The sequence below is a fragment of the Cetorhinus maximus genome, chromosome X (assembly GCF_964194155.1).
Source record: "Cetorhinus maximus chromosome X, sCetMax3.hap1.1, whole genome shotgun sequence".
Taxonomy (NCBI): domain Eukaryota; kingdom Metazoa; phylum Chordata; class Chondrichthyes; order Lamniformes; family Cetorhinidae; genus Cetorhinus; species Cetorhinus maximus.
Window position 1 is genome coordinate 313,009 of NC_135917.1, and position 565,136 is coordinate 878,144.

Here is a 565,136-nt window from a genome sequence, read left to right on the forward strand (position 1 = left end):
CTACACCACACGGACAAAATCCTGGAACTCCCTCCCTAACAGCGCCGTGGGTGTACCTACACCACAGGGACAAAATCCTGGAACTCCCTCCCTAACAGCGCCGTGGCTGTACCTACACCACACGGACAAAATCCTGGAACTCCCTCCCTAACAGCGCCGTGGGTGTACCTACACCACACGGGACAAAATCCTGGAACTCCCTCCCTAACAGCGCCGTGGGTGTACCTACACCACACGGGGACAAAATCCTGGAACTCCCTCCCTAACAGCGCCGTGGGTGTACCTACACCGCACAGGACAAAATCCTGGAACTCCCTCCCTAACCGCGCCGTGGGTGTACCTACACCACGGGGACAAAATCCTGGAACTCCCTCCCTTATTGCGCCGTGGGTGTACCGACATCACACACAAAATCCTGGAACTCCCTCCCTAACAGCGCCGTGGGTGTACCTACACCACACGGACAAAATCCTGGAACTCCCTCCCTAACAGCGCTGTGGGTGTACCTACACCAGACGGACAAAATCCTGGAACTCCCGCCCTAACAGCGCCGTGGGTGTACCTACACCAGACGGACAAAATCCTGGAACTCCCTCCCTAACAGCGCTGTGGGTGTACCTACACCACACGGACAAAATCCTGGAACTCCCTCCCTAACAGCGCCGTGGGTGTACCTACACCACACGGACAAAATCCTGGAACTCCCTCCCTAACAGCGCCGTGGGTGTACCTACACCACACACAAAATCCTGGAAGGTCCTCCCTACCAGCGCTGTGGGTGTACCTACACCACACACAAAATCCTGGAACACCCTCCCTAACAGCGCCGTGGGAGTACCTACACCACACGGGGACAAAATCCTGGTACTCCCTCACTAACAGCACTGTGGGTGTACCTACACGACACGGACAAAATCCGGGAAGTCCCTCCCTAACCGCGCCGTGGGTGTACCTACACCACAGGGACAAAATCCTGGAACTCGCTCCCTAACAGCGCCGTGGGTGTACCTACACCACACGGGGACAAAATCCTGGAACTCCCTCCCTAACAGCGCCGTGGGTGTACCTACACCGCACGGGACAAAATCCTGGAACTCCCTCCCTAACCGCGCCGTGGGTGTACCTACACCACAGGGACAAAATCCTGGAACTCGCTCCCTAACAGCGCCGTGGGTGTACCTACAACACACGGGGACAAAATCCTGGAACTCCCTCCATACCAGCGCCGTGGGTGTACCTACAACGCACGGGACAAAATCCTGGAACTCCCTCCCTAATTGCGCCGTGGGTGTACCTACACCACAGGGACAAAATCCTGGAACTCCCTCCCTAACAGCGCCGTGGGTGTACCTACACCACACGGACAAAATCCTGGAACTCCCTCCCTAACAGCGCCGTGGGTGTACCTACACCACACGGACAAAATCCTGGAACTCCCTCCCTAACAGCGCCGTGGGTGTACCTACACCACACGGACAAAATCCTGGAACTCCCTCCCTAACAGCGCCGTGGGTGTACCTACACCACACGGACAAAATCCTGGAACTCCCTCCCTAACAGCGCCGTGGGTGTACCTACACCACACGGGACAAAATCCTGGAACTCCCTCCCTAACAGCGCCGTGGGTGTACCTACACCACACGGGGACAAAATCCTGGAACTCCCTCCCTAACAGCGCCTTGGGTGTACCTACACCACACGGACAAAATCCTGGAACTCACTCCCTAACAGCGCCGTGGGTGTACCTACACCACACGGGGACAAAATCCTGGAACTCCCTCCCTAACAGCGCCGTGGGTGTACCTACACCGCACAGGACAAAATCCTGGAACTCCCTCCCTAACCGCGCCGTGGGTGTACCTACACCACAGGGACAAAATCCTGGAACTCGCTCCCTAACAGCGCCGTGGGTGTACCTACAACACACGGGGACAAAATCCTGGAACTCCCTCCCTAACAGCGCCGTGGGTGTACCTACACCGCACGGGACAAAATCCTGGAACTCCCTCCCTAACCGCGCCGTGGGTGTACCTACACCACAGGGACAAAATCCTGGAACTCGCTCCCTAACAGCGCCGTGGGTGTACCTACAACACACGGGGACAAAATCCTGGAACTCCCTCCCTAACAGCGCCGTGGGTGTACCTACACCACACGGACAAAATCCTGGAACTCCCTCCCTAACAGCGCCGTGGGTGTACCTACACCACACGGACAAAATCCTGGAACTCCCTCCCTAACAGCGCCGTGGGTGTACCTACACCACACGGAAAAATCCTGGAACTCCCTCCCTAACAGCGCCGTGGGTGTACCTACACCACACGGACAAAATCCTGGAACTCTCTCCCTAACAGCGCCGTGGGTGTACCTACACCACACGGGACAAAATCCTGGAACTCCCTGCCTAACAGCGCCGTGGGTGTACCTACACCACACGGACAAAATCCTGGAACTCCCTCCCTAACAGCGCCGTGGGTGTACCTACACCACAGGGACAAAATCCTGGAACTCCCTCCCTAACAGCGCCGTTGGTGTACCTACACCACACGGGCAAAATCCTGGAACTCCCTCCCTAACAGCGCCGTGGGTGTACCTACACCACAGGGACAAAATCCTGGAACTCTCTCCCTAACAGCGCCGTGGGTGTACCTACACCACACGGGACAAAATCCTGGAACTCCCTCCCTAACAGCGCCGTGGGTGTTCCTACACCACACGGACAAAATCCTGGAACTCCCTCCGTAACAGCGCCGTGGGTGTACCTACACCACACGGGACAAAATCCTGGAACTCCCTCCCTAACAGCGCTGTGGGTGTACCTACACCACACGGACAAAATCCTGGTACTCCCTCCCTAACAGCGCTGTGGGTGTACCTACACCACACGGACAAAATCCTGGAACTCCCTCCCTAACAGCGCTGTGGTTGTACCTACACCACACGGACAAAATCCTGGAACTCCCTCCCTAACAGTGCCGTGGGTGTACCTACACCACACGGGACAAAATCCCGGAACTCCCTCCCTAACAGCGCCGTGGGTGTAGCTACACCACAGGGACAAAATCCTAGAACTCCCTCCCTAACATCGCCGTGGGTGTACATACACCACACGGACAAAATCCTGGAACTCCCTCCCTAACAGCGCCGTGGGTGTACCTACACCACACACGGTACAAAATCCTGGAACTCCCTCCCTAACAGCGCTGTGGGTGTACCTACATCCCAGGGACAAAATCCTGGAACTCCCTCCCTAACATCGCCGTGGGTGTACATACACCACACGGACAAAATCTTGGAACTCCCTCCCTAACAGCGCCGTGGGTGTACCTACACCACACACGGTACAAAATCCTGGAACTCCCTCCCTAACAGCGCTGTGGGTGTACCTACACCACACGGACAAAATCCTGGAACTCCCTCCCTAACAGCGCTGTGGGTGTACCTACATCACAGAGACAAAATCCTGGAACTCCCTCCCTAAAAGCGCTGTGGGTGTACCTACACCACACGGACAAAATCCTGGAACTCCCTCCCTAACAGCGCCGTGGGTGTACCTACACCACACGGACAAAATCCTGGAACTCCCTCCCTAACAGCGCCGTGGGTGTACCTACACCACAGAGACAAAATCCTGGAACTCCCTCCCTAACATCGCTGTGGGTGTACCTACACCACACGGACAAAATCCTGGAACTCCCTCCCTAACAGCGCCGTGGGTGTACCTACACCACACACGGTACAAAATCCTGGAACTCCCTCCCTAACAGCGCTGTGGGTGTACCTACATCACAGGGACAAAATCCTGGAACTCCCTCCCTAACATCGCCGTGGGTGTACATACACCACACGAATAAAATCTTGGAACTCCCTCCCTAACAGCGCCGTGGGTGTACCTACACCACACACGGTACAAAATCCTGGAACTCCCTCCCTAACAGCGCTGTGGGTGTACCTACACCACACGGACAAAATCCTGGAACTCCCTCCCTAACAGCGCTGTGGGTGTACCTACATCACAGAGACAAAATCCTGGAACTCCCTCCCTAAAAGCGCTGTGGGTGTACCTACACCACACGGACAAAATCCTGGAACTCCCTCCCTAACAGCGCCGTGGGTGTACCTACACCACACGGACAAAATCCTGGAACTCCCTCCCTAACAGCGCCGTGGGTGTACCTACACCACAGAGACAAAATCCTGGAACTCCCTCCCTAACATCGCTGTGGGTGTACCTACACCACATGGACAAAATCCTGGAACTCCCTCCCTAACATCGCTGTGGGTGTACCTACACCACACGGACAAAATCCTGGAACTCCCTCCCTAACAGCGCTGTGGGTGTACCTACACCACAGGGACAAAATCCTGGAACTCCCTCCCTAACAGCGCTGTGGGTGTACCTACACCACACGGACAAAATCCTGGAACTCCCTCCCTAACAGCGCCGTGGGTGTACCTACACCACACGGACAAAATCCAGGAACTCCCTCCCTAACAGCGCCATGGGTGTACCTACACCACACGGACAAAATCCTGGAACTCCCTCTCTAAAGCGCCGTGGGTGTACCTACACCACAGGGACAAAATCCTGGAACTCCCTCTCTAACAGCGCCGTGGGTGTACCTACACCACACGGACAAAATCCTGGAACTCCCTCTCTAACAGCGCCGTGGGTGTACCTACACCACAGGGACAAAATCCTGGAACTCCCTCTCTAACAGCGCCGTGGGTGTACCTACACCACACGGACAAAATCCTGGAACTCCCTCTCTAACAGCGCCGTGGGTGTACCTACACCACACGGACAAAATCCTGGAACTCCCTCTCTAACAGCGCCGTGGGTGTACCTACACCACACGGACAAAATCCTGGAACTCCCTCTCTAACAGCGCCGTGGGTGTACCTACACCACACGGACAAAATCCTGGAACTCCCTCTCTAACAGCGCCGTGGGTGTACCTACACCACACGGACAAAATCCTGGAACTCCCTCCCTAACAGCGCCGTGGGTGTACCTACACCACACGGACAAAATCCTGGAACTCCCTCCCTAACAGCGCCGTGGGTGTACCTACACCACAGAGACAAAATCCTGGAACTCCCTCCCTAACATCGCTGTGGGTGTACCTACACCACATGGACAAAATCCTGGAACTCCCTCCCTAACATCGCTGTGGGTGTACCTACACCACACGGACAAAATCCTGGAACTCCCTCCCTAACAGCGCTGTGGGTGTACCTACACCACAGGGACAAAATCCTGGAACTCCCTCCCTAACAGCGCTGTGGGTGTACCTACACCACACGGACAAAATCCTGGAACTCCCTCCCTAACAGCGCCGTGGGTGTACCTACACCACAGGGACAAAATCCTGGAACACCCTCCCTAACAGCACTGTGGGTGTACCTACACCGCACGGGGACTGCAGCGGTTCAAGAAGGCGGCTCAACCCCCACCTTCTCAAGGGGTAATTAGGGATGGGCAATAAATGCTCGCTTTGCTTTTATGGATGGACACAGCATAGATTCCCTAAGATAGAATATCCCGTATGATTTCCTGGTCTCCCACCATGTGAACTGCTGGCTCCAAAGTGAAGATTGATTTTACGTGCCTTCAAGCGTAACAGCTCAAATGCCTCTTGACGTCACACGCTCAGCTTGCGCGTGACGCCATTTCTTCGAAATCAGCTGCTTGAGCTGGAGCTTTGACGCTGCCGCTCTTACTGCGCGCACTGCCTCCCTCCGCGCGATCTGTTCACAAGCTCCCAGCCAATCGCAGTACTCCATTCTCCCGGAGTGACAGGTACACTGAACCATAAACTGCAGGATTTTTTTTGTCTGTTGGTTTTTGCGGCCTGTCAGCATGCGGGCGCCGCGAGATCTCAATGACTGATGCAAGCGTCCGCCAATAAACGGTGGGATTACTGTTAATACGCATTTAGAAGGGCGGGACATGCGCTGGTTTATTGACAGTCCGCGGTTGGGGGTTGTCGAGTTTTAGCTGTGTCCCGCTTGAGATTTGGACACACTAAATATGATAGTTACAATGTAATTTAGTAAAAGTAACACATCCAAGGAAAGCCGCCACAGTAACAACAACTGCGAAGGCGGTTCCGGTCACAGAATATAGCTTTCACATTTTCTCAAATTCTAATTTTGAACAGAGGAGTTCAGGTAAGGCAGCAGTTTTCTAAATTAAAGTCTCATTGCTGTTTCCTCATGAATTTAACTTCATACACAATAATTGTGTGGTAAATAAACTTAGATCTGATTCTCATCTTCCTTTTCAAATCCCTTGCATCTCTTCTCCCACTCTCCCTATCCACGTAACCTTTTGTCCCCGACAACGCCCTCCCTATCTCTGTACCCTCCTCCAGTCCCTACAACCCTCCCTATCTCTGTACCCTCCTCCAGTCCCTACAACCCTCCCTATCTCTGTACCCTCCTCCAGTCCCTACAACCCTCCCTATCTCTGTAACCTCCTCCAGTCCCTACAACCCTCCCTATCTCTGTAACCTCCTCCAGTCCCTACAACCCTCCCTATCTCTGTACCCTCCTCCAGTCCCTACAACCCTCCCTATCTCTGTACCCTCCTCCAGTCCCTACAACCCTCCCTATCTCTGTAACCTCCTCCAGCCCCCTACAACCCTCCCTATCTCTGTAACCTCCTCCAGTCCCTACAACCCTCCCTATCTCTGTACCCTCCTCCAGTCCCTACAACCCTCCCTATCACTGTAACCTCCTCCAGTCCCTACAACCCTCCCTATCTCTGTAACCTCCTCCAGTCCCTACAACCCTCCCTATCTCTGTAACCTCCTCCAGTCCCTACAACCCTCCCTATCTCTGTAACCTCCTCCAGACCCTACAACCCTCCCTATCTCTGTAACCTCCTCCAGCCCCCTACAACCCTCCCTATCACTGTAACCTCCTCCAGCCCCTACAACCCTCCCTATCTCTGTAACCTCCTCCAGACCCTACAACCCTCCCTATCTCTGTAACCTCCTCCAGTCCCTACAACCCTCCCTATCTCTGTAACCTCCTCCAGACCCTACAACCCTCCCTATCTCTGTAACCTCCTCCAGCCCCCTACAACCCTCCCTATCACTGTAACCTCCTCCAGCCCCTACAACCCTCCCTATCTCTGTAACCTCCTCCAGACCCTACAACCCTCCCTATCTCTGTAACCTCCTCCAGCCCCCTACAACCCTCCCTATCACTGTAACCTCCTCCAGCCCCTACAACCCTCCCTATCTCTGTAACCTCCTCCAGCCCCTACAACCCTCCCTATCTCTGTAACCTCCTCCAGCCCCTACAACCCTCCCTATCTCTGTAACCTCCTTCAGCCCCTACAACCCTCCCTATCTCTGTAACCTCCTCCAGTCCCTACAACCCTCCCTATCTCTGTAACCTCCTCCAGTCCCTACAACCCTCCCTATCTCTGTAACCTCCTCCAGTCCCTACAACCCTCCCTATCTCTAACCTCCTCCAGTCCCTACAACCCTCCCTATCTCTGTAACCTCCTCCAGTCCCTACAACCCTCCCTATCTCTAACCTCCTCCAGTCCCTACAACCCTCCCTATCTCTGTAACCTCCTCCAGTCCCTACAACCCTCCCTATCTCTGTAACCTCCTCCAGCCCCTACACCCCTCCCTATCTTTGTAACCTCCTCCGGCCCCTACAACCCTCCCTATCTCCGTAACCTCCTCCGGCCACTACAACCCTCCCTATCTCTGTACCCTCCTCCAGCCCCTACAACCCTCCCTATATCTGTAACCTCCTCCAGCCCCTACGACCCTCCCTATCTCTGTAACCTCCTCCAGCCCCTACAACCCTCCCTATCTCTGTACCCTCCTCCAGCCCCTACAACCCTCCCTATATCTGTAACCTCCTCCAGCCCCTACGACCCTCCCTATCTCTGTCACCCCCCCCAGCCCTCTACAACTGTGCCTTCAGCTGCCTGGAGCCCGAGCTCTGGAATTCCCTCCCTGAACTTCTCCACCTCTTTGTACTCTTACAAGATGCTTCTTGAAGCCGACCTCTTTGACCGAGCTTTTGGTCCCCTGTCCTAATGTTGCCTTATGTGGCTCAATGTTGGATTTTGTTGATTATGTTTTAAGCACCCTGTCATGTTTAATAAAGACACTAGATAAATGCAGGCAGTTGTTGAGAGTAGCGAGGAACATTGCTTGTCTTCCTGGGAAGTGGCAATGACACTTGATGCCTTGTCTGTTCTGATATTTTTTAATCTGCCAGCTGACTAGACACCCATTGGAGCTCCCTGAGTGCCTCCAGTCAGTGCTTTATATTTTTGCAACGTTTGTGGAATTTTACTGATTGCTGGTTTCCAACAGTCATTTTAAAATTTATCCTCTTTTCACTAAATTCATTAAGATGAATATGCAGTGTGTGTATGTAATCTGGGTGGTTAATTTTAAATACAATATTTTCTTTGGTAGGTATAGTGAGCTTTTGCATAAGTGGTTTAACATTCCTACTCTTGGATCAGAAGGTGTCAAGTTTGAGTCCTGGTGAGTGGAACTGCAGTACTGAATTCTGGGCTGACATCTAGCAGGATACAAATGATCTGGTGGGCACCCCAATAAAATCCTTCTGCCATATAGGACTAACCACTCTTATGTGCTTTGATAAGGATGTTTTGGGACTTTGAAGGTGCATTCACATTGTGACGTGCCAGACTTGTGTATCAGTCTGTGAAGCTTCCCATAACTACTTCACACTCTTCTCCCAGGCAAGAATGTAAAAATGTGAAGAACAACTTTTTTTAAAACTCTGTTATTTTGCTTAAAGAAAAGCTTAACTTATATTGGCAGCCCTTAGCAAGCATGTGGCATGTTTCTTGTTATTGTACTTTGTGCTGTAAGTAGCTCATTGAGTTTGATCTGAGCAGTTTACTTTTGTCCATTATGTTCAGGGTCCTTGGTGCCCTGTGGCTCGCAACAAAATAATCTTCAGTCTTAAGCAACAAACTGTCCCTAGTTTATGTACAGCAATGCCAGCAGGGCTGCTATACTACCCAGAGTCCCATATGATAAACCTACACTATGAAGTGTATGCTGACAGAAACAAATTTCTTCCTTGCAACATCTAGATTTTTTTATATACACGGCAACAAAGTTTGCTGATGGAAGTTTATTTTGTGCATTTGGACAAGGCACTGGATAGTTGAGCCAAAGTGCAGCACAAGGGGCGAAATGGCTTGTTTCATAATTTTTCTTCCCTTGTGCTGACTTTTGTTAGGTTCTGCCTCCAGTGCTTTGTCCAAATATGCATTCTGCATGTGGAAGCCTGTGGTTGTTGGCAGGTGGCCTAGTCATGGGGTGGATAGAAAGGGAAGGAGAGAACGTAATAGTTAAGTACAACACTGTGTTCACTGACTCTGCATATGTGCCTGGGCCTCTCTTCGTACCCTGCCAGCTCTAGGTTTATGTTGCTGATTAACTGTAAAGTGGTGGCACTCTAACACTGGATAAATTTTGTGACACTTTTCTGCACCACTTCCTGGGCTTAGTTGTTGTCTTGTTGAGCAGGGCACAGTACTCTCTAGTAGCCTTGATTTTGTACTTTGCTGATTTGGCTATATTGCACTGCATTCTTTCTTTTTTGTTGTGACTGTACATTGTCAAAGCAGAATCCATCCACATCACTTCCTGAACTCCTTTCAGCCTCTCCTCTTAGCTAATTTAGCACCATTTAAGTATGTTTTCCAATTTTTTTAAAGCAATACCTTGCATTTATTTCATCTGAATGGAATTCATCTACTTCACTCAGAAATATTTTTCTTTTTATTCATTCATGGGATGTTGGCGTCACTGGCAGCATTTATTGCCCATCTCTAATTGCCCTTGGGAAGGTGATGGTGAGCCCGCCGCCTTGAACCGCTGCAGCCCATGTGGTGTAGGTACACCCACAGTGTTGTTAGGGAGGGAGTTCCAGGATTTTGACCCAGCGACAGTGAAGGAACGGCGATATATTTCCAAGACAGGATGGTGTGTGGCTGGGAGGGGAACTTGCAGGTGGTGGTGTTCCCCATGTGTCTGCTGCCCTTGTCCTTCTAGATGGTAGCGGTCATGGGTTTGGAAGGTGCTGTCGAAGGTGTCTTGGTGAGTTGCTGCAATGCATCTTGCAGACTGTACACACACTGCCACCAATGTGCGTTGGTGGTGGAGGGAGTGAATGTTTAAGGTGGTGGATGGAGTGTCAATCGAAAAATCGATGTTTAATTCTTTGGCTGTTTAATATCATCTGTGAATTTGACCAATTTACATTCTGAATTCAGCTTATTATGTAGCATGCTTCTGTCTTTTTTTTCTCCACCTATAAAATTAATCCTGTAACTTTATCCATATCATTAACTTTTAATTAAGGAACAAACACCTGGTTAGTGTTCCATTTATCCAAAATGTTGCTAGACTACATGTTTGTCTTATTGTCAGAGCCATTTTAGAAATAAAATTATTCTTCGGTGGTGGTGGGTCGCACTGATAAGGCCACATTTATTGCCCATCCCTATTTATCCTGAGGGCGTTGAGAGTCAAGCACATGGTGTTGGACTGGAGTCACAGTGAGGCAGCAAGGCCCAGGCTATAGAAGTGGCAGATTCGCATCCCTAAAGGACACTGGCAAACCAGTTGTTTTTTTTCCCCAACAGTTTGGCAGACTTTGTGACCATTTTTCCTAGTGCGAGGCAACAAATTCCACGATTTATTGAATTAATTTTGCAACTTACAATAGTGCAATTTGAACTTGAACCATGATTTCACACACAAACCCTAATCTCCTCTCAACTGTTGTTTATTTCTTGATGCTCCCAGTATTAAGAGCAAGCGAGGTGTTCAGGAAAGCACAAATACAGTATTTCAACTTGTGACACTTGGGATTTAATGTATTGTAACATTCAAACCACTTCAAAAAAAAATTCGGTGTTTCGTTATTTTGACGGGTATGCTTCAAAGAAATTTTTGTCTGATGTTTTAATCTTGAATATCCCATGAGGTAGATTTTTTTTCCCCCATTTGCTACCGTTTCCTCCTTGAGAATTGAGGCTCTTAATTAGCCTGACATCAGAAGGCTACAAAAAATTTAGGAGTGAAGAGGGGAACAGGGTGTAAAAGAGGCAAAACCCAGGGTTAGGGTCCAAGTTCATATTTCCAATTCCATAAAAGACTGCTTTCCTTCGCTTATCCTTCCCCTCTCCTTAAGGCCTCCTTACTGGGGCACAGCTCCACAGATACCAGTAGCCCTCTTGTCACTCATTCAAGTGACAGTTCCTTATGTGCTACTCCATAAAGTGAATGATGGGAGGGGAGGAGAAAGGGTGTTACAATTGGACCTGTAACTGGAACAGCACCAGTGTCACATTACCATTTCTCACTCCAACCATCTTTGGCTCTCCAAGTGAGATTACTAAAATACCATTTCATGCCAACCAGAAAAACCTGTCTGGGAACTGTTAGCAGTTTGCAGTACTCAAACTTAATGTTGCACAAGATTAAAACCTCTCATCCCAAGCTAGACAGAAAGGCAGCCAGGTAGCCTGACAGAAACTTGCATTTAATCAGCACCTTTCATGACCTCAGGATGTCCCAGCCATGAAATATTTTTGAAGTGTAGTCACTATTAATGTAGGAAACGTGGCAGCCAATTTGCACATGGCAAGCTTCCTCAATCAGTAATGTATCTGCGAGAGAATAGACAGGGCCTTGTTTTAACATCTTATCGACAGTGCAGCACTGGAGTGGCAGCCTAGATTATCATGCTCAAATCTCTGGAATGAGACCTGAACCCACAACCTACCAGAGACAAGAGTGCTACCCACTGAGCCATGGCTGACAGGTGAAAGAGTTATATTCTAGTGCACCAGCCATTTGCTAATGTGTGTAAAACTAATGGTTTACAAAATAAAACTGTAAATACATTTGGCGAAGTGGTGAGGCTGAGTTTGCATCAGTAAAACCTGTTTAAGGTCCACAACAATAAGTTCCTAATACACAACAGAATTCTCAGGCCAGCAATAAATAAAGCTTAATGTGTCAAATGTCAGAAAAATCGTGCTATGCATGTAGCTCCCTATCACCATGTTGACAAAAGGCATGCATGGGACTGAAAAATAATCAGCTGGGACTTCCAGTGACCAATGTGCATCAGAGTCATCTGTGATGCCCTCTCTCCTCCCCCTCCTATGAAGGCTGTAAAATCAGGCAAATGGTTGAAGAGCTGAAATGTTGATCCTACCCTCCCCTCTCCACAGCTCCTGCCTGATCTGGTGAGTCATTTCAGATCTCCTGCATTTGCAGTATTTTGCCATTTGTTCATTGCAGAACTGATCTGTCCCACTTACTTGTAGGTCTGAAAATTATCTGCTAGTTCTTCATTCTTCTAGAAAATTTAACTTGTGTCAAAAAAAACATTTTCAAGTCAAGCTTATGAGCTTTAATTAAGTTATGCAAATATCTGGTTTTGGCCAAGAGAAGTTTCTAATCAAAACCGGTTAGTATAGTGATCTCATGTTGCCTTAAATTGGGTGGAGCATGTTTACAATCTGTATAACCAGAACCACTGTTGTAAATGTGAAGAGGAAGAAAGCCTGCGCTCCCACAAACCTGAAGGCTCTTGCATAAAAATGCAGATTCTTCACAGTGTGATAGTTAGGGGTAGGGTACACTCTGCACTTGCCTGGATGGATGCAGCTCCAACAATTTACATCAACAGGTCAAAGCAGCAGCCTGCTTGATCAGCACTTCACTCAATGGCCTAAACAGCCACTCCCTTGACCACAGGGGCACTGCATGTACAATCTATAGGATGTACTGCAGTATCTCCCAAACCTGGGACTTCACCATCTAGAAGGACAAGGACAACAGTTGCATGGGAACACCACCTGCCAGTTCCCCTCCAAATCTCTGACCATCCTGGTGGAGGACATATATCTTTAGCCAATTGGCAGTACTGAACTTGAGTAATGCTGAAAAAAGAGACTTGCTATCAAAGTACTCATTAGGATAGCTTGCAAGAATTTTCCAACTGTAATGGGGGAACGACAATTTGTACTGCATGGGAAGAGTACTGATTAGCTGGCAAGGTGTTTCCATGGAGAATGCAGCATGGAACAGTTACCTGCCCAGTTTTGTTCAAATTCAAACCTGGTAGGTCAACTCTGGTCAAGACATTGCCCTGGGGAATTACTGTTTCCTAAGTTTCTGTTTAGTTGAAAAAAGTGCCAAGTGTGGCCATGTTCCTTCTGTCCGCAAAGGACAGGGCTCTGTGTGTGAATATGTGTAGCTTCTAACATGTGTAAGTGAGCCACACTCCAAGCAGGACTGGCGATCTTAAATTGGTTTTTAGTGTAATTCTTAGCACCATCAGGATTGTTTAGCAGGTGTTGTCCAATCACAGAACCATATCTAATGTTGGACGTTATGTTTTGAGTTTTGCAAGCATGGGCTGGTTGGGTACGGTCAGTACTTGTTGCGAACAGCCAAAGGGATGTGATGTTTGATATGATCCGCCAATCATTGGGACGTACAGCCTAAATACCTGGCTTCACACAGGCATATCTGGCAATTTCGCGATTAGACAACACCTGCTAAACAATCCTGATTGTGTTAGGAATACTCAGCAGATCAGGCAGCATCTGTGGAGAGAGAAAAATTGAGTTAATGTTTCAGATCAATGACCCTTCATCATAGTTTCTGATTTTTTTTACATTGTACCATATGTCTGTCATACAACTGCTTTGTTTTGCCTTTCTGATTTAAAGGGGCATGGTCTCCATGTGGGGGTGGGGTGGTGGTGGATGAAAGAAGTAAAGTTTTGAGGAAGTTGAGCCATGTGTCACTTTAACTGTATCATATTTAGTGATATCTGTTACTGGGCAAGAAAGCTGGCAAATGTGCACTTTTTAATGAAAGGGATGGTGCTTAGCCTTTTGGGAGGTGGTATTGGGCACTCAGTCCAAGATGAGTGGTTGTCCAGTGACAAGATTTGAAAGATTGAGTCTCCTGTTGGAGGGTAAAGCTTAAGTGTTCATGCAAAATAATCATGTAGTTTAGAAGCATGGGAGTTGCCTACATATTCATACTGAGTCAATGCATTCCTCTACTGCCTGAAGGGTTGGCATTTTTTTTATATTACTCAATTTTCTTGCCTCTCTTGAACCTGTTGATTTACATTGAGGTACAATTCCTCCCCTCTCCTAACTATGCTTCAGTTCTGCCGAAGGGCCGTGAAGGCTCGAAACGTTAACTGATTTCTTCTCCACCGATGCTGCCAGACCTGCTGAGTTTTTCCAGGTAATTCTGTTTTTGTTTTGGATTTCCAGCATCCGCAGTAGCTTTTAGCTTTTTGTTTTTACAATTCCATAAATGCTGGCAGCTGCCAAAGCATTATTTAAGTGGCACTCTATGAAAAATAGCTAATGGGCTATTTAACGATGAGAGGCATCACAGCATTGGATAACTTGGAGCCCTGGGTGACTTTGGCTGAATCACTGACCATTAAAAGTCAGTGTTTGAACAGGCTGAAACACAGTCAGAAAACCTTATTTGATTTTGTGCTAAAGAAAGAGACTGCCACAATGGCTGAGGTTTTATCTTCCAGGTGCTGTTTACCTGAACAATTCCTTTCCTGTAACAAAAACAGAAGATGCTTGAAATACTCAGCAGGTCAGGCAGCATTCAGAGAGAGAAAACCAGAGTTAACATTTCAGACCAATGACCATTCATCAAAGCTAGGGAAAGTTAGGGATGTAATAGGGAGGAAAGGGTTCCTGTGTTTCTTTTAAGGAAGCCGTTTGGTTGTGTATAATGTTGAAGGCAGTGTAGCATACAGGGAAACAGAAGACACAAATAAAAGCTTGAATTGTGGTGGCTTGCTGGGCTACAGGCAGATTGTTGTTGCTTTATTTCTGAGATTTGGATTCTCATCCACTCCAAAGTAATGGATGACATTATGAAAATGTCCTAGGAGAAAATAGTGCTAGGGCAGCCCCAACCTGATTCATTATGGAGTCAAGTCTTGAGCGCAAAACTAGTTTGGCAGTCTCTCTCACAGCCCACAATGAGGGCTGGTATGAGGAAATAGAGATGTCATACAAATGCAGTAGGGGCACTCTTGAAGTCGGAGTTGGGGGGAGGGGGGGTGAAGGTGCACTGGAGCAGTGTAGAAGCAGCTGTGCTTTGCATCCAACTTGTGCTATACCTGATCTGGCTGTGCTCAATGTTAACATTAGTGCTGTGCAACACTAGCCCCCAATGTCACTTGTCCTGACCAGGCCCAAAAAACATTTTATTAGCCAAAAGAAGGCATTGTGATGCTAGTGCTGCCAAGTTCTATAGTATATATGATTCACTGAAGTTGATCCTTGGTTGATGCAAATAGTTCTTTTTTTCCCAGCAGCATGAGTCAGTGGGAGACCCTAAAACAACAGGATACGAAGTACTTGGAGCAGCTGCATGTTCTGTACCAAGATGAAAGCTTTCCCATGGATGTTCGGGAATATCTCTCTCATTGGATTGAAACTCAAGACTGGTATGTTAAATCATAAAGAAACCATCGTTTTCTATTTAAGTGAACACCACACTGCTTTTCCTGTGTTTATATGCTTCACCTGCACTCCGCCCAATGCCTCTTAACTACTTTTATGAAGCTGACTGGGGAGGGATCACAACACATTTTTTTTCCCCTCCTTCATCTCTGGCATAGATCTGCCTGGCCTCTGTTCTGGCACACTTGTGATTGTGAGCTCTTGCCCATGGATGACATGGAGAGGTCAAATTTGCCAAAAGGGAACATTATGTTTTTGAATGTGACTGAGTTGTTAGGTTGCACTCTTGACTCAAGCCTTTGTGGGTTGGAATTCCACACTAAGGTTTGAGCTCAGGGTCTAGGTAGGTACTCAAATGCAGTCTTGGAGAGTTGCTGCATTGTCAGAGAGACTGTTCTTGTTGAACTACACAAACTGACTTTTTGCCTGCCTGTTCAAGTGAGCATCAAAAAGTTACAACGGATGGGCAGTAGGATTGGCCTTCTGGAAGGTTGTGATTAAATGGGCTAAAAAGCCATTTTGATCGGAACTTGTTGAATTCTAATAAATTGTGTTAAATGATTTGCAGATGCTGCTATCTGAAGTGCAGTGTAGAACATGACATTTTACGGTTGGCAAGGTGGTGGAATGCAGCCAGTACCCAGTGAGTTAGCAGTCTTAACTAGTCATTCTTATTTGGGCCTCCGAGAGAAGGAAATCAATTATGGGACTCTTGTCCACTTTCCGATGTCTGTTACCAGGGTAGCATAGCTTTAGCAGATGTGTGGAGTTAAGTTGTTGTCTTTACACTCCAGTCCAGATAATGTTTGCTGGTTGAGTTGGAAATTGTAATTGTAACTTAAAAATGCAGTCACGGAGATTGTGCAAAATGAGTTACAATAATTATTCATTTACCATGAGCTACAGGAATCCGTCACCCTCTTTCATTCAGTTAAATCAACGGCATGTATGTCCTGCCCAAATGACTTTCTGAATTACTTGCTTTGGCTCAGTTGCTGTAAACCAGGTATTTCTACAGAAAGCTCAGTTGGAATGCAGCTGGGAGCTATGGGAAAAATCTCTGACTGTAACTCTGAAGCCCAGATTCTGCATCCTTTTCCTTTCCATACTGGCCCACAACAGATATTAAACCCAAACTCATCAACAGCCAAATACGTCTATGGTTATGTGCGCAGTTCACTTGGTCTCAGTGACCGAGTCCTACCTTTTCTTCCCTCCCAACCCCTCCTTTCCTGTCAGGTACCAGGCCTTTTGAAGCAGGAATGAGGAACTCTAAGGAGAATATGGCTCCAAGCCTGCACACCACTACTCTGGTGCCATGCCTGCACGTGTTGCAGCAGCTTTTTATAAGAGGCCAAGAACTACTAAGATGTGTTGAATGATATCCAAATATGTTCTGATGTTTTCTGCCTGTGGTTTTATAGAATAACGCAAAGCACGCTTGAGCCTGGGCATTTGTACCAGATGGCACTAGCATCCAGGTTTATGCCTGGAGATTCTCATCACCATTGTTTAGTTTTTTATTTAACTAGACCATCTTGGGAAGAATTGAACCCAGGGAAACTAGGAGGATGAGTGGCCCTAGGCTGTAGTTATTGATGCAGATATGGGATGCGGTTGTTGAAGCACATGATCAGAGTACAGTCCATCATCCTGGGAGATCTATGGGCAGTAAATATTAAGAAATACTTTAGTCATGTAATAAAAATAGTAAACAAATCATTGTTTGTGCATACTATGCTAATTTCCCACTTGTTGATAATGTGGTTAAAACTGGTTATTAGCCTGAAATGTGTCTGGCTGACTGCTGACTGAGTTTTTCTACATCATCCCTATTTTCTTAATTTAAAAAAAAATAGAATTTTAAAATTGCTTCCCTTCTCCCCCACTTTATCTCTCCTCCTGCAGGTGCTGATTTAAACTGGGGTACAGCTCTGGATGCCACTCGCCTTTTTACCCAAGTGGCCATCCTCATTTGAGCTCAGACAGTGAGCAGTGGCAGGTGATTTAACCTGCATGTTGTTATTGCTGTGATCGCTCACTTCCTGGGTTGCGTGAAGTGTGGGGTCTTGGGTGAAATATCAATAGTTACCACCTACACAGGATGAGTGAAGAGATTTGTGGGGAGCAAATTCACAAGTCAATTACCTTTGATTGTTCTCCTCAAACAGTCCTGATGGTGGAGCATAGTCCTGTCAAACTCCCAACATATTGTGCTACGAAGTGACGGGATGTAGGTTTGTGATTTTGACATACTGAGCAAATAGCCTCCAGGTGCTCACAAACAGCGGAAGGGGCAATGCTGGCAGAGGTGACAGCTTTCCCACCTGCCCATGTTCTTAAATGAGGGATGGCCCATGACAAGAAGGGAGCCAAAGTTTGCTGAGACAGTGAAACTGTGTGGTTGATGAGTGCATGCAATTTTCAAATGGAGCAAAACATGCTCTTTTGTTATATTTCTTAGGGAGGAGGCTATAACAAATTATTCACTGGCCACCATCCACTACCAAAATCTGTTGGACCAAGTCAACAATCAGTACAGCCGCTTTATGCAGGAGAAGAAGTTTGTATGTCAGCACAACTTCAAGAAATACAGGCAAAATATGCAGGTATTGTACAGCTTAAATTCTACAGTTGCTTATATATACTGTATAATTCAAACTGGCTGCTGTCTAATTACTTGTCATCTGGAACAGAATGATACTGAGAAGATGTTTAGAGCTACAGTGCTAAAGAAGAGTTTTTGACTTCTGAAGGTACTTTTTCTTCCAGGTGTTTGTTTTTCTTTTCTGATTTGTTCACCATTTTCCCCTCCCTCTTTCTTCTCCTGAAAGTGTTGATTTATACTGAACTGCCCTTCCATTCACCTTGGTTGTCCTCCAGTACTTTGTCTTGGTTCACATACCAAGCATGGTTACTTTGGTAGTGAATATTGACCGGCTATTTGACTGGGGAGCACGTATCACAGCTGAGACTGAACCTATCCTAGCTCAACACTCATGCAATTTTCCAGCTGCGGTTGCTGGATGGCAACCAAGACTGCTTATGCCCTTATTCACAGTTGAAATGTCCCAATTGTCACCTGGGTTGTGATCAGCTAACTCCACACAGAATGGGATAGTCTGGTCTGTATGCAGTTCCAACTGAGATATTGTGGGAGCTGAAACTATTCTTTCAAGGACATGTTTGAGTGAGTTTCTTCCACCCTATCTGTTCCTTTTTTACACTTTTATCCCATTAGCTTGAATAACTCCTTCAACCAAGAAAATGGAATGCAAGGACTGCTCCCAGGCTGTGAGCAGTGACTCTGCAGCTGGCTAACAGAAGGTGCTAGAGACAGCCCAGATGTGATTCTGCCAGTTGATGGTTCCTGCTCTCTGGTAGACATTGGGAGTCTCAATTCTACACTTTCTTTTGCTCCTGTGCTTTGAAGCAGGATGCATATTATTGATGGCATCCCCTGCTGTATCATGTGGCCTTGCAGATAGTTTCCTTGGACTTGCAAAGATAAGTAGACGTGTCTGTGAGGACCAACTGAAAAGATCTGTGTGTTCATTTTTTTAAAAATGTCTTTCGTTTCTAGTTATACAACCACTTGAAGTATCACTGAGTCCACCTAATAACTCAGTGTCCAAACTGAAACTGCACCATACAGAGCAGCAAGGCTGCAGATTTGATTTCTGGTGTCTGTTAGCTGATTTCAGCTGATGTTGATTTTTATGGGTGCTGCAACCTGCCTCAGTGTTGTAGGAGTGTTCTAATTGGCTGCTGTTCCCCTGGGCAAAAAAACGAGAGAATTCAGCCAAGATTAGTGCTTTTAAATGCTATTTTCCTGGCCTGTATTGGAGTCACAGCAAGAACTGGGTCAGGCTTGGCTGAGATTGATTAGCCTATCAATACTAGTCTACATTTGACCATTAGGAATGGTCACTTAAATGTGGTACCAGAGATACATGGAACCAAACCTCAGGAGGGAAAAGAGTGAAAATAGGAGGAGAGAATTAACTACAAGCACAGTTGTAGGATCTGAGTTAACTTGTTAGTCTTTGTTAACAACTGGATGCTGGGAATTCCAGAAGGTAATTGTAGTTTTGTTTTACACTCCTATCCTCAGTCTCAATTATTTTGTACCAATTCTGCTCCCAGGCCTGTAGCAGTGCTGCTCTGATCAGCTGCCAGAAGATGAGAGAGTGGTCTCCATTAACTTTCCCTTCTTACTGGCTGCAGAATGGAGCTCAAACTACCACTATATAGTGCATCAACACCACCTTGAAGGTCCCCCAGAGACTGGGTGGTGTAGTGGGTTGGACACTGATCTTTAGATTTTGGGTTCAAACCCAGTCCAGACTGATGGGGTAAGTGTGAGGAGAGGTATTGGTGGCATAGTGGTATTGTCACTAGGCTAGTATTCTAGACACCCATGGTAATGCTTTGGGGACCTGGGTTTGAATCCCACCACGGCAGATGGTGGAATTTGAATTCAATCAAAATTAAACCACAAAACCATTGTCAATTATTGCAAAAACCCACCTGGTTCACTAATGCCCTTTTAGGGAAGGAAATCTTTCCTTCTTTCTTTCCCCTTTAGGGAAGGAAACCTGCCACCCTTACCCGGTCTGGCCTACATGTGACTCCAGACTCACAGCAATGTGGTTGACTTAAAAATGCCCTCTGAACAAGGGCAATTAGGGATGGGCAGTAAATGCTGGCCTAGCCAGTGACACCCACATCCCGTGAATGAATTTAATTTAAAAAAAAAGTATCCTCTGTCAACTCACTATAATAGTTCTATATGAAATATTTGGGCCTGTTTTAACCTAGGTAGTTGCCAGATTCTGTGGCTACAGAATGGCTAGCGTGGAAAATGCATTGCATTAAAGAGTGCTTTTTTGAAGTCAGACTGAGGTACATTGAAGTAAGGGAGTTCTGCTGTACATAGTCTTGGAACCTTTGGAGTTGACAGTTGAAAGTGTTTATTTCTTAGCACTAATATCCTTCTGTTCAATGAACAAGAAAAATACAAGCACAACGACACAGTTAAATAAACCACTTTTATTCTCGTATCCATTCTTGTGACCTTTTAAGCTGATGTTTTGGTGTCAAATTATGCTATTGTGTTGTAAACTCTGACTCTGTTTAGGAAATGGATCCAGGCTACTGAGAATGGTTTCACAAGAGGGCCCTTGTAACCATAAGGCTGAGATTATATCTGTCAGTCTGGTTGGTTTGAAACTCTAGTCCCATAGGTGAAAGGAGAGCGTTCTGACAAGCTACAACATCAAGTCCCTTTTATTTTGTTATCAACATGGTAGTTTAAGTGATTTGGAGTGGGTACTTGTGAGAAACTGAGGCAAAATTGATCCTGGTGCTGAAGAGGTCCATGATGAGGCCATCATTAGTAATGAAAAGTTGGAGTGACCAGTGCATGAAACTAAATGTTTTTAATGAAATTGTCTGATCTCTCTGTGCTGGGTAAAACATACTTGCATGGGGAAATGGAGAATTTTCAGTCCACTTCATTGCTGTTAAAACAGGAAGCACTAACCATCTGAAATAGGAACTAAATATTGTGAATGTTGAAACATTTTTGATTAAGAACAAGAGATACATCATGAATTTTACTAGGGGTTTTTGTTTAAGCAATAGTCTTTTTCTAAACCTCAGTTCTACTCCCCCACCCCACCCCAAAATAATCCAAGCTAAGACCTGTCTACATATGACACCCCCCCACCAAGTTGCATATATTTTAGCAGGGGTCAATGGAGAGTGTTCAGGAACACCAGAAGTAAGTGTTAGAATCTAGGATTTCCTCATCTCTATGCATAACTACCACACTGGATGGCACATCTACCCACAGGGAGTCTGTTCTTCCATATTTTGCCAAAGGGGAAGAATTTTATACTGATGATTAACAAAAGGTGTGTGTGTGTGAATGTAGATGGCCAACCCAGAAATAATCCATTCTAGTTGGTTATTGCTGTGTATTTGGCAGGTATCTCCTAGATTGTGGAATTTTGGCTTTTGCTTGACTCCACTCACTGACTGCCATCAGTGTAGTTCCATGTTGCTAGGGAGCTGGCCGTACTCCATGGGACAGAACATTGACACTCCACCCAGCAAATGTGATTTATACTTTGAGATGACCAGCCTGTAACAAAGCAGTAATGTGTTAAGATGATGATGATGGAGACATAGCAAGCTTGAGTAACCCATCATCATTAACCCCTCCCACCCCACACACACATGTTATTTGTGAAATATGTTGCTGACTCTTGGTGTATACTGGTGAATCTTTGTGGGAAAGGGTTTTTTCCATTTTATTTCAACAGTGTTCTTGGAAGTAGACATTTTAATGTGCTTGAATCTCTCAATCTCATCTCAACTGTTATTGTGGTTGCATGTAGCCTAGACTGTTTGAACTTGTGTGATCAAATATTGAAATAACATGTCCAGGGACTTGCTATTTAAAAAAAACATACATTAAGCATGTATGTGCTATCTTGTATATCTTGCACTGTATTCTACCAGACCATTTTTCCTTGATTTGTGCCAAATCCCATTTGGTGGAGTGCTTTAAATAAAGAAATGAAGGAGTCATCTTGTTTGCAAATTTTATAATTTGCGTTGGTACACAGGTAGCCCTGTTCAGAATTATTGTATTTGTTTGTGGTTCTTTTGCTGCATTTTACCAAATCTTTTATGTTTGTTGCTGTTACTGGCTCATCTCTTTAACAAAGACTACATTGAAATATCATGTGCCTGGCATCGTTGGCTACATAAGAAAGGAGAAAAAAAAGATCTGATTGAGGTTTTTAAAGTTCAATTCAAACTGGCCGATGGTAGTTCCAGTTTGGACAGATTGCTGGTGTTTTCAGCTTTGACCACAGTGGTTGTGAAAGCCACAGCTGTAAGTTCATGGAGGAAGTGCAAAAAAAGAAACATTTTTTCCAAGAACCTAATTTCGGTAATTGAGCGTGTCATTATGGCTGGTGTTCCAATGCAGCACCGAGAGAGTGTTGCATTGCTTTAAGGTACCGCCTTTTGAAAGAAAGTTAAATTGAGACCCCCATTAGGTGGATGTAAAGAATCCTGCAGCACTATCTGAAGAACGGGGAGTTCTCCAAGTGTTCCAGCCAGAATTCCTCTTTCAATCAAGGCCAACAAAAACATATTAGCTGCTCATTGCTGTTTGAATCTTGCTGTGCGCAATATGGCTGCGGCATTTGCCTACAAACGTTGCTGTGTTTCAAAGGAACTGATGTGTGTAAAGCACTCTGTTTAACAGATCTTGAGCATCCAACTGCATTTGCAAAGCCCTAATGCCTTTGGCCCTACTGGTTTATCTGGTGGGCCATTCCAAACAATTAACACCGTTTTGAGCAAATTCTTTGGAATATCTTCGAAATTTGTAAGTTAGTGAAAAATAAACTTAGGCTCTCTGGTCCTGCTGATCTGTTTTTCTTTGAAGTAATGTTCTGGAATTATCTCTCTCCTCTACCTTCTGTGAACAAATGATGAGCTAGACCTGCTAGCATTGAACCTCACTTTAATGGGAGGGCATTGTGCTTGATTCAGGTGAACTGTCTTGTCTCCTTTTTTCCCTCTTCCAAGACCATCCCACCCCTCCATCTCCCATAAATTGTATAGGAAATTATAGGCATGAACCAATATCCTACTGATCTGTGGCACAGTATGGAGCATCCACTGCTGAATCTTAAAATATAAATTGATTGTGTGGCTTTTGATGCAATATTGCAATTCCAGTTTGTCTCAACGCTCTAGTTGTGGTCACAGCTCCAGAAAGTTAAACCCATGTACCCATTAAGTTGTGCATATATATCTCAAATTGCTGATGCAAACAAATTTTTTGTCCTCATTTTGGATTTATCTGAGGCAGCAGCGCTAAGAACAGCTCTTTTCAAAGCTTTGAGCCTCTGCAATTCAAACGGGACAAACCAGTGAGTAAATGCCTGGGCTTTGTTTGGGAAGGATGTGAAAGGAGAAAGGGTGGGGCAATATGGCAGCAGTTTGGAATAACATGCATTCATCATACTCCTGGCTATTCTGATAGGTAAGAAAGCACTATATAGTAATGTTTGATCCTATGTTTAAGGTTCACTGCCAAATTCCTCCAATTCTTTCTTGCAAAAAACATTGAAGCAGGTCAGGTAAAACTAGCAATACCGTAAGATGAATTTTATAAATTCCCAATTCATGGGGTGTGGGCATCGCTGGCTGGGCCAGCACTTATTGCCCATCCCTAATTGCCCTTGAGAAGGTGGTGGTGAGCTGCCTTGAACCGCTGCAGTCCCTGTGGTGTAGGTACACCCACAGTGCTGTTAGGAAGGGAGTTCCAGGATTTTGACTAATAATTGACAGGATCTTACTAATTTACTGAATCCAAGATTTTCCAAATTCTTAGTCCTTTAATTGGACCTTGGATTAAAGAACGTGGGTGCTTCAGTATCTTGGAGTTCCACATCCCTAAATTAACTAAATTATATAACGCAAAGCTGAAAGAATTATACATGGTCCAGGCAACTAATGATATCTAAGAATAACAGATCTCTCCCAATAGGCAAGTGCCTTTTTGAGTCAAGCCCAAACTTTCTTAAGAGCCTTGCAAACATTATTTTTATAACGTCAGGTGGCTGGAAAGTAAAGCTCTCCCTGCTGTTTTGAGTTCATTATGTACCATTCCATCTCCAACTTCCACTTCACCCCAGCAAAACATTGTCTGTCAAATGTCACAGATCATGGAGAATTCCTGTTATGTCTCTTTCCTTTGCCGACAAGCCTTCGAACTAAAAAGAACAACGAAACATGACCCAAAAAAAAGCAGACATGTTCCCATTTTAAATATGACTAAAAACCAATGTTGTGGCGCAGCTACAATTTAAATTAAGCAAAATAGAAATAATAATGGGACATTTTAATGGTCTGTCTAGTTGATCTGGAACATGTCTGAAAGGGCAGTGGAAGTATTTTCAATAATAACTTTCAAAAGGGAATTTGATAAATACTTGAAAAGGAAATATTTGCAGGGGTACTGGGAAAAACAGGAGTAGAGATTAATTGGATAACTCTCTTTCAAAGAGCTGGCATGGCACAATAAACCAATGGCCTTCGGTGCTGTAAGATAAAAGGTGGAACCCACAATCAACACAGAACCTCTCCCTGTATTATAGGTAGTTATGTTAATGCTTTGGCTTCTCTTTCATTAGGAATGTTATGGAGAGAACCCAGTTCTGTTGGCAAAGATTGTCGCTGCTCGCCTGAAGCAGGAGAGGAAGATACTAAACGCTGTTGTAGAGGATCAGCAGGTATGAGGAATGCAAATGAGGACTGAAAGTCGTGGGTTTATTTATTTATTGATTCGCTGATCTGTTCTCTTGATGGTTCTTCAGAAACCCAGACTGACAGACCCATCTGGAACTTTCCATTCTACTGATCATTCACAATATGAGCTGTTCATTAGTGATATGGGGCTAATAATCTAGTCCTGGTGCAAAGACACCAGGGTTGTTGTTCCTTGGCGCACTGTTGTGCGTCTTTGGTGCAGTGAACTGACATGCTATGATGTGAAGTCAGATCACATATATGAGTTTCCTATGTTCCTGGTTAACAGTGCTGGGTGCACCCAGTAGCCAGGGGTGCCACCTGGTGCCAGCAGTGCTTCAAGGGCTACTGCTTGCCCTGAAGTTGACCTGCTCTAGAAAAGAGGAAGGAATAGCTGCAGCAAGCGCAAATGTTAGAGCGATGCCATTTCATGAGCCATCTCTGGAAATGATGCTGGAAGAGGCCCTGTGAGAAGGATGGGCCATTTTGGAGGTGAGGATGACTCTCCAGTGAAGAACAGCTTGGATGGAGCTGACTGAAAGACTGAATGCTGTAGCACCTAGTAGAAGGTGAAAAAATGATTTGCTGGTCTTGGGTAGGTTACTAAGGTAAGTCCTGTTCTCATGTTGCTTTGTTTTATAGTGTCGCTATGCAAGATGCCTTAGCGACACTGCAGTTGTTTGGACCAGCATCACACAAAGAAACAGTGCCCTGGCAGCTGTTTAATGCACTTTCCAAATGCACTTTCCAAATGCACAAGTGTGCTCCTATTTTGCTGAAGAATTATATAATGCTACTGTTGCATTTTGCTTGCCCTGATATTAGAAAACAAAAACACTGCAAGCTGCCAACATATGATATACTTGCATGCTGCATGTTCAGACCTCCAAACATATGAATTAGGAGTAGGCCTTGCAGAAGTTTTGCTGCTGGTTGCACATGTTCCTCTTCTATCTGCCTACAGTGGAAGCCTGTCTATAATGGTAATGTAAGGAAAGCTGGCTGGGGAGGTTGGGTGTGCTGGATCAACTAAGTTAAAATCCTTGCCTCCTGGTGAGAAGAGAGCCCTGGGGGATTCTGGATTTGGAAGCAGTAGACTGCATGGGGGATTCTGCTTTACAAAATCAGCCCTGTTCTCCACTAGGCTCATTGAGTCTTTAAAATTAAAGGTTGAGAGCATATCCCCATAATGGAGTCATAATGCTGAACAGCACTCCAGAGACGCTGTGTCCATTTTAATATGAGCCTTGCATAGAAAGTTTGGTTTTCCTGCTGGCTACTCCTGAAATAGGCTCCTATCTTTGTAATTGTTGCCAATACCTGCTCAGCTTATTTACGCGGATTACAGTGTTTATTTGCTGCATTCCCAAAACGACTAAAATGAATCACAGCCAGAGTGATCTCCTGCACTAGTTGTGTGTGTGCGTGCGTGCGTGCGTGCGCGTGTGCGTGTGCGCGTGTGTGTGAGCATCCGCACCTTAGGGCAACTAATAGGACGTCCTCTTACGCTGGCTCTCCAAGGAGCAGACCAGTCAGTCCTATGCCACTGCTTGATTCCCATAGCCCTGCAGGATTTTTTTCCTTTGAGTACCCATTCAATTTCCTTTTGAAATCATTGTTTCTGCTTCCGACACCCTCGTGGGCAGCAAGTTCCAGGCCTTTGCCACTTGCTGCATTTATATTTATATATATTTTTTAAAAAAACCTCACATTCCCCTTGCACCTCTTGCCCAAAACCTTTAAACCTGTGTCCCCCTGCACCTTCTCCAAACATGTCATCATCTTGTACCCCTCTATCAGATCACCCCTCTTCTCCTTGGAGCAAATGAGATTAACCCCCAGCTTTTCCAACCTAACCTTGTAACTAAAATCTCCTCAGCACCCTATCAAGGACCCTCACATCCTTAGGTGTGGTGACTAGAATGGGTGCGATACTCCAGTTGTGGCCTAACTAGACCTTTTTTAAAGGTTCAGCATAACTTCCCTGCTTTTGTACTCAATACCTCTATTTCTACCATTTGGCTGCATTCCCCAAAGCACAGAGCATTACTGATCACATGCATGTCACCATAAAAGCCCCTGCTCCTAGTGGCACTGCTTTAGGAACAAAGTGGTTTCACTTCCAGAATATGCATCTGGTCTTGCACATTGCTGCTCATTACTCTGGGCAAACAGGCCACTATCATTGCCCACAGCCTTACATCAGGCTCCATCAATACAGCAGCAGTTCTTCACTGCCATCTTGGTCTGCTGTGAACTCAAATGAAATCTCATGCCTGATTACAATAACAATCAAGCTAAATTTTATTTTCCCTATGGTGTGCAGTGCAGGTCTGTTCCCTCATGTGTAAGTATACGCTGTAGCATTACACACAAGGACGTTTTAACCTGATTTTTGTAAGCTGCCACTGACTGGACTGAATCTCAACATGCCAGATTTTTCCAGCAAGCATTTTTGAGGCCACATACTGCCATCCATTGGCCTCACTGACCTACAGAAATTCCTAGAAACTGGTACCATGCAGTTTAAACATAGTCTCTTTGCCTGGAAAAAATGTTGAACCTTCTGCATTGATGGTTTTGCAAAGATTGTTTTTGCTGCATTTGCCTGATTATTCCTCTTGCTGTGCTTGTTTTTAAAATGGCAAATAGCTGCAGCAATACAAATGGTACCCAGCAAGTTTAGGCAAATGGGACTATGGTATGTTCAGTTCCAGACTGCTGTTAAACTCTGGGTAAGGAGTGCTGTTTCAAAATGGAACATTACATGCAGGTGCAAAGACATCTCTGGTGCGATGTGTGCACCTGCTACTGCCCCAAGGCCTTTTGTATACAAAGAATATTGCGCTCCTACCTGGACATAGAGGAGACTTTCTTTGCCTGTCTTGTGAATTAGAGGTTGCAATCATAGTTGTGCAGTTAGCCCCATGATGATCTTGGCATGACATCTGGGGCAGGGAATGCTTCCCATAGCAGTAATGGTTATTGCAACATGGAGCCTTCATGCTCTCTGATACTTCCAAGCCGCACTGGGGAAACCTCTTGCCAGGTGAGAGTCTGCAGTGGAATTGTGTGTAAAGGAAGTAACTACAAGTTTGTAAGAGCAACGCTTTGGGAAAGGAAGCATAAGCTGGACAGGGCGCACAGCTTTCACTGACTGAGGTTCCTTCCAGTGCCGAGCCATGCATGGTACCCATGTGGGATCAAACTGCTTCATGTCAACCCCATGGCTGCCTTTGAAAAGAGAGGGTTGCACGAAATTAACGTTCAAGCAATATCTAGTGGATGGCCTTTTCTTGAGAGGCATTCCACAGTGGTGTTTTATATTTGAAGAGATGCTTAGTTTATGGTTCTTGAGGATCGAGAGCACTCCTCTGCATTCATGGCTGTTGACCCCTACTCCTCCATGAGAAAGAGGAACAGCTCAGCTTGAACACCTTTGTGTCTGTATTATTGTACTTGGTTGCCACCTCCCCCTTCAGGAAAAGTGTGCTGTGCAGTAAAAAGAAAGTGAGGAGCACCCTTGGCTTCACTTTGCTTCTGATATAAATATGTTGCTTCCTCATTTACTACCAAATACTAGTTTCAGGGTGACTGCATTCAATTGGTTGACAAACACCCTCTGTGCAGCTGTCAACTGTGCTTTGACTAGAGGGGGAAGTTCAGGAATTTGAAGCCAAGTTTGAAAGGTGATGTTACATCTAGGTTTTTCCACAGAGTAGGTCAGGAAAGGAGAAAAAATAATAGTTTCTAAATAGAAGCAGGGTCTTTCTTTTTGTTCCAATGTAGAAAGGTGGTCTAGATGCCCAGTGAAATCCAGGAATCTGAAGCCAAATTTGAGAGAATCCACAGCCATGTCTTTTCCAGATCTTCATTTTTCTCCCTCCTTCATTTTTCTCACTGTACTTCCAGGAAATTACCCATGGGCGTGGAGCGAATCCACAGAACAGATTGGGAAACTGTTCAACCTACACCGCCGTCAATCCAAAACCACTCTAACCTCAGTCAAAGAGCTTCAGCATGCAGATAATGCTTGTGTGTGCACTCACTCAGAAGCTGAGCTACAGGTCATTGTCGACGATGACTCCAAAACATAAGAGAAAATGGCCTTTCACTAAATCCCCAGAAAACGGGTCCTCTTCCAACCAGCTCCCACAGCAAAACATCCTACCCTGCCCCAGTTGATTAAGATCAATGTCAAGATCCTGGAAAATGAGGACCCTTTCTTGAGAGCCGCCTCTTGATGAAGACGGACCGACATGATGAAATTCTTCATTGCCTTCAATATGCCAGCTTTACCTTCAGCTGACAGAGTATTTGAGGACCAGGATCTCAAACCAAAGACTAAGGTCATGATTTACTGAGCAGCAGTGATCCCCATACTCTTATATGCTTTGGAGACTTGGACAACCTACAGCAGGTACTTCAAAGCACTGGAGATTTGCAAGATCCACCAAATCCAATGGCAAGAAAGGCGGTCCAAAAGCAATGTCCTCTCCCAAGCCAACCTGCCCAGCATCGAGGTGTTAAATCACTCAAAACCAGCTGCTCTAGGTGGGACATGTCATTCATATGCCTGACACCAGACTCCCGAAGCAACTGCTCTACTTGGAATGCGGTTGGGGTGGGACACTCCCAGGAGGACAGAGGAAATGCTTTAAGGATGTTCTCAAAGCATCCCTGAAGAAATCAAACATAACCCACTGACTCAATCCCTGGCTTGTGACCGAAGGCACTGAACACATTGAACGACTTCATGAATATGCAGAGATAAAGTCGAGGTGTTGGAGGGAACGCACAAACCTCCAAGCAATCCTTCAAGTACCACCTGTGCTGCAAGTGGCAGAGTCTGCAGATCGTGAATTAGACTTAATCAACCATCTCGGAACCCATTGAACCACAAGTCATCCTTGATCCTGCTGGCTGCCTAAGATGATGATGATTGGAGGGCAGCTATCTGTGCCAAATAGAATCATCCTACTTTCTGCAACTTTAAATCTAAGTGTCAGCGGATGCATTGTTGCCCAAGTCTCGCTGTACCAAGTTCTCTCTTTTTCAGCTACAAACATCGTTTTCTTTCACAGTAAACTTCTGAATTGCTGGATTTTGTACCTCCAGTCAAACTACCCGAGTAAGCTTCCAGCATTAGTTGATTTAAACGGATGGGGTTGGGGGGGAGCAACTGACTGATGCCGATCTCAAAATATAGTATGGTCTGCACAACAGCCATTTGCAACTCTCAATTTTTCCAGAATCTCAAAATCTTGATGCCATAGGCACTACCTTTGGGTTTGATATACAGCAATGCACATCACTTTCAGTCTCATGGTGATGTTATATCAAAGGGCACATGTCACCCTAGGGTGGATGCAGTGGATTAGAAGACTGCAAGCTCAAAATGATCTCCACATTTCTCTTCACAATAGCTGCTATAAATTCTAAGTGACATGAGTTTTAGTGGTCATAATGTAGCTTAAAGTGGATATGAATTTGCATTGTAAAATAGCCTATGACTTTTTACTTATTGGAGAAAGAAAATAAAAGATGGGTAGAACTTTTAAAATGTCTGGGTGAGGGGCTAAATTATTGAAGGAGAATTAATCTATCCAGATAAGTGTTTGAAAGAAAAGTAACTCTTCCTGATTAAATTTATAAAATGTATATGTTCAGAAGGCTATCACTGCATCACAGTGCCTTGGTGCTGCAGTGTAGTGGACTACTGTACCATCCCTTGAAGTTTGCTTGACTTAATGGAACTGTTTGTAACATAGCACTCTGATCAGAATGTTCTTCATTATTGAGGCAGCTGTTTTCTTCTTTCTAGACGGTATTGGACACAACTCAACCTGTGGACTTTGAAAGGTACCAGGATATCGAACAGAAAATTACTGCCTTGAGAAATGGCGTGCAAGTGAGTGCCGCATGTGGTCGAGTGCTGGTTTCGCACAGCCTTTCGCACACTTGCCTTGAACTGTCAGTAACTTTTCCTCTTCTACAGTTTTTTCAAACTTTGTATAAGCTGTGGTGGAAGATTTATCTTGCTGCAAGTTTAATAGCAGTTTTTACTTTTTTCTACAATTGAGCAGTTTTAATTTGCCATTTTCCACCTTGTATTTTTTTAAAAAAAAGGAAAGATAGACTAGTCAGAAAAAGTAAAATAGGTCTGATAAAGAATGGGTGGATATTGAGGCAATGGGACACATTGTTTTCATTTACAATTAATACAGTAATAAAGCTGTGCCTGATATTTGCATAGATTTATTACTATCACATTGGCACTTGGTCAGGTGTGTGAACTAGAAGCAAACAAATCCAGGCAACCCAGGGAGGCAGGCATTTCTGTGGACCAATTGGCACTCTGAAGATTAATTTAGAGAAAAACTTTCTCAAGCCTTTGCTAATTATATTCGAAACTGTTGTGTACAGGCATGTGAGCAGGAGTTGAGATTTCTAGAGGAACAACAAGATGAATTTGATTTCAAATACAAGACGTTCAAGTTTCAAGGTGAGTGGCTTTTTGTAGCTTCGGTCCTCCAGTTCAACTTTGTCTCCACAAATCCAGAACAAGAAGGTGGGAGGGCATTGTGTAGTATGAACAATCCATAGGTTGTAAAAGTCTGTGATAAAATGACTCTACCAACTGGGCAGGTTGCATTGTGCTCTTCAATGACCTTTGTGGCAGCCGTATTGGATTAAACACAATCAATAATTTTAATGCAGTTGTTTCCGGTCCTCGCTCTTCTGAGGGAGTTGACTTTGACCTTGGATGGAGCTGCGCTGAGGCACCAGTTTTTATTTATTTATTTATTTTTTTGCCCCATCATCACCACCACCAGTACCTTGCCCAGGTGACGCTTCTCCTTGTGTCAGCCTTGACAGTGGTGTTGGCAGACTATCTGGCTATAGTGGAGGAGTTATCCCAGTTGAGCTAAAAATTGTGTACATTGACTGAGTTATTCTCTCTGTTGCCAGAGTCACAAGAAATTATTCTGGTGCAGGGACCCTGGCTCTTGCTATCACTACCTCCCCAATCCAGGGGAGCTGAGCCCAATTGTAGAACTGCTACTACCATTTTTGAGTGGCGCTGAGTGATGTCTTTATTTATTGGATCATCAGTCCCCAAATTATAAGGGTTAAAATAACGATAGCACTGGTATTCATACACAGCTGGCATTTATATCATACACTCAACACAAAAAAACATGCCCAAGGAAGGAGTGGTGGACGCAGCAGGAAATTGAGGTGCTTCAAAGAAAGAGGTGGATGACAAACCAATGGAATATTCCTATTCAAAGTATTGACGATATTGTTACCCTTCAAACACTAAACAAGTGGGATAGAAATGGTTTTCCTTTCCTCAAGTGGGGCCTTCCCCAGTTGGTATCCAGTGTTGACGGAGAGCACTAGCTGTGAAATTCTTATGTGCCCTGCAGAAAATTCTCTCTTAAATGTATAAATTAATCTGTACAGTGTATTTATGGCCAATTCCATTGTCTTTTAGAATCTCACAGTTCCCCTCAGCAGGTACAAGAAGAGATGAAAGTGCTACAGAATATGCTAAATATTCTGGACAGCAATAGGAAAGTAAGTCATTCTCTTCTACACAGCTGTCTGGTATGCAAAGTATGTTACTGAGACTTGTCACTTAACGCAGGGTACTGAAGATAATTCTAGCATCCCTCCTGCCCCCACTGAGGTCAACTAATGTGGCAAAGATTGGAGTTTGAACCCAGGATTTTCCTGGTCTACTTAGTAGATAAACTTACACTTTTGGGAATCTCCAATTTTAAGTTTATTATTTGTAATTCTGGAATACTACCATGTTCCTGGAATATAGAGGCTTCATGTTTACTTGGGGTCTAAAACTTAATTGCATGTTTAATTATGAGATTTTTTTTGTTTCTGCATAAAAGTGGAATCATTTAAATCTTTGTATTGAGAAAATACAAATATAAATTGCTACTCATTATTGTGGGCTCTATGTAACATCTTCTATGCATTTCCCTTTGTGTCATCAGCACAGTTGCAATGATTCAACAAAATTGCATTTGTTAATCTTTTGTAATTGACTTTTCTTTAAAAAATAAGTCCTGATGGCAAGGCATTCATTTCAGTTCCACATATAATTTAGATTAATGCTAATCAAGCCATTAATTGATTTGTATTTTGTTTTCCTCCCTCTTGAGCCTTCTTTTGCCAGGTTTTGTCTTGAGTGGGTGGGCACATAACCTTTTCAGGTCTTTGCTAATTAAATTCTAACCTGTCATTCTGACATGCATAAGATCAGCTCCATTATTTTCTTTTTCTCTTCTCCCCCTTCTGCTCTTGGGTCCAGTTTCTGGCCCAATAGTGTGCCAAGGCTCCCCTCAATGAGAAGAGCATACCCTAATTGTACCAGTGTTGGTATTTGTCCATTTCCTAAATCAGCCATCAGGCTACTTGAGTAACTTGTGGTCAGGTTTGTGCTGTGGGTCTGTGCCCATTTCCAAACTCATTTAAATAGGATCCATATAACCAGCAGGAAGAGATGATGTTTAGCTTAGTGGTCTGAATTTGAGCCCTGGTCCCAGAGATGAAAGACCAGTGCCTAATCCATCCTGTTTGATATGCTTTGAGAATTTTATTTTGTCTTTGGCAGAAAGCAATTGATAAATTCAGTGAGCTTCTAAAGGAAGCTGGGAAGCTGCTGGACACACTGGTGAAAGAGGAGCTGGCAGAGTGGAAACGGCGGCAACAGAAGGCTTGCATTGGTGCTCCTTTGGACGTTTGCTTGGATCAACTGGAGAGCTGGTACGCAGAACGGTAGCTTGTGTTGATTTGGGCGAGGGAGGCCTTGCTCACACTGATTCAAACCTTGTCCAACACATGAACAATTTCTTGCATGGGCCACCGGATAGCAGTCAGAAGTAGAAACCCTGGCTGATTTGGTTATATTTTATTTTTCTTCTTGTTTTCCATTCCTTAGCCCAGGGGAGCTATGCTCAGTTGTAGCACAGGTGGCAAGTTGGAGGCAATTGTAAAGGAAAGCTGGTGACTCATGAAATTGTTATGGTAGCTACAGAGGAAATAAATACTAAAAAAATACAGTCCCCACCACTTCTAGCTTGCACAAACATGCCACTATACTTGAAGGCTAATGTAACGTTTGGATATTGTCAAGCTCCTTGGGCCAGCAGAATGTATCAATGTGTGTTGCCTTCGAGTTCTCTCTGCCTGAGGGTGTTTGCGGGGAGGGGATGGTGCGGGAGGCCTGACCCACAACACCACCATGGGTAGGGCAAGGAGGCAGGTCCCAAACCCACCCCAGCTGGAATGGAGATCGAACCCCATGCTGTTGCCCTTATCTGATCCACATCGGCTGTCCAGCCAACTAAGCCAACCAGCCCCCTGCTAAGGAGTCTGAGTTGCTCTGACAGCATTCATGCATGTTGTATCCTGGAGCTATGGATAATGATGATAGAGGCTCCAATTTTTGTCCATCACATGGCTGACCAGGAATCCGTCCAGCTCTTATTGCCTGCCATTAGTGAGTGTTGGAAGGATTTACAAGTTGATACTTGACCTATTTGGCTGCATTGTGAACACCCTTTTTTTTGGAAAATATACTTTATTCATAAAATATCTGGAAGAACATTACAGAACAATTCAAAATGACCATCACAAAAAGTGCAATCATATTCCAGTTTTCCACGTAGATCATGAGGTGCTTCAATACAATCAATGAACATTACAGACGTTTTAACATGGTCATTACCAACAGTCAGTGCAATGGTATTCAAGTTATTGACATAGATCATGTTGCATTCTGAGGTGCTTCAATACAATTATAATACAATTAGTATTCACTACATACATTCATTGTGAGTCATGCAGACAGAGGGGTCTATACAATTCCCAGCCCCTTGGTGCACTATGGCAGAAAGGTCTTAGGCAGCGACCTTTCCACATTGTGAACACTTTTTTTTGAAAAATATACTTTATTCATAAAATATCTGGAAGAACATTACAAAACATTTCAAAATTGCCATCACAAAAAGTACAATCAGATTCAACTTTTACACATGGATCATGAGGTGCATCAATACAATCAATGAAGATTACAATCATTTCAATCTGGTCATTACAGACAATCAGACAATGGTATTGCAGGTATTGACATACATCATGTTGCACTCTGAGGTGCTTCAATACAATTATAATACAACTAGTATTCAATGCATACCTTCATTGTGAGCTGTACAGTCTGAGGGGCTCTACACAATTTCCAGCCCCTTGGTGCCCTATGGCAGAAAGGTCTTAGACAGTGACCTTTCCCCATTGCGCCTTTGCGGCGGCTGCCCCAAGTTTTAGTGCGTCCCTCAGCACGTAGTCCTGGGCCTTGGAATGTGCCAGTCTGCAACACTCGGTCGGGGACAACTCTTTGCGCTGGAAGACCAACAAGTTTTGGGCAGACCAAAGAGCATCTTTCACTGATTTGATGATCCTCCAGCTGCAGTTGATGGTTGTCTCGGTGCGTGTCCCTGGGAACAGCCCGTAGAGCACAGAGTCCTGCATCACAGCACTGCTCGAGATGAACCTCGACAGAAACCACTGCATCTCTCTCCAGACCCTCTTTGCAAAGGCACAATGCACAAGGAGGTGAACAACTGTCTCGTCCCCACCACAGCCACCTCGAGGGCAACCTGTAGAGGGGGTGAGACTACTGGCGTGTAGGAAGGATCTGACGGGGAGGGCCTTTCTCAGCACCAGCCAAGCTACATCTTTGTGCTTGTTGGAAAGTTCTGGTGATGAGGCATTCTGCCAAATGACTTTGACAGTCTGCTCAGGGAGCCATCCCACAGGATCCACCCTCTCCTTTTCCCGCAGGGCCTCTAAGATGTTACGTGCCGATCACTGCCTGATGGACTTGTGGTCAAAGGTGTTCCTCTGCATAAATTTTTCCACGAGGGACAGGTGGTACGGCACGGTCCAACTACTTGGAGTGTTCCGCGGCAGCGTAGCCAGACCCATCCTTCACAACACTGGGGACAGGTAGAACCATAGCACGCCCTTCCTTGGCCATCAAGCTCTAAAGTGGGACTTGAACCCAGAGCTTCTGGCTGACTGTGTCTTGAGACTGTGTCCCAAGACTTCCTTTTACAATGCATGTAAGTAAATTAGGATACCTTGAGAATGTTTAAAATCTTAATTGGCTGTTGCCACAGCTTTTTACTTTGACTTGAAAGCCACTGTTAAGTGCTTGTAGCAGACAACATGATTAAAGAAACAGCTCATTTATCATTATACTAATTACATAGAAAATGACAGCTACAATCAGCAAAGCATGGTGTAAATCTACAAAGGCTGAACTTAATTGATAAAAGAATTGTGTTTTGCTTTTGCTGGGAGGTCATCTTTGCTGATACAACTTTGGTATTACTACTGCAGTGTGGGGCTGTCTTTTTATTTTAACGTTGAGGGCACCATGACAAGGTGTGAGCTAGTGAGTAAACTCAGCTAACTGTCGAAGAGAGAAGATAAAATAAGAAGGGTTTGCCTGGGCTAAACCCTGGTACTGATTATCTCCACTGCCTCATAACTCCTGTTAAATTCTTATCTTACAGGTTTACTGCAAGTGCAATGTGTCTGTTTCAAGTGAAAAGGTTGCTGAAGAAACTGGAGGAGCTGGGAATTAAACTGACCTATGATAAGGATCCCTTTAAAACACAAAGACCTGCTTTGGAGAAACAAGCTGTAGCCCTGCTAACCTGGCTCATGCAAAGGTGCTGGACAGGGCCTTGGGAGATTGACTTTATTTTACATCACTTGAGACATATTCTTAGTACCTATATACTTTGCCTGATGGCTTATTCTGTAGCAGCTGTTGTACCACAGCATAAATTGTTGCACAGGAGTTGTGTTTTTTTTTTGGTGAACTCTTATCCAGTATTAACAGTTTTAGCCAAAGATGTTATTGTATCCTCCAATCACTATACAAATTCTTGCTGCTTTTAATCTAATTAAATGATCCACAAGATATTTTCCCAGGACAGCAATGTGCCTTTACCCAAAGTCAGCAAATAAGTAAGGACTAGATGGAGGGCAGAGGAGCATAAACACCAGCATGGACTAGTTGGGTTGAATGGCCTGTTTTTGTGCTGTACATTCTGTATTGTTTTAGCATTTCATCTTTTCCCCATGCCATATACATGTCAGTAATTGGGAATGTTTTCCATGGATAATTTTGTCGGTTAAAATTCTGGGAGAGGGCTGAGGGCTGGGTTGAAGATACGAGTGTATGAATATCAAGTATGTAAATTGGTGGGAACATGAAATCTTTAATTTCAAGGAAACTAAGGCAACTATAGCCTTTAAGCTGCTGTTTTAATGGCGAGAGTTTTCACTATTATTTCCTTTAAAATAAATGAACTTTTTTTAAATATAAATACAGTGCATTTGTTGTGGAGAACCAACCTTGTATGCCTCTTCAGAGTAAGATGCCTCTGGTGTTGAGAACAAGCTCTCAGTTCTCAGTTAAGCCACGGTGAGTACAGATGTCACCTTCCTCTTCAGTGAAGTAGTGCAATAATGTTTAAAGTACTTGACTGTTTTGTAATGATTCACACTTGGGTTTTGTGTGTGGAACAAGAAATGCTTAGGAGAAGTTGATGTGGCAGTAATTGAGTGGGGTACTTCTGTAGTAATGCTCTCTTTTCTGAGTCAGAAGGTTGTCTGTTCAAGTCCCACTCCATAGTCTTCAGCACATAGTCCAGGCTGGCACTCCCAGTGTAGTACTGAGGGAGTGCTGCCCTTTGGCTGAGATGTTTAAACCAAGGTATTATCTACCCTCTTGGGTGGATATGAAAAAAAATCCCATGGCCACTATTTCGAAGAAGAGCATGGGAGTTTTCCTTGTGTCCTAGACAATATTTATCCCTCAACATTACAAAAAACTATTAGTGGGCATTTATCACATTGCTGTTTGTAGGAACTTGCTGTGTGCATATTGGCTGCTGCATTGCTCTGCCTTACAACAGTGACTACACTTCAAAAGTACTTGATTGACTATAAAGCACTTTGGGATGTCCTAGGGTAATGAAAGGTGCTGCATAAATGTAAGCTCTTTCTTTACTTCAGCTGATGGCTGACTCTCACTGTGCAGTCTGTGAACAGTACCAGAGCAGCAGGGAGGGATTTGTGCCTTGTAACTTCCCCTAGGCTCTTTGTTGTATTAGTGTATTAAATATATATTTAAAGGTTGTTTTGAGCTGACCAATGATCAGTGCAGAGTTTGAGTGATTTGGTGAAGAGGGGCTATTATTGCTGACTGGTCTTTTGACCTGAAAATTTACAACATCTGGTAAATTGCTGACCTTTTAAAGTCAGACAGGATGTTACCAGTTTGTACATTGCTGCCACTTAAAAACAGTAACTTTTGGCAGAATTTCATTTTAGGGGTCAATGGTGCATTGTAATGAGAGAAAGCAGAAATAATAATGGTGTTTTTAAAAAAAATGCTCTTATAGTGATTAGTATCTTAATTCTGAAATCTTGGGTGTTTCTGGTGCTGGTACATTCAGTTCTAAAGTGTATTCTCAGATTGTGACTAGTATTAGCTGGATTATCAGACAGTTTGAGCAAACTCAACTGTTCAGCACACTTTCATAATATTAGCTATTGTCACTGGTATAAAATATTCATTTCTAAGACTCTGACAGTACCCACTTGTAGAATAAAATGTCCAGAAATGCATTAAAGGGTAGACCACAGTCTGGCTATTCAGATGATAACATGGCTTAAGTGGGCTCTTGGTAGTGCAGTGGCTTTACACATTTGTACCCTCCTGTTCCAGAGGTGAGTCAGTTTTGTAATGGTGCGTGTAAGTAATGCTCTCTTATATCTTATGTCATGGTGTGAAGAGGGGGAGGGGGGGCGTCACTAAATATTTCTCTACCCCCGACTCTAACCTGTAGTGGATTTGCTGCTGGCCCTTGAACAAAAATTATATGACGTTGGGGCAGAACTTAAGATTTTCAAATGCGTTATAGTTCTTGAAATACATGATCTTATGTGTGACATTTTATTTTAAATTCTATTTTCTGTCCTTTCGCAGACTTTTGGTGAAACTGCAAGAGGTGGGAACTCACCTAATGAAAGTGAAGGCTTGCATTGATAAGTAAGTGATCAACAACAAAACTAGCATAATGTACAATATATTCTGATCTTCATTAATGCCTACTCCTTCTCTTTGGATAAGAGAGCTGAATTGTCCAGACAGTTGGTTCTGTACTTGTCCTTCTATGACTCACCAGCACTATGCTTTTGCAAGGAAAAGGTTCCATCAGTTCCTTCTTCTTTTGTGCCTTGAAGATGAAGCACTGAGCTCGCACAAATCACTTGAGGGGGCTTTGTTGGAATGTTTTTTTTTATTCATTCATGGATGTGGGCTTCACTGGCTGGGCCAGCATTTATTGCCCATCCCTAATTGCCCTTGAAAAGGTGGTGGTGAGCTGCCGCCTTGAATCGCTGCAGTCCATGTGGTGTCGTTACACCCACAGTGCTGTTAGGAAGGGAGTTCCAGGATTTTGACCCAGCGACAGTGAAGGAACGGTGATATATTTCCAAGTCAGGATGGTGAGAGGCTTGGAGATAAACTTGCAGGTGGTGGTGTTCCCCATGTGCCTGCTGTCCTTGTCCTTCTAGATGGTAGTGGTCGTGGGTTTGGAAGGTGCTATCTAAGGAGCCTTGGTGAATTCCTTGGGTGTGAGTAAAGGCTAATTGGTTTGTGTTTGTATCTCCCTGAAAGTGGGAGTCCCCTACTAGGAGGCCAGACTACCACTTCCTCACTGGTGCCATTCTTCCTCTTTATGCTTCTAGTTCAGCTTTACAGTAAGAAAGTGCTGAAAAATCAGTACTGTCCACAGTTGATGATTGCTGTCCTGCAATTTCCTAAGATCTCAGAATATACAGAGATGAAGTGGGGGCTATTCAGCTCAGTAAAAAGAGCAGATCAGAGTGTAGGTTGCCCTGTTGAGCTGCCATTGTGTAGCTCCAAGTGGCAGCTGATAGTGGCACAGTCCTCTCTCTGCTCTTATGGTAAATTATCTGTTGCAAAGGTGAAAAAGTAGAAATACTTCTGTTTTCCTCTTACTTTTAAAGTTTGTGTTTTTGTTTAGATTAGTTCAATATTAGGAAAAGGGCTAATCCCAACAGTGGACATTTATTGTTAAACTACAAAACCTCAGTTATCCTTTTTCAACTGTCTGTTCATTCAGTTCCCTTACAATTGACCCAGTTTATGATAGATCATTCATATTTGTCAACTTGGACACCAAATATTAAATAATAATTTCCTTGTCCATTTAGGTATAATTGATAAAATCAAAAAGCTAAAAGCTACTGCGGATGCTGGAAATCCAAAACAAAAACAGAATTACCTGGAAAAACTCAGCAGGTCTGGCAGCATCGGTGGAGAAGAAATCAGTTAACGTTTCGCGTCTTCATGACCTTTTGGCAGAACTGAGTATAGTTAGGAGAAAGGTGAAATATAAGCTGGTCTAAGGTGGAGGGGCGGGGGGAGAGAGAAGTTGAGGGTGGGATGATTGTGGAGATAAGCAAGCAGTGATAGGAGCAGATAATCAAAAGATGTCACAGACAAAAGGATCAAAGAGGTGTTGAAGGTGGTGATATTGTCTAAGAAAAGTGCTAATTAAGAATGGAAGGCAGGATACTCAAGGTACAGCTCTAGTGGGGGTGGGGTGGAAAGACTAACAAAGTTTTAGTTTTAGATTTAAAAATAATGGAAATAGGTGGGAAAAGAAGAATCTATATAAATTATTGAAAAAAAGGGAGGGGGGAGAAACGGGGTGGGGATGGGGGGAGGGGGAGTTTAAGATCTAAAGTTGTTGAATTCAATATTCAGCCCGGAAGGCTGTAAAGTGCCTAGTCGGAAGATGAGGTGCTGTTCCTCCGGTTTGCGTTGGGCATTGTTCCAGTGAAGCCCATCGCAAACCGGAGGAACAGCACCTCATCTTCCGACTAGGCACTTTACAGCCTTCTGGGCTGAATATTGAATTCAACAACTTTAGATCTTAAACTCCCCATCCCCACCCCGTTTCTCCCCCCCTCCCTTTTTTTTTCCAATAATTTATATAGATTCTTCTTTTCCCACCTATTTCCATTATTTTTAAATCTAAAACTAAAACTTTGTTAGTCTTTCCACCCCACCCCCACCAGAGCTGTACCTTGAGTATCCTGTCTTCCATTCTTAATTAGCACTTTTCTTAGACAATATCACCACCTTCAACACCTCTTTGATCCTTTTGTCTGTGACATCTTTTGATTATCTGCTCCTATCACTGCTTGCTTATCTCCACAATCATCCCACCCTCAACTTCTCTCTCCCCCCCCCCCGCCCCCCCACCTTAGACCAGCTTATATTTCACCCCTCTCCTAACTATACTCAGTTCTGCCGAAGGGTCATGAAGACGCGAAACGTTAACTGATTTCTTCTCCACCGATGCTGCCAGACCTGCTGAGTTTTTCCAGGTAATTCTGTTTTTGTTTAGGTATAATTGATGTTTTGTTAACCAGTTATGTCCAGATGGTTCACTAGTCATGCTTACCAGGGTGATCCCAGGCTTACTCTCCAGTCTGTGTTGAGTTGGTTGATTTCAGTTGGAGCAGGAGTCTGGGTGCTACAGTTTGACCCTGGACAATGGAAGAAGGAAAGCAAGCCCTGGTTCCTGCTACTGATTGTTAACTGCTGCTGGGAAGTGTGCTTGTGTAGAATATCTGGTGAGAATGCAATTGGACTTGGCTGTGATTTTCTTCCTCTTGGTCAAGTAGCCTGCTGAAGGTCTCTGTCTAAGCTCACCATGGGCAAGAAACTGAAGGTCAGCTGGTACTCTGGAATCTTAGCAAGAGTAGCACCTTCCAGAGGAAGAGGGAAAAAGTTTTTTGCTGGGGGGGGTGTGTGTGTGTGTGTGTGTGTGTGTGTGGAGGGAGGGGAGAGGAGAGGAGAGAGAGGAGGGAGGAGTTGGTGGAGGGAGATGTGGAGAATTTATGAATTAAGTTCCATGATCATAGAGCCTAAACAGTGAACAAGCTACGTGTTGCCATGTCATCAATCAATTAGGTTTTGCCTAGGTTGAGTATGTTGTCTCAGACAGTTACTGGAAGTGGTTACCTAACAATGACAGTAACTGCTCCTGGTGAGTGTCATTGTCGTTGAGATCATTTTAAAATATTTGCCAAGAAGAAAATCCTTTTTAAAAGGGGGGTACATATAGTGAAATACACTCTAGGATTGTGTTGGTTGAATCTGGCTGCACATTATGTGCACCAAATTATTGCCTTTAACAACCTTTTCTGTTGTTGTCTTGAGCTCAGCTAAAAAAGCCATAAAACATTTGTTTCTGTTTTTTCAAACTTTCAGGAATTCACCGAACGGGAAAGGGTAAGAACATTTTCTTCGGAAAAGAAAATACATTTTTTAACTAATCTACATATAAATAATTTTCATAGCCATGGGTCTTTTTAACCTGTGAGTTGTTGCCATCATCCTTGAGATGACCAAATCTGTAATGGAGTGGGGAGGGGATTGGAGGGGAGGGACATGGTCCAATTGCCTTTATTTTAAAAAGAACAGATTGGGGCGGGGGGGTGACTTCTACATCCAATTTCCAGAATCAAGATGAAAAACCAAAGGACGTGATTATAAGATACAGAAGTCAAGAGCTAAACAAAAGAATATTTGTTTCACATTTGGGTATTGTTTTGTGGAATAGACCTTCGCCTGCTGCAGTTAAATACTGATCTGATTGAGTTAATCAACTTTTATCCCTCTACTCCTTAACTAAATGGAAAATTGTTTGTATGGATTTGGTGTGTTAGAGCAGAATCAATAACAATGTCCCCTTTAATTTTTTGTTGTTGTGTGCAGCCTGTTCATTTCAATGCATGGTACTTTTAAAATTTTTCGCACAGCCGTACACATGTGGTATCTTAAAGGCTTGTGTGGCTGCGTACACATGCAGCTTAGAGGGAACATTAAACTCAGATTTCAAGAAAAGTTAGTTAGTTCAATGTATGCAAGCCCTGAACTGAGTTTCAGAGCCCATATCCTAACCATGATTAATCCTAATCATGATCAAACCATCTATATCCATCTCTAGAACACTGCCCAACTTTACCCTAATTCTCTCTTTCCCGCTCTTTTTTTCTCTCTTTCCACTCTTTTTCCCCCCCCGCCACACATTGCCGCAACCCTCATTCACAACTGCAGACTTTTTCTTTAGTTCTCTGCTCGCTGACCTCCCAAGTTGAACCCTATGTAATCTCCCGGCTCAACCAAAAATCCTTGGGCTGCATCATGATCTGTGCCAAGCCCTGTTCACCATCATTCCTGTGCTCTCAAACTTTCATTGGGTCACTACCTCCAGTGCATTGACTTAAATTGATTTCTTACTTTATAAATCCTTCTTTTTAAAGTTCTTGCTTCACCAGACCTAAAGGCAGCTCACACATCCGTTTCATTGTCATTCTTCCCTTCCCCTCATCTTGCTCCCACACTTTAGTAATGTCAGCTTCAACCATCACAGCCCTGCTCTTGTAACCCTGTTCTTAATCCCTCTGTTATTTCCAAATCTTCCTCAGAGCCTACCTCTTTTTCAGCAATGCTTTCAGTCATCTTTTCAACTCCTGTTCTTGTCTTCATCTGAGTGACATCAAAGTGGTTGTATAAGTGCAAGTTGTTTGAAAACATGGGTGGGAAAGGCAGATATTTGATGTTTTACCATTCTTACAGGCAGTGTCTCTGGAAGTGGCAAAATGCTGCTGAAGTAACCTGTCAAATAACAGCAAAAAGGGCAGCTGCTAAAGCAAAAACCTCTAATAGATTGCAAATTAACGCGTTGTTGCCTGGGGGGGAGCAGCTTTGAATTGTTTAATAACTGTGTTGGTAATAATTAGCCAAAAGCATACATTAAGTCGTCAATACTTCTCTCACCAGATATCGCAAATTCAACATACTTGGCACAACCATGAAAGCAATGAACATGATGGAATCCAAATTTGGGGGCTTGTGTGCTGATTTCAGACATTTGGTAAGAGCATGGCTATATTCTGTACTTGATTCTGTTGCACTTGTTTATATTGTGTACTTTTTGTAGTGAGTTTGATTTATTGATGATTTCACACTAATCACACTATTTCAACACACAATTCTACTGTTCTGATTGCAGCAACTAAAGGAGCAGAAGTCTGGAATTGGAGGAAAAGGAAGTAATGAGGTAATACATTTCTGATTTAAGGATTGGAAATGATTTGTACTCATTAGTTAGAGTCTGAAGTTAGTCTCCATAATTTAATTCAAAATGAATGGCATCCCAAGATGCCTACATTGTTTGGCAGTGGTACAGCAAATGTCCTGTCATAGAATCATAGCATTGATTATTTTTTTAAACTATGGAAAGACTAGATGTTGAATAGGCTGTTGACATGACCTCAGGTGGAAGAAGAGCAAATAGGAAACCATGTTGGGGAACAAAAAGCAAAATACTGTGGATGCTGTAAATCTGAAACAAAAGTATGAAATGTAGACACTTTCAGCAGGTCAGGCAGCATTTGTCAGGGGAGGATGCCAGTCAGTTGACAATTTGGGTGTTGTAATATCTTTCAGTTTTGAGGAAGGGTTCAACACTGGAAATTTTGACTGACCTGTGTTCTCCTGACAGTTTCCTGGAACCTCAATGGAGTTATTATTCTGTTTCATATCAGTAAAAATTTGAAACCCTTTTGAAACTTGTTTTATACATCTACAGAAACGTGATTTTCGTGCAAGCTTTATGCTTTGATTTTATACTAAATTGTATCCCTTATGAGTGCAAGGTCTATGTCTGCATTGTTCATTCTTTAATATTTTCCTCTTTCTCCACCTGCCATCCTCCATCCCTAGGCTTCGCTCATCGTGACAGAGGAGCTCCATGTTATTAGTTTTGAGGCTGAGCTGGCTTACCAAGAGCTCAACCTTGTTCTTGAGGTAGGTTTACCATTTAACTGTCATCATTGGGACATTGCCATAGGTCCAGTACCATGAAACCCTTAATCAAAGTATTTGGAGGGAGGGTCACACTAATTGGTTAAGCAAGCGTTTGGATACACGAATTTCATTGTAGATGCACTCATTCTTCAGCTAGTCCTGAGAACAATGCATATGTTGTTTGACTGCTGATAATGTGCCTTGCAATTTTTAGTCCACTGAGCTTAAGTGTTGTGTGAAGCATTATCCTCAATTTCCCAGAAGGCAGTTCTGATTTCTCCTATCAAGGTTGTACTGCAATGGCTGATCCATCAGCTGATCTGGCTAACAGCTCCCCTGGGCACCTGTCTGAGAATTCTGTATGGCCTCTTTGCTTTTAATGGAAGCTTATTGACATTGTGGCTGAGTATGCAGGGGGAGAAAGTATTTAGAACTGGCAAGCCAGCTGATGCAGTGCAACTTGATCTTGTGTACTGAATTTGGAAATCTCATGTAATTACCAAGAATGGTTTGGATAAAATTTTGGCTCAGTCTATTAAAAATTAGCTAAACAAAAATTTTTGCTCTTCAGGCTTAGTTTTGAATCTATTTAACATTGTTGGTTCTGATCACACCTCTTGTTGCTGTCAGCAAAGTATGCTGTGTCACATGCCTGTGGAATTGACATTCCTTCAATCCCTGTTACTTGCCTACAGAGGCTGATTTGATCCCTTGGCTTATGTAAGGCTATTAAAACTCAATTTTCAGGTTGAACAAGATGGTAACTGAGCTACATGTACTTCATTTCTTTAAAAAAAAAAGGATATAAACTTTAAATGTCCTTTCCATTTTGTGTCCCACTCCAGGCACTTATTCACAAAATCTAGGCTGACATTCCCAATGCAGTACTGAGAGTGTGTTGCACCGTCCAAGGTGCCGTCTTTCAGATCAGATGTTTAAAGCAAGGCCCTGTCTGCCCCCTTGAATGGATGTTAAAGATCCCATGGCAATATGTTGAAAAGCAAGGGAGTTCTCCCTTATGTCCTTGGACATTCTATCCTTTGATCAGCATCACTAAAACAGATTATCAGCTTGCTGTGCACAAATTGACTGCCATGTTTCCTATATTACAATAATGACTACGCTTAAAGTACTTGATTGACTGTGAAGCACTTTGGAATGTCCTGAGGTGGTGAAAGGCACTGTAGAAATTCAAGCCTTTCTTTATCTCATGATATTGCGCTATTGGTTCAATAATCTTTAATTTTATTTTCTCTCTGGAATTGCACTAAGATCTGACACCTTTTTTGTTTTTGACAGACTTGCACTTTACCTGTTGTTGTCATCTCAAACGCCAGTCAGCTCCTTAGTGGTTGGGCTTCAGTGGTTTGGTACAATATGCTCTGCAATGACGCAAAGGTAAGGATCTATAGAAATCTTTCTCAACCAAGGTAGAGGTGGGAGGAATTAATTACTGATGTTTTTTTTCGTAATCATCACCTGCCCTGGAACTGTATAGAATATTGAAGTCTGCAGTATCCTGTACTGACAATATGATTTAACAAAGTGGAAGGAATGTCTACTGGGTGTACATTGAATGTGGGACAGGATTTTTAATTGGATGATCTCTGAGTACAGACAACTGTATGTTTGACTGGCTCCTTTTGTAAACATCAAACCATTTGTTCCCTGTAGGAAGTTGAGGGCAGGTCTCAGCTTCCTGCAGAGCTTTTGGCTCCTTAGTTTGGCACAGAGCTCCATTTGTTTATTATTTCTTGATTGCTCAAGAAGCATTTTTTAAATAAGAACACAGACCTATGCAAAAAAAAAGTCTGCAGTCTGCAAACTGGTAATGGCCCTTAAATGGAAGGGGCAAAAAAGAACCCGGTCCACAAGAATCTCCTTAATAGTGAATCGCATTGTAACTACCTCTGGTGATAATAGTAATTACAAAATGCAGCAGTGACCTTGGTATTGTAGTAAAGATGTTCCTGGCTTTGTTCTTTTGTTGGCATTAGTAGGTGATGTGTAACAAATGCAAAATACTAATGTAATGTTTCTGAATACAATCTAAACCTCTGTCTTATGGATAATTTGGGGAGTAAATTTTGTTCCCCTTTGTCCCCAGAATTTGATGTTCTTTTCCAACCCTCCCTTGGCACCATGGAGCCAGCTATCTGAGGCACTGAGTTGGCAGTTTTCTTCAAACACCAAGAGACACCTGGATGCTGATCAGCTCAACATGTTGGCAGAAAAGTTATTTGGTGAGTATTTTCAGCTGCAGCCCATTGTGCTGTGTGGGGCTGCTAACTTTCTTATAACATAGAGTATAGTGAGTAGTGGTTATGTTACTGGACTAATAACCCAAAGGTCATCCAGTAATTCAGCGAATGGAAGGTCAAACCTAGCCATGACCGTTGAGAATTTTAATTCAATACTTTTTACTCTAGGTTTAAAAAATAAATAAAAGTGACCATGAATTGTTGGATTGTCATTAGTGAACGAGCTGTGTTTTTAAAAAAAAAAAATATCTGGCCTCTATGTGACTCCAGACTCACAGCAGCGTGGTAGACTCTTAACTGCCTTCTGAAGGAACCTAACACATCCCTCGGTTGTCTCACAGCTTTCACCATGTCAGACTTAACCAGCTATTTCCACATCCTGAGAATTAATTTTTAGATGTTAATTTAGTTCCTACTATGGCACCCTCTTCTCCCACCTTTTCTTTTAGATTCCTCCCCCACCTGCCAACCTGGTCGCCTTGTTTTACTTTTGTCTATCAGCCAATCTTCCTATTAGCACTTGTAAAATGCCAGTTGTGTTTTTTTTTTAAAAACATCTTTTAAGTATCCTGTTGTGCTTTTGACATGTAATTCAAAACAAAAAGTGGGTACCAAGACAAAGGAGATGTTAGGGGTAACCAGTAGCTTGGCCAGGGAAGACTGTCGATGATGGGTAAATGGGTGGGTATGCACAAGAGGCCAGAGTTGGAGGAACAAAGAGTCTTGAAGTGGACGGAAGGGGTTATAGGGCTGTAATGGTTAGAGAAATGGGGAGGGAGTGAGGCTATGAAGGAATTTAAACATTAGGTTGAGAATTTTTTAAATGTGATGTGTTAGAGCAGGAGCCAGTGTAATTCAGAGAAGACCAGGGTGATGCGTGACTGGGTCTTTGTGCAGGATATTTTGATATTTTGTTACAGGTGTTTCCAGAGGCGGTTTTATTGGGCGCACCTTAATGTTCGTGTCCAGAGCATTCCTAATTGAGAAGCATTTGATTTGGGGATAGGTCACTTATGACTGGATAAGCTATTTTGATGGACCAGTAAGGATGACCATGGGCAAGGATCATTACAAGTGCCCCTGTTAGGAAGCCACTGAAAAAGAAGGAAGTACGTGTATGTTTCGTGACTTGGAATGCTCCCTAACCATCCAGTACTAGTCTGTATGTTGCAGTATATAGCCAGGAAGATCTTTACATTGCCTGGTATTGTGTAAAATGTGGTTATGGTATTTTCATATAGAAAGTGCTTCCCCGTTGATGTTTTTCTGGGTTTTTTAAGAATTTTAAAAATTGAAACTGAACATTGCTGGTCTAACTGGGGAGTCGGACTCTGAGGGAAGGGATCAATTTCTCGAGATCCCAAAACAACTAGAGGGGGAGATGAGAAGTTTTTTTTTCCACACGGCGAGTTGTTGTGATCTGGAAGGTGCTGCCTAAAAGGGCGGTGGAAGCAGATTCAATAGGAACTTTCAGAAGGAGAAATTGGATAAATACTTGAAGGGGAAAAATTTGCAGGGGAATGGGGTTAATTTGTCAGCTCTTTGAAAGGGCTGACATAGCCACAACAATCCATAATGCCTTCTGTGCTGTAAGATTCTGTGATATGGTGACGCTTCAATTAAAAGTACAAAATATGTCCTGATTCAGCAGGCTGCCACTTTTTTATGTGTTCTTCTCCTTTTTATTGTTTAGGGGCTCAACAGAACTATGCAGATTGTTGCATTACATGGGCAAAGTTTTCTAAGGTTAGTGACTCCAGCTCTACCTGTCGTATCGAACACTCACCTGCTCAAACTGGGCAACACTAGCTCTCCAAAGTCCACATTAATTAAAGCTGGGTAAACTTAGATTCCTCCTTTATTCTCTTTCTACCTCTCTCCAAGATTCCCTGGGCATAGATTTGGAAGGCAATGGAGAAATAGGAGAGTAGGGACTAATTAAAAGAGCCAACAAGGAGCCTATATAAGCATGATGGGCTGAATAGCCTCCTGTACTGTAAGATTCTGTGGTTCTATTCTAGGTTCTGTTTCTTTTGTTACTCAAGGGTTCTGATGCCAGTATGCACAAGGCTTGCAAGTTGATTTAGTATTTTTAATCATTTCTATTTGTTTTGGATGTCTTATTACAGGAGAATTTACCCAATCAGACCTTTTCCTTTTGGCTCTGGTTGCAAGGCATCCTAGAGCTTATTAAGAAATACCTGGAGGATATCTGGAATGATGGGTAAGGTGATTGGGGTTCATTCCCAGTGTTGTATTCTAATCACTTTCATAATAGAGGCTAATTAACAATCCTCCTTATACTTTGAGACATTGTAAAGAGAGATTTGTGCACCTATAGGTGTGTGATCAATTGAGCCCTCCACTACAGTTGTCTCATCACTTAAGATGTGAGCTAGTATTGTGTTTTTGTATTTGAAGCAACCCTGGGAACAGATATTTACACCTCTACACGTAACATTCAGTTCTACTCTGCTGACAGTGTGAATTGGAGCTATGTGAAGTTGAAAATCTGACAAGTTTGGTTCAATCAGCCAGGTGTTGAGAGAGAGAGAAAATTTAATAAGAGCTCTGATTTTCAGACTTCACCCATGTTGCTGTAGGGAGGAAGTTATTCCCCAAAAGGGAGGGGTGTATTTATTGGAGAAGAAAAGCAGGGAGAACCTCATGTTTACCATCCAGAAGTTAGTCCACCAAGGATTTGGTGATGGTGACAGTCTGCTCTCTGGGTCATAGTCTTCAAACTGGGGAAAATATGGAATAACTTGGTTGTGGCTTCAATCAAATATTGAGGTCCCATTTCGAGGAAATGTGTTCAAATCCTAGCTTTAACTGACGCATGAATAACCTTGCCTCTTAAGAACCTGTTCTGTCTTAAATGTATTGTTCCACCTTGTGGGAAGGCATATTTGGCTGGGAAGACTAGCCTGATGTACGCAACGTTCCCTGCTGTTTGGCAAAGCAGAATCAGTCTTTGCCTGTGAGGAAAGTTCTACCAGTCTAGCTGAAAGAGAGCATGTGCTGTCAAAGAATTTAACAGTGCTCAAGAGTTCAGTCCTTCCTATTGTAGCACCAAGTTATTGCCTAGGTTAAATAACACATTATCTTAGAATTTCAGAGGTATGTTTAGTGGAAGACAATCCATACAGAGTAATTTGCAATACATTTACAGAGCTAGGAAAATACCACTGGACCTACTCATTCTCCCCAGCTGAGAAGACAGTGAAAAAATGTGTTTTCAAGTGGCTGATGTTGATTTGTATAATCTTGTCTTCTAGGAACATTATTGGATTTTTGAGCAAAAAGAGAGAGCGCAGTTTGTTGAAAAATATGCCAACAGGCACTTTCCTGCTTCGCTTCAGTGAGAGCTGCAAGGATGGTGGTATAACTTTCTCATGGGTGGAGCATTTACCTAATGGTAAATAATGAATAGATAAACCCTGGGGACTGGGACAGTAAGTGGGAAGAGGGTTCTTGTCCACTAAGATAAATGGGGGATGGGTTTGCTCTTCTGCTGAGGTTGTCATTTTACTTCAGCTTTTGTTATTTGGGTCCATTTCTTCAAATGAACTGGAAGGCCTCTTGTTTAAATTTTTTTAAAAAACAGCTTTGACCTCTTTTTAGGGCTTACTTTATCCACCTCCATTCAACATCAAACCCGTTTCCTAGTTTGATTTGAATCCCAGCATAACATTTTCTAGATAGCAGCCAAACCCTCCTAGTAAGAGAAGAACATGAGTATACTCCATGCATGGAATACTGATACTGGATGGGGAAATATTCCAATCTCCAACACTAACACCTATTCACTTTTTTAATAAGAGATTTATCCTAAAAATTGATTTTGCTGTAGTATATGGTGCTTAGGCATGTGCCAGGAATTGTACTTGAGTATCAGTTATCACCAAGAGAGGGATGCACATAAGCTTGGGTAAACTTTCAATATCCTTTAATATTATACACTTGTGCTACACAAACTTATTGTATGTGTGAGAGGTTAGGGACCTGCACAACTGGCTTGTACCTTTATAGCGCTCCTCCTGTAAATTCCACAGTGTCTTAATATTGTATAAGCTAAGTATAATCAATAATGAACTGCATAACCCAAAGAAGCAAATAGTCTTTCAGCACTTTAGGCAGACAATAAGATTAATTTGCCTCCTAAATCCATCTAATTGCTTTACTTTTAGAATACTGCCCCCATGGCTGGGGAGGCCCTTCTTGTAACACTTGCCTTATGATATACTGTGGTCATTGCTTCTGATATTTCCTCTTTTTCTTCCTGAGATCAACTTTGCTGCTCTTCCTCTTCCCTCCATCCTTGCTGTAGTCAAAAAGAGGACCCGTCACACTGTATCCTATCCATTCTTTCCCAGGGTGGCAAAACTGTAGCAGTCCTCACTCTTTCTTTCCTCCTCCCAATATAATTTCAAGATGTAAGCTTGGCATAAAACTATAGTCATTTGTTAATTGTTTTAAAGTGAATGAATTTGGCACAGCTATATAATGTTCAACTGGGTGCATTCAAAGTATAATATTTATAAATTGTGCAAGGATTTCTTCCTGGGCTCTCAATTTTGAGACACATCTTGTTTCTAGCAAGATTGTTACTATGACTGTTATGTCTGATCTTACTTTCTGACCAAGTGCAAAGTGACTCTTCTGACTATTCTGATTATTAATGGCCTGCTCCTTGCTCTTACAGGGGAACCCAAAATCCGATCAGTGCAGCCATACACCAAGACTCACCTGACTAACATCCCTCTTCCGGAAATCCTTCGTTTCTACAAAGTGATGGCGGATGAGAATGTCCCAGAGCACCCTCTGCTGCATTTGTACCCAAATATTCCCAAGGATGAGGCATTTGGGAAATATTATTCAAAATCTGAAGCAGGTATTTCAGTCTGAGGAGCAACAATAGCTTCAACTCGAGCAGAACCATATTAAAGACTGATGACTGTCAAAATGTGACTTTCTGAACAACTCTTTTTTTGTTCTTTAAGTCTGCAAGAGAGAGTTTATTTATCCATATCTCAATTGGTAAAGAATTCTAAATTTCAGTTTTAAATCTGTGGCCTGACCATATCAACCTCTTTGGCTTTGGAATTCAGTTGGGCTCACTTTTCAGTCATTTCGGGCTCAACTTTATTCAATGTGGATCTACTTCTGGAGTGGGATCTGAACAGCAGTGAGAAAGAGACGAGGACAATATTTAGCTCTTGAAGAAATAGTTAAAGAACGCAAGTTGGCAATAAGAGAATTGGGTGGGGGAGAGGTAGGAAGATCTGAGCTTAAGTGTTCACTAGAAGTTAAATGTACTTAATGGTGTATGGTTAATTCTACAAAAATCTGATGACATTTGTATAAATTAGTTCTGTAACATTAGTATGTCAGCATCACAGGGCCAAGCTGAAAGTCTAAAAAGAAGTTTGACCCAGGAAGCCTTGAATTCCCTGAGTCTGCAGGTACTGCAGGAATTAAATAATTTCCCCACCATAAACCAAATTCACTTCACTTTATGGAATCAAGAATTGTTGTAATTCTCTTAGAAATGCCTTGTGCTTTATCTGCAGATTTTCAAAACAACAAATACTTGAAAACCCGATTAATTGTGGTATCAGAAAGGTGAGCAAATCATTTTGATCATAACCCTGTCTATGTGCATTCACCTATAAGAGGCATGTATTCGTGATTGGGGGTGGGGGAGGTGGTGGGGTGCACAGCTGGTTGTAAAGGCTCTTGTCAGTGGCATTAGGGTCCTGGAAATGGAACTATTGTTAAACATACATCCTGCAGCATTGTGAGCCTGCATGCAATATGTAGGTAGTAAGAACTAAAAGTTCTGTTTTACCCATACCTTTTACAGTTCATTTACAAGCCCCTAGTTCAACTTTGATGCAGATGGTGAACATACAGAGTAAACTTGAAGCCTGAAGAGTTTGATGCTTTCAGAACTCTCACTTGGATTACTGTCTTGTAATTGAAATGGAGAACTTGCATATTTGCAGTCCTTGATCACGCCTTTGGGAATTATCCCAAAGCACTTTACATGCAATGAGTTATTTTGAAGGGCAGTGTTGTGACACTTGATGCTTAGCTGTAAGTAAATCGGACAAAGTTTATTACCAGCGTGCACACAGGAGAGATCGTCTCTTGGCTATGCCTGAGAGGTGACTCAACTTACATTCATTCAAAGCGCACACACATATAGCTTCCTTTGTTCTACATATCAGTTAACCGTCCCTAGGCCATCTACCTGTGGCTACTCATTCAGTTCCCTTTGCTTTCTCCTGTCCCCCAATCATCTTGCGTCTTAAGTTTATCTTGAGCATGACTCAATGTCTTGTACTTCTCAGTAACAAATTGTAATTATCAGCAATTTAGTGTTAGCAGTCCCCAGCCTTTGTAAATTCCCATGGTTCACCATACTGTCAAGTATCCCATGATTCCCCACTTCAGTCCCCCTTTTTGGACCCGGTCAGAATTCTGACCCAGGTGGACTCCTGTAAATCCTTGGCGTGTCGAACAATCTGGGGGATCCAACTGGCCTCGGCAGGCTACAGATTCCTGCCTATACTTTCTCTCTTACAGCCTTGCTGAAATCCTAATAACCTAAGCTCAGCCTGGAGTATCTGTCTTACCCTTGCCTCCCTGGTGGGTGCAGTGGGTATTTGGGTGTACTCCTTGTTGGCCCACACAGCCACCTGTACAGTTTGGGAGATCACCAATTGTTGATGATAACAAATGCACGGACTGATTATTAAAACCAGCACTGTTGCTGCCATCCCCCATTTCCTACCAGTCGTACTGTATTCTCCTGGCTTTGTCACTGCCTCTTGTTGAGTCCTCTAACTTCCTGGCTGTTTTAGTCACCAGATTGACTTGTATCCTCCCCTCTACTGATTGCTTGCTAACTCTGCTCCAAATACTTTGTGGCGGCTTCTAGGGCCTCGCAAGTTGTTTTCCCGGCTGCCCGTCTCGGGGTATCGCTGGCCTTTAGGGAATAAACATGTAACCTGTGAGGGTCCTATATGCCAAGTGGAAGTCTCTGATCAGAAAGAAGTCTATAATCTGCAAACACAACATTTGATTATTATCACACACTGATCCTCCAAACAGGAATCTGTCAAGAAGCATCACTGGGTGGGGGAAGTGTGTACTATCTTTAGGACTCTTTCCAGAGGAAATACTGCTACCATAATAGCAGAGTCATTGCTGACTGGTCTTAGGGTATTACAAGAGCAGGCAATATAATGCTGTGACTCAGTACAACATTCTCTGGTTGTCATCAGCATGGGATTATTATGATCTGATACAAGGCACCCCCTCAACCCCACCTGGTACACCACACCACCTTTCTCAGTTCCTATAGATTTGAACCTATATCCCCCTGATGGGTCCCACTGGTGTGCTCCTGTGGCATAATCATCAAGAATTTCAGTTCTCTACCTGAGCCACCAGCTGTGGGTCTAGGAACTATTAGCTCATCCCTGTCCTTCTGGAGGTTTGAGATCTAAATTGTGGACTACTTGATGTATGTGTCTGGGTGCTGTTCCAGGTCAGATATCCTCTGTGTCTGACCTAATGTTATCTATCAAGTCTCTTGCTCACATGTCACAATGCTCTACCCTTCACCTGTGAGACGATGCTATTAAGCAGGGCCTGTGACAATGTCAACCCGTTCACCTTGGAGTTCAGTAGTGGTCAGAGTGTACTGTGTACCTTGAGCAGCAAACCTCAGTCCTCTGACTGTTTCCCTAGCCACCCGAGATGCATAGTCATTAATTTTTGAGACTTGGCGTTAAATACTGAAGTTGTGGTTCCAAATAATCCTCCCACATCTCCCAAAAAGCTGCATTTCCTTTTCCGTACTATCGGGAGTTTCTGTCGAATGCCCGGTGCAATGCATGTCTTATAATCCCTTAACAACTCTTCCAATTTCCCCTCTGACCAAACTGAGGCTTCCTTATGGTCACTGCAGTTTGCCAATAGGTTGGGGATCACACCTGTCAAGTTATAGGTTACTTTTAGTGTAGCCATGGTAACATCATGCAGCATCCCTTTAGCCGTCTTTTATCCTAACCGTTCCATCTTGGGGAAACAGCTTTCAGACAATTGGTGGGTTTCCGGTACCCACAGGTAGTTAAGTTTAAAACATTGCATTTTGCTACATCCTGACCGATTAATTGCATCTGTACATGACCCTTGGCAATATTGTCCATCTAGCCTTGGCTCCATTATGAATGGGGGAAGGATAATCCAACCCGCCGTGATATTCACAGCTGTCTTAACCATCAAGACATTGGTACCACTGCCTCAGGTTTCTCGGCATCTGAAGTAGTACACACCCAGCCCAGAGTTAGTCTTAAACATTCCAAACATCAGCCTCATAACCTATACCCTCAGTACAGGCAGAGTTAGATTCAGTGGGGTGCTGCTGGCAAGCGGGGCTGCCACATCCCTTAGATTCAAATAGCCAGGATGCCACTGTACTGTCGCAGGACTGGGGGTCTGGTAGGCAGAATGTGATACCTGGTCTGGGTAGTGTTACTTGTGTCTCACTAATTCATTTTAATAATACATCCTGAATGACACACTGACTTCGGGCAGTGATCTTGTCTGAAATCCAAACTCAGTTTCTTTATTCATTCTCCTTGCCCACCCTTGGGTAGTTGTGCTTATTGATTGGGATGGAAGCAGGTATGGTCATTTATTCTCACCAGTGGCTACTCCCGAGCAGTGGCAATGGTCAGTAAGAGGTTTAGGATAGTCGCAGCTGTCCAACCTATGTTAATCCTGTTGAGAGAATGCAGAATGCTGGTCGTCACCGGTTAGTCCCTATAATTCATTGCCTTTTGCCTTTCCTGTGACTCTGTTACTAATGGGATAGACCAGAACCTGTTTGTGATGTCAAGGACAGTGAATATTCGGTGCTCTGGTTTTAAATAAACATTGTAGGTGGACTCACTACTATAGGGTACTTTCTGGGGTTTACTTTTTATAGCCTATTGTGAGTCGATATGACTCATTGGGCTTCTTTACTGGCTATGCAGGGAAATTGGTGGTGGAGGTGATAGGTTGGACCACATCCCTTTTCTACCAATTACCGGACAATTTTTACCACCGCCTGTTGGGCTTCCGCTTTTATCGGATGCTGCTTATGAGGTCCATGTTCCGGTCTCCTAATAACAATGGGTGGCAAGTTAATGTTCACAATCCAGTTTATCCCTTGCCCATATGTCCGGTATCTTCTGGCAAATCATCCCCCCCAGATGCCCTTTTGGCCTCAATCTATTTGGTATGTCGAGGCCAGGGTGATGCCAGCTATCCATGGCCCCCCATGTTCCTGCAGGGTGGATCTGTTTGTCTCATCCCAGCCATGTCGCTTTCCTTCCTCCTGGGTGTCTTATCAGTGCCCCCAGCTCTTGCAGTATACCTATCCCTAACCCAGTTCCTTCACTGGTTTTACACACCCAAATGTCTCCTGGTATCAGCATTTTCAATTTCTAACATAATACTCACTCACTCACTCACTCACTCACTCACTCACACTCACTCACTCACTCACTCTCACTCACTCTCACTCACTCACTCACTCACTCACTCACTCACTCACTCACTCACTCACTCACTCACTCACACTCACACACTCACACACTCACACACTCACACACACACTCACACACTCACACACTCACACACACACTCACACACTCACACACTCACACACTCACACACTCACACACTCACACACTCACACACTCTCTCTCTCTCTCTCTCATGCGTGCGCTCTCTTGTGGGCTCAGAGCAGCTTCCATCCGATCCCGGATATGATTATCTGTTTGATTGTGGGTAAGGGTAGGTTGGTTATCGGAAGAGGCTTCTGTGTCTATTAACATTTTGCACTGCTGGTCCCCTAACAGTGTACATTTGGGGTCCTGTGTCCTGGCTGCCATGGGGGCTGCAGCCATCTATTTGCTGGAGCAGACTTTCAGCAACCCACTCGGTTCACTCACAGTAACAGGCTGATTCCCCCTGGTGATTACCCTGTCTGGGTCCCTGACCCTCCTTTTCTCCTCCCTTTGTCCAACCCTCCACGGGGTATGGCCCTCCCCAGCTTATTTTGGACAGCTGTTTTACAATCCCAAGCCATGTGTTCTGGATTGCCGCAGTTAAAACCTGAGCTTTTTGATTGCAATAACAGATTTGGATCCAGGCACCCTGCTCCCTTTCACTCTCCTATTATCTAGTCCAATTGCCCACTGTATCATTTGCTGAAAATCTGTCCCCACAGGTATCCCCATGTCTAGGACTTTCTGATGCTCAGGACTGAATCCCTCCATGAGCCTTTTCAGGAAGATTTTATCAACTCGCTCAGGGTCCTCTATCCCGCCCAAGTTGCGTTATGGTATAAACTTCCTCTCTGCATAGTTGTGAGCTGACTCATCCTTGTCCTGAACTATTCTCGTTCCTGGTGACCAATTGGCCCTCTTTCCTCCGAAACCCCATTGCACAGACCTTTTAAATCTATCGAATCTCTGTTTGGTTTGCCCTGCAGCATCCTTCCATGTCTGGTCTTGGACATGCATGGCCATATTTGCCCATATTCGCAGGGACACCTTGGCTCTTACAAGGAGATGAATATCTGTGTTGTTTAACTGGCGTAAGTTGCTAAACTCGTAGTTTCTCCTAAAAGTCCAAGTTGGTGTTGTTCTATTTTTAATGGTGACAAGGCATCTAGCAACATTTGTCGGGTGACACGGGTGAATGGGATGCGGTGGGTTATCTCCTGGTTATTGTCCTGTCCATCAGTTGTACGTTCCCTTACTGTTGGGGCCATCGGCATGTGCAGTGGACCCTTAGTTGTCAGGGGAGGGGCAGACGGTGGCATACTATTGTACTCGGGTGGAGCCCCCAAGTCTCACCGTCCATACTCTGCTGCTTCCCCAGTCTACACTGTCACTGTCATGTGACGTTGGGTCAAAACATGATAACTGAACCTATGTGGCAGCTATTTTCTTTTGCTTAATCTTACTCTAAACCTTTTTGCATAACGTTAGGTAACTGCTTTTAATTATAATCATTCCCTTCTCTTCCTTTTTGTCTGCTGATCCCACCTAGCAGGAGGGTCCGTTGGGTCCCATTCTTTCTTTTTCATCTTGTCAATCAACTTGTGTTTATCGACGGTGAACCTAGTAACGGACTCCTCCAGCCCCCAATCAGCCTCTTCCCGATTTGACGTGTCCATGTCCTGTACTTGCCTGTGGCCTGCGCAATTGCAGTTTGGACCTGCTTTCCAGACGCATCTCTCTTGGCCTGCTCTCTCAGGCACTGTTATGACCTGGTTATCTATTCAGTCTTGATGGCTCACGGCCCTTGCTGTGCAGCTGTTGCCTATTTACTCTCAGCTTTATCTTTGTGTTCTTTTTACCCGTGTCCTGTCTTGCCAGACAACAGGACTCTCAACCTGCCTACTGGGTGGTATGGATAATGTACTCACCAGTTTGGTGCATCCAGTCACTCGGCTCCTTAGCTGAGGGATCCTGCCGACTACATCAATTTGTTGTAGAGTATCAAAGTAATGACACTCAATGCTTAGCTGTAAGTAAATCAGGCAAAATATATTACCAGTATGCACACGGGGGAGATCGTCTCATGGCTATGCCCGGGAGGCAACTCAACTTGCATTCGTGTGTGTGTGTGTGTGTCCGATCATGTCTCGCTCTAATTTTATCTTGAGCATGACTCAATGTTTCACACATCTTGATAACAAATTGTAATTATCAGCTATTTACAGTGTTAGCAGTCCCCAGCCTTTATATTATAAATTCCCATGGTTCCCCATACTGTCAAGTATCCCATGATTCCCCACTTCAGACGGTCATATAGCAGCCATTTTGCATACAATACTGTCCCACAGCCAACAATGAGATGGCTACCAAATCTCTTTTAATGCTGCTGGTTGAGGGAGGAATGTTAGCCAGGACAACAGAAGAACTTCTAGAAATAGTAGTACCTAGAAATCTTCAACAATCAACAGAATAAACAGAGCCATCGTTTGATGTCTCATTCATAAGATGATTCCTCTGACAATGCAGCACACTGAATGCTGCACCAATGTGTCAACCTAGATCTTTGTGCTCAAATCCTGAATTGAGATTTGTTCCCACTGCCTTCCAACTGTTAGGCAGAGTACTCCTGAAGAAGAGGAGGACTACCATGTTTCCTCCTGTTGTATTGTGATGGATTTAAAACAGCTGCATTAAACTTGTGAAGAAAATGTATTCTGGATTTGAGATTTCTCTGCTTTCTGCTCTTCTGCGCCCCCCCTCCCATTCCCTTTTGCAGACAATCTACTGATATTCCTTCCGAAGAATTGATGGAAGAATGTAATCTGGAGGACATTGAATTATCAGGTAACATATTGTTTACTGGTGAATGTTTCTTTTTTGCCAAGCTGACACCTTCTTGTTTAGGTCCTGTATTAACCCCATGTAACTTGTTTTGTGACTGTGACTTCTCCAGTCTTTTTCTCTCTCTCTCTTTCCCCGTTCACTAAGTTAGGTACTTTTAATTGAGGAAATTGTCTTGCCTCAGTCTGTCATGAGGCTTTTGGGTGGGGTGGGGGAACAAATCAGGTTTTATGGGACCTCTTTGCTTTCTTTTAAGTAATTTTAAGATTACAATCTTGCATAAGTACATTCTTTTCATACCTCCCACATGCCATAGTGTTATTATAGATCAGCTATATCTGATGCGTATTCTGACAAATTCTTTGGATTAAAGTCCAGTTGAGTCCTAATGCCACTTTCCAGCTTATCAGGAGCTTTTTATGATCTAGAATTGGGGAGACCAGTATTGCAATGTTTATGACATTTAGTATGTGTTCCTCCAGAACCTATGAAGTGGGACCATATTCCTATGAAAACTCTACAAGGTAGATCCTCTGTCTTGTCGCTCTACTGTCTTTCGTAATGTCTTTAAATGTTTAATTTGCTTCATTCCTCTCTACAATACTGTGCATTTTAGAACTGGGGAGTCATTGTGCTTTCCTTCACCCATCTTTTGGGTCAGCTAAGTGACCAAAGCCATTGCTTGTGAAACAAAGATTGGTGAAGTTAATTTGTCTGCTATGCTACTTATTTTTTGGGGGATGTTTTTGTTGTCTTGTCTTGAAGTTAAAGTAATTGCCAAAACCAGTTTAATTGCATAAGGACATTTTTTATTTAAAAGAGTGTTTGTTTGAAAATAGTATGGACCCTGTGTAAAATGAGTTTTGGTTCAGACAAAACTGATCCTCGTTTTGCACTAAATAAGTAAACTCAGATACAAATCGGGTGGGTGAGATGGAAAATGTTGCAGTGCAATAGGGGGACAGGTATTTTTGGAGCATAACGAAGTAGAGGGAGCTTTGCATTGCATCTAAATATAGCATATCTGAGCTGTAAATCCATGATGCTGACACTTGATGACTGAAAGACTGAAATAAGTGTTCCGTTATCTGGCATATTTCCTTTCCTTTGTAAGCACAAAATTTATGTTTGGGGGGTGCGGTGGAGGACTTGGTGCTCTCGGCACGTTTGAAAAAAAGTACTTTTAAGTGTACCTCACTTAAATATATGCACGAGTAGTGATTATATAAAGGTAGATGACCCTCCTATGCCAAGTTGCTACTTGCCCCATCTTGCCAAGTCTCTCATAGCAGCACACGAATGTGATAGGCAGTCTCCTCCCAGGTTTGTGCTTGTGAATCCTTGAACATGATAGCTCTTTAACAACAGGGCAGAAATGACCCTTTCTCTTCCATCACTTTCTCACTTCTCTTTTATTTTCTTCCCCCCACCCCCCCTCTACAGATTTAATGGAATTTCTCGAGACAGATTCTCTGGCTTAGAACACGTGATGAAATTATACATTTGAGCGATCTCTTATTTCTGATGCAAAATGTATCTTCAATGCCATAGTTCCTAGGACATGGACTCCATTCCAACTTCGTTACTCTGTACACTTCATTGAATTACCTTACATAATGTTCTTCGTTCTAAGATTGATGAACTCTTACTTTAAATAGCAAAACTTTCAAGTTGTTAAAATGCAATCTTGTGTGTACGTCAAAGCAAACCGTTACTGATGATGCATGTGGTGATAGTTTGAAAGACTAGTAGAAAACCATCTCTTTCCCCTTCCATTTGAAATGTAGGAAATTGGAGGGGGAAAACAAGATGTTGTTACCCGCAAAGAAACTTGTTTACCAGCTAACTGACCAAGAGGACGGACGTATCAGTGTTGTAGTCCATGCTGTCCCGCAGTCATTTTGGAGATGGTGCAGCATATAAATTCACATAAACCCATTCCTTTGCTGGGAAAGGAAGAGGCCAGACCACCACAATTTCCCACCACTCTCCAAATCCATCACTACACTAGCCTTACTATTATTTCCCTTCATCCTTTCTGCCTTGTGACATTAAATGGCCCTCCAGGTTCAGAAATCATCTAATCGATGGTTGACCTTCATGAACATAGGTTGCATGAATGTGAATTTTCAAAGATGCTGCCATTACCTAGGCTATAGCACTTTAGAACTGGGAAAGTGAGGGACATTATTTACCCTAGTACACTATTGTCATCATTTGCAATCGCTCTTGGGGGGTGGGACGGTGGGGGATGTGGGGAAAGAGTGATATGTTGCTGCCTTTGTTGTGACCACATTGGGATGTTTGGCTGCATTGTGGGATCACTTAGCTTTTGTTCACTATTTGAATTTTTAAAAATTGATCACCTTGCTTAATTTTAATAACTTTTGTTGGTTGGTTCAGCCTCGCTTCTGAGCTTGGTATTTGTGAGTTCAAGTCCCACTCCAGGACGTGAGCACATAACCTAGGTTGAGGGAGTGCTGCACTGTCTTTTGGATGAGATGTTAAACTGAGGCCCCATTTTCCTGCTTAAGTGAACAGAAAAGATCCTGCACAACTATTCATACAAGAGCAGAGGATTCAAAAGACTGGTCTCGTTCAAAAGTCAGTGACACAATTTCCTTGGATTTGTTCACAAAAGTTCGTTCATCTGTTTTTTTTTCCACCAATAGGTAAAGACTTGAGTGAGTATTCACTGTGCACATCAGTACTGGTTTACAACAATGAGGGGAAAATGGTAAGCTGTTTGACACACAGCATTGCAGGATAAGCAAGTTATTGCTAGCATGTGTTGAAAGAAGGTTCCTTCATTTTACTGAAATAGTTAATGGTACACTAAGTAAGCTGCCATTTTGTTTTTTTAAAAGAACAAGAGAACTTTGGAAGCCCTGTTTTCACCATAAGCTGAGTAGCAGCATGATAGTGGGTGTGTTTCCTTTTGCTTTGCAAGATAATCTTGTAGCTGTGGAATATATTTGAATCTAAGAATGTTTAGGAGCGGGCAAAGAAAGTAATGTCCAACAAGCCAGCATTGCTTAAAGTTTTTGACCTAAAGGAACATCTTTTTTAGGGACCTGCTTTCTTGTTTCCTTTTAATACTTTGATTTACTTTTATCTTCCATTTCTCTCAGAATAGGCTTATTGTCCAACCGGAACGCTCCTGTCCAAGAATTTTATAATGTCTGCCATTTTGAGAGACAGGCATATGGAGGAGACAGGCAAATAGACTTGGATAGAAAATGAGCTACAACTGTATTTTGAAGATTACTTTTTGTTCTCTTTGCTGTTGAGTGCTGGAAGAATTAGGAAAGCTCTTTACTTCTTTCACAGGACTGACTCTTACTGAATTCTTGTACAACAGATCTCTGCTCCAGAAGTGACCAGAATTTCACAAAAATAACCCTGGGTTATCCTAAATGCAGGGAGGGAGGATTATGTGCAGAATTATTATTTTAAAAGAAGCTGTGGATGTCATTTAAGTACATAAATCATCAAATGATACAGCACAGATGCCTTTCAGCCCAATATTCCTGTATACGGCCTTGTGTAAGGAGAAGTCTGCGTGTGTGTCCATCAGTTGCTTGTGCCATTGAATGTAATAACTGGAATATATGACATTGAGCCAAGAAAGATATTCATGATTTTATTTTTGAAAAACAGATGGATATATCTTGTGGGTTAGGATTATTTTTGTGAAATGGGGTGCAGAGGAAGGGAAAATTTAAGTCTTATGCATGTGCAGCTGTTGCACAATTTGCTTTCTGTTCATAAACACCTATCAAATAGCCATTATGTTTTACTATCCTATGTAAATATCTGGTAAAGGATATAGGTTTACCCTGACCAGTATTTCAAATCAATATGACATGGCGATAAGATACATACATGCACCAGGCATTTGTTCTTTAGCAGCCTTTTAGATTGAAACTAGTCAATAATGGCCATTGCTTGGACTACTGAGTGGGGAAAATGCAGTTTCTGAACCTTGTGTGCGCTTCATTGTTCAGATGCATTCTATACTATTCTGTTATTTGATGGAAGTCCAATGTTTACTTGAAATTTAGACAGAGAATGAGAACTTCATAAAATGAAGATTGTTGGACCAGAAATGAAGTAATTGTTATAATATTTATAACGGATAAGGGTAGCAGACACATGGGATCACCATTACGTGGAAGTTCCCCTCCAAGCCACTCGCCATCCTGACTTGGAAATATATCGGCCGTTCCTTCACTGTCACTGGGTCAAAATCCCTCCCTAACAGCACTGTGGATGTGCCTACACCACATGGACTGCAGCGGTTCAAGAAGGCAGCTCATCACCACCACCACCATCACCTCAAGAGTAATTAGGGATGGGCAATAAATGCTGGCTTAGCCAGCGATGCCCACATCCCATGAATGAATATTTTTTTAAAAAGCTTCATACCCTGAGAACGCTCCCTGTATGTTTTATAGAGGGCACACTATAGGATTGTAGAATTTATTAAATTGATAACTCCACTGCTCCCCCAGTATTTATTCTCTACACCAAGGCACTGTTTGCAGATTGGACAGGGTGCATGTACCACATGTAAGAATATCAGCTGGATATAACTAGTGCTTGACTTAAAATGCCTTAAGACATTAGGAACTTGCTGTGGCCCATTTAGCATGTAGATGCACAGTTGCCATAACAGAGCAGTTTACTGGAAGATGTGTTTGAAGTTTTGGTCACTCTGTGGTTTCTGTTTTTATTCTTATATTGCAAATAAGAAGCAAAGCTGTTGAACAGGTCAAAGGGACTGTACCCTGGTAAATCCTATTGGTGGTGCTCATTACAACTTCCCTTAAAAATGGAACCAAAAGGTGTGCACACACTGACCTCATCCATTTTGTGTATTGTGTATTCCTTCAGTTTCATTATTTTGTATAGTTGATGCTGCATAAGGTCTTTATACCTTGTATGGGGATCTGGATCAAGAAGCTGTTCTTGTAACCAGTCAACATGGCTCTCCTCCACCTATAAGACAAGATATTTCAGGTTCACTGCAGACCCAAGTTCCAATTGCAGTCTTGACTGATGCTCTGTCAAGCTTCCCCTAAATGGTTCAGTTGCAATCTTCACATGAGTCATCTGGGAAAGAATGGAGGAGAAAATAACAGTATTCAGGACTGTTTCTTTTTCCCTCTGTGTACTGGAGCGCTCTTGTCACTGGGACTAGAGTAATTACATCTGTTATAGCTTAAAATCACTACTGTGCATGCAAAATGTCTTTAACAGAGCTTACACCAGCCAGGAACAAGCCTGGCTTTCTGGAGATAACCTCTCAGCACCTCTGTGGTATATATGTGCCGTCAACTGACGCGAGACCAGGTTCTTTAATTTTATCTTCCCACAACAAAAATGATGCCATTAACTGGTTTGTATGTTTTTGTCTAGTTTGTTGGATAATGCATTGATTCTGTGATTTTTTTTTCACAATTTGATCAATAAATAAGGTAAAACAACTTGTATGGAACTTTGAAATGTTATTTCAATTAATTATCCCTGTTGGGATCCAGAAATTGCACCAAGTAGATACCAAGCAGGTACCTTGTTTTAACCTCTGTTTCACGATCTGGTTATACAGGGTGCTAGACTGTTAGGTATACACTGTCTGAGGCCCACGAGTATAACAAGTGCCATAATATCCTCAGCAAAAGCTGGTCCCGTCAATGGAAATACACCTCAGGAACAGAGAATTTTCTTTGCTCATGAGAAGTGTGAAACTTAATGTTACAAATACTGTACCAGCTAATTAGGTGCAACCTACATGTAGTCTGAAGTACTGACAACATGGAGCTGTCCTTTGTAAAGTCACTGCTCAGGTATTTCCTTTGACGAATTAGTTTTAAGTGGCCATATCCTGAGGTCAATTACAGGCTGATTACTGAGAGAAGGTACTGTAGATGGCCTGTTTCCACAGCCTATTCTACACTCTACCCTGTCATGGTTTCTAAGCACCCATTTATCACCTAAAGGCATGTTCTGTATAAACAATCCTTGATTCTCAATGGCAGAGCAAAACTCCAGAATATTAATCTTTCCACATGCCCACTATTCAACCCTGGCCTGCTGTCCTCCACAGGAAATTTGAGGAATCTTCTGTTATCTTCTGCTCTGCAGAATACACTCCTAATCTTTAATCTCAGTTCAGGTTTGTTTCACTTGTCTTCTAGATCTTAGTTCATTGTCTAAAACAGTCATACAAGGGTAAAACTATCCCTTGTATGGTGATTAATAAGCTGTAATATTTGCCTTACTAATTGCAGACCTAATGATTTGGAACAAAACAATCATTATCTTTGCATATTAATTATATTTTTATTGCATCATCACAAAAAATAGCAATCTAAAACTCTGAAAAATGCCCAGAGTTTGCTTCAGTTAGACAGTGACACATCAACTCAAATGTACACACATTCTATCAGTTGCCAGAGAGATAGTCATCATAATTCATAATATATAAGTACAACATTACTGAATTGACAACTAAATATCATTATACCAAAGCCTCAGTTGTCCAGTTCAAGTCTTTAACTGTTCTTGGTGCAGTGTGTGCAAGAAACCTATTTTTCTTGGTGTTGATATCAATATCAAATAGTCTTAGATGGTTAGGTCATAGTCATTACGGCACAGGAGGCGGCCATAAGATTCTCCTTTGAAGAAGTTGAGGACAGTACTCGATTAACAGTTATTCCACTTTAAGTGATATTTTTATTCCTCAAGGGAATATACATTCATTGAGAACACGAAATTATTTCTTTAAATGCTTGCTTGTCATTGCTTATTTACTAGCATATCTTTTAATCTCATTTCCAAATCTACCTCTGCTAACTCATCTCTTATACTTGTGGTAAATAAAACTGAAAATGCTGGAAAAACTCAGCAGGTTTGGCAACATCTGTGAAGAGACAAACAGAATTAACATTGAGTCTGTATGACTCTTCAGAGTTGAAGAGGGGTAGAAATGTAATGGATTTTATACTGTTGAAGAGGGGGGGTAGAGCAGATGGAACAAAATAGATAAGGGATAGGTGGGAGCTCAGGATAGATTTGACAAGGTAGTCATGGACAAAATAACATTCCCTTTGTCAAGACTAAAGGTGCTGATAGTGGCATAAAGGTCGGATAGCAGAATGTGTTAGTAGCAGAATAAGGGTCAGCGCTCTCTGAAAGCAAGAGATGATAACAAGTTAGGAGGGGCCCTGTGGTGGGAGGGGGTTGGGGGAAAAATATAGAAAAAATTCATAACACGAAGGACAGAGTTTGTGGTCTGAAGTTGTTGAACTCTGTTATAAAGTCCAGAAGACTGTAAAGTGCCTAATCGTAATATGAGGTGCTGTTCCTCAGGTTTGCGTTGGGCTTCACTGGAACATTGCAGCAGGCTGAGGATGGACATGTAGCAGTCCATGTCCAAATGCAGCAAGACCTAGACAATATCCAGGCTTGGGCTGACAAGTGGCAAGTAACATTCGTGCCAGGCAATGACCATCTCCAACAAGAGAGAATCTAACCATCACCCCTTGACATTCAATGGCATTACCATCACTGAATCCCCCACTATCAACATCATGGGCATTTCCATTGACCAGAAACTGAACTGGACTAATAAATACTGTGGCTACAAGAGCAATGAGTAACTCGCCTCCTGATTCCCCAAAGCCTGTCCACCATCTACAAGGTGTGATGGAATGCTCCCCACTTGCCTGGATGAGTGCAGCTCCCACAACACTCGAAGCTCGACACCATCCAGGACAAAGTGCTTGATTGGCACCCCATCCACAAACATTCACTCTCTCCACCACCAATGCACAGTAGCAGCAGTGTGTACCGTTTACAAGATGCACTGCAGGAATTCACCAAGGCTCCTTAGCACCTTCCAAATCCACAACCACTACCACCTAGAAGGACAAGGGCAGTAGATAGATGGGAACACCATCTGGAAGTTTCCTTCCAAGTCCCTCACCATCATGACTTGGAAATATATCGCTGTTTCTTCACTGTCACTGGGTCAAAATCCTGGAACTCCCTCCCTAACAGCACTGTGGGTGTACCTACACCACATGGACTGCAGCGGCTCAAGAAAGCAGCTCACCACCACTTTCTCAAGGGCAACTAGGGATGGGCAATAAATACTGGCCCAGCCAGCAAAGCCCACATCCTGTGAATGAATTAAAAAAAACACCTCATCTTCTGATTAGGCACTTTACAACCTTCCAGGCTTAACATTGAGTTCAACAACTTCAGACCATGAACTCTCTTCCATTTTATCTTTTTTTTTCTATTTTTCCCCAACCCCCTCCTCCCACAGGGCCCCTTGTAACTTGTTCTTATGTTTTGTTTTCAGAGAGTGCTGACCCTTGTTCTGCTATTAACACATTCTACTATCTTACCTTTATGCCACTATCAGCACCTTCTTTAGTCTTTAACACTACTAACACTCCCTTCATCTTGTGTCCATGATATCTTTGTCAAATTTCTCCTTAGCTCACACCTATTCCTGACCTATTTGGTTCCACCTGCTCCACCCCCTCTTAAACAGTATGAAATCCATCACATCCAGGAAAAAAGTGTATTTTTTTTTTAACCTTGTGTTTTTATATCTTCACTTCCTACCTCCTTTTTGTTTAATGACTTGAGGTTTGTTTTTGTCTTGTATAGTTTTCTCTTCCTTCAACTCTGATTTGTTTTGGTTTGTTAGGAATTATTTTTTAATGTGGACTTTTGGCCTGTTAAAATACAGCAATGTGGATTTGTCAGCAGTTCGGTTTAGACACAATTATGGTGGACTCTTGGTTTGGACTCAGTCGTGGTTTCTGGTAGTCAACCATCCAGCTAACCAAAATAGAAGTGTTTTTACTGGCGTAAATATTGATTTGTGGCTTTGCCGCAGTAAGGCAAGTCTGACTGTGAAACTACAACATTTAGTTCTTGTCATTCTAGCAGGACAACATATTGCTGTTGCATAACTAGACACCTACATCACAGGCAATACATGAGAACCAAGGCTGACTTTCAGGCTTTTGTGACTAGAGAGGTTGGTGGTCTTTCGCCACTCTCCCCTGTATTTTCATCAGCTGTAACCTCACTGTCGCTGTCTGCTGTCTCTGGCAGGGAGTAAGACATCTGGTAGTTCCTTAGCAGCTTCGCAACGTGGTGATGGTTGAAGTGAATTGCATCATCCAAAGGAGTATTACCCCATCTGTGGACAGGTGAAAGAATAATTGAAGACAAATCAAAACTGACTGAGGTTACAAGTTCTCTGATGTGCATTGAGATAGCAGCAATTTTGGAGTTAGATAGTTTTGAGTTTCTCACTTAAGGTTGTCTAATAACAAGTGCACCATGTCACAATGATGGGAGGGATACCAGACATCGGCACTGAAGCTGCTGGGGTAACGAGTGCTGAATCTGCCATCTTGCTGGACCTGATCCTCATGAATAATTGTAATGGTGCTTTCAGAAAAAATACTGCTTTGTAATGCCCATTTCCAGTTCAGGAGCAAAACAAAATTCAAATAACTAGAAGATCACCAACATCCATCTCTATGGTAGACCAGTGGTAAAGTTGGAACAGGAAAATTTCATGCTGAGCCTAGAGTGAAGAGCAAGTACCATTCAAACCTCATTTATATCGTCCTCTGCTTCTGAGATTTCTCACTCACCTGTCCTTGCAGAAGGGATTTACACGGCAGCCATCGAGAAGGAAACAAACTACTTCCACGTGACCTGCATAAAATGGAATGAACATTTAGATGAGTTCAAAGCAGTAGAGTCAGAGAATACTGTGGATCATATCCTACTTTTTCACCTCTGGAAGCTGGATTAGAACTCTTGGTTTGAATCTCACTACTACAGGCAGTCTCAACCCAATTACAATGGGCAGGGGCTTGAAGCACAAAACTACCCTAATTTGGCAGTAGCACTTACTTGGTAATCTAACTCAGATGCCACATGATAGCTGATGCGGGAAGTGGACAATGTTTCACTGGTTCAGTTGAAGATGAGGTTGGTGTGGAGCACTGATGTGAAAACTTTTATCTTTCCTTCAGCTGAGAGGTTAAGCAGCAGGCCTGTTGAATACTTCACTACGCAGCACTTTCTTCAATCCTGCCTCAGCTCACTTGCCAAAACCCTCATCCATGCCTTTGTTACCTCCTAGACTATTCCGATGCGCGCCTAGCTGACTTCTCCTTTCCACCTTACATAAACTTGTGCTCATCCAAAACTCTGCTGCCCATATCTTAACTTGCTCTAAATCTTATTCATCCATCACCCCTGTTTTGCTAACCTTCAGTGGCAACCAGTCCAACAACACCTTATTTTTAACATCCTCATCCTGGTTTTCAAATCCCTCCATAACCTTACCCCTCCCTCATTCTGTAGCCTTCTCCAGGCCTCCAATTCTGGCCTGTTCCACATCGCCAGTTTTAATAGATCCATCCATTATTGTGGCCACGCCTTCAGCTGCCAAGGCTCTGAACTCCGAAATTCCCTCCCTAAACCTTTCTGTCTCTCTCTTTTAAGACATTCCTTAAAACCTACCTCTTTGATCAAGCTTTTGGTCACCTGTCCTGATACTTATGTGGTTTAGTGTTTCTGTTGATAATGCTCCTGTGAAGCAACATGGAACGTTTTACTATGTTGAATAGTGTATAAATGCAAGTTGTGTTGGGAATACTGGTACCATTTCAGCTGTGACCCTCCACTGCTTGCCTATTCGCTCCTTAGTGTTTCAGGTTTCTTTTCCTCCCCCATTGCTGTTTGTCTGTGCTGGAATATTGCTGATGTTAGCTGGTCTGCAGAATTTCTTCCATTGGGACTTCACCAGCTGTGGCTTTGGTTCAGGTCTAGTCACAGGCCCAGCACCTGTATTCAGCAAATGAAGCTCAGCTTGACCGTCATTCCAGGCCCTGGACAAGTATGACATGGAAGCTCCCCCAGCCCCAGCCCTCCAAATCCATCCTGTGTCTCTGCGGCCTCTCGTCTCCTCTCACTGGCTTCTCAATCCGTGGTTCCGCTAATCCGGTCACATGACCATTTCTGCAGGAGCCTCAATACCATTGCCCACAATTCAATCACTTACCAGTGTTTCTTTGAGCATATGCAATGGGTCCCCTGGCCCTGGCATTGAACGCCCTAGTGAGCGGGCTCTCAGCTGCGCCACTTGAGCAGATAAAGGAAATCAAAATAATGACCAACATCATGTGCCCAACCTACATCATCACAACAACAACAGGTCCCATTCACATTATGCGACGGCCTCACGGGGAGTCTCTACAGGTCCCCAGGGTTCCGTGAACCCTGGTTTGAGAACTACTGGGATAGAGCCATGCAGACCAGGAAGGTTCCCATTTTAATCTCTCACCAGGGTAGCACTAATTGGCCTTTGGACCCCTCGGCTAGGATGGTTCAAATCAGCAGGGTTCTTGCTCTTGATCACAATCCAATGTTCCCTGTTAGGAAGTGCACTTGTATGCACATAACTGGATCAGGCCTGGCTGCAGTATTTTCCTCACCCCTTCCCATGGGTGAATAACCGACTATGCACTGTGTATGAAGAAGATTGGACACTTGGGTGTGGGAGTGTAGGACAGCTGGCACCTGTAAAACCCACGCCTTCAGAAAAAGAGGGGAGAAAATTGGGTGTTGGGATGGGAGGGTACATCACTGTACCTGAACAATTCAGCTCTGACTTTCTATCCAAAATCAGAAACAAACAAATCCTGCCTCTTGAAATGGTTTTGTTCCAGATGATCAGTAGTGCCAGCTCTGACACACTGGCATAGATTGGCCAGGAGGGTAGGAACTTGCTTCCACAATTGCTGACATAATGAGTTCTTCAGCAGTGGTAGAACAAGAGAGGGGCTGGGCATATGCCAGGCGCTTTCACTATAGTGAACAGAGGAGCAGTAGAGGGAGAGTCAGCTGGGTGGCTCTTATGCACCTTCCAGTGGATGGCCCACACTGTGGCATTGATAGGATTCAAGCAGGTTGACTCTGGACACCACAGCACGGAGAGACTGAGAGGGGAAGGAGAGAAATTACTAAATATGGTGGAAATTGGAGGATATGCTGCTAGTTTAGTAGCTAAAAACTTCATCCATACCTTCAGCTGCAGCTATGTGTAGTGGTGTACGTGAATCATAGTCTTTCTGTTCCATGTCCATAGCAGAGAGTGCGAATCTGGGAAAGTGAAACATACCCCAGTCAGACCATACACTGGTCACAAACTCTTCTGTCCTGATATCTCCTCATGTGGCTTGATGTCAAAAATGTTTTTATTGATGCTCTAGTTAAGTGCCTTGGGACATTTTATCACATTAAAGGCACTTATATAATGTTTCTGTTGCAGTGAAAATGGATGTAACTGAGACATGAAATATAACATTAATATTGCACACTTAGTGCGACACAGATGAAAGCGTTGAGGCAGTAGTTTGCATTCACTATTTGCTAAGTGATAAGTTTCATAACCTAACAGTGCTGTTGGGGCTGAGCTGAGATCAGGCACTTCCTTACAATAGGACAGAAGGAGAATAGGTGAAGCAGTCTTCTTTCTGAGATGGCTTCTTGAAACCCAGTTACATTTGAGAAGATATAAATGCCAGGTTATTTACCCACCACCTTTGTCAGGATGTGGCTTGAGGAGGGATCATGTCCTACAAGCTAGGACTGATTTAAGTTTTTTTTTAAAAGTCAGGCCTGTAATATTATACCTCCAAAAGGCACACACACTCAGTTCATCCCATAAAGCACACCTTGTGCCAGCTGAGAGGACTATTCACAGGTTCTTCCTGTCTTATTTACTGCAGATTGGATGGTGGTGGAGAGGCAGAAAGACGGAATGCAAATATAAGATGTAAATCATAATGAACTGTTTCACTGAGACATGGGGGAGGGGGTGTGAAATTCACCTTCTGCAGGGGGGAGGGGGGACAGGTTGTAGCAGATTGGCGATTTGTTATTACAGCCCATCTGATTTTCCATTCCAGGGGATGAAATGGTCTCAGTGTAGTGTTCCACTTGAGTTCCTGATCTCAGTTGCATCAGTGCACAGAGGTGCTGAATGTAGGTCGGGGACTACTTTAACCATCCCAGCCTATCCGAGCCCAATGCGTGTCATGGGGAGGCCCACTCAGCAGGGAAGAGGAAGATTTTAACATGACACAAAAATTAAGTACTTACCTCCGCAGTGCAGCTATGTCACCACTGTATGCAGCAAAGAGCAAGTTCACCACTGACTCCTCCTGGTTGGGTGAACAAAATAACATTTGTTTTTAAAGATTTAATGTTTCTTCGATTTTTTTTATTTAAATGTATAGCTGTAATAGAGTAAGAGCAGGTTAAGAATGTTCCCCCCTGTATTCTCTACCCTACTATGGACTCCACCCACCCATTTAATCTTCTGAAAAAATGTACTGTCTAAATATTAGTTGATCCACAAAAGTAATAAAGCAAAATACTCTTCCATCTCCATACATATTTCACACTGACTGTGGTGCCTGCATTTGTGAATGAATACAGCACTGCTCCCAGCACCTATCTGACACTGCTGCTTTCCGTGGGCAGGTATTCTTGTGATACTTTACTGAGATAATAAATCTTGCCCACAGCATATAGCTGAGTTCCACTTGCAAAGCAGAAACAGTATCAGAATGGCAGTGAGGAAGGAAAGAGTGCCAAAGTGAACGGCATAGTTAAGGACAAAGCATAGACTGATAGAAAGCAGGGGGAGCAGAGTGGCATTGTAAACTGAGGGGAGAGGATCGAAGGGAGGGAAATAGCAGCATCATGAACTAAAAGAGCAGGGAGGAGAGTATCTCTACGTTACTGTGTTAACTATACAAATAAATTAACAATGGACCATGTGATCAGATGTCTGGGGAATCTTTTAGGATTTTTTTCTCTCTTAATTTCTGGTACTAATTGTGCAGCAATTTCTGGAATGAAAAGTCAGTCTCAGTGATGGTGACCATGACAACTATTGTCGATTGTTGTAAACACCCATCTAGTTCACTAATGTCCTTTAGGGAAGGAAATCTGTCATCTTTACCTGGTCTGGCCTACAGGTGACTCCAGAGCCACAGCAATGTGGTTGACTCTTAACTGCCCCTCTGAAATGGCCGAGCAAGACACTCAGTTCAAGAGGCTATTAGGGATGAGCAACAAATGCTGGCCTTGCCAGCGACGCCCACATCCCATGAAAGAATAATGGAAAAAAAGCAGCCCTGCTCTGCCTCTGGGTTAGCGCTGGTCAAAGTGTATTAACTGAGCCAAGGCTTGAAGTAACTGGCGCTCAATGTGTATTCCATGCTCGGACTCCTTACCCTGACTTCACTTCCGTTTTTCCGTGGATCTAGTTTCCTGGCAAAATGTCTCAAGTTGTCATAGTTATGAAAGTTGAACAGAGAAACCAGCTCCTGAAAAATAAAGGACCAGTCACTTTCCTGGAAAAATTTACTGGATAAGCCCACTTAACTGAATGTCCAAGTCCTAAATGCTTTAAAGGGAGACAATTGTACATTGTTTTGTATTTGTCCCTTGCTACTGTATTGTAATAGACCCACCCCCAACCCCCTTAATGGCTGTGGATAATTGCACCACCCAGTAAAATACTGAGTCATATAGACAGAAAGGATCCAGATTTGATCCCCAGTCCATGTTGCATTTGCAGCTTTTGGCCATGATAACAATAGGAGTAGTACAACTAGCCTCAATCGCTGTGTCAGAGAGGGAAACGGAACAGAAAGTGCTGGGGAGTTTGCAGGTATGAACATTGCACAAAATCAAGGCCAGGTATGATGAGTTTCCTCTCCCCCAGTAGTTGGAGAGCCTTTCAACACTCTTGTTGTGGGTAATACATAAAGAATGGCCACTTGGGTGAGGTACCAGAGGAACTGTATCCCAACATGAGCTGGTACGTTCAGAAGCAATGGGAAAGTACCTGAAAACCCTTACAAATATGATTTTTAAAAAAATGTTTTTGTTAATTCTATAATGAACTTTGCTGACATCATCAGGTATTCACGGGGAGTTCCTAAGTTGGACTGTTATCGAATGAGATGTACTGCTTTGCCTATATGCTATAGGTTGTGACCAGTTGATTGAGTTGTTGAGTCACATTCTCCCGTGATCTCATACCTGACAGAAGTCGATACCTCTCACACTGTTGCCAACTTTGTCCAAGGCAGGAGACCAGCACATGATGCCCATCACATTGGGCACCACCAGCAGAACACCACCAGAAACGCCAGATTTTGCTGGAAGGCCAACCTGCATGCAAACAAAAAATGAAAAGTGACAAATACCAAAGACAACAGACAAAGCCACAATGCAATGTTTTTAGGCCACATCTCCCAGTTGGATAATGAGCTCACAAGCAAGCCACCCACCAAATGGTTTTACTCTACTGGGCAAGAAAAGCCACAACATGCGAAAACTGTCAGGGACTATCAGGAGCTGGAAACAGTTTCAGCTACAGAGACTTAATGCAAATATGGCCCAGCTTCCTCTGCTGCTTCAGTTGGTAAAACCTGAGCCATGCTGGTGAGCAGGTTAAATTCCTGGCCTCGCCTGAGCTTGGCTGATTGCAGCCAGGATGGATGATAAGGAGAGTGTCAAATGGCCTAAGAGCTAAGGGGTGGAAAGAACCCTGCTCCAGTTACTGCTTCTGAGTGCTACCCAGTGGAGAGCCCTTCCCAAGCCCCTTTGCTGGAAAATGTGCCCCATTGGAACTCGGGTAGAGACTGAATCTAGCTTGGTTTGGTAGCCAGATAGTTTTTTAATCACAGTTAAGGCCCATACAAACATGAAGAATGGCCACCTGTGAAAGGTACCACAGAGTGACTAAGGAACTATATTCCTGCTGAAGTCAAGACCTGCAGGAGGAGAGAGAGAAAATTTGGCAAAAATTTTAAAAATCCAATGCACAGTTGGCTGGTGTGAATGAATGCAGAAACTACAGAACGAAGAGTAATGAAACAGTGGAAAAAACAGGCTTGCTGAAAATTCTCCAAAAAAACCTGAACAGTTTCAAAATAACAGATGACTTGATAATTTACGTAAGAAAGGATTGGTAAGGAGAAAATGGGAGCATAACAGAGGACAAAGTTCATTCAGCAACATGAGCTACAAACAGATTTTAAAATGTGTGCACAAATTATTTTCATTACACAATAAAACTAGTCTATTTTTGTTTTTACTAAGACAAGTTAATTTTTGCCAAAACACACAGGATACTGGAATGGTTTGACAAAGTTTGTCTAAACTTGTAATATATCAAACCACTAGATGGAGCAATTCTATAAGATTTTGGTACAGACTTCGACATGGAGGTAGGAACAACAGAACAGAAGGCCATTCAGCCCTTCGAGCCTGCTCCGCCATTCAATACTATCATGGCTGATTGAACACTTCAAAGCCTTTTATCCATACCAGCCCCATAACCCTTTACGTTATTGTTAATCAGAAATCTATCAATCTCTACCTTAAACATACTCACTGACTGAGCAACAGCAGCCCTCTGGGGTAGAGAATTCTAAAGATTCACAACCCTCTGAGTAAAGAAATTTCTTCTCATCTCGGTCCTAAGTGGCTTTGCCCTTATTTTGAAATTGTGTCCCCTGGTTCTAGACTCTCAACATCTTACCTGCATCTACCCTGTCTAGCCTTATAAGTATTTTGTAGATTTCAATGAGATCACCTCTCATTCTTCGAAACTCTAGAGAACACAGGCCCAGTTTCCCCAATCTCTCTTCATAGGACAGTCCTGCCATCCCGGGAACAAGTCTGGTGAACCTTCACTGCACTCCCTCTATGGCAATAGTATCCTTCCTAAGGTAAGGGGACCAAAACTGCACACACTCCAGGTGCTGTCTAACCAAGCTTCTATACAATTGAAGCAAAACTTCACTACTCCTGTACTCAAATCCTCTTGTGATAAAGGCTAACATTCCATTAGCTTTCCTAATTGCCTGCTGCACCTGCATGTTAGCTTTCAGTGACTTATGGACAAGGACTCCCAGGTCCCTTTGTACATCTACACTTTCTAATCTCTTACCGTTTAAGAAATACTCTGCACATCTGTTCATTCTACCAAAGTGGATAACCTCACATTTTTCCACACTATATTCCAACTGCCATGTTCTTTCCCACTCACTATGTCTATCCAAATCCTCTCGTAGCCACTTTACATTTTTCTCACAACACGCATTCCCGCCTAGCTTCGTATCATCCGCGAACTTGGAAATATTACATTTGGTTCCCACATCCAAATCATTGATATATATTGTGAATAGCTGGGGACCAAATATTGATTCCTTGTGGTACCTACCCCACTAGGCACAGCCTGCCAACATGAGAATGACCCATTTATTCCTACTCTCTGTTTTTTGCCTGTTAGCCAGTCCTTAATCCATGCCAGTATGTTGCCTCCTATCCTATGTGCTTTTATTTTGCTAATCTACCTCCTGTGGGGGACTTTATCAAAAGCCTTCTGAAAATCCTTTATCAATTTTGTTAGTAACATCCTCAAAAAACTCCAACAAGTTCGTCAAACATGATTTCCCTTTTGCAAATCCATGCTGACTATGCCCAATCAAATCATGTTCATCCATTTATCACATCCTTATTGAGGTTATGTGAGGCTGAGGTTTGTGGGGAGCAGAGCCAGCACAGAACCTAGCTGGCTAACAGCATGGGTCAGAGAGATGTGGTGATGCAGTCCTGTTTTGTGGTGCTCCAAATTATTTGAGGCTATGCTATCAGCCAGAGATTCTCATGACTTGAAAAGGAATTGACTGGGCAGTCTGACTGCTTTAGGGTGCATATCCATGTTAGTTTATAGTGTTAACTAAACAGTGACGTTTAATTGCTTATATTATTTTATTTGTATTTTTGTTACATTAGGGGCAGGATTTTTAACCTGTCAGGTGGGTGTGGCAGGCAGGCCTGGGAGCAGATGTGAAACCGACCGTGATTTCACGCTGGCTGGCCAATTAACAGGCAGCCAGCGTGAATCATGCATTGAAATGCTCAGCGCTGCCTGGAGTGCAGGAGTCAGCACATGCATGCGCGGGTGCGCACACTGATAGCTCCCTGAAGGCACAGAGCTGCCTCAAGGACCTGAATATTTCTAACATTAAAAATAAAGAATTCAAAAAGAAGGAAAACCTGTCCCCTCATGTGATTCTGTCAAATGAGCAGGGGCGTGTTAAAAATTAGTTTTAAAAGTCTTTTTTTTTCCATCAATGGTCGTGGGTGAGGTTTTGCAAAAATTGCAAAGGCCGCCTGGCCAATTCGCCCGCCCGCCAACTGTAAGGTTGGACGGGCAACGAAAAGTTCAATTCAATTAATTGATTAAGGGCCTTAATAGGCCTCTTAATTGTCGATGGGCACACTGCCAACTCTCACGCGTGCCCGCCGACCAAAATATCGCGTGAGTGCACAATGATGTCAGGGCGCTTGCCCAACGTTATCACACACTATTTTTCTCCTGTTTAGGTTGGGCACATGCCCACCCGGCGAGAAAAATTTTGCCCTAGGTCTTTTGATGTTTAGACCTTTTTTTTTATGTTGAAAGGATTTTATTTATCTGCCGCGCTCTGTGGTCTGTGTAGCTTTTTAACTAACAAATTAACCACATAAAATAAATGGGCTCTTTCATTCTGTTTTTCCTAACTTTCTCTCTCCTCTCCTGGAGGTAGTGACTTGCTGGAGTGTGGTTCCATAGACTCCAGCTGATCTCGATCTGTTACTTCAACCAAGTGGCTGTTTTTTATTCTGTAAGCTGATCAACAATGGGGAGACTCACTGCCTTTGCAGACAAATGTGTGATTGATATGGAAGACACTTGCAGGTTGGAACTGCTAAATAACGATTGGCAGCCAGCTGGTTCTCCGCTCCCAGACCAGGGGTGCTGAGGTCAATTGTACTGTCCCCAGTGGCTCCCAATTGAGATCTATCAATTCAACACCAATCAGGGATGGGTCCTTCCCAGTCTGTCAGGTTCACATCGGGGGTAGAAATTAGTCTGGGCCATCTTTGAGGCCAGAATTGGCATTGCGCAGGTAGTGGTCATTAACTCGAAACTGTGTCCCATTAACATACATTCACAGGCAGCTCGCACATTCCAACTGCTCAATATTGAACCATTTGATCTCACCAATTTATATCATTATTATTTATGATAAAACTGAACTGTCTTTGTGATCTCATTTATATTGGCAATTAAAAAGCCATCGCTCATTACTGTATACCTAATGTTAAATTTAATTGCTGCTCACTGTGATTTTAAGGTTATAAACAAACGGTAGTTTATGATTTTGTAACCGACTTCTTTGTTGATATTTTGCAAAGAGGGGTTAATTCATTCAGGAGTTTGTGTGGATCCTGAGGGGGTTGGCAGTGGAAAAGCCAATATAATCTGAACTGGTTCATGTAAGACAGTTTGGTGAGCCAAAGTTGGGTGTCATTAACTCCCAAGCATAGACTGGGTGGTAAACACAGACAGGTCTTTGATGAGAAGTTAAGGTGAATGGTTAAGGATTTGCCTGGTGCCCTTGATGACTATTCTTCTCAGGGTATTGATCCAAGTGTTCTTACAATTTATGGAAGTGGGATTCCAAACATTGGACTGTCACCATTGCTGGAATCAATCTCATATTTGTCCATACCCATTTGCTTGGCACCCCATTCACCACCTTAAACATTCACTCCCTCCACTACCGACACACAGTAGCAGCAGCGTGTGTACCATCTACAAGATGCACTGCAGCAACTCACCAAGGCTCCTTCGACAGCACCTTCCAAACCCACGACCGCTACCATCTAGAAGGACAATGGCAGCAGACACATGGGAACACCACCACCTGCAAGTTCCCCTCCAAGTCACTCACCATCCTGACTTGGAAATATATCGCCGTTCCTTCACTGTCACTGGGTCAAAATCCTGGAACTCCCTCCCTAACAGCGCCGTGGGTGTACCTACACCACATGGACTGCAGCGGTTCAAGAAGGCAGCTCACCACCACCTTCTCAAGGGGCAATTAGGGATAAGTAATAGATATCAACCCTGCCAGCAATGTCCACAACCCATGAATGATTAAAAGAAAATCCCTGCAAAGGCTGCAGTAATGAGGTGATCAATCCAAATGCCACTGATTGCATTACAGCTTCCTTCAGGAACAACCTCTGATTATTGCATAAACGCTTACATGAAAAGCAAATTCGCCTGAGAAATCGTACATCCCACACGAGTGCATCAGGCTGAGGGTGTTCCTCACCGCCTCAGCGCTCAGGACCCGCTCTCCTGTGATTGGGCAGATTCCCCCATTGGCCAAGGTGGCAGCCATTACACCACCTGACTCACATGTCACCTCGATCGAGCACAGCTGCAATGAGGAAAAAGAAGGAAAAATTGTGTTTGTAGGGAAAAAACAAATGCAAAGATCAGCAAATAAAAAAGACTGAAGCATGATTTGGACACTGTCAGAGAATGTGTGGAGACCATTAATGTCAGTGTTTGGCTGTTACAGAAAATTAAAGCCAGTGATGGCTGGTGACCTTTTTTGACAGGCGAGGTACAGTTACAACAAAAGTAAAATACTGCAGGATGCTGGCAATCTGAAATATAAAAACAGAAAATGCTCAAAACAATCAGTAGGTCAGGTAGCCCAGGCTGAATAGGTTCAAGGGGAATTGAAAAAGCAAATAAGAGAAACAAAGCGAGAGTATGAGAAGAGACTCGCAGCTAACATAAAGGGAATCCCAAAGTCTTCTGTGGGCATATAAATAATGAAAGTGTGGTAAAATGAGGAGCGCTGATTAGGGATCTAAAAGGGGATTTATGGATGGAGGCGGAGAGCATAGCTGAGGTATTAAATGAATATTTTGCATCTGTCTTTACCAAGGAGGTAGATGCTGCCCAAGTTGTGGTGAAAGAGGAGGTAGTTCAGACACTTTCAAAGGTTTAAGATTGATAAGGAGGAGGTATTGGATAGGCTGTGTTTACTTAAAGTTGATAAGGTCCCAGGATCAGATGAGATGCATCCAAGGATACTAAGGGAAGCAAGAGTAGAAATTGCAGAGGCATGGGCCATAATTTTCCAATCTTCCTTAGACTCAGGGGTGGTGCCAGAGGGCTAGAGAATTGCAAATGTTACACCCTTGTTCTAAAAAGGGTGTAAAGATAAACCCAGCAACTACAGGGCAGTCAGTTTAACCTCGGTGGTGGGGAAGCTTCTAGAAACAATAGTTCGGAACAAAATTAATAGTCACATGGGCAAATACAGGTTAATTAAGGAAAGCCAGCATTGATTTAAGGGAAAATTGTATTTAACTAACTTACTTAGTTTTTTAATGAGGTAACAGAGGGTTGATGAGGGTAATGCTGTTGATGTACATGGACTTACAAAAGGCATTTGATAAGGTACCGCACAACAGGCTTGTGGTCAAAGTTGGAGCTCATGGAATAAAAGAGACAGTAGCAATATGGATATGAAATCGGTTGAGTGAAAGGAAACAGAGATTCTATGATAAGAAAGTAGTGCTGAATGGTTGTTTTTCAGGCTGGAGGAAGGTTTGTAGTGGAGTTCCCCAGGGGTCGGTATTAGGCCTCTGCTCTTCCTGATATGTATTTATGACCTAGACCTTGAGGTACAGGGCACAATTTCAAAATTTGCAGACAATACAAAACTTGGGTGTATTATGAACTGTGAGGAGGATAATGTAGAATTTCAAAAGGACACAGGCAGGTTACTGGAATGGATGGACAAGTGACAAATAAAATTCAATGCAGAGAAATGTGAAGTGATTCACTTTGGTAGGAAGAACGCAGAGACAATATAAAATAAAAGATACAATTCTAAAGGCGGTGCAGGAGCAGAGAGACCTGGGTGTATACGAGCATAAATCATTGAAGCTGGCAGGACAGATTGAGAACACGATTAGTAAAGCATATAGCATCCTAGGCTTTATAAATAGGGGCATAGAGTACAAAAGCAAGAAAGTTATGTTAAATTTGTGTAAAACACTGGATCAGCCTCAATTGGAGCATTGCATCCAGTTCTGGGTGCCACATGTTAGGAAGGATGCGAAAGTTTGAGAGAGGGTGCAGAAAAGATGTGTGCGAATGGTCCTAGTGATGAGGAACTTCAGTTATATAGATAGATTGGGGAAGTTGGAACTGCTTTCCTTGGAGAAGAGAAGGTTAAGAGGAGATTTGATAGAGGTGTTCAAAATCATGAGGGGTCTGAACAGAGTAGATAGGGAGAAGCTTCTCATTGGTGAAAGGATTGAGAATGAGTGCTCAGGTTTAAGGTAATTAGTTAAATAAGCAATGAAGACCTGAGGAAAAACTTTTTCACACAGTGAGTGGTTAGGATCTGGAATGCACTGCCTGAGTGTGGTGGAGGCAGATTCAATTGAAGCATTCAAGAGGGAATTAGACTGTTATCTGAAAAGGAAGAATGTGCAGGGTTGGGGGTTGGGGGTGAGTGGGAGGAGGTAATTTTTAAAAATTCATTCATGGGATGTGGGTGTTGCTGGCTGGGCCCAGCATTTGTTGCCCTTGAGAAGGTGGGGGGGTGAGCTGCCTTCTTGAGCTGTTGCAGTCCCCGTGTGGTGTAGGTACACCCACGGTGCTGTTAGGGAGGGAGTTCCAGGGTTTTGACCCGGTGACAGTGAAGGAATGGCCGATATATTTCCAAGTCGGGATGGTGAGTGGCTCGGGAGGGGGAACTTGCAGGTGGTGGTGTTCCCCATGGGTCTGCTGCCCTCGTCCTTCTAGATGGTAGAGGTGGTGGGTTTGGGCGGCGCTGTCGAAGGAGCCCTTGGCGAGTTGCTGCAGTGCATCTTGTAGATGGTACACACACTGCTGCCCCTGTGCGTCGGTGGTGGTGGTGGAGGGAGTGAATGTTGGTGGATGGGGTGCCCCATCGAGCGGGGGCTGCTTTGTCCTGGACGGTGTCGAGCTTCTTGAGTGTTGTGGGAGCCGCACTCATCCAGGCAAGTGGGGAGTGTCCCATCACACTCCTGACTTGTGCCTTGTCGATGGTGGACAGGCTTGGCGTGGGGGGGGGGGGTCAGGAGGTGAGTCAGGAAGCTCATTCGAAGAGCCGAATGGCCTCCATCTGTGCTGTAACCATTCTATTGTTCTATTCTATGATAAGAGAGAGTGAGGCACCGCTCGAAGGCCAGAGGCGGCCGTTACCGCGACAACAGGTTCTCCCAGTGTGGGGACGCCTTCTCCCCCGCCGCGAGCCTCCGTGGCGGCGCCGGGCCGCTTCCCGCTCCTCACGCGCTTGACAAAGCCGCACCCCCCCCCGCCTACTGGGCACGCGCAAAGCCGGCCTGCGTGAGGGGGAAACGGGTCATCGCTGAGCCTCCAATCAGCTGCCCCCCAAACCAAGGAATCACAAGGATGCGACACGCAGCTTTTCTGCTCCACACCCGGTGCTGGCTACAGGTTCAAAGGGGAGAAAAACAGCAACCCTCTCAGGTTGAGAATCCCCAGGACTATGATTCTTGTGGTGCGAGAGGCCGGCACCTCCGGATTCAGCCCTGAAGCTGCCAATGCTTCTCCGCCCCCACCCCCCCCCGAGACAACAGGTAGCACCAACTTGCGGCGGCGTCGTACACAACCCATTGGTTTGGAACAAGAGACATGTCTGTGGGGAGTCAGCATGGAGTCATCGGGAGAACGGCACAGAAGAGATCTCAAAAGTGAGTTAGGATTTAGGAGTACTGGAATTCGGCAAAAAGAGTTAGGAGAGGAAGCTGCTAAATAGAAAGTGAAGTAAAGGGAAGAAATGGAGGGAAACAAAGGTGTGGAGTAATTGAACGAAACAGTTCAAAAGAAACTATTGGACATTTAAATTGTTTTCAGCTTCACATGTAGCTCTTAATGAAATATTTATTTTCTTCTGCCACTCCAAACCCTTTGTTGTATCTCTGTAGTTTAGTGACTGCACTGAGGTAGAGAATTTCTCTCTAATCCAGAGGTATCCACAATTTACAAAGAAAGAAAAACAAAATCAAAGACATCAGATAACAGCACTTTGCACAGAGGGGAATACCAAACAGACATTGATCCAACTGGCATGCCAGTGTGCAGGGCACTTTACAACCAATTGAGTATTTCTGAAGAACAGTGATAGTGTTGGATTACAACTATTCCAGTGAGGGATAGGCACTGATCCAGCCGGTATTCCAGTGAGGGATAGGCACTGATCCAGCCGGTATTCCAGTGAGGGATGGGCACTGATCCAGCCGGTATTCCAGTGAGGGATGGGCACTGATCCAGCCGGTATTCCAGTGAGGGATAGGCACTGATCCAGCCGGTATTCCAGTGAGGGATGGGCACTGATCCAGCCGGTATTCCAGTGAGGAAAGGGCATTGATCCAGCCGGTATTCCAGTGAGGGGATGGGCACTGATCCAGCCGGTATTCCAGTGAGGGGATGGGCACTGATCCAGCCGGTATTCCAGTAAGGGATGGGTACTGATCCGGCCGGTATTCCAGTGAGGGGATGGGCACTGAGCCAGCCGGTATTCCAGTGAGGGATGGGCACTGATCCAGCCGGTATTCCAGTGAGGGATGGGCACTGATCCAGCCGGTATTCCAGTGAGGGATGGGCACTGATCCAGCCGGTATTCCAGTGAGGGTATGGGTAATGATCCAGCCGGTATTCCAGTGAGGAATGGGCACTGATCCAGCCGCTTTTCCAGTGAGGAATGGGCACTGATCCAGCCGGTATTCCAGTGAGGAATGGGCACTGAGCCAGTCGGTATTCCAGTGAGGAATGGGCACTGAGCCAGTCGGTATTCCAGTGAGGAACGGGTACTGATCCAGCCGGTATTCCAGTGAGGGAATGAGCACTGATCCAGCTGGTATTCCAGTGAGGAACGGGTACTGATCCAGCCGATATTCCAGTGAGGGGGTGGGTAATCATCCAGCCAGTATTCCAGGAACGGGCACTGATCCAGCCGATATTCTAGTGAGGGATGGGCACAGATCCAGCTGGTGTTCCAGTGAGGGATGGGCACTGATCCAGCCGATATTCCAGTGAGGGGATGGGTAATGATCCAGCCGGTATTCCAGTGAGGAACGGGTACTGATCCAGCCAATATTCCAGTGAGGAATGGGCACTGATCCAGCCAATATTCCAGCGAGGAACGGGTACTGATCCAACTGATATTCCAGTGAGGGATGGGCACTGATCCAACCGGTATTCCAGTGAGGGATGGGCACTGATCCAGCCGATATTCCAGTGAGGGGATGGGTAATGATCCAGCCGGTATTCCAGTGAGGGGATGGGTAATGATCCAGCCAGTATTCTATTGAGGGATGGGCATTGATCCAGCCGGTATTCCAGCATCAGCATGAACAGAGAATGAAGCTGATTTACTTACCTGGAAGTAGAAATCTAATGTAGCGATCATGTCAACACCCTCTGGAAAACACTGGGGGGAAAAAAAACAAAACATAAACAAGAATTATTTTATTTAATATGGTTTCTCCAGCCTCTGTTTCTCCTTTCAGAAACCATTCACATCAGCAATCAAAGTAGCTGCAGCACTAGCATCAAAGACCCAAGTTAAGTTTCCTGTCTTGCTGAATGGTTGCTACTTGCATAATCAAAATGACCACAACTGACTTCAGCTGTTTGAAGAAGGGTAAAATCATGGGGCCCTTAGTGGGTTGGGGAAGGAGGTTGGGAGATGGTTGACTAAGGACTAGCTCTGACATTTTTTAAAGAGATTTTTGAGATCAACCAGCCTTTAGCCCAACAGAATAAAGTTTAAAAGGAAACTGTTACATTCTGTTTCTGCAGTAAACAGCATCAAGGAAGAGACTGGTGTTGTGAAGCCAGCCTCACTGCGGATAAAGAACAAACAATCCAGGGTTCAAACTCCTAGCAAGTATTGGATAATTGACTTTATTCTAGCGGCATACAGTTAAACACACTATGCCGTCCAAGCCTCCATCTCTACGACAGCAAACCCTCTGCAACTTAGAGAACAACAGATAGACATTTAACTCCACTGCTTGGCTTTCAGCCTACCTTCTTCTCTTTCAAGTAGTATCCAATGGCAAAATTCCTGTCTCCCGTTTCCTTTTCTGACTGAAACCTCAATCATGGAAAGAAAAAATGCAACATTCATTATTTGCAGTGAATCCTTATACCAGAACTTAATGGAATGCTGGCTTCATTAAAAAGCATTGAGCAGAAATTAATAAGAATTTTCTACAATAGGAAAAGACTTTTAGCTTTTGATGAATCAAACCCTGTTCACCTGCTTAGAAAATCCCAGAAACAGCAGGACACTGGCAGAACCACCCTGCCCCAAGATTGTTGGAGCCATTGTTTGTTAATCCCATTTTCACTTCACTCTTCTTCTCTGGTAACTTATTCCACAACTCAGTTATTCTTTGGGTGAAAATGTCACCCCTGATTTCTTTTCTGTCCTAACTCTTTTATGTTTAACTTCTGTCTTCAAGGATTTGAACTCCTCATTATCGGAAACAATTTGTCTGGATTACATTTGTCCGCCCTTTTCATAACCAGAAAACCTAGATCACCTCAAAACTCTCTTCTGAAGTAAACAAGCCCAACTTCCTTAATCTTCTCTTGTAACTTAAATTTCTAACACTTGGAATCATCTTTATTGCCCCATGTCCACTCTCAACAGCAATAATATCCTGATTGTTACATCAAAACTCAAAGCTGAATAAATAAACATGCTCATGGTTTGATCCTCCAATGGTTCAATGAGGATAACCACCATTTTGTTGTCTGAAATCATCCAAACCAGGAAAGTCTCCTGTTTGATACCTATTCTATACAGAGTTAACTGATGTTACTCTGAAGGATCAAAATAGCACATGTTAGAAATGGGCAATATAGCGGAACATGGCACGGGTCTGTAGAACTGCACCTCAATGAGAGGAGAAAATTGGAAAAAGAACAAACTTGATTTACATAATACCTTTCCCATCCTTAGGATGTCCCAAAGCGCTATACAACCAATGAGTTACCTTTTTGATAAATGCAATCACTATTGTGCTGGCAAAACATGCAGCTAATTTGCCCACAGTAAAATCCCAGAAACAAGAAAATGACCAATTAATCTAGTTCTTTGATGTTGGTCAAGGGAGACTTTTTGCCAGGACACTGGGGAGAACTTCCTGATATTTGTATGGTGCCACAGGAGCTTGTACATCCACCTGAATCAGCGGATGGGGCCCTTGGTTTAACCCCTAATCCGAAAGACGAAACCTCTGACATTGCAGCACACCCTCAGTCCTGCACTGGGAGTCTCAGCCTAGATTATGTGATGAGTCCTGGAGTGAAACTTAAACCCATGACCTTCTGACTTGAAGGGAGAGCGGTACAAATGAGCAATGCTGAAAGGAAAGATAGCAGACTCACTAATGGGACAATCCTTAATTCTCAAGGGTTTAATAGCAAACTACAAGTGGCCATTGGAGGCTCTGCATGGATTGTGGGAAACACAGGAAAGCAGCTTGACACTTACGTGGCATTGCTGAAGCCCACATATTCATTACCAGCCATTTTATTAAGGAAGTGCATAATCTGTGGAACAAAAATCACAAAATTTAGAGCCAGGCTACCATTTCAAAAACAGCAAGGCTCTTATACCACAGGCAGGATGGAAATGCAACCAGATATCAGAATGGCTTGGGCCTGGCAAAATTTACTCTTCCCTTAGTGCCACTGGGAAGTCTTTTACAAGATACCCTGATTCCTGGTGAGCAGGCATTGCTTGTAACTGAAACATGTCTGACTTATAATCATTTTAATTGGAAAAGTATGATTAGCTTTAAGCAATGTCTAATCAGATTATGTAAACTTGAAATTCTACTTATCAACATGTTAAGAAGATCTCTAACTAAGAATAGGGTGAGCGCTGTCACTGTTCTAAACCAGCCAGTGCTGTGGGTGTTTATAGTGGGCTGATATCTGATGAGCCATATGGCGCAGCACTGCTAAAGAATAATGGATAGCTGGGTGTGATTACCAAACATTTGTCTAATCTGAGTGTTCAGATTACATGGGAATTCACCTACACTGACATAGTTGACCTACTCAGTGAAGGATTAATGATTATGGCAATAATATATAGTTAGAGGGGTTTTGTGAGAGGGAAATCAAGTTTAACCAATTTATTGGAGTTCTTTGAAGAATTACCATGCTGCGAATAAAGGGGAACCAGTGGATGTACTGTACTTAGATTTCTAAAAGGCATTTGATAAGGTGCCACATTAAAGATTATTGCGGAAAATAAAAGCTCACGGTGTAGGGGATAACATATTGGTATGGATTGAAGATTAGCTAGCTAACAGGAAACAGAGAGTAGGCATAAATGGGTCATTTTCTGGTTGGCAACATGTAATGAGTGGTGTGCCACAGGGATCAGTGCTGAGGCCTCAACTTTTTACAGTTTATGTATATTGACTCGGCTGAAGGGACAGAAGGTATGGTTGCTAAATTTGCTGATGTCACAAAGATAGCTAGGGAAGTAAGTTGTGAAGAAGACATAAGGAGGCTGCAAAGGGATATAGGTAGGTTAAGTGAGTGGGCAAAGATCTGGCAAATGGAGTATAATGTGGGAAAATGTGAAATTGTCCATTTTGGCAAGTAGAATAAAAAAGCAGATTATCTACATTGAGAGATTGCAGAGCTCTGAGATGCAGGGGGATTTGGGTATCCTAGTGCATGAATCGCGAAAGGTTAGCATGCAGATACAGCAATTGATTAGGAAAGCTAATAGAATGTTATCGTTTATTGTGTGGAAAATTGAATTCAAAAGTAGGGAGGTTATGCTTCAGTTATATAGGGCATTGGAGAGACCACATCTGGAGTACTGTGTACAGTACTGGCTTCCTTATTTAAGGGAGGATGTAAATGCATTGGAAGCAGTTCAGAGGAGGTTTACTACATTAACTAGCGTTCTGAAGAAGAGTCATACGGACTCGAAACATTAACTCTGTCTTTCTCTCCACAGATGCTGTCAGACCTGCTGGGTTTTTCCAGCAATTTTTGTTTTTGTTACTAGATTAATACCTGGAATGGGCGGGTTGTCTTATGAGGGAAGGTTGGACAGGCTAAGTTTGTATCTGCTGGAGTTTAGAAGAGTAAGAGGCAACTTGATTGAAATATATAAGATCCTGCGGGGTCTTGACAGGGTGGATGTGAAGAGGATGTTTCCTCTTGTGGGAGAATCTAGAACTAGGGATCACTGTTTAAAAATAAGGGGTCGCCCATTAAAGACAGGGATGAGGAGCAATTTTTCTCTCATAGGTTCATGAGTCTTTGGAGCTCTTCCTCAAAAGGCGGTGGAAGCAGAGTCTTTGAATATTTTGAAGACAGAGCTAGATAGATTCTTGATAAGCAAAGGGGTGAAAGGTTATCGGAGGTAGGTGGAAATGTGGGGTTGAGGTTACAATAAGATCAGCCATGATCTTATCGAATGGCGGAGCAGGCTCGAAGGGCTGAGTGGCCTATTCCTGCTTCTATTCCATTTGTTTGTATGACATAGCAAGTGTTGAATATATGTCATGAATCAAGAGTGATGGATTACACGAGGTAGCATGGAGAGTAGATTAATGATGTGGAGTTTTTCACACTTTTTACAAAGCTATTGCAGAAATTCCCTTGTGTTTTTGCCATCCCAATAGCACCAAACTTGCCAGAAGGGACCCTCCCTTTTAAATTCAAACTGTCCAATTACACAAGCTTATTTTTGGTGGCATATTTGATTCTCTGCACCTCCAATCAGATGAGCAGATGTTAGTATGTGTCCTGTCAGATTAAGGAGTCCCAAAGTAAATTCACTGATTTTATTCCTGTACAGTACTGCTGTTTGAGAAGTACTCACACAGTCAAACTTCTCTGCTTTGTTTGCTCCGGGCTGCAAATACAAGAGGAAATGAGTATTAGAACTAAAAAATTCCACAGGGTGCTTTGAGAAAATACAATTTGGCAGCCATCTTGTTGCAGTTTAAATATTGTATTTTTTCCTGTGGTTGGGACACTGCAGACAGGCTGACAGAAAGAGAAAATAGAAAGAGAGAGATATGCACTCGCAATAATAGAACTGAGATGGATAAAGAAATGAAAAATGAAACAGAAAAAAAGGAAGAACTTGAATTTATAGACCTTTCACAACCTCAGGGCATCCTAAAGCAATTTACAGCCAATTAAGTACTTTGAAATAAAAACAAAAATACCTGGAAAAACTCAACAGGTCTGGCAGCATCTGTGGAGAGGAGCACAGTTAACGTTTTGAGTCCGCATGACTCTTCAACAGAAGTAAGGAAAAATAGAAAAGGGGTGAAATATAAGCTGGTTTAAGGTGGCGGGGGGGGGGGGGGGGGGGGGGTGGGACAAGAAGAGCTGGATAGAGGGCCAGTGATAGGTGGATTTAACCAAAAGATGTCACAGACAAAAGGACAAAGAGGTGTTGAAGGTGGTGATATTATCTAAACGAATGTGCTAATTAAGGGTAGAAAGCAGGACGAGCAAGGTACAGATAGCCCTAGTGAGGGTGGGGTGGGGTGAAGGAATTGAAAAAGGCTAAAAGGTAGAGATAAAACAATGGATGGAAATACATTTAAAAATAATGGAGATAGGTGGGAAAAGAAAAATCTATATAAATTATTGGAAAAAACAAAAAGGAGGGGGAAAATCGGAAAGTGGGTGGGGATGGAGGAGTGGAGGAGAGAGTTCATGATCTAAAATTGTTGAACTCAATATTCAGTCCGGAAGGCTGTAAAGTGCCTAGTCGGAAGATGAGGTGCTCTTCCTCCAGTTTGCGTTGAGCTTCACTGGAACAATGCAGCAAGACAAGGACAGACATGTAGGCATGAGACCAGGGTGGAGTGTTGAAATGGCAAGTGACAGGGAGGTCTGGGTAATGCTTGCGGACAGACCGAAGCGGTCACCCAGTCTGCGTTTGGTCTCTCCAACGTAGAGGAAACTGCAATGGGAGCAACGAATGCAGTAGACTAAGTTGAGGGAAGTGCAAGTGAAATGCTGCTTCACTTGAAATGAGTGTTTTGACCCTTGGACGGTGAAGAGAGGGGAAGTGAAAGGGCAGGTGTTGCATCTTCTGCGGTTGCATGGGAAGGTGCCGTGGGAGGGGTTGAGGTGTAGGGGGTGATGGAGGAGTGGACCAGGGTGTCACGGAGGGAACGATCCCTATGGAATGCCGCCAGGGGGGGTGAAGGGAAGATGTGTTTGGTGGTGGCATCATGCTGGAGTTGGCGGAAATGGCGGAGGATGATCCTTTGAATGCAGAGGCTGGTGGGGTGATAAATGAGGACAAGGGGGACCCTATCATGTTTCTGAGAGGGAGAAGAAGGTGTGAGGGCGGATGCGCAGGAGATGGGCCGGACACGTTTGAGGGTCCTGTCAACCACCGTGGGTGGAAAACCTCGGTTAAGGAAGAAGGAAGACATGACAGAGGAACTGTTTTTGAAAGTGGCATCATCAGAATAGATGTGACGGAGGCGAAGGAACTGAGAGAATGGGATGGAGTACTTACAGGAAGCGGGGTGTGAGGAGCTGTAGTCGAGGTAGCTGTGGGAGTCGGTGGGCTTGTAATGGATATTGGTGGACAGTCTATCACCAGAAATTGAGACAGAGAGGTCAAGGAAGGGAAGGGAAGTGTCAGAGATGGACCATGTGAAAATGATGGAGGAGTGGAAATTGGAAGCAAAATTAATAAATTTTTCCAGGTCCAGACGAGAGCATGAAGCAGCACCGAAGTAATCATCGATGTACCGGAGAAAGAGTTGTGGGAGGGGGCCGGAGTAGGACTGGAACGAGGAATGTTCCACATACCCCATAAAGAGACAGGCTTTGAAATGTAGTCTTTGTTGTAATGTAGGAAATGCAGCAGGCAATTTTGCACACAGCAAGGTCCAACAGACAGCAATGTGTTAATGGCCATATAATCTGTTTTTAGGTATTGGCTGAGGAATAAATACTGACCAGACCACCGGAGGAACACACCTGCTTTTCTTCGAATAGAGGCCATGGGATATTTCACATACACCTGAGAGAATAGGCAGGGACTCGGTTTCATGACTCACCCAAAAGATGTCACTTCCGACAGAGAGATTGTAAGAAATTGGGGCCTTTAAAAATGGGTATTTTCTGCATTTTATGTGATTAGCTAAGTAACATTGATTTTCTCTCTGGAAAGAGAATTTCTAAACACTTTGACCTCTAAACAGTCTTAGTTCAGGCTGCCATGTTGAGATTCCTAAGCTGTTAGAATGGCATCTTGTGCACATACATACATACATATGAACATATGAAATAGGAGCAGAAGTTGGCCATTCGGCCCCTTGAACCTTTTCTCCCATCTGATAAGATCATGGTTGATCTTCTTGTGTTTTGATTTCCACATTCCCATCTATCCCTGATAACCTTTGATTCCCTTGCCTAACAAGAATCTATCTACCTCTGCCTTAAAAATATTCAATGACCCCGCCTCCACCACCTTCTGAGGCAGAGAATTCCAAAGTTGCACAACCCTCAGAGAAAGAAATTCTCCTCATCTCTGTCCTAAAAGAGCAACCACTAATTTTAAAACAGTGCCCCCTAGTTCTGGACTCACCCACAAGAGGAAACATCCTTTCCACGTCCACCTTGTCAAGACCATTCAGGATCTTATATGTTTCAATCAAGTCACCCCTCACTCTTCTAAACTCCAGTGGAAACAAGCCCAGTCTGTCTAACCTTTCCTCATAAGACAACCTGCTCATTCAAGGTATTAATCTGGTAAACCTTCCCTGAACCGCCTCCAACGCATTTACATCCTTCCTTAAATAAGGAGACCAAAACTGCACACAGTATTCAAGATGTGGTCTCATCAATGCCCTGTGTAACTGAAGCATTACATCCTTACTTTTATGTTCAATTCCTCTCATAATAAAGGATAGCATTCCATTAGCCTTCTTAGCTATTTGCTGTACCTGCATACTAACTTTTTGTAACTCATGCACTAGAACACCTAGATTCCTCTGCACCTCAGAATTCTGCAGCCGTTCTCCGTTTAAGTAATACTCTGCTTTCTTATTCCTGCCAAAGTGAACAACTTCACATTTTCCTACACTATACTCCATCTGCCAGATTTTTGCCCTCTCACTCAACTTATCTATATGCATCTGCAACCTCCGTACGTCCTCTTCACAACATACTTTTCTACCTATTTTTGCATCATCTGCTACCATACCTTCACTCCCCTCATCTCAAACATTGATATAAAAAGTTGAGGCCCCAGCACAGACCCCTGCAGGACTTCACTCGTCACATTCTGCTAAACAGACAAAGACCCATTTATGCATACTCTCTGCTTTCTGCCAGCCAGCCAATCTTCTATCCGTGCTAATATGTTACCCTCTACACCTTGAGCTTTTATTTTCCACAATAACCTTTGATGTGGCACCTTATCAAATACCTTCTGGAAATCCAAGTACAGCACGTCTACAGGCTCCCCTTTATCCACAGTGCATGTTATTCCTTCAAAGAACTCCAATAAATTGGCTAAACATGATTTCCCTTTCACAAAACCATGCTGACTCTTCCTGATTACCTTAGGCAGGATATTGAGGTCAGCGAGTGGGGGGTGGGGCCCACTCGCCGATGCGTAAGATGACGCGGGATGACGTCGGGCGGAACTCCTGACGTCACCCCGCCTCATTTCAATTTTCAGGTTGGCGGGGGTGCAGCCGAATCAGCTGTGCACCCACCGACCTGTCAACGGCCAATTGAGGCCATTAAAAACTAATTGAAGTAGTTAAAGGACCTGCCCGTCCAACCTTAAGGTTGGCGGGCAGGCCGGGAGCCCTGGTGGGCTTCGGAAAAAGCATCAAACCTCATCCACGGGCAGGATGAGGTTTCATGTAGGTTTTTAAAAATTTAATAAAAGTTTAATTAAAAATGATGGACATGTCCCAACTCATGTGACAGTGTCACATGAGGGGACATGTCAGGGAAATTTTATTTGTCTATATTTCACATTTTTAAATTTGGTGCCGATCTCCCTGAGGCAGCATTTAGCCTCGGGGAGATGAGTGCGCTCTTTCGTGCGCATGCACAAAAGAGCGCACTCTCGGCTTAGGGAATCCCCCCCCGCCCCCCAGCCCGCACAGGGAGTGCATAGTGTTTCCTGGCGGATGTCACGCTGGGCGGGCCTTAATTGGGCCGCCCACATAAAATGGCGGCGCGCCCACATGTGCCCGCTCCTGAACTTCCCTCCCGACGGGGGGAAAATTCTTCCCCTTGAGTTTTTCTAAGTGCCCAGCTATAACCTCCTTAGTGATTGATTCTAACACCTTCACCACAACAGACGTCAAGCTAACTGGTTTATAGTGTCCTGCTTTCTGCCTCCCTCCCTTCTTGAATAGAGGGGTTATATTTGCTACTTTCCAGTCTGATGGAACCTTTCCAGAATCTAGCAAATTTTGGAAAATTAACACCAACGCATCTACTACCTCATTAGCCACCTCTTTTAAGATCCTAGGATGAAGTTCATCAGGACCCAGAGACTTGTCAGCCCACAGCTCCATCAGTTTGTGCAGTACTACCTCCCTAGTGATTGTAATTTTACCAAGTTCCTCTCTCCCTTCCACCTCTTTATCTATGCAATTGTTTAGAAAGGACCGGGATATGACCCTCAACATGATATAAACTAAAAAGCTGACCTCGAGCAGGGTGACGCACAAGGGGGTAATCACCCTGATGTTCTGAGTACCTGTCCTGTGTCCATTGGTCAGAATAGTTTGAATAGATGATTGACACTGGGTAAGCTCCCAGCCCCCAGAAAAAGGTTAGATTAACAAGTGCTCACGCGCAGAGGCCATATCCTGCTGAGGGATCGTATATTGCTGGGGAGGCTGCAGTACTCGTCGGTAGCTGCCTTCTTAAGATGGAGGAGGAGGAGGAGGATGGTGAGATCAACACACTCTGTGTTTGTCTGCTGTCTGGAACCAGTAAACAACTGCCACGGGTCATATACTTTTTTTCTAATTAGTTAATGTATCATATCTAAACTGTTGTTTCTTAATAAACCATCTTAAAATGATTTATGATTAGTCGACTACCTATTTAAGTATCTGTGGCCCCAGAACCCCAGGAATCTTACAATTGATGTCAGAAGTGGGATTCACAGTAGCCGAAATTGGCTTGGAATTTGAGAAGCAACAGTCTTAGATTGTAGTTAAACGTGTGGTGTAGTTATTAAGTGAAGCCAAGAGTCACAATGGCATTGGCATATGCTAGAAAGCGACTGATAGACAGTTTAACAAAGGAGACAGGAGCATAAGGAGCGAACGATGGCCTGGGAGCTGTAGAAAGAGTGTGACAGAGATTATGAGTGTATCATTGATAGGCTTCCTAAAGAGGTTCAAAAAGGAAACATTGGGCAGAATTTTCCGTTGTGGGGTGGGGGGGGGAGCGCAGGTATGGGCGGGCGCAGACCTGATTGCTGCCCATGATCGGGTCCACGCTGCCATTTTGCGCGGGTGGACCAATTAAGGCCCTCCCAGCGTATTTGCCGACTCCCGTGAATAGCGGGAGTGTGCAAGCTGCGGTGGGCCTACACAGATCACCGAGTCCAATGGTGACCCGGCAGTCTGTTTAAAGGAAGGCCTGGCAGCCTCCTGTAGGCTGCTCACAATGGCCATGTCCAGGTCACACTGCAGGGCAGAGGAGCAGGCCAGGCTGCAGGGTAGGCCAGTGGGGGGCCAATGTACCCCTCGTTTTTCTGATGAGTGCCTTGTTGCCCTCCTCGAGGAGGTGGCAGCACGGCGGGAGGTGTTGGTCCCCCAGGACGGGAGGAGGAGGCACCCCCACATGACAAAACATGCCTGGGAGGAGGTGGTGAGCTCCCGCGACGTGGTGCGGTGCATCTGGATCCAGTGCCGTAAACGCTTCAACGATTTGTTGCGCTCTGGCAGGGTGAGTACCATGTTGGCATTGGGCATTTAACCCAGCAGGTACTTCGCCTTTGAGCCCCCCCCCCACCAAGTCTTACTGTCGTGACTGCATTGAATTATGTAGGGCATTTTTCCTTCGCTGGGCGGCCAAGCAGATAGTGCCCATGCTTAGATCAGCCTGAGTGGTTCATGAGGAGATGAGTTCTCCCCCGCACCATGTGTTGCTCTTAGTCGCACATGACTAGTCTGGGGGCAATCTGCAGGAGATGCAGCTAGACGCACTCTGAACTCCACCACATGTCCTATTTAGGGTGATGAGATGGTTGGAAGGGGAGCCTCAAGGTGTCATGGCAAAGAACCATCTGCTGCCCTCGACGCTGCACGTGGTTGTGCATCCTTGCTATGGGAGCAAATACTGTGTGGTTCCTAAAGTGATGTATGCAGCATGTGTCCAAGGGGCCGTTGGGGGGGGTTGGGAGCAGGCGTAAAATCTTTGTGTGAGTGATCAGCAGTAGCGGGGAGAGGAGGCACCGAAGGCCTGATATGGCCCACTGTGGTTGGGGTGCAGCGTACGCGTGCAGAGTCCATGTGCAATTTGCTGTAATGAATGGTATTCTCTCTTTCTCAGGAGAAGAATGCTCATAATGCCTCGGAGTATGCAAGGACTGGAGACGGCCAGGCACAGCTCTCCATATCAAGCAGATTTGAGCAGGAGGCCCTTGAGCTGGAGAGGCGGCATGCACCCAGGTCAACTGGTGTCGGAGAGGCTGGGGTGGCACGGCCAGGTATTTGAGGCCAACAGTGAGATCCGCAATGTCCTTCCGACATCCATAGCACTGATGATTGTTTAATGTGTTATTGTTGCAACATTGCTCGGTCACAGAGTGATAGAGTCAGAGATGTGCAGCACAGATTAAAAGGCCCTTTGGCCCATCAAGGATGCACGGGTCAAACACGTACCTAACTATTCTAATCCAATTTTCCAGCACTAGGCCCATAGCCTTGTATGCCATGGCATCGCAAGTGCACATCCAAATACTTATTACATGTTATGAGGGTTTCTGCGTCTACCACCCTTTCAGGCAGTGCGTTCCAGATTCCCACCACCCTCTGGGTGCAAAAGTTGCTCATCACATCCCCTGTAAACCTCCTGCCCCTTACCTTAAATTTATGCCCCCTGGTTACTGATCCCTCTGCCAAGGGGAAAAGTTCCTTTCTGTCTACCCTATCTATGCCCCTCATAAGTTTATACACCTCAATCATGTCACCCGTCAATCTCCTCTGCTCCAGGGGAAATAACCCCAGTCTATGCAATCTCTCCTCATAAGTGAAACTCTCCAGGCCAGACAACATCCTGGTAAATCTCCTCTGCACTCTCTCCACTGCAATCAATCCCTCCCATAACGTGCATTCCAGAACAGCACGTGGTACTGTAGCTGTGGCCTAAGCAGCGTTTTCTACAGCTCAAACATTACCTCCCTGCTCCTATATTCTATGCCTCAGCTAATAAAGGCAAGTATGCCATATGCCTTCTTAAACACCTTATGTACCTGTCCCGCTACCTTAAGGGACCAGTTGACATGCACACCCTCTGATCCTCATTACTTCCCAGGGTCCTACCATTCATCGTGTATTCCCGTGCCTTGTTTATCCTGCCCAAGTGCATCACCTCACACTTATCCACATTAAATTCCATTTGCCACTGATCAGCCCATCTATATCCTCCTGTAATGTAAGGCTATCCTCCTCACTATTTACCACCCCACCAATTTTCGTGTCAATTGGTTCTGGAAGGTTGAGCGCATAATCAGCCAGGGGGACAGGGATGAAGCTTGTCAATGTGTGCATGCTAACTGATCCACTGTCCTTGTTGTTCCTTTCAGCATCATCAGAGCATGGCCGCCAGGAAGAACTGCAGATGCCCCCTCTCACACCTGAGGGCCCTCAAGTGTCACCTGCGTCACACATTTCTGCAGATACTAGCACCTCGGTGGGCATTGGAACATCGGCTAGTGTCCCGGAGCACAGTGGAGAGGGCGCTTCACATTCGCTGGAGGAGCTGGCAGAGACAGAGAGTGCCAATGGCGCCAGCAGTCGGAGGGCTGCAGGGGACCAGGCACATGCTCAGTCGGTGCCTGATGATGTGCCTCTGGAGTCATCCGCGACGCAGCAGCTGCAGGAAATGCGGCCAGGTGTGCGGGAGCATCTGGGAGTGATACATGAGGCTATGCTTGGCTTGGTGTCTGTGGTGGAGGAGTCCACGCGGAGCATCCAGGTGTGCGGGAGCATCTGGGGGAGATACATGAGGCTATGCTTGGCTTGGTGTCCGTGGTGGAGGAGTCCACGCGGAGCATCCAGGTGTGCGGGAGCATCTGGGGGAGATACATGAGACTATGCTTGGCTTGGTGTCCGTGGTAGAGGAGTCCACGCGGAGCATCAGTGATGCAATGAGCCACATGTCCGAGCACCATGCGTCCTCCATGGAGAGAGTGGCGACTTGTGGAGAGGCTACTCCAGGAGACCCGTCAGGGCTTCCTAGGGATGCACTCGGACCAGCAAGCCCTCACATCGGCAATGAGCTCAGCTGCTCACTGCCAGTGTGGGAGATGGTTTGGACGTCAACTTTCCCAGCTCGTTGCCCATCCATCCACAGTGAGCAGGGAGGTCTGAGGCGACCTCATGTCGGCGCAGCAGCTGCCTGTCATCTCTGTGGGCTCCTCTCACGGCGCTCCAGATGAGGGCAGCAGCTCCTCCGCCCCTCTCCCAGTGACCGTATCATCCAGTGAGGCTACGACGACTGAGGAGATGGCAGCTGTAGAACTGGCAGATCCCTCCCAGGCGGGCCCATCACAGACTCCACAGGCCAGAGGACGACCGCCAAGGTCATCGAGGCCAACAGGACAGCAGAGCCTGCAAGCTGTCTCAGATGCCAGTCCGAGCGATGGGGCAGCACCAAGACGTAGCACCCAGAAACATAAGGTACATTAGGCACACCACGGGTTTCTCACTGGTGCTTTTGTGTTGACCCGAGATTAGGTCCTTAGGATTTATTTTTGCTTGATTACAGTATTGTTTAATAATTGGGAGAACTTCTGATTTGAAAATTAAAATTCAGATGTGTGACCATGGCTGAGGGTGGCTCATTTGTTCTGCATGTGTATGTTTAAGAAAACTGTCATGAGTGTTTGTTCGGACAATCAAATTTATGTACAAGGCCCTTAGTTCCTGCTGATGACCTGGCAGATTTTGCACTTAGGTGTCGAGTATGAATGCGTCAGGCAAGGCTGGTCCTGCTGATCCATTTGTTTTGAGCTAGCTGAAGGTTCGTTGGATTAAAGCCTTCCGGGTGTCCCTGCCTCCTTGATGTAGTCCCAGGTCAGCGTTTAGCCCCTCAGCATTCCCCTGTGCATGCTTATCCTCAGAATCAGTGCTGGACTCATTATGTGCAGCCGCAGACACTGCGTCAACGTCTTCATCGTCCACTGCATCCCCCCCTTCCAGCACAAGATTGTGTAGAGTGCAGCATTCAACCACTATCACCGACACACGATCTGGGGGGTACTGGAGTGCGCCTCCTGAGTGGTCCAGGCATCGGAAGCACATCTTGAGAAGACCAATGGCTCTCTCCACAACAGCCCTTGTGGAGGCGTGGCTCCTATTATACCACTGCTCAGCTTCTGATATTGGATGGCAGAGAGGCGTCATGAGTCACCTTTTGAGGGGATAGCCCTTGTCACCCAGCAGCCATCCATCCAGCCGGGCTGGAGCACTGAAGAGCCCCGGGACCTGGGAGTGTCTGAGGATGTAGGCGTTGTGGGAGCTGCCTGGGTACCTTGCACAAACTTGTAGAATCAGCATCCTGTGGTCACACACTATCTGCATGTTCATGGAGTGGAAGCCCTACCTGTTGCTGAAGGCACTGGGCTCACCTGCTGGCGCCTTAATGGCCACATGTGTACAGTCTATTGCACCCTGGATGCGGGGGAAGCCAGCAATGGCCGCAAAGCCTCTGGCTCGCTGTGTCTGACATGCCTGGTCCCAGCGGAAGTGGATGAAGGTCAATGTACGCCTGAACAGAGCGCCTGTCACCTGCTTGACACGTGTGGACAGCTGATTGGGAGACACCGCAAAGATCACCCACCGAGCCCTGGAAGGAGCCAGAGGCATAGAAGTTGAGGGCAGCTGTGACCTTCAGAGCCACTGGCATGGGGTGTCTGCCCACACAGTTATGGGAGATCTCAGGGCCAATCATCTGACAGATGTAGTTCACCGTCTCCCTTGACAGTCGGAGCCTCATTTGGCACTGCACCTCAAACATATTGAGGTAGCTGCTTCGCCGCCTGTATACCCTGGCAGCAGGATAGTGGCGTCTTCTGCGGCCCCTTCCACCTTGGTCTACCTCTTGGCCCTGCGCCCCTTGTGCCTGCACCTGTACTCCCACAGGTGGCTCCCCTGGAGGCTGAATATATACTCCTGGCCTCCTCCTCCTTCTAGCTCTCCCTTCCTCCTCAGAGGAACTGCCTCCAGTGGACATGTCAGATGCCACACCCAGGCTATGGGGAGGCTTCCTGAAAGCTACAGGCCCACAAAAGGTTCCTGACTGCAGAGTGCTGACCTGAATGTTCAAAGTACACAAAAAGCTGCTGGAATTCACTCTGAACTGCTGCAGATCACACAGGCAAGTTTAAAATACTTTCTCCAATAAATACTCCACAAAGCAGATTGACAACCCCACTGAGCCCTCTTATCCCACCCGTGGATGAGGTTCATAGAAAAGTCTGTTACCCGCCTGCCCATTGCACCTGTGCACCGACCCGAAGATCGCATGGGCACCTAAAAATCGGCGTCGATTGAAGACTAAAGAGCCTTAACTGGCCTGTTAATTAACGGCGGGCACACGTCGGACTTCATCGCCCAGCGAAATATCACGATGCCGCGCGGTGACGTTGGGACGCTCACCTGACATCACCGCACGTCATTTTACGCGCGGTCGTGCAGGGCCCGCCCCCTGCACATCAAACTGAAAATCCTGCCCATTGAGTTGTAGAAAGTCTGGAATAAACAGTACACATCTGTGTGCCTTACAGCTGAGTGAAAAGTACAAGGAGTTAAGGGAACTGGTAGATAAGTTGCAAAAGGGAAGTGAAGGCTGGCAGGAGAACATGGCTGCCCTGAACAATCAATTACGCTGGGAACAGGAGGCACATGATAGAGTGCGTTATGTTAAGAAAAAGCTGCCGCTAGACCAAATACCAAAACAAAATATTGATTTATAGTCAGAAAATACCAAACTAAGTGAAACCTTACAAGATGTATGTATACCAAGTGAGAGAGATGTGTAGAAGTGATGTCACAAACAACAATTTTCTGTTTGCACATATTTGGTGTATTGTCCCGTTTACTGCAGAAGCCACCCACAATGTAATTCGACCAGTTTCCACAGCGCCAGGACCATCAGGCAATATTGCAAAACTAGTCCCTGAAGCAGTTGCACAATATACCATGGCATCCAACTCAACAATTGACCCTGAATTGAAGGACCGGAATTAGGTGTAAAATAGGAATTGGGTTTTACTCAAGCACGCTGTAATGTGTTTAACATTGACCAGCCAGTGTGAAATGAAATACAAATACAAATGAGCTTCAGAACTTAAAGATTGCCGTGGTAATGGGGATGTGCAGCCAGGGGTTAGCGACAGAGAAAAAGCTTTATGTTTTTATAGGAATTGTGCAATGTCAATCAGTGTGGTTTCTGATTACTAGGTGTTACATCCTGACTAAATGCAGGTTGTGTCAGCATCCGACTGATTGTATTTACCCTTCTCTAATGTGTGCACTTGTCACTCTGTCTAAATGGAAAACAACCTTACTCCACAGTTTTGTCAAGTCCTGAATAGACTTGTGTGTCTAGAATAAAGATTGGCAAAAGCCGCAGTAAAAAGTTAAAAATTAGCAAATTTCTCAACAATTCCTCCCAATGATGATCTTTACATTTTTAAAAAATAAAGATATATTTCATGACCAGGCAGGTCCCAGTTTGAACTGTGGTTTCTGTTGATTTAGCTAATCTTAACTCAGGGCAGTAGCTGCAGCACTGTTGGAGTGAGGATGGAGAGATGATAAGATTAACCAGGGAGCAGGAACCTTGAGTGATTTCTCACCCCAGCCAGGGGTAGTGAGGACAATTAACTTTCTATAGCATCAGTGATGTGACAGAGCTTTTGTATTAAAATGTGCTGTAGCTCTGCCCAAGGCCTGCTATAACCTGGTTCTTCAATCTCTGTCCCAGTTGCCTTGTTATCTTACCTTGATAAGCGAGGTAACAACAATTGCTCCTGCATTTACCATGGGATTATGGGGCTTATCTAAAGAGAAAACAAAGCATTTAGATTAACGATATGAAGTGATTATGAAATTGCAAAAATTGAAGTGAATTGAAATGGAACAGCATTCATTTTTTTAAAACTGTACTTAATGTATTTGCTTCTGCTTTGTCAACCAATGTGGAGATATCCTCAACCTAGCACTAAAACTGCTCAATTAAGGCTCTATTTCCACAATTACTCAATGGCCATAAAATGTGTTTATTTGGATGTGACAAGCCTCTTAAAGTGACTACAGCCTCTACGGAGTAGCATTTCAAACAGTTGTCTTCTTTTTCTAAGGCAGTCCCTCAGAATCGAGGATGACTTGCATCCACTCTGGTTCGATGGGTTCTGAGATGGCTGATAAGTCCAATATGCGATCTGCCACATGTGGGACAAGTGGTACTTGAAGGTTTGGGTAGATGGGTTGTTTGGAGGTTTGTGTGCTCCCTCCGATACCTCGACTTTGCCCTGCACGTTCTCGATGAAGTCTATCAATGTGTTCAGTGCCTTCCCGAATGAACCTTCTCCATTTTGGTTGGTCACAAGCCAGGGTCTCCCATGAGTCAGTGGGTATGTTTGATCTCTTCAGGGATGCTTTGAGAACATCTCTAAAGCATTTCCTCTGTCCTCCAGGGAGTGTCCCACTGCAACCGCAGAATCACGGTGCAGAAGAGGCCCTTCGGCCCATCGAGTCTGCACCGACACGTGATAAACACCTGACCTACCTATCTAATCCCATTTACCAGCACTTGGCCCATAGCCTTGAATGTTATGACGTGCCAAGTGCTCATCCAGGTATTTTTTAAAGGATGTGAGGCAACCCGCTTCCACCACCCTCCCAGGCAGTGCATTCCAGACCGTCACCACCCTCTGGGTAAAAAAGTTTTTCCTCACATCCCCCCATAACCTCCTGCCCCCTCACCTTGAACTTATGCCCCCTTGTGACTGACCCTTCAGCTAAGGGGAACAGCTGCTCCCTATCCATCCTGTCCATGCCCCTCATAATCTTGTACACCTCGATCAGGTCGCCCCTCAGTCTTCTCTGCTCCAACGAAAACAACCCAAGTCTATCCAACCTCTCTTCATAACTTAAATGTTTCATCCCAGGCAACATCCTGGTGAATCTCCTCTGCACCCCCTCCAGTGCAATCACATCCTTCCTATAATGTGGCGACCAGAACTGCACACAGTACTCCAGCTGTGGCCTCACCAAGGTTCTATACAACTCCAACATGACCTCCCTACTTTTGTAATCTATGCCTCAATTGATAAAGGCAAGTGTCCCATATGCCTTTTTCACCACCCCACTAACATGCCCCTCCGCTTTCAGAGATCTATGGACACACACGCCAAGGTCCCTTTGTTCCTCAGAATTTCCTAGTGCCATGCCATTCATTGAATACTCCCTTGTCAAATTACTCCTTCCAAAGTGTATCACCTCACACTTTTCAGGGTGAAATTTCATCTGCCACTTATCTGCCCATTTGACCATCCCATCTATATCTTCCTGTAGCCCAAGACACTTAACCTCACTGTTAACCACCCGGCCAATCTTTGTGTCATCTGCAAACTTACTAATCCTATCCCCCACACAGTCATCTATGTTGTTTATATAAATGACAAATAATAGGGGACCGAACACAGATCCCTGTGGTACGCCACTGGACACTGGCTTCCAGTCACTAAAGCATCCTTCTGTCATCACCGTCTGTCTCCTACAACTAAGCCAATTTTGAATCCACCTTATTAAATTACCCTGTATCCCATGTGCCTTTGCCTTCTTTTATAAGTCTCCCATGTGGGACCGTGTCAAAGGCTTTGCTGAAATCCATATAAACCACATCAACTGCACTACCCTCATCTACACACCTGGTCACCTCCTCAAAAAATTAATCAAATTTGTTAGGCATGACCTCCCTCTGACAAAGCCATGCTGACTATCCCTGATCAAACCTTGCCTCTCCAAGTGGAGATAGATACTATCCAACAGAGGGCGCTGGTGAGAAGTGATTGAAGCATTCTGGGAGAAGTCATCGCAGCCACCGCGACTCAGGAGGGAATCGAGGAGGACCCACTGTCAAAGAACGGAATAGCCCCAAACATTACATTGCTGTAGTGTTTCCATCCCTCCCTCCTCCTCAAACCTAAAAAAAAGAGAGAGGAAGAGGCAGTGCCTTCAGGAGTGCACCAGACCTGCGAGGGACACTCTTCTGAAAATGGATTTTAAAGAAAAAGCAGCTGATTGGTGAGTAATCCTGGGAGCAGACTCGGAGGGAGGAGCACCAGAGCGGTGAGTATAAATCTAGCTTACCTCGGGGATTCGCGGCCTTGTCTCTAGGGAGCAGACTCGGAGGGAGGAGCACCGGAGCGGTGACCTCGGGGCACAGAGTAACTGAAGCTAAAACTGAAAAAGTGACGTCACAGGAAAGCTGTGACCTGATTGGTTGGTAGGAAATCTGCACCAAATTTGAAAAAAAAACACTGCAAAGCTAATTAATAAATTAATTATCTAAGTAGAGATGGCTGGTCAGGTGATGTGCTGTAGCTGTATGATGTGGGAGCTGGCAGATCCCATTGCGAGCCGCAGTGACCACATCTGCAGCAAGTGTTGGTTGCTGGAGGAACTCCAGCTCAGAATTGATGAGCTGGAGTCCGAGCTCCAGACGCTGCGGCACATCCGGGAGGGGGAGAGTTACCTGGGCGCTTTGTATCAGGAGGCGGTCACACCTGGTAGATTAAGTACCTCAAGTCCGGTCAGTGGTCAGGGTCAGCAGGGTGTAACTGCAAGTGAGGCAGGTAGAGGGATCCTGTGTTCAGGAACAGAGGAGCCTCAGCTCTTGACCTTGTCCAACAGGTACGAGGTACTTGCTCCCTGTGTGGATGAGGAACAGGGCTGTAGGGAGGATGAGCCAGCTGACCACGGCACCGTGGCACAGGAGGCCATTCAAGAGGGAGGAGCAAAAAGACAAGTGGTAGTTGTAGGGGATTCTATAATTAGGGGAATTGCTAGCTTCCTTTGTAAGCAGGATCGAGAGTCCCGCATGGTATGTTGCCTGCCCGGTGCCAGGGTGAGGGACATCTCTGACTGGCTTGAAAGGATATTGGAGAGGGAGGGGGAGGATCCAGTTGTTGTGGTCCACGTCGGGACAAATAACATAGGTAAGATTAGGAAAGAGGACCTGTTTGGGGATTATCAGGAGCTAGGAACTAAATTAAAGAACAGGTCCTCAAGGGTTATAATCTCCGGATTACTACCCGAGCCACGTGCAAATTGGCAGAATAAGGGAGGTAAACACGTGGCTAAAGGAGTGGTGCGGGAAAGAGGGGTTCCATTTCGTGGGGCACTGGCATCAGTATTGGAACAGGAGGGATCCGTACCGTTGGGACGGTCTCCACCTGAACCGATCTGGGACCAATGTTCGAGCGAAAAGGGTAAATAGGGTGGTCAACAGGACTTTAAACTAGAAAGTGGGGGGTGGGGGGGGGGGGGGGGAGGGAAGGGTAAAACTCCAAGAAGCATGACTAATGGGAAACAAAGCAGCAGGTTAGCGTGTGGGAGGGTGGATTCAACTTCGTGGAAAATTATGAAAAAACTGAAAAGAAAGGAGAGCCCAAGAGAGGCTATTAAAGTCTCCAGAACACAAAATAGGACAGAGTGTTTGGAAAGGGCTAGGAATCTAACTTCAAGCACATCAGATAAAGGGATGACAATGGGAAAGGGGATGGGAAATACAGGACTGAAGGTGTTGTATCTGAATGCACGCAGTATACGAAATAAGGTAAATGAGCTTGTGGCACAGATTGAAATTGGCAGGTATGATGTGGTGGGCATTATGGAGACATGGCTGCAAGGGGATCAGGACTGGGAGCTAAATATCCAAGGATATACATCCTATTGAAAAGATAGGCAGGTTGGCAGAGGGGGTGGGGTTGCTTTGTTAGTAAGAAATGAAATTAAATCAATAGCAAGAAATGATGTAGGGTCAGATGATGTAGAATCTGTGTGGGTAGAGTTGAGGAACCGCAAAGGTAAAAAAAAACCATAATGGGAGTTATGTACAGGCCTCCGAACAGTAGTCAGGATGTGGGGCACAAGATACACCAGGAGATAGAAAAGGCGTGTAAGAAAGGCAAGGTTACAGTGATCATGGGGGATTTCAATATGCAGGTAGACTGGGAAAATCAGGTTGGTAGTGGATCCCAAGAAAAGGAATTTGTGGAATGTCTACGAGATGGCTTTTTGGAGCAGCTTGTGGTGGAGCCCACTAGGGAACAGGCAATTCTAGATTTAGTGATGTGTAATGCGACAGATTTCATAAGGGAGCTTAAGGTGAAGGAACCCTTAGGAGGAAGTGACCATAATATGATAGAATTTACCCTGCAATTTGAGAGGAAAAAGCTGGAATCAGATGTAACAGTAATACAGTTGAATAAAGGCAACTACAGAGGCATGAGGGAGGAGCTGGCCAGAATTGACTGGGAGATGAGCCTAGCAGGAAAGACAGTGAAATAGCAATGGCAGGAGTTTCTGGGAGTAATTTGGGAGACACAGCAAAAATTCATCCCTAGGAAGAAGAAGCATACTAAAGGGAGGACGAGGCAACCATGGCTGACAAGGGAAGTCAGGGACAGCATAAAAGCTAAACAGAAAGCATACAATGCGGCGAAGAGCAGTGGGAAACCAGGGGATTGGGAAGCCTACAAAGACCAACAGAGGACAACTAAAAAAGGAATAAGGAGGGAGAAGATTAAATATGAGGGTAAACTAGCCAGTAATATAAAAGAAGATTGCAAGAGTTTTTTTAGATATATAAAGGGTAAGAGAGAGGCAAAAGTGGACATTGGGCCGCTGGAAAATGACGCTGGAGAAGTAGTAGTGGGGAACAAAGAAATGGCGGAGGAACTGAATAGGTACTTTGCGTCAGTTTTCACAGTGGAAGACACGAGTGATATCCCCAAAATTCAAGAGAGTCGGGGGGCAGAGGTGAGTATGGTGGCCATTACCAAGGAGAAGGTGCTAGGAAAACTGAAAGGTCTGAAGGTGGATAAAACACCTGGACCAGATGGATTACACCCCAGAGTTCTGAAGGAGATAGCTGAAGAGATAGTGGAGGCGTTAGTGGTGATCTTTCAGGAATCACTGGAGTCAGGGAGGGTCCCAGAGGACTGGCAAATCGCTAATGTAACTCCCCTGTTTAAGAAGGGAGTGAGGCAAAAGACGGGAAATTACAGGCCGATTAGCCTGACCTCAGTCGTTGGTAAGATTTTAGAGTCCATTATTAAGGATGAGATTTCAGAATACTTGGAAGTGCATGGTAAAATTGGGCAAAGTCAGCATGGTTTCATCAAGGGGAGGTCATGCCTGACAAATCTGTTAGAATTCTTTGAGGAGGTGACAAGTAGGTTAGACAAAGGAGAGCCAATGGATGTTATCTACTTGGACTTCCAGAAGGCCTTTGACAAGGTGCCGCACAGGAGGCTGCTCAGTAAGTTAAGAGCCCATGGTGTTAGAGGCAAGGTATCAGCATAGATAGAAGATTGGCTGTCTCGCAGGAGGCAGAGAGTGGGAATAAGGGGGTCCTTCTCAGGATGGCAGCCGGTGACTAGTGGAGTTCCGCAGGAGTCAGTGTTGGGACCACAACTTTTCACTTTATACATTAATGATCTAGATGAAGGAACTGAGGGAATCCTGGCTAAGTTTGCAGATGATACAAAGATAGGTGGAGGGACAGGTAGTATTGAGGAGGCAGGGAAGCTGCAGAAGGATTTGGACAGGTTAGGAGAATGGGCAAAGAAGTGGCAGATGGAATACAATGCGGGGAAGTGAGAGGTCATGCACTTTGGTAGGAAGAATAGAGGCATGGACTATTTTCTAAATGGGGAGAGAATTCAGAAATCTGGAGTGCAAAGGGACTTGGGAGTTCTAGTCCATGATTCTCTTAAGGTTAACTTGCAGGTTGAGTCGGTAGTTAGGAAGGCAAATGCAATGTTGGCATTTATTTTCGAGAGGACTAGAATATAAAAGCAGGGATGTGCTGCTGAGGCTTTATAAGGCTCTGGTCAGACCACATTTAGAATATTGTGAGCAATTTTGGGCCCCGTATTTCAGGAAGGATGTGCTGGCCCTGGAGAGGGTCCAGAGGAGGTTCACGAGAACGATCCCAGGAATGAAAGGCTTTACATATGAGGAACGTTTGAGGTCTATACTCGATGGAGTTTAGAAGGATGAGGGGGGATCTGATTGAAACTTACAGGATACTGAAAGGCCTGGATAGAGTGGATGTGAGGAAAATGTTTCCATTAGTAGGAGAGACTAGGACCCGAGGGCACAGCCTCAGAGTAAAGGGAAGACCTTTTAGAACAGAGATGAGGAGAAACTTCTTTAGCCAGAGAGTGGTGAATCTATGGAATTCATTGCCACAGAAGGCTGTGGAGGCCAGGTCATTGAGTGTATTTAGGACCGAGATAGATAGGTTCTTGATTGGTAAGGAGATCAAAGGTTACGGGGAGAAGGCAGGAGAATGGGGTTGAGAAACTTATCAGCCATGATTGAATGGCGGAACAGACTCGATGGGCCGATTGGACTAATTTCTGCTCCTATGTCTTATGGTCTTATGGTCTCCTTCAGAAATTTCTCCAATAATTTCCCTACCACTGATGTGAGACTCACTGGCCTGTAGTTCCCTGGCTTATCTCTACAACCCTTCTTAAATAGCGGAACCACATTAGCTGCTCTCCAGTCCTCTGGCACCTCTCCCGTGGCCAGAGAGGAATTAAAAATTTGGGTCAGAGCCCTGCGATCTCCTCCCTTGCCTCCCTCAGCAGTCTGGGACACAAATCATCCGGACCTGGAGATTTGTCCACTTTTAAGCCTGCCAACACCTCCAATACCTTTTAACTCCCCATATCAATTTGCTTAAGAACCTCGCAGTCTCTCTCCCTAAGTTCGATACCTTCATTCTCATTCTCTTGGGTGAAGACGGACGTGAAGTATTCATTCAACACTCTAGCGATGTCCTCTGGCTCCACCCGTAAATTGCCCCCTTGGTCCCTTATGGGCCCTACTCTCCCTGGTTATCCTCTTCCCATTGATATACTTATAGAATATCTTGGGATTTTCCCTACTTTTACCAGCCAGAGCTTTCTCATATCCCCTCTTTGCTCTCCTAATTGCTTTCTTAAGCTCCACCCTGCACTGTCTGTACTCCACTAATGCCTCTGCTGATTTGCTTCTCTTGTACCTGTTAAAAGCCTCTCTTTTCCTTCTCATCGTAACCTGAATATCTCTGGTCATCCATGGTTCTCTGGGCTTGTTACTCCTTCCTATCACCCTAGAGGGAACATGAGCCTGTACCCTCCCTGTTTCCTTTTTGAACAGCCCCCCACTGTTCCTCTGCAGATTTCCCCACAAGTAACTGTTCCCAGTCTACCTTGGCCAGATCCTGCCTTATTTTACTAAAATCCACTTTCCCCCAATCCAAAACATTTTTTTACAACTTGTCGATTTCTTTGTCTGTAACAAACTTAAACTGTACCGTGTTGTGGTCGCTATCACTAAAATGCTCCCCCACCACCACCTCAGCCACCTGTCCGGCTTCATTCCCCAGAATTAGGTCCAGCAATGCACCGTCCCTTGTTGGGCCCTCTACATATTGACCTAAAAAGTTCTGTACACATTTCAAGAAATCCACTCCGTCCAAGCCCTTAACACTATGTCTATCCCAATTAATGTTGGGAAAGTTGAAATCACCTAATATAATTACCCTATTGTTATTGTTTTTACACACCTCCACAAATTGTGCACATATTTGCTCCTCAATTTCCCACTGACTATCTGAGGGTCTATAATAAACCGCATTCCGAGTAGAGCAGTTGCTTCTGGAGTCTGGTGGGAGGCATACAAATGACATGTCCTGCCTGGCAGAGCTGGTTTTGAGTGATTAGTGCCTCGATACTTGGGAAGTTGGCTTGCCCAGCCTTCGGCCGAAGGCTGAGCTGGTATGTTGGAGGTGATGATGAACCATCCCCTCCCAGTGTCCGAGGAATTCCTTCCAGAATTGCAGTACGTTTCTCAGCCATCTAGAGGCGCGATCCTCACTGCACGGCAAATTCAGGAAAAGTGAGAGGAACAGCACCAATCACTGTATATGGCTTTTTTCGACCTCATGAAAGCCTTTGACTCTGTTAGCCCTGAAGATTTATGGAATATCCTCAAATTTGGGTGCCCTCAGAAATTTGTTACCATCCTTCGCCTACTCTATGATGACATGCAAGCTGTGATCCTCACCAAGGGAACCACAATGGACCCTGTCGCAGTGAAAACTGGGCTCAAACAAGGATCTGTCATTGCACCAACTCTCTTCTCCCTTTCATCGCTGCAATACTGCACCTCACCTCCAGCAAATTACCCACAGGCATGAAGAGAATCTACAGAACAGACAGGAAAAAACTGTTCAACCTACGCCACCTTCAGTCCAAAACCAAAACCACTCCAACCTCAGTCAGAGTTTCAGTATGCAGATGACACTTGTGAGGGCATTCACTTGGAAACTGAGCTCCAGATCATTGTTGATGCTTTCTCTGAAACATATGAGAAAATGGGCCTTTTACTAAACACCCAGAAAACCAAGCTCCTCTTCCAACCAGCTCCCATTGCAGAACATCTCCTCCCCCACCACGACGAGGCAATTAAAATCAATGGCGAGATCCTGGAAAATGTGGACCATTTTCTCTATCTTAGGAACTTCCTCTCGACAAAGGCAGATTGTGACACTATCAGTACAGTTGCTATAAAAAAAGCAACAAGCTGGAGCTTTGTTTATCAGTGTTTATTTTTTTGCTTGCATGCAGGAAAATAGATGCCATGTGGCCCTTTGAGATTTCCATGCCTTGTACTTCCTGATTCTTTTCAGTCTATAATGCTGAAACTCCAGCACGTGATGTGATTCTTTTATTTTTTTGTTGATGACAGATGTACAATTAGTTCTATTATTCCACAGTAAATGAAAGCTCTATAGCAACAGTTTATGCGCAGGTGAGATGAATCTCCTTTGTGTATTCTGTTGCCAAGGGGAGATGGAACCCTGGTTCCCTGGGCTCATCAATTTGGCCAAGACTGGGTGCTTATTGGAGCACTTATATGTTGCTATGATACTCACCTTCCTCGTTCAAAAAGACTTTATTGAACCGTAGTCCGCTGGGCTCTTTGCCCACATACTGGTGAACAAAGTCGGTGCCGAATTCATTAACTGCGATGGCGTACTCCAGCGGCTTTATGCAGGATTGTAAACAGAAGGGGATTTTGGTGTCTCCAACGGAGTGTCTGTAGGGAGAGGGATAAACAAAATGGCCAACTTCAGAGAACTACATCAAACAATCAGTTTTGTTTATTTGAAAAAAGTGATAAACATAATCAAAACTGGTATGGCTTTAATTCTATTTTCACCCAGGTGCTAATGGCAATGATGCCACGTTGTTCAATTCTTTTGGCACAGATATTGGCTTGTGTTCAGTGAGTCATTTTGTATGGCCTAATTGATGAACAGAATCCAATTTAAACAGCTTCATATCACTTTTGGGCACCAAGAGCGGTTCAAGAAGAAGGCAATCCATCATCTTCTCAAAGGCAAAGGCAATAAATGCCAGCCTTGCCAGCAACACCCACAACATGAAAATTGATGTAAATAAACACAACAATGATTAACACAGCCATGGACAAAGCAGTCGTTACGCAGTACAGAAAGATTTAATGGACGGTACCATTAACAGTTCAGCTCTCCGTGAAGCAGTCCATGTCCAAATGCAGCAAGACCTGGACCTGACAAGTGGCAAGTAATATTTGTGCCACCCAAGTGCCAGGCAATGACCATCTTCAACAAGAGACTCTAACTGTCTTCTCCCCTTGACATTCAATGACATTACCATCGTTGAATCCCCCACTATCAACATTCTGGGGCTTACCATTGACCAGAAACTGAGCTGGACCAGCCAAATAAATACTGTGGCTACAAGAGCAGGTCAGAGGCTAGGAATCCTGCAGAGAGTAACTCACCTCCTGACTCCCTGTCCACCATCTACAAAGCACATGTCAGGAGTGTGATGGAATACTCTTCACTCAGCCTGGATGAGTGCAGCTCCAACAACACTCAAGAAACTTGACACCATCCAGGACAAAGCAGCCTGCTTGATTGACATCCCATCAACAAACATTCACTCCCTCCACCACCGATGCACAGTGGCAGCAGTGTGTACCATCTACAAGATGCACTGCAGGAATTCACCAAGGCTCCTTAGACAGCACCTTCCAAACCCATGACCACTACCATCTAGAAGGACAAGGGCAGCAGACACATGGGAACACCACCACCTGCAAGTTCCCCTCCAAGCCACTCACCATCCTGACTTGGAAATATATCATCGTTCTTTCACTGTCGCTGGGTCAAAATCCTGGAACTCCCTCCCTAACAGCACAGTGAGTGTACCTACACCACAGGGTCTGCAGCGGTTCAAGAAGGCGGCTCACCATCACCTTCTCAAGGGCAATAGGGATGGGCAATAAATGCTGGCCCAGCCAGCGACACCCACATCGCATAAATGAATGAAAAAAAACCAATTCAGCTACCTATGTAGTATCCACAAAATTCTCAAGCAGAATTGCTGTAATCCATTGTGGCTTTGACATTGAGGAAGCCTGAATGGGGAGACCATCCCTTAGCCAAAATTTCTTTCTCTGAAAACAGTTCTCCCTCCTTTTTCCCATTCCCAAGAGGAAACAACAGGAAGACTTGCTATTTAGAAATAAGCTATACCAGGACTGTCACGTATGCCATGTGATGACCTTCAGTTTGAACGTAATAAATTTAAAGCTTACCTCTGTCCATCCACAGTACATAAAGAAACCCCCCACAGATCTGGGCTGAACTTGGCCAGTTGTGGAATGTAGTCTGCAACCTGTGAACAATATAATTGCTTTTAAGTTTGGGTACGGGAGACTGTAAACAACAACAGCTTACATTTATATAGTGCATTTAATGAGGAAACACATCTCAAGGCACTAAATAGAGCAGTATGGAAAACAGACACTGAGCCAAAGACAGATATTAGAAGAGGTGAACAAAAGCTTGGTCAAAGAGGTAATTTTAAGGACAGTCTTAAAATGAGGAGAGGATGTTAGTACAGTTTGGGGAGGGGATTTCAGAGCTTGGGGTCCAGTTGTTTGCAAGCATGGTCACAAGTGGCACAAAAGGCCAACGTCAGAGAAATGGAGAGTTCAAGAGGGTAATTAATAACCTGAAACCAAATCCTCTGGTAGAAAGCACTTAGCTGTCACTCAGCACACTTCACCATGTAGGAAAATTACCTGATGCCAGAGCCAAGTGTGGTGCCAGCTGATGTTGGCACCGTTTGACATAATTCTGGTCAAAGTGACTTGCCTCCACTCTTCAAAGGACTCTACAATTACCCGCAACAAACTGTAAATCCGCCATTTCACAACTTACCTTACCAGCGGTCTTCTTTCTTGCATTCTCATAAAGCCGGTTTATGTGTGAGGAAAATACTTCAAAGTCAGGAATGACAAATTTTTTCCTGAAGGCCTGGGTCAGCAGCACAATGTTACTTCCAAAAAACCTTAACCAGAAAGACAAATGGTGAAAGTGATCAGCTCAGCATCGACCCATATGGTGGAGTACAAGGGTTATTCACATTTCAAATTCAGAGTCAATGCAAAACAGTAAATGCTTCACACTAGTGCCAAAGGTAGTGTAAAACCATCCCAAAAATAAGATCCCCAGCTTTAACCTATAAATGCTGTCAAACGTAAATTACATTCTGATTCATCTATAGTAAATGTGTGATAGTGAATCATAATTATCTTCAATGGACACCATTCCACTCTGCACCGATCTCCAGCATTCTGGATAAGCCCCTGACCTCACCCACTTATTTGCTTCAATTATCAAAATTGTGCTTGTTGAAATCAAAGAACAAACACAAACCGCCTTAAACAAAGTGGAACTCCCAACATGTGTTTTAGTCAATTAATTTAGTAGATGGTTATGGTAGCTCTAGGGCCAGTGCAGTGATTGGAGAGAGTCTAAAGGATCTGGTATCTCTAAGGTCAGTGCAATGGGTGGAGAATGTTGATACTGAGATTTGTTCCTGTTAATTATTTTTCTAACCATTCATTTTTCAAACATATCTAGTTTTAAACACCTCCTTTGTGAACCACATTTAATTCCTTTGTTTCCTGAATAAGATGCAAAAACAGTTATTTCAGCCAACCATGTGCCCCTCAGGGTGTGCGAATTTTGTCACTCAAGTAAGGTTACCAACTCTGGTTGGGTATTCCTTAAGGTTTCATTACATGACACACACTCCTGCCATTGGCCCATCTTCCAGATGCTCTGCCTTACCACGCTAATTGGAAAGGGAACAGAAGCTTACCCAATTGGATTAACCTTGACTGCTCATGAAACAGCCTTCCTCTATGCCATCTCCAATATCTTTATAAATAATAAATGAAACTGTTCAAAGAAAAAGTAAAAATGCTTTTAAAAAAAATGTCCCTATGATTTGTCTCCTGGGTTGCTCAAAGCATAGAATATTAGAATCATTATGGCACAAAAGGAGGCCATCTGGCCCATTTAGTCCAAGCCAGCTCTCTGTAGAGCAATCCAGTCAGTCCCATTCCCCCTCATGTTCTATCCCAGTAGCCCTGCAAGTTTATTTCCCTCAAGTGCCCATCCAATTTCCTTTTGTCTCTGCTTCCACCACCCTTGTGGGCAGTGAGTTTTTTTTATTCATTCACGGGATCTGGGCATCGCTGGCTAGGCCAGCATTTATTGCCCATCCCTAATTGCCTTTGAGAAGGTGGTGGTGAGCTGCCTTCTTGAACCGCTGCAGTCAATGTGGTGTAGGTACACCCACAGTGCTTTTAGGGTGGGAGTTCCAGGATTTTGACCCAACGACAGTGAAGGAACAGCCGATATATTTCCAAGTCAGGATGGTGAGTGGCTTGGAGGGGAACTTGCAGGTGGTGGTGTTCCCATGTGTCTGCTGCACTTGTCCTTCTAGATGGTAGAGGTTGTGGGTTTGGAAAGTGCTGTCTTAGGTCATTACCACTCTGTGTAAAAAAGTTCTTCCTCTCATCTACCCCTGTTCTTCTTGCCCAAAACCTTAGATCTATGTCTCCTAGTTCTTGTACCATCAGTAATGGAAACAGCTTTTCTTTGTCTACCTTATCTAAACTGGTCATCATTTTGTACACCTCTATCAGATCTTCCCTCAACTTCCTTTGCTCTGCGCAATGTCCTGATAATTAATCTTCAATTGCAGGAGACTTCAGGATAATTTGGGGAGTGTTGGAAACCTGGCACTCAAGTCAACCATCAGAACCTGTTCAGAGCACGAGTTCTACACACAATTATTTTAAATACCTTTCTGAGTTTTTGCTGTACCGACCTCCGGAGTAAATTCCTCCTTTAAAAATAACCAGGTATATTTAAAAAGAGTACTATGTATAATCGATCACAGAGCAAATGTGGAGGGCATAGTGTTCATAAGTGAATTCTGAGCCATTTTTCTTTGCTGCTTAATTCTATTTTCTGCTACAAGAACCTGGCTCTTCTTCAAAACTGGATTTGATTCCAATTATGACATATAATGAGCAGTGTAAATATAAACTCAGCCCTTTAAATACCAACACAGTGTGACAGGATGGTTTATGACCTTTCCAGCATCAGCAGGCTCAGGGAAATGCAGGGTCAGTGCTGTCTATACTCTGCCTACTATTTCAACGTGCAGTATCCGTATGCAACGTTTGAGGGATGTTGCACTGGATTATTCTACAGGCCTCCATGAGCTCACTTAAACACATTCCAGCTCATACATCTGTCAGGACTTTGTGGTTTAGGCTGGTAGAAGCTCTCTCTGCCAGCTCTCTTGATCATAGAGACATCAGAAAGACTTAGTCCCTAATTCTATCAAATAGTTTTAGCCCCCTCACATCACAAGCTTAACATTTTTATGAGGAGAAAGAGAGAAGAAAAAAGGGAGCAAAGAAAAATAAATCACACCAAGCAGTGAACATGACCTACAAGATATACAAAATGAAGGTTACACTTAGGGCAGTTTTATTGAACCCAATCACCACATCAAAACAAAAATTGTAAACCCTTCCAAAAAATTAGTATTGGCAATGAGAATTACATCCCAGTGGTATGGTTCAAACATGGATTTGTGGAAAAGATGGGCATGGATTTAGGAAGTGACAACATGTTCAAGGAGGAAAGGTTGGTTGGAAGGACAAGGGGCTTACGGGTGGAATTTTTGAGAAGGGGGTGATGATGGCAGATTTGAAAAGAAAGATGGACAATACCTAAGGAGAGGGAACTGTTTACAATGTCAGCTAGCATAGGGACCAGGAAGGGAAGTTGAGCGGTCAGCATTTAGTGGGATAGGATCAATGGAACAGGAGGTGCATCCATGGACAAAATAAGCTCAGAAAGGACAAGGGAAGATAGAAGAGGAACTAGAGAAAGATGCAAGATGATTCAATTAAACAAGGAAGAAAGGAAACCTTTATTCCATGTGTTTAAGTTGGATTCAGATCCAAGTCCCAGAGGTGAAAGGGCTTATCCACTATCATTACAGTGAGTGGACATTGGCCATCCTAACCAAACCAGTGCAACAAACCAGTGAAAAATTAAATAACCAGTGTGTAATGAGCAGGAAGAATTCCAATCCTTGCCCAGCATGCCAACAGCAGGTTAAAGACTGACCATCAGGCAAGTTATCCAAGTATGACTTTTCCAGGCTGGAGACAAGATGAGACTCCACAAGGCTACTTTGGAACAGACAAGATAGAACATGTTTCAGTGACAAATGTTGAAGTGGGCTTCAGACATAGTGGCTTCCACCCTTCTAGATTCTGTCTGTAAGAGGGAGAGGGAGATGCTGGGCAAGTCTGTGTCACTAAATTCTGCCCAGGCTATACAGTCAAAAACAGATGAAGAGGACGTTTCACCCACCACCATTTCCCTTTTACTGGAATAATGCACCTATGGTACTAGCATTCCATTTTCCCCTGATCAAAGTCACATTTGTGTTGAGCTGACCGATAGCACAGTGTTGGTAAGAGAGTCTTGTAACCTGATGCAATATATAATCTACTGTAATTGTATCTGCAGTCCTTAAATGAGATGTGGACTAGCTCACATTACTGACCTACTAGTGGACCAGTAAGTCCAGAAACTCCTCCCTATCCTTCCTGGCATTTGTAGCTATCTGTTGGCTCTTACTTAAAATGTCCAGAAGTGTCCACACCTAAAACTACAAAGCCAGACAGTTCTCAAACAGCTCTTGTCTGCTTTCATAGTGTGTTTTCATAGTTAATGTCGTATTTCTTCTGAAAATTAGTTGTGCTGTAGAATTTTCCTCCGTAAGTACCCCAGGCCATTTTGTTTCTTTAGTAAGGTTTTAATTTCAAAAAGCTCAACTTGTTGAATTTATATTCCTCCCCAAGTTCTCGGTGGGATTATGTGGGAGCAGTCTTGGGTTATCCGTGCAAATCACACAATGGAACAGTCTCTTATGAAAAGAGGGGAGTAACGTTTCTTTGGAAATAAAATGGAAGGCTCAACAGATCAGCTTACTTATTGAGACTACCAGAGCAGATTTTTGATTGTTGGCCTAAGCAAACCTATCCCAAGACTAGTACAGGTCTATGGCCGGACTTGGTCATGATTATGACATTTGAATGATTGGAGTTCTTTCAGTGTTAGTAGCTGTGTTTTGAATTCCACCCATAATGTAACCAGGCAGCTCCAAGAGTCCAGAACCCATCAACTCCCAAAATGGCTATCCGATTACAAATCCACAACTCAGCTGTAACCAAAGGGAGAGTGGATGTCAGGAAAGGAAAGGAGGGGAGCTTTGTTTTCAAAATGAATGAATGATTAAGTAATGATAATTAATGAATGAATGATAATGAGTACTTTCTAAACAGATGTCTGTCCATGGTGACTCCACTTGAAGAACTCTGTACTGTATGACGCAGGAGGTCCATGCAGTATTTTAGCCGGGGGTCGGAGGTCAGCAGTCCTGTTGATTTCAATGCCTGCATTTGAAATAAAAAGGCACAAATGAGATGAGATTTGAATCAAATGAAAGGCCACTAGGTATCTGGAAATTGTGGCAGGACTTCAAAAGAAGACAAAATAAGAGCAACATTTTACTTCAGTTTAGATTTTGAAACTTTTTCAGAAAAAGTTATCTTTCTTTTCCCCTCACCAGTTTTCTCTCTGCCTGCCCTCTTCTCTTCTCTCCTCTCCTGAAGTCGCTGACTCCTTGCTGGGGTATGATTCCACTGGGGGCCAACCACCCTATGGCATCTCATCCCAGGCGATCACCCTTCAACACGAGAGTGGACATTTGAGTGACGATGGGCTATTCAATACTGGGCATCGCAGCCAACTAATTCTCTCACCCGATTCCCAAACATGCACACTTCAAGCAGGGATTACTGGATAGTGATCAGGAGCAGAAACCCTGACTGATTTTTCCCCTTCATCTCCAACACAAGGTTGCCCAGGGAAATTACTATGTTCCTTCTGCCATCTCGGCTGAGATCAGCTAACTCAGCATGTGAAAAAGGGTTTTCTTTTCTTAATTGTAATAAGCATGCATTTTGGATTGATTATAGAATGAGTTGAGATAGAGACCAACTAAACAAGAACTTGGTGCTATACGCCACTAGTAAACTGCAGTGTAAAAGAACAGTCGCATTCAATTCAAAGTTATGCATCATTCATAGGTAGATATGGAGACAGTCAGCCTGCTCCCCTAATGACTGAGTCAATGACCCCACTCCCTGTCCATATTGAGCCATACGGACCAGGTTCAATCTCTTGTTGGTATTGAGTTGATATCAATAGTAGGATTGCTATTTTTGTTTTCCAAATGCCCTGCCAATCAGGAAGCAAAACAAAGTCAGAGTTCCTGTTCCTGATCACTATCCACTGGCTCCTGTGAATTTATAGGCATTAGATGGAGGTTTGCTATGATGCTCCCCACGGTCAAGCAGCCTGCTGATGCTCATTGACTTGGCTCACGCATGAAGAGTGGCCATTTGGCTCAGGCTGTTTGTGTGACTGGCACCTGTGGAACAAGCAAGTGCTTGGGCAGTGCTTGAACTCTACCTTAAGAATCCTGTTCATTTGTGGAGGATTATCCCAAGCATGGAGTTTAATGTGGGAAAATGTGAGGTTGTCCACTTTGGCAGGAAGAACAGAAAAGCAGAATATTATTTAAATGGAGAGAGGCTGCAGAACGCTGCCTTGGTATCCTTGTACATGAATCACAAAAAAGTCAGAATGCAGGTACAACAAATAATTAGAATGACAAACTGAATATTGGCTTTAATTGCAAGGGGGATGGAATATAAAAGTAGGGAAGTCTTGCTACAACTGTATATGGCATTGGTGAGACCACACCTGGAGCACTATGTACAATTCTGGCCTCCTTACTTAAGGAGGGATATACTTGCATTGGAAGGCTGATTCCTGGTATGAAAGGGTTTGTGTTATGAGGAAAGGTTGAGCGGGTTGGGCCTGTACCCATTGGAGTTTAGAAGAATGAGAGGTGATCTTATTGAAACATATAAGATTCTGAGGGGGGGGGCTTGACAGGGTGGATACTGAGAGGATGTTTGCCCCTCATGGGGGAATCTAGAACAAGGGGGGACAGTTTCAGAATAAGGGGTCTCCCATTTAAAACAGAGATGAGGAGGAATTTCTTCTCAGAGGATGGTTAGTGTTTGGAATTGGTTCCAGAGAGCAGTGGAGGCTGGGCCATTCCCCCACACCTCAGCCCCCACTAACCATGAGGACTAGACAAGACAGTTCTGTGATGATGAATTTAGGGCTAATCTCAGCACGGAAGCGCTTCTAGTTCTCTTTGGAAAACAAGAACAGATTAACCCATCCACTCTATTGAATGTCAAATTGATTGTTTGCATTGTGTAAGTGTTTGCTCAATGTTGGCTTTCTGCTGTGCTCCTGCTCTGCACTGTATCTGTGTTTAAATAAATCCGTCCAAATAAAAAGCCCATCTGCTACTCAGAAGGATTTCGATAATTCAGTCTTTCAACCAGTCGACCATATCCAACCGGACCTTTGGCAAGATTGAGAGCAACTGGGAGCCCTTTACATTTAGTGAGGTGTTCCAATACTCAGGTTGGATTACTGTTGGTGAGAAGTTGAGCATTAAATCGTGAAGGACCAAATTTACATAAGAGTTGTTAATCATCAACATGTTAATTTCCGGAAGGTTTCGCAATATTTCCAGGATTATGGGAGAGATATTCCTGCAAGAGAGGGCCTTCAGAGGAGGATGAGTAAGGGAGAAAACCAGAGAGGAAAACAAAAAGAGCAGCATTTTATCCAAAATTAGTTTATTTGCCACACACTTCATTCCCTTAGTGAAGAGGCAAGGGGAGGACTCTCTCGGTGCTTCTACAGTATTTGGTAAAACAGCATCTGTCTATGGAGAGCCTGCTCCATGTGCCACTCTCACCCTTTAGTGGGGTTTCAGTCTCCAAGCATGACATTAGTCGTCTCAATTTCTCTGCTCCTCTCACCCATTCTAACCTGTCTCTCTGAACTTGCTGCACTCCGTTCTCTCAGGTCCAACCCTGACATTGTCATCAAACCCGCTGACAAGGGTGGTGCTGTTGTTGTCTGGCGCACTGACCTCTACCTCGCAGAGGCTGAGCGTCAACTCACAGACACTTCCTCCTACCTCTCCCTGGACCATGACCCACCACTGAACATCAAGCCATTGTTTCCAGGACTGTCACTGACCTCATCTACTCTGGAGATCTTCTTTCCACAGCTTCCAACTTCATAGTCTCCCAACCTCGGACGACCCGCTTCTACCTCCTACCCAAAATCCACAAACAGGACTGTCCCGGCAGACCAATCGTGTCAGCCTGTTCCTGCCACACGGAACTCATTTCTCGCTATCTTGACTCCCTTCTCTCTCCCCTTGTCCAGTCCCTTCCCACTTACATCCGTGATTCCTCTGATACCCTACATCACATCAACAATTTCCAGTTCCCTGGCCCCAACCGCCTCCTCTTCACCATGGATGTCCAATCCCTCTACACCTCCATCCCCCACCAGGATGGTCTGATGGCTCTCCGCTTCTTCCTCGAACAGAGGCCCGAACAATCCCCATCCACCACTACTCTCCTCCGTCTGGCTGAACTTGTTCTCACACTGAATAATTTCTCCTTTAACTCCTCTCACTTCCTCCAAATAAAAGGTGTGGCTATGGGTACCTGCATGGGCCCCAGCTATGCCTGTCTCTTTATGGGGTATGTGGAACATTCCTTGTTCCAGTTCTGCTCCGGCTCCCTCCCACTACTCTTTCTCCGGTACATCAATGATTACTTCGGTGCTGCTTCATGCTCTCGTCAGGACCTGGAAAAATTTATTAATTTTGCTTCCAATTTCCACCCCTCCATCATTTTCACATGGTCCATCTCTGACACTTCCCTTCCCTTCCTTGACCTCTCTGTCTCAATTTCTGGTGATAGACTGTCCACCAATATCCATTACAAGCCCACCGACTCCCACAGCTACCTCGACTACAGCTCCTCACATCCCGCTTCCTGTAAGGACTCCATCCCATTCTCTCAGTTCCGTCGCATCCGTTCTGATGATGCCACTTTCAAAAACAGTTCCTCTGACATGTCCTCCTTCTTCCTTAACCGAGGTTTTCCACCCACGGTGGTTGACAGGGCCCTCAACCGTGTCTGGCCCATCTCCCGCACATCCGCCCTCACATCTTCTCCTCCCAGAAACATGATAGGGTCCCCCTTGTCCTCACTTATCACCCCACCAGCCTCCGCATTCAAAGGATCATCCTCCGCCATTTCCGCCAACTCCAGCATGATGCCACCACCAAACACATCTTCTCTTCACCCCCCCTGGCGGCATTCGCAGGGATCGTTCCCTCCGGGACACCCTGGTCCACTCCTCCATCACCCCCTACTCCTCAACCCCCACCTATGGCACCTTCCCATGCAACCGCAGAAGATGCAACACCTGCCCCTTCACTTCCCCTCTCCTCACCGTCCAAGGGCCCAAACACTCCTTTCAAGTGAAGCAGCATTTCACTTGCACTTCCCTCAACTTAGTCTACTGCATTCGTTGCTCCCAATGCGGTTTCCTCTACATTGGAGAGACCAAACGCAGACTGGGTGACCGCTTTGCAGAACACCTTTGGTCTGTCCGCAAGAATGACCCAAACCTCCCTGTCGCTTGCCATTTCAACACCCCACCCTGCTCTCATGCCCACATGTCCGTCCTTGGCTTGCTGCATTACTCCAGTGAAGCTCAACGCAAACTGGAGGAACAGCACCTCATCTTCCGACTAGGCACTTTACAGCCTTCCGGACTGAATATTGAGTTCAACAATTTTAGATCATGAACTCTCTCCTCCATCCCCACCCCCTTTCCGTTTTTTCCCCTCCTTTTTGTTTTTTCCAATAATTTATATAAATTTTTATTTTCCCACCTATTTCCATTATTTTTAAATGTATTTCCATCCATTGTTTTATCTCTACCTTTTAGCCTTTTTTGATCCCTTCCCTTCCCCCCACCCTCACTAGAGCTATCTGTACCTTGCTCATCCTGCTTTCTACCCTTAATTAGCACACTCCTCAGATATATCACCACCTTCAACACCTCTTTGTCCTTTTGTCTATGTCATCTTTCGGTTATATCCACCTATCACTGGCCCTCTATCCAGCTCTTCTTGTCTCAACCCCCCCCCCCTCCCTTAAACTAGCTTATATTTCACCCCTTTCCTATTTTTACTTAGTTCTGTTGAAGGGTCATGAGGACTCGAAACGTTAACTGTGCTCCTCTCCGCAGCTGCTGCCAGACCTGCTGAGTTTTCCCAGGTATTTTTGATTTTGTTTTTGTTTTGGATTTCCAGCATTTGCAGTTCTTTGCTTTTATTTCAGTCTCCAGGCTCCACTTGTGTAATGCCGAAACAAGACTTGTTTGCGTGAAGACACGTGACTGGGTGTCAATATTCACTGCAGTAATAGGTCAGTTTAAACCAATGGCAAGTTCTAGATCCAGATTTTCATGGGTGCACTACAATGCCATTAGTTCCATCAATGTCAGAGTATTACCACTGAGAAGTGCACTAGACCGACGGAGAATTATATGTCTATTGTTCGCTGTGTTGCTGTGATGACTGGACCTTTAGCAAGTGCGTAAGACTCTTCCGATATTGCCTTTACTCCTTGTTCATAATGGTTCAATCGCCATTCAGTAACTTCCACTCCCACCAGCGCCCGACAAATGTAGAAACCCCAGAGCTGAATCTGCCCGCATTTTGCCGCAGCTTATTGGAGCACTAATGCCTGGTGTTGCAAGGCAGCCGCGTTCAGATTTTAAAATAGATTCTGTCAACCGGGGAAGAGTGCGTGGTCCAGGGAATCTTAAGTATGGAGGGGGTAAAACAATCAAATAGTTTTAAAAATGAGAGAAACTTTTAATATGTGTTCTTACAGAATCTGACCATTGGGAATAGTGCTTGAGAAAAGACCGTCATAGATTGCAAATAGCGCTTGAGTTAATGGTTTACAGTGAGACAACAAGAGTATTTCGTTTTAAAACGTGACTGTCCATGGAAGGAACTGAGACTTGAATAATCACGGTCTGATATCTTACAATTAAAGCTGTATGGTAAAGGTCAGACATAAGCAGCGTAACAAAGATGTTGCTTTGTGTGAGAAGGCAAGGCAGGTTAGCCCCTTCGGTGTGCGTTTGCTTACACTGATAAACTTGGGGATCGGAATCTGCTCATGTCCCTCGGTGATTGTGTAGAAAAGCATGTCCTCCAGTCCTGGCATCAGGCCCGGTTTGTGCTTCCTCCTAGGGACAGACAAGCGCAATAAGCGTGACAATAATATCACATTTCAACAACCACCCATCAGAAACTGACCTGATCGGGCAGTCAACTGGATCTGTCCAACAGCACCTTGTGGAAACCGAATTGCATTGATTTGTCTGCAAACTGTATAACTGTCCATCTGCCCAAACTATTGGTCAGCAAAAATAGGTGGTCATTTTACGTTGGCGGTTTCATCTCCTTTGGTACTTAGCACTCTGATGGCACCTTAGCGTTAAATTTGATTTTTCATGGGCGAACAATCGGATTAAAATAGTGTACAAAGCAACTTTATTTGTTTACACGTTCACCATTCAACTGAAGATGAACAACACCAAGTAACATTTAAATAGCACCCGGTAAAGATTTCAAGATGCTTCATAGAGGAGGATCCTGAGCACTAATGGAAGAGTTAAAAGAGATGGTTGAAGAGGTAGATTTGGAGGAGGCTTTTGACGGCTGGAGCAGGTAGCAAGAAAGAACTTGCATTTATAAAGCACCTTAGCGCCCTCAGGGTGTCCCAAAGTGCTTCGCATCCAATGAATGGCTTTGAAGTGCAGTTACTGTTGTTATGTCGGCAAACACAGCGGTCAATTTGCGCGCAGCAAAGTCCCACAAACAACAAGTGAGACAAATTACCAGTTAATCTATTGTTGATAGTGTTTGAAGGATGAATGATATAGTCCCTGCTTGTCTTTGAAGAATGCCAACGATCTTTTATATTTACCTGAACCACCTGACCAGTGCCTAGATTTAATGCTTCGGCCAAAAGATGGATGAGGAATGACTGGTTGGGAGAATTTTCCAGAATGTAGGGCCAGTACAAATGAAGTTAGAATGGAGGGAGCCCAGTGCGTAAGTCAGAACACAGGGCAAATTCTAAGACATAGGGCTGGAGAAGACAACTGAGGTAGAATGGGATGAGGCCAAGGAGGGACTTGTAAATAAGAACATTTAATTGAAGGACATGGAGTCAAAGGAAGTCAACAAGGATGGAGCAATAAGAGAGTGGGATACACAAGTAGCAGAGTTGGAAGAGTTAGAGTATACAGAGAGTATACAGAAAGACTGCCAGCAAGGAGACCATTAAAGAAGGCAAGTCTGGAGATAATGTATCATGGAGAAAATTTTTAGAAATGATGGATGATATTGCAGAGATGAAACTAGTTAGCTGTGCTAATGGATGAGATAAATATTCAGTAGTTTCAAACTAATACATGCAGCCGTGGAACATTGGGGTTGGGGCTGGTGAGCAGGATCTAGATGCATTCTCCCAGCAAGGGATGGTTTGAGGTGAGAAGCAGGCTGCAGGTCCATTTACCAGGAGGGCGTGAGAGACAGTTACATGTGAAATGACACTCACTGGCTCTTATACAGTGACTTGTTCAGGAGCAACATAGGTAAAGGTCAAGGAACAGATCACCCTGTCCTTTCAGCTGAGGGTACCAGGGGAACAGTAAGTTAAAACTGTTCGTGAGTAAATACATATTTTTAAAATCCACAAAATGTATATATGAAGGAGTAACAGATACAGTCAACATATAACATGCATTCTATGTGTATTGTCATTTTTGCTGTTAAAAGGGTATTGAGTATTGAAAGGGTTGTGATTGTGGAACTGTGGCAGAAGGACTGATGTATGAAAAGCAGCTTTGAAGGCCTGTGGAGACAACATCTCAACATTGAAAAACTGGTCCTAGCTGTTTTCACACCTTTTAACAAGTGAAAAAGCTTGCATTTGTAGAGCACCTTATCACAGAGAATCATCCCAAAACATTGCACATACAATGAATTACACCATGCAGTAACTGAGTATGTGGAAGCTGTTTTTCACACAGCAATGTCCCACAAGCTGATTCTGTTGGTTGAGGGAGGAATGTTGGCTAACACGCTGGAAGAACATCCTGCTCTTCTTCCAATTGTTTCATGGGATCTTTAACACCCACCTGAACCAGTGAAACAGACATCTGAAGGAAGCCTCCAACAATGTGGCTCAAAGTCCTGGAGAAGGTTTGAATTCAACCATTAGCAGAGGAGTTGAATAAATACTTAGCATCAGTCTTCACAGTAGAAAACACTATTAGCATTCCAAAAATACTAAATAATCAAGGGGTAAAATGGGGAGGAAATAAATACAATAACTATCACTAGAGAAAAAATACTAGGAAAACTAATGGGGCTAAAGGCCAATAAGTCTCCTGGACCAAATGGGTTGCATCCTAGGATATTAAAGGAAGTAGCTACAGAGATAGTGGATGCACTATCTTCCAAGAATGCTTAGATTCTGGAGAAGTCCCAGAGGACTGGAGAACTACAATGTAACATCCTTATTCAAAAAGGAAGGGAGACAAAAAAAAACAAGCCAGTTAGCTTAACATCTGTCATTGGGAAAATGTTAGTCTATTATAAAGGATGTAATAGCAGAGCATTTAGAAGTACATCATCTAATCAAGCAGAGTCATCATGACTTCATGAAGGGGAAATCATGCCTGACAAATTTATTAGAATTCTTTGAGGACATAACAAGCCGGATAGATAAAGGGGAACCAGTAGATGTAATATATTTGGATTTCCAAAAGGTGTTCGATAAGGTATCGCACAAAAGGCTACTTAATAATGATAGGAGCCCATGGTATTGAGAGTAGTATATTAGCATTGGCTAACTAAAAGAAGACAGACAGTTGGGATAAGGGGAGCATTTTCAGGATGGCAACCTGTAACTAGTGGAGTGCCACAGGAATCAGTGCTGGGGCCACAATTATTTACAATATATATTAATGACTTGGATGAGGGAAGTGAATGTACTATTGCCAAGTTTGCGGATGACACAAAAATAGGTGGGAAGGCAAATGGTGAGGATGACACAAAGAGTCTGCAGACGGATATAGACAGGTTAAGTGGATGGGCAAAAAACTGGGAAAATGTGAGGTTATGCACTTTGGCAGGAAGAATAGAGGAGCTGAATATTATTTCAATTGAGAAAGACTGCAGAAAGCTGCAGCACAGAGGGATTTGGGATCCTCGTGCATGAATTACAAAAAGCTAACATACAAGTTCAACAGGTAATAGGGAAGGCAAAGGGAAAATGGCCTTTATTTCAAAGGGAATGGAATACAAAAATAGGGAAGTCTTGCTAAAACTATACAAGGCACTAGTTAGACCACACCTAGAATACTGTGAGCAGTTTGTGCCCCTTGTCTAAGGAAAGATATCTGGAGGCAGTCCAGAGAAAGTTCCCTAGGTTGATCCCAGGTATGGAGGGATTTTCTTATGAGGAGAGGTTGAGTAGGTTGGGCCTGTACTGAAACATATAAGATTCTTAGGGGGCTTGACGGGGTAGATGCTGAAAGGTTGTTTCCCCTTGTGGGAGAGTCTAGGACCAGAGGGCATAATCTCAGAGTAAGGGGTTGTCCATTTAAGACAGAGATGAGGAGGGATTTCTTCTCTCAGAGGGTAGTCAATCTGTGGAATTCTTTACCACAGAGGACTGTAGAGGCTGGGTCGTTAAGTATATTCAAGGCTGAGATAGACATATTTTTAATCAATAAGGGAATCAAGGGTTATGGGGAAAAGGCAGGAAAGTGGAGTTGAGGATTGTCAGATCAGCCATGATTTCAGTGAATGGCGGAGCAGACTCAATGGGCTGAATGGCCTACTTCTGCTCCTACGCCTTATGGTCTTTGACTCAGAGGTGAGAGTATTAACCACTGAGTCACAGCTGACACTACTAAAGTCATTTCATATTTGCGCAATTCGGGCAGGATTAGAAGTGAGAGTTTTGACAGGTGCTTGAAATAGCCTCACTGCAAGCTTGTGTTCCTACACAAGAGCCATCTAACCCCAGAAACAACTCAACAAAGGACTCTTTTCTAAGACTACATATAACTGAAATGATATTTTGTACAATATGTAGTTGCAGGTGATTTTGTATTGGAGCGGCAAGAGGTGCTCTTGGCTATATCTTACTGGCAGGTTTCAGAGCATGATTTTCAGAGGCTTGACCTCTGGATTACCAACATTACATGGCACAACCAGACCCAGTTGGGGATCTATAGGAAATAACAAAAGAAGGAGGATTATCCTGACAGGATGTTTATGGTGAAGATAAAAATGTGACCGTGACTGATTGGAATTCAGATGGAAACTAATCTTGCACCAGCACCTCTGGTGAAACTGAGATTAAGGCATCTCTTTACCTGACTGGTCCTACAGGATATGTCTAACTTCTTATAACGCTTTAGAAATTGCTGTCCCCTCAAAGTGTTTGGCAGGTTGATATGGAAGGAAGGCTCATGGATGACCAAAAGGCTCCTGATTAAACACATCATACCAGAGTTACTTGCAAAATAGAAACACATGGTATTAAAGGGACAGTGGTAACTTGAGTATGAAATAGACTAAAGGATTGGAGACAGAGAGAATGGTGAATGGATGTTTTTCTGACTGGAGAGAAGTATGTAGTGGGGTCTCCCAGGGGTCAGTAATAGGACCATTGATTTTCTTGTTATATGTAAATAGTCTGGACTTGGATATAGGGAGTACAGTTTTGAAGTTTGCAAATGATACAAAACTTGGCAATGTAGCAAATAGTAGCAGACTTCAGGAGGCCACAGGCAGACTGGGTAAATGGGCAGACACATTGCAGATGCAGTTTAATGTGGACAAGTGTGAAGTGATGTACTTTGGGAGAAACAACATGGAGACAGTACAATCTAAATGGTACCATTTTGAAGGGGTGGGTGCAAGAGCAGAGGAACCTAGGACTGCATATTCACAAATCTTTGAATGTGGTATATAATGTTGATAAGATGATTAAGAAAAAGTTTATGGGATACTTGGCTTTGTAAATAGGGACATTGAATATAAAAACAAGGAAGTCATACTATACCTTTATAAATCTCAGGTTAGGCCTTAGCTGGAGTACTGCATACAATTCTGGGGACCATATTTTAGGAAGGATGTCAGGACCCTGGAAAGGGTACAGAGGAAGTTTACCAGGGATGAGTGACTTGAGTTATGTGGAAAGTTTGGAGAAGCTGGGATTGTTCTCCTTACTGCAGAGAGGGTTGGGAGGGGGTGGTGAGATTTATTAGAGATATTCAAAATCAAAAGGGGTTTTGATAGAGCAAGTGGGTTGGTAACCAGAAGTCATAGATTTAAAATAATTGGCAAAAGAACTAGAAAGAAAACTAGGAGAAATTTATTCATAGAGGATTTTTAAGATCTGGAACACTCACCTGAAAGGGTGGTGGAATCAGATTTCGTAGGAGCTTTTAAAAGGCAATTGTACATGTACTTGAAGGGGATTAATTTACAGGGTTCTTGGGGAAAAAATACTGCTGTTTGGGACTAAATTGGATAGTTCTTTCAAAGAGCCAAGACAGGCATGATGGGCCAAGTGGCCTCCTTGCTGTAAGATTTTATGATGCACACTAACCACTCCAATGACATGACAGACGATATCTTCTGGGACATTCCCATCAATGTTGTGGGCAGCCTTAGTATACTGGGACCAGTGCACATTAGGAAAAATTACATTTAAGTCAATACAACTTAGTTAATCACTTTAATTTGCTTCTAATGTCACCAGTGACAGACTGTGCACCAGATGGGTGGAAACCCATTTCTAGGTCTTCACCATTGCTGTTCTGGGCAGGCTGCTAGAAAATGTACAAGAGCCACCCAGGAAACAACTCTGCCATTGATTTACACTGTTTCACCATCTCCACTCCCTTGAACTCCTGAAGTGCAGAGCCTCCTGCATGTCTCATATGGTAGAGTAAAACCTGCTTACCACCACTACATAGCATATTGTATTGTTGCTTCAACATACAGTGCCATTGTCCAAGTCCTTTCAAGTATAGTGACAGTTTGTACGAGGGGAGTGTAACATCTGTCAGGGGGTGGTGGAGTAGCCGGTTAAAGAGGTTTACAACATAATTACAATATCATTATAGAACACTGAATTTAGGTTTTCAGGTCATGAGTCAGCTGTGTAGCTGCAGGGAATGGCGAGGAGTTGGATGGCGGGAAGCAAGCTGTAGACATGCTTTATACACTATTCATTCTGAACACAATTTTTCATCTGGCTACATTACGTGTTCTATAGTGTCTGTACAGATTTCATGTTGTAGTCTTATTGAGGCACCAGAATTAAATGAATACCAGGAGCTTTTTTTCAGCTGTTGCCACAGGACTGAACCTTTCCCCCATCTCTCTCATTTTGAATGGGTACAAGAGGAACTTAGTGTGTGATGGAAGAGAAAAGGCTTTGGGGTATTACTTGGGTCCATTGCTTACAGAACCCCAAATATAAAGTCAGTTATTGCCCACTAAGTCACTGGAAAGTGGACTACATGTTAAACATTTACAGTGCTATGGCAGAGCAGGAACAGGTGAGAGGGCACCTGAAAAAGAATTCTTCCAATATCAACTTTTCATGAAAGGTCAAGGCATTAGAGTGCAGTGGCAGGCAGTAACTGAAAACAAAACTTACATTGGGGGTTTGTTTGGATGTGTCCCAAACACAGTATTTCGGGGTTGAAGTCGTATAATAGGAAAGAGACATGCCAGATAGATCAATGGGCACCTGAGCTTCATTGTCATTATGCTGCCAACCATATCTGCAGGCCTTACCATTCCTGCCAATGATCAAACAGAACTTCCTCCACACATTCTGGGTCAGCAAGGAGCCACTTGTTTTGTCATCTGCTACAAGGATATTTGCGGCCAACAGGCAACAAATGCACAACATTGTGAGTGGCAAGCAAGGTCACCATTACCTTCAAATATTTGCGTCCAGTGCATTCCAAGCTAGCACTATTGTATCAGCTGATATGCCAGTCACACATCTATTAATCAGGTGGCTGATGACCAGCCCTCTCATCTCTTTCCCCATGAAATAGCAACAGGAGCATGACACAGCTGCCCAAGTATTTGAGATAGTAGAAAGGGGTCACTGATGGCAGCCATGTAGGAAGCGGGTTTCTGCTGCTTTTCTGGCACCATTAATTGTTCCTCCTCACTTGCACATTGAATCAAGCAGGACTACCTCCTGCAGCTGTACATGCTGCTACTTGCAAAATATTGGTGAGAAGATTGCAGGATACTGTGAAGTTCAGTCTTGCCCTGTCACACTGGCAGAGTTAACAGGCTACTGTTCAATGCCAACAATGATGGGGAAATAACTGATGTTACCTTGCTGTCTCCAAGAGATATCTTTCAACAGAACTCACATTATAAGATACCAAATGTACATGCTGTTTGTGTTGTTGAGTATATACTTGTGGATATGTGACAGAGGGTGAGGGAAAGACTCAAGAGCTGGGTGATACCAGCCCAGAGCTTGGGGGAGAACTGCAGCTTCACTTCCTCTTACTGCTCCAATGCTTTTAGAGGCTATCCTGGTTGACCTATTCTAAAGTAGTTAAAGGCTGCTAATCTCGGAGACCTCCTCCTGTTCAAGGTGACAACTTGTTAACATGCTGTAGGCTGTGGGAGTATGTGCACATTTATGGACATGTGCCGTAATCGCAGTCCATCCTGGGTGTAATTAAATGACCGTGCATCACGCAGCTAAGCTGTGTTAAAGTGCTTTTACGTGCAAATCCCTTGGAAGTTCTGACTGTACTAAGGCTTTCAATGTAAACTGTAACTGCAATGTGTACCCTATGGGTATGCGTGGTCAACATTGCAAGAACTTACACCTTCACCTCAAAGAATTTCAGGCTCGGCACGATGTTGAACTCGTCTTCCATTGCCTTCGCCTCTGTGCATACTTCTTTGGGCAGAAGTCCTGCCCCTGCTCAATGGACTCTTTCACCCACCTCCAGTATTCTCCCTCTACCTGGACCTCTCCCTCTCCTCTCTTACTCACTCTTGATCTTTTCACTGAGAACTGTCGGTGTGACATTGGGCATCTTAGTTTCTCTGCTCCTCTCTCCCATTCTAGCCTGTCTCCCTCTGAACTTGCTGCACTCTGTTCTCTCAGGTCCAACCCTGACTTTGTTATCAAAACTGCTGACAAGGGTGGTGCTACTGTTGTCTGGTGTACCAACCTCTACCTTGCAAAGGCTGAGCGCCACCTCTCAGACACTTCTTCCTACCTCCCCGGACCATGACCCCACCACCGAACATCAAGCCATTATTTCCAGGACTGTCACTGACCTCATCTCCTCTGGAGATCTTCCCTCCACAGCTTCCAACCTCATAGTCCCCCAACCCCGGACTGCCCGCTTCTACCTCCTTCCCAAAATCCACAAACAGGACTGTCCTGATAGACCCAACATTTCAGCCTGTTTCTGTCCCACTCAACCTATTTCTTCCTATCTTGGCTCCATTCTCTCTCCCCTTGTCCAGTCTCTTCCTACCTACATTCACCATTTCCTTATTATCTACTATTAACTCCCCACTGTCACTCTAGAGGACCGACACACAATTTACTTACTCTTTTCCTTTTTAAATACCTGTATGAACTCTTGCTATGTGTTTTTACATTTTGACCCAGCTTCCTCTCGTACTCTAATTTCTTTCTCCTGATTAACCTTTTAGTCATTCTCTGCCATTTTTTATATTCTGACTAATCATCTGACCTGCCACTCATTTTGCGTAGTTATAATGATCAGGTAATCTGTTTTTTGTGCAGGCAGTGTGGTGGATGGTTCTTTCTCTCTGTTCTGGCATAACCCCCACCCCCATCAATGACCAGTGCGAGTCTTTGCCAGGGGTCCAAGAGCCCACCTCCTCTATGGTAACGACCGAGACCAGAAATGCAGCTGGGGTCAGGAGGGCAATGCTGAGGTACACAGAAGTGCCAGTCTACCTGCCTCATGTTCTACAATGGGCGAACGGAATTTCCAGGTCCAAGTGTTAGCAGGTCTTCTAACTCCTGAGCCGAGGCTTATCCTCCCCCTTTCTGTCATCCGCCACTCCCAGCTGTTGTTTGACAGAGATCAGGAGCAATAACCCTGGCTGAACCATACAGACCAGGAAAATCCTGGGGTCAGTTTGTCCTAGGGTTATGCTTCTAACTGCTCTTAGCGAGGGGACATTGCTTTGGCCTCAGTGCCTCTGGGTTACTAAAGGGAAAATTAGCCAGAGTTTCCAGCAACCCTTCCTACAAATGCACATGTGAATGGGAAATTGAGGAGAGAATCAAGCTTATCTGTCTTGGCCACTTCCATTGAACTCACTGTCTTGGCTCACACGTGAAGAATGAGCGCTTGACAAGTTACCCTGGGAGCAACTGGCACCATTTCCAGCTTTGCCTAGTTAGGAGCCAACATCTTCAGGAGAGGAAGGAGGGAAAAAAATTCACAAAGAAGGATTGTTTTCAAATATATAAATACGGCATCATTATGGCGGCATCATTATGGTTTGGGAAGTTTCTGAGCAAACTCAGTGCCTGTACCAGCCTGTGTGGACGTCCAGTTCAGAACATGTTAATAAACATTAAGCAAAGCCACAATTGCTATCATCATGCTAATTACAAACCTGTAAAAGCACAGCATTTTGCCAGATTGGTGATGCCTTTAACATACCAAGCAGCTTCCAGAAACTAAGACCTGCTGCATACAACTGTCACTTCTGATGGAATGCAATTTACTCAATTATTAAACTTGTCCAGATCTTTTTATGGGATCCATGAGTGCTCTATCACAAGTTTTCAAACACTGTACCCTGCACTATTGGTATTAATCTTCATTATCATCTCAGTTACCATCTTAGTTCTCAAGATAGGTTAAAAAAGCTGGGACTCTACAGTTTAGGGAAGCGTAGACTCAGGAGTGGATCTGATCAAGATTTATAAGATGATTTCACCTCAAAGCACTGGAGAAGTACCATCAGCGGTGCTTTTGCACAATCCTCCAAATCCGGAGGCTAGTAAGTGGCCCAACAGCAGTGTCCTTTCCCAAGCCAACTCTGCTGGACAGGACATGTCATTCATATGCCTTACACTAGACTCCCAAAGCAACTGCTCTACTCTGAACTCAGTCACAGCAGGAGATTCGCAGGAGGACAGTGGAAACACTTTAGGGATGTCCTCAGAGCATCCTCGAAGAGATCAAACATACCCGCCAACTCTGGCTTGTGAGCGACCAAAATGGAGAAGGTTCACTTGAGAAGGCACCAAACAGATTGAGAGACTTTGTCGTGAACGTGCAGAGGTGAAGTCGAGGCATTGAAGTGCAAACCTCCAAACAACCCATCTACCCAACCCTTCAAAAACCATCAGCCCCGCATGCGGCAGAGTCTGCAGATTGTGCATTGGATTTATCAGCCATCTCAGAACCCAATGAACTGGAGTGGAAGCAAGACATCCTCGATCCCAAGGGACTACCTAAGAAGGAGAAGATAAAACGATGAAGGGGATAGATTGTGTTCCAGTTAACAGTATTCCAATCAAATAGGCTAGGGACCCATTTGAAGTTTAAAGGGCTAGAGCCAGGTTAGTTGTCAGTAAGTGGTTCTTTCCCCAGAGAACAGTGGACCTCTGGAACAGGCTGCCATCATGTGCGGAGGAAGTTGATTTGTTGAACTCCTTCGAGGGAGAGCTGGACCATGTACAAAGCAAGGTACTGCAAGGAATTAATCAGGGCCAAAGTAGTCTCCTGGACTCGTTTTGATCACCTGAGGGGGTTGGAGATCTCTCCCTAATTGGCCTGTGTTTCTACCCGGTTTTTCATCTTTCCTGGGAGATTACATGGCTCTGGGTGGAGTTTACATGTATTGTGATGCACAAGGCATCGCAGTTGTGTAGGCCAGGCTGGATAGGCCAAGGGTCTTCACCTGTATTTCATTACTGTGTTGGATTGTGGGAATGTTGCATGCAAGTAGCCTGTCAGCTGTAAACACCGCACCCGCGAAAAGTGACCGAGCTGATCTGCTCAAACTCCACTTATTGTCGAGAGACTCGCACATTACTGGAAATTCAAACACTATAACCTGCAGATTAAATGACGCGAAAAATAGCCCACAGGAGGTTAATTAGTTTTAAAAGCTTATTATTTTTGAGCAGGACATTTTCCGCTCCGTGTGCTGTATGAATGCATTTCTATTTATAATGTGTTTTGAATAAAGTGAGACACTATAATATAAGAGCACCTGTTGGTTCCACTCTTCATAGCCCAGGGTCAACGATTACGTGTAGCGGCATATGGAATTCGCTCGTTCGCTTCATGAATACGGCAAAAAAAAATGAACTAAAGTGAACCGTAAATTTTCACTCGGTTTCCTGAATTGCTTCCGATAGCTTCAAAAAGCTCACACACCGTTTACTAAGTCAAATCCATTCAGATTGTAAATAGGAAATTACTGTGACAACTGTGTTATCAATTTGTATTAATTCGTCCACGAAGTAGACTTTAAAACACGGTGTGTTGGTCATTTCAACGAAGCTTCTGAATAAAGTGGTTGAAAGGAGTAAGAATGAGATAGACTCGATCTGTCAGTATCAACAAAAACTAACACTAGAAATCTGAAGTCAAATCAATGCCCCTTTCTCTTCACATACGCTGACAGACCTGCGGTGTGAGTGTGAAGCTAGCTGGAGTTCAGGATCTGTGGTGGGTATTTTACTCACGGTTCTTTCGGAATGTCCCCATTCTCATTCGGCTTTTTGACCTCGGGCTTGGCAGGGTTCAGGAGGGGGTTTCGATCAGAACCGCTCACACCGCTCGTCGCTCGCCCCCTGGGGGGCTGTTGCCATTTCCACAGCCAATTGACAAAGCCGTTGGGTTTCCCCGAAACATTGGCAGCTCTGAAGTGACAAACTCCAGCGGTGAAGCAAGGCAGTGATCTTAAACGATGCATTCCTGACGAATGCGGATCGGATTCCCTTCTTCACTAATGTAACGGTCCTTTAACCTCTTTCTCTCTAATATATCTGCCTAGTAAACTCTTCGCTACAGTATTCCTTCTATTTCCCTTCACTAGCTCGGAGCTTTCCCCCCCAGACTGTCAGTTAATTCGCCTCCTCTCTTCCATCTCGTAATGTTTGTTGAACACGCGGCGCAAGCAAACTTTACCAAAGTAGGTGGGACTAAAATTACAGTGTCCAAGCAGAAGTGTCGCAACCTGGAAGGCGGCGCCCGAGCACGTTAAGCTGCCCGACTACGCGGGGCATTAGACAGATTTACTATGGGCTTCTGACTGTATGTGGAAAAGAGCAAGGGCATTTTTGGCACCTGGCATCCATTTTACAGTGGGAGCCACTGGAGCATGGAAGGTGTCACTCAGGACCTTCTTAGAGGTACGGATTTTACCCACCGAGTCCAGGCTGACATATTCATGTTGGAGTGTACACTGGTGCCAGCCTGGGTTGTTCGGTGGGTAACACTCTCGCCTCTAAGGTAAAAAGGCCACTGGGACTAAAAGGTGCAAGCGCCACTTCAGAGACTTGAGCCCCATAATCCAGATACTGAAGGCGTGCTGCACTGTCAACTAAGTCTTTCAGATAAACCATTAAACCGAGGCCCTTCTACCTTCTCAGGTGGAAGCAAAAGATTCCACTACTATTTTGAAGAACATGGTAAGTCTTCCTGGGTGTCCTGGCTAATTCCTCAACCAACAAAACTGGAGAAAACAGATGATCTCATTGCAATTTTGTGGGATCTTGCTGTGCACAAACTGACTGCTGTGTTTCCTGCATTATAATAGTGACTAGACATTGTAAGTATCTCATTGGCTGTAAAGTACTTGGGACATCCTGATATTGTTAAAGGTGCTATATAATTGCAAGTTATTTTCTTTATATTGAACTATATGACAGTTTGGTATTAATGGGGAAATGCATGGTCACATAAATCTAATCTGTTAAATTTATGGGACAACTAGGACATACTGACCTTGGTGAGGTTGTTACAGAAACATTTTAGTAATTATGCATTACGCAATTTGATGATGACCTGTCAAAAAAAATGCTTCCCATTTTTTCTTCTTCTTGAGTTCTCTGCTCAAAGGCAGGTGCTTGGAGGTTATTTGCTGAACCATGGCAACGGACCATGATTTTTTACTTCTGCAAGGGGGCAGACCCTGAGTCTACCTCAACCAGAATGGGAATCAAACCCCATGCTGTTGGCATTAATCTGATCAACATGCTAACTGTCTAGCCACAAAAAGCAGGACAAATCCAACCTGGCCAATTACAGCCTCATCATTCAACTCTCAATCATCACCAAAATTGTTGACCGTGTTATCAAGCAGCATGTGCTTAGAAATAACCTGCTCAGTGATGCTTAGTTTGGGTTCCACCAGGGCCACTCAGCTCCTGACCTCATTACAGCCTTGGTCCAAACATGGACAAAAGGGCTGAACTCCCGAGGTTGAGGTGAGAGTGGCTGCCCTTGACCGAGTGTGGCATCAAGGAGCCCTAGCAAAACTGGAGTCAATGGGAATCGGGGGGAAACTCTCTGCTGGTTGGAGTCATACCTAGGACAAAGGAAGATGGTTGTGGTTGTTGGATGTCAATCACCTTATTCCTAGGATATCACTGCAGGAGTTCCTCAGGGTAATGTCCTAGGCCCGACCATCTTCAGCTGCTTCACCAATGACTTCCCCTCCATCATAAGGTCAGAATTGGGGATGTTCACTGTTTATTGCACAATGCTCAGCACTATTTGTGACTCCTTAGATACTGAGGAGTCCATGCCCATATACAGCAAGACCTGGACAATATCCAGGCTTGAGCTGATAAGTGGCAAGTAACATTCATGCCTTACAAATCCCAGGCAATGACCATCTCCAGTAACAGAGAATGCAACCATCTCCCCTTGACATTCAATAGCATTACCATTACTGAATCCCCCACTATCAACAGCCTGGGGGTTACCATTGACCAGAAACTGAACTGGACTAGCCATATAAATACTGTGGCTACAAGAGCATGTCAAAGTCTGGGAATACTGCGGCAAATAACTCAACTCCTGACTCCCCAAAGCCTGTCCACCATCTATAAGGCACAAATCAGGAGAGTGATGGAATAATCTCCACTTGCTTGGATGAGTGCGGCTCCAGCACTCAAGAAGCTCAAAGCTCAACAGCATCCAAGACAAAGCAGCCTGCTTGATTGGCACCCCATCCACAAACATTCACTCCCTCCACCACTGACGCACAGTAGCAGCAGTGTGTACCATCTACAAGATGCACTGCAGCAACTCATCAACTCCTTAGGCAGCAGCTTCCAAACCCGTGACCACTACCACCTAGGTCTTTTTAGGAGGCCCCGCCACCGGTGACAATACCGCCTCCACATTTGCCCTTGAGGGCCCGGCCACAGGTGATGGTGAGCTGACCTTTGGGCCTGAGCCACACCCACCCCGACAAAGGTTGACCATTTTTTTGTTTTTGTTTTTTTTTAAATTTATATATTTTTAAATAAAGTTCCTCCCTGGGGAGGGGAGAAAGGTGGAAATAACCTCCCCCTCTGAGATGTTAATAGAAGAGAGGAGGGAGAGGGGTAGAGGACAGGGAGGCACAGGAGGGAAAGGGGAAAGTCTAGGTGGGTGTCTCTGGGTGGAAGATGGACGTTGGGTGGGGGCCTCAATGATCTTCAGGTAGGGGGAGGGCGATGTCTTCACTAGCCACCACTGGCCACTGGGAAAAGGCTGGGCAGGGGAGGAGTGGCAGCAAGATGTTCTTAACACACACACACACCCCTTTTTCTTCCCCAAGTCCTTTGGGCAGTCTTCTGCCCTCCCCCTACAAAGCACAGTCTTTAACAGCCCCCACCTGAACAAAATAGAAAGTCCAGACACCCACCTAGGATGTTATAAGTCACAGTCTTGGCCTCCTGGCCTTCCTGTCCTGTAGCAGCAGCAACAGCAGCAGTTGTACTTCTTCTCCCTCTCTCTCCTTCTCCTCTTTTGGCCCCTCCAAAAGAAGGCCCTCCAACTCCCCCATGCAATAGAGGAGGACGATGATGAGATAAAGCCAAGGGCACAGGAACAGCAGACAGGAGACAGTAGGAGCAGGAGCAGGAGCAGCAGCAATACACAGTCTCCTCTCCTCACTCCCTAGATCCAATTGAAGCAACCACTACTACCACCTAGGAGGACAAGGGCAGCAGATAAATGGGAACACCACCACCTGCAAGTTCCCCTCCAAGTCACACACCATCCTGACTTGGAAATATATCACCGTTCCTTCACTGTTGCTGGGTCAGAATCCTGGAACTCCCTCCCTAACAGCACTGTGGGTGTACCTACACCACAGGGAATGCAGCAGTTCAAGAAGGCAGCTCACCACCACCTTCTCAAGGGCAATTGGGATGGACAATAAATGCTGGCCTAGCTAGCGATGCCCACATCCTATGAAAGAATAAAAAAAAGGCATCTGAGCTAAACCCCTGCTCCTTTTCCTACATTTTGCCAAGTCTAAAATAGAACCTAGAGCAGGATAGGGACAGGGCAGGACATGGTTCAATTCAGACCTTTGATTTGCTGGTGATGGAAGTTCATTGTAAGCCTTAATCATTGACTTAAAAAAAAAGAAATTCTAACAAACAGTCTTTATATTGTTTACATTATATATATTTCTGTCTAGTACAGTTTAAAAACTGGACTGGTCTAACAGCCTCTGTGGAGAGAGGAAAAAAAGAGTTAACGTTTCGAGTCCACATGACTCTTCGTCAGAGCCAAAGAGAAGGAAAATGTGGTGAAATTTATACTGTTTAAGGGGGTGGAGCAGGTGAAGCTGGATAGAAGGCCAGCGATAGGTGGAGGCAAAGGAGAGATTGCCAGAGATGTCATGGACATAAGTACAAAGGGGTGTTAATGATAGTGGTACTGGCTAAAGGAGGTGCTGATAGTGGCATTAAGGTCAGAAAGCAGAATGTGATAATAGCTGGATAAGGGTAAGCACTCTGAAAAGAACAACATGAACAAGTGACAGATGGCCCTAGTGGGGGTGGGGTGGGGGGGAGGGGACAGTGGTGGGAAAATAGATCAAAAATAGAGTAAAAGGTGGGGATAAAGCAATGGATAAAAATGAAAAAAAATAAAAATAAAAATAAGTGGATAAAAAATAAAAATTAAAAAATTTAAATGAATGTTGAAAAAAGGGGGTGAGGATGGAAGAGAGAGTTCATGGTCTGAAGTTGTTGAATTCAATGTTAAGTCCGGAAGGCTGTAAAGTGCCTAGTCGGAAGATGAGGTGCTGTTCCTCCAGTTTGCGTTGGGCTTCACTGGAACATTGCAGCAGGCCAAGGATGGACATGTGGGCATGAGAGCAGGGTGGAGTGTTGAAATGACAAGCGACAGGAAGGTCTGGGTCATGCTTGCGGACAGACCGAAGGTGTTCTGCAAAGCGGTCACCCAGTCTGCGTTTGGTCTCTCCAATGTAGAGGAAACCGCATTGGGATCAACGAATGCAGTAGACTAAATTGAGGTAAGTGTAAGTGAAATGCTGCTTCACCTGAAAGGAATGATTGGGCCCTTGGACAGAGGGAGGAGGTAAAGAGACAGGTGTTGCACCTTCTGCGATTGCATGGGAAGGTGCCGGGGAAGGGGGATGAGGTGTTGGGGACGCTGGAGGAGTAGACCAGGGTGTCCCGGAGGGAACGGTTCCTACGGAATGCCAATGGGGGGGGTGGGGGGGTGGGGGGAGGGTGAGGGGACGATGTGTTTGGTGGTGGCATCATGCTGGAGTTGGCGGAAATGGCGGAGGATGATTCTTTGAATGCGGAGGCTGATGGGGTGAAAAGTGAGGACAAGTGAGAACCTATCATGGTTCTGGGAAGGAGAGGAAGGTGTGAGGGCAGAGGCGTGGGAGATGGGTCGGACATGGTTGAGGGCCCTGTCAACCACAGTGAGGGGAAAACCTTGGTTAAGGAAGAAGGAAGACATGTCAGAAGCGCTGTTTTGGAAAGTGGCATCATCAGAACAGATGCGACGGAGGCGAAGGAACTGAGAGAATGGGATGGAGTCCTTACAGGAAGCGGGGTGTGAGGAGCTGTAGTCGAGGTACCTGTGGGAATTGGTGGGCTTGTGGTGAATATTGGTGGACAGTCTATCACCAGAAATTGAGACAGAGAGGTCACGGAAAGGAAGGGAAGTGTCAGAGATGGACCATGTGAAGGTGATGGAGGGGTAGAAATTGGAAGCAAAATTGATAAAATTTTTCCAGGTCCAGACAAGAGCACGTAGTGACACCGAAACTGTCATCGATGTACCGAGAAAAGAGTTGTGGGAGGGGGCCTGAGTAGGACTGGAACAAGGAATGTTCCACATACCCCATAAGGAGACAGGCATAACTGGGGCCCATGCGGGTACCCATAGCCACACCCTTTATTTGGAGGAAGTGAGACAAGTTTAAGGAGAAATTGTTCAGCTGGAGAGAACAAGTTTAGCCAGACAGAGGAGAGTGGTGGTGGATGGGGATCGAAGAGTCATATGGACTCGAAATGTTAATTTTTCTTTTCTCCCCACAGATGCTGTTAGAACTGTTTAGTTTTTCCAGCATTTTCTGTTTTTATTTCAGATTTTCAGCATCTGCAGTATTTTGTTTCTAAAAACTGGACTGTTTGGAACATAACCTTTGGCACAATGCCATTCTGATGTTTGATTGTCCTCCTCTTCCTCCTAAAATGGTGGCAACTCCCTCTTCTCAGAGTCAGAAAATGGTTGGTTCAAGCCCCACTCCACAATTTGAGTGTGTAATCTAGGCTGACACTATTGGATTTCTGAGAGGGTGCTACATTCTGAGAGATGCTATCTTTCAATGAAATATTAAACTCTGATCTTGTCTGTTTGTTCATATGGATGTTAAAGATCCCAGGGCCAAACATGGGCAACAGCCAGATGGTTTACTTTTCCTGGTCAACAAACTAACACCTCCAAAAAATAATTAACTGATCATTAATTTGCAGTTTGTGGGATCTTGCTGTTACCAAATTGGCTGTTTTGTTTAATAAAAACAGAAAATGCTGTAAAAACTCAGTAGGTCTGGCAGCGTCTGTGGAGAGAGAAACAGAGTTAATATTTTGAGTCCATATGACTCTCCTTCAGAGCTAAAGAGAAGTAGGTATGTGATGGGTTTTATGCTGTTTAAGAAGGGGTGGAGCAGGTGGAATGAGACAGAAGGTCAGGAATAGGTGACAGCTAAGGAGAGATTGACAAAGATGTCATGGACACAAGACAAAGGGAGTGTTAATGGTAGCGTTAAAGAGTAAAGGTGCTGATAGTGGCATAAAGGTAAGATAGCAGAAGATGTTAAAAGCAGAACAAGGGTCAGTGCTCTGTGAAAGCAAAACAATAGAACAAGCAGCAGGCCAAGGACGGACATGTGAGCATGAGAGCAGGATGGTGTGCTGAAATGGCAAATGACAGGAAGGTCTGGGTCTGGGAAGGCTTGCGGACTGTGCGAAGATGTGCCACAAAGCAGTCTATGTTTAGTCTCCCCAAGGTAGAGGATACTGCATTGGGAGCAGCGAATACAGTAGACCAAATTGAAGGAGGTGCAAGTGAAGCACTGCTGAAAGGAGTGTTTGGGCCCTTGTATGGTGAGGAGGGAGGAGGTAAAGGGGCGGGTGTTACACCTTCTGTGATTGCATGGGAAGGTGCCGTGGGAGGGGGTTGAGGTGTTGGGGGTGATGGAGGAGTGGACCAGGGTGTCCCGGAGGGAACGGTCCCTATGGAATGCTGATAGAGGGGGTGAGGGGAAGATGTGTTTGGTGGTGGCATCATGGTGGAGTTGGCGGAAATGGCGGAGGATGGTCCTTTGAATGTGGAGGCTGGTGTGGTGAAAAGTGTGGACAAGGGGGACCCTATCATGGTTCTGGGATGGAGAGGAAGGGGTGAGGGCAGAAGTGCGGGAGGTGGGTCGGACACGGTCAAGGGCCTTGTCAACCACAGTGGAGGGGAGCCTCGGTTAAGGAAAAAGGAAGACGTCAGAAGCGCCATTTTGGAAGGTGGCATCATCGGAACAGATGTGATGGAGGCAGAGGAACTAAGAGAATGGGATGCACTCCTTACAGGAAGCAGGATGTGAGGAGCTGTAGGGTGAGGGTGTGGTCGAGGCAGCTGTGGGAGTCAGTGGGCTTGTAATGAATATTGGTGGACAGTCTGTCACCAGAAATGGAGATAGAGAGATCAAGGAAGGGAAGGGAAGTGTCAGAGATGATCCATGTGAAGGTTGTTTTGTTTGCCTACATAACAAGGGCGACTATATTTCAAAAGTAGTTCTTTGGTTATAAAGCACTTTGATAAGGTGCTATATAAATGCAAGTTCTTTTTCTTCCTCTCTGCTGTGTCTCCAGAGCACTGACCCATGCTGGTTTTGGTGTACTTGCTCCAACAGGCCTTTCTTCATCTGTAAGGCCAGACAATAAAAGTTGGAAGGCTCTTTGACTGTGGGAAAGCATCACAGTTGAGCACAGGCTCAATCACTGGACATACACTAACAATTGAACCTGGGACCTTGGTCTGTATGGTTTAGGCCTATGGTGCATATACCCACTGAATCATGAGGAAGAAGGAGCCAATGATTCGTCTTTAACTGAAGATAAAGATCTCATAATTCAATGGTAAGTCATCAGAGGCCTTAGAATTGGTCGATTAAAGACCTCTTAAGACCTGTTAACTAATCTGTGCTTCATTTTTAAAACAATAATTTAAAGCATTGTTCTCAGAAAGGTAAATCCATATTGGCTGGATGACATCATGCAGATGGTACAAATTAATTATATATTTTGTCATGATGCTTTGCAGCTGAATACAACACACTCCCTTAAAAAGCATGTTATTTAGTTAAAGTGAGGAGTTTTTCTTTTATGAAGAAAACACTTCAAGGGATCATCCCTCTCTCCAGAAATGAGTAGTCACCATTCTTTGAAGCACCATGGCGAAGATGAAGAGTCAGCAACATTAATAATAATAACAGAAAATATTAAATAAGACCAGGGGACAAAAATTTGCCATGTGTGCAAAATGGGCATAATGGGTGACCACTTGCATGCCAGTCTGTGCCAGCCTAAGGCCAGAATCATATTGAAATGGTCAATATTTGGGGGAAGATAACCCTGTGCTTACGTGTACTGAAATTGTATGTTACTGGACTCAAAGTATCCCTGAAGAGGTCAATCAGACCCACTGACTCTGCCTTGTGACCGACCAAAATGGAGAAGGTTCATTCGGGAAGGCACTGAGCACATCGAGAGACTTCGTTGGGAACACACAAAGATGAAGTCAAGGTGTTGGAGAGGGCTCACAAACCTCCCAACAACTCATCTACCCAACTCTCCAAGCACCACCTGTTCCACGTGTGGTAGAGCCTGCAGTTTGTGCATTGGACCTATCAGCTAAGCTCCCTCTAAGCTGCGTGCCCGCACGGCCACGCACCAGTCCATCAAATGCTGCGTATTTGATTATTAACGCCGCTCACATGGCATGTGAATAGTATTCTGCTGCTCTGGCAATCCCTGCTTCGTCAAGCTGTGATGCCACTCATGGCTGGATTTCCATTGGTGTTTGATTCCACTCGATGTGGTCAGCCAGGCCATATGGCAATAGCTGATTGATTGGCAGCTCACCCAATAAGAGTGCAGGAAGAGAGAGAGAGCTCTGGAAGCAGGAAATGGTGGAGAAAAGGAGCTGCCATCTGAGGAGTTTGTCTGGCTTGCTGCAAACTGGTGAGTAGTTTCTGAGGTACCCAGAGTTCTGTGGGCGCAAATATTTGTCTCTGAGGCACAATTTTGGGACTGACTGATGTTATCCTAGCAGAAATGCGCTGCTCACATTGGCTGGTAAGGATCCAGTGTGGACCAGGAACACAATGATTTAGAGAATCAGCTGTGCTTGGGAAAGCCAGCAAGTAGGAGGGTTTGGGAAGGAAGTGGTGATTCAGGACTCTCCCGACTCGCTGCCTCTCCTGCTTCACCACTTCCTTCCCGCTCGCCACTTCCCTCCCAAACCCTCCCACTCGCCACCTCTCCTGCCTCACCATTCTTGCTGACCCTCCTGCTCATCACTTCCCTCCCACGGCAAGCAGGAGGGTCAGCGAGTTTGGAAAGGCAGTGAGTGGGAGGGTTCAGGAGGGAAGTGGCTAGGCAGCAGGCAGGAGGGAAATGGCAAGAGGGAAAGGCAGTGAGTGGGAGGGAAGCAGGAAGTGGAAGAGGTGGCAAGTCGGAGAGGTGCTGAGTCGGGAGGGAAGTGGCAAGGTGGCAAGCAGGAGGGAAACAGCAAGCAGGAGGGTTGGTGATGTGAGAAAAGCAGCAAGCAGAAAGGCTTGGGAGGGAAGTGGCGAGTCGGGAGAGGCAGTGAACCGGAGACGGGAAGTGGCAAGCAGGAGATAAGTTATTAAGAGTTCCTTAGTTATCAAGTGTTGGTAATTTCAAGCATAAAGTATAAAACTTATTTTAGTTCATGCATTAGTACTAATAAAATATTTTGTTTCCTATGACAAGTAAATGGATAATTTTGTTTTATCCCTCAAAGGAATAGATACATGTGATTGAGTACAGAACTTGAGTATTGCTCGAAAAAGAGACATTTTTGTCGAAGCTTTGCTGAAAAAAGAGACATCTTTTGTCAAAGCTTTTTGTCTTGCACTGATCAGGACAATTCATAAGAATGCAAATCCAAGGGAGACAACAAATTAATACTGTATGAGAAGAGAATGCAATTGGTTGGCAAGTGGACTCTGATTGGTAGAGGTGTTGCCATGGAGAATGCACCAGTTGATGGTGACTGGCAGTTAACTGCCAAACATTGTTTGAAATTTAAACCAGGCAGCTTGACTCTGATTGGTCAAGGCATTGCCCTGAAGAATGAACCAACAAATGGCTGTCACCTATTTTCTTTAGCTGAAACAGGCATAATGTGTGTACATGTTCTTTCTATCTGCAAAGAACAGGGCCCTGTGTATCAATATATGTAGCTTCCAGTACATGCACATGCATCACACTGTGAGCCTGACTGACAATCTTAAATTGGTTGTCAGTGTAATTCCTAGCACACTGAGGATTATTTATCAAATGTTGTCCAATCGCGGAAGCACATCTAATGTTGGATACTGTGTTTTGAGTTTTGCAAGCACAGGCTGGTTGAGTACAGTCTGTACCTTGCCTGTTGCAAACAGCAGAAGGAACATGCTGTTTGATATGATCCGCCAGTCTTTGGGATGTACAGCCTACATACCTAGTGTTAAGACGTGGCAGGTGGTGTGTGCCAGGCGGACCAAATCCACAAGGGAAACTTGGCCACACTATCACAATGGTTTTGCAATTTGTATTTATTACAAGAAGATTTGTGTATGGAAATCAGAAGTAATGAGTCCACTAACACCTTTAGCAATTTTAAAAACTAAATTAAAACATTTATTAACAAAAGAAAAGATTTCAAACACATACGTAAGATTACAGTTACTTAATACTATAACAAATCCCAAAATTCCTAATTAACCTGATTCCCAACCACATACCCACTTTAAGGCAACAGTCCAAAATAGATTTTAAATTTAAATAGGCAAGGCAACAAGTTTATCACAGCACCCATGCGACAGTGGAAATCCAAAGGCTATCCTCCACCGTTGGTTACTGGATACAGCAGACTTTTGCTAATGTGGCTGGGGGCTTCCCGAAGGCTGCTTTACACGGTCCTCTTAGATCTTACATGGCCCACAACATAGTCTTCCATTCTCTTTATGTATGTTTCCCTCTCTTTAATCTGTAAATTTCATTGTTATATATGTTTTTGGAATTGCTTTTCCCATAATACAAAAATTTTTCATGTAGCCAATATGGTCAGTACCTTTGGGAAAAATAAACACAGTGCTTGGCCTTGCTTATCTCATTAGTTGTAAAGATCTCACAATTCAAAGGAAGATGGTTGTGGTTGTTGGAGGTCAGTTATCTCAGCTCCAGGACATCACTGCAGGAGTTCCACAGGGTAGTGTCCTAGGTCCAACCATCTTCAGCTGCTTCATCAATGACCTTCCTTCCCCAGCAAACACTTCCAGGGCAGGTACAGCACGGGGTTAGATACAGAGTAAAACTCCCTCTACACCGTCCCCATCAAACACTCCCAGGGCAGGTACAGCACGGGGTTAGATACAGAGTAAAGCTGCCTCTACACTGCCCCCATCAAACACTTCCAGGATAGGTACAGCATGGGGTTAGATACTGAGTAAAGTTCCCTCTACACTGTCCCCATCAAACACTCCCAGGACAGGTACAGCACAGGGCTAGATACAAAGTAAAGTTCCCTCTACACTGTCCCCATCAAACACTCCCAGGACAGGTACAGCACAGGGCTAGATACAAAGTAAAGTTCCCTCTACACTGTCCCCATCAAACACTCCCAGGACAGGTACAGCACGGGGTTAGATACAGAGTAAAGCTGCCTCTACACTGTCCCCATCAAACACTTCCAGGACAGGTACAGCATGGGGTTAGATACTGAGTAAAGTTCCCTCTACACTGTCCCCATCAAACACTCCCAGGACAGGTACAGCACAGGGCTAGATACAAAGTAAAGTTCCCTCTACACTGTCCCCATCAAACAGTCCCAGGGCAGGTACAGCACAGGGTTAGACACCGAGTAAAGCTGCCTCTACAATGTCCCCATCAAACACTCCCAGGACAGGTTCAGCACAGGGTTAGATGCAGATTAAATCTCCCTCTACACTGTACCATCAAAAATTCCTAGGACAGGTACAGCATGGGGTTAGATACAAAGTAAAGCTCCCTCTACACCGTCCCCATCAAACACTCCCAGGACAGGTACGGCACGGGGTTAGATACAGAGTAAAGCTCCCTCTACACTGTCCCCATTAAACACTCCCAGGACAGGTACGGCACGGGGTTAGATACAGAGTAAAGCTCCCTCTACACCGTCCCCATCAATCAGTCCCAGGGCAGGTACAGCACAGCGTTAGATGTCGAGTAAAACTCCTCTACACCGTCCCCATCAAACAGACAGATTCAGCATGGGGTTAGATACAGAGTAAAGCTCCCTCTACACTGTCCGTACAAACACTTCCAGGGCAGGTACAACACCGGGTGAGATACAAAGCAAAGTTCCTTCTACACTGTACCATCAAAAACTCCTAGGACAGGTACAGTACGGGGTTAGATACCGAGTAAAGCTCCCTCGACACCTTCCCCATCAAACACTCCCAGGACAGGTACAGCATGGGGTTAGATACAGAGTAAAAGTCCCTCTACACCGTCCCCATCAAACACTCCCAGGACAGGTACAGCACGAGGTTAGATACAGAGTAAAGCTCCCTTTACATAGTCTCCATCAAACACTTTCAGAACGGGTACAGCACGGGGTTAGATACAGATTACACTGTCCTACCAAACACCTCATGGCCTTGCCCCAACCCATCTTTGCTACCACCTATCACCTTTGTTCCCTTAGTTCTCTGACTCTGAGCTTTTTGTGCATCATTCCCCTTTTGCCCATTACTGGTGGCACAGCCTTCATTTGCCTCAGTCTTATTCTATAGATCTCCCTGGCTAAACCCATTCCCCATTGCATTTCTCTCCCCTCCTTTTCAAACCTTCTCAAAATCCATCTTTTCATTCAAGCTTTTTGTTATCCCTACTAATTTCTTTTTCCATGTCTTAGCATCTGCTCTTATACTCCTTCCATCTGTTTGATCTGTTTTTTCTACCCCCATGAAACATTATTGATCATGGGTGGGTGTGGTGTTTTGTAGCTCAGTCGAACAGGATGTTAAGGGACCATATGGGGGTGGGTGTGTGTGAGTGTGGTGAAGAGATGAGGAATTACACTGTAATACTTTAAAATGATACAAGTCACAAAAGGTGAACTTGTACATCAAAATAAGTAGAAAAGGAGATAATTGTAGGGAAAATGTCAGAAGCTTTTACTGTAACACCTCAAATATTTCCACCTTGTACATGTGTTATGATCCTGTTAGGGGCCATTAATGTTTAAAATAGAAATCTGAATACCCAGAAATTAACCGACAGAATTACGCCACAAGATTTCACGTTTTTTAACAAGAACAAACTTTATTGTATATATAAAGAGAAATTAAACAAAGCAAACACCACTAACTTAACACTATAGCTTATAAAGACTTATGCTATAAACTCAGTTCTACATTTTACTTCCCCACAAGAGTTCCATTATCTTATGAAATCTTGAAGGCTCAATCACTTTTCCTGGGACCAACTCAAAAGGTATGCCCCAGCCCTCCAACATGTACATTAATTCTCCTTAGTATTCCAGCCAATCCTCAAGGTACAAATTACATGGGGATCCTTGGCTAAGCAATCCTCCAATTTTCTTTGAAGACCTCACATCTGTGGATTCTTCAGCTGCTTGTCCTAACTTTGGACATACATTGACTGCTTTTTCCCAATCTGCTCCTACAGCTTCTGTACAGCTCTTTCCAAGCTATTCAAACAGACTTCTTTCTGCCACAAGGCTCTGTGAGGACCACTGCAGATTTCTTTCATTAGCTGCAAGCTAAAGCAAATCTTCCAGCAGCTTTTCCCTCAAAATATCCAAACTGAACTGTCTGCTTCTGTCAGCAAACACACACAGGTAAGTTAAACAAAAGAAACTTCTAAGACTCCACCCTGAATCACTATCTCAATGGCAATATGGCAAGCTTTGGGATGATTCAAACAGAAATGCAGACAAATTGTTTATCTTCAATACAACTCTTTGACTCTACAACCCATAAGAATAATTTATATTGCTAATGGATGTGATTGCCCTCTCTCCAGACCCCCTGGCTCCACCACAAACTTAGAGATAAATCATTCATTGTTCAAGTTTTTCTACCATCAACTCTGACCTAAAATTCCTAAAACTAAAAGTTATTAAATTGCAAGAGTTTTTTCTTGTTGCTGAATATTAAATTACGATATTCATCAGTGAAAATAAGTATACTGCATTATCTTTGCAGAGCGCTCTGGTCAGTTCAATTGTTGTGTGGCAGTGTGGAGAGTTGACAATAGTTTACACTTTGCAGCCAGCAGAGGACACCATCATCCTTTGGTACAGTCTTGAAATGTTCAGCCACAACATGGGACCAAAGTGTGTGGAAAACAGCAAGCTGTCCATTCACAGTTTTCTAATAGGCTGCTCATATGCCCCTGGTGGGTTACGGAAATTTTTTCCCATATTTCAGGGATCTTCCTGCCTCATCCCTTACAAGAATATAAGTAATAGGAGGAGGACTAGGCCATATGGCCCTTCGAGCATCCTTCGACATTCAATGAGATCATGAGTGGTCTTCCAACTCAACTCCATTTTCCCACCCTATCCCAATATCCCTTAATTCCCAAGTGTCCAAAAATCTATCAGTCTCAGTTTTGAATGTACTCCAACTCAGTGTCCACAGTTCTCAGGGGTAGAGAATTCCAAAGATTCACAACTCTCACCGAAGAAATATCTCATCTCGGTTTGAAATGGCCGACCCTTTATCCTGAGATATGACCCCTAGTTCTAACTCTCTAGCCAGGGGAAAACAGCACCCCAGCATCCACCTTATCAAGCCCTCTCAAAACTTTATACATTACAATGAGATCACCTCTCATTCTTCTGAACACCAGAGATCCATTCTACTCTATCTCCTCAAAGGACAGCCCTGTTATCCCAAGAATCAATCGAGTGAACCTTCGTTGCAGCCCCGCCAAGCCAAGTATATCCTTCCTTAGCTAAGAGACTGCAATTCAAACATGAAAATGTGTAAGAATATCCTATGGATATCTTTCGCTCTGATTTTCAACCGTTCCTGTGGGAAATGCCTGGCTTCATCCAATGCATTGCTTCATTGTCAATTTTATCCGTGACTGACAGCAGACGTTGGTCAACACTCATTTATCAATGGTGAACGTCTGACATCAGTCATGGTCAAAAGGATTCCTCTGGGTGAGTTCCAAAGACTGACAAGTCTGGTGCCCTCCGACACACCCAAGGAAATTCTCAGGATCTGGAGTGAGCACTATACTGAAGTGGCATCTGATTGAACTCAGGTTATACTAGGAATCCATCTGCTCAAAAGTTCGGTAAAGCTGGCAAAGAGGTAGGCTGAGCAGAGAGAATGGGTGGAATTTTCTGCTCTGGAGACTAAGGACGGAACTTTCCAGTCCTCCCCCACAGTGAGTTTAATGGCGGCGGGGTGGGGAAACAATGTGGCAGGAGTTCAAGAATTGGCTTCCCGCCGGTGTAAAATGATGGCAGGATCTTCTGCTCCTGCCTGCCATGGCGGGTTGCAATTCCCGCCAAAGGCTGACATGAAACTGATTTGCATCCCGCTAATGGGATGCAGATGAAGGCATGACTGGAATCGCCCCCCCCCCCAACCCCCCCACCCACACCCAATCGTCCGCACCGCCAGTGGGAAACCACACTGGTCTAGAACACGTCTGGACCAACATGGTGTGTAAATGTCAGCACTTACCTGAAGAAGATCTGGGGCAGCTCACAGAGACGAGGAGAAGATGGAGGCCCCCAGCGACCACACTGTGGAACACCATGTGCAGCACTGGGTGGGTGGATCTTCTCTGCGCAACAGCTTCCAGGAGGTGGGTGTTCTCGGCACAGCAGGTTCTCCTAGGGTTTGGAGCTTCAAGCTGCAAGCGGAAGGCTGCAGGAGGTACTGGTGGGCGGCAAAGGTGTGTGCTGGGGGGATGGAATAGATGGGGAGGAGAGGAATGAAAGGGTAGGGTGGGTGTGCAGGCCTGGGGGTGGGGTGGGGAAGGTTGGGGGTGCTAGGGGAAAGAGAGAGATTCAGCGGGGGTCGTGCAATGTGTGAGCTATGTCATGAAGAGATTAATGTGTATAATGTTGTTGGAAATTATTTTTTAAAATAGAATTCTAGTGGGGGTCTGTGTCTATGTGTGTGTCTGTGTGTGTCTTAATTGGATTAAAGCCAGCTAGTCTGAGTGTTTTGGTGTATAGTAATTTTGAGATGTTAATTGGGTGAACAGTAAGGAGAACAGTAAGGTAAAGTGTTCATTTGCATTTGTTGAATAAACCATTCAAGATTGGGGGCAAAATCTTGCACCTAGCTAGAAGAAGCCAAACAACGTGTTTATTTTTTCAGCTTACTAATAAAATTGGTGCTATGAAAGGGGTTTTATTGTTAGAAGAACTGAAGTTCAAAAGACCTAGTGATACAATGGAAAATTTACATTCAAAGGGAAAGCTAGATATATATTGGGATAGGGTGGGAAAATGGAGTTGAGATGGAAGACCGCTCATGATCTCATTGAATGTCGAAGGATGCTCGAAGGGCCTTATGGCCTAGTCCTCCTCCTATTACTTATATTCTTGTAAGGGATGAGGCAGGAAGATCCTTAAAATATGGGAAAAAATTTCCGTAACCCTGCAGGGGCATGAGATGGACAACTGAAGGAGAACCCCAGCATGTACAATGGTAGGGCCTTAGCATAGAAGAACAGGTGAAGGGCAAAGGCTCAGTGTGTGCGGGAGACTTCTTGTACATGGCTCATAAGGGCCCTGGCAAAGACCTTTGCCTCCTTGCACATGCTTGATTCCGAGGGACATGGAGTGTCCCTCTGAAGATAATGGGGGCAGGGGGCGCACAGACTTAAGGACTATCACAAATAAACCACATCAGTCATGATTAAAGTACAAGTGAACTATATTTACAAAAGTGTGATATGCGTAACAATCATAGTGCACCCGTGCAACCACTTCCAGAACTTCTTAATTTTTCTTTCCCTACCACTTCTTCTAAGTGCTCCCCCAACATCCACAGCAGGGGTGAAGGTAGCTGACCCATTTACCCAGTTGCCTTGGATGACCTTGGCAGCCGTCCTTGGGAGATCCAAAGCCTGGAGGGCCTCAGCTTACTTTGGTTGTCCTGCTGTGGGACAGCTGCTCCCTCTGCGGTCGCAGAGGACTAAGCTGAGGAGGTCACAGGCAAAGGGGGTTTGAAGGTGCCAGACAACCTCAGAGAGTCCTGAGTGGAGGTCCCAGTGGTATCTAACTGCCGCTCCTCCTCCCTTTGGGTGCCCTAAGGCTCCTGCCTGACTCCTTGAGGGGAAGAGGCACCTGGAGGGAGGTTGAGGAGCCTCATCCCCTTCTTGTGTAGCCACTGCAGAAGCTCACCCATGGCTACAGCGATGGAGCGCAGGTCTGCGTACATCTCCAGCAGAATCTGCTGGACCAGGTTCTCCATGGAGTCCACCACCCTCCCCATGGAGACCATGTTTTATTTTATATTCATTTACAGGATGTGGGCTTCGCTGGCTGGGCCAGCATTTATTGCCCACCCCTAATTGCCCTTGAGAAGGTCGTGGTGAGCTGCCTTCTTGAACCGCTGCAGTCTGTGTGGTGTAGGTACACCCACAGTGCTATTAGGAAGGAGTTCCAGGATTTTGACCCATTGACAGTGAAGGAACGGCGATATATTTCCAAGTCAGGATGGTGAGTGCTTGGAAAGGAACTTGCAGGTGGTGTGTTCCCATTTACCTGCCCTTGTCCTTCTAAATGGTAGTGGTCATGGATTTAGAAGATGCTGTTGAAGGAGCCTTGGTGAATTCCTGCAGTACATCTTGTAGATGGTACACACTGCTGCTACTGTGCGTCGGTGGTGGAGGGGGTTAATATTTGTGGGTGTGGTGCCAATCAAGCGGACTGCTTTGTCCTGGATGGTGTTGAGCTTCTTGAGTGTTGTGGGAGCTGCACTCATCCAGGCAAGTGGGGAGTATTCCATCACACTCCTGACTTGTGCCTTGTAGATGGTGGACAGGCTTTGGGGAGTCAGAAGGTGGGTGACTCATCGCACGATTCCTAGCCTCTGACCTGCTCTTGTAGCCATAGTGTTTATATGGCTAGTTCAGTACAGTTTCTATTCAATGATAACCCCAGGATGTTGATAGTGGGGGATTCAGTGATGGTAATGCCATTGAACATCAAGGGACGATGGCTGGATTCTATCTTGTTGGAGATGGTCATTTCCTGGCACTTGTGTGGCATGAATGTTACTTGCCACTTGTCAGCCCAAGCCTGGATATTGTCCAGGTCTTGCTGCATTTGGACATGGACCGCTTCAGTATCTGAGGAGTCGCGAATGGTGCTGAACATCGTGGAATCATCAGTGAACATCCCCACTTCTGATCTTATGATGGAAGGAAGGTCATTGATGAAGCAGTTGAAGATGGTTGGGCCAAGGACACTATCCTGAGGAACTCCTGCAGTGATGCCCTGGAGCTGAGATGACTGACCTGCAACAACCACAACCATCTTCTTTTGTGCTAGGTATGACTCCAACCAGCAGAGGGTTTTACCCCTGATTCCCATTGACTCCAGTTTTGCTCGGGCTGCCTGATGCCACACTCAGTCAAATGCAGCCTTGATATCAAGGGCAGTCACTCTCACCTCACCTCGGGAGTTCAGCTCTTTTGTCCATGTTTGAACCAAGGCTGTAATGAGGTCAGGAGCTGAGTGGCCCTAGCGGAACCCAAACTGGACGTCAGTGAGCAGGTTATTGATAAGCAAGTGCCGCTTGATAGCACTGTTGATGATTCCTTCCATGACTTTACTGATGATTGAGAGTAGACTGATGGGGGCAGTACTTAGTCAGGTTGGATTTGTCCTGCTTTTTGTGTACAGCACATACCTGGGCAATTTTCCACATTGCCTGGTAGATGCCAGTGTCGTAGCTGCACTGGAACAGCTTGGCTAGGGGCACGCCAAGCTCTGGAGCACAAGTCTTCAGTACTATTGCCGGAATATTGTCAGGGCCTATAGCCTTTGCAGTGTCCAGTGCCTTCAGCCATTTCTTGATATCACGTGGAGTGAATCGAATTGGCTGAAGACTGGCATCTGTGATGCTGGGAACCTCCGGAGGAGGCCAAGATGGATCATCCACTCAGCACTTCTGACTGAAGATTGTAGCAAATGCTTCAGCCTTATCTTTTGCACTGATGTGCTGGGCTCCCCCATCATTGAGGATGGGGATATTTGTGGAGTCTCCTCCTCCAGTGAGTTGTTTAATTGCCCATCACCATTCACGACTGGAGGTAGCAGGACTGCAGAGCTTAGATCTGATCCATTGGTTGTGGAATCACTTTAGCTCTGACTGTCACTTGCCGCTTATGCTGTTTGGCACACAAGTAGCCCTGTTTTATAGCTTCACCAGGTTGACACCTCATTTTTAGGTATGCCTGGTGCTGCTCCTGGCATGCCCTCCTGCATTCTTCATTGAACCAGGGTTGATCCCCTGACTTGATGGTAATGGTAGAGTGGGGAATATGCCGGGCCATGAGGTTACAGATTGTGTTCGAGTACAATTCTACTGCTGATGGCCCACAGTGCCTCATGGATGCCCGGTCTTGAGTAGCTAGATCTGTTTGAAATCTATCCCATTTAGCACAGTGCTAGTGCCACACAACACGATGGAAGGTATCCTCAATGCAAAGGCAGGACTTCGTCTCCACAAGGACTGTCTGATGGTCATTCTTACTGATACTGTCATGGACAGGTCATCCGCGGCAGGCAAGTTGGTGAAGATGAGGTCAAGTATGTTTTTCCCTCCTGTTGTTACCCTCACCACCTGCCACACACCCAGCCTAGCAGCTTTGTCCTTTAGAACTCGGCCAGCTCGGTCAATAGTGGCGCTACCGAGCCACTCTTGCTGATGGACATTGAAGTCCCCCACCCAGGGTACATTCTGCGCCCTTGCCACCCTCAGTGCTTCCTCCAAGTGGTGTTCAACATGGAGGAGCACAGATTCATCAGCTGAGGGAGGGCTGTACTTGGTAATCAGCGGGAGGTTTCTTTGCCCATGTTTGACCTGATGCCATGAGATTTCATGGGGTCCGGAGTCGATGTTCAGGACTCCCAGGGCAACTCCCTCCTGACTCTATACCACTGTGCTGCCACCTCTGCTGGATCTGTCCTGCTGGTGGGACAGGATATACCCAGGGGTGGTGATGGTGGAGTCTGGGTTCTGTGAGTATGACTATGTCAGGCTGTTGCTTGACTAGTCTGTGAGACAGCTCTCCCAATTTTGGCACTAGCCCCCAGATATTAGTAAGGAGGACTTTGCAGGGTCGACAGGGCTGAGATTGCCGTTGTCGTTTCCAGTGCCTGGGTCGTTGCCAGGTGGTCCCTCCAGTTTCATTCCTTTTTTGTGACTTTGTAGCTGTTTGTTACAACAGAGTGGCTTGCTCGGCTATTTCAGAGGGCATTTAAGAGTGAACCACATTGCTGTGGGTCTGTACGCCAGACCGGGTAATTTCCTTCCCTGAAGGACATTAGTGAACCAGATGGGTTTTTACAAAAATCGACAATGGTTTCAGGGTCATCATTAGACTTTTAATTCCAGACTTTTATTGAATTCGAATTCCACCATCTGCCATGGCAGGATTTGAACCCAGGTCCCCAGAGCATTATCCTGGGTCCTTGGATTACTAGTCCAGTGACAGTACCACTATGCCATCACCAACCACAGGTTGGCATCACTTCAGCCAGTAAGCGGACGGACTTCTATGCTTCGCATGCCACCCTGTTGCAGGCCTCCGACATCTCTTGCTGACTCTCCAGCATCTCTTGGAAGGCCAATTCCAGGCGCTCATCATCGGGCGCGAACTTCGCACCCCTCCAAGTGCCGGTGAGCTTGGCTGACCCTGCCTCCTCCTGCTGTGGAGACATGTCTGTGAAATGACCACCAGAATGTGAAACCCTTCCTAAACTAGAACTAATACCCCCTGAGGTGTGTGTCTCTGGGCTGGTGGTGTCTGCTGTGATGCCTCTATAGGTGTACTTTCTTCATCAGTCATGTCCTCGCTCTGCTCCAAGCTTCTCCGAGTGCTGGGCAGGGCTTCCTCACTTTCGGGCCTTGCCCTCTTCCTGGTGGCCCCTGTCATGAGAGAGGAGAGAGCTGCATGAGCTGCCTCCAACATGGAGGCATCCCTGACCCTGAGTTTTCTATGACATGCAGGGATCCTTACTGGATGGAGGCTGCAAGCCAATCTCTCCACCTCCGATGGATCTGTCCTGCTCCACTCCTGCTAGCTAGGCTGCCCGCTCCTCGAAGGCAATCAGTTCTTTCAATTGTAGCCGACCTCCTCCCGTCTTCTCCCTCTCTCTCCGATTTATGGCTTAACTTCTCCTGCGCAAAGAGAGGAGATGGGGTTGAAAGAAATCGGGTTTCATGTGTCTTTCCCATGCTTCCTGTCATACAAATAACCCACTGGATTGTGTGCCCTGTCTTGATGCACTGCAGGTTGTCCAGAAGGGTTCTGGGCCAGCACCCTCCAGAGCAGTGAGCCCAGGCAAATATAAGGATAAGGCTCAGAGAAGCATGTCATAAGCAGCGCTTGCTGGTACCCTCAATGCCTTCAGCATGCCAATGGTCTGCTCAATCAAGGAATATGTACATTGTGGCTCATTCCACGATCTCTTAAGGGAGCTCTTAAGGCCACACGTGTGCAGTCGATGGCACCCTGCACCTATGGGAGCTGGAGATTGTGGTAAATCCCACCTCTGGCAGCCTGGCTGGCTTTATCCAGGGAGCACTGGACATAGAGAAAAAAACAAAAAACTACTGCGGATGCTGGAAATCCAAAACAAAAACAGAATTACCTGGAAAAACTCAGCAGGTCTGGCAGCATCGGCGGAGAAGAAAAGAGTTCACGTTTCGAGTCCTCATGACCCTTCTGCTGAAGGGTCATGAGGGGTCATGAGGACTCGAAACGTGAACTCTTTTCTTCACCGCTGATGCTGCCAGACCTGCTGAGTTTTTCCAGGTAATTCTGTTTTAGCACTGGACATAACTGTGTGTCTTACTATAAAGGGCATCTGTGACCTTTCGGACGCATTTATGAGTGGAAGGTTGTGATATTCTGCAAAGGTCCCCAGTGGAGCCCTGGAACAAGCCACTCACAAAAAAGTTGAGTGTGGCAGTCACTGTTATAGCCACTGGCAATGGATGGCCTCCCAGTCCGTGTGCATCAGATCCTTCTGAAGAATGTGGCAGATGTGAGCCACCACATCCCTTGACAAGTGAAGGCATCTATGGCACAGTCTCTCACTCATTTGGATGTATGATTGGTGTCTTTGGTACACCCTGGGTGGCACCAAACACTCCGTGGAATTTGTCATTCTTCCTCAGTTTCTGGGTCTTCATGGGGCCCCGCTGACCCATGTTCCTCAGGGTGAGTCTCTTCCCTTTGCCCTGCCTGACTGTGACGGGCCCTTCTTCTCCTCCTCAGTTCCATGAGAGCCATGAAAAAGGCAGCATTACCTGCTGCCTCCTTGTCTCTGCAGGAAAATTGAACAGAGATATGAGTGAACATAACCCTGCAATGATCACCTTCCAACACCAAGCTAGGGAGTCATTGTGAAGCCCTTGGGCTGCCCTCATCCCAGGCATTCCATCCCTAGATCTTCCCTTGCAGCTGTCACACAGCCTTAAGAATCACTGGGAGTTGAACCTCCTCCCCCCACTTTCCCAAACACCCCAGGCATGACAGCCCTTTCACAAAGGGGGTTGGATCTGGATGAGCACAGCCAGGCACTATGAGCCTTAGTCAGGACACTGTCAGGCTGCCTCCTTTGGAGTAGACTAGAGCCCAGCCTTGCACTAATGTAATGACTGAAATCATTTAGGCATGTAAAGCCTGAACCTCTCAGCTGCGGTATGTAACGGTTTTTGGAGCTTATTGCATATGCACTTTAGTTGTTGCCCCTTTACAGTTCGTTCCTTGTGATCTTTGCGCATTCCTGTGAGAGGGACAAATGGTCATTCAAACTCCATCAACATTTGGCCCCAAGCCATAATGGATTCTCACAAGAATGCGCGTTAAGGTGTCCAAATGTTTAATTGGCATTTGAGTATTCCTAACATGTCTCAGCTGAGCCTTGATCTCTATGTCCTGAAGTCAAAATTATTAGGATGCTCCTTCAATTGGCCCAAGAGGTGTCAGCTGTGGCTCAGTTCATAGCACCCTCGCCTTTGAATCAGAGGGTTGTGGGTTCATGTCCCACTCCCGGAAACCAAGAACTGTGATTGTACTCGAAAGAGTTGCAATCTGTGACTGTTGATAACTTGAAAGAGTTTCAATTGGCCCAAGAGGTGTCAGCTGTGGCTCAGTTCATAGCACCCTCGCCTTTGAATCAGAGGGTTGTGGGTTCATGTCCCACTCCCAGAAACCAAGAACTGTGATTGTACTTGAAAGAGTTGCAATTTGTGACTGTTGGAGGTGTCAGCTGTGGCTCAGTTCATAGCACCCTCGCCTTTGAATCAGAGGGTTGTGGGTTCATGTCCCACTCCCGGAAACCAAGAACTGTGATTGTACTCGAAAGAGTTGCAATCTGTGACTGTTGATAACTCGAAAGAGTTTCAATTGGCCCAAAAGTGCAACAGTCAACTACTCCCACAAGCTCTCAGACCCCTCCCCTGGCGATTTTTTCCTGGGTTATTTTTCAACTGTGTCATTCCATCGGCTGTCAAAATGGTGCCGCTCTGGTTCTATAATGAGTTCAACTTCCACCACGCATAGCTCCAGGATTGCCTTTGTTTTCTGGCCCCACTTCAACAGTGTACACTGCCCCAAGGCTGTATCACATTTATGCCCCTCCTTCCTCTTCACCCCCCGCTAATCATGTGTCTCTGTCCACCCCTTTTTCTTTATATGGTTTCTGGCAAATTCACACCTCTTTGGTATATTACTGCCACCTACTGTATCAGAGGAAGAATTGCAATGCAAATAAAAAAAACTAAAGTCTATGCACTAAACCTGTAAAATATAAAAAAGACAACATGACTTTATAAATATCCCAATATCCAAATCTAATGCTAAATTACTAGTCACCGTATCACACTGTAGACCCTTCTATTGTAAACTAGACCGCATAGCTCCCCTTTCAGCTGCATACTTAGTATTGTGTAATAAAACACGATCCACCAATTGCAGGAATCCTTCCCCAGAAAAAAACACACCAAAATACCCAACTTTTGTATGTTATTCAATAAATGAAAAAACATTCAAAAAATAAAATGCTGTCTGGATGCAGAAAAACAAGATTGGATAGAGACCAATGCTGATCTGTCTAGCCCTTCCCTCCTGTATTCCTTTAAACCAACCCATCCCCCTCTCCTCCCCCCTCCTCTCCCCCGCTTCCTCTCCCCACTACTCCTCCTCTCCCCTCCTCCTCCTCCTCCCCTCCTCCTCCCCCTCCCTCCTCCTACTCCCCCTCCTCTCCCCCTCCTCCCTCCTCCTCCCCCTCAGCCCTCTCCTCCCTCTCCCCTCCTCCCTCCCCCACCTCTCCCCCCTCTCCTCTCCCCCTCCCTCTCCCCCTCTCCTCCCTCCCCCTCTTTTCTCCCCCCTTCCCCCCCTCTCTCCTCCTCCCCCCTCCTCTCCCCTGCTCCTCCCCACTCCTCCTCCTCCCCACTCCCCCACTTCTCCTCCCCGCTTCTCTTCCTCTCCCCCTCCTCATTCCCCCCTCTGCCCCCTCCTCCTCCTCCTCCCCCTCTCCCCCTCCCCCCTCTCCTACCTCCCTTCCCCTCCCCTCTCTCCCTCCCCCTCCTCCCCCTCTCCTCCCCACTCCCCTGCCTCCTCCTCCTCTCCTTCCCCATTCCTCCTCCCCCTCCTCTCCCTCACCCCTCCCCTTCACCCTTCCCCCCTCCACATCCCCCCTCCGCTTTCCCACTCCCCTTCCCCCGTCCCATTTGCACCTCCTCCTCCCTCCACCTCCTCCCCCCTACTCTCCTCTCTCTCTCCCTCCTCCTCCCCCCTCTCCTCTCCTCCCCATTCTCGCCTCCCCCTCCCCTTCACCCTCCCCCCATCACTTCCCCCTCCCCTCCTCTTCCCTTCCCCCCTCCCCACTCCCCTTCCCCCACTCCTCTGCTTCCCCCCCTCCCCTTCTGCTCTCCCATCTGCCCCCTCCTCCTCCTTCCCCATCCTCCTCCCCCCTCTATTCTACTCCCTCTCCCCCTCCCTCCCTCTCTCCCCTCTCCCCTCCCCCTCCTCTCCCCCTCCCTCTCTCCTCCCTCCCTCCCCCACTCTCCTCCCTCCCTACCCTCCTCTCCTCCCACCCTACCCTCCTCTCCTCCCACCCTCTCCCCTCTTCCTCCTCCCCCCTCCTCTCCCCTCTCCTCCCCCCTTTTCCCTTCCCCTCCCCCTCCCCACTTCACTCCCACCCTCCCCCCTTACCCCATCCCCCCTCCTATCTCCCTCTTCCCCCTTCCTCTCCCTGCCCCGCTTCCCCCTTTCTCCCCCTCCTCCTCCCCCCTTCTTCCCCTGCTCCTCTCCTCCCCCTCCCCGTCCCCATCCCCCCTCCCCTCCCCCTTCCCTTCCCACCCTCTCCTCCGCTTCCTCCCCTTCCCCCCTCCCCTTTGCCCCCTCCTCCCCTCCTCTCCTCCTCTCCCCTCTCCTCTTCCCCTTCCCTCCCTCCCCCTCCTCTCCCCCTCCATCCCCCCCTCTCCCCCTCCCTCCCCCTCTCCTCCCTCCCTCCCCCCTCCCCCTCGCCTCCCTCCCCTCCCCCTCACCTCCCTCCTCTCCCCTTCCCCCCTTCCCCCCTTCCCCACCTTCCCCCTCCTCTTCCCCCTCCTCCTCCTCCCCCTCTTCCTCCTCTCCCCCCTCCCCCCTCTCCCCCTCTCCTCCCTCTCCCCCTCTCCTCCCTCTCCCCTCTCCCCCTCTCCTCTCTTCCTCTACCCATCTCCTCCCTCCCTCTCCTCCCTTCCTCTCCCCCTCTCCTCCCTCCCTCTCCTGTCTACCCCTCTCCTCCTTCCCTCTCCCCTCCACTCCCCTCTCTTCCTCCTCCCCCTCTTCATCCCTTCTCCCCCCTCCCCTTCCCCCCTCCCCTTCCCCCCTCCCCCCTCTCCCCTCTCTCCCTTCTCCTCTCCCCTCTCCTCTCCCCCTCCCTCTCCCCCTCCCTCTCCCCCCTCCCCCTCTCCCCCCACCTCCCTCTCCCCCCTCCCTCTCTCCCCCCTTCCCCACCTTCCCCCTCCCTTCCCCTCTTCCCCCTCCTCCTCCCTCGCTTCCTCCTCTCCCCCCTCCCCCCTCCCCCCTCTCCCCCTCTCCCCCCTCTCCCCTCTCCCCCTCTCCTCCCTTCCTCTACCCCTCTCCTCCCTCCCTCTCCCCCATCCCCACCCTCCTCTTCCCCCTCTCTTCCTCCTCCCCCTCTTCCTCCCTTCTCTTCCCTTCCCCTCTCCCCCTCCCCCTCCTCCCCTCTCCCCTCCCCCCTCTCTCCCTTCTCCTCTCCCCCCTCCCTCTCCCCCCTCCCCCTCTCCTCTCCTCCCTCCCCCCCCACCCCCGGCACCGTGGTACAGGAAGCCATTCAAGCTGGTGGAGCAAAAAGGAATGTAATATTAGTAGGGGATAGTATAGGGAGGAGGATTGACACTGTTCTCTGCAGCAAAGAGTGAGAATCCAGAAGGCTGTGTTGCCTGCCTGGTATCTGGGTTTGGGACATCTGCTCAGGGCTGGAGAGGAACTTGCAGTGGGGAGGGGGAGGATCTAATTGTTGTAGTCCATGTAGATACCAATGACATGGGTAGAGCTTGGAAAGAGGCTCTGCATAGAGTGAGGAGCTAGGCACTAAATCGAAAAGCAGAACCTCAAAGGTAATCTCTGGGTTATTACCTGAGCCATATGCAAATTAGCATTGGAAAAATAAGATTAGAGAGATGAATGTATGGCTCAAAGACTGGTGTGGGAGAAGTGGGTTCTGGTTCATGGGGCATTGGCCCCAGTATTGGGGAAAGTGGGATCTATACTGTTTGGACTGTTTACACCTGAACCATGCTGGGACTGGAGTTCTAGCTAGCCACATAACTAGGGAAGTTGAGAGGGTTTTAAGCTAATTAGTGGGGGTAAGGGATCAAATTTGGGAAGGTGTGGTTAAACCAAAGAGTAGAGACAAGGCAAGAGAGAAGGGTATTAATATGGGAAATGAAAAACAATGTGACAGGAATGGATAGAGACTACAAATCTAAGAGTAAAACAGCAGTCATGGCTAGAGGTTACAAAAATAATGTGTGTAGCATTTAAAACAAAACAGATGAACTGTTAGTGCAAATAGAAATAAGTATGATCTGATAGCCATTACAGAGACACGGTTGTAGGATGACAGATTGGGACCTGAATGTTGAAGGGTATGTGACTTTTAGGAAGGACAGAAAGCTAAGAAAATTTGGGGGTTGGGGGGATGCGGGTAGTGGCTCTGCTAATTTAATGATGGTATTAGTGCATTAGAGAGGGATGACCTAAGTTCAGGAAACCAGGCTGTAGAAGTGGTGTGGGTTGAGATGAGAAATAAGGCAAGAAGTCACTTGTGGGAGTGTTGTACAGGCTTGCTAATTCTAATATATGGTAGGATAGAGTATAAGGAAGAGATTTTTTTTGGATTTCCAGCATCCGCAATAGTTTTTGTTTTTATATAAGGAAGAGATGATGGGAGCTCCATTAATATGATAAGGTAATGAACTAGACCTGTATTGTGCAATGAGATAAGATTAATTGATAACCTCATAATGAAGGTGCCCCTGGATAGCAGCAATCATAATATGATTGAATTTCATATTCAGTTTGAGGGAGAGAAGAGTGGGTCCAAGACTAGTATTTTAAACTTAAATAAGGGCAGTTATGTGGGAATGAAAGCAGAGCTAGCTAAAGTGAACTGCCAAATGAGGTTAAGGGATATATCATACAAATGCAGTGGCAGACATTTTAAAGGGATATTTTGGAATACATTCATTCCAATAAGAGAAAAATTCCATGGGGAGGTTAAAGACAGTATCAAACTTAAAGAAAAAAAACTGCACAAAGACAGGTGGCAGATCAGAAGATTTGACAGAATATAAGAACAGCAAAGAATGACAAAGATTACTGAGGAGGGAAACATTGGATTACGAGAGAATGCTAGTTAGAAATATAAAGACAGATACTAAGTGTTTCTATAGATACTTAAATAAGAAAGGAGTTAACAAAGTGAGTGTTCATCCTATAGAAAGTGAGGCTGGGGAATTAATAATGGAAAATAAAGAGATGGCAGATGAATTAAACAGGTATTTTGCATGGGTCTTCACTATGGAGGATAACAATAACTTCCCAATTTACAGTTATTTCTGGGATTCGGAAGGGAGGGACAAACTCTGGGATAATTGCAATCAGCAGGGAAGTGTTACTTAGCAAATTGTTGGAGCTGCGAGCTGACAAATCCTCACGTCCTGATGGACTTCATCCTAGGATCTTAAAAAGATGTGGCTAGTGAAATAGTTGATGCATTGGTTTTAATTTCCCACCACCCTTCTTCCACCCGTGCCGCCTCAGCTGTTGAATCAGTGCTCCTCCATGTTGAACCCAATTGGAGGAAGCACAGGGTGGCAAGGGTTCAGAATGTACACTGGGTGGGGGACTTCAATGTCCATCACCAAGGGTAGCTTGATAGCACCACGACTGATCGGGCTGTCCGAGTCCTAACTGACATAGCTGCTAGACTGGGTCTACAGCAGGTGCTAAGGGAACCAACAAGAGGGAAAAAGATACTTGACCTCATCCTCACCAACCTACCTGCCGCAGATGCATCTGTCCATGACGGTATCGGTAGGAGTGAGCACCACACAGTCATTGTGGAGACGAAGTTCTGCCTTCACATTGAGGACACATTCCATCGTTTTGTGTGGCACTACCACCCTGCTAAATGGGATAGGTTTCGAACAGATCTCGCAACTCAAAACAGGGCATCCATGAGGTGTTGTTGGCTATCAGCAGCAGCAGAATTGTACTCGAACACAATCTGTAACCTCATGGCCCGGCATATCCCCCAATCTACCATTACCATCAAGCCAGGGGATCAACTCTGGCTCAATGAAGAATGCAGGAGGGCATGCCAGAAGCAACCAGGCATACCTAAAAATGAGGTGTCAACCTGGTGAAGCGATAACACAGGGCTACTTGCGTACCAAGCAGCATAAGCAGCAAGTGATAGACAGGGCTAAGTGATTCCACAATGAACGGATCAGATCTAAGCTCTGCAGTCCTGCCACATCCAGTCGTGAATGGTGGTGGTCAATTAAACAACTTACTGGAGGAGGAGGCTCCACAATTATCCCCATTCTCAGTGATGGAGGAGCCCAGTACAACAGTGCAAAAGATAAGGCTGAAGCATTCGCAAGACTCTTCAGCCAGAAGTGCCAAGTGGATGATCCATCTTGGCCTGTTCCGGAGGTCCCCAGCCTTCAGCCAATTCAATTCACTCCACGTGATATCAAGAAACGGCTATCGGCACTGGATACTGCAAAGGCTATGGGCCCTGACAATATTCTGGCAATAGTACTGAAGACTTGTGCTCCAGAACTTGCTGTGCCCCTAGCCAAGCTGTTCCAGCACAGCTACAACACTGGCATCTATCCGGCCATCTGGAAAATTGCCCAGGTATGTGCTGTACACAAAAAGCAGGACAATCCAACCCAGCCAATTACTGCCCCATCAGTCGACTCTCTATCATCAGTAAAATGACGGAAGGGGTCAGCAACAGTGCTATCAAGCGGCACTTGCTTAGCAATAACTATGCCGCGCGGACGGATGGCCCATGATGAGGGACCATCCAGGACAGGTACAGCACGGGGTTAAATACAGAGTAAAGCTCCCTCTACACTGTCCCCATCAAACACTCCCAGGACAGGTACAGCACGGGGTTAGATACAGAGTAAAGCTCCCTCTACACTGTCCCATCAAACACTCCCAGGACAGGTACAGCACGGGGTTAGATACAGAGTAAAGCTCCCTCTACACTGTCCCATCAAACACTCCCAGGGCAGGTACAGCACGGGGTTTGATACAGAGTAAAGCTCCCTCTACACCGTCCCCATCAAATTCTCCCAGGACAGGTACAGCACGGGGTGAGATACAGAGTAAAGCTCCCTCTACACCGTCCCCATCAAATTCTCCCAGGACAGGTACAGCACGGGGTGAGATACAGAGTAAAGCTCCCTCTACACCGTCCCCATCAAACACTCCCAGGACAGGTACAGAACGGGATTAGATACAGAGTAAAGCTCCCACCACACCGTCCCCATCAAACACTCCCAGGACAGGTACAGCACAGGGTTAGATACAGAGTAAATCTCCCTCTACACTGTCCCCATCAAACACTCCCAGGACAGGTACAGCACGGGGTTAGATACAGAGTAAAGCTGCCTCTACACTGTCCCCATCAAACACTCCCAGGACAGGTACAGCACGGGGTTAGATACAGAGTAAAGCTCCCTCTACACCGTCCCCATCAAACACTCCCAGGACAGGTACGGCACGGGGTTAGATACAGAGTAAAGCTCCCTCTATACTGTCCCCATCAAACACTCCCAGGACAGGTACAGCACAGGGTTAGATACAGAGTAAAGGTCCCTCCTCCGTATCTCCATGCTACATTCCCAAGGTAGGTACAGCACGGGGTTAGAGTACAGCTTCCTTGACACTGTCCTATTAATACTCCAAGCGCAAATATAGCCTGGGTTAGATACAGAGTAACAAGATGTACTGCAGCAACTAACCAAGCCTCCTTCTACAGCACTTTCCAAACCTGCGACCTCTATTATCTAGAAGGGCAAGGGCAGCAGACACATGGGAACACCACCACCTCGAAGTCACACACAATCCTGACTTGGAAATATACCGGCCGTTCCTTCACTGTCGCTGGGTCAAAACCCTGGAACTCCCTTTCTAACAGCGCTGTGGGTGTACTTACACAACAGCAACAGTTCAAGAAGGCAGCTCACCACCACCTTTTCAAGGGCAATTAGGGGTCAGCAACAAAGCTAGCCTTGCCAGCGACACTCTCATCCCATGAAAGATTAAAAAAGATATTGTTGAGCAGGTTAGATACAGAGTTAAACTTTGTCTCATCTGTGTCACAGTATCCCAGCATAACACCCTGCATTTTTCACACTAACCAGTCATGTAGGGGGAGGGAAAATGAGTGGACTTGTTTGCATGGGTTAGACCCCCATCTCTGCTCAATGCCCTGATTTGTTTGATGCTGCTGTCAGTGCATGTTGGGTAATTATGGCCATTAAATTAGCATGACCACGATTTCCTGGTAAGTGTGGCTTACCACTGTCAGTGCAAACTCAGATGGTCACTCTAGAACTTGCCATCACCCAAACTCAGTGTGTGAATAAACTAATTGGCAAAGGAAACAGCCTTTCAAGGAACACTTTGCAACCTCTCTGTGAAACTTCCAATTAGTGTCCAACTAAGACAGGTTTCTGCTGTCAGGCCACGCCTGCTGGAAACTGGGTTGAGCTTGTCCTGCCTCAGAGGAGCCTTACCCACAATGAGGGAAGAATTTCCTCCTCAGTCTGGACTAGATTTGAACTACCCCATTGATAGGATAGTGTGTTAACTCATCTGCCAAAACCTTTGCAAATGTGCACTTGATACAAGGAAAGGTCATTGGATGGTGTCCAGGCTTTAGAAACCTATTATTTACCATCGCTCCATTTTTTTCATGGCCTAGTCATTGCATCCTGGTTGAGATCATCTAATTGACTACAAACCAAGAACTGAATCTGAGAAATTACCATTAAAAGCCATGGGGTAACCCCTAGGCTATCGCTTAAGCTGGAAAACTAAACACCAGACTGTGTGCTATGACATACATGACGTGGAGTGTATTACTGATAAACAGTCTGGTAGGTGACATCAAGCTTTGTCAATCACTTCCTGTCAATTCTCCAGTGAGGGTCAGTTTTATTTTTGGATTTCTTTTTTGTTCCTCATAGAAATGCTCCATTTATTTCAGTTTGCAATCGTGTCAGTGGTTTTCTTAAATGCCTCAAGGCGTTAACACTGGCAGTGTTTTATTCAGGAACAACAAAGATCATGTATCAAAGTTTAATAGGACATGCAAACAAATTTCCATTTGCAAAAACGGAAATGTCCAGGACTGCTGTTGTTTGTTTAATATTGCGGTGTGCCGCTTGGTGCAATCGCTGGCTTTTGCGTATCCGCAATATTGCGTACATTCACATTTTCCACTTTTTGTCAGCGGTTACTTTTCTGGGAAGTCCCGGAAACATTCGCAACTTTACAGTAAATCAACCTCAACTTTCTGAGAAATGACCCGTCAATTGCACAGAAGATCCCGCCCACGCTTTCTATCGATTGGCTGGGTGACATTCCTTTGTCTGTCAGTTGTACGCAGTTAATCTATTGTAAGAGGTTCGCTGGCAGCTGAAGAAACAACCCGAACCTTTGCCACTTAACAACTAACACCTCACCCCATATTTAGGACTGGAAGATTTGTAAAATAAAGGAATATAAATGTGACTATGGCAGCGTGACTCAGTGGGTGGCACAATCTCCTGGAAGTCAGAAGTTTGTGGGTTAAAGTCCCACTTAGCGACTCAAAAGGACATCATCCAGGCTTTCCCTCCCAGTGCAATACAGTTGGAGGTGCATTATTTCAGATGAGATGTTAAACTGATTCTCCATCTGCCCTCTCGGGTGGATTTTTACAGCATCTTTTACGATCCTATGGCCAACATTTATCCTTCAGCTGTATTTTAAAAAAAGATCATTATCACATTGCTGTTTGTGGGCGTTTGCTGCGTGCATATTGGCTACCATGTTTCCTACTTTACAGCAGTAACAGCACTTCAAAAATGGCTGTAAACGCTTTGGAATGTGTTGAGGTCATGAAAGGTTTTAAGTTAAAAAAGCAATGATTCATGAGAGTTAATGCTTCAAATTTGAACAAAATGCAAATCAAAAAGGTGTATTGAATTCTACTCCTTTGCTGAAAAACGTATGCAGGGTCTTGTCCTGATACTTTAGTGAGTAATTTCACTGTGTGGTACAATACTAAACCATATGGAGCAGGAATATCCCAGGTGTCTTGCTTGCTCTGTGTTGAGGCAGTAGTTGGGTTGCTAAATTTGGTCTCAACACACCTTGGTGAGGGACGGGGACCCCTGCTGTAAAATTGACGTCAGATGAGAACAGTATTGGGTGCAATGCACCCCCTCCCCTCTCTCCCCCCCCCCCCCACTGTAAAATAACCAGAAGACACTCACTGTCCAGAATCATACTTGATGAGCAGCCATTTGGGGAATATACTGGCAGGTTGCTTGGACCTGCAAAGCTGTATACCAGCATAAGCTGCCACTTTCAGGAAACAAAAAGGAGAAAATTAAGTGTGGGGGGAGGGCAAGGTGGCAGGGAGATCTCCTCTCTGTGCCCGGTAAGTAAAGGGTTTGCTGAATCACTCCTATCCGGGGAGCTAAAGCTAGATGTCTAATTGCTGGGGATGAGTCATTTTCGTGTAACTACTGTTTTCAGCAAAGTGAATAGTTGTTGAATAATTACATTATGAAAATACTTTAATGTATTTGGCAGCATATTTCAATACCTTAGTATTAAAGGATATGGAACCAAGGTTAATGTACAGATCGGCCATGATCTAATTGAATGGCACAACAGGTTCTAGGGGCTGAATGGCCTAAAGGTGACCCTGCACATTGACGGTCCAGTAATTTAGCCACACTGTAAGTCTAATAAGAGGCAAATTCTGTCACTGTATAGATAAAGTGGTTGATCTGCTTATTGCTGTGATATTTTCTCTATGAATGAAGGTATTTAAGACATTGCCAGTCTAAGCATAGAGTGGTGATTAGTCACATTCTGGTGACTGCACTAGAGGCAAGACTAATGTACTGGTTAGAATACCAGGAAAGGGCAGCTTGTCTTACGATGAAAGGCTGGATAGGTTTGGTTTGTATCCACTGGAGTTTAGAAGAGTAAGAGGCGACTTGATTGAAACCTATAAGATCCAGAGGGGACTTGACAGGGTGGATGTGGAGAGAATGTTTCCTCTTGTGGAAGAATCTAGAACTAGGGGTCACTGTTTAAAAATAAGGGGTCGCTCATTTAAGACAGAGATGAGAAGAATTTTTTCTCTTCAAGGGTGATGAGTCTTTGGAACTCTGTTCCTCAAATGGCAGTGGAAGCAGAGTCTTCGAATATTTTTAAGGCAGAGCTAGTTAGATTCTTGATAACCTTTCATCCCCTTGTTTATCAGGGGTAAGCAGGAATGTGGGGTTGAGGTTACATTGAGATCAGCCATGAATGGCAGAGCAGGCTCAAGGGGCCAAGTGGCCTACTCTTGCTCCTATTTCGTATGTTCGTATGTAAAAGCTAATTTACTTTTGAAGAATGCTGATGTACTGTACAATTAACAACACTGGATTTGAATGCTAAATTGATAATTTGTAATGCCTTTCACCCTGTTTAAAAAAATACAATGTGAAATAAGCTTGCTGGCATGTGTTAATTGAACAGCTTTTTAATATATTTGCAATTTGTAGAAAAGACCATCAGATCTATCTCCCTGCTCCCCTCCTCCCTCCCTAGCTCAAATTTTCACTCTCCTCTACTGAAGGCACTGACTTCTTGCTGAGTGACAGTTCCAAAAATGTCGAGTGACTTCCTGTATCTCACCCAAGCAATCATTCTTCATATATGGAGTTGAACAGTAGCTAGCAGCAGGCTGTTTCATAATGAGGGACATCACAGTCAAGCCTGATTCTGTTCCCATCCAATGTCCACACATGGAATTTCCAGTGCAGGTTGATTTCTTTCTCTGTAGCCTAGCAACACAGGGCTGATTGTAAAAGAAAATAACTTGCATTCATATAGTGCTTTTCACAATCTGAGGACATCCTATAGTGCTTTATAGCCAATGAAGTACTTTGGAAGTGTGAAATAAAAACAGAAAGTGCTGGAAAAACTCAGCAGGTCTGACAGCATCTGTGGAGAGAGAAACAGTTAACGTTTTGAGTCCATATGATCCTTCTTCAGAGCTGAAGAGAAGTAGAAATGTAATGGATTAATTCTCTTTGTAGACCTGCTGAGTTTTTCCAGCACTTTCTGTTTTTATTTCAGATTTCCAGCATCCACAGTAATATACTTTTTACTTTTGAAGTGAGCTCACTGCTGTATTGTAATAAAGGACCTCTACCATCACTTTTCTTAAGATCAGCTAACTCAGCACAAATTGGGCATTAAACCTGGAACCTGTAATGAATAGGGAGTTCTGACACATTTGAAATCTCTATTTCTTTACATTTATTTATTTATGAGAGGTGGTTGTTCAGTTTAAACTTGATTACTACAGGCTAGGAGAGAATCTCTCAGCAGTCTGCTGGTTTGGTTATTCCATGTTGAAGTGGAAACACATTTGTCTGGTCAGAAAATCATCACTTCAATGACAGATGAATGCAACTATCTGGATAGACAATACTCTTTCAGGATGAAATGCAGTATTACTATGCAAATACATTTTGATTGAAAAGCAAGTAGAAACCACTCAAATCAAACAGTATATTAAAGGGCCATGTTTTGCAGGCAAATACCTTTGTGTTTAATCTGGGTGAAGGTCAGGAGATCACTTTAATTTGTCCTGTATCTCAGCTAATCAATTCCTCTGAGCCTGTCCTGTTGGAAGTTCTCGATGCTGTGGTGGTCTTGCATTAGGGAGACTGGTCCAGGTTTTAGTATAAAGAGAGTTAAAACAGTGTTTCACATTTGATTAACTTAGTATATTGAGCTAAACTGTTCTGTAATCAAGTGAAATCAGCTTTATGGATTTTCTGCTACTGTTTACATTCAGTAAACTGATTTGTAATTTATATTTAGGTTTTGATAAGGTCCCGCATAGGAGACTGATAATGAAGTTAAGAGCCCATGGTATCCTAGCCACTTTGGCAAATTGGATCCAGAATTGGCTGAGTGGCAGGAAGCAGGTTGATGGTCAAGAGGTGTTTTTGTGACTGGATGCCTGTGTCCAGTGGGGTTCCACAGGGATCGGTGTTGGGTCCCTTGCTGTTTGTGGTATATATAAACGATTTAGACTTGAAAGTAGGAGGGTTGATCAGTAAGTTCGCAGATGACATGAAAATTGGTGGGGTGGTAAATAGTGAGGAGGATAGCCTTAGATTACAGGAGGATATAGACGAACTGGTGAGATGGGCTGATCAGTGGCAAATGGAATTTAATCTGGATAAGTGTAAGGTGATGCACTTGGGCAGGACAAATAAGGCACGGGAATACACGATGAATGGTAGGACCCTGGGAAGCACCAAGGATCAGAGGGACCTTGGTGTGCATGTCCACCGGTCCCTTAAGGTAGATAAGCGGGGCAGGTAGATAAGGTGGTTAAGGTGGCATATGGGATACTTGCCTTTATTAGCTGAGGCATAGAATATAAGAGCAGGGAGGTTATGCTGGAACTGTATAAAACACTGGTTAGGCCACAGCTAGAATATTGCGTGCAGTTCTGGAATCCGCATTATAGGAAGGATGTGATTGCACTAGAGAGAGTGCAGAGGAGATTTACCAGGATGTTGCCTGGGCTGGAGAGTTTTAGTTATGAGGAGAGACTGGATCGACTGGGGTTATTTTCCCTGGAGCAGAGGAGATTGAGGGGCGATATGATTGAGGTGTATAAAATTATGAGGAGCATTGATAGGGTAGACAGGAAGGAACTTTTCCCCTTGGTGGAGGGATCAATAACCAGGGGGCATAGATTTAAGGTAAGGGGCAGGAGGTTTAGAGGGGATGTGAGAAAGAATTTTTTCACCCAGAGGGTGGTGGGAATCTGGACCTCTCTGCCTGAAAGGGTGGTAGAGGCAGAAACCCTCATAACATTTAAGAAGTATTTGGATATGCACTTGCGATGCCGTGGCATACAAGGCTATGAGCCTAGTGCTGGCAAAGAGGATTAGAATAGTTAGGTACTTGTTTGACCGGCATAGACTCGATGGGCCGAAGGGCCTTTTTCTGTGCCATAGCCCTCTATGGCTCTATGCCCATAGTTTCAAAAGTCAAAACCTGGACATGTTGACCATCCCTCGGTAATATTGAATTTCACATTAAGGTGATATGAGAGTCTGTTCCCTACTCCAGTGCAGTGCTAAGCTGTTTCTCCCCCAGCCCTCTCATTAAGTGCTTTTATTTGGAACTACATCACCTGCTGCAAATCCTCTGCTGTCAGCAAGCTCATGGTTGCTAAGAGGTGCTGTCAACACCACATTCGGGAGATTGGCCTGGACAGATCACGCAAGAGCTCCTGGAGCAAAGGCCCAGGTGTCTCCCTGGGATTAGCTGTCAATCATCCCAGGATGTTTCCCCCCGCTCCCCCCAGCCCTGCTGTATCTGCTAGGTTTATATTCCAGCTGCATTAGTATTTTGCTGCTGCCTTGTTCCCATTGGTATAGTTTAAAGGTTGTCCAAAAAGGGAAAAGATAAAAACCAGGACATTTGAACAATTTTGAGCAGATTGTCAGGACACACTATGATTTATTTAAAACATGGGACTGTCCTGGCAAAACCAGGACATCTGGTCACACTTGTTTTTAATATATGTCATACTACGTGATAATGTTCTCTGCTGGGAGGCTCTTGGCAATTCAGTCAGCTAATTGCAATAACATTTGTGGAGAAAGAAAAACAGAGTTAACATTTCAGGTCGATGAGCATTCATCAGAACTGGAAAATCTTAGAGATGTAACAGGTTTTAAGCAAATGCAGATACAGGGAAAGAATAAAAGGGAAGGTCTATGATGGCATAGAAAGCAGGAGAGATGAAATGACAAAAGGAGTGATGGTATAAAGCAAAAGGGGATGGTAATAGCACAGATTAAGAAATGAAAAGGTGGATCTGGAGGAGGTGTAAATGGGAAATGGTAGACTTATTACCAATAACTGCTGTCCAAAATAATGGTGGTAATGATCATGATCCGAAATTATTGAACTCAGTATTGAGTCCTGAAGACTAAAGAAGTGCCTAATCAAGAGATCAGGCGCTGTTCCTTGAGCTTACATTGAGCTTCATTGGAACAGTGCAGAAGGCCAAGGACAGAGAGGTGGGAGTGGGACAGAGAATAAAAATGACAGGAAGCTGGGAGTCTGACCTGTGGACTGAACGACTGTGTTCTGCAAAGAGATCACCCAACACCTTCCCAGCCAGGGTATCTTCCCATGCAAGCGCAGGAGATGCAACATCTGCCATTTCACCTCCTTCCTTCTCACTGTCCAGGGTGTCAAATATTCCTTGCAGGTGAAACCATGATTTATTTGTACTTTCAATTTAGCGTACTGTATTGACTGCTCACAATGCAGTCCCCTCTGAACTGTGGAGACTAAATGCAGATCCTGATATAAGGTCATCAACCTGAAATATTAACACTGCTCTCACTACAGATGCTTCCTGACTACTGAGTATTTCCAGCATTTTCTGCTTTTATCTTCGATTGCCAGCATCTGCAGGATTTCACTTTTGTATTAGGGTTATATTTTGTTAAGTGACTGAACACAAGAGGGGGCTAGAGAACAAACTCCCACAGTCTTCAAGAAAGTTCAAGTCATACTAAAAAATTAAAAGACAGATTTAATTGCACTGGTATCCAGCCCAGTATCAATATCCAGGTACCCCTGAAGAGGTCATATATGTATATATGAAGACAAATTGGAGTCAGCTGTGATAGCCTTCATGATTGAATAGCTTCTTCACTATTTATGCTTGAAGGATACCAGTGCCTGTGGAACTGTATCTCAGCAAGAGTCAACATCTGCAGGTGATATGGAGAGCAAAATCAGAAAAAAAAAGATTTAAAATTTATTTTTACATTTTTTTCATTTTTTGACATGGGTTCTCTCCCTGCAGGTACTGTATCTTCCATCTTAAAACCAGTTACATCACACCCTCCTCCAAAAAATCCATCCTGGACCACTCTGACCTTGCAATCTACCACCGCATCTCCAACTTGTCTTTGTGATGAAGAAAAGCCACTTTGTACCTTTGCCACTGATTCCATCTCCCTTCCTGGCTACTGTCTTGGGTTGAACTTATTCAACCCCAAGGTGAGCCTCAGAACCCATATTCACAAAGACCCAAATGGCCTCACCCCTCCCTATCTCTATCCTCCTCCAGCCCTTTAACCCGCCCAAACTCTCCGTTCCTCGAATTGTGGGCTATTGTGTATCCTCCCTCCCTTTCTCCCACTAGTGGTGGTCATGCCTTCAGCCAGCTAGTCTCCATGCTGTGGAATTCCCTCCCTGAACCCTTCTGCCTTTCCACTTTCCTTTCATCCTTTAAGATCCTTCTACAAAGCCCATCATTTTGGTCAACCTCCCTAATAGATCTTTGGCTTGTCAAATTCTTTTGCGAGTATGCCTCTGTAAAATGCTTTACACTTGGGATGTTTTTCTATGTTAAAAGCACTGTATAATTACAAGTTGTATATTGTAATTGCAGGGTCTGATGTGATTTCTTGTTGTGTTTATATTTTAAAAATTAGCCCACTATTGCCAAAAACACCCATACCAGTATTAACCTGTAGTGCTTTTAAGGGCAAGTGTTACTAATTGTATGTGTGTGTGAAATTACTTGCTGGAGGCAGATTGAAGTATAATCTTCATTAATTTTCAGATGATATATGTAACAAAAACCATTTTCATGGCATGAATGTCACCATTATATGCCATGACTATAAACAGTACCCCAAAACCCTGTCAACACTACATGAGTATCAATGTCCCTTCAGTGATATAAAATAAATTGTTGAGTAGTACTTCAATTTGAATCTCTGAGAACTGAGCAAGGCATTGGCCATTCATGAAGTTTGCTCAAAGAATTTTTCAGAGCAATAACTGTTAACAAAACAAATGCACCAAAATGTGCAAGCAACTCAATCTTGAAGTTCCAGAGGTTGTACTAGAAACTGATTAACAGTAGGTTGACTGGGAAGAATTATGATTACCATGATTTTTATTTACAGAGTGAAACATTACAGGCATATACATCTCCTGACTCTACTCTTACACTTAAGTGTCTCTTTATATGCGCTCAAATAACGATCCAATCAGTGCCCTTCACCTGTATGTACTTAACATCAATTGATACAATTTACAACTCCTTCCCTCTTCTATTTATGAAACCATAAGTCCTATTAAATCCTTTTTCTCTTCTTCACGATCTTCCACTTTAGGTGTTTTGTACAGCTGTGGCCTTAATAAATCTCTGTCTGCTCTGTGAAATTCTGGTACAGCCACTTTACAACTCTTCCTCGGACTCCCAAGATACCTGTCCTTTTTGCGGTTTTGTGGAGTCCATGGACCATGTTTATATAGGGTGTTGTAGGCTGCACTCCCTTTTCAGTTATTTAAAAAACCTTTTATTACTGTTTTGTTTGCACTTCAGTCCCACGCTCCTGATTTACGGACACCCGGTGCGGAAGGGGGTCGGGAAGGAGGAGGACCTCCTCGTGAACCTGCTCCTGGGCCTGGCCAAGTTGGCCATTAACAGGTCCAGGCAGCGGGCGATCGAGGGGGTCGTCCCGCCCGATTGTTTGCCCCTCTTCCGTGGCTACGTTCGCGGCCAGGTGTCCCTGGAGAGGGAGCACGCAGTGTCTGCCGGCACTGTCGAGGCCTTCTGTACCCGGTGGGCACCACGGGGACTGGGGTGTTTTATCGACCCCTTTAACCACATTTTGATTTGATGTTTGTAAGTTTCCTTTAAATTTTGTCTTTGGTTTTGTAGTGACCCAAACTTAGGGGCTGCATTTTATTTTATCCCTCATTTTGTTAATTTAGTTTATTTGGTTGGCTTTAAAAGAGCTACAGCTCTTCCTCTTGATAATTCCTTTCACTGGATGAGGACAGGATTAGACTCAGCTGTTATGCCCTCCATGATCAAATAATTATGAACTCCTGCTGTTAAAATTCACACATGAAAAATGAACACTTGTGTGAGGTGTTAGAGAGTGCCAGAAAAAAAAACCCACACCCTAGCACGAATGATCACTTTCAGGAGAGAAAATAACAATAAAAATGCAACATATTTCAATATATGCCAATCCTACAAATAAAAATTCAATTTTCTCCATGACCCCCCCTCCCCATGTCTTTGTAACCTCCTCCCCCTACAACTCTTGAGATCTCTACATTCCTTCAATTTCGGCCTCTTGCATCTCTCCAATTCCCATCACTGCACCATTGGCGGCAGTGCATTCAACTACGGAAGTTCCAAACTCTGGAATTCTCTCCCTAATCCTCTCCTCCTTTAAAACCCACTTCTTTGACCAAGCTCTCAGTTATCTGATCTAATTTTTCCTTATGTGGCCTGGGTCAGATTTTGTTTGATGATGCCGCTTTGAAGCAGCTTGGGACGTTTTACCACGTTAATGGTGCTTTATTAAAAGTTGTCATTACGTGTTTAAACCAACTAGCGATTTGAGTGAAGGCAAAAAGCAGCGGGTGCTGGAAACCTGAAAGATAAACAGAAAATGCTGGACATAGCAAGTCAGGCAGCATCTGTGTGGAGAGAGAAAGTTCGGATCAATGACCTTTCATCAGACTCTTTTTGATCCTAAATTCCACTGTTAGCTATTGTCAGGGGTTCACAATAGTTTAGCAAAATTATTTGTCTGTTAACTTTGCTAACTGATTGTTGACACCTCTGGGTTAAAAATGTTGGCCCTGTCTTGCTGTTGACAGCTGTGGTGTGTTGTTTTTTTTGGGTGTAGTGTGTGGTGTTGCTGCTGGATTCTCAACCAATCACCAGAAAAGCGAAAACAAATTATTTTCACGGGGAGGAACTCGTGCCACACAAGCGGAAACCTCTTCAGCTTCGAGCGGCAGCGCTATTAGCAGTTTTATTTGTCTTCAAATAACAAACATATGGTGAGACGCGCAGGAAAATATTGTTCTTAAACAATTAAAGAGTTCTACACCGAAGAAGCCGTATTTCAAAGCACAAAATATAAAAAAAAACCACAGGAGTTAAATGGAAAAGAATTCGCTTGTGCTTCTGGTGTGAGGTAAAGTGGAGCAAACTCGGATGAGTTCGACTTTCGTTTTGACTGGTGATTAAGGTTGTTTTAAGTCTTTTTAATTCGCTTTTCTTCCTGAACCTAAATAGTTGAAAAAAAAATAGGAAAGTTACGGAAGAAACAAACCATTTATATTTCTGGTTTTTATATGATCACTCTTGTTGAAGTATGCAGCTGATTTTTAAAAAGAAAAAATTTACTCGTCGTCTGTCACTTTTGTGCAGAAAACATTTCATTAAAAGTTTTTTTAAAAACAAAGTTTGAGCGCAATTCTGAAAGCTTGCCACGGAGGAACAAACAAACCAACGTGTTTCACAAATAGTTGTATAACTTCGTTGAAGATTTGTTATTTTGATTTAACAATTGATTTTCTTAGTTTTAAAAAAAAATGATTCTTTACTGTTGAGGCTAATGGCACCAGAGAGAAATGTTGCCGTGGATCATTGGGTGAGCCAATCGGAAAAGTACCACACGCGATATCACAACCCATTCGGCCATTCTTCCCTTCCGATTGGTTGTGCTGGATGCCAAACATGGGACCTGGTGAAATAAAAACAGAAAATGCTGCAAATACTCAGGTCAGGCAGAGCCTGTGGATAGAAAAATGGTTAGTGTTTTAGGTCGATAACCTTTTATCAGAACACTTGAGTTTAAGTGTTAGGCTGACCAAGTCACTGCTGTTGAAACATGCTTGTTAAGTCAAGCACCTCGTTCACCATGGAATGCATAATCAAGAGTCAGGTTGCAAACTGATTATTTTTCATTATAGTGCTTGTAGGGAGGAAAAGCAAACTGCAAATGCTCAGCATATGCCATTACATTTTTCTCATGTCATGCAAAAATTTATATATAATATATTCCTTCACGGGATGTGGGCTTCACACAGGTGAGGCCAGCATTTATTATTGCCCATCCCTAATTGCCCTGGAGAAGGTGGTGGTGAGCTGCCTTCTCGAACCGCTACAGTCCCTGTGGTGTAGGTACACCCACAGTGCTGTTAGGGAGAGAGTTCCAGGATTTTGGAAAAATTGGGACTGTTTTCCTTTGAGAAAAGAAGGCAGAGAGGAAATCATGAGGGATCTGGACAGAGTAGATGGGGAGAAACTGCTCCCACTCATGAAAGGATCGAGAATGAGAAGGCACAGATTTAAAGTAATTAGTAAAAGAAGCAAAAGTGATATGAGGAGAAACTTTTATACGCAGCAAGTGGTTAGGGTTTGGAAATCACTGCCTGAGAGTGTGGTGGAGGCTGGTTCAATTGAAGCATTTAAAAGGAATTACTATCTGAAAAGGAAGAATGTGCAGGGTTACAGGGAGAAGTCTGGGAAATGGCACTATTGCTCATTCAGAGAGTTGGTGCAGACACAAATAGCTGCCTCCTGTGCTGTAACAATTCTGTGATTTTTTTTTTTAACCCAGTAACAGTGATATATTCCCAAGTCGGGATGGTGAGTGGCTGGGAGGGGAACTTGCAGGTGGTGGTGTTCCCCATGTGTCTGCTGCCCTTGTCTTTTGAGGTGGTAGAGGTCGTGGGTTTGGAAGGTGCTGTTGAAGGAGCCTTGGTGAGTCGCTGCAGTGCATCTTGTAGATGGTGTACACGCTGCTACCCCTGTGTGTCGGTGGTGGAGGGAGTGAATGTTTAAGGTGCTGGAATGGATGCCATTCAAATAGGAGCAGGAGTAGGTCATCTGGCCACTCAAGCCGGCTCCCCATTTAGTAAGATCATGGCTGATATGATTGTGGCCTGAACTCCATTTTCCTGTCTCCCTTGCCCCCCCCCCCTATCCCTTGGGTAACCTTGGCACCCTTACCTCCCAGTAACTTTCACCCCCTTCAAACATTTCTGCTCTCTATATGTGGTGCGTAATACTGAAGTACACTACCATGTATCATTTGGCCTTTAACACATTGCCCAAGTATCCATTCTTTACGTGCCAGCCAAGATCAGAGTTGTCCAACAGAAATTGCTGACTAGCCACTGATGTGACTATGGTACCATAGTTGTAGCCCAGGCACTACTTTTAGCAGAAAAGGCCTTACATATACTCTCATAATATGAGTAAATATACTCCACTGTGCTTAACACACAGCTCCCATCATTCAGTAACAGTACTGACCTAGACGGTGACAGTTGGTTGGTCAACTATTCAGGCGTCATTGGTGAGCTTTCTCCTGCTCTTGCCCATTGTTTACATGCATGCGCTTTCCAGCAAGAGTCAAGAGCAGGAGCTGTTGTTGATATTCCCTTTCCTAGCCTGTAGCACTGAGGTTGATTGTGGTATCTCAATTACTACCTCAGCTGAAGTACTAAAACACTTTAAAGTCACCTGTGTCACAATATTCATGCTGCACAAAATGGTAATGAAAGTAGACCACAAACTTGGAAAAACAAAGTATTACAATATTTGATAACTAATGCAGTTATGCTGGATTGAATTTACAACTCTGAAATTCCTGACTTATAGCTTCTTGCCCCATATAAAAAGGAGAACCAAGGGGCCCAGTTTAAGAATGAGGTTTCCCTTTTAAGACAGTGATGAGGAGAAATTTTTTTGAGGGTCGTCAGTCTGTGGAATTCTCTTCCCCAGAGAGCAGTGGAGGTTGGGTCATTGAATTTATTCAAGGCTGAGTTAGACAGATGTTTGATCGACAAGGGAGTCAGGGGTTATGGGGGACAGGCAGGAAAGTGGAGTTGAGACCACAAACTGATCAGCCATGATCTTCTTGAATGGTGGAGCAGGCTTGAAGGGCCAAATGACCTACCCCTGCTAAGTCCTGTGTTCCTATGAGTGCATTAGTTATAAGTAACATCAAAATAGAGCATGCCTTTAAATGGGTTGGTTTTGTTTGTATGTGATTTGAAGTAAATTAAAGCACCTCTTCTAAATAAAAATTGGAAGTGGTCAACACCAGTCTGTCCAAAGTCCAGACTACCAGTACACCACTTTCAGTCATTTCTCCTCTTATAATCCACAGGTATTCATAACCAGGCATAGTATAATCTAACTATTACTTGTGTTATATTGGTTTGGGTTGAGGGTTGATTAATAGACAGAAAATAAAGTAAGAATAAATAAACCACTTTCGGGTTGGTGGGTTGTTACTGGTGGGGTGTCGCAAGGTTGCTGGAAAGTAAACTGGAGGATGTGAAGAGGTTGCAAAGGAATATAGACCAGGTGAATGGAGTATACTCTGGGGAAATGTGAAATTATTCACTTGGATAGGAAAGCAGAATATTGTTTTAAACAGTGAGAGACTAGTAAATGTTGATAAGCAGAGGGATTTGGGTGTACATGAACCGCAGAAAGCTAACATGCAGGTACAGCAAGCAATTAGGAAAGAAAATGGTATGTTGACTTTCATAGGAGGTTGGAGTATAAAAGTAGGGAATTCTTGCTGCAATTATATTGGACTTGGTGAGACCAAGGAAGGATGCACTTGCTTTAGGGGAGTGCAACCACGGTTCACCCAGACTAATTCCTGGGATGAGAGGATTGTCCTATGAGGAGAGATTTGAGCAGAATGGGCTGATATTCCCTGGAGTTTAGAAGAATGAGAGGTGATCTCATTGAAGTGTATAAAATTCTTAAGAGGGCTTGACGGGGTAGATGTCGAGAGGCTGTTTTTCCTCCCTGGCTGGAGAGTCTAGAACTGGGGGTGGGGGGAGGTCACAGGCTCAGGATAAGGGGTCAGCCATTTAGGATTGGGATGAGGAGAAATTTCTTCACTCAAAGGATTGTGAATCTTTGGAATTCTCTACCCAAGAGGGTTGTGGATGCTCAATCATTGAGTATATCTGAAACTAAGATCAATAGACTTTTACATACTAAGAGAATAAAGGGATATGAGGATTGGGTGGGGAAGTGGTGTTGAGGTAGATGATCAGCCACAATTAAATGGTGGAGCGGGCTCAAGGGGCTTTATGGCCTACTCTTTTTCTCAATATTTCTGCCATGGTGATGAAATACAGCCCTGCAGTCCATTTTTAAAAATTAAAAAGTTGGCTTGGCTTTGATCATGCCAAAATCAAAGCAGTGCAAATCTACCTCCCAAGTTGGTCCCAAACCTAATGTAGAATATCCGATGCCAGTTCAACTGCAGTTACACAACTTTCCTCACTTCTATTGCAATGTGGAAACCATTTTGCGGTGATATAAAATGTGCAGCATTATATCTGAACTATTCTTGTTATCAGTTGGTGAAATAAGTCCTGTAGTCACATGATAACATTTCACTTTCTTGTCTACTACATAGAATTACATCGAGTCCATAGCACAGAAACAGATCATTTGACATAACTGGTCTGTGCCAGTGTTTATCCTACTCCAGCCTCCTCCCACCTCTACTTCATCTAACTCTATCACCATATCCTTCTATTCCTTTCTCCCTCGTGTTTATCTAGCTTCCCCTTAAATGCAATGACTTGTCGTAGCAAGTTCCACATTCTCACCACTCTGGGTAAAGTTGTTTTTCTTGAATTCTCTATTGCATCTATTAGTGACTGTCTTGTATTTATGGCCCTTAGGTTTGGTCTTTGCACAATTGGACACATCTTCCCTATGTCTTAAAGACCTCTATTGGGTCGCCCCTCAGTCTTTACTTTTCTGGACAAAAGAGCCCCAGCCTGTTCAATCTTTTCTAATGGTTATAACCTCTCTCTTCTGGTATCATCCTTGTAAATCTTTTTTGCACTTTTTTATAATATGGCGATCAGAACTGTGCACAGTTCTCAAAGTATGATCTAAACAAGTTTTTATATATAAATTTAACACAACCTCTCTTTCAATTCTATCCCTCTAGAAATGAACCCCCAGTGTTTTTAATGGTTTTAGTAGCCTGTGTTGTGCTTACAACTGTGTATCTGCACTCCTAGATCCATTTGCTGCTCTGCCTCTAATTGCAGTGGAGTATCATTGTTCGGTAATCATCTGATTTGATTAGAGAAATTGCTTGTCCACTCTTGCAGTTTATGTTGTGATCTCAGCCCCTGGATATTTTACACCGTTGATACTACAGACAAGAAATGGAGCAAGTTTTGGCAGTTAGATCTCTTGAATCCATTTTCCATTTTTCTTTGTCTTGGGATTCATAATATATTCTTCATGACCAATTTGTGCCATTGTGTTTAATGATTTTTTTGACCCATGTCCACTAGCTTAGTGATTTCTGTACACTAGAAATTCTGTTGTTCATCCACAGTCCCTAGCTTCTCATCATTTAGAAAATGCTTTGATCTATCTTTCTGGGGTCCAAAGTGGATGACCTCACTTGCCCCACATTGAACTATATCTGCCACAGTTTTACCCACTCGCTTAATCTATCAGTGTCCCATTACAGCTTCCTGTTCCCATCTACACTATTTACTGTGCCTTCCAACTTTGTACCATCTGCAAACCCATTCCAACAACAGAGACATCTGTAATTTTGAGGCCTTGGTTTAATTTGAATTTGGCAGGCAAGCTATGGGCATCCTGATGCAGCTCTCCAGCTGCCTTGAAGTTCACATTGGCAACATCAATAGATGCTCTCCTATCCACCGTGCTAGTGACATGCTTTAAAAAATTCAACTAGATTAATCAGACTTGACCCACCCTTCACAAATCCTCTTTGAAAGATGGGAGGAGGCTTGAGTGGAACGTGAACACCAACATGGACTGGTTGGGCCAAATGATCTGTTTCTGTGCTGTATATCCTATGTATGTAATCCTGTGACTCTCTTTGATCAGCCCATACTTGTCCAATTGTTCAGTCACTCTGTCTCTGGTGCTAAATTCCAGTAACTTCCCCACAACTGAAACTGACAGACCTGTGGTTTCTTGGTTTCCCCCTTTAAATAATGGAGTGACGTAGGAAAATAGGACTTGCTGGATGAAAAAAGACCAAGGTCCATCTAGTTGGCCTTCTGCTACCCTGTTAGTTGTATGATACAACAATAATGGAGTTATTAACTAATAGTAATATATCTATCAATTAATCTACAACAGACCCAAAAATTACACAAGAAAAGCCCAGTGGTGGAAAGCTTTGGGAAAGTTTACCTTTTTCCTCCTAAACCTGCTACCCTCACTACATGTCATGTCTTGAATTTCTCACATACTGTCTCCATTTGCAGTTTTCCAATCCAAAGGCAATTCCTGAATCTAGAGAGTTGTAGAAAATTATGACCGCACACCTGCAATTTCTTCACCTGTTTCTTTTAATAACCTGGGCTGGAAATCATCAGATCCTCGTTATGTCTTGACATGTTTGCAGGACATTAATCTGCATGCTATTTTATTGTGTTAATTTGTTTACTCTAAATGGGATAATACCTTTGTTAAAATAGTTCGAGACATGCCATCAGAATGTGTTGTGTTTTATTATTGGCAATGCATATTAGTGAAATGTCCTAAATTATTTTGGCTGTTTTGGTAGAAAGTCTAGCAGCTAATAATAAGAATTTTGTCAGCAACATTTTGAATGCAATAGCATAGGATAGATCGGCTGCCATTATTGTGTGATGCCTTGACTAGTCATGAATCATGTGCCTTGCATGAGAGTGTTGCACACTCCATAGAGTTTTATACTGAAGTGTACAGTGTCCCTGAATATGTTTTGGATTATGCCATTTCTCTGGCACTCAAGGCATTTAAAAAAAACTTGAGACAGAAAAAGGGGTGGGGAGAAAACTTTGATCTGATAAGACACATTGTTGACCTCTACAGGGAAGTGACTGGTTGTGGTAGGAGCTTAGTTCCCTGCTTCTCACGGTTTCACTCAAGATACCCACAATAGTCAAAGCTTACATCAACTTGTAATTTTTTTTGACCATTGACATCACAAGGTGCTCGTAAAACAAAAAGGTGTGGTCAAAAAGCTGTTAAGGGGGTTATTTTAGCAAATAAATTCATATCCTGTAAACTGGTGCTTGACATGGGTTGCACTCGTAAATGCTATTACCTGTTTTTTTTCCCCGCTGAGAAGGTTAAAGGCAAAGCTCTCGTGTAGTTGTAGAGAAAAGTATATGCGAGTAATGGAATAGCAACTGTTGTGTCTCTGGGTGCTGGTTTGCTTGGTAGGAGGCTCAACCTGCTCAGCAGCTGCCCCTGGCCTGTGAGGTGAGTGCAGTGTGAGCTGGCAGGGGAATTGGTGCTTCTGCAGGAAGCAGGCGCAGGCATGAGACCATGGTCCCAGGGATGCACAAAGGCATTCCTCCAAACATGCCACTTTTCATAAAAAGAAAAAAAACACACTGCAATTGCAAGGTACCCACATTGGTGGTCTATAAAGAAAGTCGTCATGAGCGAACAAATCTGTTCATTCTAGCTTGTCTCACCTTTGTCTGGCTGTACACACGCATTGCGTAAATAATCTTTAAAGCGTTCAGGTCTTCTAATGGTACACGTGTGGGTTGCTATTGGTTGTTTGTCTGGTGTCTGCTGGTACCTGGGGCAACTTTGCCTCACCAGGGAATGTCGTTGCCGTAGCGAGTGTTGCTGCTGATCTGTTGCGTTTGTTGGGGAGCAGTTGACCTCTGGGACTGATGGCCGTTCCGTCCCTTGTTCAGTTGGCAAAATCAACTCTTCCTTGCCTGCTGTGAAGGAGTAGCTTCTCCGGTTGCGTGTGCCTGTGGTCGCGATGATATATCTGGTTGTTTCCTTTCACCACACACATTCAAGGCGACAACTGCTTTACACTGGTTCCAGTTTGCCAAGTGGGCTGAATTTTGTTGAATGCGTTGAATGTTTGCACTCTGTCTGGCTCTCAACTCTGGCAATAATTTGGCCACTTTATCAAAAGTGAAATTTGGCTTTGTCATTCCAGTTTGATTTTTTTTTCACTCACTCCTGTTACTACTTCAGTAGTTTTTTTTTTAGCTATTGGAAGAGCAGTTTGGGTGCAGCATGACATTAGTCACTGGACTGGACTACTTTCCACGCCCTTACTAGGTGTGCTTCTCCACTCTGCCTTGTACACATCTGTACTGGATCTACTTGAGTTTTTGATTTGCTTTGGTAATTTTCACCGCTGCCTCAGCCTTTCCATTTGACTGAGGGTAGTGTGGTGATGATGTGTAGTGCTGAATTTCCCAATCATTCATGAAGTGCCTGAATTCTTCATTCATGAACTGGAGGGCCATTGTCGCTTATCACAATGTCAAGAATGCCATGAAGACCAAAGTGTGCTTTCAGGCTTCTACGATCTCACTGGCAGTCGTTGCCATCGGCTTGTCTAACTCCCATAGTCTGAATGGTAGTCAACGGTGTCAAGATAATCAGTTCCAAAGATAGTGACAAAGCCTGCCCCAAGCTTCTTCAGTTGCCGTCTGGGATGTCATGAGTGGCTCTTTAGCTTAATGTTCTCTACAAGCACTGCACTGGCTGATGTGGTCCTTAATCTCATTGCTCATGTTTGGCCAGTGGAACACTTCTTTTGTCTTCCTCAGACTAGACTCAATTTCTTGATGGATTGCATGGATGTGCGTCAGCATCTCTTTTCTCATCTCTTTAGGGACAATGACTCTAGTCCCTTTGTACAAGATGCCATCTTGGGCAATCACTTCATCTCTGTACGCCCAATGCTCTTTTAAAGCAACAGGTGAGTCCTTGATGCTTTCAGGCCAACCTTTCATCACTACTTCCTGTAGCAATTGGAGAGTTGTATCCCATTGCATAGTTTGCTTGACCTGAGCAAGATGCTTGTCTGTCAGATTCAATGTCTCTGCTGGGTTGAAGACTTCTAGAGCATGTTGTGCTGTTGCTTCTTGTTGAACCTGGAAGATTTCACATGCCGTACTAGCATCATCAACTCCCTTCAAAGGGAGTGTCTCTCTTGACAGCAGGTCAACGATGTACATTTGCTTCCCTTGCTTGTACTTCATTTCCAAATGATATCGCTGAAAACGAAGTAACATCCTTTGCAGGTGTTTTTGGAGCAGATAGAAGTGCTTCGAAAATTGCTTTGAAGTGGCTTGTGGTCAGAATCTACCGTCACTTTCTCTCTCCCAGGCACTGATTAAAATGTTCACAAGCAAAGACAATAGCCAGGCACTCTTTCTCAATCTGTGCATAACATCATTCTGTTTGCATTAATGTTCTGGATGCAAATGCAACTAATTGTCCTTGCTACGTGAAGGCAACTCCAAGTCCTGTTTTGCTGGTATCACACTGCAGGGTGACTTCATTGTTGACATCATAGCTCAGCACTGGCATTGTCGACATTAGTTTGATGTGAGTGAAAGCTGCTTGTTCTGTGCCCCAATATCACTGAACATCCTTTGCAGTGAGCTTGCATAAAGGTTCACACTTTGATGACAAACTGAGCAAGAACTTTGCTAAATAGTTCACAAATACAACAAATTGTTACATTGTCTTCACATCTGTTGGCTGCTGCATCTCTTCTACAGCTCGCATCTTATCAGGATCAGGACAAAGTCCTTCTGCTGTCAGCACATGACTGATGTACTTGACTTCAGCCATCTTCAGTTTCAGCTTCTTGTTCAGCTTCAGGTTCATCTGGCGAGGCTCTCTCCAGCAGTCCCACTATATTCTGATCATGGTCTGCGATGGCTTCTTCCATTGTACCTCCACATCCATAGACTAGCAGACCATCCACAATCGATTCCACTTCTGGAAGATCATTGACTATCTCATGCTGTCTGCGTTGATACTCTTCTGGAACAGTAAAAATGCCAAGCGGCATGCGCAACCATCCGTACCTCCCAAATGGTGTCCAGACCGTAGTCATAAAACTGCTGCTTTCATCCAATTTCACTTGCCAGTATCCATCCTTCACATCTAGGGTGGTAAAGATCTTTGCCTTGGCATGTTGTAGTAAAATTTCTTCAATGGTTGACATGGTGGCAGTGAGATCTCTTTATTGAGATCCTTTGGATCTATGCACACACTCAGCTTTCCAGATTTTTTTCACCGTTACCATATTGCTAATCCAGTCTGTAGGGAGTAAGACTCCCATCTTTTCCAGCTCCTCTATCTTGTCTTCCAGCTGCCCACAAGTCCAGCCTGAAACTCTCCTCGGAAGAGTTTTTTTTTATTCATTCACAGGATGTGGGCTTCGCTAGCTGAGCCAGCATTTATTGCTTATCCCTAGCTGCCCTTGAGAAAGTGGTGGTGAGCTGCCTTGAACCGCTGCAGTCCATGTGGTGTAGGTACACCCACAGTGCTGTTAGGAAGGGAGTTCCAGGATTTTGACCCAATGACCGTGAAGGAACGGTGATATATTTCCAAGTCAGGATGGTGTGTGACTTGGAGGGGAACTTCCAGGTGGTGGTCTTCCCAACTATCTGCTGCTCTTTGTCCTTCCAAATGGTAGTGGGCGTGGATTTGGAAGGTGCTGTCAAAGGAGCCTTGGTGAATTCCTGCAGTGCATCTTGTAGATGGTACACACACTGCTGCTACAGTGCGTCGGTCGTGGAGAGAGTGAATGTTTATGGATGTGGTGCCAATTAAGTGGTCTGCTTTGTCCTGGGTGATGCTAAGCTCCTTGAGTGTTGTGGGAGCACTCATCCAGGCCAGTAAAGAGTATTCCAGCAAACATCCCCACTTCGGACCTTGTGATGGAAGGAAGGTCATTGATGAAGCAGCTGAAGATGGTTGGGGAGAGGACACTAACCTGAGGAACTCCTGCAGTGATTTCCTGGGGCTGAGATGATTGGCCTCCAACAGCCCCAACCATCTTCCTTTGTGCTAGGTATGACTCCATCCAGCGGAGAGTTTCCCCCCTGATTCCCATTGACTCCAGTTTTGCTAGTTCTCCTTGATTCCATGCTCTGTCCAATACGACCTTGATGTCAAAGGCAATCCCTCTCATCTCACTTTGGGAATTCAGCTCTTTTGCCCATGTTTGAAACAAGGGCTGTAATGAGGTCAGGAGCTGAGCGGCCCTGGCAGAACCCAAACTGGGCGTCAGTGAGCAGGTGATCGAGAGTCGACTGACTGGGGCAGTAGTTGACTGGGTTGGATTTGTCCTGCTTTTTGTGTACAGGACATACCTGGGCAATTTTCCACAGCACTCTGACTTGTAGTGGAGGGATACCTGAGAATTATTCCTACATGTCATAAGCAGCATTCCGCAAACCATTTCTTCAATAAGATGTAACTTTTTCATTGGGTTGGTTTGTGGTTGGAAGTGTTGACTACTTCTCTATTATCCAAGTGAAAGTTATACCAATGGCACCATATTTATCCTGTGAGTACCTGAGCCATGTAGACGGCAACTTGCATTTATATAGTGCCTTTAATGTGGAAAAACTCCTGAAGGGCTTCACAAAGGTGCAATAACAAATGGAGCAGAATATTCCCTGCTGTGCTGTGTGAATTGATCCCAGACAGGCGGTAGTAGGGGTGCTGCAAATGGCTTCCATGCTCCTGCTGGAAATGAGAAGGTCCTCCAGCACCTCACCAAGGTGACCATTATGAATGAGCTTTGACAACCAATGGGCTATTCAGTGATTGCTGTTGAACCTGATTCTGTTGTCACTCGTCACCCAACATCCATGCGCCTAAATGTTTGAGGAGTTTTTTTAAAATTGCATTGTTCCACCATTATCAACCAATTTCAAAACAAACTGTGGTACAAAGCTTAGCACTAAATTAGTCCACCTTTCAAAACAAGTTCTTCCTGGTGCCAGACATGCTGGTCAGGTTCAGGAAGGGATGATTTGTGTACCACGCAATCTGACTGCTGCTCAGGTTCTGGGCAATAAATGAGGTCAGTATCTAAACCACACCTAGGGATCTAGGGTAAATGTTTTTGTAAGATCAGCCTAGCTCCTACATTGAAATAAATATTTTGCAGTAACTGCAGTGCTTACAAAGTGTTATTTTATTGAAAAACCTTGTTAAAGGGCTAAAGACTGCAGTGCTGGACCCCACCATGTTAGGAAACAGCTGGAGAGAAGGCAAACTAAATAAAAGAAGTTGTAGTTATTTCCTGAAAGTTTAAAAAGTCAGTAAATTCTAAGTTAATATTTTTTAAAAACTGTATCAATCACTTTGAACAATTATCCAAAGGTATACAGGATAGATACAGCAATTAAAACATGAAGCATGCCCTGCAGATTGCAAACTGTACAAGCCAGCATGTTACAACATATCCACTGATTCCACATGGATTACTGAGATTCCTGCCTTTTTAAAAAAAAAAAGGCTCAGTTCAAGCCGGTAGTGGGCAGAAGTGGGCCAGTGTAGGCAGCAATTTTAAAGTGCAGTTGTCCATTCCCACTGGGTGGGGTGAGCTAAAATGACCCCGTGTGTCAAGAGATTTAAACTGTGCATTTCCTTTTTGATTTATTGAATCCAGTGTCAGAGTCCTGAAAGTTGGCCTTGGCACATTAGAATGTATTCCTATTTTCAGGATCCTCGACCTTAATTTGTATTTTCGGTGTCAGTGCCTGTACAAGCTGAATTCTGGATTGGTAGTCTTGTGCTTTTGCAGTTTTTTTCAAACTGTCTTTTTAAAGATGTTGAAATTGTTCGAAGTTGGAGTGATGCCAAGCAGAAACCCAAACATTGCTGTAATACCATTGTGTAAGGAATTGTGACATGACTCCATGTAGTACCACAATATGAGTTGGAGCTCCAAATCCCTGCCATCTTATCCTTCAGAGCTCTTTTTGGTAACTGAATAAAACCAGAAAAGTATTTGTATAATGCTCTATTGTTCCTACACTTTGTTAATCATTGATCTGTGTTACTATGTTAACTGCTGCTTTGGATGATTGTGTTTCTTTTACAGCATACACACTATTTAAGCTGTTTCTTAAAATGTCAGGAAAGGCACTATAAATCTGAGATTTCTTCCTAAAGTTGTTTGTTTTTTATATTCGTTTTTGAGAAGTGTGTCGCTGGCAAGGCCAGCATTTATTACCCATTCCTAATTGCCCCTTGAGAAGGTGGTGGTGAGCTGCCGCCTTGATCCACTGCAGTCCAGGTGGTGTAGGTATACCTACAGTGCTGTTGTAGGGAGTTCCAGGATTTGGACCCAGTGACAGTGAAGGAATGAATGGCTGATATAGTTCCAAGTAAGGATGGTGTATAATTTTTGGGGACTCGCAGGTGGTGGTGCTCCCATGTGTCTGCTGCCCTTTGTTTTTCTGATCTCGGGTTTGGGCGGCGCTGTCGATGGAGCCTTGGTGAGTTGCTGCAGTGCATCTTGTAGATGGTACACACACTGCTGCCGCTGTGCGTTGGTGGTGGAGGGAGTGAACATTTAAGGTGATGAATGGGGTCCTGGATGTTATTGAGCTTCTAGTGTTGTTGGAGCTGCACTCATCCAGGCAAGTGGGGAGTATTCCATCACACTCCTGACTTGTGCTTTGTAGATGGTGGACAGGCTTTGGGGAGTCAGGAGGTGAGTTACTTGCCTCTGACCTGCCCTTTATAGCCACAGATTTTCGATGGCTGATCTGGTTAAATTTCTGGTCAATGGTTACTCTCTGGATGTTGATAATACTGTTGAATGTCAAAAGGAAGTTGGTTAGATTCTTGGTGGAAATGGTCATTGCCTGGCACTATGCAGCGTGAATTTCACTTCTCATTTATCAGTCCAGGCCTGAATGTCATCCAAGTCTTGCTGCATGTGGCATGGACTGTTTCCGTATCTGGAGTTGCGAATGGGACTAAAGTAAACAGCAAACAACCCTATTTCTGACTATGTTGGAGAGAAGGTCATTGATGAGACAGCTGAAGATGGCTGAACCTAAAAAACTACCCTGAGGAACTCCTGCAGCAATGTCCCAATACTGAGATGATTGATCTCCAACAACCACAACCATCTTCCTTTGTGCTAAGTATGACTCCCCCAACCGATAAGAGTGTTTCCTCCCACCCCCTTGTGGCTCCTTGATGTCACATTAAGTCAAATGCTGGCTTGATGTCAAGGGCAATAACTCTTACCTCACCCCTGGAATTCAGCTCTTTTGTCTATGTTTGGACCAAGGCTGTTGTGCATTAAAATGTTGAAATACTAGTTCAGCTGGACATGTTTATCCTATACTAGCCACAAGCTCTGTTTTTAGAAACAAGAAAATCTATGGCTCAGAAGGCGACCATTCAACCCATTGTGTCGGTGTTGGCTGAAAAGAGCAATCCAGTCTCGTAACCCTGTAGGTTACAGCACTTCAAGTGCATATACAAGTATTTTTTTTAAGTGCGTCTGTTCCACCCTTTCAGAATGTGATTTCCAGACTCCCACCATGCTCTGGGTGAAAAAACTTCTCCTCCGCCCCCTTCTAATCCTTCTGTCAATTACATTAAATCTATGACCCCTGGTTATTAACTTCTCTGCTAATGGAAACCGATCCTTCCTATCAACTCTGTCTAGGCCCCTCACAATTTTATGCACCTTAATTAAATCTCCCCTCAGCCGCCTTTGTTTCAAAGTAAACAATCCCAGCCTATCCAATCTTTCCGCTAAATTTCTCTATCCCTGGCAACATCTTTGTAAATCTCCTCTGCTCTATACGATCACATCCTTCCTGTAATGTGGTAACCAGAACTGTATGCAGTACTCTAGCTGCGGTCTAACTAGCGTTTTATACAGATCTTCCTTGCTCTTATACTCCGTACCTCAGCTACTAAAGGGAAGTATCCTGTGTGCCTTTTTAACCACCTTAACTACCAGTCCAGTACCTTTTTTTTTGCTTTTCTTTTACTATCTGTCAACTGACGTGGCTTGGGCCATATAGCTACTAGGTGGTCTCTAGGAGTCGGTGTTTGTTTATTCTGGAAGGAAGGTTGAGTAAGCTGTGATCCAACTTGTGTGGATTTTTAAATCTCGTTGTTACTATGAACAGGAAATGTTTATTGTACCCTGACAATTGCTGTGTTTGTGGATCAGGTCTAAGATATTCTGACTCTTAGAATTTCTGCACAATGTCAAAACAAATAAGTGAGAATGAAGAACATTTAAACAGGCACTGCCATATGTGGATGCCTAGAGGTGTAGGTAAGTTTCCCATTTTACTTTTTGGTTATAAAGTGTTCTTTATTACTTTTTCATTTTGTCATGCATTTTGTGCTGCTATTTGGGTCTTTTTTTTTTTCTTTGTGTTGCAAGGTATTTAATTTCTAGACATCTTGCTCCCAGCAACAAAAGTGGGCAAGATGGGAATTCTTTTAATTGGGAGCTCCAATGATTCACCCAGATTTGGAGAGGGAAGGACAGTTTTTGCAGGATCAAGAAAGGAGTGTGTACAACCATCCTTACTCCAAGGCCTATGTCTACTTGCCTAGACAGTCCTTCTGGGGTATCTCAGAAGACTTGTCTTTGGCTCTGCTTCACAAAGGAGCTCCCACATCATTATGCCATTTCTTGGAATCCAGTTAAGTAGACAGCTTGTACTACAGGGGTGACTCTTGTGCGGACATACATTAAAACCCGGTGACATGCTAAATCAGTCAGTCACTGTGTGCACAGATATATATCAGTCATGGAGGCCTTTTGTGTAAGAGGCAATAAGTTCACCACTTTTCCTGTGGATATGAGACTTTGGTTTGACAAGACACAGAACATTAATGGGTGTCAGAACTCAAGGGTAAACAGTGCATAGGCCTATAGATTGTTGAGCCTGCAGCCCGTCTCCTGATAGATGAGATGTACTGCTGTCCTCTAGGACGGGTGTGCTGAAGTGCCAAATAGGGAAACCCTCCTTGTACTTGTTTCATGCAATAACATGTCTGTTTTGCCAGCTATCAGCCAAGGATTAGGTTCTGTGCGGTTCTGTCATTCCCCCACAAACTCTGTTTCATGCTTTCATGATGAGTTTTCTTTCACTTCATTCTACTGGGCACTTTTTTTTTCTCTCTTTCCTCTTCAGTACGACCGCCCCGCCCTGCCGCCCAGATCCAAATGATGGACTTTGAGACGTTAGTCATACATGCTATCATCATTCCCCTTTTCAGCCATCAGTTATAAAGATTAATAACCTTTTTTGTGCAGGTATCAGTGGTAAAATATAATGGCATTTGTGATATCTCAAATCACATTACTTTCTTGGCAACAAGAAGGTTTTGACCTTTATTAATCTTTGGGTGTGAGAATTTTTTCTTTGCTCAAATTAAACAGACTTGCATTTATCCAGTACCTGTCATGACTTCAGGTTGGTCCAAACCACTTTGCAGCCAAAATAGAAAATAATGGTAACCAATTTCCACTTAATACAGTCCCACAAACAGCTGTAATGATTTTATGACTCTTATGATAATGACCAGATAAGTCTAATGGCGGTCCCTCGAACGAGGAGGACACTTACCATGGAGTCCTAGAGTGGGAGGGAGAGCAAGAAAGAAAGGAGGAGAGTAAAAGAATAGGGGTAAAGTCAGTGCAAAGTAAAGGGGGTGGGAAAGTAACAGCATTAAGAGGGGGAAAAAATCTAAAATCCACGTTCCCGTCATTGGTCAGTCCATGGTTGCGACTTCTTGAGCTTTCTTCTTGCTCTTGTGTTTTCAGCCTTCGTCATCCGTCTTGCTTCAAACCAGCTACACCTTGGTGAAGCAGGGCTCACCATTGTGGGCAGTCCAGTGCGCACTCTTCGCAGCTGTTGAGGTCAAAGCCAATCTTTGAGTTGGCTTTCAGGGTATCTTTTAAAGGTCTGGCCGTTCTTTGATCTTTTGACCAGTCGTGAGCTGAGAGTCGAGGGCGCACTTGCAAGTGTCACCATTCTGACACAGCGTCCATTGCAGTTGCTGCTCGGGAATGGTCATCTCTATGCTTAGGGCTCCTGACTCCTGGGGGATGCTGATGTTCATACGGTGATCCGTCCATAGGCAGTGCTAATGGTATGTTTTGAGCTTTCTCTGGTATCGGTGATATGTTACCCAGCTTTCGCAGCTGTAGAGGAATGTCCATGGGATGACTGCCTTGTAGACTGTGACCTTTTGTGTCTGATCGTAGGTGATGGTTAGTGAAGACTTGTCTGAGCAGCTTCCCAAAGGAGGAGCTTGCGTGCTGTATCCTGTGCAGGATCTCTAGGTCAGTGGTTGCTGACTGGGGCACGTGGCAACTGAGATAACAAAAATGGTTGACTGCATCCAGGTGGTGACCTGCAGCCATGATGCTGGGGAGATTTGGTGTGAGCCCTGGTTTTGGCTGGAAGAGGACCTTTGTCTAATTGGCATTCAGATGCAGTCCTAGAACTCAATATGTTTCTTCAAACAGGTCAAGGGTGGCCTGTAGGTCATCTTCCGTGTGCGCCAGGATAACAGTCATCTGCATACTGGAGGTCTGTTATGGTCATGTGCGAGACCAGATAATTCTCCTGATTTGATTGAGGAACAAATATTGGCTCGGATACTGGGAAGAACTCCCCTGTTCCATTCTTATCTAATTGTAGCTAGAGAATCACTTGCAACGGCTTCTCTTCCTGCTCCTGCACTCTGGTACCCCCTATCCTAGGCTCCCTCCTATTTCTGATCTATATACAGCCCCAAGGTGACATCATCTGAAGCCAGTGTTAGTTTTTACATGTATGTTGACGACCCCCAGCTCTACCTCACCATCACCTCTCTTGACTGCTGCACTATTACTAAATTATCAGACTGCTTATCTAACACCCCGTACCCAATTAAGTATTGGGAAGACTGAAGCCATATATTTTGGTCCTTGTTTCAAACTCCATTCACTAGCTACTGACTCCTTCCCTCCCCCTGGCAACAGTCTGAGATTAAGGCAGTTTGTTTGCAACCTTTGGTGTCACATTTGATCCCGAGATGAGTTTCCGACCACATTTGTACCACAGCTAAGACCATCTGTTTCCACCTCCTGTAACATTACTTGACTTGGACCCTGTGTCAGCTCATCTCCTGAAACTCTCATTCATTCCTTTGTTACCTCTAGACTTGACTCTTTCAATGCACTTCTGGCTGGCCTCTTGCATTCTGCTTCCCACGTCTGACACGCAGCAGGTCCTATTCCTCTATCACCCCTGTGCTCGCTGACCTCCGCTGGCTCCCAGTCAAGCAACATCTTGATTTTAAAATTATTATCCTTGTTTTTGAATCACTCCATGGCCTCGCTCCTCCCCATCGCTGTAATCTCTTCTAGCCCCATGACCCTCTGAGATATCTGTGCTCCTCTAATTCTGTCCCCTTGTTCATCTCCAATTTGAAATGCTCCATCATTAGTGGCCATGCCTTCAGCTGCCTGGGCTTCAAACTCTGGAATACTCTTCTTAGACCTCTCTACCTTGCTTTCCTCCTTTAAGACACTCCTTTAAATCTACCTCTTTGACCAAGCTTTTGGTCATCTGACCTAATATCTCCTTATGTGGTTCAGCGTCATACTTTGTTTTAGTGTTCCTGTGATGCACCTTGGGGCGTTCCTTTATGTTAAAGGTGCTATGCAAATACAAGTTGTTGTCTCAACCAAAAGGCAGCATTTGTCCGTGCAGTGCCCCTTCAGTACTGCACTAAGCGTCAGCCTAGACGTTTGTGCTTAAGTTTCTGAAGTGGGTATATTTTGCCATGTTATGAGGCTGCATTGAAAATCTCCTCCTGAGGGGTTGCATTGAGTGACACAGCCAGGATGTCACTTTTAATGATCCTAACATACATTTGTTGAGATTTATATCAGAGGTTTATCTAAATGTTGGTTAGAGCTCCTCTGAACTTTTCTCCCTTTTTACTTAAGTTGCAAATACACCATCCTTCATGCTTCCCCCCTACATCCTCATAGGGTTAAAATGAAGACCCATTGTACATATCTTCTGCTCTGACTCATTCTTTCCCAAGATCTCAAGTGTGGAATTCCTAAAATCATTTCAAACTAAACCTTAGTGTCATGTAATCACTAATACCTCATTTACATTCTCTTTCTTTTTCCAAAGTTGGTGTCATGCACATTTGTTTGTGTAAATTGTGCCAGAATGTTTGTTTTGCATTATAGCATGACTTCCTCTGTTATACAGAAGAGATCTTCTAAAAATTATTACTCATTTTTAGGATCTATGTGGCATTCACCAACCTGAGAAACTGGTGGCGGGCTGCCTTTTTGAAAGCAGCTTGATACAGCCAAGTGGTTTTAGAGGGCAGTTAATGGTGGGCCAGTGTCTGAGTCCAAATTTCTTTCGCTATGGGACATTAGTGAACCAGTTGTGTTTTTAATGACAAGCTGACAGTTTCATGGTCACTTGTACTGATACTAGCTTTTCCAGACTTTTAAAACTGAATTCAGTTCTCAAATTGCCATGGTAGTGTTTGAACTCTCATTCTCTGGATTATTAGTTGAGGTCTCTGGGTTACTAGTTTGATAATGTAACCAGTATACTACTGTACCCCATTGTAAGAGCAATATTTTTTTCTTTTGAGGTCACAGGACACTTGTGATAAGACCTGCATGTTGATAAAGATGTCAGTTGTATGCAAATAACATCAAGAACAAGAGGCATTCTGCTACAAAGTACCACAGACAGATCAGGTTGAAGTTGGTGTTTCTGCAATTGTGATAGTTGTGCATATAACCGAACCCAGGGACCAATTTCTGCGTATTGCTGTGCTACCTGTTGCCTTCCTGGTTGTGAGATGGCGCCAGAGCTGAGTCTATGCTCCTCCACCGCCCCCCTGCCTGTCCTTTTTCATGCTGTTGGGTGACCTGAAGCAAGTCAGCTATATTAAAATTACAAGGCTGATATTTTTAATGTTCTGCCCACCCATATCCTTAGGAGAAGTGCCTTGCCTCCATTTAGTTGTAAGGTCATAGTCGTAGAATCACTATAGCACAGAAGGAGGCCGTATGGCTCATCGAGTCCATGCTGGCTCTCTGTAGAGCAATTCAGTAAGTCTCGTTCCCCTGCACTATATCCATAGTCCTGCAAGTTTATTTCCCTCGAGTTTCCTCATTTTCTTTTGGAATTGTTGATCATCTTTGACAAGCTTTTGATCATCTGACCTAATATCTCCTTTATGTGGCTTGGTGTCATATTTTTTATAGTCGTTCATGGGATGTGGGTGTCCCTGGCTAGGCCAGCATTTATTGCTCATCCCCAACTGCCCTTGAAGGAGGAGGAAAGCAAGGTAGAGAGGTGTAAGAAGAGTATTCCAGTACTTTCTCTTGAACTGCTGCAGTCCCGTGTGGTGTAGGTACACCCACAGTGCTGTTGGGAAGGAAGTTCCAGGATTTTGACCCAGGGACAGTGAAGGAACGGCGATATATTTCCGAGTCAGGATGGTGTGTGGCTCGGAGGGGAACTTGGAGGTGGTGGTGTTCCCATGCATCTGCTGCCTTTGTCCTTCTAGGTGGCAGAGGTCGTGAATTTGGATGGTGCTATCTAAGGAGCCTTGGTGAGTTGCTGCAGTGCATCTTGTAAATGGTACACACTGCTGCCACTGTGCGTCGGTGGTGGAGGGAGTGAATTGTTTGTGGATGTGGTGCCAATCAAGCGGGGTTGCTTTGTCCTGGATGGTGTCAAGCTGCTTGAGTGTCGTTGGAGCTGTACTCATCCAGGCAAGTGGGGAGTATTCCATCAAACTCCTGCCTTGTGGATAGGCTTTGGGGAGTCGGGAGGTGAGTTACACTGTGCAGAATTCCCAGCCTCTGACCTGCTCTTGTAACTACAGTATTTATATGGCTAGTCCAGTTCAGTTTCTGATCAATGGTAACCCCCAGGATGATAGTGGGGGATTTGGCGATGGTAATGCCATTGAATGTCAAGGGGAGATGGTTAGATTCTCTCTTGTTGGAGATGGCCATTGCCCGGCACTTTTGTGGTACAAATGTTACTTGCCACTTATCAGCCCAAACCTGAATATGTCTAGGTCTTGCTGTATATGGACACGGACTGCTTCAGTATCTGAGGAGTCACAAATGGTGCTGAACATTGTGCAATATTCAAGGAAAATCCCTGCCTCTGACCTTGTGATGGAAGGAAGGTCATTGATGAAGCAGCTGAAGATGGTTGGGTCTAGGACCCTACCCTGAAGAACTCCTGCAGTGATATCCCGGGATTGAGATGATTCACCTCCAACAACCGCAACCATCTTCCTTTGTGCTAGGTATGACTCCAACCAGTGGAGAGATTTCCCCTGATACCCATTGACTCCAGTTTTGCTAGGGCTTTTTGATGCTCAGTCAAATGCTGCCTTGATGTCAAGGGTAGCCACTCTCACCTCACCTCTGGAGTGTTCAGCTCTTTTATCCATGTTTGAGCCAAGGCTGTAATGAGGTCAGGAGCTGAGTGGCCTTGGCGGAACCCAAACTTGAGTGTCAGTGAGCAGTATCATACTTTGTTTTATAGTGCTCCTGTGAACTGCCTTGAGATGCTCAATTACATGATCAACTTTGCTTCCGACACCCTCATAGGCAGCAAGCTCCAGGACACTACAATTTGGTGCTGAAAAAGGTTCTGCCTCACATCTCCCCCGGTCTCTTGCCGAAAAGTGTAAATCTGTGTCTCCTGGTTTAGTACCTTCAGCTAATAGGAACAGCTTTTCTTGCCAACCTTATCAAAACCTGTAACCATCTTGTACCCCTCTATCATATCTCCCCTCAACCTCCTTTACTCCAAGGAGAACAACCCCAGCTTCACCAGCTTAACCTTGCAGCTAAAATCCTGTCATCCCTGGAACCATCCTGCTAAATCTTCTCTGCATCCTCTCAAGGACCTCACATCCTTCCTAAAGTGTGGTGACTAGAATTGGATGCAACACTTGCGTTGTAGCCTAACTAGAACTTTATAAAGGTTCAACATAACCACCTTGCTTTTGTACTCAATATATCTATTTATGAAGCCCAAGATCCCATATGCTTTGCTCACTACTCGATATGCTCTGCCACCTTCAAAGATCTATGCATATGAGTCCCCCAGGTCCCTCTGTCCTGCATACTGTTTTGAACTGTGCCATTAAGTGTATAGTGCCTCTCCCTAGCCTTTGTGAAAATGCATTGCTTCATACTTGACTGTATTAAATTCCATCTGCCCCTCATCTGCTAGCTTACCTGTGTCCAGTCAATTGGTATCATTACCGCACCTCCAAGTTTGGTATCATCAAATTTTGTTTTTTTTCTCTCTCTTCATATACATCAAATACATTTTTTTTTTAAAAAGCTGTGGTCTGAGCACTGACCCTTGGGGAAACACCACTGTCCACCATCCTCCAGTTTAAAGAAAAGAAACAACCATATATCATTTTCTGTCCTTAAGCCATTTTTTAAAATCCAAGCTGACTCTGACCTTATTTATTCCAAGAGCCTTGATTTTGTTAACTAACCTTTTATGTGATACTTTGTCAAATGCATTCCCTTCACCAATCTTCTCTCTTACTTCATCAAAAATTAAAATGGACAAGTCAAGCACGATCTATGCTTTACAAATCTCTCTAGCTTTCCTTAATTAACTCAAACCTCTTCCAGTGCCTGCTTCCACCCCCACCCCCAGCTTTATTGTTTCTAAAATCTTACCCACCACTGATGTGAAACTGACTGGCCTGTAGTTACTAGCAATGTCCTTGCATCTTTCTTGAGCAAGGGTGTCAGATTTGCCACTTTCCAATCCCCATATCTAGGGAAGGTTGGCAGATTATGGCAATCCCTTCCGCTACCTCCACCTCCACTTTCCTTAGTAACCTGGGATGCAAGCAATCTGGGCCATGTGACTTATCCACTCTTACGCATAGCCAGTACATCCTATCAATTTTCACCCCATCCATTACTATCTTCTTTCCTACCATATTTTGTCAGCACCCTCTTCCTTAGTAAACATTGATACAAAGTACTCATTGAGTATTCTAGCCTTGCCCTGTACCTCAAAGCATATATCACCACCAGTCTGCCTCTTACTACCCATTGCAATTTAAATGCCTGTAGAAGATTTTTGGAATTAGCCAAATGGCATTAGTTGCCATTTGGCAACTATGAGGGTGTTTGTTTTTAAATTAGAAGCTCAATGCATGAAGAACAAGTGGCCCCAGCACTTCATGATGTGTGTGACTTTCAACAAAAGCTTAGTGACTAGCCTTAGTCTATAATAACATAGTTTTCAGTCAGCTCTCCTTTCTCGGTTCTGTTTCTGCTGTCAAGTGTCCTTATGACGTACAGTATTCGTCTTCAAGCTCCACATTAGTGCTATCTAAGCTTATCCTATTCTCATTAACTTTCCCTGCACCCTTTAATAATTTTCGTGTCTTTATTTAATTCTATTTTAAATTTGTGATCTTTGGTTTTTTTTTGATCAGCCATAAGGGAAAACCCATTGGCACATCTAGGAATTTTTGAATTAAGCTCATGAAGAACCCATGTGTAAAACTCCTGGTTACTTGATTATGAAGTGTACACATTGCACCTATAGGGACACTTTTTTTATTTGCCCAAATCCAGAGTTTAGGCACAGGTTGGCAGAGCAAGGTTTAGCTCCTCCCTCCCAATGTGTGTACAGCACAAGGATACTGCTGGCATTTATTCAACTAAAAACTGCACAGTTTAGCAGTACACAGCAATGGCAAGCTTCTCATGCAGTTAGGTCCATGCTAGTTGCTAGGCATATGCTTGCAGGTTTATTAGGAGCCAAGTAGAAAGAATCGCATAACCTCAGGAGAGGTATGCCATGCCATATTCCATTAGTGGGACAGACTAGCTGGACAATTATTAACTGTATCTTGGAGTACTGTGGACCCATATGGTTCAATAATAGATTAACAAGTCTGCCACATGCTTTGGTTCCAAACTTCCATCACCAGGCAGTCATCTTGGAACCATCTTGACCCTAGGGAGTCCCTGCTTACCTTGAGCCTCTGAAATTAAAAGTTTCATGCCCTGATTTGATTGGTTAACTGAAAAAATGACTTTGCCATAGTGTACCTATGTAGCTTGGGTTGGGGCACTGTCACTGCCATCCTTCTCTGTTGGTTGATTAGGTTGCAGCTTTGGTGATGTCTATTGGAGTTGTTCTTTACTTTCATCAAACCAAAAGAGCTTGTCCTGAACCTCCAAATGACCGCTATAGTTGGGAAAAGAGAATGGGTTGGAGAAAGGGAAGAATTTTTTATAAATAGTTTGCTAATTTTGTAATAAAATAATGTAGATGTTGTAAATCTGAAACAAAACCAGAAAATGCTGGAAACACCCAGCAAGTCACGCAGTATACCTGTGGAGATAAATGGAGTTAATATTCCAGGTACATTGCCCTTTATTGGAACCAGCAATGTTTTCTGAAAAGGTGCTCTATAGATCCAATTCCCCTCCTATTCCTTCTGTGGGAAATTTCTTTCATGTGTGTAATCTTAACACACTAGTTTACTGTAGCCTCTGCCTATACAATGTCCTTTAGGGAAGGAAACCTGATGTCCTTACCTGGTCTGGCCTGTGAGAGACTCTGGGTGTGATGTCCGGTAGAGGCAAAGGCAGTAAAGGTCTCGGTAAAGGGGGTGTTAAACGGCACTGGAAAGTCCTCTGAGATAATATTCAGGAAATCACTAAACCCGCCATTCGCCACCTCGCTCGATGTGGGGGCATTAAACACATCTCCGGCCTCATTTACAAGGAACTCGCGGGGTTCTCAAGGTGGTCTTGGAAAATATCATCCAGGACTCAGGTCACCTACACGGAACACGCTAATGCAAGATTGTTACCGCCATAGATGTGGTCTATGCCCTGAAACGCCAAGAGCGAACTCTGTATGGGTTTGGTGGTTGAGAATTGTTAACAAAAACATTCCAGGCCCACAGCTGACTCCTACCCTCTGAGATGGCCTAGCAAGCCACTCAGTTGTCATGGAGGTGGCTCACCACCACCGCCTCGAGGGTTAATTAGGGATGGGCAATAAATATTGGCATTGCTAGGGACTTCCATATCCCATGAATGAATGTTTGGTGGTGGGGGGGATAAAAAACAGTTGATGAATGTGAAGTGAATTTGCAGGAAATCCATAAACTGCTTGTCATGACTGCAGGAAAGCTGTCAGCACAAAGCCTATCTCTGTAGGCGATCAGTGCTCCTGCATCTGCAGGATAGTGTTGGGGAGTCACATGATGTCCCAGAAGTTAAAAAGAATAGTCATCATTACCAGAAAGCAAGTCATTATTTGCTTTTCTTTAGACTAGACTTAATTTCCTAATTGCAACATAGAGATGGCTTTGCTTAAGTGAGTCTCTATACCATAGCTGCAAGAGCAAGCACTTATTGCATAGAATAGATTATTAAGCATTTTAGTGCAGATTTTTTTGTATCCCTTTTTTTAGTTTCTCTTAGTCCTGGTAGCTTTTCTGGCTGAGAGGCTTCTCTCAGGCTTTGCCAATATTATATTCTAGCCAATTGTGGGGTGCACAAAAATGACCTGGGATGACAGCAGTTCTGTTCCTTTCTTCCCTTTGGGAATCTGCATGTAGCTCAGTTGAGATCAGGAACTCGCTGAGGAATTGTAATTATGAACCAGTGTCCTGCCACTCCATGCTACAGTATATTGGATCTCTTGACACTGTGCCACTGTAATGGGACACTGTACCATGACTGTGTGTTCTTTTCTTTGTGTACCCTCAACTTTGATCACTTGCAGCAAAGCAGATCATTCTAGAATGAATAGATTTAATTCAGAAAGCTGTATCAATGTTTGTGCCTTGCACATTGGATCATAATTTTTGAGCAACAATTAGTGTCAAATGCCATTGGTTTGGAGCTGTCTGCGGTATTTGGAATTGGAAATGGATGTTAGGAACCTGCTTTGAAGAAACTGAGCACAAAATAAAAAAACATGAAGAGCAAAGTGCTTAAAAGCCAACATTTTTCCAATGGTTTCTGTTGAACACTTCTGTTTGTTCAATGAGCAATCATCATAAGGAATATTTCTTAGAATCATTGAATCATACAGCACAGAAGAAGGCCATTCGGCCCACTGTACCAGTGCTGTTGCAGTGTTCCTGTTTTAATGATTGTGGTCTGCATCCACCCAAGAAAGTCTGCATGGGTATGTTGTGCATGACTTTTTTATTTATTTATTCGTTCACGGGATCTGAGCATCGCTGGCTAGGTCAACATTTATTGCCCATCCCTAATTGCCCTTTGAGAAGGTGGTGGTGAGCTGCATTCTTGAACCGCTGCAGTCCCTGTGGAGTAGGTACACCCACAGCGCTGTTAGGGAGGGAGCTTCAGGATTTTGATCCAGCAACATTGAAGGAACAGCCGATATATTTCCAAGACAGGATGGTGTGTGGCTTGGAGGGGAACTTGCAGGTGGTGGTGTTCCCTATGTGTCTGCTGCCCTTGTCCTTCTCGATGATAGTGGTCATGGGTTTGGAAGGTGCTGTCGATGGAACCTTGGGGAGTTGCTGCAGTGCATCTTGTAGGTGGTACACACTGCTGCCACCATGTGTCAGTGGTGGAGGGAGTGAATGTTTGAGGCGGTGGATGGGGTGCCAGTCAAGCGGGGCTGCTTTGTCCTGGGTGGTGTCAATCATCTTGAGTGTTGTTGGAACTGCATTCATCCAGGCAAGTGGAGAGTATTCCATAACACTCCTGACTTGTGCCCTGTAGATGGTGGACAGGCTTTGGGGAGTCAAGAAGTGAGTCACTCGCTGCAGGATTCCTAACCTCTGACCGTGGCCACAGTATTTATATGGCAGGTCCAGTTCAGTTTCTGGTCAATGGTAATCCCCAGGATGATAGTGAGGGATTCGGCAATGGTAATGCCATTGAATGTCAAGGGGAAAAGGTTAAATTTTCTCTTGTTGGGGATGGTCATTGCCTGACACTTGTGTGGTGTGAATGTTATTTGCCACTTAACAGCCCAAACCTGAATGTTGTCCAGGTCCTCCTGCATATGGACGCAGACTGCTTCAGTATCCGAGAAGTCACGAATAGTGCTAAGCATTGTACAATCAGCGAATGTTCCCATTTCTGACCGGGCAGGTCATTGAAGCAGCTGAAGATGGTTGGGCCAAGGGCACTATGCTGAGGAACTTTGGCTGCGATGTCCTGGAACTGAGATGATTGACCTCCCACAACCATCTTCCTTTCTGCTAGGTATGACTCCAACCAGTGGAGTGTTTGCCCCTTGATTCCCATTGACTCCAGTTTTGCTAGTTTTTTGATGCCACACTCTTGTTGAAAGCTGCCTTGATGTCGACGGCAGTCACCCTTACCTCTCCTCGGGAGTTCAGCTTTTTTGTCCACGGCTGGACCAAGGCTGTAAAGAGGTGAGGCACTGAGGGTCCCTGGCAGAACCCAAACTGGGTGTCAGTGAGCAGGTTATTGCTGAGTAAGTGTCGTTTGATGATAGTGCTGTTGATGACTCCTTTCATCACTTTGATGACTAATCTAGTTGAAATTTTTGAGGAGGTCACTAACATGATGGATAGGGGAGTGTCTCTGAATGTTGTCTATATGGACTTCAAGAAGACCTTTGCTAGGATCTGGGTTTAGATCAGAGATGAGTTCTCACAATAAAACTTATCACAAATTAGCTATGAAAAAGAAAAAAACTTGCACTTCTATAGTGCCTTTCAGGGTATCCCACAATTATTTACAGCCAGTAAGAACTTTTTGAAATGCAGTCACTGTTATAATGTAGGGAACATGGCAGCCAATTCCGCATAGCAAAGCTCCACAAACAGTAATGCCTCTACCAATCAGAGCCCACTTGCCAACCAATCAGCACTCTTTTCACATGCAGTATAAATTGTTGTTTGCCCCTTATGTTGGTATTTTTGAAAAGTGTCCTGATAAGCGCAAGATGAAAGCTTTGACATGTCTCTTTTTTCAGCAATACTCGTGTTCTGCACTATGAATCAACTGTCAGCGATGTGATAACGACCAGATAATCTGACTTTAGTGATGGTGTTTGCGTGACAAATATTGGAACTAGGACACTGGGGAGAACTCCCCTGCTCTTTAAATAGTGTTGTGGGATTTTTAATTTGTCTAAAAGAAACCCAATGCAGTACTTCCCCTCTGTATTGCACTGGGAATGTTGGCCTGGATTGCATGCTCAAGTCTCTGAAACAGGACTTGAGCTAGCACAGTCTGACTCAGGTAAGTGAGCGATGGCTCAGTATGATAGAAGATAGTACCCTTAGAAAAACCAAACTAAAAACACCTGTAACACTTACCAGCAACTTGTATTAGTGTTAATGATTTACCTGTGTTGTCATCTGGCTAGCATAAAAGTTGCACTGAGTCCATTGAGGGGAACTTTACTTGGGACAAGGGTGGGAGAACCTTGTGTTAAAAGTGTTCCTCATTTCAGTATGGGAACATGTCAGTTTTCCAGGTGGCTCAGTGGTCAAACCCATTGCATGATGCCTTTCTGAGCTATGCAGATCAGGAAGGTCCCTGGCCTGAGTTAGCTGATCTGTGTCAAGTCAGCAGTAAGAGAGCTACAGTTGGTTTCAGTACTCTTGGGTCCATACCACCTCACATTTGTAATACCGTGCATACTTTGGTCTTCTAGCTGAATTTAGGTTTGCATTGTAACGTTGTAATTATATTCATATTCAAAATCCTCTCTTCCTCTATTTTGTTATTGTTTTGAACAATTGAATTCTAATTTTTGAAGGGGTATTAAGACAAATTTATTGAGGCTGCACTTGTCAGAGATGGGGCTAATATAACCCTGATCCTCTAACCAGCACCCCCCGGGCGCCGTTCTAATGAAGGGCCACTGACCTTTTTCTTAATTCGTTCATGGGATGTGGGCGTTGCTGGCCAGGCCAGCATTTATTGCACATCCCCAATTGCCCTTGTTCAGAGGGCATCTAAGAGTCAACCACATTGCTGTGGGTCTGGAGTCACATGTAGGCCAGACCAGGTAAGGACAGCAGATTTCCTTCCCTAAAGGACATTAGTGAACCAGATGGGTTTTTACAACAATCAGCAATAGTTTCCTGGTCATCATTAAGACTTTTAATTCCAGATTTTTATTGAGTTCCAATTACCTGAAACATTAACTCTTTTTCTCAATGATGCTGCCAGACCTGATGGGCATTTCCAGCATTTTTTTGGTTTTGCTCAATGCCTGTAACCTTGCTGCACTTGCTCAGCTATTCTAGCTTTCCCATACATCTGATCTTACTGGTTCCTGCACCTTTTGCAGATGAGGCTTGCTAACAGGTGACTGATTTCCAGACTTCTCCCAGTTGTTCTCTTGAAATGGCCGGGAGGGCCCATTGAAATTCATGAGTATGTGTTATCAGTGTGCGTGTGAGTGCCTTTATATTGTTGTCTGCTGTTGCTCAAATACATTGAGAGGACATATTTGAGCACGAATTTCAACCAAATGGCCATTCTACATCTATGATTGATTGTCAAATGGCGATTCCACTGTGAGAAGCATCACCACCAAGCCCAATCAATTGGAAGTGAAATTCCTGACTTTCTTCCTTCCCAAACTAGGCATGGTGACCAGTTGTAGCACCCCTGTAGCAATTTAGATCAGCTAATTCAGCACAAATTAGAATCCAGCAAAAATGCAAGTACCCATTATACCACGTGGACAACATGGATTGTATGCCCAGCAACCACACTGTGGAGCAGATAGTTTCAAACACCGTTCTAGTGAAAGTCGCAGAACATAAGACAAGATTCTCAGAACTAGCTTGTGTAGTTACTGCAACAAAATTAAAGCCCATGGTAATTTCCAGAAGTAAAATCATGCTGAAAATCCAGCTCCTTGCAGGAGTTTTTGTGCAATCCATGACAGTGGTTTGATGGATGAGGATGGAGTGAAGTTATGGATTGATAATGTGTGTAATGGCGTCCGGGTGGTCTACATAAAGAATGCAGCTTATTAGTGTGAGACATGTGATCTCACTGGTTATATGAGATCTGAATGAGGTGCCTGCAAAAGAAATAACACCCATGTTGCAGTTATACCTGGGGTCCAACATCCTTAGTTCAACCTTTTGGATGTGTGCCTCAACAAGCCATTCGAGAATCATGTTTGTGTCAAATGGAATAGGTGAATGGTTGATGGAGAAAAAACCTTTTACAAAACGTGGAAATATGCGCGTTGCCCTGCTTGATGTTTGTGGTTTTGTCATCAAATCATGGGATCCTATTAGTGCATAAACTGTCATTGGATAGTTCAAAAAATGCGGACAATCAAATTCAGTGATGGTGAGGAAGGTGATTTGTTGTGGAAGGATGATTCTGAACCGAAGTGCCACATCTGATCCAGAGTGGGACCCTTACTATGATGCCATAGTCAAAGTGACTCAGGATGAATTCAATGAACTTGCATTGGGTGCTGAAGACAATGAATTTGATGGGTTTTTAATTATTTTATTGTGGTTAAAGGTATCTTTGTACAATGAATTTATTGAATAAACCTTGCCACAATGGTTTACTTTGAATTACCAGTGTTTTTTTCACATTTCAAAATGGTGACCACCCACACCAGTGGTTCACGTTCTATAAGTTGTATAAGTTGACCCCCATTTTTGGTATGATACTTGGAGGATCCAAAGGTTGACCTATGCACTGACATCTACAGTAAAATGTTTCTGTTGAAAAGGAAAAAGTGTAAAGTGGGTTTGGTGGCATGATGTCAACCAGGAACAAATGTTACATTATCTACAGTAATAAGGAACCTGGCTAATTCAGAAATTAGTCATTTAGTTCTTAATTTTTCTTTGAGTAAGGTTGTAGTCATGTTACCCATGTGACAAATTGCCTCTAAGGCTTGGTGAAACTTGTGATTTAAAAAGTGAGCTCATGGTCTGTAGGAGGGGAAAGTATGTAATATCCTTTTTACTTTTCTAGTTCCTAGAAATCTGGGTGACCATTTTATTGAAGATATGTAATACCTCCTCTGACATTGCATGACTATGGAATGCTCTGTAGGCTGAAGTGAGGAGAGCAACAAATTTCTTGTAACTACTTATGTAGCATGGAGCCATGATCAGTAACGCAGAGACAGAGCAAAGTACAGGAAACAGTATACAATATTATTGTGCAGCCACCCTATTTATGTACAGTTTTACCGTTTTTAATGATACTGGCATCAAGTTAGGACTTAATAAATATCTTAATTGTTTTCCCCCACCCCTGATTTTATCCCTTTTTGTTATCTTAAGTACAGTAGATTCATAGAAATTTACAAGACAGGAGGTTGTTCAGCATAGTCTCTGCTTCAACCACGCCCTGTGACAAAGCATTCCGTGTACTAACAACTCTGCACAAATAAATTTCTGCTCGCCCATTCTCTTAATAAGGATTTCAAGTTGGAAGTCCCTTGACACTGTCCTTAACTGCAGGAATTGATCTTTTCCTGTTCACTTGATCCTTTCATGATTTTAAAAACCTCTGTTAGATCGCTGCTTAATCTTTTCTACTCAAGTGGAAATGGTCCCAGTATCTTGAATCTCACTTGATAATTATAGTTTCCCATCCCTGGCATTATCCTAGTGAATCTATGTTGTACGCTACCTATGACTTCAATGTTCTTTCTATAATGGGACAGCCAAGCCTGAAAACAGTAATCTAACTGTTGCTTTATGCACACTTATTAGTTCTTTGCACTTGTTTTCTACTCCTGTTTAATAAAAACCAAACTGCTTTTGACCTTTTTTATGACTTTGTCTACCTACACCCACTCTTCTAAGCAATTGTGCAGAAGAATCCCCAAGTCTCCATTCCTTCTCACGCATCAGCATCTTTCCATTGAGTGTATTTCCATTCCTTTCCTCCCAAAATGCTTTACCTCACAATTTTGCACATATCAATTGCATCTTTCACCTGTCTGCCCATTCCTAGCCTGACTATATCCTCCCCTGTGGTCTGTGTTTATCAAACCCCCTACTTTGTCATCAGCAAATTTTGAAATGATTTAGATCCTCTAATTGTGAGTCTCCTGTTCGAACTCAGCGAGTAGTAGTAACTGACTATCCAGCAGACAGGAACGGGAGTTTGAGATGGCAGGAGAGCATGGTAGGGACCTGAAGGAACTTCCCCTGAGCTTTGGTAGATGGTTGGAAGGGAGTGGGGGTGGTGGTGAGTCTGGAGGACCCATGTGGTCAGGGGAGGCCCAAGGTTTCCTGGTGGGACCCAGAAGAGCACTCCTCCTCCTCCTCCTCTCAGTGCACAAGGAAAGTCACAAAAATAATAAAATCTACAAACCTGCTTGCGCCTCTCCTGGCCCTAGCTCCTCTTGCTCAACGGTTAAAAGGTTTTGGAAAAATAGACAGTGAAACCTCTCCAAAGTATTTTGTGTAACTTGTGTACATAACACAAGGAGTATTATCCAGAAGAAAAGGGCTTTTAGCCTACCTGATTTTTCAAAAGCTTAACACTGGTAATTAATTAATTAATAGAAGTGTTTGGTGGAAAAGTTGTGCTGACTTTTTTTAAGGGAAGCATTTCTTTCGTGTAGAATCAGTTTGCAGATTTCCAGTGCAAAATCACATTCAAGTGCTGCAACGTGATGGATTTATAACAGTAAGCTTTTGAGTTGTGTTTTGTTCAGTTCTGTTTTTTATTTATACCCTTGAGTACTTGTTATTTCCTCCCTGTTCAACACCTTCATATTATGCAGTTTTTCCCCATGTGAATAGGCCTATGGTTTGCTACTATAGGAAGACTTTCTAGCAGGCATGGGTTAACTCAACTGTTATTATTGCCCTTCCTCTGCCCTTGTGGGTAAGATGCCTATCATTCTGGCTCATATCAGGAAGTTTACAGTGTAGGAAAGCACAGGTGTGAACTTGCATTCTACCTTGCAAAATGGAGTACGTTGGTGCATCAGAGCTCTGCACCACTTCCCAACAAGGCAACGATCCACCAGTTGTGTAACACCTCTATGTATGAATAGAGGAGAGATAGCGTTGAGGCCACCTTACTCTGCATAACTAGTGATTTGCCTGACAAAGTGCTTGATGGGTAGTACAGAGGGATCTTTACACCACAGTTATACAGGCCAAGATACTGCAAAGTCTATGGGCCCTGACAACATTCCAGTAATAGTACTGAAAACTTGTGCTCCAGAACTAGCTGGGCCCCTAGTCAAGCTGTTCCAGTACAGCTACAACACTGGCATCTACCCAGCTATTTGGAAAATTTCGCAGGCATGTCATGTACACACAAAAAAAAAAGCAGGACAAATCCAACCCAGCCAATTACCACCCCATCAGTCTCCTCTCCATCATCGGCAAGGTGATGGAAGATGTCGTCGACAGTGCTATCAAGCAGAACTTACTCAGCAATAACCTGCTCACTGATGCTCAGTTTGGGTTCCGGCAGGGCCACTCAGTTTCTGACCGCATTACAGCCTTTTGGTCCAAACGTGGACAAAAGAGCTGAGCTCCCAAGGTGAAATGAGTGTGACTGCCCTTGACATCAAGGCAAGATTTGACAGTGTGGCATCAAGGAGCCCTAGTAAAACTGGGGTCAATGGCAATCAGGGAAAACTCTCCACTAGTTGGTGTCATACCTGGCACAAAGGAAGATGGTTGTAGTTGTTGGAGGTCAATCATCTCAGTCCCAAGACATCACTGCAGGAGTTCCTCAGGGTAGTGTCCTAGGCCCAACCATCTTCAGCTGTTTCATCAATGACCTTCGTCCGTCATAAGGTCAGAAGTGAGGATGTTTGAAGCTGAACATTGTGCAATCGTCACTGTTCACGACTTTTCAGGTACTGAAGTAGTCTGTGTCCATATACAGCAAGCCCTGGACAACATTCAGGTTTGGGCTGATAAGCGGCAAGTAACATTTATGCCACGCAAGTGTCAGGCAATGACCATCTTCAACAACAGAGAACCTAACCATCTCCCCTTGACTTTCAATGGTATTACCATTGCTGAATACCCCACTATCAACATTCTGGGGGTTACCATTGACCAGAACCTGAACTGGACCAGCCATATAAATACTGTGGCTACAAGAGCAGGTTAAAGGCTAGGAATTCTGTGGTGAGTAACTCTCCTCCTGACTCCCCAAAGCCTGTCCACTATCTACAAGGCACAAGTCAGGAGTGTGATGGAATACTTTCCACTTGTGTGGATGAGTGCAGCTCCAACAACACTCGAAGCAGGACACCATCCAGGACAAAGCAGCCCGCTTGATGGGCACCCCATTCACCACCTTAAACATTCACTCCCTCCACCAGTGGCAGCAGTGTGTACACCATCTACAAGATACACTGCAGAAACTCACCAAGGCTCATTCGACAGCACCTTCCAAACCCACGACCTCTACCGTCTAGAAGGACAAGAGCAGCAGACACATGGGAACACCACCACCTGAAAGTTCCCCTCCAGGTCACTCACCATCCTGACTTGCAAATATATCACCATTCCTTCACTGTCGCTGGGTCAAACTCCTGAAACTCCCTTCCTAACAGCACTGTGGGTGTACTGACACCACGTGGACTGCAGCGGTTCAAGAAGGCAGCTCACCACCACCACCTCAAGGACAATTATGGATGGGCAACAAATGCTGATCTAGCCAGCGACACCCACAACCTGTGAAATAATGTTTTTTTAAAAAAAAGGTTGTGTTTCACGTTGACAGTGTTTTGGTTACCTGGCCCACATGTCAATGATTACTAACAAAAGTCAATATGGATGAGCCCTATTCCCCTCCCCTCCACTCTAGCTAGTAATGGAAGTGATCCTCACAAAAACGGGAGCATGCAGCAGCTGGAATCATTTAGCAATAGCACTGGTGTAACTCTTTCGAGTTATCAACAGATCGCATGTAACTCTTTCGAGTACATTCACAGTTCTTGGTTTCCGGGAGTGGGACATGAACCCACAACCTTCTGATTCAAAGGCGAGGGTGCTATGAACTGAGCCACAGCTGACACCTCAATAGCACTGGGGTAGCTGTGACATAGAGCAGAAAGGAGATAATGAATGGCAATGAGAAAACAATTGGCAATGAAGGCAAGAGGAAAAGGGGCAAAAGCTGGGAGTGGACCCTTGTGGGGGAAAGAGAGCAGAAGCTAGGAGTTGCCTTAAGGTGCTGAGAGAAAAGAGCATGCCAGCATTAGGTGTGGAAGAGATTGCAGCTTTACTGAAAGATGAAAGAAGCTAACCAGCTTGAACTGGATTTGAGAGGGTGAAGCGTGCTGTGTTGACTTGGAGGGGGTTGGTGAGGAAGAGTGCCACTAAACTGGGAAAGTTGGAACCAGAATGCAACGTTTCAAATGTCAAAAACACAAATGTTCCAGGGGAGTCTTTCCCTAAAACCCTGCCCCTGCCCCCTACAAATGCAGCAACGCTGTTCTCTCTGGACATTTGAATTACCCTTCAGGCTTTCTTGTATGTACTTTTTTGCTCATTACTAATGAAGAAATAAGATTAAAAAGTTCATATAGCTACTTTTCATTGCATAGACTTACAATTGGGATTATTTTTGAATTATCAGCTTTGTAGGGGTTGGGTTAGCGCTTTTTATTTAAAGCTGTTTATCAGTCGCCTAGCTAGTTTTCTTTGTTCGCTTGTATGTATATAACCTATACTGTACCTGACTCAGAAGCATTTGATGGGACAGTGCAGAGGGAGCTTTGTTAGCATTCCACCTCCTCTCTCCCTCTGATTTACAACACTCCACACAACAGCAAGCTATCTTGTTTATATTAGGAAGCCTGTTACTTCAAGATACAAGGAAGTTCAAACATTAACCCTTAATTCCCAAGATGTCCCACATATAAGTCTGCAGGATGTACAACACTTTACTCTGTATCTAACCCTGTGCTGTACCAGTCCTGGGAGTGTTTGATGGGGACGGTGTAGAGGGAGCTTTACTCTGTATCTAACCCCATGCTGTACCTGTCCTGGGAGTGTTTGATGGGGACAGTGTAGAGGGAGCTTTACTCTGTATCTAACCCCGTGCTGTATCTGTCCTGGGAGTGTTTGATGGGGACAGTGTAGAGGGAGCTTTACTCTGTATCTAACCCCGTGCTGTACCTGTCCTGGGAGTGTTTGATGGGGACGGTGTAGAGGGAGCTTTATTCTGTATCTGACCCCGTGCTGTACCTGTCCTGGGAGTGTTTGATGGGGACGGTGTAGAGGGAGCTTTATTCTGTATCTGACCCCGTGCTGTACCTACTGTGGAATTGCCTGATATTGGCACAGAGTTCTGGAAGTTTGAAAATGAACTATTCCCAGTACCAGCACACTTTTCCCCTTTTAATATGCAGAAGAATTTGCTAAAAAAGAAGAGTTGATGATTTCTGTTGTATGTTATTTGTTCAGTAGGTCTCACGAAGAGGTTCTGAGTCTTGTATGGTTGAACATTAAGTTTTTATTTCATGCTTGCTTCTACACAGATCTCTGTCCAGTCCACGACTGACTCTAGTCTCAGGTCGTGTGTCTCTTTACATCACACAGTGGGCGCTTACACACAAACAAGGAGCAGGAGTAGGCCATTCAGCCCCTCAAGCCTGCTCTGCCATTTAATAAGATCATGGCTGATCTGATAGTAACCTCAAATCTTCATCCCACCTACCGCCAATAACCTATCACCCCCTTGTTTACCAATAACCTATCTATCCCTGCCTTAAAATATTCAAAGACTCTGCTTCCACCACCTTTTCAGGAAGAGTGTTCCAAAGACTCACGACCTTCTCAGAGAAAATTTCACCTCGTCTCTATTTTAAATGGGCGGCTCATTTTTAAACAGTAGCCCCTAGTTCTAGATTCTCCCATGAGAGGAAACATCCTCTCCACATCCACCCTGTCAAGACCCCTCAGGATCTTAAATGTTTCAATCAAATCGCCTCTTACTCTTCTAAACTCCAGTGGAAACAAGCCCAGCCTGTCCAACCTTTCCTTTCCTCATAAGACAACCCACCCATTCCTGGTATTAGTCTGGTCAACCTTCTCTGAACTGCTTCCAATGCATTTACGTCCTTCCTTAAATAAGGAGACCAGTGCTGTACACAGTACTCCAGATGTGGTCTCACCAATGCCCTGCACAACTGAAGTATAACCTCCCTACTTTTGTAATCCATTCCCGTCACAATAAATGATAACATTCTATTAGCTTTCCTAATTACTTGCTGTACCTGCATACTAGCCTTTTGCAATTCATGGACTAAGACACCCAGATCCCTCTGCATCTCAGAGCTCTGCAATCTCTCACCATTTAGATAATATACCTCTTTTATTCTTGCTGCCAAAATGGACAATTTCACATTTTCCCACATTATACTCCATTTGCCAGATCTTTGCCCACTCACTTAACCTATCTATATCTTTTTGTAGCCTCCTTATGCCCTCTTCACAAATTATTTTTTTACCTATCTGCCAAATTTGCTGATGACACAATCATCCCATCCATCCCTTCATTCAAGTCATTTATATAAATTGTAAACAGTTGAGGTCCCAGCACTGATCCCTGTGGCACACCACTTGTTACATCTTGCCAACCTGAAAAAGACCCATTTATGCCTTCTGTTTCCTGTTAGCTAGCCAATCTTCTATTCATGCCAATATGTTCCCCCTTTTTTTTACAATAACCTTTGTTGTGGCACCTTGTCAAATGCCTTCTGGAAATCCAAGTACAGTACATCCACCGGTTCCCCTTTATCCACAGCACACGTTACTTCCTCAAATAACTCCAATAAGTTGGTTCAACATGATTTCCCTTTCAAAAACCATGTTGACTGTGCCTGATTGCCTTGAACTTATCCAAGTGCCCTGCTATAGCTTCTTTAATAATAGCTTCTACCATTTTCCCTATGACAGATGTTAAGCTACCTGGCCTGTAGTTTCCTGCTTTCTGTCTCCCTCTCTTTTTGAATAATGGAGTTACATTTGCTGTCTTCCAATCTAATGGAACCTTTCCCGAATCTAGGGAGTTTTGGAAAATTAAAACCAATGCATCAACTATCTCTCTAGCCACTTCTTTTAAGGCCCTAGGGTGAAGTCCATAAGACCTGGGCACTTGTCAGTCTGCAGTTCCAACAATTTATTCAGTACCACTTCTCTAATAATTTTCCTGAGTTCCTCTCTCCTTCTATTTCCTCATTTATAGCTGCTTCTGGGATGTTATTTTTATCCTCTATAGTGAAGGCTGATACAAAATACCTGTTCAATTCATCTGACATTTCCTTGTTTTCCATTATCCAAATCCCAGTCTCACTTTCTGTTTCCCAGTCCCACATTTAACCCTTGCTATGTCAGATAGCCTTATACCACACCACCTCCCCAAGTTTTTATCAATGTATTTACATTACAATCACGCAACCTCCCACTCCAGTCTCTGACTTTATGAATTCAGATGACCTGGAGGCTTGACAATTCTTCCAGATCTCGTTCTGGTCACATTCGGAGAAGTGGTAGGCCCTGTTGATTTTGGGCAGCCTTTGTTGATTCGGGGTTTGGAAACCTGCGTTTCTGGCACTTGGTTGTCGTCTTCTGATACGATTTTTCCGCTCCTTGAGTTGAAGAAAAGTTCAACTCCCCATCTGTTCTGCTCAGGAGCCACCGGCTTGTCCGGTTCTTTCCAGAGAGAGTATTCACTCTGTTCATTTACGGTACGAACCTGATTTTTCTTTTTCCGTGTGGTCCGCTGTGATCTTTGTGGGAGTTGAAGGTATCTTTTTGTTTGGATGTTCCTCATCAGTGGGCTCACCTTGCAGTTTGGCTTTGATTGCGACACTGTTCTTCCATGTGTCTACACGCCTCACTGAGGTGTGCTCTGGCAAGTTGATGGTTGCTAGTTTCTTGCTCCAGCATTGTCTTGCAGCTTTGCGCATTGGCCGGAGGTTGTGGTGTTTGTGCCGTGGTGTTTACAGGTAGTATGACAGCAACTGTTGGAGCCTGGGGTTGGGGTTAAGTCTGCTGTTGCTGGTCATTTTCCCGTGTGTCTTCCACTCGAGGTACAGTGGGAATTATCTGGAAGTTTGGCTGTCTGACCAAAGAGGAGCTTCTGCCGCCTGCAAAGAAATTGGATAAACCGGCTCCACGAAGAGTGAAGACAATTCAGAGCTGAAGTCCCAGTTGAGAGTTTTGTTACTGGTGGGCCTCTCAGGAACTTGCAGTTCCGTGTAGTTGATGACAGAGGTTGTCTTGACGTCTTCTGTTGCCTTAAGGTTAAGGGCAACATGGGCATCTCTGTTCAAGAGAGAAAAAGATTGATTTTGGATGACATACATGACTTCGAATATCTGCTTGTTGCCAAACCTTAGTCATTCGAGGATCATGCCTGTGACTGGAAGTCTGGTTCCTCCAGGTCCATAGAGTGGCATGTCTGTCATTCATAGCCAGGGGTGTCTCAGCCACAGCTTCATATCCAAGAGGACCATAACACTAGCTCCCATGTCCAATTTGAAGTTGGTGAGGTGCCCCCCCCCCCCCCTCCCCTGTTTACTGAGATGTCTGCATTCCAAAAAGAGAATCCAGGATTCTTGGCCTCACCCAAGGAGCACAGCTGGGTCTCTTCCTGATGTGGTACCTCAATCTCATGGATTGTCTTGGGATCCTCTGCCCGTCTGGGTGTCTTAGCATTGCATAGCTTTCCGAAGTGTCCCAGGCAGCTGCAGTTGAAACACTGCACTGAGATTGCTGGACATTGCCCTTGCCTTGAAGTTGTTTGGCTCCAGAGTGCTGACATGGTTTCCCAGCTGCTTGTGGTCTGTTTGGCTATCGCCTTCCTTGGCCTGGAGTCTCTGCCCCTTTGCTTGATAGCTGGACAGTTGGGTTTGCTCTGAACCATGGCTTACTTTTGCCCCATAAAATAGACGGTGCTGTTGACGGATTTCAGACTGCCTGAATATTTGGATGGCTTTTTCCAAAGTCGGGTCTTCCTTTGCCTGTAGTATGTCTGAAAGGGCATCATCAGCTACTCTGACAACAATTCTGTCCCTTGAGTTCTGACTTAAGCTCACCTTAGTCACAGCCTTCAGTCAATCTGTATAATTCGTTTTATAAAAGAGTCAACTGGTTCTCCAGGCTTTTGGACACATTTGTTGAGTTTCGCTCTCTCTAAAATTTGTTGCTTTCTGGATTAAAATACGTATCGAATGATCTTAGAACTTCATCAGATTTATCCGAGGATTCGTCTATTCCTTGCCAAGCAATAATATCATCAGCTATCAGACCTACTGAATAAAGTAGCGTATTCACTTGTTCAGCTTCTGCCTTTTTATCTAATCCTGAAGCTATCATGTATCTTAAAAATCGTTTCTGCCAAAGGCCCCAATATTGTTTGGGCTGGCCCTTTGATTGGTCCAAATTGGTCTTATAGTATTCAGGGGAGTAAGCTTTAAATACTGTGCAGGTTTTAAAGATGGTGCTGCAGTAACCGTTTTCCCACATGTGTTGTGTTTTGGCGACTCCTGTGGTGATGGCGGTCCCGACCTCTTCGAGTAAATCGCTGCACAAAACTGAAAATCAACTACCCTGTGATTATCGGAGGATTCTCAGGCATTTTACAATCGATTCCCAGCTTTGGCTGGGGTTTTAATACCTTCCGCTTTTTTTTTCTTACACCGAGCTCGGCTGCCACATGATATGGCACCGATTCTGGACCTGGGCTGGACACAATGCTCTCAGAAATGGGCTTCTCTGACTTTTTTTTACCACACGGAAGCTTTTTAAACTAGTCCTGGCTTAGAACTAAATTTTCTGTTCACCCCTGCTAGGCCCTTTGACTCTGCATTCTGTGGGCATTCACAATGGACCTCCACGAGATCTTGTGGAGTCCTCAGCTGCACAGTGGAGTTTTATCTTCTGCCTTTCTGCTTCCAGTTCCGAAATGGAGCTTCTTTCAGGTGATTGCCCTCTGTGTCTTCACTTCCAGTGCTTTTAATCAGGTCAGACTGCTGCCCCTTTAGTTTTTCAGCATTTGAAATTCTGATATTTGATGGGGACGGTGTAAAGGGAGCTTTACTCTGTATCTAACCCCGTGCTGTACCTGTCCTGGGAGTGTTTGATGGGGACAGTATAAAGGGAGCTTTACTCTCTTTCTAACCCCGTGCTGTACCTGTCCTGGGAGTGTTTGATGGGGACGGTGTAGAGGGAGCTTTACTCTGTATCTAACCCCGTGCTGTACCTGTCCTGGGAGTGTTTGGTGGCAACGGTGTAGAGGGAGCTTTACTCTGTATCTAACCCCGTGCTGTACCTGTCCTGGGAGTGTTTAATGGGAGCAGTGTAGAGGGAGCTTTACTCTGTATCTAACACCGTGCTGTACCTGTCCTGGGAGTGTTTGATGGGGACGGTGTAGAGGGAGATTTACTCTTGTATCTAACCCCGTACTGTGCCTGTCTTGGGATTGCCTGATATTGGCACAGAATTCTGGAAGTTTGAAAATGTACTACTCCCAGCACGCTTTTTCCCCTTAGGTAGAAGAATTTGCTTTTTTAAAAAAAAAAGAGCAAAATGCTGCAAGATGCTGGAAATCTGAAATAAAAACAGAAAATGCTGGAAAAACTCAGCAGGTCTGACAGCATCTGTGGAAAGAGAAACAGTTAACGTTTTGAGTCCAAATGGCTCTTCAGAGCTAAAGAGAAGTAGAAATGTGATGGGTTTTATGCTGTTTAAGAGGGGGTGGAGCAGGAGGAACGAGAGAGGTCATGGACAGGTGACAGCGAAAGAGAGATTGACAAAGATGTCATGGACACAAGACAAAGGGAGTGTTAATGGTAGCGTTAAAGAGTAAAGGTGCTGATGGTGGCATAAAGGTAAGATAGCAGCAGGTGTTAAAAGCAGAACAAGGGTCAGTGTTCTCTGAAAGCAAAACATGGAACAAGTAACAGTTGTATGGGGAAAGGGACGGGGGGCGGTTGGGGAAAAAAGGTTTTAAAAAAAAAAAGAACAAATAAATAAAAGAATAAAATAAAAATTGGATTAAAAAGGGGATGAAGATAGAGGAGAGAGTTCATGGTCTGAAGTTACTGAACTCAATGTTAAGTCCGGAAGACTGTAAAGTGCCTATTCAGAAGATGAGGTGCTGTTGAGTTTCACTGGAACATTGCAGCAGGCCAAGGACGGACATGTGGGCATGAGAGCAGGGTGGTGTTTTGAAATGGCAAGCGACAGAGAGGTCTGGGTCATGCTCGCAGACTGAGCAAAGGTGTTCTGCAAAGCGGTCACCCAGTCTGCGTTTAGTCTCCCTAATGCGGTCTCCTCTACATTGGGAGCAACAAATACTGTAGACCAAATTGAAGGAGGTGCAAGTGTAGTGCTGGTAAAGGGACAGGTGTTGCACCTTCTGCGATTGCATGGAAAGATGCCATGGGAAGGGTATGAGGAGTTGGGGGTGATGGAGGAGTGGACCAGGCCATCACAGATGGAAACCGCGATTAAGGAAGACATGTCAGAAGCGCCATTTTAGAAGGTGGCATCTTCGGAACAGATGCGACGGAGGCAGAGGAACTGAGAGAATGGGATGGAGACCTTAACAGGAAGCAGGGTGTGAAGAGCTGCAGTCAAGGTAGCTGTGGGAGTTGGTGGGATTGTAATGAATATTGGCAGACAGTCTATCACCAGAAATGGAGACAGAGGTCAAGGAAGGGAAGGAATGTGTTGGAGATGGACCATGTGAAGGTGAGAAAGGGGTGGAATTGGAAGCAATTGATGAAAGAATTGTGTTTTCCTTTCTGAAGTTTCTTGTGTATAGCTTTACTGGAAGTGCACTTGCTGAAGCTGACTGATTAAGGAGTAGGGTGTGGTTGATTTGGAGAGGAGCACTCCAGTTTCTGTTTCAATTACTGTCACTTTAACGAGGGTTTCTAAGAACCCTTTAAGTGAAAATGCCCCAACCACTTTTTTAATTCCCTTCTTGAAAAAAGGCATCACCTTCATGAGCTGTTTTCCTGTCAAAGTTTATTGGAGGAAGTAACATACACAAACAGCAGGAGTGGCACCAACGGTAATGCAGTTTACCAACACACTACAGTTTGAATAGTAACAAATGTATTGGAAAGAATGGAACCACGCTGTGGACAGCGTAGCCAAAACCAAAAAGCCGAATGCTGATTCCCTGTATGTTTTTTTTAAAATCCTAAATACTATGTTTTCTGTCCAGGAAATTGATTACACCTATTCACAAACAAATTTGGTGTGATTTCCTCATTCTTGAAATTTCCCTTTGTGATTTTCAACGTGGGGCGAAAATAAAATTCCCGTCTGTTGATCTTGTCTTCCATTGTTGAAAATGATTGACGGAGGTGACGCAGTTCACACACCCCCCACCCCCCACCCTCCAAAGCCACAGAGTTGATTCATTGCTTCTATGGGTGCCTGAGGCTGAGGGGGCCACTCCTGGATGTCCACCCACACTGCTTTGCCCGGAGTTGACCATCGGAAGATATGAGAGCAGCCTGGGTGTTATTTTGATCTCTGATTTCCCCCTTCCTAAATAGCAGCGGGTGGAAGGAGGCAGGTGGGATGGGCATTCAATATACCTCAAGAGTTGTTGCTCACCTGTGCTCCAACTGCACCACTCCTTTTATGTTCAATTTCGGAGCTTGAGGGGCGACTTGATAGAAGTTTACAAGATTATGAGTGGCATGGACAGAGTAGATAGAAGCTTTTTCCTAGGGTGGAAGAGTCAATTACTAGGGTACATAGATTTAAGGTGAGAGGAGAAAACTTTAGAGGAGATGTGTGGGGCAAGTTTTTTATACCGAGGGAAGTGAGTGTCTGGAATTCGCTGCTTTATTTTTCTTTCAAAGCCACAAGTTCGATGAAGCCTCCCTGCCCTTGAGCGCACATTGTTGGCACAGCTTAATATAATTATAAAATTGCTGAATACAGGGTTGTAATTTTCTTGCTCGAATGTGACATAACACTCCAGCATTATCTTTCCTCCTTCACTCAGGACACCAGTATGTGTTCACGTTTCCGTTAGCACAGTTCCTTGGAATTTCTGCAGGCTTTTTCTGATCTCCCACCATAACTTTGGTGGAAGATCCATGGAAACCCTGGGGAAATGAAAAGGATGGTTAATTTATAGCAGTTCACACCATCTCTTAGGGATTTATGCTGTGGTTATGGTGGTCGATCAGGAGAACCTTTTGCAAGATTTCCTCAGTGTGTCATTAATTGATATGGAGGCCATTTGTTGTAATCCTATTTGTTCATCTTGGACAAAATTACCATTATTTTCACAAGGGTACAAAGACTCCTAGAGCAGAGAAGGCTAGCAGGAGGTTTGATAGAACTGTTTAAAATTGTGAAGGGTTCAGATAGAGTAAGTAACTAGAAACTCTTTCCAAGGGCTGAAGGGTAAATAAAAGGGTCAAAGATTAAAGGTGATTGGTAAAGGAAGCAAAGGTAACATGAGGAGAAACATGTTTATGCAATCAGTAGTTAGGATTTGCACTGCCTGCAGGGTGGTGGAGGCAAATTCAATAGTAGCCTTCAAAGAAAAAGTTGCCAGGGATAGGGGCAAAGAGTTGGGGAATGGGACTAAGGATTGTTCTTTCAAAATAGCCAGCATAGACTTGAGGCCGTATGGTCACCTTCTGTGCTGTACTAGTCTATGAAGTGGTGTTTCCTGATTTCTCTAAGCACCCACTTCCACCACAGCCCCCCAAAATTTGGGATACTTCCAATTTTCTCCTGATAAATACTTACTATTATGATATTGAGCTATAGCTCCACAGGTACTAGTTGCCCTCAAATGACCATTCTTCATGTGAGCCTAAATGGTAAGTATTGGCAGGCTAGACAGCAATAACTATTGGGGGAAATCTGGGGAAATCTTTTTTTTGAATCTTTCATGGGATGTGGGCATTGCTGGCTAGGCCAGCATTTATTGCCCATCCCTAATTGCCCTCGAAGGTGGTGGTGTGCTGCTGCCTTGAACTGCTGCAATCCATGTGGTGTAGGAACATTCACAGAGAGCTCCTGATTGATCACCATAACCATGGCAGAAACTCTTAAGAGCTATGATTAACCACCCATTACCCTTTAACTAGCATAACTATGTATGACCATCATTGGGAGTACTGTGAAATCTGTACTCCAGAATGTACTCTGTGTCAAACCATACCCTGTGAACTTCTTGTGAAAAACCAAAATAATAGCACCACTGCCCCAACAACATATCTTTGATTCAGTGAGATGGTAGTGCTAAATTACGCTGAGCATTTGCTCGAGGCCTGTATTCACCAAGAATTGGTTTGGAACTTCCAAAACTCATTTCATGTAGGACTCTTGCAAATTGTAGAGAGCAGAGAAGTTTGACCTACCAGACTGTCTGTCTGGAAACAAATCTCAGGCACACAATTAAAAAGCCAGTGTCATACCTCACTGTGCCACCTAGTCCTTGCCACCATGCCCCCACTCCAGCCACTTGTGAAATATCTTTCAAAGATGGTGAATATCATCACTGGATTCATTAAAGCTTTTGTGATTTGATGTTTCAGCATATCAAAAGGCAGGTGTGTGTGCACACATGTGCATGGGCACACGGAGAGTTTAATTCCATTGCACTGTTGAGTTACTAATTTCAGCTTCACTACTTTGGAGGACGGATGCTTGGCCATGGGGGAGGGTGAAGGAAGCGAGTGTGAGAGTCACACAGTAAACTCCACTCATAAATGACTGGTTAAGACCTTGGTAACAGGCCACCTGCCCTCTAAGTTGTACAAGAATTTAAAAAGCAGAAGAATTTCATACTTTCATGTTTTTCTTAATGTATAGTTTTTAAAAAACTGTTTCCATCAGTCCCAACATAGCCAGTGCCACTAGTTTGGGATCAGGACTCCATGTAGACGGACTGTTCCATCATGCAGTTACTAAAATAGCCTGTTTTTATTAAAACACAAGTTACAATGTAGCTGTGGAAAATAGGTCCTGCCAAGTTAAATTTTCAAGTGACAAATTTAGCTGAAAACATTTTAGTCTGGGAAGGTTAAAGCAAACCAGCATGGAGAGATCAGAAATTACTTGTCAGCAGTAACTTTTGAGGGGGGTTGAATCAAAGAAGTTCTGCCTCTGTATAGGGTGATAAAGGCATCAATAAATCATGTTCTATGCAAAGAATGAAATATTGGCCTCTCTCTTTCCAAACAGCAGTACACCCAAGAAGATTTAAAACACCAAAATCATGTCTGAGCATGTTGTAGAATTATTAAAATCTCCTTGTTATGTAGAGCACTGTAAAGAACTGTTCACCTCCATGATTTCCTTGAAAAACTAATCTGTTGTGGATGACCTGTTTTATCTACCAAGCCTACAAAAGTGACAGCTCACCAATTTAGTTGCACCTTTGTCAATGCCCTATATTCTGAGCAAAGAAAGGGTCTAACATTTTTGTTGTTTAGAATTTGTAACTCATAAATGTAATATGAATTTTCTCAGCTCTTCTGAAGGCTCTGATGTATGTTAGGATACAGTTCTACGTGTGACAGAAGTCCTCCAATACCAAATGGTCGTTGTTGCCTAGACTAATAAAGCATACTATTTAACTGTAGGCTCTGTCACAGCTTAGCCTGATTGAGTGTAAAGCATGAGAAGACTTGCCAACAATGAAATCAACAAGCTATATAAAACTTTTACAAGCTGGGTGTAGCCCATTGGGGTACTTGAAACTGTATAAATTACTTAATCTTTACTGTCATTGTTATTGGTACCCCTTAATTGAGGTTTTGCTTTGTGATCCAAGTGATCTTTTATTCTGTAGTTTTATTATTTCAAATGGGTGTCAAATTTGCTAGCAAATTTGGCTTACCTCCATGTCCATTGGAAACACCAGCTCCCTCTGACCTTAGAGCTCCATTTGGGTCCAGTCCCACCATGGGGTTTAATTTGAAACCCAAACCAGTTTTGTCTAGTAAGCAGGCATGCAGGCTCAAACCTAGATTGCCTAAATCATCCACTGGTGACCTCTCATTGAATGATTTTCCCCATATTGATCTTACCTGCTATGTGAGGGCTGGTTGATGTATTCAAGTTTGAAAACAAAACTGCATTTTTTTCTTTAATTTTTAATCTTCCTCTGTCTCTGTGATATTTCTTCACCCAGTTGTTGTATACCACCCACACTATAGGAAATTATCATTCAAGCTACACTGTTATAAATTGAGGCAATTTCTCAAATTGCCACAAACAAAGATGTAAAATCTAATCTAACACCAAAGATGACTATGTTTCTGTTGTACAGAAATGAGGCTTACGTGGAGTTAGTTGTGTGTTGTCCAGTATAGTTGCTGCCATCTTCACCTAGGGTCTGGGATAGATATACAGATAAACACCAACCATTCTGTTCGCGTTTACAGGTAGTTAATGTTGGGCGGGGTGGGATGGTGGAGAAGCAATTACCTCCGTAAACTAATCTAAATAAGGATCATGTGGTAAGTGCACAATGAACTAATTACAGTAGCTTAATTCTGAGATTCTTTTTAACCTCAACAGCAATGTGGACATCTCTCACTTAAGAGACGGAAAGGAGGAGGAAAATGTTTTTAGTTGCTGAGTGAGGTGAAGTCTGAAATAACAAAGAGAGGGACAGAATGTTTCCAAAGATGGCATATCTGGAGAAGGTGGCAGGAAGCCAGATGCAAGCTCTGAAGAGTTTTAATGCATCATCTCATGCAAGGGTACTGCTCCATGGACATTAGTCAGCCTCAGCTACTTCACCTAAGCAGCCATTTTTCATGTGAGTAAGGGGTCACTGGACACTAATTAGAAGGCAAAAGCCCTGGTTAATGCCCCTCTCTTTCCTGGCTCAGGGACCTGAGGTCAATTGCAGCACCCCAACTGCTGCTCTGCCCTCAACGAGCCAACTCAGAACAAGCTGGGGATTGAATCGTGAAACACCTTGGGTGGAATTCTGTGGTCTCCTGCTTACAGGTTTGAAAGGGGGGTCTTGTAAAATGCAGCGCATGGTCTGCCCACTGCTGACCCACCTGCCCCAATCTGCCTCCCAGGCAATGGAGGTGTTGGGCGGTCCACCTGCCTTTGGGCCTATTGAGGTCCTTAAGTGGCCAATTAAGTGCCTCATCCTGCCCCTGCTGCTATTTTACCTGTGGCAGGATGAGGCCCGCGCCAAGCGAGTAGACTGGCAGCTTTTACAGGGTGAGCTCTGTCAGCAAGTGGGGCGCAAACCACCTTTGGGGATCTCCTGTGCCCATCGGAGGGTTTTTGGGAGTGATTCCACATAGAAACTGATTGCAAGTGAAGCTCTGCAGGAAGTAGTTTTGGGACTGTTACTCTTCATAATCTTAAACAGTGTTCTGATGAAGGATTGTCTGCAAGTGTGTGCATGACTTGCAGATTAGTGCTGCCAGAACCCTTGAGGAGGAAAAATAATTGCAATCTGTTCTGGGTAGGGGCGAGGGAGAGAACAGGCCGGCATCTGGCAGATGAAGTTTGATGTAGGTAAGTGCAGTGTAATACATGTAGATAGGGATAACGACAAGCATGTGTATAACGAGCAGGGCTCTGAATTAGTCTATTAAGAAGAGATGAGACTTGGGTGGTACAGTGAACACCTCTAAATGACCAGAGGCTATAGCAAAAGCAGTAGAGTATCGGGATATTGTACTCAACATTAACTCTGTTTCTCTCTCCATTCTCTGGAATGTTTAGCTAATATGATACGTCCTTGTGCAAGAACTTGATTAGGTCCCATGTAGAATACTGGGTCCAGTTCTGGCCCCTTCGTATGGTGGGAGATGCGGAGACCCTGGAAAAGTTTGAGGAGGGCCTCTACATTAATACGAAACCAAAATGTTGACTTTTTTGCTGAGTTCTTCCAGCAATTTCTATTTTTATTTCTATTTTGACTTTTACAAGGGCTTGTTCTGAGCTGGATTTCAGCAAGACATTGACCTGAGATAGGATGGCTTGGTATTCCTAGAATAGAGCTTTGCACAACTGGAGCTCATATAATTCAGGTACAGATGATTTTCCACACATTAAAATCAGAGTTCCTGCTATCTGTCTAGGAAAGTCATACTTGTCTGATTTAGGAAGGGAACATATTTTAAGTCAACTTAGTTTTGAGACTTAGCCCTGTTTATACACTGGTGGCACACAAACCACATACAAGGCGACTGCCTTACTTCCAGCCTCCACATAGTATCCAATAGCTTCTGTTATAAATGACTGTATAACGTTCAGTACTTTATTTACCAATCAACAGATTCTTTGGACTGAATTTAACGCAGGCAGCAGCGGTCCCAACAGCAAACCGGAAATCTGGGGGAAAGCCCGCCTCAGCCGTTTGAGAGCCCCAACCAGATCAGGCAATTAACTGTTTGATGCTAGGGCTCCTGTCCCTTTTAAGGGAGAAGTTTCTGCCTCCAAGAGCTGCTGGCCAATTAGAGTCAGTAAAGTAGGCCCTAGCGATGGCAACACCTTCCCACCCAATGAGGTTGAGGTGGGGGTTGGGGGTGATATTTCAACAGGATGTCCTGGCTGCTTGAAGGGCCTTCCAATGGCCGCAGAGTTCCCAATCAGGAGCAACCCCCCAACCCCAACTCTGCCTGCAAGGAGACCTCTAGCTTCTACTGGACAGTCTCCCCATGATGCAGCGTGTGGAGGCCCTACCCCACCATCTCTTTTCCCCCCCACCCAGCCAAGGACTTTAACACTCCCCTAACTTGAAACACCCTTTATTTCTACTTCAGAAAGAAATCGTGTTTAAAAACTGGTTTCATTCAGTTGTACGTGGTAGTTCCAATTTTGAGAGAACGGCAAACTGAGGTTAAGTGATTCATTGTGCAAGCTCATGTATGCTAATTTTTCACCAGAGGTGCCTCCCCACTGCTCCCCCATCCCCCATTTTAAATAGGTTATTGGCTTGAAATGTTTACCTAGAGAAGCCTGGCTTCTAGCACACTTGTATGGGGGGTATAAAATCCAGCAAAGCACAGCAGCTAATAAAGGGCTGCAGCTTCCCATTAAAGGAAACTGTGGTGGAAAAATGGATTTGAGTAGCAAGTTGGAGATGTGAGGCCAGTGCTGCTCTTTTTGATGATTAGTTGTGGGTACTGCTACAGAAAGGGTACTAAAGGAGGATGTCCCTATTTGGAATTGAAGACCACTCTCCAGTATAAGCACAGGTATCAGGTACATGGAGAGAAATCATTTACTGACTTAATGCAATCACTGGATCCCTTGTACTTGGCTGCAGATGAGGATAGTGACCGGTACAGCCAAATGTCACCCTATGATCAGTGTAGCTGCAACTGTTTGCCTCATGTAAACTCCTAAACTAAATAATGTGGTGTTTGGAACACCCCAAGGAAAGACCCACCCTCAATGCTTTTTGGTGCTATTTAAATTACCCACCCCACAAAAGCAACTAATGCATGGAGTATAATGTGATTTAAAACGTACAGAAACAAAACGCACTTACCAGCAACTCAAACTGTAATTTGGGTAGACCAGGTCCCAGGACACCCCAGGCTCATATTTTGAGTGAACTACACATCAGGGGTGGAGTCTCACCTAAATTTGAGACTCTACATGGGACAACTTTAAAGTAATTCCACTGAAGTGCCACCGCTGCATTTTCACTCCTAAATCAACCATCATGTGGGGTGTTAAGTTGTGCATAACCCACCAGTGTGGTCTCGCATGATTGGCCTAGTGGGTCAGACACCGAAGCAATTAATTAACACTACTATTTTTGATCTTCGGAGTCTCCAGGGATAAAATGGTGTATGTAGGTGTTTGTGAATCATTTAAATGTATCAAACTTTAGGCTTTTCAGCAGCTCATTTATGCTTTTACAAATGGATACATGTTGGGATTCTTTATACACGTTTTGCTTTATTGCTATTTTCAGACGCGTTTATGTGCAGATGGAGTCATACGCATGGTGATGCATGTGTGACTGACATTTGCATCTTTTTTCATGCACTTGGTGGATGTCTGCATTGTCCCACAATATTTAATGCATCACTCCATTATAAGCCACCACTTTAGCAGCAATTTGTGTGAAGGTAGTTAAATTCTTCCTTCCAGCTGTATGACTTGAATATTAACCATTATTATAAGGTTACAAAGAAAAGGCCATAACAGTAAATTGTTTTACAAGATGTTTTTGTAGTTACCCTTAAGTCTGAACCTGTGGTTCTTCTCGTACTGAGCAGGATTACTATTGCAACAGTTATAGTTATGTTTAGGGAGATTCTGACTTGGAGGCATTCAGTTATAATCTCTAACTGATCTATCTAACTGATATTAGAGTTTTTTTTTATATTAAGACCAGGATTAAAAGTTTGTCGTTTACCTTGCTCTGGTAGCCAGGATACTGACAGCCCCAGAGTTTTCAAAGAACTGTTCCTTTTTTCAGACCTGCCCCAAATCTTCCTCATGAAGCAGTAACACTTTAATTCGTCAAAACAGGGCTCATTTTATTTGATTTCAATCCCACTTTACATAGGTTTAGGTGTTAGTTTCATATGTTGTCACCAGCATATTGGCCTTTGCCTGATTGAAATAAACAGGAACTTTGGTTACTGTGCTGTGCGTTTTCAAGAATTAAAATGATTTTTCAGACAATTTAATTACTTTTTATAACTTGGCATTAGTTTTTATTCAGAAAATATTAAATTGCATTTCTGTTTCAGTATAACACAGTGGCAACTTTTGGAATTTTTGCTACTTTAAACAGGCTGCAACTCAATCTGATGTACACCCCGTTCATGTAACGAGAAAGAAAGAACTTGTGTTTATATAGTGTCTTCTACGTGTCTTTCATATTCTCCAGATGTCCCATCATACTCAGCCAACAGCTAATGAGTTACTTTTTAAAGTTGTTTGGTAGTCCAATGAGGTATATAATTTGCACACAGCAAGGCCCTACAAGCAGCGATAAGATCAGGTTATCTGCTTTGGGCTGTTCATTGAGGGATATACCGATTTCCTTACTTCCAGTAGTGCCATGGGGGACCTTTTTATATCCACTTGAACAAGTAGTTGGGTATGGTGGCATAGTGGTTATGTCACTGGAATCAGAGTTCAAATTCTCTCAAGAAATTGAAATCATTTTTCAGCTGCAGCCCATTGAGCTGTGGGGCTGTTAATGCTCCTGAGACATGGAGTATGGCTGCTTAGTGGTTTTGTCACTGGTCTGATAATCCTCTCCTATCCATCAAATTCCACCACAGTAGTTTGAGAATTTGAATTCAGTTTCAAAAAAATCTGGTAGTGAAAGAAGCTGTCAAATTGTTGTAAAAACATAATTACAGTAGTTTAATAATGTCCTTTTTAAGGAAACCTCCCATTTTTACTCAGCTCCACCCCACACTAATGTGGCTGACTTAACTGCCTAGCACTTATATAAGAATGAATAATAAATTTAAGATCTAATTCGAAAGACATTACAGGACTCCCTCTGTACTGTACTGTCTTGTCAGCTTAGATTTGAGTGTTCAAACCCTGGAGTGGGGCTTGAACCCATGACCTTCCTCTTAGGTGAGACTGCTCTGAACTACACTGACAGATCTTTTCCCCATTTACAACCGATCTCTTGGTCTCCAACTCTTTTTTCACTTTTAAGTTTGAGAACTGCCTCAAATTCAATTATGTCTCCTAGTCTATTATCATCTGTGATTTTGGTCAGTTTGTTTTGAGCTTCTGGATCCAAGTTGATGTCACTTGAAAACAGTAGAAACCCCAACACCACACAGCGTATTCCCCTTAACCCTGATATAAATGCTGGAACAAATACCCTCTGCTTCCTCTGCTTACCTATTCCCAAGTTTACCCTTAATCTCCACCACATTAATATTCATAGCTTTTTGTGTAGAAGTTTGTGAAATGTTTATTTGGAAGCCCAAATTTAACATGCTTTCCACAGACTGTTTCTTTGAAAACAAGTGAAGGTTTGCTGGACAGGGTCTTCTCCTTTCGGTACGTTGGCTACTATTTACTGGGTTATTATCATAGAAGTAATCCTGAAGTTTACTCATTATCAATTCCATCATTTTGTATGCTATTGATGCAAGACTTAAGTAATGTCTGAAAGTCCAAAAGCATCAACATGAAGCTGAAAAACATCTAGTACAGTTACTAGTGTGGGGTCTTGCACTTCTATGGCTGTTGGAGTTGGACCTTGAAGAAAGAGGCTGAGAGGAGGATAACAGCTTTTGAAATGTGGGTATGGTGGAGGATTCTCAGAATCAGTGGGATGGACAGAAAGACAAATGAGTGGGTTAGATCAAGAGTTCAGGAATCAAAAGGGTTGCTAAGTGCTGTTAGAGAGAGAAAGATAGGCAAGTACAGACATTGGAAATACAAACCCAACAGCCTTGTCCTGGCAACAATAGAAGGAGAACTTGAGACTAAAAACAAGAGGAAGAAGAAAAATCGAATGGATAACCTTGAGACGTGGACTGAGGGAGGCTTGAAGAAAGCCAGAGAAGAAGCAAGATGATGCCAACAGCCCAACTAAGGCTGTGGTGAAAACGAATAAACAAATGATGAGATTGATGAGTTTATTGATGCCTCTCTGCCTTGTCTGCCTTTGTGTAAATGGGCACCATGTTGACCTGTTTCTAATTTACCAAGACCTCCCCAGTGTTTGAAATTATTGGAGAGTAAAATCGAGCTGGATGTATAACGGGCATCTGACCTGAATCTTCCCCATTCCCACCTGGAAGTTAGCTTAAAATCAGAGCTCACCTCTGTCAGCACTCAGTATCTAATTGTACTTTTAGAACTAATAACATCCTTGTGTGTGTACTGAAGCATAGAATTGAAGATAGCTGGAATTTAATATTGCATTCTCCTCATTCCTATTGGTTAATCATTTCATGTGCGTGTTCTATTTACATTTGCGACCTATCCCCACCAGCTCCACACTATATATATCCAAGTGATGATAAGGCAATAATGACTTGAAATGTTAACTGTTTCTCTCTCAGCAGGTGTGGCAGCATCTATGGATGTATTTCCAGCATTTTCTACTTTTATATTGTACCCTGTGCTTTAGGTAATGTTATAAACTCCTCGAACTTTAAGTGTCACCCACACCGTGATGAGTTTATTGTCCTGGAATTATTCCAAAGTATCCATTATATATGGTTTATTGGTGATTATTTTTGCATTTTTAAAAATATTTTGCATATTATTCTGTAACCATCTTGCCCATAGGGCTCCACGGTGGATGTGTTTTCATTTCCCCACCAGCTTTCACCCTTCCCTCCTGAGAGCTTTGCTTCTTGCTGGTCTCCCTCTGGTACCTTTTCCCAGGTGGCTATTCTTTGTGAACCTTAACGGAATATCAGCAGACTGCTCACCATGAGGCATCACAGTCGAGCCCAATCCTGTCCTCGCCCAATGTCCATGGAGAGTCGAGCAAAATATTTTTTCTTATTTTTTAAACCCAAGGACATTGAGGCCAATTTTAATGCCCCCAACTGAGAGTTCATTCAGCACAGGCTGGAGATCAATCTGGAATGTGGCTCAGCTACTCACTGGATAAAATCACTGATGGATAGATTGGGCTTCCATGATAGGCTATCATGGAACTCAATCTGTCTAAGTTCTGAACGTATACTCAGACTGCAAAGTTCAATTATTGGGTAATCCATGTGTGTGCGCGAGTTGAGTAGATCATCTTGTTCTTAAACTGTTTAGTTTATTAACATGCTTGTAAAACACATTCTTAAACAGAATGTCTGTCTTGTTTCAGGTACTTAAAGATAAAGGATGGCTTTCTGGAATGAGATAGTGAAACTGCACCAGTTCCTTCCTCAGTTCCAGGCCTTGTATGCACAACGATTCCCCATTGAAGTCAGGCACTATCTTGCCGAATGGATAGAGCAGCAGCCATGGTCAGTCAATGGAATAAGAGCAATTCAGGCTCTCTCTCCTGTTGTGTGTTTTCTAGTCTTTTCTGTGTTTATTCCAAATTTCCAGCATTTGCAGGCTTTTATTGTACATATTTGTAGATCTCCTGTATGGTTGCTCCCAATGAAGCAAAGGGTATACTAAATCACTGCTTTCCAATGCATCAGTCATTAGCTACATCTAACTGCTTGGGAATCCCGATGTGGTTAATTGTTTTTTATTCACTAATCAGAAGTACAATGTTGGGCAGTATAGAATAAGGGTGTTCAGCAGAGCAAGGGTTAATGTGGGACTGGAGAATGGTACTGCCCACAGTGTGATGTAGAGAATTACATGATAGATTGGGTAGAGTTGAGTCTGGAAGGATCTGGCATGGCGACAGCACCAATGCATGGCAGTACCTTGGATTATGTATATAGTTATGGGTTACCAATAAACAGTTATGTTCAACCACACAAACCTTCTGACTTCTGCGAAACATCAAACAACATTTACAACATGGTGGCAGTGAAGGATGGACCTCAGGTCCCAGAGAAGCTGAGCAGGAACCCAGAATCTCAAAGCATGAAGTAAAGAAACTGAAACCTGACCTGAGAGAAATGCGCCTAAATTGAAGACACAAGTACCAATAAAAAAAAAGCTCCATTGCGGATGTGGAGGCTGAAGGACTACACTAGGGCCTGTGGAGGACCATTGCCAGGCCTGATAGAATGCAGAGCTGAGGAACGTAGCTTGATTAAAAAAGGCTGTGCAAAATTCAAAAAAATTTTTTTTTTTAAAAGCCTGAAAAGCAACAAAAGAATCCACTCAGCAAGTGAAAAGCCAGACCGGAGTGAAAGCAGAGTCAACAGACCTAGCCAAATCACAAGAAGGGTGAGCAAAAATACAGTTTAAAAAAGAAGGCTGAACTTGTCTTTTAAAATGGGCAGCCATTGGGATCAGCACATCCAGAGTGTGGCTGAAGGAGAGCTACAGCGAGGGTCCTAGCCGGCACTGTAGTGCGAGGCAGCCAAGCTGAATTGCAAAGGAAACGCTTTTTTAAAAAAGCTGCAGGCAGGGTTTAAAAATTGCCTTTAATTCAGTCCCAGGCTTAAAAATACAGTAGCTGCCCCAAATGACTCTTTTTGAAGAAAAGGCCTGTGATTGCAGTGGGAGCCCACCGAAACTGACAAAGCATGGGAAGAACACAGAGGAAACAAACGGCAGTTGCGGAGCCCTTTTGAAGAGAAAAAAATCAGAGGTACTCACTTTTTTTAAAAGAAAAGGGCCATGTGTAGAAAATTCACAGAATCACAGAATCTTTACAGTGTAGAAGGAGGCCATTCGGCTCATTAAGTCTGCACTGGCTCATTCAAAGAGCATTCTACCTAATCCCACCCCCCTTCCTTATCTCCATAACCTTGCACATTCATTCTTTTCAGATAGCAATCTGTTCCCTTTTGAACACCTCAATCAAACCTGCCTCCACCACCCTCTCAGGAAGTTCATTCCAGACTCCAACCACCCTCTGGGTGAAACAAAATCCTCACCTCTTTACTCCTTTTGCCCATTATTTTGAATCTGTGCCCTCTAGTTCTTGATGTACTCCTTGAGTGGGAACAGTTTCTCACTATTTACTCTATCCATACCCCTCAGGATCTTGAATACCTCAATCAAGTCTCCTCTCGGCTGCCTTTTCTCCAAGAAAAACAGACCCGATCTCTCCAATCTATCCTCATAGCTACGGTTATTTATCACTGAAATCATTCTTGTGAATCTCCTCTGTACTCTCCAATGCCTTCACATCCTTCCTCAAGTATGGTGCCCAGAACTGGACACAGTATCCAGATGAGGCTTAACTAGTGTCTTATACAAGTTTAACATGACCTCCTTACTCTTGTACTCAATGCCCCTATTAATAAAACCTAAGATACCATATGCTTTAACTGCTCTCTCAACATGCCATGCCACCTTCAATTACTTATGTACAAATACACTTGAGGTCCCTCTGTTCCTGCACCTCCTTTAGAGCTTCTCCCTTTATTTTATACTGACTCTTCACATTCTTCCAGCCAAGATGAATCACCTTACAGTTCTCTGCATTGAACTTCATCTGCCATTTGACTGCCCAATCCAGCAAAATGCCTATGTCCTTTTGAAGTTCAAGACTATCCTCATCACAGTTGGCGACGCTTCCAATTTTCGTATCATCCCCAAATTTTGAAATCATGCCCTGCACACCACAGTCCAGGTCATTAATATATATCAAGAAGAGCAAGGGTCCCAACACTGACCCCTGGGGGACTCCACTACAGACTTTCCTCCAATCTGGAAAAACAACCATTTGTCGCTGTTTCCTGTCACTCAGCCAATTTCTCACCCAAGTGCCTACTTTCCCTCTTATTCCATGAGCTAGAATTTTGCTCAAGTCTACTGTGTGGCACTATATCAAATGCCTTTAGAAAATCCATATACACCACATCAACAGCATTGCCCTTATCAACCTCTGTTACCTCCTCAAAAAGTTAAATATGATTTTTCCTTAATGAATCTATACTGGCTTTCCTTAATTATCGGGCACCTGTCTAAATGACTTGATTTTGTCTCGGACTATAGTTTCCATAAGTTTCCCTACCACTGAGGTCAAACTGACTGGCCTGTAGTTGCCGGCTTTATCCTTGCACCCCTTTTTGAACAAGGGTGTAACATTTGCACTTCTCCAGTCCTCAGGCACCACCCCTGTGTCTAAGGAAGACTGGAAGATTGTCCAGTGCCTCTGAAATTTCCACTCTCACCTCCCTCAGTTTCCTTGGATGCATCTCATCCGGTCTTTATACCTTATCTACTTTAAGTAAAGATAGCCTTTCTAATACCTCCCTCCTCCATTGTAAATTCCTTGAGTGCAAGTTAATACATTTTTATACTTTGGTGTGTTTACAGATAAGTTATCCTAAACCAAGGTGTAGATGAATCCTCAACCACATTTGATGAGGTAATGAAAGCCTTTGACAAATATTTTAATCTCCAAGCTGTGGAGAGCGCAGACCTTAAAAGAAGGTCTCGAACACCCACAATAAAGCACTAAGGGTGACAGGAGACCCCAAGCTGATGGAAACAATACTTATGCAAACCACAAGATGGTCGCAGACCGTGTCAGCGTAATGAAGTGCAGGAGCCAAAGAATTTAGTGCAGAAGAAAGAAGAGGCTGAGAAGCAGTCAAAGCTTAAAAGTAGAGCATTTTTAAAACTGCTGACACATTACCCAAACTGCAACAGTGGGTGGCAGAACGGAGCAAGCTTTGAATGAGGGAAAGCTATCTGAAATAACCCAAAGAAAAGCAAAGCCTGCAAAAAGAAAATGAAACAATTGCACAGGAAAATGTTTGTATCCAAGCTGAGTTGGGAGAAGTCGACCAGAAGTACAGCCAAGCACAACAGCGGGCAGCAAAGTTACTCCAAGAAGTTGTTACCCTGAAAGACTCTTTGAAGAATTAGTACCTATGCCCAGGAGAAACATGAGGAGCTAAAAAAAGATGTTGAACACTACTTCAGCAAAAGCAGCTTTGGAGCTATCAGTAGTGACAAAGCAATGCACTGAAGCACAGCCTGAGTTGGCAAGAGGTCAACAAGAAAATTAACAGTTGAAAGAACAGCTGGCTGTTCAAGGTCAAATGCAAAAGGAGTACATAACCCTTCCAACAGTATGAAGAAATGAAGGTAGCTTTGAACAGCAAAATGGAAGAACAGCAAAAGAAACTTGACACTCTGAATTACAAGAAAAATCAAGGTGAAGCAATTGAGCTTCACAAAAGAAAAGGAAAACCTGGTGAAGGACTTTCACATGCTACAAGAATCCCTTGAGTCAAAGTTTGTTGCTGCGGAAAATTTATGAAGAGAAGTAAAATCAATTTAATGCCACTCTGAAGGAATTGAAGAACCAGTTCGTAGAGAAGACTCAACAATGTTCCACATTCCAGGAGGAAGCCAAGAGGTACAAGAAAGAAACTGAAGAGCTGAAGAAGCAGCTGAATGGAAAAGAGGCGTTGAAAGGAAAAGCCATAGAACTTTCCAAGCTGCGAGCGGATAATGAAGCCACGAGTAGCACAATTACCCAACTGAAACAAGTTAAGACTTTACCGAAGACAAACTTGGCCAACAGTGAAATCAGAATCTTAACGGCACAGAAGGAGGCCATTCGGCTTGTGTCTGCACCGGCTCTTCGAATGAGCATTATGACTCTGCCAATCTCCTGCCTTTTTCCCATAACCCTGCACATTGTTTCTATTTAAATAATCATCTAATGCCCTCTTGAGTGCTTCGATTGAACCTGCCTCCACCACACTTCCAGGCAGTGCATTCCAGACCTGAACCACTTGCTGTGTGAAAGGTTTTTTCGCAAATCACTTTAAATCTGTGCCCTCTCATCCTTGATCCTTTTTAATGAGCAGGAACAGCTTATCCCTATCTACTCTGTCCAGCTCCCTCGTGATTTTGAACACCTCTATCAAATGTCCTCTTAGCCTTCTCTCCACCTTCTCTCCAAGAAGAACAGTCCCAGCTTCTTCAATCTATCTTCATAACTGAAGTTTCTCATCCCTGGAACCATTCTTGTAAACCTCTAGTGCATTCCTCCAGTGCTTTCACATCCTTCCTAAAGTGTGGTGCCCAGAACTGTACACAATACTCCAGCTGAGGTCTGTCTAGTGTCCTACACCAGTTCAGCATAGCCTCCCTGCTCTTGCACTCTATGCCCCAACTTAATAAAACCTAGGATACTGTATGCTTTATTAACTGCTCTCTCCACCTGTCTTGCCGCCTTTAATGACTTATGCACGTATACACTCAAGTCCCTCTGCTCCTGCACACCCTTTAGAATTGTACTCATTTTATATTGTGTCTCCACGTTCTTCCAACCAAAATAAATAACCTCATACTTCACTGCATTGAACTTTATCTGCCCATTCCACCAACTTGTCTCGGTCCTTTTGAAGTTCTACACTGTCCTCCTCACAGTTTACAATGCTTCCAAGTTTTGTATCATCCGCAAACTTTGAAATTGTCCCCTGCACACCACGATCTAGATTATTAATATATATCAGGAAAAACAAAGGGGAGGTGATGGCATAGTGATATTGTCACTGGACTAATAATCCAGAGACCCAGAGTAATGCTCTGGGGACCCGGGTCCAAATCCGGTGGAATTTGAATTCCGGCAGGAGAATTCCACCAGATTTGAACCCGGGTCCCCAGAGCATTACCCTGGGTGTCTGGTGGAATTTGAATTCAATAAAAATCTGGAACTAAAAGTCTAATGATGACCATGAAACCATTGCCGATAGTTGTAAAGACCCATCTGGTTCACTAATGTCCTTTAGGGAAGGAAATCTGTCATCCTTACCTTACCTGGTCTGGCCTACATGTGACTCCAATGTGGTTGACTCTTAAATGCCCTCTCAAATGGCCTAGCAAGCCACTCGGTTGTATACGCAAAAATCTTCAGCCAGAAGTGCCAAGTGGGTGATCCATCTCGGCCTCCTCCGGGGGCCCCCAGCATCACAGATGCCAGTCTTCAGCCAATTTGATTCACTCCACGTGATAGCAAGAAATGGCTGAAGGTGCTGGATACTGCAAAGGCTATGGGCCCTGACAATATTCTGACATTAGTACTGAAAACTTGTGCTCTAGAACTTGCCACGCCCCTAGCCAAGCTCCAGCTACAACACTGGCATCTACCCGGCCATGTGGAAAATTGCCCAGGTATATCCTGTACACACACAGCAGGACAAATCCAACCTGGCCAATTACCACCCCATCAGTCTACTCTTGATCATCAGTAAAGTAATGGAAGGGGTCATCAACAGTGCTGTCAAGCAGCACTTGCTTAGCAATAACCTGCTGCCCAGTTTGGGTTCCGCCAGGGCCACTCAGCTCCTGACTTCATTTCAGCCTTGGTTCAAACATGGACAAAAGAGCTGAACTCCTGAGGCAAAAGTGACTACCCTTGACATCATGGCAGCATTTGACCGAGTGTGGCATCAAGGAGCCCGAGCAAAACTGGAGTCAATGGGAATCGGGTGGAAAACTCTCTGCTGGTTGGAGTCATACCTAGTATCGAGGAAGATGGTTGTAGTTGTTGCAGTCATCTCAGCTTCAGGACATCACTGCAGGAGTTCCTCAGGGTAGTGTCCCAGGCCTAACTTCAGCTGCTTCATCAATGACCTTCCTTCCATCATAAGGTCAGAAGTGGGGATGCTCGCTGGATGTTCAGCACCATTCGTGACTCCTCAGACACTGAAGCGGTCCATGTCCAAATGCAGCAAGACCCGGACAATATCCGGGCTTGAGCTGACAAGTGGCAAGTAACATTCATGCCACACAAGTGTCAGGCAATGACCATCTCCAACAATAGAGAATCCCACCATCGCTCCTTGATATTCAATAGCATTACCATCACGGAATCCCCCACTATCAACGTCCTGGGGGTTGCCATTGACCAGAAACTGAACTAGACTAGCCATATAAATACAGTGGCTACAAGAGCATATCAGAAGCTAGGAATCGTGCGACGAGTAACTCGTCTCCAGACTCCCCAAAGCTTGTCCACCATCTACAAGGCACAAATCAAGAGCGTGATGGAATGCTCCCCACTTGCCTGGATGAGTGCAGCTCCCACAACGCTCAAGAAGCTGGACACCATCCAGGTCAAAGCAGCCTGCGTGATTGGCACCACATCTGCAAACATTCACTCCCTCCACCACCGACGCACAGTAGCAACAGTGTGTACCATCTACAAGATGCACTGCAGGAATTCACCAAGTCTCCTTAGACAGTACCTTCCAAACCCACGACCACTACCATCTAGAAGGACAAGGGCAGCGGATAGATGGGAACACCGCCATCTGGACACCACACACCATCCTGACTTGGAAATATATCGCCGTTCCTTCAGTCGCTGGGTCAAAATCCTGGAACTCCCTAACAGCTCTGTAGGTGTACCTATACCACGTGCACTGCAGTGGTTCAAGAAGGCAGCTCACCACAAGGTTAACTCGGGATGGGCAATAAATGCTGGCCCAGCCAGCGAAGCCCGCATCCCATGAATGAATTTTAAAAAATACCGACCCCTAGGGAACTCCAATACAAACCTTCCTCCAGCTCGAAAAATATCCATTAACCATAACTTGCTGTTTCCTATTACTTAGCCAATTTTGTATCCATGTTGCTACTGTCCCTTCTATTTCATGAGCTGTAACTTTTCTCTCAAGTCTGTAGTATGTCACTGTATCAAATGCCTTTTGGAAGTCCATGACACTACATCAACAACATTACTCTCGTCAGCCCCCATCTGTTACCTCTTGAAAAAACTCCAAGTTAGTTAAGCAGTTTTCCCTTAAGAAATCCATGCTGGCTCTTCCTCATCAACTCTCATTTTTTCCATGTGATTATTAATTCTATCCTGAATAATTGTTTCTAGAAGCTTCCCCACCACCAAAGTTAAACTGACTAGTCTGTAATTGCTGGGCTTATCCTTACAACCTTTTTTTGAACAATGGCGTAATGTTTGCAATTCTCCAGTCCTCTGGCACCTCCCCTGGGTCTGGGGAAGACTCAGAGATTATGGCAATTGCAATTTCCACTCTTACTTCCTTCAATATCCTTGGATGCATCTCATCCAGTCCCGGTTCCTTGTCAGCCTTAAGTACCGACAGTGTATCCAACATTTCCTCCTTATCAATTTTGAACCCTTCTAGTGACGGCGTTTCCTCCTCTGTCACCATGGCCTGGGTAGCATCTGCTTCCTTGGTAAAGACTTCATTTAACACCTCAGCCATGCCCCCTGCTTCCATGTGTAAATCCCCTTTTTGGTCCCCAATCGGCCCTACTCCTCTTACCACCCTTTTATTATTTATGTGCTTACATAAAACTTTGGGATTCCCCTTTTATGTTGGCTGCCTGCCAGTCTTTTCTCATAGTCCCTCTTCGCTTCTGTTATTTGATTCTTCACCTCTCCTCTGAACCTTCTGTATTCCACTTGGTTCTCAATTGTATTTTCCTCCTGACACTTGTCATAAGCACACATTTTCCTCTTTTCTATCTCCTTTTACATACAGGGAGCTCTGGATTTGTTTGCCCTACCTTTTCCTTTTGAGGGAATATACCTTGACTGTGCCCGAACCATTTCTTCTTTTTAAGTAGTCCATTGTTCAGCTACAGCTTTTCCCACCAACTTTTGGTTCCATTCTATCTGGCCCAGCTCCATTCTTAACCCATCGAAGTTGGCTCTCCCCCAGTTAATTATTCTCACTTTGGATTGCCCATTGTCCTTTTCTACTGTCATCCTAAACCTTGTGTTACAATGATCACTATCTCCTAAATATTCCCCCACTGACACTTGATCTACTTGGCCCATCTCATTTCCAAGAACCAGGTCCAACAGTACATCCTTTCTTGTTGGACTGGACACATGCTGCTGTAGAAAATTCTCCTGAAAACACACTCCAGGAACTCCTTGTTCCTCTCTGCCCTTTATCACTATCACTATCCCAGTCTATATTTGGGTAATTAAAGTCCCTCATAACTACTCTGTTTGCACCTCTCTGTAATTTCCCTGCAGATTTGTCCCTCTACATCCTTCCCATTAGTTGGTGGCCTAAAGAGGAATTTACACCGTGCAATTTAATTGCACCCTTTTGTTCCTGAGCTCTAGCCAAACTGATTCTGTTCTTGAACCCTCTGGGACATCCTCTTTCTCCAGCACTGCAATGCTCTCTTTAACCAATACAACAACCCCTCCTTCCTTTCCTGTCTTTCCTGAACACCTTGTACCCAGGAATATTTAACACCCAGTCCTACGCTTCCTTGAGCTAAGTCTCTGTTATCACCACAGCATCGTAATTCTGCATGGAAATCTGTGCCTGTAATTCACCAATCTTATTTACTATGTCCTGTGCATTCACATACATGCAGTATATCCCTGATTTAGACTTAATTGCTTTCTCCCTAGGCTCCGCCTATTAACTTACTATTCTTTATCCTAGTGCTACCTGTCTCTCCCAGTATTTCGTGCACCCTGGTATTCCTCTCTAATACTCTCTCCTGGTTCCCGCACCCCTGCCGAGTTAGTTTAAAACCCCCCAACAAAGCTACTTCAATAGGTCTATCTTACAAATAACTTCACATGGCTCAAATAGATGTATTATTATAGTCCCTACTGCTTATAGTGGGAGTTAACACCAACACACCCAGTTTGTGTTGGATGGTGTATCTTTTAGAAACTCCGAAAGAAAATAGCAACAGGAAATGTCTGTGGTCAGGATTGAAATGACAGTTAAATAAGGCTGCGCCTGTAATGATAAAGACCATCTTTGCTAACAGAGGACTGACAACAGTAAACATACTCGCAGCCAGGCACCATTCCAAGGCCGTTATAGTCTGTGCTGTCATGTTTAAGCTGTGCTCACTGTTCACCAATGAGGAGAAAGAAATTCATGAAATTTGTATTTTCACATGAGCTGACACTCTCTAGAATGAATGCACACTGCCCTGTGTTTCACTTGTGTTCCTCTGGAACTGACCACTGTTTTTCTCCATCCAGTCACTTTTTTGCTGGTCGACTTGTGCAACTGACTAGCTCTGGAAGGACATCTGTTTGTGTCTGTGTGTCTTTTAACACTGTAAGGAACATATCTTTTTATTTTCTGTTGGACTGTTGTAAAATTACAATGGCTGCAGTTGAAACTGGAACAGGATGAGAGAGATATACAATGTTGCAGCCCTGGAACAGAATGTGCCATGAAAGACAGGATGGTGCCAGAATGGAGTCCTGGGCCAAGGGAGCTGCCTGACAACAGCATTTTAATTGACTCCTGACCAAGTGACCAGGGTTTTGTGTGAGAGCAGTGAGCAGAATAGCTCCTAGCCTGAAAGGAACAAGACCTAAAACCCCTATGTGTGGAAGATTCCAGTAATTCCACAATAATAGCTAGTTTTTTTTTTCTCTCCTAATATCTCTATAATCTGCTCTCTCTGAAAACTTCTGTCAAGAGGCAAAGGGGAAAATCACTGTTAGAGACATTGAAATGCAAGTGCTCAACCAGTGAACTAAATACTGAAAGTGCTGGAAGACCACCTCGTGTCATCAACAAAACCTGAAAGGAATTTGGAAGACATCAATCAAAATCAACCCATCGAATCCTGTACTCCGGAATTGGTGCTATTGAACTGTTTTATCCCACCCTTAAAATCCATGTTTTATGTGTCTTGTGCGTGTGTGTATAGGGATTTAAGAAGGGGGTAGAGTTTAAGTTTTTGTGTTCCAAGTTAGTTCATATTTCTTTCTTTTGCCACTAGTTAAAGACAATTTGTTCAATAAACAGTTATTTACTTATTAAGTTTACATACCTGGTGCACGTATTCTGCTAACCTAAATTAAACAGTTGGGTAGAATTGGGACAATCTGGTGGTTTGGTCAAACTTTCACGTTTGTCGTGGCTCGGGGAACAGTGGGGCTTGATATTACAGCGCACTATTCCCTGTGAGTCATGACAACACGAGACATTAGTACATGAAGTTTAACAGCAACATTGTGCTGCATTAATGCGGTGATCAATTGTATCAGCTTTTCTTTTGTTTTCCAAATAATAAATCTTTCAATTTGTGTCTTTTTTTTAAGGAGCTCCATTCACATAAACCCTTCCAATGAAAACCTTGCCCGAAATCTCTTGGACGCAATGGTATCTGAATTACAGAAAGTATCAAGTTGTATGTCCTATCCAGTGAAATGCAAGCTCAATGAGTATGCTGTTGTTCTCAAGGTATGGTTTAGAAAACAAGAGGGTGCTTAACGTTTCAACATGATTTGGATAATGGTTAATGCCAATAGCATATCTGTCTGCTTGCCAATTATTCACTAAGCCATGTAAAGAAGTTATTTTCTTGGGCTTCCCCAAGCATTACACCATTCTCATCCAAGAGGATGGGCAGTCAATCTGTCTATGGAAAAATTCATTTTGAAAGTGTTATCATTTATCTACAGTACCTTTTGTGCCTGAAGGTGGCCTGTGATAGGCATCTGCAATAATAAATTACTGTTACGCTAACAGCTCCAACAGCAACACTGCTTAAGTAATTTTGAATTGTTAGGTAGCTTGCTGCTTCTCTGAGAAGCTATGGCCTCAGTGTGCATACTATTAAGGGTGACCTGATTCAATTTTTAAAAAAATATATTCTTCCCATAGCTTCCAAGCCAACAGTACAAACTCCCCACAAATTAAGATCAGTATTAGCTTGGCAAAATTTCTACTCCTACCCGACCCCTACACAACTGCCACTTGACATTTGATTTTGTTTCTCTTCTCCCTCCCCTCTTCTATCTCCTTCTCCCACCCTCTTTCCTCATGCCTCACCTGTGTCCAGTTATCTCTGGTTCTGATGAAAATTCACAACCTGAAACACTAGCTCTGTTTTTCGTTCCACAGATGCTTCCAAACCTGTGTATTTCTGGCTTTGTTCCAGTTATCTCTATCCTCTAACGCTACTTTTCCTGAATACTTTGCTTATTCTTGACCCGCCATGTGTAATGCCAGGGAAGATCAGCTGGTATCTGGAAAATGTTTTATTTTTGTATCAAAGGTACTGTGCTAGCAGTGTGGAGTGCATTGCGCATATACAGCTGCAGCTGCCTAATTCTGAAACCGGGAATGTTGATGTGTTTTATTTTCTTGAAGATGCTCATCAACTACTTTGTATTGTTGTATTTTCTATGACAAACTGTGCCAGCTTGCTAGAAATGTCACTACAATAATACTTAATATTTTACTGTGTTACAGAAAACGTTTGATCAACAGCCATTAGAATTAGTGAATATTATGAACTGCCTCTTGATGCAGGAAAATCGATTGTTCCAGGAGCTTCAGCAAACTTGCGTAAGTTTTCAACGCTTTCTGAAGTTCTGTCCTCTGTAGCGAAACAGTAACAGCCACATAATGTTCTCAGTGACGAAGACCTCATGATAAGAGTGGGAATTGTCCACACATTCAGACGAGTACCCCCCCATGCCAGTGGTGTAAATCGTGAGTTCGAAAGTTTATTGTCAAGTATTCTATTCAAATGTAGCATAGAAATATTTTTCTACTTTTCTTGCTTTTACTGAAAGTGCAAATTCATGCTGGAGAATGACTTCTTAATACCTGGCCATTGGATAACACATTTATTTGGCTTTGAGGAACCTTTTCAGCTGAGCCTGATGCAGTCCTTCCCACATGTCCACACATGTTACTGAATAGCGGGGGTCACCTAATTAACAAAGTGAAGGCTGAATTTGTTTGTTTCCATTGAAGCCAGAGAGGAACTGGGCCTTTTGTTTTACTGTGGACTCAAGTACACACATCAAGTGCTTTATATGAAGCAGCGTGCACTTAACTCTGGAAAAATGTTTGTCATTTTGAACATCATATTAGTAAACAATAAGATTAGAGATTGTCAGTAGGTTGAGTTCCAGCAACACACTCTTCTAGTAACTTGTCATGGAATCAAGTAAAATGTTTTGGATCTGTAACTTCTTTTATGCCTTTGTAAATTATTGCAAAATTATCAATCACTATAATCAAAAATCTTTCATACAATATATGTCATATTTGGATTTTTTTTAACAAGATATATCATTTGTGTCTCATTTCTGATTTTGTGTTCAAGTTGGCCAAGCTGATTTAATAATATCCCGGCAGGTAGTGAAAGGTAACACCACTGATCAGGAACTAGGATTATGCACAGTACCATCCAATTAAATCATTCCTTTTTTTTCCCCAAAGCTAAAAAATCTGGAGCCAGCAAATACCACAAAACAAACAAACCAAATTTTTCAAACAATTTTTCCAAATTATTTGTGCTGACCATTTCCTTCCTTACTCTGATCACTATATACAGCTACCAAGTGATATTTATAACATTAAAAAATTACACCATTTGAAAAAAGCAATCATTGAACTTAAAGTTGGTCATTTAATGATTGAAATGCCTGTAAGAAGGTTCCCCCCACCACCCCCTCCCCGAACATGAATATATCTCCCTCCTGTTCCAGAATCTGGAAATTTGAATTGGGACTTAGGAGGCGAGGAGCTACAATTCCTGTTAACAAAGTCTGTTCTTGCGAGAGAGGCATCATGGAAATTGTTCTAACCCCACTCCTGTGGAACTGCAATACTCAAGTGTAGCACAATAATTAGGCTACAAAATTTAAAAATAGCAAATGAGGGGCTGAAATAAACCAAACTTACAAAATCTCTACATTTTATGCAAAACATTTGAGCCATTTTTTGATTAATTATGGGTTGAATACTTCCTCGGGAGTGCAGCAGAGCCCCCGTTTGTGAAGAAACATGGCTGCATTTTCGAAGCAGTTATGATAGAGTGGGAGTGGTGTATTAGATAACAACATTATGCTGTAAGTCCCCCTACAGATGCAGTTACAGAAGGAAGGAATGATGTGTTTTTAGGTCAGCTGGGTATATTTGATACTGACCATCACATTTGAGTATCCAAGCCCAGCTACTGGGAAATCCACACAGGCAGATTTTCTGCTTGCTAAATATGAAGTGCTTACTCTCTCCCTGTAGGAACACATTCACTTAACCAAGTCCAGTGTGTTTAGAATAAGCGTGCACAGAGGCACTGCTGATTTTTAATCACTTAGTACTGGTAAATTTCTTCCTGCCAGTCCATCCAAAATTGCCTTGCCTGTCAGAACATTGCTTCAAATGAACCTGCAAGTTAGAGTGGGAGAACCCCAGCCCCCAGAAACATGACTGCCCCTCCTTAATGCACTAAGCTCTAACCAGTGTGCTAGAGGACTGCATACCTGCCTGGCTCAACTATCAGATTATTGAGATGGTGCAATGAGTCTTTATTTTCATAGCTTGAAGGTGCAAGGTTGAGCTTGTAAGACTGTGCATTAGGAGTTTAGCAGAATGAGGGGAAAGTTAAAGGAGCACTGAGCATAACAGAGAATAAAGAGAGACAAGAAAGGTTGTAATAGGGGAAACACAGATGGGGGTTTAAAGCTTACAAGTGAGATTGTTTGTCAAATGGAGAGTTTTTTGGTATCGCTGAAGGAGTATGCGAAAATGTTAAGGCCCCCTTATGTGTAAGAGCAGGATTCAAATCTTGGGTGCTATAGAAGGTGAAGTTGTTGGTCACAAAAGGAAAAATAAACAGATTCTTAGGCAGTTTTAGCACTGCAAATGTGTGAAGATCCCCAGTTGTCATTAACAAGGGCATACTAATATAAAAACAAAAAACTACTGCGGATGCTGGAAATCCAAAACAAAAACAGAATTACCTGGAAAAACTCAGCAGGTCTGGCAGCATCGGTGGAGAAGAAAAGAGTCGACGTTTCGAGTCCACATGACCCTTCAACAGAACAGTTCTGCTGAAGGGTCATGTGGACTCGAAACGTCGTCTCTTTTCTTCTCCACCGATGCTGCCAGACCTGCTGAGTTTTTCAAGGGCATACTAATCTTGGTTCCACAATGGACTGTTGACTTTTAGATATATGTTACAAGTCAGACGGGTGAATGTTTGAACAAATAGGGTGTGACTGTTCATTTAAAAGGTTATTTCCAGAGCACAAACCAAGCTACTTCTGAGACCTGCTGGTATGGGAAAGTCAACCCAGTTATTCAAATAAGAGAATTTGTAAAATAGAAGAATATGTAACAGTTCTTGTACACTCATAGAAGGAAGTAAGAAACGAAAGGTGCATAATCATCCAGTAAATGGTTTATTTTTGACTTTCCTAAATATTAAACCAGTTTTAGATCTTAGTCTTAGACATTTTGTTTTGTTTTGTAGGCCAGTGTTGCACCAACTGTCACCTTACCAGCCCAACCTGTTCCGACCACCAACAGTGAAAGGATAAAGCAGGAAGATGCAAATGTATTACAGCAGCTCACTCTGCTGAATGGCTTAATCAAGACCATTCAGGTATACCGCAGTGCTACTCAGCAAACGAGTGAGACTCCTGACCAGGAGCAGCAACAATTGCCACCATGCTACCAGTGTGAGTATGAAGCAGGTTTTACAAAGTTCAAAATGCCAACTAATCTAATCTGAAATCTATTTGAAGACTGGGTGAATTTACTATTTTGCTGACTTTTGCTAAATTAGCAAGTCAAACCCAATTTGGCAACATCAAACAGACTGATTCTTTACATCTCCTATTAGAATATTTCACATCTGGAAAATTTCCTAAAAATCTTTACACTCGTATAAATTCATCAGAATTTTTTCAGATAATCAGTTTACTAAGATGTTGTACTTCCATCAGAACTTCAATTATAAATGGATAATGCTAGAAACACACAGCAGATCCGTTGACACCCGGAAAGAGAGGACAGGTTATTGTGATTAAAAACAAAAAACTGCGGATGCTGGAAATACAAAACAAAAACAGAATTACCTGGAAAAACTCAGCAGGTCTTATTGTTCCTGGCGGAGCATTCTGGTCAGACAATATCATTGAAGATGAGGAAAGACTTTCAGTGTAATGTAATTAATTCATCCATAAAGGTCCTACAGTTCTCCATTGCAGCATCTGTGTTTCTAAAGTGATTCCATAATTTTTGTCTCCCTTACTGTCGTCTTCAGTAGCCCAATCTGTGTGTTCATCACTGTGTGAAGAACTTGTATTTTACCGTTTTAGCTATGTAGTTCAACCTCTTCTGGTTTTATTTGCTCTGCATTGATTGGACATGCCGAGTGTTGGATCCAATAAGGTGCTCATGTCTCTTTCAATGTCATTCTAAGCTATTTTATGGAGCATGTGCGTCACCTATGCTGTGTTGTGTGTGCGCTCTGTCCATGGCGTGTGCTCTACCCCACCCCACCATGTATGTTATGGATAATGTAGTGCCACTGAGTGAGTGGCATGGAGCTAGGCTGGACTTAATTTTTCCACACTCTCGTCAGTCCCTGATGGGAGTGATGTTAAGGGGGCAGCTGCCGAACTGAGGTGGTGCGGTTTCCTAGCAGGGCCAGAAGAATCTGAGGACTGAGTTTTCCTGAGTGGTTGCTGTTGGCTAGCTACAGAAGGGCAGAGTGCTCTCTATCTACAGAGAAGTCAAGTTAGGTGAATGAACAAAAGTGAAGTCGTCTTAGGTCTGAGGCTTATTGTATTGTTTTTATTTTAGCTCAGCACCTGCAGCAAGCAAATAGCCCACTACCAGAATTCACCAAGAGGGAGGAGCACATAAAACAACAAAAGAGCAATTGGGACGATCACAGAAGGGTGAGCTTACTTCTGTTAGTAAAATGCAGTTGGCCAAGCTAAGGAAATGTTTATGGAATAACTCCTTGCAAGTGTGAACAGATCTGAGGTTTCTTCTGGAAGTTGCCATCATTGTCAAGGTAGTTGAACCCTTTCATGTTTGCTTTTTACTCCTGCTTCCCACCAAACCATGGCGATTTCCTTTTGGTCAGCTGAGTACCTGAACATGCATGGAAACCCATCAATATGTTTTCAGAGTCTCCAACCCAAGCTGCTGAAATCCTTAGAGTTTCCATTTGCCTGATATGCACAATTGCTCTCATAGGAACGCAGACTACTTACACCAGTCCAGAGGGTTTAAATGTTGGATGACAAGCCAAGGCTTAAGGATTCTGGCATTTAACCAGTTAACTCCAGGAAGTTTACCAGCATGGAACACTGGCAAGTCGCCTGTTTTTCTAGCTAAACCCATCTGTTGGGCTATTGGCTTACAGGTTTATCTGGAGCCATAATTGGAAGAAGCACACCTCTCAAGTCACAGGGCTGCTCCTTCAGATACCATTAATTAGTGACCCCTGTTGGGGTATTGTGGGCCTGCTCAAGTGTCACAATACTTTACCAAGTTTGTCTGTTTGACTCTGTTCCAATTTTCCATCACCTGATGTGTTATTTTGGAGCTAACTTGATCCCAGATCTCTATCTTCTCTTCCCTGTTTCCTGCCCCACCCTCTTCCCCGACTCTTTGCACCCTATATTATGTTACACACCTTCATGTTCGAGACGTCCTAGCCGAATGCTGAATGCTAGGCTTATTCGTCACCAACTGCTTAACCATCTTATGTTCAGAGATATCCTCCTAAACTGTCATATGCCAGTCATAGAATTTGCAAAATGTGTCCTTAAGAGACCATCTAGAATTGTCACATTTCAGACACATGTGTTTATGCATGTGTAGTAATCTTTTGTGCTTTTAGGAAAATGCTCCTGTGAAGTCAACAGCATTACAATGGGAATGAAGTGGCAATAACTAACTTTGCTACTTCCACATCTGCAGTGTTATACTTGCTTGAGTCTCTTATTTTGACAAACTCAGCAGTCTATGTGTAGCCAAACTTGTGGTAGTACCTCGATTGACCAAGGCCTTTATCAAATTCATCTGATGTTGGCTTCAGTTGTCGGATTGAAGCTGATGTAGCATGAATGTGCAATGCCTTGTATTCAAGGTTATTTGGCAAAAATGTGACACTAACTAGATGGTATTAAGGTCCGAAGGGGTTTTGGGCTTGCTTACAAATGATTATAATTGTCTTCCATTGAAGAAAGATTGTTCAGAAACTGAATTTCAAAGGGGGGAACAGTCTGAAACCTCATCCCTGCTCAATGCGTGAACTTTGGCTCATTTGGTAGTACACTTCTGAGTCTGGGTTCAAGACCCATTCGAGGACTTCAATTTAAAATCTTGGCTGACATCCCAGTATAGTACTGAGGGAGCATTGCTATTGTTCTTTGGGTGAGACTTTCTACTCAGGTGAGTGTACTATTTGAAAAAAGTAGCAGGGAGTTCTCCTGGTAACCTGGGTCAACATTCCTCCTGCAAGCAGCATCAACAAAAAAGAAATTAACTGGTCATTCATCTTATTGCTGCTCGAGGAATCTTCCTGCGCGCAAAATGGCTGCTGCATTTGCCTACATAATAGTCACCGCACTTCAAAGCAAAACATTGTATGTGAAGAACCTTGAGACGTTTCTGAGAGACATAAGGCGCAATACAATTGCACATATTTTCTTTTACTGTGTGCCAGCTTCTATTTCTGCTGTTGTTAAACAGTCAAAGGCACTTCTGAGCCTGAGCTAGTGAAAAGTTCTTTGCCCTGTGTCACTAGGCTAATTGCTTCAGGCTGACCTAGTACACTTCCGTTTTTAGAGTAGCATTGGCAGCTGGTGCTTTGTTTTGACTTGGACTAATGCATGGCATCAGAGGACAGTTGGAAGTGATCTCTCCTTTTTATGTTCCTGCCAATAAATTGAGAAGCTTTAATGAAGAGGTTTACACCTTCAGTTTAGGAAGAAAAGTTGCTTGTTGAATGGAAGAAATGATTTTGAGTGCTACTTGCTGAATTTGTGACTGCACGGCAAGCATATTGCCGGGGAAGTTTACGCTTGCAGCAATTCTGTCAGATGACTGCAGGGAAAAGTTTCAAGTGCAAGGTATGGTGGTGGGTGCCTTTTCCTCCATACCAGTTACCATTCGGCATACTGCACTGCATTTTACAAGAATACCTGATGGCTAGTTCACTGTGGCTGTAAATTCGTGCCAAGCGCAAATGAAAGACTGCAGCATTAATGCATTATAAATTTTCATATATACAAAGGAAGTTTTGCATTTGGGAAACTGGCTATAATCATCTAGCTGCTGCTGATTTGGTTTTGGATAGCTTGATTTAACATATGGAATGTCTTTGGATTAGCCCACTCCTTAGCTGCATTGTGAGTGCATAAAGACAGTAGCAGCGTACAGGTAGCTGCACACCTACCTGCTCAGTCTTTTTTATTTTGATCAGATACTTACATTTTTAAAAAGCACAATCCTTCATTGTGTAGCAATTGCTCATGGAAGATATTCTTTTATCTCTTCTGTCCACCCTCCAAACAGGGAAAATCTCCTTTGTAACACACTGTCCAAGAATGAACTCATATTTTAATCCTTTGCACTGTCCCCACCCCCCAGCATTTTCATTTTTTAAATGTTTTTATTTTTATTTTCTCCACATCTTAAAGTACTGACACTTTACTGGGAAACAGCACCACTGACAACCTCTGCCCTCCAGTTCCTCACCCAAGCGCCCATTCTTTGGGTTTCAGCCTAGATAAGCTACTTGACTATGTTTCATTATAGCTGAGTCTAATTATGGCCTAACACCTGCACTTTCCAACATGGGTCACCACATTGTTAGCAGATCCAGAACGCTGGCTGATTTTCTTTTCCCTTTTTTTCCTAGTCTTGGGGCACTAACATCAATTCTTATGTTATACAAGGAAGAGACAACTGTTTTGCCCTCTGAGGTGAGGGATCGTAGTGCTTAGCAGTGTAACATATTTAAATATTTCACATCCAGTATCAGCATGAAACGCACTCTGATTATATCCAGGGCAAAGTTTCCTTTTAATCTTCCCTAACAATGTGGATCAGCCCCAGGTTTTACTGTATCAGTGTGAATTTTTTTTTCCCCACCTAATTTAAAAAGACATTTGCCCAGAGTGCCCTCAATTACAGACATACTTTTCTCCCGCTCTCATTAGCATTTCCAGCATGAAGGAAACAACTCTATAGTTTTGCCTAATTAGACCCAGGTTTTTGTGGATTTTGCAAGTTGCCATTGGATTAGGCACTTTCCATTCTGAATGTATTGAATGGTTCCAAACATTTCCTCCTTTGTGTTATACTTTTGCATCGTGGCAACTGTGCAAATGGACTGAATTGGCAAAAATTTATTTAGATTCTTTATATTACTTCAGTTAACAAGTGTAAGTTGAGAAACAATTTTAAACTGACACATTATGGTGTCTTTGAAAAAATGAAAATAATATGCACAGGGGGAATTGGCTTAGTGTCGGTAATAGCGGTTTAAAGAATGCAAATCGTCTGATATACATCTACTTTCAACTGGATTAAGTTCATTTGATTATACAACACTTGAATTTATTTAAAGTGAGGATCCTTTTGATGTGATGTGATATTTTTAAAAATTGGACATCTGGGTTAGTTATATGGTCGAAGCTTCATTGAAGACTTTCAGTTGTCACAGTAGTATAAACATGTTCTATATCTGCCTTGGCATTAGGCAAACATCCAAAAACTTTTGCTGATTAAGCTGAACCTGCCATGAACATTTTTTTAAAAATTACTCAAGTATCCAGTGTCACAGTGATACAGTAATAATGTACTGAATTGGCAATTGCAGCCAAAACCTTGCACTTATATGGCGCCTTATATAGTGAAACGTCCCAAGGCACTTCACAAAATGGGAGGGGGGTGGTGGTTACGACAACAGACACCGAGCTGCATTCAGGAGAAGGTACTGAAGGCACAGAGAGGTTTTGAGGCTTTTGTAGATGGAGAAATGTAGTAAGGTGGGGCAGTTCAGGAAAACAATAACAGGCTGTAGGACTGTAATAGCTGAAGATTCTGCCATGAATGGTGGAATTGGGGGGGAACACAGTAGGCTAGAATTAGAAGAACATAGAGTGTGAACTGGAACATGCTGGAGGAGGTTGTATAGGTAGGAAGGGCCAAAGCTGTGGAGGGATCTTTAAAAAAGGATGAGGATTCTGATATCAATTTCTTGTGTGTAAGGATATCATTGAGGCAAGGGTGATGGATGAATCAGACCTTAGCCCAAGGTAAGATGCAGTGTCAGATGTTTGGATGAGTTAGTGTCTGTCTATTGGGATAAAGAACCTTGGATACTGGTAAGGAGGGGCTCGAGAAATTGAGCTTGGAGGCGATAGCCTGAATGAATATTTCAGTTATAGTGGGGTGGAAGTGTGGATGGAGATAAGGCATATTAGAGCTGGAGAATACTGGTTTTAGTGAAGAATTAGATAATGAATTTTCAGTTTAGCTGTGCATCAGATGGGACACAGATTGCAAAATAATAGGTAAGTGGTTGGAAAAGGGGGAAATTGTGTAGATCATAATGACTTTTGTCATGCCAATATTAAGCTGGAAAAAGTTAATGATTGGGGAGCAGGAAAGAAGGGAAAAGATGGTACACGCTATTAAAGAAACACTAAATTAAAATGATTGCAGACCACTAATTAGTGCTTACGTTTGAGTTAGTGGTGCTGTATTCCAGAACATAGAAACTCTTACTATGATGCTGAAGTTCTTTCAAAGAAATTGTACAGAAACTTTACAAAAAAGTTAATGAACTAAATTGTCACAGGTGGCTGAGACAGTGAACTAAATTGGGCACAAATCTTTTATTAATTTAGGCTTGTTGTATAAAGGAAACTACACAAATTGAATGGGGATGGGGGGAGGGAGGAAGCCTCAAACTAATTTGTAGCACCACTGAATGCATGCCTCCCAATTACCATATACCTCATGATTTATTCTGTTTTATTATTTTGGCTTTGCTTTGCAATTCACCAAGAATTTTACGCGGTCTATTGTGTAAATCTCACACACAAAAACCCCTCTACCCAGCCATATGTCGTCAAAGCTAGACATGTTGAACGGTGGCTCCCTCTTACCTTTACATTTTGCCTGGCACTAAACATTAAATAGAGGCCAGTGTGATCTGCAGCAATGCATGATGTCTGTGCACAAAGAGATAAACTGGTCTCTGTCTCCAACAGGCCTACGGGGAGAACAAGCACAAAATACATTGGGCGGACAGAAGTTTGAGTGTTGCTCCCTGGGACCCCCTTAATAGGGTAAACGTGCCTTAAGGCTAACAATGAATCTTTTGGGTTTTTTGAATGGCTTTTTAACAGAAGAGAAATTACAGCATCTTGGAAGCGGTGAGATCTCTGGAACAGGTCCAGGGCCTTGTGCTGAATATGATTCAGGACTGGAAACGACGACTACAGCTGTCAGGAAATGGTGCCTACTTTGAGGACAACCTGGGGTCACTTCAGGAATGGTGAGGAACCAGATTCAGTCCATTTGGTGCGCAGTATTTTACAAATAAATTGGCACGTAGGCGCAAAATGTCAAATTAAGATGCACTGAATTACAGTTGGCCATTGGAAATACCCACTTGTTCATAATTAATGGTAGAAATTTTGGCTGAATGATGGAATGTTAGTCTCTTTCATGATGTCGGTGTTGCAGGATTACAAATAGCTTGAGAAATTTGAAGCATATATTGCCAAATTACTTTCTGTTGAATGATGGGCCTGTAGTTGATCATTTTGTATCTTATTGAAAATAAGCTATCTATAGATGTTATTTCAAATTTGCGTTTTGACTGCAGGGGAAACACAAGGTGCCACCCACCAAGAAACGATCTCAGCCCTGCTCATATATACAGTGGAGTATTTATGTATTGAGTACCTTTTTGTGTGGTCCTGGTCACTAGCATTAAATTTCATTGAGTATTACTTCAATAAATTAAAGTAAATGTGGCCCAGTCCCATTCTTCTGAATTCTTTAGCACCGGTTGCCAATTTCTTTCAGGCTCCCCACCTGTGCTTCAGGTACAGTATAGGACCTGTATTTCTAAACTTGGTCCAACATCATTGTGGTAACCTCCTATTCTGACTCCAACAGTGCTTTGCTGATCTTGTCCCTTTGACTTGTGGTCGTCATAGAATTTGCAAGTTTCCTGCTCTCCCCTTTGCCCATGGAAATTCTAACCAGCTTGAGATCAGGAGTTAGAGCAATCGGTACAATTGCTGTACTATAGGGTGACACTGGGGTAGCAAGACTGAAAACAGACATTGTGGCACAACGCAGACTGTTCCAACTCCTGGTGTCTCATTGACTGTTGCACATGCTAACTAAGAGTCAAAGAGGGGAGAGTGAGAAATCAGCACTAAAGTCACAACATTGATACCTGGCCAGGTATAGGACTACAATTACTGTATTTCTATCAAATGTAGGCAACCTGAGAGTGAGATACCGGTGCAAGAGTTGAAATGAGTAGGACTGAACCAGCAGCAGAAATCTCCACATATTGTTATGACTGGGATGGGAGGAGTGCGCAGTTTCTCTCACCCCACTACTCCACAGGTCGCACCATTACTGTAAATGTTGAATTCACTTAACCAAAATGGCCAATTATTTACCCTCGCTACTATTAGACCCAGAATAAAAGAGGCTTTAACCAGGCTTATTTCAATAAACTTAGAATGATTGATTTATTATAATACAAATTTTTTGTTTAAATAAGTTGCAAGAACTGGTTAGCACAATTTGTAATCTGAAAGTGTAACTATCTATCATGCACACACAGTAGGGTCTCTGCAGAGATGGGTGTTTGAAGAAAAAAAAAAGTTTGCAGGGTTTTGATGCTGTCGATCTGGTGCTCCCTCATGTGAGGACGGGTTGCGAGTCCCAGAGATGTCTGGAGGTTCTCATTAACGGAGCTTCAGCACAGCGAAAAATAGAGCCGGATCGATCCTCCTCATCTCGGCCTCTCTGGTTTCCAAATACAGACGTGTTCCCCTGAGATGAAGATTCCTAGCTGGATACTGATGACCACACTGGATTTCAAGCAAGGCAAAGAGAGTGCGAGCTGGGCAACTTTTCCCCTTCTCAGTTCATTCCCAACTGAGTTTAAAACAATAAGCTCAAAGCATAAAGCTTGTCTTTATCAGGTGATTTCCAGTAAATCACTAAGGCCTTTGCCTTTAAAACAGTTTTTTTCTATCGATTAAAGTGATTGCAATTCAAATAAACAAATAGCTCTCCTCCACAATTGCCATGCTGGCCAGTTAGCTGATGTCATGTGATTTCTTGGAAAAGGTATGCTTGCTCCAGTCCAAGATGAACTTATCTCTTTTTTTAAAAACCCAGGGCCGCTCCCAAGTGTCCAAGTAATGCAATATCCCTCCAAATTTTAAAATAAAATAACATTCTTGTAGATATGGTTCTAATAGTATCAAAGTCTTTATTTGCTGGGTCTCTCGTACTTTGATGTATTGGGAGTTCATTTCAGTGCTGTCTATCGGCATACAACCTTTATTATTGTGTTTGTGAATTTGCAAGCACTTAAGTTTGTCGACGTGGTGTATATATAAAGGCTAATACAGGAGCTGGTGGCACAGAATTATTTCAGTAGTCAGATGCTTTAGTATTCAAATGCCTGTGTCTGCCACTGGAATTCCTTGCTGAGCTGTAGAAAGAGAGAGTGCTCCTCTCTCTAAGCGGGCAGCATTTCAATTTACTTCACCGTTCCTACAATTAACTGCAACAGATCACGAACCAAAACAAATAGTTCTGGACTTATATAATTTTCCATTTATGGAGGATCAGTGTTTCCAACCATTTGGTCATTGTTTTTGAAAAGATTATCAATTGATGTGCCACTTTTATGTAGTGGAGCAGAATCTGAATGAAAATGTATGAGCTTCATACAGATATATTTTAAATAGACTTCTAAGCTTGCCTTGACATTCACATAAATCTAATCAAAAAACAAACCTGAGTATACCTTGATAAGTTTCCAGTTTTTGAAAACAAAGAGCAGATTATTTTTAAGAATCAATGTATTGGTTTCAGCCATGGTGGCTCTTTCTTGACACATGATAGGGTTGCAAACAGCTGTTTATTACAAAGCCTACCCCTGAATCCTCTCTGTCATGAATAAAAGACTCTTTTGTAAAGTGCAATTTTAGTGATTCAAAAACGTACCTAATTTGGATAATTTGAAATTAGGTTTAGTAGCTTTTGCTAAAGAGCCAACATATTCGGTGCTTGTTTCATAAATAAACACTTACAAGATTTACAATTAACACGATCTGATCTTTTTCAATTCCGTTCCCTCCGCCGAATGTTAATGTCGTGACTCCTGAATTGCAGGATAGTTCTGTAGACATTGGCAGCATCCCAGTGCCTTGTCCAAGTCACCATTCTTCACCCATGAAACCTAGTGGGTATCAGATTATTTGCTTGAGAAGCATTCGAACCATGCACCATATCATCCTTGCTGACAGTTACACGCATGCATTTTCCAGCACGGGTCATCTGTTGACAATAGGAATGGAAATCCAAGCCAATTTTTTTTAATTATCTATATAGCTAGCTATCTATATAGCTAGCTATCTAGCTAGCTATATAGCCTAGGGACGCCTAAAGTCAATTGGAGTGCCCTGATTATTGCCCTGACAGATCAGTTACCTGAGCACGGAATAGGTACGAACTGCAGGATATTACCTGTCTATATATCTTTTTTTTTTGTTTGAAGAGGGTTGAGCATCCCCCTGCAAGCCAGATTACGAATTATACAATTGGTGCTCGGCATTGGAACATTTGTGTTGGAGGAATTGCTGTGATATGACCGATTGCTGGAGGACTCTAAATTAATGACATCACTCCTATTGAGAGTGATTTAGCTCTTTTGGCTGTTGGGTGAAACATTTGAATTATTTTGTCCCTGTTTTAAGGTAGTTAGCACTTCAATCATGCTAGCTGCCATTGAAGAGTAATTTTCTTTTAAGGTGCTTGATGAAAAGCTTGCGCTGCAATCGTGTGACAGGGTATTAATTCACTAGAGTTAACCCAGGTAGGACTGAAGAAGAGTATCCTCCAAGGAAAACTGAAATGTTAGGTTTTATTTGGAATGATGACTTTGGTCATCTTGCCTTAGCATTCCAGCACTTTAGTTGATAGAATTCTGTGTTCTGTTGATCCATTATCTTGGCTTAGATATTTATGACAAAGTCTGCTCTTATTCCAGGTGTGATAAACTTGCAGAAATGAACTGTCAGATTCAGCAAGAGCTCGGGCTAATTAGCACACGGGAAGACATTGCTAGTGAGCAGATATCGGGAGTGCCTGAGAAACTCTCCTCCTTACTCAATAACTTGGTCAGAAGGTAACTCCTTTATTACCACATTGCTGTACCACTAAATGATGGAGCAGGCTAGAGGAGCTGACTGGTCTACTCCTGCTCTTATTTCTTACATTGTTCTTATGTTCATTTAGAGCTGCAAATGCAAACGATATAATTTTCTGCATTTGATGTGTGTCCTAGCATAAAGCAAACCCTTCATGTGGAATAGGGTCTTAAATCAGAGGTAGTGCAATCTAAAGTGATAGTTTGACTTTTCTGTGAATTAACCGTCCTACATCATTCCAAACACAATCTGAAATACATGTAAAGCAACAACCATCTCACCTCGTGCAAAACAATCATTTGGAATGCAGTGTTTTACCTCCATTGAGAATGGGATGTGTGAATGGAGGAGTGCTGCAAAATTTTATATCAGGGGTTTGAATGTCCATTTCAACAAGACTCAATGTGATGAGGGAATAGTGAGGCCTGAGAGCTGTCACTGCTAAACAGCTCTGCCTCTCAGCCTGTTTGTGCATTAGTGTGTTTGTTACTGATGCGTATGAGATATTCATTGGGGTGAGAGTAATAAAATGCAAGCCTATACAGCCAGATCATTCTAATGTTAGTAAAGGTTGCTATTAATCTCTCTCTTTCCCCCCCGGTAGAATACTGAGGCAACAGTATGCAATGAAGGTGGAGGTGGTGCACCTTCACTTACCCCCTGCTCTCTGCTCTGTTCCTGGTCTTGGCTTCATTACTGTGGAGAGGCACTAAGCAGAGGCTAGTGGCTCCTCTGTGAAGAGGAGAGAGAGTCAACCCTGCTTCCAGGCTGCTGTCATGTATCTCCTAGAGTCACAAGTGGTCCATGGGGCAGGGAGATTGACAGAGGCAAAGAAGAATGGATAGTTGAACCCATCATAGCCAATACTAAGTGGTTTTTTGACCTGTTTCCATTATTTTGCAGCGCATTCCTCGTGGAAAAGCAACCTCCACAGGTACTAAAGACTCAAAGTAAGTTTTCTTCGACTGTTCGCTTTTTGCTTGGGGTGAAGTTAAATGCCCCAACAAAGCCTCCTATTGTGAAAGCCATAATCATTACAGAGCAACAGGCCAGAGTTATGAGACAGCATGGGAACATACACAGGTAAGAAAAAGTTCAACCCCCCTATGTATGTATATATATATATATACTATATGTATCTGTATACATCAGGTCTGTTCATTGCTTAATACATATAGGGCCTCCTATTCCCTACATAATATACGAAGGTTATGCTGTTTTCTGTGTAATGTATTAAGGTCTGATGCTTCTGAGCACCAAGCCTGAAAATAAAACCTGAGCTAACTGGAGTTTTACTCTTATTTTATAATAGCAAAGATGCCAACATGCTGTATTTAATAAGGGTTTTAACAAAATTTTAGGATATGTTCACAATTTAAGTTTCCAAAATTATTTACATCAGGTTTAAGGTTATGCACTTAATAAATGTAAAAAAAAAGTGGGTGAAATTCAAAATAGATTTTTTTCCTTGCTTTTCCCCTCTTCTGAAGATGGCAATTCACACTGGGATACAATTCCACAGGTGCCAGCAAGCTCTTCACTGCCTCATGCAAGGGTAAATTAATATTATTCAAGTGTGAGCACATGTAGTGAATGCTGGCAGAATATTTAACATTAAATGGTAGCACAGCACTTAATCGATAGGCCCATGACTGACCTGGTAGACTAAGGAAGCATTGTTGTTGGTTTATTGATTTAGAAGTTTATTATTCCATAGTCCTTCTGTGATTTAGGGTATATTAAAGTCTTGGTGTGGTCATGGAATTTCTTTGTCCATTATGAAAAGTTGGATTTAATTTGTGTATGTTAGCTATTTATATACTTCAAAAATGTGAAGCTATCATATCCTTTGTTCTAGTGAAAATACAGGAGAGATCATGAACAATACCAGCTTATTGGAGTTTAGCAATGCTACAAAAACCACCAGTGCCAGCTTCAGGAATATGGTAGGTGTTAAAACAAAAGGCAAATATCACCGTGCCAGAGGCGTTTCATGTGCTTATGTTCATTTGGATGTCTTTGATGTTTACCTTGGCCCTCTTAATTTTAGCCGCAGAAGAATAATTCATCTCTACTGTAGTGGTTATGTTATTGGACTAGTAATCCAGGGGCCTGGGCTCATAATCCAGAGAATAAATTCTTAAAATATAGAATCAGAGAATACAGCACAGAAGGAGGCAATTTGGCCCGTCATGTCTTTGACGACCCTTACCGAGAGCAGCTCAGCTAGTCCCACACCCCCTGTATCCTTGCAAGTTATTTCTCTTCATTAGTGCCCTCTGGTTCTCAACCCTTCCACCAATGGGAATGGTTTCTTCGTATCTACTCTGTCTAGACTTCTCATGATTTTGAACACCTCTATCAAATCTCCCCTCAACTTTCTCTTCTCTAAAGAAAACAACCCCAACTTCTCCAATCTGTCCATGTAACTGGTTCTAGGGATGAGGGACTGCATTCTCGTAAATCTTTTCCGTACCCTCTCAAGTCGTCACATCCTTCCTAGAGTGCACTGCCCTGAATTGGACACACTTCTCCAGTTGAGGCTGAACCAGTGTTTTATAAAGGTTCATCATAGCTTCTTTGCTTTTGTACTCTGCCTGTTTATAAAGCCCAGAATCCCATATGCCTTTTTAACCTCATCTTTTAATCTCATCTTGCCCTGCCACTTTCATTTGTGCACATCCCTGGGCCTCTCTGTCCCTGCACCCATTTAAAATTGCACTCTTTGTTTTATATTGCCTCCCCTTGTTTTTTTTCTACCAAAATATATGACTTTAGATTTCTCTGCATTAAATTTCATTTTCTTTGTGTCTGCCCATTCCACCAGCCTATATCCTCTTGAAGCCTATCACTATCCTCCTTTCAGTTCACATATTTCCAATTTTTGTGTCATCTTCAAATTTTGAAATTGTGCCCTGAGCACCCATATATCAAGAAGAGCAGCGGTCCTAGTACTGATTCCTGGGGAACTCCACTGTTTACTTTCCTCCAGTCTGAAAAATAACTGTTCACCACTACTGTTTCCTGTCACTCAGCCAACTTTACATCCATGCTTCCACTTTATATTTTATTCAATGGGCTTCAATTTTGCTGGTAAAGCTACTATGTGGCACTTTCTCAAACATCCTTTGGGAGTCCATGTACACCACGTCAACCGTATTACCCTCATCAGCCCTCTCCATTGCCTCCTCAAAAAACTCAATTAAGTTAGTTAAAACACAGTTTGCCTTTAACAAATCCATGCTGGCTTTCCTTAATTCATCCACCCTTGTTGAAGTGACTATTAAATTTGTCCCAGATTATTGTTTCTAAAAACCTTCCCTCCACTGAGGTTAAGATGAGTGGCCTATAGTTGCTGGGCTTATCTTTACATCCTTTTTTGTAATATTTGCAATTCTTCAATCCTCTGGTACTATACCTGTATCTAAGGAGGATTGGAAGGTTAAGTAAAAAACTAGTATCAGTAAAAGTGACCATGAAACTGTTGAATTGTGGGAAAAACCAACTGGCTCACTAATATCCTTTAGGGAAGAAAATCTTCCGCCCTTATTTGGTCTGGCCTATATGTAACCTCAGTCCCCCGCCAACATGGTTGACTCTTAACTACCCTCTGAAGTGGGTTTAGCAAGCCATTCAGTTCTTCAAGAAGAAGCCCACCACCACCACCACCTCCACCACCACCTCAGGCTAATTAAGGATGGACAATAAATACCAGCCTTCTCAGCAATGTCCACAAAAATGAATTATAAAAAATCTTTCACCTCCCTAAATTCAACCCTTGTCTCTATCATTCTCCTAGTCTTGATAACTCTCTAACTTTACAACTTATTTATCAACTGGAATTTCATCTCTGCTGAAGTTGACATTTATGGCAGCTAAACAGACTGCTACTGATGTTGAGCACCAAACATAATTTTGTAAAGTTTGCAAGTATTATTATAACCTCCAGTGCAAGTGCATTGACTCAATCTCTGCAACTAGATCTCCTCCATACACTTCAATAGCAATGAACATTTTGTTTCTTACAATTCATGCCTCTAACAAGTCTAACAAACTAGCATCTCTGACCTTTATTGACTCTGCCTCTAGTACTTCACCTATAACTTCCTAGCTTCATTGACTTCAAGTGGAGTTCCCACATCATCTCCATCGCCACATCTATATCTTTCTAAAGAAAACCCTCCAGTATCCACTTTTGTGCCAAACATTTCCTTGTGCCGTAACAAAGTCTCTTTAAAGCTAACGTCCATCAAAGACTTAATACTGCTACATCTGGGAAAGTTCGAAGACCCCTCTCATGCCTAGCTAGGACTCGAGAGAAAGTAATCTCTTTCCCAACTGTACCCTCTTTTTAAAAAAAAAACACTTGTATTCATAGTGTTTTTCACAACCTCTGGATAGCCCAAAGCTCTTTATGAACAATTGTTACAATCTTGTTAGGGACTGTTCACATTTAAAGAAATCTGAGCACCCAGCAATTAACTAACAGAATCACGCCACAAGATTTCACATTTTTTCTTTTAAAAAGAATTAAACAAAGTAAGCGCTATTTACTTAGCATAAGTAGTTATAAACTATAGTGTTATGAATTAGTTTCTTCCTTACTTCCACCACCCTCTTTCCCCCTCTTCCCCAAAAGAGTTGCCTTAGCCTAGAAGGTTCATTGACTTTTCCTGGGATCAACCCAAAGGTATGCCACAGCCCTCCAGACTTTACTTTAATTCTCCTTAGTATTCCAGCTATTCCTCAAAGTACAAATTTCATCCTTTCATTCGCTTTTGGCTAAGTGATCCGTGATCCTCCAATTTTCTGTAAAGACCTCGCAGCTGTGGACTCTTCAGCTCCTTGTCCTAACTTTGGACTACATAGATTGCTTTTTCCCAGCTCCCACAGCTTTTGTACAGCTCTTTCCAAGCTAATGATTCAAGTTGACTGCTTTGACAAGGCTCTGTGAAGACCGTTGTAGATTTCTCCCACTAGCTGTAAGCTAGAGCAAGTCTTACAGTTGCTTTTCCCCCTCAAAACCCAAACTGAACTGCCTGCTCCTGTCAGCAAACACATGCAGGTAAATTAAACAAAAAAAACCTTCTAGCCAAGGCTTCATCCTGAGTCACTATCTCATTGGCAATGTGGCATGCTGACATGCTTTATGATGATTCAAACAGAAATGCAAATTAGTTATTTTACCTTCAATGCAACTCTTTGATCCTGCAACCCAATTTATATATCTGATGGATGAAATTGCCTCTATCCAGACTCCCTGGCTCCATTACAAGCTTGGAGATGGGTTTTTCATTGTTCACGTTTTTTCCCCAATCAACTCTAACTTCGGGTTACCTTCCGAGTATAATAACCCCAGGCTTGTTTGAGTTGCACTTACATCAGAGCTGTTTTTATCAGTTTCTCAATCAGATGCCCCCATTTTCTACAGTTAACTTGTAGTTTTAGGGATTAAAGTTTTATTTTCTATAACGTAGAATTATGAGGCTATTTGCAACAAAATGAAATACTTTTGCAATGTAGGAAACTAACTAACTGACCTTTTTTTTCTCCCTTTTTTTCTCTCTTTTTCTCTCTTTTTCTCTCAACCATGGCACTGGAAATGACAACGGCAATCTCAGTCCTGTCAACCCTGCAAAGTCCTCCTTACTAACATCTGGGGGCTAGTGCCAAAATTGGGAGAGCTGTCTCACAGACTAGTCAAGCAACAGCCTGACATAGTCATCCTCACAGAATCATATCTTACAGATAATGTCCCAGACATCACCGTCCCTGGGTATGCCCTGTCCCACCGGCAGGACAGACCCGACAGAGGTGGCAGCACAGTGGTATACAGTCAGGAGGGAGTTGCCCTGGGAGACCTCAACATCGACTCCAGACCCCATGAACTCTCATGGCATCAGGTCAAACATAGGCGGGGAAACTGCCTGCTGATTACCATGTACCGCACCCCCTCAGCTGTTGAATCAGTACACCTCCATGTTGAACACCACTTGGAGGAAGCACTGAGGGTGGCAAGGGCATAGAATGTACTCTGGGTAGGGGACTTCGATGTCCATCACCAAGAGTGGCTCGGTAGCACTGCTACTGACTGAGCTGGCCGAGTCCTAAAGGACATAGGTGCTATACTGGGTCTCTGGCAGGTGGTGAGGGAACCAACAAGAGGGAAAAACATACTTGACCTCATCCTCAGCAACCTGCCTGCCGCGGATGCATCTGTCCATGACAGTATCGGTAGGAGTGACCACCGCACAGTCGTTGTGGAGACGACGTCCCACTTTCACATTGAGGATACCCTCCATCGTGTTGTGTGGCACTACCACCGTGCTAAATGGGATAGATTTAATAGATGGCTAAATAGACTTCGAACAGATGTAGCAACTCCAGACTGGGCATCTATGAGGGCCATCAGCAGCAGCAGAATTGTACTCTAATACAATCTGTAACTTCATGGCCTGGCATATTCTCCCTCCCCCCACCCCCCCTCTACCATTACCATCAAATCAGGGGGTCAACCCTGGTTCAATGAAGAGTGCAGGAAGGCATGTCAGGAGCAGCACCAGGCATACCTAAAAATGAGGTGTCAACCTGATGAAGCTATAACACAGGACTAATTGCATGCCAAACAGCATAAGCAGCAAGTGATAGAGCTAAGCGATCCCACAACCAACGGATCAGATCTAAGCTCTGCAGTCCTGCCACATCCAGTCATGAATGGTGGTGGATAATTAAACAACTCACTGGAGGAGACTCCACAAATATCCCCATCCTCAATGATGGAGGAGCCCAGCACATCAATGCAAAAGATAAGGCTGAAGCATTGGCTACAATCTTCAGCCAGAAGTGCTGAGTGGTTGATCCATCTCAGCCTCCTCCGGGGGTCCCCAGCATCACAAATGCCAGTCTTCAGCCAATTCAATTCACTCCACGTGATATCAAGAAACGGCTGAAGGCACTGTATAGTGCAAAGGCTATGGGCCCTGACAATATTCCGGCAATAGTACTGAAGACTCCAGAACTTACTGCATCCCTAGCCAAGCTGTTCCAGTACAGCTACAACACTGGCATCTACCCAGCTATGTGGAAAATTGCCTAGGTATGTCCTCTACACAAAAAGCAGGACAAATCCAACGACCAATTACAACCTCATCAGTCTACTCTCGATCATAGTAAAGTCATGGAAGGGGTCATCAACAGTGCTATCAAGTGGCACTTGCTTAGCAATAGCCTGCTCACTGACACCCAGTTTGGGTTCCACCAGGGCCACTCAGCTCCTGACCTCATTACAGCCTTGGTTCAAACATGGACAAAAGAGCTGAACTCCTGAGGTGAGGTGAGAGTGACTGCCCTTGACATTGAGGCTGCATTTGACCGAGTGTGGCATCAAGGAGCCCTAGCAAAACTGGAGTCAATGGGAATCAGGGGTAAAGCACTCTGCTGGTTGGAGTCATACCTAGCACAAAGGAAGGTGGTTGTGGTTGTTGGAGGTCAGTCATCTCAGCTCCAGGACATCACTGCAGGAGTTCCTCAGGCTAGTGTCCTCTGCCCAACCATCTTTAGCTGCTGCATCAATGACCTTCCTTCCATTATATGATCAGAAGTGGGGATGTTCGTTGAAGATTGTACAATGTTCAGCAGCATTTGCAATTCCTCGGTTACTGAAGCAGCCCATGTCCAAATGCAGCAAGACCTGGACAATATCCAGGCTTGGGCTGACAAGTGGCAAGTAACATTCACGCCACACAAGTGCCAGGCAATGACCATCTCCAACAAGAGTGAATCCAACCATTGCCCTTTGATGTTTAATGGCATTACCGTCACTAAATCCCCCACTATCAACACCCTGGAGTTTACCAACGACCAGAATCTGAACTGGATTAACCATATAGATACTGTGGCTACAATAGCAGGGCAGAGGGTAGGAATTGTGCAACGAGTAACTCACCACCTGACTCCCCAAAGCCTGTCCACCATCTACAAGGCACAAGTCAGGAGTGTGATGGAATACTCTCCCCTTGCCTGGATGAGTGCAGCTCCAACAACACTCAAGAAGCTTGACACCACCCAGGACAAAGCAGCCCCGCTTGATTGGCACCACATCCACAAACATTCACTCTCTCCACCACCGTCACACAGTAGCAGCTGTGTGTACCATCTACAAGATGCATTGCAGGAATTCACCAGGGCTCCTTCGACAGCACCTTCCAAACCCATGACCACTACCATCTAGAAGGACAAGGGGCAGCAGATAGATGGGAACACCACCACCTGGAAGTTCCCCTCCAAGTCACTCACCATCCTGACTTGAAAGTGTATCGCCGTTCCAAAATTCTGGAACTCCCTTCCTAACAGCACGGTGGGTGTACCTACACCACATGGACTGCTGTGGTTCAAGAAGGCAGCTCACCACCACCTTCTCAAGGGCAACTAGGGATGGGCAATAAATGCTGGCTCAGCCAGAGATACCCACATCCTATGAATGAATAAAAAAAAAAAATTCCTGTTTTTCTCTCTCTCTCTCTCTCTTATCAATACTACAATAGTCCAGTTGCTCTGAGCTTTCTTGTTTTATGTTTTCTAAGTTCCAGATATGCATCTTACACACTCTCATTGTTGCATCCTAAAATCAACAATAATCATATTGTTGCCTCCTCATTCTTTTCCAGAACCTGAAACTATGGAACTCTGCCCTTCCTCCAATAATCTAGAAGCTTTAAAATCCAAGCTTGACAGTCTCTATTCCCTACTCCCTGACTTGCTTTAATTTTTACTCTCTCCCATCTCAATTGTGTCCTGTACTTTGGCCCTTGGTCCTTCATCTAGCTATCTTAATAATAATGTGGCTATGCTTAAAATGCTGTTCATTATCAGTTTGTGATTGTGCTAGCCAAAAGGCAATTAAGTACAAGGCAAAACACATTTCATTGGCTTTGTTCAAACATGCCTTGTTAGTAGAGAAGGTCTGACAGTCCTCTTATATCCAAACAAATGTTGTGTAACCTGTCAAAACTTGGATAGCCAGGGGGTGAAGGATAGAATTTTGGAGCCTAGTCTTTATTAATTTACAAGCTTTTAGTTACAGAGACACACACTGCATTCTGTGCACTGCAACTAAAGATTTTGTAGCCCTTCTGAATATGATGACTTGGTATCAGTTGCACTGAATTGTAGGGAGTTTTGTGCTATTCACTTGCCATAATTTCTCCTGGAGGTACTTTGGATCTCTGATTATGTCTGCACAAATGTATTTTGTAGTTGCAACAAACATTATAATTTTACAGAAAAACTTGCATTTTTTTGACTCCTCTCGGCTGTCTTCGACTTGTGCACCATTTGTTGGCCAAGAAAGCTTTCAACTTCCCCCCCCCAGGTCTCCTCCAATGTTGCTGTGAATCTGACTGTTGGAAAGTTGGTGAAAATGTTTAAGTAATTTGACCTCTGATTTCTTTTCTTTCCCACCCTTGTAAGAAAGTGCTTGTTGGCCTGTGCTCAACACCTATTGCTGAGTCATGGTCAAGATCAGGAGCACTCCACATTGGGAAGCCTGAATGAGGAATCTCATACACTGGTCATAGATGTTGAATTTTGGCTTTTTTGCGACAGCATATGAAAGAAAAACATTTGGATCTTTTAAAGTGCCTATCACATCTCTGAAACATCTTAAACCACTTGACATAGAATGGACTATTTTTTGAAGTGCAGTAACTGTTGTGATGCGAATAACTGATTATTCATTGTATTGATGTTTGTGGAGTATTGATAAGTGTGAGATTGGTACACCGGAACCACCTTGTGCATAGCACAAACAATGATGAGATAGTTAATCAATTAATCTTTTTGATGGTGTTGGTTGTGGGAGAAGTGTTGACCAGGATACAAGGAGAAGCTTTAAAATCCACGGTGGTGGAAAGGGCCCTCAAGCGTGTCCGGCCCATCTCCCGCGCATCCGCCCTCATACCTTCCTCTCCCTCCCAGAACCATGATAGGGTCCCCCTTGTCCTCACTTATCACCCCACCAGCCTCCGCATTCAAAGGATCATCCTCCGCCATTTCCGCCAACTCCAGCATGATGCCACCACCAAACACATCTTCCCTTCACCCCCCTGGCGGCATTCCGCAGGGATCGTTCCCTCTGGGACACCCTGGTCCACTCCTCCATCACCCCCTACACCTCAACCCCCTCCCACGGCACCTTCCCATGCAACAGTAGAAGGTGCAACACCTGCCCCTTTACTTCCCCTCTCCTCACCGTCCAAGGGCCCAAACACTCTTTTCAAGTGAAGCAGCATTTCACTTGCACTTCCCTCAATTTAGTCTACTGCATTCGTTGATCCCAATGCGGTTTCCTCTACATTGGAGAGACCAAACGCAGACTGGGTGACCGCTTTGCAGAACACCTTTGGTCTGTCCGCAAGCATTACCCAGACCTCCCTGTCGCTTGCCATTTCAACACTCTACCCTGCTCTCATGCCCACATGTCCCTCCTTGGCTTGCTGCAATGTTCCAGTGAAGCTCAACGCAAACTGGAGGAACAGCACCTCATCTTCCGACTAGGCACTTTACAGCCTTCCGGACTGAATATTGAGTTCAACAATTTTAGATCATGAATTCTCTCCTCCATCCCCACCCCCTTTCCGATCCTCCCCCCCCCCCCCCCCCCCCCCCCCCAACACACACACACACACACACACACTTATATTTCACCTCTTTTCTATTTTTACTTAGTTCTGTTGAAGAGTCATACGGACTCGAAATGTTAACTGTGCTCCTCTCCGCAGCTGCTGCCAGACCTGCTGAGTTTTTCCAGGTGTTTTTATTTTTGTACAAGGAGAATTCCTGCTTTTCTTTGAATGGGATCGTTTACATTCATTGAACCCTCTGGAATAGACAAAGAGGCTACGTATCTTTGCAAAAATGTAATGAACAGCGGGGGTGGGGGGGCGGGGTTGGCTGCAAAAAGTAAGAGCGGTACATATAGAATAATAAATAGCAAGGAAGTGAAATCCTCAACCTAAATCATGAGTGGCAATTACGTAAATGTCAAATAAAATGTGAATGTCTGTTACACACTTCTTATGAATGCTCTCAGGCATGTTTTTACTTTTGTAAAATCAGTGTTTTATTTCTCTTTTTAACTGTCAGTGTGCTTTGCTATTTGATAGTCTCTTGATCAAAAGCAGATCTTAACTCTTTTTTTTCAAAATTCAAGTCCTTAAAGAAAATCAAACGCTCGGACCGCAGAGGAACAGAATCGGTGACTGAGGAAAAGTTTGCTGTTCTGTTTTCTTCTGAACTCAGCATTACAGGCAGTGAAATGAAATACCACGTTCAGGTATCTGAGCATTTGTTACCAACAGTACCTCACAAGTGGTAGGATGAGATTTTTCAAAAGAATTCTGGACAGTCTTCAAGCTGCTTCTTGTATATTTTTTTGTTCTTGTAAGCACCTTCACATCCTGCGCCAATTCATTTTGAAGAGGGCAAGTGAACAGACCTGCCTTAGGCTGTGTAAATACCACTCTATAACTGCTTGTTAGAATTTCAGTCGTCAAATTGCATAGCTTTTTTCCCTTCCCTTTAACTCAGCCGAAATTTAAAGACACGCCATGGGATAACATTTTGTCACATCAGTGGGCTCTGCCACCACCCCTAATGTGCAAAAGACAATTCATCTGCACTGTACAGTAATCCAACATTTACATTTATTCACACACGACTAGAAAACTGAGGAAGGAAGTTAAAAAATCATAAGTTACACTTTGTTGGAAATCAAGTAGGATTTTCATTTCTGGGTCCCAATCCTGCCATCGGGATGAAATGCAGGTTGGGAACCCAAAAATACCAGTGGCAGGACCTAGAGGGAGATTTTGAAGGAACCGGCCAATGCCCCCTCTGGGAGTCTGGTCCAATTTAAGGACAGAGAGTGGGCTCCTGAGTCTGGAGCACCAATAGGAGACTGAGGTATAAGCTGCTGAAGTACATGGAGAGATGCAAGGGTACCTCCTTTCCCAGTCGCCGGTCAGAAAGGGAGTGAATAAGAAGGGCCAAAAGGGTGAGGGGGCCCCCCCACAGTAATGGGTACTGCTGCTATTATGGCCAATTTTTGGAGGGGTACTTTCCACATTGAGTGGAGCCTCTGGCTCTGACATCTACCCAACCTGTCGCTGGGGGGGCTGCCACCATTTCATGACCAGCCTCCTGACGTAACAGATACCCTGTACACCAGCTGGGAAATCCAGTCAGCATTGGGAGAGTGCCCAAGGGACTTAATTGGTTACCTGTTAAGGCTGGGTGAGTAACCATTTTGGTTGTCACCCCAACTCCTGCATAATCCTGTGGAGGCGGAAACATGTCGTGGGACCAGCCTGACACGATTCCCTTCTGTTTTCAAGCCCATTCCACGGGACATTGCCAGAATTCTGGGGCTGAAATTTCAATGAATGTTGAGGTTCCAGCCCCCTGCACAATGTCTCACAAATGCAGTCTTTATTATTTAGAAAAAAATTTGGTGGGGGTTGGGAAGGAAATTACAGAACAATCTCAAGTGAACTATCAAAAACCCAAATATGTCTTTGATTAAATTCGTGAAGTAGGTAATCCATCCAACGACGTGCAGTGCTGTGACTTGGCTGTCCGACTTGGACTTGTAAAGCTGCAAGATATATGCAAGATGAAAGTAGTAAAATGCTGTAAGAATGATCATGCAAATATTTGAGTGATCCATGAGATCTTCCTTATCTCCTACTGATATTGGCCCTGAACCAAACATAGAACCAGTTCACAAATTGTTACCACGTCTGTACCAGGATACAGACATGATGATTAGAAGTTTTGAATCTGTGATTTTCTTCAATTTAGTTGTCTAACTCAGAATAGTCTGCACGGAGGAACCACAAAGGGCTTGTTTCTGTTGAGGCGGCGGTGGCCCAAACAATAGGCTGGAAAGCCAGTGTCAACTCCTGGCTTGACCATTTGAAGGAGCCCCAGCTGGATTTTATGTCCATCTTGCAATTAGTGAGCTGCTACTGGGGCTTCTGTACTTGGATGAGTGCCCGCTTCCAAGAGCTGTCGGCCAATTGGAGGGCCAGTGGTTCTCGAGAGCCAGCACTGCCACCACAACTAATGGCCACTGCTGGGACTGCACCCAGCTGAGAGAATATTGATGGACGCCAGCCTCATGAGAGAAGGGGCTGTGTGGCTGTGGGTCATTGCCACTGGGAGGGGGAGCACAGATGCCTGATTAGGAGGACCCGACCCCCTCCCCGCTCCCCGCCCCCCCACAGCCCACCCACCTCAAGCCCACAGGGAGGTCGCTAGGGTCCACCAGGCAGTCTCCCCACATTGCAGAAGGCTTCCCCCACCACTAAAATGCTAGAGGCAGCAAGAAGAGGCCCTTAATTGGCCGCTTAAGTGGTGCAATTAGCTTTGGGCAGGAGGGCTGCCCTCCAAGTTCTCTGCTGCTGGCAGAATTCCATGGTGGCAGGAAGGTGATGGGTACTCCACCTCCCTCCCGGCCTCCCAGTTCACTCCTGAAGGCCACGTAAAATTCAGTCCCGAGCATGCAGAGGACTGTTGCTTCCCAATAGGAAGAAAAGAGAATAAAATTGTCAAATTGGTTGTCCTGAAGTGCCCTTGCACACCTTTTTAAGCAATTTTACATTTGGCACCTGTAGTTTGTGCAGTGGAAGAATGATATTCATGCACTGATTTTTTTCCATGATTATTACTAAAACTTGCTTCCTTATCTAGATGACAGATCTCTTTTGTGTATGATTTTTTTTATTGCAAAAATATACTTATAAAATATCTGGAAGAACATTACGGAACAATTCAAAATGGCCATCACCAAAACGTGCAATCATATTCCAGTTTTCCACATAGATCATGAGGTGCTTCAATACAATCAATGAACATTACAGACATTTCAACATGGTCATTACCAACAGTCAGTGCAATGGTATTCAAGTTACTGACATAGATCATGTTGCATTCTGAGGTGCTTCAATACAATTATAATACAATTAGTATTCACTACATACATTTATTGTGAGTCATACAGCCCGAGGGGTCTAAACAATTCCCAGCCCTTTGGTGCACTATGGCAGAAAGGTCTTAGACAGCGACCTTTCCCCATCTTGGAGCACGATGTATGATTCTGTCATTGGAATAAGAGAGCAAGTTTTAGCAGTGTAAACATGGGGAGCTAGCACCCAGATGTCATTCTCCACTTACCACAACAAGGTAAGTGAGGAGAGAATTAGCACCCCAGCCTCCCTTATTACCTTGCTTTGGATTCTGGTGGCATCAGCCTCCTGTCCAATTTTCCACTGGCCATTGCGTCATCCCCACTGGCTTTTGGGTGAGAGACAGTCCAGAGGAATGTACATGAGTCTTGGGAGTTAAAATTACATCATGATTGGCTGTCTACAGGAGTTTCCTGCCCTAAGCCCATCCTGAATTAAAATTTGGGCCCTAGATTCTAGACCTAGATCTAGATATGGGAGTGCATTGAGACTTTCATATGGCCAAATAAAGTTAGTAAGTTTACTTTTGTTCTGTTGCAGGCCACATCACTGCCTATTGTAGTAATTGTTCACGGCAGTCAAGACAACAATGCTACTGCTACAATCTTGTGGGACAATGCATTCTCTGAAATCGTAAGTATGTTTAACTCAATGTTTTTAACGTGGTGCAGAGCAAGATGGGTGATTGATGCTTGGCTTTGGCAGTACTCTGCATTTTATAAATTTTTCCTTTTCTAAAAATAGCTATTAAGTGCACTTTGTGGCATGTCACTGAGTTATGTTGCAAGGAGGCATCAGTTTTGATATGCAAGCTGATCAGTGCCTGAGGGTTCCACTGTTACCTCTTGTCTTTTACCCTATCGCAGACGTTCCTTTTGTCCCTACCCCTTGATCAAATGAAGAGTGCAGGAGAGTATTCCAGGAGCAGCAGCAGGCAAATCTAAAAATGAGGTGTCAACCTGGTGAAGCTATAACACCGGACTACTTGCGTACCAGACAGCATAAGCAACAAGTGATAGACAGAGCTAAGCAATCCCACAACCAACGGATCAGATCTAAGCTCTGTAGTCCTGCCACATCCAGTCGTGAATGGTGGTGGACAATTAAACAACTCACTGGAGGAGGAGGCTCCACAAATATCCCCATCCTCAATGATGGAGGAGCCCAGCATAGCAGTGCAAAAGATAAGGCTGAAGCATTTGCAACAATCTTCAGCCAGAGGTGCCAAATGGATGATCCATCTCGGCCTCTTCTAGAGGTTCCCAGACCCCAGATGCCAGTCTTCAGCCAATTCAATTCACTCCACGTGATAGCTAGAAACAGCTGAAGGCACTCACTGGATACTGCAAAGTCTACGGGCCCTGACAATATTCCAACAATAATACTGAAGACCTGTGCTCCAGAACTTGCCGCGCCCCTAGTCAAGCTGTTCCAGTACAGCTACAACACTTGCATCTACCTAGCTATGTGGAAAATTGCCCAGGTATGTCCTCTACACGAAAAGCAGGACAAATCCAACCCTGCCAATTACTGCCCCATCAGTCTACTCGATCATCAGTAAAGTAATGAAAGGCGTCATCAACAGTGCTACCAAGCGGCACTTGCTTAGCAATAGCCTGCTCAATGATGCCCAGTTTGGGTTCCGCCAGGACCACTCAGCTCCTGACCTCATTACAGCCTTGGTTCAAACATGGACAAAAGAGCTGAACTCCCAAAGTGAGGTGAGAGTGACTGCCCTTGACATCAAGGCAGTATTTGACTGGGTATGGTGTCAAGGTGCCCTAGTAAAACTGGAGTCAATGGGAATCGGGGAAAACTCTCCACTGGTTGGAGTCATACCTAGCACAAAGGAAGGTGGTTGTGGTTGTTGGAGGTCAGTCATCTCGGCTGCAGGAGATCACTGCAGGAGTTCCTCAGGGTAGTGTCCTAGGCCCAACCGTCTTCAACTGCTTCATCAATGACCTTCCTTCCATCTCGACCTGCTGAGTTTTTCCAGCATTTTCTGTTTTTATTGCCGATTTCCAGCATCCACGGTATTCTGCTTTTTGATCTAGAATCCTGTGTTCTTTTCCTTTTTGTGCAGGAAAGATTGCCGTTCCATGTACCAGATAGAGTATCATGGTCTCAAATGTGTGAAACACTCAATATGAAGTTTATGTCGGAGGTACAGTCAACACAGGGCTTATGCAAAGAGCATTTTGTCTTCCTGGCACAGAAAATATTTGACGAGCAGAGCTACAGCATTGAGGACTTCACCAACCGGATGGTCTCTTGGTCTCAGTTTAACAAGGTAAACATGAAATATACTCATTCAAACAATTTTTTAATATTCATGGGGTGTGGGCTTCGCTGGCTGGGCCAGCATTTATTGCCCATCCCTAGTTGCCCTTGAGAAGGTGGTGAGCTGCCTTCTTGAACCGCTGAAGTCCATGTGGTGTAGGTACACCCACAGTGCTGTCAAGGAGGGAGTTCCAGGATTTTGACCCAGCGACAGTGAAGGAACGGTGATATATTTCCAAGTCAGGATGGTGAGTGACTTGGAGGGGAACTTCCAGCTGGTGGTGTTCCCATCTATCTGCTGCCCTTGTCCCTCTAGATAGTAGAGGTTGTGGGTTTGGAAGGTGCTGTTGAAGCCTTGGTGAATTCCTGCAGTGTAGCTTGTAGATGGTGTACACTGCTGCAACTGTGCAACTTAGCTAAAGACAGAGTTGTTACGCAGCAGCCCTGTTTTGATATAGCATTATGTTGTTCCTGGAGTAGCATGACAATGGATTGCTACATGAAATTAATATTAATTTTCTCTCCTCCCTCTCCCTCTCGAATACTTGGCTTTATTAATGTACTACCACTTTGCTGAGACGAGTCAATTATTCAATACTGAGTAAATATTCCATCTCACCAAAAATGTAGTTTACCATTTGAGCGAAAATTGTAGATTACATGGCGCCTGCTGCATTGAACTTTCCACTTGCCATGTGTTTTAGGGCTGGTATGTAGCACTGGAACAGAAATTCTTATTTTGCCCAGTTGGTTTCCTCCTTCATTTGAGAGCAAATTGTAACAGCTCCTCCCCACCAACCCCCACCACCACCAAGATAGGAGGTGGGGAAGGTTAAGTGACAGGTGGGGGTCTGTTTTGTATTTCCACAGCCATTCCACCCCATTCCCCGCCCACTATTATTAGTCATCTGTCTTCAGCCAAAGGAAGGCAGAGGAGCTGGCCCAAATTTAAATGGCAGGGTTGCATCCTAATAATGTAATTGGCATGACTGAATTTACATCCAGGATGTAAATTTATAATCCTAGCAAGTCTGGTAATTGAGATTATTATACGATCATTTTTATATTCTTACAGGAAAACCTACCTGGAAGAACCTTCACTTTCTGGCAGTGGTTTGATGGTGTGATGGAGCTTACCAAGAAGCACCTGAAGGATTACTGGAATAATGGGTAAGAATCTTAACCCCTCTATAAACTAATCTACATGAGCTGATTGAGGGCCCTGTGTGTGCAGGTGGCCCTGCAGACGCTTATTTTGTAGTACTTCCCTCAAACTCCTCCTCCTTTGTTTCAAATACGTGCAAGTATCGTCCTTTAGATATATTGATGAATGGATTGGAGCATCAGATTGTATTGGTATTCAAAGCCACATCCCCCAGAGAGGTGAAGAAATGGATTTGAACCTCATTCTGTCTCTCTACTGATCAAATATGAATGTTACAACGTACTGTAATATGGCTCAATCAGGGTCAGCCTTTCTTGTTTTCGAAATATAAAATTGGATTTTCATGTTGAGTTGAACATAAATGCAATATTGTAGACAGATGGGATAACACATCTAATAAAAGCCTGCTGGATAAAGTTCCAGACTAACTTTTTTGAGAATCACTGGATGTCGAGAATAGTAACTGTGTCTGGTTCAGCTGCTGATATTCAAATATGGAAATATTGAGAGTTATGACATTGTGGCAGCAGAGTTTTTCCACCTGCATACAACATTATAAACTAGTATGGGCACAACATATTGAAGGATTGCCAGCCTCGGCTGCTTACTGCCACTCTGATCCTGGGAAAGGATTTGCTGAGGAGGCCATTCACTCTCCTTCCTTTTTCATTTGCAGGTTGATCCTCGGTTTTGTAAGTAAGCAGTACGCTAACAGACTGCTTAATCAACGAGTGAATGGGACCTTTCTGCTGCGATTCAGTGACTCTGAAATTGGAGGGATTACAATAGCATGGATTGATGATTCTGAGAAAGGTATCACTTTCTGCTTGCAATGTTTACATACATTTTTAATTTTTCTAAGAAGATTTATCTATTGGAGAACTTTTGGATATATTTACCCAATAATTTATAATATTGGGTCCTCCATTCAATGTACTGCAAGTAAAACAAAAGTAAGTACAAAGTACATAGTGGAACTCCCGATGATTTAGTTTATTCGGACATTTTGAAATTCACGTTTCTAATTAAATTAGAAGTCTCAGGAATCCAGAAGAGAACATGGGCCTTGATAACGAGGTACAAAATGTTCATGAGAGGTGTAATGGCAAACTGGGGGCAGTACTGAATGGAACCGTCTAGTCTCCCCATCCTCAACTGACTCCCTGTGTCTCAGTGCATCAATTTCAAAATCCTTGTCTTCAAATTTTCCATGGCCTCATCCTCACGAGCATTTCTTCAAACTCCTCCTCCAGCCCTATATCTCTGCCATTCCAACTCTGTCTGCTGTGTATCCTCCTCTCTCTCCTATTGGTGGCCAAGCTTTCAAGCATTTTACCCCTCTCTTTGCCCTTCGTAAACCCCATGCTACATCTCTTTCCACCTTTAGAAACCGTCTTAAAAGTTACTTTTTCAACAGTGCTTGCATCAGTCATTTTCCCTAACCTCTTATGTCTCCAACTGTGAAGCACTACATAAATGAATGTTCCTGTTGTTTCTAGTCTCACTAAGGATCTAGGTATTTATGGGTGTTCAAAATGCAGCTATGTATTATAGTGTGAGAATTAGGGCCAGCTTGCTTACCTTCAGATGAGATTCAGACCCCTGCACTCTCCGTGCTAGGATGTAAAAACCCATGAAACAAAATATTTTTGAACCAGTGATGAACTTTTTTTGTTTAACTTCAACTCTTTCCTGTTTTTGATTCTATTTATATTGCTGATCGGTGTAGTTCCTAAAAAAAAACATAGCAGCAGCAGCAGCATTGCATGATCTGGATTATAGAAATATTTCATTCAAATCAAAACCTTTTTGTCTATTTTTGACTGTATGCATGCCTTAACTTGCGTTTTGCCAAGTGTTGAACTGTACAGACAACTATGTGAAGTTTTTTTTCTCCTCCTATTTATGCATTGTTTCAGCCTGATTGTTTGTTTGTGTTTTCATGTTGCAGGTGGCAGACAGGTATACAATGTTCAGCCTTTCACCACAAAGGATTTAACTATTCGATCACTGGGAGATCGTGTCCGAGATATTGAACGCCTGCTTTACCTGTATCCCAGCAGACCCAAAGATGAAGCATTCAAAAAGTACTACACAAGTAGGTACCAAGAATCTTGCGTTAAATTACATACAGCTGGGCTGCAAAGCACTAATTAATTTATTATGTTATTATTTTCTTTTAAGTGAGTCTTTCTTCACCGATTCAGAGAGTAACTCTTTCGAGTTATCAACAGATCGCATGTAACTCTTTCGAGTACATTCACAGTTCTTGGTTTCCGGGAGTGGGACATGAACCCACAACCTTCTGATTCAAAGGCGAGGGTGCTATGAACTGAGCCACAGCTGACACCTCATTATGTTATTATAGTGCAGGGCAACAGGGCTGTTTTGAATGATGTAGAATAGGAGGTGCTGAATTTGTTGCAAGCTCTGCATCTCCCATCAGTGATATCAAAGTGCTGGTTAGCAAAGATCTGATGGGTAGTTACTCTTTGCTATTAAATTTTGAGGGGGCAATTTTTGTCTGATGCATTAATTGGATGGGAACAAGAGTTAAATCACCAATCTTCAACAGGCCCAAGGTTGGGCCTCATGAGCATGTATCCAGCAAGCTGTGCATGCCAAACAGATCCTCTGAAGCAGTTTGCTGGTGAGCAGAAAAACAGCCAGCTGTTGCACTAAGATAAAAGCAAAATACTGCGGATGCTGGAAATCTGAAACAAAAACAGAAAATGCTGGAAAAACTCAGCAGGTCTAACAGCATCTGTGGAGAGAAAAAAAACAGTTAACGTTTTGAGTTCTTATGACTCTTCTTCAGACTCTTCTTGCTAAGCTCTGAAAAAGAGAATCATATGGACTCGAAATGTTAACTTTTTTCTCTCTCTCCAAAAATGCGGCTTTTCCAGCAATTTCTGTTTTTGTTTCAGCTGTTGCACTAAGTTGGTTGATAGCCCAGGCCTTGTGGAGGAAGTGGAAGAGGAAGCAAAAAGAAATTCTAACACAATTTTGGAGAAGCTTGCGGTAGTCCCTTGAAGGATCACTGCGCGGGAGCAATAGGCAGGACAGGCATAGCGCACATTCCATGCTGTATTGGCATGGGGTCTTGCAACGGGCTTGGGACCCCAATTTAAATATTGAAACAGGCAGGAGTGGTGGCCACCCAATTCAAGTCCCACTTGAAAATTAGGCCAGGGTGCCTTGGGTGACCAATGGGTGGCACTTGTTTCTCTTTAAGTATGTTTGCTTACTGCTCTGTAAATGAGGCAGTAAGTGCATGAAAATTGCCCCCTAAATTTCCCAAGCAGCCAGTTCATTCTCAATTTGCAGTGCACTGGGTTTAAATCTGAAGCCAGTGTGAAACTATCTCCTCAGATTCATTTAAAAAAAGAGAAATGACCTATTTTTAGAAAAAGTACTCCATACACTAGAACATAAATGAAAAATGCCTTCTGTTGCTGGGCCTGCGTGTATAGTGACTAATGCTTGATTTCTCACCCTGTTCTTCTTTAGTAATTATCCCTGTTCATGACCAAAAATTAAGTTTTGTGCTGTCTGTACTAGTCACATTTGTGGCTTATAATAACAATCAGCAGAGATGGGAGGTGGCAGAGACATGACTTAAATCGATATTGCTAACTGTTATGGAAATTATTTTTTGTCAGGTAAGATTTGAGGGATTTGGAGCTAAGGCAGATAAATGGGGTTGAGATACAGATCAACCATGTTCTAACTGAATCACCGAACAGATCTGAGGGGCTGAATGGGCTCCGCCTGTTCCTGTGTTCCAAAATTAATTTGAATTTCTACCGAGTGTAATTTAAAGCATGTAATTTAACATACCTCCCTGACCAGGGTGTCTAGAACAACATTTCAGTGATGAATATTTAAAAATCTTGAAAGACATTTGGCCTTTGTTATTGAAAATATTCAGGAGAACAACCAGGAGTTTGTTTTATTTCCCACAGAGGAAGTGAAGGGAAAAGATGGGTATCTCCATGCCGGAGTAAAGACTACAGTGAATGGGTAAGTGAGCACAGACACATGGAGCCTATACCTGGTAGAAAACACTAACAGACTATAAGGTCACTTATCTGAATGTGCACTCATGCTGGGTAACTTTATCCACTGGGAGGGCGTGCTGGGAAATTATGGATGCACTTCCCATGATTTTCCATCTCTTAACCATCTACCACCTCTGACTAAACTCACTTACCCATATTTACAGTCACCCCCTTAACCCTACCATCTCCTATGGTCTCAATCATTGACAAGGGAATCTCTGACCACTTCCTTGTATCTCTCACCACCCACATCTCCCTACCCTCTTCCAACTGCACTTCCTGCTGTTCCTGTCCCTGGAATAAGCTCTTCCTGCAAGTCACTTACAGCTGCCTAATCTTTGGCCCTCCTTTGTGCCATGATCCTGTTGCAGCTGTCCATTTGCTAAACTGCTCCCTCACTTAGGCCTTTGACCTTGTCTTCCATCCGAGTAGCTCACTGTGGTATGGACACAAGTTGTTTTTGCTCTTCCATCATTCTTCTATTCTCTGGTACAAAACCTTCACCTTAAACTCCTCTCCCCTGTACCCTTATCTCCAACGAGTGCAAGGACATACCTTTCCCCAAATTGCTACTGAACTGCTGACCACCTAACTTCCCTTCCTGGCCTCCATGCTAACTGATATTGTAAATTGCTCCTTCTGCTGAGATACTCTACCCCTTCCTTTCCACACTGCCATTGTTGTGCCCACTCAAAAATCCCACACTCAACCTTTTCTGTCCTAGCAAACTACTGCCACATCTCCAATCTCCTTTTTGCCTCTAAAGTCCTTGCACATGTTGTTATCCCAAATCCACGTTTAATTTTTTTCAATTGGGTTTCAGCCCCTACCATATCACCAAAATGACCTTGAGCAGAATTACCAATGACTTTGTGTCACTGTGACTTTGATGGGTTATCCCCTTCAAACTCTCTGCAGCCTTTGACACAGTGAATCATGCCATTTGCCTCCAATGTTTCTCCTCCATTGTTCACCTTGGGTGGGACTGTCTTCACTTGTTTCCAGTCATATCCATCTGATTGGTAAAGAATGACTTATCCTCCCACCTCCACACCAACCCTTTAGGTCTCCCTTCTCCCTCCTCCTAAATGTACAACCCTCCTGTCAATTAAACTCTGTTCCTCCAACTCTGGCTTCTTTTACATTCCTTCCCCAAACCATTGGGGCAGTTCATTTAACTGTTCCTGTTGCCCTGTCTCCCCTAGATCTGTTTCCAAACCCACAACAAAGACCTGATCCAGCCTTGCATGGTAAATAAACACTTGAGTCAATTTTAATTTGGGGTGGGCATCATAGGAATGTAGGAACAGGAGTAGACTGAGCCTGTTCCGCTATTCAGTTAGATCATGGCCAATCTGTACCTAGACTCCATTTGACTGCCTTTTCTCTGTATCTCTCAATCCTCTAATGGAACAAAAATCTATCAGTCTCAATCTTGAAATCTCCAATTATCCCCCAGCATTTGCAGCTTTTTAGAGGAGAGAGTTTCAAATTCCCATCACCCTTCGTATGAAAAAGCACTTCCTGGCATCACTCCTGAACACCTTAGCTCTGAAATTTTAAGATTATGCCCCCTTGTTCTGTATTACCCCCACCAAAGGAAATGGTTTAACTTGATTTACCTTATCAAATCGCTTCACTATCGTAAACACCTTGACCAGCCCTCAACCCTGCAGCCTTCTAAATGCAGGGCAATGCAAGCCACGTTAATATAGGAAGATGGTAGACACCATGCGTTAGAACTCGGATAGCTAGGCCGTGAAGGATAGAACACTAGAGCCTAGTCTTTATGCACTTAAAAGCTTTTACCAAGGGACACACACAAGCATATTGTGCAACTCCAAAACACCAACCCCTTTTTCAGTCTGCTCTTATATATGAGCACAGGTGAGTCTTTGATTAATACCCACACCTCCATACAATTGATATACCATGTACCAGATTAAAGCTGGGTTCTATGTAAGAAATAGGTAGACGGAAGTGATTCAAGGCTGCAATCTAACCTGGAGGTTCAAATGACTGTTATAAATAACTATTAATAGCATCATCTGAACTCTTCAATGAAATTGCTGGCTCATGATCACTCCAAAGCTGTTCACTGTTCTTCTCCGTTGCAAGCATGCAGCAGGTGTAGTCAACAGCAAGGTGCAATTAATATCATCCCTTGTGAATATCACCATAACTTACTTGCCACTTTGCTGGGCATAAGCCTTATTTGCACAGATGCTGACTGTATCACACTGCAATTCAGGATGTCTATTCTGTCTCCTTTGGTTGGGTCAGCGGCCAGATATGCAGTGTGCAAAATGCTCATAGTTTTTGCATTTTATTTCAGTGAACAAACACAAGTGGTGGCACAACCCATGGTCCCTTCGCCAGTATCTCAGTCTTGTGTGTGTACTACGCCTGAAATGCCAGGATGGCCACAGGTCCCATGCAACCCGAATAACATCAACTACGATAAGTAAGTGTAGAAGTTGTTTTTAATAACTGATGTTACCCAATTTAATCTTGAATTTCTGTTCCCACCACATGTATTTTTCTTAATTATTTGCCCCCTTTCGTGCTAACTCTCTCCATTGTCTTGTACTACTCCTCCTCTTCCTTCCCCTCAAACAAATTCGCTCTCCCACTTGCACTGGTGTCTGCTACCTTGCCATCATTTTTAGGCGCCATAATCTGAGGGATGGAAGTCCTGCCTCCAGCCTATTAAAGGTCAGTAGCCCATTAAATGGCTGCGGGGCAGCCATTGTTCCCCTGGGTGGGCTCCGGTCTCTCCTCTCTCTGCATGCCACTCGTGCCCTGCCACCCGCACCCCGCCCCCCCCCCCCCCCCGCCAACGACATTTTAGTTAGGGGTACAGGGGCTATGGTGCCAATGTTGTCACCAGTACTCTAAATTCAGAATGAAATACGAACAGGTCACAGAAATGTGCTATAAATGGTATATGAAAGTGATTGGTAAAAGTGCAGGATCTCCTGTTAGAATACATAGTTTTGTGAGATTGTTCAGCAGAGGATATTTTCCATTTAACAGCAATCTTTACTTACAAGCTATCTACTGTCATCTGCACCTTTTTAAGGTTTAATTAAATCACGGCCAGGTTAAAATATAACTTTTATCTCGTCTTCTAACAGGGGAGATGCTACAGTTACCTCTTCCATTTCATTACCTCCTAATATGATGACAACCATGAACCAGGGTGAAGACTTTCCAAATGCAATTCAGCAGTCAGTTCTGTTTCTAAAGCTTTAGCTTTGGCCTGTGACAGTATTGGATTAAGTTTCCGCCCCCCACCCCCCACAGTTAAGAACCTTGAATCTCATTTATGAACTTTGTAACTTGCTCTGATATTAATGTAACACATTGAGCTGAGTTTTCCTCTGCAATCCTGCCTGATATGGGCAATGAGGCTATGCTTTTCTACCTCAAGCTCCATTTCCTTCCCTGCACCTCTGCCGGATTTCTGAAGGCAAAGGAAGATATCTTTCTTAGGGGGCCTCTCCCTCCAATTGCATGCACCTACCTTTGTTAGCTACTAGTTTTGTATGCCAACTATTTTAGGGCTTTTCTGCTCTTGTAATGGTGCTTGTCTCCTTGCCTGCTCCAGTATCACTGTCCAATTTTGGTTGGCATTGGTAGGCACCTTCTTGGTTCCAGGAATCCTGCCCTACGTGTTAAGTGACCCTTGACTCTGGAAAGTGGGTCAGGCAGCAGCATTAGAGTGACAGCAGAAATTCTCCCTGCCACCACTCGAACTCCGAGGGAAATCCAGTCCCATGTTTTTGACTCAGCATACTAATAGTCTCGTGAAAGTGGTTCTGCAGTATATTGAAGGCTGCTTTGAATTTGCCCTGATATTGCAGGGCAGATTCAATGCACTGTCAGCACTGTGGAAACATCACTTGTGCAAAATCACCCAGGTGCTATTGCTAAAAGGTTGCATTACTTTCTGGCCACAGACCTTCCCAAATGTCAACACTAGGTTGTACAGACCAACATTGCTGGGCAGCACAAACAGACCAAGACCCCAGCTCATCTGCAACCAAAACAAAATACTGGCATATAGTGTGTCTCGCTGACAGAGTTTTGTCTAGCAGTGCTTATTGGAAACTCGTTTCATGATCTTATTGCCTCCAGAGGCAACTCCAAACATGGGTCTAGAACATAGTTGACACCATACCTGTTTGAAAGACCACATACGTGCCCACAAATTCTGCATTGGAAGTGCACCCACCATATTGGTAAAAGTGTCCATGTCCACTGGAGGTCACTAATAAAAATCTCTTTTTTTTCCAAAAGAAATACACGCTTCAATGTGGAGTAGGGGTGCTCCTTTAGCAGTGTCAAAGACTGTTATCGGTTCCCGCTCACCACTCCCCCTCCCAGCAGTGGCCTGAAATTTTCATGCATCTCACCAAGTGAGCTTACTTAAATGAGAGGCAAGGCCCAGTGGACCTACCTGTTCCTTCGCAGGGATTGTTCCCTGTGTCCTGTTTGTGTCTGCAGGCTGACTCTGTCCAATTTAACCACTGTGGTGTCAAAAGAGTTAAGGGTAGTGGATTTTTGCTAAACTATTGATCTAGATTCTCTTTCCCCTACCCTTCCAGGTAATTTAACAACTAAACATAGCTACTTAAGTTTGAAACAGCTTTCTAACACTCGCCATAAGGTAACTGGCCTTCCAACTGGAACTGTCATGTTTCGCAGGTTAGCTCTGGAAACATGACCTGTTGTTCAGCCTTTCTCCTTTGTCCCCTCCCTTTTCCTTCCACTGTTCATTGATTCAGATTGTTGCAGGTATATTAATGTTTTTTGCTCATTTTTCAATTGACTATCTTGCAGGAATATTTTTGTTTGAATAGTGTTTTATCATTCATGGTCACTTTCTGGGAGGAGTTCAGAATGCCTTGGAAAAATGAAATTCTTTGTCACTCTTATTAAGCTGCCTATGTTATTCTTGAAGTAGTTTTCAATTTTCTTTCTCTCGCTCTCTCTCTCTCTTCCCCTCCCCCCCCCCCCGCAAGCCTTTCCAGGACACAGTTTTGTAGGTGCACAAAATGCCCTTATAACTCACCCCAAGTGGCTATTCTTCATGTAAGAGCCTAGACTAAGTGCCATCAAGTACTTGTTCTGTGGAGAGCACCATATTAAGCCCAGCCATGTCCTCACCCATGTAGATAAGCTATCCTGCAGGGTTCACTGGATATTGACTTAATTGATCACAAAATTGTGATCAATTAACAGTTCAGACCAACTATCAATCCTGAAACTCTCCTGGTTTGTATGGTTTGATATCACACAAGATATTATTACCTACTAAGCAACCAAGGGAACCCAATGCCTCTCTTTCACTGCTTATTAGGATACACAGGCAGCTAGAGTAACTCTTTCTCCCCCCCAACCCCTTTTGAAGTATCTAACTTCTGTTGACATCTCCCCATAATTTTATGCCCAAGATCATGAACCCAGTATGGGTAATCATAAGCATAAGCCAATAGTTTATATAGAGTGCCACAATATATTGTAGCATTTTTGAAGATTAAGTAGGGGTTATACTCTCCTTAAAGCTTCCAGCTTGTCTTGTTACATGACCTGACTAACATTTTCTTTTTCTTTGGAGAAGCAGCCATCTCATTAATCCATATAGAACTGAGAATGATATGGAAGTGAACTTTGAAGATGATCAGCAGTTTGTAAGAGGGTAAGCCAGATTAATGTATTTAGACCCTTGCTTTTTGTTGTTGGTAAGATCCCCACATCCACCGCCATAAACATTTCACTCCCTCCACCACTGATGCACAGTAGCAGCAGTGTGTGTACAGTCTACAAGTTGCACTGCAGCAACTCCCCAAGACTCCTTTTGACAGCACCTTCCAAACCCACGACCACTACCATCTAGAAGGACAAGGGCAGCAGACACATGGGAACGCCACCACCTGGAAGCTCCCCTCCCAGCCACTCACCATCCTGACTTGGAAATAAATCGGCCGTTCCTTCACTGTCACTGGGTCAAAATCCTGGAACTCCCTCCTAACAGCACTGTGGGTGTACCTACACCACACGGGATTGCAGCAGCTCAAGAAGGCAGCTCACCACCACCTTCTCAAGGGGCAATTAGGGATGGGCAATAAATGCTGGCTTAGCCAGCGACGCCCACATCCCATGAATGATTTTTTTTTAAAAAGGACACAAAGTATTGAAAGTTAGGACAAGAAAATGTTACCATACATGTTGTATTGACTATTATACTTGAGTCAGAAGGTTCTGAGTTTGAGTCCTGTCCCAGAACTTGAGCAAATGATCTAGGCTGACTTTCAATGCAACACTAAGGGAATGGGAATTCTTATAATAGATTTTATGGCACCTTTTTTTTATTTTTGAAGAGATTTCTCCCAGTGTCCTGTGTATAAAGCACTTTCAGATGATTTTGCAGACCCAGCTCCATGTCTACTTTGGCCAAAAGGGTAAGGGATTCGTACAGGTGACAAGTTGACCTAGTTCCCATAGCTAGGGTGAAAAGAGATCACTGTGGCAAAACCCAGTCTCTTCTACTGGAGAAAACACCTATGGAAAGATAATGCATGGGTTCTACTCGCAGCTGAAGAAGCACCTAGTGGGGCAGCCCCCATCCTGAGGGCCCACTACACCCATCCTTCTATCCCCACATCATGCCCAAGTGAAGGCAGTCGAGCACAGATCCACTGATTCCGCAAAAAAAACACTTATGCATAATAAGAAAAGCAAAATACTGCTGCTGCTGGAAATCCAAAATTAAAAACAGAAAATGCTGGAAAAACTCAGCAAGTCTGGCAGCATTTATGGAGTGAAAAACACAGTTAACATCTTGAGTCCAATATGACTCTTCTCCTGAACCTACGCATAACCATCTATGCATTACTAGCAACCACATTGTTCAAAACCAACAAGCGTACAGTGCACCCCCACTCAACTTTGACCTAAGCATTCAGCCAAGGAACAGCCCTACCCTATTATTGGGCAGTGCCACTCAAATATGCACAACTGTGTGAGAGCCTCATTGCATCTTGAGGTTCTATGTGATGAATTGTGATTCAACAAACTTTACATAGCTCAGTAAAACCAAAGTAAGATTATTTATTAATTTCAATAGTAAATATAACTTGTAACTGGAATATGTGAAAACGTTTATTTTAAATCTTACTGCATGACTTCACTTTTAAAAACAGCAGTGTCACATCCTGATCTTTTTTTTTATCTCTTAGTGTGGAGAACATTCCTGTACCCTCTGAAGTAGAGCTGAATGCGCTCCTGAGCATGAACACAATGGATATGTCTCTCATAAATTCGACTGAGTTTTGAAATGTCTGAATGTTTAGGAAAGAGCATTCTCAAGTGCCAAGTTATGCAGGAGGCTTGTGTCACAAAAAGAGCTCAATTACATCAGTTGTTGAGCTTTGAACTAAGATTTCTGTTCACTCGATTATGCAATTTGCTGTACAAACTGCAAAATTTGCTGTAAACCCAATTTAACCGACTGTTAATAGACAATTTTCTTCTCTTTCCCTGTAAGGGAAATGTCTACCTCTGATTGGTGGTGTCTGGTGCCACAGAAAAGTTCAGGCCACCTCAATTTCAGCAGCATTATGTTTGGAGATGCTGAGTGGAGGGCAGGCACTTTTGTTCAAATCTGTGGCCGAAGAAAAGCAGTTGGTATGTTTGGGCACCTTGTGCATTTAAAATTGAAATGAAATTGAACATAAACTTTCTTAGTATGGGAAACTTAGTTCAGTTAAATCTAGTTAAAGCCAATATTTTCATGAATTCAATTAGAGATATCAGGTGAATTTAGCCCGGAATAAAGTGAACAAGTTTGTAAGACTGAGAATTTGCTCAATGAACTGAGAAGAAGCTGTGGTTTCCATGCTGTGATTTTTTTGTTTGTTGGTAGCCAAGACGAGCTGATGTGTTGTTTTATAGCATCTATCAAACCTTCATGACAGTCTGCTGATGGCTTAAACATATTTCTGCAAAAGAATTGAATTAAATAATGTAAATAACACACAGTGGAAATTTAGTACTTAATTCAAATTATCAAGACAATCAAAGCAATGTAATAATATCTCGTAGCCTGGAATAGTCACCCATCTATTGACAACATACACTGGCACAAAGAAGCTTTATTTTCTAATTCAATATTTAAAGAATGTTGTATGCCTGCAATGAAACAAAAATCCAAAATTTCAAATTTCCCTGTGTATTTTTAAGAAGTTAATAATCTACAAATTTGACAATAGTAGTAAATTGACAGACCCACTCAGAGGCCACAGGACAGCTAGTGTGGGGAAACTGGTGCAGTTGGTGGAGTGGAACGTATTTTATAGAAGATGTACTGCAGAAGATGGAGGCAATGGCTGTAGCCGTATAAAAATTACAACGGTTGCAATTTCAACATCGGTAGGATGCAAGAACCAATGTTTTTTAGGGAAGCTATTTTAAGAGATGAGGGAGCCATTTAAAATCACTGCACTAAATGGATCTTTCAGCAGACTTGTGGTAAGGTTTACAATGTAATATACGTTTGCTTTGCCAGGCTATTCAATTGGTTAATGAAAATATCTATACAGTTGTACAGATTTTAACAAGTGCCATATTGGAACAGGCTGCAAGGATTATTTTACTATTGTAAATTATGAACTTAATCTCTAAGTGATAAAAGTATTGCACCAGACTTGTGATCAAAGTTATAACTCATAGAATCGGGAGAGTAGTGGCATGGACTTGAAATTAGCTGGGTGACAGGAATTTGAGAATAGTGGTTAATGGTGTTTTTCAGACTGGAGGAAGGTTTGTACTAGAGTTTCCCAGGATTCGGTGTTAGGACCCTTGCTCTTCTTGAAATATATTAATGATCTAGACCTTGGGGTACAGGGCACAGTTTCAAAATTTGCAGATAATACAAACCTTGGAAGCATTGTGAACAGTGAGGAGGATAGTGTAGAATTTCAAAAAGACGTAATCAGGTTGGTGGAATGGGCAGATGAAATTTAATGCAGAGAAGTGTGAAGTGATTCATTTTGCTAGGAAGAACATGGAGAGACAATATAAATTAAACGGTACAATTCTAAAGTGGGTGCAGGAGCAGAGAGACCTGGGTGTATATGTGCATAAAATCATTGAAGGTGGCAGGACAGGTTGGGAGAGCAGTTAATAAGCCTATGATGCTGTATGTTTTTATTAATAGGGCATAGAGTACAAGAGCAAGGAGGCTATGATAAACTTGTATAGAACACTGGTTCGGCCTCTGCTAAAGTATTGTGTCCAGTTCTGGGTGCCACAGTTTTTAGGAAGGGTGTGAAGGCTTTAAAGAGGGTGCAGAAAAGATTCACGAGAATTGTCCCAGGGATGGGGAACTTCGGTTACTTATAGATTGGAGAGGTTTGGGACTGTTCTCCTTGGAGAAGAGAAGGCTGAGGGAGATTTGATAGAGGTGTTCAGAATCACGAGGGGACTGAACAGAGTAGATAGGGAAAAACTGTTCCCATTGGTGGAAGGATAGAGAACAAGAGGGCACAGACTTAAGGTAATTGACGAAAGAAGCAATGAAGACATGAGGAAAAACTTTTTCACACAGTGAGTGGTTAGGATCTGGAATACAGTGAGTGTGGTAGAGATGGATTCAATTGAGGTAATTAAAAAGGAATTGGATTATTATCTGAAAAGGAAGAATGTGCAGGGTTACGGGGAGAAGGCCTATGGGGAGTGCGGCACTAGATAAAGCGCTCCTTCGGAGAGTCAGAGCAGACATAATGGGGTGAATGGCCTCCTTCTGTGCTGTAACCATTCTGTGATTCTGTAAAATAAAGAATTTATTTGGTTAATGTAATTTTCACACAAATCAAGAACATGATGCACAGATCATGAAATACAAAAATGACTCATCAATCCCACTCCTCCCAATATCCCCGTACATTCTACCCTATCATGAACTCTGCCCACCCATTTAACCTCCTTCCACACACCATATAATCTCTAATCCTATCATTGATGGACTCTACCCACCCATTTAATCTAGTGAGGGAAAGTTCTGTATATCCTCACTGATCTTCAAGGGTAATCCAAACCAGAATATACACCCATCTTCACATTTTAGCTATTCAAACTTGACTTGCTGCCCTCCACAGGGAACATTCCCTTCCCCTCTTCCCTCCATTGTCTCAGTCTATACCTATTTATGTAAACTAGAGTCTGGTGAAAAAGCATGATCTACAAATGGCCTGTTTCTATTTGCACTGTTACATTAGCTTATAAGAGTTGGCATGCTTCAATTTGACTTCCTAGAATGCTGCCCTCTACAGACTCCATGGAGGTAACTCCTTGATTGACTTCTACTTGCATGATATATAGTATAGTATCACAGTTTTTGTAATCCTCTATACATATTATGAAATCATAACCCTGAATGGAATTTTGTGGGGCTTGACCCTATACAGTCATATAAACTAGGTGCTTTTTCACTTTATCATTAATGCAGTTTGGCTGTAGCTTGATTTCTGTATTCGTGACGTGGCTCATTCTATTTTGATTTTCCATTTGCACTCACTGTTTAAGGCACAGAAATTATTCTTACAAAGTGAATGCTACCAGCCTGTATAAAGGCTGAAATAAAAGTCCTAATATTAGATAATGCAACATGTCCGTCTTATTTATCCTCAGATTTAAAGAAAAATTCCCACCCCTCTATTTTTCTCCTCGTTTTACCTCTGAAAATGCTGACTCTTTCGCTGGGATAGAGATCCATTTGTTTAAATTTCCATTAGAAAGAAAGAATGTGCATATATAGAGCACCTTTCACAACCTCGATGTCGTAAAGTGCTTTAAGCAATGAATTACTCTTGAAATGAAATGGCAACCAATTTGTGCACAGCAAGCTCCCACAAACAGCGATGTGATAATGACCAAGTAATGTTGGTTGAGGGATAAATATTGGCCCAGGATATCAGAGAGAACTCCCCTACTCTTTGAAATAACTGCATGAGATCTTTTATGTGCACCTGGGCAGATGGGGATTCAGTTTAACATCTCACCCAAAGGATTGCACCTCTAACAGTGTGCAATTAACTCAGCCCTGGCCGTCTGACAATGTGGCACTCCCTCAGTACTGTCCCTCCAACATTGTGGCGCTCCCTCAGTTCTCCCCACCCCGACAGTGCAGATCACAGCCAAGCTTGAAACTGTCCTCACCTGGCATCTGCAATATACTCTTTCCAGTAGGGGTTATGGATAGTGACTGGAAACAGGATACCCAGGGTGATTTCTTCCCTGCCCCTCAGCTCCCCCAATCCAAGAACACTGAGAGCAACCCCAACACTTTACTGCTGTCCTGGCAAAGATCTAACTAACTCGGTGCAGTCTGGGGATGGATCCTGTTTGCTCCTGGTCTCTACAATTTGTTTCATAATAAGCATATGTTTACCAACTGTGCCTTTGTGGGTTGGTTTGTTGTGTGTTGGGTATGCTTGAGCTCTCAGCTGCTGTTGATGCAGACACTATCCATTAAGTTCTGCATTGATACTCATTGATGTATGTTCAGATAGAAAGAATAACTTGGACATCATAATTGCAAATATGGAAATTATTTGCAGTTGAGTTTGGGAAAATCCCAGAATATAAGAAAAGAATGATTGGTGCCAACTGTGTTATAAAGGCTATTCACAACTTAGGATGTGAGCCACCTTTTTATGATGTCAGTTCCTCAAGGAAATTGTTTTGTGTTGGGACTGGATCACTTTCCCATTCCACGCATCCATTGTTGGTGTCAAGCACTCCCAGGTCAAGTGGAGCACAATCAGAGTGAAGCTCCCTGATGATCCCACCACCCCACTCATCCCCCTCCACTCCAATACTTGGACCAATTATAGTCTCCCTAATATGCCCTACCTCAGTCCAGCTTTCTTTGCATATACCAGGGGTTGAATCTGAGAGCTTCCCTATATGTGTTTCCCAAGTGTAATGTGTAGAATACACTTTAGCCTTGAACACACAATCTAGGTTGACACTCCCAGTGCTATACTGAGGGAGTACTGCTTTGTTAGAGGTGCCAACTTTCAGATGAAACCAAGGCCCTGTCTGCCCTCTTGTGGATGTAAAAGATTTCAAAGAAGAGTAAGGGATTTCTTCCAATTTCCTGGTCAACATTCCTTCCTCAACCTGGACCACTTTTTATTTTTAAAAAAATTGATTGAGCTCATTGCTGTTTGCAGTATGTTACTGGCTCAGAGTAGGCGCCATGTTTGTCAGTCTCCACAAGGGTGAGGGTCTAGGCCAAGGAAATTGCCTGCAGCCTTGAAGTGAGATTTTGTCTGAAACATTTTTAAAGATCTGCCCTTTTTACATGGGGCTATGGAGGCAATAGTCAGGGCAGGCTGGGGGCAGGAAGATATGCACTTAGTGTGCTTGTCTTCCTGTCGCATGCTAATGGAATCCTTGCCACTGAGTCTGTAATCTCTAGCAGAGTGGGCACCATCTCACAGTAACCACCAGGATCACAACCCAAGGAATTATGAGGCCATCATATATTAATCCAGCTATGGATCAGTATTTCCTTTGCCCTTATCCTTCCAGTTTCACCCTCTGATGTTCTCCTCTTCTGGAAATTCTGTATTTACCATGATATTCCAGTACTCCTCCGTGGACGTTCTTTAGGTCTGTGCAGTGAGTTTCAGCAACCTGTTAGACTGAGGTCATTACAACCGAACCAGATCTGTCCTTATCTGACACTTTTGCCCCCTCCCACTCCAGCATAGGTCAAAAGATTCTGATTGAGGCACAGTAATGATGAACCTTTTTGTTTAATTCAACAAGTGTTCAATAAAAAGGCAAATGAATATTGGCTGACTTTACTACAGATTGTCTGTTGAAAGATTCCTAACTACCTGAAACAAAAAAATTTGGAGGTGTTGTTGCTGGAAGGATACTTCTGAGTTTCTGCAAGGAAGATACTTAAAGCTGCTCCAATACTCCCACCATGCTGACAATTAAAGGAATCCAAGGAGGCATAGGGTCAACTGCCAGCAGAAGACTTGCATTATTCTGCAGAAGCAGTCTGCTTGGCTACCTCTATCTAGCCAAGTTGTGAGATATGAAAAGGAATGTAATATTAAACTCCGGATCAAATATATTTTTTGGAATTGAACCTTTGAGGCATTTTCTGTCCTGTTGTCTTCAGTTATGAATAGGGGAGAGGTGTTGATAACTTCTGATCCCTGTTAGATGCGCTTTGTTACATGTAAGGTTCATGCTGTTGCTCTCGCAAAGTAACCCTATGGCGGATACTGCAGCTAAGTCTACATTGCTCTCTACAGTTTCTCTTCGGTTTCATGCCCTGTTGATGTTAGATTCACTTTACTGTGTCTGCTTGTTCATTTGCTGCTTCTCCATCCCCCTCCACACAAAAAAACACAGCAGCAGCTCTTGGGATGTGGGTGACTCATCTACAGATGTGAATGTAATTTAGTAACAGATGACTGAACTCCCCACCTTCTGTGAAGGCTTCTCTTTTCGAAAGGCTATTGTGTAAGGGATTGAACTGTATATTTGAGTACAGATCTTGGCTGGGAATAATCACTTTATAATGTCTTCAGATGTGCTAATACCACCCACATCGCATTAAGCTAAGTGAATATATTTTTATTTTGTCATTTAGACAGTGACAGGGTAATGAAACTGAGAGCAAAGGAATATATGGGAGCAGAACAAAACATGGTAATTTATCTGGATAGTGCCAAAATTTCAAAAGTATCATGCTGGTAGCAGAGATCTGACTGAAAATCATGAGGCTAGCTCTGTCCATTAATTGTAATAGGCTGTCAGCACCTGGGAAACTGGCAGTGGAGAAAGGTCCAGCAACCAACACTACTGCAGGAGGGGCTGCTCAGAAGTCCAAGGAGATAAGCAAAGAAGAAAAGGTAAGTTCCTCCTCAAAATAACAATGTAGGGTGCATAATGGAGCTAAATATCCATGTGTTCACAAACACAACTTTTCAATGGCTTTTGAATGCAATGGTAATTTTACAAATGTAGCTATGGCAAGCCAGGCCACAGGCTTCCTAATTTTCATTATTTCATACAGTTCCAAGGGCAGCAAATTTGAGGGAACTGGATGGATTTTTGGCAAAAAAAATTATTGAGGTGTTGAGGGATGCAAGCCCCAAAATTGAGAGGCTGCACTGGTAACACAGGGTCTTGCTCAATTAAGCACATGTCAGAATTTCAGGCAGGCGTCCCAAGTTGCTGCAGGAACAGTATGAGCCAATGGGACAGCTCTGTCAGAGTCTTGATTTCAACACATTGAGGATACTGAGGAGAGAACAAATCATTGAAATTTACACCACAGAGGAGGCTATGTGGCCCATCACCATGTCAACTTTTGGAAAGCAACTGATTAGTCTCTCTACCCTTTTAATATTTCTTCTCTAAGTATTTAGCTACTTCCACTTTTGTTTCTGGAAGGGCATTCGTGTCTCCATTTATAAACAAAAATCTAACTTTTTTTTGTTCCTCCTTTTGGTGGTGATCTTAAATTGATATCTCTAGTTACCAAACCAGCAGCAGAAATGGCTTTTTCAGGTTTATCATATCAAAAGCCCTTGTAAATTTGAACATCCAAGGTCTCAGATTAACTTTCTCTGTTCTATTGAACAGCCCTGCTTTCTCTGATCTTTCCTAATAACTAAAATGCACTACTGCAAAATCTACCTTGTAGCTGAAATTTGTATGTGCAAATTACTTGATATAATTAAAACTGTATGTATTGGTTTATGCAAATATGGGGGGTGTTTTACACACAAGCTGGGTTCTCCCAAGTGTTTCACTGTTGTCACTGAGGAGGAAAGCATCATGATGAGCATGATAGACAGCCTCTGCATCTCTATTTGGGGTTAAAGGCAAATTTCAGACAGCTGTCTTGAATCTGACATTCAATAGATGTTGGTCTCTCTCTCTCTCTCTCTCTCTCTCTCACGGTCTCTCTCGCCTGTGACTCATCTCTGAAATATGAGTCATTGTTCAGCATGTCAAAAGTTGATTTGAAGTGGAGAACTTCCCTTTCTAATAGCTGCTACAGATGGTTTTTTTTAAAAAAATGTTCATATTACATCTTGTATGGTTTCAAATCCCTTTTCTTGTCTGTTTTTTTTCCTCCCTTCACAGATGTTTCAGGCTGCATGTTTGCCACTGACTGCTGCCCCTCTACTGCTGCTCAGGAGTTGGGTGTGAGCTACTGTACAACAGTGGGTGTCCCTTTCAATCCTGCCTGGTGAATAGGGAGGGAACCTGGCAAAGCCTCTGCCTGGTGACTAAGATCAGAAACTCCGTGGAACAAAGGTCAAACCCTGCGTCCCACCTGAAATAAATCATTGATTAGAATTGTCATTACACGCGATCTGCTGGGACACTTATTCATAGTCACTAAATGGAAAAACCCAAATTTCATTTTAGTTACTATTTAATGAAACATTTTACCTGTAAACACACAGACCTTGTTGGCACAGTGCCCTTATTACAGGCTTAAAGAGAGGCACATGACACCTGTATTTTTCTCTCTGGTCTGCTTTAATTTGTCTTGTGTCCTCTTTACTGTGCTACTACCAATGGGGAAGATTCACCAGCACAGTGCAAGATCTCTTTCAATAGAAATAGTTCTGTAATGTAAAGGACAATTGGTCTTAAAACACCAGGTGCAATTGTGTCATCAGATCTTTGTGTTAGCATAGATCAGTTATCCTGATACTATGACTACAGCGCTTCATTAACAGTGACTTGGGAAATTGGAAGGAGCAAGAGTTAGTTTTAGATGATTAACTTGGCAGAGGATGGCTGGAGTGTATCATGACATCTCAACAGAAGTAATGTCTGCACTAGGACCTTTTATATGTGGGATATCTGTGTTACAAGAAGTCACTTTATAGACAGGAGAGTCACTCTCAAACAGTTTATTAACATCAACTGAGATGGGTTACTGGTGGAAATGTGTGTCTATCTGTATAATGAAAAGCCTTATTCCCTCCACCCTCTTTACCATTTTCTCTCATCTGTTAATGGTAGTCGAGCCACTGCTTGAAACGTCATCTGACTGGATCAATGAGGATCACGCTGGTCACCCACTGAACACTGTTCCTGCAGTAGTTCAGACATGTTGGCATTCATTGTTATGACACAGCAGTTGGTAAAGGCTGAGTTGTTTAAATCCCGGAGGGAAATTTGAACAACTGTCATAACCTATATTTTCAATTGGTATGTTTTGAGATGCAGCTCTGAATTCAGGAATAAGACCACCAAGCCTGGAGGTTTTTTATATAAAACTAAATTAAACATTTATTAATTTAGCAACAAATTAAACACATATACATGTCTACAAATTACTACCATAATAACTTTTAAACAAATCCCTAAATTAATCACTTCTAGGTAAATCTTCACCAAGGCAACAATAACCCTGACTTTAAACAGACACCAGGCACATTTGACCTTACGAATTCCAAATGAGGTTCCTTTGCAATTTGGTTCATTTACAGACACAGTTGTTGGCTTACAGGCTGGTTAGATCTTAAATGCCTCTGACTTACACACAAACTCCTGTTTCTGCCTAGCTTCCCCTTTGAATGTAAGTTTTCCATTGTATCACAAGGCTTTTAACATCACATCTTCTAACAATAACATTTTCATCCCACTAATTTTATTAGTAATATAAACACATTGCTTGGTGTCTCCCAGCTCGGTGCAAGATTTTACCCCCACGTTTGAAAGCTTTATTCAACAAATGCAAATTTACACTTCTCCTCCTCATTGTTTGCCCAATTAGCATCTCAAACTGCTATACATCAAAGCATCCAGTCAAGCTGGCTTTAATCCAATTAAGACACACACACACATATAGACACAGACCCCACTACAATCCCAATTTAAAAATAATTTCCAATAACATTATTGACAATATCCCTTCACGATACCCATAGCTGTAATACGGATAGACAGGTGATAAGAATCCTCTAGTACCTCAGCCTCATGGCTATTTTTAGCATGAGTGAGTGACGTCAGGCTTATTTGTTTGAGAAGACAATCTTCACCCAACACTCACCTTCCAGCAGAGGTTTCCGTCTCAATTTCTCTGCTCCTCTCACCCATTCTAATCTGTCTCTCTCTGAACTCACTGCACTCCGTTCTCTCAGGTCCAACCCCAACATTGTCATCAAACCCGCTGACAAGGGTGGTACTGTTGTTGTCTGGCGCATTGACCTCTACCTCGCGGAGGCTGAGGGTCAACTCGCAGACACTTCCTCCTACCTCTCCCTGGACCATGACCCCACCACAGAACATCAAGCCATTGTTTCCAGGACTGTCACTGACCTCATCTCCTCTGGAGATCTTCCTCCCACAGCTTCCAACTTGATAGTCGCCCAACCTCGGACGGCCCGCTTCTACCTCCTACCCAAAATCCACAAACAGAACTGTCCTGGCAGACCGATCATGTCAGCCTGTTCCTGCCCCACGGAACTCATTTCTCGTTATCTTGACTCCCTTCTCTCTCCCCTTGTCCAGTCCCTTCCCACCTACATCCGTGATTCCTCTGACACCTTACGTCACATCAACAATTTCCAGTTCCCTGGCCCCAACCGCTTCCTCTTCACCATGGATGTCCAATCCCTCTACACCTCCATCCCCCACCAGGATGGTCTGAGGGCCCTTAGCTTCTTCCCCGAACAGAGGCCCGAACAATCCCCATCCACCACTACTCTCCTCCGTCTGGCTGAACTTGTTCTCACATTGAACAATTTCTCCTTTAACTCCTCTCACTTCCTCCAAATAAAAGGTGTGGCTATGGGTACCCGCATGGGCCCCAGCTATGCCTGTCTCTTTATGGGGTATGTGGAACATTCCTTGTTCCAGTCCTACTCCGGCCCCCTCCCACAACTCTTTCTCCGGTACATCGATGATTACTTCGGTGCTGCTTCATGCTCTCGTCGGGACCTGGAAAAATTTATTAATTTTGCTTCCAATCTCCACCCCTCCATCATTTTCACATGGTCCATCTCTGACACTTCCCTTCCTTGACCTCTCTGTCTCAATTTCTGGTGATAGACTGTCCACCAATATCCATTACAAGCCTACCGACTCCCACAGCTACCTCGACTACAGCTCCTCACACCCCACTTCCTGTAAGGACTCCATCCCATTCTCTCAGTTCCTTCGCCTCCGTCGCATCTGTTCTGATGACGCTACCTTCAAAAACAGCTCCTCTGACATGTCCTCCTTCTTCCTTAACCGAGGTTTTCCACCCACGGTTGTTGACAGGGCCCTCAACCATGTCCGGCCCATATCCCGCGCATCCTCCCTCACGCCTTCTCCTCCTTCCCAGAAACATGATAGGGTCCCCCTTGTCCTCACTTATCACCCCACCAGCCTCCGCATTCAAAGGATCATCCTCCGCCATTTCCGCCAACTCCAGCATGATGCCACCACCAAACACATCTTCCCTTCACCCCCACTGACGGCATTCCGTAGGGATCGTTCCTTCCGGGACACCCTGGTCCACTCCTCCATCACCCCCTACTCCTCAACCCCCACCTATGGCACCTCCCCATGCCCATGCAGAAGATGCAACACCTGCCCCTTCACTTCCTCTCTCCTCACCGTCCAAGGGCCCAAACACTCCTTTCAAGTGAAGCAGCATTTCACTTGCATTTCCCCTAACTTAGTCTACTGCATTCGTTTCTCCCAATGTGGTCTCCTCTACATTGGAGAGACCAAATGCAAACTGGGCGACCGCTTTGCAGAACACCTGCGGTCTGTCCACAAGAAAGACCCAAACCTCCCTGTCGCTTGCCATTTTAACACTCCACCCTGTTCTCTTGCCCACATGTCTGTCCTTGGCTTGCTGCATTGTTCCAGTGAAGCCCAACGCAAACTGGAGGAACAGCACCTCATCTTCCGACTAGGCACTTTACAGCCTTCCGGGCTAAATATTGAATTCAACAACTTTAGATCTTAAACTCCCCCTCCCCCCATCCCCACCCCGTTTCTCCCCCCTCCCTTTTTTTTTTCAATAATTTATATAGATTCTTCTTTTCCCACCTATTTCCATTATTTTTAAATCTAAAACTAAGTTAGTCTTTCCACCCCACCCCCACTAGAGCTGTACCTTGAGTATCCTGTCTTCCATTCTTAATTAGCACTTTTCTTAGACAATATCACCACCTTCAACACCTCTTTGATCCTTTTGTCTGTGACATCTTTTGATTATCTGCTCCTATCACTGCTTGCTTATCTCCACAATCACCCCACCCTCAACTTCTCTCTCTCCCCCCCCACCCTAAACCAGCTTATATTTCACCTCTCTCCTAACTATGCTTCAGTTCTGCCGAAGGGTCATGAAGACTCGAAACGTTAACTGATTTCTTCTCCACCGATGCTGCCAGACCTGCTGAGTTTTTCCAGGTAATTCTGTTTTTGTTGAGGTTTCTGACAAGTAGTTAGGAGCAGTGTGTCAAATCTGTTCCATTGGTGGCAGCACAGTAATTTTTTCCCACTTCCTAGCCTAAAAATGCAGAAGCCAATTGTAAACCCTAAATGCCACTCTGCTGGAGATTTGCTAACTTGGACCTGGGAGCTCTGTGTGGTATTATACATGGGGGTATGTAATTCTAGTTTCTGTATGTTTAAATATTTTAAATTTGAAAATGAATTGATTCAATCTTATGACCTCAGATAACAGAATTTTTAATAGAATTGTCCTTGCCCAGACAAAAAGGAGACAACTAGAAATGAAGTCTAAAATATACTTAACTTGCACATACTATACATTTGTGTAGACACTCTCGAACAGAATAGTTGCTAATCTTCTAGATACATACAAAGACAAAGACCTTACGCAACTTAAAACACATAACACAAATCCTTTGGTGCAGGAATTGCAGGTGTGATAGTCCAGATTATAAAGTCACTGCTTATTAACCTTTATATCCCAAGCAAATTTTATATTTTGACAAGCTAAATTCTATCAAATACATCATGTGTTTTCTTTGGCTGTAGTTATTGGCATGCTGGCTAATACTTATCTCTGAACCAAATCACTAAAATAAATGATCTTGTCATTTATCTCATTGCTGTCTGTGGGAGCTTGCTGAGTGCAAATGGGCTGCTGCATTTCTGATGTTACAACAGTGACTACACTTCACAAAATAATAGAGAATTCCAAGGGTTGTGAATCTTTGGAATTTTCTACTCCAGAGGGTTGTGGTTGCTCCATTGTTGATTATATTTAAGGTTGAGATGAACAGATTTTTGGCCCCTCAAGGAATCAAGGGATATGGAGAGTGGGTGGGGAAGTGGAGTTATGGCAGATGATCAGCCATGATTGTATTGAATGACCGGGCAGGTTCAAGGGGCAGTATGATCTACTCCTATTCCTGTTTATGTTCTTCATTGACTGTAAAGCACTTTGGGATGTCCTGAAATTGTAAAGAATGCTATAGAAGTGCAAGTCTTTTTGTTTTTTTAAATGCCTCAGTACTGATATTTATCAAGAGGGTGATTAGCTAATCTCTTTTTAATTTATCTCTTCAATGCTGTGCTTTTTCAATTGACTTGATGCATCCCTCTACCCTCCAGTCAGGAGGGTCTCTGCCTGTTGTCATGGGTCTGCTGCACTAAAGTGCTCTTTGCTGATTCACTCTCCAGCCCAGCCTTGATGAAATCTTGAGTAGGGAATTGTAAGCCTGAATTTTCATTCTTCCCCACTCTGCTATATGACATGGCAGCAGAATGAGAGGTTGTACTACTGAGGGCACACGTCTTTAGTTGTATCCTTGATTTTCACAGCTGCTTTGGAGACAGCTGGCTGGTTTGTGTTGGCCAGCCTTAGTCACAACTCACTATTAACTTTTTAGCTACAAACACAGCAAACAAGTTACATTGAAAAGGAAAATGAGACGAGGTTTTGAACAGAATAGAGCAATCGTGAAAAGCTACTGAAGCCACCGAAATAATGGTTCTCTTTTCTGGTGGATAACTGCTCTCTACTTTTGAAGCTTAAAATGAATGTTTACCCGTTACGAACAAGTTAAACTTAGCATTGTGTTACAAAAAGAAATCAATTAATATCTTCAATACAATGCATTTTAAGAGGCAATAAGGAGTGTGTAATTAACTACAGCATGAACCAGTACTACAGGCTGCAATAGATCTTTCTCCATATACAGCCAGATCTCTCTCTACCCTCCTACCATACATGACGAAAGCAATGACTCAGTGTGAGGGCAGGTGCCGAGTGTTTCATTCCAGCCTGGAGTTTTCTATGTTCAGAGCTGTTAATTGCATTCATCCGCTAGCGATTACAGTTTATTTTTATATTGACACACAATCTGGCAGCAGGAAGGAGATGGGATTTCAGTCCCCTCCATTTTGCCCATGTGAAACTAGACACTGAATTAAATCCAATGATTCTTTTGCAGAGTCCTGATGCCTTGTTCGAAACCAGAAGCAATAATAATTAAAAATAAACTGAAATAGCTCATTGTAAAATCTGGCTTTGGCTATTTGCAGGCATGAATCAGGATCTCTCATTGTTTTACTTTAAAGGTTCATGGTCTTCATGAAAATATGTTTACAAAAATCCCCTTGTGTTAACATGTTACAACCGAGATGAGAGGAGTGCACTGTCTGTTTCTAGTTCCACTACTCCACAGGTCACAACGTGTAGTTAAATAATTTTCCAACCAGCTATACAGCCAAATATATGTTTTACCTATGAATCTCAGAATGACCACTCAATGCCCAGGTTTCTTCAATAAAGAACAAAATTATTAGTTTATTATAAAACTAAACTTGTCAAGTAGGAAGCAAAGCTTATTAACATACAGTATGAAAGTATAATAATTATTATTTCTAAATACCCTAACAAACACACACTCAGACACACCCAACCCCAAAAAAAGTAATAAGATAAGAGGAATTTTGCCAAAAGGTTAAATGTCAGTGGTTCAAGGGAAGAGGATAGATGGTGGAGTCCTTGAAATGGTGTCCGGGTTATACGGTTGGGGTCTCAGCGCTGGTCTGAGGAACAATCGATGACTCTTGCGCTATTTTTCAGGCGGACTTGAGGAAAACTTGCAGTCAGTTGATTTCAGTGCGTGGAGAAACTTCCATTCACTCTCTGCTTTGGGACTGGGTCTGGAGCTTCAGGAGCTGCTGTCCTCTTTACTCAAGCGGTTGGTCCTTCCCGTTTTCTCCCCAAACCCAAACCAGCTTTTTAAACACCCGTTTCCTAGGCACGGTTTTTTCTCTCAGCCTAAAACTACCGTGTGACCCTTTTTGTAAACAGTCCGCCTGGGGTCAAGAGGTTTCCAGCTCCTTTAAAGCTGCTCGATTACCCATTCCTGTAAAATGCTGTCTTTTCCAGGAACAGCAGCAACCAGAGTCCCTGCATTAACCCTTTAAAAAGATTCTGTTCCTTAAAAAACACGTACTTCCAGAATATTCTTAGTCCTTGAAGATAAACCATTTTCTGTGATTAAAGCATCTACGACAATATATTCTGGATGCCCATGGCTCTTTTTCCATACAAGAAAGTACTTTAGCAAAAATACTTTTTCACCAAGGAAGCATCTGTTTAAGATATAACTAGTAGAGGAGGTTGCCTTGTGGGAGCTTGGAGGGCGGTACCAACATCACATATATATTACAACTTGCATCTGAAGGTAGCACTAGACTGGTGGCCTGTGTGTCTGGCAGCACAGACCTCCACAATACCCCCTCACCCCACCCTGCCAAGAGTTGGAATGTCCGTGGTAGTAAACATACACCACCTGCCACCATTGTGGGCTGGGTGTAGACAAGTTGAGCTCTGAACTCACCCAATCAGGCTATGGCATCAACGCCTCAGGTACAGGCCAAATCCTGAGCCCATGCGACATAAGCCAGGCCCCCAGCTGATCCTGTACAATCCAACAAAGCAGATTTCATTTTGCTGGTCTGTTCAGACTTCTTCGCCACCACTGGCCCCTGCCCCAACATCGGGGAAGGTCTGCAGCCAGGAACACAGTTGCAGATGTGCATGCTCAGTTATTTCTCAGTTGTCACTGGCAGTCAGAATCCATCCTCTGATGGAAACACATTAAGGAATCACTTGCAGTGAAATATAAATGTGACACCAATCTCCCAGTAAACATGTGGTTGTGGGTTTTAATAAAATCAGCTTCCTCCACAACAGTTTAAGAAACACAAACATCCAAACTCCTATTCAGTACGAAGATAAAGCAGAGGTTGAAACAGATGGAGAAATTGGTAGCATTTGTTTCTTTGTTTGAATACTCAGAGTTACAGATCCTTCCATTCACACACTGTTGGGTTGGTGCCATCAGTAAACAGAACATCTCGATTTGTTTCCTTAAATAAAATAATAAATTGGAATAAGAATCTGGAATATTTTTAGATGTAAAACAAACAAACATGTTCAGGGCACTGAATAATTGCACTGATGTAAGCAAAAAGCTTAAGATAGACAGATGTTTATTTTATTTCACTTCATGTCTGAGCAATGGGTCAACTCCCACCTTTGAGAGTTATCTTTGCACAACCCACTGCATTGATACCCTGCAGCTCCAAACCTATCAGCATCTTCCACAGTATGTTCAAGCTCTACATCGCCAATCCTGCTCTCTGAAATATTAGTTAATGTTCCTGCAGCAAATGAGTTTAAAGCCTCCTCAATGACTCAGTCAGTGAGCGCACTGTTAAGTGTGAACTGAACCATACAGACCAGGAGGCTCTGTGTCCGATCCCAGGCCAGAAGCCTCACTGGAAATGTGCTGGTGTAGGAAGGATTGGAATTGGCTCTGGGACCTGCTGACACTCCCTTGTCCAGCTCTCAAATAATGGATAACTCAGCTCAAGTACTGGAAATTGAGAGTGTGGGGTGGGCACTTTCTCAGAGAAGGGGAAAGAGCTGCATAATTGAGGAGGAAGTAGGTCTGTTCATTAATAAGATACATGTGTGTAGGTGTTTCCAGCTAGTAACTTATCTCAGTTGACATTGATAAACCCCTCAAGCATGGTTCTCCTGCCGAAGGAGCTATCTTGTAACAGAATCTGAGATAACCATGTGCAAAGTCCCAGTGCAGGAGCTGCAATATAATATTCTGTTTGGATGTTATGGCCAACCTCTGCCTGAAAATTTAAAACCAAATCTTTCTCCTTCCAAACACTTTCAGCTAATTGTTAGCAGAGGGAAACTCTATACAGGTCAACAATGTGAAGACCTGGCCTCCCTCCTGGCCAGCAATGTTTCAATGTGGAATGTGCAGTTACATCTCAAACCTTTCTATACTGGTGTTCTATAGTACAGGGAATCAAAGTCTGTAACCTCTTTGGATTAAAAAATAGCAGTGGATAAATCTGAACGCTGAATGGAGTGGGATAGATTGGGAAATATTAATGTACAAAGGGACCTGGGTGTCCTTGTACACCAATCACCGAAAGCAAGCATGCAGGTGCAGCAAGCAGTTAAGAAGCGTTATGAGACAGCCTTTTGGTGCAGCTGAGTTATTTAAAAATCCCAGAGGGAAACTTTAAACAACTGTCATAACCTATATTTGTAAGTGTTATGTTTGAGATGCAACTCTAAATTCAGGAATCAGACCACCAGTTCTCGAGAGGTTTTATTTTAAACTAAATGAACCATTTTATTAATTTACACAAGTTAAATATATACACATGGCTACAAGTTACTACTATTATAACTTTCAACAAATCCCCAAACCAATCTCCATTTAAGGCAACAGCAACCCATAGACTTTAAACCAGACACCAGGCAAAGCATTTTCACCTTACAAATTCAAAATGAGGTTCCTCTCACTTTGGTTCCTGTGGAGACAGTTGGAGGCTTCCAGCTGCTTTGATCTTACATTGCCTCTGCTCTACATACACACAACTGCTGAAGTTATAGCACAGCCCATTGAATGTAAATTCTCATTGTATCACCAACCTCTTCCAACAGTAAAATCGGTACTATGAAAGGGGTTTTATTAGCAATATAAACATATTGCTTGGTCTCTGCTCGCTAGGTGCCAGAATTCACCCCACTTCTTGAATGCTCTATTCAAAAAATGCAAATACACTCTCTCTTACATATCCAAACTAGTGCACATCAAAGCACCCAGACTAGCTGGCTTTAATCCAATTAAGACACACCCTCAGACTAAACCTCTATTTGAAAAGAAAAATATTTTCCAATAATTATATACATTAATAATTCATGACATCCCCCTGCTTATCGGAAAATGAACTGTCATAATTTAAAACATGGCTTCATTTTAATAACACATCTCACACTATCTCCTATACTCATTACACTATTACATTACCAGATGCATGCATTAACATATCAATATATATACACAAGTCCTTGGTATCAACAGAAATCACTCCAGTTCAGTGTCCAGATTTTTTAAGTGTCCCATTTTCCTTTAAATTTCAAACTCTTGATAATGCATCTGCGAACAGATTTTCTCTTCCAGCAATATGTATAATACATAGATTAAATGGTTGTAATAATAGACTCCATCTGAAAAGCCTTGCACTTTTGTCACTAAATTTGTCCAAAAACGTCAAAGGATTATGGTCTGTATAAACGATTGTTTCTGATGAACTGTTTGCAACATAAATTTCAAAATGCTGCAATGCTAACACCAAATTCAAAGTCTCTTTTCTCAATCGTTGGATATCTTCTCTGTTGTACATTCAGCTTCCGTGAAAAATACCCTATCGGTTTTCAATTCCAGTGTCGTCATCTTGTAACAGTACAGCCCAAATACCTATATTGCTTGCGTCAACAGCCAACTTGAATTGCTCGCATAATTGGGTACTGCCAATGCTGGTGTCATGGTTAATACAGTTTTCAAACTATCAAATGACTTACGATACTCTAGTGTCCATTGAAACTTCTTGCTCTTTTTAAATAGTTCAGTCAGTGGAGCAACCACACTGCTAAAATTTGGTACAAGTTTCCAGTAAAACCCACTCATGCCCAGAAATCTCAAAACTTCTCGTTTTGTTGTAGGCGCTGGGAAATCCACAATAACCTTGACTTTCACATCTCTCGGAGCCACCTTACCAAGTCCAATGGTATGGCCTAGATACGTAACTTGCGCTTTTGAAAATTCACTTTTAGCCAAGTTCATCACCCAAATTAACTTCTTGTAGTCGAATAAGTAATTCTTCCAGATGTTGTAAATGCTCCTCCCACGTCTGACTGAAAACGATTAGATCATCAATATAAACCGCACAATTGCTTAGACCCACAATTACTTTGTTTGTCAGTCTTTGAAATGTCGCAGGTGCATTCTTCATACCAAATGGCATGACTTTAAATTATATAGTCCACTTGGCGTTACAAAAGCTGATATCTCCCTTGCTCTCTCCAACAATGTTACCTGCCAATATCCTTTTAGCAAATCAATCTTTGTGATAAATTTTGATTGTCCCACTTTCTCAATGCAATCCTCCAATAATGGTATGGGATATGAATCAGCTTTTGTCACCGCACATTCACCTTTCGATAGTCCACACACAGTCTTTGTGTTCCATCTGGTTTCGGCACCAGTACAATAGGCAAACTCCAGTTACTGCAGCTAGACTCAATTATATCATTTTGAAGCATAAAATCAATTTATTTTTGTACTTGTGATAACTTTGCTGGATTAAATTTATAAGGTTGTTGCCTTATTGAAGATGATATTCCTATACATACATCATGTAAAGCTAAATGTGTCTTCCCAACTTATTTCCACAAATCGGTTTGTGTGACTGCAATAGCTTTTCCAACTTTGACACTTGCTTGGAAGGTAACTCAATATCATTTAAATTTTCAAGCACCCCCTCATTATCCAACTTGATTAGAGGAAAATCAATTTCAGAGTCCTGCACTTCTACCTCTTTCTCATCATCCACCATAATTAATGTCTCTTTTTGTTCCTCTTCCCTATCAAAGTACTTGCCTGTCAAAGTACTTTTTAAGTGTATTTACATGACACACCTTCTGCTTCTTTCTTCTATCTGGAGTATTTATTAAATAATTTGCTTCACTCAATTTATTTTCAATTTTGTAAGGCCCACTAAATATTGCATTTAATGAATCACCTAGTACTGGTAACAAAACTAGTACTTTCTCTCCAGAAACAAACCTCTGAATTTTAGCCGCCTTATCTGCTTTCATCATCACTTGCTGTGATATCTTTAAATGTTCCCTAGCCAGCTCACGTGCTCTGTTCAATCTTTCCCTGAAACTTGATACGTAATCCAGAAGAGTAGTTTTTGAATTTTGACCCACCAATTTCTCATGAATCAATTTCAGTGGTCCCCTTACCTCATGACCATAAAATAATTCAAAAGGGCTAAAGTTCGTCGATGCATTAGGCGCATCTCTAAAAGCAAATAACAAAAATGGAATTCCTGTATCCCAATCCTGTGGATAATCCTGACAGTACGCTCTCATCATGGTTTTTAAAGTTTGACGCCATCTTTCCAAAGCTGCTTGTGACTCCGGATGATAAGCTGTTGACTTAAACTGTTTTATCCCCAGACTGTTCATTACTTCCTTAAACAGCTGTGACATGAAATTTGACCCCCGATCTGATTGTATTTCCTTGGGTAAACCATATCTTGTAAAAAAATTAATTAACTCCTCCACAATCTTAGTTGTAATATTTCTTAAAGGTATTGCTTCAGGAAACCTAGTAGACGCATCCATTATTGTCAGTAAATACTGATTTCCACTTTTAGTCTTAGGGAGGGGTCCTACACAATCAATCATGACCCTGGTAAAAGGTTCTGCAAATGCTGGTGTTGGGATTAAAGGTGTCGGCTTAATCACTGCTTGCGGTTTTCCTGTTCTTTGACATGTATAACAGGTTCTACAGCATTTGACTACATCCCTATGCAATCCTGGCAAAAAAAAAAACCTCTATCTTTTCCTGTGTTTTCCCAGTTCCTAAATGTCCCCCCATTGGAATTTCATGAGCAATCCTCAGAATCTCATTTCTATACCCTAATGAGATAACAGTCTGATGCACCTCCCTCCAGCTTTCATTTGCTGAGACATGATCCAACCACCACTTTCTCATCAGAATACCTTCCCAAAGATAATAACATACTGGAATACATTTTGCTTCTGTTTCTGAATAAGCTTTCTGATATAACTTTTAATTGTAAATCATTTTTCTGTAATTCCACCAACCTCTTTGAATTAAACATTTCAGCTGAATTGTCCTGTATTCCTTCCTCTTGAACAATGTGATCAAGCACAGTGCCAGCTAATTGGATTTTGACACCACCTTCTTGCCTTTGAACTGCCTGCTTATCTTGTTTATCTTGTTCTTCCCAATGAGCCTTTGATCTCATTATAACACAATCAGTAAACAATCCAGGATGTTCCTTCTGTAACACCTCTGTTGAAAACACTTCTACAGGCTGCTCAACTACCATAGGCACCACCCACATTTGCGATCCAGCTATATCATTACCTAGAATAAACTGAACCCCTGCAATGGGCAATTTTTCCACCACTCCAACTATAACTTCACCATCTTCCATTTTCTCTTTAAATTTACCTTCCACAATGGAATAAATTTAACATCTCCAACCCCACTTATTATTACCTGCTCCTTCAATACTTCCTTTGAACAACAAATATCACTATCCCACAACATTAAGGATTGACTAGCCCCTGTGTCTCTTAAAATTTTAACATCTTTACCTACTCCACCCTGTACACATGGTAAGACTTTCCCTTCAAATACAAAATCTTTAAATATTTCTGCAACCTGCTCCTCAGAATTCTCTTGAGTAAACTGTGAACACATTCCCACTTCTTCACCTATCACTGGTTCTCCTTGTTTCACCTGTACACAAACCACTGGTTTCTCCTGTGCCTGAACCTCAGAACCCACAGTACTTTTACTTCCAGAGCTTTTCTGTACCCCAATAATTCCACAGATTTTTCCTGCAATCTCCAACACACTGACTTTGTGTGCCCCATTTTATTACAATGAAAACACCTCAATTTTCGAATGTCACTTCTACCTTCAGCACCTTCCTTTTTATTCCGAGAAAAAAAACTTCCTGGGAACTTCCAGTTACTCTTCCCTGACTACCTGCCTTCCTTTCACTTTCCAACTTTTTATCCTTTTCAAATTTGAAAGGGTGACGTAAAAAGGTTCAGCTCTATGAACTAACTCATAATCATCAGCTATCTCTGCTGTTTGTCTTACAGAATCAACCCTCTGTTCCTCCACATGAGTTCTCACTACTGAAGGGATTAAATCTTTAAATTCTTCCAAAAGAATGACTTCCCTAAAAGAATAACTTCCCTAAGTGCCGCATAGGTTGTTTCTATTTTTAATGCCCGTATCCACTGGTAAAAATTACTTTGTTTTACTCTTTCAAACTCAGTATAAGTTTGCCCAGACTGTTTTCTCATATTCCTAAATTTCTGACTGTATGCTTCAGGAACCAACTCAAAATAGCCTTTTTCACCACATCATAATTCACCGACATTTCTTCTGAAAGCGAAGCATAGACCTCAAGCCCTGTACCTAATAACTTAGACTGTAATAATAACGTCCAGTTTCCCTGTGACCATTTCATTTGTCTAACTAGCTTCTCAAATGAAATAAAGAATGCTTCAATATCTTTTTCCTCAAACTTTTGAAGAGCTTTACAAATTTAAACATCTCCCCACTGGGTTCTACTCTAGAGATAAATCCTTCCTCACCTACTGGCATCTCTTTTTTTAACTGCCAACATTTGCAGTTGGAATTCTCTTTCCTCCTCTATCTTCACAATTTCTGATTCCATTTTAAAAGCCATTTCTCTGTCCTTTTCTTCTGATTCAAGCTTTTTTATTTGCAACTGAAGTCTCACTCCCTCCAGCTATGACTCACTAGTGTCAGGTTTCACTTCCAACTGTAGAAGCTGTGCTATACTTTTAACTATATCTGATTTCCTAGCACCCTCAGGTAACCCCAATTTTAACTTATCTGCCAACTCTGTTAACTTACTTTTGGTTATTTTCGCCAACCCAATCAGAGTTATATCTTCTACTCCCAGACAAGTCTTAGCAATTGCCAAAGCCATCTCGCAGTCTCACCACTTCTAAAATACCTCACCAACTCCTGAATTCAAAGTGCTTCTTGTACTTGTAACCTTAAGATTCACCAATTCCAAGCCAATCCAGGAATTAGAAATAATTTTATCCTGGATGAGCCCCCAATTGTTATGAGACAGCCTTTTGGTGCAGCTGAGTTATTTAAAAATTCCAGAGGGAAACTTTAAACAACTGTCATAACCTATATTTATAAGTGTTATGTTTGAGATGCAACTCTAAATTCAGGAATCAGACCACCAGTTCTCGAGAGGTTTTATATTAAACTAAATGAAACATTTTATTAATTTACACAAGTTACATATATACACATGGCTACAAATTACTACTATCATAACTTTTAACAAATTCCCAAACCAATCTCCATTTAAGGCAACAGCAACCCATAGACTTTTAACCAGGCACCAGGCAAAGTATTTTCACCTTAAGAGTTCAAAGTGAGGTTCTTTTCACTTTGGTTCCTGTGGAGACAGTTGGAGGCTTCCAGCTGCTTTAACCTTACATTTTCTCTGCCCTGCACACTCAAAACTGCTGAAATTATACCTAGCACAGCTCATTGAACGTAAATTCTCATTGTATCACCAGCCTCTTCTAACAATAAAACGCCTTTCATAGTACTAATTTTATTAATAATATAAACATATTGCTTGGTCTCTGCTTGCTAGGTGCCAGATTTCACTTGCCTTCTTGAATGCTCTATTCAAAAAATGCAAATGCACTCTACCTCTCTTACATCTCAAAACTAGTACACATCAAAGCACCCAGAGTAGCTGGCTTTAATCCAATTAAGACACACCCACAGAATAAACCTCTATTTTAAAAGAAAAATATTTTCCAATATTATATACATTAATAGCTTCATGACAGAAGGCAAATGGTATGTTGGCCTTCATTTTGAGTAGACTGGAGTACAGGAGCAGGGATGTCTTCCTGCAGCTGTATAGGGCCCTGGTAAGACCACACTTGGAGTATTGTGTGCAGTTTTGGTCTCCTTACCTAAGAAAGGATTTCCTTGCCATGGAGAGAGTGCAGCGAAGGTTCACCAGACTGATTCCTGGGATGGCAGGATTGTCATATGAGGAGAGGTTGGGCCAACTAGATCTGTATTCATTGGAGCTTAGAAGAATGAGAAGAGATTTAATTGAAACGTATAAAATTCTGACAGGGGTGATATTTCCTCTGGCTGGGGGGGTGGGTGTCCAGAACAAGGGGTCACAGTCTCAGGATATGGGGTAGGCCATTTAGGACTGAAATGAGGAGAAGCTTCTTTACTCAGAGGGTGGTGAACCTGTGGAATTCTCTGTCACAGAGGACTGTGGAGGCCAAGTCACTGAATATATTTAAGAAGGAAATAGATTTCTGGACTCTAAAGGTGTCAAGGGGCATGGGGAGAGAGCGGGAGTATAGCATTGAGAGGATCAGCCATCATATTGAATGGCGGAGCAGGCTCGAAGGGCTGAATGTCCTACTCCTCCTATTTTCTATGTTTCGATGAAATGGCCCCAGATCTTGTAGTCCCTTTTAAATTAAAACCAATACTCAAAAATAAACTAACGAGACGGGGTGACAGCCCCTGGTGGGGCACTGTAACAAAGAAAATCAACATTTCAAAAGGAGATTTAGAAAATCAAATCAAAATCTCGTTCCCGGGGGTGATGATCAGCCCAGATCTTGTATGTGTTAGTATCTGATCTGAGTTGACCACTCCACAGTGCAGTACCAACACAAGCCCCTCAATAATCGTTTCCAGAGATTAGAAGTAGATAAAAATCTAATTTAAGTGGGGGAGCTAACTTCAAACTTACCAGGTGGTGTAGACCTATTCAACCCATGAGAGATTTAAGATAACGGTCAGTACAGGTCAAATATCCTTTATCCATAATTCTGAAAACCGAGCACATCCAAAAATCGCACATTTTTTGAACATCATCGACGTTTAGTCTGGAAGGTCTCTGACCCAAGCCAACACAACTCCAGCTGACAGCCCCCAACCTTTAGCGTGGGAAGTCTCTGACCTGAGCCAACACAACCTGAGCCAAATGCACCCGACCTTTAGCGCAGGAAGTCCCTGACCTGGGCTGACACAATCCTCGCTGACCACACCCGACCTTTAGCACAGGAAGTGCCTGGCCCGGGCTGACACGATCCTCGCTGACCACACCCAACCTTTAGCACAGGAAGTCCCTGACCTGGGCTGACACGATCCTCGCTGACCACACACCTTTAGCTCAGGAAGTCCCTGGCCCGGGCTGACACGATCCTCGCTGACCACACCCGACCCTTAGCGCAGGAAGTCCCTGGCCTGGGCTGACACGATCCTCGCTGACCACACACCTTTAGCACGGGAAGTCCCTGGCCCGGGCTGACACGATCCTCGCTGACCACACCCGACCCTTAGCGCAGGAAGTCCCTGGCCTGGGCTGACACGATCCTCGCTGACCACACCCGACCTTTAGCGCAGGAAGTCCCTGGCCCAGGCTGACACGATCCTCGCTGACCACACCCAACCTTTAGCACAGGAAGTTCCTGGCCCGGGCTGACACGATCTTCGCTGACCACACCCAACCTTTAGCACAGGAAGTTCCTGGCCCGAGCCGACACGACCCAAGCCAATACAAATCTCGCCGAGCGCACCTGATCTTTAATGCATAAAGTCTCTGACCTGAGCCGACACAAACCTGAGCCAAGGCATAAAATGACACGGGATGACAACAGGCGGACGTCCTGATGTCACCGCGCGTTGTTCAGATTTTCAGTTCAGCGGGCACCTGAGTCAGCTGCGCACCCGCTGAACTGTCAAAGGCCTGTTAAGGCCATTTAAATATCAATTAAAGCAATAAACTGAGCTGCCCGTTCAACCTTAAGGTTGGTGGGGGGGCAGGCGAAGAGCCCAGGCGGCCTTCGCATTTATCATGAAACCTCATCCACGGGCAGGATGAGGTTTCATGAAAGTATTTAAAGTGTTATAAAAAATTTTAATAACATTCAGAGACATGTCCTCGTTCATGTGACACTTTCACATGAGGGGACGTGTCTTCAATTTTTTTAAATTAAAATTTTCAGAACTTAAACTAATCTCCCTGAGGCAGCTCTGTGCCTCAGGGAGATTTCTGCGCTCTTTCGCGCACATGCACCCGTGCCTGCACCTGCCCAACCTCCCCTGACGGGGAGAAAATTCTCCCCTTGGAGTAAGTACCCTAAGTTGACTCTCCCGTTGCAGTACTGAGGGTGTACTGCACTATCAAGGATAGTATAAATTGTGTAGGCAGGTGGATATTAGATCCCCTGGCTGTATTTGAAGAAGAGCAGAGAGTTAAAAGCAAAGTACTGCGGATGCTGGAAATCTGAAACAAAAGCAAAAATTGCTAGAAAAACTCCGCAGGTCTGACAGCATGTGTGGAGAGGAAGACAGAGTTAACGTTTCGAGTCTGTATGACTCGAGCAGAGCAGAGAGTTATCCTGGTGCCCTGGCCAATAATTATCCCTCAAACCAACACCACCAGAAACAGATTGTCTGATCAATTGTAACATTGCTGTCTGTAGGATCTTGCTGTGTGCAAAATATTTACCTACATAACAACAGTTGTTACTTTTCATAGTAATGTATGTCAAGTACTTTGAGATGTGATAAATTGCTACAATCTACAATGTTTCATTCAAATCATCTCTTAATTCCAATTGAAACCATGAAAAACACTTCTGCTGTTTTATTAAAAGGACTAAATTCAAACTATTGGATAATTCCACCCCAATTCTGGCACTGTACTAGCCCAACCTTGGCATTGTACCACAGTACATTAAACCCAGAGACTGGACATACCTCAAGTTTCATATTCTTCAGCAGGACCTTCAACTGCACCAGAATTTAATCTGAAGATAGAATAATGATTAAAAAGAGCTTTAGAAGATACCAAAGAAACTAGACTTGAATAGATGAATAGAATACATTTGCTTTTATTTCTCTTCCCTGATCGTGGAATTATTCAGTCATAGAATTTTACAGTACAAAAAGAGTGTCCTTGTACTGGCTCTTTGAGAGAGAGCTAACCCATTGGTCCCTTTCCCTGTATTTTTTTTTAAATTCTATTTTAAATATTTATCCACATCCATTTTAAAGGTTATCATCAATTTTGCTGTTTCCAGTTGGAATAGCATATGCAAACATCCCTCTGAGCAAAGGCCGAAAATAAAAGCAAAATACTGAAATAAAAACAAAGTATTGGGAAAACTCAGCAGGTCTAACAGCATTTGTAGATAGAGAAACAGAGTTAAGAGAATCAAAGTTCGCAGAGTCATAGTGGACTTGAAACGTTAACTCTGTTTCTCTCTCCACAGATGCTGCCAGAGCTGCTGAGTCTTTCCAGCATTTTCTGTTTTTACCTGAGTAAAGATTTTTTCTTCTAAACCTTCCCATCACTCTTTTAATGATGATCTTAAAATTATGCTCTCTAGTTACAGATTCATTAACCAGTGGAAACAGTTTTTCCCTATTTATTTTATCAAAGCCCCTTATAATTTTGACCAGTTCTACCAGCTCTCCTCTAGCCCTTGTTTGATCCTTTCCACATACGCATGCTTTCCAACAGGGATCACTGTGTACTGATCAGGACCGGAAAGGCTTGATTCCAGTTTTCCCTCTCCCTAGTCCAGAGGCACTGGGGCCAATTGTTAGTGTCCGAACATCCACTAGAATTAACTAAATCGGCACAGAACAGGGATTAGACCTGGGGTCTGTCAGACAAGAGGTAAGAGACCAAGCCCACTACAGTGCATGCCATAATAACACTTGGACTGTCAAAGGAAATCGATTTTAAATAAATCAAAGCATTTAGGATCAAAGAAACAACCTGCTCGGTACATTACCGTGCAGTGGGGCACCTATGTCTTACTGTGCTTTCCTGTGAGTACAAGTGTAAACGCACTCTCGACCCACCTGTCCAGCCAGTGAAAAGAGATCCACTCCCCCCGTATCCAGGCAAAACTGAGCCGCCGCCTCACTGACAGTCAGCTGGAGACAGGATTGGGAACACAGAGAGCTTCAGAATCCCAGCCCAGATCGAAGGCAACACGGGCAGCACCGTGTAATTTTCGGAACTGGTGCTCCAGTTCGAGCCGGTGCTCTGTGAGAGAGTTGGGAGAGGAGGATTCGCACACTTGAGCATCCATTTGCTCTGCGATACCTTCCTTTGAATAAAATCGATCTCCCCCCACCCTCCCCATCGATAGTGCGACTCTTGTTGGGGTAACAGTACCTTTGGCATCGTATCCTTACGTCCAGTATCAGTGTTTCGAGTCTGAATCCTAAGCAGCTCGCAGCTGAGCTCCAGCACGTCCCCCTCTGGCATCCAACAAGAGTCCGCTGGACAGTGATATAGGAAGCGAGACGCCCTGGCTGCTTTCTCATCTCTGGCCCATGAACACAGAGAGGCCTGTAACTGAGGCAGATTGTGGATCTAACTGCAAGGCCACTACTATTTTGGCGATGGGACAGACAGAACCCCCCCCCAGTTTCTTTGGGGGTCACCAACCCCCGAGAAATGTGGTGTTAAAATTAACAGTTAATTGAGTCAAGCAGCGTTTTAAACCCGTCCTCCAGTTCACAGCCATTCTGAGACCCCACAGGCTAGAAATTACTGTGGCTTGTCTGAATTGTGGATGTGCTCACGTCAAATATCTCTCTGGCATTTTGGCCACTTTAACATTCGTGGCTCTATAAAAACAGCAGAGAGGAATTGTGTACAAGTGTTACGCAATCAAACTTTCCATACAATAATTTCCAGGCTCCTCTGTTTGATGCACCACAACAGAAAATTAATGTCATTTTGTTTTGGGCTTGTGGAGTCCCAATAATTGACTAGCTGCATTTGTTTAGTCAGCCTGAGGCACTTTTCCAATGTCTCTGGTTTAAATGGGTGAATCTCCCACATATCTGTCCCACTCGATTTTAAAGCAAGTTACTGTGCATCTTGTATCGTTTAGACATAGCAGCTCTTATTGATGCAGTCTGTGGTAAACAGTGGGTGTGTGGAATTACAACATGCTTGTTTCACTGATGATGAAAACTGGTTGCAATTAATAAAGGAAATGGGGATAAAATAGTTTTCTGTTTAAAAAGGCAGGCTTTGTTTCCAGCTGGCATTTTTAACATTTCTAAGATAACTCGCTCAAAAGCCAGAATGTTGGTTCAAACATCAGTGCCACTCTGCTAGAAGAGAGACTGTTTTGATGATAAAGCAGCCATCTCAGATGGTGTACAGTAGATCTCTGATATCATCTATACAAAGAACATAAATCTGCTACACACATGCACATGATGTGTGCACAATTATGTCTTATTTAATGTACTGTAAGGTTGAAGAATCTTGTTGAACTTATATTTCAAGATTCAAACACCTACAAGTACAAAACAGCAATCACAATCTGTAAGAAGTATGCACACTCACAAACAGGCTGACAGATACTATTATACTTTATTTGTCTTACCTACAGTGCTAAAGAAACACAATTCAAATGATTCATTCTTAGAAATTTGAATTTTAATACTGAGGGATGAGGAGCAGATGTAACTGGTTTACTGACATACACTTTAGGGGTGAATGGGTATTAACAGAATGCCATAAAACCCATATTTCCAATTTTCATTCTGACTTATCAAAATTCAAATGACTTTTAACTGAATATTGCTAGATCTGCTCCTTGCCACAAACAGCAGGTTTTGCACCTGTTCCTCCTACCTGCATCCTCACCATTGAAATGAGACCCATTGCACCATCTACTGTAACTCATTAATTCCCAGATCCTCAAAACTGTGCAGCTTCTTATGCTGCCCAGTTTTCCCTTCCTTTTACAATCTACAAGTTTAAAAATCCAAGCTTGGCATCACCTAACCATTACTCTTGATTTATCTCATCTTCTTTCTCACTCTATTCAACTGTGGTGGCACCCAACACTCTGGGCCATCTCCCTTGATTTCTCAATAAAAAGGCAAACTGCTTAAATCCTGCTCTAAACGCAGAAAGCATTTCAATGGTGGGGCAGTGCAGCTTTAAGATCTGAAGATCCATTGTTCTGGTGTGCACCATCTGCTTGTGCCCTCCTATATATAATCCACATGCTTGGGTGTTCTATGAGAAAAGTTACTTCTTGATCATCTCTATTGGTGGGGAGATGTTAGCATAGTGGTAATGTCACTGAACTGGTAATCCAGATGCCCAGGCTAGTGTTGGTTCAAATCCCATCATATGAACATACAAAATAGGAGCAGGAGTAGGCCATTTGGCCCCTTGAGCCTGCTCCACCATTCAATAAGATCGTGGCTGATTTGTTTGTGTTTTGAATTCCACATTCCCATCTACCTTTGATTCCCTTGCCTAACAAGAATCTATCCATCTATCTCTGCCTTAAAAATATTCATTGATCCCACTTCCACTGCCTTTGGAGGCAGAGAGTTGCATAACCCTCAGAGAAAAAATTTCTCCTCATCTCTGTCCTAAAAGGGCGATGCCTAATTTTAAAACAATGCCCCCTAGTTCTGGACTCACCCAAAAGAGGAAACATCCCTTCCACGTCCACCTTGTCAAGGCCATTCAGGATCTTATATACTTCAATCAAGTCACCCCTCACTCTTCTAAACTCCAGTGGAAATAAGCCCAGTCTGTCTAATCTTTCCTCATAAGACAACTCGCTCTTTCCAGGTATCAATCTAGTAAACCGCCTCCAACGCATTTACATCCTTCCTTAAATAAGGAGACCAAAACTGCACACAGTATTCCAGATGTGGTCTCACCAATTCCCTGTATAACTGAAGCATAACATCATGGCAGCTGGTGGAATTTAAATTTGATTAATTTCAAAAAAGAAAATCTGGAATTTAAAGCTAGTCTCAGTAATGGTAACCGTGAAACTATCATTCATTGTTGTAAAAACCCATCTGGTTCACTAATGTCTTTTACGGAAGGAAATCTGCCGTCCTTACCCGGTCTGGCCTACATGTGACTCCAAACCCACAGCAATGTGATTGGTTCTTAACTGGCCTCTGAAATGGCCCAGCAAGCCACTCAGTTCAAGGACAATTAGGGTTGGGCAACAAATGCTGACCTTGCCAGCGACACTCACATCCCATGAAAGAATAAATAAAAAACTATGAACAAGTTACTCGGATGACTACTCGTGAGAGACATCAGTGATGTAGGCAGTGGTGAATAAGAAAGTGTGTGGTCGACTTAAGATTTGGCATCCCAGCAACCATCCATGGCACAAGATAAAGCCAAGCATTAAGAAAATCCATAGAGTATGAGAATTGAAAGATGCCCATTTGAGTTAATTGTTAACATTAAGAATATGGATCCGTTAGGATGTTTTAAAACTAAAATGATATAAATACAGTATATTTCTCTTTATTTCACAATAGCAGCCCTGATACACAACAATACAAAGTTTGAAGGGAGTGGGTATTTACAATGATTGTCAACTATCAGAGCACTCCTTTGATCCCCCTACCTGTAATTATATTTTTATTAAACTGTGTCCACCCTCTGTCCCTTGCATTTTGTCATAACTGCCTCTATTTACATTACTTGTACTGTAATCAGTTCCCAACCTCGTGCTTTATCAGCTGTTTGCGATCCCTGCGCTTGGAGTCAAATCGCACACAGATCGTTCTGTATTTCTGGATTTCCTTCTCCTTAATGGGATTACTATTATCCATCTGGAAGTTGTGACCAATGGATTTTGCCAGCTTGTTCAATCTCAAAAGTTCCATGGGATGGCTTTTGGGAAAGGTATTCATCATGTGCCTGACGCTCTCTGCAATCACGCGGACTGTGTCAAGGTCCAGTTTATATGTTTTCTCGTGGGGAGATGTGGGGAGAACCTGGTCCTCTGTGAGGCTGCTGTCAGCCTCTGGCATGTGCCACCCTTGCCAAACCCGGGCATCACTCGAAACATGCACTAGGGAATTCTTCTCCCCCTTGTCAGATGAGGAGTTAGGGCTGACGCTCCTTGCTGATGCACTGATGAAAGTCTGGAGATGCTGGACTTGCATTTCAGCAGAAGTGCCTCTGCCATTACGGACTGACCTCTTCTTTGGCTCCTGCGAAGATGCATTTGACAGTTTAAATACAGGGATGCTACTGACTGGAACAGGGGCTAGAGGCTGGTTGAAAATGGCAGGGTTAACCACCCACTCCTGTAAGGCCTTCTGTAGCCTTCGGACATGGAGAGGCTTAGTAGCCATACCAACCAAGGCCATGATTTCCAAGAACTCTTCCTGCCCAGCCTCACAGAGCTGCTGCACGTCATCCCCTCCCTGCTGAATGAACATATCGTAATATGCCAGGAGATTGGCCCTCTGGAGGAGACGGTACAGCTGAAGTTCACCAAGCGTTCGTGGCAAAGACATCACTGGTGAGTTGGTGCTGAACCTGTGAGTAAACAATGCAGCAGTTAGTCTCATAATTCAGAACAAAACCTATTTTGTTTAGAAAGAAAACAGGAGAAATGTTTTCTCACACATTCTATCACTAGTAGAATGTTTTTCTATCTAATTAAAGATCAGTCAAGATTCTGATAAACGTCACCATTTTGCAAGCAATGCCCACTGTGCTCAAGGTTCTTGTTGCTGGACAGGCAGTAAGGTTTAATGAAATGATCCAACCCACACAGCAGTTATTTAAATTCTTTGTTTCACTTATTGGTCATGGGAGTATTAAAAAATGATTTGTTCTTGGGGGTTTATAGTATTGGTGGAAGCAATGGATTGTATAACAGCCCTGTAAGTCACTCTATCATCCTGCACAAACTCTGTATGGTAGTCCAGACATTACAAACTTAAAATCTGAAGTGTTTTAAGACATGGGATGGATTTACCCCAGAAGCAGATGGCACTGGCTGGTTGCTCGGTAGTCTTGCTGGGAGGCATGGTCTATTTTGAAGCCCTAGTTACATTTGAATGGATCTGGCAGGTGTGGCCAGAAACTCAAGGGCCTCAGGGCACCCACCAACTATGTGTCATCAGGGGGCCTGGCCGGAAGGTAGGTCCATGGGGATGGCTCTGATCTGCTGGCCAAGTGGCCTGGCAATGGTGCTAGTGTGGCAGAGGCCAGGGCTCGTAGAATTGGCAAGACCATTCCTGCTACTTCTCTCAGCCTCTCGAGCATGACAAGGAATTCACCTTATGGGTTCTCTTCAGCTAGGACACTAGTTAATACTGCCCAGAGTGGGCACAACATAAACTCAGTCAAAAACTAGCAATAAAGGTACTTAGGAGCTCAACTTTCATTTGAAACAGGCTTAATGCATGACTCCAGGGGCTACTCTGGCTACGCAAAGATAGGCGCCGGTAAACAATGCTGAGGCCATTGTGCCAAAGGCGACCATGGAGGTAGATCATTTCCCATCATTTTCGGGCACCATCACCCTCTTTCCAGCAAGAAGAGCTGGAAGTGCAGTCAACAGCATGGCATTAAAAAGTGAAACTTTACATCAGAGAGGATTCACTAAAATTGTTTTTTTAAGTAAAAGATTTAATGGTAGACAGGGCAGCAAGTGGTTGGGGGAGAAGCAACTGCTGGATCCCTGAACCACCCGTTAACAACTGCTGGATCCCTGAACCATCCATTAACAACTGCTGGATCCCTGACCCATCCATTAACGGCCGCTGGATCCCTGAACCACCCGTTTACAGCTGCTGGATCCCTGAACAACCCGTTTACAGCTGCTGGATCCCTGAACCACCCGTTTACAGCTGCTGGATCCCTGAACCACCCGTTAACAACTGCTGGATCCCTGAACCACCCGTTAACAGCTGCTGGATCCCTGAACCACCCGTTAACAACTTCTGGATCCCTGAACCACCCGTTAACAACTTCTGGATCCCTGAACCACCCGTTAACAACTGCTGGATCCCTGAACCACCCGTTAACAACTGCTGGATCCCTGAACCACCCGTTAACAACTGCTGGATCCCTGAACCACCCGTTAACAACTGCTGGATCCCTGACCCATCCATTAACAGCTGCTGGATCCCTGACCCATCCATTAACAGCTGCTGGATCCCTGAACCACCCGTTAACAACTGCTGGATCCTTGAACCACCCGTTAACAACTGCTGGATCCCTGAACCACCCATTAACAGCTGCTGGATCCCTGAACCACCCATTAACAGCTGCTGGATCCCTGAACCACCTGTTAACAACTGCTGGATCCCTGAACCACCCATTAACAACTGCTGGATCCCTGAACCATCGATTAACAACTGATGGATCCCTGAACCATCAATTAACAACTGCTGGATCCCTGAACCACCCATTAACAACTGCTGGATCCCTGAACCATCAATTAATAACTGCTGGATCCCTGAACCACCCGTTAACAACTGCTGGATCCCTTAACCATTAATTAATAACTGCTGGATCTCTGAACCACCCGTTAACAACTGCTGGATCCCTGAACCACCCATTAACAGCTGCTGGATCCCTGAACCACCTGTTAACAACTGCTGGATCCCTGAACCACCCATTAACAACTGCTGGATCCCTGAACCATCGATTAACAACTGCTGGATCCCTGAACCATCAATTAACAACTGCTGGATCCCTGAACCACCCATTAACAACTGCTGGATCCCTGAACCATCAATTAATAACTGCTGGATCCCTGAACCACCCGTTAACAACTGCTGGATCCCTTAACCATTAATTAATAACTGCTGGATCCCTGAACCACCCATTAACAACTGCTGGATCCCTGAACCACCCGTTAACAACTGCTGGATCCCTGAGCCATCCGTTAACAACTGCTGGATCCCTGAACCACCCGTTAACAACTGCTGGATCCTTGAACCATCCGTTAACAACTGCTGGATCCTTGAACCACCCGTTAACAACTGCTGGATCCTTGAACCACCCGTTAACAACTGCTGGATCCCTGAACCATCCGTTAACAGCTGCTGGATCCCTGAACCATCCGTTAACAGCTGCTGGATCCTTGAACCATCCGTTAACAACTGCTGGATCCTTGAACCATCCGTTAACAACTGCTGGATCCTTGAACCACCCGTTAACAACTGCTGGATCCTTGAACCACCCGTTAACAACTGCTGGATCCCTGAACCACCCGTTAACAACTGCTGGATCCCTGACACACCCATTAACAAGTGTTGGATCCCTGAAACACCCGTTAATAACTGCTGGATCCCTGAACCATCCGTTAACAACTGCTGGATCCCTGAACCAACCGTTAACAACTGCTGGATCCCTGAACCACCCGTTAACAACTGCTGGATCCCTGACCCATCCATTAACAACTGCTGGATCCCTAAACCATCCGCTAACAACTGCTGGATCCCTGACCCATCCATTAACAACTGCTGGATCCCTAAACCATCCGTTAACAACTGCTGGATCCCTGAACCACCCGTTAACAACTGCTGGATCCCTGAACCATCGATTAACAACTACTGGATCCCTGAACCATCAATTAACAACTGCTGGATCCCTGAACCACCCATTAACAACTGCTGGATCCCGGAACCATCAATTAATAACTGCTGGATCCCTGAACCACCCGTTAACAACTGCTGGATCCCTTAACCATTAATTAATAACTGCTGGAACCCTGAACCACCCGTTAACAACTGCTGGATCCCTGAAACCCGTTAACGACTGCTGGTTCCCTTAACCATTAATTAATAACTGCTGGATCCCTGAACCATCCGTTAACAGCTGCTGGATCCCTGAACCATCCGTTAACAGCTGCTGGATCCCTGAACCCCCCGTTAACAACTTCTGGATCCCTAAACCATCCGTTAACAACTGCTGGATCCCTGAACCACCCGTTAACAACTGCTGGATCCCTGAACCACCCGTTAACAACTGCTGGATCCTTGAAGCACCCGTTAACAACTGCTGGATCCCTGACCAAACCGTTAACAACTGCTGGATCCCTGAACCATCCGTTAACAGCTGCTGGATCCCTGAACCATCCGTTAACAACTTCTGGATCCCTGACACACCCGTTAACAGCTGCTGGATCCCTGAACCACCCGTTAACAACTGCTGGATCCCTGAACCACCCGTTAACAACTGCTGGATCCCTGAACCACCCGTTAATAACTGCTGGATCCCTGACCCATCCATTAACAACTGCTGGATCCCTAAACCATCCGTTAACAACTGCTGGATCCCTGATCCATCCATTAACAACTGCTGGATCCCTAAACCATCCGTTAACAACTGCTGGATCCCTGAACCACCCGTTAACAACTGCTGGATCCCTGAACCACCCGTTAACAACTGCTGGATCCCTGACCCATCCATTAACAACTGCTGGATCCCTGAACCACCCGTTAACAACTGTTGGATGCCTGAACCACTCGTTAACAACTGCTGGATCCCTGAACCACCTGTTAACAACTGCTGGATCCCTGAACCACCCGTTAACAACTGCTGGATCCCTGAACCATCAATTAATAACTGCTGGATCCCTGACCCATCCATTAACAACTGCTGGGTCCCTGACCCATCCATTAACAGCTGCTGGATCCCTGAACCACCCGTTAACAGATGCTGGATCCCTGAACCACCCGTTAACAATTGCTGGATCCCTGAACCACCCGTTAACAGCTGCTGGATCCCTAAACCACCCGTTAACAACTGCTGGATCCCTGAACCACCCGTTAACAGCTGCTGGATCCCTGACCCATCCATCAACAACTGCTGGATCCCTGAACCACCCGTTAACAGATGCTGGATCCCTGAACCACCCGTTAACAATTGCTGGATCCCTGAACCACCCGTTAACAACTGCTGGATCCCTGAACCATCAATTAAGAACTGCTGGATCCCTGACCCACCCATTAACAACTGCTGGATCCCTGAACCACCCGTTAACAACTGCTGGATCCCTGAACCACCCTTTAACAACTGCTGGATCCCTGAACCATCAATTAAGAACTGCTGGATCCCTGACCCATCCATTAACAACTGCTGGATCCCTGAACCACCCTTTAACAACTGCTGGATCCCTGAACCACCCGTTAACAACTGCTGGATCCCTGAACCACCCTTTAACAACTGCTGGATCCCTGAACCTTCCATTAACAACAGGATCCATGAACTATCCATCAATAACTACTGGATCCCTGTACTGCAGGAGTTGGCAATTACTATGATTGGAGAAAGTAGTATATGTGGTTGCATTATTAATTCAATAGGGTGAGCATTGATGGACCCAATTCTCATTCCTATGGTAACTTTGTAAGTTTGAATAAATGAGAAGAGATAGATTATATAGAAGTGACTTCAGGGCTAGATTCTAAAAGTCTGCAGCATATAGAAGGAAAGACTGAGAAATTCTAGTTTCATAACCTGGGAAAGGACGAGTCTTAATGTCAACATGGCGAGAATGTAGTGAGCAGGAAGAATGTGTAGGGTGGTGAATTTGGACTTAGAAGGGACAGTGCAGCAAAGTTCAGTGGAGCACTGTCAAAAGTATGATAAAATAGAGAAAGAAATGGGAGAGGGTGGTTGGAAGGCAGGGATGGGAGACGGGTTACCGATCAGATGACCAGCTTTCTCTGCATCCTTCCTAGAAGTGAGAGAGAGGTGTTAGAAGACCCTCCCCAGATATGAGAGATGCTTCATTTCAGAATCAATCTTGTTTAAATATTGCAATAAAATGGACTGTATAGGGAAGAAAATTGGAATGATTACAGAACAAAGAAAGGAAATTGGTTTAATACTCCTGCTAAATAAAAACTTGTATTTTATAATCCATACCAAATAGCTTATGTGGTACTAATCCCCCGTTGAAACATAAACTTGCGTTATGAGGTTATAATGTCATACAAAACTGTCATCATCATCTTACACCCACCACTATCAGCATATATTATATACAATCAGTATATACTACATGGCATATTACATGCAGTCAGTATATATTACACACGGTCAGTATATGCCATTTACAATCAGTGTACATTATACTCTGGATATATGTTACAGTTTATACTTTACGAGATGAACATTGCTAGTTCAGTACATTTTTATGTTCCTGCACATAATCAGCACAGTCTCCTCATCTTAGCTCAAAGTTGCTTAATTCAACTTACCCAATAATTGTTTTGCTTTCGCTCTAAACTCCCACTTTCCTGTTATTTACGTGGCTTAATTCAAATGATTGGATATTTCATTTTTTTAGTGCAAAGACAATATACATAAAAATACCATGCAGTTGTTTCACAGGCTGTAATTTAATCTCAGTTGATTCTGTGGATGTCTTAAAAAGCGCTCAATCTTTTTCTACAGTCTCAGTGGAACTACAGGATATATATTACAGACCTTGCAACTACTGTCAACCTCAGACGCTGGTTGACAGAACAGTCTTATCTTCAATCTGTAATTACTTGGGGAGTGCTTTAGAATGAAGCAGTAGTTGGTAGGCAGAGAATGAACCTGGCTAAACCCCTGAGTTGGCTCAGTGTTAAGCTATCACCAGTCTCTTTCTCCTTTACCTTTATAGTTGTCAGAGCTTCTTGGCTGAAGTTGTTCTGCGGGCTCTGGTTGACGTGATGTTAGGCACTCTCTGTGGATCCCAGTCTGCCAGGAGCAGCCAATGGGTAAACTCTGATCCCCCAGTCTGTGCCGCTTCCACCCCTCTGCTACTTTTAGCTCTGCTGTTGAAGTGTTGGACTTTTTTGTTGTTGTTGTCGTGTTTGAAGTCTTGTTGGAGAGGGTTCTGGATATTCCCGGCTCGGTTCACGCCTCCCACACGAGAGACAGTGCCGAATGACGCGTGTCCGTCCGTGGGAGGATCCGGGGGCGGCGAGCAGCCCAGATGTGAACAAATAACAAGGTCCATCGCCAGGGGAGATGTGGATCAGAGGGCGGCAGGAGGGAGCAGACACAAGGCACAATGGAGGGCTTTTATCGAATAGACAAGACACTAACCACACACTGCCTACTTTTTTTTTACTACTTTTTATCAAACCCATCTGGATTTTACATCAAAAGAAGCAGCCCACAAACCTAAATGTTTTAGCTGTAAAGCCTCTGACGTATCTTATATATCTCTGGCTCAGTGGGAGCACTGTTGCCTCTGAATCAGAAAGTTGTGAGTTTGATTCCCATTCCATAGATTTGAGCTCAAAAACCCAGTGACACACACCTTTAGTCCCGTGCAGTACTGAGGGAGTGCCGCACTGTCAGAGGGTCAGTGCTGAGGGAGCGCCACACTGTCGGAGGGTCAGCGCTGAGGGAGTGCCGCACTGTCAGAGGGTCAGTGCTGAGGGAGCGCCGCACTGTCAGAGGGTCAGTGCTGAGGGAGCGCCGCACTGTCAGAGGGTCAGCGCTGAGGGAGTGTGAAGAAGGAATGCCGAGGGTCAGTGTTGAGGGAGTACTGCACTGTCGGAGAGTCAGTAATGAGGGAGTAGTGCACTGTCTGAGGGTCAGTACTGAGGGAGTGCTGCACTGTCTGAGGGTCAGTACTGAGGGAGTGCTGCACTGTCGTAGAGTCAGTACTGAGGGAGCACCAGACTGTCTGAGGGTTAGTACTGAGGGAATACTGCAGTGTCTGAGGATCAGTACTGAGGGAGTACTACAGTGTCTGAGGGTAAGTACTGAGGATGTACTGCAGTTGCTGAGGGTCAGTACTGAGCAAGCACCACACTGTCCGACAGTCAGTACTGAGGTAGCGCCACACTGTCTGAGAGGACACCGCACTGTCCGTGGGTTAGTACTGATGGAGTGCTGCACTGTTGGAGGGTCAGTACTGAGGGAGTGCCTCAATGAGAGAGGCAGTACTGAGGGAGTATTGCAGTATTGAAGGGACAGTATTGAGGGAGTGCTGCACTGTCCGGGGGTCAGTACTGAGGGAGCGCCACACTGTCCGAGCTTCAGTACTAAATGAATGTCACACTGTCATAGGGTCAGTACTGAGGGAGCACCATATGTCTGAGGGTCAGTACTGAGGGATCACTGACCCTCTGACAGTGCGGTCTGATGGTCAGTATTGAGGGAGTGCCGCACCGTCGGAGGGTGAGTACTGAGGGAGTGCCACACTGTCCGATGGTCAGGACTGAGGGAGCGCCGCACTGTCCGATGGTCAGTATTGAGGGAGTGCTGCACTGTCGGAGGGTCAGTACCGAGGGAGCGCCGCACTGTCGGAGGATGAGTACTGAGGAAGCGCCGCACTGTCCGATGGTTAGTATTGAGGGAGCGCCGCACTGTCGGAGGGCCAGTGCTGAGGCAGCGCCACACTGTGGGAGTGTGGGCAGTACTGAGGGAGTGCTGCACTGTTGCAGGAGTGGTACCGAGAGGGTGTTGCACTGTTGGAAGAGTTGTTGAACAGAGACCCTGTATGCTCTCTCAGGTGAATGTCAAGGGAAGGAGAAAACCTGACTGAGCATTGGAAAAAGTTATCTGCAATCAATAGGAATTGGTCACTTCGGTGATTGTATGATTGAGTTTACTGGTAACATATTTCAGCATTCTAATTAATGCTAGATATTGGTGAAGTGTTCATTTGTTGGGAGTAAAGTAACAAAGCAGTTTTGTTCTCTTTTATTTTTTTCTATTCTCTTCTTTCTCAACCTATTAAGTTAGAAATCATTTTCTGTAACTATTTTAAATCTGTGCCCATTTTAAACCTGTATAAATAAATTTACCCCATTAAGCATAACAATTGTTGTGAGTGAGCCATTGATTTGTTTTCTTGTTAGCTGAAGGTCAAACGAACTATACGTTTGAGTGGGTATTTAAAGGAAGAAAGTTTTACATTGCACTATTGCAGGGGAGTTCTCCCTGGTGTCTGGTAATATTTATCCCTCAATCAACATCATGAAAATAGACCATCTGGTCATTATCACATTGCTGTTCATGGGAGCTGTCTATGCACAAATTGGGTGCTGCCTCTCCTACATTAAAACAGAGACCATGCTTCAAATGTACCTCATTGACTGTAAAGTGCTTTGGGACATCCTGAGGTTGTGAAAGGCACTATATAATTGCACGCCTTTCTTAATACCTAAGCTGTCTGACAGATTGGATATCATGATTGGATCTGTGCTAAAATGCATCATTGTGGCCAAGAATGGGGCAACATGGAAACAGTGGCCTGAATTCCTAGGGGATTCTCCTGATCTCTTGCCGTAACTTCAGTGAGTGATGGGGAGGAAACTTCAGCGAAATGCGGCAAGTGGATTTTTTTTAGCTCTTTACTTGGTTTTGCTTAGGGTTACACTGGTCTCCCTCTGGAGACTGTGGAAATTGCAGGGGGAGTGTTTCTAACACACTTTACTGGAAATATATCGGCCGTTCCTTCACTGTCGCTGGGTCAAAATCCTGGAACTCCCTCCCTAACAGCACTGTGGGTGTACCTCCATCACACGGGACTGCAGCGGTTCAGGAAGGCAGCTCACCACCACCTTCTCAAGGGCAACTAGGGATGGGCAATAAATGCTGGCCTAGCCAGCGACACCCACATCCCGTGAATGAATAATAAAAAACTATCCATTGTTCTTCTTGAAGCCAGTTTTTCAGAATTCCTATTTTAACTTTACACTCCGAACACAACATAAAGCAGCAAAATTAAAAAGGCCATTCATTCTATCAATTCTGCTCCTTCTATAGCATATGTACACTCCAACACTAGCATGAACTCTACCCTGCCATCCTCAGTGTTGGGATGCAGGCCTTGTTGCTTTTCTACTTTTTGATTTTAGCTGGGGATGGTCGGGTTTCCCAGGCCTTGGAAAACCTGGCAACTTCATTCAGGTGAGGGCTCCCAGATCCAAGAGGTGTGGATCCAGCATGCCTACCTGGGCAAATCCCGCAATCAGACACTTCCCACCCTAGGCTTCCCCATGAGGCCTCTGATCCCCTCCCCAGGCCTCTGACCTTTCCTCCTCTGACCTTCTCCCTGCAGGTCTCTGACCTCCCTGGCCCAGGCCTCCAACCTTTTCTCCTCTGACCTTCCCCCTGCAGGTCTCTGACCTCCCTGCCCCAGGCCTCTGACCTTTCCTCCTCTGACCTTCGCCCTGCAGGTCTCTGACCTCCCTGACCCAGGCCTCTGACTTCCTTCCCCGGGACCATGAGATTGGCAGTTCTCCTGTCCTGGGATTGCCCCCATCCTGCACTCCAGTCAGAACCCCCACCACCACCCTCACACACCACCCCCACCCCCCTCCACACACACACACACACACACACACACCCCCCCCCCACCAACAACACCCCCCCACCACTGCTTAACATTTCCACATAGTTCTGGTCACACCACAATGCCACCAGCTAATAATTATTGATTATGTTTTCATTAGAAAAGTGAGTGGCTGAGAGGGTAATTACACTTCTTAAAGCAAATTAGTAACAGCATTGTGACACTTGTCACATTTTAAACAATAATATTTATCAAGAGATTATAATGTGGAGCCTGTAAGTGGATTCCTGTTGTCATACTCACCTCACCCTCATAGGATTGTACAATGTATAAATGTATAGTTGGGATAACATCATCAGAATGAAGAAAGTAAAGTACTTAAAACTTTGCCTTTTATTCATGGGCACTGAGACCAATTGTAATACTACTTCTTAGGTCCGTGCTGTTGGAGGTTCATCAACTCAGCACAGATTGGAGATCGAACCCATGGTCCCCATGCTCTGCAGGGCTCAGCTATGCAGTGGGGAGGGGAGAGGAGGGGTTCCTTTTTAACCTATTTGAGCCTGTGCTGGTGACAGAGATGAAGGAGATTGTTGCTCAGCAACAACAAATTAAGTGACAGCGCAAACATGGCAGCAAGTAAGCAGTGAATTGCGTAGAGAACCAGAATAAGTCTGCAGAAACAAAGAGCAAAAATAAAATTAATTAGCTTCGAGTGTCTATGCGGGGGTGGGCGATGTCTGAATGGAAGATGTTGACAGAGCGCCTGGGCTCTGTCCTAATTGTCCTAATATATTCACTGTTGGGCTGTTTTTGGAAGGCCACAATCAATCTCTCTGGTTCCATATGCTTGCTTCCTCCTACGTGTACACATCTTCCCACCCACAGATCCCAAGCTACTCATTTATGAGTACTGATCTTTCTTCAGCACCCACTCAATTTTTATTTCAAAGGATTCTACCAAGCCTGAAAGGAATCTCACTCACCCTCCTTTTTAGGGGTATGTAAAGCAGCACCATTTCAAAAGAATACACCTGTAAACAAAGTGTCGTTGAGTAAGTGCCTTAACTCATTCATTGCACCCTATTCAAGGTCAGCCATCACAGCTTGATCCTTTTCTGTCCAGTTGTATTGGTATTTTACTGAGATCAGGAATTTATGGTGTAAACAAAGCCAAGGGAATCCTTAGTGGTTGATGAACTAGGGACTGAATGGTACATTGCAGATAAATTAACAGTTTTGGCAATAGGTCCAGAGCTGAAACATTAACTCCTCTGTTCCCTCCACAGATACTGCCTGACCTGCTGAATGTCCCCAGCAATTTTCAGTTTAATTTCAGGTTCCCAGAATCTGCAGTTTTTTGATTTCTGATTGTCCTGCATCAAACTGTTAGGCCCAGAGGAGAGATTTTCTTTACAATATTACATTAAGAACGTAAGAATTTGTAGGAACAGAAAAAGCCCATTAGGTCTAACAAGGCTGTCCCTTTTAGGGGTGAGGCTGAACTGCCTCCACACAACACCAACTCATCGAAGGAGCTTGAGATAATGTTATAGCTTACACAGAGAATAAGCATCATCTCAAACTCCCTCATGCTGTGGAAGATACTTAAGCCTATGTTTTATTCTTTTAACATATCCTTTGCATCACAGGGGGAAAATAACACCCTGCATATATCACACTGGGTATATCAGATGTTCGAAAGGTTCAATGTCATATGTTTCTACTTTTCGAATTGGACAATAGGCTGACCCGGTGTCATCAATCCAATTCAAAAATAATCTAACAAAAGTGCCCTCTTTTAAAGGGGCTCAACTAATAAGAAACTAAATTATAAAGATGAAAGGAAACTTATCAAATGAAATTAGAATACTTCCACCCGTGCCGGCGATACTTTCTAGTACCTCCAGTGCCACCAGTTGTGGGAGGCCTCGAGTGTACTGGCAGACACTGCATGCTCCCTCTCCAGGACATGGAAAAGGCTGTGGATGTGACTTGCTTCTGCTTCTCAGTTGCAACCTGAAGTTGAAACTGTCTCTTAAATTTGCTGAGAGATATCTGGTGGTCTTTAGAATCACTCTTGCAGAGGAGGGCCAGGGACAGAAGAGGTGACTGAGAAGCAAAAGCAGAAAAGATGGAAATGCACAGCAAGTCAGTTAGCAGGTGGAAAGAGAGAAGGCATTTTCAGGTGTGTATCTTTCATTGGAATGCAAGGCGCCGTGATAAACAAACAATCTCTTGCCCTTGTTTTAGCGAAAGAATGTGGGACCTGAGGGGGAACCAGTTGGAGCAGAGAACAAAGTGTTAACGGTTGAGAATGCAGGGAAAGTAAAATTGGGCAGTCGATGTTAGATTAAGTATATTGCATACTTTGACATTGCTCAGCAAAATACTATGCACAATAATGTTTTTCTTTTGGTGCCGTTGGTCAGGACACTAGGAGAACTCTCTGCTCTTCTTTTGATAGTGCATTGGGATCTTTAATATTCACCCAAACAGGCAAATGGGACCTCGGTTTAATGGCTCTTCTGACAATGCAGCACTCCCTCAGTACTGCACAGGGAGTGGCAACCTGGATTATGTGCCCAAGTCTCTGGAATGGAGCCTGAACCCACAATTTACATCAGAAATGAAATATTTCAATAAACAGTTAATTAAAGACATGATAAAAAGGACCAGGGACATTTGAACTGTAGTGTGGGTGTAAGGTGCAGGGGAGGGGGCTTTATTATGTGGCAAATAAATAAAAACACAGAGTTTCTGATTTGGTTCCGTTTAGCGGAAACAACTGCAAGTAATAAAAATCCCCCATCATGGAACAAGAGAGAAGGAAGGAGCTGTGAGCATGACATAGCAGCTGTCACTTTCAATTTCCCAACCAGGCCCCAAATATGGTGACGAGAAACAGGAAGTAACAATGAAGAAGAGCGTTTGAGACAGATTACAAATAATTAATGTAACATGCAACATACTATAGAGCTCAGACGGCTGTAGTTCAAATCTTAAGTTTTAAAGGGGCATTAGCACCAGTTTTGCAGGAGGGCTAAGAATGTTTGAACAGTGTCAGTTTTGTAACCGCTTTCTGAGTTTGATGCCTTAGCTAAGGGGGCAGATGTATGACCTGCTCTGAGGCCACTGCCAATGCCTCTTGTCTAGGAGACACCAGGGAGTGCACAGACATGACACTCTTCATTATCTTCAACCAAATTTGCCCACCACTGGAGGTTAGAGCATGTAATGCTGTGCACCATTCCGCCATTTATCACATGGAAACAACATGAAGGCGTGCAATTACTTCACATAATTGTACAGGCCATTTGGCCCATCTGCTTTGCTGTAGTTTTTTATCTCCAGCTGAACGGTCCAGTCTAATCCCACTCTCCTACTCACTCTGCATACCCTTTCATGTTCCTCTTTTCCAAGCAACTATTTAATTCCCTTTCAAAAGAATTCAGGGACTCGGTTTTGACAATGGTTTGTGACAGAGAACTCCACATTCTAACTACCCAGTACAAAGAATTTAATGATTATCTTAAAACATGCGCTCTTGTTACTGCTTTGTTGACCAATCGATCACTCTCTACCTCATCACCACCCTTCATAATCTTGAAGAACTCAAATTAGGTCACCATTCATTCTTCTCAGCCCAGTAAAAAAAAAACCCTCACTTCTCTAGTCTCCCTTCATGGTTGTGCTTTATCTACACTGCACCTTACCCATTGCTTTTATATGTTTCCTATAATGTGGTACCCCAAACTGTACACAATATCCCAACTGCAGCCTAAAGTTTTGTACAAGTTCAACATATCTTCCTTGCTTTTGCATCCAAGCCTCTAAATAAAAACAGGGATTCAGGGATTCAGTTTGGCCTTGTCTAGTTGTTTAGCCACCTTTGAGAGAGAGAGAGAGTGTGCGTGCGTGTCTTTGTGTATTGAAGTGTAGGCAGTGGGGAGTGAATTCCTCATAGTGGATGTGTCGTGTGGGAAGGAAGTGAGTCCCATACATAAAGGTCCAACTGTTCTTCTGTTCCATTTAAAATCTTACCATTTGGCAGTTTTACACAATTTCCATAATCATTTGCCATCCCTGCAATTTGGTGCTATCAGCAAATTTTGATATTTTCCTCACAATTCCTAATGGTAGGAAATATGGCAGCCAATCTGTGTGCACAGCAACATCCCACAAACAGCAATGTGCTGATCAGCAGTTCATCTGCTTTTATGTCTTGTCTGAGGCATAAATATTGGCTGAATGCACCAGGGAGAAGTCTCCTGTTCTTCTTCAAAATTATGCCATGGAATCTTTTATATCTTACCTGAAAGGCTCTACCTCCAAAAGTGCAGTGCTCCCTCAGTACTGTGCAGAAATGTCAGCCTAGATTTTTGCAGTCAAATCTCTGGAGTGGGATTTAAATCGGTAGACTTCTGATTCAGAGGTGATTATGCCAAATAACATAGGTAGGAGGAATATGTTTCAAAGAACTGACATCTCTGGGTTGAAATGGCATTGATACAACAGCTTGTACTTGTGCTTATGGCTTGTGGTGTCACCCCTCAATGTGTTATAGCTTCTACACACTCGCCTACAAGCTGCCTTATGCAACAGCATCAAAGATATTGTTATTTTCAACAGATGAAAATCTGTAGTATAAGGGTCTGGCACATAAAGGTTTAACGTGGGACTGAGTACAGTACCGTTCACACAGTGACATAAGAGAACACATGACCCACACCTAGGTCAGTGCAGTATTGGACAGAGCCCTGTGTAGAAGCAAGCATAGAGACAGCTCCTAGCTTGGACCTTGACTCTACCCATGTATAGTTTCTAGTAGTTAATAAATACTTGCCGTTTAACTACCTAAGACTATGTAAATTATTCAGAACTGCAAGTTCCCAAGAGCTCAAACAAGGAAGATTCTCTCAACTGGGACTTCAGCTCTGAATGGTCTTCTCCCTTTACAGAGCAGGTTTGTCCACTTTTGTTACAGGTGCCAGAAACCTCTCATTGGTCAGACCTGCCAACCACTCAGATGGATACCAGGACACCTCGAGTAGATGACGGTCAAGAGAAGAACCAGCAACAAGAAGAGCCTCAACCTCAGTCTCCGACGCCAGTTGGAGAGTTAAATCCTGAGACCATGGAGCAGACGCTGCAAACCCCAGTCAGCATGACAGGGCCACAAATGATGCTGGAATCGAGTAGCAGCCATCCATTGACAACAGCACATCACACAGCCAAACACAAAGGTGAGCTTACTACCAAGTCACACTCTCACAACAGGAAGAGCCATCTTTCATCCCAGCATGCCTCACAGCAAGCCGCACGAAGGAAGAGAAAAAATACTATAGAGATGACCTCAGAATTCATCCGCTCCGTAAAGAGTGGGATAAACTAACCACCGTCTATCTCTCCAATCGGGGAATCAACAAAGAGCGATTCAATGCCAAAGAACAGAAAAAGAGGGTGAAAAGACACCCAGATGCTGGAACAATCTCCGATTCAACAAAGTTTACCAGCAGCAGCAGAGCCTACCACTCCTCCGATGGTAATGAGAACAAGACATGGAAGGGTTATAAAGCCTCCAGACCCCCGAATCTATGAACTCAGGGACTTGAGGGGGTGGGGAAATGGGGTAGTAGTAATGATGTAATAACATGGAGTAAACTGGGACCACTTGTCAATACATTGGATAAAGACTTAGGGGGAAGGTGTGGTAGAAGGTCTGGCACATAAAGGGTCAGTGTGGGACCGAGTAAGGTACCTCTCACGTAGTGATGTAAGAGAACACATGACCCGCACCGAGGGGTCAGTGTAGTGTTGGACAGAGCCGTGTGTAGAAGCAAGCATGGAGACAGCTCCTATCTTGGGCCTTTACTGTACCGATGTATATAGTTTCTAGTAGTTAATAAATACTTACTATTGAACTACTAAGACTACGAATACCTTAATAAAACCTAACGAACTATGCTCAACACCTTACAACATAATCTTGGCCCATTTTTGGCTGCCAGGAAATTGCTCATGGCAGGACTTTGTAATCTGTTTTTAAAAAACATGTTTGATTCTGACCACGTGTCCGTCCGTGTGGAGTTTGCACGTTCTCCACGTGTCCATGTGGTTTCCGCCAGGTGCTCCGGTCTCCTCCCACCATCCAAAGACGTGCAGGTTAGGTGGATTGGCTATGGTAAAACTGTCCCTTAGTGTGTGTCAGTGTGAGTGTGTGCCCTGTGATGGACTGGCGTCCCATCCTGGGTGGACCCTGGGTGGACCCTGCCTAATGCCCATTGTCTGTCGGGATAGGCTCTGACTCCTCACGACCCTGAATTGGATAAACCAGTTCTGGAAAAGTGAGACTATAGGAGTATCAGTCTGAAATGTTTCTTAGTTTATTTTGAAACCATGCATAAACACTTTTGATGTCTCTCTTAATTATTTACCTATTTTCTGTAATCAGCTGCTGAACTTGCGAAGACTGTATCATGGTAGTCAGTTCTGAAGTTTTTTTATATTGTCATCACATAATGCAGTGCCAAGGCAGATGTTCCTGTGGGATTAAATTACCAAAACTGAATAAATGTCCTGCCTCACAGTAAGAAAGCTGTAAAGATAAAAAGTAACTGCTGTTAGACAAAATGTATACATTTTTGATGCATTGCCTGGTGTATTGCTGAACTATACAGAGCAGGGATGTCCCAGGTTTGCAGAGCTTTAATTGACCTCACCTCGGCTGGCAATGGGAGTGCTAATATTGGCCTCAACCCTTCAGCGAGAACGGGAATAGGGGTGCCAACCCTCCAGGATTGTCCTGGATCTCTAGGAATTAATTAATCTCCCAAACACTGCTGCGAACATCTCCAGGAGAAAAATCATCGGGATCATTACAAAGAATTGTGCAATTTTATTTTCCATTTTCTTTTATTGAGAAATAAATGTTATGAGAAATATTGGAGATGGAGGAAAAGGCTGTTTGACTGAGAGACAAGAATCACTCAATCAGGTAGGGAAGTTTCTGTTTGTTTTCTAATTGGTTGAGGGAAAGTGGGGCAACATGAGGATGGACGTGGCAGACCAGTAATGGAAATGGGACAATTGGAGGCTGGAGGGCATGTGATGGAACATCCAGGAATACGTCCAACCAGAGATGGCAACCCTGGGTGAGGGAGAAAAGAGAGTTAAAGTGTCTGTGTTTATCATTAATCACTGACCCTTTTCAAGAAAGATGCATGTGTCAATGATAAAACTGGGCTTTGTGGTGATGCCTCTGTGGTCAAATTTCTTTTGTGTAGTAGCATACACTAGGGTTCACACACTAATGGCCAATTTGGGAGAGAAACCATTGGGCAATGGCTGCATGTGGACTGACCCCATCAGAGTTTATTCAGAAGAGAAATGAGAAACAAATAAAAATGATACATTTCATTGCACCTTTAAAACTTCTGGCAGTTGTTGCTGTCAATCACTCCCCTCCAAGCAGCACGAATTGGCTTCAAAACTCAGCATTCAAATCAGGATGTCCCGCCTTCACTTCGCTTCTATTGGCTAATACGGCAGTGGGCCGTTGGCATGGTCAGGGATAGGAGTTGGTGATTGGCGGATGCGCCTATCAATCTGATACAAGGCCCCCCCCCCGTGGCAGAGTGAAGTGAGGCTGTCGCGTCATGTTTGCGAGGCCTGGGGTGTTGCTGGCGGGAGGGATGAATTGTCTCCGAGTTTTGCTGCTGAGAGACCGGCGCGCGGTGTTTATTTCGGCCGCTTGTTTGTTTTTGGTCATGCCGGCTTGTGTGGTGGCCTCAGGTACGGAAAGGGAAGCTTCTGGAGTGAGGGCGAAAGTTTGATTCTCAGCGAGGCCGGTGCCCTGGGGGACAAGCTGGCACCGCGGCTGCTGAGAGTGGCATTCCCGCTGCACAGTCACCGTGCCCGGGCCTCGAGTGATCTGCCAGCTCTCTCTCTGTGTGTCCGCCCCCCTCCCTCCCCCCTCCCCATTTGCCCCAGGTGTTGTGGGGGCCTGGGTGCACTCCAAGGATGTCAGGACCTCTCCTGGTACCTCGGCCATGCTTGCAGGGAGGCCCTGTGCTTGACAGCTTAATTTCCCCGCTATTTGGGGAGGGGGGGAGGCACCCTGGCACCAACCCACACATTTTCCAACAGAGGGGCACTCCTTGCGTGGTGATCAAGAGCTTTGCTGCCGTCCTGGTTAATGTGCTAATTCAGCACAAATTGGGGAATCAAACCTAGGACCTTGTCTATAGCTCAGGATATGTGGTACAATTGCCTACTGAGCCACAAATTGTGGTTTTAAACCCAACCTTTGGATTTGGGGGCAGAATGCAAGCTGCCATTCTTGTATGGTGCTAACTGACAGACAGTTGCACTGTTAGACGTACTGTCCTTCTGATGTGATGCTAAATTGAGGCTACATCTGCTTGCTCTGTGCTTCAGGAAAAGTAGGGTGTTCTCCCAGCAACCTGGACAACATTCCTCCCTTTACCAATGCCACCCAAAGCATAATAACTGGTCACTTGTTGCTGTTTGTGTGATATTGCTGTGGCAAAATGGCTGGCACCTTTTCTTACATAAGTAAGCAATTCATTTTGTGAAGTGCTGGGACAAGTATTTGAGAGAGCGAGTAAAGTGCTGTAGATTGCAAGTATGCATTAGTTGGGAAATGAGAATTCAGTTTGGGTAATTCAATCAGAATTCACACCTCCCATTTGTCCCTAATCATAGATTTTATTGAAAATGTGGACTTTGTGTACCTTAAGGTAAAAAAAACATTATTCATTTCAAGCTTTCTGTCACGTTATAAAGGTTTAACTTTAAGAAAAGGGGATTAATCTGCAATTTCAAAGTAAAGTGCCTAGACTGTGATGGCACCATGGATTCTTGTGTATGATTTTCCATGGGTAGGCATGTATTGCTGCAGTGGGGAGGTGTGGGACAGAGCCTGGCTGCTTCTCAACAGGTGGGGAAATCACTCTGATTTAAACACATTAAATAGAGGCAGAAGAATGGGAGTGATGGTGCATATCATGAGCAATGCTTGATCCAAGTTGCCCACGTCCTGTGCGAGTGCAGTTTAGGTTTCTTGTCCATCCTCAATTTTTTTGCTGCCTTGTTATTGATTACTCCAGTAGCCTGACTTTGTAGCATTGCTCTTTACTGGTTCTATTTCTATTTGTCCCAGCAGAGCCAGTTCATATTTTTAAATGCTTCTTTCTGTGCTTGAATGGTCACTTTTGGCAAACTTTACATATCACACCTCAGTCTCCTCTTGCCTAGAAGTTATCCCTGTGACATCCACAAGTATGGAGTCTGCTGATGATGCCCAGTTCTTGGTAACTGCCCATTCCCCCAAATCACTCCCCTGACTCTTGGTTTGTCCTTGTCTCTCTCTCTCCAGCATTGGAGACTTATCTTTCAGCAGCTGTTATAAGAGTCATAACAGCACAGAAGGGGGGCTATTGAGTCCATGCCGGATCTCCATAGAGCAATGCAGTCAGTCCCCATTCCCCCACTCTAACCCGTAGCCCTGCAAATTTATTTTCCTCAAGTGTCCATCCAATTTCCTTTTGAAATCACTCATTGCCTTCGCTTCCGCCACTCTTGTAGGCAGTGAATTCCAGGTCATTACCACATTGCATTAAAAAAAATCACTTCCACACATTTCCCCGCCCCATTAAATTCACTGAGTAAAGGGGGAATCTGGAGCCAGTCTTTCCTTTAACATAGGTTTATTCACAAGACACAGACTACCTTTTCCTTTCTCCTGCACAGGTGGAAACCGTTTCTTATATACTTAAGAATAATGCCCTAACCTTTCCCCAATTAACAGCTGCTCTTGCTTGCAACTAGAGCATGCACTTCATTGTGACAGGATTGCAACAGCAACATCTCATATTTCTTGACCAAACTGTAACTCTGTGCCCCCTAGGCTTTGTACGATCAGCTAATTGGAACAGTTTTCCCTTGTCTACTTTATCCAAACCTGTCATCATTTTGTGCACCTCCACCAAATTTTCCCCCTACCTCCTTTGCTCCAAGGAGAACAACCCCAGCTTCTCCAACCTGACTTTGTAGGTGAAATTATTCAATAAATCTGCTCTGCACCCTCTCAAGAACCCTCACATCCTTGCCAAAGTGTGGTGATCAGAACTGCATGCAATACGCCAGTGGCCTAATCAGAACTTTATAAAGGTTCAGCATAACCTCCCTGCTTTTGTACCCAATACCTCTATTTATTACCTCAATACCTTTATCCCATATGCTTTGCACCTTCAACGATCTATGCACATGAAACCCTAGGTCCCTCTGTCCTGCACAGTTTTGAACTCTGTCATGACTCTCTTGCCTCTTTTCCCTTCTGTGAAAATGCATCACCTCAAACTTCTCTGTATTAAATTGAATCTGCCCTTTGTTTGCTCATTCTGCCAGCCTATCTGTGTCCTGTTCCAGTCAATTGGTATTATCCTCACTGTTTGCCATACCTCCAAGTTTGGTATCATTGGCAAGTTTTGAAATTTTACTAACTATTCCAATATACTAGTCATTTACATTTTCATATAAAAAGCAGTAGTTCTAGCACTGACTCTTGGGGAACACCACAAAGCAACCATTTCCCAGAATTGGCTGTTTCTGTCCTGAATCAGCTTGGGTTTAAAAAAAAAGGCTTCTGCTGACCCTTCTATTTGTTCCATGAGCCTCCATTTTGTTAACCAGCCTTTTTTAAAAATTTGGTCATGGGATGTGGGCATCGCTGGCTAGGCCAGCATTAATTGCCCACCCCTAATTGCCCCTTGAGAAGATAGTGGCGAGCTGTTTTCTTGAACCTGTTGTAGTCCATGTGGTGTAGGTACACCCACAGTGCTGTTAGAGGGGGGAGTTCAAGGGTTTTGACCCAGCAACAGCGATAGAACAGCCAATATATTTTCAAGACAGGATGGTGAGTGGCTTGGAGGGGAACTTCCCATGTGTCTGCTGCCCTTGTCCTTCTAGGTGATAGAAATCATGGGTTTGGAAGGTGCTGTTGAAGTCTTGGCAATTTGCTGCAGTGCATCTTGTGGATGGTATGCACTGCTACTACTGTGCTTGGTGCTGGAGGGAATGAATGTTTAAGGTGGTGGATGGGGTGCCAATTAAGTGGGCTGCTTTGTCCTGGATGGTGTCAAGCTTCTTGAGCGTTGTTGGAGCTGCACTCATCCAGGCAAATGGGGAGTACTTCATCACGCTCTGACTTGTGCCTTGTAGATAGTGGACAGGCTTTGGGGAGTCAGGAGGTGAGTTACTCGGTACAGAATTCCCATGTCTGACCTGCTGTTGGAGCCACAGTATTTATATGGCTGGTCCAGTTCAGTTTCTGATCAGTGGTAATCCCCAGGATGCTGATAGTGGGGGATTCAGTAATGGTAATGCCACTGAATGTCAAGGGGAGATGGTCATTGCCTGGGACTTGTGTGGTGCGAATGTTACTTGCCACTTATCACCCTAAGCCTGAATGTTGTTCAGGTCTTGCTGCATATGGACACAGACTGCATGCCTCTATATGGACACATGCCTCTTGATTGCACTGTTGATGACTTCTTCCATCACTTCACTGATGATCGAGACTAGACTGATGGGGCAATAATTGGCCGGTTTGGATTTGTGGACAGGACATACCTGGGCAATTTTCCACATTGCCAGGGTAGATGCCAGTGTTGTAGCTTTACTGGAACAGCTTAGCAAGGGGCGCAGCAAGTTCTGGAGCACAAGTCCACAGTACTATTGCCAGAATGCTGTCAGGGCCAATAGCCTTTGTAATATCCAGTGCCTTCAGCTGTTTCTTGATATCACGTGGAGCGAATCAAATTGGCAGGTATCAGTGACTCTGGGGACCTCTGGAGACCTCTGGAGGAGGCCAAGATGGATCATCCACTTGCATTTCTGGCTGAAGATTGCTGCAAATGCTTCAGCCTTGTCTTTTGCACTGATTTGCTGGGCTCGCCCATTGTTGAGGATGGGAATATTTGTGGAGCCGCCTCCTCCTGTTAGCTGTTAGTTAGGACTGGATGTGACAGGACTGCAGAGCTTGGTCTGATCCGTTGGTTGTGGGATCACTTAGCTCTGTCTATCGCTTGCTGCTTCTGCTTTCTGACATACAAGTAGTGCTGTGTTGTAGCTTTACCAGGTTGACACCAGATTTTTACATATACCTGATGCTGCTCCCGGTACGCCCTCTTACAATCTTCATTGAACCTGGGTTGATCTCCTTGCTTGGTGGGAATGGTAGAGTGGGGGATATGCAGGTCATGAGGTTACAGATTGTGGTTGAGTACAGTTCTGCTGATGGCCAACAGCATTTCATGGATGCCCAGTTTTGAGTTGCTAGATCAGTTTGAAATCTGTCCCATTTAGCATGGTGGTAGTGCCACACAACACGATGGAGGGTGTCCTCAATGTGAGATGGGATTTTGTCTCCACAAGGACTGAATTACTCTTACTAATACCTGTCATGGACAGATGAATCTGCATAATGAATCTACCTGGCATAAACTCAGTCTAGCAGCTATGTCCTTTTGGACTTGGCCAGCTTGGTCAGTAGTGGTGCTACAGAGCCACTCTTGGTGATGGACATTGAAGATCCCCGCCCAGAGGAAGGTGGTGGGGGGGGTGGTGGTGCGGTACATGGTAATCAGCAGGAGGTTTCCTTGCCCATGTTTGACCTGATGCCGTGAGATTTCATGACAGCTGGAGTTGATGTTGAGGACTCCCGGTGCAACTCCCTCCTGACTGTATTCCACTGTGCTGCCACCTCTGGTGGGTCTGTCCTGCCGGTGGCGCAGGACATACCCTGGGATGGTATGGTGGTATCTGAGACATTGTGAGGTATGATTTGGTGAGTAGTTTGTGGGACTAGCCTGTGAGACAGCTCTTCCAATTTTGGCACAAGCCCCCAGATGTTAGTAAGGAGGACTTTGCAGGGTCAACAGGGTTTGAGTTTGCCATTGTCATTTTCAATGCCTAGGTCGATGCCAGGTGGTCAGGCCAGTTTCATTCCTTGTAGACTTCATTGCAGTTTGACACAACTGAGTGGCTTGCTCGGCCATTTCAGAGGGCAGTTAAGAGTCATCCACATTGCTGTGGGTCTGGAGTCACATGTAGGCCAGACCAGGTAAAGACGGCAGATTTCCTTCCCTAAGGGACATTAGTGAACCAGATGGGTTTTTACGACAATCAACAGTGATTCATGGTCACCGTTAGACTAGCTTTTTAATTCCAGATTTTGTTGTACTTTGTCAAATGCTTTCTTAAAATCCCCATTCGCAGTAGTCATTGCATTCCCTTCATCAATCTTCTGTTACTTTATCCAAAAAATTCAAATAGATTAGTCAAGCATGAATCTGCCCTTTATGAATCCGTACTGTCTCTCCTTAACTAACTGAGACCTCTCCCAGTGCCTGTTGATTTTTTTTCCCCTCCCCAATTATTATTTCTAAAATCTTACCCAGCACTGAAGTTAAACTGGCTGGCCTGTACTTGTTAGAAATATCCACACACCCTTTCTTGAACAAGGGTGTCACATTTGCCACCTTCTTTTAATTCTCCCTTAAACCACTTCCATTGCCTTCAAGAGCATAAAAATTCTCTGTACATTGATTTATTTTGCCCTCTTCCTCCCTCCCCAATCTTTCCTGTCTCCTTGATGGTGTTCTCTTTCTCTTGTTAATGTACTCTGAGATGTTGCTCTACATGCGAGGCTTTACAAGGAGTCGAGGCTCAAAATAAAAGCAGAAAGAGACAAATTGGTCACTATATGTAGTGCCATTGATAAATGTTTTCTTTGAATGTCTTTGCAATGTTTTGACACCAAATGACAATCTTCTTTCCCCCCCCCCCCCCATTCTCCCCAGCGTGCTCTCTCACATGCACATGTGCATGCACACACACGCACACACCATATACTGTCATGAAATGTTGGGATGCTGGTTTGGTGACCTGCCACTGCTGTAGGGAAGCAGTAAGCAACACTTTTCCACACGAGAAACGAGGGAAGATTGGGAATGGTGGCTGTTCCAGGCAGCTGTGCTCTATCCCCTTGCCTCCCTATTCAGGAGCGTCTCAGTAAGAGTTGGTTTGAAAGCCACCACAGGTGCTCCAGTGCACTGGTGTATGCATCTGAACACCCAGAACAGCAGGGATGTTTTACAGAAACACCTACCAGGATGTTCAGGTCAGTGAGTGTTTGCTAATTTTTGTTTTTGTTGTTGGAACTTTTATTAACAGGAGAAAATGGGAATATTGTCTACATTAGAGAAGACAGAAAGTATCATTACGATGAACGGTGTAGCTTTTGCTTTAAAAATGCCCTGTTACCTGGATGGAGAGACGTTTGGACCCGGATTCGGGTAAGAGCCAGTCCAGGCTGCACAGCAGCCTGTGAAGATATTTGATGGGAAGTGGGGCAATATACTGTACCTGTCACCTTTGTCTTAGAGAAGAATCTGGAAGGTGTGGAGGAGAGACTGTTGGTGTACTGTTCTGTAGTTCCAGTAGACTATTTTGAAGCATTAGACCTTGAGTTTCTCCTGCAATTGCTCATGTGCTCCACATCTTTTGTGTTGCCTTGGAAAGAGACCAAGTCTGGTGCAGGAGGTGGTGAACCAGAGGACACAAAAGAAAGATTATAGCATTTTACTTATTGTAATTGTTTTCCCTATTGTTTTGGATTTTCTCTGCATTCTCACTCCCCAGATTCTCTTGTTTTTGTTGCCTTCACTTTCTATTTCTTCAACTTGTCTGTATTTAAATCTAATTGTATTTTTCTGTATTAAATCTAATTGCCTGCTCGACCACCCCAAATCATTAGCAGCGCTATGTTGCTTGTCAGTAGTGTATCTGCCTGTACAGTTCATGCTCTCCTTGTCTAATGTAATGAAAGTGCCCTGCTCAGCACTGAAAGCTGCACCAGGGCTGTAATGGTTGTTTCTAGTAGCTGACAAGCCCTTGACGTAATTCTGTGAATCTTTGTTTGCTGCTATTTAAATGCAGTGCTGCCAACTGCCATCATTGTTTAGAGTCTATTATAAAGGATGTGTTAACAGGACACTTAGAAAATATCAATGTGACTAGACCAAGTCAACATGGATTTATGAAAGGGAAATCATGTTTGACAAACCTATAGGAGTTTTGTGAGGGCATAACTAGCAGAATAGATAAGGGACAACCAGCAAATGTAATGTATTTGGATTTTCAGAAAGCTTTTGATAAAGTCCCATGTAAGAGGTTAGTGTGTAAAATTAAAGCACATGGGATTGGGGGTAATGTATTGGCATGGATTGAGAATTAGTTAGCAGACAGGAAACGGAGACTAAGAATAGTGGCAGGTGGTGACAGTGGGGTACTGCAGGGATCAGTGCTTGGGCCTCAGCTATTCACAATATATATCGATGATTTGGATGAGGGAACCAAATGTAACATTTCCAAGTTTGTTGACGACACAAAACTAGGTGGGAATGAGAGTGGTGAGGAGGATGTTAAGAGGCTTCAAGGAGATTTAGACAGGTTGAGTAAATACATGGCAGATGCAGTATAACGTGGATAAGTGTGAAGTTATCCACTTCAGTAAGAAAAACGACAGCAGAGTATTATTTAAATGGTGATAGATTGGGAAATGTTGATGTACAAAGGGACCTGGGTGTTCTTGTGCACCAATCACTGAAGACAAATGGTATGTTGGCCTCCATTGCAAGAGGACTGGAGTACAGGAGCAAGGATGCCTTACTGCAGCTGTACAGGACCATGGTGAGACCACACCTGGAGTATTGTGTGCAGATTTGGTCTCCTTACCTAAGAAGAGATATACTTGCCATAGAGGGTGTGCAGTGAAGGTTCACCAGACTGATTCCTGGGATGGCAGGATTGTCATATGATGAGAGATTGGGCTGACTAGGCCTGTATTCACTGGAATTTAGAGGGGATCTCATTGAAATGTATAAAATTCTGACAGGGCTGGACAGACTGGATGCAGGGATGATGTGTCCCCTGGCTTAGGGACCTAGAATAGTCTCCAGATATGGGGTAGGCTATTTAGGACTGAAATGAGGAGAAATGTCTTCACTTGGAGGGCGGTGACCCTGTGAAATTCTTACCACACAAGATTGTGGAGGCCAAGTCACTGAATATATTTAAGAAGGAAATAGATAGATATCTAGACACTAAAGGTGTCAAGGGGTATGGGGAGAGAGCAGGAGTATGGCGTTGAGATAGAGGATCAGTCATGATCATGTTAAATGGCGGAGCAGGCTCGAGGGGCCGAATGGCCTACTTCTCCTGTTTTCTATGTTTCTAACAAGCAGGGTGGATAAAGGGGAACCAATAAATGCAGTGCATTTTGATTTCCAAAAGGCATTCGATGTGGTACCACGTAAAAGGCACATACAAGATAAGAGCTTATGGTGTTAAGGGTAATATCTTGGCATGGATAGATGATTAGCTAACTAACAGGAAACAGAGTTGGAATAAATGGATAATTTTCAGGTTGGCTAACTGTAACTGGAGTGCCACAGTGTTCAGTGGTGGGGCCTCAACTATTTGCAATCTAATATGACTTGGATGAAGGGACAGTGTATCGTGGCCAAATTTGCTTATGATCCAAAGATGGCTAGGAAAGCAAATTGTGAGGAGGACACAGAGGTTGCTCTGCAAAGGAATATAGATAGATTAAGTGAATAGGCAAAAAATTGCTAGATGGAGTATAATGTGGGAAAATGTGAGGTTGTCCACTTTGGTGGGAAGAATAGAAAAGCAGAATATCATTTAAATAGAGAGAGACTGCAGAATGCTTTGGTGCAGAGGGATCAAAGCTGTCCGCTATCTACAAGGCACAAGTCTGAAGTGTGATGGAATACCCTCCACTTGCCTGGATGAGTGTGGATCCAACAACACTCAAGAAGCTTGACACCTTCCAGAACAAAGCAGCCCACTTGATTGGCACTCCATCCACAAACATTCACTCTCTTCACCACCGCACTGTGGCAGCAGTGTGCACCATCTACAAGATGCACTGCAGCAACTCACCAAGGCTCCTTAGGCAGCATCTTCCAAACTCTCAACTGCTACCGTCTAGAAGGACAAGGGCAGCAGGTGCATGGGAACACCACCACCTGGAAGTTCCCCTCCAAGCCACTCACCATCCTGACTTGGAAATATATCGCTGTTCCTTCACTGTCGCTGGGTCAAAATCCTGGAACTCCCTCCCTAACAGCACTATGGGGTGTACCTACACCACATGGACTGCAGCAGTTCAAGAAAGCAGTTCACCACCACCACCTCAAGGGCAATTAGGGGTGGGTAATAAACGCTGGCCGAGCCAGCAATGCCTACATCCCATGAATGAAGAAAACAAAAATCACAAGTTAGCATGCAGGTACAGCAAGTAATTAGAAAGGCAAAGGAATGTTGGCCTCCGTTGCAAGGGGGATGAAGTATAAAATTAGGGAAGTCTTGTTACAACTGTACAGGACGTTGGTAAAATCCAACCTGGAGTACTGTGTACAGTTTTGGCCTCCTTATTTAAGGAAAGATATACTTGCTTTGGAGGCAGTTCAGAGAAGGTTTACTAGGCTAATTCCTGAGATGAAAGGATTGTTTTAGATGGAAAGGTTGAGTAGGTTGGCCTATACCCATTGGAGTTTAAAAGGAGGAGAGGTGATCTTATTGAAACGTATAAGATTCTGCGAGAGCTTGATAGGGTGGAAGCTGAGAGGATGTTTCCCCCTCATGGGGGAATCTAGAACTAGGGGGCACAGTTTTAAAATAAGGGATCTCCCATTTAACATGGAGATGAGGAGGAATTTCTTCTGAGAGTCGTCAGTCTGTGGCATTCTCTTCCCCAGAGAGCAGTGGAGGCTGGGTCATTGAATATATTCAAGGCTGAGTTGGATAGATTTTTGATCATCAAGGGAATTGAAAGTTTATGGGGCACAGGCAGGAATGTGGAGTTAAGGCCACAATCAGATCAGCCATGATCTTATTGAATGGTGGAGCAGGATCAAGGGGCTGAATGGCCTACTCCTGCCTCTATTACCTATGATTTTAAAACAAAGTAGGGCATAGAACCACAAAATGAGATATTAGATGAGATGACCAAAAGCTTGGTCAAAGAGGTAAGTTTTAAAGGGACTCTTAGAGGAAAGTGAGGTAGATGGAGAGGTGTGGGGAGGGAATTCCAGAGCTTGGGACCTAGACTACTGAAAGCACAGCAACCAGGGTGGAGCATTTTAAAATTGGCAATACTCAAGGCCAGAATTAGATGAGCACATATCTCTGAGGATTGTAGGGCTGGAGGAGTTCAGATGTAGGGAGGGGGATTGAAGTCATGGAGGGACTTGAAAACAAGGATGCAAATTTTAAAATCAAGACGTTGCTTGACCAGGAGCCAATGTAGGTCAGTGAGCACAGGGGTGATAAGGGAATGGGATTTGCTGTGAGTGAAGAAGTGGGCAGCAGAGTTTTGGATGACCTCAAGTTTATGGAGGGCAGAATGTGGGAGACCAGTCAGGAGTGCATTGGAATAATTGAGTCTAGAGGTAATGAAGGCATTGATGAGGGTTTCAGCCACAGATGAGCTGAGACAGGAGCAAAGTGGGACAATGTTACGGAGGTGGGAAATGGGCAATCTTAGTAATGGCATGAACATGAGATCAGAAGCTCATCTCGGGATCAAATGTGATACCGAGGTTGTGAATAGACAGTGGCTAGGGAGCAAGATGGAGTTTGGAGTGGGGACCGAAAACAATGGCTTCAGTCTTCCTGATATTTAATTGGAAATTTCTGCTCACCCAGTACTCACCTAAAGAAAACCTTGGAAGCCTAGTTTGTAATTCTACTAATCCTTGTGCAGTTCTCAGAGTCCCCTTGAGCTCAATTTCTACTGAATGTTAGACAGCTGAAATCATTGAGAAAACACTTACGAGATGGCAGGAATGTGAACATGGATGAATATGGCAAAACCATTTATATCTGCATAAGGGATGTCTTACAGGAGTGGAGGGAGAATTTTAACTAGCTCTGTGTCCATCTACTATATAAAAGATTATTTGATTATTTATGGCAAGAATATAGAAACATAGAAACTAGGAGCACGAGTAGGCCATTCGGCCCTTCGTGCCTGCTCCACCATTCATTATGATCATGGCTGATCATCCAACTCAATAGCCTGCTCCCGCTTTCTCCCCATACCCTTTGATCATAGAAACTAGGTTTGTTGGTTAAATCTCTGAAAAATGCAAAATCTATTTTAATCACATCTTCAACAGTTCTGAAGTGTTCTGGAGTTTAACTCGATCCCCTTTTGGGGATCAGGGAGTGTTTATAGTGAACTTTCCCTACAAAGATTAGGGTGAGGTAGATTGTATGCAACATGTGGAAGCAGGACAACTCTGTTCTGAAGAAGAGTCATACGGACTCAAAATGTTAACTCTGTCTTTCTTTCCACAGATGCCGTCAGACCTGTTGAGTTTTTCCAGCATTTTGTTTTTGTTTCAGATTTCCAGCATCCGCAGTATTTTGCTTTCAACTCTGACTTATACTGCTTAGCCAATTTTGTATCCATGCTGCTACTTTCACTTTTATTCCATGGGCTTCAATTTTGCTGACAAGCCTAATATGTGGTATTTTCTCAAATGCTTTTGAAAGTCCATATTTTTATTAATTGATTTTTAAATTCCACCAGCTGCCATGGTAGGATTTGAACCCATGTCCCCAAAGCATTAGCCTCAATGTCTGGATTACTAGTCCAGTAACCTTATCACTATGCCACCATCTCTTTCTCCACCCCCACACCCACCTCCAAATAATGGTGCTGAATATGGGGGTTGAACCAACTACCCTGAGATTGAGTCGCATACTCTACTGACTGAGCTAGCCAGGCATGCAAAATTGCTTGTTCTCCATTTCACAGGAGGTCAGCAAAATGAGGTGAAAGCAATGCACGAACAGGAACTTGAACCCTGGATTCTCAGATCTGTAGACTGAGCTATTCAAGCTTCCATTTTGAAAGTCCATGTACACATCAACCACACTACCCTTATCCTCTCTACCTCATCAAAAAAACTCAGTTAAGTTAGTCAAACATGATTCTTCCCTTAAAGGAGAGCCAGCACAGATTTTTTTTCATTAACCGATTCTTGTTCAAGTGGCTGTTAATTTCCCCTGAACTATGCTTCGAAAAGCTTCCCACCACCAACATTAAATTGCCTTTTATTTGTCAGGTTTATCCTTCTCGTTTGAACAATTCTGCAATCCTCTGGTACCACCCCTCTATTTAAGGAGGCTTGGAAAATCGTGGCCAGCACCTCTGCAATTTATACTCATACTTCCCTCAGCAACTTAGTAAATATGTTTTTTTTAAAAGTCCACACTATATGCAAGACCCTTAAATAGGTGTGTGTAATAATTACTTCAGTATATTAATAAACTGTCAATCTCTGGTTCACATTTTGGTGCACCAATGTTTATGATGTTCTAGCTACCTGTTAAACATCGGCCATCAGTGTGTCTGCCCTGTCTACATGATCAGAATTTATACACATCAGAGTACATGGATCAGCTGAACGGGACTCTTTCAGGGCCTTTGGTTATGTTGGTGCTGTGGTGACCTCCAGTGGTAGGTGGTGTATGTGGGAATGTATGAATCTATTGCTCATTGCTTTTTACTGATAGTGAGTTTCCTGTCATGTTGCTCACAGATTTATATGGGATTGGGTTCTTAGCTGGTGGATGAAGCTCCACACCTCATAACCACAAATGGAGCTAAAGGGAAAACTATTTGTGCTTACCCCTCCATTACAGTCTATTGATCTAATCTTGTCATCTTTTATTTATGTAACATTTTAAATATTTTGCATTGTGTAGACTTCCTGTTGCACTCTCCATTATACTTTTCTAACTGCCCACTTTCCTGCCATGTGTTCCTGCCACAACCAGTCTTCTGAGTTGATGCTGCCAGCAACAGAATCATTCCTAATGTCTGCACAGTGGCTGGAGTTTACAGATCAAATAAATGTTGCCCTTCAAGCAGCCACTAATGCAGTTATCACCCAGAATAAAGGATCGGTATCCTGGTTTACATTTCAAATGATCTTCATTCTTCCACATAGACAGCTTGTCCTTCATTGCAAGTGTAAAAGTATGTTATTTTTATCTTCTTTGGCCAGAGAGGAAGGAGCTCACTTTCGAGCTGCAAATATCATCTGAAGCTGATTTTTAATTCATATATAGGCTGTCTGTCTAAATTCCTGCAGAGATAAATATAGTACAGAAGTTTCCCTAGTCAAATTATGATGGGAGCTTTGCTTGCTTTACAGTTCTGATAGTTTCTTCAAGTTTCGGGAAGCCTGAGTCAACTTTGAAATTGGTGGCAGTTCTGGGAATGTTCCTGTACCTCTGAGACTCCATCTTGGGCTGCTTTTAGTGGTCGCTGAGAGTCACTCTCAGATTTAAAAAAAAAGGGAACAGATTAACACTACTGTATCAGCAATGAGTTAGAGGCAGGGCCAGTCTTGAAAGTCTTTGCTGTAGTTTTGGTCATGGGATCAAAGAGTCTCCTGAGTCCAGGGGATTATTTCTCCTGCACCATGCAGAGTGGAGGATAGTTGATGATACAAATGCTTTGCGTAAAATTAATCCCAGTTGCTTACAGCAGTGATTAACAGGGGAATGACCTAATCATCTCCATTCTAGCCAGGGCTGCTATATACAGTCATAAAAGCAAAAACCCAATTCTTGTGAGGTCCAGTGCTGAGGCTGGCCAGGTGTGGGTTTGGATGTGGAAGAATTATGTCTCTGTAGAGACTGGAATGAGAGGAGAGTTCAAGGTGGATGAATAGAATGGAAGATTGAGGCTGAGCAAGATGCGAGTCTGGGGAATCTGAGTAGCTGGAGCAGGTTTAGACTCTCAGGAGATTGGGGATTGTTTGTGGAAAACATGTGACTGATACTATCATTACTATCATGTGGTTCCACAGACCAGTTGAATCACCAGAAGTGGATACTCCTTTTAATCGATATTTTTCAGGTCCTGGGCCCTTGGCAGGCTGAATTTTCACCCTGCCGTTGTAAAGAATGCCAACTAATTATTTTGATCTGTTGAAATGGTGAATGTTAATCAGCTTTTGAGTCCTGACACTGCGGATTAATTTGCAGTCATGCTTTTGAGGTGGGTGAGGCTGTTGGGGGGGGAATTGGATCAGAGCAAGTAGCTTATTCTACTGCACCAGCGGGGAGGAAGTGGCAAGCAGCCTTGGTTACACCAGGATGGGGTAGGAGAAGTGGCATGAGGTTGAGTATGTGCTGAGAATAGGCTGAGGGAAGCACTGAGATTGAGATTGTGCCGGGGTGGGCTGGGAGGAGTTGTGATTGTGCCAGAAGGAGAACTTGCTGGTGTACCTTTATTGCTTGTGCACATCACATGAGTTTCTAATGTATGGTTCCTGAAAGATGAGTTATTTCTCGAGCACCCATTTAATGTTCAACTGGTTTTATTTTTGTGCCATTTTCAATGAAACTTTCCTATTTTGAAAGGGCACTGTGACATTTGTTCAAAAGTGACATGTAAATTCCCGAAGGGTTATATATGAGTGAAGTGATTCAAACATTTAGAAATTCTGAGCAATGGAGTGCATATAAACCTTAAAACCCATGTCTTCAAGCATGCTGTGTGTCAAGTCTGGCTCAATACTAACATGTAGAAACAGTGTTGTCCTTTATTAGTAAACATGAATACCTGTAAAATATAATCCTCTTGGAAATGTTTACTGTACTATTGTGGCTGTTCCCTTATTTATCTCCTCAGATTCGAGTGAACAGCTCTGAGAAATTTAAAGTAAAGCAAGTGGATGATGAAAAGGAGCTGGAAGTTCCAGGGGTGTGGAGTTGGATTGTGGAGTCGGCAGCGTCCATGTTAAAGGAGAAAGTGAATGAAACTTACATTAACGTCGACCTGTTCAGTAACAAAACCTGCTTTCAAGTGGAACCAAGCAGCACAAAGGCTTGGTATGACATTCTGTTGACAAGACGTGAGTTTTTAATCAATTTGATATCTCATAATTTGAGTGTGTTGTGCTTTGCAATGGCAAAAGTTCACATTCTTGCTGTGTTGTATCTATGCTGCCATCTTCTCTCCAATGGAACTTCTCTTAGTAATGCTGATTGTCACTATTAGGGATTTTTTTTCAGTTCTATTTCATCATGTAAATGTCTTGCCAATAGTTTCTATATGCAGGCAGTTTCCTACAAATTCAACCTGCATCTTTATTCTCGATCGTTTCTGGGTTTACATAGCCCAGATCAAAGCATTGTCCTCTATTCTGGTGAAATGCTTACTGGAGAATACATGATATGCCCACCATATCACTGATCTTCTGAATGACAGGGAAATATCACACTGTTGGAGCCCTCTTGATGCAATCTAAACCATGCCAGATTGTTTTTTTACAGATCAAATGATGCATAGATACAGAATACCACAGGCAAATTGCTAAACCCAGCACGTGTATGCACATGTAATTTTTTTGATATAATGTACTCCCTTTTTTCCTGAGTAAATGTGTCTCTGTGATCCTGTCAGCCTGTGGCGTATATTACTTGGCAGGACTTCTGATTTTCCATTCCTGTGCTGCTGAATTTTACTGAGGTAGAACCCCACAGACTCCAGCCCCCTCCATGACCTTGCCTAAGTGGTTGTTCTTCATGTGTGCACGTCCACAGACTATTTGACTGTGGAGGCTGTTACATGGCTCCATGTAAATGCTTCTTAAAAAAAAAAACAAAAGCAGTTGGCTAGTTCAGTATAAACCAAATTTGACCTTTGCAATCCTCAGTATTGCAGCAGGACTGTATTTATTAACTGAGACACTTGAGCACTTCAGAAGGAAGCTGGGCTTTTTTTGGGTGAATTTCATTATACCTCTAAATTTGTGAACTTTTTCAGTATGCTGTTGGGTAGATTTGTACATTCTTCTCATCCCATCCTATCCTTTCCAGGTTTCGATCCGCAGCTGATCCTTATCTTCACTTTCGGCCTGCTGCTATTTTTCAATGCGGAAACCTTAAGCAGGTAAGATGGTGAGAAGGGAGGAGCAAAATAATATTGCACAGCCAAATAAAGTGGAAGATGTTACAAAAGGTCAGCTAGCATCTTTGGAGAGAATAGACTGTTAATATTTTGGGTAGGGTCCTTTGGGGTTTTTAAAAAAAAAGTAATTGCCCACTATCCTCAAGTTTTTTTTCAAAGCACTTAAAAAGGCTGGAATACCTTGCCTTATGTCATAGAAACTTCTTTGCAGATTCAAATTCAAAGCCTATCTCTTTTTCTGAGGAAGGTGAGGGAAGGAAAAGTGTTGGCCTTCTGAAAATATTGCACACTGTTATACATGAACAGTTTGTCCTTTCCCCCCACGTAAACTCCCACACATGGCCACCTGCTCAGAACTTGTCATCTTGAAAGAGATCTTGCCACCTTCGAGGTTTCTATCTTTACCGAAGCCATCTCGACCAGTTCCTCATTTCCCTTAACAGCCACGTTGTCCTGCCTGTTGCAAATCCTTCTACAGCTGCACTCTTTCCCTGGGAAATGTGTTTCCCCCATTTCCCTTTCTAACACTCCTCAAATTCCCAGTTTCTCTGGCCCTCCACCTACCTCAATACAGCCGCTGCACTCAGCTTACTCAATAACTCCTTTGCCTCTGCCTTTGATGCCCTCGTATGCTCACTCTCCTACCCCTGCTGTTTATCTGATATAATTCCCATCCATGTTCTTAAATCTAAAGGCTGCAGGGTGAAGCACAATTTGTGTGTCATTGGCCTGATGTGGAACATTTTAAAAGCAGTGCAAGAACCAGATACCAGCCGCAGTGCAGCAAAACACATCGAAGTAGACAGCGCATTTAAAAGCAACGCAAGTGCCAGGCAGCAAGGGCAGTACGACAAAACCAATTGAAATAGGCAGTGCAGTGAAATGCTGCGCAAGAGCCAAGTAAAGGTGGCAGCAGCAACACAGCAAAGCAAACCAAAACACAGGCAGAGCATTGACAAAGAATGTAAGAACCAGCTGGCAGAGGCAGTGCAGTAAAGCACATCAGAATGGGCAGCATATCTAAAAGCAACGCAAAGAGCCAGATAGCAGCAGCAGTGCAGCAAAATACATTGGAATATACAATGCATTTAAAAACAGTGCAAAGGTCAGGCAACAGTAGTGGTGCAGCAAAATACATCGGGATTTAACTGACTAACGGCAGTTTCTTGAAGTGGGGAAGACGCTTGCCACTGAGTCCTAGAGTAGAGAGAGGGAGAGAGAAAGAAAGAGAGAGGCTGTAAGAGAATGGGAGTGAAGTCAGTGCAAGGTAAAGGAGGTGGAAAATGGAAAGTAAAAGGCTAAGGGTGCAACAGCATTAAGAGGGGGGGAAAAGAATCCACGTTCCACATTGGCAGTCAGTTGGTCAATCCATGGTCGATGAGGGGTTGTGCACCTCGAGCTTTCTTCTTGCTATCGCTTCAAACCAGCTACAGCTTGGTGAAGCAGGGCTTGCCATGGTGTGCAGTCTAATGCACTTTCTCCCCAGCTGTTGAGATCAAAGCCAATCTTCAAGTAGGCTTTCAGGGTATCTTTTAAATGTTTCCACTGGCCATCCTTTTTCATCTGACCAGTGGCAACCTGTGAGCAGGGAGCGCAATTCAGAAGGCGAATGTTCAACATTCTGATGCAGTGGCCTGTCCATTGCAGTGCCACACCAGAATGGTCGCTCCTATGCTCAGGACACCTACCTCCTGGAGGATGTTCATGTTTGTATGGCAATCCATCCAGGTGACGTGTGGGATCTTCCGTAGGCAACGCTGACAGTATGTCTTGAGCTTTCTTGGGTGTTGGCAGTATGTCACCCAGGTTTCGCAATTGCAGAGGAGTGTCGGGAGGATGACAGCCTTGTAGACTGTGATCAGGATATACAGTGCATTCAAAAGCAGCGCAAGGGCCAGGCAACAGCAGGGGTGCAGCAAAATACTTTGTGATATACAGTGCATTTCAAAGCAGCGCAAGGGCCAGGCAATGGCAGTGGTGCAGCAAAATACTTTGTGATATACAGTGCATTTCAAAGCAGCGCAAGGGCCAGGCAATGGCAGTGGTGCAGCAAAATACTTTGTGATATACAGTGCATTTCAAAGCAGCGCAAGGGCCAGGCAATGGCAGTGGTGCAGCAAAATACTTTGTGATATACAGTGCATTTCAAAGCAGCGCAAGGGCCAGGCAATGGCAGTGGTGCAGCAAAATACTTTGTGATATACAGTGCATTTCAAAGCAGCGCAAGGGCCAGGCAATGGCAGTGGTGCAGCAAAATACTTTGTGATATACAGTGCATTTCAAAGCAGCGCAAGGGCTGGGCAACAGCAGGGGTGCAGCAAAACACATAGGAATGGGCAGCTCATTTAAAAGCAACGCAAGAGCCGGGCAGCAGCAACACCAAAACAGAGGAGGGGGAAAAAGTCAAAAGTGACGTCGATAACAAGCGGAGGGAGGAGCGGCAGAACCACAAACTCAGCTAAGTACTTAATTTATTATACACTTTCTAGACTATTAAATCAAATCAGAGTAATTATCCAAGTGCATAAAGTTAATATCTCTACATGGGTAATAAAAGTAAATAATCAGTAATTAATTAGATATCAAACCAAGCTATTGACTGACTAATACAGTTCCTCAAGTGATCCTATTGTCCCTAGTTGAGGTAGAGACACTCTGACACAAAAAGGAGGGAAGGAATGTCTGGATAGTTTGCTCCAGAGTACCGTCAAATCCCTGAGCAAAGTAGAGTGCAGTAAGGGGACTGTGTCACTGTCAGCCTACTGGGTAAGGAGAACCAAGAGAAGATAGAGGAAAAGGTCCCATAGAGACTGGTCTCTGATCAAGGCGGGTAAATGGAATTGAGATGGAGCTCGGCCATGGTCTAATTGAATGGTGGAACAGACTTGATAGGCTGAAAAGCTTCTTGCTGTTCGTATGTTAATTGTCCACCTAGATCTGGCTCATTCATCTAAAATCTACTGTCTCTCTCATATCCTGGAGGGTGTAGTAGATGACTGCTGTCTTCTACCTACGTATCCTCTGCTTCCTTTCATTTTGCCCATTTTGCCTCCAGCACCAAATGTGAGAAGTGTATAGATTTCTTCATCTAGAGACAATCTGCTTCTTCTGCTGTCTTGGTCTCACATCTCTTTCAGATTTCTCCTCATCCCTGACATTTCCAGGTTTAATTTCTGCTGGTTGTTGGCTGAGTTCCAAATCTTGCCATCTCATTGAAAGATTAATTTATGTAAAGCGGTAGCTGAAGCCTGCTATGCCTTCCTCACTCTCCTAGGAGCCGTTTTGTAATCTGACTTGAATTCTTAATAGAATTGGACCAGTTCTCTTAGTCATGACATATCCAACCCAGTGAGTTCTCAATCTCAGTCAGGCTGTTAGGAAATAAGTAAGTTGCTTCCCCACATGAATTGGAGAGTGGAGGGAATCTGTTGGATCAGCCCCTGCTGCCTTTTCATGCCATTTAGTGAGTGGTTCAGGAATTCCAATAGCAGAGGCCTGGTATCAGTCAGCTGGTCAAGCTCTGAATTGGAATGTTATGCTGAAGGTTGGGGCAGAGAAAGGAGGAAAGGATTGATGCACCAAGAAAGAGGGTAGATAGTTTTGAATTTGCTTACTGTAATAAGAGCTTAGCTAGAGGCCTGTCATAATTTGTGGCTCTTTGCTGAGCTTTTCTGTTCTGTAGAAGATGCTAGCCTGGTGCCAGGAGAGATAGTGTTCTCAAGCTAGCACTGCTCTTTTTAAATGCAGATCAAAGTGTGAAATGTATTTGATATATTCTTCCTTTCAGGAGTCAGCTTTTCTTCTATACAACAGGAATGAGTTTTGGAGTTTTAGCTTCACTCATCATTCTCATCTTTGTCCTTGCTCGTTTACTACCCAAGGTAGGTCAGTAAGCATCTTTTCCTAGTGTGAAAAATTTACTCATTTCTGTCTATCTGCCTTATTTTGTGAACAGGACCTTGTACAGTAATAGAGTTTTCTTGCACTTAATGATGTATGTCTGTGATGAACATTTTTCCACTTTTTTTGTAACTGCTGCCAGCATCATGTTCCTAGATGTCATGTGGGGTCAGCACAAGGTGAAGTACCTTGTGAAATGTTCCAATCTCCAAAGAGGAACCACTTCTGTATCAGTATGGATTTTGTCCTCATAAAAGCAACCCTTGTGTTTAAAGTGAGAGAGATTGCAATTAAGAGGAATTCTGTGCTGTGAACTTAACACCTACTGGAAGCTGAATAAAGACTGTTTGAACTAGACTGTTTTAGCTGAGACAGGTGTATCTGAATGGGATGGATTTGAACATCAGTTAAGAGGCTGTTGCGAAGGCTACTTTGGAAAAGAGCAAAATTCACACTTCAGAAGTTGGACAGAAAGTGAGAATTTTCTTTCTGCATCTGAATGGTGCTATGATTGTTCCATGATCCAGAATGGATGTCCCTCATCTTCAGTTAACACCAAAAAAAATTAATTTGTTAATTTTTCCCCCTTTTTTAATATAGAAAAGTTCTCTCTATTTGCTGGTGGCAGGAGGTTGGTCTGTCTCTCTGTATCTGATCCAAGTGACACTGAGGAATTTACAGTTTCTTCTAAGAGAGTATTGGCAGTATGTTATAGGTGAGTTATTTATTATTTTTAATGTTACATGTAGGATTTGTTTGAAAAATGAAGCCCGGCTAGCCGATACCAGCATGTGTTAGTTTCTATTTGCACTCTGTCAATAGGGCTTTGCAACTGTTGACTTTATACTATTGGACTAATGGAATGAAGGTAGTCATACTCATGATGTAGCTAATAATGGAGAGTCCACAACCAAAAATGGACAGTCTGTCTTGAGCACTGAAACTATTTTCTCACATCATCTGCAGATCAGATATAAATCTGTGCCTCCTGTGACACTGGATAACAAAACTAAGGCTTTTACTGCCATTTTGCCATCTTTGGAGCAATCAACTTTCATCTCCCAGGTGTTTTCTCCTTTCTAAAAAAAGTAAATTGTGTGGCATGAGTAAACAGTAAATGGCCCCTATCAGATTTTGAGCTATATTTCCAGAGGAGAGGTTGGGGTTTAATTGATTCATGCTCTGCTTCCACCTGCCCCAAGAGACCAGCTCTGAAACTCTAAAGCTCCAGCAATTTTAAAGATGCCCTTTGTGGGAAAAGAGTCAAGAAGTCATGGCTCACTGAGCTGGGAGGATGTACAAGCTGTTTCTGCCTCCTTTGTGTAGGTTACTAGAGATGGCACTTTGTAAATGCCACATGATGCTTTTATTGTCAATAAAGCAACCATGGTAATGTACACAGAATAGGACTAACTGGCCAAATTATGTGCATGTGTGGTAGTTTAACTTTATTCAGTTGATTACAGTTAATATCTAGATTTGAAACTTCACCAATCATTATTTTTCAGTTGTGGAGAATAATTACATGCACAATTTACTTGTTTCTAGGTTTAGTTATCCAACAGCACCACTTAACCTTGTATGTTTTTGTTTAGATGTTACAAAATAGATTGAGTTGCATGATACAACACTCCTGTCATTATAAAACAGCACATCAACCCATCTACAGGTGATCTAGTATCGATATGTGTGTGTGTGTGTGTGTGTGTGTGTGTGACCTGACCTGACCTGACCTAGCTTTCTCAAAGCATAGTCTTGCTACTGGAAACTCATTACAAATTCAGAGTGGTGCTGACTTTCATAGATTAATATTGTCCCGAGCCATTAGTGTGTGTGTGTATTTTTGGCCAGGGAGCGTCTGTGCGTGCAAGTGTCAGTGACATGGGAGGACAGGGGTGTAAAGAGCAGCAAGAAAGTGCAGATTTCAGAAGTCGAAAAACATGTTGATCGTCTCCTTAGTCACACATCACACTCCAAGTGCTATGCGACCAACTCTGACATCTATCAGTGCTTTTGTCACTAGCGGCTACAATGTGTTTGAGAGGCCTGGGTGATTCTTGCTCTTATCTTTCATCCCTCGCTGTTGTTATGATGCCTGAAGAAACCCATCTCTTTTTAAAAAGAGATGAATTTCACAGTGACCAATGGAAATGACTTGAAGGACAAGATTTCAACATTTAAGACTTTTACTGCAGCAAACAAACTAAAATCAACTTAGACTAAACATTACTTAACAGGCAACTAGTACAACAAACTAAAGAAAAGGTACTTCCCCATTAACTAACTAATACAACCAAAATATACTTTGACACGTTTTTACTTTATGCCATGCTTTCAGCAGATATGTAGCCTTAAAGATTAAGTACCAATCTCCTCCTGGCTTTTCAGCAGGTTCCCTACTCTCTGCCATGCCAGGTTGAGTCTTCCAGTGTCCTTTGAAAATTGTTCCACTCAGTCTTGAGCACCCCCGAACCGACTTCGGTGACACCTTGTTCCTCAACTCTCCACAAGTCCCGCCTCTACAAACAGAGAACCAGTTTTCACCAGCAACCTGCTTGGTTGCTAACACAAGAACATGAGAAATAGGAGCAGGAATAGACCATATCGCTCTTTGAGCCTGCTCTGCCATTCAATACGATCATGGCTGATCTTGGACTTCAACTCCATGTTCCTGCTCTCTCCCCATATCCCTTAATTCCCTGAGAGTCCAAAAGATTGTCTATCCCAGCCTTAAATGCATTCAACGATGGAGCGTCCCACAAGCCTTTGGTGTAGAGAATTCCAAAGATTCACCACCCTTTGAGTGAAATAATTCTTCCTCATCTCAGTCCTAAATGATTGGCACCTTATCCTGAGACTTTGCCCCCATGTTTTTGTTTCCACTGGTCGGGGAATCTATCTCTTACAACATGCACACTATCTAGCCCCCTCAGAATTTTGTAGGTTTCAATGAGATCACCTCTTATTCTTCTAAACTCCAGAGAATATAAGCCCAATTTACTCAGCCCTTCATCATAGGGACCAATTTAGCGAATTTTTGCTGTACCGCCTCCAATGCAAGTATATCCTTTCTTAAATGTGGAAACCAAAACTGCACACTGTATTCCAAATATGGTCTCACCAAAATCCTGTACAATTTTAGCAAGGCTTTATTCCTGTACTCCAGCCCCCTTGCATTAAAGGCCAACATGCCATTTGCTTTCCTAATTGCTTGCTGCACCTACATGTTGACTGTGTTCCTTGTACAAGCACACCCAAGTCTTTTTCAACATCATTATTTACAAGCTTCTCACCTTTTTAAAGAAAAATTCTGCTTTTTTTAATTCTTACGACCAAAGTAAATAATTTCACACTCCCCTATATTATACTCCATCTGCCATCTTTGTTGCCCACTCACCTAACCTGTCTATATCTCTTTGCAGCCTCTGTGTCCTCCACACAGCTTACCTGGCTTGGTATCAGCCGCAAACTTGGTTGAAGAGACAGAGAAATGTATCTAATTCATTAAGAGAGATTGTAAATAGCTGAGGCCCCAGCACTGATCCTTGCAGCACTCCACTATTCACTGCCTGCCACTTGGAAGAAGCCCTATTTATGCCCATTCTCTGCTTTCTATCCATTAACCAAACCTCTATCCATGCTAATATAATACCCCAACTCCATGAGCCCTCATCTTGCCTATTACGCTTTTGTGTGGCACCTTATTAAATGCCTTTTGGAAATCCAGGTATACTACATCTACTGATTCCCCTCTATCCACCTAGTTTCATCCTCAAAATTCTAATAAATTTGTCAAGCAGGATTTCCCATGCTGACTTGTTCAAATCACACCATGCTTTTTTAAGTGCATTGTTAAGACTCCCTTAACAATAGATTCCAGTATTTTCCCAACAATTGATATTAGGCTAACTGGCCTGTAGTTCCCTGTTGTGTGTCTCCCTTCTTTCTTGAAAAGTGGTGTAACATTTGCCAATTTCCAATCTGATGGGGCCATTCCCAAATCTAAGGAATTTTGGAAGATCATAACTAGCATATCCACTATCTCTGCAGCTACCTCTTTTATAACCCTAGGATGTAGGCCATCAGATCCCTGGGATTTGTCAACTTTTAGTCCCTTAAGTTTCGCCAATACTTATTGATATTAATTTCCTCACTTTTTAGCCCCTAGGTTACCGTCTGTTTCTTGTATGAAACTTGTCTCGTCTATGGTGAAGACCAACACAAATTATTTGTTCAATGCCTCTGCCATTTCTTTGTTCCCCATGATTTCTTCTGTCTCTGCTTCTAAGAGACCAACATTTACTTTAGCTACTCTCTTCCTTTTCCTATACTTAAAGCTCTTACAATCTGTTTTTATATTTCTGGCTAGTGTAATCTCATTCTGTTTTTTCCCTTTTTATCAACTTTTGGGTGGACCTTTGCTGGTTTTAAAAACATTCCCAATCCTCAGCACTGCTACTGTTTTTTGCAAAATTTTAAGCCGTCTCTTTTAATCCAGGTAACTCCCTGAGTGAGTCACGAATCATTAATTCTTGCTGATTTTTTTATTTTTCAATGGAATGTATTTATGTTGAACATTTTGAATTGTTTCTTTAAATGGTTCCCATTGTTTATTTACCTCAATTCGTTTTAGTTTGTTTACCCAATTAACAGCCAGTTCTCTCCTCATACCTATGGACTTTGCTTTATTTAAGATCCCTGTTTGTGATTGAACTATGTTGCTTTCATACTTGACATGGAATTCAATGGTATTATGATCACTATTTCCCAATGGGTCTTTTACAATGACATTACTAATTAACCCTTCATTGCACAATACAAGATCTAAAGTAGCCTTATCCCTAGTCAGTTCCACAACATATTATTCCAAGAAACTGTCATAAAAACATTCTACAAACTCACCTTTATAGACTACTCTTGCCAGTTTGATTGCCCCAGTCTATATGAAGATAAAATCCCCCACAATTGTCTTTGTTACAAGCTCCATCAATTTCTTGTTTAATGCTCTGTCCAGTTAGGGGGCCTATAAACTACTCCCACCAGTGTTTTCTGACTCTTGTTGTTCCTAATTTCCACCCATACTGAGGCCAAATCCTTTCTCACTAATGTCCTTAAGTTATCCTTTACTATCAGGATGGCCCCCTCCTCCTTTACCATTCTGTCTATCTTTCCGAAATATTGTATACCCTGGAATATTTATTTCCCAACCTTGATCACCTTGTAACCATGTCTCTGTAATGGCGATTAGATTTAATCATTTACCTCTATTTGTGCCACTAGTTCATCTATCTTATTGCAGATGCCTCGTGCATTCAGAAAAAGAACCTTTGTTCATTACTTCTATTCCCTGTCATGACAGTTTTTGTTAAACTCTGTCCCTTGCTGTCCCACTCGTCTTGTCTTTTACCCACATCGCTACACTGTTCTGATGCCTTGACCTTTCTCTCTGGATTTCTAACTTTCTTCCCCCCCCCCCCCGTTAGTTTAATGCCCTGTCAACAGTCCTAGTTATACGATTAGCCAGGTCATTAGTCCTAGCCCGCTAACACGAAAAGCAGTCTTTTCCTCTGCTCTCCACACCAGCAACTGTTTCTGTCTGTGTCTCTCTCCATGTCTCTCTGTCCAAAAAACAGCTGCCCCTCTTGTGTCGAGGTGTGAAACTTGTCACTTGATTTTTTTCAATAGGTTTCAGCTGGGCCTCTTTCCCTATGACAACCAGATCACATGGGCCTGTCTCTGGGCAGAGGTTTAGCATGAGCTCACCATCCCCTCCTATCCAAGACACACTGTTCTACCTTACGTTGAAAGAGACATTTTAAAACACAGCCGTCTGGTAAAATCCCACATTTGTATCGGAGTGAGGAAGCACCTGACCCATCTATGTGATGCCTTTATTCTTCTGCCCAACCCCCATTGCCAAATAGTGGGGCTGAGTCTGCCTTTTGGTAGCCCTTGGTCTAAGACATACTGCAGCTGAGAAATTGTGTAGACTGATCTGCGGATTATCTAGGAAAAACAGACATTGTGTCCTTTTATGAAGATTTCTCCTCCTGTGCTGTTGATGTTTCAGGCTATGTGACAATATCTGCCTTTGTCAGTTTTGCTGTTTGCTACAAGTACGGTCCACTGGAGGAGGATAGAAGTGTTAATCTTCTAAACTGGGCCCTGCAACTCTTGGGACTATTACTAATGTACTTTGGGATTCAAGTACGACAAGTTGCCCTGGCACTCATCGTTGTAGCTTTTTGCGTCAAGAACCTAGAGCTTCCATTTAGGTGGACGTACGCTGCATACAAGTAAGTGTTTTGTGTAGGAACTCTTCCCAGAGATTTAAATAATTAAATGTTTAGTTGTGCTAAATGGGCAAAACTAGATTTGTTGCTCCTGTGTCTGAAACAAGTGAATCAGGTTGGCATTACTTTGCTACAGAACAGATTGGGGAAAAATAAAAACAGATTATTGTAGTGAATATCTTTACACAGGCTATGGAAAAGGACTCAGTAACCCCAGTGCTAGAGTGTAGAGCTACCAACTAGGAGAATGGTGTTTGAATTCCAGTCTCAATTTGCATTTATACTTGGTCAACAATGTGTTTATGCCGTGCCTTTTAATATAGGAAAATGCCCTAAGGCGCTTCAGATCAGAGGTGTAAGCACAAAATGACTGCCAAGTCCATGAAAATGATGTGAGATTGGGTGACTAAAAGCTTGGTCAAAGAGGTGGGTTTTAAGGATGGTTTTGGAGATGGAGGGGTTTAGGGAGGGACATTCCAAGGGGACAATTTGTGTGGGCCTATACCAGCGTCGAGCAGCTTCCAGGAATCATCCTATGTTGCTTTAACTACACACCTGAGTGACTATAATTGGAAATGTTGCACTTTTTTTAAAAAAGAAAAGTAGAAAGTATGAAACTAAGGCCTTAAGTTACACCTTGCATGTTCAGAGTTCTTTCATGGGCATATACATCCCCACCATGCATTAATGTATTACTATGCAACTACGATGCCTTGCTTTCATTGCTGACCACATTGGTATTGTACCAGTAGTATTATGAAAGCAGAATAATATGGGGATACCACCTAGGAGCAGATTGTAGACTAGTGGAGGCCTGGTAACAGTTCAATTATCTGTCCTTGAGATTGTCTAATGGCTCCTAAGTGAATAGGAAACCTAGTGGGGGGGGAAATTAAATTCCCATAAGGACCCAGGTCAATTGATCTTCCTGTTTAAGTTCAAATATGTTTCCTACATATGTAATAAACTTGTATTCCTGAAATAAGGTGATTTGGGGGTATGTATTAAAGAGGGGAAGAGAAGAGTTTAGAAAGTGTGCTGATTGTTGCTGTAAGCTAAGCCCTAGCATTGGAGAGAAGAAAAATCCTCAACTTCTAAATAAAAATAGTGACCTTTCATAATTTTTCAAACTTAGGCAAGTGTTCAGAATAAGAGGCAAGCCAAAGCCCCAAAAGCTTCTAACTGAGGACGAATATCAGAGGCAAGGAGAAGTAGAAACACACAAAGCCTTAGTGGAGCTGCAACAGTATTGCAGCAGCCCTGAATTCAATGCATGGAAAATGGTGTCTAGACTTTCAACGCCAAAGAGGTAATGCTTGTTTAATATTTAAACCCTCCTATTGTCTTTCTCTGTCCCTTGAGAAAATAGGCAAACAGCCTGTTTCTGGGCCTTTGTCAGCACCGCTCTTGAGTTGGTAGTCAGGCGATGTGTAAGAGCAGCCTGGATAACTGGTTTTCCCATTCCACCTTCATTTTAGGAAGCATCCAGGCCTTAGTTGATTGCCTGCCCTTGATCATACAACTGAGATCAGTAATTGGGTTTATACAGAAATTGCAGATAGTAAATGGACGTGTGTTCTCTGTGGCTTAGATTGGAGCACATTTAAGCTGTGCAACAGCACTGTATCCAGCTCCTAATTAAAACCCAGACAAGCCTAAAAGATGGAATAGGAAAGTGTGATCTGACCCATCAAGTTTGTTGCTTTTACAGACCATGAATGAGTTTGCAATGAATTTCCCCCAACTTTATCCACATTCATCAGAAGAATGAGTATCGCTGGTAAAATGTCCACGAAGTTAACTCTTAAAGCATTCCAATTATTGCTAAAAGCCATTGCTTGACCTCGGCAGCATACACTTGGTGTAACGCTGCTTCATGTTGGAGAGGTGCTACATTTTCACGACATTCTCTCACAGTTTCACAGCATAGGCTGTGAAGTGTGAAAACTGAATTGAGAATATCAGGGAAGCCAGGTTTTTCAGAAAAAAAATCACACTTCATCCCCTAGGTGTAGTAATTTCCAGAATGAAGGACCACAATATCTTCCTGGGGTATTTATTATGTGCAACACATATATTTAAATGCCATGTATATTTTGGGGGGGGGGTGGGGGGGAGATAAACTCAAAAGGAAAGCATATGGTGGCTGAGATGTGTCAGTTATTTTCTTCAATTTCTCCTCGCATCAACAGCCCGGTAATCTGTTCCCAGGCAACTACGAATGCAGCTTTTGAAACTGTCCTTTAGGAGGTGGGTGAGAGTAGCCTTTGATGACACTTTTTTTTCTCCTCTTTTCTCTCCCCCTCAAATAGAGAAAGTCTCTTGCTTCTGCACAGTTGAGGGAGGAGCTCAGTTTATGGGGTGGAGTCACTGGCACTAGCTCTCATTCTGTCACTCTGGTGTTGCATGATGAAGCACTGATTTTTTTTTCATCTTAAGAATTCACCAAAATATTTTTGTAGTAAATTAAATGAGGTATTGGTGCTTGGAAATGGAGTATTGTTTTCACTTGAGATGCCTAATTTCAGCACCCTGGATGTCCATCTCGGGTAAGGATGGATTGATGCTCCAACAATCATATCATTCCTCCCCCTACCCAACCCTGGTCCAATTGTCCTAGTGTGAATCTTGCTTCTTCCTACACCAACTATCTTGGATCTTTCTGTGCAAAGTTATCATAGTTTTGTACAATGTACTTGAACCCATGAAGAACTTAGTGGAGTGCTCAAACTCCAAGCTAAAATGCGAGCTGCTCTACTACATCCCCCAGTTCTCCAATTGGAAAATTGCTAATGCATTTTTTTATTTGTTCATGGGATGTGCATGTTGCTGGCTAGGTCAGCATTTATTGCCCATCTGTAATGGCCATTGAGAAGGTGGTGGTGAGCTGCCTTCTTGAACCACTGCAGTCCATGTGGTGTAGGTACACCCACAGTGCTGTTAGGGAGTTCCAGAGTTTTGACCCAGCAACAGTGAACGAACGGCGATTATTGATCCAAGTCATGATGGTGTGTGGCTTGGAGGGCAACTTCCAGATGACGATGTTCCCATGCATCTGCTGTCCTCGTCCTTCTGGAGGCCGCAGGTTTGGAAGGTGCTGTCTAAGGAGTCTTGGTGAGTTGCTGCAGTGCATCTTGTAGATGGTACACACTGCTGCCACTGTGCATCGGTGGTGGAGGGAGTGAATGTTTGTGGATGTGGTGCCACTCAAGTGGGCTGCTTTGTCCTGGATGGTGTCGAGCTTCTTGAGTATTTTTGGTGGCTGCACTAATCCAGGCAAGTGGAGAGTATTTCATCACACCCCTGACTTGTGCCTTGTAGATGGTGAACAGGCTTTGGGGAGTCAGGAGGTGAGTTACTCTCTGCAGAATTCCCAACCTCTGACCTCGTGTAGCCACAGTATTTATATGGCTGGTCCAGTTCAGTTTCTGGTCAATGGTAACCCTCAGGATGTTGATGGTGGGGGATTCAGCAATGGTAGTGTCATTGAATGACGAGGGGAGATGGTTAGACTCTCTCTTGTTGGAGAGGCCATTGTCCGGCACTTTGTGGCATGAATGTTACTTGCTACTTATCAGCCCAAGCCTGAATATTTTCCATATCTTGCTGCATATGGACACTGACTGCTTCAGTATTTGTGGAATCGTGAATGGTGCTGAACATTGTGGAATCATCAGTGAGCACCCCCATTTCTGACCTTATGATGGAGGGGAGATCATTGGTGAAACGGTTGAAGATGATTAGGCCTAGAACACTACCTTGAGGAACTCCTGTAACAATGTCCCAGGACTGAGATGATTGACCTCCAACAACCACAACCATCATCCTTTGTGCTAGGCATGACTCCAACCAATGGAGAGTTTTCCCCCTGATTCCTATTGACTTACCGGGGCTCCTTGATGCCACACTTGGTCAAATGCTGCCTTGATGTCAAGGGCACTTACACTCTCCTCACCTCTGGAGATCAGCTCTTTTGTCCATATTTGGACCAAGGCTGTAATGAGGTCGGGAGCTGAGTGGCCCTGGTGGAACCCAAACCGAGTGTCAGTGAGCAGGTTATTTCTGAGTAAGTGCCTCTTGATAGCATTGTTGATGACCCCTACCATCACTTTACTGATGGTCGAGAGTAGACCGATGGGGCAGAAATTGGCCGGATTGGATTTGTCCTGCTTTTTGTATACAGGACATACCTGGACAATTTTCACACTGCTGGGTAGATGCCAGTGTTGTAGCTGTACTAGAACAGCTTGGCTAGGGGCACGGCTAGTTCTGGAATGCAAGTCTCCAGTACTGTTGCTGGAATGTTGTCAGGGCCAATAGTCTTTGCAGTATCCAGTGACTTCACCTGTTTCTTGATATCACGTGGAGTGAATCAAATTGGCTAAAGACTGGTATCTGTGATGCTGGGAACCTCAGGAGGAGGCCAAGATGGATCATCTATTTGGTACTTCTGGCTGAAGATGGTTGCAAATGCTTCAACCTTGTCTTTTGCACTAGACTGGATGTGGTAGGACTGCAGGGCTTAGCTCTGATCCGTTGGTTGTGGGATCGCTTAGCTCTGTCTATCACTTGCTGCTTATGCTGTTTAGCATGTAATTAGTCCTGTTCTATAGCTTCACCAGGTTGACACCTCAGTTTTAGGTATGCCGGGTGCTGCTCCTGGCATGCTCTCCTGCACTCTTCATTGAACCAGGGTTGATCCCCTGGCTTGATGGTAATGGTAGAGTGGGGGATATGCTGGGCCATGAGGTTACAAATTGTGTTTGAGTACAATTCTCCTGCTGCTGATGGCCCACAGCGCCTCATGGTTGCTAGATCTGTTCAAAATCTATCCCATTTAGCATGGTGGTAGGTAACCCCCCCCCTCAACCAAACGATCGAGGGTATCCTCAACGTGAAGACGGTAATGTTTCCATTAGTAGGAGAGACTAGGACCCGAGGGCACAGCCTCAGAGTAAAGGGAAGACCTTTTAGAACGGAGATGAGGAGAAACTTCTTTAGCCAGAGAGTGGTGAATCTATGGAATTCATTGCCACAGAAGGCTGTGGAGGCCAGGTCATTGAGTGTATTTAAGACCGAGATAGATAGGTTCTTGATTGGTAAGGAGATCAAAGGTTACGGGGAGAAGGCGGGAGAATGGGGTTGAGAAACTTATCAGCCATGATTGAATGGCGGAACAGACTCGATGGGCCCAATGGCCTAATTTATGCTCCTATGTCTTATGGTCTTTGTCTCCACAAGGACTGTGCAGTGGTCACTCCTACCAATACTGTCATGGACAGATGCATCTGCAACAGATAGATTTGGCAAGGGTAAGGTCAAGTAAGTTTTTTCCCCCTTGTTGGTTCTCTTGCTACCTGCTGCAGACCCAGTCTAGCAGCTTTGTCATTCGAGCTCAGTCAGTAGTGGTGCTACCAAGCCACTCTTGGTAATAGACATTGAAGTCCCCCACCCAGAGTACATTCTGTGCCCTTGCCACCCTCAGTGCTTCCCCCAAGTGGCATTCAACATGGAGGAGCACTGATTCATCAGCTGTGGGTGGGAGGTACGTAGTAATCGGCAGGAGGTTTCCAGGAGATTATGCCATGTTTTACCTGATGCCTTGAGACTTCATGGGGTCTAGAGTTGATGTTGAGAACTTCCAAAGCAACTCCCCCCTGACTATACCACTGTGCCACCCCCTCTGCTGGGTATGTCCTGTCCCACTGACAGGAGATGGTGATGGTGGTGCCTGGGATATACTCACTGAATTATACCTTACAATGTCAGGCTGTATCTTGACTAGTCTGTGGGACAGATCTCCCAGTTTTGGCACAAGTCCCCCAGATGTTAGTAAGGAGTACTTTGCAGGGTCGACACAGCTGGGTTGCCATTGTTATTTCCAGTGCTTAGGTCGAAGCCAGGTGGTCCATCTGGTTTTGTTTCTTTTAGACTTTGTAGCGGTTTGATACAACAGAGTGGCTTGCTGGACCATTTCAGAGGGCAGTTAAGAGTCAACCACATTGCTGTGTGTCTGGATTCACACGTAGGTCAGACCAGGTAAGGACAGCATGTTATGACCGATGCAGTTGGTAAAGCAGAGTTTTTTTTTTTAAATCCCAGAGGGAAACTTTAAACAACTGTTATAATGAATAATTTCAAGTGTTATGTTTGAGATGTGACTCTAAACTCAGGAATCAGACCACTAGTTCTTGAGGTTTTACATTAAACTAAATGAAACATTTTATTAATTTACACAGGTTAAAATATATACACATGACTACAAATTACTACTATCATAACTTTTTAACAAATTCCCAAACTAATCTCCATTAAGGCAACAGCAGCCCATATACTTAACCAAACACCAGGCAAAGCGTTTTCACCTTACGGATTCAAAATGAGGTTCTTTTCACTGTGGAGCCAGTTGGAGGCTTGCAGTTGCCTTTTGACCTTACATTACACACCCGAAAACTGCTGAAGTTATACCTACCACCACTGAATTTAAATTCTCATTGTTTCACCAGTCTCTTTGAACTTTACCTTTTAACAATGAAACCCCTTTAGCTAGTTCCAGGGAGCAGAGTCGGAGGGCGGAGTTCCAGAGAGGTGAGTATAAAAACTTTACCTCGGGGATTCGCGGCCTAGTTCTAGGGAGCAGAGTCGGAGGGCGGAGTTCCAGACAGGTGAGTATAAAAACCTTACCTCGGGGATTCGTGGACCTTGGGTCTTAAAAAAAAAAATTAAAAGTAGCATCACGGTAAATCTGTGACCTGATTGGCTGGTAGAGAATCTACACTGAATTTGAAACTAAAACATTGCTAAACTAATTAAACCAAATAAATTAATCACTTAATTAATAAGTAGAGGGTATCTAGACCAGAATCAGGGGATTACTGTTCTTAGAATTTAGCATTTATAGTATATATCTAGCCCTAGGGAACGTATAGTTAATAAGGAGTCAATAAGCAGTTATTAGATTTAAATTAATTTATTAAATAGTTCTAGAAATGGCAGTTGCTGGGGTGAAGTGCTTCACCTGTGGCATGTGGGAAATCTGTGACGCTTCAAGTGTCCCGAACAACTACATCTGCAGGAAGTGTACCCAATTGCAGCTCCTCACAGACCGCATGGATCGGTTGGAGCAGCAGTTGGATGCACTTAGGAGCATTCAGCTGGCGGAAAGCGTCATTGACAGGAGTTTTGGAGACGTGGTCACACCCAAGGTACAGACAGATAGATGGGTGACCGCTAGAAGGGGCAGGCAGTCAGTGTAGAAATCCCCTGTGGCTGTCCCCCTCTCTAACAGGTATACCATTTTGGATACTGTTGGGGGGGGATGGCCTATCAGGGGAGCACAACAGCAGTAGCCAGAGCAGTGGCACCACGGCTGGCTCTGTTGTTCAGCAGGGGGGGGTCAAAGCACAGAAGAGCAATTGTCATAGGGGAATCTATAGTCAGGGGCTCAGATAGGCGCTTCTGTGGTCGTGAAAGAGACACCAGGATGGTATGTTGCCTCCCTGGTGCTAGGGTCCAGGATGTCTCTGATTGGGTACGGGACATTCTGAAGGGAGAGGGAGAACAGCCAGAGGTCGTGGTACACATTGGTACTAACAACATAGGCAGGAGGACGAGGTCCTGCAGCGGGAGTTCGGGGAGTTAGGCAGAAAGTTAAAAAACAGGACCTCTAGGGTTGTAATCTCAGGATTACTCCCTATGCCACGTGCCAGTGAGGCTAGAAATAGGAAGATAGTGCAGCTGAACACGTGGCTGAACAGATGGTGTAGGAGGGAGAGTTTCCGATATCTGGATCAGTGGGATCTCTTCCGGGGCAGGTGGGACCTGTACAAGAAGGACGGGCTGCATCTAAACTGGAGGGGCACCAATATCCTGGCTGCGAGGTTTGCTAGTGTCACTCGGGAGGGTTTAAACTAGTATGGCGGGGGGGGTGGGAACCAGAGTAATAGGTCAGCAGATGAAATAAATGACTGGGAACCAGTGAATATGGCCAGTAGGACTAAGAGGAAGGGCAGGCAGGGAGAAATTACTGAACACAGTGGGACTGGGGGTCTGAAATGCATTTGTTTCAATGCGAGAAGTATAACAGGCAAGGCAGATGAGCTTAGAGCTTGGATTAGTACTTGGGACTATGATGTTATTGCTATTACAGAGACTTGGTTGAAGGATGGACAGGATTGGCAGATAAACGTTCCAGGATTTAGATGTTTCAGGCAGGATAGAGAGGGATGTAGAAGAGGTGGGGGAGTTGCACTGCTGGTTAAGGGGAATATCACAGCTGTACGACAGGAGGACACCTCGGTGGGCTCATGCAGCGAGGCAATATGAGTAGAGCTCCGGAATAGGAAGGGTGCAGTCACAATGTTGGGGGTTTACTATAGGCCTCCCAATTGCTGGCGGGAGATTGAGGAACAGTTATGTAGGCAAATTTTGGAAAGATGTAAAAGCATCAATAGGGTTGTTGTGGTGGGTGATTTTAACTTTCCCTATATTGACTGGGAATCACTTAGTGCTAGGGGTTTGGATGGTGCAGAATTTGTAAGGTGCATCCAGGAGGGCTTCCTGAGACATTATGTAGATAGTCCAACTAGGGAAGGGGCAATACTGGACCTGGTATTAGGGACTGAACCCGGCCAGGTGGTCGAAGTTTCAGTAGGAGAGCATTTTGGGAAAAGTGACCATAATTCGGTAAGTTTCAAGGTACTGGTGGATAAGGATAACAGGAGACCTTGGGTTAAGGTACTTAATTGGGGGAAGGCTAATTATAACAATATTAGGCAGGAACTGAGGAATCTAGACTGGAGGCGGATGTTTGAGGGCAAATCAACAACTGACATGTGGGGGGCTTTCAAACGTCAGTTGATAAGAATTCAGGACCGGCATGTTCCTGCTAGGATGAAGGATAAGCATGGCATGAACCTTGGATGACGAAGGATATTGTGAAATTAGTCAAAAAGAAAAGGGAAGCATTCGTAAGGGATAGAAGGCTGGGAACAGATGAAGCCCATGGAGAATACAAAGGAAGTAGGAAGAAACTTAAGCAAGGAGTCAGGAGGGCTAAAAGGGGTCATGAAAAGTCACTGGCAACCAGGATTAAGGAAAATCCCAAGGCCTTTTATACATATGTAAAGGGCAAGAGGGTAGCCAGGGAAAGGGTGGGCCCACTCAGGGACAGAGGTGGGAATCTGTGTGTGGAGCCAGAAGCAATGGGAGAGATACTAAATGAATAATTCTCAACAGTATTCACCAAAGAGAAGGACTTAGCAGTCGATTTGTCTAGGGAAGAGTGTGTAGATAGCCTGGATCATGTTGAGATCAAAAAAGAGGAGGTGTTAGGCGTCTTGAAGAATATTAAGGTGGATAAGTCCCCAGGGCCAGATGGGATCTACCCCAGAGTACTGAGGGAGGCAGGGGAGGAGATTGCTGGGGCCTTGACAGAAATCTTTGTATCCTCACTGGCTACGGGTGAGGTCCCAGAGGACTGGAGAATGGCCAATGTTGTTCCATTGTTTAAGAATGGTAGCAGGGATAATCCAGGAAATTACAGGCTGGTGAGTCTTACGTCAGTGGTAGGGAAATTATTGGAGAAGATTCTTCGTGACAGGATTTACTACCATTTGGAAGCAAATGGGCGTATTAGTGAGAGGCAGCATGGTTTTGTGAAGGGGAGGTCGTGTCTCACTAACTTGATCGAGTTTTTTGAGGAAGTGACAAAGATGATCGACGATGGAAGGGCAGTGGATGTTATATACATGGATTTCAGTAAGGCCTTTGACAAGGTCCCTCATGGCAGACTGGTACAGAAGGTAAAGTTGCACGGGATCAGAGGTGAGCTGACAAGATGGATACAGAATTGGCTTGGTCATAGAAGTCAGAGGGTAGCAGTGGAAGGGTGCTTTTCTGAATGGAGAACTGTGACTAGTGGAGTTCCGCAGGGATCAGTGCTGGGACCTTTGCTGTTTGTAGTATACATAAATGATTTGGAGGAAAATGTAACTGGGCTAATTAGTAAGTTTGCAGACGACACTAAGGTTGGAGGAGTCGCAGATAGTGAAGAGGATTGTCAAAGGATACAACCGGATATAGATCGGTTGGAGACTTAGGCGGAGAAATGGCAGATGGAGTTTAATCCGGACAAATGTGAGGTAATGCATTTGGGGAGGTCTAATACAGGCAGGAATTATACAGTAAATGGCAGAACCCTTAAGTGCATCGACGGGCAGAGGGATCTGGGTGTGCAGGTCCACAGGTCACTGAAAGTGGCAACGCAGGTGGATAAGGTAGTCAGGAAGGCATATGGCATGTTTGCCTTCATTGGCAGGGGTATTGAGTATAAAAGCTGGGAAGTCATGCTGCAGCTGTATAGAACCTTGGTTAGGCCACACTTGGAATATGGCGTGCAATTCTGGTCACCACATTACCAGAAGGATATGGAGGCGTTGGAGAGGGTGCAGAGGAGGTTTACCAGGATGCTGCCTGGTCTGGAGGTTATTAGCTATGAGGAGAGGTTGGCGAAACTCGGATTGTTCTCACCAGAGCGACGGAGATTGAGGGGCGACTTGATAGAAATTTACAAAATTATGAGTGGCATGGACAGAATAGATAGTCAGAAGCTTTTTCCCAGGGTGGAAGAGTCAATTACTAGGGGACATAGATTTAAGGTGAGAGGAGAAAACTATAGAGGAGATGTGCGGGGCAAGTTTTTTACGCAGAGGGTAGTGAGTGTCTGGAATTCACTGCCAGAGGAGGTGGTGGAAGCAGGTACGATAGTGGTGTTTAAGAGGCAGCTTGACAAATACATGAATAGGATGGGAATAGAGGGTTACGGACCCCGGAAGTTCAAAATGTTTTAGTTGACCGGCAATATGATCGGCGCAGGCTTGGAGGGCTGAAGGGCCTGTTCCTGTGCTGTACTTTTCTTTGTATAGTACCCATTTTATTAGTAATATAAACATATTGCTTGGTATCTGTTAGAAAGGTGTCAAGTTTTCACCCCACTTCTTGAATGCTCTATTCAAAAAATGCAAATGCATGCTATCTCTCTGTTTACATCTCAAACTAGTGCATCAAAACACCCAGACCAGCTGGCTTTAACCCAATTAAGACATACCTGCAAACTAAGCCTCTATTTTAAAAGAAAAATATTTTCCAAAATATTATATACATTAATAGCTTCATGACACAGCATCAGTGAACCAGATGGACTTTTGTGTTAATCTGCAATGGTTTTGTGGTCACCATTACTGAGACTAGCTTTTAATTCCAGATCTTAGTCATTGAATTTAAATTCTACCAGCTGCTGTGGTGGGAATTGAACCCGAGTCCCCAGAGCATTAGCCTGGGCCTCTGGATTACTTGTCCAGTGACATTACCACTACACCACTGCATTCCCTCCCCTGCGTATAAAAGAACATGTGACCATTCCTGATGGTAATGAGATTCTCCATTAATATCTCAGTAGTTTGGTACCTGAGGCTAGGCACTGAAACGGGAAAATTACAACTTTGAGGCCTGTCATCTTTTTTTTGTATAAAAGTTAAATTCATTATTTCAAAGTCCCTTGAAGGTTTCCCTGATGGCTCAGTTGGCAAGTGCATTGCTGCGTGCGGAACTGAGTCAAACAAACAGGAAGCTCCTAGGTTTGATCCCCGGTCTGGTGTGTTAGTTGATCTTGGGTGGCATGGTGTTAGGAGTGCTCCAGTTAGCTTCAGGACCCGGGCTTTGGAGAGGAAATGCCAGCCAGAGTTTCTGCTTCTAACTGCTCTCCAGTGACATCTATTGAAAACTCTGTAGCTTTGGACATAAAATAAGAGGAAGTGATTGCCCCTCTGTTGAGCTTTCTGCTGACGCACTATCTTGACACACAAAAGAAGAATGGTCAGTTGGATATCGGAGGCCTGTTGATGCTTAAGGATCCATACCCCAGGCGTAGAGGAGAGAAAAGAGGAGAAAATTGACTTAAGTTGTTTACATAACTCACGGAATCAGTGATTCTAGGGAGTAATTGATGCTCTTTCCAAAAATGTCAATTTGTATTTTTAATAACCGCATGAAGTATTGTATTTTGAAATGTTTGGAAAGTGTTTCTTGTAAGAAAAGAATGTAGTTTTTGATTTTTTTCAATAGCTGTTGGGTTTGGGGCATGATATGACTGTGGGATCTATGTCTCATCCTGCAGATTTGCTGACTTTGTTGAAGGGGAGAATCACCTCAATCCCAATGAAATTTCTGTTCACGAGCAAGAATATGGACTAGGTGGATTGTTTTTAGAGGATGAGATCTATGACACTGGTTTTTATGACGACGAATCTTGAGACTGAGCCTCGGATATCAAATGTTCCTCAATCTGAGTGAGGTTCGTGTATTGGAGATCAAGCCTCTTTCCACACAGGAGGAAACTGTTTATGCTGCTTTTTGCTTGACTTATCATTTTGATATTTCAAATGACCAAAAAGACAAAAATCGCAAAAATACACTCAGCAATTTATTCAGTTAAATGTGATCTGCATCCAAACTGGACTGGATTAGAAGTGCTGGGACTGATGCTGCATGTGGAGGGCAGCCAGGATCAAGTTTGCTGGAAAAAAAAAGGTTTGGCGTAGTGTCCCTGAACTTGGTCTCTTCTCAGGTGTTTGTATTTTTAATTACTTTACTGACCAGTCCTTGATTTTTAAGAATTGGTCTGTTACTGGTGCACTGCTTGGAATTCAAGGAAACCAAAAAACAATTACACTCCTCTGGAAACAATAGCTGCTTGTGATCTGTGGGGTTGGGGAAAGAAAGCCATGGGTAGCAGTTCTGAATTCTTTTAACTGAGAGAGGGAAACATCTTCCTAAAGCCTAATTGAACTTTCAAAAAATTTCCATTTACTTTTTAAAATTTTTACTTTGTGTTAACTAAATTTAGCTTCCATAAAATAAATTTTCTTTGAAACTCTAGTACCACCACTGTTTTTCTGTTTATCACTGTTACCAGTGGGAGGGTTGGATACAGAGTGCATAAGTTTCAACAAGTTAAATAACTTTAGATATACACTGAAGGCATATTTCGGGCAGCTCAATTGTGTTGTTGCCATTTTATTTTTTTTTTCACGAACTATTTGCTACCTTTTTAATGCTCTGGTCACCATTGTGAACTCTGTACAAAATGTGTCCCTTTGGTTGAAAGTATAAAGATTAACTGTAGTGCAGTGTGTTCAACCAGGTTATATCTACTGTGATGCCACAAAGTTCACAAGACTTTAGTGTTTGCAATTTTTACCTATGCAAAGAATATCTTTCATCATCAGAACTCCTTTTTCAAAAAATGGAGCAGTACAGTATAAGGAATTGTGATTAACACTGTCTTTTTTTTTGGAGCAATTTTTATCTTGAAAGTTTCAATCATATTGTTGGGAGTCCTGTCCTGGAAACGTTCCTGAGTCTGATGGTGCAAGAGGGCTGAGTTTAATCAAAAAACATTTTTGGTGAATAATCTCTACCTGTATAACCGTATCTTCCATTCTTAATATAGCTGCAAAACAAGACGGATAACTTTTTAAAATTATTATTCTTTCATGGGATGTGAACATCATTGGCTAGGCTAGCATTTATTGCTCATCCCTAATTGTACTTATGGTAGTGGTGAGCTGCCTTCTTGAACCTTTGCAGTCTATCTGATCCAGGTGCATCCACAGTACCGCTGGGAAGGGAGTTCCAGAATTTTGATCCCATAACATTGAAGGAATAATGATATAGTTCCAAGTCAGGACGGTGTGTGGCTTGGAGGGGAAATTTTAGATGATGGTGTTCCCATGCATCTGCTGCCCTTGTCCTTCTAGGTAGGTAGAGGTCGTGGGTTTGGAGGGTGCTGTTAAAGTAGCCTTGGTGAGCTGCTGCAGTGCATCGTGTATATAGTACACACTGCTGCCACTGTGCATCACTGGTGGAGGGAGTTAATGTTTAAGTTGGGATGAGATGCCAATCAAGCAGGTTGCTTTGTTCTGGATGGTATCGAGCTTCTTGTGTTGTTGGAGCTGCACTTATCCAGGCAAGTGGAGAGTATTCCATCACACTCCTGACATGTGCCTTGTAGATGGTGAACAGGCTTTGGGGAGTCAGGAGGTGAGTTACTTGCTCAGAATTCCCAGCTTCTGACCTGCTCTTGTAGCCACAGGTATTTATATGACTAGTCCAGTTCAGTTTCTGGTCAATGGTAACCCCCCAAGAGGTTAATAACAAGGGAATCCAGCGATGGTAATGCCACTTAATGTCATGGGGAGATGGTTAGATTCTCTCTTGTTGGATATGGTCATTGCCTGGCATTTGTGTGGCATGAATGTTACTTGCCACTTATCAGCCCAAGCCTGAATGTTGTCTAGGTCTTGCTGCGTATTGGCACAGACTGCTTCAGTATCGGGAGTTGTGAATGGTACTGAACGTTGTGCAATTAGCAGCCAACATTCCTATTTCTAACCTTTATGACGGAAGGTCATTGATGAAGTAGCTGAAGATGGTTGGGCCTAGGACACTACCCTGAGGAACTCCTGTAGTGATGTCCCGGAACTGAAATGATTGACCCCCAACAACGACAACCATCTTCCTTTGTGCTAGGTATGACTCTTTTTCCGCTGATTCCCATTGACTTCAATTTTACCAGGGCACCTTGATGCCACACTTGGTCAAATGTTCCCTTGATGTTGAGGGCAGTCACTCTCTCCTCCCCCCAGCTCTTTATCCATGTTTGGACCAAGACTGTAATGAGATCAGAAGCCGAGGCTCTGGCAGAACCCAAGCTGAGCATCAGTGAGCAAGTTATTGCTGAGTAAGTGCCTCTTAGAACCATAGAACACTACAGCACAGAAAACAGGCCATTCGGCCCTTCTAGTCTGTGCCGAAATATTATTCCGCTAGTCCCATTGACCTGCACCTAGTCCATAACCCTCCAGACCTCTCCCATCCATGTATCTATCTAATTTATTCTTAAAACTTAAGAGCGAACCCGCATTTACCACGTCAGATGGTAGCTCGTTCCACACACTCACCACTCTGAGTGAAGAAGTTCCCCCTAATGTTCCCCCTAAACCTTTCCCCTTTCACCCTAAAGCCATGTCCTCTCGTGTTTATTTCTCCTAATCTAAGTGGAAAGAGCCAACTCGCGTTTACTCTGTCTATACCCCTCACAATTTTGTAAACTTCTAGCAAATCTCCCCTCATTCTTCTACGCTCCAAGGAATAAAGTCCTAACCTGTTTAATCTTTCCCTGTAACTCAACTTCTTAAGACCCGGCAACATTCTAGTAAATCTTCTCTGCACTCTCTCAATCTTACTGATATCCTTCCTGTAGTTAGGCGACCAGAACTGCACACAATACTCCAAAGTTGGCCTCACCTCTTGATAGCACTGTCAACGACACCTTCCATCACTTTGCTGATGATCGAGATGAGGCTGATGGGGCCGGATTGGATTTGTCCTTTTTGTGGACCGGACATACATGGGCAATTTTCTGCATTGTCAGATAGATGCCAGTGTTGTAGCTGCACTGGAACAGCTTGGCTAGGGACACAGTTAATTGTGGAACACATTTTCAGTACTATTGCTGGAATGTTGTCAGGACCCAAAGCCCTTGCAGTATCCAGTGCCTTTAGCTGTTTCCTGATATCACGTGGAGTGAATCAAATTGGCTGAAGATTGGCATCTGTGATGCTGGGGACTGCATGGAGAGGCTGAGATGGATCATCCACTTGGCACTTCTGGCTGAACATGGCTGCAAATGCTTCAGCCTTATCTTTTGCACTGATGTGCTGGGCTCCCTCATCATTGAGGATGGGGATATTTTATGGAGTCTCCTCCTCCAGTTGGTAGCTTAATTGTCCACCCCCATTCATGACTGGATGTGGCAGGACTGCAGAGCTTAGATCTGATCCGTTGGTTGTGGGATCGCTTAGCTCTATTGCATGCTGCTTCATCTGTTTGACACGCAAGTAATCCTGTGTTGTAGCTTCACCAGGTTGACACCTCATTTTTAGGTATGCCTGATGCTGCTCCTGGCATGCCCTCCTGCACTCTTCATTGAACCAGGGTTGATCCCCGGGCTTGGTGGTAATGGTAGAATGGGGGATATGCCAGGCTATGAGGTTACAGATTGTGGTTGAGTACAATTTTGCTGCTGCTGATGGCCCACAGCGCCTCATGGATGCCCAGTTTTGAGTTGCTAGATCTGTTCTGAATCTATCCATTTAGCATGGTGGTAGTGCCACACAACATGATGGAAGGTATGCTCAGTGTTAAGATGGGACTTTGTTTTTACAAGGACTGTGCGGTGGTCACTCCTACCCATACTGTCATGGGCAGATGGATCTGCGACAGGTAGATTTGGGAAGACAGGGTCAAGTAGGTTTTTCCCTCTTGTTGGCTCCCTCACCACCTGCCGAAGGCCCAGTCTAGCAGCTATGTCCTTCAGAACTTGGGCAGCTCGGTCTGTAGTGGCGCTGCCGAGCCACTCTTGGTGATGGATATTGAAGTCCCCCACCCAGAGTACGTTCTGTATCCTTGCCACCCTCGGTGCTTCCTCCAGTGGTGCTCTGGAGGTGGGAGGGGGCTGGTGAGGATGGTGGTTGCAGTAGGTGGTAATCAGCAGGAAGTTTTTTGCCCGTGTTTGACCTGATGCCTTGAGACTTCATGGGGTCCAAAGTCGGTGTTGAGGACTCCCAGGTCAGCTCCCTCCTGACTGTATACACTGTGTCACCACCTCTGGTGGGTCCGTCCTGTCGGTGGGACAGGACATACCCAGAGATGGTGATGTCTGGGACATTTGGCTGTAAGGAAGGATTTTGTAAGGATGACTGTCAGGCTAGGACAGTTCTCCAAGTTTTGCTACAAGCCCCCAGATGTTAACAAGGAGGCCATTGCAGAGTCAACAGAGTTGGTATGCTGTAGTCATTTCCGGTGCCTTAATCGATGCCAGGTGGTCCATCCAGTTTTGTCCCTTTTTTTTGACATTTCTGTAGCAATTTGGAACAACTGAGTGGCTTGCTAGGCCATTTAAGAGTCAGCCATAGGTCTGGAGTCACATATAGGCCAGACCAGGTATCATTGGGAACAGCACTGACCAACAGTTATCAGCTCCTGCTGAACAATTGGAAGAATGTAGAAACAAGTGAAAGCAAAAATAAAATGAACTATCATTCTTCATGATGACACTTGCTCTTTAATTCTGTGATTCAGAACAAGGTTACTTTTCCCAAATAGTTGGCATATTTTTCCTTTATTCTCTGTGGAATTGTTCACGATTATCAGTGAGTTATTTTCTTCTCCTGCTCTACACTTTGGTTTCAATACACCAGATGTTTGAGCAAAAATCTGAGGGAAAATTGTTAGAGGAAACTTTGTTCCTTAAATTATATTACTAGACGACATTCTGTTGTCTCATGTTCCATTGTGAAGCACCCTCTTGCTTTAAAGTAGAAGCAAACACTGCTACTTGCAAGACAGAATTTTCATAATTTTAGGAATGACCAGAATTAACCATGTAACATTTAAAATATTAAAAATCTCTCATTGAGTTGTGATGCTATGAATGATATCTAGATTTTGAGACATTACATTGAGTTGCACTGTTAAACTCGAGGTAACTGAATGATGTGGAAATGTGTTACAGTGTCATGGTTTACATTGAGAAATAATTATTAAATATCCTGCCCGTGATTTGGGAGCGGAATGCGACTGAAGTGGGGTACTACTGGTCACCTTTTAATGAGACAGTGTTAAGGAGTGTGGACTCCCGCCCTCAGCTACAGTTTGCTGGAACAAGTTTCATTCCATTCTTGCCTCTGCTGCCTGCAATTAGTTAAAGAAAGAGGTACTTTTCAGTTTTGCCCATCAGTGTAACAGCGGTGCTGCAGGGTATGTGTGTTCTATAACAATATTCATGTGGGTTGACTAACGAAAATCATCAGCCAGCATAAGCACTGGCATGTATTTGGGGCATTTACTGATGCAACTGTTCTCTAGTGGAGGGATCAATGGAACTGCTGTGTGTTGGATGCTGAGATCTGGCACTGCCATTTGTGTGTTCATCGTGGTAGCTTGAATGACATTAAAATTCAGGTGTAAAAGTCATGGGCAATATCCATCTGGTTATTGTATGACCAGCATTAGCCAATAATGGCTTACCCTAACCGCTTTGAATATTTTTGCATTTAATGTTGAACACTGATTTCAGTTTTGGGAAAATGCACTGGGATATTTTAATGTTTTGAAATGTAATAAACCATTACAGAAAATATCACTAGTCCATTTATATCTTTGTGTTTGAGGGGAGGGTGTCATGGATGGGAAGAGAAGGTGGTTGCTACTGTTCTCTGGGGGAGGAGGGAATTTTTCCCTTTTTTAAAAGGCATTTTTGTACATAACACTTGAGCACAAATTGTCTGCTAAAAAGCAAACAGACAGGTGACCTGCTGTCTGTTCTGGTGGTGGGGAAGCACCTGACCTATTGTGCTCTATCTTCCTCCAGTGACCCAATTGACATTGAGAATTCTGGTGGACTATTGGCACTCTTGTTGCACAAAACATTGGTCTGCTCCAGATCTGGTGATGGTTATAAACTGAAACACCAAGATATGGCAGCAGAAAAGTGCAAATTTATTGTCCTGGTCTGCTAAATTTCCAATCTGAACCACATTACTGAGGATTTTAAATTGTTATGCATTGGGGCCCAGGAGCCAATGTAGGTTTTAGACAAGCTGGAGCTTATGGAGGGTCAAGGAAGGCCAGCAAGGAAAGTGTTGGCGTGCATTACAAAACTATGTACAGGGTTTCAACAGCAATGGTGATGAGAACATAAGAATAAAAGTACACTTCAGCCCTCAAGGCTGTTAAGCCATTCAAGTAGATCATGGCTGATCTGTGTCTCAAGTCTATCTACCTTTGCTAATTATTCCTTATATGCTTACTCAACAAAAATCTATTGATCTCAGTTTCGAAAAAGTCAACTGACCCCCTCCTCAGCATCCATGCCCTTCTGAGAGAAAGGGAGTCCCAGATTTCCACTACTCTTGTGTAGAAAAAGTACTTTCTAGTTTCACTCCTAAATGACCTAGCTGTAATCTTAAAATGACTCCCATTTTTTGGATTCCCCCACCAGAGGCTTCTCTGTATCTACCCTATTGAATCCTTTTATAATTTTAAATACCTCAGTTAATCATCCCTCAGTCTTCTGGACTCTATGCAAGCTGCCCTTAAGCCCTAGTATCATGCTGATGAATCTGCACTGTACCTCTTGGTGCCCAAAATTGAATGCAATAGTTCAGATAAGGTCTTTCCATGGTTCTATAACTGAAGCCCCTCTGATATAAAGGCTACAATTCCAGTAATCTTTTTAATTACTTATTGATGAGGATGAGGTGGAGGTTGGCAACTTTATGGAGGTAAGTACTCTTTGACAGAATATGGGGTCTGCTGTACGTGTAAGTACTTGTTCAGTGGTACCAATTGCTTCTATAAGCACAAAGGAAAAAATGTGCAGAACAAGTTACGATCGTAGTCCTTCAGTTCAACTTATGTGGTTTGTATTTCTGTAATATGATATATGGGGCATACCTAGCTTTCCTACATCAGTGGATCATCTCAAAGCTTAAAAATCTAGGCTGACATTCCAGTAGTGGAAAATCAAAAGCAGAATTACCTGGAAAAACTCAGCAGGTCTGGCAGCATCGGCGGAGAAGAAATCAGTCAACGTTTTGAGTCTTCATGACCCTTCGGCAGAACTGAAGCATAGTTAGGAGAAAGATGAAATATAAGCTGGTTTAAGGTGGGGGGGCGGGGGGAGAGAGAGAAGTTGAGGGTGTGGTGATTGTGGAGATAAGCAAGCAGTGATAGGAGCAGATAATCAAAAGATGTCACAGACAAAAGGATCAAAGAGGTGTTGAAGGTGGTGATATTGTCTAAGAACAGTGCTAATTAAGAATGGAAGACAGGACACTCAAGGTACAGCTCTAGTGGGGGTGGGGTGGAAAGACTAACTTAGTTTTAGATTTAAAAATAATGGAAATAGGGAGCTAGGTGGCCTTGTACATGGATCACAAAATGTTAACATGCAGGTACAGCAAATAATTAGGAAGGCAAATGGATGTTGGCCTTTATTGCAAGGAGGATGGCGTATAAAAGTAGAGAAATCTTGTTACAGGGCATTGGTTTGACTGCACCTGGAGTACTGAGTACAGTTTTGGCCTTCTCACTTAAGGAGGGATGTAGTTGCATTGGAGGCAGTTCAGAGAAGGTTCACTCAGCTGATTCCTGAGATTCAAGGGTTGGCTTATGATGAATAGTTGAGCAGGTTGGTCCTATGCTTATTGGACTATAGAAGAATGAGAGGTCATCTTATTGAAACATATATGATTCTGAGGGAACCCAACAGGATAGATGTTGAGAGGATGTTTTCCCCTGGTGCAAGAATCTAGAATTAGGGCCCGTGGTTTAAAAATAAGGGGTCTTCCATTTAAGACAAAGGAGGAGGAATTTTTTCTGAGAGTCGTTAGTCTGTGGAATTCTCTTCACCAGAGAGCAGTGGAGGCCGGGTCATTGAATATATTCAAGGCTGAGCTCAGGGTGACCAACCGTCCTATAAAATAACGGGCTTGTCCTGGGTTGCCCCCGTCTGGGACAATGTCCCATATTCTGCACCACGATCTCCTGGCAGCTTGTTGTCCCACCTCTCGAGAGGCTCTAGCGACTGGTGCACCTTCTCCCTGCCCCCAGCTCTTACAGGTTCGGGTGGAATGACAAAGTGTCCCTTGCTGGGAGTTGGTCACCCTGGCTGGGTTACAGATGTTTGAGCTATAGGGGAGTGGAGGTTTATGGGAATAGGCAGGAAAGTGGAGTTAAGGAGACATCGGCCATGATTTTATTGAAGTGGAGCAGGGTTGAAGGGGCCAAATGGCGGCCTCCTGCTCTTATTTCTTATGGCTTTATTTACCTGCCAGTTACCCCGCTCAGCTTTACCCCGCAGTTACGCCGCTAATGCGTCTGCGTTGGGGCGCATGACGGTAGATCCGGCTCACACCGGAAGTGGAACTGGTGTCCCGCCCACCCCACCGCCACCGCTCTAAGAAACTGGTTGAAACGGGCGGTTTTGTTCTGAGTAGAGACGTTGAAAGTCCCGCTTCACCGCAATCGGCGGCAGCTGGGCTCGGACGCTGCTGCCTTTTTCCTTGATGTTGTGAGAGGAGCGGTCGCTTGAAGCTGAGGTGAGATCCGTCCCGTGACATTCTGAAAATCAAACCCACTAACTGAATCCAAACAGAAAGGGGGGAGGGGAGGGTGTCTCGCGAATGAATCTAAACTGACAGGCGGAGCAGCCAATCATAGCCGCACACTCTCCTAACATCAAAACCTCCAGCCAATCAGCAAAGAGAGGAGGCGGGAGCTATTCCTCGAGGGGCGGTTCCGTTTCCACCACCATTGGGTTGTAAATATCCCAATTGCCAAAGGACTAGCATTTGTTTTCAACGTGTTTTTAAAAGCTAAGAGTATAAATCTCTTGACATTAGACTAGAGAAAATTCAGTCGAGGTTTTTTTTACTGAAGGTTACTGTAAGTTCCTGCAAAATATAACTAAATATTAAATAAGGTTGGTTCCTATGATCCCAAAATGGATAGGTTTCTTATTACTGTGTCGTTTAAAGTAAAATTTTACTGGTAAGTTTTAAAATTCCAATTAGTTTTTCTGAAGTTGGTCAAGTTGTTAAGTGGGTGATACTGTGTTTTATATTAGAAACGTTATAAAATTTTGGAGCCAAATGTAAATGAAGAAAACAGAATTAAGAAATAGGCTGAACTGATTATGTCATGAGCTAAAAAACATAACCCATCAGTGACGCAATTATTGCTAAAGAATTTAAGACATGATAGTGGCATAAATGCCATACTCCGCTACTGCTTTGTGTGTGAAGTTATTTAAAAATATAGTAGATTATTGGGAGATTGACCAACGAGTAAACTATACTGTAAAACTGATAAAATACCCTTGCAACACTGCATAAGAATCATTATTTCTGCTACATGTTCATATTTACATTGGTCTCTAGTTTAAAACAGCACAAAGCTGTTGCTATCTGTGTGGTGGGGGATGAGGTGAAGGAAGGTGAAGATATTTCAGTATGTTTGTTATATAAATGTGTGCGTAAATTTTTTAAGAAAACTAATCAAATGACAACAGTGAAAATTAGACTCTTCGTACATTGGTTATTTTCACCCTTCCAATTTATGTACTTGCAATCTGCCTTGAGCAGAAATGGTTACTGGTAAGGTTATCATCTCCTCTACCTCTGTGTGTACAGAGTTGTTACTTCTGACTAACTTTCAAAGACTATTGTGAGAAGTAATTGTTTGAATGCATTATTGCCTCTTCAAACTGCTTTAGAGAAGATGGGAGATAGAAATGACAGATGGCAGTGTAATAAATTGTAAGTGTGAAGGCTTATAATATTCTGAGATTGCTATTCCAATAGCTTTATTATTTTGCACATAATATATGATTTACTATAGTATTCTCTATTTTATCTATAAGAGATAATCGTGTTGTCAGCAGGATTTCAGTAAAGCATAATGGTGGGCACATGAAATTTTTCTGTAGACACATTTGGATTTTTTTCACCAAGATTTCAATAAAAACTTAATATTGGGCATGTGAGTTTTTCATGTTGTAAACACCCGTGCTCAGTGGTATAATTCTAAATCTGCTCTAAACACTTTCTGGGATAACAACATGCATTTGTATAGTGCTTTTAATGTAGCAAAACGTCCCAAGGTGCTTCGCAGGAGTGTTCAAAATTTGACACTGACACATAAGGAGATATTTGGACAGGTGACCAAACACTTGGCCAAAGAGGTAGGTTTTAAGGATCATCTTAAAGTGGGGACAGAGGTGGAGGTGTTCAGGGAGGTATATGCAGACAATTGAAAGAAAAGAACCTGAATTGAAATTTGGTGAACGGTCTACATTAATTCAGAGATATAGTGGATTCTAAGCTGATATAGTGGAAATAAAACTGCATTTTTAAATTATAAAATGTGTAGGTTTATTGGATAAAAGTGCTTTCTTACATTTGGCAAAATTCAGTTGAACAAAGCTAAGTCTTATTTTTGACTCCTTCTTACTGGCAGCCACCTCTCAACAGCCTGGGCAAGTATAGCAGCCACTCACTCCTGTTAAAATTTTGTCTAATTGTAATTGTTGATGCTGAAATTTTTACCAGACCACTAAGATTCAGTTGTGCTGCAAATACTTTTAAATGAAAAAAATCCTCAAACTGAAAGTAAAGCTTGGTCTGCAACGGATGCTTTTAAAAAATAAAGCTTGGTTACACATACTAAAATATAATGGCTGTGAACACCCCCTCGTGTTCGTGTAAAGCTCCCTAAAGTGATTTGACAGCAAATTGTGTGGCAATTACCCCAGGTAAAGTGAGGGAACTGTTGGGAAGAAATAAACGGATTTACTAAGTGCAATGGATAATCTAGTATGGGGGCATGGGAATGGATAAGGGAAAGAAAGAGAGAACCAACACCTTTCACAACCTCAAGACACCCCTAAGCTCTTTACAGCCAGTGAAATACTTTAAAAGTATAGTTACTGTTGAATTGCGGCAGTTAATTTGCGTGCAGCAAACGCCCACAAACAGCAATGAGATAAATGTTTTTGGTGATATTGTTTGAGGGGTAAATATTTTCAGGGCACTAGGACGAATTACCCTGCTCTTCAAATACTGCCATGGGATGAATTTTTACGTCCGCCTGAGAAGATAGACAGGGTCTTGGTTTAACATCTCATCTGATAGATGGACCTCCGACAACACTGAAGTGGCGGCCTGGATTATGGGCTCTAGTCTCTGGAATGGGACTTGAATGCACAGCTTTCTGACTCAGCCGAGTGTGTTACCACTGATTGAGAAAAGCTGACAAGTTTGCACCACAACCTGGACTCTTAGATATCTATCAGATTTTAATAAATTTAGGTGTTGCGCTTCTGCTCGTTTGTGCTAATTATATTAATGCAATCTGGGTGAAATTGGCCAAATCAGTACGAGATCATGGATTTTTAAACCTGAATGAGTTAAGCCCAAACTTGTATTTTCTGCAGTCTTTGACACCACTAGTTCAAAACTCAATTCACCTGAATCAGGCCATGCTGGCAAAACTGTCCAACTCTTTCTCCCCCACCCCAAAAGAAATTGCAAGAATCTGCCAATTCTCCTTGTTTGGGAAGGCTCATCAAATTGCTTTCACTTTCTTAGGCACATTTTAAAAGTTGTTTCATATCAAAAATAATTTAATTTACTGAGAAATGAATTAAGCTGCACCAATGAAACTATTAAATGGTTCAGCATAGTACTTTTGTCGCTTTCAGTGATTTTTAAATGTAACAACTCATGGAGGGCTAGACACCTTTATTAAAAATGCTTGTTTTTGGTGTTAAGACCATTTTCAGTTGTATTAATAAAATGGCACTAGGCTCCTACTCTTAAATACATTAGGAATACTATTTAATGGGAAGAAAGAATGTTGCTTGTTCACAGAAGGTTTTATATTTGTGAATGGATTTTAGTGGAAACTTGAGCTGTAACCTTACCCATATAATTTCCTGATTATGCCCAAAGCTGAAACTCAACCTCAATCTTCTGTGTGTTGCACGCAGTGTGTCAAGGCAAGTGTATTTTGTTGGGTGAAGTGGAGTTAAAGTTTGAGGCAATAATTGGTCCAAAGTGCACAAGTGCAACTCAGTCTCCATTTTAAAGACATGCATTCCATCCTTATTTTAATGTTCCATTACACATTCCTATGCCTACATTTAGAATGGAAACTGTGCAAACTTGGCATAGTAATTACACCCTGTCACCAGTGGTGGGGCTGCAGCCCATCCACTGCAAAGGGGTGTGCTTCCAGCTCACAGGTTTGCAATAGCAGTGCCCACTACAAATGCAAACAGAAGAATTTAGAATGGAATATCTAAAGTGGCATCACTCCAAAATGCTCTGAAGCTTGAATTACCATCTTGAATGTATCACCAGGCTAAAAATTCCAAATATAAGCAATGGACTATTAAAACTTATAGATAAAAGAATTCTCAAACCGGTCGTGCCATTGTTCTAGAACTGAATTGAACCCTGTAACTTTAAAAAGCTCTATACTGTTCCTTTGAAGCCAACTGGTTGACATTTTAAATGTGCACTGAGCACAGCATACAAACACAAGGAAAAGTAGATGTAGCATTAGTTGTCCTGGTAATTGTAGAACTAGGGGAGAGAGAGAGCAAGTTAAGGTGGGTGATAAAATTCTCCTGTTGCGAGTGCAATAAAGTCACATGGATGTTAAACCAAAACTGCGCAAGAGTGCATAATCTGAGCAGTCAAAAACCGCCATGGTAATTCAGGTGGAAAATTCTGAAGTCTTAATAATATACTGTTAAATCTCTCCCAGTATCTCAGAAGGTAGATGCACCACAAGACAGGTTAGATACTTCTTTAAAATTCATTCACGGGATGTGGCGTCGCTGGCTAGGCCAACATTTATTGCCCATCTCTGATTGCCCTTGAGGAGGTGGTGGTGAGCTGCTTTCTTGAACCTCTGCAGTCCATGAGGTGTAGGTACACCCACAGTACTGTTAGGAAGGGAGTTCCAGCATTTTGATCCAGCGACAGTGAAGGAACGGCTGATATATTTCCAAGTCAGGGTGGTGAGTGGCTGGGAGGGGAACTTCCAGGTGGTGGTGTTCCCATGTGCCTGCTGCCCTTGTTCCTCTAGATGGTATTGGTTGGTTGTGGGTTTGAAAGATGCTGTCTGATGAGCCTTGGTGGGTTCCTGCAGTGCACCTTGTAGATGGGGTACACACTGCTGCCACTGTGCGCCGGTGGGGGAGAGAGTGAATGTTTGTGGATGGGGTCCCAATCAAACGGGGCTGCTTTGTTCTGGACGGTGTCGAGCTTCTCAAGTGTTGTTGGAGCTGCACTCATCCAGGCAAGTGGAGAGTATTCCATCACACTCCTGACTTGTGCCTTGTAGACAGGCTTTCGGGAGTCAGGAGGTGAGTTACCCACAACGCGATTCCTAACCTCTGACCTGCTCTTGTAGCCACAGTATTTACATGTCTTGTTCAGTTTCTGGTCAATGGTTACCCCCAGGATGTTGATCATGGGGGATTCAGCAATGGTAATGCCATTGATTGTCATGGGGAAATGGTTAGATTCTCTCTTGTTGGAGATGGCCATTGCTGGCACTTGTGTGGCATGAATGTTACTTGCCACTTGTCAGCCCAAGCCTGGATATTGTCCAGGTCTTGCTGCATTTGGACATGGACTGCTTCAGCATCTGAGGAGTCGCAAATGGTGCTGAACACTGTGCAATCGCCAGTGAACACCTCCACTTCTGACCTTATGATGGAAAGAAGGTCATTGATGAAGCAGCTAAAGATGGTTGGGCCGAGGACATGACCCTGAGGAACTCCTGCAGTGATGTCCTGGAACTGAGATTATTGACCTCCAACAACCACAACCATCTTCCTTTGTGCTAGGTATGACTCCAACCAACGGAGAGTTTTCCCCCTGATTCCCATTGACTCCAGTTTTGCTAGGGTTCCCTGACACCTCACCCTGTCAAATGCTGCCTTGGTGTCAAGGGCAGTCACACTCGTTTCACCTCTGAAGTTCAGCTCTTTTGTCCATGTTTGATCCAAGGCTGTAATGAGGTCAGGAGCTGAGTGGCCCTGGCGGGACCCAAACTGAGCGTCAATTAGCAGGTTATTGCTAAGCACATGCTGCTTGATAGCACTGTTGATGACCCCTTCCATCGCTTCACTTATGATAGAGAGTAGACTGATGGGGTGGTAATTGGCCAGGTTGGAGTTGTCCTGCTTTTTGTGCATAGGACATAGCTGGGCAATTTTCCACATTGCCGGGTAGATGCCAGTGTTGTAGCTGTACTGGAACAGCTTGGCTAGGGGCACGGCAAGTTCTGGAGCACAAGTCTTCAGTACTATTGCCAGAATGTTGTCAGGGTCCATAGCCTTTGCAGTATCCAGTGCCATCAGCCATTTCTTGATATTGCATGGAGTGAATCGGATTGGCTGAAAACTGGCACCTGTGATGCTGGGGACCTCAGGAGGCGGCCAAGATGGATCATCCACTCGGCACTTCTGGCTGAAGATTGTTGCAAAGCCTTATCTTTTGCACTGATGTGCTGGGCTCCCCCATCATGACCTACATCATCTGCTTCATCAAAGACCTACCTTCCATCATAAGGTCAGAAATGGGGATGTTCACTGATGATTGCACAATGTTCACCATTTGCGACTCCTCAGATATTGAAGCAGTCCATGTCCAAATGCAGCAAGACCTGGACAATATCCAGGCTTGGGCTGACAATTGGCAGGTAACATTCGCACCACACAAGTACCAGACAATGACCATCTCCAACAAGAGAGAATCTAACCATCATTGAGGATGGGGATATTTGTGGAGCCACCTCCTCCAGTGAACAACTGGATGTGGCAGGACTGCAGAGCTTGGATCTGATCCGTTGGTTGTGGAATTGCTTAGCTCTGTCTATCACTTGTTGCTTGTGCTGTTTAGTACGCAAATAGTCCTGTGTTGTAGGTTGGCACCTCATATTTAGGTATGTCTGGTGCTGCTTCTGGAATGCCCTCCTACACTCTTCATTGAACCAGAGTTGATCTCCTGGCTAGGCGGTAATGGTAGAGTGGGGGATATGCCAGGCCATGAGATTACAGATTGTGGTTAGTACAGTTCTGCTACTGCTGATTGGCCCACAGCACCTCCATGATTAACTGGAGCAAAGAGGGCTTTGATTGGCTCCTGCCCCCCCTCCCCCATCCCAACCACAGCTTCATTAGCTCATTGAAGGATCAGATCAGAGCTTTGCAGCACTGCCACATCCTGTGATGGACTGGAGGAGGAAGCTCCACAAATATCCACTTCCTCAATCATGAGGGAGCCCAGCACATCAACGCAAAAAGACAAGGCTGAAGCATTTGCAACCATCTGCAGCCAGAAGTGCCAATTGGATGATCCATTTCTCAGCCTCCTTCTGAGATCCCCAGAATCTCAGATACCAGCCTTTAGCCGATTCAATTCACGCATGATATCAAGGAACAAGGCACTGGTACCAGCACCAGCTGCTTCATCCATGACCTGCCCCCTCTCATAAGGTCAGAAGTGGTGATGTTCACTGATTATTGCACTCTGTTCAGTACCATTCGCTACTCCGCAGATACTGAAGCAGTCCGTGTCCAAATGCAGCAAGACCTGGACAACATTCAGGCTTGGGCTGATAAGTGGCAAGTAACATTTGTGTCACACAAGTGCCAGGCAATGACCATCTTCTAAAAGAGAGAATCTAACCATCTCCCCTTGACATTCAATGGCATTACTGTCACTGAACTCCAACACCCCCCACCCCCCCACTCCTCAATATCCTGGACTAGCCATGTGAATACTGTGGCTACGAGAGCAGGTCAGAGGCTGGGAATCTTGCAGAGAGTAACTCGCCTCCTGACTCCCTAAAGCTTATCCACCATTTACAAGGCACAAGTCGGGAATATGATGAAACACCCTCCACTCGCCTGGATGAGCACATCTCTAGTAACACTCAAGCTTGACACAATCCAGGATAAAGCAGCACCCCATCCGCCACCTTAAACATGCACTCCCTCCATCCATCACCATCGCACAGTGGCAGCAGTGTATACCATCTACGAGATGCACTGCTTCAAAGACTCCTTCGGCAGCACCTTCCAAACCCGCAGCCTCTACAACCTAGAAAGGCAAGGGCAGTAGGCACTTGGGAACACCACCATCTGCAAGTTCCCCTCCAAGCCACACGCCATCCTGACTTGGAACTATGTCACCGTTCCTTTACTGTCAGTGGATCAAAACCCTGGAATTCCCTTCCTTATGGTACTGTGGGCGTTCCTACATGAGCAGTTCAAGAATGCGGCTCATCCAGCTTCTAGAGGACAATTAGGGATGAGCAACAAATGCTGACCTAACCAGTGATGCTCCCATGAAATAATATATATTAAAATCTGGAGTGACAGTGTGGTCTGCAGCTGGACTTGATGTCCATTTTTTCAGCCAGTTGTGCATGTGAGATGTTATTTCTTCCACGTTTGTGAGACAGCAGCCCACCTCCACCTACCTTCCTACAAACAAGCCTCCAACAGCTGGAAAAGCATTCAGCCGGCTGTGTACTCATCACTAGCTGTGACAAGTGCCAACTGTAGCCACAACAGTTTGTGCATATTAACCAACCTACTTCATAGCTCTCTGCACAGGTGAAAAAAAATCCAGAACTGAAAAAGCAAGTGACATGTAATTGGAGCATACATGCTGAAGGTCACCTATTGATTGTGATGTTTGTTCCACTTATGAAAATTACCTTTATAACTGACTTTGTTACTTGTTAGATGATTTCCTTGAATTTAGAGGACAAAAACTGCATTCAACTGCTCCTTATGTAGTCTCCAAATGATGTGGAGAGGCTAATTATCCATCATGTGTGCTCCTTTTATCCCTTTTTTCAGTAGTTAAAAAGTGATGGCTAAGTTGATCTGTTGCCATTCTAATCTTAAGGGTTCAGTTGACAATCATGAACATATTCTGAGTGTTCCCGGTTTCTTCTGTTCACAGCAACTCACCAAGGCTTCTTCGACAGCACCTTCCAAACCCACGTCCTGTACCACCTAGAAGGACAAGGGCAGTAGATGCATGGGAACACCCTGGAAGTTCCTGTCCAAGTTATACACCATCCTGACGTGGAACTATATTGGCTGTTCCTTCACTGTCGCTGGGTCAAAATCCTGGAACTCCCTTCCTAACAGCACTGTGGGTGTACCTACACCAGACTGATTGCAGCAGTTCAAGAAGGCGGCTCACCACCACCTTGTCAAGGGCAGTTGGGGATGGGCAATAAATGCAGGCCTAGCCAGCGACACCCACATCCCATGAAAGAATAAAAAAAACTATACAGCAATGAGACCTTCCAGCTAGATATCCCCAATATTCAAAGTTGCAGCTCCCAATCCCAGTTTTAATTCTTGGCTAGGCACCCCTCCAAAAGAGGCTGGGGATGTTGGAGGGAAAGGTAATGTGTAGGTTAATGTCACTGTACTCTGATTAGTGTGCTTCTCATCCTGCCTGAATATGGCTGTAGAATGAAGTACAGGACATTTTATTTCGGGGGGTAGAAATACAAAAACTTGTGCGGATTTATTTTCTTTAGTTTTCAGACCTTTGTGTACTATATGTTGAGCAACTGCACTCCAGTATAGCCATATAGACCAGAAAGTCCCAGTTCCTCAAGCTTCAATGAACTTGGAAAAGGTAAAGAAGGGATAGTGGTATCTCTGGTACTGTCCCCCAGCACAACTCCGCACTTTCAGGAGAGAAGGGAAGAAAATTGAGGGGAAGCTATATTGTGATGGGTAAGAAAGTATCCGCTGACATCCTCTGTTATCATTGGGAATGAATAATGGACCTGTAGGAGTGATTGCAGTGCCCAAATCTAATCAAGGGGCTTCTTATAATAAAAATGATGAGAGCAAGCTTGAGATATATATATAACTTGTTTAAAGCCAGGGATAGGCTATATATTTTTATAGCATATACTAAGTTCTGGAAATAACTGTCCAGATAGATGCTCTGTGTTGAATTGAGATGGCTTTCAGACTACACCATTAGTCCTGGTAATAATTACATCAAATGTTTACATGTATTTATTTCTCTCTCTCTGTTATAGCACTTGTATCTTGTGTATTGATTCTAGGTGAAGATGGAACAAACATGACTGCCAGCAACTTGCGTTTCTGCTACAATGGAGAGAAAGGATCACCATGCTCGGCGAAATGATCTGCAGTGGTCAGAAAGAAGCAAAACCCACGGGTATGTGAAGGAGGAGCAGCGATTGTCCTATCACAGCCATTCCCAGTTTGATCGGATAAGACAACCAGTTGCCAATCCTCCCTGTGATGATAAAACGACTGATTTTCCATACTCATGTGATGCCCGGTGCGATGGTGTTGACTCGAGTCGGTATATTTCTGAACGCGTCCATCCTTCTCGTGGTAATACGACCTGGCAAAGGACGAGTCATGAACCAGTAAGAAAAGCTGATACAAGGAACTGTACGCCAGTGACCTTGTCAGATTGGACTCTTGGTGATGTAAACTGTTTCGATCACAAAGGATCATCTTCAGATCAACTCTTAAATGAAGAGTTGAAGACGCTGGACATGGAAGGGTTGCGCTTCCCCTGTGGACATCTGGATTTTACAGGGCAGATGCCATCTCTTTATTGTTCTGGCGTATCAGGTGATGCGTGTAATCTTCAAAGCCGAGACACAGAGTTGGCCAGTAGTGAGAAGTCATACACACTTCCTGATGGTGTAACTGATTGTGAAGGTGTGACTGAGAAGGATTCACGAGAGAATGGGTGTCTGTCCTCCATCCACCAGGGGGAGAATTCTGTGTGTACTCATGTGTTTTTGGAAGGATGCTTTCAACCAGGCAGCTATGGAGACCACAACTTCCCCTTCAGGACAGATGACAATCTGTCTTTCCTTGACAACTTAGATTGTATACGTTCTGCCAATGCTTCTCAAGAAGATGGAATGGATGAATGTGATGAATTCAATGAAGATGAAGGAATGGATGAAAACCCAGTAAAAATGACGGAAGAAATCAGCTATCCTGTGAAGTTCACCAGCAGGAAAAGCAGCAAGCGCCAGAGAAACAAATCATCAAAAGATAACTCCTCAAACACCTATGATAAGGAGGATGCAAGGGAGCATGTGAAGAAGAATGGCAAGTCTTCAACTGCTAATAAGCAGAGGCACACAAAGGCTGAGAGGAAGCGACAGCACACTGACAATCGGGACAGATTAAAGAGCGGAGTGCAAAAACAAACTGAGGAGTTGCTTTGGAAATGTGTAACCTATGTGAAAATTCTAATGGATGTCATTCTTTTTGTGACCCACAAGTGTGGAGAGTATGTGGAGACAGGGGGCAAACTTGTGTATTCGTGTTGCCAGATACGAAAGGAAGATTTTAACTCCCTAAAGGGCAGTGCAAGGACCTCATGCATGTGGTTACTTAAGCAAGCAAAATCGGGGTCAGAGAAGTTTAGATGGTTTTGCTTTTCCTCGATGAAGATGACTATAAAGTTTCTAAAAATGCTGCTTGCCCTGCTTTTTCTCGTACTAATGTTATTTATAGGATGTTTACGACTCTGCTACAAATATGGAAAGTCTGGGGTTTCCAGGATATTTCAGAAGTTACCCATATGGGGCAAGGAAAGCTTTCCCCATTTCTCAGCTGTTTTCTTTCTGCACAGCTTGTGCTCGTCTATAACAGAATCTAGGACTTGGAATTATTTGAAAAGACTGTGGGAAAAATTGAAAATGCGATCCTGGCTTACTGGTAAATGGCGGACTGCAGGCCAGTCTCCAGTTTCATCTCCGTCCCCCCAGTCACCCAGTGCTAGTAGATACCAGCCAGATCACGAGGTGGACCGGCTGCTGGCAATGGCCGATATACCGGAGGAGGACCTGGATCCTTTTAAAGTTCTGGGCGTGGAGGTAATGGCCACTGATGCCGAGCTGAAAAAGGCTTATCGGCAGTTGGCCGTACTGGTGAGTTTTGCATGAAAACATTTAACTAAAAACAAAATTCATCTGTCTGTCTCAGTTATCTTCATTTGACTGATTATCACAGCCGAAGTTCTAAGTATTGTGGGTGTCTAAAATCTGCTTCTATTTTCCATCTCTTAGGGTTAACCTGTACCAATCTTGGTCCTACTGCTCTGGGTAACCTTTTTTAAACACCCTAACATTTATAGCAATTTAAAATTTCCCCCATTCCCAAAGGCAATGTCTCGTGTACCAGTGGTCCTTCGGTACCACATCCAAGGAGCAGCTGATCTTTAAGCATACTGGGGTCAGTGAGCTTGTCAACCACTTCACCTGATGGTCACTCGTATGCAATTCCAGTAGAGGGGAGTTGGATAATGATTAAGACCTGGAATCCTGGTAGATTTTATTTTTTTGTTTTGTTCACCTCTCACTCATCGAATCTGCTGTGATAACCAAAATCAGGACAGAGTAGACTGAACCAGATCTATATAGTTCATTGTCAGGCTTTGCTGAATATTTGCCTACGTAACAATTGGAATAGGGGTGGGTAGTCCTTGATCAAAATAATTTTGCTATTCAGTCAGATAATCTGTATCATTGATCTAACTACCTTGGTCAGATATTTCAAATTCTTCATTTCCTAATGTTACATAAACTTACCCAGTCATGTTTTTCATTTGTTGCAGCACCATCTGGGGGATTGCACAATTCGTTCAATGTTTGGTTATGAACATGCTAGTACCCCATAGAAAGCAACAGCGTGCATTTATATAGTGTCTTTATCACAGCAAAACCACCCAAGGCATTCAGCAAAATTGGCTCCAAACCAGAATGTCTGCTCTCGCACTCTGGCCACACAGTGGTGTAACAGCAGGTGCTAGATTTGTTTTTCCTGTGTCACTGAGTCTTGGTTCTGTTATTGAGAAGAGGGCAGTGGTGCTCAAGAAGTTCCTCTGAACACCAGTGACTGAACCTCTGTGCACTCATGGCTGAGGTCTGGAAGATAGCATAGAAAGTGATTGGCAGTGCCCACTTCATTGGCAGCGATGAGGCATTTCCTCTCAAAAATCTCAACCAGCAGCCACTTCCTGCATAATTGGAGGGAAGCAAATGTGAAATCAGGCTCTTTAAACCAACATTGCGTGAATAAAGAAAGAAAGATTTGCATTTCTGTAGCGCCTTTCACAACTTCAGAATATCCCAAAGTGCTTTACAGCCAATTAAGTACTTTTGAAGTGTAGTCACTGTTGTAATGTAGGAAATGCGGCAGCCAATTTGTGCATAGCAAGCTCCCACAAACAGCAATGTGATACAGGCCAGATCATTTTTTTTCATGACGCTGATTAAATATACTGCAGGACACTGGAGGTAACTCCTCTGCTGATCTTTGAAATAGTAACTGTGGGATCTTTTCTATCCATCTGAGAGGGCAGACGGGCTGTCAGTTGAATGCCTCATCTAAAAGGCGGCACCTCTGAGAGTGCCACACTCGCTCTGTACTGTACTGGAACGTCAGCCTGGATATCGTGCTCAAGTCTCTGGAGTGGAACTTGAGCCCAAAACCTTCTGACTCCGAGACAAGAATGCTACCAACTGAGTTGTGGCTGACAGCTGAAAAACAATTTTGTATACTGAAATGCCTCAATTATGTGTGGACAAAATGGATTAATGGACAAAAGCACAAAAGCAATGTGCTCCATGTCTAGCAACACTGCATGATGCATTCTGCATTGAATTGCAACATAATGACCTAGACTTTGCTGGAGCGGGGCATCTCACGACATGCCCAGTTTTATCATTTTTTCCCCTCTCCGTTCAGCTTGCTTTTTTTGCACTACAAATTGCTGGAAATGTGAGCTGATAACGGGCAATGGGTGAACAATGGGGCCAACAAGTCTGTCTAAACCATTGAGAATGATACCGAGAAAGGATGGAAAAGGAAATAAGGTGAACTAGAGTCAACTAAGACACAAAAAGAGAGGGAAAGAAAGATTGGATTTAGAGAAAGGAAAAGTAAGGAAGAAAATCTGAATTTAAAATTTTAAAAATATGCAGGAATGAGAATCGACAGTTTCAGTTGCTCCCTTTCTGGGACGAGAGGTTGAGTGACATTGCAGGGCTGTAAATCTCATCATTAAAAGGATCCTCGAGCTGTTAAATGTCAGCCCTAACTTTCTGCGGCAAATTCAATTTGCTTTAAAGCGCAAACGCAGCAATTTCTTGAAGCTCAGAGTTTGATGGCGATCTGTGGTTGTCGCAAAGCGGAGCAGCGCAAATCGTCTGGCAGCTTGTGGCGATTCGCAATTAACGGGGTGTCTTGTCTTCTCTGCAAGTTGCTGGATTATTTATACGCTAATAACAGTGAGCGCATTAAACTGCTGTTATTTTCCCAGAAAATTCTGGCTCAGTGTTTCAGCTGAAACAGCAGGTCATTTATTATTTTAAATGCAAAATAATATGAGCAGCTTTCTCTTTCCCCCTCCCTCCCTCACACTTTCTGACCTTTCCTGTTTTCAAGTTTTGATGACGTACTTTTGCTTATTCTGTTATTGTGGTTAGTTACCTAACTAACAGCAGGCATTTCTCCATTTTTAAAATAATCTCTCTTCCTGTTGGCATTCTCCTTGGGGCCATTGGGATTTTATAAATCTCTCACTCTTCTGGATTCTGTCACTAAAATTTGAAAGATGGTAAAAATGGGAAATTCTCAATAGCAAAATTCTACAAAACTAAACCTAATGTAACATTCCTGTATATATCAGAAATCTGCAATCTAACTCATGGGTTCAGAGCAGGCCACTTGAATGTAGAGATTAGATTGTAGCTGTGAGACTGCTGCCTTCAATCCACAGATCTTTCCCACCCTGCGATAATGTGGCTGAGACCTGGGATACTTGACAAATGCACTGCTCCTCACTGCTAGTAGGCAGCTTTCTTTTCAAAATGTGTTTTACAATTCTTGTGTAGCTGGTTTAAAAAGAACTCCTCATCTAATGGTAGTAACCAGTTTGACCTGAGCAGAGTTGGGTTTGGGCTGTTTTATTTCCCCTCCGTCTCCTTTTGGTGCTGTTATTCATGCCAATTGGTTTACTCTGCGATTCTGGTCAGAGGTTGTCAAAGGGGAAGGACATGTGGTTGGCCAATTGTGAGGTATTGTGCATGGCACAAAAGTAGTAATAAATACCTTTTCTAAAATTGATTTAAAACAGTAACGCTTATGTTATCAGAGAGGAAAGGTTTACAGTTGATTACAGGGAATGGGGATGTGCTAAGTGTTATAAGTGGCTAATTATCCTGTTCTTTTTATTGCACACATGGTGGTGTGGTAGGGTGTTGTATTCAGTTGGACTGGTCCAGATCTTTAGAAAGCTGCTGATGTTGCCCTGACAACAAGCAGGTCCTATTCCATAAAAAAAACTGTGTAGCTGTCAAAGCTACACAAACATACACATTTTTAGTCTAGAGCTGGTATCAAGGCAACTGATCTTACATGATAGCTGACACATATAGTTGGTTACGTAGCCTCTAGCAGCTCACTCCACTGTCTGAGCAGTGCCCTTTATATTGTACAAATTACTGAGTGAACATTTATACAAGGATCTGTGACTGTACTATATATAATTGCTCAAAATTTATGATCCACTTCAGGGCTAAAAGTAAGGTGGTTGATGTTCTACACAAGTCATGTTTTTTCACAGCTGGCTGAATGACCTCCCAACAGAACAGTTTGCCAGCTGCAGCATCAAATAAGTTGTTTTCCTGCTTTCTGCTCTAGTATTATGATGATATCCAGTGGCCAAGGCAGAGGGAATTTAAAATCAGACACAGTCTTTTGTGCCTGTACCTTTATTCCAATTGGTAACTGAATTAAAAATATTACACACCGATTTCTCTTATGCCCTTAAAGGTTGAAGTTGGGTTTTCGTCCCCAATCTGCTATATTCATATCTAGATCCCAGAACAAAGTAAACATTGCTGTGATCCCCCTACAGTATCTAAGTCTGTATTTATTCATACCGTTACTGAACATTTTTGCTCAATCTGTTTCTATAACTGATAACTAAGTACCTGGCAGTCCTGGTGAGGGTTCATTTATTGCAATTTCCATTTGTGATTTTGGAATGTTTAATGTGTTTTATATAAACGTTGTTTTGAAAATGTGCAGTTTTTTTCTGTTAGTTGGAAAGGTATGTCCAAAAGTTTAACACTTGTGACCACAAATATCTCACTGGAAATGGTAACTTCTCTCTGACTGTTGGGTGGATACCACTGAGACACCAAATACTCTGATTACACAAGGCCAGGTTTGTTAAGAAATAACATTAAATTGAAGCAAGAGAAATACAGAAAATATACATTTTAATACGAGAAAAGGTAAGCAAGAACTTATATTTATGCAACGCCTTTCACTGCCTCAATATCCCAGGGTGTATCACCGTCAATTAAATACTTTTGCAGCTACTGTTGAAATGTAGGGAAATGCACAACAAGATCCCACAAACAGCAATGCAATAAATGATCTTTTTTAGAAAATTGGTTTGAGGGATAAATCTTGGGCAGGGCACCAGGGAACTCCTTGCTGTTTCATTAGTGTTATGGGATCTTTTACGTCTCCCTAAGAAGGCAGATGGGGCCTCAGTTTAGTGTCTCATCCAACAGATAGCACCTTTAGTGTGCTACTGAGGGAGTGCTGCATTGGTAAAAGTGTCAGCTTAGGTTGTGTTCCAAGTCTCTGGAACTGAGCTTGAGCCCTCAACCTTCTGATTGAGGTGAGTGCGCTCTCTCACTAAGCCAAAAAAGATCATCAGATCTATCCACGTTTATCCCACTCAACCTTATGCACCACCCTCCCCAATCACAAGTACCATTAACTTCACAAAGGTTAAACTGGGATAAAGAGGTCAAAAGGGTGCCTTTTACATCTGTCAATCGCAGCAGTTAAAGACATCAGTCTCCCTGAAAGTGTCATGAGATACTTATACCTATGGGGGAAAAAAAACACAGCTTCTACAGAGCAAGCTTATTGTTTACCTAGGAGCAATGTTAGGAATTGCTGTTACCTATATAGGCTTGTCAGCTGATGCTCAATAAGCCGTACACCTAGTAAAATGCCCTTCTAATTTTTTTTCTGATACATATGGTCCATTTGTTTGATTGTAAAGTACCTTTACATTTTTTGGCATCGCAGTATCTTGAACAGGACGATTATGCGCAGCCCACACGGCACTTTCCCATTTGCTGCTTGGCTATGTGTGTAATTCAGAACGAGCATTGCACCTAAACAAAGACGTCTCATCACGAGGCAATAATGTGCATTTGAGGTATACAGTCAGGCAAATTTTGGCCAGCAATTAAGCGATATCAGTCACAGCAAAATTCCACAAGGAAATATCAGGCATACAGTCTTTTTTGATTTGAAAGAAGACACGTCCTTGACCTACTGTCAAAGGTACGCTGATTTCTGCAATGAGTTTGTGCAGTTCTGCATTGGAGGGCTCTTCACCATTGTTGGGTCTGTCTTTATTTCTACCCCACTGTTCAGAACCCAGTGCTAGGGTCCTTTATCTGGGTTAGTAGTTTTGCATATGTAATGTAATACAATGCTTTGCTATAGATCAGTGGACTTGACAACCTATAACAGTATTTTGGTGAGTCTCACTATTTCAATTTAATAGATAATGGAGTTTAGTGTTTAGAACATTGTTTTGTTGCAGAATAATTTTTGTAACTGGTGAACTTTCTTGAGTAGCAGTCTACATTCCTGACCCTAGATAGCGATGGCAGACTGTTCAGCTCTAGAGGGCATCACAGCTGAGTCCAATCCTGTCCTCGCCCAATATCGAGCAACCCTCTAGCCAGGGTCGCTGAATAGTAATCGGGACAGTGAAACCCAGCTGATATATTTTTGTTTCTTCATCCCTTCTTTGCTTGTGCGCAGCACCTCCTTCAAAGGGGCAGGGTGGTGAGGCGAGTAGTAGCATTCCACTGGCTAAAATTAAGTAACAGCACAGACTAATGAATAAAGCTGGGAGCTTCCTCGTCTGTTTGTATTAATACCACTTCAGGCCCTGCAGTTACCCACCAAGTCACCTGCAGTTTATAAACTTTGATTTTAGTCATTTATTTCCCCCAAGATTTGTAGGATGAGCTTTAGTTAAATAATTTTATTTTATGAATGAAGACTGGCAAGCCTGGATTTCTGTGAAATATCACCGGTTGTAGCTGAGCAAGGTGCATTAGATTGAGAAACTGTTCTCTTTTAAAGTAACCACCCCCATTGTGATTGCAGGTTCATCCTGACAAAAACCAACACCCACGATCGGAAGAAGCCTTTAAGGTGGTGCGAGCGGCGTGGGATATTGTGAGCAATCCTGAGAGAAGGAAGGAATATGAAATGTAAGCAAACTTCAGCGCTGCATTCCAGACATATCCATGTGGCCTGTGATTCTTATCTCTTTAGGATCAAAGTCTTTTTAAAAATGTTAACTTGCCTTCTGATCCTATTTACAATATCAATATTTCAACATGTTTTGAACTACTCAAATCTGATTACTTTTCGTAATTTTTTTATTTCAAAGTTCACCATTTTGATTAATTTAAGGAGTGAAAATGTTACCAAGTTTAATTTAAAAAAAAACCTCTAAAGGTTCCTGCTGATATCATTAAGGATGTCGCCATTTTACCACAGGACTGGGTTTAAACACAGCTCAGACCAATGGAATTAAAGTCTCCTCACTGTTGGCTACAAGAGTCCCTAGTGAACAAGTCTGGACGGATTTGACTGAGTTTCTATTCCTACATTACAAAAACTGTCTGTAAACTCCAACTCAATTAGTAGTAACTTGTCAGCCTCCTGCAGGGATATCATACAGATGGTTTGGAAGCACTTGATATTGAAGCTGGATGTAAAAGTTTTCCCATTCCCCTGCACTGCCAACACTCTTATTGCTCAGCACAAAAATCCATTAGAACATGCACCTTATTAAAAGACAAAGTATTACTTGGCTACTCAAATATATACCTAATTAGCTCTAGTTAGGCCTACTTTTCTCTGATGTTTTATGACTTTTATATATTTTTAAAATTTATTTTTGCAACTGCTTTCCATTTTACATGTATCTATCTAATTTACTTCAGTGTTTCTGATTGAAGGAGGTTGTGGGTTAAGTAATTTTAATACTCCACACAGAAGGCTATGCAAAAGGAGAATGCATGAGGTGTCATACCTACTATTACTTTGTGCTACTTGTGCTGTGCAAGAGCAACCTGGGGCGATTGGTCCCTTCATTTTCTTGATCTCCAAACTGAAGCGGTGTTTTCCTGTTCAGATCCCATGGCATAATTTGAGGAAGAGCAGGGGACTTCTGTCCCTTGTCCTGGCCAACGTTGATCCCTCAACCAACCTCATCAAAACCAGACTATCTGGTTGTTCATTCATTTGCTATTTGTTGGATCTTGCTGCGCGCAAATTGGCTGCTGCATTTGCTCTTTGACTGCACTTCAAAAAAAGTAATTTGTTGGTTGTAAAGCACTTTGGGCCATCTTGCAGGTGTGATGAGGTGCTGTGTAAATGCAGCTTCTCTCTTGTGTAACTTCTCAATTTATCAAAGCTGCCTTTCCCCAGGGATGGATATTGAAAGCTTGTTGTAGAGAGAGGTTTGTATTGAGTCTTTATTTGTATTCTGAGGAAATGCGGAACCCAAGTTTAATTTTCGACTACTTCCTGCTCTAGATTTATTTCCAGATATAACTGGATGTTTTTGTGTTATTTGTTTTTAGCAAACGGGCTGCAGAGAGTGAGTTACATCGGTCCATGAACGAGTTTCTCACCAAGCTCCAGGATGACCTAAAGGAAGCCATGAACACTATGATGTGCAGTAAATGTGAAGGAAAACACAAGTTTGTGCTCTCATTTATCTGTTTAAATAAATGTCAAGCTAGGTGATGTTTGTTTTGTTGATCTCCCCTCTCCCGTTTTTCCATCTTCCTTCTCTCAAGGTGCAAATTCTGGTTGGAATAAGATTCCATGGATACCAAGTGCCCTTCGGCACCTCATTCAACTGACTGTTCATCATGTGAGCCCAGATAGTGAATATTAGTCTATTCAATCATAGTGGGATCACAGCTGAGGCCAACATCTGTCTCCAGCAGTAGTAGTCGAGCATGGCAGCCCTGACTGACTTTATTTCCCACCCTAGGAGCTCTGTGGCCAGTTGCAGTGTGCTTTCACAGCTCTTACTCATCAGCTAAACTTGTCATTCTCCTGTCAGATTACTTACATAATTTAATTTCTTGATTTAGAAGTTGGTCATCACCCTAATGTTTACCTAATAGTAGTGTTTCTGATGGGTGTGTATAGTGTCACATCAATCATGTTGTACCAAAAAATGAGAATTCTGTGAGATAATGTATGGCATGAATGTTCCCTGTATCCTGTGAACAATGAAACTAAAACAGATAGATTACAACATTATTTGAACACTACATTTCATTGCTGTTAAGTACACACTAAAATGAATGAATCTTTTTTTTAAAAATGATTTCTCTTTGCTGGATGCTGATTGCTGTTGCAGCTCACCTACTTGTACCTTCTGGTCAGGTTCCTGTTCCTCTCTCTTTTGCTTTTCAATCCCACCCAAAAAGCTCCTGACCTGTTTAGCTCTCAGACCAACTCTGTGCATAGCTTGCTTTCTGTCTCCTTGCAACCCCTAAAACCAATGAACTGCGAATGCCACAGGCGAAACATGTGTACTAAAAGAATGCTCCAGGATAAGATTGTGTAATGTTATGGTTTTTGAAACACCTTTCTGAAAGTACAATTCCTAGTATACCTGTGGTAAAAATAAAGTTTGACCTTCCTTTGCAGGAGATTTGAAATGGATCGTGAACCAAAGGCAGCTCGATACTGTGCAGAGTGTAACAAGAGACACCCTGTGGAGGATGGGGACTTCTGGGCAGAATCGAGCATGCTGGGATTGAAAATCACTTACTTTGCCATGATGGATGGCAAAGTTTATGATATCACTGGTAAGGAGACAGGAAATTTGAAGCCATCATCGCACACCTATCAAATTAAAATAAAGACAAAACTGGGAGGTTTTAAGTGAGCCTTGTGTAAGACGCAAGTTTGGAAATAACTCCGTAAAGTTAACAGTTGTGATAGCCCCAGCAGAATAGCATTGTGTTCAGAGGGTAAGGATTTCTAATCTAGCCTGGAACCTGTGTGGAGCACAAACGCCAGCATCAACCAGTTGAGCCAAACAGCCTGTTTCTATATTATGCAGTGCTATGTGAAAATCTCAGGCCTTTGGCTTAATTGTTGGATGCTCAATGTATAAGATGGATTTCTATTTTCTTGGGATTTAGCAGCAACAAAGAAAAAAGTCAATACTAAAACCTACAGAATACACACGCTGTTGGCTGACATGAGATAGTAACTTTGCCATTCTCTGAACAAACTACAGTTCTCACTCTCCACTGAATTAAGATGGGAAGAAATGTACTTTACAGAAACTGTTTATTACTGTTTCTTACAATCATGACAAATTCATCAACTTGGCTCATTATTCCAACAATTTCAACAAAATAAAGTACAACCACATCTAGTTTCCATGTTATTTCCTGCACCTTTTGATTTGGGTCCATTCAGGGCCCCGATGTTTAACTAGTATAAACAAGGGATAAAAACTTTCAGGAAAATTACTGGCCTGTGGGATTCTTCTGAAACCTCTCTGGGATGCCATTCTGGAATATCCAAATAAAATTGTATTCCAGAATCTTTGAAAATATTCCTGAAATACTTTAAAAGCCTGTCTACAGCAATGGAAATAATCTTAAAAGGAAAAACAAGTGAGAAGCCAGGTCTGAAAATCTTAAAGACTTTTAAGATTTAAAAGCCTTTCAAATCACTTTTTTTTTTTGAGGGGACTGGGGAGGTGGCATAGTGATGGGATTGTGTTTGGCACATGCTGATTTTTCGGTTGGTTCTGGGCCATTTGATGTAAAATGGTGACTCATAGTGTTTTTCTATATGGAAGGATGGACAGTCAGTAGAACAGAAGGAGGCCATTCAGGCCCTTGAGCCTGTTACACAGGAATAGGAGACCATTCAGCTCCCCAAAGCCATTCTTCCATTCAGTTATATCGTGGCAGATTATCAACTCCAATTATCTGCCCGTTCCATGTCCCTTAATACCCTCTCCGCAATCAATCTCTTTTGAATTTCAAACAAAAACAGAAAATGCTGCAAAAACTCAGCAGGTCTAACTGTATCTGTGGAGAGAGAAACAGAGTTAACGTTTCGAGTCTGTATGACCCTTCTTCAGAAGAAGGCTCTGAAGAAGGGCCATATGGATTTGAAACGTTAACTCTGTTTCTCTCTCCACAGATGCTGTTAAACCTGCTGAGTTTTTCCAGCATTTTCTGTTTTTGTTTCAGATTTCCAGCATCTGCAGCACTTTGCTTTTATCTTAGTATTTTGAATTTCACTTGTGCCCTTTCTAGTGAGTTGTTGGAGAGCTTATTGGTTAAAAACTGCAGAATGGACACACACGCTCTCTTTATCTCCCCCTTTTTTTTTGACTGGGGAATACTAAATGGGAATCCAAAAGCAATTATACCAGGTGTGTGTTTTTTGCATTGTTTATCCTAGCCTCGGAGAGATTGCCCACACGTGTGTGATGTGTTAGGAGGAGGATTAGGAGAGCTTAACAAGTCATGCAGAGGCACAGGAATTCAGTAACTCTCTTTATTTTCTCTTCAGAATGGGCTGGGTGTCAGAGGGTTGGAATATCTCCTGATATACATCATGTTCCTTACCATATATCCTTTGCTACACGAACTTCTGGAAACAGTGGTCGACATAGGTAGGTAAATGTAGGGATGTTCACTATTAATCTTCCAATCATTTTCTCCTCCCTATGCTTTCTCTGGCATTAAGGTAAATTTTACAGTGTAGTAATCCAAGTGCAGATTCACAGGCAAGCTATGCACAGGGGATAGGAGTCTCTGGATGAAATCACCTACCTGTCTACCTTCTTAGCAAGAATTTCAGTATCCCAATTGACCTAATGTAAATTGCAATAATTAAATGGAAGTGAGTTGAGTAAAATCTAGCTGAAAACTCAGTCTAGATCCAATGATCTTACCAGCCCGGCATTTCAGTTTGTGCATCAGTGCTATGTCAAGGTTATCACAAACATAGAATGGTTACAATACAGAAGGAAGGGAAACCATTTGGCCCACCGTGTCTATGCTGGCTCTCTGCAAAAGCAACTCACCTAGTGCCATTGCAGTGCCCTTTTCCCCATTGCAAATTTTATTTTTTCTGTTCAAATAATTATCCAATTCCTTTTTTGACAGCCACATTCTCAGGCAGTGCATTCCAGACCCTAACCACTCACTGTAAAAATATTTTTCCTTGTGTCATCTTTGGTTCTTTTGCCATTCACCTTAAATTGGTGTCCTCTGGTCCTGGATCCTTCCAAGAGGAACAGTTTCTCCCTATCTACTCTGTCCTGACCCCTCATGATTTTGAACACCTCTATCAAATCTTCTATTAACCTCTTTAAGGAGAACCGTCCCAGCTTCTCAGAAGTCCTCACAGTTGAAGTCCCTCATCCCTGGAACCATTCTTATTGGGAGAAAAGTAGTGGTTACAGGTTAGAAGTGGTACCTACAGTGGTGTAGTGGTTGAATACTGGACTAATAATTCAAGAGTTCAAATTCCATTTTAACTGTCTGAGGATTTGAATTCAATTTTAAAATCTAGAAACAAAGAAACTGGCATTAGTAAAAGTGATTGTGAAACACTCTAATTGTCCTAAAAACTTAACTGGTTTCATTACTGTTCTTTAGGGAAGGAAACCTGCAATCTTACCCAGTCTGTCCTATGTGATCCTAAACCCATACCGACATGGTTGACTCCCTTATGCAACCCCCACATCAAAGGCACAAAAATCAAGCTGAAGCTCCCCTCGTTCCGCCTTTAACAGTCAGCTGAAAAGCAGCATTGGCAGAAGTTGCCTGCCTATCCTGGACAAGGAATGGCATGTGACACAGCTGACCGCCACATGAGAATCTCTTAAAGTGAATCTAGCAGTCTGGCTGGTTAAGGATTTTGACAATCTGCTGCATCAGATTGCCGCCATATGGAGAGGGGGGAAAAAACCTGGATTGTAATGTCTCTTTCCCTTTTGTTTAGATCCAGCTCCGAGAATGGCCCAAGTCCTCCCACTGACCTCCAAGACTTCTTCAGCAAGATTTTCCAGGGTGCTGCGCCTCAAACGGCGAACGGGAGCTTCTTTGGCCCTCCGCAGTCAGGGTCCAGCAGTCAGCCCAAAGCAGAGGCTGCACCAAGAACCGAAACAAAGCAAAAGCGGAGGAAGAAGGTGCGACGAACATTCCCGCGCTGAGCCTTAAAGTGCAAAAACAAACCTCAGCGATCACCTCAGTCAGTTTAATGGCAACCTGACTGAGAAGGACAACCATGATTCTAGAGTAGAGCAAAGACAACTAAAAGTCCTCTTTTATTGAATTGTATGAATAGATTTGGACTGTACCTTGTTTTTAATGTTTTAATTTGAATGTACAATAGCAACTAAGATGATCTTAAGAGGACTTTACTTTTTAAGTTGAGTTAAACAGACAAATTAATTTCTGGTTTCAACAGGAAGAATGGGACATGACCCAGTTGGTGACTTTTTTTTTAAATGCTCCTCAAATGTTTTGGGTTTTTTTTGGGCTGTACCTTTCCCTGAGGTCTCAAGTCCTCCTAATCATTTTTAATGGGAAAAAAATTGCGAAAATAGCGTAAAACGGTGTGTCTGGTGGCCTAATTTGCACCATAAGACTGGTATTTTATTTTTAAAAAGAAAGCACTTTTTTACAAAAAAAAAAGAAACCAGAAAATAATTTGAGTTAACAGTGTAAAATTGAGCACATTTGTGGTTTGGGAGATCGGATACAATTTCTTTTTGTAACTTTAAAAAAAATTAAAAAAATTTACTGGAAAATTTACTGTGCTGCAGAAATCATACACAAGGAGCCTTTGGTTAATAACTTTATCATAAAAGAAATTGAGTTGTGCTCCTTTTCAGCCCTTTGCTGTCTCTGTAGGCTATCTGAATGCCTTGTCCTCATCCTCCTCCACTCTCTCTCCCCCACTCTTTGTACCCCAATTTGCTTTAACATAACTCCTCTATGAAGATGATATCATGTTGCATAATAATGGAACACAGTTATCAGTAGCAAGAATTATATGTTATATGGCTGTCTGCAGAGATCTTAATATGATTGAACACTGAGCATGAAGTGCCTTGCAACCCAAATGAGGTACTCAAAGTTATCACTGGATTTAATTCAGTCCAGGGATATAAATAATATTTGCATCATCTGTTCATAGCTCCAAGGGGTAGGAATGGAAAGAGGATACTTGATAGAAATTTGATTCAGCACTGTATACCTTCCTCAGTACTTGAAGACTTAACCACCTTTCTCTGGGAATCGAGCCAGAAATTGTCCAATTAATAGAGTTAAAGGCTTATTATATTGGGTAAAAGGTGCCCACTTATAATGTGACTCCCTACTGCTTAGCGAAAAAAAATCTATGACCCATATACAAGATGGCCTATCAGTTTCCAGACAGTAGGAATTTGATTTAAATGCATGTTTACTGTTCTTTGCCCGCCTGACTCTGTGCACAGACAGGGACAGGAAGGGATCTAGCAAGAGAGCACTGGCAATCCAAGAGAGCAGGTGTGTGCTCCACGTAGTGAGCTACAGCCCTGTTCTCCACAATAGTTTGCATATGTGATGTCCCCACCCTAACACCTAACAGTGATCTAAATTTCCTAGTTCTATACAGTATACCTGAGATGTTGGATTACCTTGTGATCATTGAACAATCTGGAGAACTAGGACATCTGCAATGTAGTCAGTTGATTGTGTATCTGAACATCCTGAGTTTCAAAAGATGGTCTCACATCAGTGTTTCAACCATTCTGTTCAAACTGCCAGAAACCCAGTTAACACGGTGTTAAATTTGGGCAGTTATGCTTGTAGGAGGCGCAAGTTGGGAGAATCGTCATGGTCATAGTCATATGTCATTTATAACTTTGACCGGTGCAGTCTCAGTGCTGTGGGTGAAGCAGAATCCAGGTTGGGGGAAGTAGCATAGGAGGTGGGAGAGTAGCTGCAAGACAGCATTGTGAGGACTTTGGAGAGGAAAGGTTTGAGACAGGGTGCTGCTTGGAGGGGTTTAGGTCGTTGCTGAATGGGAGATGCAATGATGCTGGTAAGCATGGGGGTGAAGCGGTGGAGTAGTTGGTAAGGAGCTGGAGTGAAAGGGTATTGAGACATCAGAGCAGTAGACTTTGTAGAGTAAACTGAGGGGGGAAAAATACAAAAAACAGGTGATTTGGTACAGTGGAGGTTAGAGAGGGGGTAGTTCAAGTTTAGGAAATGTACATGAACAAGTGCATTGAGACAATAATTAAACTCGAGTATTATCAGATTTCTTGCACAGCACTTTGATTCTGAACTAAAAGTTACAACCGAAACAAATGCTGGTACAAAAATAAATCTATTCAAACATCAGGAACACTTATAATTGTGATAGTGACACCATGCTTTAACTTAGAAAAAATACTTCATTTTTTTAATAGGCATTTTTATTTTACTTTTTGAACCTGCCCAAACTTCAACTTTATACAGTTATAATCTTTTACTTTTTTACCTTTTATCTTGCTCTACTGCCCATTTTGGAGGTGAAAGCAACTTTCTTTTGCCTGTAAACTGGTTACAAAGGTGTCTTAAAAGTCCATGTTGTGTAGGCTGAAGTCACACAACGTGAAAATTGCGCACACAGCTTAAAAGTGCTTCCTGATGATAAGTAAAATCAGTAGCGCCCACCCCACAACACCTTGATGGTGTCTGTACAAATAAACCCTTCCATGACATGCCAAGAATTAAAATGGTGCGTATATGACAAATGCACTTTTCACAGCAGTGATGTCAGTTTTGGCAAAGAATCAAAAACAAAGCAATTATAATGGAAAAGTTTCATGTTAACTCTCTTGCTCTCCACAAATGCTGCCTGACATGCTGTTTTGCAGCATTTCTGTTTTTCACATTTTTCATTTTATGATGTCGTCAATCACTCCTTTTGTTTCTAATCCTGAAATTTTTGACAGTAGGTTGCCCCTTTTAGATGAACTAAGATACTTAAGGTTGAACAAGTAATTTAAAAATTGTTGGCTTTTATGACCAGATTGTTTGATGTAGAAGTTTGTAAGCTGTTATTCACAAAGTTCTGCTGACCATCACTGTGAGCATTGTTGAAGTTAGAGCTAATTTTGAGGTGACGAGCAGCAAATTTACAGCTATTATTTGATGGGTTCACCTATCGGACCTTCATTCATTTGATTTGAAAAGGCTTGTAGATCCCGACACAATCTCTTGTTGGCCAGAACCTTTTCAGGAGTGAAAATAAAATGCAGATTGCATTGATAAAGTGTATTTTTTTAATATAAGGGAGAGTATTTTTAAAAATTATATTGTTGCTGAGAGTATTATCTTTAAACATTCAGGCATGATTGGGATCTATTGTTTCATATTTCTATAGCACCTTTCACGACCACAGGATATCATAAAGGACTTTACAGCCATTGGAGTACTTTTGAAGTGTAGTCACTTGTAATGGAGGAAACACGACAGTCAATTTTCACACAGCAAGCTCCCACAAACAGAAGTTATTGATTGAGGGATAAATATTGGCCAGGGCACCAGGAAGAACGCTAATGCTCTTTGAAATAGTGCCATGGGCTCTTTTATGTCCACCTGAGAGGGCAGATGGGGTCTCTGTTCAATTTTTCATGTGACGAACTAACAACTAGGCAGTCAAGTATTAATTTTGAGCAGTGGAGAAGAGGTACATTTTTAAAAAGTTGAAGACTCAAGTCTGCTGTGGTGAGGGTGCTGACCATAGTATGTGGAAGCTCTAATGCAGGCAAATGTCTACCTTGTCAGGATTGCTGTTCAACTGTATGCATTGAAGATGGTGGGCTTGGTTACGCATACTGGAATTAATCCTTCTAATGTTTGTACCGGTCTCTGTTCAATAACCCCAGTTGGATAAATGCAAAGTGAGAATAAGATCCCAGCTTCAATCCGCCTTCAGTTGCTGTTGGACCTGCTAACTATTTGCGGCACTTTGTGTTTTTATTTTAGAAAGATTTCTAAATTATTTTAATTTGCTGAGTAAGATTTAAAATTCTGCAAAGTTTCTGTGCTGTGAATGTGTTCACTCCAGGACCATTTTCAGATTAGCCCTAGCTATTTCACTTGACACATTCACACATGCAGGCTTTCACCTAATCAGTACAGGCTAGGTTTAAGCCCAAAGTCTGGAAGTGTAAGAACATTGTTGTACCACTGCATGAAGTCTCTCAGTTTATTTGTTTAATTACTCTAATTGCCATGTTTCGCACAGCAAGATTCCACAAGCAACACTCCAGTTAATCTGTCTGGTGTTGTTGAGCAAGGAATGATTACCAGGAGAACTTCCTGTCCTCTTCCACTAGTACTCTGGGATGACATCCATTAGAATAGGGCTACAATTCAATAATGCATTTGAAGTACAGCACAACCACCAATGCAGCACTCCCTCAGTATTGCACTAGAGTGCCAGCCTAAAAATCACATGCTTAAGTCCTGAAGTGGGTCTTGAATACGGGATCTTCCAACACCGAAGACTAACTGAGTCATGCTGCCACAAGTTAAGGAAAGGATAAAAGCACATTAAAAGTACTCTCTAGCTTCATTTTGGGGCTTAGATTGCAAAATGTGCCCATGGAGAGAACTGTAATGTAAAGCGAATGGAAGTTTCCATTTTGAGGCATCACTCATTCACTATTCAGTCTCTTTACATAATCTAAAAATTTATATTTCTACAGCATCTTTCACAATCTCAGGATATCCCAATGTGCTTTACAGCCAATGAAACATAATCACGTGTATTGCTGAAAAAAGAGACATGCTGTCGAAGCTTTTTATCTTGCACTCATCAGGACAGACACAACAATGCCAAATTTCAAAGGGAGCAACAATTACGCATGTGAAAAAGATGCTGTTTGGCTGGCAAGGTGACTTATTGGTCACAGCATTGCCATGGAGCTATTGTTCCCCCCCATGCTTTTGTTTAATTCAAAAAAAGGCACACTGCATGGTCACAGAATCACAGTGCAGAAGAGGCCCTTCGGCCCATCGAGTCTGCACCGACACGTGAGAAACACCTGACCTACCTACCTAATCCCATTTACCAACACTTGGCCCATAGCCTTAAATGTTATGACGTGCCAAGTGCTCATCCAGGTGCTTTTTAAAGGATGTGAGGCAACCCGCCCCCACCACCCTCCCAGGCAATGCATTCTAGACCGTCACCACCCTCTGGGTAAAAAAGTTTTTCCTCACATCCCCACTAAACCTCCTGCCCCTCACCTTGAACTTATCCCCCTTGTGACTGACCCTTCAACTAAGGGGAACAGCTGCTCCCTATCCACTCTGTCCATGCCCCTCATAATCTTGTACACCTCGATCAGGTCGCCCCTCAGTCTTCTCTGCTCCAACGAAAACAACCCAAGTCTATCCAACCTCTCTTCAGAACTTAAATGTTTCATCCCAGACAACATCCTGGTGAATCTCCTCTGCACCCCATCCAGAGCAATCACATCCTTCCTATAATGTGGTGACTAGAACTGCACACAGTACTCCAGCTGTGGCCTCACCAAGGTTCTATACAACTCCAACATGACCTCCCTACTTTTGTAATCTATGCCTTGATTGATAAACGCAAGTGTCTCATATGCCTTTTTCACCACCCCACTAACATGCCCTTTCGCCTTCAGAGATCTATGGACACACACGCCAAGGTCCCTTTGTTCCTCAGAACTTCCTAGTGCCATGCCGTTCATTGAATACTTCCTTGTCAAATTACTCCTTCCAAAGTGTATCACCTCACACTTTTCAGGGTTAAATTCCATCTGCCACTTATCTGCCCATTTGACCATCCCGTCTACATCTTCCTGTAGTCCAAGACACTCAACCTCACTTAACCACCCGGCCAATCTTTGTCATGTTCCTTTTGCTTGCAGAAAACAAATCCCTACGTATAAATATGCATAGTTTCTAGCAAGCGTAAGTGAGCCACATTGCAAGCCAATTGATCATTTTAAATTGGTTGTCAATGTAATTCTTAGCACATTTGGGACTGTTCAGCAAGTGCTGTCCAATCGCGACATCACATTTAACATTAGACATTACACTCTGAGTTTTGCAGACATGACCTAGCTTAATAATTCTACATGAGACTATGTCTCATTTTAGCATTATCAATCTGCTTGGCACTGAACACTGGCACAACCTTAGAGCTCAGAGGCATTCAATAGATAATCACCTGTTTGTTGAACTATGTTGTTGATATCCCAAGTTTGGTCTTTGTTGTGCATCTATCGCAGGTGTACAGTTACTTGGTATACAGAACTTGGGTATTGCTGAGAAAGAGACATGCTGTTGAAGCTTTTCATCTTGTACTCATTAGGACAGATGCAAGACTGCCAAATTTCAAATGGAGCAACAATCTATGCATGAGAAAAGGGTGCTGATTGGTTGGCAAGTCGACACTGAGTGGTCAAGGCTGAGTGGAGAATGCACCAAAAAGCAAATGTTTTTGTTTAATTCAAAGGAGGCAAGTTCCTTTCTCCAGACACCCCTTTTCTTATGCAGTATTAAATTGCTACTCCCTTTGAAATTTGGCATTCTTGCATTTGTCCTAACGAGTGCAAGATGAAAAGCTTCAACAGCATGTCTCTTTTTTCAGCAACACTCAAGTTCTACAATACCAAGCGATTAGTAGTAATCACTTGCGTTGTGGCAGTCGCTGCATAGTAACAATCCCAAAAGCAGCAACATAATACTGACGATGTAATCTGTTTTAGTGATATTGGCTGAGGGATACATGTTGACCAGAACCTGGGAGAAAACTCCCTTATTCTTTTATTGAATTAGTGTCATGGGATCTTTAACAAATCCACCAAGGAGGACAGATGGGTTTGGTTTATTGTTCCATCTGAAAGATGGCACCTTGAAAACTTCAGCCCTCCATGAGTACTGGTACCAGGGGGAATGTTATTCTAGATTTTTGTACTCAAGTCTCTGGAGTGGGATTTGAACCCATAACCTTTCAACTTGTGGATGAGCATACTATCCACTGAGCCACAGTTGATGCTTAGTTAACTAATCACCGTAGGTAATGTTAAACTGCATGAACGCTTGTGTTTAAGTAGGTAAGCGGCTTATAAAAGTGAGAAACCTGTAGTTCAATGCCTCAAGAAGTACAGTAGTTGAAAGAGTTCAGTTTGGCTTTGCATTGGTTTGTGCTTCTGCCCATTCTTGCTAACCACAATGGGAACTGTATTAGAACTGTGACTGCAAACTGAACTATCATTAATGAATGAATGCATGGAAATAACTTAATTTCAGAAATGCTCAACTGAGCTAATTACTTTGACTGCACAGGTGTGAAATGTTTCCATTCTTGACACCTATAGTGAGATTGCTTTTATTGCAAAATTATGCTGTGGGCTTATGTATCAGGGACCTGGTTGAGACTGACTAACCTCAGTATTAGAATTAACTCCCCATTAAACAGCGCTAAACTAGAATGTGAATAATTCTTGGATCAGTGGTTTATATGGTTCAATATAGTCATAGTTGTGCAATAGGCTTAGCACTGGGCTTTGGCATTGTCACCTATGGAATGACTAATTAAGTTAAGTACTGTAGGTGGTAAAATGCTGAAATTTCACAATGTTACTTATCTGTAGTGTTAAAGGGCTGCAATTTCAAGCAATGCCAGACTTGAGGGCCTCTCATTGTCACACCACAGCATTTAACCCTTTCTAAAGTTGTTTAAAAGCTAGGATAGCACAACCTCAATCAGCTTTGTAGAGTGAAAGAAAAAGGAATGAGACTGACTCCCGGCTCAGTCTGTATTGCTGGAGTAGGTTGCAAGGAGAGGTCAGATCAGATCAAGCAGCAGCTCTGCCATGGTTACAGATAGAAAGGCAACAAATGGTTCTTATGCCATAGTGGGAGTGAGGAAGAAATTTTACATAAATTATTGCGTCAAGCAGTTCTTTCCAAGTTATTAAAGACTAATTGAGTCTTTAGTTAGGTGGAGTTTGCAATGCAATGTAGACAGGGGGCAGACTTCTACACATAGTTCTACATTCTTATACGCATTAAAACTCTTCCACACCCTCATTGACATAAACCTCTTTTATATGTGTACAATTAATGCAAAGAAGGAAAAAAAGTATAAAATTATACACGAGCAGCTTATGCACAGGAGCACAACTCATACATACAAAGTCTTTCACTTGCGCAGGTAGGAGAACAGTTGATGTTTCGAGAGGTAGTGCCAGTAGTTCCTTCATTGTCCATTGTCTCAGTACATTGTGCCCATTGGTCATGCTGGCCCCTTTCTGAGGCTGTTTGGAGCTACTGGCAGCATCACCTTTCAGCATTTGCCCAGTGGTCATGCACCCATTCAATACTTGTTGATGCCAAAGATTCGGACACCATGCAGTTGCGGGAGTTTGGGAATGAGCGCAGTGAGCAAAGATGTGGTGTTCACCAGGAAATGAACAACGTTATATTTAGTGTAGAAACTTGCCAGCATATACCTGGAAGGAAAACACAGTTTTAACGATTGTTTGCCACTTAAATAAATGCTAATTGGTAGAATCACACAGCACAGGTGGCCATTCATCCCATTGTGCCTGTGCCAGCACTTTGGATTAGTCCCATATTCCTTCTGTCATATTCCCAGTGCAGTACTGAGGGAGTGCCACACCGTCAGAGGGTTGGGCTAAGGAAGTGCTGAAAATGTTTCTTGTTCATGTATTTATCCAAATCCCTTTTGAAAGTTCCTATTGAATCTGCTTCCACTGCCCTTTCAGCAGCGCCTTCCACATCACAACAACTCGCTGTGTTAAAAAAAACTCTCGATCCCCTCCTCTTGATCTTTTGCCAATCACCTTAAATCTGGGTCCTCTAGTTACCGATGCTCCTGCCAATGGAAGCAGTTTCTCCTTTTCTCTATCAAAACCCCTCAGCATTTTTAACACCTCTATTATGTTTCCTCTTAACCTCTGCTCTTGAGGAATAAATATTTGCCCCAGGAGACTGGGGATAACTCCCCACCCCTGCTCTTCGAATCGTGGCCATGGGGTCTTTTATATCCACCTCAGAGGGCAGATAGGGCCTCAATTTAACATGCCATCCAAAAGACACCACCTCTGACAACGCAACACTCCCTCAGCATCAACCCTCCGACAGTGCGGCGCTCCCTCAGCACTGACCCTCCGACAGCGCGGTGCTCCCTCAGCGCTGACCCTCCGACAGTGTGGCGCTCCCTCAGTGCTGACCCTCCGACAGTGCGGCGCTCCCTCAGCGCTGACCCTCCGACAGTGCGGTGCTCCCTCAGCGCTGACCCTCCGACAGTGCGGCGCTCCCTCAGCGCTGACCCTCCGACAGTGCGGCGCTCCCTCAGCGCTGACCCTCCGACAGTGCGGCGCTCCCTCAGCGCTGATCCTCCGATAGTGCGGCGCTCCCTCAGCGCTGACCCTCCGACAGTGCGGCTCTCCCTCAGCGCTGACCCTCCGACAGTGCGGCGCTCCCTCAGTGCTGACCCTCCCACAGTGCGGCGCTCCCTCAGCGCTGACCCTCCGACAGTGCGGCTCTCCCTCAGCGCTGACCCTCCGATAGTGCGGCGCTCCCTCAGCGCTGATCCTGCGACAGGGCTGCGGTCCCTCAGCGCTGATCCTCCGACAGCGCGGCGCTCCCTCAGCGCTGATCCTCCGACAGCGCGGCGCTCCCTCAGCTCTGACCCTCCGCTGTAAAGCAATCCACTGATTGCTTTACAGCACCGAAGAAAACTACATCAGGTGTGACAGGCTATTCGAAATGTGAAGATACACACATTCAAACCCTCACTGATCAGCAAGAGGAACCATGGCAGAATTCCCCATCCCGGGGATACTATATCAATTATAAAACCACACTTCATGAGATTATCATACACAGAGGTGATATTTATATATTTATATTTTCATAGCATCTTTCATGATCTCAGGATGTCCCAGCGTGCTTTACAGCCAATGAAGTGCTTTAGAAGTGTAGTCACTATTGTAATGTAGGAAACACAGCAGCCAATTGGCGCTCAGCAAGATCACACAAACAGCTACATGATAATGACCAGATAGTCTGTTTTAGTGATGTGGGTTGAGGAATAAGTATTTGCCCCAGGAGACTGGGGATAACTCCCCACCCCTGCTCTTCGAATCGTGGCCACAGGGTCTTTTATATCCACCTCAGAGGGCAGATAGGGCCTCAGTTTAACGTCTCATCCAAAAGACAGCACCTTTGACAATGCAACACTCCCTCAGCATCGACCCTTCGACGGTGCGGCGCTCCCTCAGCACTGACCCTCCGACAGTGCGGCGCTCCCTCAGTATTAACCCTCCGACAGTACGGCGCTCCCTCAGCACTGACCCTCCGACAGTGCGGCGCTCCCTCAGTATTAACCCTCCGACAGTACGGCGCTCCCTCAGCACTGACCTTCCGACAGTGCGGCGCTCCCTCAGTATTGACCCTCCGACAGTGCGGCGCTCCCTCAGCTCTGACCCTCCGACAGTGCGGCGCTCCCTCAGTATTGACCCTCCGACAGTGCGGCGCTCCCTCAGCACCAGTCCTCTGACAGTGCGGCGCTCCCTCAGTATTACCCTTCTTACAGTGCAGCACTCCCTCAGCTCTGACCCTCTGACAGTGCAGCGCTCCCTCAGCTCTGACCCTCTGACAGTGCAGCGCTCCCTCAGTATTGACCCTCCGACAGTACGGTGCTCCCTCAGTACTGACCCTCCGATAGTTCAGCACTCCCTCAGTACTGACCCTCCAACAGTGTGACATTCCCTCAGTACCATCCCTCCAAACCTTCCAACAGTGCAGCGCTCTCTCAGTGCTGGCCCTCTGACAGTGCAGCATTCCCTCAGTCCTGCAGTCGGAGTGTCGGCCTTGACTTTTGTGCTAATGTTGGTCAAGTATGGCTTGAACTCATAACCTTCTGACTCCAGAAGCAAGAGTGCTACCCACTGAGCCACGGCTGACTGCCTATTAATAACTTGGAGCCCACTGGTTAGTTTCCTTCTTCCCTCTTCTGCCACAAAAAAGTTCCAGATTTTGTTTTTGTTTTAACAAATAAAGCAGTTGTACTGAAAAAAGAACCTGGACTTACAGAATTATTGGAGTGATGGTGAGAAACTTCCGTGAAGATGTAAACTGGATCCCATAATCCATTTGCTCCCAGTGTGTAAGCAATCGTGCCTTGCCCTGGTCTGGAGTCTCAAACGGTGTTCCTTTAACCGTGTGTAGAAACCAATACATTGCCTACAAACAGAGACTTGGTACATCACTTGGTGCTGACCAAGACCGTTGCAATTTTGTTAAATGGAGAGGCCATCAGCAATTATGGAACTACCTCAGAGCAACCCAGGGGATATTCAGCACAGCTGGAGCCTGTAGGTCTGTCTCCATCTTTTTCATGTTATTCTTGCTGAAGGAATTAAGGATCCATATGCAATGTCTTCCATGTGAAGATCTTGTGGTTTAAAAACCTAGGCTTTAGGCTAGAAAGTCGTGTCAGGAACATACACTGACAGCCCTATGCTAATTGTAGCAAAGATTTTAACCAGTTGTAAATAGTTAACACCCAAGTACAATATCATACCCACACATTGTGTTAGTCCATTGACATCAAAAGAATTTCTAGGTTTTTGGTTTTTATTTAATGCTAACTGTTGAGAATATACTAATCCCTATAATTTACCTTGGTGACGAATGTGTTATGATCAAAGGATCATTAACTCTTGCCAACCTGTGCTCAGGTTCAATGGGTCAGTCCATGAGTGTGCAGTCCAGGTCACCTGGCCAAAATAAAAACAAGCCTTCTATAATCATCAGTGCCATGATGATTACTGCTCTGGCATTGGCCTGAGGCAGAGAGATATGGGTTAGATCCACTGCTCTGCTCTGAGCTGCACTAAATAGGGGAACACTTGAGTGCCTTTGCAGTGCCTCCTGGTGGGGAGGGGAGGGGTGTGCAGAGTGCAGAGAAGGATTAAGACAGGATAGTCCCCTCTTCCAGGAGCATGATCAGGGAGTAGGGCATTCTACATGGACTACAGTAGTTCAAGAAGGCAGCTCACCGTCACTCCTCCAGGGCAGTTACAGAGGAGCATTACATGCTGCCCTTGCCAGCGATGCCCACATCCCATGAATTAATTTTTCAAAATTCAGCCTAGAGCAGGTGCAAGTCCAAACAGGGAGTGCTTACTTTGAAAATAAAATTATACTGAAAGTGTGTGTCTTGGACAACAGGGATCTGTTTAGTTACATTCAGGAATTTTCAGTCTGTAGTGTCCCTATCAGTGAAATTTCCAGTAATAACTGAATTCCCATCTCTTCACCTCCATCTCTCTCACTGTGTGCTTTTCCAACACTGCCCCTCTCTCTGATTTCTTGAATACATAGTAAACTGAGTAGTTCACATCCTGTCAAATACACTTAAACACTGGGACTCTCTCTGCCTCATGGTGAAGGGTAAATAAATGCCCTCCCCACCCAACCCTTCAGGAAATGGGGGCTAACTGTTTTCTGTTCTGGTCATTTTGGGAATAAGCTGTAGGACAAAATGAAAAATCAAGGAGAGCTGCAGCTCAGCAATGGTCATTGGGTGACTGCACCAAGCGGTATGCTCCACTGTTTAAGAGAAGATAGTCACAAGATCCAATTGGATGAAGATGGGTTTGGGCTCAGCTGTATTGCCACAGTGGGACAGTTCCCTGGCACTAGCTGCCTTGGGTCACTTTTGAAGAATAGCCAGTGGCAGAAGGTGGATGGGACCTGGGGAAATAGTATCCCAGTTAGTGCACTTAAAGAGGGGAAAATGGGCAGCAAATCACACAATGAAATTTGACAGCAACAATAGGAATCCAAGTATTTAAATGTGAATGCAATGGCAAACAATGCAGAGGAAAAGATCAGCAGGGTTCCCATGCCATTATCACATCCTTCATGTGCAAACATAGGTCATGATGTGGGAGGGAAATCACAGGCAAGCTTAATCCTGTTTTTACCCAACATTCACACACGCTTGCACTTTCCACCAGGGATCACTAGATAATGGTCAAGTGGTGCCCTGGCTGCTTTTCTTTCACCCATCCATAACTGGGGTCAGTTTTCACAACATGACTGTGCGGGATGGTGGCAGCCATTTAAAAGTGTGAATTTTTGTCTCCCCACCACCCTGCCCACCAATCCCACCCCCGCCCAATCTCCATGACTCACCGAGTTGTGGATGACATGAGTGAGAGTCCACACCACAGGAATGCTGAAGAATGGAATGCTCAGCAGGACGACATGGAGGATTCCGACTAAAATGAGGTAGGCCAGCCAGATTCCCCGGCTGTTCATTATCCGGGTGTTTGGATTAACCTCACTGTGAGCGACACCAACATTCATCCTGTCTCCTACTTTAAAGAAGGGGAAAGTTCAAAAAAGAAAGTGGCCCTCATTCTCTTTCCTCCACTTATAGCTGCTGGCATCTGTCTGCATAACCGGGTAAAGCAGAATGATACAGTTTACCCAAAAACAGAAATAGTAAAAGTTAAGCATAGTTTTTTCAGGTATTGCACACAGGGAGAGTAAAGGTTATTAGTCAGGTTCCACCCAAAGCCAGTATTTGCACTACTTCTAAGACTTATAATGCAAAGCTGACATATTGGAACAGCAAATAGAACCTTGCACTTATCTAGCCAGTCAATTTGCGCACAGCAAGACTCCACTGACAGCAATGGGACAGCCGACTATTAAATCTGTTTATTTTAATGATAAATGTTGGTCCCAGGAAACCAGGGAGAACTGCTCCCTGCTCTTCTTCAAAATAGCGGCCGTGGGACCTTATATATCCACCCGAGAAGACAGGCAGGGGCCTCAGATTAACATCTCATCCAAAAGGCGGCATTCCAACAGTGCAGCGCCCCCTCAGTATTAACCTTTCAACAGTGCAGCACTCCCTCAGTACTGCACTGGGAGTATCAGGCTTATTTTTGTGCTCACGTCTCCAGAATGGGCCTTGAAGCCACAGCTTTCTGACTCAGAGGCAAGAGTGCTACCCACTCATCCATGGCTGAAATGGAAAGGGTGCCATTCATATTATGTACTGCTTACTGTTTTGAAAGCAGAGTTCCTCTCCCTGCACTGATCCCCGACCCCGCCTCGTGGCTCAGTGAGGAGGGGAGGTACCAATACACGAGAGGTGTTCAAGCTTCATGAATACAGCTGCATGGTGAACTCCTGATCACAGCCACACTGAGGCGAGGAGATACCAAAAATATTGTACGTCCAGTGTGAAATGGGCTTGGCGGCCTCATTCCAGACAACGCAAGACTGCCACAGTCGGGATGAAATTGACCTCCAGGTGCATTTGTACCATTTGCGCATTTTGCCAGGTCCATTTTGCGCTATTGGTGCACAGAGCAGAGCTACCCCAGGTTTTCCACCATTGCCTCATTTAAATCAGGGCTTATGCACTCCTGCCTTAATTCATGTCAAGCAGTGAAGCAGGAATTGGTGCATCTTTATTTTTTAAGGTGACATTGTACTTCCTGTTGGTGGCAAAGTTTGAACCTGGACTTTTTCCTCCTGTGTCCTTGCTGCTATGAGGCAGGAGACGGTTAATGATAGGGGACAGGGAAGGATAGGCTGTGTCAGAAAACATGCAGGTGAAAAGTGTTGAACAGAAATAATTTGCTCTTCTGACCAGCTCCACCTTCTACCCTCTATAAACTTGAGCTCATCCAAAACTTTGCTGCCTGTATCCTAACTTGCACCAGTCCCATTCTCCCCCCCACCCTCCCTGTGCTCCCAGCTGCCTTGGACCTAAGCTCTGGAGTTCCCTCCCTAAACCCCTCTTTCTCTCCAACTTTAAGCCAACCCTTCTGGCCTACCTTGTTAACCAAGTTATTGGCCATCTTCCCTACTCCTAATGTCAATTTTTTCTCTGATAATTGCTCCTGTGAAGTGCCTTGGAACGTTTTACTATGTTAAAGCTGTTATATAAATACAGGCTGTTTAAATGAAACATCAAAAGGCACCTCACCACGTCACAGATTCCACAAATGGGCCAAGGTAATATCATCGAATTAGCTGATTTTGCAAGATCTTTTGTGGGATTCAAGCATGTGGAGAAGCAGTAAAATCAACTGCACGGTGATACAGTTAGTTTGTGCATACCACAGGGTTTAAGATCAATCAAACATTCTTTAAGGGGTGAAAAGGTAGCCGACAAGTTCTTCTCTTTGTTTGAAATTGGATCCTCCTTGGAGGAGGGACAGGTGGGATCTCTTTGGGATCAAGATAACACCATTAGCAATGGAATTCATGATCTCTATGGCAGACTCAGTGGTCTGATACCTGAGCCAACTAGCTCCACAGTAGCTCAGGGCACTATTGAAAACTCAGCAGCCAGCTTGCAGAAATCCACCCAGCTCCATAAGGTAGATTTATAGTTGAACAAGCAGCAGGGGCACTCTGACTTACGTGGTTTTTACCTGTTTAATCTTTCCCTAGGTGTAGTTGGAGTCTCCAAATCATTGACTGTTACCAACCTTCACCCAAGTTTTATGAGCTTGGTCCCTGCAGGGAAAGGTCAGACACCCTGGTCAACTGACCAAAAGAATAGGTGAACAGTGTCAGTTGACATTACAACACCATCAAAAAATATTCTCCTGCACCTTCTAAAAAGCGTTTGGCATTTTGTTAGGAAATCCCTTTAAAGCAACAGGCAAAGTACATCATCCGCCAGGAAAATCCCTACCACCGCTGAAATAAGTTGCTAGTGAGGACCAAACATTTCTTAAAATGCTCATCGACTTGTTTTTACAGAAAATAAAAGAAAATAAGTAGAAGAGGGCGAGGTGGAATTGACTGTTTTCTCAGTGCTGGCCGGAAGCCTGTCCCTTTAAAGCAAATGGCAGTAAAAAGGGCCTGTTAACATTTAACTTATCTGCTTAATTAAAACCAAACGGAGAATTACATCTTCAAAAGCATTTTAACCCCACACTGAAACCAATAACAAACCCCCTCACTCACCAGCTTCTTCAACTACGATCAGGAAGGCCTCCACTGCTCAACCTAACCTGTCACCGCCAAGTCCGCCTACCTCAGCTGCTGTTTGGCTGATCGAGCTCGGTTCGCCCTGTGATTGGCTGCCCCCAACGTCAATCACCTGCTGCACCCACCCACCCACCCGACTATCACTATAGGTTGCACGGCGGTTAGCAACGATTCGCCTGACGGGAACGAGAAGCTCCGGGGGGAAAAAAAACCGAAGCCAACAGAAAATACACAGGTTAAACCACAACATATTCCCTCTCCTGTTTCAAGGCGGCGATTGTTAGTTTCTAATTTTTATGTTGAGTGACAAAAATTGAAAATCAAGTTTTGATTTTTTTTAAAAAAAGCAACAGTTTATTTCATAGTTTCTGGTGCTGCCATGGTACCAGGTAGATATGGTACCAGGTAGATATGGTACCAGGTAGATGTGGTACCAGGTAGATATGGTACCGGGTAGATGTGGTACCGGGTAGATATGGTACCAGGTAGATGTGGTACCAGGTAGATATGGTACCGGGTAGATGTGGTACCGGGTAGATATGGTACCAGGTAGATGTGGTACCAGGTAGATATGGTACCGGGTAGATGTGGTACCGGGTAGATATGGTACCGGGTAGATGTGGTACCAGGTAGATATGGTACCGGGTAGATGTGGTACCGGGTAGATATGGTACCAGGTAGATGTGGTACCAGGTAAATATGGTACCGGGTAGATGTGGTACCAGGTAGATATGGTACCAGGTAGATGTGGTACCGGCTAGATATGGTACCAGGTAGATATGGTACCAGGTAGATATGGTACCAGGTAGATGTGGTACCAGGTAGATATGGTACCAGGTAGATATGGTACCAGGTAGATGTGGTACCAGGTAGATATGGTGCCAGGTAGATGTGGTACCAGGTAGATATGGTACCAGGTAGATGTGGTACCGGGTAGATGTGGTACCGGGTAGATGTGGTACCGGGTAGATGTGGTACCGGGTAGATGTGGTACCGGGTAGATGTGGTACCGGGTAGATGTGGTGCCGGGTAGATGTGGTACCGGGTAGATGTGGTGCCGGGTAGATGTGGTGCCAGGTAGATGTGGTACCAGCTTGAGGGGGTGAGAATCCGAGCTCCCACCGACCTGGGCCACCCAGAAATTGGCACCTTTTACCCAGTCCACAAATGGGGTCAGAAAGGTGCAGTTTTGGAGGGGGGGAAATGCCTTAAAACAAATTATTTCAATTACTGTACAGGCTCAACATTAAGCTGGTTTGGGTTTGTTATAATCCCACAACACCTCATATTTCAAACTCCCATCCCCATGTCCTTTGAAGCTGCCCTATTTCTAACCCACCAACCCTTACAACACCCGTATCCCCAATCTCTGCACTCATGTAATTCTGGCCTCTTGAACATGCCTTGATTCCCTTCGCTCCACCATTGGCAGCTGTGCCTTCAGCTGCCTAGGCCGTGAGCTCTGAAATTCCCTCCCTAAACCTCTCTGACTCTCTACCATCCACCCTAAAGATGCCCTTTAGAACCTACCCATCCAAATTTTTGCTACTCTCACCCATTCAAATTTTTGCTACTCTCACCCAATATCGTTCTTTGGTCCGGCATCCATTTTTTTTGTTCATGTCCCTGTGAAATGTCTTGAGATGGTCTCTGTTAAAAGCGCTAGATAAACGTAAGTCCTTGTTATAGATTAGGTGGCCAGCCATTTGCAGGATTCAAAATATTGTGTGCCCACACAAATGCAGTTGTCAAACAAACATGCATTATAAAATAGCCCCACAGGATGCTTGTATTTGAATGTATAACCTAGCCCGTAGATCCGTTCCAATCATTTTGATTTATCTCTTGGAGGGGCCTTCATTCAAGGGCCATGGCTGCAATGAGCACATACAGATTAACCAGTCTGGGATATGTGTTCTCTGCAGCCTGCAGAAACAGCTATTGTAACCAATTTTAATCCTATGTGAGCCTTAACCAGCAAGAATCCAATAAATCCAAAAAAATGCTTGTCACTGTTTCCCAATGAGAATCCACTGATCTGGGGCATTTGGAAGAAGAGCAAGACATTCGAGGGATGTCAGACAGAGGAATGCACAAGAGGTACTATGGGCACCCCCACCAGCTCCTACATAGCAGGGTCTGCAGACAGAGGTGCCTCACTTTGACAGTCGATTAGAGCGTGTGGAGGCTGCTATTTCCCAAGAAAAGTGGGACAAGCAGAGCAATGGCACCCATGGTATGGGAACACTTGACTAAGCGCAATGTTGGATGTTCCCCCCAGTTGTCGCATATCATGATTTCAGTGGCAGTGCATTAAGGGAGGCGTGCCAAGGTGAGGAACAACTGGCTAATCAGTTGGCAGCAACTAGATCTGCAGGTCCTGGCACATGTTTCTGACAATGACGATGAGAAACTTTCTTGATGGGCTCTAAGTCATTATAAACTGATGCAGAGCCATGGCTACCATGCAGTACAGGGCTGGCACTGCCAGTGAGAGTGAAGCTCAGTTCAGCTCCAGGGAAACTTGGCTTCACCTCCTTGCATGTATGCTGCAAAACTGACCTACAGTGACAGTGCCATGGATGAGGACAAAGGGCAATGCTCCTCACACCTGCCTCATGCAGCTTTACCTCCACTTCAGCAGCCTTCAAACAGGAATCTGCTCTGTCATGTGCCTGTGTGGCACCTTGGAAAGAAAAAAAATACATTTCCATAGCACCCTTCATGACCGTAGGATATTCAAAGTCGCTTTACAGCCAATGAAATATTTTAAAAATGTAATCATTGTGGTCATGTGGAAATGCAGCAGACAATTTGTGCACAGCAAACTCCCGCTAACAGCAATATGGTAATGACCATTTAATCTGGTTTAATGATGATGGTTGTGGGATAAATATTGGCCCCAGGACACCGGGGAAACTACCCTGCCCTACTTTGAAATAATGTCATGAGAACATTTACGTTCACCTGAGAGGGCAGAAGGGGCCTCAGGTTAACAACTCATCCAAAGGACAGTACCTCCGACAGTGCGGTGATCCCTCAGTGCTGACCCTCCGACAGTGCGGCACTCCCTCATTACTGACCCTCCGACAGTGCGGCGCTCCCTCAGTACTGACCCTCCAAAGGTGCGGTGCTCACTCAGTACTTACCCTCCAACAGTGCGGCAATTCCTCAGTACTGACCCTCCGACAGTGCGGCACTCCCTCATTACTGACCCTCCAACAGTGCGGCGCTCCCTCAGCACTGACCCTCCGACAGTGCGGCGCTCCCTCAGCGCTGACCCTCCGACAGTGCGGCGCTCCCTCAGCACTGACCCTCCAACAGTGCGGCGCTCCCTCAGTACTGACCCTCCGACAGTGCAGCACTCCTCAGTACTAATGCTGCAACAGTGCGGTGCACCCTCAGTACTACATGGTGGGCATAAGCCTGGATTTTGTGCTCAAGTTGCTGGAGTGGGACTCAAACCCACAACCCCCTGACTCAGAAGCGAGAGCACTAGCCTCTGAGTCACAACTGACATCTTTCCCTTCACTGATGCTTTCCACCTCCAAATCCTGTGTGCCTTGCCAGAGGCCGCTAATGGGCTAAGTTGCCTTCTGAATCTTTCCACCCCCCCCGCCATCCGCATTCTCTGTTAATTATCCCCCACCCTTTAATCCACTGCCACCATGAGTGTACTCCCTGCACTCTTCTCCTTCACACCAAAAACTGTGCTTAATTTTAATAATGAGCTGAGCTTGGAAAATTAGATGCACAAGAACCTGTTTTTAACCAACTCAAATAGAAACAGTAGAAAATCTAGGCTCTTGGTCCTCCCTGTAACACCAACTGGAATCTTCACCATGCACTGGACACCTGGACTGGTGGTAAAACCTAACAAGTTGAGGGTCACTTGGCTGAACTTTAATCTGCTCCTATTATCGTAACTTTTGCCAAACAAAATTAGTTCTAATTTTTGCAACAAGTCTGTCTGAGCCCAAAAGCTTAAAGCAGCAGTTTCCAGCTCTTATTTTGCTAAGTGTATTAGTTACCCACAGAAGAATAAGGCAAGGCTGGAGCCCAGATCTTCTTCAATATATTTATGTTATGTTCTGGCCTTTGACAGACATGTTTTACGTTAAGATATTGATCAGGCAAATCAGGATTCAGTGAAAAATCTCAATCCCTATGTATTTCCATATTTTTCAATATCAGCTCCCATTTGCAATTTGTCTACACAGTCACTGGAATCAATGAGAGTTGTAGAGGCTGGAGAATGCTACAGAGGTAAGGAGGGGGCAAAGAGGCAATGGAGGAATCTATACACAAAGATGGAAATTTTAAATTCGAGGTGTTGGTGGACTGGGAGCCAATGTGGGTCAGTGTCCATTGAAGAGATGGGTGAACAAAGTATTAACAGCACTGAAACAGGCCATTTGCTTCACTTGATCCATAACAGTGTTTTTGCTCCACACGAGCTTCCTCCTACCCTTTTCATCTCACCCCCATCACCGTAACCTCTTATTCTTCCCTCCCTCATGTTAATCCAGCTTCCCCTCACTTCAACATTCTCCCCACTCTCTGGGTAAAGAAATTTCTCCCGAATTCCCCAATTGGATTTATTAGTGACTGTCTTACATTCACGGCCCCTAGTTCTGGTCTTCCCCACAAATGGAAACATCTTCTCTGCGTTTATCCTACTGAACCCTTTCATTACCTTCGAGACCTCTATGAGGTCGACCCTCAGCCTTCTCTTTTCTGCCTGTTCAGTCTTTCCCGATAGTTATAACCTCTCAGTTCTGGTATCATCCTTGGTGCGAGTGAGGATTGGGGCAGCAGAGGATCACTTATGGTGAACAGAAAACAATTCTTCAAATACTCGGACTGTGAGCTGATTCCACACAAAGTGTCTTGAAAGATTCGCATCTCTTGGCTCTGTTTAAGGAAACACAGTTAAAATATTTTAGCATCTGCTTTGATGAAATGGTCTACATTTTTCCAATGTACTTAAATCATGTTGCAGACAGTGCAGACGCAACAGTTGGACAACTCCCTGGGTGTTCTGTTATGTTTGGCTTCTCGTTCAGAGAATGCAGTTATTTATTTGACAGGGATATCTCCTCTCAGACCTGTCATCACCACTTGATCTTCCCAGAGGTGCCCGTAAGTCTCTTCTCACAGGAGTTCCATCAGAAGCAGGCTGCAAGGGAATTTCCTTGCCTGATCTGATGCAAGATGGGAATTAAGTGATGGGCTTACTAGAGATGAGCACCCTAATATCACAGCATTTCAATGCTCATGAGCCTCACAGGCTGTGGGATGCAGTTTTTTTTGTGATTCCATATCAGGGGGACATACTGAGCTTTTCTTCCCCATGCAGAGAAGATTCAGAGGGCAAATAGATCCAGCTCCTCCTCACACACTTTTTAATAATCAGTTCTGAAGCAGTATAGGGAGCAGATTGCTGACTCCACTCACTCTCAGCAACTAAAGGTTACTCTATAGAATTCAAAACATGCACTCTTTGTGCACACCCTGCCATTGGCAACCTGCTGTCCCCCCCCTTGACTTGGCTTGTCTTTTCTCCCCTTCATGTCATAACATGCATCACTCCACAATCAAGAGTGGCAGGAAGGTGCCCTGCTACCTGGTCTCTACCAATACTGCTCTCAAACTAGCTTCCAGGGTGGATGTGAGATTGGCCTGTACACAATTTCTTCTCCATTTTTCCCTAACTCTCCATGGCTAGAGTATGAACTAAGCTTTCCTTAACAACAACGGGTGAGATGGGAAAGTGGAAAATTGCTGATAGAAGCTAACATTAAACAATCCCATGGTGCACCGTTGTTGGAGGTACCATGAAGCTTTGTCATAGCTGCTCCGGAAGGTGCCTAACCTCAGAAGAGCAACTCTACTGCACCACGTCCATGCAAGCCATCCAAATGGCCATGTGTAGTTCCCATACACCTACTAGGAACTCTATGAGTTATCTCACTCCAAGTCATTCCACTCTGGGATCATCCCAGAGATTTCACCCCAGAACACCAAAGTGAAAGGGAATGGTTCTAACCCTTGTAAATTCCCAAAGTTACTAGAGCACAACTTAACTTTTCACCAAATAGGTAAAGTACATCCAACATCTAGATTTTTGGATGGTCTGAAACCATTGTTTTTAATTTTAAAAACATTCAGAAATGGATATTTCAGTACGGGGAGATTAGGACTCCTCCACTACAGACAGGACAGGTTGTATAAATAAAAACAGAAAATGCTGGAAAAACTCAGCAGGTCTGACAGCATCTGTGGAGAGAGAAACAGAGTTAACATTTCGAGTCCGTATGACCCTTCTTCAGAACTTCTTTGGTTGCATAAACTTGGCTTGTATTTCCTTGAGATTACCTGATTAAAGCGTGATCTAATCGAGGTGTTTAAAATTATTAGAGAGAGATTTTGTGTAGAGAAACAATGTCTGATGATGGGGGAATCCAGAACAAGGGGGTATCGTTTTTAAATTAGAGCTAGGCCATTTCAGAGCGAAATTGGGATGTGCTTTTTCAGACACAAAGGGTAGTGGAAATCTGGAACTCTATCCCCTAACCATCTGTGGATGCTGGGGGTCAATTGGAGCTTTGAGGACCGAAAGAAAGACTTGCATTAATGTAGTGTTTTTCCTGACCACTGGACATCTCAAAGTGCTTTACAGCCAATTAAGTTTTTTTTACAGTGTAGTTGCTGTTGTAATGTGGGGAACACAACAACCAATTTGCGCACAGCAAACTCCCACAAACAGCAATGTGATAATGACCAGATAATCTGCTTCAGTGATGTTGGTTGAGGGATAAATATTGGTCATGACACCAGAGGAGAGCTCCCCTGCTCTTCTTAAACATAGTGCCATAGGATCTTTTACGTCCATCCAATCAGGCAGATGGGACCTCGGTTTCAAATCTCATCTGAAAGGCAGCATCTCCAACAGTGTAGCATTCCCTCAGTACTGCACTGGAATGTCAGCCTTGATTTTTTTTTTGTTCAAGTCCTGGAGTAGGACCTGAACCCAGAATTTATGACTCAGAGGTAAGAGTGCTAACAACTGAGTCACAGCTGACATGAATAGATTTTTGTTGGGTAAGAGTATCAAAGGAAATGGAGCAAAGGTGGGTAAATGGGGTTGAGAGACAGATTAGCCATGATCTAACTAAATGTCGGAACAGGCTTGTGGGAACAAATGATCTCTTCTTCCTGTATAACAGTGTGAGGGATATTCCGCTCCAGACAGACATTCTGCTGTCAGTGGAAAACATTGTCTGAAGTTGCAAACTATATGAAAAATAATGTAATAATTCAACAGCTGCAGGTGTGAAGATCGGATGAAGATACACATTCAGCTGTTAAATGGAAACTGCCTCACTTTGCCAGGTATTCAAGGCATTGGCAGGAAGTTGCCAAATCTGCTAGCTACATCTGATAGGAATGCAGCAGCACTCACCCCAGCCCACTTCATACATAAATAAGTCTTTTATTGTGCATTCTTTGCTCATCAAGGTGAAAGATGTTAATACCACAGAATGGAACATCATCCCATTTCAGGCACCTACTCATGGCTCAGTTGGTGACTTTTCTCACCTCTGAGACAGAAGTTTGTGGATTCAAGCCCCCACTCCAGCGCATAATCCAGGTTGACACCAGTGCCAGTAGTGTCGGAGGGTTAGTATGGAGGGAGCGCTGCATTGTCAGAGGGTTGGTACTGAGGGAGCAGTGCACTGTTGGAGTGGCAGTACTGAGGGAGCACCGCACTGTCATGGGGCAATACTGTTGAGGGAGTGCTCCAAGTCAGAGGGGCAGTACTGAGGGAGCATTGCACTGCTGGAGGGGCAGTGCTGCACTGGCGGAGGTGTTGTCTTTCAAATGAAACATTAAACCGAGGTCCCATCTGCCCTCTCAGGGTGAGTGTAACAGATCCCATGGCCACTATTTTAAAGTAGAACAGGGAAGTTCTCCCTGGTATCCTGGCCAATATCCATCTGTCAACCCACTTCACAAAAGCAGATTATCTGGTTCTTTATCATATTGCTGCTTATGGGAGCTTGCTTTGTACAAAATGGCTGCAGTGTTTACTACAACCAGTGAAGTACTTTTAAAGTGTAAAATGCTTTGAGACATCCTGAGGCAGTGAAAGATGCTATATAAATGCAAATCTTTCTTTCTACCATCAGCAACAAGCACTAGCAGGTTGGATATAGCATTGGCATCTACACAGCACTTATTGTCCATCCCTAATTGTCCTTCAGAAGATGATAGTGAGCTGCCTTCTTGATCTGCTGCAGTCCACGCAGTCAGTGATGGTACTCACGCAGTGCTGTTAGGGAGGGGGCAATGTTTCCACTAAGGTAGGTGTGTGTGTGTGTGTGTGTGTCTGTCTGTGTGGGTGTCTGTGTGTGTGGCCATGCGGCGGCCTGGACGGTACCATGCAGGCTGTGTACCGGCCTACATGCCGCTGTGCGTGGTCATATACACCAACAAACTGTTGGGGGCACATTGGTGGGGAGTGCCAGGATTCTGATCCGGCGAGAGTGAAGGAACAGCGATATATTTCCAAGTCAGGACGGTGAGTGGCTTGGAGGGGAATTTTCAGGCAGCGGTGTTCCCATCTGTCTGCTGCCCCTGTCCTCCTAAGTGGTAGTGATCTGCTGTAGGCGGGAATGCAACACCTGCTCCCAGGTCTGTGCCTGTGCCACTTTGCAAGAGGTATACAAAAACAGCCTGAGGATGACTATTCCTTTGACTCCTTCAGGCAGCTCCCTACAGCGTAGCTCAACTGGTGGCCCAGGAGTCCGTGGTTGGACACTAGCACACTGCACCATGATGGTTATATGTAGAAGCAAGGCAGCAGGTGGTCTTTGGAAAACCAAATTGGAATAAGTTTCTTTGTTTATTCGTTTTCACCACAGCCTTAGTTGGGCTGTTGGTATCGTCTTGCTTCTTCTCTGGCTTTCTTCAAGCCTCCCTCAGTCCACGTCTCAAGGTTATCCATTCGATTTTTCTTCTTCCTCTTCTGTTTTTACTCTCAATTTTGTTGCTCGGACAAGGTTGTTGGGTCTTTGTTTCCAATGTCCGTACTTGCCTATCTTTCTCTCTCTAACGGCACTTGGCAACCCTTTTGATTCCTGAACTCTTGATCTAACCCATTCATTTGTCTTTCTGTCCATCCCACTGATTCTGAGAATCCTCCACCATACCCACATTTCAAAAGCTGTTATCCTCCTCTCAGCCTCTTTCTTCAGGGTCCAACTCCAACAGCCATAGAAGTGCAAATAGAGCGCAATAAATAATTTCATTTTTTAAAAATCAGCTGTCCTGTCACTGTGTATTCCAGAGCTCAGTCTACTTTCTTGACATGAAAACCCAAATTAATATCTCCAGATGGTAAGCCCACATTTTCAATAAAATTATTCAAACACATTGAAACAAGACTGACTCATTGTCTGGGTCAAAATCCTGGCACTCCCTCCCTACACCACATGGACTGCAGCGGTTCAAGAAGGCAGCTCACCACCTTCTGAAGGACAACTAGAGATGGGTAATAAATGCTGGCCCAGCATCGAAGCCCACATCCCATGAATGAATTTTAAAAACATGTTCTAGAAGGAAAGCCAGGTGGAAATAACCTTTCTAGAGATCATCGCTGCCCTCTCTGATCATTAGGGCTAAAGGTAATATGTTACTAAGATGATCAATAACCCCAAATTAAGGGTTTCTGAGTCAAAGGTGCAAAGTGATTATCAATCAGCCTTTCTATTCTCTATAGATACTGTTTCTTTAAACTTACCTCTCATTGCTTGTAAGCTGCAAATACTCTTTCCTACACCTACTTCCTTCTCTATGCATCCTAACTGTGTTGAAATCAAGACTTAGGCCTAGATTTTCACTATGACAGACAGCCTCTCCCCCATGGTGAAAATAGCTGAAGAGGCCCGAATCCAGAAGGCCCGTCCCTGAACACAGCACCTACCATTTTCATGGGGCCAGGAATGGGCCTAGGTCAGGATTTGCGCATCTGCATTTCGCAGAGGTAGCTGCCCATAGAAATCAGCAGTTGCCTCCCCTCATGTGATTTTGGTGTGAGAGGTGTCTGAAACCTGACGTGTGCAGTTTAGACTGGATAGGAGTAGGTTTGAACTTTGTGGATTCATTTGGATAGACAGGGTACCCTTTTGGAGAAGTAAAGTACCCTTTGGATATGGTCCTGGGACACCTTGGGGGAGGTCAGGTGCCCTTTGGGATTGCTAAAAGTAGGCATGAATGTGTGTAAAAAGTATGTAAACTCATTGGAACTGTAAAGCTCATTGGAATTGTCAAAAACAACTGTCAAAGGTATCAAGATGAACTGTCAAAGGGAGCTGGCAAGCTATCAAGGCATTTAAAAGTCCTGCCCTCTAACTCAGCTTTTATGAATGAGTTTTTTAAAAATAAAGTCTGCAATAGACACTTGGAACTTTATTTTATTTAATCTCAGCACTCTTTACTTCTTGCAATAAATCTTACCTAAAGCACCTCTTTCCCCTATGCACCGAGTTCTCACTTTGAACCAAATTCCCAAATATACTCATTCAGTCTCTGTCTCATCAGGCCAAAGTCTCCCCTCTGTGACCGTGCATCTCTTGCTTGGAGGGTTGTAGGGGCTGGAGGAGGTTATAAAGACAGGGAGGGATAAGACTATGGAGGGATTTGAAAACAAGGATGACAATTTTAAAATCAATGCTAATTACTATCTACTGCCCCTTAACTGATGAATCAGGATTCCTTCATATTGAATATCATTTGAAGGAAACTGAGGGAAGCAAGGGCATAGAATATTTTCTGGGCAGGCGACTTCAAAGGCCTCAAAGAGGGCCTGGATTTAATGCCTCATCGGAAAGGTGGCACCTCCAAAAGTGCTGTGTTCCCTCAGTACCATCCTTCTAACAGTGTGGCGTTCCCTCAATACTGCACCTCCAACAGTGCAGCATTCCCTCAGTACTGACCCTCCTACAATGCGGCACTCCCTCAGTACTGACCTAAAACAGTGCAGCTTTCCCTCAGTACTGACCCTTCCACAATGCAGCGCTCCCTCAGTACTGACCTAAGACAGTGCAGCATTCCCTCAGTACTGACCCTCCCACAATACGGCACTCCCTCTGTAGTAACCTAAAACAATGCAGCATTCCCTCAGTACTGACCCTCCCACAATGCGGCACTCCCTCAGTACTGACCTAAAACAGTGCAGCACTCCCTCAGAACTGACCCTCCAACAGTGCAGCACTCCCTCAGTACTGCTTCTCTGACAGTGCAGCGCTCCCTGAGTACTGCCCCTCCAATATTGCAACATTCCCTCAACACTGGGGCTGTCAACCTGGATATTATGTTCAAGTCCCTGGAGTGGTACCTGAATGCAGAGCTTCTGACTTGAGATAAGAGTGCTACCAATGGAGGCAAAGCTGAAACCCTGATATATGAGAGTAATACATATCAATGGCAATAACATACTACAAAATAAGATTTTATATAATGTTCAGTTCTGATGAAAGGTCTCAAGTAAAAGCAATAATCTCTTTGTTCTCTCCACAAATACCCTGTTTCCAGAATTTGCCATTTTTCTTTCAGATTTCCAGCTTTTATCATTTCTGTTTCTATCTTTAGTGTTCCCTGTTTTTATTCTTCATCCCAAAATGTTGGTTAGTGCAATCGGTGCCCTAATTCACTCCATTGTCAGATATAGTGGAATACAGGGGGCAGATTTATGACTGAATGTTTTACTGAGGAGAGAGTGTCAAAGCCTATTTCAAATGTGGCCTTAATAGCAAACTGATATCAAAAAAGAGATGTAAAACCATTTCTGCATTTATTTTTGTCCTCTCTGACCTGTAATTAATGGTTTAATTGGTAAGTTACCACATTAATTCATTAACACTGTTAAATGTAATGAGACCAAAAGTACCTTTGACATCCATAAAACATGTTTTTGATGAGCATTAATAACGATTAAGCAGGAACGCAGATGGTACAATTTCGCACACAGCTCCTTTACTGTTTAAAGTTCCATTATCTTAGACTTAGGGCATACATAATAAATAGCATGTGCTCCAGCACAGGGATACTTTAATTAATGGTGTCACTGGCTTCCACATCAATCACTGCCAGTTCTCACTAAATGAAAAACATTGGTTCATTTTCAAATAGATTTCATTGATGAAATGATTAACTTGTCATTTGTTCTCTCCTCTCTCTCACTGCAAGCCTCTCTCCCTTTCTTGGTTTTGTTTCTGTTGATATTTCTGTCAATATTGCTCCATTGACCTTTCCTCGTCCTTTCTCAGCTCCAAATACTCCAATTTATGTGCTCCTCTCCTCACATCCCCATTGCATAAAACAGATGACCCATTGCACCAACTCCTACTCTAAATCATTATTTCTCAGCGTCTCACAACTGTGCAACTCTTGACCTACCCAAGTCTTCCCTACCATCTACAATCTACAGGTGTTTAAAACATAAGCTGGATTTAATCATAGAAAACATAGAAACTAGGAGCAGTAGGCCCTTCGAGCCTGCTCCGCCATTCATTATGATCATGGCTGATCATCCAACTCCATAGCCTGCTCCCGCTTTCTCCCCATACCCTTTGATAAAATCGTCCCTTTCTATTCTCAGAATCTTGTTTGGGGGTAAAGTGGGCCTTGGCTTCATCGCCTGTATGTCAGCTGTGGCTTAGTGGGTAGCACTCTTAACTCTTGAGTCAGAAGTCAAGACCTGAGTACTGAGGGATTGCTGCAGTGTCTGAGGTGCCATATTTGAGACAATGAGGTGTTAAACCCGTCTGCCCTCTCAAGTGGATGTCAAAAAATCCAATAGCACTATTGGAAGAAGAGCAGGGGAGTTCTCCCTGGTGTTCCTGCCAATATTTATCCCTCCATCAACATCACACAAAAAAAACCAGATGAACTGGTCATTATTACATTGCTGTTGGTGGGAACTTGCTGTGTGCACATTTAAAGTAAGAAATGCTGCAGTGGGTCATCAGTTCAGCACAGTGACCAAAGTTTCCGTTTCCTACACAACAGTAACTACACTTCAAAAGTACTCCATTGGCTGTAAAGCACTTTGGGACGACTTTAAGTTATGAAAGGCGCTATATAATTACAAATCCTTGTTTCTATGTTATCCAGCGAGAATCAATTCTGCAGACCTGAAATACTTGATTTGAAGTTCTAGTAGCGTCCAGTAGATGGCAGACTCTGCACAGTCTCAGCAAACTGGAAACGGTGTCGATCGCTGCTTTCTCTTGAGTCATTCTGCAACACAATACTGTGCGCCTCATTACCACTACATGGTTCAGCAACCTGCGTAGCACAGGAGAGCAATGTTCACTTGATATCCACATTATTCAACGTAGATTGAGAAACTGCAAATAATTGAATAAATTCTGTATTTTTAAAAATCAACAGCCCCCCTCCCCCCCTCTCCCAATTTTTTTTTAATAGCTGAATTAGGTTTCGGAAGGAATGAGAACGGAACTTCAATACTGTCTGGAAAAGGAGCTGGGGGGATGGGGGGAAGGTGGTGTATAGTTTAAGAACTTAATTCGAGGAAGTGAAGTCCACTAAAACATATCAGGCACCTCTAGGGCGATTTTGTAAAGAAACCTGATTATTTATTATTATAGAACTCCCAATGTCTGTAAACACGAGAGTTCACTCCAGTGATAAAAACTCACTCCAGTATCGGCTGAGATTTTAAAAAAGATCTAACCAGGTTGATTTTATTTTGGAGAGGTAAGGCGAGCTGTGATAAGAAACACAAAGGGACGTGATTTACAGACCTCCCTTTAGTGCAGGTAGTGAGGAAGTGGACCTAAAGGGTCAATCCCTCGGATAAAAGGCTTCTTTAATAAGAGAATGTAGATTTTGGTTTATCGACAAAAAATGCTTGCATCCCCTCCACAAACTTTAGCTCAGTCTGTCCAGCAGGTTGGAGGCGGGGGATCTGTATGAGAGGGGAATGGAAACTTCGGAGAAGGTTGCAAAATAAAAACTTGACTTGCATTTGAAACGGCTCAACTTTTAAATTCTACTAGAAGAGGATTTTCCCCCCGTTGCACAACAGCTTTCAATCCAATGGAGAGGAGGGGAACTCTGAAATGGATGGTTACTGCCCCGGGACTTCTCATCCATCACCTGAGTCCCAGTCATTCCCAGAGACAGACTGAATCTATCTTGATTCAAAGGTCACTCCGAGTCAAAGCCAACGGGCTTTGTAAAAACAGAGCCATTAAATGACTTTATAATTTTGGCGCTGAGCGCCTCAGAACAAATGGAATATTACCCACGTGTCTCAATGTATGTTTCCAGCTCTGATTAAACCCCCTTTTAGAGTCGCGCCGCAGGCAAGATACATTGGCCTTAACGGGAGGAGGGGTGCAGCACAGATTCACCAGAATGATAGAAACATAGAAACTAGGAGCAGGAGTAGGCCATTCGGCCCTTCGAGACTGCTCCACCGTTCAATATGATCATGGCTGATCATCAGGAACATCCTTCCTCAGATAAGGAGACCAAAACAGCACACACTATTCCAGGTGTGGTCTCACCAAGGCCCTGTATAATTACAGCAAGTTTTCCCTGTTCCTGTACTCGAATCTTCTGGCTATGAAGACCCCAAGGCTAAAACGATTAAATTACAAGGACAGGTCGCACAGACTGGGCTTGTATTCCCTCGAGTATAGAAGATGAAGGGGTGATTTGATCGAGGTGTTTAGGGTAGAGAGAGAGAAATTCTATCTACCCTAAATACCTCGATCAGATCACCCCTTCATCTTCTATATTTGGGCGGCGGAGTCCAGAACGAGGGGAAAGAACCTTAAAATTCCAGCCAGGACGTTCAGGGCGATGTCAGGCAGCGCTTCCACACACAGGGGAGTGGGAATTTGGAACTCTCCCACAAAAAAACTGTCAAGGCTGGGGGTCAAGTAAAAATTTCAAAACTGAAATTGATAGATTTTTGTTGGGTAAGGGATTAAGGGTTATGGAATGAAGGAGGGTAGATGGGGTTAATATACAGATCAGCCATGATCTGATTGAATAGGGCAACAGGCGGTACTGAATGACCTCTTCCTGCTCCTGTGTAACAGGCTCGAGATGGGGCTGAATGGCCTCCTCATGTGTAACTGGCTCGAGGAGGGGGGGGGGGGGCTGAATGGGCCTCCTCCTGTTCCTATGTAACAGGTTCAAGAGAGGAGCTGAATGGGGCTCCTCCTGTTCCTGTGTAACAGGCTCGAGGAGGGGGCTGAATGGCCTCCTCTTGTTCCTGTGTAACATCCTGACTATTTCAAACTTGTATTCCAAAAATGCATTGCCATGGTTTTCCCATTCCAGTTTTATAGTATGATGTCTGCTTGTTCAGGATGAGGCTGTCAGGCCAGATGTTTCCACATCTTATATGCCCTTAAACTGTACAAATCAATCTCAGGTTGGCACCATTGTGAACGCACAATCCCAGACTGAAAGCTGCTACAGACAGAATCCAAAAGCGAGACAAATGCATCACTAAATCATTTTAAGTATTTGTTTTGAACGCATTACAAGTTTGATGTTCATCGAGCCTAAATCTCTTGGTACCAATCGGGTTTCCAGTATCTCCTCCAACACTACTGTTTCCACACTGTCATGATGGAAATCATTTTTGAACATTTTATCTGATGCTATTAATTCTCGCTCAAAGCTTTACTGGCCTCGCCCTGCCCACTTTCTCCATGGTTGTGGAAATAATTGTGATTTCAGGTTATTTGGAGCCCAGGTTTCCACCACCCAAGAACTTTTTTGGGCTGTCTAGTAACTATTTAAAAAAAAACAATTGATTTCCGAAACTCAGGTTTGGAACAAGATAGTGGACATCTGGAACTCTCGCTCCCAAAAAGTTGTGGATGTTGGGGGTCAATTGGAAGTTTCAACCCCGAGGCGGATAGATTTTTGCTGGCATGGTTGGGGAACCCAGTTAAAATACAGATCGGCCATGATCTCATCGAATCCTCCTGCTCCTGTGTGCAGGGTCATACCACCAATTTGCTTTAATCTCAATTATTTTCTGTTAATTTTATATTGTTCCAAGTGATGGAGATATATTCTTATTGGGTTCAGTGTTAGAAGTAAATCTTGTTTTGCTAGGTCAGTATCACTATACACGTGTAACCAGTGCATGGAATTGCACCTCTTTAAAGCAACTGATGTATGATATGGGTACACTCTGAAGTGTCTCCCTTGTTTTTGTTAATTTAGTTTATTGTTTTGACTCGAAAAGAGTTACACTCTGAAGTGATCGGAAATTGCTTCCGATCAAAAGCGTGATTTCTGCAATTCCAGCGATGGAAGAATTTCAGTGCAACAAAACCCAGTGGATGTCTGCGGTGCAGAACTTTGTTTTAAAACCTAATTTCTAAGCATTGTATCGAACACAGTGAACAGATTGAAAACTTGCCCATGCCCTCTCACCGTTAAAAGTGGGTCAGAAATTCTTCCTTCTTTCTCTCCCTCGCGCGCACACACAACACAAAATAAACTGGAGTATGTTTTTGTTGGTCTGTACAGAAAAAAAAAACGAATATTAATAAATCCGACATAATCCTTTCAATAATTCGATCTGCTAATTGCGGGGGGGGGGTGGGGTGGTGAGGAGTGATTTTACCCACGTTATTGTGTGCGCAAATCTGGGATTAGTCCGCACAACCCAATGTCCAGTTCCCTCAGTTTTATACACAAATCTGGTTATAACTGCAACTCAAGTTAAATGCAAACCTGATAGTACAGATAACGGGTTTTAACTGATTAAATCGAATGATACACGATCTGGTCCTGTTTAAGTCTTGGGATAGATAAACCTGATAATAATACACTTCTTTCCTCTTTTTCGAATCCCAGCAAATGTTACCTTTTGTATTTTGTTTGTTGTGGGACATTTTATTCCGTTAAAGGCGCCATATAAAAACAATTTCTGTCCTCTTAATCTATACCGAATAATCATCATTCCCTTGCAAATGAGGATTTGAAACTAACGGGGCGAACTTAGATTTCGGTTTAAAATTACCTCTCCATTAAGCTGCTGGGGCCCACATCTCGCATTGCAACATTGGGTATTGTCGGGCCTCACTCTCTGCTGCTTCTCGGTCGTTTCGGTTAAAGTGGAGCTGAGAATTAACATGACTTCAGCTCCTAAAACACCAAAGCTCGTCAGACTATGAAACTGACTGGCAATTGACACGCAAAGCATTCCGAGGAGGATACATCCAGCCAATATCGTTCGACATGTAGAGATCGTTGTTTGCTTTAATAATAAGTAGATGAACGAACGGATGAATAAACGAGCGATTAATTTAAAAATGGTATTTTGTGAATTAATGCTTTAAAAACGGAACTTAATATGAAGTGAACTCAAACTGGCAGGGGATTTCAAGCCTTATTATACAATAAACAAATATTGTAAAGACCAAAGAAAGCTTCCCCCACCCCACAGCGAACGATGCCGCAATTTTGAATCTACCCCATAAACCCCCCCTCCCCCACCCCCAAGATAATAGATTATTTCACAAGAGAACCTGGCTAAAACATTAGACAATAAAAATGAGGGGAACACATTTCAGACAGAATCAGCAACAAACTTCAACCATGTTCATTACAGGTCAGTTTCACAGGAGCCATCAATCTGGGTTGATTTAAAAGTGGAGCAATAATTTACGGGAAAAAAACCCATTATGCAATAAAACATCAACGATTTGGGAAAAAATTCTAGAAATTAAACGCGAGGACAGCGCCAGTGATAGCTACATACGAATTACAAAGTGCAGGAGATATACTGTCCGCCCATTAAAACAAGATTACTGAAAGGAAACATTAACTTGTGTCTAAAGCAGTAAATACTCCAGATTGCGCACCTGTAAATGTGCGAGGAAGGAACAGAATGGCAGCCTGAGATAAGGTATATAAGTGTGAGACCGACAGAGAGTGGTAGGAAGAGAGCGGGTAAGGGACGAATGTTATCTGGCACTGAGACAAGGCGATTCCTTATTTTTTTCTCTCTCTCCTCCTGACAGCCAGAAAGCCTTTTGTTTGGCTCTTCAGCCAATCCTGGATTTTTACGACACAATAGTTGTGGCCAAAGTTGTGATATAAAAAGGGGCGCCTCAGTTGATCACTTATCATCCACCAGCGTGTCACTCACCCACTGTCCTCTCCTCTCCTCTCCTCTCTCCCGGCTACAGTTTGGGGTCGAGGACTTGCTCTTCATTCTCAACAGGGCATAGCAGGCACGCACACACACACACACACACACACACACAGTCAGATCATGCATAGATCACAGGTTTTCCTTTGCCTTCTGATCTCCCTGGGATTGACAGTCAGTGACGAGCCAGTCTTGGAGAAGGATTTAGAAGCTGGGGAGAGGGTCTTAGACCAGGCGGAACCTGGGAGACAAGAATGCTCTGCTTGTTTGTGGAGGGAGCACAGCAAAGCTTTGAGGTTGGAATCCATTAAGTCTCAGATCCTGAGCAAGCTACGTTTGAAACAAGCTCCCAACATCAGTCGAGATATTGTCAATCAGCTCCTGCCCAAAGCTCCCCCTTTGCAGCAACTGCTGGACCGATATGATATCCAAGGGGATGACTGCCTAGCCAAAGAACCTCTTCTGGAAGACGACGAGTATCACGCAACGACAGAAACTGTCATTACCATGGCCACTGAACGTGAGTACCTCAATTCCATCTTCCACACTGTGATAATCATGTCGATCGGCTCAAACAGAAATTAAAGGGGAAATGCTCATGTTGGGGGAGTTCAATCCCCTAAAGTAGATTCTAATCTTTAACTGTGATCGTTGCTATAGCGAGAGCTAAAAAAAAATTCTTTCGAGTTATTAACAGTCACAGATTGCAACTCTTTTGAGTACAATCACAGTTCTTGGTTTCCGGGAGTGGGACATGAACCCACAACCTTCTGATTCAAAGGCGAGGGTGCTGTGGACTGAGCCACAGCAACGTGAAATGTCGCTATCCAAGTGCTAACAACCTCGTGCTTCTGTATCGGACACCTCTGGTAACTCCAACATTGAGGAAGCGATTTTTGGACCAACCCCCTTATCGGTTTCACGTGTAAATATCACAAAACAGTAATTTCCATGTTATAGTCCACGTGCCAACATTATACGCAGCGATGTTTTCAGACTACATGTCACACACCAAATCACAAATCTTCCATTCAAAATTATACATGCAACCATAAACAGTCACTTCTAGACTGTAGCTCATACTAGAATGACACAAATAGTTATTAACCCATAGTTAATACATTAATATCACAAATACTAATTTCTAGGCTATCGGTCACTCATCAATATCATAAACAAAATTTTTTTATATTGCACTCTATAGCTTATTACAATTTTAGGTAATACATGAACCTAATATCAGCCATATTTCCAAAATAATTTATACTCTAATATCAATAATAATTTCTAGCTGATAGTTTATACACTGATATCACCATTACTAAATTATAAACTGTACTTCGTGCACTAACAGTAATTTCTCGATAGTTCGTGAAACATCACTAATTTTTGATGATAGACAATAAAATATCACAGTAACTTCTAGTCTATAGTGCATTCAGTGTCACAAACCCTAATTTCTGGACTATATTTATAAAATATCATAACAGTAATTGCTAAACTATAGTTCATAAAATATCACTGTTTCTAGACTATCTTTCATAAAATATCACAACAGTAACTTCTATATCACAGTTCATAAAATATCACAGTAATTTCTAGATTATAGTTCAGGAAATATCACAAAGAGTAATTTCTAGACCATAGTTATTAACATATCACACAGTTTCTAGATTTTAATTCGTTTAATATCATAAACAGTAAATTCCAGACCATAGTTCATAAAATATCAAACAGTAATTTCTAGAATATAGTTATTAACATATCACACAGTTTCTAGATTTTAATTCGTTTAATATCATAAACAGTAAATTCTAGACCATAGTTCATAAAATATCAAACCAGTAATTTTCAGACTATAATTCATAGATTATCACAAATAGTAATTTCTAAACTATAGTTCATAAAATATTATAAATAATTTCCAGACTATCATTCATAAAATATCAAACAGCAATTTCTAAAGTATAATTTTATAAAAATCACAAAGAATAATTTCTAGACTATAGTTCATAAAAAATCTCAGAACCATGATTTCTAAACTATTATTGACAAAATATCGTAAACAATAATTTCTAGGCCATTGTTCACAAAATATCCTAAACAGTAACTTCTGGAGTATAATTTATAAAATATCACAGACTAATTTCAAGACTAACTAAAATATCACAGTAATTTCAAAATGATAGTTAAAATATCCCAGTAATTTCTAGACCATTGTTCATAAAATATCATAAACAGCAATTTGTAGAATATCATTCATAGAATATCACAACCAATAATTTATAGGCTATCATTCATAAGATATTACAAACAGTAATTTCTAGACTATCATTCATAAAGTATTATAAATAGCAATTTCTAGACTATAGTTAATTAAATATCACAAACCCTAAATTCTAGAGTGTAGTTCATAAAATATCAGATGGCAATTTCTAGATTATAGTTCTTTAATATCACAAACAGTAATTTCTTTAGTCCACACAATGACACAAACACTAATTTCCAGGCTACAGTTCATAAACTATCACAAACAGTAATCTCTAAACAATCTCTTACAATAATGTCACAACACATTAATGTTAAACAGCATAGTGGCTACAGTCTCCTTGATTCTCTTTAATGCCACTCAGTTAAACATCCTGTTTGTTGTCGGATGTGTGGGCCAAACTGTCTGCCTCACTGGCAATGCATTGGAGTTCGGCTGCAGGAGAATTGGCAAAGTAGGGTTGTTCTTTGTGAAGTTGAAGTCAACCCTGTTGTGGAGACAGGTGCAAGCTACAAGGAGGGTGGTTGACAAGAGAGTCATAACCGGGAGGAAATGAGAAAGAGATTGTCCCGTACCCAAACAAGTGTCAAGGTAAGTGCCCCATCTTTTGCAAACATACTTACTGCTTGAACATGGAAGGTGTGGTCCCAGTGGAATGTTTCTCTCCTGCACCCTTGAGGAGAGAGCATGTGGAGAGCATTCATCTTTTCTTATGCTGCACTTTGGCATAGAACAGAGGGTGGAGGGAAGAATTGCAGCGGCGCAAAGCAATATATTGCACAAAGCAGTTTCCATTGCAACTCTCAGAGTACTGCCAGCAGAAACACCCCACCAGCTCACAAAGTCTTGTCTCTAGCAAGGGAAGTGGCCAGGGCACAGGGTGCTACTTGGGGACGCTCAGGTAAAATCTAATGGTATTCTTTACTCTCTTCTGTTTGCAGGTGCATTCAGAGGGAGAGGACTAGAATAGGCATTGGTTGGGAGTGGGAGATGGAGTGTGTGTGTTGGGGGTTGGGGTGAGGGGTGGTGGTGGTGAGTGTTAGGTGGCACCTGTCATAGAGCAATTGATGCCACTTTAGGATTCGGTGGTTAAGCTACATAGGGCATTGGCTTGGATGGATTCACAGGCTTAGTGTAACCAATGAACAAGCATCCTCCATTGATGTTGGTCCTTCAACTTCTGACTCCCTTTCATTATCTTCATGGCAAGGATAGTACTAGCGAAGTGGTTGTCTGACACGCCCCATGAGTTGACCTCTGTTTGAAGGCATTGTCTTGCTTAGGCATTGTAATCCCCATTCCTTTCCTCTGTAGACTCCTGCTGAAATGAAGCGAGTCAAGTTGGTTCCAGGAGGTCCTGGCATATCACAACGGTTTGTGACAAGCACTCTTCCCACCCCCATCACCCAGTATGTGTACACTAGAACCCAGAAACTGCAATTAGTGAGTTTGAGGGCGGGGACACCATGTGAATCACAAGTGAGGAGGAGCAAATGGAAGTGACAGGAGAAAAGGATCTTGTCAGGCTCCAAGCCAATGCCACATTGTGATTATACAGACAAGGGGCTGGTATTCTACTGGGCCTGCCTTCAGATGGGATTGACGCAGGGGCAAAAATCTTTTGGAGGCCAATATGAGCAGCCTGCAGTTTCTGGCAGAGAATGGGCAGCAGGGCACCTCTGCCATCACTGCAGTCACATGGGAAGGATTTAATGCAGCGTGCCATGGAGTGTGTGGCACTTTCATAAATCTGCAGGAGAGCCCCAAAAACTGAGAAAACAAGTGCTAAACAGCATTCTCTCAGCAACACTGTGAATAACATCTTTGAAACCTTTGACACACAGTTACATAAACTTACCATTGCCAGATTGGAAAGACTGGGCGGTTGTTTGCAAAGAAGAGTGACAATCTGTCTTACCCACATCCAACACATCCATGGGCTACTCCTCATGCAGATCGTAGGTCATCCAGATTGGGTGCCCAGTCATGGTGCTTGGCAAGATCCGATAGTCCAACATAGTGGTTTATTTTCAATGTGTCCACACATCCTCCCATTCCAACCAGGCCCCTCAAAAGGTTTGAGGACGTGCCTGAGAATGAGCTGGCATTGGTAGCTACTGTGTTGTTCAATGTAGTCCAGATGTAGCAATGACATCACTCCACCATGTGTCCAGAGTCTAAGGTCACAGCCATCCCAACAAGCCCAGGCTGCCTAACCTCAACTTGCCACCACAGTTGCTGCTCTAAACTAAAAGGAATATTTGAACACAGCCCAAGACAAACACACCTTATGGGGGTCACCAAGGGGAAACGTGTAGGGTTTAAACCATGCTACCTATGCAAATTGCACAGGATAAATCTCAATCTTATTTCTCCCTCTTATTGAAAGTGCTTTGGAAGGAATGTGCAGCAATCCTTGGGCTGACAGTTTGTAGGCTTTCCATTACCGGTTCTCGATCAGAGCTCCAAAGCAATCTTCTGGCCTGGATCTCAGTGATGTCCATGTCAATCTATTTCCTTGCCCTGTGGGCCTGCTCCTTGCTATTCCCCATGCTCTTCTTTGGGGGTCAACATTTTGCAGTATGCAGCAGATGGTAAATGCTTCTGGAGACTTTGGCTGTGGTGTAGGGCAACACTCCACTGAGTGGTCCATAGGATGAGAAATAGGCCATTCAGTCCTATGAACCTGTTCCAATGGATGCTGGAATAACTGCATCAACATCATTCTGGTGGTCACCACAGAACCTCAGGTGCCTCAGTGTGTCTGCCTTGTGCTAGTGTTGGGGATTTCTAGTTGGGGATCAGTAGCCATATCTGTAAAGGGTTGCACTGACCACATCAGGCAATCTGTAGTGGCACATCTGGATCAGGATTGACAGCCACTATGTAAGCGGGCATCAACTGGACAGGGCACACAACATTTATTGGGTGGTTGGATTCTTTTGCGTGCAGAGTCACATGTGGTACACATGTGGACGTCGAGGTCCTTCATGTCAACCCATGGCCTTCAGGGGGAAGATTTGCCTCAATTACTGTTCAGGTGGCATCTGACCACAGAGGTATTATCATGTATGTCAGTGGCTATTATCCAGGAAGCAGCCATGATGTCCTCATCGTGCAGCCTCTTAGAGTGCTTGAGGGAAGACACTGGCTGGATGGTTTGTAGAAGAACAAAACTATACTGTACAACCATGGTTGTGGACACCACTGAGACAGCTGCAGCAGCTCAACCTGGACACCTCAATATCTGTTTGGGGCTGCTATCTCTATCTTTAGGAAAATTGCACCATCCAACTTAGGCATGATGAAAGGTTATTCAATCAAGCTTTAAAAGTTACTTCAGAGAATAGAACTAACCTTTATGCCATACTTGATGGAACCCACAAGAGCACACACCTTATGCCAGCATACAACTTCCTCATTTGCAGCCAAGGGAGACTTGGCCAGCCACATTTCATGCCACTGGCCTGTGCGAAGGAGCAGTGGTCTGCACCCCCAAATAGAGCTGCTCATCTCCCTTGGTGCACTTTCTGCTGCAGGACCTCCAACTCTTCAGCATCGTGGCAGCAGTGTCGTTCACCCGCCTTCACTGTGCCACTGTGAACAATTAGTTCCCTTTCATGGCAAGCTGCAGCCTTGCTGCATTCTGTGTTCTTCCTCAGCCACGAATGCTCTTTGGCTGAGCTCTACCTGTCACAATCCAATTCAAATTAAGGCAGGGATTTCCATCACCATATCCAACAAGACTCACACTGCAGGTGTGCACAATCCCAATTTGTCAGGCTCATAAAATCATGGCTATTGTATTTGTGACAAAAATGAAGCATTTATGTCCATAATATGTCCTGGTATTGGCCTTCATTATTCCCACATTACCACAATGACTTCACTTCAAAAGTGCTTCACTGGCTGTAAAACACTTTGGGACATCCCAAGGTTGTGAAAGCTGGTACATAAATGCCTTTCTTCTCCCTTCACAAAAAATGATTGAGATTATTATGACTAGATATTAAAGGCCAGGTGTCTGAGAGAGGGCTGAAGCCAATCACTTCAAACACCAGTATTTTATGGGTTCTGTTTGAATATGTTTTATTGGTAGCTCTTGTGTATTTAATGGACATATATTTAAATTCTCTTTGATCAAATTATTTTTTTGAAATCTCAGCCTGGCTTGCAAAATTGAGCAGTTTGTTTAAAGCTACCAGGTAGAGGGGAAGACTCAGCAAAAGAGATGTTTTTATTTCCTTGAGTGATTTATCTTGTCAGGCAGGTAAAGATACAAAGGAGGCTACAGGAGAAGAAGGTTCTCCTACAGGAGTGGTCTGAGATGCTGAACAGGAGAAAAATATCAATAGTAAAAACGCAAAAATATAGCCAGTTTCCTCAAGATTTGTTTCTTCTCATCCAAATCATACAGCGATAGCCAAAATAATTCTCATCCTCCATACTTGGTTAGCTCCAGCTTGCAATACAGCATTAATTGCAAAGTTTGTTTCAGCAATCTAAACAGCTTGTACATAAAGAGACAAATGAAGAAAAAAATAAAAGTATGTTAAATGTTTGATGCATAAGGAGCAAAATACTCTTGAAAAAATTAGCTTTCTATGTATATATTACAACAAATAATTTTAAGCTATAGATTGTGTGTGTAAGCCGCAATTGGTCAGTTTAAGCTATAGTTCCTAAGTGTAAGTCACAGTCATTTTATGCTATAGATCGTATGTGTTAATCGAAAAGTAGTTTACGCCATAGATCATAAGTGTAAATTGCAAAGTCATTTTACACTATAGATCACAGATAAGTCGCAAAGTCACTTTACGCCATAGATCACATGTAAGTCGCAGTCACTTTACTGCATTGATCACAGGTAAGTCGCAAAGTCACTTTACGTTATAGGTCACATGTAAGTCGCAAAGTCACTTTACCGCATTGATCACAGGTAAGTCGCAAAGTCACTTTACGTTATAGATCACATGTAAGTCGCAAAGTCACTTTACAGCATTGATCACAGTTAAGTCGCAAAGTCACTTTACGGCATTGATCACAGGTAAGTCGCAAAGTCACTTTACGTTATAGATCGCATGTAAGTCACAAAGTCACTTTACGTTATAGATTGCATGTAAGTCGCAAAGTCACTTTACGTTATAGATCGCATGTAAGTCGCAAAGTCACTTTACGTTATAGATCGCATGTAAGTCGCAAAGTCACTTTATGCTATAGATCACATGTAAGTTGCAAAGTCATTTTAAGCTATACTTTGTATATGTAAGTCGTAAACAGTCATTTTGCGCTATAGTTCATATGCAAGCATTGCAAACGTTATTTCCTATTCTGTAATTCAAATGTTTATGTTACAGTTCATACCTTCCTATGCTAAAGTTCATTGGTTAATGTTGTAAACAGTAATTTCTAAGCTAGAGTTCAGGTCTGATTGTTACTTCTGGGCAGTTTTTCATACAGTAATTTGTCAATCAGCCATTTCAAGACTTATAGTTTGTATGCTAATGTCACAAACAACAATTGCTATATGGTTCACTGGTTAATATCACACAGTAATTTCTGAGATATTGTGTTTGCATTCAAGTTGTAACAGCTTATATACTAATATCATAAATGGTCATTTCTGGATTATGTTTCTGCACAATTACAAACACATTTATAGATAGATCGTTCTTTGAGTGGGGTAATCAGATTTGAAATAAATTGTTTAAACTTATTTTCTGAAACAGAAGTAAATGAAATAGTCATTTGGTAGTACGGAACTTGAATATTGCTGAAAAAATAGAGACATGCTGTCGAAGCTTTTCATCATGCACTCATCAGGACAGAATTTGCAAGAAAAGAATACCAATTGTAAAGGGAACAACAATTTATACTGCATAAGAGAGTGCTGATTGGTTGGCAAGTAGGACTCTGATTGGTAGAGGCGGTGCCATGGAAAATGCTCCAGGGAACAATTAACTGCCAAGTTTTTGTTTAAATTAAAACCAAGCACGTCAACTCTGGTCAAGGCATTGCCATTGGGAATGAACTAGTGAATGGCTGTCCCCCAAGCTTTTGTTTAGTTGAAAAAGGCACAATGTGTGCATATGTTCCTTCTGTCTGCAAAGCACAGGGCCCTGTGTGTGAATATATGTGGCTTCTAGCATGCATAACTAAACCATATCTTAAATTGAATCTTAAATTGTTTGTCAGTGTATTTCTTAGCACAATCAGGATTGTTTAGCAAGTGTTGTCCAATCACGGAATCACTGTTCGGCTGTTTGCAACAGGAAAAGTACTGACTGTACCCAACCAGTCCCAGCTTGCAAAACTCAAAACATAACGTCCAACATTAGATGTGGTTCCGTGTTTGGACAGCACCTGCTAAACAATCCTGATGGTGCTAAGAATTACACTGAAAATCAATTTAAGATAGTCAGTAAGGCTTGCAGTGTGGCTCACTTACGTGTGCTAGAAGCCACATATATTCACACACAGAGCCCTGTCCTTTGCGGACAGAAGGAGCTTCTTGCAAGACCCGTTTTCACTTTTAAAAAAATTAATTCTCGGGATGTGGGTGTTGCTGGCAGGGTTACCATTTATTACCCATCTCTAGCTACCCTTGAGAAGGTGGTGATAGGCCTTTTTGAACCCCTGCAGTCCATGTGAAGGTACTCCTAGTTACGTAGTGTTCGAGGATCTCTTATTTAGACAGTATCTTGACAGAACATATACTGATATTCATAACATACTGTGTACCCTGCTGGACATCAAATCTTTCAACATCTCAGTCGCTGACTGATTCTTTTTATTTATTCATGCTGATGAAAACACCCAGAGTCAGTAGTACCCAATGTTACTCCATTACAATTAGTCAAGTAACTTGAGACCATCCAGGACAAAACTGCCACTTGATTGGTACCTTGTCAACCACTTACTCCCTCCACCACCGACGCACAGGAGCAGCAGTGTGTGTACACCATCTACAAGATGCACTGCAGCAACTCACCAAGGCTCCTTCGACAGCACCTTCCAAACCCACGACCTCTACCATCTAGAAGGACAAGGGCAGCAGACACATGGGGAACACCACCACTTGCAAGTTGTCCTCATGTCACTCACCATCCTCATTTGGAAATATAGTGAATGATACAGTGAGGTTCCTTCACTGTCACTGGGTCAAAATCCTGGAACTCCCTCCCTAGCAGCGCTGTGGGTGGACCTACACCACAGGGACTGCAGCGGTTCAAGAAGGTGCCTCACTGGCAAGGGTAATTAAGGATGGGCAATAAATGCTGGCGTTGGCAGCGGTACCCATATTCCACAAACAAAGAAAATAAAGGTTAAATGGATGACAGTTCAGAAACACTGCACAGCAGACACACAAAGCATCTGCCTTTGTTTTTAATATTATACTTTTATTTTGTGAGGCAAGGGGATTTAAGATAGAAATTCATATTAAAGGACACACTTTCCTTTTAAGGTCCATCTTTATAGCATCGTTAGGGCTTTTTGCAGGTTTTTGTTGTAGAGACTTGTTCTAAAGCAGCACTTTTGAAAAATTAAAATTAAAATGAAACAGCAGTTACATCTCGGGCATAACTCAATAAACACGAGACACTATTAACACAAAACACAAGACAGATCATGTTAGCTTCAGTTGTTTTTAGAATGTTTAAAGCGATTTCAACGTGTGAATGTGTGTGATAATCACACTCACTTGCCTTCTGATCACAAAAATGGGAAAGCTAGCAGAAATGTGCAAAATACAATAGATTGGGAAGATACAGTCAAACTCTAGAGAGATAAAAGAGAAAGCGAGTGCATTGTACACAGTGAAAACACTTCCCATTTTATCGGTGGGGGGGAGGGGGGCAATGGTCGGGGGGGTATAAGAACCTTTGAAGTGTTATTACCCATGAAATTGGCAGTGTTTGTCTTGTCTGTTTATAGCACTTCCCCACCCTCTTTTGAACATTTGAACCAGTGTAAACCAGATTATAACGTGGTGGGATGAGGTTCCCCCCAGCCCCAAAAACACCCAAAGGTGAACAATAGGAAAACATGCACCTCTCCCTTTCTCTCCACACTTTAGAAATTCATTTAGAAATCTGACACACTGGCACAAAAACAAAGTTTCTCTTACCGATCGCCTATCTGATTTGACAGTGAGGAAATGGCTTTTTTTATGGGTGACGTCTCATCTAAGGCCTCCCCTTGTCCAGTGGGAAAAGAAATTGTGGAGGTTAATTAGTTAGGAAAGCTATTTATCAAACCTCTGTGACCCCATGAACCTTTAGCTAAGGGCCTCTCAAGTCTCAAAAGCCGTGAGGCACATACATGAAGTCTTGTACTGGTTCGGTTTAAAGGTACCACAACCAATCACTGTGTGCTTCCCTTGAATTCTCTTTTGTTTCACAAAAGCTCCATGTATAAAGAGGTTTTTTTTAAAGTCTGCGTTAGATAGAAGCTGGAGAATAACAAAATCACAGGGTCCTCCAGAAGAGGCCAAATGTGAAGATTTCCTAGTCTTTCTTTAGCTTTTCTGCCAGCATTTCCTTATACATACTTGGAGTGCAAAGAGAAAAGTATGTGTTCCATAGGACCCTGTACACTGGACTCCAACACTTTACTTGTGGTTAATACCACTACTTTTTGTGCATCACCCAGCAGCTTCATCCACACAGCCTGTGACAATGGGTACAGTGGTGTAGTAGTTATTTAACTGAACTAATAATCCAGAGAATGGAGCTCATGTCTCACCGTCAGAGAATTTGAATTCAGTTTCAATCTGTTAAGGCTGGTATCAGTAAAAGTGACCATGAAGCTGTCAGATTGTTGCAAAAATCAGAATGGTTCACCAGCATCCTTTTGGGAAGGGAACATCCTTAACTGGTCTGACCTAAATGTAACTGCAGTTCCAAATCAACCTGGTCAACTAGCCTCTGAAGTGGCTAGGCAAACCAATCAGCTGTACAAGGGGCAACTAGGGTTGGCAATAAATGCCAAGTTTGCTAGTGATTCCCACTTCCTGAGAATATATAAAAAAAGACAATCTTTCCACTGAATCACTTGATCTGCCCAATGGGGAGTTTAAGATCCCCATATTAGGGAATTAGAATAAATTAATTTAGACTACATCAGTAAAAGCTCATTTAAGATGAATTTACACAACAGGATTGCTATAAAGAAGGTGAGAAAAAAGACTAGGCAAATATTTTACTGGAAGTGCTTACAAGGTTCTTACGCTTTCCACCTTGTTTGTTTTCAGTTCTATCCTGGGCAAACACTTTGCGAGCCAGGTGACATTATGTAGGGACAGAGATATGGGGTCATGACCCCTGTCTGTTAGGGTAGGGTCATTTACTGCAAATGGGCTGGGGCTGCAGCTGACTAACTGCCCGATGGCCGCAGGACACTATTAAATAGAGCAGCACATACTGGGGAATACAAATCCCAGTGCAATTCTCTGCAGATGTCGGTGGGACAAGATCAACCCTTCATAAAATGAACATACTGGGTATTAAAATCATGCTAATGGTGAATTTGATTTTTAGGACCATTAGTTAATATTGGACACTCTTGGTTCCTGGATTCATCGTTTAACTCACAGAGGTTGAACAGTGTAAATTAACTCAGAGCATTTAAAATTCTGTCCGTTTTTACAGAACATTCTTTATCCTCTTAGTAAATTGTGCATGAATAGGTTTCCTGTAATGAACTGCAAACTGTTTCTCTGTGAACCTGCAGTAATGCTATAGTGCTCTCTTTAACTGAGATATTGATGGAGCAGAACAATATATTGTACACACCCAGGAGAGACTTGCACAGCTGTTAATTCTAACTAATTTTACTAAGGTGAATTTCCCAGTTTTGTCCCCTCCTTTCATGCATGCACTGCCCCTCTCCCCCCACCCCACCCTGCCCAGGTATTGTTCCACAAGCAGTGAGTCCTTTGGTATTTCATCCCTTTCATGAATTTAAGATGGCAAGGTATTGAAGTGTGGCACCTGGCTGATGACAGTTAACTCCATATGGATTGAGAATCAAATCTGGGATCTTTCTAGTCTGCACAGCTGAGAAGTTGCAGGGACACTCGGTGCTTCATATTTCTGTTAAGAGTTTTGAGGTTAGCCTTCAGGCTTTGTGTTACTTGAATCTATTTCTTCTCACTGCCACCTTCATGGCAAGCAGGGTTTGCTGACAGCTTTCACCTGACATGACAAGTGACAGACAGGGGGCTTTACTATATTAGACTAGGGTTACTGGAAAGGAAATAATCTGGCTCCTTTCATATCCTGTCCTCAGCTATGTGACTGAGGAGTCAATGAGCAAACACTTTGCTGCTTTGAACGAACAGTAACCCAACCAGCTGCTCCATCCATCCCAGAGGGAAACCTCAATCAAAAAATGGCATCCACCCCCATCTATCATAATGTCAATCACATTCAACCATCCCTACCTGTTCCCTGCTCACCCTGTGTAACCCCTGGGTCCAGTTCTCACTCTGTATTCACCCTGTGAAATCCCTCGGCCCTGTTCTCTCTCTGTACTCACCCCAGTAACCCCTGGGCCCTGTTCTCTCTCTGTACTCACTCCGTATAACCCCTGGGCCCTGTTTCACATTCAAAGACAGCAGTGCTTTATTGAACTGATGTAAAATGGCAGCTTACAGAGAGACTGCCTCATGGCAGAGATCATATGACTATGGCAAGCCAGATAGGACATGCAGTAGTGTTGCATTTTAAAACCCAAAGATCCCCCTCTTCATAACAAACAAAAGATCCAAACATCCCCCTTTACCTAACGAACAAAAGGCAAATTTGCATGCACGATCATGTGTAACTGTGAGCTACCCACTATACACCCACTGTTCTCATGCATTAACAGCTGTTTGTTCTATTAGTCAATCTCTGCACTTACATTGCATACATAGCCTTTAAATCATGTAGGTCTCTTAATGGTACACATGCACATTGTGATTGGCTGTTAGGCTGGGTGGCGTTCCTTGTCCAGAGAATGTCATTCCCGTGGCAACTCTTGTTGTTCCATTGCGGTTGTTGGGGACATGTGGGATTGATGGTAGTTCTGTACTCAGTACAGCTGGTGAGATCCCTTCTCCCTGACTGGCTGATTGCTGTGAAGGAACAGCTTCTCTAGTTGTTCGTATATGCCTGCAGTTGCGCCGGTAAATTTGGTCATTCACTGCCATCCGAGCGATCGAAATGTCAACTGCTCCATGCATGTCCCAAGTTGCCACATGGGCTGACTCCTGTTGAGAGCATTGAAGGCTTGTACCCTGACAGACTCTCCAATGCTCAACTCTGGCAAGAGTTTGGCAGTCTTGTCAAAATGAAATTTGGCTTTCTGCTGTTTCACCTTGATTGTTTCACTCTCATCTGTTACTACTTCTGAATTCAGTAGCTTTTTTGCCCCTGGCATTTGTGTGTGGCGTGACATTGGTCCTTGGACTGGACTACTTTCCATGCCTTCAGTTGCTGTGTTTCTCCACTCAAGGATTGCCTTGTATACATCTGTGCTAGATTTGCTCGATTTCTTGATGATTTCTTTGGCGATTTTCACTGTCACCTCAGCCTTTCCATCCAACTGGGAATAGTCCAGAGATGATGTATAGTGTTAAATTCCCCAATCCTTTGTGAAGAAGCTGAATTCTTCACACGTGAATCGAGGGCATTTGTCACATCACAATGTGTGGAATGCCGTATAGACTGAAGTGTGCTTTCAAGCATTCTGCTATCTCTCCTGTTGTCATTGATCTACCTCCCAGCTGATCTACCTCCCAGTAGTCAGAAGAGTAGTCTATAATCACAAGATAATCAGTTCCTGCTATAGTGAAGAGGTCTACTTCCAGCTTCATCCATGGTCTGTCTAGGATATCATGCATCATCAATGGCTCTCTAGCTTGTTTAGCTTGGTACTCATTACAAGCACCTCACTGGCTGATATGGTCTTTAATTTCATTGCTCATGTTTGGCCCGTAGAGCACTTCTCTTACCTTCCTCAGACTCAATTTAATTCCTTTATGGCTTGCATAGATGCGCTTCAGCATCTCTCCTCTCATCTCCTTAGGGTTGATGACTCTATTTCCTTTGTGCAAGGTGTCATCTTGGACTGTCAGTTCATCTCTGAATCCCCAATATGCTCTTGTGACCACAGGTCTATACTTGATGTTCTCAGGCCATCTTTTCATCACTGCTTGTTGCAGCACTTGGAGAGCTGCATCTTGTTGGATAGTTCTCTTGATTTGAGCAAGGCGCTTGTCTGTCAGATTCAATGTCTCTGCTGGGTTGATGACTTCCAAGGCGTGTCGAGCTGCAACTGCACGTTGAATCTGGAAGATTTCACATTCTGTTGTAGCATCCTCAACTTTCTTCATGGGGAGTGCTGCTCTTGACAGCATGTCAGCGCTATATATCTGTTTTCCTTGCTTGAATGTCACATCCTGGTGATAACTCCGTAAACAAAGTAACATTCTTTGCAGATGCTTTGGAACAGATAGTAGCAGTTTGAGAAAAATGCTTTGAAGTGGCTTGTGGTTGGACTCCACAGTTATTTGTTATTTTGTCTTTCCCAAGCAGGTATTGGTGAAAATTCTCACAAGCAAAAAAAATAGCCAGGCACGCTTTCTTGATCTGAGTGCAGCATCATTCAGTTTGCATTAATGCCCTGGATGCAAATGCGACTGGTTGTCCTTGCTGCATTAGGGTTGCTCCAAGACCTGTCTTGCTGACGTCACACCACAAGGTGACTTTATCATTGACATCATAGTACTTCAGCACTGGCATTGTCGTCTCTAGTTATTTGATTTTAGTAAACGCTGCTTCTTGTTCTGTGCCCCAATACCACTGCACATCCCAGGCAATAAGCTTGCATAAGGGTTCACACTCTGATAAAAAATTAGGCAAACATTTTGCTAAATAGTTCATGAATCCAACAAATCATTGCATTGCTTTCACACCTGTTGATCGCTGCTACAGCTCTCACCTAGTCAGAATCCAGGCAAAGACATTTTGCTGTCAGTTTATGACCTATGTACTTGACTTCAGGCATCTTCAATTGCAATTTTTTCTTGTTCAACTTCAGCTTCATCTGGCGAGCTCTCTCTAGCAGTTGTATTAAATTCTGATCACGGTCAGCTATGGCTTCTTCCATTGTGTCTCCACATCCATTAACTAGCACTATGGCTTCCACTCCAGGAAGATCACTGACTATCTCATGCTGTCTGCATTGGTACTCTTCTGGAGCCATGGAAATGCATAACCATCTGTATCTCCCAAACGGCATCCAGAATGTAGTTAGAAAGCTTTCATCCAGCTTCACTTGCTAGTAACCATCCTTTGCATTTAGGGTAGTAAAGATCTTTGCCTTGGCAAGTTGCGGCAAAATTCCTTTGATGGTTGGCATGGGGCAGTGAGATCTCTTTAGCACTATATTTAAATCCTTTGGGTCGAAGCATACTCTCAGCTTTCCAGGTTGTTTCACTGCTACCATGCTGCTAATCGAGTCTGTAAGAGCTGTCACTTTCTTGATTACTCCCTTCTTTTCCAGCTCTTCTATCTTGTCTTTTAGACTTGACTTGAGGGCAGCTGGAACTCTTCTCAGCAGATGCTTAATTGGTCTTACACTCTCATCCACTTCGAGATGATATTCTCCAGGTAGGCATCCACCTCTGTAGACACATCTTTGTACTCCTCTAGGATCTGTTTGAGATGTACTGTGACACATTGTAAATCTCTGTTCGCACATTTAGGGTTATCAGTCCAAGATTTAGACTTGCTCCAGCTGAGTGGCTACTGCATACTGTCTATGATCTGGAACTCTAGATCTTCATTCTTGTCATTCTATTGGGCTCTCGAAACTAATTTGTTCTCTTGGTATGAATATCAAGCCATCATATAGCTTCAACCTTACTTTTGATGGCTTAACAGGTCTGTGAAGGTCATGATGTGGCATGGCACACCAGTGTCTATCTGACACTTCTTGTTCACTTGATGCTCTCCTTCTGTGGTCAACATTCTAACAGTCACAAACCATTTATTACCGATAGACTTGACGGAACCAACCTATTGTATCGTCAGACTCTTTGGCTGATATCTCGCCAATGGCCATCTGTATAGGCTTCAAAAACAAAAACACCTGGAAAAACTCAGCAGGTCTGGCAGCATCTGCGGAGAGGAGCACAGTTAACGTTTCGAGTCCGTATGACTCTTCAACAGAACTAAGGAAAAATAGAAAAGGGGTGAAATATAAGCTGGTTTTGGTGGGGGGGGGGGGGGGGGGGGGGGGTTGGGACAAAAGAGCTAGATAGAGGGGCCAGTGATAGGTGGAGATAACCAAAAGATGTCACAGACAAAAGGATAAAGAGGTGTTAAAGGTGGTGATATTATCTAAAGGAATGTACTAATTAAGGGTAGAAAGCAGGACAAGCAAGGTACAGATAGCTCTAGTGGGGGTGGGGTGGGGTGAAGGAATTAAAAAAGGCTAAAAGGTAGAGATAAAACAATGGATAGAAATACATTTAAAAATAATGGAAATAGGTGGGAAAAGAAAAATCTATATAAATTATTGGAAAAAACAAAAAGGAGGGGGAAAAATCAGAAAGGGGGTGGGGATGGAGGACAGAGTTCATGATCTAAAATTGTTGAACTCAATATTCAGTCCGGAAGGCTGTAAAGTGCCTAGTCGGAAGATGAGGTGCTGTTCCTCCAGTTTGCGTTGAGCTTCACTGGAACAATGCAGCAAGCCAAGGACAGACGTGGGCATGAGAGCAGGGTGGAGTGTTGAAATGGCAAGCGACAAGGAGGTCTGGGTAATGCTTGCGGACAGAACGAAGGTGTTCTGCAAAGCGGTCACCCAGTCTGCGTTTGGTCTCTCCAACGTAGAGGAAACCGCATTGGGAGCAACGAATGCAGTAGACTAAGTTGAGGGAAGTACAGGTGAAATGCTGCTTCACTTGAAATGAGTGTTTGGGCCCTTGGACGGTGAGGAGAGGGGAAGTAAAGGGGCAGGTGTTGCATCTTCTGCGGTTGCATGGGAAGGTGCTGTGGGAGGGGGTTGAGGTGTAGGGGGTGATGGAGGAGTGGACCAGGGTGTCATGGAGGGAACGATCCCTACGGAATGCCGCCGGGGGGGTGAAGGGAAGATGTGTTTGGTGGTGTCATCATGCTGGAGTTGGCAGAAATGGCGGAGGATGATTCTTTGAATGCGGAGGCTGTGGGGTGATAAGTGAGGGCAAAGGGGACCCTATCATGTTTCTGGGAGGGAGAAGAAGGTGTGAGGGCATTTTTGTATTTGTTTTCGATTTCCAGCATCCACAGTTTTTTGCTTTAATCTGTATAGGCTTGTTTTGCTTCTTTCTGGCCAAACACTTGTGTGTGAAATGATTTAGCTTCTTGCATTTACAACACTGCTTTCCCCACTCTGGACAATCCTTCTTTTCCTTTGTGTGATGTCATCCACAGTATTTACATCCTGCCCTTTGTTCTTTCGATCTGGAATGTCTCTCAGAATAACGTATCTCCTGGTCTGTTCTGCCATACATGTGCTCTAACCGATGTTTAACAAGCTCCGCATTTCTACACATGTCTATTGCTTTCCTGAGCATAAGTTTCTCCTCTTTCAGTGGACTTTCTCTCACTGAGGGGTCTCGTAGGCCAAAGACTATTTGATCTTTAATCAGATCATCTTTTAGTTGTCCGAATTCACAAGATTCTGCAAGCTGTGTTACTGCAGTCGCACACTGATCTATGGATTCTTTTTCACCTTGAGCTATAGAGTTGAATACATCGTGTTCACAAGTTATGTTCACTCGGGGTTCAAAATGCGCGTTCAAGATGTTCAAAATCTCGGTCATCTATTTCCTTTGATCGTCAGATAGATTTAGGGTGGTATACAATTTGTAGCAGTCCCTTCCAGCAGTGTTAGAAGGGTGGTTACTCTTATCGGCTCTGGCTTGTTAAATAAATCTGTTGCCAGCTCATAGCTTTCCCATTGCAAATGTTAAAACTGCCAGTTCTGCCACATATTGCCTTTCATTTTGACAGGAGGAGGGAAAAGGGGGGTGGGGGGTGTTTACAGCCATGTTAACTCACCCAGTATTTTACATGCAGCCTTTGGTTTGAGTTTGCTTTTGCTTGTCCTTTTTCAGCAGCTTTTAGCAGTTTTGAACATTTATGTATGCCTTTCTATGCTATGGCTTCTCTGCAGCAGTTCCAGGGTTTTACGATTCTATTTTAAAACCACTACTAATACCATGTGTCATGTTCAAAGACAGCAGCGCTTTCTCATTGTAGGTCTTTGTTCAACTGATGTAAAATGGCAGCTTACAGAGAGACTGCCTCATGACAGGGGTCACATGACTACTACAAGCTAGATAGGACATGTCATACTATTGCATTTCAAAATGTAAATACTACCTGTTGTCTCTCTGCACTCACCCTGTGTAACCCCTGCATGCTGTTCTCTCTCTGTACTCACCCCGTGTAACCCCTGGGCCCTGGTCTCTCTCTTTGTACTCACCCTGTGTAACCCCCGGGCCCAGTTCTCTCTCTGTACTCACCCCGTGTAACTCTGGGTACAGTTTTCTAATTGTACTCACCTAACAGTGACATCATTGACTTAGGCATCCTGCAACCTGATCATAAATTGGCACTGGACCAGCTTGTTCTACTTAGTGCTTCAGATTTTCTCATTTACCAGTTCCTGAGCGGAAGCAATGCTGGACAACACTGCACCATGAATAACTAAAATCTAAGTGTTCAGTGGTTGCCAGATTATTTCCATCGCTGGGGAAATAAAGCAAGGGGCCAAGTTCTCAGTCTAAGCACTGGATGCATGAAAGGGGAGGTTAGGAGTAACTTTTGCAGACAATATTGCAATGCTTTGCCAGAAGTTGATCAATGCTGAATCAATAACAACATTCAAATTGGTCCTGGATCATTCCTGAAGGAAGAATATAAAACCTGGGCCAGAAGCAGGAAAATTGAACTGTGTAAATGAGAGCACTGGAAGGATCCTGAATCCAACAGAAAGAAAAGCCTCTTCCTCTGTGCTAAAATTTCTAATGGATACATTTTCTGAGCACATTTTATGAATGAGAGCTCTAGCACAGTGCTTCACATGGTGATGTATAGGTACATTTCAAAAAGTTCAGGTGTAAAAGGTCTGTCTGATTTTCTGTCAATTCATTTAAAAGATATTATCAATTGCCATCATACTTTGCCCCTGGAAAGAGATCTTTGCAACCTGGAACTGGCAGAAATGGGACTATAATGAAAAAAAAGTAGATAAACAGAAAGATACAAAGAGGTTCACTGAAAGAACGACTACTTGGTGCATTGGATTAAGATTAGGGTTGCAAATAATTAGGAAGGCAAATGGCATGTTGGCCTTTATTACAAGGGGATTGGGGTACAAGAATAAAGGAGTCTCACTACAATTGTACAGGGTTTTGGTGAGACCACATCTGGAGTACTGTGTGCAGTTTTAGTCTCCATATTTAAGAAAGGATATACTTGCATTGGAGGCGGTACAGTGAAGGTTCACTAAATTGGTCCCTGAGATGAGGGGGTTCTCCTATGATGAGAGGCTGAGTAAATTGGGCTTATATTCTCTGGGGTTTAGAAGAATGAGAGGCGACCTAATTGAAACCTACAAGGTTCTGAAGGGGTTTGACCGGGTGGATGCTGAGAGATTGTTCCCACTGGTCAGGGAATCTAAAACATGGGGGTAGAGTCTCAGGATAAGCGGCCAATAATTTAGGACTGAGATGAGGAGAAATTTCTTCACTCAAAGGGGGATGAATCTTTGGAATTCTCTACCCCAGAGATTTGTGGATGCTCCATCATTGAATACATTTAAGACTGGAATAGACAGATTATTGGTGTTTCAGGGAATTAAGGGATACGGGGAATGGGCAGGAAAATGGAGTTGAAGCCCAAGATCAGCCATGATCATATTGAATGGCGGAGCAGGCTCAATGGACGTGTGGTCGACTCCTGCTTCTGTTTCTTGTGTTCTTATAACTCTGCGAACTGGGTTGAACTGATGGTTAAAAGTCTTTTCCCTCCACTGGCTGCAAGGTTCCTCTCAACAGGGGCAGTCTCAACTTAGGTCATGGTGGATCTTTACCCACAGCACAAAAGTGGGCTTAATTTGCCTCCAATCTGCCAATCAGTGCTAGAGAAAGCATCAGTCAGGCTACTGTGGGAAATCAGAAGTCACCCTCAGCATCTTACTGTACAGGATAAGTGGCAGCTGCTGCCACAAAACCCATGGTCTAAACAGCACAAAAAAAACACTGAATCGCAACAGAATAATGGGGAAGAAATTCAAGACTATAAGATGCTCTGAGTTCCTAAGGCTCACCTCTACCCTATCATGTAGACCAGTTCCTTGCGTCCAGCTTGGCCCTGTTCACCTCCTCATTCTCTGTTTCCATTCTTCTTTTCGTTCTAAGTTTCTTTTCACCTTTAGCCTCCTGCTCCCAGAGTTACCACCTTCCTCCCAACTCCCACCCATTGCATTCCCTTGGTCCCTGCCCCTTCACTTTGTGGGTCCCCATTTCTTGGGCTCTATCCTGTGTTTTTCTGTTTCACATTGAAAGAGACAGTACAAACAATATTGAGAAAATGAGTAACACAGCAGATGTCCTGGTATTGTGAAAATTAATTTTGAGGTAACAAAAACAAAGTTACTTGTAACATATGAGTTTCCAATCTATAATCCCATGTTATCCCCAGAAAGCACCATTTGCAACCTGCAGAGAGATTATCAAAATAGTCATTTGGTAGTACAGAACTTGAGTATTGCTGAAAAAAGAGACATGTCAAAGTTTTTTGTCTTGCACTCATCAGGAAAATTGCAAGAATACCAATATAAGGGGAAAACAACATATTTATACTGTATGAGAAGAGAGTGCTGATTGGTTGCCAAGTGGGCTCTGATTGATAGAGGCGTTGCTATGGAGAATGCACCAGTGATCATGACTCACAGTTAACTGCCAAGCATTGTTGAAATTTAAACCAGGCAGCTTGACCCTGATTGGACAAGGCATTGCTCTGAGAAATGAGTCAGCAAATGGCTGTCACTTATTTTGTTTAGCTGAAACAGGTGCAATGTGTGCACATGTTCTTTCTGTCTGCAAAGAACAGGGCTCTGTGTATTAATAGCTTCCAGGACATGCAAATGCACCACACTGTGAGCCCAACTATCTTAAATTGGTCGTCAGCGTAATTCTTAGCACACTGAGGATTATTTAGCAAATGTTGTCCAATCACGGAATCATATTTAATGTTGGACACTGTGTTTTGAGTTTTGCAAGCACAGGTTGGTTGGGTACGGTCTGTAACCTGCCTATTGCGAACAGCGGCTGGGACATGCTGTTTGATATGAAAGCCAGTCTTTGGGACATATGGCCTACATACCTAGCATCACACTGGCACTGAAATTCACATACCACATTACTCATTTGTGTGATAGGCAGAATGTCTTTTTGGCTTGATGGCAGCATCCTGTTAGTGGTGAATACCATTCATGTTGCTACTGCATAGTAGCAGTGTGAAACAGCTAGCTTCATCTGTTGCTCAAAGCTTTGAGATACCTTGCCCTCCCAGGGTAATCTGAGGTAAACTGCTTCACTTTTCAGGGCTGAAAGTGATGGCCTTAGACCTGTTCATGAGTTTGCGCAATATACGTGAAATTATCTGATCAGGGTAGCCATTATCCTGTAGGATGTCTTTGATGTGCCCTATTTCAGCATCAAGCTTGCGTGGTGAGCAAATAGCTCGGGCCCTATTTATAAGGTTGTTGATAAGACCAATATGATAGCGTGTGGAGCTGTAAGAATCCCAATGCATATATTGGCCAGTGAAGGTAGGCTTGCGGTAGACCATGGTAGAGAATCCCCTGGCAGATTTCTCAACTAGTATGTCAAGGAAGGGGAGTTGATTGTCAGTCGGGCTCACAAAGGCAGTATAAATTCTTTTCCCCTTATATTGGTATTCTTGCAGAGTGTCCTGATGAGTGCAAGATGAAAAGCTTCAACATGTCTCTTTTTTCAGTGATTATCAAAATATGAATTCAGAAAAATCAAATCACTTGGAATTGAAGAAAGGAAGACTTGCATTTCTACGGTGTTTTCACACCACTGGATGTCCCAAATCACTTTACAGCCAATGAAGTGCTTTTGGGTGTAAGAACAAACTCGTTAATTAGTAGGACATTTTTATTTCACATTACTCAGTAACTCGAAGTGGGGAGTGAGAATTATCTCCAGAGAGTCAGTTTTCGAATTACAAACAGTTACTCAGCATCTTTCAGAAAATGGATAATATTTTGCTCAGGATTCTGTCTCACTCACCAGCAACGTAATCACAGGCAGCCCACTCAATAATTGTAACATATGAATTCAACTCACTAATCTCCTCCCCCACCTTCATATATCCTTTATTCACAAAGCCTGCAAATGCTATCTATGGTTAGATGACCCATACAGCAATAATTATTCCTCTGCTTTGCCTTGTTAAATTTAATATTGGAGACTAAATGGACACCTTGCTGCAGAATCCTAGATCCTACAGTATTCCAATCGATGATACCTACATACGTGAAATATATACAGCAGTATTATGTCTTTTGTTCAGAAGACTGTGAATCCAGAGCCTGGACTTTTTTTTAGAATCAAGTGACCACATTGTCTTTTCAGATGTTTGCATTTATACTAATTGCACCCATGGCATTGTCTACAGGGAGGTGTTATTACCTTTAGTTAAAGGTGGAAAATGTGCAACACTGAATTAACCACATTATACACCTCATCTGATTTCCAAGGGGAAATTGGGTGGTACTTATAATCAGCATATAATTTGATATTGCCTATTTCACAACATCACCAAAGTTAAAATTATCCCCAGGGGGTTAAGATGAAATGTCAGATGAGGTGGGGTTAAAGGGCAGAGAGCCATTGGAACAGAGCACACAGACATCATTCAATCCCCATTTTAAAATTATACACTCTGTCCTTATTCAGTATAACACTTTTATCTTATATCATTATCTTTACAGTTACATAGAACTTGGGAAGCAGAGAAGTAGTTTGTTAGAAGATTGGAATTTCTCTGCAGTTTGAGTAGCTAAAAGATGCTGTAGCACCACCATTGGTGGGAGGATGTAATTTTAAAAATTCTTTCAAACATACATACGAGCAAGGAGCAGGAATAGCCACTCGGCCCCCTTAAGCCTGTTCTGCCATTTAATAAGATCATGGCTGATCTGATTGTAGCCTCAACTTCATATTCCCGCCTACCCCCAATAACCTTTCACCCCCTTGCTTATCAAGAATCTATCTACCTCTGTATTAAAAATATTCAAAGGCTCTGCTTCCACTGCCTTTTGAGGAAGAGAGTTCCAAAGACTCAGGACTGTCTGAGAGAAAAAATTTCTCCTCATCTCTGTCTTAAATGAGTGACCCCTTATTTTTAAACTGAGCACCCCCCCCCCCCCAGTTCTAGATTCTCCCACAAAAGGAATCCTCCTCTCCACATCCACCCTGTCAAGACCTCTCGGGGTCTAATATGTTTCAATCAAGTCGACTCTTACTCTTCCTTCATGGGATGAGCATTGCTGTTAAGCCCAGCATTTGTTGGCAATCCCCAATTGCATTTGAGAAGGTGGTGGTGAGCCGCCTTGTTGAACCGCTGGAGTCCATCTGGTGTAGATACACCCACAGTGCTGTTAGGAAAGGAGCTCCAGGAGTTTGACCCAGCGACAGTGAAGGGATGGTGATATATTTCCAAGTCAGGATGGTGTATGACTTGGAAGAGAACTTGCAGGTGGTGTTCCCATGAGTTTGCTGTCCTTGTCCTTCTAGGTGGTAGAGGTCACTGGTTTGGAAGGTGCTGTCGAAGGAGTCTTGGTGAGTTGCTGCAGTGCATCTTGTAGATGGTACACACTACTGCCATTGTGCATTGGTGGCAGAGGAAGTGAATGTTTAAGGTAGTGGATGGAGTGCCAATCAGCGGACTGCTTTGTCCTGGATGGTGTTGAGCTTCTTGAGTGTTGTTGGAGTTGCACTCATCCAGGCAAGTGTATAGTATTCCATCACACTCCTGACTTGTGCCTTGTAGATGGTAGACAGGCTTTGGGGAGTCAGGAGGTGAGTTACTCATCGCAGAATTCCCAGCCTCTGACCTGCTCTTGTAGCCACAGTATTTATATGGATAGTCCAGTTCAGTTTCTGGTCAATAGTAACCCCCAGGATATTGATAGTTGGGTATTCAGCAATGGTAATGCTGTTGAATGCCAAGGGGCGATGCTTAGATTCTCTCTTGCTGAAGATGGTCATTGCTTGGTACTTGTGTGGCTCGAATGTTACTTGCTACTTAGCAGCCCAAGCCTCGATATTGTCCAGGTCTTGCTGCATTTGGACATGGACTGCTTCAGTACCTGAGGAGTCATGACTGGTACTGACACTGTGCAATCATCAGCGAACAGTCCCACTTCCAACCTAATGATGAAGAGAAGATCATTGAATAAGGTGGATAAAGTTGGAATATTGGCAGTGCTAGAGAGGGGAATAATTCCATATTAGATAGGAGCAGACTAAGTTGAAAAAGTAAGTTATTAGGTGGGTTTAGAGCTTGGGAGAAAGTAATAAAGTCTAAATTAGAGTTACTGTGCATGTATGTGAATGCGCAGAGTACGGTAAAAAAGATTAGTGAGTTACAGGCACAGATTGTCATGTTGTGATGCTGTGGCTATAACACAGGCCTACCTCAAAGAAGGGCAGGACTGGGTATTAAATATTCCTGGATACAAGGTGTTCAGGAAAGAGAGGAAAGGAAAGAAAGGAAGGAAAGATGGAGGGATGGCAGTATTAAGGAGAACATTGCAGTGCTGGAGAGAGAGGATGTTCCAGAGAGGTCAAGGACAGAATCTATTTGGCTAGAGCCAAGGAACAAAAAAGGCGCAATTACATTGCTCGGTGTGGTCTACAGGCCATGAAATAGAAAAGGCACACAAATCCAGAGCTCCCTCGATGACAAAAGAGATAGAGATTAAGAGGAAGAAAAAGTATGTTTATGACAGATGTCAGGTAGAAAATACAATTGAGGGCCAGGTTGAATATAGGATGTTCAGAGGAGAAGTGAAAAAGCAAATATTGAAAAGAGACCAGCAGCTAATATAAAAGGGAATCAAAAAGTTTTTTATAAGGCATAAAATAGTAAAAAGGCACTAAAAGGAGGAGTGGGGCCGCATAGGCTGCAAAAAAGGGGATTTACGCATGGAGGCAGAGGGCAGAAGTATTAAATGAATACTTTGCATTAGTCTTTACCAAGGAACAGGAAGCTGCCCAGGTTGTGATGAAAGAAGAGGCAATTCAAACACTGGAAGGGTTTAAAATTGATAAGGAGGTGGTATAGCATAGGTTGTCTGTTCTTGAGAGTTGATAAGACACCAGGACCGGATGGGTTCCATCCAAGGATATTGAGGGAAGTGAGACTGGAAATTGTGGAGGCATTGGCCATAATTTTCCTGTCTTCCTTAGATTCAGGCGTGATGCCAGAGGACTAGGGAATTGCAAATGTTACACCCTTGTAAGCAAAAAGGGCGCAAAGGTAAGCCCAGCAACTACAGGCCAGTCAGTTTAACCTCGGTGATGGGGAAGCATCTAGAAATGATAATTCAGGACAAATTGAATAGTGACTTGGGCAAATGCAGGTTAATTAAGGAAAGCCAGCACAGATTTGTTAAGGGCAAATCATGTTTAACTAACTTGCTGGAGTCTTTTGAAGAGGTAACAGAGAGGGTTGACAAGGACAATACTGTTGATGTGGTGTACATGGACTTCCGAAGGCATTTGATGAAGTGCCGCACAACAGACTTGTGAGCAAAATTATAGCTCATGGGATAAAAGGGACAGTAGCAACTTGGAAAAGTAATTGGCTGAGTGACAGGAAACAGAGTAGTGGTTAATGAAATAAAAACAGAAAATGCTGGATAAAGTCAGGTCTGCAGCATCTGTTGAGAGAGAAACAGAGTTAATGTTTCGAGTCTGTATAACTCTTATTCAGAGCTAAAGAGAAGTAGAAATGTGATGGATTTTATACTGGTTAATAGTGGGTGGAGCAAGACAGAAGGTCAGGGATAGGTGGGAGCTAAGGAGAGATTGACAAAGATGTCATGGACACAAGACAAAGGGAGTATTAATGGTAGTGTTAAAGACTAAAGAAAGTGCTGATAGTGGCATAAAGGTAAGAGCAGTATGTGTTATTAGCAGAACAAGGGTTAGCGCTCTGTGAAGGCACTACATAGAAACAAGCGACAGATGGTCCTATGGGGGTGAGGGGGGGGGGGGGGGGGGGGGGGGGGGTAGAAAGGTGTTTTTAAAAATTAAAATAAAAAACAAAAAAAAAACAATAGGATTTAAAAAGGAGTAGAGATGGAGGAAAGAGTTCATGGTCTGAAGTTGTTGAACTCAATGTTAAGTCCAGAAGGCTGTAAAGTGCCTAATCGAAAGATGAGGTGCTGTTCCTCCAGTTTGCGTTGAGCTTCACTGGAACAATGCAGCAACCAAGGTGGACATGTGGGCATGAGAGCAGGATGGTGTGTTAAAATGGCAAACGACAGGAAGGTCTGGGCTATGCTTGCAGACTGAGCGAAGGTGTTCTGCAAAGCAGTCACCCAGTCTGCGTTTAGTCTCCCCAGTATAGAGGAGACTGCAATGGGAGCAACAAATACAGTAGACCAGATTGAAGGAGGTGCAAGTGAAATGCTGCTTCACCTGAAAGGAGTGTTTGGGGCCTTGGAGGGTGAGGAGGGGGGAAGTAAAGGGGCAGGTGTTGCACCTTCTGCGATTGCATGGGAAGGTACCATGGGGAGGGGATGAGTTAGATGGGTAGTGGTTAATGGATATTTTTTGGACTGCATTAAGGTTTGTAGTGGAATTCCCTGGGGGTCAGTGTTGGCATATATCTTCCTGATATATATTAATGTCCTAGACCTTGGTGTACAGGGCACAGCTTCAAAAGGACACAAACAGATTGGTGGAATAGGCGGACAAGTGACAGATGAAATTCAATGCAGAGAAATGTGAAGTGATTCACTTTGGTAGGAAGAACGCAGAGACAATATAAAATAAAAGATACAATTCTAAAGGCGGTGCAGGAGCAGAGAGACCTGGGTGTATACGAGCATAAATCATTGAAGCTGGCAGGACAGATTGAGAAAATGATTAGTAAAGCATATAGCATCCTAGGCTAGCATTTAAAGAATTAATACATGGTTTACAACAAATTTACATTCCTTTGAGGCACAAAAAACCAGCAGGAAAAGTGATACAGCCATGGCTAACAAGAGAAGTTAAAGGTTGTATTCAATAAAAGGAGGCATATAAAGTTGCCAAAAGAGTAGTAACCTGAGGATTAGGAGCATTTTAGAATTCAGCAAAGGAGAACCAAGAAACAGATAAAGAGAAAATAGATCATGAAAGTAAACTAGCAAGAAACATAAAAATGGGCTGTAGAAGCTTCTATAGGCATGTAAAAAAGAAAAGGTCAGCAAAAATAAATGTGGGCCTAGTACAGGCAGAGACAGGGGAATTTATAATGGGGAAGAAGGAAATAGCAGAGAAACTAAAGAAATACTTTGTCTTCACAGAGGAAGATGCAAAATACCTCCCAGGAATACTAGAGAACTAAGGGACGAGCAAGAATGTGGAAAGAAATTAGTATAGTAAAAAAGTAGTACAGGAGAAATTAATGAGACTGAAAGTTGATAAATCCTCTGGACCTGATGATCTACATCCCAGAGTGTTGAAAGAGGTGGCGTAGAGATAATGGATGCACTGGTGACCATCTTTCAAAATTCTATAGATTCTGGAATGGCGCCTGCAGATTGGAAGGTGGCAAATGTAACCCCACTGTTTAAGAAAGGAGGGAGAGAGAAAACAGGGAACTACAGAACTGTTAGCCTGACATCAGTAGTAGGGAAAATGCTAGAATCTATTATGAAGGATGTGATAACTGGGCACTTAGAAAATAATGGTCAGATTGGGCAGAGTCAACATGGATTTATGAAAGGGAAATAATGTTTGACAATTCTGTTAGAGTTTATTGCAGATGTTACTAGCAGAATAGATAAGGGAGAACCATGGATGTGGTGTATTTGGATTTTCAGAAGGTCTTCAATAAGGTCCCACACAGGCAGTTAGTAAGCAAAGGTAGAGCTCATCGGATTGGGGGGTAATGTACTGCCATGGACTGAGGATTGATTAACGGACAGAGACAGAGAGGAGGGAGAAATGGATCATTCTCAAGTTGGCAGGCTGTGGCCAATGGGTACCACAAGGATCAGTGCTTGGGCCCCAGCTATTCACAATCTATATCAATGATTTGGATGTGGGACGAAATGTAATATCTCCAAGTTTGCTGATGACACAAAACTAGGTAGGAATATGAGTTGTGAGGAGGATGCAATGTGGCTTCAAGGAGATTTAGGCAGACTAAGTAAGTGGGCAAGAACATGGCAGATAGAATATAATGCGGAAAAATGTAAGTTATTCACTTTGGTGGGAAAAACAGAAATGCAGCATATTTCTTAAATGGGGAAGAGATTGGGAAGTGTTGATGTCCAAAGGATCCTGGGTGTCTTTGTTCATAAGTCACTGAAAGCTAACGTGTAGGTGCAACAAGCAATTAGGAAGGCAAATGATGTCAGCCTTTATTGCAAGGGGATTTGAGTACAGGAGTAAGGAAATCTTGCTGCAGTTGTATAGAGCCTTGGTGAGACCACACCTGGAGTAGTGTGTGCAGTTTTGTTCTCCTTATCTAAGGAACGATATACTGGCCATAGAGGGAGGGCAACAAAGGTTCACCAAACTAATCCCTGGGGTGGCAGGATTGTCCTATGGAGGAAAGATTGAGGAGCCTGGACCTGTATTCTCTAGAATTTAGAAGAATGAGAAGTGATCTCATTGAAGTATACAAAATTCTTACAGGGCTTGACAGGGTAGATGCAGGAAAGATGTTTCCCTTGGCTGGGGGCTCTAGAACCAGGGCACAGACTCTCAGGATAAGAGGTAGGACATTTCCGACTGAGACGAGGAGGATTTTTTTCACTCAGGGGGTGGTGAATCTTTGGAGTTCTCTACCCTAGAGGGCTGTGGAAGCTCAGTCATTGAGTATATTTGAGACAGACATCAATAGATTTCTAGATATTAAAGATATCATGGGATATGGGGATAGTGCGGGCAAATGTCCAAATGCAGCAGGACCTGGACAATATCCAGGCTTGAGCTGACAAGTGGCAAGTAACATTCACGCCACATAAATGTCAGGCAATAACCATCTCCAACAAGAGAGTATCTAACCATCACCTCTTGATATTCAATGGCATTACCATCGCTGAATCCCCCATTATTAACATTCTGATTTGCACTCACCATATAAATACTGTGGCTACAAGAACAGGTCAGAGGCTATGAATCCTGCGGCGAGTAACTCACCTCCTGGCTCCCCAAAGCCTGTCCACCTTCTCCAAGGCACAAGTCAGGAGTGTGATGGAATACTCTCCACTTGCCTGGATGAGTGCAGCTCCCACAACACTCAAGAAGTTTGACACCATCCAGGACAAAGCAGTCCACTTGATTGGCACCACATCCACAAACATTCACTCCCTCCACCACCGATTCACAGTAGCAGCAGTGTGTACCATCTACAAGATGCACTGCAGCGACTCACCAAGGCTCCTTAGGCAGCACCTTCCAAACCCACGACTGCTACCATCTAGAAGGGTAAGGGCAGCAGACATATGGGAACACCACCATCTGGAAGTTCCCCTCCAAGCCGCTCACCATCCTGACTTGGGAATATATCGGCTGTTCCTTCACTGTCGCTGGGTCAAAATCCTGGAACTCCTTCCCTAGCAGCACTGTAGGTGTACCTACACCACATGGACTGCAGCAGTTCAAGAAGGCAGCTCACCACCCCCTTCTCAAAGGCAAGTGGGATGGGCGATAAATGCTGGCCCAGCCAATGACGCCCACATCCCATAAATGAATTTTAAAAAGATAGATCATCAGCAGTTGAATAGCTGAGCAGGCTTGAGGGGCCGAAAAGCCTACACCTGCTCCTATTTCCTATGTTCCTAAGCTTTATTAATAGGGGCACAGAGTATAAAAGCAAGGATGTTATGTTAAACTTGTATAAAACACTGCTTTGGCCTCAACTGGAATATTGCATCCAGTTCTGGGTGCTATACTTTAGGAAAGTTGTGAAGACATTAGAGAGAGTTAAATTCACAAGAATGGTCCCAGGGATGAGGAATTTCAGTTATATAGATAGACTGGGGAAGATGGGATTGTTTTCCTCGAAGAAGAGAAGGTTGAGAGGAGATTTGATAGAGGTGTTCAAAATCCAGAGATCTAGACAGAGTAGATAGGAAAAAAAATGTTCCCATTGGCAGAAGGGTCAAGAACAAGAGGACGTATATTTAAGGTAATGGCAAAAGAAGCATGGGGACATGAGGAAAAACATTTTCATGGAGTGAGTCATTAGGATCTGGAATGCTCTACCTGAGTGTGGTGGAGGAAGGTTCAATTGAGGCTTTCAAGAGGGAACTGAATTATCTGAAAAGGAAAAACATGCAGGGATATGGGGAGAAGGCAGGCGAGGGAGACTAGGTAAACTGCTCCTAGAGAGCTGCTGCAGACACAATGGGCCAAATGGCCTCCTTCTGCCCTGTAACAATTCTGTAATGAAACAGCTGCAGAATTACAGCATAAAATATTTACATTGGTTCCATTATAAATGGGGACATGGGGACTTATAATGGAAAAAGTTGATCAGAAGTGCAGGCAGACAATATATTTATTTATATGCATATAAGCTTGATGTCCTGTGGCATTGCTTACAATGAGTTGGAGATTATATTGAAATGATAGAAGTGAGTATGATGCTTTTTGATCAAGGGTTGGTCATAATTTTGCTTCTGACTGGCTCAGCAAAAAGCCATCAGAATAGCTTGTTATAATAAAAAATAATCAACGTAGAATACCCTTTCATTTTGAGAATATGTCAAAGTGTCAACATTAGAATCCGAACTTGTCTTGGAACTCAGCAATAATCTGATTGCAGTATGAGGGGCATTGAACATATGCATGAAGGAAACAAGGCTTGTCCTAAATCACAAGCTCTATGTAACGGGATTTGATGGGGAGCAATTTTCTACTTGCTTCTCTCTTGAAGGTCCGACTCTTAGTTGAGGTATTGCTGCTGGTGCACCAAGCACTCTTCGGTACCTTGCCCAAGAGGTTATTGTCCATGTGTATACCCAGTGAACGTTAGCAGGTTATTCATGCATGGAGGACATCATAGCCAAGCTGGATCCTACCTTTAGATGTACCTAAGCATGTGTTTTCTACTGGAACTCACTGAAGTCAGGAGCAGGAACCTAACTCTGTAGCTCAGGGTTACCAAGGTCAAGGGTCACACTTGACTACCGTCAGCCTGGCTGAGATAAGTTAACTCAACACAGACCAGGGATCAAAACCTAGGACCTTCCTGGTCTGTGTGGCTCAGCTCCACAGCAGGCCTGGAACCTAACTGAGCCCAAAAGTATCTCCACGTGAATACTTTGGAGCAATGTAAAAGATGTGTTGTGGACAAGATGTATGTCTGTAATTAATGTTTCCATAAATGAGGCTGACCAGATAACTTAAGTGGATCTATTTCTCCAGTCATATTGCTGGCCAGTACATATCCTGCACTACTGTCACTAGCAACAGGTATTCCAGAACAAAAAAAAAACTGGAATATTTTGTAACTTTATATCTAAGACACTCAAACTGAGGCTACTTTATGATGTTACAGTGTCACTCCAATCATTTTATATTTCACTGGCATTTCTCTAGATGGGTTTTATAAATCAGGCCATCCAGAATAACCATGGTGAATTGTCACTCTGTGCTGTGTATCTTTTTATACCAATGTGGCTCACAAATTATTGAATCCACTTTTCAGATTAGTATCCATTTGATCTATGAGCACAGAAGCAGTGACCAAACTAGTCTACCCATAACACACCACAAGGGTGAAGGAACAACTTTAAATTTTAATATTTTGGAAATTCAATTTTCTGACATCATATTCCTGAAGTTCACAGGGACAGTGTATAACAATTAATTTCTTTGCCTTGAACATAATGCTGTATTTTGGGTAGGCTGAAATCCTTGCAATCAGTTTGTTTCCTGATACTTCTACTGAAGTTGGCATTTTTCTTTTAAGATGAAGACCGTTCTCCTTTACATAATAAAACTGCATAAAATTCTATGCTTGGATCTGAGTAATATCCAATCAGATATGTATTAGTTGGCTATGATTACTTCTTTGATTTTCTTTTTGTAGCTGAACCCTGTGTCCAAGTGGATGGGAGCCCAAAATGTTGTTTTTTTAAATTTAGCCCCAAAATAACATTTACAAACGTGGTGCGAGCTCACCTGTGGGTTTATCTGCGTCCAGTCCTGCACACCTCCACTGTGTACCTGCAGATCCTCAGGCTGAAACCTGTGACGGAGAAGGGCAGCAGGCATTCACGGATCCGATCCTTAAAAATAGACTTGAACTCCCGCAACGGGCGCTGGCAAAGTATCGACTTTAAGCACGTGCTGCAGAACTGGTTCAAGCAACCTCACACCAATTGGGGCATTGAGATCAACGCCTTTGATATGAACGGCAACGACCTGGCTATCACATCTCCAGGAAATGGAGAGAAGGGACTGGTGAGTACTGTTCACTTTAAGTCCTCTGTATCAAGGAGATACAGGTTTCTCAAGTTTCAACAGCATCACACACATATAGAGTATGTGATTGGTGACTGAAGACACCAGTGTGTTACTGATCACCAATGCGGAAATAAAATAAATGGTTTTCTTGCAGGAGGATTGGTAACTAAAGGACACAGATGTAAGATAATTGGCAAAAGAACCAAAGGGGATAGGAGGAGAAAAGTGTTTATGCAACATGCTTTCATGATTTGAAATACACTGCCTGAAAAGGACATCGGAGAGGGAGAGGCTGAACAGCATGCTGAGCTTTTTAATAGTTTACTGCTGTACTGTCTGTTTAAAGTATTCTGGAGAAAAATCAGCTGATTAAAGTGCTGGCAAGTGTAGCACAGTTAAAGCCTTATGCTCCTGGACCAAATGTGGCAACTGCAGAATTCACTTTGAGCAGACACTCTGCCAAAGAGTTTAGTTGCTCCACTGTTGAATTAACCCCAGCTCAGTGGTTTGGTTAATTCCCACCTTATCATTTTAATTACCCCACTGGTGGAAAACTGTTAAATCTTTCTGTGAAGAGTTGCTAAGAAGGCTTGAACAGCCCTTCACAAGCATTTTTTTTTCATTCCTTCATGAGTGTGTCTCTCGCTGGCAAGGCCAGCGTTTACTCCCCATCCCTAATTTCCCTTGAAAAAACAGTGGTGAGCCGCCTTCTTGAACTGCTGCTGTCCATGTGATATAAATACACCCACAGTGCTTTTGTGGAAGGATGCAGATGTCTCAGAATAAAAGAGAGTTGTTTCAAATTTCATACCTTATTTTGGACTGAGAACTGAGTAGTGCAAAGGGAAAAAGATAAACGTAGTTTTCCAGCATCTTCAATTAAAATGTTAACTGCAGAAAACATCTGCATTTAGCAATCTCACTTTGTGAGGCTACATGGTGACTGTTGTGGGAATTGGAATTGTCACATATGATGCAATAGGAAAGCACTGTTCTAAGGTTGTGGCAACATAGCAGGAGCTTTAAAATGAGCTCTCATGATGGCTTCCTGAGTAAATGCAACATCAAACAGATGACTTGGTCATTTATCACATTACTGTTTGTGGGACCTTGCTGTGCGCAAATTGGCTGCTGCATTTTTTATATTACATCAATGACTACACTTCAAAGAAGTATTTCTGGCTGTAAAGCGGTTTGGCACAGCTTGAAGTTGTGAAAGGCGCTATATAAATGTAAATTTTTTCTTTACTTATAATGGCTAGAGAACTCGTTTAAACAATATGCTCGACTCTCATTTGTATTGATACTTGATGTCTCCATGTGCATTACTACAACACACTCACTCCCCTACGCTGCTGAAGGTATTGACTCATGGCGATGTACAGTTCCACAGGCACCAAAAGCCCTGTATTACATCACCCAAGTTGCTATTTTGCGTGAGCAAGCCTAAATATTGACTGTCGCAAATAATTTGGCTCATCCAAGTCAATGGCAAGGCCTTTATGAATGCCAATATTTATAGCTCACCATTATCATTTGCAAACCTGGTCTCACCTGACCAGTCATCTTCATTAATTCACATGGTGGAGAGCAAATGCATATACTCATTAGGAGGTACATCAGTGGGAATCCAGCTAGGTGCACCACTATAATTTTCCTTTACTCATAAAGCATGAAAATAGAAGTCTCACCTTAAGGCAGGCTGGGAGCTGCATTCCTTCCAGCCTGCAATGGTAAGTGATTGTTAGGAGTTTTAAAATTTTAACAATGTATCTTAAATGGCTACAAAGTGTATGTGAATTCTAACAGCACATTTAAACTGAATGTTGGAAGTATGGGAATATGAATTTGAACAATAAATTTAAAATGTCCGTTAAACTTGTGAATTTCAAGAATGCATTTAAAATAGCTGCTAGGGCTATGCGAATTGTAATAAAGCGCATAAAATGGCTAACAGGGATGTGAATTTTAATAATAATTGTTAGGATCAAATGAAATCTAACTGCACATTCAAGATATTTTGTTCTGAACAAAGGGCTGCACCGAAACAAACTTGACAGTCCTCCCCGCTGACTGACCTGCTGCACATTTCTAGCATTTCTTGTTTTGGTTCTAAATTTCCAGAATCTGCAGCAATTTGCTTTGTACATTTAAATTGCTGTTGGGATTTAATGAATTTTCTCAATGTATTTAAATTGACTTCTAGGAATGCGAATTTTAACAATGTGTTTAAAATGGCAGCTAGGAGTGCGCAAATTTCAACGTTTATAGTACCTGCTGGGTTTATGTGAATATTGACAATTAAAAATAGTTTTAAATCTCCTAAACCTAACTGTGTATTTAAAATGGCTGTTAAGAATATCTAAATTTTAACAACATGTTTGTTTCCTGCACTGCATGCGGAATGAATAGTGCAAACTAACAGAGGAAGTTAATGCATTTTGTATTGGAGTTTATATTTTGCTCTTTGTCCCACTGTAGCGGAGCGGATTTAGAATTATGGTGGCATTCGGAAGATTTATCAATATACTTCAATGAATAAATGTTTCTTTTTTCTTTTAACAGCAACCATTCCTGGAAGTCAAAGTGGCAGAAACAAACAAACGTACCCGGCGAAATTTGGGGCTAGACTGTGATGAGCACTCCACAGAGTCACGCTGCTGCCGCTACCCGTTAACGGTTGATTTTGAGGCCTTTGGCTGGGACTGGATTATTGCTCCCAAACGCTACAAAGCCAACTACTGCTCCGGTCAATGCGAGTACATGTTCATGCAGAAATACCCACATACCCACTTGGTGCACCATGCCAATGCACGGGGCTCAGCAGGCCCCTGCTGTACACCAACCAAAATGTCGCCCATCAACATGCTTTACTTTAACGACAAGCAACAGATCATCAACGGGCAAATTCCAGGCATGGTGGTCGATCGGTGTGGCTGCTCTTAAAAAAATAGAATCAACCAAACTTCCTTTTCCCTGCCATTGGGAACTGGAACGTTCATTGATCTTGAATGTTATGTCAAAACTACGCCATGTACTGTGCAATAGCAAAGAGAAAGAGAGAGAGAGAGAGAGAACTGGGCCTCAAGGTGGAGTCTCATCATCAGGAAACCTTTTTTAAACCCAGCCGGTCAATAAGAACTAGGACTAACATTGATTCCAGATTTCCGTTTTTCTTCACACCCCCCACCCAACCACACCCCCCCGTCCCCTCCCCACAGTGACTGCTGATGGCAATTACTAAGGCCAACGTGATGAGTGAAATAAATTAACATACTCAAAGGTGAAGGTGAAGCACCTGGGTAAATGGTATCAACTGACCTGAGTTTTGGTTCCACACAATCTTCGAATCAATAACCATCCAAGACAGTGTCCGTGATGATGTCACCAAAACTCACTGTTTAAACAAAAAATAATTTAAAAAAATAACAGAAGTAGAGAAAGTTCAAACGGGTGTTGATGTTAATAATGATTCTCTACAGCAGTTTGATTTTTTTTTAAACAGCGAGTGTTGACAGTGAGACTTTCTCTTTAAAACAAAAACAAAGTCAAAATATGAAGCAGGGATGCTCGGTTTACAAATTCTTCCTCAAAAATGTTTAAATGAAGACTTCAGTGAGCCATAGATAGATGCAAAGGGCCCTGGAGAGGAAGCTTATATTTTTTTCCATTTATATTCATAGCTGAACTCATTCACCTTAAAGGTAAAACCATGGAATGCTGGAAAAGCAGAGAAAGTTTTGGGCAAGACCCAGAATAGTTCCAATGAATAGTTTCACCCCAAACATTAATCTATCCATTCTCACCACAGAATCCACCTGACCTGCTGTGCATTTCCAGCATTGTGGTTTTATTTCAGACTTCCAGCATTTGCATTTTTCCTTCACCATTACATGCAAGATACTGGGAATCTCACTAGTTAAGTACCAAACAACAGAGAAACACAGTCTCTGGCCAGGAAACCTTTTAGCTTCTTTGACTTAAGTTGGTGTGGGGACAGGTTCGTGATCATCCCCTACCCAATCCAAACCATCATAACCTTACCTCAGGGGGGATGGAATACAATGGGAAGGAGGCGATGTTTCAGTAGTATAGAGCCTTGATCAAACCGCACCTGGAGTAATTGCATTCAGTTCTGGGCACCACACCTCAGGAAGGATCTATCACCCTTGCAGGGGGTGCAGCATAGACTTGCCAGAATTATACTGGGGATAAGAGTTAAATGATGAGGACAGGTTGCATAGAGTAAGCTTATATTCCCTTGAATATAGAAAATTGAGGGGTGATACAATTGAGATGTTTAAAATAGTAAAAGGAGTTGGTATGATTGAGAGAAACTATTTTTGGGGGGGGGGGGGGGGAGGAGGAGGAGACCAGAACAAGGGGGCATAGTCTTAACATTTAGAGCCAGGCCATTCAAGGGTGATGTCAGGAAGCACTTCTTCACACAAAGGGTAAAGGAAATCTGGAATTCTCTCCCACAAAAAGCTGTTGAGGCTGGGAATCAGCTGGAGCTTTCAAGACTGAAATCACAAAGTTTTTGTTAGGGGTGACTCAATCCAAGAGTGACCTCAGTGCTGGGAATGGAGCATGTTCTCACTTCTAGCAGACAGCAAGGATATTAAGCACTTCAAGTCAGCAGAAAACCCCCTCCTCTCTGCTCCAGTCAGTACTAAATTTTCCTTCTTGATTTACCAACCATGACTTTCCTGTTCATTAAACTGAATGGGGGCAAAATCACAGGCTGACGAGAACACACGCCAAATCTGTCAATCTTGGAATTACAGTCTAACTGATAACTTGTGTAAGTTTAGCATTTCCTCTGCTTTTGTACTCTGTCCTGTTTCTAAAACCTAGGATCTCATACACTATTATTGCAGCTTTATCAATTTTGTCCTTCTGCTGTTAATCCTTTTTCAGTGGCACACTGTGCAAAAGTGCTCATTTGGTAGTACGGAACTTGAGTATTGCTGAAAAAAGACATCTTGTCCAAGTTTTTCGCCTTGTACTCATCAGGACAATCGCTTTGGTATTCCTGCGATTGTCCTGATGAGTACAAGACAAAAAGCTTCAACAAAATGTCTTTTCAGCAATTCTCAAATGTGTAAAAGCATCTTAAGTCTATATCACTTAAACTCTTTTCCGCAGTACAAGAGTGACTGCTCTTCGAAAGGTAAATTGACTGTAAAGTATTTTGAGATGTCCGGTGGTCGTGAAAGGGGCAATGTAAATACAAGTCTTTTTTGTCATTTGGTAGTACAGAACTTGAGTATTGGTGAAAAGAGAGATGTCTAAGCTTTTTGACTTGCGCTCATCCTGACATTTTGCAAGAATACCAATAGTAAAAGGGACCAACAATTTATACTGCATGAGAAGAGAGTGCTGATTGATTGGCATCTGGACTCTGATTGGTAGAGGCGCTGCCATGGAGAATACACTAGGGAACAGTTAACTGCCAAGCTTTTGTTCAAATTCAAACAAGGCATGTTGACTCTGATTGGTCAAGGCATGAACCAGATAATGGCTGTCCCCCAAGCTTTTGTTTAGTTTAAAAAGGTGCAATGCTGGGATATGCTCCTTCTGTCTGCAAAAGATAGCACTGTGTACGTGAATATATGTAGCTTCTGTGGGCCCGACTGATAATCTTGAACGCTATGTTTGGAGCTTTGCAAATACAGGCTGGTTGGGTACAGTCTGTACTTTGCCTGTTGCGAACAGCCAAAAGGATGTGCTATTTGATACCTAACATCAGAAGTGATTGGACAGCACTTGCTAAACAATCCTGAGAGTGTACTTCTTAGCACAGAAACTAATTTAAGATTATCAGTCTTTTTAATCACTTTCTCAACCTGCCCTGCCACCTTCAATGATTAGTGCACACATTCCCCAGATTTCTCTGTTCCTGCACCCATTAGAATTGTACCCTTTAGTTTATGTTGCCTATCATTCTTCCTACCGGAACGTGTCACTTTGCACCGGTGTTAAATTTAACCGACGTGTCCACCCATTCCACCAGCCTATGTCCTCTATCACTATCCTCGTCACAATTCACTATGCTTCCAAACTTTGAAATTGTGCCCTGTACGCCCAAGTCTAAGTTATTAATATAGACAAAGGAAAAAGGTAGACCTTGTACTAACTAACTCCTGGAGAATACCGATGTACTTCCTTCATGAGTCTTCATTTGAACATGGCGAAAATGCAAGGTATTTGGAGATTAGGAGCAGGAGAGGCAAGTTTAAACGACCATTGACCAAAGTCATATCCTTATCCTCTAAGAATTTCTAGCAGGTTGTTGCAATCTAATTATTATTTACCCATCAATGAAGTCAGCTGATCAAATTTTGCCCCCACCTTGGGCTGTGGTCACACTATCCCGTACTCAGGTGGACAGATGGTCCATAAGGGGATCACAGCAAACACCATGACTAGCACTTTAAAAACATTCTAAGTATTTGAGATAGGATTCCCTGTTGAGCTGCAGTGTTCTTCCTAGGCTCATCAATATTCATGAGCATTTCTCTTTAATATGCATACCATGATGCTGACCTGCAAAACAGCTCATGAATATGCTGATCAGTGTACAGTGGCTGGAAATGGACAGAAAAAGAGTTGACAGATGTTGCAATCAATTACAAACAGTTGCGTTGAGAAACAAGCATTTCATTAAACTCCAAAGATAGAAGGAATATGTAAATAAGTTAGACTGTAGCAAATTGTGGCACATTTCCCAAGCATCATTTTTGGACTATGATACAAATGTTGGAAAACTAACAAGATCCTTAGGGGTCAGCATCGCTATGTGCATATTAAGTCAGCTTGTGAATATTTATAAGCTTGGTAGGCTAGCCTCCCTCTCATCAGTTACTGTGATTAGTTTTATAAGATTAAGGGGGTTCCTGCTTCAAAAACTAACTCTGGCTTCTTGTGCATAACCAATTTATATCATTGGTAGCTATGCTTTCAGCTGCCTGGCCCTAAGCTCTGGAATTCCTTCCCTAAACCTCTCCACTATTAAGACACTCTTTAAAACCTACTTCTTTGACCAAGCTTTTGGTCACCTGTCCAAGTAGCTCCCTCATGGTTTGGTGTCAGATTGCATTTGATAATGTTCCTTTTATATAAAAAAATATTCAGACATGGGTTGTGGGCATGTCTGGTGAAGCCAGCATTTATTGCCCATTCCTAATTTTCCTCGCGTACAACTGGAGCGGCTTACTAGGCCATTTCAGAGGGCAGTTAACTGACAACCACATTGTTGTGGGGCTGGGGTTTCATGCAGGCCAGACCGGGTAAGGACAGATTTCCTTCCATAAAAAGTGCATTAGTGAACCAGATAGACTTTTATTTAATTAACAGAATTTAAATTCCCTAACTGCCACGATGAGATTTGAACTCCTATCTTCAGATCTTTCTCCAAGCTTCTGGATTCTTAGTCCAGTAACAACTGTACCCTATACTGTATACTACTGTGAATACTTAGAACGTTTTACTACAGTAAAGGCGCAGCATAAATGCAAGTGACTGTGCAAGGAGAGCTGCAGCAAGTGCGACAAGCTCACCCTGCAATGGGCCACTCTCACACAACCCTGGAAGAAAAAAAATTGGGCTGCTGTCATGGATGCGTGCCCTAGCAGTCAGATTAAGAATAGAACTGGCAGAGTCCTTTGAGCAGATTGCCAGCTCATTTTCTATTCTGTATGCTGGAGTGGAGGGAACCCAAAGAGTGGGGCAGGAAAAAAATTAAAAATTGGCAGAGAAAATAATAGGCCACTTTTGTACAAATAGCCCAAAGTGACCTCAGCTATATATGGCCTCAACCCAGTCTGCAAGTAGATAGGGAGAAACGGTTTCCACTAGAGGATCAGTAACCAGAGGACACTGATGTAAGGCAAGTGGCAAAAAAAAAAGCCAGGGAGGAGAGAATTTAAAAAAAACTGCAGGGAGAGATGATCTCAAATGTAATGCTTGAAATGGCAGGGGACGCAGATTCAATAGTAACTTTCAAAATGGAATTGGATCTCTGCTTAAAAAGGAAAAAACTTGCAAGGTTGTGGGGAAAGAGTAGGAATCGTGGGACTAATTAGATTGTTCTTTCAAAGAGCTGGCATAGGTACAATGGGCTGAATAGCCTCCTGTGCATCATTATATTATGAGGATTAGCACTGAATTCAATGGGGTAGACAAGTGACTAGTGGAAATGTAAAAAAAAAATTTTTTTTTTTTTTAAAATCAGACACTTACTTATAGACCATTCTACATTCTTGGTGGGTATCAAATGATACAGCCCACTACTGTAGCACCCATGGTCTCAATGACTAAGAACAAAACTGCTGAACCAATCTGTTCTTTATTTTCTTTAAAATGAAGATCCAGAAAGTCAAGTGAATGGTTGAGACCAAAAGTACAAGACACCACCAAAAGTTGGAAAGAGGGGAGGAGAAATCAGGAATAGTGATTAAATAACACCAAGTTTGGAATTTAAAAGCTGATAGATTGAGGGAAAAAGGAAGATTGAAGGAGTGAGATCATCCACAGTTCTGAAGGCTTGGGAAGGAGGGAGAGAATAGTGGCAACGTCTCGATTTCAGCACAGTGAGGATGTTGGTAGGTGGAAGTGTGTAGGGCTAGGTAGTTGCGGTTGCAAAGGGACAAAGTACTCTCTTGTACCTCCATGGTTTGTGGTGTTTAATGTCAATTTGGGTCCCCTCTCCACTACTTATATAATTCTTAACATGGTAGGGCATAGATCTGTGCGCTGCCTGCTGTACTTTAGTCACTCTTCATAACTACTTGTGCTTTAGAACAGAACAGAGGGAACTTGGCAGCAGATATTTTGTACTGAAAGCTTCCTACAACTCAGATGAGAGGCTGCCTCACATTTCTAGCAATAAGTAGTCTCTGTTCAAAAGTGAAATCTAGAAAGGCTGATCGATAGGCGAGGGGTACACACCATGGAATTCACAGCCACCAATCCAATCTTATGGTTCAAGTGATATTACAAAGTATGAAAACAAAGTTCAAGCAGTTTGTCATACAAACGCCAAGATTGAATACAAGCCAACAATCTAAGCATTGTAAAAGTGTTGGATATCAAGTATTCATTTGTTAATTTCTTGCCTGAAATAGCCCATTTTATTTAGCAAATTTATTTTTTTTTAAAAGTCATCTGAATTTGTATGGGGTGCTGCATACCTTGAACAGATTTATGTAGGGCCTGAAGGTTTAGAGGACTGGATCAGAGCCTGCAATATTGCCATACCTTTTAACAGTAGTATACACAATGTTTTCCTGTGAACTACGGAAACGCATCGCTATAAGCGGAGTTAATCACCTTAGAGGCACAAGGGGCACCTTGCATGAATCTCCATTGGTGGTGACATCTGCTGTGATAGCTAGGTCTTACAAAATATGAAGTGGAGGTTTTTAGGCAAAGTTTACTGATATAGTGATTTAAAAATAGAAAAAAAATAGAGGGGCTGCTGGAGCAGTATGAATGGTGTGCATAGCCCCCAGACTGACTGGTGAACCTGGGGGCGTGAAGGCTGAACTGATCTTAATGGCAGGCCTCCTTTGAATAAATTTTCCAAGTCCCATCTGAATCCAGTCAGAGGAATGGGAATGGTGTGGCTTCAGATGATTGTAACTCCTCCCACACACCATTCTCACAAGGTGAAAGTTCAAATCAGGGCCAACATGTGCAGGATGAGTGACTCCAATTGTATGGGATGCACCTGCACCTTCTCTTTTGATGTGTTCATTTCCCCAGTTTTTGCCCAAAACGTTCAGGACTAAAATTGATCCTGCTCAGGATATAGAGGACAAGGAGGTGGAATATCTGGACTGTCCTCACTGTACAAAGATGACCACCCTGCTGTACAAAGTGCTTAGAGATCCAAAATAAGGCAAGCTTTAGAAATGCAACACTCTTGTTCTCAGGTTTAGTTCAAAACATAAATTGGTCTTAAAGAACTAGTAAACTAGTATTTAAAGTGATTTTTCATAAATTTTGTGCAGTTGGGACTTTAATGACCGCACACTAATGAGTCATGGCTGTAGCAAATGTATCGTTTGTGCAGGGGGAGGGGCGGGGAGGTGAGGGACTAGCTCACATAACAGTAGGGGTTAAGTTTAGGATCACTCTTGTCTTAATGACCATTTCCTCCATACTCAATGGAGGGGGCCCTAAAATTGAAAAGAATGTCCTCTTTCAGTCCACTGGGTTACTGCAGCCTGAAACTAAGTATGGATCACCCTGTTTCCTAAGTCTGCTCTCAGTTCTAAACATTCACACTGTTGCACAACACCATTTCATTCTTTTCTTCCCCTATCCCCACCTTGTCCATGGTTGAACATCAGCTAACTCCACAACTAACTGAAGCCTAAATAACAAATAGAGGGAATGAAAGTAATTGGGAGTGTTGGACTAAAACAGAAGCACTATGCCGTTGAACAAAGGTTCGAGAGGATGATAAAAGGAGACAGATGTCTAAGTGTGTAAAACCTTGTTCAGATTCGGTCTTGAAAATGTTAACTGTTGCACTACGGGAAGTCAAAGAAATGAGAAGATGTTATTACAGACCTACATTAAACAACCCTATTGTGTACAACTCATGAAAAACATGCAAATCTAAGTGTGGTTATGTCATTGTGCAAATCAAGTATAAACATTAATACCAGCTTTTACCTAGTCTGTATTATACCAGTGGGGAAAGTGGCGCAACACCAACCACCAGAAATGTGCCATTTTCAGTACCATTATTAGAGATGCCTAGACTTAGCTACAAACAAAATTGTATCTATTCAGCTCTCCACTGTAACAAGGTGTAAAGTACCAAAACAGTCTTGACTTTAGACAGCCTTTCAGGAAAAGCAACTTTACTGTGCTAAATTGAAACAGAGGGGTCAAGCCATTTTTTCTGCATTTACAAGTTTTATTTTGTAAGTATTTTAAAATGGGGCACGTAATGAATATAGTACATAATGGCAGAGGCTCTGTGAAGTTATTGTCTGCAGTGGTTTATGAAACAAGCTCTTTTAGCAATCACACATTATGAATAGGGGTGTATTAGATTCCAGCTGGGTGCTTTTAACCATTTTGGACCAGGCTGAGAGAAAAAGTTAAACATTTAAGCATAATGGCCATCTTGGCAAAAATCCAACACGGTCACCATCACAATTGGAGGCAGGTGACAGCTAAACTTTCTTCCCTTGGGGGCCAGTTTGGACATTTCAATGTATAGATGTTAAACTTTGCAACCCAGTTGCCATTTGACTGCATACATTTTGTTGTGATCTTGCAGGTGATGGTATTTGGGTTGATAGAATGATTGTGGGCGATAGGAAGCTCAGAGGGGATCGCAGAAGCAGCCTGCAAGTCGCTTGGTCAATGACTACCATCTTAAAAACAATAGAATGGTATTCAACACCCAGCAGAGGGGGCGAATGAGCAAGAACACATCATGTACAGTATGCAGAAAGTGGTAGCCCAGTGCCACCATTTTTGATTCAACTGATTGTAATCAGTACATGATGGACTAAACACCAATAATCTTTATAAACCAGAAGATAAAATCAAATCAGCTGTAAACTTGTGTAAGCTTTACATATACAATATTGTATAAACTAAAGTTAATATAGTTGCTTGTGTTAGTTATGTTCATGTCATGTATATTATTCCCTTGAAATCTGTCCTGTTTTGTTGTTATCAGTATTTTTGGGTACAATGGAATATTTGCATAGAAGTAGTAAGAGATTTGTTTAAAAAATAAATTGAATTGTGTCCTTGAAATCTCAGTATTGCAGAAAGAAAACTTATCTGCCAAGTGCTGAAATATTGCTTTGAATTTTTGCTTTAGTTTGTGGTTGTTTGGAGCAATAAAACATTTATACATAACACAGTGTCATTCTTGCATTCTAAAAAGGAGGCAAAATCATGCAGTCCTTGAAAAATGTGATGGGGGAGGTGGAAGTTAGTAAGAGTTCATGACAAAACGAACATGGGCCTAGATATAAACCCAGCCCAATCTAATAGAGGGGTCTTTATCTGCTACAGTAAGTGAAATGAGTTTGGACCATCTGAACTCAGTTACTTCGTGGGTACAGGTCTACCCACCTTAAAGGGAGTGTTGAGATTCAGATTCCTTAGAAATTACAATATGGAAACAGCCTGTTCAGCTGGGCCAGATAATGTTGGTGTTGACCGTCCACAGCCAGAGGTTATACCCATTGACTCTCCCTCTGATTTTCCCATTCTCTGTGGGAGATATAGTCTCCACAAGCAACTATGGTCAAGTTCAGTGGAGGAGAATCAAACCTACTCTGTGGCATCATGCAGCAGCACCCTGTCTCATGCACCAATGTCTCATGGGTGAATAATCAGAAATGCAAATTTCTATATACCCATTATCAGTTCAAATGTAGTTTTTGACACACTATAGAAGTTCTGATCTGACCTTTTGTTATAAATTAAAATATTAATCATCAACAGGGCAACTGTCTCTAGGTCAATGCTGTACAACTCATGCTCAAGGGAAATGTTGAAGCCTCTCTATGTAAGGTGTGGGAAGAGCAGGGAAACACTGAAAAGGAGATTGTTTGTGGCAAAATTAATTACCTAAGTATAATCTCAACATGCCCTATACCATTGAGTTGAATTAGGTTTGTATTTTGCTACCATTTTTCTCTATGGAGGTGCTAGAGGACCAGTCTTCCATATCACACATTCCTCCTGGCTGCACAAGAATGCCAAATTCCTGCCCTCACAGTCAGTGTCCTCAGGATAGTCCATCTTCATGGTGCTATAAATCTCAATGGAAATGTGATACAGCACACTTGCATACCTGGCCTTCCTCTGCCTCAGGCATTGGGAGTCTTTACAAGCCCATTCTGGAAATCTTGACACCTTCCCTTAAAGATTCTGGAAATCTAAGTGCTTAAACCCAGAAGAAGCACTTTTACTGGCCCTCAAAGCCACGCAATAGCATTCAAGCCTCGCTCAGTCCACATCATACAGTTCTTGAAAAAATAAAGTTGTACAGAGTAGGTAATAAATCCATGGACACCATCTGCATGGTTTAACAGGGACAAGTTCACTCTTATTGGTCTACAGTTCATGCCTCATCTCTTTTCTAATTTAAACAAACAATCTCCTCTCCTGTTCACTTAACTACTTTTCATGGGTAAACCTTTAGATAACTGAGTCCAATCCAGTCCTCAAACTATGCCTGCACTAGTTTGCCTATCAACACAGGTGATTGGATAGTGATCAGGAGCAGGCCATTTCCACCCCTCCCCACTGAAGGGCTGGTGACACAATTGTGCTGCCTCTGCTCAGAGTAAAACCAGCTAGCTCTTTCCAGAGCAGAAATGAAAATGTGATAATGTATTGGACCTTATGGGAGGGAAGATCTTAAACGGAGGTTCCTTAACAATCTGCAGTGTAATATTAAGACAATTGCCCTGGTCCTTAAAAGAAATGGGTCTGCAGTGAGGGGCACCACAACTGGCTTCAGCAACTCTGGGTTTGAGAAAAGCATCAAGGATGTCTGATATTAGGGCAGCCCCTCTTCTCCCTGCTACTAATTTTGCTCAAAAACATGGTTATTGCACATGTTATGGATTTTTGCCCCACCCCATGACCAATACTTTACCAACAAAGAATGGTCATTATTCAACAAATCCTCTTTCATTTCTGCCACTTCCATTTGACAAGATGCCAAATACATTTTCCCTCTCCTTTCAGCATTCTGAAAAGGACCATTCCCTCTATGATACCCAAGCTTCACGTTGCCTGTTATTTTAACTCTCCACCCCATTTTCACTCAGTTCTTGGCCTCCTACACTGTTCCACTGAATCTCAATGTAAGCTCGGGGAATAGCACTTCATCTTTCCATTAAAGATTTTATAGCCTTCCGAACTCCACATCAAATTCAACAATTTCAGATTATAATCTCTGCCCCCATTCTTTTGGATGGTAGCTGGTAATGATTCTGCTATTCATTTACACCTCATCGAATCCCATCTTTTGTTTCTGTACTTGCCGTCATTCCATTTGTTATTTAATCACTCCTGCCTTCCACCCTCACACAGGCCTTGCTTTTTGTTCTTCCCCAGTCTTTTACTTGCTTAAAACCTGCAACATCTCCATCTTGTTCTAGTTTTGACAGGAGGTCATTGAGCTGAAACTGTAACTCGTTCCTCCCTCCACAGATGCTGCCTGACCTGCTGAGTAATTTAGAAGAATGGTCATGTGGGTGAGGTACTGGATGGAACCATGGACCAGCGCGGGTGGGGGGGAGGAGACGCACAGGGAATAAAAGTGCTAAGTTACGACTGAAGTTAGCACTTCACATTCAAAGTATTTGCCCTGGTTACTATTACCTTTAATGTGAGGAAACATAATTCGGAATACATTCAATTAAATAAGATTTCTATTCAAGTAAGTGAAATTGTACCACTGCTCAGATCTTCACAAAGGACCTAGGGGCAGGAAACAGAGCAGGGTTTGATCCTACGTCCTTTAGATGCAAATTGTTTAAGATTCCTTCCGCTTTAAGACCAGGTTTTCCCACATGCAACGGATGTGAGGAGGAAGACCCCCTACCTGTTCTCTATAAACCCACTACAACATGGGAATACAACACATTTAGGAATTCTAGTGTAATTACTTGCTTTTTTTCCAGTGACAAAATAGGGCTAAATCTTTAACCCTTACCTACCCAGGCCTCCAAGGACAGTCTTTGAACTTTGTTTTACTCGTTAGCTTTCCAGCATTTCATAACCCCTTTTCTTCACTGTCCTTGAATCCTTACTTCAGCATCCACAGGAGCTGTTAAAGAAACATTGATTTATATCATTGCCAAATCGACTGGAACTCTCTGCTAAAATTCAGCAGCCTAATATCCCAATCAGTATTTTAACCCATGGGTTACCTCCTGCATTAAAGCAACAGTAAATCTAGGCTAATGTCTGTTCCTGCAGCTGACTGCTATTCAGTGACCACCAGTTTGAAAGTGCACATCAGGTAGAGTCAGACCCTGCATCAACACTGGCTGATTAGCCTGCTGTCTGGCTCAGCTGTCACTGGGTGATGTACCACAGGGCAGCCAGCTTCATACTCCAAGACTGAAAAGGGGTAAAATTCACCTTTGGCCAGATTGCAAAACTGGCTGCGATAGATCAGCCACCCATGTTATGACCCTCCCCTCCAATTTGCAAGTAGCTATTAGAGCAGTGGTTGAAAGGCTGACCTCTGATGGTTTGAGGTGGTGGAAAGAGAGAATTATACAAGTTAGAGGAGCCGATGATATAAAATTGGGTCCATACAGCTGAAGAAAATCACTCAAGGTGGGTGAGATTGGAGGGATGTGGAAAATGTAAACTTTGAAGTCAAAATGCTGGGTGTGGGAGAGCTTGGTAAGTAATTATTGCAAATGTGGGAAGAAGCTGGTTTCACATATAAGTGGCAACATCTTCAAAACAGGCCTTTACAATAAATATGTTTACTGATCAAGAGGCCTTTAGGCTCAGATGTGCCTCCCCCAACCCCCTTGACATCACAAAAGATTAATTTCTGAAGCAGGTTATTCAGATTGAAGAATTAGATGCTGATTAGAATTAAATAGCAAGATTATCTAAAACAGCTGGTAATGGGAGATGGACGGTGAGAACAAACAGTTTATTAGCTGTTGGGGGTGGGGAAGAAACAGCAAAGAAAAGCACCAATAGGGCCATGAAAAAAGCTGTCAAGCTGAGAGCCATCAATAGGGAGATCCAATGCTGTCCTCAAAGGGTTAAGCACTTGGTTGTAAAGGAACTTGCGAGAAAGGAAACTACCAGTTTAGTTCTGTCGTCTACCTGTAAGGAGCTATTTAATAGAACAAGCGGAACTAGTAGGAACGTGTGAAGAGACAACACAAGCCATTCTGCAGATTCCAGCTTCCTTCAACTCTCCTAATAGAAGAGACCTAAATTGTACACTGATTTTTTTTGTTAAAGCACATCAGTAAGATTAATACAGGAAGTTTGGTTTGGTTTCAATTGCAAACTTATTTTTAAATCTTTAATTGAATAATTACCAGGTTTCTAAAAGGAATAAGCCATGCACCTCTACATTGAAGATGAATAATGCAGGATTGCTGCCTGATATGATGGTCAGTGGCATAGAGTGGAACAATACAGAGTGAAGGGTCAGCTGTGGTGGTGGGGAAGGGAGGGCAGCATGATGGGGGAATGATTTTGAGTGTTACAACCAGTTGTTTATTATCTATTTACATCCTCAGTTAGGGAGGAACACACTTTTAGGAATGTGATGGGTAGGGCAAGTAATTTGCCACAGCATGACATATACTGAACATTCCTACCTGCCACAATTTGCTCCTATACTTGACCTAAGTAGGCAAGGAGGCTGTTAAAAATGTTTTGTCAATCAGAAACTGGCAAGTCCTAGTAATGTGTACATTTCCTGTCTTACCTTAAAAAGCATAAACTGTATCCAAAAACACATAGCAGCATAGCTGTAAGGCTCCAATATTGTAGGACCATATGGTTAATTTTCACTAGTTCCTTCCACAGCACAGTGGGATCAAAACAAACTGGCCACCTGTGGTGGAAACTCTGGATTAGCAATCTTAATCCCACCCAAATCAGGTGATGACATTCCTCATACCTTCTTTCAAACAACAACTTTTGTAAAACGCTGAAATTCCTTCTTTGTAGGCTTAAATTGCACAGAACGCCCCACCCACCAAAAAAGGCAGTTACGCCAGGTTACTTTAGGGACACACTGGAAAAGGTCAGTGTGTGAATTACCATCCCACTCTATGAGCGATAGAGTACAAAGGAGATAATGGCAAATATTTTTAATTATCTACACTGTCAGGTAATTTCTATCAAATATTTCTAACTGTTATCAGTGAAGGAAACTTATCAAAATTGAAAGTCCTTCTGTAGCGAAATAAAGCTCACCCTTTTTTTCCCTCAGTCATTATGGAGGAAGCTAGTGCTGGAATGAAGAATGAAAATGAAGGACAGTGAATGAAACACTTCCTCTTTCATGTATCCAGTTTCAAACTCAAGAATATTTGAGGCAGGGACTATTACATCTTTTAAAGGGAAAAATGAATAAATATTTAAAGCAGAAGAACATACAGCTTTAGGGAGACCAGGGTAATGGAATTCATTTTGGATTGTCCCAGCAATGAACCAGCATAGCCATGGTGGGCCTAATGGGTTACTTGTGTTGTAAACTTTCATGGTTCCAAGTCAGATACACCAGTTACAGGCAGAATAAAACTGCACTCCAATCTCAGAAGAGCACTCCCTGCTGCAATCTGGTTTTTCCACTTGCCTCATAAGCCACTTTGGATAGAGGTTACTAAATAGCACTAAATATAAGACAGTATCATGCTTGAGACCAATCCCCACAAGGAACTAGATTGAGAACATCCAAACTCATTTCCCTCTAAATGCTTGCAGATAGTAGAGGAGACTTTCAGTCTGAGCTAAATTTGAGCCAGTGCAGAAGTGAGTGGTCAATATTGATATTTTAAAAAGTAATCATTTTCTGTTAAACATGTGAATGCTCTGATATACCAAGGCAAGAGCTCTTTGAGAAATAGGGAACCCACGAATGACTTAGTTTGTCCAATGTGCAGCTGAGGCATACCAACAAGGAAGATCTCCAATTCAAATTGTTGATTTATGTTGAGTTAGTAGCTGCTCCATTTAGCCTCAGCCTCCCTTGTGTTCCTGCTACAGATTTCTAGTCAGTGATCCCTGCTACAAGTGTGATCACAGGATCAGGCCTGTCTATGTTGTCGCCATGGTTAACTAAGCTAACACATACCATCATATCGCATGAGTGAATATTTTAGGTGGACACCTGGGGCAAAATAAACATGTCAGCCCCTAATGGTCTGGTGGGTAGAGCCTATTGAACTATGCAGACCAGGTAGAGTTTGCTGATGTCAACAAAGAAAGAAGTTAGGTGCTATACCCAGTTAGCAAAGGCAGGCATCGGGTAGCAGGGCAACAGGGAGGGGAAAGAGGAAGAGGAAAAAGTATTTCTGCTTTTGATCGCTACCCAGTAATTGCTAGTGGAAGTGTGTAGGAAGTCAGGAAGAGCACACTTGCTGTGATGTCTCTATAATGTAAGTCTGCTGACACTTACGGTCATCCATGAGGAATAATCACTTAAACAAGGCAATGCTGTAACAAGAGTCAGTACTTCCAGGAAAGGGAGAAGATGGAGAGAAAGTAAAATGCCTGATTTGTACCCATATTACTAAAGAAATCAAACAGATACCAAACATAAAGCAAAGATACTAAAAAAAAAGGCAATTGCTATGTACATTTGTAGAAAATGTGGTCCAGCAACCTGAAAAGTTGACTTTATTGTTTTTTTTTGGGGGGGGGGGGGGGGGAGAAAGGAGAGAGAGAGAGAGAGAGAAAAGAGAATGTGGAGGTGGGTGGGAAAAAGCTTTTTTTTAAAAAAAATGAGGAAACAGGCTCCAAACTGATTCCATTCCAAACCATCCAATGCATGTGGAACACTTACTTCACAGGATATGTAAATTTACAAAGCAAAGTTGTTGGATGTGAAATAACACTTAGACAAAAATTTTACATTTTATTGCATCACACCACTTGCTAGTTAGGCTGTTGGGAAACAGTCACCTGTTTTATAATCACACATTTATGATTATGAGTGGTTTATGATCAAACATTTATTGTTCCAGTAAACCAAGCCACTGCAGCTATATCACAAGATTGTGGGGATGGGGAGGGAGAGAGAGAATGCGATGCCACAAGTTTAAAAAAAGGTACATGCAAATGCTTTGGGCCACCTGAAATTTTAAAATAAAACTGTTGTACAAGAATAGAATAAATGGGATACCAGGGTGATTCACGCTCGTGTGTGGCACACCAAACACCACCCAATATCACTCTTACCTACTCTGATTATTTGTCCTTTTTCTATGGGCCCAATAACCTACCCAGAATTTTTTTTTCTTAAAACCCAGTGGGATCTTTCAGCATTTCTTTCACTATTAAATAGCTGAAAATGTACTTGACAGTGTTCTCATCCCTTGTGATAAATGTAAACCTGCACTCAAACAAAGGAGCAAAAGATTCAAATCAACCTCATATCAATTGCCAACACAAGTTTGAAGTCTCAATTTTTTAAGATTATTTCTGTGAATGATTAGCACAATATATTTAAAAACAGAAGGTAGTGTACAAGATGGGGTCAAATCTTGTATGCAATGATTTAGAAGAATATGAAGTCCAACTCTTTTTTGAATGAAGTTTAAGTGGCTACAGTCATCAGTATTTCACCAGTTTGAGTGGAGGGAGAATGAAGAATGGCTGATTCATGTGGTGGGCAGTATGAATTATTCATTAGTGATTAGATGGATGGATGTTAATATCTATGATTGTTAATTTCTCCCAGCTCATTTTGCCCTAATTGGAGCACTGAAAACATAACCCGCCTCACCAAAACAAAATCATAAAAGTCCTTTCCGAAGGAAACATCACCCGGGTTCAATGGGTTTTTAAAAGGGCTGGCATTGGATATGGAATACTTTGTGTGTTGTTTCTTCAGCAGCTTGCACCAACTCTCTGGCATAATGTGTTGAAGATAAACTCCTGCTGCAATTTGCCCTCTGCCCCATCCATCAAGGTTTTACTTACTGAAAATGTTCAAAAACCAAGATGATGCAATATCACGACATTGTCACGTGCACTTGCATTTACAAATTAAGACTTTAGCAGCTTGCAATGTTTAACAAAGACACAACCTTCTTTAATTATTTAATCAAGTTTCACTTGGTTGTACAGTACCTGCATAAAGTTCCACTAAGATTATCTCCAGCTTGCGGCAATGACTTGCACTCCTTGGTATCTCAGCATCTTGTTCCTTATTGCTGAAGCAACTGTACATCATTCTAGCAGTTGTAATTAAATAAGTCATCTAATTTCTGACACCTTGCAAACACCATTACTGCAAACTGATACACAATAGGGAAATAAAGCACATTTTCAGTTTAAAAAGTATCCTAAAAAAAAATCTACTTGATACACATTTAAAATATTCTTGGTAAAAAAAAAGCAAGGTGTTATCAGACAATCCCAAAGCGTTCTGCTCTTTTCCTCTTCTTTGCCTAAAAAAAGAAATATATCCATATCAGAAAGTGTATCTATTTACAATTCATCATTTTCTTATTGTATCGACTGATCCTAGTTAACTTAATTAACTGCTGAATGATTACATCACCATGAGAGCTCTCGGAACAATGAGTCATTGGGCCATTCACATCCAACATGACAACCATCATGTTGTTGCAACTGTTCATGTTGTAATCAATTGTACATGCTATGTGGAATGATTATATAGTATATTCAATACCATATCTATATGACCACTCAACTGTAAGGCAATTAAATTCAATTTTGATTAATTATTTTGGAATACACAGGAACAGGGGGTGGCCATTCATGGCCCATCTGTATCTTAACTCCATCCAACTGCCTTGGCTTGTCTACTGCATTCGCTGCTCCCAATGCGGTTTCCTCTACACTGGAGAGACCAAATGAAGACTGGGTGACCGCTTTGTGGAACACCTTCGGTCTGTCCGCGAGCATGACCCCGACCTCCCTGTCGCTTGCCATTTCAACACTCCACCCTGCTCTCATGCCCACATGTCCGTCCTTGGCCTGCTGCAATGTTCCAGTGAAGCTTAACGCAAACTGGAGGAACAGCACCTCATCTTCCGATTAGGCACTTTACAGCCTTCTGGACTTAACATTGAGTTCAACAACTTTAGATCATGAACTCGCTCCACTATCCCCACCCCCTTTCCGATCCCCCCTTTTCCAATAACTTATATATATTTTTCTTTTCTCACCTATTTCCATTATTTTTAAATGTATTCACATCCATTGTTTTACCTCTACCTTTTAGCCTATTTCGATCCCTTCCCCACCACCCCACTAGGGCTATCTGTCCCTTGCTCGTCCTGCTTTCTACCCTTGTCACCATTAGCACATTTCTTAGCTAATATCACCACCGTCAACACCTCTTTGTCCCTTTTGTCTATTACCTCTTTTGGCAATCTCCACCTATCACTGGCCCTCTATCCAGCTCTGCCTGTCCCCCCACCCCCAAACCAGCTTATATTTTACCTCTTTTCTATTTTTCCTTAGTTCTGGTGAAGAGTCATACAGACTCAAAACGTTAACTGTATTCCTCTCCGCAAGTGCTGTCAGACCAGCTGAGTTTTTCCAGGTATTTTTGTTTTTGCCTTGGCTCCATATCCTTTTATATCCCAGTTTATAAAAGTCCATCAATCTGATTTTAAAGAATTGAAGTAGGGTTCTGCCAGTTCCAGCCATAGAATGCTGGTATTTAACCACTGCATATATTCACAATTGTTTAATGCAACAGCCAAAAGATCATTAACCACATTTATACATTGCTAATTACAACCAGTCATTAAAAAAAACCCTAGCGATCAGAGTTGGTGGGCTTCCACGGTGTTGGCTAATTACGTTAAGTTTGATTACCTCAACATCATCTCCACCTCCTGCTGAACTGGTCACAATTCCAAACCGCTCCTTTCTCTTTTTCATTTTCTCATCATCTTCAGTCTACAAGCAAAAGTAAACACAAATTAAAGTCAAAACAGGTATTAGAATTGATTTAAGGCAGCAATTTTCAGCTCAATGTATAAATGCAATATAGTATGGTACCGAGCCACATGAAATACATGAAAATGGGCACTTGGGCAACATTCCAGAGGGCTGGAATTGTATTGCAGCCAAACATCATTAAAAATTTGCAATGAATGAAAAAAAATGCTTCTCATTATGTCCCAGCAGTTCATGTATTGCACAAAGTTAGAATACTTGCTGTGCACTCTAGGTAACAAAAGAGTTAAAAAGAGAGCATTAGCATTTTTTAGCTAAACTGAGCAAGTATAATGACAACACTGGTTGGTCAAATAATAGGTAGCAGTGTACCAAGAATCCAGGTGATATACAGAAAGTTTCCTGGTTCTGCTGTGAGACTGAACAAGAAAACAGATACAACAGGGTTAGAATGCCCTTCACTGTTTGGCTGAAAATATCCAAATATTCCTTAAACATTTATTAGACATTTGCATCTTTTGTGCCGTTGCCAAAGGAAGGAAAAGCACCTCTGGAAATTCAACCACCCAGCTCTCATCATTTCAAGAATGACACATCTGTGCAATAAGAAACATGAAGAAACTTCAAATGGTGAATGTTAAATGCACCATGCAAGGCAATTTGCTAACAGTGAGGTTCTGCCATATTATTAAAAGGCCTGTGCAGAGAGAACAGACACAACTTGGTTGTGTAGCACTTTGAAGAGAACAGCTTTTATTGCTGACAATTGATTTGGCGTTGAATGAAGCAGCAAAGAGGTTGACTTGTTGGATTAGAATCAGTTTCCCCAAAACAGAGCTTGGTTAAAGCAGCTTTTCAATTAAAATGAGAACATACAATAGGCTAGAACCAAGGAGGACAAAACAAAGACAGCTTTTCCTTTAATCAAAAATAGAAGTGCCGGCAATACTCAGCAGGTCTGGCAGCATCTGTGGAGAGAGAAATAGAGTTAACATTTCGAGTCGAATAGGTCTCTTCAGAATACATTTGGTCATATTCAACTCTAAACATTAACTCTGTTTTTCTCTCTCTACAGGTGCTGCCAGACCTGGAGTATTTCCAGCACTGTATTTAATTTCAGATTTCCAGCATCTGCAGTATTTTGCTTTTAATTTTAGAACTTTCCCTTTTTTAGTTTTTGCAGCATTCCATGGTCTGCAGGCTTCATTTCAAGCATCTACCGACACCACCTCTGTTGATCCATCCATTGCGTTAGATTTATCACACTGCTTCTCCAATGCTCAGTACTGTACGAGCAGCATTCAGTACTGTACAAGCAAGCAGCAATTTCCCACAACTAAGTACTGGGAAGACTTTGGTTCACACCACCAACTTTGTTCCCTAGTCACCAAAGTCCAGCCCCTCACTTGGTCACCATCTGAGCCGGAATCAAACAACTCAATCTTGCTATCCTATCTGACTCAGAGGCAAGCTTCCAAATCCACTCATCGCCAAGACCACCTACTTCCACCTCTGTAACATTTCCCATCTTCGCTCCTACTTCAGCTCATCTGCTGCTGTAACCCTTATTTGTGCTTTTGTCATCTCTAGGCCAGCCTCTTGCCAGCCATAAAATTTGACCTCACCCAAAACTCCTGCTACCCATATGCTAACTGACTCCAAATGCTGTTCACCCATCACCCGTGCTCACTGACCTATATTGGCCCCGTGTCCTACAATGCCTTGCTTTTAAAAATTGTCATAGAGCCATAGAGGGCTACAGCACAGAAAAAGGCCCTTCGGCCCATCGAGTCTGTGCCGGTCAAACAAGTATCTAACTATTCTAATGCTCTTTGCCAGCACTAGGCTCATAGCCTTGTATGCCATGGCATCGCAGGTGCACATCTAAATACTTCTTAAATGTTATGAGGGTTTCTGCCTCTACCACCCTTTCAGGCAGAGAGGTCCAGATTCCCACCACCCTCTGGGTGAAAAAAATTCTTCCTCACATCCCCTCTAAACCTCCTGCCCCTTACCTTAAATCTATGCCCCCTGGTTATTGATCCCTCCATCAAGGGGAAATGTTCCTTCCTGTCTACTCTATCTATGCCCCTCATTATTTTATACACCTCAATCATGTCCCCTCTCAATCTCCTCTGCTCCAAGGAAAATAACCCCAGTCTATCCAATCTCTCCTCATAACTAAAACTCTCCAGCCCAGGAAACACCCTGGTAAATCTCCTCTGCACTCTCTCTAGTGCAATCACATCCTTCCTATAATGCGGATTCCAGAACTGCACGCAATACTCTAGCTGTGGCCTAACCAGCGTTTTATACAATTCCAGCATAACCTCCCTGCTCTTATATTCTATGCCTCAGCCAATAAAGGCAAGTATCCCATATGCCACCATAACCACCTTATCTACCTGCCCCGCTACCTTAAGGGGCCGGTAGACATGCACACCAAGGTCCCTCTGATCCTCGGTGCTTCCCAGGGTCCTACCATTCATCGTGTATTCCCATGCCTTATTTGTCCTGCTCAAGTGCATCACCTTACACTTATCCAGATTAAATTCCATTTGCCACTGATCAGCCAATCTGACTAGTCCGTCTATATCCTCCTGTAATCTAAAGCTATCCTCCTCACTATTTACCACCCCACCAATTTTTGTGTCATCCGCGAACTTACTGATCAACCCTCCTACTTTCAAGTCTAAATCGTTTATATATACCACAAACAGCAAGGGACCCAACACCGATCCCTGTGGAACCCCACTGGACACAGGCATCCAGTCACAAAAACACCCTTGACCATCACCCTTTGCTTCCTGCCACTCAGCCAATTCTGGGTCCAATTTGCCAAAGTGCCTTGGATCCCATGAGCTCTTAACTTCATTATCAGTCTCCCATCCGGGACCTTATCAAAAGCCTTGCTGAAGTCCAAATAGGCTACGTCAAATTCATTGCACTCATCTACACACCTGGTCACCTCTTCAAAAAATTCAATCAAATTGGCCAGACATGACCTCCCCTTAACAAAACCATGCTGACTGTCCTTGATTAATCCCTGCCTCTCCAAGTGTAGATTAATTCTGTCCCTCAGAATTGCTTCCAATAGTTTCCCCACCACTGAGGTTAGACTGACTGGCCTGTAGTTCCTTGGTTTATCCCATCCTCCCTTCTTGAATAACGGTACCACATTGGCTGTCCTCCAGTCCTCTGGCACCTCTCCTGTGGCCAGAGAGGTCTTGAAAATTATTGCCAGCGCCCCTGCCATCTCCTCCTTTGCCTCACTCAACAGCCTGGAATACATTTCATCCGGGCCTGGAGAGTTATCTACTTTTAAGCCTGCCAGGCTACTTAGAACCTCTTCCCTTTCTATGCTAATTTCTTCAATTATATCAGAGTCCTTTTGCCTGATTTCCATACCCAAGTCATCCCTCTCACTTGTGAACACCGACACAAAGTATTCATTCAGAACCCTATCTACGTCTTCCGGCTCCACAAACAAATTACCACTATGGTCCTTAATGGGCCCTACTCTTTCCCTAGTTATCCTCTTACTCATAACGCACTCGTAAAATAACTTTGGATTTTCCTTTATTTTACCTGCCAATGTTTTTTCATGCCCCCTTCTTGCTCTCCCAATTTCCCTTTTAAGATCCCCCCTACACATTCTATACTCCTCTAGGACTTCCGCTGTTTTGAGCCCTTGGTACCTGCCATAAGCCTCCCTTTTTCTCTTTATCCAATCCTGTATATCCCTGGACATCCAGGATTCCCTGGATTTGTTGGTCCCACCCTTTGTATTTACTGGAATATGTTGGTCCTGTACTCTCACTGTTTCCTTCTTGAATGAGTCCCACTGCTCTGACGCAGATTTACCTAAAAGTAGCTGCTCCCAGTCCACTCTGGCCAAATCATATCTGATCTTATTAAAATCGGCCTTCCCCCAATTTAGAACTCTGATTTCTGGCCCATCCTTTTCCTTTTCCATAACAACCTTGAATCTAACAGAGTTATGATCATTATCTGCAAAATGTTCCCCCACTGATACCTCTACCACTTGCCCAGCTACGTTTCCTAAAATTAAGTCCAGGACCGCCCCCTCTCTTGTAGGACCTTCTACGCATTGACTTAAAAAGCTCTCCTGGATGCATTTTAAAGAATTCCGCTCCCTCTAAACCTATCACACTATGACTAACCCAGTTAATGTTATGGAAGTTGAAGTCCCCCACTATTACTACCCTATTATTTTTACACTTCTCTGAAATTTGCCAACATATCTGCTCTTCTATTTCTCTCTGACTGTTTGGAGGCCTATAGTACACTCCCAGCAATGTGATTGCTCCTTTCTCGATTTTCAGTTCTACCCATGTGGCTTCATTTGAGGAGCCTTCCAAGATGTCATCCCTCCTTACTGGTGTAATTGATTCCTTGATCAATATTGCAATACCCCCTCCTCTTTTACCTCCTTCCCGGTCTCGCCTGAAGACCCTATATCCTGGAATATTGAGCTGCCAATCCTGCCCCTCTCTCAACCATGTCTCTGTGACAGCAATGAAATCATACTTCCATGTGTTAATTGTGCCCTCAACTCATCTGCCTTATTCGTGAGCCTCCTTGCATTCAAATAAATACCATCCAACCTTCTCAAACTCCCTTGTGCCTTAACCAGCCTATAATTTTCAATGCCTTCCAGACTCACTTGCTCTCTCTTCTAATTTTGGCTGTGCATCTCCCCCTGCTGAACCTCCTCTCAGGATCCCACCGCCCTGCCAAGTTAGTTTAAACCCTCCCCAACAGCACTAGCAAATCTCCCCACAAGGATGTTGGTCCCGTTCCAGTTCAGGTGCAACCAGTCTGCTCTGTACAGGTCCCACCCCCAGAAACGGTCCCAATGTCCCAGAAATCTAAAGCCCTCTCTCCTGCACCATCTCTCCAGCCACGCATTCATCTGGACTAACCTCCTATTTCTATACTCACTAGCGCGTGGCACCAGAAGGAATCCAGAGATTACTACCTTCGAGGTCCTGTTTATTAATCTGTTTCCTAGCTCCTTAAATTCTGCTTGCAGGGCCTCATCCCACTTTCTACCTATGTTGTTGGTACCAATATGTACCACGATCTCAGCCTGTTTGCCCTCTCCCATTAGAATGCCTTGCAGCCGTTCAGTGACATCCTTGACCCTGGCACCAGGGAAGCAACATACCATCCTGGCGTCACATCCACAGCCGCAGAAACGCCTGTCTGTTCCCCTTGCTATCGAGTCTCCTACCACTATTGCTCTTCCGCTCTTTTTCCTCCCCCCCCTCCCTGCAGCTGAGCCACTCACAGTGACACGAGTGTGGCTGCACTCCCCAGAGGAACCATCACTTTCACTGTTTTCCAACACAGAAAAACGATTCTCGAGTGAGATACACCCTGGGGATTTCCTGACTACCTGCCTGACACCTTTCTTCTGACTGATGGTCACCCATTCCCTCTCTGTCTGCACTACCGTAAGCTGTGGGGTGACCACGTCTAAAAACCTGCTATCCACGAAACTCTCAGCCTCACGGATGCACCTCAGTGCCTCCAGCTGCCGCTCAAGCTCCAAAACATGCAGCTCAATTGGCAGCAGCTGGTGGCACTTCCTGCACACGTGGTCGGTCAGAGCGCAAGGAGCATCTAGGACTTCCCACATGTTGCAGGCAGTACATAACATGGGACTGAGCTGCCCTGCCATGCCTCTAGTTGAAAAAAAACCCGTTAAGTTAAATACAGTAAAAAAAACGTTAAATTATTTATGTACTTTAAATAAAAACTAGAACCTTTACCTTTCCTTAGCTTAATCTATTTTAAACTGGAGAAAAACACTTACCCACTACTCACCAATCAGCTCTTACCTTTGTGCTGACGTCACTTTTTGAAGCTTCCCCGCAATTGCGCTGGTTCTGATCTCTCCGCCGCTCTCTCGCGCTGTCTTGTGATGTCACCCTTGTTATTTTCAACAAGAACTGACTATAGGACACACTTCCCCATTTCACTTGTCATTCTTGTTTTCAAATCCCCACATTGCCTCCCCCACTCCCCTCAACGGTCTCTGCGCTCCTCCAAATCTGGCCTTTCGCACATCCAATTTTAAATTGCTCCACCATTGACAGCTGCCCCGGTGTCCTAGCGTTCCCTAAACCTCTCCGTCTCTCTCCTCTAAGACCTTCTTAAAGCCAACCTCTTGCCAAGCTTTTGAAAACCTATCACAATACCTCCTTATGTGGTTTGGTGTTAAATTTTTTGTTTGATAATCACACCTGTTAAGTGCCTTGGAACATTTAACTATGCTAAGGTGCCACATAAATGCACATTAAAGTACACTTTGTTGCAAGCTTTGCGAAATAATTACACAAATACAAAAACACAAACTGGAACCAATGCAGGCATACAGAATCATTCAGTATTGTTCCTTTCTCGAAGTTCAAATACTCAGAGCAGGAGGGGACAAGCATGGCAGGAGGGGACAAGCATGGCAGGAGGGGACAAGCATGGCAGGAGGGGACAAGCATGGCAGGAGGGGACAAGCATGGCAGGAGGGGACAAGCATGGCAGGAGGGGACAAGCATGGCAGGAGGGGACAAGCATGGCAGGAGGGGACAAGCATGGCAGGAGGGGACAAGCATGGCAGGAGGGGACAAGCATGGCAGGAGGGGACAAGCATGGCAGGAGGGGACAAGAGTGCATTAGTTTCTGTAAAAACCCAGTTACAAGTTATAAAATGCTACAGTCTCCTCTGCCACAGCTCAAAGTGGCATAAAATTGTTATTTAAAAACTAATTGAATTTGAAAATCAGTGAACACACGTGAAGTCAAAGGATCAGGTAAGAATACAGTGTTAAAATTATTATGCAACAGGGCTGTGATTACCACACTCCATTGGTTTCAGACCCCTGGGTTGTGGAACAGGGGAGAAAAAAAACAAAGGTTCCTGCTCTTAATTGCTGTCCAGTGACCCCTGCTAAAGAGTACTTGCATGGATCAGGTAAGGAGAGAATGTGTGGGCATGATTCCCTGCCAGCTGAACAGCCAACTGACACTCAAATAGGCAGCAATAAAGAAAGGGCTGCTGGTATATAAGGAATCATACCACAGCAGAAGTCACAGCCAGAGTCTTGCTATAACTTGCATGCTATACAAATACAGTGATTCAGACCATCAAAAACAACATGGAAATAATTTCAGTAACAATTTCAAAAGGTCCAATAGAACATGCTCAAAGTGCAGTTTAAATTCATTATACTGGCTCTGCTGGTTAAATTGCAATGGTAGTAAGAGGCTTACTTTTTGTGGCAGCACAAAGTAAACTGTCCCTCTTCTGTTCGCTCCCCTCAGTTTATTTTAAACTAAGCTAATATTAAAGACTAAGGCCCCTATATTGCAGGACACCTAGGTTTAAAAAAAGAACCACTACTACTCCCCATCAACAACAGCCTATAAACAGTAAATGTCTCCTGTTTCTAAGCAATTAAACCGAAACAGCTCTGAAGGTGGAAATATAGTTTACATCAGCAGGAAACATTTAGGAGGTTCAATAAATTTCTACACAGTAGTCAATTCCAAATTGTAAACATTTCCCATGCAGTCAGGAGTGGCAGGGATTTCAGCTCAATTATTAGAGTCATGAAACACCTAACAGTTAGAACTGTTTAATAATTTGACAGCTTTTTAATTGAATCACCATTTATTCTGACTTTACAATAAATAACAAAATGTCAACTCAAAGTATTTTTCATTGTATCTTATGAGAAGCACCAGGATTCATTCACAGGGAAAATAGAAGAAAAGTAATGGAGTGGAAAATCATTTTTAAAAAGCCACACCATCAAAAAGTTCTGATTTTTCTCCATTGAATTTATTTTTCTCCGCCTGTTCAAATACTGAAAGGTTTTCTTTGGAGAATTCTCCTTAGGACATTAGCTTGCAGTTACATGCAGATAAACAAAGGATCCCTATTTAAGTATTATTGTGTTACTAGGGTTTACTGAAGAAAGCACTTCCTCAATTACACAACCACACTTTGCTACTGTGTTCAGCACCAATGCACATCATGGAGGACAACTCTGATTCAGCCAGGGTATGGGGAGGGTGGAGGGGGGGGCAGGGTGGAGGCGTTGAGGATAAGTGTGACCTAGTTCAATGAGGAAGCAATTTTTTTTCCCTTTCTTTAAATGGCTCAGTAAGCAAAGACCATTTGCGCTCACCTCCTCTGAAAGGCAGGAAGGAAAACAAACTTAGAAAAGAAAACTACACAAAATCCTTGCACCTCCCATGTTCACACATCCAGTCTTGTGGCTATTTTTGCTGGCAACATTTTATTGCCCATTGGCCTAGATTCAGATATTGTAATCTCCCAGCTTCTCATGTTTTTAATTGTGTTGTTACCAGTCTGCAGTAGAGGAGTGGGGCCTAGCAGATCACTCCAGTGTTGCAGACATACAAAGAGATGGTGTACACATCAATCACAAGTCCTTTCTCACAGCAAGGGGCCAACGGCAATGACAACTTCACTGTGCTACAATTTTTTGTAGCTGCCAGCCGCATTCTCCCTGCCGTCAACACTCATTATACCATCTAGCGTGGCTTGATTGAGAGCTCTACAGGAACTCAGAGGGGGTAGAAAGCACACATTGTCACCTTAAGAGGCTCACCCAGGCAGCACTCTCAACACAAAGCCAATTTGTTTGTGGACTCAAACGCAGCAAAAACCCAGGTGACAGATGGAGCCCGCTGAAGTGTGCTACGTAATAAAAGTTTACACTCGCTATAAAAATGTAATGGGATGTTGGCAGAAATCTTCATGTACTTTCGAAGAAATGGCAAACTGGACATTTAATACAGAGCTGTATTGTAGCTTCAGTGTTATGCAAGAGGGTCATTATTTCACAGCATGCTGCAATGAGCCCACTTCTAACTGTGTACAAAAACTTCCCAAGCACCCTGCAATAATTACATTTTCTATCCTTGGTACAATCAAAACATTTACCACCTAACGGAGGTCATTATAATTCGCTCCATGTGCACATTTCCTGCAAGCGGTAAGTGTGCCAAATCCATTACCAACTACAATAATGTTTTCTGTACTGATCACGAGCCAAGTACAGTTGAAGCTTAAGTGATTAACCAGTCAACCATGGAATACACCAGTGCTTTTCAACCTACAAGCCAGACCTTCCTTTCTGTATCCTCCACTCCCCCCAAAATAAAACTGATAGATTACCTGCTACCTCAACTAGTAATACTGCAAACAATTACTCAAAATTTGTCATCTGCCTTTACTGAACTGCCATTGCAGTATTCTCCATCTCTTTGGTCACCGGAGGCCACCATGCTATGAAACATTGTAATTACTAGGCACACTAGTAAAAACTAATAGAAGAAAGGTGCATAACACAAGGTTAATTAAGGATTCCAATAGAATAACTGAGGCTCAGTGAACAGCAATAAGGAGTGATTGTACAGAGTTGGGTTAGGATCTAGAGTCAATACACTTTCAATTATTAAGAGGGCAGTCAATGCAGTTTATGTAACTACAGTACATAAACAAAACAGGGTCTACTGTTCTTTCATTCGTTTCTTAAAGCTTAAATTATATGAACAGCCTCAGTAATGTAGTAGCACTAGTGATACCATTTTCTCAGAACGTTTAAACATATCCTGTTACAATTCTTGTCACTTCATTCAAAATTCCCCAAAACCCCATTAGACCAAAAGACAAATAAAATCAAAAACAGTTATTTAATCAAAAAACTCACTTCCCAGAACCCCACAACTCAGCATATTCAATGGACACAAGAGCCATATGCCTTTCTCAATGATATGTTTGAATAGAACGTGGATTGTATTGCAACTTGCACTTATGTAGTGCCTTTAACGTGTTACAAAGCAAAATTTGATGCTGTGTCACAAAGTGACATTAGGGCAGGTGGTCAAAACCTCGGTCAAAGAGGTATGTCTTAAGGAAGAGAGGGGTAGAGAAGCAGAGAGGTTACAGAGGGAATTCCAGAGCTTAGGGCCTTGGCAGCTGAACAAAGCCACCAATGGTAGTGCGATTAAAATTATGGGTGCTGTAAGAAGCCAGAATTAGAGGAATGTGGAGATCAAAGAGTTGTATGAGATTAGAGACAAGCACGGTCGAGCCCATGGAGGAATTTGAAAACAAAGATGACAACTTTTTTTAAAAAGCCGTTGCTTCACTGGGAGCCAATCTAGGTCAGAGAGCACTGGGATGATAGGTGAACACGACTTTGTGCAAGTAAGGACAACTTCAAACTTATGGAGGGTAAAATGTAGGAAGCTTGTCTGGAGTGTGCTGGAACGGTCACATCCAAAAGTAACAAATGTATGGATGAAGGTTTCAACAGCAGAAGACCATAGGTAGGGGCAGAGTTGGTCAATGTTAAGAGGCGGAAATAGGTGGAGTGGGTGTGTAGTTCATCTCAGAGTCGAACAGGTCACCAAAAATGTATATAATTTTTTTAATAACCAAAATTGCTTCCTTATATGAAGATTACCATAGGGGTCATGTTTAGCACTACATTTAAACATTCTAAGAACATGAAAATAGAATAAATAGGGGAGTAGATAATAGGGCCCCTCGAGCCTGCTTCACCATTCAATATGACCGTGGCTGATGATCTCCCTCAACTCCACTTTCACACCTTCTTCCCATATCCCTTGATACCCCAAGATACCAAAAATGCGTCTCAGCCTTAAATATACTCACTGATGGAACATCCACAACCCTTTGGGGAAAGAAAATTCTCATCTCAGTCCTAAATGATCAGCTCTTTACCCTGAGACTGTACCCGTGTTCTAGTTTCCCCAGCCAGAGGGAAGCAACCTCTGTCTACCCTGTCAAGCCCCTTCAGAATCCTGTATGTTTCAATGAGATCACCTCTCATCCTTCGAAACTCGAGAGTATAGGTCAAATTTAGCAGCCTCTCATCATAGGGAAACTCTCATTCCAGGAACCAATCGAGTGAACCTTCATTGTCCAGCCTCCAAGGCAAGTATATCCTTCCTTAGATATTGAGACCAAAACTGCACACACTACTCCAGATGTGGTCTCACCAAAGCCCTGTACAATTGTAGCAAGACTTCCTCCTTCTTGTACTCTAATCCCCTAGCAATAAAAGCCAACATGCCATTAGCTTTCCTAATTGCTTGCGGTACCTGTAGGCTGACTGTGTTCCTTATTCAGAGATTTGGTGCATTCATACATCAGCATTTAAAAGTTTTGCGCCTTTTTAAAAAATTCTGCTTTCCTGTTACTACCAAAGGGAATAACCTCACACCTCCCCACATTATACTCCATCTGCCTCCCTGTTTCCCACTCACTTAACTTGTCTCTGTGTCATCCTCACAATTTACATACTCACCTGGCTTTGTATCGTCAGCAAACTTAAGATACATGCTCAGTCTTTTCGTCCATGTCATTAATATCGATTGCGAATAGCTGAGGCCCCAGCAATGATCCTTGTGGCACCCGCGTCAAACCTGCCTACTTGAAAATGCCCCATTTACTCCTGTTCTGGTTCCTATCCATTAACCAATCCTCTATCCATGTTAATATTGCCACAAACTGCACGAGTCCTTATCTTGCGTATCAGCCTTTTATGTGGCACCTTATCAAATGCCTTTTTGAAATCCAGGTATACAACATCTACCAGCTCACCTTTATCTGCCTTACCAGTTGCATCATCAAAAAAAAAATTGTCAAACACTATTGCCCTTTCACAAAATCATGCTAACTCTGCTGATGAACCATACTATATTTTCTAAGTGCATTGGTAAGACTCCCTTAGTAATAGATTCCAGCATTTCCTTGATGACATGTCAGGCTACCTGGTCTGTGGTTCAGCACTTTTTCTCTCCCTCTTTTCTTGAGTAGCAGTGTTATACTTGCTAACTTCCAATCCACTGGGACAGTTCTAAAATCTAGGGAATTTTGGAGAATCATAACCAGAGCATTCACTATCTCAGCAGCTCTCTCTTTTAGAACCCTAGGATCTAGGCCATCAGGTCCTGGGATTTGTCAGCTTTTAGACCTGTAAGTTTCTCCAATACTTTATCTTGGCTGATATTCATTATCTTAAAGTATTCCACACCTTGGTTACCCTCCATTTCTGGAATGTAATTTGTGTCTTCAACCGTGAAGACAAACAACATATTTCTGATCCAGTGAACGTATCATTCAAGGCCTTGGTCATTGGATACAGCATTCAAATTAACCAAGGGCATCCTCTACTTCTTCCCTTGTCAGAAAGTCCCTCATAATAAAACAGCAAGGTAGGAGAAAAGCACAGATGTTGTAGATCAAGTTGAATAATTATACTTGTTTTGATTTTTATGCCAGCCTCAAAAATTATCACCCCCCCGCCAAAAAAGCATAACAAGTGTTGACTAAAACAAAAAAAAAGTTTGCGCTTGGAAACAAATAACTTTTACCTTTTTTGAAAGTGATGATACATTCATACCAAACCTTTCAGCTCTCTCTCTCAATTTTTCAGCACTGATCTGAAATTTAAGAGTAAGCCTTCAGAATATTTGATTAAATTTAATAGATTGCAGTCAAACTAATTATTTCTCTCTGGTGATATGGTCAGAGCAACTTTCATTCATACACACCACCTTTAACATAGTAAAATGCCCCAAGGTGCTTCACAGGAGAGTTATTTAACAAAATTTAACACCAAGCCACATTAGATGTTAGACCACGACTCTAAAAGCTTGGTCAAAGAGGTAGGTTTTAAAGAGCATCTTATAAGGGGAGGGGGACAGAGACAGAGGGGTTCAGGGAGAGAATTCCAGAACTTAGCGCCCAGGCAGCTGACGGCACTACCGCCAATAGTGGGGGCGGGCGGTTTAAAAGTTGGGACGTGCAAGAGGTCAGAACCAGTGTGGAGATAACATGCTTTTATATAGAGCTAAAGTAGTAAAACCTCCCAAGGCACTTCACAGAAGCATTAACAAAATCTGACACCATCAGAAGTTAGAGATAGGGCGAGGCCTATTTGGAAACGAGGACAAAAATTTTAAAAGAGAGACTTTGTCAACCTGATTTTAAACATAGATATGTCAAGAACCTACTTGAAGCACTTATTTTTTTTCCACCAAATACCTTTACTCATACATCAAGTTTGAGGGCCCAATTTAGGTTGGAATTTGCATCATTGCATATGACTGAATCCATTTCTAATGCACAGATTGGAAGGTATTCCAATTGGAAGTCATTTTAAACAACGGACAACGCACATCCTGAAACTCTAAAGCACTGTCACATTATTTTACAAACAAATGGACTTCACTCACGACTGTGTTGGATTCCATGTGAAACACATACAAGTTTAGAAAAACAAAATGTTGGCAATAGTCACTCAAATTACGATTAGATAGCCAGGCAAAGAGTGGGTGGATGATACTTAGTTTATTTAAAAAGAAACAACTTACCATAGTTTTAATAGTCCCAGGAGTGCCTGTGTTAGAAAGAATGCAGTTCACTCTCAGCCTGGTTAACAGTTCAAAGTACAGGAATACTAAAGACATCAAATATTGGAAATAGGGATCTATGTCACTGTATATATACACATGTACAGCATTGGGACTGACCATTACACAATACAAATTTGGTCTCCTGGGATATTAGATATAAAAATGTAACAATGCAGAGTAGTATGACACAAGTACCTCAAGACAATAAAGACTTCATAGAATAATGAACTTTAGAGGTTACTGACAAAGTTACTGCCCATTTTTTCTTGATTGGCACAAAGTCAGTATATCTCTTGACGTACATTTTTTTTTAACTCTTTCATGGGACGTGAGCATTGCTGGCTAGGCCAGCATTAGTTGCCCATCCCTAATTGCCTTCGAGAAGGTGGTAGTGAGCCGCCTTCTTGAACCGCTGCAGTCTGTGTGGTGTGGGTACATCCACAGTGCTGTTAGGAAGGTATTCCAGGTTTTTGACTCAGCAAAGGAATAGTGATATAACTTCAAGTCAGGATGGTGCACTACTTGGAAGGGAACTTGCAGGCAGTGATGTTCCCATGCATCAGCTACCCTTGTCCTTCTAATTTAGGTGATGAAGGTCATGGGTTTGAAAGGTGCTGTCAAAGGAGGCTTGGCAAGTTGCCATTCTTTTATCTATGGTATACACTGCTGCCACAGTGCATCAGTGATGAAGGGAGTGAAAAAAATTATGGTTATGATGGAGGGTTGGTCACTGATGAAGCAGCTGAGGATATTTGGGTCTAGGATACTATCTTAAAGAAAGCCTGCAACAATGTCCTGGGGCTGAGATGATTGGCCTCCTACAGCCATTTTCCTTTTTGCTAGGTAGGACTCCAACCAGTGGAGCGTTTTCCCTGATTCCTAATGACTTTGACTTTACTAGGGCTGCTTCATGCCAGTCAGTCAAATTCTGCCCCAATGTCAAGGACAGTCACTCCCACCTCACTTCTTGAATTCAGCTCTTTTGTCAATGCTTGGACCAAGGCTGTAATGAGGTCAAGAGCCATGTGGCCCTCGTGGAACCTAAACTGAAATGGGATTCTTTAACCTAGCAACCCAAGACTATTAGTCACCATCACCACTAAATATATTTTGGGTACGGATGAAGTGCAATAGTAATGGAATTAATTCAAGTACAGCCACCTAGAGGTATGCATGCACCCTTCACTTCAGATTCACATTCACTGTGTATAATAACTCTGGCCTGTGTTGAGGACTGCCCCACCCTGGTCAGGCCAGGAACTCGAGGGCTGTGGGAAGTCAGGCAGCCTTGTACATGGTTAAGGAGGGGAAGAGAGAGATTCAAGAATAGCATTTTAAAAAGATCAGGACAAAATATCTCTTGCAGGTTACTGGCTTATCCTCAACATCTGAAATAATAACATGACTCTCGAGCAAAAGAACTGGCTTTTGAAATAAGGGCGGTGGTGGAGGTTGGTGAAGGGAAGTGGAATAGAGCCTTTATTCCAAGAACAGGTTTTAAAAATGATATTTATTGAAAAAAATTTATTTTTGTTGGAGATACACAAAAAGGGAGATATGGGAAAGAGAAAAACACATGTGTACAGTGCTCTTATCACCCCATCTGTTCCAGAATCACAGTTAACTCAATTTTCAAGTACACTTGTAACAATTGATCATAGAGTGGTAGAATATACAGATGCGTGGAATGGGATGATATTGGTACACCTCCTTTTCTTTCTCAGTTTAGATCTTTTAAAATCTATAATATTGAGAACAATGCTGGATCAAACACAAGGATAATTTTGTTCTTACCTTTTGTTGCAACAGGCAATCCAAACCTATTTTGGAAAGAATAATAAACTGTTAGTGTCTTTGAAAATCTATATAAAAATCTGAAACAGCACTGCAGCACAGACCACTAACAACTTACTCTTGGACTTAGCTTGTTCCAGAGTGCCATTAGAGCCATTTTTTAAAAAAAATGGTAGCCGATTACTGCATCAATACTGCCACCTTCTGGACAGGATTTAATACAGATACTTGAACAAGGTCGAAGAGTGGAAAGAACGAAGCTCAGAATTGATTTGTAATCACCAGTATTTTTATTTCTCAGCCAATTAAAGATTTAAGAAAAACAACTTCAAGAACATGAATTGCAGAAGCTTAAGGGCAAAATATATGACTGCCAGAATGGAACACCAGATGCATGCCTCAGCAGTTTAACTCAACAGTTAAGGTCATTCAGCATCTGCGGAGAGGAACACAGTTAATGTTTTGAGTCCGTATGACTCTTCAACAGTTTTTCCAGGTGTTTTTGTTTTGGATTTCCAGCATCCGCAGTTTTTTGCTTTTATCTTAGTTAAGGTCATTCGGCTGCCTGTGAATTGGACTCAATTTTGGATCGGTTTGCTGACAGTTGTTATTAGAGCAGTCAGTGTTCACCATGTGAACTATATAGTTCAAACAGTTTACACCATAAAGACAGCACTTCATGCTTGACTGCAGTTAATCCACACCTAAAGTTTGGAAACCATTTTCTCCTCCGCTCTGCTATTTTCTCCCCTCTCACATTTGAGATAGACCGAGTTTACATCAAAACATCCATACATAAAACTTCCAGCAGTCATTGGACAGCATTCAGGAATTGATTTTCTTTCCACTAGGATACAATACAAGGAGATGGCCATCCAGCCCTTCAATCCTATTCAACCATTCAATGATTTCATGGTTAATCAGTGACCTAACTCCATATATCCACCTTTGCCTCATATCCCTCAATACCTTTAGCTAACAAAACCCTCAAGACTCAAAACGAATTGATCTAGCATCAATTGCTATTTGCAAAGGAGTTTCAAACTTCTACCATTCTGTGAAGAGGTGTTCTCTTATTTCACCCCTAAACAGTCTAGCGCTAACTTTTAAGACTATGCCCCTTCGTCCTAGACTTTCCAACCAGTGGAAATAGATTCACTATCTATCCCCCTTGATATCTTGAAAACTTTGATAAAAAATCACCCCTTAATCTTCTAAATTCCAGGGAACAAGGTCCTAGTTGTCAATGCATCAGCAATTACATTGTCACGGTTCAATAACAATCATCTTGTTAACTGGCAATTATATTGTTCAGACAATTGCATTATTCAAACCGGTGATGGGCATTGGCTCGCCCATAAATGGGTACAGCTGTAAATCTGGGGAGGGGTGGAAAAGGAACTGGGAGTCTGTCAATCTGTTGAGCTGGTTGAAGAATAAACCTGCTTGAGGTACAAGACCAGCTTCAGACTCATTCTTCCCTTATATACAATTATTGGAATTAACACTAGTTTGTGTAAACTCTCCTTGAAATTTACCATGGAGTCCACGTATCATTCTGGTAAACTTATATTGTTCTTGGAGGGGGTGCACTATATCCTCCAACTGGGATTACTGTACCTGTAGGCTGGTGTGATCAGGCAAATGCAAAAACTTGGGATAAAAATAAATCAGAAATGCAAATAGTGGAGCAGTTTTATAACTGAAGAAATAAACCCTCACAAAACATATTTAAATGAGAAGAAATTATATCAAGGACAGCTTCCCCAATAGGTAAATCACTGACCTTCCTTGCCTGGTTGTGTGCAAAGAAATAAAAAATTACATTTCTTCCAACATCCAATCTTATTTCGTACACCAATTGTGTGTTTCAACCCTTGAATATTGTCCAGAACTCCTTTTATAAAGTGCCTTTACACTGAACAAAATTTAATAGTGACTCCCTTTGTGGATAAATAAGCTGATATCAACTGACCCTGTGTTAACCATAGCAATAACCAAAGCCTTCTGAATCGTAACAATTCCTTTAATTTTTTTAAAAATTGGTCTATTGTCTAGGTAACATATGCATTTGTACATTTCTGTTTATGCAAATTATAATTAAATATGCTATGTGAGGCTGTGGAGTGCAGTGCTGGAATTAACAACAGAAATAAAGTCCATGTCAACATTTAAGAATCGCTTAAATAGCTGATTGAAGGAAAGGAGGTTAAAGGGAGAGAGTAACATTGAATGCACGTGTTTAGGATAATTGCTCTGTTGGAGGTTAAATACTGTCAAAGACTGGTTAGGCCAGCTGACCTGTTTTTACGTTATAATGTCAATATAAAAGCTCCTAACACCATGATCTTTGTATTAACATACAAAGCATGACAGCTCAACTCTATTTGCCTGAAAAATTAATTTCACCCCCACCCCCCAAATAAAACGCATACCGCACTGAGACAGAATTTAAGGTTTGACAGCAAGTTTACATTGAGTGTCATTTCCAACTCTGTTCAATAATTTACCGTGCAGCACGAGCAGCTTTCTTACTCTCTGCTGTCCCTGGTACATTGAACCGTTCTGCTCTTTTCTTTAGCCTCTGTAGAGAAATAAAGAGAGTGACATCAAATTCATGCAACATACTGAATCATTGCCTGATCTTAAAAAATTAAATCACATGAAATTCCCTAACAGCAGATGTATGAGATACACATCTACGTCCTGGGTTTGACCTCCCAGTATATGCTGAGTTAAAAACTTAGCCAAGACAGTGGAAGGAACAGGATACATAGGTGCCAGGATGTACCCCAACAAGAGTCACTAGCCTCAAAAAGGTGGGAGAAAATAAGGGCAAGGATAATAATCCTCAAATACTGCAACATTTAAACAGATTAAACAGAAGTGCAGCATTAGGTTAAGACAGGTCAATATCAGTGCTCAAATTTTAAGTCCTTATTTTCCTCATTCTCCTTCCCTAACCCACACAAAATTTAGTTGCAAATGAAGATTTTTTTTTGATGTTTTAAAGCTTTTTCTCTCCCCTCCATGGCCTTCTGTACCATACGCCATTGTCTGACCAAGAGAATCAGCAAGCAAGCCTCTTCCAATTTCCTCTGGAGAACATCAGCCACAGCCTTATTTCCCTTTCTGGACATGGGCAAATACTTGGACTTTGCTCTGCACTGTACTTTCCCATAAAGCAATAGCTAAAGACATTTTTACATTGCCAAGAGTGGTGTTTCCTGGCCACTTGGTGCCGCTTTCCCCACTTATATTTTCACCCAGCATCCCACTGCATCACCTTGCAAAGCCCACATGAGCTCCTCAGAAGTAAAACAAAACTTATATTTAACAGCTTAGTAAAGATCTTTGCACATCACCTATCAGCTACATTTCAAATATAAAAACAACTCAAGACTGAGTACAAAACCACATCCTATCACTCCATAGCACAGAACATTACAGCACCAATTTAACTAAAGACTGCCATCAGCCCTGAACCATTTGTGGACAATCAGCATTTATGATGCAAAATGCTCTTCTTACCATGTCAATGAATAGCAGTGAAGTACGATTGGCCTTTGCAAGGTAACATATTACAGGGCATTATATGCATCATTCTCAAAACAGTATTTAAAGCACTCACTGATAGGATCAAACAAGAGAGTCAAGTTACAGCTTATTTAGATCTAGCATTGTCCAAAGTTAGGTGTTGGTCAAGAATATCTCCACTTCTGTTACTACATTTACCTTCATACGTTTCTAATTAACTTTTACTGGTCATAAGTAACAAGCATAGGCAAAGAGAATTACACCCTCATTTCTGTACTTCTCAAACCAATGACTGGTCTCGTAACAGAACATTTCACTCTTAAAATTCACTAATGTAGTCAAGTGCTTTCTTTCATTTTATCTAATCAGGCTTCTCATTGAGTATTGAGTTCAGCCAGAAATATGGGATTACCTAGCCTGCGGAATAGCTGGTGTCAATGCCACTTTAGATTGGTGAATGGGGAGAATGTCACAACCTCAATGTTATCTTTCTGTTCAAATGTTTCCAAAAGAATAGAATATCAAGTTGCCATTTATACAATTTACATATTTCAATTAAAAATAATCTCTTAAAACATTTCTCTAGTCCTGGGCTAATGTTTCATTGCATCTGAGGAATACAAATTGGCTACAAGAGTGGCAAATGGTCATTTTTCAGACTGAAGGAAAATATACAGTGGTGTTCCCCAGGGATTGGTATTAGGACCATTGCTCTCATATTAAATGTCCTGGACTTGGGCATACAGGACATAATTTCAAAGTTTACAAGTAATACGAAATGCAAAAATGTAGTAAACAATGAGAAAGATACAAAGACTGATAAAAAGGGCAGATTTAACACAGAACTGTGAAGGGATACATTTTGGTAGGAAGGATGAGAAGAGGTAATAATGAATAAATCATACAATTTTAAAAAGGGTGCAGAAAGAGATCTATGGGGTGCTTGTACACAAACCTGTTAAGGGTGAGAGGACAAGCCGAAAAGGCTGTTATTAAAGCCAAGAATCCCATATGGCATTTTTAAAAATAAAAAAAGAGTACAAAAGCAAGTTATGCTAAAACTTTATAAAACATTGGTCAGGTCTCATTTGGAGTACCGTGTTCAATTCTGGCCATCACACTTCAGGATATCAAGGCCTTGAAGAAAGCGCAGAGGAAATTTATTAGAATGGCATCAGGGATAAGAAACGTCTGTTACACTGGAGAAGCTGGAGCCCTTCTCCTTAGAGCAAAGGAGGCTAAGAGAGGATTTGATAGGAGTGTTCAAAATTATGGATGGTTTTGATACAGAAGGTGATTGCATAGATTTAAAGGTGATTGGCAAAAGAGCTTGAGGTGACAAGATTTAAAAAAACACCAAGTTGTGGTGATCGGGAATGCACTTCCTGAAAGAGTGGGGGAAGCAGATTCAATGGTCACATTCAAAAGATTTGGGTAAATACTTGAAGGTTAAACACAGGATTTATGGTAAAGCTATCCAATTAATCCCAAAGAGCTGGCATAGGCACAATGGCATCCCCTTGTGTTGCATCATTCTCCAGGCATTCCAAACATTTGGAGAACACACATTGCTTCTTAAAGAAGCAACATACATGGATACACTCCCCTTTTAATGGAACATTTGGAAAACAAGCAAAATAGTAATTTTATCCAACTATTTGTTGTTCTTCAGTGTTTGGTCATTCAAAAAGTCAAATCAGCCCACAGCTTGCTTAAAGGCACATCCCCAACATGCATCAATACACCAGCCACATTTTGGGATTTTACACTAATTTTCTCCCAGAGTTACATTTGTTTTTTTCAAAGCAAAGTGCATTCACACAAGTTTAAGGAAGACATGACAACGGATAGCAAAAATACTAATAGGCTGTCTTGAAGTTGTCCCTCAAATACAGAACACATTAGCACATTTCAGTAATTGAGCAACACCGCACACCCATTATATTGGAAAGTCCCTAGTCCTGGGTGTTCGGTAGGGAAGAGAGAAAACCACTCACTGACGGCCATGTTCTTAAAGCAGAGAGAGCAAGCTTTCGCTCAATTCAGGAGGCTAGGGTGCAAGATGTTGTTTTTCTCAAGTCAAGCAAAGACAACCCACTTGCATAATGTGCTCATTATTTAGTATTACTAGAGGCGAATTATACTGATTGAACTAAGTGAGTCTGATCATACTTGTCGCTGAGTTCACTTGCTGTGAAACAAAGCAATTTAACCATTTGTAGCTGGTCTGCTCTCACCAAGTACTAACACAGTCTGTCTTCAAAAAGATTGGAGGCCACACACAGGAGAAAGACAAATCCCTGTTCAGATCACAAGAGAGTCCTACTGTTACACCCTTGGGGTTATACAATCTTATAATTAGTTACAGGACAGTACAGTCACAACCTTAAGTCCAAGACTCTGTCATTTACAGGGCTGATTAGCATTACTGTGCCCAAGAGAATGTTCAAGGTTAACACCCAAAACTTGCATCCCACCTCAGGACTCTATACTTTCATTTTTCAATGAGCAGCAAGTCTCAGGTGGGGCCCCATGAGAATTACTGGTGAAAACCTGGTGCAGCCGCAAGTGGTAGAAAAAAAAGACCAAATTTAAAACGGACAGTGTCATCAAACAAAATGTGATAACCATTATCTATTTGGATAAATATCAATTTCAAAGTTTATAGCCTCTCAAATGCATCATTTCCTTCGGGCAGAAACAGCTGTGCTTGCTCGACTGTGATGTTGTACAAGTACAAATGACAAAACTGACATGTTGGTACAAATATATTTATATTCACTTTTAAACAGCTCATTGGGAGAAGCAGAGCTAAGCAAAAACTGAAGGGCAAATCAGGCAACGTATTATCAGAAGCTTTCGACGCTCCGACAATCCACCACTGCTGCCGGCCCACTTTTTGGCGCTCCGACAATCCGCTGCCGCTGCTTGCCCGCTTTTGGCGCTCCGGCAATCCGCCACCTGCCAGCTTTTTGGCGCTCCGACAATCCGCCGTTGCCGGCCCACTTTTTGGCGCTCCGACAATCCGCCGTTGCCAGCCCACTTTTTGGCGCTCCGACAATCCGCCGCTGCCGGCAAGCTTTTGGTGCTCCGACAATCTGCCGCTGCCGGCAAGCTTTTGGCGCTCAGACAATCCGCCGCTGCCGGCAAGCTTTTGGCGCTCCGGCATTCCGCCGTTGCCGGCAAGCTTTTGGCGCTCCGGCATTCCGCCGCTGCCAGCAAGCTTTTGGCGCTCCGGCAATCCGCCACTGCCGGCAAGCTTTTGGCGCTCCGGCAATCCGCCGCTGCCGGCAAGCTTTTGGCGCTCCGGCAATCCACCGCCGCTGCTTGCCCGCTTTTGGCGCTCCGACAATCCGCCGCCGCTGCTTGCCCGCTTTTGGCGCTCCGACAATCCGCCGCTGCCGGCAAGCTTTTGGCACTCCGACAATCCGCCGCTGCCAGCAAGCTTTTGGCGCCGACAATCCGCCGCTGCCGGCAAGCTTTTGGCGCTGACAATCCGCCGCTGCCGGCAAGCTTTTGGCGCTGACAATCCACCGCTGCCGGCAAGCTTTTGGCGCTGACAATCCGCCGCTGCTGGCAAGCTTTTGGCGCTGACAATCCGCCGCTGCCAGCAAGCTTTTGGCGCTGACAATCCGCCGCTGCTGGCAAGCTTTTGGCGCTGACAATCCGCTGCTGCCGGCAAGCTTTTGGCGCTGACAATCCGCCGCTGCCGGCAAGCTTTTGGCGCTGACAATCCGCCGCTGCTGGCAAGCTTTTGGTGCTCCGACAATCCGCCACTGCCGGCAAGCTTTTGGCGCTGACAATCCGCCGCTGCTGGCAAGCTTTTGGTGCTCCGACAATCTGCCACTGGCAGCCAGCTTTTGGCGCTCTGACAACCTGCCGGCGGCAGCAGCCAGCTTTTGGCGCTTTTGTACTCTGCAGCCAGCGTCAATATCTTCTAATCAGCTTTAATGATGAACAAAGTAAACAATTAAAGAATTCAATAAGATGAATTCTACATACACTGCATAATTGAATTGTGCTGGCAGGACACTGGGTACACTACAGGTGAATGAAGGAGAGAACCGGGGTCATGCTGACTGGTTGTCACATATGAGCAGTAAGCCCAGAGGTACTGGGCCACTAAGACAGCCCAAACTGCACGCATTATATCAGCCATTACGTATAATGGGCAAATCACATTCATTCGAACATGCCTGCTATAAGCTGCAGAGACTTTAAGTATTAACCACCTTCAGCTATCAGAGGTGCACGTCCTATTGAACAGAAAAGGGAGAAGACCAAGAAAAAGTACATTATTGTGCAAGAGAGATACTAGGATTAGTTTGATCATACATTTAATATAATTTGCTGAATGTAGAATACAAAACTCGTGGGAAATCCTGTACATCAAGCAATTGAACATCTAAAAGATCAAACCATTTAACAGATGATGTTGAATGGTTTATCAGTTAAGATTCTATCAGTTGCAGTCAGGTGTCTACAGAACACTAACAATCTGCTTACAAGTAGTTAAGTTTGTTTATAAAGATGACTATTGGTACAGTAAAATGCTGGATCAGGGTTATTTTGCAGAAGTCTGCCGATACCTACCTCACTCTCTGTCATTGGTGCCATTATTTTAACCAGCTTCTTTGCTGCAGTTCTGAAAAAGAAATACTTTTAGAATTTATGATGGAAGGAGCTGATCATCTTAAGCTCAGTTTAAATAGTTAACGAGCGCCAAAAACTGTTTCATAATTGAGTTAGGAAATGAAAAACGGACTTGCATCATGTCCAGAAATGTTATTCATCAAGCCAAGACAGTAAGGGTCTAGGAATAGAACACTGCCTCTCATTCAGAAGATGCAGTTTTGAAATCCACACTGGATAATCATTTGATCACAACAAAGCTTCAACAGGCTTTGCTTGTTATAGAGGAGCAGCAGATCACAAAATAAGGGACTGTTTTTGTTTGAGAGCAAGAGAATGAGCAATTGCACTAGCTGCTTTTAATCAACCAATAGAGACCAACGTTGAGAGCAATGTGCACAGCTCAGTTTATCTCCTCATCCTCACTAGGAAGGCAGCATTTCAGATCAAAATTAAGATTGGTTGGAGGGTGGTGGGCAGCTGAAGGGAAAATAATTCTATAAGCTCTGATATACTAAGCTCATCATTACAGCTTTAAACATTAAATACTCAATGATTAACCCATGTCTACAACATCATTCCTGACTTGGATTGGCAGCTTGAGTCATCCATGACACCACAGACCTTCCCATCACTTTGGCGCACCATGAGTGCAGACACTTAACTTTTAACATGCCAAAAATGCATCGCTACCCAGGTTCTTGCACAAAGCTACGTTCATTGACGATATATGGCGCAGAGTCAAAGTTAAGTAGCCCTGGTTAAAGTACAAATTTCCCAGCATGTGGCTGAAAAATCAAAGTCTACACTTCCAAGTACTGATTATGAGCCAGTACTGTAGCAGTTCTCTGGAAACAGATAGCAAGATACAGTGCAAAATCATATAAACTGGAATTGGTTAATATTTACTCTTCTGGTTCTTTGACAGCAATAGTTTGACTTTGAACTTCTGGCTCAACCTTCTGCTGCTGCTGCTGCTCCTCCTCCTGTGTATAAAATGAAAAATACAAATGCTTTCAAAAATGCAGTGTCTATACTTTTGACAGAATCTATTATTAAAATACCTTCCCCTCAGGTACTTGCTGAAATACACAGGTTTGTGGTCATTTGTTGTAATTTCATTGCAGCACAAGGAATCTGGTTTCCATAGAATCATAAAATAGTACAGCACAGAAGGAAGCTATCTTTTTATCTAGCCCAGAGTCTGCGCTGACTCTTTCGAAGAGCAATAGTTAGCCCCATATCGCCTGACTCTTTTCCCAAATCTCTGCATCCACCCCCCCCCCCCAACCACCCCACCCCCCACAACCCCCACCTTCAAGTATTTATTCAATTCCTCTTTGAAGGATACTATTGAATTTGGATCTGGTATCCTATCAGGTGAAAAGAGTGGATTTGGAATGCACTGCCTAACTGTTGGCTCTTCGAAAGAGCCAGCACAGACTCAATGGGCTGAATAGCTTCCTTCTGTGCTGTACTATTCTATGATTCTATTTCCAATGCCTAGTCTGAGGTACAGACATGATGTACTATCATTGACCTGGAGTTCCCAGTACTTTGATTTCTTTCAATGAGCAATGCCAGCATTGGGGTCAACACTTAGCAACACTCTTTCCACATCCCCATCTTTGACATGGGTAAACATCGCTATCAAATAACCATGTAATCTCCTTTGCTCCAAGGAAACCGGACAGCATCTGCATGAATCAGTGCTGTACCCATCCCCGATTGGATGCAACAACTATGGCACTGAAGCCCAAAACTGCACAGTACTTCAAACTACGTTCTTACAATGGTTTTATATCAGTATACTGACTTTTATATTCTATAAGCTCTGGCCCAGTACTACTGGAGTTCTTTTATGGCCTTATCTAGTTGTTGAAGTGCTGCAACTTACTTTCTCACCCAAATAAATTCTACAATCCACAACTTCTGAAACATTAATTGAGCATATCCTGCATTACAATTCAAAAAACCGTTTAAAACACCAAATTATCCTGAGCACATAGCTTGTTATCTCCAAGCTTTGGGACACTTGTGTGTGGCATAACTGACTCATAACTAAAGCAGGCAACTCTACCCAATGGGCAGAGCCTAGATAAATCTGAGATATTCTCAAAAAGGAATGCTTTCTCATAACAAAAGAGAAACTCTTCTGGCCATAAGTTTCCAGTATTCAAGTAAACTTTATAAACTTCAGTGAATCATTGTGCAATGACCACAGCATGGTCTGCACAAATGGAAAAACAAACAATTGTGAGCACTAAAACTGTACATTATTCAGACAGGTAATTTCAAGCGAGCAAGTAACCTCAGGGTTCAAGTGAGGGTTTGGATACTGCCATGCAATTTTTCCCAGGAACCCATTATTCCCTGGTACTGACCCATATGTTACACAAAAACATAAATAGGGGCACGGCTAGGCCACATGGCCCCTCTAGCCTGCTCCACCATTCAATGAGATCATGGCTGATCTACTTCAACTTATCCCCAAAAATCTATCGATTGTAGTCTTGAATATACTCCACGGCGGAGCATCCACAGCCCTCTTGGGATCAAGAATTCCAAAGATTCACAACCTTCAGTGCAAAGAAATTTTTCCTCATCTCAGTCCTAAATGACTAACCCCTTATCCTGACACTGTGGCCCCTAGTTCTGGACTCTCCAGTCAGAAGGAAATAGTCTCTCAACATCTACCCTGTTAAGGCCTCTCTGAATTTCACACATTGAAATAATAAACTAAGAAAATCATAAGCTTTGTATAGAAGAAAATGAAACAGACTGCACAGCATGGGAAATTCCAACGTGCACAAGTGCAGAAATATCAAGTCACCCATCTTCACTGCGAGTGCGGCCAGTGAAATGCGTGACTTTGGCAGAACCTCAGAAGCAAGCATGTTAACCCAGCTAAGGATGACAAACACATTTCTGATGGCAATGTAAGAAAATTCTAGAAAGTAATGTGAAGAAATCTACCTCTGTATCTTCAGCTAGAACATCCTCTTCATTCACTTCTTCCTCAGCTGCAAGAGAAATAAGAGTGGATTGATGCTGGACCTCAACTAGTTTGGAACTGCAAACAAAGGAGCGAAGACTTGGGATTTAACAATGAAGGTGCTAAAGACGATTGCCCTCAAAATTCTAACTTTTCTCTTCTTTCCAAAGATGCTATCTGACCTGAGAGCTTCCAATACTTTCAGCTCCTGTTGCAATACCCAACTTTCTCTAGCTGAGATCACCTAACTCAGTAGATTGAAGATGAAACCTGGGTTCCTCCTGATATGCAGGGTTCAACTGGGTAAACATGAATCACTGGGATACCCAAATTTATTTATTTTTTTGGCATGAAGTACCACATTGTAAATGAATGCATTTCAAAGCAAGCCCATTGAAGTGTTACTGAGCACAAAACATCTTGTGCAGTTACAGAACAGCCTTAAATGCAAGTGTATATTAAAACGCACTTGCTATATAGTTCAACATCAGGACCCCAGTCCATAAGAATTAATTTTAACATCCCTTTGATTTACTTCCACCCCCCACCAACTTAGATAAAATAAAAGTCAACTGAAAAGAGGCCTGTTGACAGCATGAGCAAATGGCCTGGAAAAAGTTAGTGCCCAAGCAGTCTGGCAAGAAAAAACACAAAGCTGAAGCACCTCAAATTAATATTATGAAGCAATGTTAATTTTTTTTTTTACACTGATCGAATGAGTAAATCTTAAACACCGGCACCCCAATATCAAGACTCAATTTAAACAGTAACATTCAAAGACAGTGGAGCTAATTCTAATCTTTCTGGCTTGTTGCTTTTTTAACAAAAAAAATCTGCTGATTAGGATTAAGTTTAAGAAGATTAGCAAAAAGGGACAGCAATTCGATCAGATGTCTCTATTAAATTAACAGACTAGTTGTTTCCTTTTAAAGATCAACGTGGATTTATAACTCAAGATAACAATGTCACTGAATTTGAACTTATATACAAACATTTATTCCATAGTTCCTTTTAAAAGCAAAACACACAAATGAGGGCACAATTAGGTTTATGCATCGAACCTGCAGAATAAGGTTTCTGATTAAAGAAGTAGTTTATTCTTCAAATAAGTACTTTGAATGTTTTAAGTATTCACCCCCTAGATGTTTTATGATTGAGAGATTACTTAATGGTCGGTTAGCTTAGCTGGTCAGGTTTGCCATCATCAATAAAAGAAATGCACAGGTCAGTCAAGGTCTGAAATAAAACAATGGGTTGATGCATTTATAGCATTTCTTTCCATTCTTTGTTATAGAGCCTGTCAGCTAAACATCTAGATATCACACAGGCAGTTGGCAAAATAGTCCAAATCAATGAAACACTTTTGGAATGGAGCAATATTCAGGTTTTATGTAAAAAAAAACACATACCTGATGAGCACACAGGGTTTAGCTAAAAGGAATAAAAACAGAAAATGCTGGAAATACTCAGGCAGCACCAGTTCTGATGAAAGATCATCAACCTGAAACGTTACCTCTGTTTCTCCCTCCACAAATGCTGCCCGAGTGTTTCCAGCATTTTCTGTTTTATTTCAGATTTTCAGCATCTGCTGTATTTTGCTTTCAAATGAAGTTAAAAGGAGCATGCCTCATAGTCAGAGTTTTTAAAAGCCATGAATTGAGAATACAGTAATTCAGCTCTAGCAATAATCTGGAATGAACATTTTACATAAATGTACTGAAAAAATACACAGTAGAAACCCACATATAGCAAACTAGAAGGTTAAACAGAAGTATTTTTTCCCAACCCCACTCCTCTAAAGTGGTCACTTCCAACAGGGATGGGCTGCAAGAATTGCAATCTAACCCAAAATCCCTGGCAGCACACAGTACAATGACACGTAACAAGATAAACACAGTACAGGAAAGTCTTTTGGCCCGCTTTAGCATTTTCATTTAAAACACTTAAAAGTCCTGGCAAAGCATCCCACAAGTAATTTCAGAACTTTTGCCTTCACGATCCAAAATGAAAGCCCATTTCTAATGTTGGTCATTAGTGTGAAGTCCTAAATTTGCCTTTCACTCGTTTGATAGTTTACTTTGTTCTACTTCCATGGAACATCTTGAAGTAGATTTACATATTCTACAATAGAACAAACACCCTTATGTTCAGCAAACCTGACCCAGAAAGGACCCATTGCACGAGGCACATTCTATTAATATCAAGGGATTTGGGGATGGTGGAGAAAAATGGCGTAGAGGTAGCTAATCAGCCACGATCTGTCTGAATCGTAAAATTGGCTTGACAGGCTGAATGGCCTACTCCTGCTCTTATGTTCCTTTTAAAGTTAAAGGAAAAAAGTAACCATTTAATTATAATGCTTGAAATTACAATGAGAATAGAAAACCACTGTAAATTAAGACAGAATTCCAACAAAAAATAGTCACAAGTGGAAATCAAATAACATTATAACCTAGGAGGATGCAACTCAAGTACTTTGATCAACTGACCCCAACAAGACAATTACCTGTCGTAACTCACAACAATCCCCCTTTATCCAGAGATCGGCCAATTTATGATTTTGAATTCAGTGTAATGTCTAACATAGGATCTCAATGATGTTTTCAAGTTCAACCTACTTTGAATAACTAAAAAAAAATCATAATTCATCACAAACTAGATTAATTTTATTTATTTAAAAAATATTGTTTGGGATTAAATAGCAGTCATGATTTTACCATGTTCTTCCAGGTAAGCCTGCAGTCTCTGGATAAGATCCTGCTTGTTTCCTTTAGTATCCAGCTCTCTCGAAGCACATTCTTGTCTCAGTTCAGTCAACTAAAGCACAATAAGAACAGAGTCAGAACCATGGGAGTTTACAGGAAAGGCAGCAAATCATTCATGTTTGTGCTGGCTCTTGGCTAGGTCAATCCAAAAGCTACTCTGCTCTCTTCCCATAGCCATATATCAATCAAAAACTCATCCCAGCACCCTTCTCCCTATAGCAATCCAGAACTAATCCACTCCCTAAACCTCTCTCTCCCTGTTTAAAATATTGATCCAGCTTTCCCCTCACAAATGGTCTCTGCCTCAACCACTCCCAAAACTAAGCATGCCTTACTCCAACTCTAAAGAAATTTCTAACTTCTCTACTCACCCCTAAGGATTTTAAAATTGACAACCCACACCAATTCCATAACCACATGGTAACCTTTTTTCTACTTATGCTGTTGGGGGCCCTTAATTTAAAAAAATCCTCTAAAGTGTCTCAATTTCTCTGCTCCAGTCAAGATAGCCCCTGTACCTCAGTTCCACTTCATAAATTTCCCATCTCCTGTATCTGATTAAATTTACATCAACTTTATAGCTTCAATTTTTTTTCAAATGGGGCACCCAAAACTGCAGTGCTTTAACTACAATGGCTTACACATACTCATCTTTGCTGTTGTTCCCCTAATTACAAAATCAAAAGTGAAAACGTTTTTTTATTGTTTTATCCACTTGCTCTCACACGTTCAGGGGATGACATCCCATTTTGAAATATCTGAAGTGCACAGTACACCAAGCTGAAACCAAATAACATGGCACAGAGCAGAAGACGGCTTCCTGCTCTTAAGTGGCATGTGACTTCCCTGGGTGGTGCATTCAGTCACTCGGTCATTATGGAAGCCATGTGTTTATTCTCAATGCAGCACTCGGAACATTCCCCGCGCAGTTAAGTTGCTTAAAAGGCTCGGGGAATTTTAGATCAGCAGAAAAAAGTAACCCCACCTTCGGATGGAGAGAGAGAGAAAAAACCCAGCCCGCGGGTCACCAGAGAAGAATTCCCGGGAGGGGGGGAATCAGACCGGAGAAGCTGAAGCGTGGGATAGTTACTAAATCATAAAGCCCTCAGTTTGACCACGGACACAACTCACCCTGTACCATCATCCCTTCAACCCCCTTTACCTTCAATTTGCTGATATCCACCGCCGTTCTGTCCGCCATCTTGCCAGACTCTTCCCCGCTCGCCGCCTGTCCAATAGGCAGCCGCCTTACTCACTGTCCAACAAGCCGCCCCGCCATTGGCTCGTAAAAGGCAGAGGGATGTTCAATCTATTGTTGCTACAGAGATCTGGGGAAGGGAGGGATAGATAAATAAATTGATGGGGCAAAGAAAATGGAGCAAAAGCCTATAATAATCTTTCCCAACATTTAACAGCAAATAACAGTAGGATTGGAATTTTAAAATTATACATAATTTTGGTAATGTGGCAGCAGTTTGAAGCTGTTTTCTTTTAGCTGCAGAAATATTTATGTAAAGATGTATTGCCCTTTCAAAATGGAATCATGCTAACTATTGTATTTTATCATTCGCTTTGTTTATGGACATACAATGGTGATCAAATAAGTCATGTGGCAACTTCCATGTGATGCTTGCCAGTTGCCATGACCAAGTGACTATTCTTCATTGGGGGTGACCACCAGATAATCTGGTTTCAGGGATAGTCACCTGGTAATTTTCAAGGATGAACGTCAGACAGGATGGCTGAAATTTTCTGCTTCTTCACTTGCCAGCCCATGATTTTTTTTTTTTGCCCATTCATTTTAATGAGCAGAAAATGGTGGACAGGCAAGCTCAGAAACAGGAAAATCTAGCTGGCCAAATAAGTTAATGCTTGTCATCTTTTTATAAAGGTTGTGTATGTCCAAACCTGTCTACACTTAAAAGTGAACTGGTTTTGTGATAACACTTGCCTATGTTTTTACAGAGACATTCATGTTTGGACTGGATAAAAGGTGGCAGCTTATTTCTTAATGCATGAGTATCAGCAGGGAATTTGACTCTGGAAGTTACCTCGGCTAAACTAAATCCAATCCTCACCTACTGTCCAAACACATAGTCTCCATTACAGTCCACTGGAGAGTGATCAGGAGGAGAAACTCTGGCTGATACCTCCTTCCATAGCTCAGGGCTAGTGAGGCCAATTATGTCCCCACCACCACCCTAATTGAGGTCAGCCAACTCACTACAGACTGCAGTAAACCCTGGGTCCATCTGGTCTTAATGGCTCAGTACCTCACCAGGCTATGCATTTTCTCACAAAGTCACTGGGAAACTATTGTGTGTTATGCATAAACTGTAAGACCATAAGATGTAGGAGCAGAAGTAGGTCATTCAGCCCATCGAATGGCTCCGCCATTCAATGAGATCATGGCTGATCTGATAATCTTCAACTCCACTTTCCTGCCTTTTCCCCATAACCCTTGATTCCCTTACTGATTTAAAATCTGTCTATCTCAGCCTTGAATATACTTAACAACCCAGCCCCTACAGCCCTCTGGGGTAAAGAATTCCACAGATTCACTACCCTCTGAGAAAAGAAATTCCTCCTCATCTTTGTTTTAAGTCGACACCCCGTTACTCTGAGATTATGCCCTCTGGTCCTAGACTCTCCCACAAGGGGAAACAACCTCTCAGCATCTACCCTGTCAAGACCCCTAAGAATCTTATATGTTTCAATAGGGTCGCCTCTCATTCTTCTAAACTCCAATGAGTACAGGCCCAACCTACTCAACCTTTCCTCATAAGAAAATCTCCCCACACCCGGGATCAACCTAGTGAGCCTTCTCTGGACTGCCTCCAATGCCAGTATATCTTTCCTTAGATAAGGGGAACAAATGTTCACAGTATTCTAGGTGTGGTCTAACTAGTGCTTTTATAGTTTTAGCAAGACTTCCCTATTTTTATACTCCATTCCCTTTGAAATAAAGGCCAACATTCCATTTGCCTTCCCTTTTACCTGCTGAACTTGTATGTTACCTTTATGGGATTCATGCACGAGGACCTTCAAATCCCTCTGTGTTGTAGCTTTCTGCAGTCTTTCTCCATTTAAATAATATTCAGCTCCTCTATTCTTCCTGCCAAAATGCATAACCTCACATTTTCCCACATTATATTCCATCTGCCAAGTTTTTGCCCACTCACTTAATCTGTCTATATCTCTCTGTAGACTGTCATCCTCACCACTTGCCTTCCCACCTATTTTTGTGTCATCCACAAACTTAGGGTTAGTACATTCACTTCCCTCATCCAAGTCATTAATATATATTGTAAATAATTGTGGCCCCAGCACTGACCCCTGTGGCACTCCACTAGTTACAGGTTGCCATCCTGAAAATGCCCCCTTATCCCAACTCTCTGTCCTCTATTAGTTAGTCAATCCTCTATCCATACTAATATACTACCCCCAACACCATGGGCTCTTATCTTATTAAGTAGCCTTATGTGTGGTACCTTATCAAACGCCTTTTGGAAATCCAAATATATTACATCTAGTGGTACCCCTTTTTCTATCCTGTTTGTTACCTCCTCAAAGAATTCTAATAAATTTGTCAGGCATGATTCCCCTTTCATGAAACCATGCTGACTCTGCTTGATTATATTATGCATTTCTAAATGCTCTGCTATTACATCCTTTATAATAGACTCTAACATTTTCCCAATGACGGATGTTAAGCTAACTGGCCTATAGTTTCTGTTTTTTGTCTCCCTCCTTTTTTGAATAAGGGCATTATATTGGCAGTTTTCCAATCCTCTGGGACTTTTCCAGAATCTAAGGATTTTTGGAAGATTACCACCAGTGCATCCACTATTTGTGTAGCTACTTCCTTTAATATCCTAGGATGCAACCCATCAGGTCCAGGTGACTTATTGGCCTTTAGCCCCATTAGTTTCCCTAGTACTTTTTCTCTCGTGATAGTTATTGTATTTATTTCCTCCCCTGCTTTTGCCCCTTGATTATTTAGTATTTTTGGAATGCTATTAGTGTCTTCTAAGTGTGGTGGCAGCTGTCTTAGCTGATTGTAGTAATTGTAAGTTAAACCTTTCCTACTGTTATGGGGATCATGTGACTGTAAGGGACCCTGGTGTGTCAATCGCAACATACATCATGAAGTTAAAAAGGTTAACGGAGCACTGTGACTTTGGTGACACTCTGAACGACATGTTGTGAGATCGTGTGGTTTGCAGCGTACACGATGACGCCATTCAGCACCGTTTACTTGCGGAAGTTAATATTGATTTGAAGCACGCCATGGAAATAGCGCTAGCAATAGTGAGTGCTGAGAGAGATTCACAGGCTTTGCAGAGTGTGAAACGTGGCGCCATTCTTCAGTTAGGGCAGGAACCTACTGCCATGGCGCAAAAACCAGGGAAGCACCCGTGAAGTGGGACACAGTCCCTACCGCTCGAAAAACAATAGGAAATACTGGAAGCATCTCACCAGTAATCCAGAGATTACAGTGTTACTGATGTGGGGGTAATCATGTACCAGAAACCCGCAGATTTAAAGAGGCAGAATGCCACAAAACAGGGCACGTTTTTAAAAAAATGCAGGGCAAGATCAATACAGCCATTCAGACAGCAGGCCCAGGTGAATGAAGTGCACAATATAAATGAACCAGAAGCTGCTGATACTGACATCTATTCCCTATACAATCTTAAGGCCAGGGAAACTGAACCAATCACCGTTACCCTCCAAGTAAATGGAAAGCCTCCAGTCATGGAGGTTGACACAGGAGCATCAAACACAGTGATGGGAGAACACATCTTTAAATACCTCAGAGAAGGTACCCAGCCATTGAGCTTGGAGCAAACCACAGCTCAGCTAAAAATGTATACTGGAGAAGCAATGCAAGTGAAAGGCATCGCCTCTGTACCTGTATCCTACAGGCAACAGACAGCCCAGCTGCCAGTGATTGTTGTAACAGGTGAAGAACCTAGCCTCCTGGGCCGTGATTGGTTGAAAGAAATTATAAACTCAATTGGTCAGAACAGGAGGAATTCCTGAGTTGTTAAAAATAGTATGGCAGAGTATTCCGAGATGAGCTGGGAAAAATAAAAAACCTACAAGCTAAAATATACGTGGATTCTGAAGCAACACCCCAGTTCTTTATGGCAAGAACTGTGCCTTATGTCCTAAAGGAGAAGGTGGATGCGGAATTGTGCTGCTTAGAGAAGCTAGGAATAATCCAGCCAATCCAATTTTCAGAATGGACATCACCATTTGTCCCTGTGATGAAACCTGATCAAACCATTTGCATCTGCAGAGATTACAAATTAACTGAACAAGGCTGCTAAATTAGACAAATACTCAATCCCAAGGATTGAAGACCTGTACGCTAAACTTGCAGGACGAAGATCTTGTAAACTGTACTAAAACTACTAAACTGTACATGAGCCATGCATACCAACAGCTAGAGCTGGACAACACATCAAGAGATTATGTCACCATAAACACACACAAGGGTCTGTACCAATATACATGCCTACCCCTTTGGTGAGTCATCTGCCTGTGTGATTTTCCAAAGAACCATGGAAAGCCTACTACAAGGACTTCCCCGAGTTATAATGTACCTGGATGACATCCTGATCACAGGATCAACGGAAGCAGAACATTTGGTCAACCTACAAGAGGTTCTGAAGAGATTTTTGGAGGCTGGTGTCCATTTGAAAAAAGAAAAGTGCACCTTCCAGCGACTGAAGTCACATATTTGGGTCATCAAATGGATGTCCAAGGGTTGCATCCATTAGAGGAGAAAGTCAGGGCAACCAAGGAAGCAGTGTCCTACCAGTGTCACTCAGCTCAAATCTTTGTTGGGCATGGTAAAATATTACGGTCGATTCTTGCCTATCTATCTACAGTGTTAACCCTTTTACACTTATTATTGAAGAAGAAGAACAGATAGTCCTGGAAGGCACAGCAAGAGGAAGACTTCATAAAAGTCAAGAAGCCTTTACACTCGTCATGCCTGCTGGTACACTATGACCCATCAAAGGAATTAATACTAACTAGTGACACATCTCCCTACGGAGTGGGAACGATATTGTCACACAAGATGGAGGATGGATCTGAAAGGCCAATAGGATATGTCTCCAGAACCCTCTCTGCAGCCAAGAAGGGTTACTCGCAAATTGAAAAAGAAGGCTTATCTGTTATATTTGGAGTAAAGAAGTTTCATCAATATTTGCATGTGTGACATTTCACCATAGTGTCAGTTCACAAGCCACTGTTGGGTTTATTTGGTGAAGATAAAGCAATTCCACCGATAGCCACGGCTAGAATTCAAAGATGGGCTTTAATTTTGTCGGCATATGAGTACACCATTATGCACCGTCCAGGTGTGAATATAGCCCTCAGTCCTCTCCCTTTGCCAGATAGTATTACAAATGCTCCAGTAACTCAAGAGGTTGTACTTGTGTTGAATTTCCTGGACTCCTCACCAGTCTGTGCAAAGCAAATAAAGAATTGGGCAAACCGGGATCCAATTTTATCAAGAGTCCGAGAACAGGTATTGCAAGGATGGTCAAATGCACAAGTCTCTGAAGAATTAAAACCATTCAATGCTTGTAAATCTGAACTAAGTTGTCAAGATGGTATCCTGTTGTGGGGAGCAAGATTCGTCATCCCTTTGCAAGGAAGAGAACCACTATTGACAGATCTTCACAGTGCACATCCAGGCATTTCGAAAATGAAGATGCTCACACAAAGTTATATCTGCTGGCCAGGTATAGACAGTGATATAGAAAAAATAGCTAAACACCCTGTCTCCAGTGTCAGCAACAACAGAAGTTGCCTGTTTCAGCTCCACTGCATCCGTGGGAGTGGCCTGATCGACCCTGGGTTAGACTACATATAGATTATGTAGGACCATTTTTAGGTACATGCTTTTAGTGATCATTGCGCATTCTAAGTGGTTGGATGTGTATGAAGTGAGATCACCTACATTGTGTGAAACTATTGAAAATCTGCACCAATGTTTTAGTGTACATGGCCTACCAGAAGTCATTGTTTCAGATAATGGTACTGCTTTTACTAGTATGGAATTCCAGAGATTCATGAATTTAAATGGGATTAAAAATGTCAAAACAGCACCATATCATCCCTCATCCAACGGGTTAGCAGAAAGAGCAGTACAAACTTTTAAAGCAGGCATGAAGAAATTATCCAAAGGAACGTTAGAAACACGAATTTCAAGATTTATTTTCAACTATCGCACGACTCCTCATACAACTATGTGTTCAACACCATCTGAATTGCTAATGAAACACCACCTTCATACACGATTGAGCCTAGAGTTCTCTAACTTAGAGGGGAAGATGGAGAAGAACCAGAGTAGTCAGAAAGTGAATCATGATGCTCACAATAAAGATCGGAAATTTACTGTGGGGGAGACAGTTTTTGCGCGAAATTTTGCAATTGGACCGAGATCGTCTCTGAAACAGGACCTTTGTCATATCAAGTAGAAGCAGAAAACAGGATTGTTAGGAAGCAGGTGGATCATCTCAGAAGTCGAGAGATACTCCAACAACCAGTTACTTCACCTGAAATTGAAGTTGAACCTTTGATCCCTGAGGTGCCAGATCGACAAAGAATAGACATACCTGATGTCTCTGTTGAAGTAAATAATTCTGAACGGCCATTGTCTAAGGATGTCCCCGATGCTGCAGTTCCTGGTCAAGTCGATCCAATGGAAGAATCTCAAGTTATAGAGTTGCGTCATTCTACCCGAATCAGAAAACCACCTCAAAGATTAAATCTATAACTGCATGAACTGTATATATTTATATATGGGTTAGGATATTTTTGTAAATAGAGAGGTAAAACAAAATTACAGGGGGAGGAATGTAGAAATTGTAAATTAAACCTTTCATGCTGTTATGGGGATCATGTGACTGTACAGATGAATCAGCCCTAAGCGCGGGTAATCATAGGGCCAGAGCTTTCTAGCCTTGGTCTTGGTCCAAGCATGTAGCTTCATCAGGAGCTCTGTAAATAAAGTTTACTGTTTCTAACTAGAAACCTGTCCGGTACTCCAAGCTTATTACACTGATCTTGGCCAATATCCCTTGTCTAGGGAGGGGGGAAATCAAGCAGGATTTGGTTCCTGGTGTTTCACCGCATGACACACATCAGCAGCTATAATTTCATCAAAGGATATAAGTAGCTTCTCAACTTCTCAATGTGCTTACTATCCAATGTCAAACTTGACTCAGTAGGTGGCACTCTCACCTCTATGTCAGAAGGTTGTGGATTCAAGCCTCACATGAATTCATGATATAGGTTGGCACTTCTGTGCAGTATTGAGGGAGCACTGCATCATTAAGGGTGCTATCTTTCAATGCCCTCTCTGCCCTCTTAGATGAAGATAAAAGATCCCATCGTACTGCATGAAGAGCAGGGGAGTTCCCCTGGTGTCCTGGTCAAGTACTGATCCCCCAATCAACCCATGCTTGCTGTTTGTAGGCCTTTACGGTGTGCAATTCAGCTGCTGCGTTTACTACATTACAACTACACTTCAAATATACTCACTGGCTGTGAAGCACTTTGGAACATCCTGAATATATGAAAGGCACTTTATAAATGCAAGTCTTTTTCTTCATTTACCTGTTTATCAGGTTTATTTTAAAAATACCTGTAAGAGCATTCTTGTTACCCTAACATCAAGCGCGTGTGGGCTGGCAAACTGCAACAGGACCCACCATATTATGGAGATGGAAGTACTCAGAGAGAAAATCCTATTTTGCTATTTATTTCCACCAGCTAACTGTTTCTCTACATTTCTTCCCTATTCTCCTGAAGACTGGGACTCTTGCTGAGGGGCACAGTTTCATGGCTGCCAGATACCATGCACAAGTGATCATTCTTCACCTGTGAGCACAGATAGTGAGGTTCAGCGAGTTACACAATATTGACCGAACCCATCTGTCCTCACTCGATGTGCACTTTTCTACTGGGGTCATTAGATAGTGATTAAGTATAGGAACCTTTGCCTGATTCTCTTGTCCTTCTGCTCCATGAAACAGTACATGGACCCTTCAACATTGTACCACTTTATTTCAAATTTATTAACATTACTAGAAGGGCAAAAATATTATGCAACTTTACAAGAAATTATTATTGTCTTATTTAATTTCTTTGGACTAATGTGTCCCAAGAGTTTTGGGAGAGGGATTAAGGTTAATTGTGCAAGATAATAGCTGAAATGTCTGTTAACTCGTCCGAAATGTGACCTTTGTGCCATGAGCACCCAGAAAACTTATAAATGACCAATAACCTTCTCTGAAAGGTTCACTGCACAAATAATGCAGTCCCTTTAGTAGCTAATGTGCTACTGATTTTTACCAGACAGCTACAGATTGAAGATGCTGTGAGGTTTTTAAACAGTGTTTTTTTTGTAAATGTTTTTAAACGTAGACCCCCCCATACCAGGACAAACATGCCTATAAATTAGAATAAAATATCACCTGCAACGAATGATGTCTAGGATGAAACAGAAAATGCTGGAAATTCTCAGCAGGTCTGGCAGCATCTATGGAGAGAGAAACAGGAGTTAACGTTTTGAGTCCGTATGACTTAAGGAAAAAGTCATGTGGACTCAAAACGTTAACTCTGTTTCTCTCTCCACGGATGTTGCCAGACTTGCCAGGTTTTTTCAGCATTTTCTGTTTTTATTTCAGACTTCCAGCATCTGCAGTATTTTGATTTTATTTTAATGATGTCTGGGAAGTTGTTACCTGGATGCTAAGAGCTAAAGGGGGTTTGGGTAACATTATATAATCTATAAGAGCAAAACCTGTGTAATTGGAACTCTCCAACAACAGCCATAATCAAGAATGCACTGCATCAGGCTCTCTGTGGCTCAGTCGATAAATGCACTGCGCAGTACAGTACTGGGCCAGACAGACAAGAAAGGTCCCAGGTTTAGTCTGCAGTCCATGCTGATTTAGCAAGGATTTCAGGAGTGCTACAATTGGTCTCATCATTGGGCGGAAAAATCAGGCAAGTTCCCGATTGTTGCTTGGTGAATACCTGGTGGAGAGAGAGTGTGTGGAGAGGTCAGGAGAGGGCAAGATTGGTGGTGGATGTAATATCCCCATGTTTGAATGGTCTGTCAATACTCAACGTCTAGGTTTGCACATGAGAAAGAGCTAATTGGGCAATTACCAGGAGGCGGCTGGTCTCCATGGACCAATATCCTAGCAAGGAGTCAGTGCTCTAGGAGCAGGGGGGACAAAACTGGAGAAAATGAGTGTAACACACAGAGAATTGTAACCACCAGCCCCAGCATTGAGTGCGTTTTCCCTTTTAGAACAATTGTTTCCATCTACCAGCCCTGAGCTAAACCTTGTAATAATTGTTGTAAATTCCTGGGGATGCATTTGTTTGTCCATTTACAAGGTTTCACATGCAGCATTTTGCAATTTACCTGTTTCAGAGTATGAAATGGGTGTTGAGATCAGAGGTCCGAGGTCGGCTTGAAATTGGGTCTCAGACCTCAGTAATATTAATCAGATGAGCTGCTAGTGGCTGTCCTGCCTCCACAGGTAGCTCCCCATTTCAAGAAAATGAATATTGGGATGCCTACCTCACCAGCAGTTGATGGGGGGCAATCGCCACACTGGAGTGGGGGGGGGGTGGTCAGTTCTAATCCATCTGGTACGAAAACAATTTTTCTTTATCATTTGGTGGCAGCCACTGCTTAGGCCAGAGGGCTGAAGTAGACATGACACCCCTCATTTTTAGGCAGCCATGGGGGACGCCAGTAAAATGTTCCCAAAAATGTCAGACATCTTTCAAGCATCCTTTGGACACTGGCCTCATTAGTTGGGCCTCATTGCATGCATTTTAGGCCCAAGGTCCAATTTCTTTCTGGTCTGCATTGCTCAGCAATGCCTGTGCATCACAGATAGCCACTAAACCCTTGGAGGAGTTTAATCCTTGTGAAACTTTGATCAAATTAGCCAGTTTACTTTAAAGACTACAGCAAGTCCCGTATGAACACAATGCAGAAATATCATATGTCGAAAAGTTGGGATTATGAGTTCAGCTTTGCTGAAAGGATCACACAGGAAGCGTCTAGCAGAACTCAACACAAAGCAATACTGAATTTCAAGAAACACTGATGTGATTAGAACTATTTGCTTATATAGAGGGTAAACACTTACACGAATTGCTCAGGCCGAATGGTCTGTTTCTGTGTTGTAACTTTTATGTTTTTTAACTTCAACCAGAAGATGAATGTTTTAACATCATTGCTGAACCTGGCCTTGTGAAATTATGGTGTGCATCTCCGCTTGTTGGAAGAATGAACGATACACAGTCATGTTTGAAATCAATATATCCCCAGTAATCAGGTTGGCCACATGTCAACATTCCCACATGGTGACTTCCTGATTTCAAACATCATTAGTGGGAGATGGCAAACAGAGCCCTTTGTTGTTGTAACAGAAAAATCCCAGGTTCAATCTGTGCTGATTTAGCTGGTCTCAGTTGTGGCAATAGTAGGGGTGCTACAATTGGCCTCAATAAGATTCTTTTTTTTATATATAGGAGCCTTGATGATGAGGCTTTAAAGATGAAATTCACACCCCTTCACCCCCCCCGACTCTTTTGCAAATTGATCATATCCGTAATAAGACAATGCATCAGGAGATCAAGACTCATTAACTTTCATTTATATATCAAAAGTACATTTTTTTTTAACTTGCGATTTGAAGTTTATTGTTTGTGCCCCTTTAAAAAGGGATACTTTGTTACTTTTATCCTCGGTCATCCTAATTTTGTGCTGGCAATTGCCTTTAGGTCTTTAAAAAAAAAAATCTCGTCCATTTCTCAGGTTGTTGAGGAAGGCTGAGCTGCGCTAGTGCAGTGCCTGGACCTCCAGGAGCCGCCTTCGCACTCAACTGGAGGATCTGAAGCTTGGGGGTGGGGGAGTTTAAGCTCCAAGCGCACATTCTCTGGCGGCTGAGCGTGGGAGCGAGACCTGGAGCTGCTATACGGGGAACGGGCTGCAGACCCGCGACTAACGATTCCGGGCCAAAGATTATGGTGGACGGCTTTAAATCCTGGATTGACAGCCTCCGGGGAACCCCTGTCTCCCTCGGCCAACTGCTGTAAGTTTTCAGCTCGTGTATTGTTTTCAGCTCGTGTATTGTGCTTCTATCGGCGGACTGCAGGGAATGCAGTTTGTAATAGTGATGTTCCTGGAGCAATAAAATAATCCAGAGGCCTGGATCAATGTCCGACCCAATTCCCACTTCGACATTGAGCTCTTAACTGAAGTGGTCCAGCAGGTCAGTCAGGGCAACTAGAGATAAGCAATAAATGCTGGTCTTGCTAGTGACACCCGCATCTTTTTTTAAAACGTTCCAGTAATTACACATTTATTATAAATATTTCTGTCACATTTCACTAATCACAGAATCACGGTGCAGAAGAGGCCCTTCAGCCCATCGAGTCTGCACCGACACGTGAGAAACACCTGACCTACCTACCTAATCCCATTTACCAACACTTGGCCCATGGCCTTGAATGTTATGACGTGCCAAGTGCTCATCCAGGTACTTTTTAAAGGATGTGAGGCAACCCGCCTCCACCACCCTCCCAGGCAGCGCATTCCAGACCGTCACCACCCTCTGGGTAAAAAATAGTTTTTCCTCACATCCCCCCCTAAACCTCCTGCCCCTCACCTTGAACTTGTGCCCCCTCATGACTGACCCTTCAACTAAGGGGAATAGCTGCTCCCTATCCACCCTGTCCATGCCCCTCGTAATCTTGTACACCTCGATCAGGTCGCCCCTCAATCTTCTCTGCTCCAACGAAAACAACCCAAGTCTATCCAACCTCTCATCATAACTTAAATGTTTCATCCCAGGCAACATCCTGGTGAATCTCCTCTGCACCCCCTCCAGTGCAATCACATCCTTCCTATAATGTGGCGACCAGAACTGCACACAGTACTCCAGCTGTGGCCTCACCAAGGTTCTATACAACTCCAACATGACCTCCCTACTTTTGTAATCTATGCCTCGATTGATAAAGGCAAGTGTCCCATATGCCTTTTTCACCACCCAACTGCCCCTCTGCCTTCAGAGATCTATGGACACACACGCCAAGGTCCCTTTGTTCCTCACAACTTCCTAGTGCCATGCCGTTCATTGAATACTTCCTTGTCAAATTACTCCTTCCGAAGTGTATCACCTTTTCAGGGTTAAGTTCCATCTGCCACTTATCTGCCCATTTGACCATCCCATCTATATCTTCCTGTAGCCCAAGACACTCAACCTCAATGTTAACCACTCGACTAATCTTTGTGTCATCCGCAAACCTACTAATCCTAATCTTCTATCAGAAACAAGGTCACAAAAACAAAAATAGCTGCAAAAACTCAGCAGGTCTGACAGCATCTGCAGAGAGGAATACAGTTAACGTTTCGAGTCCCTATGACTCTTGGCGGAGGATGATGGAGTAATAAGTGAGGACAAGGGAGACCCTATCATGGTTCTGGGATGGAGAGGAAGGTGTGAGAGCGAGAGATGGGCAGGACACGATTGAGGGCCCTGTCAACCACTGTGGGTGGAAAACCTCGGTTAAGGAAGAAGGAAGACATGTCAGAGGAACTGTTTTTGAAGGCAGCTTCATCAGAACAGATGCGACAGAGGCGAAGGAACTGAGAGAATGGGATGGAGTCCTTACAGGAAGCGGGGTGTGAGGAGCTGTAGTCAAGGTAGCTGTGGGAGTCGGTAGGCTTGTAATGAATATTGGTGGACAGTCTATCACCAGAAATTGAGACAGAGAGGTTGAGGAAGGGAAGGGAAGTGTCAGAGATGGACCATGTGAAAATGATGGAGGGGTGGAAATTGGAAGCAAAATTAATAAATTTTTCCAGGTCCAGACGAGAGCATGAAGCAGCACCGAAGCAATCATCGATGTATTGGAGAAAGAGTTGTGGGAGGGGGCCCACAACTTTTATCAGAAATAAGGTGATTGACCAATGAAAGCTTGCTCAAATAGTGGAGCAGCTTTTCCATGGCTGTCAAAATGATCAGGATCACATGATGTCTCAAGCAGAAAGGACACAGAAGTAAACTCATCAGTGTTGTTGGAACGGCTTAACGGGTTCAAGAGAAAAATGTGAATTTATGAATGCAGACCACTGCCTGCAGCATCACGTCAGGAAAGACTCTGTACTGAATGTTTGTTCCTAGGCAGTCTCAAACAGTTTTAATGCATAGAAGGAGCACTATTAGATTTAGATTCTGTGAACCCAGTACCATGAGCCAGCTCCATGCTTACATAGAAACTAGGAGCAGGAGTAGACCATTCGGCCCTTCGAGCCTGCTCTGCCATTCAATATGATCATGGCTGATCCTCTATCTCAATGCCTTATTCCTGCTTTCTCTCCGTACTCCTTGATGTCCCTAATACCCAAAAATTTATCAATTTCTTTCTTGAATATACTGAGTGACCCGGTCTCCACAGCCTTCAGTGGTAGAGAATTCCACAGATTGACCACCCTCTGAGTGAAGAAATATTTCCTCATCTCAGTCCTAAATGTCCTGCCGCATATCCTGAGACTGTGACCCCTGGTTCTAGACTCCCCAACCAGGGGAAACATCCTCCCTGCATCTAGTCTGTCCAGCCCTATTAGAATTTTATACGTTTCAATCAGATCCCCTCTCATTCTTCTAAACTCTAGTGAATACAGGCCCAGTCGAACCAATCCCTCCTCATACGACAGTCCTGTCATCCCCGGTATCAGCCTAGTGAACCTTCGCTACACTCCCTCTATGGCAAGTATATCCTTTCTTAGGTAGGGAGACCAAAACTGCAGGCAGTACTCCAGGTGTGGTCTCACCAAGGCCCTGTGTAACTGCAGTAAGACATCCCTACTTCTGAACTCAAATCCTCTTGCAATGAAGGCCAACATACCATTTGCCTTCCTAATTGCTTGCTGCACCTGCCTGTTTACTTTCATTGACTGGTGTACAAGGAACACCCAGATCCCTTTGTACATCCACATTTCCCAATATATCACCATTTAAATAATACTCTGCCTTTCTGTTTTTCACACCGAAGCGTATAACTTCACATTTATCCACGTTATACTGCGTCTGCCATGTGTTTGCCCACACACACAACTTGTCTAAATCGCTCTGAAGCCTCCTTGCATCCTCCTCTCAACCCCACCCAGTGTTGTGTCATCAGCAAACTTGGAAATATTGCATTTGGTTTCCTCATCCAAGTCATTATGTATATTGTAAATAGCTGGGGCCCCAAGCACTGATCCCTGCGGTACACCACTAGTCGTCACCTGACATCCAGGAAAAGACCCATTTATTCCTACTCTCTGTTTCCGGTCTGTCAGCCAATTCTCAATCCATGCCAGTATATTACCCCCGATCCCATGTGCTTCAATTTTGCCCACTAGCCTCTTATATGGGACCTTATCAAAAGCCTTCTTGAAATCCAAGTACACCACATCCACTGGTTCTCCCTTATTTATTCTACTAGTTACATCCTAAAAAATACTCCAGTAGATTAGTTAAGCATTATTTCCCTTTCATAAACCTATGCTGACTTTGTCTAATCCCGTTACTGCTTTACAAGTGTTTTGTTACCACGTCTTTTATAATATACTCAAGCATTTTCCCCACTACTGAAGTTAGGCTAATTGGTCTGTAATGTCTCCCTCCTTTTTTTAAATAGTGGGGTTACATTTGCCACCCTCCAATCTGTAGGAACTGCTCCAGAGTCTATAGAATTTTGGAAGATGACCACTAATGCATCCAATATTTCCAGGGCCACTTCCTTTAGTACCCTGGGAGGTAGATTATCAGGCCTGGGGATTTTTCAGCCTTTAACCCCATTAATTTCTCTAGCACCATTTTGTTAAATTAATACTGATTTTCTTTAATTCCTCCCTCTCACTAGACCCTTGGTTCCCTAACATTTCTGGGAAATTATTTGTGTCCTCTTTTGTGAAGACAGAGCCAAAATATGTGTTCAGTTCTTCTGCCATTTCTTTGTTCCCCATTATAATTTCCCCCATTTCTGTCTGTAAGTCATTTCTGACATTTGTCTTTGCTAATCTTTTTCTCTTTACATATTTATAGAAGCTTTTACAGTCAGTTTTTATGTTCCATACAAGTTTACACTCATACTCTATTTTCCCCTTCTTGATCAATCTTTTTGTCCACTTTTGCTGAATTCTAAACTGTTCCCAATCCTCGGGCTTGCTGCTTTTTCTGGCAATTTTATATGTCTCCTCTTTGGATCTAATACTATCCCTAATTTCTTTTGTAATCCATGATTGAGCCACCTTTCCTGTTTAATTTTTGTGCCAGGCAGGAATGAATAATTGTTGTAATTCATGCGTATGTTCCTTTAAATATTAGCCATTGCCTATCCACTGTCAACCCTTTTAATAAGGTTCCCCAATCCATCATTGCCAACTCGCGCCTCATACCCTTGTAGTTTCCTTTATTTAGATTCAGGACCCTAATTTCGGATTCAACTTCTTCACTCTTCATCCTAATGAACAATTCTATCGTTTTATGGTCGCTCTTCCCCAAGGGACCCCGCACAACAAGATTGTTAATTAATCCTTTCTCATTGCACAATACCCAGTCTAGGATATCCTGCTCTCTAGTTGGTTCCTCAACGTATTGGTCTAAAAAAACCATCATGTGCACACTCCAGGAGATCTTCCTCCACAGTATTACTGTTAGTTTGGTTTGTCCAATCTATATGTAGATTAAAGTCATCCATGATTACAGTTATACCCTTATTGCATGCATCTCTAATTTCCTGCTTAATGCCTTCTCTTACATCTCAGTTACTGTTTGGGGGCCTATAGACAACCCCCACCAACGTTTTCTGCCCCTTGGTGTTTCTTATCTCCACCCTGATTCCACATCATGATCTTCTGAGCCAATACTCTTCCTCACCATTGCATTGACTTCCTCCTTTACCAACGGTGCTACCCCACCTCCTTTCCCTATTTGTTTGCCCTTCCTAAATATTGAATACCCCTGGATGTTCAGTTCCCATTCTTGGTCGGCTTGCAGCCTGCTTATGTTATTAATGCAGTTTTTCCTGGGTCTACAAGCTTTTTGCTGACCACCAGGAAATTAATTTAACAACAGCAAAAATGCAAGGAGCTGGCTCACATAATCCTAATTAAAAGACAATCAATAGAGAAGTGACTGAACGCAAACTGATAAGTGAACAGAGAGCTTCCTGAATAATACTTGGTTTTATACAGTTTCCCATCACGTTTGAGTAATCTTGATGCATATTACACAATGGGTTGTTTTGGAGTGCATGGCTAATTGTGCACGGAAATTCAGTAGCCAATTCTGCAGCAGCAACATTCCATAAATATCAATTAAATAGATGATCAGTTAATCTGTTTTTTGGGAGGTGTTGGGTGAAGCTGGAACAATGGCCAGGGTGTTGGGCAAGCTCTCTCTTCAAATATTGCTGGAGAATCTTTAAAGTCTAGTTGAACAGGGAGATGGGACCTTGGTTTAATATCTCATTGGAAAGCAATACCTCTGATGAAGCAGCGCTCTGCTGAAGTGTCAGTCCAAATTATGTGCCCTTGTTTTGTGGCAGCTTGAACCCCTATTTCAGACATAGGAGAGAAGTGGTACCAAACTGACATGTTGTCTTCTGTTAATGTTCAGATAATTTAATGTTCAGATTCATTAGATCTGTCTGCTTGAGAACCGTGCTCTAGAATACAGTGGAATAGTTGGGCTGTAATATTTTTACGTTGAGATTTTTATGTACTTTAACATGTTGTTTGGAGAACCACAATGCATGTATTGAAATAAATGTTATTGTGAAGCTTTTCCTCTTGCATTCCATCATAACTCCTCTGTTTGTTTTTTTTTCCCCCAAGACACATGAACATATGAATTAGGAGCAGGAGTAGGCCAAGACTGCATCTTGGAATTGCACAAAGGCCCTTCACAGTCAACTGCTTGTGTTGGCTGTAGTGCCCATCAGTGGCATCCTGGTGATCCAAGATTTAATAAAATTCCACTCAGAACAATGTTTATTGGGTTTCATTTAGTTTGGGTCTGATTGAATTAGTAAGAAGTTTATATATTCAGGTGATTGCCTAGTGTTTGAACACAGTCCAGTTTTGGGGATAGCAATTTTTATATCTGAAAGCAAGTCAGTAACACTAGAGTCTTCACAGAATCTTTATAGTGCAGAAGGAGGCCATTTGGCCCATTGAGTCTGCACTGGCTCTCTGAAAGAGCATTCTACCTAATCCCACTACCCTGCCTCATCCCCGTAACCTTGCACATTCATTCTTTTCAGACAGCAATCCAATTCCCTTCTGAAAAACTTGATCAAACCTGCCTCCACCACTCTCTCAGGAAGTTTGTTCCAGACTCCAACCACCCTCTGGGTGAAACATTTTTCCTCACATCAGTATCAATCTTTGCCAATTATTTTGAATCTGTGCCCTCTAGTTCTTGATGCTCTCTCTCACTATTTACCCTGTCCATGCCCCTCAGGATCTTGAATACCTCTATCTCAGCCGCCTTTTCTCCGAGGAAAACAATCTGAACCTCTCCAGTCTATCCTCATAGTTACAGTTGTTTATCCCTGGAATCATTCTTCTGAATCTCCTTTGTACTCTCTCCAATGCCTTCACATCGTTCCTCAAGTGTGGCACCCAGAACTGGACGCAGTACTCCAGATGAGCCTTAACTAGTGTCATATACAAATTCAACATGACCTCCTACTCTTGTATTCAATGCCCCTATCAATAAAGCCTAAGATACTACATGCTTTATTAACTGCTCTCTCAACATGCCCTGCCAACTTCAATGACTCATGTACATATACACTGAGGTCCCTCTGTTCCTGCACCTCCTTTAGAGTTTCTCCCTTTATTTTATACTGACTCTTCACATTCTTCCTGCCAAAATGAATAACCTTACACTTCTCTGCATTGAACTTCATCTGTCACTTGTCTGCCCAATCCACCAACATGCCTATATCCTTTTGAAGTTCAAGACTATCCTCATCACAGTTGACGTTTTCAATCTTTATATTATCTGCAAATTTTGAAATCATGCCCTGAATACCACAGTCTAGGTCATTAACATATATCAAGAAGAGCAAGGTTCCCAAGACTGACCCCTGGGGAACTCCACTACAAACCTTCCTCCAATCTGAAAAACAACCATTTATCATTACTCTGTTTCCTGTCACTCAGCCAATTTCTTATCCAAGTGCCTACTTTCCCTTTTATTCCATGAGCTAGAATTTTGCTCACAAGTCTATTGTGTGGCACTGTATCAAATGCCTTTTGAAAATCCATATACAACACATCAACAGAATTGCCCTTATCAACCTTCTCTATTACCTCCTCAAAAAAAAACTCCCAAGTTAGTTAAACATGATTTTCCCTTAATGAATCCATGCTGGTTTTCCTTAATTATCCTGCACTTGTTTAAGTGACTATTGATTTTTGTCTTGAACTATAGTTTCCAGAAGTTTCCCTACCACTGAAGTCAAACTGACTGATCTGTCATTGCCGGCTTTATTCTTGCACCCCTTTTTGAACAAGGGTGTAACATTCGCAATTCTCCAGTCCTCTGTCTAAGGGAGACTGGAAGATTATCACAAGTACCTGTGCAATTTCCACTCTCACTTCCCTCAGTACCCTTGGATGCATCGCATCTGGTTCTGGTACCTTATCTATTTTAAGTAAAGATAGCCTTTCTCACACCACCTCCTTGTCAATTGTAAATTCTTCTACTGTACCAGTTATCTCCTCTCTCACCTCGGCCTGGGTAGCATCTTCTTTCTTTGTAAAGACAGATGCAAAGTTCTCGTTTAATACTTCTGCTATTTCTCCTGTTTCCGAGTCCCCTTTTCTGTCCCTAATCAGCCCTACTCCTTTACCACCCTTTTATTTGTATGCTTGTAGGAGACTTTGGGGTTCCCTTTAATGTTAGCTGCCGGTCTCTTTTCATGCGCTCTCCTTGCTTTTCTTATTAGCTTTTTTTGCTTCCTCTGGTCCTTCTGTATTCAGCCTGATTCTCCATTGTATTTTCTACCTGACATCTGTTGAACGTGCATTTCTTCCTTTTCATCTTCATCTCTATCTCTCTCGTCATCCAGGGTGTTCTAGATTTATCTGTCCTACCTTTCTCCTTCAAGGGAATATACCTTAACATTGCATGCAATATTGTTTCTTCAATATTGTTGTTCAGCCACCGTCTTTTCTGCTAACATTTGATTCCAACTCACTTGACTCAGATTATCCCTGTTCTGAATTGTTCCTTGTCCTTTTCCATGGCCAACCTAAACCTTATGATACAATGCTCTCCCACTGATATTTGATCCACTTAGGCCAACTCATTCCCAGAACCAGGTCCAACAGCGCCTTCCCTCGCATTGGACCAGAAACATACTGCTGCAGAAAATTATCTTGAACACATTCCAGGAACTCTCGCCCCTCTTGTCCCTTTGCATTATTCCTTTCCCAGTCTATATTTGGATAATTGAAGTCCCCCATTATAATTACTCTATAATTCTTGCACCTCTGTAATTTCTTTGCAGATTTGTTTCCCTACATCCCTTCCACTAGTTGGTCATCTATATACTACACTGATCAGTGTTATTGCACCTTTTTTCATTCCTTACTTCTAGCCAGAGAGATTCTATCCTTCACCCCTCTGGAACCTCCTCTCTGTCCAGTACTGTTATGCCATCTTTGATCAATACTGCCACCCCCCCCCCCCCCCCCCCCTTTCTTCCTTTCCTGTCTCTGCTAAACACCTTGTACCCAGGAATATTTAATGCCCAGTCCTGCCCTCCTTTGAGCCAGGTCTCTGTTATAGCAATACTATCATAATTCCATTTGTCAACCTGTTCCTGTGTTTAAAATAAAACCAACTAACCCCAACCCACTGTCAAAAACTAGTCCTAGGTGAAAGATGAGGCTCCGAGAACATTTCTTATATTACACTTGGCCCAAAAGGACATCCAGCTGCTCTTTTACCAGGAAATAAGGTTTCTAAAGAATGTTTCACAGACGTTTGGTCCCTGAATATGGTGAAGGATACAGAGGTTTTGGAGAGGGTGTAGAGGAGGGCGACCTGGATAACATTGAACTTTAGTATTTATGTAGACAGGCCAGGCTTCAGGATTTGGGCTTATTTAGTGCAGGTGAGTGCAGGTTAGAGGTGTTGTGAATGAAGTTTTTAAAATGAAAGACATTGAGTCTGGTTAGATAGATCAATTAAGATGAATGGGGATAATAAAACCTGCAATTCTGAAACAAAATATAAAGTCTCAATTTAAATTTCCTTTCTTGTTGCCACAGGCATGATGGGTCAAATAGCCTCCTCCTTTGTTCTATGATACTGTTAAATGTAGCACACGAGGGATTCCTATAGCTGGCTCAGTTTGTTAAATGTAATTTAACCTGAAATCCCTAATGAAGTAAAACAGATAAACTCCAATGTGCAGATGCCTGACTACAAAAATATGTAGGTATAACACAAGACCTGAGTTCAATTCTGCCTAGAAGATGGATAGGTTAGAATGAGTCAGGATAATTGATGTTTAGTGTAATGGTGCTTTACAGATTAAATGAATGTGACTCCCCCATTATCACTCAAATAAGCACTTGCTTAACTGCAATGCAAGTTTTCTCAAGATCAAATCTTCTTGTTTTTTAAAAAATGCCACTTTGAGTTGTGTTAGTAATTTCATTATGGTGAAGAAGGAATACTCTGTATCCTTGTACTATTTTAACTTGGAAAATCATATGGTAACATTTGAGGGGAAAATATAAAAACCATGATGGAAAATCTTTCAGTGGAGGCATTTTTCCTATGACTGTACAGGAATACCTGTAGTGGTTTCTGGTCAGGGCACATTACTGGTATGGTAGCTATTTGAGGAATAGCATTGCAGAGTGTGCAGCACATAATTCTCACTGACGTCCCATTCCCTATCTTGCTGTGTTCTGCAAAAAATTGAGTTTTATATATTCATAATCCCTGTTTCGATTTCTCTATGTAGGACCCAATCACACCGAGCCTGCAGTACACCACATGTTAGTGAACTGAAATCACAACACTTAACCAAGTTCACCAATTTTCAATATCATGAAGAGTGACATCAAACTTTGTCTTTCAGTTGTTAACTAACCTGCTGTGCATTGCCAACATTTTCAGAGAGGGGCTTGAAAATGTTAAAATGAAGGATATTGATATTAGGCAGTCTGATATATTTATTCTGTTCCATACTAAGGCCTAAAGGCAAGTAAGGTATTGCTCTATTAAATTAGAAAGGGGTAAGCTATGTGGTTAGGTTTAAATAGCTCAGTAATTCATTTAGTGCAAATCTTACTGCATTAAAGGGAACTGTAATCATTTAAATTGCTGCATAAGGGGTGATACCTGTACATTTACTCGGGATGGGGTGGGGTTCGTGGGGGCTGGTGGCAGTGTTTTTCTTTTGATTTTATGTTTCATAGCAGGGAGTTCTGTGTCCTGGCCAACATTCCTAAAAAAATCAAATGGATTAGTAATTTACCTCATTGCTGCTGGTGTGATCATAATGTTACTTGTTCCTACATAGCAGTCACCTCAATTCAAAGTCAGGCACTGTATCTGAAGTGCTTTGAGATGTTTCTGAGAGACGTGATAAGTTGCTTTATAAGTACACGTCTTCCTTTAAATCAACTCATCAGTGACAGGCTGGGAGCAAACCTCATGTATGATTTTTTTCTTCTACATATTGTGCGCACATACTGTCTGAGGCAGGACAATCTGGTACTGAATTAAAATATCAACAGCCTGGTTAGAGGAGGGGAGATTTGCATGGTGACCTGCAAGTCCTTTGCTGTCTCCAGTTTTCTCCGTTTTCATTGACCAAAGGCTTTCACATGTGAGGAATCCACAGAAGCTCTTTCAGAAATAATGTGCTTTTCAAGAAACTCAGAAAACAAATCCTCTATTGGTTAACTCTTGAGTTTTACAACTGACAAATGGTCCTCTGAATGCTGAGAATTGGCCTGCTTTTACACTTCCAACCAATGATAAAGGCAAGGCTGCTCAGTACTGCCAATTGTGCGTGGAACATCTGTCAGAAAGGAGCAAATGATGAAACATTAGGATAACCTTTGAATCTGGCAGTTTGAGTTAGGTTGTTTTATGTGTAATGAAATTTTAGCTGTTGGCGCAGGTGGGTTCTGGCTATCAAACTTCATATTTTAAGAGATATGGAAAAATTCTTTCCCTAATTTTGCCAGGACTCCTAAAATAGGAATTGGGTGTCTACACAGCTGTAGTATCCTGTTTATTTCCTTTAGTTTAGAAAGCCTTAGTTTCGTTAGAATTATAGCATGTGGCTCTTTTTAGATAATAGGAACCTAAGTAGTCAGCATCACCTGCCTTAACATTTGTTTTGTTTTTTCTAAGCAGTGCTTAAAAGATTACCACATCGTAGCAATGGCCAGTATCCTAACCGCCTTGATTTGTGCTTCTGAGAAATCAGCAAATATTGCTCGAGCTTGTAAACGAGAGGAGGCACTGTTCCAGCTTCTGATCGAAGAGAAGAAAGGACCAGATAAAAATAAGAAATTTGTACAAGACTTCAAGACTCTGGCAGATGTCATCATTCAAGAAGTGATTAAGAATGACATTGCAGAAAAGGTACTGATTGTACCAGAAGGGCAGGCTGGGTGAAACACTGCACTCGAACCATTTGCCTGGTTTCAAATAAGAGATCCCCTTTCTATAATCAGTAATCTCAATGCAGTCCCAAAGTCACATGAGCTCATTGTCCAAAGCTTCACTCATTTAGCAATGGTTCACTCATTTAGTAGTTCAGGTGGCTGGCATTTGAAGAATATTCCACATCCTCTGTCGAGGGTCAGCTGCCCATGTTTTGGTGTCTCAACTCAATGAGCAAGTTGCCCCAAGAGCTTAAATAAAAATGGAATGGGGGAAAGATGGAAGGGAAAGGGTCTGTGTCATTATCGCAAACCCTTCAGAACAAGTTGTTCTGTTTGTGGTGCTGTCATTTGCTGTGTAAAGATCCTTTCAAAATAAGGTCTTATTTTAAAGGTCTTAACAATCACACATTATAATTTTAAGTAAAAATGTTATGAGGCATTCATAAATTTATTTTAACTGTTGGAATAATATCTCACTTGATCAGGGAATTGCGATGTATTATACTGTCCCCAGCAGCATATCTGACATGACAAATGGTTGCTGAGAATTTTTTGGGCTGCACCAGCTATTGGGCCTCACTGTAAATAACAGTAGAGTCCTTTTTAACCAATTTATTTTTAAAAAACAATAATCTAACCTTTAAATTCCAAGAAAAACTGAATAATATATTGATAATCCTTGCAATGAATTGGTGAGAGTCTAATTTTAATTGGAGGGAATAGAACTGGGAGAACTCAGTTTTCATTTTTCCCTCAATGGTTCAATTTGGAGCTGGCCTGGAGAGAAGATGGGTTGATGTCCCACACATACTTATTAAATTATTTTGTTTTTAAAATGTTATTTTTTTCTGGCTGCTAATTGTTTGGCTATCTTTTATATTTTATTGATTGTATGTTTAAATTATCTTCGTAACTTCCAGATATTTTAAAGTCATTATCTGTCTGTCAAATCAGTTTCCAGAACTTGCACCGCACATCGCTGGAGAGGAATCCAATAAGTTTGAAAATGGTTTGGGTATGTTACAGATACTTAGTTATTCCACAATCATGTAGAGCGCAGTCAAGTTTTCAAAGTGAGGGAGCTGAAATAAGACACAGTTGATGCTGAATCAGTTTTAAGTGAGTGATTGTATTCACTGACATTAATTTGGCTTCCTTATGCTCTGTTTCAGTAACTACTTTATGCTGATACTCCTATCAAATTCCTTTTATTTTGATGAAAACTTTACAAAATTCACAGAAATTGATAGAATAAAATGAAGGGGTGTTGATATTAATCATTTTTTTTACTTAAAAAGTAATTCTTTTCTCACTCAGATGTGTACATTGCTTGTCAGGTCATTTGTAAACTTTCTCCCTTAAGTCAGTACCTTAAGAAGAAAAGGAAAGAATTTATTTATTTCTTGATGGGGTATAGCTCCAGGGATGGCAACAAGTGGCCCAGGGCCTCCCACAAATAGCCACTTTTCATGCATGAGCCCACATTGGGATCACAGGAACTTTAAAAACATTTTCCAACAGCAGTCATAGGGCAACAACCAGAATCTCGTAGTTACTGTGATCTCCTAAACTCATTAAATCACCTTAGAGGAATTTTCCAGATTTTGTTCCCCTGAACTGAAGGTTTTTAATCTTTGATTTTGCCTATAATCAGAAGATTATATAACTCCTGCCAGGGAGGAGACACTGGGGATCACAATGTTTAGCTGGGTCATAACTGGGACAGATTCGTTGGACCGTCAATCATGCGATCGTATGTAATCTTGGCTGATTTCCAATCCCACCCTGTGAAGAAGACATTGGGTAGCACCACCCCCTGCCCCACATAACACCTGACAACTTGGCCTAAACCACAAACTGCATCTGAAATCTTGCTAATCTCTCTGGCTCTGTACCACACCAAGCAATGCATTTACTCACTATAGCCAATCTGGAAAGCACGAGTGACCTTTCAACTATAGTTTTGCAGGATACACAAGAACTCCATGCAGTTAGAAAATTAACTGTCACTCTGACAACTTTAACAGTTAAAATGGATGTCAGCATAGTGTAATTGAGTACCACTGTTAAAACTTTAAAGAAAAATCACATGGTGTGCTATTAGAATATAAATGCTTTATTAATTTGTACAATATAATTTCTGGGCTATAAATGTTTAAACTGCAGTTGGTAACTTCAATGGCAGTTTACTTTGCTGTAATTTGGAGGCTTGCTGAGTCATGTTGCCATTTACTCAGTCATGTTGCAACAAATCTGTTGTGCTTTTCCTTTTAACGACTAATTTGCTGGGCAATATGATATGACTGCAGGGAGTGAATTATTTTGTATCTAATCTGCAAAACTGGCATCTACCAACAAATTCTGAAACAAGTCTCACTCATATTTTGGATCAGTTGATATTATAATAAGAAACCCTTAATCAGATGTTGCCAAACAGTATCTCGTAAGATTTGTGTACACACCAGATGTCAAGAATTGCCTGAACTTGTTAGTTCATAAATTTTAAGACTGTAATTAGCTGTATTTAATTGCCCTGTAATAATGAATTGCCCAGTTTTGCCAAATAGGATTAAAGACATTTCCCACAAGTATCAAATTCATGCAGTTGGGAGTCACTGATTTACTATGAAGTTGTTAGCCAGATTGCTGAAACATGGAACAATTTGGGCAGGGTTAACCTTAAATGATTTATTGACTCATCCTTCATGACGTTTCTGCCAATGCAACACTATCAATACAGGGGTACAAACCAGTATGTTTTAATTATACCATGCTTGTTTAGGAATGGAACTTGTGTATGCCCTTTTTGGCCATTGCCACCTACAAAACACAGTTAAATACTAGAATACTGGCACACCTGGACTATCCTGATCTTTTTGAATTGACATCACCACTTGAATTCTTTGGACAAGTCTGTTGAACTACAATCCAGCAGAAATCATACCTATTCCCTTATTCTCATTACAGGTGAAACCATTACTGTGAAAGTCTGCAAAACGGAGCAAGGGACAGCAGAATTGCTGAGTAAAGTGCTAGATGGGAATCTGAAAGCTGCTGGCCTTTTGGCCAAGTGCATTCACGAAGATGTTCGCATTGATGGTCCAGACTTGCAAAAACTAACAATAAACATCCCTATTGACACCATAGGGATATGGGTTGATCCTATTGGTAAGTGAAGCCTTCAGCAAGAAGGAAAAACAACTCCCCATCCTGTAGTTAGCCTTGTGTATTGTTAAGATCTCTGTAGAGACTGAACTTTTAAAGAGACATTCAAACTTCCAGTTAACAGCTGAAATAGTGTCAAGATTTCATGTTTTAACACTTTTACTATAACAAATGACTAAAAGACACTATTGACTAAACACTATTTTATTTCTGTAGGCAACTTATACTTTAAACTACAAAAAAGAGATTCCCCATTATTATGACACAGCCGATGGTAAAGGCTGAGTTGTTTAAATCCTAGAGGGAAACTTGAAAGAACTGTCATAACCAATTTTTGCAATTTGTATGTTTTGAGATGCAGGCTTTAAATTCAATAGTAATAAGACCACCGAGTCTCAAGAGGTTTTTATAAAACTAAATTAACATTTATTAATTAAAAGATTGTAAGCACATACATATGTCTACAAATTACTATGATAACTTCTAAAAAAAAAAAAATCCCCTAATTTACTGACTCAGTTACACCTCTGTTAAGGCAACAGTAAAACACAGATTTAAACAGACCCCTGGCAAAGCACACTGTGGACAGTCGCATTCAAAATGAGGTTCTTTCAGCTCTGGGTCCTTGTAGACAGTGGCTTGAGGGTTACAGTATGGAGGCTTTAGATCTTAGAATCCCTCTCCTTTACCAACAGCCTTTTCTTCCTTTATACATATTTTCCTCTTTGACTGCAAATTCTCATTGTATCACTAGATCTTTTGAGCTTTATCTCTCCTAATAAGACCACTTTCATAGCACCATTTTTATTAGTAAGCTTTGGAAAAAATAAACACAATGTTTGGCTTTTTCTGGCTGGTGTAATATTTCACCCATTCTTTTGAATGGTTTATTTAAAAATGCAAACTGTCCCCTTTACACTTCACCTTGTAACGTCCCTATGTTTACTTAATTACCATTTCAAACCTACTTCTCTTCTATACATCAAAGCCTCTAGACCAGCTGCCTTTAATCCAATTAAGACAGATAGACACACACACCAATAGAACTCTATTTTGAAATAATTTCCAATAACATTATAGACATTATTATCTTCTTGACACCATTTAAATTATAGCTCGACCGAACATCTCTTGCTGTGCTTATACGTTACACAGTCCCTTAAGTGGACAATTCATCCTCCAGGAACCAGTCTAGAATTATTCTCAGCTCCTGATGGCTTGCTTCTTTTTTTGCTTACCCAGTGGGGTAACTTCTAATCCAAGATCTGCCTTTCAATGGGAGGGTTACACTGTAGATTCTTCCTACAGCTTTAAGCTATGTGAATCTTCCAGCCTCCTTTAAATCCTCTCGAACTCAGTCTTCAAGCTGAGTGCAAGCTCCCACCCACATTCTGTATGGTGACTGATAGAGTCAGCATTTTCTCTACTTAAGGTGCAGGCCTGGTTATTTCTATCTCATGCTCGCTACCTTGCAAATAGCTGCAGATCACACAAGATAAAACTTTCCTCTGTGATATTTATGGGTTTATAGGGAAGCCTGTAATTTGATCTCAAAACCAGTTCCTCTACTCTTTTCCCCATGGCTTTTTATCTAAGTAGAAATGCTCATCAGTTATCCTTGATCCCAACTTCCTTTCATCCTAGAAGTAAATGAATGCTTAGCAGCAGAACTGTTTACAACTCAATCCTTCTAACACTTTTCTGGGACTTTAGGACATTCACGGTATACTCAAACTGCAGTTATTGGCTCCAAGCGTAAATACCTTGCACCTTCCTCTAAGTAAAACAATCAGAACCTGCTTTTGATCTCTAACAATCAAACTACCCAGGCTTACAGGCAGATTGCAGAACAGGTCACATGACCCTCTTCATTTACCCCAAACTTAAAGACATAGTCCAAAAATATAATCTTATTATTTATGATATGGCAGATGCTGATTGCCAGGCTGACCAAATTCCAAAGGGAAACTTGGCCAAGTTATCACAATGATTTGCAATTTGTATTTTTATTACAAGAAGGTATGTGTACTGAAATCAGAAGTAAAGATTCTACTACCACTTTGAGGTTTTAAATATTAAATTAAAACATTTATTAACAAAAGAAAAGGGAACAAACACAAGATTACAGTGACACAGTTAAATTTAGTCTTATAACATTTCCCAAAAGATTTCTACTTAGCTAGACTCACAAATAAACACCCTTTTCCAGCCAACAGTCCTTATAGATTCTTAATCTATAAAACATCCATAGAACTATAGAACACTACAGCCCAGAAAACAGGCCATTCGGCCCTTCTAGTCTGTGCCGAAATATTATTCCGCTAGTCCCATTGACCTGCACCTAGTCCATAACCCTCCAGACCTCTCCCATCCATGTATCTATCTAATTTATTCTTAAAACTTAAGAGTGAGCCCGCATTTACCACGTCAGATGGTAGCTCGTTCCACACTCTCACCACTCTGAGTGAAGAAGTTCCCCCTAAAATTTTCCCTTCACCCTAAAGCCATGTCCTCTCGTGTTTATTTCTCCTAATCTAAGTGGAAAGAGCCTACTCGCATTTACTCTGTCTATACCCCTCACAATTTTGTAAACTTCTAGCAAATCTCCCCTCATTCTTCTACGCTCCAAGGAATAAAGTCCTAACCTGTTTAATCTTTCCCTGTAACTCAACTCCTTAAGACCCGGCAACATCCTAGTAAATCTTCTCTGCACTCTCTCAATCTTACTGATATCCTTCCTGTTGTTAGGCAACCAGAACTGCACACAATACTCCAAAGTTGGCCTCACCAATGTCTTATACAACCTCACCATAACATCCCAACTCCTATACTCAATATTTTGATTTATGAAGGCCAGTATGCCAAAAGCTTTCTTTACAACCTTGTCTACCTGTGACGCCACTTTCAGGGAATTATGTATCTGAACTCCCAGATTCCTTTGTTCCTCCGCACTCCTCAGTGCCCTACCATTTACTGTGTATGTCCTACCTTGGTTTGACCTTCCAAAATGTAACACTTCACACTTTTCCGCATTAAATTCCATCTGCCATTTCCTGGCCCATTTTTCCAGTTGGTCCAGATCTCTCTGCAAGCTTTGAAAGCCTTCCTCGCTGTCCACAACGCCTCCAATCTTAGTGTCATCAGCAAACTTGCTGAACCAATTCACCACATTATCATCCAAATCATTGATATAGACAACAAACAACAATGGTCCCAGTACAGATCCCTGAGGCACACCACTAGTCACAGACCTCCAGTCTGAGAAGCAATCATCCACTACCACTCTCTGTCTTCTCCCACACAGCCAATTTCGAATCCAGTTTACAACTTCTCCATGGATACCAAGTGTCTGAACCTTCTGAACTAACCTCCCATGTGGGACCTTGTCAAAGGCCTTACTAAAGTTCATGTAGGCAACATCCACAGCCTTTCCTTCATCTACTTTCTTCATAACCTCCTCGAAAAACTCTACGAGGTTCGTTAAACACGACCTACCACGCACAAAGCCATGCTGACTATCCTTAATCAGCCCTTGGCTGTCCAAATAATTATATATCCGATCTCTCAGAACACCTTCCAATAATTTACCTACTACTGACGTCAGGCTCACTGGCCTGTAATTACCTGGTTTACTTTTGGAGCCTTTTTTAAACAACGGAACAACATGAGCTACCCTCCAATCCTCCGACACCTCACCCGTGGCTAAGGACATTTTAAATATTTCTGCCAGGGCCCCTGTAATTTCTACTCTAGTCTCCCTCAAGGTCCGAGGGAATATCATGTCAGGCCCGAGGGATTTATCTACCTTTATTCACTGTAAGGCAGCAAGCACCTCCTCCTCTTTAATCTCTATATGTTCCATGAAACTACTACTTGTTTCCCTTCCTTCCTTATATATTATGCCAGTTTCCTGAGTAAATATCCAGTAATATTACCACAAGGCACCCACTATTGCAATAAGGGAGGTATTTCACAAGCATCTCTCTCCCTCTCGCACGACAATGGAAATCCAAGGCTTGTAATAAAACCTTGCTTTCTGGAACAACCAGACACTTCTCTGGGGTGGCTAGAATCTGCTTCCTTTACAAGACTGTGCTCACAAAGTATACTCTTCAAAATCACATAGACGTACAGCTTTCAATCTTTCCTGAAGTACATTTTTCCCCTTTCATCTTTAAACTCATTGCTCTTAACTGTTGTTTGAAATTTACCTTTCCCAGAATCTAAAAATCTTTCATGTTGTCTTTATGGCCACCACTTACGGGAAAAATAAACTTAATAAAGCAAAGTTATTTATGATCTGCCAATTGTAAAACTTCCTTTTTTCTCTCGTTGAAATTCAATAGCTAAAACTTTACTCCTCATTTATCTCCTAATGCAAATTACTATTCATGCTGTATCTACTGGTGTCTCATCTTTGTCCACTCGTCTCTACTTCAAAAATGCCTGCTTTACACCAAACCCTTTGATAATTTAAACCTTGCAGTCCGACTGTCTTCAGTTTAATTAAATTAGTCAAATACACACAGCCCGCACAAGTCTGCTTCACAGTATCTCAGTAATTTTGAAAAAAATAATTTTCTTACATTATAAACCTTGCGATTGTAACACCTCCACTTAAGAAAATGAAAAGTTATCACCATAATGATGTTTTCATAGATATTATCCAAAATATAATAACTTATGATTAACTTATATACAGTACAAGTGACATTCTCCTCCTCACATTCTGTCACATTGTCCATTAAACAGTCCATCTTGGCAGCATCACAATTTTTAACCTAAATCAATACGCGTAACAGCTAAGTTTTAAAGTCTTTTTTTTTTACATTGATTCTTAAATTCCTTCCTCAAATGGTAGAAGTGGTTTCAGTGCTAGTAGCTCCTTTCTCATGACAATTAAAGTCAATTTTGTTTTCATGTCCTTGGTTAAAAGGTGGCGCAACTGATTCAATCTTGAAAACTTTGTCAAGAACAATATTGCTGATTATTTGATAGTCCTTCTGGCAACTGAATACCAAATGTAAATTGTAGACTCACAAAATTCTGTCAATGCTTTTTACCCTCTGGATTCAGTATTTCCTTTGGTTCTTCAAAATCAGACTTCATTTTATCATAAGGATGTGGACTTTTTAAAATTCAGTCCTTGGATTCTCTTTCATGCCTGTAGATTCTTTAAGGTCCAGGTCAGAAAAGGAAGTCTCAGCCAAACAAACATCAGAATTGTCTTTTCCATGTTTAAACACAGGATTATGAGAGTCAGCATCTTCTCTGCTTAAGGTGCAGGCCTGGCTACTTCTATCTTGTGTTCTCTATCTCTCAGATGGCTGAATACCACAAAAGACAAAACTGCCCTCTGTGATATTCATGGGTTTATAGGGAAACATGTAACCTGAAAACAGATGCCTCAACTCTCTTTCCCCATGGCAACAGGAAACCCATTAGCTTTATATCCAAGTAGAAATGCTGATTAGTTATGTTTGATCCAACTTTCTTTCTTCTTAGAAGTAAATGGATAGTTTACAGCACTACTGTTTATAACTCAATACCTATAACACCTTTCTGGGACTTTGGGAGACGCAGGGTCTACTCATGGCGTACTTAGACTGCGGTCATTGTCTTCAAGCATAAATACCTAGCACCTTCCTCTGAGTAAAACAACGAATCTTCCTTTGATCTCTAACAGTCAAACCATCCCAGGCCTACTGTCAGGCAGACTGCAGAACAGGTCACGTGACCCTCTTTTACCCCAAATTTAGACAGTCCCAAAATATAATAACATTGTGGACCTTATAATTGTAACAGCATTCACCATTTCAAAAGGCTGAGTCTTCAGTTTTGTGGAATCTACATGAACACAGTCAATGCAGCGCTTATGTTTGATAACAGAAATCTAGAGGAAGACCCAAGGCCCATAATGAAGATGGGGTAAAAGTTGCATGAGATAAATCAAGTTGATTTGTCTTGGAGGCACCCAGTCAGTGCAAAGAGACTCTCCCTTTCATTCATTCTTATCTCCCATGATTGGTGGACTAAGGTGGCCTATTGTAGAGTCAAAGGTTGCAGCACAGGGCCATTTGGCCCATCATGTCTGTGCTGGCTCCCTGAAGGAGCAATTCACCTAGCGCCACTCCCCTGCCTTTTCTTTGTACTCCTGCAAATGTTTCCGCTTCAGATAATGATCCAGTTCCCTTTTGCAAGCCTCAGTTGAACCTGCCTCCACCACACTCAGGCAGTGCATTCCAGATGCTAACCACACTTGCTGCCTGAAAAAGGTTTTCCTCATGTTGCCATTGCTTCTTTTGCCAATTACCTTAAGCGTCCCTGAGTTAGAAGCTCTGGGTTAGAATCCCATCCCCCAGGACTTGATGGCCATGGAAGGTGCATTTGTGGCATGGTAAAGCATGTTTACTGTCAAACTGTAAATCCTTTTGATATACTTATGGTGGACGGTAAAAGTGGGATAGTTTCCTGATCAGCCAGAACCGTGTGGTAGCTGCAGCGCAACAGCCTTCCCACATTAAAGGCTCCATGGCAAGCGTTCTTGCTTTGAAGGACTGGGGAACTGCTAGAGGGAGAGAGAGAGAGAGTTCTTGTAACTAGAAAATACTCCCTCTGGAGGAAGGTTAAGTAAAATTTATCTTGGGAGTGCTATGGGAACTCCAATCTCCTAATTGGGGTTTTAATGGAAGAAAATAAAAGGAAGAAGAAAAGCGCAACTGGGTGAGATTTACTGGGACTCTATATTTCAAAGAACTGAATGAATTTGGAATGACTGAAAATGCATTATCATTTAAGTTTAGTTAATTATTCTCGGTGTCTGAAGGATTTTTATAATGCATACATTCATTTTTTTTTTAAACTGCCATGTTTCTGTTTACAGATTCAACTAATCAGTATATCAAGGGACAACTTGAAGAGAAATTCAAAGATGGTATCCATACATATGGTCTGAAATCCGCTGCTGTTCTTATCGGAGTCTTTGACAGAAACTCGGGACAGCCAATCATGGGAGTTATTAACATACCATTTAATGAAGTGGACCTCAATTTAAGGTACATTGTTTTTCAATATTTGCTTCCAAAAGGTGGCAGCTATGGCAGATGGCCAATGGAATAGTATTTTGATTAGCGAGAGCCTAATCTAAATTCTACACCCTGTACAAATAGGTGTTGAGAGAAACATATCAAAACCAATAACTAAACACACTTGTCCCTTTCTTTTGTGCTTGATCTATTACAATTGGAAAACTATCAGCTAATTTTTTTTCATGTTGTAGAAGGCCATCAGTCTGCTTCACTTCATCTCCAGATCACAATTAGCTGACATTCAAAGCAATTCCAGGGCTACTTAATGGAAGCAAGATCCCAGGGAGTGGGAGATGAGGTCATCACTTAAAGTGGTTCTTATTAGTTATGATAACGTATAAAATTATTACTCTAATGCATGTTTGTTTTCTGCAGGTGGCAGGGGAAATATTACTGGGGTATTTCCTACAAGGACATCAATATCCACTCCGTATCAAAGCAGATACCTGTACGCAACCAACTCTCAATTGTCATGAGCTCAAGTGAGAAGGAAAGCATCAAGAAGGCATTAGCTCCTCTCTGTGGTGAACGAATGTACTATGCTTGTGGGGCAGGATACAAGGGCTTGTGCACTATCCTTGGTTTAGTAGATGCCTACGTCTTCACAGAAGACACTACATTTAAATGGGATACTTGTGCCCCTCATGCCATTTTAAAATCTTTGGGAGGAGGGATTGTGAACCTCACCAAAGCTCTGACTGAGCCAAAAGATGGAGGGCCTAGTGGCTTTCCCGAGCTCCAGTACAAGAAACCTGATGAAGGGGCAAAAGAAACAGAGAAGTGGGCCAACACAGGTGGCCTTATAGCTTACAGGTCTAGAGAGCACTTAGAGGCCATTATTAATGCACTCAGTTTAACTGTGGGCACTTAAGGTGGCATTTCACTTCACACTACAACTAAAAGAGAATTTGTCTCAAGTGCCTTTTTTTTAAAAAAACTCATTGTACTGTCCCTACCCCATTTTTGAAAAGGTAATTAGATTTGATATACCAAATTATTTTAGAATACTAACAATATACAGTAAATCAGGTGTACACTGTTTCCTTGCTCCATCATCTTAAACTTGTGGACATGAGAAATAAATTATTGTACAATAACTCATCAGTCTATTGCTATTTTTAAATAAAATTATTTGTATATGATTTCATTTTTTAAATCACCAACAGAACAATGAGAAGTTTTCGAGTAGAGTGAAAATCTGGCCACTGCTGGCTCTACTCATTCCAACAAATCAAAAAATGCTCCTTTTGGTCTCTTACCTGTAGGTCTGTCAATGCAGTTATACTTGGGCAAAATAGTTAATGGGTTGCCCATATACCAACAATGCTACATCTGTATGCATATGCCATGAATTCACACACATATTTTGGTTTCCAATCTTGTTCCCTGCCTATCCCGAAGGCTCGTGGTCATTTTTCATGTGACTGTTGGCAGTTTGACCACGAGATCATAGTAGAGCCTATAAAATGTTTATAAAATGTACTATGCTTCATGTATGTGTACCACAAGTAGATACAGACACACACACACCGAGTACGGAAACACTAAATAGTGATCAGGAGTTGGACCCCAGCTAATTTCTCCTAATGCATGGACAGCAAGGCCAACTGCAGTGTCTCTGCTTTATTTTATGGGATGGGGTATATTAATTCAACAATTTAATCTTTGTTCCTTTGAGTCAGTGTCAATCAGTGGTGAAAATGAAATATCTGCAAGATGTTTTCACACAATAACTATGGCAAACGCTGAAATGGAGCCTATAAATACAACCAAAACAGTTGCAAGGACTGATTGCTGTCAAACTGACTTATGAACTATATTAGCTAATTTATCAAAACAGATTTAACTGTTGTACTGCCATCTTTCATGAAATTAAAGATTAGATGTACAATAGTTGCCAATAACTACTCTTTTCATTACCACTGTTTTTTATTTTTAGAATTTTTAAAAAAGTATGCTATAAGTAATTTAAATTGAGAAACCGAGATGAAGACTCAAGTCTATAGTTCAAGACACCAAGGTTGGAAGTAGAGAAAGGGAAATAAATTAGCAGACACCAAGTTTAAGTTTCCGTTTTATAGGCCTTGAAGAGAGGGAAGGCAGAAGATAAGTTCCATAGTGTTGGAGGCCCTGGGAAAGAGAAAAAAAATGAATGTAGCAAGTCTTCATTTCAACAGTGAGGATATGGGGAACTGGACATGTGTGTAGAACATATATGTGCAACTTAATAAGAGAGAAAGGAACAGTCATGACCACTGTAGTATTAAAACAGACAAAAAAAGATAGGTGGAAATAGGTTGATGTGACAGGTGGACTACTGGAGTACCCAGACTTTGGGATTTTTGCCACTCCCATTCTTTAGCTGGATTTTCAGAAACACAATTGGGTTGTGAATTTTCTAAGATTCTGAACTGATATTTTCAATGAACATGCAAGTCTTGCCTTAAGTTAAACATAGTTTGCTGTATGGTGTTCCATACTGTCACATTACGACATCAGTGCTCATTGTGACTATGGAAATCTTTTGTGGGACCAAATATTGTTTTTGGTAATATTTCAAGTCTTTGAAAGCAGGCAAAATTGATTTTAGGATGGGCTTTTGTAATAATTTGATCTCAAAAGGGCAAAAAATGTTTTGTAATTCAGTAATACTGTAAATCCCTAGATTTTATTTTCAAATGAGGCTTGCTGTGAGCTTCCCTAAAACATGGTTAAGGAAATTTGGGAATTGAAAGTCAGCACATTACTTATCTGAATAGTTCATAATGATTTGGAATGAATTCTAATCCATCATATAGTTATAAAATCAATGGTACCAAATCTTTTTTCATCAACTCCAATAACTACATGCAAGAGAAGAATAAGAGCGACACTCTGGAATGAACCACCCCTAAAAATAATGAAACTGGGATGGGAATGTTTCATACACGAAGCATTGAAAAAGCCATTAAACTGAGCAATATGTGCTCTATGTGCAAAACCATGTGTTGGTTTTGTTGCAATAAATTGACAGAATCACGAGTTTTGCTACTCTTACTCTATCTGGGTATTCTAAGAACAAAGCAGGCGGCCTTGGCATTTTCTATATGTTGTAATGGAATTCGGGCAGCACTTCCAAATATCACGGCTAAAGCTACCTCTAAGGAATTCAATTTCTACTTTTATGTCAAACACTTCTCTCTCTTCCCCCATTTAACTTTTTAAAGCACACATCTATCTGAAAATTGCATACTGCCGTGACCAAAAAAAAAGAACATTGTTAGTGCTTTTTTATTGTTTGAAACAATATGTGAGGGTTAATAAACCTAGGGCTCACAGGGCATTTCCTCTAAGGAAAAGCCATGAACTCAGGAGCCCAGACATGCTGGCTGCAATAGCCTTCATAAGCTGTGATTTGTTGGGGAAAGCGTATGAAGTCTATTGTGATTAGGATAAATGGCCACAAATGTTAAATTGTATCACGCACATTATATGCCTTTGTCAAAGACTAGCGAGATGTTTAATATTGATAAAGGGATGCAACATCTTGGAACTAGATTGCATCTCTTCCAATTTCAATAGGATTTAAATTGTATTTCTGCAAGGAGCACATTTACTCGAACAAAAGTTTTCTGGGAGAGCAAATCGGGTGAACTTCAGAGAAGTTCTAGATTCAAGATTATGCCGGCCAGCACGCAAGTCAGGCTAGTTTGAAACTGCAGCGTGTTTCATGGCGCAAGTAGTAAGTTCCTGTTTTAAAATAATTACTGGATCAACATCCTATAATTCCCTATCTTGCACCATTGTGGAAGCAACACTACCATATAAGGGTTCAAGCAGAAGGCCTACCACCACCTTCTCAGGGCCACGAGATAAAATAATAAATGCCGACCATGCCAATGTCACCCACGTTGAGATTTTTTTTTAAAAAAATATTGAATAGCCAGCTAAAATTCACTGCCTAAACTCACACATGAAGAACTGCCACTCAGAGATACTGGAGGTTTGCTGCTATATGTAGCACCACACTGCACCAAGAGTCAGTCAACAGTGAGCCACACTGGGAGCCCAACTGATAATTCTATATTGGTTGTCAGTGTAATTCTTAGCACAATCAGGATTTTTTAGTAAGGGCTGTCCAATTGCAGAATTCAGCTTTCGCAACAGGCAAAGTACTGCCTGTACCCAACCAACCTGTGCTTACAAAACTCAGAAGTGTCCAACATTAGATGTGATTCCACTTTTGGACAGCACTTGCAAAACACTCCTGATTGTGTTAAGAATTACACTGACAACCAATTTAGTTGGGCTCCCAGTGTGGCTCACCTACGTGTGCTAGAAGCTACATATATTCACATACAGGGCTCTGTCCATGGCAGACAGAAGGAGCATGTCCACACATTGCACCTTTTTCAACTAAAAAGCTTGTGGGACAGCCATTCCCTCGTTCATTCCCCATGGCAATGCCTTGACCAGAGTTGACTTGCCTGGTTTGAGTTTAAACAAAAGCTTGGCAGTTAACTGTCCACTGAAGCATTCTCCACGGCAATGCCTCTACCAGAGTCCACTTGCCAACCAATCAGCACTTTCTTCTCATGCAGCATAAATTGTTGTTCCCTTTACAACTGGTATTCTTGCAAATCTGTCCTGATGAATGCAAGGCGAAAAGCTTCAACAGCATCTTCTTCC

General features: G+C 43.2%; 9 protein-coding genes and 1 pseudogene across 35 annotated transcripts; 6 read left to right on the forward strand and 4 right to left on the reverse strand.

The window, feature by feature from the left end:
• The first annotated feature begins 5,955 nt into the window (after window positions 1-5,955).
• LOC144672619 (signal transducer and activator of transcription 1-like) lies at window positions 5,956-63,225 on the forward strand. Of its 8 annotated transcripts, none has more exons than XM_078534443.1 (26): window positions 5,966-6,174; window positions 8,457-8,528; window positions 15,412-15,546; window positions 18,027-18,171; window positions 24,787-24,885; window positions 30,726-30,812; window positions 31,328-31,406; window positions 32,403-32,485; window positions 33,540-33,691; window positions 36,505-36,663; window positions 37,332-37,424; window positions 38,994-39,056; window positions 42,318-42,338; window positions 43,893-43,986; window positions 44,125-44,172; window positions 44,838-44,921; window positions 46,221-46,319; window positions 47,029-47,164; window positions 48,876-48,928; window positions 49,312-49,406; window positions 50,461-50,600; window positions 51,888-52,076; window positions 52,756-52,807; window positions 59,531-59,598; window positions 60,078-60,119; window positions 61,039-63,225. In XM_078534443.1, the coding sequence occupies exons 3-26, from the start codon at window positions 15,416-15,418 to the stop codon at window positions 61,074-61,076; spliced, it is 2,250 nt and encodes a 749-aa protein (XP_078390569.1). In that variant the 5' UTR covers window positions 5,966-6,174; window positions 8,457-8,528; window positions 15,412-15,415; the 3' UTR covers window positions 61,077-63,225. The 8 variants fall into 8 exon arrangements, with proteins under 8 accessions (XP_078390567.1, XP_078390569.1, XP_078390566.1 ...); XM_078534442.1 differs by having other exon boundaries at window positions 5,993-6,174; window positions 15,415-15,546; XM_078534441.1 differs by lacking the exon at window positions 8,457-8,528 and having other exon boundaries at window positions 5,956-6,174.
• Window positions 63,226-65,915: 2,690 nt separating this feature from the next.
• On the reverse strand, window positions 65,916-135,924 carry LOC144672769 (glutaminase kidney isoform, mitochondrial-like). 3 transcript variants are annotated; one of them, XM_078534751.1, is made up of 18 exons: window positions 135,511-135,924; window positions 123,814-123,913; window positions 117,956-118,077; window positions 113,459-113,588; window positions 112,831-112,910; window positions 111,119-111,282; window positions 101,899-101,957; window positions 89,523-89,555; window positions 87,159-87,217; window positions 85,685-85,751; window positions 85,032-85,082; window positions 79,836-80,012; window positions 74,764-74,895; window positions 73,950-74,042; window positions 72,808-72,869; window positions 71,729-71,805; window positions 69,285-69,348; window positions 65,916-68,821 (listed from the first exon to the last, which is right to left on the reverse strand). In XM_078534751.1, the coding sequence occupies exons 1-18, from the start codon at window positions 135,738-135,740 to the stop codon at window positions 68,635-68,637; spliced, it is 1,887 nt and encodes a 628-aa protein (XP_078390877.1). In that variant the 5' UTR covers window positions 135,741-135,924; the 3' UTR covers window positions 65,916-68,634. The 3 variants fall into 3 exon arrangements, with proteins under 3 accessions (XP_078390877.1, XP_078390879.1, XP_078390878.1); XM_078534753.1 differs by lacking the exon at window positions 123,814-123,913 and having other exon boundaries at window positions 135,511-135,653; XM_078534752.1 differs by lacking the exons at window positions 123,814-123,913; window positions 135,511-135,924 and adding an exon at window positions 122,826-123,805.
• On the forward strand, window positions 104,194-290,331 carry LOC144672768 (signal transducer and activator of transcription 5B-like). 8 transcript variants are annotated; one of them, XM_078534746.1, is made up of 21 exons: window positions 104,194-104,205; window positions 232,182-232,323; window positions 242,991-243,132; window positions 244,147-244,242; window positions 247,166-247,373; window positions 248,503-248,600; window positions 254,079-254,227; window positions 257,987-258,124; window positions 259,050-259,229; window positions 260,005-260,092; window positions 269,356-269,478; window positions 272,711-272,803; window positions 274,254-274,460; window positions 275,526-275,620; window positions 276,292-276,428; window positions 277,567-277,713; window positions 279,581-279,638; window positions 282,012-282,140; window positions 282,814-282,906; window positions 285,303-285,380; window positions 286,921-290,331. In XM_078534746.1, exons 2-21 carry the CDS (start codon window positions 232,199-232,201, stop codon window positions 287,015-287,017), a joined length of 2,481 nt encoding a protein of 826 aa, XP_078390872.1. In that variant the 5' UTR covers window positions 104,194-104,205; window positions 232,182-232,198; the 3' UTR covers window positions 287,018-290,331. The 8 variants fall into 8 exon arrangements, with proteins under 8 accessions (XP_078390872.1, XP_078390874.1, XP_078390868.1 ...); XM_078534748.1 differs by lacking the exon at window positions 104,194-104,205 and adding an exon at window positions 168,644-168,665; XM_078534742.1 differs by lacking the exon at window positions 104,194-104,205 and adding an exon at window positions 177,472-177,761.
• A 27,914-nt stretch (window positions 290,332-318,245) lies between these two features.
• On the reverse strand, window positions 318,246-325,668 carry LOC144672775 (NGFI-A-binding protein 1 pseudogene; annotated as a pseudogene). The gene is made up of 2 exons (XR_013574166.1): window positions 325,384-325,668; window positions 318,246-319,291 (listed from the first exon to the last, which is right to left on the reverse strand). The product of XR_013574166.1 is annotated as an NGFI-A-binding protein 1 pseudogene (transcript).
• An 11,001-nt stretch (window positions 325,669-336,669) lies between these two features.
• Window positions 336,670-378,132, forward strand: nemp1 (nuclear envelope integral membrane protein 1). 2 transcript variants are annotated; one of them, XM_078534761.1, is made up of 10 exons: window positions 336,670-336,821; window positions 343,287-343,408; window positions 351,856-352,078; window positions 353,046-353,118; window positions 356,924-357,017; window positions 357,637-357,751; window positions 363,107-363,332; window positions 364,465-364,638; window positions 369,261-369,368; window positions 375,505-378,132. In XM_078534761.1, exons 1-10 carry the CDS (start codon window positions 336,686-336,688, stop codon window positions 375,638-375,640), a joined length of 1,407 nt encoding a protein of 468 aa, XP_078390887.1. In that variant the 5' UTR covers window positions 336,670-336,685; the 3' UTR covers window positions 375,641-378,132. The 2 variants fall into 2 exon arrangements, with proteins under 2 accessions (XP_078390887.1, XP_078390888.1); XM_078534762.1 differs by lacking the exon at window positions 369,261-369,368.
• A 5,996-nt stretch (window positions 378,133-384,128) lies between these two features.
• On the forward strand, window positions 384,129-411,516 carry dnajc14 (DnaJ (Hsp40) homolog, subfamily C, member 14). 3 transcript variants are annotated; one of them, XM_078534739.1, is made up of 7 exons: window positions 384,129-384,553; window positions 394,143-396,005; window positions 402,295-402,401; window positions 403,785-403,904; window positions 404,872-405,032; window positions 406,768-406,870; window positions 408,208-411,516. In XM_078534739.1, the coding sequence occupies exons 2-7, from the start codon at window positions 394,191-394,193 to the stop codon at window positions 408,416-408,418; spliced, it is 2,517 nt and encodes an 838-aa protein (XP_078390865.1). In that variant the 5' UTR covers window positions 384,129-384,553; window positions 394,143-394,190; the 3' UTR covers window positions 408,419-411,516. The 3 variants fall into 3 exon arrangements, with proteins under 3 accessions (XP_078390865.1, XP_078390867.1, XP_078390866.1); XM_078534741.1 differs by lacking the exon at window positions 384,129-384,553 and adding an exon at window positions 384,760-385,004; XM_078534740.1 differs by lacking the exon at window positions 384,129-384,553 and adding an exon at window positions 393,544-393,801.
• Window positions 411,517-416,324: 4,808 nt separating this feature from the next.
• Window positions 416,325-495,544, reverse strand: ormdl2 (ORMDL sphingolipid biosynthesis regulator 2). Of its 6 annotated transcripts, XM_078534777.1 has the most exons (11): window positions 495,417-495,544; window positions 492,043-492,171; window positions 490,289-490,398; window positions 478,890-478,965; window positions 441,385-441,621; window positions 440,793-440,880; window positions 437,495-437,648; window positions 428,992-429,209; window positions 421,467-421,651; window positions 419,356-419,507; window positions 416,325-416,746 (listed from the first exon to the last, which is right to left on the reverse strand). In XM_078534777.1, the coding sequence occupies exons 9-11, from the start codon at window positions 421,638-421,640 to the stop codon at window positions 416,611-416,613; spliced, it is 462 nt and encodes a 153-aa protein (XP_078390903.1). In that variant the 5' UTR covers window positions 421,641-421,651; window positions 428,992-429,209; window positions 437,495-437,648; window positions 440,793-440,880; window positions 441,385-441,621; window positions 478,890-478,965; window positions 490,289-490,398; window positions 492,043-492,171; window positions 495,417-495,544; the 3' UTR covers window positions 416,325-416,610. The 6 variants fall into 6 exon arrangements, with proteins under 6 accessions (XP_078390903.1, XP_078390902.1, XP_078390899.1 ...); XM_078534776.1 differs by lacking the exons at window positions 428,992-429,209; window positions 478,890-478,965; window positions 490,289-490,398; window positions 492,043-492,171; window positions 495,417-495,544 and having other exon boundaries at window positions 421,467-421,648; window positions 441,385-441,597; XM_078534773.1 differs by lacking the exons at window positions 428,992-429,209; window positions 437,495-437,648; window positions 440,793-440,880; ... (3 more) ...; window positions 492,043-492,171; window positions 495,417-495,544 and adding exons at window positions 423,731-423,845; window positions 424,272-424,341 and having other exon boundaries at window positions 421,467-421,648.
• LOC144672772 (growth/differentiation factor 11-like) lies at window positions 442,235-478,737 on the forward strand. Its single transcript, XM_078534763.1, has 3 exons — window positions 442,235-443,038; window positions 475,192-475,565; window positions 478,134-478,737. Exons 1-3 carry the CDS (start codon window positions 442,642-442,644, stop codon window positions 478,512-478,514), a joined length of 1,152 nt encoding a protein of 383 aa, XP_078390889.1. The 5' UTR covers window positions 442,235-442,641; the 3' UTR covers window positions 478,515-478,737.
• sarnp (SAP domain containing ribonucleoprotein) lies at window positions 495,349-527,779 on the reverse strand. Of its 2 annotated transcripts, XM_078534770.1 has the most exons (11): window positions 527,614-527,779; window positions 526,404-526,503; window positions 523,668-523,714; window positions 521,601-521,677; window positions 520,653-520,704; window positions 515,033-515,106; window positions 512,523-512,548; window positions 510,687-510,712; window positions 509,685-509,753; window positions 497,139-497,222; window positions 495,349-495,736 (listed from the first exon to the last, which is right to left on the reverse strand). In XM_078534770.1, exons 1-11 carry the CDS (start codon window positions 527,650-527,652, stop codon window positions 495,695-495,697), a joined length of 636 nt encoding a protein of 211 aa, XP_078390896.1. In that variant the 5' UTR covers window positions 527,653-527,779; the 3' UTR covers window positions 495,349-495,694. The 2 variants fall into 2 exon arrangements, with proteins under 2 accessions (XP_078390896.1, XP_078390897.1); XM_078534771.1 differs by lacking the exon at window positions 509,685-509,753.
• A 10,548-nt stretch (window positions 527,780-538,327) lies between these two features.
• On the forward strand, window positions 538,328-563,489 carry inpp1 (inositol polyphosphate-1-phosphatase). The gene is made up of 6 exons (XM_078534764.1): window positions 538,328-538,603; window positions 549,962-550,192; window positions 551,170-551,230; window positions 553,183-553,383; window positions 560,264-560,435; window positions 560,844-563,489. The coding sequence occupies exons 2-6, from the start codon at window positions 549,989-549,991 to the stop codon at window positions 561,337-561,339; spliced, it is 1,134 nt and encodes a 377-aa protein (XP_078390890.1). The 5' UTR covers window positions 538,328-538,603; window positions 549,962-549,988; the 3' UTR covers window positions 561,340-563,489.
• Window positions 563,490-565,136: the final 1,647 nt, after the last annotated feature.

Excerpts from the sequence above, each read along its gene's own strand:
- LOC144672619 (XM_078534441.1), top strand. The coding sequence starts at position 15,416 with ATGAGTCAGTGGGAGACCCTAAAACAACAGGATACGAAGTACTTGGAG. Across the intron at positions 24,886-30,725 it reads CTGTTGTAGAGGATCAGCAG|ACGGTATTGGACACAACTCA; the intron begins GTATGAGGAATG and ends TCTTCTTTCTAG. Across the intron at positions 43,987-44,124 it reads GTGCTGATTTCAGACATTTG|CAACTAAAGGAGCAGAAGTC; the intron begins GTAAGAGCATGG and ends TTCTGATTGCAG.
- sarnp (XM_078534770.1), bottom strand. The coding sequence starts at position 527,652 with ATGGCGGACAGAACGGCGGTGGATATCAGCAAATTGAAG. Across the intron at positions 510,713-512,522 it reads ATTGCCTGTTGCAACAAAAG|GCACTCCTGGGACTATTAAA; the intron begins GTAAGAACAAAA and ends TTTCTAACACAG. Across the intron at positions 495,737-497,138 it reads GAGGTGGAGATGATGTTGAG|GCAAAGAAGAGGAAAAGAGC; the intron begins GTAATCAAACTT and ends TTCTTTTTTTAG.
- LOC144672768 (XM_078534746.1), top strand. The coding sequence starts at position 232,199 with ATGGCTTTCTGGAATGAGATAGTGAAACTGCACCAGTTCCTTCCTCAG. Across the intron at positions 269,479-272,710 it reads AAATGAAATACCACGTTCAG|GCCACATCACTGCCTATTGT; the intron begins GTATCTGAGCAT and ends GTTCTGTTGCAG. Across the intron at positions 275,621-276,291 it reads AAGGATTACTGGAATAATGG|GTTGATCCTCGGTTTTGTAA; the intron begins GTAAGAATCTTA and ends TTTCATTTGCAG.
- dnajc14 (XM_078534739.1), top strand. The coding sequence starts at position 394,191 with ATGGAGAGAAAGGATCACCATGCTCGGCGAAATGATCTGCAGTGGTCA. Across the intron at positions 405,033-406,767 it reads CAAAGTTTATGATATCACTG|AATGGGCTGGGTGTCAGAGG; the intron begins GTAAGGAGACAG and ends TTTTCTCTTCAG. Across the intron at positions 406,871-408,207 it reads GGAAACAGTGGTCGACATAG|ATCCAGCTCCGAGAATGGCC; the intron begins GTAGGTAAATGT and ends CCTTTTGTTTAG.
- inpp1 (XM_078534764.1), top strand. The coding sequence starts at position 549,989 with ATGGCCAGTATCCTAACCGCCTTGATTTGTGCTTCTGAGAAATCAGCA. Across the intron at positions 551,231-553,182 it reads TAAGTTTGAAAATGGTTTGG|GTGAAACCATTACTGTGAAA; the intron begins GTATGTTACAGA and ends TTCTCATTACAG. Across the intron at positions 553,384-560,263 it reads GATATGGGTTGATCCTATTG|ATTCAACTAATCAGTATATC; the intron begins GTAAGTGAAGCC and ends TTCTGTTTACAG.
- nemp1 (XM_078534761.1), top strand. The coding sequence starts at position 336,686 with ATGTTTGCGAGGCCTGGGGTGTTGCTGGCGGGAGGGATGAATTGTCTC. Across the intron at positions 353,119-356,923 it reads AATGCGGAAACCTTAAGCAG|GAGTCAGCTTTTCTTCTATA; the intron begins GTAAGATGGTGA and ends TCTTCCTTTCAG. Across the intron at positions 369,369-375,504 it reads TCACACGTAGGTCAGACCAG|ATTTGCTGACTTTGTTGAAG; the intron begins GTAAGGACAGCA and ends CTCATCCTGCAG.
- ormdl2 (XM_078534777.1), bottom strand. The coding sequence starts at position 421,640 with ATGAATGTTGGTGTCGCTCACAGTGAGGTTAATCCAAACACCCGGATA. Across the intron at positions 419,508-421,466 it reads CTCATGTCATCCACAACTCG|GCAATGTATTGGTTTCTACA; the intron begins GTGAGTCATGGA and ends CTCTGTTTGTAG. Across the intron at positions 416,747-419,355 it reads ACCATCACTCCAATAATTCT|GTATATGCTGGCAAGTTTCT; the intron begins GTAAGTCCAGGT and ends TTTTCCTTCCAG.
- LOC144672772 (XM_078534763.1), top strand. The coding sequence starts at position 442,642 with ATGCATAGATCACAGGTTTTCCTTTGCCTTCTGATCTCCCTGGGATTG. Across the intron at positions 443,039-475,191 it reads CATTACCATGGCCACTGAAC|CTGAACCCTGTGTCCAAGTG; the intron begins GTGAGTACCTCA and ends TTCTTTTTGTAG. Across the intron at positions 475,566-478,133 it reads GAAATGGAGAGAAGGGACTG|CAACCATTCCTGGAAGTCAA; the intron begins GTGAGTACTGTT and ends TTCTTTTAACAG.
- LOC144672769 (XM_078534751.1), bottom strand. The coding sequence starts at position 135,740 with ATGCATCGTTTAAGATCACTGCCTTGCTTCACCGCTGGAGTTTGTCAC. Across the intron at positions 111,283-112,830 it reads TGTACTGTGGATGGACAGAG|ACACTCCGTTGGAGACACCA; the intron begins GTAAGCTTTAAA and ends CTCTCCCTACAG. Across the intron at positions 89,556-101,898 it reads TTGTTACCTCGCTTATCAAG|CCCGGAGCAAACAAAGCAGA; the intron begins GTAAGATAACAA and ends TTGTATTTGCAG.